At 35.4% G+C, this 487,587-nt stretch overlaps 1 protein-coding gene across 6 annotated transcripts; it reads right to left on the bottom strand.

Moving 5' to 3' along the window:
• Window positions 1–1,055: 1,055 nt before the first annotated feature.
• RIMS1 (regulating synaptic membrane exocytosis 1) lies at window positions 1,056–446,489 on the bottom strand. 6 transcript variants are annotated; one of them, XM_090282657.1, is made up of 32 exons: window positions 446,069–446,489; window positions 364,015–364,095; window positions 245,837–246,050; window positions 242,337–242,348; window positions 196,415–196,755; window positions 191,975–192,840; window positions 152,737–152,804; window positions 152,044–152,154; window positions 146,974–147,073; window positions 142,994–143,117; window positions 138,978–139,024; window positions 136,666–136,778; window positions 134,665–134,795; window positions 133,936–134,107; window positions 133,654–133,807; window positions 132,524–132,595; window positions 127,315–127,471; window positions 126,421–126,546; window positions 124,820–124,882; window positions 120,418–120,507; window positions 113,378–113,461; window positions 104,675–104,746; window positions 98,174–98,356; window positions 97,023–97,138; window positions 81,762–81,874; window positions 75,209–75,375; window positions 59,488–59,723; window positions 10,480–10,618; window positions 8,055–8,167; window positions 5,033–5,134; window positions 4,060–4,199; window positions 1,056–2,720 (listed from the first exon to the last, which is right to left on the bottom strand). In XM_090282657.1, exons 1-32 carry the CDS (start codon window positions 446,236–446,238, stop codon window positions 2,502–2,504), a joined length of 4,896 nt encoding a protein of 1,631 aa, XP_090138783.1. In that variant the 5' UTR covers window positions 446,239–446,489; the 3' UTR covers window positions 1,056–2,501. The 6 variants fall into 6 exon arrangements, with proteins under 6 accessions (XP_090138783.1, XP_090138782.1, XP_090138780.1 ...); XM_090282656.1 differs by lacking the exon at window positions 113,378–113,461; XM_090282654.1 differs by lacking the exons at window positions 98,174–98,356; window positions 113,378–113,461; window positions 242,337–242,348; ... (1 more) ...; window positions 364,015–364,095; window positions 446,069–446,489 and having other exon boundaries at window positions 127,315–127,468; window positions 196,415–196,588.
• Between the last annotated feature and the right edge of the window lie 41,098 nt (window positions 446,490–487,587).

The raw sequence follows: 487,587 nt of genomic DNA, 5'->3' as shown, positions 1-487,587 counted from the left end.
AAGAAAGATTGACAGAAGACCTAGATGCTTTGATGAGAGACGCAGCGATTAATATGTTGGTACATCACATAACTTGAAATGATTTGGCAACTGGACAACAGAGTTGCCTCTTTTATTAGCACACTCACACAGCAGCAGAAAAACAGCCTTTCATTTGATTCTTATTGAGATTTATTGTTTTTTAATAATGCCACTTTTCAGAAGTATAGTCATGTGCTCACTTAGACAGGCTGACAAAGTGAAAACTTGTACGTGATGCAAAGTACCCTTTGGACCATAGATTAAGACATAGTGCAGTGACAAGTCATCACATCCCCGCAGCAGACAGCAAATCCCAGCCTCCCCTTCCCACGATGTTGCACCATAGAACCCACAGTGGATATTTGGCCAAACATAGAACACAGATGGCTTCCGACTGACATGAAAAGTAAATTTTATTAAACATGTTTACATACATGAGTTGGAAATTCATTTAAAAGCACAGGGAAGTGTTAAGACAAGTGGTCAAAATAGAAAGATACTACCCAATTATAATTAGTTGGTTGTTGGCCACTAAGACAGAACGGAATCTAGTAGAAGTGCACCGATGCTTCAGTTCTTCCTGCTCAGCACGGTGAGTAGTGGTCAGTCTGTGCCCTGTGCAATGATGGGCAGGTAATTCTGGCATGTGTAAATAAGGATAAAGAATTCACTTGGTGCAGGCAGTATGTCTATGGATTAAAACCTAGTGTGTACACAGTGTCTACATGTGTTACAGCCCCACAGTAAGAATCTACACCAAAATATTTATTAGAAGGAATTTGGTCCATACTACATCACGTTTTCCAGAGGGTAAAAAATAAAGTCCATCTATAGACATTTCACCCCAGGCTCACAGATTGAGTCTGGTGAAAACCTGCAAAATGTCTATAACGAAAATGGATGGCTTAGATTTCTTGGTTATTTCACTATAGTAATTAACGAGCAAACTGTACAAGTACATGCAACATACAAGCGAGCCTATATGGAACTAACATACATTATTAAATAACCTCATTTTCTTTTTCTTTTTCTTTTTTTTTTTTTACAAAATGTGCATGCAGCTTTGAACAGTTCCAAGTCATGCTGCTCTATCTGTGCAATCACAAAAGTTGAGTGACTCATAAAAGGAGGGAGGACATAGCAATGCGCCTGCAGAGTCTGCAGGATGTAACACATATACAGGAGGTCACAAGGGAGATTCAAGGCCAAGAAAAACTCAGATGAAGAAAATGCAAATTGAAATTTGACTTTGTTTTATTCCCGCCCCCCAAAGAAGTAAGATACTGTGCATTAAAAAAATCAAGCTTTGTGCTTGCATCAGTCTCAAAGAAATGTAAACTAAAATTTGATAAAAACATTAGTTTAGTGCAGAATATTTCAACTGGAATTTCCAGTGGAGTATTGAACAGCTCATACCATGCTCTTTCCAGGGCAGGTAGGTGTGTCTACATGGAGACATGGCTGAGAAGCCTGGGCATAGCTGAAGGTGTCTTAGGCTCAAATCCATTTCTAGTCACCATTTTTGGAAGTCAACGGTGTGGTTCACACACATGAGCATATACTTTTTATTTTTGAGTATCAGGAAGAAAAAGGCATTACAAGGAGTGTTTCTGAAGTACGATTATGCAGTTAGTTTTAGATTCCAGCATGAGTTGCTGATTGACTTCCTTAAAAGTCTCCCATGCAAAACAATGGAAAACAAAAATAACTTTTTAGAATGCAAACAGATATGCTCTTCATTTAAAAAAGTGAGTCCATGATTATTTTTCTTGGAAGATAACTTTTTGTTTTCTGGGTTTCCAAACATAAGACTTTGAAGAATTATAAAATGAAAGCCCTTCATGGGCCTCATCTTGTCTAGTTGTTGAACACTTTGGGCAGATGCTACAGAGACTGTTTCAGCCCTTTTTTTTTTGGCGCTTTTGGAAAAGGAAAGGAAGGGTCTCCGTCAGCATCATGAGGCTGATCATGACACAGCCAAAAACTAGTGAGAATAACAAACAGCAAAAACAAAACAAAAGAAATCCAAAACCAACAAATAACACGCCAAGAAACAAACCACAAAATAACAAAACCTCTTAAACACCAGGGAAATAACACTGCTTGTGGCCTGTGTAGAAATGTGTAAAATACAACTTGTCACAAAGTGAGAGTTTCCAGTTTGTCCGATTAGGAGTGTGTGTGTGTGCATGTGTGCGTGCGTGTGTGTGTAAATTTGAAGTTTCCTCTTTTTCTATTTGTTAGAAGCATCAGTGACTCTCACTAGCTCATTGGCTCTTACTGTAATTTCATAGACTGCCTTGTTCTGTCATACAAAGCCGGGTTTGAGACAACAATTGGGACACGGTATTGAAAAACTACTACAGGCAAAACACAAGCTGATTGTCTGTCTCCAACAATGCTTTTGATCATGAAATATCTGGTTCAAATTATTATCTTGAAAGGTAGAGTTTTACTGAAATGACTCTGGTATGAGTTCACTATGATCGAATGCAGGGAGGCCCAGTTGAACTTTCCAGAGATGATTGGGAAGCCCGGCGGGTTAGAGGAGTGAGTGTGGGATCCACCAGGGATGACGGTGGGAACAATTTGTACCATCCGATTACCATACTGGACAGGTCAAGTTCTTCCAACAAGATTTGAGCCACACCCATAAAGCATTTATGGTCCATTCTGCCATAGTCTCCCCAGACAATCACCTGTAGAGACAGATAATGGTAATAAAACTTCAACTTCTCTCTCTTTTATATTACAAGAGTTGAAAGCAACCATTCTGTGGAAGTGGGCCAGTCAGTAAAGGAGAGGAAAGGAATATAACTAACACCATGGAGGAGGACTAGATAAGAAGATACTAACATTTAAGATGCTCAAAAAGACACTTTACATTGATTTTTAGATTTGATGGAATGAATGAAAGTAATGTTTCCCTAGCCAATGAGGGGTATTACATACATAAACCATGATTAAGAATTAACCTACAGGTTTATTTACCAATAAATTCAAAACCTTTTTCAGTAACCACTATCTAGTAAGCAATGTGCAGGGTGATAGATAAAAATTAAAATTTGTATAAACTAGGAAGGCAAAACAACCCAAATCAGCATACAATGCATGATGGAAAATGTATTAAGAATGAAAATATTCATTGCATTTCTTTTATATTATGGACTTGTTAGTGAAGGGGTAGGTTGAACATAATTGTAAGCTGACGTTTTTTGAGAACTTGCCTGACAATTTTGATTTGACCAGATGACTAATAAGTCAGTGAGCTCACTCACAATCTCGGTCAACAAATGTTGGTGTCAGATAAGCATTCCTTTACACTCTCTCCTAGCCTCTATTTTCTAGTCCTCTGGTTATCTATAAAGGTTCTCAACTGAAATCATTCACCTGCTTTATACAGGCAGGGGTGGTGAATCTTGCCTTTTTAATTTACTGAGTAACTTTGCCAAAGCATTTAATCGCTGTGATCCAGAGACATCATCTTTAAAATGGAGATAATGATATTTATTGCAGATGGTGGTTAAAATATTTAAAAGAGGTAACACATGCAAACATTTAACAATGCACCTAACATTCAACCAGTCCTGATTATTTGCTGGTCCCTGTAAACTTTTGTTTTCCTTTCCTTTCTTCCTTTTTTTGTATCCTATGTCTGGCACACAGTAATGTTCAATAAACTATCATAGCATCATTTACCTTGATATCTATCTATCACCTATCTATCTATCATCATCATCATTTAACAACAAGAGGCAAGGGATGGCAAATAGGGCAAAAGTAGAGGAGAGAATAGAGAAAAGGAAGAAAAGAAGGGAGAGAGAAATTTAAATTTTTGTTTTCCATTAAATCCCTGTATATTTTTAACACTATACATTATTTGTGTTGTAAATCAATGATTTGTTATTCTTTCTACTCAAGAATGCTATACCACATTTCTCCCTCCTAAACTTCATTCTCTTTGTTTGACCACCTCTTCAGTGTTTACATGGATAATGTGGGTTTCCAATGTAAAATGTTACACAAACTATTACTGACCTGAAGAACTTTACCCTGTGGACTTTCGTCAAAAACCAGGGACTGCTGATACAAAGGATCAAGGGTTTTTCGTGCAATTCTTGTCTTCTTCTTAGCTATACAGGCCCCATTTTCCAAAAGATACACTTTGACATATGGAGCTAAACAAAGGTAATATTGACATATAAAAAGTTAGTCCTTTAAGTAAAATTGATTTTATTAGAGATTGCCTTATTAGAGATTTAGAGATGCTTTTTGAAAGTTTTCCATTGACTATTTAAATCATTTAAAATTTCCAGTGCTTCATAGATTCTGTTCCTTAACTCCCATATGTTATCATTACTGCCATTTTCCTTATTTCAAATAAATGTAGGCAAAGTTATCTTTGACTTACTTGGAGTATAGCTGGAATTACAATTCAGGTTTATATCTATTTTTAAAAATATGTTAGTCCCTAAACCCCCCTTTTTTTATTTTCAGAGAGAGGAGAAGGGAGGGGAAGAGAGGGAGAGAAACATTGATGTGTGAGATAAACATCAGTTAATTGCCTATCACACTCCCCCAACCAGGGACTTGGCCCGAAGCCCAGGCATGTGCCCTGACTGGGAATCAAACCGGCGACCTTTCAGTTCACAGGCCGGCGCTTAGTCCACTGAGCCACGCCAGCCAGGGCTCAGGTTTATACCTTAAAGCTCGTTGTTTCCTTCTATTATTAGAACTAAACTTTTTTTTTTTTCACTTTTGCATTTGTAACTATAAAAATTGATATAAGCTAAGAAACAATCATAACATTTCTTAATATGACAATATTATTCCCAATACTTTCTGACAGAATAATTGTGCAAAGATTCATTTTTACAGACTCAAAGAACACAGAAAAGCTTCCTTATTAATCAGTCAGATGATAAATAACAGAGCATATAAAATCCCAATGCAGCAAATGTTTTGAGTTTTTCGCCTGTGTAGGATTTTCTTGTCCAAATAGCATCCTTACCAGGTGTAGATTTGGAACCAGGCTTTTGTGTGAGGCTTCGGGCTCTAATAATTTCAACTTCTAATTGGCCTTTTTTATCCTCCATCCCAATTTGTATATCACCTGCAAGTGGAGGGGTAGCAAAATGTTTCAGCTTCTTTTCAATTATGTGCAGTTAAAAATAGAGGTCCCTAACAGGCTCCAAATTATGATCTTTATGATCCTGACAACAACTAATATTTAGAACCCCTCAAGTCCCCTCTTTGCTCCCTGCCTTCGAATCAGGTTTTGAAATGCTTTTCTTTATTTTTCTGGTACTATGCCATTTTACGAGAGTTCCATATTCATTTATAAATTGCTTAAGGACAACAATACTGAAAATTTTAAGTGATCCTTGTATTCCAATATATAATACTTCCTGCACTCTAATACTTCTTATTAGTATAATACTTCTTATTAAAAACATAATTTATCTATATTTCTACTATCTAGAGAAACCACCATTAGTGTTTTGGTCAATATCTTAGTAATGTCATAAGTACTTTCCTCTCTCCCATCCTCCTTCCCTCCCTTATTATCTATCTATCTATCTATCTATCTGTTTATCTATCTATCTATCTATCTATCTATCTATCTACCTATCTATCTACCTATCTATGTAGCTAGCTATTATGACCACACATCCTCAATTTATTGATTGTATGGACCACTATATAGGCATGTCATTGCCTATTTAACCTCATCCCTGTTGATGGAAATATAGGTTATCTACATTGTTGTTATTATAAACAGCACTATCATGAATATCTTTATAGAGAATTTTTGCACACTTGGTCAATTATTTCTTGAGCATAAATTCCCATATTTTTAATTACTGGGTCTAATTGAATGGGCATGCAAAAATCCCATGCATATTGACAAATATCCTTCAGAAAGGCTGTGCGAGTTTGCACTACCACCAGAAGTATCATAACCCACTAATAGTGGCATTAGCAACATGTCTAATCTATGCCAACCTGAGAGTTAAAAAGTTGTAACTTGCATTTCCTTGATTATTAGGAAGGCTAAACATATTTCTAAGTATTTTCAATGTGTATTTCTTCTGTTATGTCTTGACTGTCATGTCCTCTACCCATATTTAATAAGATGTCCTTTTTCTGAAGGATGTGATACTTTGCCCCGGAACGTGTTAAATGTAATTATGCCTAAGTTATTTTTTGTTATGTCATCTCTAATTTTTGGTTGTGAATTCTCTTTATTTGTCAGGTCAATTGATCAACTTTGTGGTTCTGGATTGTTCATTAGTTTTATAATTCTGTTTCAGACCTCAGCTCTTGGAGGTCTCTTGGTCTTTTTTGTTTTTGACTTAATCACATACCCATGTAGTTGAATGAGTCAAACTTTTCTATAAGACTTCTTTACTGATATAAAAGATTCTTATTCTCTCTTCCAAATTCCTGCCTTCCAAGGGTCACTGCTTTCACAATTTTCAAAATTTTTACTTGATTTATTTTTTACTTTTTGGCATTTGCCCCTCTATCTCTAAATACTATCCTTACATTATCCCCCCCCCTTTTTTTTTAGATATTATTATTGACTTCCAATTTTGATCCGTCTCACCACATACTAGACACTTTCTATCACCCTTACCTACTAGTACTAATATTTCTATTATTATGATTATCTAACATTATTTATAGCTGAGTGAACTGGAACACTATGATTATTACTTCCAATTTCTTGGACAGTTCCTTCTTTTCCCTACACTTAATAAGGGTCTTTTAAGAAAGTATTTGCTTACATATTTATGTACATATCACTAATTCAACCCCTTATTGTGTCCTGGTTGCTTACTTCTTCCATAAAATCAACCATATTAGGTATTCTATAGATTTTAATCTTATGAAATCTGACATGATACAATTTGAACAAATTGCTTTGAAAGCTTGCTACAGCTGTTATCTTTAGGTTTTCCTTCACTACCAATCATTTCTTTATGTGTTGAAGCATTTATTTATTGGATCTCACCTTCTTCTAAGTTTGGTTCATAATTTTTAAAGTTCACTTCATTCATTCTGTGGAAGTATATCCTCCAGTAGCTTTCATGCTGGTTATGAGGGAAATGTTTTGAGACCTGCCCTGTCTGAGTTTTTATTTCTCCTAGCCTTAAACTTACTTGAAAATTTGGCTGGCTATCATACTCTATTCTGGAAATCAATTGTTATTCAGAAATTTGAAGGTAATACTCAGAAGCCTTGTAGCTCCCAGTGTTATTATTAAGGAGTCCAATGAATATCTGATTTTGATATTTTTGTGTAGAATTATCCTTTTAGGAAACCTGAAGAATTTTCTATTAATTTCTGGTCCTGTGAAATTCCATGACATGCCTCTGTATTGTAGTTCTTCTCCTGAGTACTACATGGGTCCTTTCAACTGGAATCTCATGTTCTTCATGAAATACCTAGTGCACATGCTACATCTCACTTTCTCCATTTGTTGCCGTTCCTTTTATTTCACTTAGGGTGTATTTTGCTAGCAGATATTTTCAGTTAATCTGGCTTTGGTTTGATCCGTTGGAAATTCTTCCTACACCAAGAGTATAGAAACATTACCTGAAGTGTTTATCAGTATTTTCCAATATCTTTCTCCACCATTATTTCTCTTTGCAATTTAGTCTAACATATTATTTTTTAAAAGTTTTTAAGTAGGAAGGCAATTTCATTATTTTACATAATTAAACATTTATACCAACCTTCTTTACCGAATAACCCATTCTTTTTTCCATGCTGTGAAATCCTACCTTTTATCCTACATTTGGATCCATTATAGACTATCTTGACAGGGCTTTTCTGATAATTTAAAGTTGTAGCACTAACTTTATTCATTTTACTTAATGTCTCAAGTTAGAAAAATACATTAGAAATTAGAATAACCATTTGAAACCAAGAACACACTAGCTGAAATGTTACTTTTCACTTGCATTACTATTATGACCTTGTCAACCAGGAGATGTCAATTTTCCTGTAGAAAATATGGTTCTTACCCATTGCAGGGGTGGCGAGGGTTTGGCGGCCAACAAGCTGGGCTGGTCCTAGTCCATCAAGAAAATCACTGAATTGACTATCTGCTCCTAGTCGCACTCCAGGAAATATTAAGCTATTAGGAAAAGGACAAAAAAAATCAAAGCATTAGATCTTCCAAAACTCTTTTCATTAGTTTCCATTTGAGTACTAATTCTGATCATGAATCATAAATACTGTTTATACAATCAGTTTATTTACTGCGTCGCCTCTGAAGTAAGCAAGCATATGAGTGAAGCTCAGCATTGATTGAAAAAAGATCTAAACTCTCAAATTAAAAGCTGATGGAACTAGAGAGAATTATGCTTAGCGAAATAAGCCAGGCAACGAAAGAAAAATACCATATGATATCACCTAATACAGGAGACTAAGGAACAACACAAACAAATGAACAAAATTGAACAAGGAACAGAGTAACAGTTATTGGGGGGGGGGGTAGAGAGAGAAGGAGGGTAAGTAGGGGAAGGGTTTAGTAAAGGAACTGGTATAAATGACCCATGGACATGGACAACAGGGTGGGGATTGACTATGGGAGAAGGGGTGGGCTGGGTGGGGGGGAGCAATGGGGGAAAAAGTGGGACAACTGTGATAGAAAAACAATAAAATAAATTAAAAAATAAAAATAAAATAAAAGCTGATGTTCTATTCAGGACAGCTCAGTTATAGCTTTTAATATATTACATTTTCTAGACACTTACAAATAAAAATCCCTACATAAATATATTATTGACATAACAAATAAGATGCAAAGTTCTATATCATGAAATTTACATAAATAATTGCTCATAAACATTGAGTAACATTAATGCTAAACTTAAAAAATGCCTAATACTTTCTTAAATATTATAGCATAGTATATATCTCATTTACTAATAAAGTTATTAATTTATTTATTTTTAAAAGAATTAATTTTTTTATTTCTGAGATTCTTATTTAGTTCAAATGGAAATAAACTGATTAAAATATGTCTATTTCTTACTACATCATGACTGCCTGAGTTTCCTGGGCTATGAGCTTCACCGGAGCAGTGAGTATGTGCTTCTTATTTATTGGTGTATCCTGGGTAACACGAACCAGGCTTGTAAGTTGGACTTCAATGAGTATTTTTTGAATAAGCAGATGTCCATAGGGATTTATTGTTTCCAACATGCCTCCACTCATATTATTTCCTCACAATCAAGGGAATTGGGGTATCTATTATTATCCCTTCCAGAAGCTATGAAAATAAATCCTTGAGAGGTCAAGGGGCTTATCCATGGTAGAAGTAAATATTATTTGACTTGTTAATTCTTATATAAAAAAATAGGTACATATTGTTTGACTTGTTAAATTTTATGTATAAAAATAATGTCTCCAGTCTTACATTTGCACATTGTTTTATAATACTTCATCAAATACTGGTATTTTTTCAGCAAGTTTATTTCTCTAACTTTCACTCCTATTGACTTTTGTTCTTAGCTGTATCTTGCTGGAAGCATGTATCCCAATCACTTGATCAAATAAATAAATTTACTAGTTTTAGAATGGGAAAGCATATTATAAATATTAACTTGGCATAATTTTATTTCATTTTCTGAACAAAACGGAAAATTTCCAGCAAAATAAAATAAAATATTAATATTAATTGGTAAATGAGATATATTAATGGTAATAAATGAAAAATTATAAAAAATTTGTACATGGTCAATCCCCAAGTAATCCACTGCAGGATAATAATTACTAATTTGTAAGATCTGTCACCTCAGTAAAAGTGAAGTTTTACCAGAAATATTCTCAAGCATAGGAAAATTCAGTTTTTGTGTAGAAATGTATATGAAATTGTAAAAAACAAACTATATAAGCAACACAAAAATCTAGTTATATTTAAAAAATTAATTAAGAATTAACTAAAACTCTTTAATAAAAAAAATTAACAAGATAGATTCTGATCTTTTATCCTAAGGTGAAAATGAGTTAGTGATGTTTTATAAACAAGGAAATGTAAGTTGCTATTATGAGAGTGTCAGACTTACAACTTAGACCCCCAAATAGTTTGGAGAAAAGTAGAAATAATGGGAAATTAGTTCCTCACTTCTAAATTTTAATTCAGATTTTGGTAACCGGGCCAGACAATGGGTCTCCCATAGGGAAGAACTCATTTAATGTGACATATCCACAATAAACATCCATTAATGGACTATTCTGAGCTTTTCTGGATGATAGAAATCAATTTATGTTAACCCAATGTTTTGTCATTCCTGTGAAAGTTCTGAGTGACCAGGTAGATGCAGAGGCATGCCTGCCACCTGCTAGGTGAATAAAGAAGCTCCACAATAACCGTGGTGGCTTTGTGATTTTACCTATAACGCTGTGGTTCTAAAGCCACTCAGCTGTGCCGACATCACTTACTTGCCCTCGGAGCTGTAACTGTTGATGCTGCCGTCAGTGGACTCCCGGCTTGGCTGCCTCACCATTTTCCTCATTTCGGCTGCCATTCCCGTTTCTGTGCTTCTCTGTATGGTGCTTTTTAACTTCTTGTGGCTGGACTCTGGCAGGGGAGAGGGAAGGAAACTCTAAGTTTTGTTGAGACAGTTTCCTAAATATTGACCCTGCAAACACAATAGTTAATTATTCACATAGTTAAGAGCTTACTCAGAAAAATAATGTCTAAGAGCATCATCTGATGAATAAATTCGTTTTGCCAAAGTGTGCCCTTGGCCAAGAGGTGGGGCAGCAACGGCAGAGCATGGCTCCTGTTCCAGAGGCTGCCCCAATCTCTGTGGGCCAAAAGGAACTCACTGCATTGCTGCTGATGAAGGTGTGAACTTCAGTGAAAAACTGGATCTGGCATTGAACTACTACATGGAAAGATAATGCTGAACAAGCTAGTCGGGAATGCTCCAAATGCGTGGGGACAGACCTCCATGTGTGCGCCATGTCCTTTAAAGGAGAAGAGGCACTTGGAACCAAGGACAAAAAAATACCATTTTTGGTACTGCCATGTATCAGCAATCCTCATAAAGAGAAACCTTAGTATTTTTTTAAAATGATTTTTGCAATACTTTAACATACATAATCTCATTTAAGATGGCATGTATATTATCCATGTAGGTAGAATAGCTGTTATCTTAAATCCAAGGCTTCAAAGTCATCGCATGGCCTTTTCACTCAGCTGACCACACTGATGGTTGGGCGCAAGTCTCTATATGTACTGTGAACTTTACTGGCTGATCATTTTCTTGATAAACTCTTTAAGTTCAGAGCAACTTCCCTGAGCCCCTTTGAAATGGGTTAACCAGCATTCTATTCATAGCATGGAACTGTAATTCTAAAACATTTATTTAACACGAGCAATGTCAAAAGCTTAGAAAAACTATTGAACTTTTAATATCTGCCATGCCTTTTTCATTTATACATTCTATAAGCATTTGTGGTTTTATTTCAATTTTTCATAAATTATTTAATATCCATTGATAATATATGAAAAATGCTCTATATACATAACTATATGAAGGGAGAACCCCTAAAAACTGGAATTATTTTCTGGAGGGTGGGTACCTTATAGTACAGGCTTCCCCTGCTAAGTGAGTGTTCTAGGAACCCATCTGTATCCAAGTACCATCTGGCATTGTTGTGAGAGGCTGTTCCACTTCAGTGAATTTAGTTTGAAGATTCTTTCAACACCTTTGCCTATTTCATGATGGGTGATTTGTGAGTGTATCTACCCACATCATGCTGAGTGATCAATGTTTTGATAAAAAACAGCATGACTCCAATCTCCCTATTCACCCTATCTCACCCTGAGCAACTATTTTTTTCTTGTTTCTCAAGATGAAAAAAGCCCTCGAAGGGAAACATTTTGCTGATGTGCAAGAGGTGAAACAAAAAATGGCAGAAGCACTTCAAAGGCATCAACATTGACTAGTCCAAAAAGTGTTTTGAGCAGTGCAAAAAGTCTTGATAGGTGTACTGCATCGAATGAAGAGTACTTTGAAGATGACTGGAGTTTAAACACATAAGAATACACACACAATTTTTAATAAATAAATTCTTTTTTTGGGTCCCCCCTCATATACATAAACTACATATACAGTATATGAATATACACAAACTTTTCAATCTCCATAAAAATCTCTGTGAAGCAGGTGCCTAAAACACCATTAAATAAACCATTTCAACCCTTTTGTAAATTGCCTTATAATAAAAGATAAATTGGTTATGCAATATGGACTCAACATTAATTGAATATTCTCTACAGAAGAACCACCGTGATTCTTTAAAAACACAAGTCTGAATATGATACTTCTTTGCTCAAAATCTTGTGATGGCTTCTCATCAGAGTTAAAAGAAAATCCAAAATTGTTATTATTGTCTGTAAAATGCCATATCAGACCCATGCTGCCTCTCAGACCTCGCCCTCTGCCCCTCATCCCATGTGACCATTGCTGTCCTGTCCAGTCACATCGTACCCCTTGAATTTTCTTGTACATTCCAAGCACGCACTTCAGGTACTGTGTCCTTACTAGCTGTCCTAATTTTCTTGCCTTGCTCCCTCATTTAATTCAGGTCTCCATTCTGATGCCACATCCTCAGAGAGGCTTCTTCCAATCCTTATCAATTTTTATCCCCTTGACATGCATTATATTTCTTCATAGTATTGCTCTATGTTTGTTTATTGTCTGTTTCCCCAAATAGAACTTATTTCTAGAAGGACAAGGACATGTGACTACAGTTACTGCTTACTGTTATCCCTAGTATATAGAACAGTGGTATAAACTCAGTTAACAGGTTCACAGCACAGATACTAAAATGCAGTTTTCTCCATTCCACTTAATATAATTATAATACAAACATGTCCATATTTATTCTTTTTAATGATTGCACTGTTCCATTGTAAGGTTATATGGTATCATAATTAAACCATCTCCTTACTGATGAGCATTTGGGATATTTTTAGTTGTCAATGGAGAGATTTTAGAGAATAAATTTCTAGAAGTTGAAATGCTAGTGAAAGGGTAGGGATCTGTTTTATCTTAATAGCTATTTCTAAGTTGTCCTTTAGAGATATTGTAGCAATTTGCCCTCCTACCAACATTTATACGGACGCACCCATTTACCCACAGAAAGAATAGGAATTTTCTACATTTTCCCTTTCTGGTCTTTGTCCTGTACATTTGACTTGTTGGCATAGAATGTGTACACTTACCAAAGGCAGGGACTTCATTTATGGCCATTCTAAATACTGTTAAGTTTTGGTACATAAGAGGTCTGTCCAGAAAAAGTCCAGCCATTGTTAATATGAGAATGGTTTGCGTGACATTGATGTAACCTGGCAGCCAAGGTGAGTGGACAGAAATGTGCACGCGTGAACAATGACACCTTCACTGTACTAGTCAGTGGGGGCAGTAGACACAATTGAGTGAGCATCTGTACTGTGCGGTCATTGCATTTAAAATGACTAAGCAAGTAGAGCAATGGATCTGCATCAAATTTTGCGTTAAGCTTGAACATTCCTCTGCAGAAACTATTTGGGTGATTCAGAAAGCTGCAGCTATGGGGAACTGATGATTGGCAGCTTCATCATGACAACACACCTGCTCATGCATCAAGTCTCATACAAAGCTTTTTTGGCAAAGTATCAAATCACCCACATGACTCAGCCTCCCTACAGCCCAGATTTGGTGCTCTGCATCTTCTGGCTTTTCCCAAAACTAAAATCACCTTTGAAAGGGAAGACATTTCAGACAATTGACAAGATTCAGTAAAATACAACGGGGCAGCTGATCGTGATTGGGAGAACTGTGTGAGGTCCCAAGGCGCCTACTTTGAAGGGGACTGAGGAGTCACTGTTCTGTGTACAATGTTTCTTGTATTTATTACCTTCTTCGTGTCTCTATTTTTTATATTACATGGCTGGATACCTTCTGGACAGATGTTGTATATATTTATTTATATACTGTGCCTCCTTCTTAGATGTGGGTATTTTATGAAGTCTTGTGGCAGAGCAACATGTCAGAGGTCCCACCTGGGTAGGGGCAAATCCCAAGGGTTTATTACTGATGTGAGCCAAGAAGAATTGTGACAAATATTTACCCAAGACAGGATAAGGCAATAAAACCAGGGTGGAACATCAAATTCTCAGAGGATCATGACTAGAAAAAATGTGGGCAAATTTTAAATCTAAATGATGAGGTGATGGTGGAAACTGGAGGAGAAACAGTTAAAAGGATGAACAGTAAGGAGATTCACGTTAGTGTTCATTCATTCAGTTTTTCATCCATCCACCCATCCACCCATCTATTTAGCCAACAAATATTCAGTAAAACCCTAATATGTGTCACACACTGTTCTAGGTGCCAGGGACATTCTGATAAATGACACATTTCTTGCTATCCTGGAGCTTACATCCTAGTGTGTGTGTACACAAGAAATACAATGAACAAATAAGATGACAGGTAGTAAGTGCTATGAAAAAATTAGGCAGGATAATGGGGAGAAGGGATAGATGGGGTAAGAGCAGCAATGTGTTTATTCAAAAGGAGTCAGGATCTCATTCAGCGCCGGTATGGAGGAAGTACAGAAGCCACAGGGAGCAGGGAAGTTACACTGCACTGAGGAATTTGTCCTGCTGAGTGGAGTGGGAAGGCTGCAGTGGTGGTCAAGACGGGGCTTTTGTTTTGTCAGTAGCACACAGTTCTCCAGCTTCTTCTGCAATCTTTTCAATGTCGATGTTGACTCTGGCCAAGAGGCTCTGTCACCAGAGACCTCAGGGCTCTGTGCACGCCTGGCAGTCCTGAGGTCAGTGGCAGTTGGTTGTCAAGACCTGATCTCTGTGCGTTTCCCCACACTGGTTTCACATGGTTGTAATTCATTACATATATGTTCAAATAATGAAAAGAAAAAAATTTAAAAGTGAAGAATCTATTAATTTGTCTTTTTTAACTGGAATATCAAGTTTTCTTAAAGAAGGGTATGTCCACAGGGTGTGCCAACATTTTAGAGTAATTTTAAACCTTAATAGCTCCTAAAATGTAAATGCTACATACTTAAAAAAAAAAAAAAAAAAAAAAACACATGATTTGAGAAGTTGGTTATTGACCTTCCTTTTATACTTATTTAATTTTGTGAATCTGAGTTATACATTTTTAATTTTAAAGTTTTTGTTTTAGTTCTCTGAAGATGGCAAACATGGACCAATTTACCTCTTGCCTTATTCATGTTAATATTCATGAAACGAGCTTTGATGGTCTAAAAAATTTTATGAAGGCCCAAGTTAAAGCTTAATAAATAGTTCCAGCTATGAATCTGTCTCATTTAGATACATAAGGGCTCTAATATTACTTAGAATGAAAGAGTTGGAAGGAGTACTGTTTTGTAGGTGTGGAAACTAAATTTAGCAAAGCATGATTCATGCAACAGATATTTGTTCAGCACTTACACTGGGACCAGCCTTTCCTAGATGCCGTTAACACAGCAATGAACACAACAGACAAAAATCCCTGCCCAGATGGAGCTTACATTCTGGTGACTATAATGACTTGCTCAACATCACTTTAGTTAGTAGCATAAGCTTCATTAGAAACCTGATTTTCTGAATCTTAGTCTTGTGATCATTCCATTATATTGATTTAGGAAAACATAAAATCTGATCTTATTTATTTTACAGATATAACAATGGTTTAGCTACACAGGTATTTTCATGTATATGTTCTCATGTGGGCTTATAAGTTCATTTGAAAACTTTGTTAAAAATCACATATATTCTATACAAGTACAAATGCATATAAACCTCTGTAACTATCTCTCTGCATACGCTGTAATATGTATAGCATAAGTGTTACATACATGTATTTTTAATATTATTACATTAAACCATTAACTATTAGAAAATACTATTATGGTTATTAACAGTATCACTATTATTTAATAATTTTTTATCCATTAAGGAATCATTAACTTGATAAAAACATGATCTCTACTATCAAATTATGACATGAAATCTTTGACTTAAAACGCTGTCCCAAGTATTATACAAATAACAAAATGATTAGAAAATTATGTATATTTTAATATTCTATGTTTACAAACACATAAAATTTAGTAAAACTCATAATACCTGGGGGAAAACCTTGTCTCATAGAATATTCCAAAGTGTCATATCTGCATAAGAACTTACACTCTCTTTTCATATTTAGAGATGTGTTATATTTAGGAACCCCGCTGACTTATTAATTCATTATATAAATAATCATTAAGCACCAAGTACCTATAATAGGCATCATTTTAGATGTTATAGCTCATATAATAAACTAAAGCAAATAAGTTAACATGATGATTTTAAATATTGGTAATCATCACAGAAAAGAAATAAAGCTGAAGAGACTGTCTCGGTAGTGAATTACTTTCGATCAGCTGGGCAAGGAAGGTCACTTCTGAGAATGTAAAGAAAGAGCCAGACATACAAAAATCTAAAAGGGAGGATGTTCCAGGCCGAGGAGTGGCTGTCCTTCCTCGGCCTTTTTGAGAAAGCTATGAAAGGGTGATGTAAGGCAGACAAGGAGAAGATGGAGTGGAAGACGTCGAAGGACCTGGTGGTACAGGACCCGCTGGAAAGTACCTGGATTTTGCATTGAGTGTGATGGGAAGTCACCGGGAAGGGTCATGATCTGATCACATTTTTGAAGGACTCCTCTAGCTATTGTGTGAAGAATGAATGATACAAACTAGAAGTGAAAGCAGGGGGAAGGTTTGGAAAGTTACTTTCCTACTTAAGAAGAGACAAATAGTGGCTTAGGTTAGGGAAGTAGCAGTGGAGATTAGGGAGGAGAAAGGGCATTGATTAAATTTTGAAGAGGAGCTTATAGGACTTGGTCTATTAGATGTAGAGGTGGTTTCAAAAAATAGAAGAAATCAGTAATTTTTAGGGTTTTAGTTAGGGTAACTAGTTGAGTGATAGTGTCAATTACTGAAAAGGGAGATCTTTGTTGGTGGTGGATACCATGAGTTCTCTTTTGGATGTTTGAGGTGCTTCCTAAATAGCCATGAAAGATTCAGAACCATGAGGGATGGGTCAGCACCAGAAACAGGTAGGTAGACAGACAGATGGACAGATATATTGGCATGAAGACTGAATTAAAATTTGTGGTACTAAATATAATAGGGAGGAAGTAGAGATATAAAAAGAGTAAGCAGAATGGAGCCTAAGGGAGTTCTATAATCAGAGGTCCAGAAGAAAGTCTAGATTGTTAAGTCTACAAAGACCTTTTAAGGTGTGGGGAGGGATAGGTGTTATGCTACAGAAATCAAAAGAATCAGGTGTTTCAAGAAGTAAAAAACTGATTACTAGTTAGGGTATTAGTAAGGAATAGACACAGAAGGGCTGACAGTGAAGTACGTAGTAGGAGTGGGAGCCTAGAAGGAATGGCCGCTCGGAAGAGAATGAGAGGTGAGTAAGGAGAAACAATCCCTATAACTATTTTGAAGAGGTTTGTTGTAATGAAGAGAGTATTTGGAAAGTCACGTAACATTAGAGGAGGCTGTATATTTTTAAAGATGTGTGATACGATATTAGAGTTTGGTTCCATGAAGACAGGAATTATTAAATGCACAGGGAATAACACTGCATTTTTAGATCTATTATTATTGGTTGGAGAGGTAATAATGTCCAATAAATCATGTTTCTTTTTTACCTATCTTTTTAAATAGTTGCTTATGCAATTACAATTGTTCCTGCTTTTTCTCCCCTTCCTCGCCTCCAACCAGCCCCAGTCTCTCCTTTCCCTGTTAATCCCCATATCGTTGTCCATAAACGTTCTCAATTAATCCCTTCACCATCTTTCATCCAGTCCCTCCCTTTTCATCGCTGTGCACTGTGCACTGTCAATCTGTTCTATATATTTATGCATCTGTTTCTATTCTGTGGTTAGTTTATTATGTTCATCAGATTCCACATGTAACTGAAATTATGTAGTATTTGTCTTTCACTGATTGGATTCTTTCACTTAGCATAATATTCTCCAGATCCATTCATGCTGTTGTAAAATGTAAGAGTGTCTTCTTTTCTTACTGTTGCATAGTATTCCATTGTGTAAATGTGCTACAGCTATTTTATCCACTCATCTTGGCTATTATAGTGCCGCTATGAACAGAGAGGTGTATATATATTTTTGCATTGGTGTTTCAGGATCCTTAGGATTTATTCTCAGAAGTGGAATTGCTGGATCAGAAAGGAGTTCCACTTTTAATTTTTTGAGGATACATCATGATGTTTTGCACAATAAATCATCTTTCGATCAAAGCAGTCTCTAATGCCAAATGAAACCAGTTCCATCAATTAATTGAAAAAAAATCAGTAAAAAAAAAAAATCACCTCATTGATTGATGATTTGGGTCCAAAAGAGAAATGCAATAATGATCTATTTCCTCACAAAGAAAAACTATAGAGGCAGTTCAACCTTTTGGTTACCATGAAGGTAACAACTAAGATCAAGGATACCATTTTTTTATATGTACAGTGACAAAACTCAGTAATTTTTACAAAGAAAAATGTCGTCAATATGATAGTTTTGTTCATTCATTCCTATACTTACCTATTCAAGGAACTATCTGGAGTGCTTTGGGCACTGTGCTGTGTATGGGGCCCTGAGCCAGCCATGTCATTGCCTAGTAGGAGAAACTAAGCACAAGTTCAGTTGTGATTCAGTGTAGCACAACAAAGAGGATTTATTTTATACGTATCTAGCTTTAGGCATTTATTGTACATAAATTCAGTAGAGGAAGAGAAGGGAAGAGAGAAGACGACTGAAACAGAGTGTGAGCCTGCTGCTTGGCCTGCCACTAAATGGGCATGAGCCTGGTGGCATCAGGAGGTGAGAAATGCCAGTCTTCTCTCCCTTTACTTTGTTTTCATTTCTAAAGATAAATCTGGTGTTTATGATGATCTCTAAAATAGGCTGCCTGCAAAACAAACCCACTATTTTATCTGGTGTTCAAACAAAGCATCAGCAATCAAGTCAAACTGAGTATTACATTTACTGAGAAACTATGGATTGGTATCCAAGGGATTTTCAAAGGGAATTTTAACTCCATGCAGATGGTGAAGGGGGGGATTTGTATTTAAGGCCAAGAGAGCAGTAGCTTAAAGGGCCTGAGATGATAAACAGCAAGGCCCCTTGAGATAATTACATTTCCAGAATGACCAGAGTTAAGTGAATGGTGAGTACGGAGAGTGAGACCTGGATGCTAGAGAAGCAAGGGGGTGGGGCATATAGGCGTTTTGCCCAATGCTCTCAAGGTGCACGGTTACATATCATTTGTGTGAATTTTGTATGGTTATTAATCTATTCTTAATAATCTCATGGTCTTGATCTGCCCAATACCAGTATTATCCAGATAAAATTTTGTGTAATTTGCAGTATATATAATATGATACAGTAATAGTGTTGTAAATCTCTAATAATCATTCTTTAAGAGAAAATATCCATCTGTTCTTTGTTGATGTCAGATGCTTCTAGTGTTGTAGTAACCACACAGTCAGAAATTTTTATTAGGTAGTCTGTTATTATAGTAAATAGACAAACAAAAACTGCTGCTTTTGCATTGTGCCAAGGTTTTTTGGCTTGGCATGAACAGGCCAAAAAAGTACAACTTGTAAAAATGTCACAGTTCTAAAGGTTATTTTTAGAAAAGTGCATGATGATTTTTTGACTTTTATGGTTTTCCCTCATTTATTCTCCAGGTTAATTCTACAAGTCATTAAGTCTACAATGGCCCTTTCCTCTTCCCATTTGCCAATGAGATTTATAATAAAAGAAATATAGTGGTCAAAAAGCTAAAAATAGTATCATTCAGAATACTTCTGAGAGCTGGATGGAATAAATTCCCTTGATGATATGTTCAGAATACTTCAAACCTTTTTCAGTGATGTAGTAATCTTCTCCCATAACCCAAAAGAGGTAAAGTGTTTTCTTTGGTTACCATGAACTTCAAGTTCTCTACAGATGCAGCTTTAGAAAAAAGATTAATCTGTGCTGAACAAATGACCTTTATTGTTTCAGTCCTTCTGTGGCTAATAGTTATTCTCTGGTGAGAAGCCTGGCATTGTTATAAGTGACTGTAATACCTGGTGTCATATCTGTTTAATTCACTCAGTCACAGTTGATCTTTTCAGCATACCATTTGCTAATGTGACATCAATTTTCCTCTTGCCCAGTTGGTATAAATGGAAGCAAGTTCAGGATAATCTTTTAAATAATTTGCATGTTAAACTTAACAAGGCTGCAAAAAAAAAAATTTAGGTAAAGAAGTTTATGGTCACTGAAACATACCACCTGTAATGCATCCTACTTTGGCCAAAGTAAAAGGAAGGGGGGAAATTCAAACGCTGAACTTCTCACTGTTGCAAATTGTTTGATGTAACGGCCTCAACATTTCCAAGTAGGTCCGTGTTATGGACTGAATTTTGCTCCTTAAAAGTCATAGGTTGAAGTTCTAACTGCCAGTACCTTAGAACACAAATATTTGGAGATAAGGCCTTTAAAGAGGTGAACAAGTTAAACTAAGGCTACTAGGGAGGTCCTAATCGTACCTAACTGGCGTCCTTGCAAGAAGGGGACATTAGGACATACAGAGAGGCCACCAGCTGAAGAGGCAGCAAGAAGGCAGCCATCTGCAAGCCTGGGACAGAGGCCTTTGAGGAAACCAAACTGGCCCATGTCCTGATCTTGGATGTCCAGCCTTCAAAACTGTGAGAATACAAGGATAAATTTCTGTTATCCAACCATCTAGTCTGTGGTTTTCTTTTTCTTTTTTTTTTTTTAATGCCAGCTCAAGCAAAATAATACATCTAGGGAGTGACATACTGTTATTTTAACACTTTAAAGTCATTTCATTTAATAAATGTGATTATTTAAATGTAATTTAAAGCACCTAAAGATAAATAATCACCAATGATATGGTCTGAGGATGAGATTAAGCCCCAAATAGTAGGATGGATTTGTTTCAGGTCGCCTTTATTAAAAAGTGGGCTAGGGATTTCTGGACCCAAGGGTAGGTAGGATGACGACCATGTCCAGCTTGAAGCAGCTAGAGGAGCTCGAGACCTTCGTCCATTGTCCTTTATAAGATTATAAAGGGTCTTAATATCTGAGAGGGAAGGATTGTTATTTTTTATTGTTAAATTAATTAATTAATTATTAAAAAAAAGAAGAAGAATATATGAAAGGGTAAAGCGGGAGAGCTTTTATGTACGACCCATGGGCATGGATTTGGGAGGGGATTGCTGGGGGAAGTGGGGTGCTGGGTGGAGGGGAGCAAAGGGGAAAAAATTGGAACTATTGTAACAATATAATCAATAAAATATACTTAAAAAATAAATAAATTACCGAATTAAAAAACAAAAACAAAACAAAACAAAAAAGTGGTCTGAAGTATTACATGAATATAGCCAAGTAATTTATTAACAACTTGATGTTCAGAAAATAAGGCCTCAGATTTATTTGCTAGGAATAATAAATATAACACATTTAGATCAACTCTGTTTTATTTACTCTTGTTTTTGGTTCAAATTAATATTTTAGATAAAGCTGGATTTCATTTATTAAGTATAAACCTTGAATATATTCTTATAATTTTCCATCCTAACTGTAAAAAAAAAAAAAAGCAGCTAGAAAGAAGCAACTGTTTTACATATGTTTCATGTTTTCTTTTTAAATTTTTTGTTTAAACTCAATATATTACTATTTAAGGAATCTTTCCTCCTACCCAACTTCAAAAGGCAGCATAATACCCCACGTGGTAGATGCACTGAAAGTGGTTTGAGGGCAGCTCTGGAATCAGGATGTCTAGATCCAAGGGCCAGCTGTAAGCTCTACCGCTTATTAGTTCTGTGTCCACAGGCAGTTTCCTTAGTTCCTCTAGGCCTCACTCCCTCCCCATCCAAGAAATGGAGGAGGGGATGATAACACCTTGTTTTCAGGATTATTCTGAATAGTAAATGAGACAATCCTTGTAAAGCACACAGCACAGTGTCTAGCACCTACTTAAGTCATCTATTGTTACAAAATAAGATCTCAAAGTATTTTGCAAAGGTTAGATCTCTAAGTTGAATGATGCTTATTCCCCTTCCTCTACTCAAAGCACATCTTCCTGTGCCTCATATTTAACTCAAAATGCCATTCAGAATGGACCCTAATTAAGTTGCAACCTGTCACAGAGACTACTCATGCTCCCAGTATCCATTCTTACCCTTCTCTCTTGGAGACAGAACTTCCATCATTCTTCCGGCAAAGGACTGACCACGCTTCCCTTTTCTTCTCCCCTCTCGATGGCTTGGGGTTATGATAGTGGGAGCTGCAACAGCTCCTTTGGGCCTCAGGATGGGAGTTCTTGATGTTGGCAGGGTCTGGGTCCCTCACGTGATAGAGCCACTACACCAGCCCCAAAATGGACTGCCCACCTGGACTATTATGTGACATTCTTGATTAAGCCACTACACCCAGAGGTAATTTGTTACAGCAGCCTATTCTATGTCACAGTACATAGTATCTAAATAAATCCCAGTGTGGATTTAAAAAATAAAATAGCAGTTTTGTGAAGAGTACTCTCTAATTTGTATCTTTAGATCAGAAACTTGAGTTATTACATTGGTTCTCTATAGTATTTTCATACTTAAAAGAAGAGGCTGCTCTTATAACAATAGAGTTAGTGGAAATTCTTCTTCCCTATGAAGTCTCAGAGAATGTAGGATTAGAGGGAGAGAATCCATAAATAAATAATGTTCATTAAATATCACCATCGTATAAGGTACCCTGCAGGGTACAATAAACAGAGGTATCCTTTCCTAGTAGTTTAATATTCTGAAACAAACCTGCATGCATGAAGTTCCCAGTTACGGAGTGGGGATGCTTACACTGCACTGGTCATTACAAGAGGGAATGAGAGTTTGTGATCACAAAGAAAATGAGTAAGATCGTTTTTCTATATTCTAGAAAAGAAAGTAGGCTCTCTGTGCTTCTTACCACATTCCTTGAAACAAATTAGATGAATTTTCAGCAAAACTAAAATGACCTGATCTGAAATATGAGCTATGTGGCAATAAGAAAATCGTTGAGGAGACTCAACAGGGCAACTTAAAGAGACAGGCAGGGATTCTTGAGAGGAACTGAAACAAAAGTACAGCAAATGTAGGAGAGACCTGTCGTGTGTAACTAGTCATCACTGACAGGCCCACACTGAAATTCAAAGGCACAACATCAGGCACGCTAAACAGTGGGTACTAAAGGGCAATAGGGTAGCTTCCGATTTGGGGAGCTCAGTATAACTTTAACCAGTAGCAAAGCAGGAATTTATTTATTGTATTCAGGCCTAGATTTTCCTAATCTACCATGGAGAGGCAGAGGGCGTGTGTGTATGTGTATGTCTGTTAGAAGGGAGGGAGGCATAAACTTAGAACGCCGTATGAGACAATAACTGAAAGACAGGAATAAATACAATCGATATAAATGCTACAGGGACAGAATACAATTGGTTTCACCAGCTCTTAAAGGCAGACTTCACATAACAAGGAATTTTTGTTTCCCTCCCAGCATTGGCCATGATTTCCTAACAAATCAGATGGGTATAAAGGGTCTGTATATAAAATAAAATTTGACAGATATCAAATTACAGAATGGGTTAATCAAAACAGACAGTTAATCAGGACATATTTTATATAAGGTGCTATGAAAAGACCATCTCCATATAGCCCGTAAACCCTCTTCTTATGGCTTACAGGGCCCTGCCCTGGCCCTCTCATGGCCTCACCCCTTCACAGAGCATGTACCTTCCCTTCCCCATGGATCAAAAGGGGATCAAGAAGGTGTACCTACCCAGATCTCATGCCGACCTGGAGCCCATGTCTGCCCTTACGAACTAAGCTCCAGATCCTAAAATTATCTGCTCAAAGGAAAGCAACCCCAATGTGCATACCCCGATGTCCAAGTGGATATGGGCATACTTAAACATGTGTGCAAGACCCCTCGGGATGTATGACAGACCCAATGGGTAGGAATAGGAGGAGATGAGAAGCACATCTCGGTGTGAGATGGGAGTAAGCCAAGTTCAAGTACAGAACTCTGAGTCAGAATTCTAAATTGCAACTTGAACACTTTAGTCACTACAAAGATTTTTCTGTCAAAGTAGAAAACCAAAAGCCAATTTAGCATTTTGTAAGCTGGTTTACAGCTTTTCAATGACAAAGAGTGTGCAGGCTTCCTTTTCTTGACCAGGGATTTGGGAAAGGCTAGAATCTCTCATTTATAAAACTGTCCCAGGCCTCATAATACAATGAATTGCTTACTTTGATCCATTTGAAGAATTACCACTAGGAGAAATCTGCTGGGTACTTTTATATGAAGTTTTAGTCAGGCTCTGAAAAACTTATGATAAATTTTGATCATTAAAAACCCAAGGAAGTCCTCTGTGAGTCACAAAACCCTATTGTCTGTCCTAGAGTCCACCACTCCCATCAGTTCGGGAAACTTGGGGGTCCAAGAAGAAGGAAGAGATGTGTAGAAGTACAGTTCTACTGGATGTGCGTATCTCTGAAGACTCAATCCTCACTCCTCTGTCCCTCAGGTTCACCATCTGTATGTTGGCACTATGGGGCCACAAAGTCTATGGACCCAGAAAGCATATTCCTCAAGAAAACCAGGGAGGGTAAGAGTGGGATGACAGAGAAAGAGGTTCAGTATAATAGACTTACACTTCACAGAATAAAACAGGATGTGCCAGCACAGATTGTACTGTCTGGATTATGATCATATAATTGAGTACTTGACTACAAATTTTTAATACAAAGTGAAAACTTTATTTACTAAGATTTACGCAAAGGCTCCGAAGAAAATGACAGCACCAAGATTAGCCTTTTTAAAACTATAAAATTGGAAGTCACATTATTTTTTTAACTCCAGAATTTTCAGAATGAGAAAGTAAATTCAGACCCTAGCAGTTCTCTCTTTTCTCTTGCATTTATTAAATTAAGAGGTAAGAAATATTAGCGGGCTGTCAGAGAGACAGCTTTACCATTGGTGGTAGTGAAATAAATAATCCAGTTTCCATTTTATCAATAAGGGCATTCAAAATTTCATTGGCAGATGAGACACTTTAATTCTGTTGGCAAAAATTAGAAACATGTGCACCAGTAAACTTTAGGGAGTCAGCAGCAAGAAAATACTACAGAGATCCCATACATGCAGTATCTCAGTTACAAAGCAATCCAGACTCATTGGCCCACCCTGCCCAACCTTGTCCCACTACCCCTAGAGACCTGTAGACAACATAGGAGATTCTATGTGTCACTGTAGAGGAAGCAGAATCAACTGTGAAAGTCAGAATTCAGAACTACTGTACTCTCCCAAAATATTACTATCTGGAAATGCTTCACCTCAGTCTGATATGTCCTAATGGGACGTTTATTTGGATTTCTGATTACTAACTACATCTAGCTGGTATATGTTAGGTCATCAGCTTGATTTCTTTCTAATACCCAGCTGACATACACAGGGTCAGAATTTAAAAAATGTTAAAATTCTACCTAATTACTGAGTGATCAGAAAGATAATTTATGATTTAAAGGAGGGAAAGGTATTGGGATTGGCTAGTAGCCACAGAAGGAGTTAAGTTAGTAAATTCAGGAGAAATTTGGCAGATTCTGAGAGGAGAGAGGAGAATGAATTAGTAAGTGGGGAGTGAGGAGAGGGGAGAGAAGAAGAGAAAGATAGATCACTTTTCTTGTGGCTAAAAGACCACAGGTGTGAGGGTGGCCATCAGCACAGTGTGATTCTGACCAGCGTGTCCTGCAAAGCAAAATGCTCTGACGATTTCACTTCAGTCTGACATGGAGATCAAAGCATGGCTTGCAGTATGAGCAGGACAGGCAGCAAAACGGGCAAGTGAAGTGAACAGTGGTTATTTGAGGTGTGGCCACACAGGTTTGGGGACTAACTTGGGAGCTGGTTGTGTGTGGCCCATAAAGAATGATTCCATGACTAGCAATAACATCATTTATATACAAAAGGGTTCATCTGATCAGGCTTGTGTGCTTGAGAGATTTGAGAAACTGCTGGTTGGCTGCTTCTCTACTGACTGTGGTTAGAGTAAGTGTTAAATAACAAAACATATACTTGCACATACAAAGAGCAAAAGAAAAAACTCCATAGGATATAAAGAAAGAATGTTTGGTGGTGAAAATTGGTAAAACAGAATATTAAAAATCGGGGGGTCTTTAATTTTTACTCCACTACCTTACACCTTTAAAAATGAGGCAAACAAGAACTTGAAAAATATAATACAATAAAAGCCTAAAATCTATGCTGGTGAAGGGAAAATCTGAGGGCCACGGTTTACCTAACTACAGAATTGCATTACCTAGACTTCAGGGACTTTAAGGAATTGACTAAACTATGTTAAGTACAGCATTTAAAGATTCTGTAGGAAAACGATGAATGTGCCCAAGCAGAGGGGCAAGCTTTAGTGAGGTGAATGTGGTAACAAAAGGGTAAATAGAAATGATGCACGTAATGTTGGTAATTTAACACTGCTAGCAAAGTCAATTACTATCTGCCTCTCATTTTTCAGATGCTGCTTATTACTCTCAAGGCCTTGTCCTGACTAAACTGATTGTAAAACAGTGACAGTCCTGAGAGTTTGAGGAGCTAAGAGCAGCATGCAGTGTTAACCACACAAAAAATGTTTGATCCTGATTGGTCTGCATGCTGTAGACTGAATTTTTGTGCCTCCCAGTCCCACATTCATATATTGAAACCTAATACTCAAAAGGATGGTATGTGGAAGTGGGGTTTGGGGAGGTGATTAAGTCATGAGGTTTGCAAAGCCTTCACGCGTGGGATCAGTGCCTTATAACAGAGATCCCAAGGAGCTTGCTCGCTCCTTCCACCATGTGAGGTTACAGCCAAAAGATGGCTATCTCTAAACCAGGAGGCGCGTCCTCCCCAAACCTGACCACGCTGGTCCTTGGTCTTGGACTTCCGGCCTCCCAAATGGTGAGAAATAAATTTATGTTGTTTGTAAACCAACTAGTCTATGGTGTTGCTGTGATAGTAGCCTGCAAAGATAAGATATTACACTCTGACAAGTGGTAGTGAGTGAACATGGCCAAGATTGGAAGGAAAACACTATGATAAAAGCTATGCAAACCTGAAATTTTTTCATTAGAACATAAGCAAATTTATAAGAATATTAAATGCTTAATATATTTGAGGTTTATGCAATATTAAAGCAGTAAACTAATCTTATATTGGCAATACATACTTATTTTCAATCCATATCAAATAAAGATTAAAAGAATACAAAAATAAACATTGGGCTGAAATCCTGAAATGCATATGAGATGTGGATTACACTGATTTATTTTAGAATAGACCATATCTGAAACTTGGCATCAGAACATTAAAAATAAAGTGGTGTCATCCTAACTCTTTGTTTAAAGAACCCAGGAAAGTGAGGTTGAAGACTTAGCTTGTGGTCACACAAGCTCCTTAATGCCACAGTGAAGATTAAAGCCTGAATCGTTTTGTTCCCAGTCTTGGTCTGCCCTTTATTGTAGATGAAAACGTCAATTCCATTTTGTAAAAAAAAAAAAAAAAGAAAAGAAAAAGTTTCATCATGAAAGCAGTGAAGCACAGAGTGGACTGTCCTTTATTCCTAAGACTGTTTTAAAAAGGACACACATCGTCACACTCCATTTGTTTACACTTTGACAGACCAAGTCCAGCCACCAGCGACTTGAACATCTCTGCTACAATAAAGCGTTATGTAATAAGTGGAGGACAATGGATGCAGCTATATATAGTATCCTCAAAATGAATGGGAACCCAATCACTGCAGGTTAGACATGGTTCTGAAAAATCACTCTTAGTTCTGGCATTCTCCTTAGAGACAAGAAGATTTTGTTTGCAAATCTAATTCTGAACTAGAATGAAAGGCTCTCATAATGCTTCTTGACATTTGCCCTAAAAGTGTACAATAGGAGAACAGTACTGAATGTCCCTGGTACCCTAAATTTTTGGTAAGTTCATTTCAGCTGTATGTCTCTACAAAATAAGTTTATGTTTTTAGAAAGGTAATAACCAGTCAAATCTAAATCAATGAGAAAGAAATCAATTTTTATGGATTTGAAGTCTTTACTATTTGCTAAGTTAAAGGCAAAAAAAAAATTAAAAATTAAGAACTATGGAAGGCATAGGTGAAAAGAATTATCTGAGGAATACATAAACAACTCTGATGAGAAATGTCTAATTTTGTAAAAGTTAAATACCATGGCAATCTATACGAGCAGTATCAATTGTGGAACAAGATGCCTCCTTTACCCTTTATATTTTCCTCTCAAGGACATTGCAGTATAATATTGACAATATTCTGGCTTTCTTGCAACCCAGAATATAATAATTATACTCATAAATTCCACTATTTGCAAATATTTTCAACTTCTTGATGAAGGAACCATGTTTTGACTTAACAGCTTTTGTAATCAACACTAGGCTAGCATATGGCTGGGGAAACACAGAAATAAAATGTCAATTAAACAAATTAGCATAAGAACTACCCACAGAAGACCCTCATTCTCTCTTTCTCTCTCTCTCTCTCTCTCTCTCTCTAACACACACACACACACACACACACACACAAAGACAAGAAAAAGGAAAGAAACAGCACTTTCATTGTTACGAACACTTTAAATGCTTTGGATTAAAGTTAAATTAACAAATATAGTTTAAAAATTTCAGGTTTTTCACATCAACAAAAATCACCTCTTCTTAGGAGAAGGCAGATTTTAATTGACCTCAAGTCAATCTGTCTTTTATTCTGGGAAGATAGATTTCTGCCCCCCTTCCTCCCCTTCTGACTTGAACACTTACACACACAAACCTCTCCTCTTCCATCCCTGTATTAGAACAATGGTCTCCCTCTTCTTCTGCAGCATTCCTACCATCAAATCCCCCCTTTTCTCCCCCTTATTCTCTTAAATTCTACTTTTAAAACTCCAGAAGTTAAAAAATTTCTCCTTACACAAACTGTTTATAAACATATATATTGGTCTGCCTTCTGTATGTTTTTTCTCACATACAGACATATATACCCACCCTTCATTTCCCAAATATAGATTAAGCATTTAAATAGTGTTGTTACAGGCATCAGTGAACTTAAAACTGAAAGGAGCTTATAGACTGGTGGGGAAGGAAAACATGTAAGCAATTCTATTTGAGCGTGGTAAGAAGTATAAATTATGCCTACGTGAGTGATGGGCGTGTGATGAACTTAACATCTCTGTTGGGTGAGTTAAGAAACTTCCTACAGCCAAGGAGATACTAGGGATGTACCTAGAAGGTTAAACAAAAAATTTACTAGACAGGTGAGGAAGGGAAAGAGCATTTGAGACTGTGGGGCAAAGGTCCTCAGAACGCCTCTCCATTCAGTAATCAAAAGAGTTGTGCCTCTAATTTCTTACTATCTGCAATATATACATCATTCTTTATATCTGAGATACTTGCAATCTTATTTAAATTGTACTTTCAAAGTTCACAATAAAAACCACTGGCTTTTTCACAGTGCAAATCCTGTTGGGACCTCTGGGTCTGGGAGGAAAGAGAGGAGCCACAGCAATGTTCTACTGCCTTGGAAATCTTGGGAAACGAGGAGAAAGTATGGAAAAGGGAGGGACAGCCAAGGGTTCTCATAACTATTTAATCTTTTTTATCTTTTAGTTAACTCTTCTTCTGCTTTTTAAAAATACATATTTATTGATTCCAGAGAGAGAGAAAGGAAAGGAGAGAGAGAGAAACATAAATTGGTGCTCTGACCGGGAATGAGACTAGCAACCTTTCTGTCTATGGGATGATGCTCCGACCAACCCACACCAGCCAGGCAGTTAACTCATCTAATCTGCCCTTTAAAAACAGTTTCTTCCCATAATTCACTTTTGACATAGAAGTTTACAGCCTTCTCTGACATCTCCCATAAATTCTCTCAACTGATATGGATGTTATCCTCACATGGATAACTCCCAACGTGGTTATCTTCCACACCGATAACTTGACTGAGCCTCAATTCTGAATTTCTAATAGACTTCTGGCCATTTTCATGTAAGAAATCCTACCAGCACCTTGGAGTTTATAGCACTTTGGAGGTTTCTGATGGTTACATGATATATTAACTTGATTAGGCTACAGTTTTCAACCACAAATCTAGGTGTTGCTATGAAGGTATTTTGTAGGTGTGATTAGAGTTCATAACCAGTTGACTTGAAATAAGAAAGTCTACTTCGGACAATGTGGATGGGCCTGGTTCAATGAGTTGAAAGGCTGTAAGAGCAGAAGGGAGGTTTCCCTGATGAAGAAATTCTAGCCATGGTCTGCAGCTTCAGCCAGGGTCTGAGGTCTGGCCAGCCCTTCCTCATGCCTGCCCTGCACACTTCAGATGTGCTGAGCCCACCCCTCACTTAAGCCAATTTCTTGTAATAAATCTCTTACAGATTCTGCTTTTCTAGTTGGACCCTGGCTGATACAGGTTTACAGATCTACTGGCCTTCTCTACTAATTTCCCATTCTGTTCAAGAAACTTCCATTTTTCCATGATCAAACATGGTCACCATTGTTACACTTACTGCCTTAACTCCTCTGCCTATTCCTTTCTTGTTTCAGTGGGTCTCCCCATGGTAAGATTCTTGTCATCCTAACTGGGTTTGTACAACCACAACAGATTCATTTTCACAAAGATGTTGGTCTCCTGTTCCCTTCTCACCGGCTCTCCCACAATCCAGCACATCACTTACAGGGCTCCCATATTTTATTCCCACCAACTCTGCCATATTTGCCTCTCTCTCTACTCCCTGTTTCAGCCAAGCTGGTAACATCCTGCTCCCTGTTCATGTGTTGACACTGTCTGCCTCCAGGCTTTGCCTTGTATCTCCCACCTACTTCAGATATGCTTCCTGTCTTTTCCCTACCAGTCCTGGAAGACCAGACTGGATAGTAAGTAGATGCTTTGAGGTGACCAGCCTAAGCTGCAGTCATTATGCTCTCTAAACTCCTACAGTGATTATTTCTCTATAAGCAAATTGGTAATTGACTATGAACTGCTCTATGAAAACACTTAGATTAATGTATGTAACTGACTTTCAATAAAATCTTTCAGTTATATGTTATTTTTCATCTGAATATGTTTTCATATCTCTTCCACTGAGTACTCTGTGAAAGAGTAGGGCTCAGCAAATGTTTATCGAGTGAGTTGCTGACTGACTCAGTAACTAAAGCTTAGAGCATTAATTACATATATCTTCATAGAAGCCCTGAGGTGTTTCTATTAATTGGTCAATCAGGTAAAAAAAAAAAAAAAATTCCTTACTATACTGATTCTGTATTGTTGGTCTTACACCAACTTTAAATTGGGAAGGAGAAAAAAATAAACTTTTTTTTACTTTAGTAAAAAAATAATTTCTTGCTGCCCCTTAATAATAAGCACAGATAAGAAACAAGAGGACATTTCACTCAGTTGGCTCACATGATGGCATAAAACCAAACAGATGTTAAGATTCCTTTTAAGACAAATAAACTAAGTTAGGAATTAGGGGAGGGAAAGATATAAATCACAAATGTGTTGCAGGCATTCTAAGTATATTTATACCTTCTTTCCATGGATAAACCCTACTTGTTAAGATAAATGTTAAGTGTTAATTGAAACTAAAATTAAGAATTAATTCCATGCAAGTATTACTCAGAATATAAACTTGAAAAAAAAAAAAAAGAAAGAAAAATACTTATAAGCAGTATGTGGAAGACCTTCTTTGGTAATGTATACAATGCTTTAAATGCCCTCCATCAGTTTTGATTCAGTTTTTGTTCTTTGTAAGAAGCAAGAAAGGAAGTTACTAATAAGTCTTGGTTTTATCTAAGCACGTAACTACATGCTTAGTCTTTGGAGAACAGCACTGTTTTTGAAAATATATAAGAATGTCCTTTTCCAAAGCATTCTCTGGCACAAACTTTAGTGATAACAAAACTTGCAATTTCAGCCAGACTATTTGTTGACATCAGCACGAGTGAATAAGAAAAATAATTAAGAAAAAAAAAATTACCCGATTATACTTCTCATAATTTATCTGAAAGAATAAGTCTATTTTTGAAATTTGTTTACATTCTTGACATGTATGTTTTTTTCTATCTAAGGATAATTAAAACTTGGTTCTTACTTGAGAATTTTAATTGTTGTCTCTGAAATACTGCTGGGAAACATCTTTATAAACAGGTAGTCTTAAGGAAAAAGTATAAGCTATCTTAAACAAAACAGTTGAGATGAGTCATTATAAGTTTTTCACACAAAATGTTACACTTTTATGGTCCATGACTGAACATAACAAAACAAAAGGAAAATATTTGAAGTCTAAATATAAAATATAATTTATAATTTCAAAATGCAGAGTAAATATACATCTAAATTTCCAAAATTAATGTTTATATAAAATATTTGCATTCAATTATGTGTCAAAGGACTATAGGTATGCAACACAGTTGACACAATGTTAAATATAAATGAAACTACTTTAAATAAAAATATAACTTTGTGATGTGTGTTTTAGTACTAGTAAATTTAAGCACTGTTCAATTTCAAATTCAGCATTTGAATCCTTTAAGTATAGGTATAAAGTTAACAATATTTAGACAATTTTATATACCATATATTTTACACAGTAGCAACATTCTTCTATTATATAAGATAAGAATTTTTAAATTTTCATTTTTCATGCAATATTAGTAATCTCAAGAATAACACTACCTTTGTTTGAAAACTGTGAAGACATCATTGAAAGCTTCAAACACAGAAATTTGGCTTTTGATTCCATTTTCGTGAAAAGTTTTAAATTAACAGACTCCTATTAGGACTTAGTAAATTCAGACACGTACCATAGACTTACCTTGTTTATCTTGAAAAAATTAAGAATCAGCATTAAGTTGGTCTCAGGAGAAGACTGAAAGCTGCAGAAGCTTTTCCCTGGTTTAAGTAACTTGTGTCTCTGGGTAGAATATCAGAGGGAGCTCTCTGCGAAGTCATCTCACTCCTCTCTCCTCTCTCTCTCCCCCCTTAATCTTTCTCCCTCCTCTCTCTTTCTTACACATACACACAGTATGATTAAATTGCTTCTGTCAAGAGTGTTTTTTTCTGTAGCTTACTATAAAATTATGAAGTGAAAAATCACTCAGTAATTTGCTATGTGTCATCTCATAAATTTGAAAACTGCTTAATAGCCACAATTTGAAAATTGCTACATGACACAGTTTTAAATAAACTACACAATGAAGCCATTTAATTGAAATGAAATAAAAATATCGTTTATTAAATTCTACATGGCTTCTCTAGTTATGTAAGAAATATCAGGGACGTAACGCTCAGGGCTAATAAACTATCTCCTATTAAAGGGCTTTCTCGTGAGCAAGAGTAAGGTCCCACAGTGATTTATTGCATCTCGCCCACTTGGCACTTGTAATACACGTGTGACACACATCAGCTGTCAGCACGATCACTTGCAGAGTGCACAGAGTCAGCATTTATGCGGTCGGCTGCTTCCCCAGCAGCCTCGCACACCCCGCCCTCCTGCCAGGGGACTAGCACTGGGATAAGAGAAATGGCAAAGCACAGGAAAGGAAGAGGGTTCGGCTTTTGTTGAGCACTTTTTCCTGCCAAGGCCTATGCTCAGTGCTTTACACACATTTCCCTGAACCCTGTTTTATGGGTATTGGCATTGCTATAGTTTACAAATATAAGAACTGGAGCTCAAGAGTTAAGTAGCAGCTAGTATGTGGTAACATTGTCACTGCCAGCAAAACAAACGCCCCCAGAGAAAAGCAAATTCCAGCTAAGACCTATGTCCTCTAAAACCTACGTCCTCTTTAAGCACACCACTTTGCGGAAGGGAAAATGGGAGCAACAGAACCATTTACCACGACTTTCTGTGGCTCCACCTTACTACCACAATGGTACCACGGGCTATGAGTCCAGTGTCCTGCTTTTCCCTCTTCTTCCCTACAGTGCTGTGCCAAGGGCACGAGGAGGTAGAAGGTAGCAGGGTAATCATACTTCTTAACTCAGGACAATCTTGGTTTATGCCTGTTATTTGAGCATATTATTAATAATGTCCTCCTTTTTACTCTCAAAGGATGATAGATTATATAGTCAGTATACACACAGACACACATACACACACATAGAGTGAGTGTGTAGGGCACATTAAATAAAGTTAAACTAAACTTGCCTTAGAAGGGTACAAGTGATATTGTGGCATTCCAATTAGACTGTTATTGAAAGTGAAATGGCAAGAAATGGAAGTCCATATAAGTCTAAAGTTTTGCCTAGTGGTTCCTTGGTAAATCATGTATCTGCCTCTGGAATGTGAGGGATTTATCTGGGTTTCTTATATCAGGAGACATTTGTGTATTATGGAGGCACCTTTGTTGACACAACTGAAGCAATTAATTTGGGGCCAGTGTAATGAAAAGGGACAAGACAATAAAACTTCCAAATATAAAATGGCATCTGGTCAGTCTTTCATTACCAGCATGCAGCCCCCTCAAGCTGCTGGTTTTATTCTTTTGGATGTCCTTAAGAGGTGTGTTGGGGTGATACCACACTTGTGACACCTGAAATCCCAGCCTGAGAACTCCATCACTTCAATAAAATTCAATTACCCTCAAAAAATAATGTGAAGTCATCTGAACTTTGTTAACAATTTTATGCATCAGATTAGAGAATCTCTTTAATAAGATGTGTTCTATGTGATAGATAAAAATAAAAAACAAAAACAAAGAAAACTAATTAATTAGGTTTGGAAACAGATGGGCCCTAAATTATTATGAGCTTTCTGTGCATCACAGAGTGTATGTGGGGGGCCCTGACAGAGGAGGGCAGCCATATCCATGTGGGATGCCCTGGACAAAGACGGAGGAGTATGGACCAGAGTGTAGTTCTGCCAGAGGGCCCCAAAGGGAAATAGAAGGCACAGAGAGGGGAGGCAGAAAAGTGTCTCTACAAGAAAATACTGTCCGTTTGGACAAGTGAGGAAAGTGGAAATGACCTCACGGCTGTCTCTCTTTACCTGTAGGGGTGCTGGAGAGACCCCCAGCAGCTGGGTGCCTTTGTGTAAAGCCCAGTGTGCACGGCCCTGGGCAGAAGGCTTCAGCGGCAGATGCTGCTGGTACCCTGCCCATACCTCCACGGACCTCACTGTTTCTGTTTGCAGGGATGGGGCCTCACTGTAGGCAGTTGCAACTCACTCTCCACTGTGGGCTCTTTCCAACTGCTGTCGTCAGCTGGGCCCACACGGATGAGAGGCATAAAGTGCCAGGAAAACTGAGGACCATGGAAGCAGTCCTCAGCCAGTGACAAATGGGAGCTGTCAGATAAATGCTCTAGTATCTTCACGTTCAGGGGAAACACTTCTATACTGTCTCCCATAGAGCCCCAAATGGAATCAAGTCTCAGCTGCCCAGAGTCGGCAGCAGCCGTCCGTCTCGAGAGACGATGGTGTAGCTTCTTAAGAGTCTATCTGCACCGCCGAGAATGGCTGTGCAGTCCGACTCGGGAGTGACACGGTATCTGTCTCCTCCCGTGTTGAATCGACATCTTGCAATGACGCTGGAGTGTCCTCTCCAGTGAAGCTGAAGCTACAGAGCCTGGGCAGAGTGATATGGAGGGTCTGCTGTTGCCCATGCAGCAGACCCCCCCTCTCTTCGCAGCTGAAGGGTCCAAGGGAAAGACGGAGTCAATACAGCTTGGGTTCAGGTGCGCCGCAGGAGTTGCCGGTGTTGACTACAACGTCGAACCGCCTTAGGGACTCCGGCTCCGGATTTTCTGTCGGGGTTTACTCCCTTAGCCTTTCCCCTGAAGAGGTATGCCGCAAGGCAGCGGAGGTTTTTTGGAGTCAGAGTTTTCCTTCTCTGAGCTGCCCAGAGTACTGAGCTATTAAATAACATACCGTGTATTGACTTCCTATCCCGGTCTCATTTCCCTACAATCCTACAATCCTGGTGCTTCCCTGGGATTACCTCTCAGTAAACCGCTGGTATGTTAATCTTTGTCTCGGAATCTGCTTTTAGGGAAGTCCAACCAACACAGTTGCCAAAGAGAAGCTTCCTCTATTTTAAAAGGATGGGGAACTATGTGGTTTAGCCAATATTTGAAGTGAAAACTTTTTTTAGTCATTCGATTAGTATTTTATAAAAATTAGAATGATGTAAGTTTTACTAACATAAACTATAAAAGACAAACATTCACAGACAGCACACAGGAGGCGCACACAGAGCAGAGCCTCCTTCAGATATGCGTCCTCTCCTGAGAGAAAATCCCTCCATGGCTATCCAGCTTTACTCTTTTCAAAGGTATATTATACCTCCGTCAACAGAGAAATGTATCCCAATGCCGTGTTTCCTGCCATAGTGTAGCAAACGGAGATAGAAACTATATCAGAAGGGGCACTAGACTGTGGCAAAGTTAAAGATGATGTGAAACTATACAGAAAACAGACAGGATGCCACTGTTGATTTTAAAGCAGAAAACTGGGGCATCCAAAACAGTTCCATCAACAGGAGCAGGTGAGGAGGCTGGCCTATGGCCAGGTCTGAACAGGCAGAGGGAAACACCTGGAATGCAGAAGGTTATGGCAGAAGACTGGACAAAAGACAAGGTATGTTCTTTGGAAGCCAGCGAGAAAGGCACTGACTGCTTCCATGATCAGAAAAAGTTGTAGAATGAGTTCAACCCACAAGAACGGGAGGATGGATGTGATGAGGCTGTCTCTCCTCCCCCATCTCACGTACTGAATCAGATAACCTTTAAATTCAGCTCAATAAGGCTTGGTATGATTTCAGAAGGAAATTTCTAACTCCCCTATTATCCCCTTACCCAGTCTGTTGGTGCCTGAAATGCCTGTATTTAGGGAAACTATGTTCACTATACAATTAGAAATAAAATGCAAGTACCTGGTCAAAGAAACTGACTATAAATGCATCTTTCGGCATAAAAGCAACCAATCAGGGATGCTTTATATTTCTTTGTATGTCTTAAATAGTGCTTCATGAATAGTGTACTTTTAAAAAGCGTCATTGTCAATGAAAAAGCATACATAACCAGAATCCTTCTGAAGAAGAAAAGGTACTTAATAACTCATGTCCTTATAATTCAACTACAAATAACCTCTTCATTCCAATTTCCTTGCACCTACTCTTGCCTCTCCCTCCTTCCCAGCCTGACATTCCAAAATAAATCCTGGCACATATTTGTTCAAAAACTCTTCAGTGGTATTCTACTGCAGTTAAGGTGAAACCAAAAATCTTAGGCATAGTCATAAGGCCCCCCTGAACTTGGTCCCAACTTACTCTAAAGAATGTCCTTACACTACTTTCTCCCTTTCTCCCTATATTATAGTATTCTTCTACCTCTCAAAACCAGTAGCAGCTTTCCTATTACAGGTCTTTGTCTATAATACTTCTTTTGCCTGAAATCTCCATTCCCCTGCACTGCTCCCCTCTGCCTAGACCATTGCTTCATTTCTCAGGTCCTGGAGAAAATCTCAGTACCACCGGTCCATGTAGGACACTCACAGGGCCCTCCACCTCTTCATAACATATAAAGTGCTTTAGACAGCTTTCCTAAGTCTGTCTTTCTTGCTATGTTGTAAGATCCATGAGGGCAAGGACCACCTCTACATTGCTTATTACTGTATCCTCTGAGACAGCACAGTACCTGGCACATACTAGATGCTTACTTAATAAGTAAGCGAGGACTTGATCACAGGTCTCTGGCCCTAGATTCCATTATTCTTTGTGTCACATCTCCCAAAACCCAAGGAATTGAACAACTGAACTAGTGGGAAAAAATGACATAAATAAAAATGAATAAAGAGTTGGTTAAAAACCAAACTTTGAAGACATAATTTTGGTAAGCATTCTATTTGTTTTTAATTTAGCCAAAACAAATGAAAGTTTTGAATAAGGCATTTTTATCATACAGCTATTTTGTCTGCTAGACAGGTATATTAGACAATTGAGGATAAAATTAGTTCAGGTTAAGTAGACTATATTTATGCAGTTTGCCTTTTTAAAAGTCTGTATTTTGTGTCACATTTTCCTCATTTTATACGTGTTTATTGTTTACTTTTATGTTTGTGATTTTGTTCATTCATATTCTTAAAGAGGCCTTTCCATAAACTCCAACCTTATATGACCTAAATCTGCCTGCGATAAGTAGAACTGCCCCCACAACGTTCACATCCTAATGTCTAGAACACATATGCCATGTTACATGGCCAGGGGGAGTTATGGTACAGATAGAACTAAGTTTGCTAATCAACAGATTTTAAAGTAAGAAGGCCATCCTAGATTGGGGGCTGGAGGTGGTGCACAATAAAATCTCAAGGCTCCTTATGAGAGAAAGAGAAACAGAAGCATCAGAGGAAGAGTGATATCACCTGAGAAAGCTCTTATTGGCTTTGAGGATTTAAGAGACCTGGGAGCCAAGGAAGGGGTACAGCTCCCAGACACTGGGAATGCAAGGGAACAGCTTCTCCCCTCGACTGGCCAGAAGGAACAGCCCTGCCAACACTTTGACCTGTTTTGAACTTCTGACCTTCAGAACTAAAAGATAAATTTTCTTTAGTGTCTTTTATTTATAAGATTCATGATTCAAACTCTGAGAATAATTATAGAAGATGTCCAAATAATTTTGAAAAAAATTACCATTTATAAACTAGGTTTCTAAGCCAGGACATATAATTTATTATTAATGGAAATAGAGTCATTTGTAATTAGAATCCATTTAGCCAAATATTTATTAATTAGCTAAAGGAACTATAGACAAAAGTAATACATTGTCTGTCCCCCAATTTTTAGATACTTTTCCATACACACAAACACATAGAGACATTTTCCCCTTATTAAGACTCTACACAAACCTACTTTTAAGTCTGGACACTACCACTGAATATAATTTTGGGTATGTTGCTTAAGTTTCCTTTTATGTAAAGTGGGCAGTGCTTAGTTTTCTGGTAGGAATAGAAATGATATATGTAAAGTACCCAGGGTAGGATCTGATGCCTAAAAGGGTAGTAGCTGTTACATTAGTATATAATAACTCGGTATTTATAGATTTATACATTGAATAACATTGTACTGCAGATCCCCTGTATCTTCTCAAAAATAGGAAATCTGACTAATGACGTTTCCATATATGTTTGAAAGCAGTTGCTAATAGCTTATAAGTAAGATTACTTTATAAGTAAAAGACTGTTTTATAAGTAACATATGTTTCATAAGGCTATTTTATAATTAGGATAAAGATTCAATGTTCTGGATAGAAGCTAGGTAATAAAACACAATATAAATTAAACTTACATAAATGGAAACTTCAAATTAGTATTAAAATGATTATTGAAAGGGTGTTTAATAACCCATTATTTGACAAAAATTAAAATGTTAGGAAAGCTAGATGCTACCTGTTGCTTTTTAATGGTGATGAGAGAGGTGAAATGCGGGAAAGCAGCTCATTGAATAAGCAAGAACCAAACCCTCTGCTGGGGAATTTGGGGTAGGTATAAAATTTGAATTAGGAGGCAAACAAAACTCTGACATGTAAATTGTTCTGCTTTAGCCCAGTCACTCCAGTTAAAGCAAACACACCTATGTGATAAATTTTATATAACTTGCGTTTAAAAATCTATAAAAACTTGAACATTAAAAAATCTTTTATATAAAGGTTGACATAGAAGGATATGGGATGCTTCTAGAAAGCTGAGTAAAACAAGTATTTCCTATGTTGGGTCATTTTCATGATTTTTAACAATAATTTTTCAGATACATGCTCATTGGGAAAAAGTTACTTTAACACACAATAAATTATATTTGAAACACAACTTTGAGAAGTACTTTGCCTTTGTGATTCATGTTTTATGAGCATTATTTATTTCACATGACCCTTGAAGAAAAGTTCTTGCCAACTGGACAGGACAACTTCGTTATTTTACCCATTAGTTAAAGAAATGCATGTGGAATATAATAAGCTTTGCTATTTATACTACTGCCTGAAATGCTCACTATTAAGCAGGGCCATTGAAAATGTGCCTAACAGCCTCTGTGCTACTTGGGAAAGAAGGTAAACTGCTTTCTAATATGTAACTTGAAGGGAGATTAAACTCAGAGAGCACAGATGAAGGACCCTTACGTGGATTATTAGATGGTTTAGCTGGTACATTAGGTTAAGATGTCTCATTTGATCTAACAGTAATGGCTGGGCTGCGTTCTGCACCCTGAGGGCAGTTAGCATGTTGTCTGAAATCCTATCCAAGTGTTTAGGTAGCAGGCAGGTACTTAGCCTGATATACCAGAAGATCCAGAGCCCCTAAACTTCCACAACTGTCCTTCCCCTGCATCTCTCCTGTCACATGCAATAGGTCTCTCTTATTCTCTGGCCTTCTCCCTCCTGCCTTCTCAACGATCAAGCTCTATTAATTACATTCTCTCCCAACCGTTTATTTTAGAATCTTGCTTTCATTAGACTGTATTTCAAAACCCATCTTCCTCCCTGACAAACTTAATGGGCTCCCTTCTGTGTTCATATCTCAGAGAACTATGCTTAAATTAATTTCTTCTTTATCTGTCTCTACATAATTTCCACTTATGTTTAATATTTTGCAAATGAGAATTTCCCTATAATTTATAAAAGCAGCCTTTGCTGATCAAAAATTCTGCATTCTCAGCTACCACTTCTAAATATTTCTTCCAGTTTCTCATACAAACTTACAGCTTTACTTTGCATTAGTAAAAGACTCACTGAAATGCTTTTGAGATCATGATCCTCACACCAGAATAGTAATGATCTCTTCATCACTTTCATCACTCCACTTGCCTATTAGACACAGCCTTTATTTATATTTTGTTTAATTATATTTTATGATGCTTATTTTTTAATGATAAGTATTATCACTATTTTTTTCCCTATTCTTCATGATGGGCAACAGAGAAGAACATATTCATATAATTGAATAAATACAATAATTTTTTTACTGTATGCTATTTTACTATGCTTTACAGTCAAGAGGCCACACTGCTGAAAATGAAATGTTTTTGATGGGCAGCAGCTATCGTTTTGGGAAATCATTGTATGATGAAAAGTGAAACAGATGAGCATAACTCGTCATTAAAAAGTATTTATCATAATGGTTTGTTTTCTTGATTTCTCAATTTCTATAAGTAATCAGACCCATTATGCCCATTATGTGCATATATATACATACATATAAACACATATTTGTTATATATATAAACACATATATAATTAGAAAGTTAAATGATTCCTTTACCATAATTGCTACTTAGCAATTTCAGAAAAGTGGGCTTATATCTGAGATAGGTTTATTAGGCAAAGTTAGTTCCAAGTTCATTGAAATGCTAAATATTGAATATACATGTGTGTGTGTGTGTGTGTGTGTGTGTGTGTGTGTGTGTAGAGTTTGGATTAAAATCATTGTTGTGCAAAATAATTTAACCATAGGTTGGAAGTATTAGAGGCACTGTTGAATACAATCCTATTATCCTGTTGCTGAGAAAACTGAGGCTGAAATGGTAAAATAAATTGCAGAAGGTCACACAGTCACCCTCTGGGAGGTAGGCCCTAAAATCCAGGCCTTTTGACCCTCAGTACAGTACATATTTTGATTCAAGTAAACATACATATTTACAGAATAATCCTATACACCTATTGTTCATACTTAAAAATATCCTACCCATGAAGTACTCCTACTCCGGGTAGGGGGCTGGTGTAGTTCTCTAGCATGTGCACCATTTGGCAGCAAACTGGCTCTTCACCTGATAGAGGGATGGCTGCTCCACAGGATGCCCTCAGGTTGCTCTGAAAACCTCTGCCAGTTAAACCTTGGGTATGGACATCTGGCCTTAAGATTTTGGCTTCTGTTTCCAGCAGGAGGTTGGGGAAATGGGGGAATGGGGGTAGGGGTGGGGATTAAGTGGTGTTTAAAAGGGCATTTGAAGATAAGGAATGAACATGGAATTTAGGAAAGAATGCTTTTCTACTTTACTGGGAGATTTGAAAATAATTTTATAGTAAAATAAAAGTGTATATAAGTGGCAGGCTAAAGTTTCATGCCTTTTAAAGATAAAACTCAAAATTTCAAAGAACCTCCTCCTGTGGCTGCTGTTTCAGGCTGTGCCCTTAGTCCGGGAGATGTGCACTACTTTCTTTTGCCATTAGAGGCATTTCAGTGGGAGAGTTTGAGAAACATGGATCATCTCATTATCTATCGCAGCAGCACATTTCCAAATTCCAGAAAGCAAATAATGGAATTTCAAATCTTGGAGCTTAATGATTTGGAGTTAACGTAGTTCTTAGTTCATTGATTCCCTAAATAGGCAATATTATATTCTGACTAAGATCTGGAGTCAGCATGAAATGGACATTTCTTAGAGTTCAATATGTCAAGTCATTGGATAGAGAATATCAACCTTAATACACTGGGCTGGGATCACCTTCCAGTTTATGTGGGAGACTATGTCAATGATAATATCCAATCTCCTTTATGTGTGCTGAGATTTGTCTATGCCAAAGAAGTATCTATCTAGTATATACCAGCCTAATTTTCTGAGACTCAATACAGGAATCATTATGCATATGACAAGAATGTCAAAAGTCTGTTTTATCAGCAAATTTGAGACTATGACTCATGTTTCAGTGGAAGGGAAAAATGGATATAATTAATGAATATAGAATTGGAGATATAAAAAGAAACTATAAACAGAGATCCCAAAGATTCATTTAACCATGGCAATCAACTGGCAAGCCATAGCTGGTAAACATATGTATTAATTAAAATGTCATGCATCTGGAGAGATGAGAATGTCCAGTGTCTGTTGATGTGGCAGTCACCAATCTGAGACCATAACTGCTGTACAATTTGTCACTGTAAAAAATTAATTGTTTATTATAATGCTGTTTTCAGTCATCTTCATGCACACAAAAAATAACAGAATCATGTTCTTGCATATAAAGGAAAAAGAAATGATCAGGGACAATAATTTTAAGAACTAAAACATATCTTTTCAAGACAAAAAGAATTATAACGCTACTGCTTTTTTTGGTTACTTTGGTTTAGTTACTCAGAGTATGAATACACATATTCTCTTGTTTTCAGAAGTCAAGATTTAATTATAATATCTATACAAAGTGAATCCTGTATAATAAACTTTAAAAAAAACACGTTAAACTGTAATACTTAAATAATTTGTATACAAGTACTAAACTATATAAACAGCATAAAATTGATCATAGATTTCATTTCCTCTCATATGTTTGTCCTGTCACAAATTATAAAGTGACACATACTATTGTTTAAACGATTAAAATAAAACTTAACTATGCATACAAAGTGAAAGTACTTATTCTTCTTTCCATATTGTATTGTTTATCTTAGGAATTAACTGATGGCAAATTGGGTGGACAATCACAACACTAAATTGTTGTTTCTTCTATTTGGCTATTTAGGTTTATGAACTTTCCTTTGATGTTTAATATTTGAACATACCACTAAGCACAAAAAGAAGAAATTAGAAAACAGAATGAAAGCCAATGCTGATAGCTGGGTTCTGTGTTCAAAGTAGCAGCAGTGAAGATTTCAGGCAGTCTGGACTTACTTCTGGGCACTAATTTGCATACAAGCCCTCTAAAACAGTGGTTCTCAACCTTCCTAATGCCACGACCCTTTAATAAGACAGGTCCTCATGTTGTGGTGACCCCAAACCATAACATTATTTTTGTTGCTACTTCATAACTGTAAATTTGCTACTGTTCTAAATCGTAATGTAAATATCTGATATGCAGGATGTATTTTCATTGTTACAAATTGAACATAATTAAAGCATAATGATTAATCACAAAAACAATATGTAATTATATATGTCTTTTCCGATGGTCTTAGGCGACCCTTGTGAAAGGGTCATTCGACCCCCAAAGGGGTTGCGACCCATAGGTTGAGAACTGCTGCTCTAAAAGGTTTAAAAAACTAAAGAGGTTGCCAGGTACACTGGGATGTGGTTACATGATTTACGGGTGTACTCTACAGGTGCACAAAACTAAATAGATCTAGCAAAATCTTTATTCTAATTAGAAAAACACTAGAAAAAGTTACAAACAATCCTCTGTAGTTAAGACAATCAAGAGCAATTCTCTTACTCTAATGAACTAAGCATAGTATATAGAAAATCTAAGAAACAAAGTTGGATTATATTACACATTTTACTTTTTTGTTAAAGGATAACAATGCTATGCAGTCATTAAAATTATTTTAACTACAAGAAAATACTTAAAAGTTTGATTAAAAATTATCTTAAAATCAGAAATAATTTCTACCTTAAGATTTTTCCTTAGTGAAAAACTTATCTCCACTGACAGGCAAAATAACTTAGTGGCTAAGAGAACAGACTGCAGCCGAACAGCCTGGGGTCAAATCTGAGCTATGCCAATCAGCACTTACTCTCTATTTGAGTTTTCTCACTGATAAACAGGAAATGTAAGAGAATCTACTACCTTGGAAGCCTGTTTTATAGATTAAATAAATTAATACTGCTAAAGCAACTTGGAAGAGTGATATATAAATGTACATGTTTGTTACTTATAGATATTGACAGAATCTAGAAGAAATAACTGAGGAGCAGAGGTGAGAGAGAAGAGAGATAAAAAGGCAAAATAGTGTGGCTAGTGATATGACCATTTCCAATTACCTCCCTTCCTCCATTGCCCTGCTCCCAATATGTTAACACACTGGCCTGTGTGGCATGGAACAGAGGAAGATGGACTCCAAGAGCCAAAAGAAGCCTGAAAAATGTAAAACTGAGCAATAAACAGACATCCTGGAGCCAGTTTTAGAATGTAACAGGCTTTGAAACTGGGAAAAAGAGGCTCCCAGATTACACTGGCAATGTATAAATCCTATAATAACTTAAGAAGGCACCAGTATTTTTACTTTATTAAAAGATATGCTCTCAAGTGATTTAATTAATTATAATGAAAGGCATTTTAAGTCATGTGTATGAGAGACAATTAGCTCCTCACCTCCTTCCATTGCATAAAATTGATACTAACTGGCTGTTAAGCCAGACTATTTCCCTGCCCCCGTGCCTGGCTTGTTGACTTGGTCATGTGATTTTTCTGTCACTGACAGAACAATAACAGAAATGATGTGTGGCACTGCCAGAGATAGGCTTTTAAGAAGCAGATGTACCTTTTTCTTTCTCCTTTCATCCTCCTGCCATGTGGACTCATATGACAAAATGGCATAAATGGTGAAGAGCCTGGATACCTGAACGACTGCATGGAGGAGAGTAGACTGTGAAGTATGAGCATCTGCTCAAACTGTTCAATGAACAATACAAAGAATTGTATTGGATTTGAGCTTTTACACATTTTAGGGTCAATTTTCATAACAGCTAGAATTATTTTAATAATATATCAAATTACTTGAGGATGACAGCACAGCCTGGTGGCTAATCATATGGATGTTAGCATACAAATACTGAATCTACTTGTTATTGGCTATGTGACCTGGGCAAATTATCTAGTGTTCCTGAACTTGAGTTTCCTTATCTAGAAAATGGTGATAATAACGGTACCTGTTTTATGATACTAGAATTATATCAGTCTGGCCCATAATAAGTACCTACTAAACTCTGCCTTTATTAATATCTATAATTAGGCTTATCCTTGTGAGAAATAAATCAGTTCAGTAAACAGAGCAAATGAATCCAGGTTTCTTATAAGCATGTAGAGGCATTTCTAGAGATACAAATGACTTCCTTATAGCATTTTCCTATTTTCTCCCCAACAACCTACTTGTAGATAGGTGACTTCTATAGATAATTGCCTGGTGTTTTCATTACATCCATGTTACATTCTCCCCTAGGACCCCAATAATCCTCCCCTGCTGCCTTAATACAGCCTGTCAGACAACATGGACCACAGAAAATCACTCACACTTTTGTACACAAGCATCTTTTAACTCTCTTCTTCCTTCACTTCTCTTTCTGTCTCCTTCCCAGCTATCCCAGGGAAATCTTTTCTTCTTTTGATAACCTCTTCCCTGCGTGCTCAGAGAGCAGTGACCTGGTGCAGAGAAAACCCAGTACCGTTCTGAATATGACTTACTACATTGAGAGAAGACAGAATAATTTGCTGATCCCATCTTCACATACTCCCTTCCCCACAGAAAAACCTAGTAGAATTTACTAAACTCACATATGCCCAACAAATTTATTTTTGTTAAAGGAACAAACAGCAAAGAGTTACTGTGTTTGAGCCTTAAGCACATTTTAAGATAGCATTAGCCCAAGCTATTTGTCAATTTGTGGGTGTCAGTACAATATCATGGCCCTGTAGTCAGACAGCTGGCTGAGTGTCACTTCACTGGCCCACTTCAACGACATGCTCCACTCAAGAGCACAGACAGTGTGCTGGATTCAAATTCCAGCTCTGCCCTCACTAGCATGAACTTGGGCAAGTTACTTAGGCTCTCTATGTTTCACTTCCCTGATGAGTAAAATAAGACTAACAATAGCATAAAGTATATCACTGAAGGAGAGAAGACAGTGATGTGCTTTCGCTTAGTCTTAGGGTATACAATTATACAGGTATACATTTTATAGTTTTCTCCCTATAAAGGGAAACAGAATCCAAAATTAAATATTTTTTCTAGTTATATAAAGGTCTATAAAAATGACAAAATGCTAACCATTGACACTGGGTATTCAGGATATTTATAGGTAACTACACAGTTTAACATGTTGTATATAGTAATTAATGGCTATCTTAGTTTTTTCAGGCTGCTATAACAAAAATACCTTAAACTAGGTGCTTTATAAACAACAAGCATTTATTTCTCACAGTTCTGGAGGCTGGGAAGTTCAAGATCACGATGCTAGAAGTTTTGGTGTCTGGGATGGCTCTTCCTCATAGGCAGCTGTCTTTTCACAGTAACCTCACATGAAGAAAGGGGCAGCGAGCTCTCTGGGGTCTGTTTTATAAGGACACTAATCTCATTCATGAGGGCTCTACCCTCATGACCTAATTACCTCCCAAAGGTTTCACTACCTAATATCATCATATGGGACATAAGGTTTCAACAAACAAATTTCAGGATGACACAAATGTTCAGTTTATAGCACAGACAAAGATTCAAAGATTCAAATCCTCTCTGCCAGTTAACTAGCTGTGTGACTTTGAGCAAGTGACTTAACTTCTCTCAGCCTTGTTTTTCCCTCGCACATACAGAGATGATCACCAGACTATGTAATACATAATCTCTCATAGCAATCTTATGGGATTATTGAGGGGATTAAATGTGACAACACACATAAGAGCTTTATACAGGACCAGTCACATAATACAGGCTGAACATGTATTAGCCATTCTTATTAGCTATTGATAGGCATTTGATAAATATCTGTGGGATGAATGAAATATTTGGCATCATATAAACATTACTGCCAGTGCTGAGTGGGAATGAAAACAGCAGCCACAGTTATTTAAGTTGGCAAACAATTTGATGCTTTCAGGAACTATGGACCTAAAGCTTTAAAGGCGGGGAAAAAAGGTAAAGCTTAAAACAAAAATAATGGCTTCTTTTTACCTTGGGGAAGTGAGCAGGACATAATTAAGAACGAACAAGATAAATGCTAGTATGATATGGTATAAAAAGCAAAATTTTTTTGAAAATTAATGTATATAAAATTCAAAATACTTATACTCCTTTCAACTATATATACTTCTCATAATTATTTTCCAGAAAAAAAAATTAATAAGAACATATTACATGTTATAGAAACTTTGAGGATAAAGAAAATATTTATATTATATTTAACTTTAAAACTCACTTTAGGAATCCTTCCTCAATTAACGCATTCCTAATCTTTTCAAATATAATTGGGCTCTTATTTTAAAAGCTTTCAATTGTTTTGCACTTCTGGGGTGGTGAGCACTGGAGGCTTTGTAAATGGTCAAGTTCTATAAAAGGAGGATGGCCCTTTGGCTGCAGATACACTGCTTAGTACATGAACTTTTAAACAACTGGAGGGCAAGGAAGATGCTTTCTATTTCCTGCCTCCCATGAAGAATACTCAGTGTAGAGGTCTAAAGGCACAGGCTTTTCTCAAATGCCTGAAGGGAGTGCCACAGTGAAAACTATACAAGCATAAAAACAGAACAAAAGAACAGACAACCGGCATTGAATAACGTCACTAAGCCCTTTACAGAGTAAAAAGATGTGCACCAAATTGTCAAACTGTGCTCTCTGGGCCAGAGAATCTAGGGCATGCTGACTATGAATTGAAAACACTGGCAGGAGTCTTGAGGAGACAGGCTTCTGCCTCCAGCACCATTGGCAGAACAGAGTCAACAGATTTCAGTTATTACAGTCACTATGATTCAGGCCTTCTCCCCATGGGACCAATAAGTCAGGCCTTATGCACCTTGGAAATTAAAATCAATAGTTGCAATTAAACTTTGACCAAATTCAAGCATTTCTGGGAAAAAATGTTTTATCTTCCTGGTCAATGCATTTAATAAAACATGAAAAATTTGAATTCAGCCTTTGTCCTTCCTGTTATGGTATACAAAGTACTGTATAAATAGATTGTCAAAATTAACTTTTTAACATGAATGGTATATCATTTATGAAGGTGAATGGCTTTTCTCCACTAAATATAATGCTTTTGAGACTTTACTTTAAAACAAACAATAAAGAATGGGCCATGAGAAGACGGAAATATTATTAAGCATTACAGAAAGCCAAAGACTAAACCGAAAGTAAATTCTCACTTTGATGGTAAATTTTTCCTATTCTCATCAGTCTTCTCAGTAAGTCTCTGACATATATGTCAATTGGTACTTTTTTAAACTAATTTCCTGAGGTAGAAGTTTTAAGTATTTAGAACTTGGCATTTTTAGCAGCAGGTTAAATCATCTACATTCAATTAACTACCTCTTGAATTTATTTTCCTGTGGATTTCTAATCAATAGACTTTCTCTCAAGACCCTCCCCCACTAGAAGATTTGCATCTATGTTCAGTTTCTACAATGCAGGTAAACAGATCAAAGATTCTTTCTTACACCTTCAAATTCGAAGTGATAAAAATACCAAATTCTAATGTTAATTGATTTGCTTATATTTCCCAATTAATATACTTTTACTTCATTAGATAACAGCAGTGTTTCAATGCAACTATATGCTTTTAAAAATATAAATTTATTTGGTTATTACCTGTAATTTATAATCCCTTTTAATTTGAAACTTCCCTAAGTATATGATTATTTGCTATTTGATGAATTCTCAGTTTTATAGTTTCAAATCAATAGCTAAAGGAATGTGATATTTCCATTTACAAAACATCCTAGAGTGCTGAGGTTGAATCTGAAATACTGATTGCTACTTTTCTCCTATAGTCCGAGAACATAAAATCTGTTAATGCCTCACTAGAACATGACTAGTCATTGTGTGCCACACTCTTCAGTTATAAGAAAAGAATCCTTACAATGTAAATAATTTTGTAATAAGTATCACAATGTCCTGGCCTGACATCAAAAGTTTTATTTTCAATGTAAGAATTCACTAGCTGACTTACAAAGTAGTTCTGTTAGATCCATTATGCACAGGGATCCTCTGTTTCTATCCCCAACAAACAGATTTCCAAAAGATCTGGGTATTTGAGTATTTCTCACCTAAGCATTTCTACAAGGTTTATAGGCAGACCTTTATTAAATGAAGTAATATATGGAAGAGGGTATTAGAAACTGTAGTATCTTAATCATTATCAAAACAAATTTTTATCTTTCAGTAATTATCTAATAAAATGTTACTTAATTTTTACTGTAATGGTAAAGAAGTTACACTAATTCATCTACTGTCTAAAAACTGTAAGATGATAATTATCTGGTGTCCATAGAAGGATTGAAACTTAAAAGCAAAAAGGTGGAATTATCCAGTAAAATATATCCAGATCAATGTTTAAGTGCTTTTGGAGGGATATATAAGCAAAGAGAGAGTGGGGGTTGGGGAGGGAAACAGAGGTAGCAATTAATAAAAATAACTTGTTACAAAATAAAAGTATACTGATTTCCTAAAAATAACACAACACAGAAGAAAAGTTGCCTTTATAATTTACCCAGCATGTCACAATGTTAAGTGAAATACCAAAGTATGATCAATTAATTAAAATCTGAGCCTGATATTCTCATTGAGCAAGCGTCATACTCACCCATCCAACAGACTTCTATTAAGGTTCTTCTTCATTAAAGGCACTATGTTGTATGAGACCCAAAATACCTGCTGTATGGTTATTTTTGAGTAACTTTAAACTTTTTATTGTAACAAGATATTTATGGGGCAGAGAAGTACTTAAACAGCATTGCATAAGAACCAAAAAAAAGCCTTAGAGGAGTTCAGAGAATCACTGTTAGTTAGCCCCGATAGAAAGTTGGAATTTGGACAGGGCTTAAACAAAGAGAAGGATTTTGACAAGCAAAATGACAGATTAAGAACTTTCCAGGTGGAGGGTTTAGGTCCAATACAAAAAAAAGGAAGCTTTAAGGTATGTTTTGTGATCTCAAGGAAAGGAAGTCCAGCTGGAGCATTGTCAGGAATGAAGTAACTCTTGGGAAAGATTGGAAATAAACAAGCATCATTTACTCATCTCGAATAAAAAATAGACATTTTTAATCAGTATTTTTCTATCGTACACATCTCATTGGTTTCACATCTGCACTATATATGTAACCTGAAGCATAAGTTAAAATTTATACAAATTAAATTAATGCCTATTGACTTTCTATGACCTCAGCAATAACAGTTTTGGGGAACTGGATGGGCGAAATTCAGACTGTAGTGTGAGGAGGAATGAGTGAGTAGCTTGTAAGGAAAGAGACGAAATACAGAAAACTCTTTCAAAAAGTTTCATCCAAGAAAATCTTTGCGTGCCTAGCACAGGAATTGTGCTAAGTAATTATTACTGAAATAACAGACATAGTCCCTGAGCTCCCAACTGGGAAACTTAGATTTAAGGGAAGTGCTTTTACTACTTTATGTAAGCAGCTAACTTTGGATGAACATACTTCAAAGAATCCATAAACATGCTTTCAGTATGTATTCAATGCAGTATGTGTCAGCAAATGCACTTTCCTGAGGCCAGGCCTGATGATTTCACCAAATTCTCAAAGGGGGACTTGACAAGAGGAACTATGAGAACTGTGGATTTAGAAGAACTTAAGAGTGAGATCTTAATTTGTATTCTATTAAGTACTTTACATCTTATGAGCATATAAAAATATTGGCTAAATTAACCCGCGCCTCACGGCCATTCATGATGTTAATAATATCTATTCTTTACCTACTACCCTTTTCCTGGTTCTTCAATGTTATTAAAATTGCTAATTCTTATCATTACCAAACTTTTTCTATATGCCAGTATATTACTAACATGTTAACATTAATTTTCATTTAATCCTTACAACAGTCTTCTGAGGTAGGTATCAATTTCTTTTTCCATTTTATTGTTGGGAAAACTGAGGATCAAAATAACCTTTAACTTTTTATTTTCTTTAGGAGTCTTCTAGATCTTCTTTCCTTATATTCTACACTTTCTTCCTAAGCCAATTCAATGATCCCAGTTGTCATTTATATGCTATTATTACTTATGGTTTTATCAATAGTAATAAAACAAATGCATAACAATATTAGCTAATTATACACTAATATTTTCACAGTGAATTTTCAATTAATGATGGTATTGTAGGAGTTTTACATATCTTGTTTTTGCCTTTCTGGGCTTGAAAAATCTGAAAAATATTAGTAAAAATAAATCAACTGGTGTGGCTCAAGAATTTTTCAACCATGAAATACTTGACTATTTAGTCAGGGGCACTGACCTCTTTTCCCCTTAGATTGTCAAATAAAAGAATGACAACAACCAACACAACAGTGGTTGTCCGGTGTGACTGTCCTGTCTTGAACCATAAACATACAGGTACCAGAAATTCTTATATATGAGTATAGGCACTTGATTTTTAAAAAAATCATCTTATAGCAAAATGGATAGGTAATTATTTTTTGTTTTGTAAATGAATTAAAATTATACACATTTTTTTGTCAAACAGGCAAAACATATATTTTTGGTGTGCTTCAGAATTTTAGTAATTAGTTTATGTGTGCCATGAGATGATAAAGGTTGAAAATTGCTGAAATAAATCAACAAAAATATCTTTATATAAAACCACTCACTCTGCATGAAATGAGGATGCATCAAAATTGTTTATCTGCTATAAAAATAATGAGAGAAGTTTCTTGTTACATGTGAGTGACCCAAATATTTTATATACCCATTCAGAAATTGATCTCATGTTTAAAAATTATCTTAGTACAGTTAACAATAATAATCACCACGTAAAATCATTTGAGTACTTATTGTGCTTTGAAGGCACAAAATAAATGTTAGTCTTCTTTCCTCTTCTAAATTATAAAATACAAATTATACAAATTAATTTCATCACATAAATATTTTTCCTGCCACAGCAACCTAAAATATATCTACATATTTGCCAAATTCAAAATTTTTAGTTCAGAGCTAGAAAAAGGACAAAAATAGAGCAGCTGGTGTGTTTGAAAATACAAATCCTTATTAGGGCATCTGTTCAGAAGATGAGTTACTATAGCTGAATTGAATCTCTATTAACAGTAGTGAATTCCTAAGCCAGACAAGCAACAGTAAATAAAGGAACCCAAGCTTACATTCATTTGATGGTTTTGCAGACTTGAGAATCATTTCTGGCACCATGATTTTGTGTTCAGGAAAACAAAGAACATGAAACATTACGTTCCTCAGAATGTTTTTTTTGTGTGTGTGCTGTGAAATTAATCAAATAAATGAGGCACAGACAAGGAATTTAGATTTCAGCAAGATTTTGACTCAGTAGCTTTCAGTTTCTGAATCTTCTGGGGCGGACTCATCTTTTGTAAGAATTTTTTGCTTCTGCTATATAATCAGCAGAGTCAAGAATACTTTTCCTAGAATGTTCAGAGACCCCCCTTAGCCTCCCTTCCCTGAGGCTATCAGTCACTTGAGTAAAGGAAAAGGCAGACTGAGTCTCTTCACAAAGCAGTACTAGACTTCAATGTAGAGAATATTTTGGTAAACTGAATTGCTTGTAAGGAGAAAAAAATAAGTCCAGAGCAAATATAAGACATTCATTTCCCAAGCTGGTACTCACTTGATCTATGACTTGCTTTATTTGTGTGGCTTTTGGGAAGAAAAATTTTTAAAAATTAGCAGAAATGGATTTAATATCTTGAAAATTTTCTTGGCATGATTATTGATTAAGGACAATGTGAGTTTTAAAACAATGCCTTGAAGTCATGGGGAAATTAGCTGACTCAGGCATTATCCTTTTAGCTATTTGTGGGGTAAAGCTACAGTTTTATCAGTGTATATTATTCTTTCTCTACGATTTCATCATGAGTAGTGATATGCTTTGGAAATTCATGAACCCTTAATAAGCAATTGTTAAGTCAAATATCCACATATCTCCTCAAAACTTCTTAGAATAGTTTTATCTTTGCCCATAGTATAATCTTGTAAGATAATGAACTCCATGTGGTTTTTAACTTTGTTCTGGACATTCTTCAATGTTTCATTCCTGTGATTATAATAAAAGAATTGTTTAATTTTATTGAGATAAATTGTCAAAACAAACAAAAAAAGGTTTTTAGGCCCATATTCTGACTAAGAATAAGAAAGCGATGTGGTCATTGTCATGGAAAGAGGTAATATCAACAGGCAAGAGAGAGTCCAGAACTTCAGTTTTCTCCAATGAGACTAATATTCACAGTGGAGAGTCACACTAAGTAGTAAATGGCAGCCCAAGACAGGTGAACTTCCAAACTGAGTACATGAATCTAGATCTAACCAAATTTTATATCAGAATCTTAAAGACTGGCAATATGATCTCAAAGAATCCTATGACAACCTCAGAAATCCTGGTGAGGTCACCAGAGATGCAAAAAGGCAGGCGACCACAGTCTTAAAAGTATAATAGCAACTATGAACTAGATACTTGCAAAGGTGACACTGAGTCCTGGTAAACGTTTGTTCAAGTCACTTTTCAGAGACTGTGCATTACCCAAACTCCGCTGGAACTCCACTGCTGCCCAGAAGTACTTTTAGTCACACCAGTTAATTTCTTACAACATTCCTCCCTTGTATCCACACATTCTCCATTTGCTTTTGCCTCTAAGAAGGTCAAAGTCCTTCAACTCAAGCTCCTTCAGCTTTCAATGTTCCCACTGCCATATTCCTCTGTATTTCAACCATTTCCTCTTTTCAAAAATCAAACTCAGGGAAAGAACCATCTTTCCCTCTCTCCAAGAATAATCTTGTGTCCTTGAATTTTCCCCTGTTCTCTGGGACTTTGCTCCATTAATTAAAATTCCTTGTGTTATATTTTTTCATCTTTTCTGCAAGAGGTGCTCTTCCCATATCTCATTCTGGGAAAATGCTTAGATGCCCTTTATTCACACACACACACACACACACACACACACACACACACACACACCTTTAAGTATCACACACACACACATACACACACACACACACACACACACACCTTTAAGTATCCTTCAATTATAACCTGGTACATGAAAGATTCTTAATAAGTGTTGGAAGAATGAATACTGTTCATACTTGTTCTTTTTCCTTTCTAATGCTTTCTAAAGAGATATTCATAACAACTGCCTCTATTTCCCCATTTCTCTAGCCCTAGCCTCATGCATCTGTAGGGTGGTGAGAGCAGCCTTATGCCCTCCCACTGTAGACCCCCCAGCCCCATCCTGTTGAGCTCCCACCCACTGCATCTTCTGTTCTCCTTCCTCCCACTCATGATAGGAGCCCCATCCAAATACGGGGTGGGGGGTGGTGATAACTACTGTGGGTAGATGAGATGGTGGTTAGAGGGAGGAAGCTGAAATAAATGACAAAACGGACAGTGCCATGGGCTCCAGCCCATGCTGAATCTTGTCCCCCTGAGGCACAGCCTAGCCTCACATTTCACACGACAGCCCTTTCGTATGCTTTTCCTCTATCAAACTGTGTTCATGAACTGAGGTAATTTATTAAAATATGTATCTGTGTTTTCCTTCCAATATCTTTCCTTCCCCATCCACAAAATTATTAGACTTCTATTATTATTATATTTATTTATTTTTAGAGAGAGGGGAAAGGAGGGAGAAATAGAGGGAGAAAAACAGCAATGTGTAAGAGAGATACATTAATTGGCTGCCTCTTGCACACCCCCAACTGGGAACCTCGCCTGCAACCCAGGCATGTGCCCTGACTGGGAATTGAACTGGTGACCTTTTGGTTCTTAGGCCATTGCTCAGTCCACTGAGGCATACCAGCCAGGGCAAATTATCAGACTTTTAATAATTTCTAGCAAGATTATTTTATGCTTCTTTGCTAAAAGGATTTTTGCAGGAAAAGAGAGGCAGCTGGAAAGTCATAGTAACTGTTTAGTCTTTTGTAAATGCCTGATCTCAAACACAGGGGATGTGAAATGTGCCAGAACAGGTGGAAAGAAGGCGTCTCTGCAGGGCCTCTAGACTGGGTGGAACATGTAGGGACCTACGCCCTGTTCTATGCACCCTGTAGTTACACATAAAGAGAGGAAGAATTCACCAGGAACTCTGAAAGGTATTTTTTATACAGGTTCAGATTCTTCTAATCAGATGCAGTGCACATCATTTTCAAGACACTAAAAATTTAAAATAGCTGTCCATGTGAGATACTTTTCCTTAACAAATAAATAACTATTACTCTGCTCATGACAGTAGGCCAAACTTTTTGTGCTTGCAGCAAGTTGACAGTGAAGTATAGGAATTCAGAGGAAAAAAAAGATAGCCATGAATATTGACATAATAGGGGACAACTTGCAGAGTTAAGAGGGTCTTAAACAGGGTCTTATAGGAAAGGATTTGGATAGGGGATAAGGAAATTTGGATGACAGGAAAACACAAACACTGGAAAGGTGCAGAATATCTATCATTGAAGAAACATAGAAGTGATTTCTTAGTATAATCTTAGTACATAATTGACTCATTGTTTAAAAATTATAAAGTAGTTCTGTAATAGTTCCCATAATTTAAAATAAGTGTTATAATCATTAAAATGATATTGATCTAACAAAGTATTTTCAGCTGTTAATGATACAATAAATAATACTTCTTTTAAATGGGTAGACCTCAATTATCTACCAGTCCTGCCTGTGCTCACATCCTGGGAGACTTAAGACTCTTGATCAATTTGTCTTCCCACTTCTTTTGGTAACACACTTAAATGGCACTGGGTTTTAGGTTAGGCCTTTTGCTTTATATTTTGTCGTTTAGTTCTTTGGTTTATTTCAAGTGTGAAGGATTTCCTTCCACCGGATATGGTACTATTAATTTCGAAATACCCACTCTTGTTGGTATAATACCAGAGATAGTTATTTAATAATACAAGATAAAGTAGAGAGAATCTGTTACCCAAAGAGGTGGATCCCAGAGAGGCTCACTATAAGAGAAGCCTTCAACTGAAGTCTTCTTTTCCTTAAACATTTAAATTAAACATTATATGTATATTCTATTTCATAGAATACAGAGCTTATATTAACATATAAATAATACTATTCTCTTTCTCTGAACCTTTGACCAGTTGACATTATTAGAAAATATGTATTAATTATCTATGCTCTTAGAGGGCCACCTGAAAAGCCTCATCAGTTTGGAAATATTAGTTTTACTTCATAATAAGGACATTGAAATCAACCATTCTAGTGTTTCTTACAACTGAATCAATACTAGATAGTTTGTTTTTCTGTCATGATTGTATTTGGGGATAAAAGGGTTTCGGAAAAAAATTTTTTTAATTATTATAAGAGTTTGCAATCATTAAAACTGTGGTGTTACTGAAAGGAAGGGCTGAAAATTCAGATATGTGAAACTACTGAGCTTGTTTAAAGTGGGACATCCAAGAGGAGCTTTTGCATGGAACATTTAAATTAGGGAATTTGGGGGGGGGTGAGGAGAAATTCAAAATACAGATTTGATGGTAATTTGCAGAGGCTGAAGCAATAAAAAGATTTCTTAGAATTAGAAATTCTCTATTCAGTGAATCTTCACAGGGCAGAGGAAATACAATCATTGATAGAGGGGGAAAAACTACTTGTAGAAGATAGAAGAGGGAGAAAAAACAGGTCACCATACTGAAACAAAGAACAATGATAATTGAGGTTCGACCCCACTTGTCAATTATTTTAGAAGGACCATGAAGAATGAGGAGGTTATCAAATAAAAGGTAAAATGATGATGTAGAAAGAAAAACAAAATTTTATGTGTGGAACATTCACTGGGGGACATCAATCCAACCCACCCATTACACGAGCGAACTTATATAATAATAAAAAGAGTTCTAGAAAAATAGAGTTAAAGTTCATTCACTTTGGAACAAAACTGCTCTGTTTTCTTAGCTTTGTAATCTAATATCCTTTTTGTTCTCATACACTGCAACCTAATCTCCTAAAGTAGGATATTCCATTCAAGTTACAACACAACTTTTTGGAAGCTAGGTATTTGAAATTCAACAACGACATTCCTGGAATAAAATTTAAATTAATAAAGCAATGGGGCTGTGTGTTTCAAAGACAATCCTTTAAACTTATTACTTACAAAGTTATGCCACAAGTATAGCTCCTATCTGAAATTATTGTTGTATTTTACTCTGAAAACATAATTCTATTCAATTAGTGACTGAGAGAGGGGGAACTAACTAGAAAACTTAAAAAAAAAAAGAGAGAGAGAGTGTAGGAAGTTGGAGGAAGAAAATTAGCCATCTGCTAAACCAGCAAGTTTGCACACAGGAATCACTGATTTCCTAAAACGACATCAAAGAATATTTCCATTTCACAAACATGACAAGGGATTTTGAAAACTGATGATATAAGGCTTGTCCACACCCTACACTATAAAGCATCATTACATCAACACCAAAAAACAAAAAGCACCACCATCAAAAATAAAGCAAAGCAAAAAAAAAAAAAAAAAAAAAAAAAGGAAAAATGCCTCCTGCTTCTAAGGAAGAAAACTGACCTTAAGGAAGACAAATGATTCTCTATCACAATGAACATCTCCTCCTGGTGGGATGGCATAGAGGCAGATCTGTCACAGAGATGTTGCTAATCTAGCTTTGTTCTAAACCTCAGATTTTCAAAAAGACAAATCTCTGTTTAGATAAATAGCTGCATGTACTAGTTCAGTTTTTGAATGGCTCAGAATTTCCGAATTCTAATTTATTTTTCAATTTGTCCAGTAGCATGCATAATTTTAAATAGGTACTTTACAGGATGCCAAAGTCAAATATAAAAAATACTTCATGAAAGTTTTGTGGTATAAGTAAATTTTGCGACAAGACTTTTGCTGTTAAGAAACAAAAACGGTACCAACGGTTATAACAGGAAAATAGGTGCTGACAACTGAAATCAGTTCAATATTTCTTACCTTTCATTTTCCATAGAATTGAGCATAGTAATGAATTGTTAATATGTCTGACCAAATGTTATGTAAGTTTAGGCATTTTTAAATATTTTTAATACAGAAATAACCCTCCTTTCTATTTGCTTTCTCTACCCCCAAATACCTTGAGGATATAGAGCTCTTAAGACTTATAAATACTAGAAATATATTTGAAACTCAAATTTGTATTAAAACATTATTCTTTGCAAAAATCTTCTGACCTATTTTTGTAAAGTAAAAACAACCACAGGGTTTTTACTTGCATTGAAAATTTAACAATTACAGTTCAATTTTTATATTCATACAATATCATAAAAACTGTATTTTAAGTTGCACAACTGACCTTCTTTTCTATAAAAGTATAGATAGAGCCTATATTATAAGTAATTGTATTGCGGAACATTTTGAAAAGAAGAATCCTGTTGCTTTTCTTGCACATAAATCAATTTGGATCTTTAATACTTCTTTGCATTTCCTTGCATATTTGTAAACATGACTAATGTTTTTAACTTAAAGGAAAATATCTGACCACATTAGTGATTGACAATGATATCTTCTCAGACCGCTGTATAGAAGAAATAATAAATTCATACATTTCCAGAGGCAAAAACATAAACTTCCTTTGCAAAGAAGAATGAATACACTCTACAATCACATCACATAGCCTGAAGGTCCACTTTTGTCTCTCTGGCAAGAACTTGAGATGTTTGAGTTGAATTCACTTCACTCACCTGTTTGGCTTAGCTGGGATGTGCTTCTACTCCTTCGAGACACTATGGCGACCACTTTGGCACTCAGGCTCGATCTCCGCTTCTTCCCACCTGCTCCCACTGTCCCCACGGCCGTGTCCGACTGACTGCCGTCATTATGCTCTAGTGTGTACATCTCTCCACTCACACTGGTGCTCTTCATGATGGCTCTTCCTGAAGTTCCCATCCGTCTGCCTTGCATTTTAGGGGTAAATGAACTATATTTACAAAGTAAAAACATATACGCATCCATAAATTACAGGTCAGCATAACTGAAATGTTAGATCTAATTTATTTTGAAATAATCCAGGCATATTTTTAGGGGGAAAATCCACTTGCGTAGTAGTCCTACAGCTATGCATATTTTAAGATTGCATCACCAGCCCCAAATATTTACTAGATGTAGTTTATAACGATATGACAGAGGAAGCTATAAACTTTTTCAAAGATATTACAGAGAAATGCAACCAATGCTGTCCATGGGAGGTAAATGTTACTGACCAACTTTGTAAATAGTTACTGTGCTACTTTCAGAAAAATTAAAATATTTAAATAAATGAAACATGTTTTTATACATTCCTGAGGAAAAATTTTATTAAAAATGGAGACTCAATTTGCCACATGACAAGTTTTAAAAAATGAAAACATTATCTGTTCTATTTTTCCGTTGGGATTTCCACAAATTGACATACCTTTGCTATGGCTTAATGAGCCTAGGAAAGGCTGCTAATGAGGCAAAAAAAAAGAAAGGTGAAACTGCATCTCCCTCCTCCTTCCTTGTCCCTGATGTTCCATCTCCACACAAACTTCATCTCATTTTCTGATTTCAGCCCTTCAAATTCACAGGCTCTAGGCTGAGACTTCTGGTTTTTTGTTGTTGTTTTCTATTAAAACTTTTTGTCTATGTTCCCAGATTGTTCTACTTTATCAGAATTATATTACTGCAGTTTTTGCTCAGATGAATAAATTATGCTTGACAATTTCAGAAACCATAGAAAATTAGTGGGAAAAACAAACAAACAAAAAAATCATCCCTACCTGCCACAGTAAATGTATGTCTGTGAGTTGGAGAGAGGTAGGGAGGAAAGTGGGGAGCCAAGATATTAGGATTCTTTGAATCTTTTAAATTAATATTGCATATGCAGCCATATTATGCATCTAGATGGGCCTTTGCACTCTTAATTTTGCTTCCTCAAAATATTAAAAAAATTGGCTTCCATGACCCTTGCCACCATATAAATTTTCTATTTCTTGAGCCAATCTACAAAATACATTATCTAATATATAGCATATTTTAAAAGTGATGCCATTTAATACACAAGTGAAAATAAATCCTGATATAATTAGAAATGATAAAATAAAAATTATCTTGGGGTCATGCAACATATTTGTGGTCATATATATATAAGGGGGGGACCCCCAAAGAACAGAATTATCTTCTGCAGGGCTGGCCCCTTTTAGAACAGGCTTCCCCCACTAGGTTAGTGTTCTAGAAACTCATCTGTATCAGTGCACCAGCTGGCATTGTTATGAGAGGTTGTGTTCAGCTTCAGTGAATTTTTTTAAAGACTCTTTCAATGCATTTGCCCATTTCATGGTGGGTTACTTACGAGCGCACCTGCCCACTCTGAGTTGAGTGTTCAACAGTTTTTGACCAAAAATGGCATGACCCTGTGCCCCACTCTCCCTATTCATCTGATCTCGTCCCGAGTGACACTTTCTTTGTTTCTCCAGATGAAAAAATCCCAGGGAAACAAAAAAATGTCCTCAGAGGGAAACGTTTGCCAATGTGGAAGAGGTAAAACAAAATCAACAGAAGCACTAAAAGGCATCAGAATTGATGAGTTCAAAAACTGTTTTGAGCAGTGGAAAAATGTCTCAATAGATGTGTTGCATCAAATGGAGAGTGCTTTGAAGGTGACTGAAGTTTAAAGATATAAGAATAAATACACAGTTTTTGATAAATAATTTCCATTTTGGGGGTTCCCCCCTCATATAATGACTGTTTAGGTAGGAAGGGGAATTGGTATGGAGTAAGTTGAGAAAGGTAGGAAGGCAATACAATTGAGAAATTTTGTACAGTGTTCTTTAGGTTATAGAGAAGTTAAAAGTATAGAAAAATGTCTCCTATAATATTTCTATGAGAACTTATTCAAGATGGCATAGGAAGACTCAACAATGTTTTATGGATATTTAATCACAGCAATGAAATATCTGCAATGTTGACAAGTAAAAATTCTGAAAAAAATAAGGGAAATCTGTACAATAAGTGATTACCATTGGAGGGGCGAATTAAGAATACGCTAAAATGATTTTGTGAATAAATATAATACAATTTTTCCTCAAAAAATAAAATATTTTGTTTAAAAGTATTCTTATATGAGCTGATGATGGTGCATAGTTTCCCAAATAACCTAGAATACCATATGTTCACTGATAACATGGTGAGTCATTTTTAATTCTTCTATGTAATTGAGAGGACAAATTTGGGGGGCCTAATTAGATTAATTTAATCAGTAGAAAGTCACTCTTTTAGCAGATGAGAAATTTAGAGCAGGCCCAATAAGGTGTTAGAATTGAAACCCCTGTATGAGCCAAGACCCTTAAGAACAAACAAAATGGGGTTCTCAGTCTAAGCCTTAATGGACCCTCACTAGAGGCATTTCTAATTTACATATTTTAGGTAGACAAAGAAGGTTGCCAAACTAAAGTTCTAAGACACACAAAGAAACTAGGACATATATAAGTCAATCTAAAGCATTAAAAGAATAACATCAAATAATGGGAGAAATAAAATAATACATAATTAAAACCCTATAAAAATAAAATATGGAGGGATGGTAACAGAGCTGAAGTGTACTACAGTAATTTTTTTTCCCTAGGGGAGAGTAGAGGTAATTATTAACTTTAACTTTATTATTTAAGTAAATATATTTGAAACACTAAATTAGGCACTAAAATCTTAGAAGTAGTATAAAATAGTATAATTCTCAGAATAATTGAGGGGAGAAATGAAATAAAAACAATTCAATTAAAAACCAATCAGAAAAAAGAAAAAAACAAAATAATAAAAATGAACAATATTTCAAGACACTAGAATTTCAAATATATAAGAAATTTAAAAATGCAAATTGATTAGATAGCCAATTAAATAATATAGATTGTCAGGCTAAAAGAAACGAACAAACAAAAAAACTAAATCCACCTACATGTTGTTTTTAAGAGACATAACTAACACATACAGCCACACAAAGGTTGAAAGTAAAAGGATGTGAATAGTTAGGATGAACATTAAAAAAAAGAAAAGAAACAAGTTCTCATATAAGACAAAGCAGACTTTAAAGCAAAATATACATATATAATTAGATGAAGAGATTCACAGCATAATGATAAAAGGGTTAAATTACCAGGCTCTCAATTCTGGCTCTACTGCTTGCTTATGGGCCAAGCGAATTCAATAGGTTACTTCAATTTTGTCTTGTTTACTTCAATTTTGTCTTGTTTTGTAAAATGAGATTAGTAACAGTTACACTACAGGGCAGATATTGTATGTAAACCATCTATAGAATAACTGGTACACAAAAAAAAGTACTTAAAAAATCAAAAATTTTTAATACATCACAAAATGTACATGTCACATCATTATGGCAAAATTATAAAAGTGACACATGCAATTGGTGAAGTTTGGGAAGCAATGGTTCAGAGTGAAAGGAAATTGCATTCATTCAAATAGAATAACTACTACAAAGAAAAGTTATGTAATGTTGATGACCAGAGTTCATCATACTGTTAAGTTTATAATATGTAGTCGGTTCTCCAACATAAAAATATAAACATAAACACAGTATCATAAATAGAACCTTAAGAATCTGTCAGAAATTTTCCATTACATATATTTTGGCATAAAAATCTAGTAACTATTTGAGGTCTCTCCAAACAGTCTCCTCCTATTTGATAGCTAGTACAGCATTGAGCAGCCTTAATATAGCTGGTCTCTCTAGTAATTACCACACTCTAAGACAATAGGGTCACATAAGTGGTCCTTGTGATGTCCTCATGTGCTGTAAAAATTATTTAGCATTGGGAGATTATTATGCTAAGTGAAATAAGCCAGTCAGTGAAAGGCAAATACCATATGATCTCATTCATATGCACAATCTAATGAACAAAATAAACTGATGAACGAAATAGAAACAGGCATGGACACATGGAACAGACTGACAGCTGTCAGAGGGGAAGGGGAACTGGAACTGGATGAAAGCAGGTGAAGGGAATAAGCATAAAAACATATATGTATGTATAAGACATAGACATACACTGCAGTGTGGTGATGATCTGAGGGCTAGGTGGAGGGAGGCAAAAGGGGAAAAATGGAGCATCTGTAATAGTGTAAGCAATAAGAATAAAGTTAAAAAGTTTTATAGCATTGAAGCAAAGTCAGTCAACACCTCAGCAATAGGAGAGTTTTCTTATCCCTGGGCCTGATTTCTTATGGAAGCAGCACACTTCCATGCCTGGCATAAATCCAAAAGGTGGTTGTTGGACACCAGTCATAATCCCAGGGTAAATACAGTGTTCCTCACCTCTGTGTCCAGTAAAGATGACAACTACCAACATATCCTGTACAGTGAAGAGAAATTTGGACTCCGAGGACAGACATTTTCTCTCTTCGAAAACAATTCCCATGGAATACATTGGTTGCATTTGAAAGTTGCTTTCACATTGCCAATTCCCCTTCAGTTTCATCACCTATGTTATTTTCTTCACACTTAAAAGATGTACATGCTTATACGTCTTTAATAATCTATAACACTGAAGATATTCCATTAGCAGTATATAACTTAATTTCTTGTATATTGTGGAGAAATAAATAATTAAGCAGGGCTAATTAAATTCTTACTTTATTTAACAACAGAATATTAAATGTGTAATTTCTTTTAGAATAATTAAATCAAATTGAAAAATTATAACCACTTACACATAATCAAAATGTAATTTCAATAATATAAATAGACTGTGTATTACAAGCAAAGTTATTAGAAGTTTGTTTTTGAACTGCTAAATTTTATTTCACTTGAATAAATTGTTCATATCTTCTTCCACAGGCACAAACAGTTATTTTTCTAATTAAGGAAAAATTTTTAATGATCACTATCAATGAATTCCATTCAAATGGTCTTTAAAATGTTTTGAATGTAAAACATAATTAAATTGCATTCTAACATAAGAAATAAAGGTACAGGAAACTAGATTTCTACAAATAATGAAATGTTAAAATGTACTTTAAAACTCTTATGAACAGTTTATATTTATTTTCTCCTCACAGGTAGAAGTTGTCTCTAAGATCTAATTATAAATGATCATTTACACAAATGACCCATGTCTATAAGATATTGAGGGTTTCAAGTAAATTTTGAACACTTTTATTTATTTTAACTGACCATTTTCATTGCCTCTTATATAGTAAGCATTTATCTAATATCCTATTGATCTTCCTGGAATATAACTAAACCTATTTTAGTAAAGCTGTTATGAATTGGCAAAATAGAAAGGTAGAAACAAAGCAGGTTGGAGCTTTTTCAAACAGAACTGGGGCTGCTTCAAACTGCATTTTAAATGAATTGCAAGGAAAAACCTCATCAGGAAAAGCATACTAACTTCTCCTAAGAGCCCTGTAACAGGTTATTATCAATACTGTTGTGTTACTTATATTCACTGTCAAGCACTATTTTGTGTATGTTATGACTATGGCATAGTATAAAAATTTAGATATATGGCACATTCAGTCATATAGTATATTAATAAATAAGGTATAGTAATTTCAACATAAAGAGAGTCTTTTTAAAGGGCACAAAGCACATTCTTTCCTTCTCTTTACAGCTTCAGTCTAGTCACAGGAAATAACAGCGGCAATGATCATTAATCTTGAACTACTAAAACTAATAAGATGCTAGGAACAAATGCAAATGAACACACAATGGGCCAAAACCTATGGGACAGAGTGAAGGCAGTCCTGAGAGGAAAGTTCATAGTAATACAGGCCTACCTAAAAAAGATAGAAAAATCTCAAATAAACAACCTAACCCTACATCTACAAGAACTAGAGGAACAACAACAAACAAACAAAGCCCAGAGTGAGTAGAAGGAAGGAAATAATCAAGACCAGGGTAGAATTAAATGACATAGAGACCAAAATAACAATTCAAAGGATCGATAAACCCAGGAGCTGGTTCATTGAGAAGATAAACAAAATTGACAAGCCTTTAACCAACCAGACTCATCAAGTAAATAAAATCAGAAATGAAAGATAAGAAATTACAACTGATACCACAGAAATACAAAGGATTATAAAAAGTTACTACGAATAACTATATGCCAAGAAATTGACAACCTGGGTGAAATGGACAAATTTCCAGAAACATATAATCTTCCAAAACTGAATCAAGAAGAAGGGGAACGCCTTTATAGTCCATGACCACTAGTGAAATTGAAGCAGTAATAAAAAAACTCCCAGCACACAAAAGCCCTGACCAGATGTCTCACAGGCGAATTTTACCAAACCTTTAGGGAAAAGCTAACTCCTATTCTTCTCAAACTATTCCAAAAAATTCAAGAAGCAGGAAGACCCCCAAAATCTTTTTATGAGGTCACTATTATCCTAATTCCAAAATCAGGTAATGACACAACAGTGAAAACTACAGACCAATATCCCTGATGAACATAGATGCTAACATCCTCAACAAAATATTGGCAAACCTGATGTAGCAATATATTAAAAAAGATCATACACCATGATCAAGTAGATTCATCCTAGGAATGCAAGGATGGTATAATATTTGCTAATAAATAAACATAATAAATAAAAATCACATGATCATATCAATAGATGCTGAAAAAGCATTTGATAAAGTACAGCACTCATTTATGATAAAAATGCTCAGCAAAGTGGAAACAGATGGAGCATACCTCAACATAATAAAGGTCATGTAAAGAAACCTACAGCCAATACCATACTCAATGGGCAAAAATTAAAAGCTTTCCCCCTAAGATCAGGAAGAAGACAAGGATGTCTGCTTTTACCACCTTTATTCTACATAATATTGGAGATTCTATCCACAGTAATCAGACATGAAAAGAAATAAAAGGCATCCAAATTTGAAAGGAGGAAGTAAAACTGTCATTAACTGCAGATGACATGATAGTGTACATAGAAAACCCTACAGGTTCCACCAAAAAAATTCCCAACTTAATAAGTAAATTTGGCAAAACATTGGGATACAAAGTCAATATTCAGAAATTGAAGGCATTTTTGTACACCAACAATGAAATATCAGAAACAGAAGGAAAAAAAGTCCTATTTACTATAGAAACAAGAAAAATAAAGTACCTAGGAATAAACTTAACCAAGGAGGTAAAAGACCTATAGTCAGAAAACTACAGAACATTGAAGAAAGAAATTAAGTAAGATACAAGTAAATGGAAGCATATATCGTGTTCATGGATTAGAAGAATTAACATCATTAAAATGTCTATAGTACCCAAAGCAATTTATAGATTCAACACAATCCCTATTAAAATACTAATGACATATTTTACAGATTTAGAAAAAATACTTCTAAAGTTTATATGGAACAAAAAAAATGACCCCAAATAGCCTCAGCAATCTTGAGAAAAAAGAATCAAGAAGAGGAATCACAATACCTAATATCAAACTACATAAAAGACCATTGTAATCAAGACAGTCTGGTACTGGCATAACAATAGACACATAGATCAATGGAACAGAATAGAGAACCCAGGAATAAACCCAGGTCTCTATGTTCAATTAATATTTGACAAAAGGGGAAGGAACATAAAATGGAGTGAAATAGACTCTTCAACAAATGGTGTTGGGAGAACTGGACAGGGACATGCACAAAAATGAAACTAGACCACCAACTTACACCACACACCAAAATAAACTCAAGATGGATAAAAGACTTAAACATAAGCTGTAACATCATAGAAGTCCTAGAGGAAAACAGAGGCAGTAAAATTTCAGCTATCCCACGCAGAAATATTTTCACCAATCTATCTCCCAGGGCAAGGGAAATAGAGGAAAGAATAAACCAATGGAACTACATCAAATTAAAAAGCTTCTGACAGCTAAAGAAACCATCAGCAAAATGAAAAGGAAATCAATCGTATGGGAAAACATATTTGCAATGATACCTCAGACAAGGGTTTGACCTCCAAAATATATAAAGAACTTATATGACTCAACACCAGGAAGACAGACAATCCAATTAAAAAATGGGCAAAGGACCTGAACAGACACTTCTCTAAGGAGGACATACACAGGGCCCATAGACATATGAAAGAATGTCCAACCTCACTAGCCATCAGAGAGATGCAAATTAAAACCACAATGAGATACCACCTCACACAGGTTAGAATGGCCATCATTAACAAACAAACAAGTGCTGGTGATGATGTGGATAAAAGGAAACCCTAGTGCACTGTTGGTGGGAGTTCAGACTAGTACAGACACTGTGGAAAACAGTATGGAGTTTCCTCAAAAGAACTAAAAGTGGAACTGTCTTTTGACTCAGTTATTCCAGTGTTAGGATTATACCCTAAGAATTCTGGAACACCAATTCAGAAGAACTTATGCATGCATATGTTCATAGCAGCGTTATTTATAATGGCCAAGTGCTGGAAGCAGCGTAAGTGCCCATCAGTAAATGAATGAATCAAAAAACTATGGTACATTACACAATGGAATACTATGCAGCAGAAAGAAAGAAGGAACTCCTACCTTTTGAGATGGAACTGGAGAGTTATGCTAAGTGAAATAAGCCAGGTGGAGAAAGACAAATACCATACGATCTCACCTATAACTGGAACTTAATGAACAAAACAAACAAATGATCAAAATAGAACCAGAGCCATGGAAACAAGTAACAGACTGACAGCAACCAGAGGGAAGTGGGGAAGGGAATATGGGGAGATAGAAGGGGAAGGTCTAGTCAAGGAACAGGTATAAATGACCCATGGGCATGGACAACAGGGTGGGGCTTGACTTTGGAAGCATGGGTGGATGAGGCAGGGGAGAGCAATGAGGGAAATTGGGACAACTGTAGTAGAACAACAATTAAAAAAAAAGATGCTATGAAAAAAGCTACTAGAAAAATCACTAAAATATATGTCCTTTCTCAGATACTCAATATTCAGTATCTTTCACAATGTTCTTGTTCATTCTCTCCCCATCATCAAAATTTCATGTTATTTTTCTTTCTTTTTAGTACTTTTGTAGGTCTTAATAGGTTGTTTTTCATAGTACAATAGGCAAGCATACAAAAAAATCCCCTCCTATCACTCAATCATATTAAATGTCAGCAAGCATAATTACTAATAAGTCTATGAAAGTTTCCTTCATTATTCTGAGCTATTAATATAGCAAATGATTTTTCGGTATGTATTTTCAAATGCCAAATCACAAAATATCCAAAGATTATTTTAAATGTCTTGCTGAGTAGTGTTTCCAGGCTGGTGAACTAGAGTGCTTCCATGTGCTGCCGAGCCAGGGCCCGAACTCCGTGAAGACAGATGCTCCTTTGTTCAGTATATTGTCCTATATCACTCATCTGACTGTTGAGGACTTCTGGCCAAGATGGCAGCAAAGGAAAATGTGGTCCTTGAATCATACCACAATCACATCAAAAATATAACTACAGGTGAACCATCATTCAGAACTGCCTGAAATTTGGCTGAATGGAAATCCTACAACTATACATTTAAGAGGAAGCCACATTCAGATTGGTAGGAGGGGCAGGGACACTGAATGGGCTGGTCCCACACCCTTGTGTGGTGGTCTATCTCAGCTGCACAGGTTTCCCTGGTAGAGTGAGGGGTGCCAGCCCCATACCAGGCCTCCCAGCCCAGAGTTCCAGGAAGATAAATCCCCATAACTTCTGGCTGTGAAGAGCAGTGGGGATTGAGACTGAGAGAGATGGAGGGCCTCTAGAATCCCAGGCAGTTCCTCCTAAAGGGCCTGTGCACAGACTTACTCAGATTCACTTGCCCTGAGCTCTAATGCTGGGGAAGCAGTTTGAAAGGAAACAGGGACACAGGAAGAGGAACTGAATTGTCAGGCATCAGGACAAGAGCTTCGGGATGGGCAAGGTGGGGTGCTTTCTGCCAGACAAGAGTGCTGGCAGAGACCATACCTGAGTCTCAATCAACCAAGCTCACATTGTTTGCCCCACCACGGTGATTCCCTCTGAGGCCCCATCCTACCCAATTTGCAGGCCCATCCAAGCCTTTTCCAGTGGCTTTTCCATGTGAATGGCCTGTCTTGCTTCATGCTTTGGAGTTTCCTAAAATATCTCAAACAAGCATTATCTGGCTTCTACATACTCTTACCCCATTGCTAAGTGGTACCAAGCACCACACTATCAGATGACTCACCTTGGGTCATTGCTTGGCCTCTCCTGGGCACCTGCAATCCCAACACAGGTAGCAGTTATCTGCAGATCGCTCTGGAGTTCATGCAGGGACACAGGTGGTGACTGCCTTTTATCCCCCAGGAGGCCACAGAGCACCCAGTGGAAGCTTTAGCCACACATGATGATAACCCTACCACCTTCACAGACAACACACTCAAGGGGCGGACTCAGTGAGCACCAAAGCCCCACTGAAGCAAGTCCTGCTCTGTAGAGTTGACTCTCTACAGCAGCTGCTCTGGTGTAGTCACGGCTGGTCTTCACAACCAATTGGCCTGGGGGGGGGGGGTCAATCTTTCCTAGTGGTGCCGGCAGCAATGAAGGCTCAACCATAACAGGGCAGTGAACACAGTTCACACAGGAGTGCACCTGAAGAACCTGGAGTGGCTGTGCCACTAGGTCCTACACAATAACTACTACACAAGTCCACTCTATCAAGTGCAGGAGAAGTAGCAGTTCTACTCAATACATAGAAACAAACATAGGGAAGCAGCTAAAGTATGGAGACAAATAAACAGGTCCCAAATGAGAGAACAGGGAAATTTCTAGAAAAAACTACTGTGAGATAAGTGGCATTTGAAATTTTCTATAACATTTTTCAAATATAATTGTCCTATCAAGATTAATTTTCCATATTAAGTATTTATTCTCTATAACAAGTTAAATTATTAAATAATTTTACTTACAATGTTTTTAAATCCCCAAGTAAATATAAACATATATCCTTCAGTATATGATTACTAATTATGCTTACTGACATCAAGTGCCAACTTTTAGTAAATTTATGACTACAAGATTACTAGTTGTTTATAAAAGATAACTTCTCTTAACAACATTTTCATATCTTTCAAACTAAGAATGTAGAAAACAAAGATAATTGCTTTTGAAAATATTTATCAAAGCAGAAAGACCAAAATCTATATGCATCAAATTTGCTCTTCATGTTTGTTTATTAAAATCCACCTAGCTACAGAAAGCCAACCTCACAGGTCCTGGAGAATATCTGTTACAAATATGAATGCTGTTGGAAAATGTTTGGTTTTGGTAAAGCTTCTAAATTGAATAACTTCTGAGAGAAATTAAAGAATTATGCTTGCAATTTGCTTTTAAAGTTTAATTTTGTATAAAACATCTGAAATGTGTATGCCTCAAAAGAAAATGATATATAATAAAGACAAAAAAAGTTTTCAGAGCTATACCATAACAATTCAGCTCCTTCTTGGATGAACATTCTCTTCTAGATGTTAAAATAAACATAGAGAATTCAGAAACTCAACATATTCTCTCTGAATTCTATTATACGTTTATTTTTTATTATAAATTATACCATGTCTCCTTATATATTGTGCAGATTTTGTCATTGGATAGGAAAACATTTTTTGAGGAATATTTAAACCAACACAATTAAAATTGTAAGGCACATTCAAGGACAAATCTGAAAAATGAAGAATCTCAACTCTGTATTGCTATTACTTTGAAATATTGTGTTGATTTTATATTGCAAGAATCATCCTAGTAATTACTAGTTTTATATAGCTTTTAGTCCATCGCTATTTTTTAGAATAACTTTAAATTCATTATATCTACAAAAGGTTATTTACCTTAATACAAACATTATGGTCTATTTTTTCTACTATCATTCCCCTGTATATGTTAACTTTGAAAACATAAAACATGTTTTGGACTATCCTGAATAAAGTATGCAATTCAAAATGCATCTGGAGGAAGGGATGTCCTTTTTAACTCACACAGAAATGTATGGTTTAGTTAGTGAAATCTCTAAATGGAAAAGTTATTTGTTGCATAATCATCTCAAACACAAATGATTTAGGATACGACCCAAGGATCCCTAATATTCTTTAAAAATGATCTTTTAGAGATTGACCATCCTAACATATTTATATTTTCCAGCCTATAAGCATCTTATAAAGTGCTTAATTTTATTTGTATGCAAATAGGCCTTTTGAAGAGAACTTTATAGTCTCTATCTTTTAGGAAGAAGGATGATGATTATCTAAAACAAATTTTCTGAAACTGCACTAAAAAATATTGTACACATGTCCCTAAGAAAAAAGCATCTCAGAATGAAATAACTTTGGTATATAATGCAATAAACAACTATAAACCTTAAAAACAATAATGTGTACTCTGAATCATTAATAAGAAATTGCACTAAGCAATGTTTGGAAAACATTATATATATTATACAGAAGGTTGTGTACTTCTCATTTCAGATGTGTTTATATCAGCACTTTCTTGGTTCATAATATGCTTGGGTAGAGGAAATAAAAACAACACATGGTCTTTTAAGCACCTACATATAATGGCTTTATGTATATAATCCAGATAAGATCATGTCATATAGCTTCTTTCTATAGTCCTTTATGAGAATACGGGATACACGGTTGACTTTTAGGGTTTGAACATTGTTTTGGTGAATTCTGTAATATCTTCTAAATCTCTTTCTTGATGTCCAGAGTAAAATTCACCCAAGGCAATGTAAAATATAAAACATTTCTCGTGACATAGAATGATTTGAGCAAAGATATACAGGGAACCAGAATATAAAAATATGTTTTAAATCCTTAAATAGATTATAATATCATTGGATATATGGCCTAGATATTATACTTTAATGGAGTCTTGGAAAATAATGAAGTTCTTATATATTACAGGAACTCAAGTTTCCTGCTACTTATTATGACATATAAATATATTCTATCATAATTGATCAGACTTGTTCATCTTTTAAACATGAACGTGAATAAACAGAATTTTAAAACCTGTGTAGATGTTAGCTACTGAAAAACAAAAAGAAAGTGTTGAGATGCAGTAATATTTGAGCAGCATTATCCCTCACAGGGTTAGCCATGAGAACAGAAATGCTGAAGGCTGAAGGGCCTGCAGCCCTCATCCCTCTTCAGTGAGTCACAGCATTTTTACAGTGATGTCACTTTGTTCTCTTTTTATTTTCATCCCAAACCCTCCTCTCAGGTTTTTACCTACAGGGTTGATGATGGATGCATAATTACTTTCTGTGTGTGTGTTTGTGTAGATGTGTATGCCGTGAGGCTCTTTAAGCTGAAGAGTGTATGCGAAAAGATAACTCAGTTCTGTATCATAAGAAAGACTATCTTCTTCCCATATCTCATTCCTTCCTCTCTATTCCTCCAAAGTATTCTAAGGAATGAAATATGTGCCAATTATGGAAAATCACTGACCTAAAATAACAAGCAAGTTACTAAAGTAACAAGAAAAATATCATCAGCCATTAGCTTTAGTGCTAACTTATAAAACCCACTTACATAAAAGTATGGTAATTCTGAGTTCATATATGTTTTAAACAGAGAAGAATAAGGGAAGCTGAAAACATTGGAATATCCTGAGAAAATGAATTTTTAATTAAGATACTTATTTATACCATTTTTAGGTCTACCTCTCACTCCACACCTTCACTAAATAAGAAAAGTCATATGAATCAAGGCGACAAAGGATCCTCTATCATTTGCTTCTTGTCATGGTTTACGTATAATTAGTGTTGATCTGTTAAATGGCATTTTCCCAAAAAGTAACACTGGATCCAATGCACTAACACTTTGTTTCTTCTGATAGCCTTCCTATAAAATCATAGTTAATAGTTGTTGAGCTGCTTAATGTTCTTCTCTGACTTTTTTCCTCAAAAAACACATACCCAATTTTTTCCCAAAGATGAAAATTTGAAGAGTCATCTCCTCTTTAATTTTCATGAGAAAGATAAATTATTGACCCACAAATTATTCTTGCAATTCATTAGTAATATGAATTCAATGTACTAGTAATACTTTATAGCATAGGAGTTAATTTAAGGTACTTGGCTCTACTGTGAACAAAAAGAAAATTACCTCAAGAAGTATTGTTTTATAATTACTTTAGTAAATTGTTTATAGCAATTAAAAGTGAAGAAGTCCTGTTTAAGCCCCATTTACTTATATTCTTGCTAAATTAAATAGATTTTGAAATATAACGACAGAAGTATTTCAATAAAAAGAATCCATTAGAAAAATTTTCACCCTTAACCCTAAGCAACTTAATAAGGCTACATTCTTTAGCTCTTCCAATTTTCTTAAATTTTAGAGAACTTAATATTCTGTTAGGACCAGATGCTTAGAACATTAAAGATAAAGATAAAACATATTCTCTTAATATTTTTTATCAGTTGAAATTGCTCATGTAGATTATCAGAGTATGACATCATTAATTAACAATAAGATAATTACTCTCAATTTTCTCCAACAGATGAGTTAGGTGCAGGGAAATCCATAAAGAAGGAATGTTGCAGGACACATTTTATTATACACCATGAAACTGTGTGATAACATTAGGTTCCAGAGCGTTAGGAATGCAACTGCTCCTCTTTCAAGCATTTGTATTTCTTGGACTTTTCATCAAACCCAATAATCTATCAATGAAACTTCTATTTCTATAAACTAGTTAAGAAGAAATATAAAATACGGGTTGTCCATACTGAGTCCACTTTATTGAATTAAGGTGGCTCTTGGATTCTTGTGGCCTTTTCCCTGTCAGCAGGGTACTTTGCCTTGTAGGAACACAAGAGAACTGCTGGTGATCCAAACAACGTGTACGTTTCCTAGAGTTCACATCATGTGAACTAGGGTGTGTGTTTTGTTATCATATCCACTCAATCCTACACTGAAAGCTGATCAAACACAAATTACAGCTCGAGGGGAAAATGCAGTGGGTTTCTTGTTTTATTTTGTAAATAAGATTTTAGTGGAACATAGCCATACTCATTTGTTTACATAGCGTTCACACTACAATGACATTACTGAATAGATGTGACAGTGTTTTGCATGGCCTGAAATATTTACTATCTATCTCTTTACAGACAAAGCTTTCTGACACTGGACTAAAGGATGCTCTGTGGATTTAGTCATATCAGAAGGAAATTCCTGCCAATTTGACTGAGCAATCTCTAAGATTATGACTACAGTTATCAGCTACGTTATAGCAGACAGTACCACACTGTCTATTGGAGATACTATGCAATAGTTAATAAATGTTCAGCTCACTCCAGTTCCAGTTATTTTAATTAAATGTTAGTGTTTCTGTTTTCTGTTACTTGACCTAGACGCTATTTTTGCAAGAATATTCGGCAAGGTGGCTGCATTTGTATATCGTGGACAAAGACCCAGTTTATAGGAACAGTATTGCCAACTCACCTGATTCTACCCCTGGGGCGCTCAGATTGCTCTGACATAAAGCTTGTGCTGCTGAGGCGTGAGGCACTGCTGGTTCTGGAAATGGCGGACACATCACTGACATCACTATCTGATGATTTGGCAGAGACGTTATCACAGCTTCTGTACTGATCTTTATGTATGTTATACTGAAGATTAAAAACAAGAAAGCATGAGCTCTGTCATCGGATCGTTGAAAAATAGAGACATACATGATGGGGATAACGACAACTTAGCCAACACCAAAAATACAAGCATACCTTCATAAAAGTAGGTGTGAAATCTAAAAACAATCCAAACACTAGCATAATATATAACTTCCAATGTAAAACTCCTACATCCTTTGAATGCTAAGGAATGGTTTTTGAAGACTGAATTATAAGTTAAACACAAAAATCAAGTGTCTGAGTGGAAAATTCATTGAATTATTTGCACATATTAAGACCTCAAAATTGTATTTTTTTCTAGTACATCAGTTTCTCTTTTCTTGCTTTTGTTTTCATTATTGCTTATTTTATGCACCTTCTACTCTATCCATAATACAAACCGTGTCCACCTGTCTGTGCTTCTTGATTCTTTCTAAAACTATTCAATTTACCTACACATCTCCCTATTCTATGACATTGCACTGTTTCAAATTTCTTCAAAAATATCTCTCTTTACAAAAATGTTTAATACTAAAATTGAGGTGCTGTGCCAAGAAAGAGTAAAGCAATGGCAGCAAAGAGTAGATTTTGGCTTGAAACTATTTATTATGGTTTAATTAGACATTTTCATATTTAAGCTACCAACTCAGTGTTAAAATAAAAAATGGGATTCTTATTAAAATTTCAATATACACTATAGCTTATATTTAAATGTTTAAATTTGTCTTTGATCTTCATTACCTAAGATTTTAGAACCATTAGGTAAAAGATTAAAGGAGTTCACTATCACCAAGCCCTTATTACATGAAATGCTAAAGGGATTTATTTAAGAAAAAGAAGATAAAAACTATGAACAGTAAAATGACAACAAGTTCACAACTGTCAACGACTGAATCTAAAAAACAAAAACAAACTAAGCAAACAACCAGAACAGGAACAGAATCATACATATGGAGATCACGTAGAGGGTTATCAGTGGGGAGGGGGAGGGGGAAGAATGGGGGAAAAGATAGAGGGATTAAGAAGCAAAATTGGTAGGGACAAAATAGACAGGGGGATGTTAAGAATAGTATAGGAAAGGGTGAAGCCAAAAAAACATATGCACAACCCATGGACATGAACTAAGAGGGGGGAGAGTGGGGCGGGGATTGCTGAATGGAAGGGGGTTGCTGGGCAGAGGCAAGCAAAAGGTAAAAAATAGGGACAGCTATAACAGCATAATCAATAAAATATACTTAAAAAAATTCAAAGCTGTCAAAGCAGTTATCTGCTCTCTTTCTAAGTCACTGTCTTATTGTAACTTATCACACAGTGAAAGCTTTATACATTAATGTTTTAGTTATAAAATAGTAAGTTTATATAATTATATATAATTCTATAATACCTAATATATGTCATTCTCTTATCTTAGATACTGGAAGGTAAGATAACTTCTTATATAAAATGAAGGAAGACATAGGTAAAATAAACATATGATTAAATATTGAGTTTTAAGTTTCTTATCAAGCTACTGAATTTTAGATTTATGTGTTAAGGTGTGAAAACAGGAAATGTTTGTTAAGCCTGTAAAAAAAAAATCACCCATCCTTTGATGATCCATATTAGATGAGTTTTAATGAATCTAATGTAATCCAAACACTCTACTTCCAAAAATTTGTATAAACAGTTCTAGAGAAGGATATTTATTTAATGCGGTTTAACATCAGATGAGGGTAGTTCAGGCCAAGATATTTAAATGTTAGTTTTAATCCATCCCTCATGTGTATGTAATGGGCTTGAAAACAATTCCAAATTTATATTTATCTGTAAAATTACCTTTTCAAAGATTTTTCATAACTGTGATTTTTTGATAGCCGTATGCATACTCCAAAAGGAAATTCATATGTTATGTCCAGAACTGAGCTATTTATACAACTTCATGCATGATATGAAAGTAATATGATTTAAGGTAATGTATTTGAAGTAATGTAATCTTGTTTATCACCAAATTCTGTCATATATGATTGCATAATCCTGACTGACATGACTCATCTCAGTCAGAACTGCTTTATTTGTAGAGAGGTGGTAAAGCCTTAATATGCTCACATAGGAGAATCTGAATTTAATACTGTTACTGGAGTACAAATATAATTCATATTATTTGTTTCTGAAACTATATTGCTAAGCAGATATATTATGTAATTGTTATAGTCTTTCCAATCATATTGAATAATAGTTTGTCCACATAAGAATACAAGAAGAACTGGGTTCTAATACCATAAAAATTTACCCCCTTACCTGATAAATGTCAATGTAAGTTGTAGAGACTATAGCATAGGATATATGAGTGTACATGGAACTATTTATCCAACTAAAGAACTTTTCTATAAGCCATCTCTTCCTTACATTTGTATATAACTTTTGATATTCCAGCAAAGAGATAAAACAAGAGATCATTAAAAGACTGTAGGTCATGTTAAATTTTTCTTTATTGGGGTAAAGAATGACCTATTATTCTGACATGACATCACAGTTTACACTGGTTATTTGAAGGAAATGATACACTTTTATATTCACTTTTTACTGCTATATTTATTTTCAAAGTCTATTAGAAGTTTAAATAATAACTTTGGCTTTCTATCAGGCATAATTTAATCTATTCCTATTTGAAATAAAACAATTTAATGGGAATAGATTAATTATATTTTGATAAACATACTATCCTTAGGAGGAACATATACTGATCATTTAGCAGGGAAATGAGTCCTTGGTGTAGGGGAGGTTCTAGTTATAGGGTTGCTAATTTTATAATAAATAATAAACATTAAGCAGCTACCTACAATACACATCACATCAATCTTGGTTGCTGTTCCTGGTTTACAGAAACATAAGCACTTTTAAAAATGTGGGTTCCTAAATGCAAATTCACCCTCCAATTATGAATTTAATGCCATCATTAAGGCATGCATCTCTGTATAACATCAAAGAAAAAAGAGCATGGTGTCACATTTCAGGGATACCAAAGTAGATTTGTGTTATTTTCAAAAGTAAATTAGTGCCAATTCCTTACTCAGGATGAATGTTAGGGTCAGTCAGTCTTTTAAAGGTGGTGTCAGGTTTGAAACATCTTAGGATTATTTGTCTGGTAATTCTTTGCCCTGAAGAAAATTTAGTTCTACTGGTGTTTAGTTATAAATATTTTGAAAATAATTTCTAATTTGGCAGAATTTCAACTAAGGTGTATTGCTTTATTCAAAATGTCAAATAATTTAAGATGCTAAAAAAGAATAAGATTGAAAATTAAAGTTTATTAAATTTATAACAATGCTAGTTCTTGTTTATATGAATAAACATTTTTATAGGTTAAATTATAGAAAGGCAGAGGTTGGGGATAAAAGTAAAAAATATAATTTCTCAAGTATATGAGAGAGATTTGAGGTAACTGGATGCTAAAAATTTTATTGTAAGCATTAGGTCATAATATATTAGAATTGTGAAGAGTATTTATCTTTTACTTGACGTATAAAATGAAAAGCTAATCATTTGTTATTTTATCTTACACATTTTTACTATCCTATATTCTTATAGGATATAAGATATATATTTGAAGATATATATTTGACCTAACATTTATTGATATAGTTTACTCATTTTATTTATGTAATAGTATCAATTTATGCAGTAAATAAGAATAGTAACATATTTAAAAGTAATGTTTTTAAAAATACTCAAGAGCAAAAGAAAAAGATGCCTATGTAAAAAAGGGAGAAAAATGAGAATGTAATCATTACATTGTATGCAAATTAAAAGCTGTAGAGAGCCTGTGAATCACACTGGAATACAGCATACATTTCAATGATGAAAAAGCAGAACAACTTGGCACTTAAAGGCTTTACTAATTTTGGTATTGACTACTTTCTTCTGATCCTCAGTTTTCATAAACTTGGGAAACAAAAGAGCTGGAATAGAAAATTATTCTGAACTAATTTTAAGTTCTAAATTTCTATGAGCCAAAGAACTTGGAATCTCTTGAGCAAGATAAAACTCCTTTTGATTTATTATGAATATAAGAATTAGTGATAATTTACACTTCTAGGGCACTTCATTTTGTATATTTTTTTGATCAACTGATTAATGATTAGAGTCCTAGTTCATAACATTTTTTGGTCAACTGATTAATGATTAGAGTGCTAGTTCATAACGATGCAGAGGGGTTTTTGATGTTTTACCCTGATTATTTATTTACCTATCTCTTGCTTCCTATAATGGGCCTATCCCCATGCCTCCCTGGCTGTTGTATTTGATCTCAACCTTTGACATAACTCTAAGAAGTCAATAAAGCGTTTCCAGGTTTAATGAAGCATTTCCAGTTTACAGAACATTTCCAAGTAACTGCATCTCGTTGTGAAGGAAGAAATCCTAAGTTACCCTGCCTTCTAATTCTTATTTCATTCGTAGTAAAAGAAAACAAAAATGGTAATGATATCCATAAAGCAGACAGACAAATAAGCTGATTAAGTGGAAATACCATACAGAATAAACCACAAAGGAGATATGCGGAGCTGCAATCAGCCACTCTATAAAACATCAAGATATTTTCTTTGCTTTTTTTTGCTTTACTGCTTTTACTTTGTAAAATATTGTTTCAGAGTCTTAGGGAATTGATTCAGGGGTCACAGTGACCATAAGCATCATCTAAACTGGAAATCCTTTTGCAGCTAACCTAAGATGTAACACAACAAACTGCACCTGATACACTTGACTCTATGGCAGTCCAGTGATAAATCATATTTAGTAACCACCTCTATTTTTGTATGTTTCTGAATATCTGACTATATAATGAAAAACCTCCATGATTTAGATAAAAGTAGGTTTTTTTGCCCTTCCACCCCCTTTCTCCCTGGCAACCATGGTTGATTCTCTATATCTATCAATCTGTTTCTGTTTTGTTTGATCATTTGTTTTGTTTCACGTATAAGTGAAATCATATTGTATTTGCCCTTCTAAGTTTGAGTTATTGCATTTAGCATAATATCCTCTAAGTCCATCCATATTATCACAAATGACAAGATTGCATTCTTTTATATGGTTGAGTAATAATCCATTATACATATGTACTACATTTTTTTATATTCATCTATCAATAGTCGCCTGAAGTGCTTCCATATATTGGCTATTGTAAATAATGCTGCAATAACAACATGGGTACATACATACTTTGGGGGAATGTAGTCAATAATATCCTAATAACTTTGTATGATGTCAGATGGTTACTAGACATTGTGGTGATCGCTTTGTGAGATATTTAAATGTTGAATAACTAGGTTGTACACCTGAAAGTAATATATTTTTGTACACTAACGATATCTTAATAAATATAAGTAGATTTTTCTAGGTCCATATTTCAAGCTAACAATACTGATTGAGTATAGTTTTATTTAATTTTGAGTTTCTAAAAGGTCATTACTTCCAAAAGGGCTTCTCGATATGAAATTATAACACAGTTTTTCCTGTAATGGCTGCTGCACTTTTGTAGTATTCTAAAAATATTTTTTTTAAATAAGCCAGATTACATATATATTTCATGAGGTATAAAATTCTATGAATATATTAATTAAAATTATTACATGGTGGTTAGCAGATTACAAACTCCTTAGGGCATTCTTATAAAATAATATTGAAGTGTAAGTTAAATGTTTATTGGCATGTGGAATTCCATGGATTTCAATTTCTAAGAGTTTGAAATCAGTATATCTTAATAAAGACAAAGCAATAAAATATCTCACATCACAATTTTAGTCATTCAATAACAAATCTCAATAATAAATATCAACAAAAAATGGCATTTAAGATGATAAATCTGTAACTTAATATTTAAAATGCAATACTAAATGTTATTCAAGCAATAAAAGTTTTATCTATCTTGCTTATTTATGTGAATTTAACTATGGATAATAGATTAAGTGACTTTGACTTTTTAACATTTTATTGAATTTATTGGGGTGACATTGGTTAATAAAATTATATAGGTTTCAACCATACAATTCTATAATACATCATCTGTATATTGTATTGTGTGTTCACTACCCCAAGTCAAGTGTCCTTCTGTCACAATTTATCCCCTCTTTACCCTCGACTATCTGCCTCCACCTCTTCTTTCCCTCTGGTAATCACCATACTGTTGTCTGTTACTTTAATATCAAATATTTACAATTTCTTTTTAGAAAATAACATTAAATCCAAGTTAATAAAGTTGTACCTTGTGAGAAAAGCAAGAGGAGAGAGGTTGTGATGTAAGACTTGCATTTGAATAACTTCTCTTGTGTATCTTGGTGCTTGCTAGTCCTACCTGGTAAACACACTGTACATTTATAAGAGAGAGACTATTCGTTGGGTATTGCTAGTTTTACCTTGGAGTATTGCTCGCGATCAAGTTCTTGACTAGAACCAGACCCTGTTGTCTGCTTAAATCGATGCACTTTCATTTTCATCTGTCTTGTTCGCTCCTCCACTACTAAGCTTGCTGCAAAAACACACAATGGAAGCCTATTAAAACATTCGAAGCATCTTTTAGAAACTGAATGGTTTAAGATTTTAATGCTTTGATATGACTTTAATAAAATGGAGTTTAGAAATAACACATGATTAGTAAATTACACAAAATGTAGCATGTGCAATGCTAGCAATGTTAATGTAAAATGAACATGACACAACACACAGCACGAGGAAAATACTAGCAACAAAATATCCTATTTCTTCTTCTGCTATGAAATATTTTCAATTCCATTCATAAATGAGTATGTGAAACCAAATCTAATTGTGAAAATGTTTTATATTTAATCAACTGATTGTTGCATGTACATATAGAGAGAAAACAAATATGCATACTGAACACATCACGAATATATGCACATGCTTATATTCATGCACACACCCACTTAATCACCTAAGAGTCACCTAAAAACTGTTTTAATTGAGAAGAATCTGCTTTTATAAGGCATTCTTATTAAATCATTTATTTCTATCAGTAGCTTTTCTTAAATATTTGCTAAAAGAAAATATTAATTTTCTATTTCTGATGGTTATGTCTGACCATATATATAAAATTAGTAAGTTTAAAAAATGTGATATAAAAATTTTGACTGTAATTTATAATATGAAAAGAAATATACTTAAGCCTTTGTTAATCTCTTAAGTAGCAGGTGTGACTAGTTAGATGGGAAAAATTATAGCCTTCAATAAAATGTTATTTTAAGTCAGTCAGAAGCCATAAAAAGTGGGTAAGTTTCAAGACCCTGCCTTTAATTTTTACCTTTTCACAAACAAAGGAGAAAAAAGAGCTAACGGTACAGCGTATGCAGAGTAAGCTCCTAAACACACACCTGTATTGTATGAGACTTATGATGACTTTTTTACAACTTCTCTTTTGCCAATATCCTAGACTACTCAATCTCAAGTGCTAAAATTTATTTCTAAATTGTGTATATACATATACACATGGAAAAATTCTTTTGTGATTAATGTACTTGGCCTTTTGCCAAAAGGCCCTAATGATTTACAGGATAATGGAAATTGGTATGTCTGATTGACTTGACTGTTGATTCCATCTCTTTCAGGAAGTTTATAGTTATACTGATGACAAAATTTTTTCATTACAATGATTGAACATGGCCTGTCATCCCTAATAAAGGACACTGACACCCATTTTAAGTATTAAGTAAATATGTAGCTTTTATTGTGTGGTTCAAGTACAGACTAATAGTCCAAAAGATAAATACACAATTTGAAATCTGTGGTTAAATGTTTAAATCGTACTTTTAGTACCAAATATTAGAAGTTTAGCTTTGTTTAAATTCAGTAAATTGAATAGATAAATATCAATCCCTAACATCAGTAATACGAATTAAGCAATGACACATGCTTGCTTTGAAAATGTTGATTTCAGAGACAGTAAATATTAACTATTAATGATTAAAGAATGATTTAATGAGATCTTGAGAAAAGCAGTTCAGAAATCTGTTAATTATAACATAAGGAGCCAGAATGAATATTATAAAGCAAAATATTAATTGAGAGTAATAAAGCACTGAGATAAAGTTACTAAAAATTGTGTTATATTTATAGAAAGCTATATGCAACATATGTTTTATGATATACACAAATATTTGTTCTCTGCCTTCTACTTATGGTGTGAGTACTTCTGGGTACTGGCTCAGTCTTTGAGCTTTGAAGAAGACAACTTAACTGTGATAATCAGTTGTAATTTATAATTAAAGCTTAAAGCAATTCAAAGCAATCTCTATTTGGTATAAAAACAGATTTAAATAATACTAGCTTAATTTTCTCATCAAATGATATTCATTTATTTGAAGCATTTTTTGACATTGATTAGCCTATGACTTTGTAACCTTCACTTCATATACCATGTAATTCTTAGAGAGGATGGTAACTTGACACTGAAAAGATTATTTCCCAAGAGCTTCTGACCTGACTCCACCTGAAACAGTTCTAGTGAGTTAACCTTGCTGGGGCAATACTCCATCTCTCTAAACAGGACTACTTAGCTTATGACATGGCTGTACTTAAAATTTTATTTTATAAAATACAGAACTAAATCATAGGAAGACAGTGGTAGCCTAAAATAAACCTTTAATGCTTTTAAATGACTCTATTTTTACTTTTCAACAATGATATAAACTGGCATGGGCAAAAGTAGGTTTACAATTGTAATACAGATAAATAATACAATGATTAATAAATAATAATATAAGAATAAACTCTGTGTTTCACATAGTCACAACTATAAACCTACTTTTGTCAAACCCTGTATACATAGTACCTTTATTCTTAAAGAAGTGAAAGTTGACATCATTTTATCAAAAAAAGAAAATCTCCAAATTAATACTGACACAAAATCATGAGTAGACTCCCTTTGATTTTCCAACAAAAATGTAGTTGCTATGCTATCCTCATTACTTATTTTGCATTTTATTTAAATTGGATATTGTGGAATAAAATGACATTTTTTTCTGGATCACTGGTGTGTCAATCTAAGTAATAAGACAAATTTATAAACAAAATATCACAAATTTGAATCTGAAGGCATAACTCCATGATTTATACAGAGAATAACACTTAGTGATGATTAAAAGTGAACTGAATTCTTACAATATGATTGATTACCTGTTAAGTATCTCACTATAAATAAAATTAACCACAGCCTGGAGAGCTCAAATATCTTACTGTAAAAAGAATGATTACTGATCACAATTAAAATTTTTTATAGTATTTTAACAATACCAATAGCAAAATTGAAATACCAAATAAAATATTTTCTAATTCTCCCACAAATCCTGTATTAAATTTACATTTTAGAAACATTCTGAATGTTGGCCACATTTTAAACTAACAAAAACACTAAAATACCAGTTCTTATTTCTTTACAAAATTTTTCTTTTAATTAAGAAACTTTTTTTTATTTCAAAATCCACGTACTAGAGAAGTTAAAAACCTTTCTTATTTTCTACAAATATAATTGTCATGAAATTTCATTTAACCTTTTAATGAAAAAAAGCTTACATACATAATACAGTCAAAAGATGCGTACTAAAGACTGTATTTCAGCTATAATTGCAAGTTGTGCAATAGTAACATATACAATTTATTCTCTAGCCCAAAAGTTGTAATTAACATGGCAATTTTATTTTTAAAAAGACTGCTTTGTAAGTTGGAATTTTTCAACAAAATTTTCATAAGCTGAAAGATGTGTTTGACATTGAATAAACTGTGCTTTTTAAAAGCAGATATTCTTGACTGATGTGGCTCAGTGGGTTGAGCATCATCCTACAAACCAAACTAAAAGGAGATATTTGTTTATCTAAAGAATATTTATTGAACAGAATTTATTTTATTTAGATTTATTTTACTCAGTATGCATTGTTATTTATAAACTCTGGCATTTATATCAGACGAATCTACATATGCCAAAAATCAACTCACCATTACAATTAAGAAAGTATAACACTGGAACTTATTTTTAGGGGTAAATTAAAGTCATACTTATGAAGTCGCTTTTTATCTTCAAATAGCAACAACAACAACAACAAAACTCAAACATGCAGGTGAGAAGAGTAAATACAATTTTAAAAGTCTGTAATTTATTACAATTGTCTAATGGAAAGTATTAGATAGCATTAGATATTATTAAAAATAAAGACAGATTAAAATAATTTTTTTATGTCACATGCTTTGCTATAAATTCCTAATCTATAGATATGGTTGAACTTTGATGAACCTACAAACAAGCAGAAATCATTTACAAATGTTGTTTGTGCCTATAAGGATTTTTCTTTTATCTGTTCCTTCATAAGATTATTAAATAATCCTGTGACTTAAAAAAAAAAAAGTTTAAAGATCTTTAATAAGTCTTCTCTAAACCATCACAGGAAACTTTCTATATAATCACCTCCTCCAAAGAGAATGTAATTTTCTGGGAAACTCTTGACTTGCTAGTAATCTGTAATTTGCTTTAAAATATTATCAGTATTATAGGTATGGATACTTTCCAAACATTAGAATTTAAAATTTAGAGTTTCATTGATATATTTAAAATACTATTCATGAATTTATAATTATGTAAAGATAAAGTTGGTTTGATCTTCAAATTTCTTAAATATTTCACAATTCTTCCTCTGCATCTGAATTAACATGAAATTAAAATTTCAAATGTTTGTGTTCATAGGCCAAAAATAGTCCATACATTATATTGTTAAACTTTCCAATACTTTCAAGTATTTTATGTGAAATATGATTGTAAAAGAAAACATTAAAAATTCTAACTATTAAATATATTAAGGTAAAAAAATTTAACAGTATTTTATAACAAGGTTAGTACAGGTGACAAAAGTAATACGTCATGATATCTGGACAGAATAATTAAGCTTGTCTGGTTAATGACAATATGCTGTCATACAGTATGAATAGAAGAATTGATGCCTCTGCTTCCTTGCTGCATAGCAATACAAGAGTTCAGAGATAGTGGAGCCCATCTTTGTTCAGTGAATGACTCAGAAAGAGCAATGATAAATAACCACTTATCTGGAAATTGTCAGGTAGAAGAATGAAATATATGAATGAAACACCTACAATATCTTAGTTATTGACAACATTGAAAAAATTCCCTCTGAAGGATTTCATTTAAAAAAATTACTTACAGGGAAACTCAAATATAAGAAACAGTATAATATGAAACACAGAGACTAAAGAGTAATAAAATATGAAAAAATTAGCTTATTGAGTCTTTAATCAGTATAAAAATTTCAAAGCATGGATAAAAAAATGAGGTGATACTTGAAAATTCAAAATGTAATACTAGTCTGTACTCAGTTTTTGGATTTTAAAGGAATATAAATTAAGTTAGACATTCTCCATACAAGGGAGGACACCCCCCAAAAACAGAATTTATTTGTAAAACATTGTGTATTTATTCTTACATGTTTAAACCTCAGTCACCTTCAAAGTACTCTCCATTTGATGCAATACACCTATCGAGATTTTTTCCACTGTTCAAAACAGTTTTGAACTCATCAATTTTGATGCCTTTTAGTATTTCTGCCATTTTTGGTTTCACCTCTTCCACACTGGCAAAATATTTCCCTTTGAGGACTTTTTTTTATCCAGGGAAACAAACAAACAAACAAACAAAAAACTCACTTAGGGTGAGATTAGGTGAATAAGGAGGGTGGGGCACAGGGATCAAGCTGTTATTGGTCAAAAACTGTTGAACACTCCGCTTGGTGTGGGCAGGTGCACTCATAAATCACCCATCATGACATGGGCAAATACACTGTCTTAAGAAAAAATTAACTGAAGCCGAATACAGCCTTTCACAACAACGCCAGCAGGTGCACTGATACAAATGGGTTCCTAGAACACTCCCCCAGCAGGGGAAGCCTGTACTACAAGGGGCCCACCCTCCAGAAGATAATTCTGGGACTTTTTTGGGGGGTGCTCCCCTCGTACACCTGGAAGGAGTGTGGCAAAATGGTAACAACCCAAGACTGGGAATAACTAAGCATAGATCCAGCACGAGGCCCATTCATTACTAGTCACCAATGCTGCCTTGATCAATTCTTGATGTGTCTCTCCACTGTGGAGTTTTTATTTGTAAAATGAAGAGATTGCTTAGAGTAAGTAGCCTCCTGCTGTTTTAGTCTATCATTCTAACATTAGTTTAGTAGGGTATTGGTATTGGTGAAGTAATTTCTTTTTCACATTTTCCAAACAATAAAAAAGACTTTCTCTTTGCTCTGTTACATAATTTCCAGCATTTTAAAATTTGCCAGTTTACCAAGACTATATATATTAAGAAGAAAATTGACCATTCCTATTTTACATTATTTTTTTTGTTTATTTTCCAATTAAAATATAATATAGTCCTTGCATGTTTAGCCTTATTTTTTGAGTCACAGAAGTATGGTAAGCAACTTGGATGTAATACCTATATACCTCTACCCCACCGACCACATATATAGTACTTGTACATAAAGATTAAATGTCTAAAATATTTTGACTATACAGAAATCCCCAAGTTCTGGGTCATTTTCCTAGAATAAAATGCATTTCAATTTGCAAGGGTAGAAATATGCCAAATTGTTTCTTTTGTGCTCTTGTATGATAATGATATTAACAATAAAATTAAGATAACATATATCCAGCTTGTGAAACATAAAACACAACAACATACATTAATTAAAAATATAACATGGTCTTTACAGGCTTTTCAAGAAAATAATTGGTGTTTTGGCAGATAATTGAAATGGAATGCTGGCATAGGTGAAGTAAGTAATTTGTATATAATTACTCAAATCTCACTGTAGCCAAAACCACAGGATTGTCTCTTGTCTGAGCATGCTGATAATCACCAAACAGTCTAAAACAAGTCAGGATTTTCAATCACAGACATCACTTTCAGTGCCAAAGTTGCCAAGCTCCAGAGTAACACTGAAAATACTAGTCAGACACCTGACAGATAAGAAAATCAGGCACCCGATGAAAGAATCTCTCATTGTACCTCTCCTTTTGTGTTCTCAGGGTTAAATCATGTTTTTTCAATGTATTTCTGTTTTTAGAGGGAACATTGTCTCCCTAAGCCACATACAATCTTTATTGAAGAGTAGCCCCTGCAATGAAGGCTTCTCTGGGGAAATAAACCACTTCCTGAGAGCTCATGTTGTTTACCTCATGTGATCTCTAACACATTTACCCATAATTTTTCATTATTCCAATTACACTGATAAAAAAATCTATGTTGAAAGGTTTGATGTAGCATAAATGCTAAATCCAAAATCAATTTTTTGACAGTCTCTTCCTTGTTTTTCTGTGAAAAGTGTTCACACATTTTAAAATTTGTAAAAGAAAATACAATATTTAGGGGATTTTTTTATCTATCAAGGAAAAAAAAATAAAAAAGCCTATCCATGGCTCGACATCTGTCTGCCTTGTATTTTCTTCAGAACTTCCCTCTACAAATCCCAGGAAGAAAGGAGTAACATGAACTAGCTCAACAGAGCATTTTTTGCAAGTTGAGGCTTGGTTGATATAAGTATTAAATGCCTTTAAGTCTTAAGAGCCTGTAATACTATTATAAGTAACCACATTTCAATCAGCAGGATGGGAAAACAGGGTGAAAACCAAGTTATGAATTGTTTTATATGGGCTGCTTCACCCTCTAAAGTTTAAAGAAAAGGCTAGAATGAAACTACATTTTTGGGTTTGTGGCCCCCCCTTTCAAAAAAGATAAGTTAGACACTTTCACATATGTATTCAAGAAAAGCATTTCCCTGGAAAATTAAGAAAATTGAACCTTCAAAATCTTCACATACAGTAACAGGAAATGAATAACCTGGCCTAATATCTACTAAATATGCATTCAATAAAGGTGTAAATAAAGTTGATATCCTTTTCTACTTAATGACAGTTAAAATAATGCTGACTGTCTTAAGAATACACAAATCATTTATTTTTAGCAAAAGTCAAGTACCATAGTTGTTCCTATAATGTGTTTCATAGCCATGGTTTACTATTAAGATAAGTATCAAATATGATCTATACAACAGATCCATATTTAATCCATATTAAAATAATTTTATATGGATTGTACCTAAATAAGGTTTCATGTTGATTATATATTGTAAGATTAGCATTCAAACTGTTCTTACCAAAATTTAAAGAAGGGAAGAACAGGTCATTTACTTGAGCATTTTTAATAAAAACCTGTACTTTAAAGTATACTTGACTGGAGACAATCCTTAAATCGCCTTATTATCTCATTACATTAATAATTATAACTTTTATTAGTGAAACAGGAAAACAAAAAGCAACAAATGCTATTAACTTTTTGTTCCTGTTCAAGTTATTTAATCACTAAAATTCTAATTACCTTTTATTCTGTGTGTAAATTACAATTTTTTTATGATAAAGAAAATTCATATTTGTAGAAGAGATATTATGTGTTTTGTTGGAATTCAAAACTGCTTCCAAAACCAAAAGTTAATGCACATAAGAAATACTATCCAAAGGCATATAAATTAGAAATTTATTATGATAATAACATTTTTTTCTCACCTTGAAGTCATTTAATTTCTGGTTCTGTTTGATCTTCTTATAGCATTATTTCGATGCCCCCAAACTACATTCATGGGCTCTTTAAAACTGTCCAAGAAATGTAGCAGAGAGGGAAAAATTGGCTTATTTTAACATGAATATTTTAAAATATGCCTACAAAGCAGTTCATGAAGCCTAAAATTATATGGTCTTTCAGCTTTTAACATAAAAGTGGGAGGTAAAATGTAAATAACATAGTATGAACATTTATAGTTCTTCAGTTAACTATTCAACCCCATGAATGTGTTATCTTTATTCCAATACCCTGGCTTTGTTTTCTCAAGTTGCATGGTAATTTGAGGGGTAAGCCAGGCATTTAAAAATTCAGCTGAGTGGTGAAAAATCAGGTCATCAGGGAAGGGAGGAATCCTAGTTGGGTCTTTCCAAGATCCTGGTGTAGGTGTCAGAGCAACAAAGGACAGTGGACAGAACCTGGGGTTTGGAGTCAAAATCTGGTTCTGCCTTACAACAGTTTTGTTACTTTAGGCATTCCACTTAACCCCTTTAATTTTCTAACAAAATAGGTAATAATACCTTCCTCACAGGTGTACACACATTGTTAGCATAATTATGTGGCACTGCAGGCACAGTAGATACTCAATAAATGTTGCTGGAATGTTGGAAAACCTGTTAGAGCAGTGTTTGAGAACAAGGTCTTGGGAGTGAGGCTGAAGGCTAGTTCCCTGTTCTATCACTTGCCAAATTTATGACTGATAAAGAGCCAAGTTTTTAATTTTTCTAAGCTTTAGCTTTCTCATTTAGAAAATGAGGACATTAATAGTTGTTTCTCAGGTTGTTGTAAAAATATTATGAGATAAATATATAACACCTTAATAGAGCAAATGTTCAATGAATTCTAGTTATCATTAAAAATGTTAAAACTACTTTACACCTCTCTTTCTGTGCTTTAAAGACATGCATGCTGGAAAATTATATCCTGGCCCCTTACAGTTAGGGTAACCAACTGTCCCAGTTTGACCAGAACTATCCTCATTTTAGCACTGAAAATCTTGCATCTTGGGAAACCTCTCTGTCCTCCACAAACTGGCATCATTCATTGGTTGTACTACAAGCTTATCCAGAAATCATAAAAAATAAACTCTCACTAGGAACTCTGCAGCCTGTACTGTCAGATAGTCATGGAATGTCCCTGTCCTCATTTATCCAGGAAGCATTCAAGGTAAGTTAATTTAATTCTCCACTATGATTGATCCTAGTAAAGATCAGCTCACAGTAGCAGGGTTTCTATGCAAAACAATTTTTTTCTTTCTTTCTTATGAGGCATGTGAGCCTAAAATTTGACTTAAAAAAATTTCTTGAACTTGCTTCTATCCTTTTGGAACTTTTCAAACTTTTCATGACTAAGCTGTGCTCCCTAAATCCTGGAGGGGAGGGCAGCAACCTCGGCCTGCCAGGATGCATTTTGGGACATGCCCCTTCGGTGGTTTTCAGCCATGTGGTCCATTCTCTGAGGCAGATCCACATCCTGTGTCTAAGGAAGACTTGTCAGAGTGACAACGCATCTCAGTCAGAACACAATGACTTTGTAAAAATGAACAATCTGATGTGCTCTGTATTGAGCCTCTAAATGTACACACTTCCTACAGACTTTAGATTGTATCACTTAGGGATTTTGTTTTGTTCTGATCAGCTAGTTATAGATTTTGGCTAGTAATAATATGTATGTTAGAGCTCTAATGAAGAATTATTATATTTTTCTTTCTTTTGTGTAAATGAATTAGGTCATGACTCATTTCCAATATAAAGATTTATTGCTTTTATTACACTAAAATTTATATTGCAAATACAAATAAATTCTTCTGAATGTAGGCATGAATGCAGTGGCCATTTCTGTACTACAGAACCTAAAATTACGTTTCTGGTATCTGAATTAAAAATGAATGATGGCCAGAAATCTATGTAAAATCTAGGGACCACAATACCTTAATCACACTGAATACTACTTTACTTTTTACTAATATATATTTATTGACTATGCCAGAATATGCATTATGTGCCAGAATATATATATATATATATATGTTTTTGTAAATTCAACTTAAAATAAGTAACTGAATGTTATCTTGCATCTTCACATTGTAACAGTGAAAAACACAATACATACCTCAATATACTAAGAGTTAGGGATAATATATTTGTGATTTGTGCCTTTTAAAGTAGAATCCACTAAAGTATAGAGGAAAGAGGTTAAAAATAACACACCTAGGCCTGTAGTCTACTACTTACTCATCAGCAGTATGAATGGGTAAATCTCTTAATCTCTCTGAACCTGAGTTTACCATTCATAATAGAGATGATGATGTTACTTTCAGGACTTTTAGGGTTACTATGGACAACACATTGATTCAATCATTGATCCACAAATATTGAGTGAATGTACTTTCATTAAGTTATAAAGCATTATATACTTTTTAAGTATTATTAAAATTATTTCGTTAAGCAAAAAGTCATGCTCAAATATTTGTCAGGACAAAAATAACACTGAATAGGAAATGGTGTGAGTGGTACATGAGAGTGGGATGAGGTGTGCATCTACTTGAAACTCAAGTCCAAAGACCAAAAACCAAATGTGACCCAAAAGATGGTAAGATAGGATGTCAGCAATGTGCCAACACAGTGGGCTGGATGGTTTTCCTCTTATGTTTCTTGGGAAGATAGAATTGATGGGCATGATGATAATATTGAGATCATTAAGAATAATATTTTGGCAGCTGCCTCCCAAATGCATGACTGCAGTGGGGGCCAAATATTCAATAAGGTTAATGTATCTGGAAGGGGAAATACAGGATTTTCTACTCCTTTGTACTGGATATTACCCCAAACAAAGGTAAGAATTAAATCCTTATTTACGAGAGCAGGGGAAAGCAAACAAACAAAAATATATAAAAATTTTCTAGTTGTCAGTGTGGATAAATAAATTTTGAAGCAAAAATATTCTCAATTTTAATAATTTCTTTTTTGATATGAACTACTCACAATATAAAATAATTAATACAAAATTCCCCACAAAATCACTGCAGGGAAAAAAACTAGTGTTAAATAATTTTGCTCATTATTTCAATAAAAACAGTTATATAACTCTCATACATTAAGAAAATAAACAATATTAAATGGTTTAAAAGTTACATTAATATTTACCTTTTGTAGAAGAGTTATATTTTTCTTGTTCTTCAATGAATAAATGCATATAATGATGGAAACAAAAGAAAGAAATCAGCAAATTTATAGTTAGACATGAAAATGTGAATCAAAACAATGGTATGAATAATAATGCATAACATATAATGTGACATGATAAATTACAATGACAAACAAGGAAGTTTCAAATATGGTACTAACATTAATCAAAGAAAGAATGAATACAACATTTTAGAGATATAAAATAAAATGGATAACATTAGGAAATTAATACATTTAGCATTTGAAAAGTATATTTTTGTGGTAGTTTTCTTGCTTTTTAAGAATTAAGAAATATTTCAGCACCAGTTGCACTAAAACATTTTAATTTCAATACATTGTGACTTTTTATTGTAAAACAATTTAAAAGCATATTTAATATTCATAACTAACATTTTTAATTCAAAAAAAGATAGCATTTCAGATTTGAAATTTAATCTATGAAAAATAAATTCCATTTTTTACCAAAAGTAGGCATTTTATTTTCATCATGAAAAATATTCTGTAACATTTTCCACATGGAAAAACTATAGTCTAATTTAAGGAACCCTTTCTCCTTAAATCAATGATATTAAAATAGGTCATGGTGAAATTGTTCTTTGGAGATTATATTTCTTAGCTATTTCATAAATTTTTTATCAACCTCCTTGCTGATATGCTATTTATTAAGAAATAATGTCCTATCTAGATATTTCTGAAGAGAAATATCATTAGAGTTATAGGTAGCAGATATAATAGAACACATAAAAAACAAATGGCACAGCATGTGTTAGTTTATGAATAATCTTTAAATACATCTTCTTTAAAAGACATCCAGTTGAGAATAAAAAAATATTTGATTTCAGAAAGACATACAACATTTTTATGCAACCAATACGTTACTTTCAAACTTCTCTCTACATAAGGGCTATATTGGAATACAACACTCAAATACCATCAGATAAATTTATTGTAAGTCTTTGTTCTCAATTATCACAATATTATTTGAGTTACCTAAATTTAAGACTATCTTTTTTTCAGCTACTGTATCTCAAAATATATATTGTAATCACCTATCTTCTTTCCCCCCAACAAGATGACAACATAACCAAATCCCATGTAACATGCCTAATTAAAAAACAACAACTGTGAGATACTCTTCAAAAATTAAGTAAACATGTTTTTTCAAATGATATGGTACCCTTTAAAATAATACACATTGTTTTGTAGTACAAAGAGAGAGCAGTAAAACTAAATTACAGATTAAAAAAATAGACAAAAAATCCAAACAATCTAATTATCTCAACATGCATCCTAAAAATAATAATGTGGGTAACTATATCTAGAAACTGTGTTTGAATAAAATTATTTTATAAGTTTAACAAAATATTGTATTACTCTCCAGGAATCTATACCATGTGAAATATTTGCTCTTACCAATCAACTGCTTATCAACTCAATTATTTTTTCAAAAGGAAAATTACCCTCTGTTAAAAATAAAACAAACAAAAACTGGAAGTCAATTGCAGTAGAACATTAATCTTCATAGAAGACAGAAATAAAGTTTAACAAATAATATCAAAAGAAAAAAAGGTAATTCCATAGCTTTAAGAACAAAAATGCAATCAATGTTAAATAGAGCATGCTAAATTCTGTTTAGCCCGTGTATCTGATTAGAAGTGTACTTTTCAAAACATTATTTTAGCATACACAAAGATGTCATGTGAACTGTTCAGTTTGAAATAAAATCCATAATCAGATGACTGGGGATAGTATCATTTACCAAAAGTTCCAAAACACATATTAACATCAGAAAATAAACCAGATCTATTTTAATTACAGAAGAATACTGAGATATAATAATATGTGTTGTCATACTCTTAAAAGGTTTTATCTATGTAACCATAAATTTCAGGAACCTCGAATAAGTGTTTATTAGTATATCTGTGATATTAATAGCAAAATAACTTCATCAATTTCATCCTCAGTCACTCCTTTCTTCCCACCTCAATTCAATCCTTACAAATTGATGATTTATCTGAAAGACAACTGTGAATATGAATATAATAAACAGTAATGTTCATATTAACAATAGAACACGAGCTTTTTAAAAAACCAAAATCCAGCACACAATTCAATTGATTTTGAAGATGCAATTCTTATGTCTACAGAAATAGTATAACTATAATCTCATTATATGAAAGTTAAATGCAGTAACCTTATATGATTTGAACCTGAAGAGTTTCAATAACTAAAGGAAATGCAAAGAATTTTAGGAGTACATGACTTTTTAGATTTCAATCCTTAGCAAAATATGGCCAGTAACACTGAATTTGTAGCTAAACACCAGAATTTATAGTTTATTTAGTTGTGCAACAGGAAGTCATGAATGAATAACTTAAATAAACACCAAATTTTATTTCTAAAAGTAAATTTTAAAACAATTTCATCTAGGTTTTTGCTAGTTTCAGTCTTAATAGTATCATTTACGAATTATCTTCTCAAAATGTTCCTTCCAAAATGAAAGTTTGTTAAACACATGAATTGAAGACTCCAATAAATTTGTTTCAGAAAAGAAAGTCAGAATTTCACATAGCCTCATATTTTCTTGATGAACTAAATTAATACCCTTATAAGAAGCCTGAATAGTAAAGCATAATATATCAAAGGCATGTATGATTTTCAAAAATAATACAAACCCAGAGTTTACTATAGCAGCATTCCTCTATCAATAAGCTGGTACTCCTTAAAATCTACACTAATTTTTCTATAACCAACTATCCTGCTTAAAAAGTCCGCCATATCAGTCTTTGAAACAATGTATTTATCTTCTCAAGTCCTTAGCATTTCTGTGATACATTCAGCAGAGCACTTGAATTGAGTAAAGTGTGTACCCAGCACCATCAATATAAAATGAATTACAAGTAAACATCCGTAACAACCAACGCTGTTAAAAAAATATTAAAAATGTTTACCTTTCAGTTGTTTCAAAAAATAAAGATTTTTTAATACACGTTTTAAGTGTAAGTTTACTGCATCTATATCACAACCCCAAATTTAAAATTATTTCAGTAAACTGCTTAACAAATTCCTGGTAAGATTAATGTAAAAACATATACTGATAACAAATCATTTCACCTATTGAAAAACTGAATAGCACCTTGGGTCATATGAAAAAAACAGTGACTATTCTAACCCAGTATTTAAGTCATCTAGCCCAGGTAGTTCAGAGAATTTAATTTCCATTATCAAAACACTCCACCCCACTAATTTCACCTCAGGAAAATAAAACAGTGTGTATATGCTTAAAATAAGGACATTTTAAGTAAAACGGACTGTTAAAAAACACCAAAATGTGTACTCTTAGTCAATTTTGTACCAAATTTATATAAAAACAAGACAGTGCAAATAATTTAAAATAAAATAAAAATAAACTAGTAAAGCCTTCTCTATGTGATCAAGTATTTAAGCAAGAAAATACTTGAAAAACAATATTAAATAAGTCTTGTTTTAACACGATATACCATACTGCACTGAGGTTTAAAAATTTTTATTTTCTTTCTTTGTCTTTTGATAAAAGGTACCTATAGGGCTCAATTTGTTCTTTCAATAGACGATCTAAAATTCACTAATTCACTCACTCAGCAAAACCACAGTATATGTCCTGAACCATTTATAACTCAGTGCTGGGAATAAAAATCTAAGAAATTTAAATTCTTAAGATTCAGCATATACTCAAAATACTAGTTGTCTATTAAATAAAAGAAGTATCAAAAGAGGTGGTTCCCAAATCCAAGATATTTGGACAATGATCTCTCTTTAGCGGATACCTTGTTCTACACTGCCGCTTCTCACTGGCACTTGTGGGAGCTGTCTTCCCCTTCGGCTGCTGAAGGGTGGGTCTGTGGGGGGAGGCGAGTGGGGGGGACTTCCTTGTCGGTGCGTTCTGCGGGCAAAAGACAAAACAGGGGGAGAATGAAACAATGAAATCCCAAGAGGGACTGACAAAAATATTTTCCTTCTTCCTGTTATTATTAATACAGATATAAGCCCCCTAACTAGGCCTTTGGAAGAAAACTCGAATACTTTTTACAATATGTGTAAACAAATTACAAAAACAAATAGGGCAGTTATGTATAATGAATTCCTGAACTGAGCAGAACTGGACTCACTTCTTTTCATGAACTTCCCAGGAAGTTGTGGCTTTCTGTTAGGTTATCAATTTTTGGTAGTGCTGAACTAAATATATCTAATTTCAGGCCCTGAATCTTCACATTATGGGTAAATTAGTTAAGAAAGGTTGTCACCTAAATTGCTATTATGAAATCCATATTTATATCTAGAATTATTTGTAAGTGATAAGAACAGTTATAGCTGCAGACTTTTATTACCATTTAACTGTACTTTATTTTTAAATAGAAAAAAATCTTGAAAGATATTTTAAAAATAATCTTGGGCACATGCTATGAAACATACTCGTGCAAGAGTCTAAAGTACAAATAGGAATTTGGATGGGTGCAGATACATGGCTGCTGCCCAGGAGTGAGCTGACCTCCATCTGCTGGCATTGAACATATTTTGTTAAACTAAAGAACTTTAAGATTTTAATGAACACATACCAAAGTTTCTTTTTTTAATTCCTTATACTTTTTAAAGCAAATATACATTGAATTCCACATAGTTTCCTATAAAGAATTTCATGTAATAGATATATATGAATATGCCACAGACAGATGGAAGGACATAACACAGCCGAATTTAATTTTCAACGATAGCTCATTGGCAGGAACTACAGAATATCACCAGCACAGTGGAGATAGATGCAAGTAATAGAGGATGTGAGAGAGGGTTGTGACACAAAGAAAGGATTAAAAATTATGGTGTCATAATGAGTGGAAGCATCAAGTGCTCAGGAAGGTACAACACCACACCAACACCCGGAAGCAGGACATGAAAGTTGGGCTGGACACTGAATAGCGACCTGGTCAGAAGCGGAGAAGGTGGCGCCGACCCTCCGGGGACAAGGTGGTGGGCAGAACACAGGGTTCTGACACTAGAGTGCTCACTCGACCTTGAGCGAGTGGGATGTTTTCCCCTAAGGGCTGGCTGATCAGTCGCTCTTGGGGCTGCGTATCCCCTTCTAGAAAGACATGGTGGGAGAACCCTAAAACGTTAGGGTCAAAAAAGATCTTCAGTCAGCAGCAGGTTCATATTACCTTTGATACCAACACATCTGCCCAAGGAAGGCCTGGTTAATCTTATAAGACAGTGATTTTAAAAACTAGAAGAAAACCCATCACATAGTTACTGAAATGCAATTCAATTCAAATTGACAATTTGTTGCAAATGTGCATGTCATGGAGTTTTTGAGGGCTAATCTAGATTCCTTCAATGTAATAAACTTCTTTTAAGTTCCATAAGGCCAGAGACTTATGTTTCTCTATTATTATTATTATTATTATTATTATTATTATTATTATTTTACTGAGCTGTATCTCTAGTGCCCACAACACAGCTGCACATAGATCAAGAGCTCATAAAGATACCCTAATAAATGAGTGACTATGATTAGAGTGATGAACTCAGGGATAGTTTAAGCACTTCCCTTCAAGAAGGAATAATGCACTGTAGAACTCTGAGTATATTTTTATGACATTCACACACAATTTTACTCTGCAATAAGAGGTCTACACCAAATAGACAGGAAAAGGAAGATCTCTTCTGAGCTTAATTTAAACAGATCGACAAACTAAAATGATACAATAAGATGGAGAATGCTTCATTATTAAACTGACTAAATGTAAAAGGCTGACGTAGGGATAAAAACAAGTTCTTTAATATATAAAAAAATAAAAAAGACATTTATCCATATACTGACAGTTATCTCAATATGTTATTCAAAATTATTATAAAGACAATTTATAAATTCAGGATTAAGAATTAAATACTGATGTCTATGTACACAGTAGCCCCCCCAGCCCTTATCCACAGTTTTGCTCTCCATGGTTTCAGTTATCCAGTCAACTGTGATGACAGAGAAAGAGACACCACATTCACATAATTTTTATTATGGTATATTCCTATTGCTGTGCCATTTTATTAGTTAATATTGTTAATTTCCTACTGTTCCTAATTTATAAATTAAACTTTATCATAGGTATGTATGGATAGGTAAAAACTGGTGGTCCTGGAAGGTATCCTCAGTGAATATTGGGAGGACTACTGTACAGGATGGGGCAAAAGGAGGTTTACAATTGTTTATATAGAAAACAATACCATAATCAATAAATAATACAAGAATAAACTCTTGTTTCTTATATGCACAACTGTAAACCTACTTTTGTTCCACCCTATATATATTTTCTTTAAAACAGATGTTTTTGTCTTTTTCATCATTTTTAGTATATATCATAAACAAAATGCACACTTAAGATATCTGATATGCATTATTTTTCACAGTGACAGAAGCAATGGAATAGCATCTCATCGACTTTAAAACAATGCTGTAAAATTCAATTAAGCAATTTAAAGTGTGTGAGGGAAAAGAATACATATTGATCACAGGAAGCATGTTAATTATTGAGTGCTTTACTGACCTTGTATTCAGATTGACAATTTTTCTTTTATGAAAAATGTTCTTCACAGCTATAATTATTTTGACTCAGAGTATCTTCTTTATTTCAGAATAAAATGGAAAAATGTCAAGTTTTAGAAAATAAAAAGATACAGCTTAGGTCTTTAATGTGAATCATATCTTCTTGAGATATGGATTGATGCTTTATCAGACCCTAATGCAGATCCCCAAACCTGGACTGCTACCTTGACTTCCAAATTAAAAGAAAAAGAATGGTTAATACTCTACATATTAAAACTTCATTCATTCTAAATTGACTTTTGAGTTAACTCTACAGAATTATATAATTTATATGGGAAAGATTACATGATCAAATCCTTTCCAATGATAAAGAATGAGTTTTTAGCTATTACTCTTTAAAAGCCATTATCATAAGAATAAATTTCAAGTACTCTTTGTTCGAAATACACTTTCTAAATGTAGTTTGAAAATTGAATACTAAAGTTCTCACCCTAGTACTGAGAAATTTCAAGGATCCTGCAATTTCCCTTAAAATCTTGCTTCATTTCTTAAGGCAAGTCACAAAGCACCGAAAGTACTTCTTAAATGTGATTTGAAGTGTGAATAATTTAGGCAGACTTGATGTGGCACCAAACTAAATGGCAAAATTATAAAGAGCAACCTTGGGGCAAATAAATGGCTTTCTAGGTGAGTTATACAGAACAAGGCTAGGTGACTTAATGTTCTTGTCTCTCAAGCCATGGGTCTGTGGTGTCTGAAATCACCTTGTGCTGTTTCAGGTTAATCATTCAACACCAGTTCTATTTTTTCTTGATTTGAACTACAAGTCCCTTAGTAATACAACAGTTCCTGCCACTAGCCAGACTGTAACACGTATGGAAGCACAGACCAAAGGGGAGGCACGGAACACCACTTTGCCTGAGGAAGAGAGAGGAGTGTGCCCAGAAGGCTGAGTCACAGGCAGAGAAACTGAGGGCAGTGAAGATGCAGAACTTGGAGAGAGAAGAGTGAGGCTTTAGAGATGAGAAATAATGGCTCCAAGAACAGTTTGTTTTAGACAAGGGGAGGGGAAAATTGATCAAGAAATTCTGAGGAATAGGAGCGAAATGCTAAGAGAATCCAGGCTATGGAGCCTTGATCTTTGCAATGAAATGGTATGTGCTAAGAATATAAGAATGAAGTAGATAAAGAACAACCATATTAGAGAATGGCACAGAAGTGAATGAGGATTAGTAGAATGATAGCGACAACTATTCTCTACTGAGCATCAAAAGGAAGCCATCTATACATGCCAGGCACTGAGGGTATGTGTGTATATATGCATGAATGTTTGTATGCAGGTACATTTTGTGTGTGTGTGTGTATATATGAACACAGACACCCATATGCATGTTCTTCGTATTCTCACAACAGTTCTAATAAGTGTTAGCACCCCCATTTTATAGATGGAAAAGCAGAGGATTATATAGTGACTTGTAAAAAGAAAAAAAGCCAATACGTGGTAAAGGCAAGATCCACACAGGTCTATGGGGCTTCAATATTTGCTCCCTTTTCTGTTTATTGAGGCAGAATATATTTCTATATCATTAAATGTAAAATGGTAGTTTCACACCCTTGGGTATACTGTTAATCTTGTAAGACAAAATATAAATATATGTCCAAGTTTCAAATTTTTTAGCAAGATTTCATAGTATTGTGTTCTGAGAGTTTGAAGGAACAAAACATGGGAAATGGCATTTCATGAATACTTAATCTGCTATATATGTCTACACATAACTCATATTTTAAAAACAAAAATTAGTCTTCTAGAGAAAAATTCCAATTAAATCTAAGTATGTCTGACTCTAGTCCACCATCTGCAAATCCATACCTAACCATTGAATTCAATCAATGCTTACTCTCCTCACCTAAGACTAGTATTTAGGAGTTGACCTTAAGTAAAACACATCACTGAAACCTTAGGTTATTAGTCAGACATGTCTGTGGCTGTAAATGGACTTGCAATAAATTGCTTCTATTGCAACTTAACAATACAGTTGTGTTTTTTTAAATGACTTTTTAAAGGATGAACATGTATGTGCTATTTAAGGTTAAGTCTTCAAAATGGTTCCTCCTGTAATGGTCGTTACAGGACTACATATGCTCTTTCCAATAGCATCAGAACAACATAAAATGCACACTTGAGCAATTCTAAATACCCATCCTGACAAAACATCCCCGAGTTAGGATAAAGAGCGCAGGTTTCACAAGAAGGACAGTCACTAGCATAGGATGCAGAAATGGTGCTAGTGGTTCACTGGGCAGAATTCACAGGAGGGTGAAAAGTCAGAAGTTTACTCAGAGTCTCCCCAAAGAATCTGAAGTACTGCTTCAATAGATAGGCACAAAAGTCAGAAGTCAGTTCTGCCTGTATTCTATCTACAGATGATCACCATATCTTTCAAGATATTTTCTTACCAGGCCGTTCCTCATAAGGCCAAATTTGCTTAGGCCAACAAAGGACCTTCAAAATTATAAACATTATACAGCAAATTTTGCCAGAAGCCAAGGTGTGACTGTGTGGTATGACTCCTTTAGGGACACTGTTAACACCAAAAAGCTAAAAACAGCATCCACAGCATTCATAGTGTGACCTCAATTCACCTGTAGTTAGATGTCAACTCAAGGTATCTTCTAATGAGATGAGAACTAACACAAACTTAGAAAATTCAGAACAATTCCTCTTTTGTAACTAGCTATTCAACAATTAACTTAGAAACTAGGTTTGCAATTTATACTGTAATCAAAATCAATAAAGCGCTCAAATTATAATAAAAAATATACACCCCTAAAAGGTTTGAGTTTTCTGTATTAAAACTTACAGGCAAAGTAAGTAAAGGCAAGAGTAATAGAAATATGGTCCTTAAGCAGCAAACATTTGAGATTGGGAGTCAATTAAGTCCTTGCTATTCTTACTGAAGGGAGAGTCTGTGTTTACAGAATTTCCAGTGTTGCAGAGAAAGATGTCCAAATATCACTCATCTGTAGCTAAGCACCTTCAGTTGATCTAGAATCATCTAGTATTTTGTAAAACAGTATTTTGTTGTCAAAAAGTTGTTCATTGACACATCATAAATGCAAAATTAAATAATCATGAATGAATAAAAAGAATACAACATTGTGGAAAAATTTCAGTCAGGTCAAAATAATTGAAATCGTGTGTGTGTATGAGTCAGCAAGGTTGTATGAAGGTTGAAGTTCAAAAACTTAAAAAAAAACTTCAGTTGTTTACAATTCTAGTAAAAAGATTACAGTTAGATGAGTTGACAATAAGAAAACATAAATAGAAATGTAATCAGTATTATTCTATCTATCCTATATAAAATGCTAGAATTCCGTGTATGCTTCACTTCCTTCCTCAAAGCTCTTCTGTAAAACTGAATTTCAATTCAACACTTGTGAGTTTCCCAGTTCCTTTTTCATTCTAAGTTGTTTCCTAAATAGTTAATACCCCAAAAGGCCATTAACCAGGAATAATTTCCATCTCCCCTTCCCACATACCTTTATGTGACTAATAATACCTACTCATTTTCAGACCCCAACTCAGAGGTAATATCCTCTGGGAAGCCTTCCTTTTTTGGTGCTCACTATTTTATTCCATGAACTTAGCACACAGTTTGGCACATGTTTGTTAACTGAATGAATCACTGCATTGTGCATATTCTATCTTAACCAAAACTCCAGTGGCAGTTTTACTGGTGTATTGCATCTACCCTTGGAACATTCAGACTGTCTTCCAAAATGCTGTCAAAGTAATCTATAATTTTGAAACTCAAAATCAATCATGTACCTCCATTATTAAAGCACATTCATTAATGTTTCATGGAATAAAGCAGAAAGTGAAAATCTGCAGCATGTCCACAAGGGCATTCATAACATAACCTCTGTGGATTGCTTCAGTTTTATTTTCAGCTCTCCCATCTCCTGTATCCTATTCTCCCTCCCCAAACAGATATGGTTTCCCCAAACTTAAGAAAATATTTCAAGCCTCAGTGTTTTCTCATATTGTTCCCTTCTCATGCAAATCTCTACTCTTCACATCTATTTTTATATACCTGGATCAAGTGAAACCTACTTATAAAATACCTCCTAACTCATAAGCACTCAACTCTTTTCCCTGTTCTCATTGTACCTTGTCCATATCTTTACAACTTCTATGACACTTGAATGTACTCATTCAGTTATATCCATGTCACCCTACATGCTTTCAATAATTGTTGGACTAATAAATATATGTTAATTGGATTTATGGTGTCTCTTACAACTATGCAAAAAAATGTTAAAAAATCCCTTGCACCTAAAATAATCAAAAAATGTATGGAATTAAATGAATTACTACAAATAAAAGATCACTAATTCTTTTAATTTCTATATTAACTCAGCAAATATCTTTGTAATATTCAAGTAGAATATCATATTATCTATTTGTAGAGAACAAATTTTTAAAAAGATGCATTACATAGATAAATAATAGACATTCGAATAAGAACTATTTGCATTTTTAGGTATTATACTCATTGTTAATAATGAAATAATCTCAGGAACAAAATGTGAATGTCCTAATATGTTTACATAAATAAATATGGTTTTAATTCTCTTTAATAATCAGAATAATCACTAAAACAAATACACAAGATTTTTCTTGAGCCCCAAGATTTAAGGGCTGTTTTCAAATCATTCTTTTCTTGTTTTTCAAATGACGCAATTCCCATCTAGGAGGTCTATTTACATGAATGTATTTCAACATCACAATCTGTATATAAGAACTGATTATATAAAATTGAAGTGAAGGTGCCCTGAATACATTAGCAAAACAGAAGATGGCCACACGCACGACACCAGGCCTACCTTTCTGCATCAGAGGCAATGCCTTTCCTAGTCTGTTTTTGGATGCTAGATCTTTCAGACTTTCTGGAGTGCCTGTGGAATGAAATGTTAAAGAAACACAAAATATATGATGAATAAAGCTACAGTAGTTACCATACAATGATAAAAGCAACAGACATGAAAATGACAACTATCTTACCTAAATGGTTTTGTCAGTCAGTAGGATTTAAAATAAAATAAAACAAATGAAAATCAGAACTGGTGCTGTGTGGGAGACACAAGTGACCAACAGGAGACAACCAGTGGGCATTGCATTAGTCTAGACAGGCAAGTCAACAGTAAAGCAGTCCCGACTCAATAGGGACCCCTGCTGAGCAACTGTGCCTCTCCCAGTGAGTAAACAAATTCAGTGGTGAAATGTGGTGATGACAAATCTGATGACAGAAATGGTTTAGGTGCTCAAAAACCACAAAGGGATGAAGTGACTTCACTTTTACAAGTTGAAAGTTGGTGTTATAAAGATTTTTCTTCTGTTATTTTTCTCCCACAAAATGATGAAGAGAAAAAAAAAACGCTATAGTGAAATGTTTGATATAAGAATACTTTAAATTAACTTTTTAGCAATTTAAAAAGCCAATCATGTCACAAATCCAAGAACTAATAATGTTCCCAATTTATTCTATGTCCCAAAAGTACATATGTATACTGAGCATTTGGGACTTGAAATGCATTTTTCCATAAAAACAATGTTCATATATAAAGCTTACCTCACTAAGGCAGCTTACATACACCTGTTTAACCTAAAATGTGTCTGGTCTATGATATATTTAAAATAAATATAAAATATTGTCAAGAAACTCACATATTTAAAAAAAAGAAACCATAAAACAAATGTATATTTTTATATCAATAATTGATTATCTGTAATTTATGCTTATTTTTCTTTCCCCGTTTCTCTTCCTTCCAACAATTTTAAGGAGGCAACTGTTTGTCTTTTTTAAAGTATAAGTGACATACAACCTTATATTAGATTAGGCATACAACATAACGATTTGATATTTGTATATATTGCAAAATGATCTCCACGATAAGTCTAAACTCAACATCCATCACCACACATAATTAATATTTTTTTCTGTGAAAAGAACTTTTAAGATCTACTCTCTTCTCTTTACTCTGTTTACTTATTAATGCCAGATATCCCAAGTGTCCAATATACCTCATGTCAAGCCCTGTCAGGTACTAGGGACATATACCAAGTACAAAGTCTGCCTTCAGAAGGTGTAGAGACTTCTGGGCCCACTCCTCTCTCTCCCTCTTTTGTTATTGCCCAAAACTAGGTTAACAGTGCTTTGCCTCTCAAATCTGGCATCTGGTTGAGAATCTGGGTTTTTCAGAGAGTGGAGAAAGACATCTCTCACTTAGCCACTTTCCTTTGCTAGCTGGAAAAGAGCATACACTGCAGAACAAGTGTATGCCAGGTGCTGAGAGTGGCACTCACTCATTTAACCCTCATGGCAATTCTTTAAGAAGGTGCCATCTTCATTTTATAGATGAGGAAACAGGCTTAGGGCAGTCAGTAACGAGCAGAGCTGGTATGAGAAGGGAGGCCTGTGTGACTCCTCAATTGTTTCTGTCTATACTGCCCAGCAAAGAGGGGGGAGGGGGGATTCTGATGCACACCCTGCGGTTCACCCTTATTCAGGAAAAGCAGCAGCCATGTAATCTGGTCGAGGTCTGGGAAAGCACTAAGAGAAGAACTCTCTCTGACATTAGGGATGGTTCTCACTCACTTTGTTGATCATATGGGTATGAGAAGGAATTATAGGGCATAGAAGAGTAGAGAAGTACATAGCACATGCCTGACATCAATGGGAGATGGTTGTTGGGAAGGAAGCTCATTCCTGAAGCAAAGGGAAGGGAGCATATACACAGTAGAAAGCGCTGAAGGAATGGAAGGAGAAAGTCAGAGTAAGCTCTGCAGGCCCAGTAGGTATCTCAGCTCAAAATAAAAAATGGTATCATTATTATGGGATATTTATGTTTGGTCTGAAGAGGACCCAGGCACTGGGAGGACAAATGTTCCTTTTCTCATCGTCCACACAGTGTGAGCCAGTGAGAGCACAACGTTTTAGCCCAATTCACAAAACTCACTGTCATGAAGGTTTTGCACTAATTCATTCACTCAACAGATTATTTGTTGAGCATGTATATATGCTGGGCACTGTTCTAGGTGCTTGGAATATATCTGTGAACAAAACAGACAAGATTTCTGCCTCCAAGCAACTGGCATTTTATTGGTAGTAGATAGGCAACAACAAACCCCCTCAAGTAAACTATATAGTATGTTCAAAGACGATAAAGCTAACGACAAAAACTAAACCAAGGCAAAAAGGACCAGAAATGTGCATGTGGGGAGTGGCTGGGGCAGCTGCAGATTACAATTTTAGGTGGGTGCTCAGGAAAGGACTCTGAGTTGGTGACATTTTAACGAAGATAAGGTGGAGGGCTTAGCCATGCATATATGTAGGTAAAACATGCCCCAGGCAAAGATACCAAGTGCAAAAGCCTGAATTCAAGTTGTGTGCCTGGTATGTTCAAGCAACAGTAAAGAGACCAGAAAGGAAAGTGTTAAAACAGGAGCATCAGATGACTGGAGTTTGGGGAAGGGGAGGGAGGAGCTAGGGATGTCTAGAATCTGGTAGGCCTTTGTACAAGCTTTCTACCTTTGAACAACAAAATGGTTATAGGCATCTTTTAGATCTTGTCTGTTTTCCCTCTTATCCCTAGTATTTTCTATCTTTCTAGATTCATGTGAGTTTCTGTAAAACTCTAATCTCTTTCTCTTCTCACTTCCTAAAGCTTAATTAATGATTCACATGTTAGATTGATAATCACAGTAACTGATGATGCTGGTGGCAACAATGATGATGATGATACTAGTAACATTTCACACTAAGAACTCGCTGGATGCTAGCATGGTCACTGTATCTGCATTATCTCATCTACTCTCACCAATCCAGCGAGACAGGAAAGTACCACTTGATCCTTTTTTAAAAATAGGAGATCAAGGCTGAGAAAGGTTAAATAATTTGCTCTAACTCACATAGTTATTACATGTCAAACCATGAAATGAATCGAGTCAACAACAACAATAATAATGATAATGGTATCAGTGAACACACTGCATCTGTGGCATGAATGACCCCAGAACAGAGCAGCTAAAAAACATGGATGCCGGAGTCAGACAAGCTGGGGTTAATCGCAGCTCTGCTTTTGTCTGGCTGGGTGATTTTAGTTAAGTTATTTAAACCTTTCTGTGCCTCAGTTTTTTCCTACCTTCAAAGTGGCCATAATAACACTACCACCTCACAGGTTTGCTAATTTTAAATATATCAATATTACTTAGTATTTGTATTGCAGTATTTGTAGTTTCTGTAGTACTACACAGAATTAGGATTTGTAGTAGTTTTAACATGCTTAGAACAGCAAGTGGTTAAGTGCTATAAAAGTATTGAGTCAGAGACAATGCTTCGTAACTAGGTGAAAAATATTTATTCGTGCAGAAATTTACACATCTAACTTTCTAATTCTTTTTGTTTTTACCCTTCTTGTTAAGGATGCCCTTTTTCTTTTCTTTTCAAAAGCCATAGAAAGTTATTTTATTGAAATTCTTCTAAAGACTCCTATAAAATAAATGTCTTCATAATTCTTCTAACCACCTGAAAGAATCCTTAAATTGAGTTAAGATGACATATACTTAATTGTAATCGTTCAGTATAAAGCAATAATAGTGAAGAAAATAAAAAATTCTAAGTCTTTTCTATCCTGGATCCTTAGTTATAGCTGTGAATATACTGTATGTTTTAAACACAGCTCTTTCATGGAATAAATATAAGTCTGCTATGTAAAATAGGAGAGGTCAGGTCAATCTATGTTATATACTATAGTACTGAAACTATTAATTGTGTAATCATAAAATATATCACAGTAAAATAAACTACCTGCTACCTTAAACTAGCCTTTCTAAGTTCCTTGTGGTCAGGAACTGTGTCTGTTTGGGTTTTACTGTAACATCAATACCCAGCACATAGTAGCTGTTCAACATCTATTTGTTGAGTGGATGGTTAAAAAAAGTAATATTCTTAGTATTATTGGAATTTGAGTCTAAAAAGTTAAATAAAAAACTAACTAGGGCTATAAACATCAGTTTACCTCAAATCAAATAAATTTAGAAATAAAATATTGTACTGTTAACTGAGCTTCAATATATTATAAAACATTATAAATATGAAACACTGTCTGGTTACTGCCTTATGTATAATGAAGTGAACAAAGTGTTAGTCATTGCGGACCAGTGTATGTTTATCATGATACAACAGGCAGCACGCATGAATTTTAGAGTCTACTTAGAGTCTCAATTAGACTTCAGCGAGTCCATCTACAAGTACCTAAGTTTAAAGATGAGAAAACTAAGTCCCAGAAAGCTTAAGTGACTTATCCAAGGCAATTCATTGTGGGGACACCACATTCATATCCCCATGTTCTTAGGTTCTCTGCCCACTCTGCCATCTTGTGATTATGAATTATTTGGTGCTTTTGAAGAAATCCCTGGATAATAGTGAACAAAACAGATTTATATTGTTTCTATGTCTTACTTATTTTGGGTATTAACATGCTTTTTGTCTATTAACATTCTTTTCATTTTATTATTCATAAGGTATGTTTCTTTGATTTAGTATTCAAGAATCAGAAATCTTGAGCTTTTTATTTAGCTTGCAGCTTAGTAGTCGTGTGATTTTGGCCTTATGCTTACTATTTCACAGGGCACAAATGAAATTCTTTAAGGGCTATGAAGGTACATTCATACATAAGATAAAATATTTTATCACTAAATCAAAGAAAGAGTAATAATCAGAAAAGTGAGGGCATTCCTAATTAAATCTAAACATTTTGAAGTTCAATCTTCAATTATTATTCTATCAATTGTAAAGATTAATAAAATATACAAATGAAAAAAGGTAAATGTGAACATCTGTTTCTGTGTTACTTTCCTGTTCAGTAAGTAAATTCAACTAGAGTAATTCCCTGAAGATATGATAAATACAGCTTTTCTGAAGATATTATAATTCTATTGAAGTATAAAAGCAATGTTAATAAAATAACAATGTTAGTTAAGACAATTTTATAATGAAATGAAAATATAGTATGTTCTGCTTTGGAAAAAAGTGGTAAAAATCTACCATATTATTTTTTATTTCAATTAAAATTAGTACTGATATTATAAAACTATATCAATATATATTCTGGCTGACTATTTAGATGGCTTAATATGGAATACAAATCTTTATCATCTTGTTTTACTTAAAAGTTTGGAAATAAAAAATAAATCTGAAAAGACTCTACCTAAATGAGAACTGTTCATATGTAAGGAAGATGGATGTATACAATTAAGATATATTAACTCTTTTGTATATTATTGATATTTATGTATATGACTACAAGCATTAAATAGACTCTCTAACTCAGTATTTATAATACACAGGTACAGTTCATTCACTCAAATACATTTTTGAAAGCAGGAATAATAAAGGATGCTATGATGCACACAAAAATAGTAATGCATGAATTTATAAGTGTTTCTATATTATCTCTTCATCTATGTGGCAACTGCTATGAATTTTGGAAGTGAAAAGTGGGTAATTTCTTTATTCCAGAAATATTTTGAATGGAGAGAGAAGATTCATTCACTTTGAATCAAAAGAAACCAATTCACACTCTTGGTCAATGACTCTTATAGGCAAGTGGCTACTACAAAGTGAAAACTGCCGGAAACTACAAATATGGGTATTTGAGAAAGAAATTAGAGATACTTTAGCAGAACAACACAGGAATTAATATTTAACACAATGGGTACTTTACTTGTTCCAATAATTTGAAGTCCTAAAGAGAGGGTTATTTTATCAAGTATTTTCAGTATTTTTTTTTAAGTCATAAGTAGATCTAAATTTTATTACAATTCACAAGGTTATATACACGTTAATATATTAAAAGTTACTTTTAAAATATTAAAATATTGTCATTTACAAAGAGGTACTTTGTTATTGGAATGACAATTGTTAAAAGTGTCAACATTTTTAATAAAGCTGTAAGAAAATTTTCACTACATTTTTAAAGTCAGAAACATTCCCTGGGGTTACAAATTTATGCAGTTTTCCTCATTTTATTTTAAATATCCTATAACTTAAAAAAAATGTTCCTATATGTTAATCCAAAATAAATCTATTGAACTAACAGATCACATCAATATTGGTTACTGTTGAAGTTAAATTATGAAGAAATGATACATTGAAAATTGTATGTGTGTTTGCACACTACAAAATAATGTCAACTAAATGTTTTCCAACTTATTAGAAACTTCTCTTAAGCAAAAGTTTACTTTTTTGTATTACTTGTTACTTTCAAAATTATCCATAATGGCCCTGATTCAGGACATCCAAAGGCCGATTATATAAATTGTAACTGATTTTAGAATATTTTTCTAGCTACCAGTACACAGGGCAAAAGTCACCTTCTCTATATTTACTACTCCCAAATGTAATGCCACGTCCACTTCATTTGCAAATTGGTAGAAACTTTTAAATGAGTAAATAAAAGTGATAAGAGGTGAAATGAAAGTGTTAAGTTTTGCCAAGCAGTTGACATAGTTATCTAAGAATTTAGCATCTGTTAATGTAAAATATCTCTTGTTTTTATGGCCATATGATTTCTATACTTCAATAAAAGTTTATTGCAAATAATTTTATGTTCCCTATGGTAATACATCATGGTATCAAGGAATTTAAAACTTTTTTTTTTTTTGGTTGACATAGACATATTTACAAAGAAGTCATAAAAAAAAGTAAAATATATATTCAGATCTAGGAATTAGTAAGAATTTCCTTTATACTCTTGTCTAAAAGAAATATTTCTGATCCTAAAATCTATCCTTGAGGTTATGTATGCAATCTATGAAATCAAAACCTTCGTATGTCTTTAAGTAACAACTGATTTTCAATTAATTTTCATCTTATGTATATAAGAACTAAAAACTATTATTTGAATTTCCATTTTGCTCAAATAATGCCCAGATAATTTTACATTTATGTTCATTACAAAAACCATCATATTTAATTGCCCTATACTCAAACAGTTTTTATATAAAATAAATTCCATTGACTCACTTGTTTTGGAATAAATTCAAAGGCTTTTCAGAATTGCCTTTTATAAAATGAAATTAAGTCCCCTGATGATTAGGACCTTGGCTTTTGTAAACATTGTTGTGACTTTAGCCATTAGAATAGTGCACACAGTAGGAGCACAATAAATGAGTAGCAATGTAGATTTAAACTTTTATTTGATTTATACAATTATTTTATATTCTTATTTGAAAAGATTTTAAATTTATAATATTTTTCCAAGAGACTTTACTAAGTTTTCTAGTCTCAGAAATTCTATCCTACAAATCAGATAGCAGAAGAAATTACTTTTAAACCCAAAATATATAAATATAAATTATATTAAGAAATAAATATCTTAAAGACTAAAACATGAAAAAATATCCCAAAGGCCATAATAAAATAGCAGTTTGTAATATTTTCTAACATTTGTAAAATGATGTATTAGTTTGTTCTGACAGTGTTTAGTGTTTTTTTTCAAATTGAAATCCTGAGAATATTTTGATTATGGATACAGAAAATAAATTGTATTACTCTTAACTAAGGTTACAACTACTCTGCTCCATACACATATACTTTTTTTTAAAAAGACTTGTATGTTGGCATGACTAGTTATTCTATTTCTGAGATACTACATATACTAATTACTAATAAGTATCTCCAATGTGTTGACTGAATTTCTGCTTAAAACAAAAGACAAGCATTGAAAACACCCAATAACCCTCGGTAACTAGTTGGGAAAAGATATTTAAAGATAAGGACTATACTAAAAGATAACAAGCACCATAAAACAGGAGAACTGAGTTAACTACAACAGAGAAGAAAAACAAAGCAATGAAAAAAATAAATATCGTGGAACTTCTGACACATCAGAATGAAGTGAATCCTGAACACAGATGCTATTTTTAAAAGCCTAATATATGGACTGACCCTCACATTTGACAGTATTTGGTTTAAAAACACAATATTCATAAAATATGTAAGAAACATGTATTCTACTCTAAATCATATATTGTTAAATACACCCCAAAACTTAAACTTCATTTACAACAAGCTTAAGTAGTAACAAAACAAGACAACTGAGATTAAACCATCAACCAATATGATAAAGAATAGACCAGGCTCTGGATAGATTTTTATATATTTTAAAGCACCTGAGAACTTTTATTTATTTACATGTGAAAAAAACAATAGTTAAATCTGTTTTTAGAAACAAACAAACAAACAAACAAAACTAAAATAAATGCTCATTCTTAAAACAGAACTCTTTCACTGGAATCGACTTTATTGTATTTAAACTCTGCCATTTGTTAAACTGCTAACCTTATTTCACCAATTCTGAGGTGCTTCATTAAAAGTGAATACACTTATCAATGGAATCACAACACATCTAGCTCTGGCTCCTTTAAGGAAGCATGTCATAACCAACTTTTCTCTTGGTCATCCTTCGTTTGGTGGCCACACGGCTTTGGAAGCCAATTGTCTGTGAGCAGGAGTTGACTAGTACCTGTCATTCTCCGGAGACGCATGCTGGATTTGAATCCTGGGGCTAGGAGGTCGTCTCCTATCTAGGGAGGGGGACCATCTACCCCTGTTTGCCCAACGAACAAGACAGGAAAAAACAGGACATTTAGTAACTTCTAAAATAAAAGAATAAATGGAACAACAGGACTGGAAAAGCACCCCAAAAAGGCAAAGTGTAGATTCTTCGCTCCATAATTTATTCTTCACTTTTACAAGCCTTGGAAAGATAAATTGTAATATAATATTGTAAGAATATAAGATCTAAATACTTTTAAGTGAATAAAAATTTTAGTTGGAAACATGTTTCAAATCTATTGAATGTGGTTTTGTTCTTTTAAAATGTACCTAGGTTTGTATACCTATCTAAACACACATAAATATGTATGAAACTTTAAGTTTAAAAAGATGTATTCGTAAGAATCTGCCTTATGTTTGAATAAAATAGGTTTAATAAGTCACCAGTGTTTACTTAATATTAGGTCTTGAAATTCCTGGATCAAGTGGTGAAGATGAGGTGTGTAAATTTAATACAAAGTAGAAATAGTTTAAGTGGAAGAAATCGAAATGCTCTTTAGTGTGTAAACAATGACATGAAAAATACTTCGTGAGAATGTTAGCAGTGAAGTCTTAAGAAGTTTTCTTGGGGAAAACTAAAGGACTTATTACTTAAATTTTAAAATTATGAGTAAAAGAACACTAGTAAATAAAAATAAGAAATATAGATAAGTGTCATGCTAAATCCTTTAAAAAAAGTGTACTAATTTTTACTTGCAAAAATAGTTCTCAATGGATTGAATAGCTGTTTTCTTATTTCAGTACTTATAATACTTTTTGTATGTGTGATTAACAGTTAATAAGTGTTCAAAACTACATTTATTCCTCTGTTAAACTATCTTGAGATTCTGTCTGTATATAATCAATAATTTAGAGCAACTGCTCAAAAACTTACAAGTGACAATAAGAGACTAAACAGGCCATATTTTGAAAATTTTATATATCAGATATGAGCATTCTGAACAGGAAAATTTCTCTGGATATTTTCTTCCTCATGAGCAACAAGGGCTAACTACTCATCCAGTTGTAAGATTTTATAATTATCATGAATAGACCAGTCCTAATGTTTCAAAAAAAAGAAAGTCACTATTTTTTTCTGCCATTATAACTTGGTTTATTGAATGTATCAGATAACTTAGACAAAAGGAGCAAAGGGCTTCTATCATGTGACCAGGATATCTGAGCTCGGCAGGTACTCAATTCTGACAGCCCCATTGGAAGCCTGAGCCTAATTGATCAGTGGTAGACAGACAATCTTCATGTGATTCAAGTAGGGCTTTAAGGAGCTATGAAGCAAATGAAGATACCCAGTAGCAGAATTTGGACAGAAGAGAAAATTATGTGGCATGTACTCTTAAATGTGTTACATGTTTATAAAATTAAAAACATTTTGCATTAATTTTAAATTATATAATTATTTTAAATTATTTATATAGTTGGTCAATTCAATATGAATGCTTTAAAATGTATATTTTTGCTTTAGTGTCTTGTGTTCTTCAAATATAATAAAGAAAAATATTTCTCAAATAAGTAAAAATAATGACAACTATAATGTTTTCTACATTGTTATATTCAGTTGTGCTGAAACTTATGATGTTATTTAAAAACACAAAAATAGAGTTATGTGTTTTGTAAAGTAATAGGTAATATTAACTCAACAGGATTATGAATAACTTTGCTTCCTGAGGCAAAATTCCAGTCCTTGTGTTTTTTAAACACAAAAGCAAAGAAAAAAAGCTGTAGTTATGAACCATGCAGTAAAAGCTGTGAAGGATAAAGGTGCACACTTAGAAACAAGCAATTGTGAATGCAAGTTATTAACAAGTAATTTTTGAAGAAATATTTAGCATAATACAGGTATTTCTGTACACTCAAAGTCCTTCCAAATATGCTGATAGGTAGTACCAATATAAAAAATCACTTTGCTTTTTCCTCCGATATTTGATATGATGGGAATTGGATCAATTTACACCCAATTTTTCCCAAAGAATAGATATTACATACATTTTAGTATCATATATTTGTAAGTGCAAATAAACTAAACTATTTTATATGCTTTTAAGATGTATGCAACTTCCTTATCCTTTCCTCCTATCAAACCAAAGGAAAGGACCAAAGTCAGCATCTTTGTCCCCTGTCATTGAGCCACACACACAGCTTCGACCACCACCTTCATCGTAGAAGCTGACAGGGCAGACTCCGTTGCAGTTATTAAGCATGAGGTTGAACTAAACCAGTTTGTTCTCTTCCCAAACCAGCTCATCTGTAAGTTACATTATTAGTACTTTAATATCAGGTATTCTAAATTTATTAATTCAGGAACATCTATTAGTTGGCAGGCCATCCTTTTCACTGGGCTCAGAATAGAAAAAGAGAGGTTACCTTGATGTCTATGAGACCAAATTAACAGGCTATGAGCTCCTTGCAAAAGGGAACTATAGTGTTCTGTTTTGTTTTGAAAGGTACATCAATTATGCACAGCACAGCATAAGTAAACAATAAACATTTGTAAATATTTAAGTAGGTAATAAGGAGATAAGACCTTAGGGTCTGTGATAATACAGGTAAGAAATAATGGAAACCTTAACTAAGAAACATATAGTAGTAAGGGGGCCCACTGATGAGCTATAAAGGAAGTGCCTTGATAAGCAATTAAATGGTTCTTATGTTGTGGCTTCCCCCCACCCCCAGGAATAATATATATTTTTAAATGTGTATGTGTTTAAGTGTGTAACGGATATACACACTCTCATATGTACACATCTTTCAAGAAGGCATATCTCTTGGCAGAACGTGACTAAGAAGCTTCATTATCTAATAGAGAAATTATATGGAAATATGAATCATTCATGCCATAAATAGCACAAAAAATATTTGTGAATTATGTACTATGATATCAGAAACCAAATCTGAACAAATGAGACAACTAATTATACAACATGTATTTTTATTGTCTATTCCCATTATTCAGTTTAGTCCAGAGGGACAGGTATGGCCTTAAGAAAGGTTTTTATAAAAGATATGGTTATTTGACTTGCATTTTTTGAAGAATGAGTGGACGTTTTAAATGTATAACAAAGGGAATGGGGTAATTTTATTTTAATGGAAGGAAAACTAGGGAGACAAAAAGTAATAAAAGTTATTAATAGAGCTTAGGAGAAAAAACGGGGGCAAGAGTGACACTAGAACTGGAGATGGACTGGATTATGATCAAAGTAAGGGTTCTGTTTCAGAGATTCTCGTGAGAACTGACAGGATTTAACGACCCACTGAATGTGAAGGAGGAGCAGGGGAATTATTTCCATATTCTGTGGCTGGTTACATGTCAAGACCACCAAATGTGAGAAAAACTTAGAAAGAGGAAATATTTTGCTATAAAGGGATCTTGGAGAGATAAAGAATTTGATTTAAACTCTGATGTACACAGGGTCATAGGGTCAGGCATCCATTTATAAATTTAGGCCTAATATTCAAGGGGAAGGGCTGGCCTGGCCAATTATAGTGGAGTGTTGTCTTTACATGTACTGGAGTGGAAACTTTTGATAGAAATAATAACTTTGGGGACAGAATGATTGAGAAGAACGAGAAAAACTGAGTGTGGAGCTAAGAGAATACCTAACTTTATGAGCGGAGAGGTAGAGGTGCTTGCAGAAGTAGAGTATGTTATATCCAGGCACCAAAAAATCTGTAGACGGTCCTAAGGAGAGGAGAGGTTCATTGAGAGGATGGTTAATGCAAAACGTTGTAAGATGTTGCTGGACAACTAAGGAGCCTATATAATATAGAGAGGAATTTCAGCCTAGCGGCAGAGTGGGAAGAAGTAGAAAACAGACTGCATGGCTACTGGGAGGTAAAAAATGGAGGGAGTAAGTACAGACTTCCCTCTGATGGGCCTTAAGTAAGGCTATGATTTTTATGACAAAGCAAGAAAGAAAACAAAAACTCTGAGAAAAGTAACTATTCTCCAGTGGCTCTAAAAATCTGTCTCTCTGAACATTTAAGCAATAATTTGTTTTAAAACCTAGAAAAGGAATGGTTAATAGCATACCTTCCCAATCAGGGAACAAGGAAGAATGAATGACTTTAGGCAGATCTTGATAAAGATAAAGGGAAAGAATAAAGACCAGACCTCCTTATAAACAGGATAATTGTTAGTGAAACGAAAAAGGAGTGTTATTTATTAAAAGTCTTTAGTAGCATAAAACTAGTCTTCCTAGATATTTTATTATAAATAAACTCAACATATCTAGATTGGGGAATGGAGTAACCCACAGTAATTTTGCTATTTGTGTAATCAACATAATATAAAATGGAGCTGCTCAAAAACTGAAATGGCTTCCTTTTCATACACTACACTTCTACCTGCACCCCTCAAAATTCATCTCCTAACCTGGGCCAAACCACCCAAATGAGGAAGAAAAGGTGGGTCTGATAGTTTAGACTTCTTCAGGAAAAGAATATGTCAACTGTGCCTGGTTCTCCTTTATTTTGAATCCTGAATTAAATCCTGAATCATTAGTGAAGTATGTATGATGTTGGGTATTAAGCCTGATTTGGCAATTTCATCCTTTAAATTTACATAAAACTTTGTTTTAAAAAAATTAGTGAGGGCACTTCATCAAGGGTATTAAGTTGGTATAACAATATATAAATATTCATCAAAATGACCTAAAAGTCAGCAAATTGTTTAAACTTAATACTTCACAAAGTTGTAGAAATATGTTATTATCTTAAGAATATAAAATTATGTTTTAAACATATTTTGCCTAGTATTTTATACATTATGTATATAAATTAGGCATTGACATAAGAAGCTCTCTGTTCAGTCAAAGAAATTAAGTAGTCTGGAAAACCCTCTAAGCCCCTCTCTTCCTACTACCTGCAACATCATGTCTGGGGACTTTATGTGCATTTTCCAGAGAGAAAAAAGTTACTACTATTGATATTGTTATGTTTTTCTTCAAAGCTGCTTATTGTGGGTGCACAAAAGGGCATTTGAGGTCCTTATCCTCTACCCAGTAAGCATCTACAGTTCATATACTTTTCTTGATGAAAACTTATCTCACTTTATTTTCTTCTTGGCAACAAAGTGACCCCAATAAATTTAAAATCATTGATAATACCAATTTCTACTCTCTTTCATTTTCAATGAAAATTTTCTTTTTATTCAACATATAGAATGAATACAGGATTACAACCACATTTTTCTTCTCCTATCAAAAGTAAGTACACTCACTTGGACTTCATGATGACCTGTCCTGTATGTGAACTGGGCAAGATTATTTTTCTACAGGCTGAGCTTTTTCAAAGGGATTATCTGAGACAGTAAACTCACCAACACATAGACTTTGAACCCTATGGCTTCAGTGTCACAAGGAAACACAGCTAGACAGCCCTCAGCATGCGAACAGACTAGTGTTATCCAATACAGCAGCCACAGTCACATGGAATGCAAAATATATCACTAGTAGTTTTTAATTGATTGCATGTTAAAATGATAATATTTCAGAAAAACTGGGTTAAAGAACATATTCAAGTTAATTTAATTTTAATTAATCTCCATATGGCAACTAGAAAACCTCAAATTACACATGTGGCTTACATTCTATTTCTATTAGATATCGTTGATATCGATGGTATTACAAATGTTAGAGTGGTGTTATAGTCAGAAGAGTTCACTGACTTGAACTATTGTACCCTTGTTTTAGTACTAACCAGTAACATATAAGGAAATAGTAATAACTAAAAAATCTTTTTCTTGCTACTCTTGTATTTCTTTGAGGGTGGGTAATCTATGACAAAAGAAAATAAAACCATTTCTATTGTGATTTTAGAGGAGTCTATAGTCATTACAATTAAAATCCTATTACAAATGTAAAGGAATAAAAAAAGTTATATTTCATTTTTTCTATTACAAATTTACAAATATAGAAGAATACTAAAAATGATTTTTAGTAGAATCTTACAAAGACTAAAAAATAGGTATGTATATTTGTACCTGTTATTCCATTGTATAAACAAACATCTCATAATAAATGAGTAGAATCAGACTAGAAATTTTGCTAAAGAAAAGCTTTAAGCAATCTCTGAAGAAGTAGATTACATTAGCATGACTACATATTTTTCTTCAGTTTGTAGAGTTAATATGCAAATTTCCACAGAATAACTTCTAATTGAAAAGAGGTAATAATTATAACCAAGATTAATTACAACCAAGTTTACTGGAATAGAAAGTTTCATGATAATGGAAAAATTAGCTGCTCACAATTAGGATACAGTGTTAAAAATCACTGAATACATTTACTTTAAAATTATAATTATTTACTAATCAATTTAAAAGTTTAAAGCAAAATTACATGTGTGTATATATTCATACATACATTATTAATTTATTTTTTGTGTTTTTTTTTAAGGAATGGCTTTTTTGTTATTGTCAAAATATAATCTAATACAAAACTTGCTCTATATCAAAAGAGTAGTTTGGCTAAAAAGTGAATACAGATGCACAGGGGAAGTATCCTATCTAAATAGAATTCCTAGTTTTATTTTATGGAACACTGTTGTTGAACCTATAAATATCATTTATCAGTGGGACTAATAGAAAAATGATCCTCCCCTTCAGATAACTCACTGGACCTTATAAGTTATCAGCATACTGAAGGCTCCCTGAGTAATATGTAAATAAAACATCTAAACAGCAACAGAAGGAGAAAAGCAGCAGCCAGAAGCAGCTACAAATTATATCACACCATTTGCAACAACATTCATGGAAATATGTGTATATGGACGCTTGGGTTTGTCCATATACATATATCTCTCTATAAACATGTATAAGGAAGGGAACATGTAGACAATTAGCAAAGTGAACATGAATGAATACACCTGTGCAACTCACATGAACCAAAACAAAGTGATTGGAAAAAAATCACTAGCACAAATGATAGGAAATTAAGAAAGTCTATTTTATACCTTTCTCGTTCTGGTGAATGCAAACTAGTGTCTGGTCTCAAGCAGTTGGTACTAGCACTCCTAGCCCTGTCAAGGGAGGGCTGCAGTTCACTAGTGCCAGTGCATTGCATCCAATGGTAGAAGAGAAAGACAAAGGAAACAAAGAAAGGAAGACCATGTTAGAGAGTAAAGCATAAAGTAATGTCCCCTTTACATAAAATGCAGAATCACTATGATTCAGGGCATAAGAGTATGAAAGAGCTGACAGGATGACAGTGCAAAATTTTGTTTAGAGAATGGAACTAAACAAAGATTATGCTTGAATTGCTTTGCATAATTTAAAAAAAAAAGGGTCTTGGACTGAAAAATGACACCAAATCACAACTGCTTATGAAAAAAACAAAACAAAAACTAAATACAGAAAGCACTAAAACAAAATGCCTAAAACTTCATTACTGAGAACAAATGCCACACCAAAACAAAATGAAGGACATCAGAGGAGAAAAATTTTACAGCTCAACTGTTCTGGTTCACAAAACTAGACAAGGGAAGTAGAAGGTAAGACTCCCACAGGTTCTTACCTAACCAGTATTTCACCAGTAAATCTCAATACTTTTGAGTTAAAGCATTCATTATGAAGAAGAAAATCCTGTCTAGTTACTGATTTGGTCTGAGTATGTGCAGGCGAAATTGAGCTTCACAAATTAAAATTATATAAAAATAAAATAATATGAAATTAATTATAATTAAAAGCAACAGGTAAAATAAGAGGGGGAAAAAAATTCAATGAACACAACCAGAATTCTGACTTTGAGTAAGATTTCATTTAGAGAAATCTTCTAAAATCATGTTTTATTATTCAACTATTTTTAGATACCGTTAATTTAATGTTTCTTTGTCTATGATTTAATTTCAGGGGCAATGCTAATGCTTTATTAGAATTTGAATTTGCTATTTTTAATAGGCAAAAGATTAGGGATTAGTTTGTAACTGGGACTCATAGTTATGACTCTTACCTGTAAATATCCCAGTTAGAACCATTCTCTAACAAAAGCATCTTGGGCGGTAACATTTTATAGTGCCTAACAAGATGTCTGGAAAATGGCCACACAAACACTCAGGAAACAGAAAAATATATATGAAGAACATTTTTAGTAGCATATGCAAAATTCACGGGGCATATAAAGCTAAAACATTGATAGATATTCTGCTTTTATCCTCAAAATAACCACAATAATTATTTTAAGGTAGGATTAGAATTATTAAAATGTGGAATCATAGACATCTATCTTCATAATAAAGATAATAACTCAAAATTACAATTTAATTGCCTTAATTTGAAAAATATCTTCTAACTACACTACATGAATTACCAATATTTAAATTTACTGTTTAATTCCTGATTTAATATTACACCTGCTTCCATGGAAGTAAACAACTCATAGCTTAAAGTACTAACCAAATAATTTATGTAATTTGAGAATTAAAATATGAGTAAGAGTTAATATTCTAATAAGTCAATAGCTGACCAGTATTACAGGAATGAGACTGATATTGTTACTTAATTAGGTAAAGAAAGGAAAGAGCAAAAAATCAAAAGTGACTCTATAGTAAAGCAAGTTTTTCATATATAAGCTTCTAGATCTAAATCCAACCATAGGTATAATCTGCCACTGGAAACTGGGTGAGGTGGGCATTATATACAAACAAGAATATGAATTCTTATGTGGCAGAAAATGGGAAAAAACTAGACCAAACTTTATCTAAATTTCTTCAAAATCAGTGAGGGCTTCTGTACTAGCTATACCACCCAAAACAAAGGACGTCCAGTTATTTAATTATTTTTGATAATTTAATAACGTTTCTATAAATTGCTTACTGTGGAAGTCCATTGTCCATTCTGCCTTACATTAAATTCTGATAAATAGAGAAGGAAGTAACCTTTGCTGAGGACATACTAAACATGAAATGCCCACTGGTTTATGCATGTTTATACTAATTATCAAATCCAAGGAAAAACTCTTAAAGCCTCAGTTTAAAAAATGTATTAGGGTAAAATATTCTATCACAAATTGGAGACAAATTTTACTGAAACTAAGGATCCTGTCAGCTTTATATACGATAGTCTTCAACTCCTAACCTTCCGCAGCTTTCCTCAGTAATAGGCTGCTATATAACTTTTCAAAGTGATCGATTCAAAGGTGATTTTTTTCAGCAACACTGTACAGGGATCAGCACAGAATGGGAAAATAAATGGAAAATAACATACAATTTACGTTATGAAGGTCTAAGTGCCTGCCATGGCTTTGCCACCCATTGACTGTTAATCTGGGTAATTCAGGCCAAGTGGCTGAGCCTTTTTGCATGGGATGCTGTGAGAATTAAATGAGATAACAGGCATAAAGTATACAGGACATAGTTGGGCAGCAACAATATTTTCAATATTCACTACTTTCTCAGGATGTATTTTATGGAAAAAAAGGTTCATGGTTAAATAATGTAAGGAAGAATGGATTAAACAACATGAGACATTTCTTTAACACATAATTTTAAAGTTCTGTGCATATTAAATCTCCAGGGAGGGACTGTAATTTGCCAAGTTCCCAAAATCTGAGTCACAAACTTTTACTGGTGGAACATCATACAGGACTGACTCCTCAGAACATATTATGGAAAAAACTAGTTTAGGGGAAAATGTCAAATAGACCTGATTTTGAATCCTTGCTCTGTCCCTTATCAAATTAAAATTTATTATCATCTTTCTTATCTATAAAATGAGAATAATAATTAATATCATATAATTATTGTCAGGAAATTGAGATTAAATACCTAACACTGTGCTGGGTACTCAGTGAAAGTTATTTTCCTTATTAACCGGCAAAGAGTAAATCCTCAAATTTTATTCTGAAAATTCCTAAGTGAATATGATATAATGTATTTTGAAGGTAAGTCCGTACAAAATGATTAAACTACTGGTTTGTCATATTGTGTAAATCCTGATAGTTCACCTTTAGAAGTAGAAAAAAAATAAACTAAAAAATTATATTTAGCTATTGTATTTAGATTATCTGGTGTAAGAATTTTGGAAATACCCACACATTGGGTGCCAGGTGCCTAATAAATGTAAAGTGTTTGTTTTGCTTTTTTTTTTTTAACAGATAACAGGAGTATGAGAAAACTTTCTGAATTTCTAAACAAATCGTTCCTATTAACAAACTATTTTTCAGGAAGAACAACTAATAGTAAGTCTGTACAGCTGAACATTATAAGGAATGAGATAATTTTCACAACATTTATAGTTTTATATTTTTCCTCATTCCACAAGCAGAACTAATATTTCCTCATTTTTTTCCTGTGGCATTATAAGCAAACATGGCCATAGTTATCAATAAGATTATTTTATAGATATAAAAAGTTAATTCTTATTAGCATGATAATGTTTGCATTATTAAACAGAGCCACATGTTCTATGTAGACACAATAAATTCCACATTTGCCCTTTCATTGCAACTATTTCAGTTATAGCTCTTTCCTTCTCTATTCTACTTAACTTTTCAATGGCCAAAACATTTAGAAGAGTTTGTTTGTCAGTTATTTCACTCTCTTATCTCCTGCTATTCAAATTGACAATATATATTTACAGACTGAATTCTATGAGTAATCTCTAAGAGGATTTATTCTGGATAGGAAATCCAAGATGTAATACAATTAAAATAAAGTATCAGGTTCTGAGCTCCAATTTAGTGGAGACTATTACAACTCTTTTCCTTCTCACTTTCAAAGAGGTATCAAATCATTCCATGCCTCTATAAAAAAGTATATACTGCAGCATTTCTGAACTGTTGTGTGGGTGAAGAAAGGGAAAGTTTAGAAGTTAGCAGGCCAGATATCCTCATTCTTTACCAAGAAGGAATTAGAAGCTCAGCAATTAAAAATGAACTGGTAATGATTTTATTAAAAGCAAACAGAATATAAACAACAGTAGAGTCCAAAAGGAAATTTAAAAAAGTATAAAACAAAGTAAACTTATATTCATGAAAACAATAATGTAGCCATGCACAGAAGATCAGACCTCTTGTGACTAGACATGTGTTCATGTTGGGGGTGGGGCTGCTCACAGTGAGCACTTAGAATTTTAATTGTGGAAATTGGTTCCTCAGTCTTAGGAATATAAAAACAGTTCCATAGAGACTCAATGGTCACTAGTTTTGAATATATAAATAAAAAAGTAGTCTGCCTGGATCAGAATTAAAATATATTTGGAACCTTTTCCACAACGTCCACATAAAACAAAACAAATTTTGAATACTTGGGAGATAATTTCACGTATTTGTGATTATGCCACTCAGGGAGAGAAGGAAGAGTAGGAGAATGGAAAGAGAGTCATCACACACAGTTACCATTACCAGATCCCTGTATTTACCTGGTTGTGTGTAGGCATTCTGCACTTCGTCCTCGTTTTGCTCTGGGCAGCATAAGAAGCTCACTGCACAGACAGGATGGATGGTGAGTGACACAGATAAGTTATGGGCATTAAATGACATGGGATATGCCAATGGTATGCCGATGAAAACATGAAAAGGGAAGAAACCAGATTGTCTGCACTAGCATTCTTGCTTGAGAGATTAAACAAAAACATGACAATATTTTTTAAAATTTAAACAATAAAGTACAAACATTGTGGTCAAAGTCCTAGCTGTTATTGACTTGCTATTGTATTTCAAGTGATTTTACAGAATATTGTAACAAAACTAAATCAAACCTTCCCCAAATAAGATGTAAACATCTATTTTCAATTCTAAACACTTGGGTTACTTTAATAACTTTTGAAAGGCCTATAAATCTGGCCTTTCTGATACTAATGGGAACCCTAAATTTTTTTATTTTTTCTAAGCAGCTTAAAGCATGGTAGTTTTCTTGGCTTTTATAGCCACTGAAAACACTTCATCACATATTATGTTTCTACTTAGCAAACCAAAAGTATACTTGATTAGAACTGTTTTATTTTAAAGTAGACACTTTTTGCACATTCAAATGTTCTGGTCAAGAAGTTCTTTTTCTCCCTCCTTCCCTAAATTCATGGTGGCCCCAGCGAATGTTGACAAAGTGGCCCTCATTCAATGCAACTCAAGCTGAGCAGTGTGGAATCCTATTCCAGAGAAGTTTCTGTCTCTGCATACCCAATATCAGTTCTCTCTCTGAAGGTCATGGAACCACTTTCTACAGTAGAATGACAGGGAGGTAAGAAGCTCTACTTGATTTCTATGTCCTTAACTACACACTGAAAACATCCATCATTTAGCACAGCTATCATTTCCTTCCTCCTCCCTGAAAGCTTCTCCACTTCAAAAAGCCAAAAGAGAATATTCATCAAGGTAGGTATTATATAACATTAAATCATATCCTGAGCTTAGGTCAGGCATATTATTGCAGGTATGTCTTTAGTCTGAAAAGAAAGTCTGTGAACATGCAGAACAACAGAATCACAATGTAGATTTTTAGTAGTTGTATCCAGAAAGTATTTTTTCATAAGAAAGAATCTATCTCAATATTTTCTACTTTACAGACATTTTATGAAAATATATTTTGTAAAAAGTGGGTATATAAAAATATTATTGATGTTCTCACAAAAACTCTGCAACACTGTCCACCTTTCAGATGACCTGTATCCAAAATTTTTAATAACAAAGTACATAATATTGTATTACATAAACAATAATCCAAAGACTGCTATCCACAAAATATAAAATATTTGAAAATTGCTTACATAGGCCCACTTCTATAATTAAGGATAGTATCTAAGTCAACAATAAACTTTATATTTGAAACTAGTTAAACATACATTTTGATTTTTTTAAAAATTGCCTTTATTATGATAATATAATATTAGCTAAGTTGTTCCTTGAGAGAAGTTAAGTTCTGAGTGATGAATCACTTTTACTCTCTAATGTGCTATGCCAAGATATTATGCATTCAAACAGAGCAAAAAATGTATAACATTGAGATCATAATTTAAACAAATACCTGTCTTGTTCAGATAAATACTGACTATCCACATCTCTGGATCTGTGATCAACTGGACTTCTAGAGGCATCATGGTGTCTGGTTGGAGAACGTGACCTTCTTGTTGGATGAATTTCATCTAAACTCCTAAAAAGATTACAAAAATTCATGTGCATCAAAGTGAATCAACTTCCCAAACCAACCAGGTAGACTAACAGGAAAGAACTGACAGTAACTGGCAAACAACAGACATAGCTAGAAAAGCATTGGCATCATAATCAAATAACCATTTCATAAATGACTTTTAAAGGCAATTTCTTCTTTATGAATGCTCTGCCTGTGCTGCATTTTTCCAACCTTCTTTAGCACTTCTATCAAAAAAGAACCACAATTGTTATCTGCTTATTTGATTAAAATTTCAGAAATGTTATTTCAGGGTAAGAGGAAATAGATCACTACATTACTTATATTTTAGACACTTTTCTAAGCATTTAAAGTGCTTCAAAGATACAATTCGAAAGTTCTTAAAGATATATTGTGCCATTTAGTCTCATTCTCTTGCCACTTCTCTCCACGAATCTGATTCATTACCATCCAATTTCTCATAACAGGAGAGAAAACTAGCAAACAGATACAAGGCAGTTATTCAAAATAGTGCTGGGGACATAAACTTCTTCCACTCCTTGAGAAATATCTTGAGATTAATGAACAGCATGTTGCATAGAACAGAATGTTGAGATTAAAGAACAGAATGTTGGGTAATGAAAAAAAAGGCATTTTGCTTAAGATGATTCTGAAAAAATAACTTGATTGCTCTAACCATGATTTCAGTTCAGTTATAAGCTTGTGGTAGTTTAGATTGTTACAATAAAAAAAAAGTACTGTCAGAAACACGAAGTCCATTTCCAAGCCTACCTCTGTAATGGCACATTTGGTAAACGTGAACGTGGCCTTCCCTGATCATCGCCGCGATGAGGAGATACCGAACGTGAGCGGTGATGAGTTGTTCTTTGCTGTTCTGGCACAGTTAATGTTGTAGATTTACTTTCTCTAGCACTAGACCTATAACCTACTGGCAAAAGTACACACAAAAAATTAGTCAGTATTCTATAATGTGAACATTAATGTGAGATACCAAATTATGTCTAAAGCAGCCACTGACCTATTAAGATAAATGACATGCAACCAGTATTATTAGCTTTATCTTTAAAACTATTAAGTATACGTACACAGAGTGTAACATATACATGCATAAGAACAGGTTACAGTTTGGCTCAAAAGTACCATGAAGATACTGAATATAAGTATGACAGCTGATGTCTTTGACATTATGATGTGTTAGGATACTATTTTAATTTAAAAATGAATGAATTAGTGATTTTACAGCAACACAAATCAAGCACTTGACAGTGGACTACAGTTAATATACAAGTCAATGCTTAGACATTTGGTGTCTCTTTAAATGTTATTTGATTTTTTCTTCCAAAGGACAAATTATTTTAGTTGAATTTCAGATGTTATAATTCCAATTTTAATTAATGAAGAATAGCAGATCCTCACTCTTACAAATACTGATTGTGAATTTTGCAAATCACAGATAAAACTGCAAATTTCAAATGAAAATAGTGTATTAGTAGAAATGGCTATAACAAAATGCAAACAGAATTAATTCTCCCAAAGAAACAATTGTCAAGTCTGAAACTATCCTACAAACGTGTTAGTATTAAAATAATTGTTAATAGTTAATACAATTTGAATTAAAAATAAATTCTAAAACTCATTCTGTTTATATTATTTGTGATTTTAAGATAAAACAGTAATCTCACATCCACAGTAACAGTTTAATTAAAAATTTTTAACAAGGTCATTGTATCCTATTATTAAAAGTAAAATGAAAAATTAGCTGGGCAAAAGAAAAAAATAATTATATTTACACTACATAAAATGTCTATGAACCATGAGAACACTAAATTTAATTGGGTGGCTTGAATTGTTCCTTTATTTATTGATAACGCCCACATTATTTCTAAAATATGCCATTATTTAAGGCAGGCTAAAATTCTTCATCAGTATATTTTTTGATGATTGTAAGATCTTTTGACTAAGCATTACTGAGAAGCAAGGTCTTTTAAACATTTCATAAAACACAATTTGACAGTATCAAGAGCAATGAAGTTCAACCATTTTGTCACTCTCTAAAAATATCCATATAATGACCAAATATAACCATAAATGTTATAATTTCATACACTTTAATATTAAAATGAAAATAACAGCAATTAATCGTTTTGAGTTTCATTTATAAAACTTTATTTGTTGTTGTTCAGATGTATAAATTGATATTAAATCTAGAAAAGAGAAATTAAATTGACAGCTAGTGAATTATAAAAAAATGATGGTTATTTTTAAAGATGTTTAATCTAAGGTCTAAATTACATAAACATTTTAAATTAACATTTGGTATCTTTTGATAACATAGGGTATCAATTATACAATAATTATGGAAGGTCAATATTGAATTGAAAGCACCATTTCAAAATTTCAATGACTATTCAAGGTATATAAATAGAACTTTCTAATTTGGTACAATTAATTATTATGCAATAACTTAGAGATTTTAGATATCTTGTTGTTAAAAGGGTATAATTAATTTTTGTCTTGGGTTCTTTGTATTTACATAGAAATTAATGTCTTTTTAAATCCTTCCCTAATGTGCATACATAGTTCTTTGTCTGCTTTTCTAAAATAATTCGGTTTTCTTCATATTATGTTTAATTTATTGATGACAACATGTACTCTACCTTCAGAAAAAAGTGGGTGAGAACTGCTGTTTTAGACATTTTTCAGTGTTTCAGTTGGCTCAAAGTTACAGGGTCGCCCCCCCACCCCCAATTTTCTGAATTTGCATAATGCTCTGAAAAGTTGAGGTTACCAGATATCTTGCCTCATATGAGGGTATATGCATATGGTTATTTTTACTCTTCTTAAGCAGCCAAAATTACTTACTTTAAATAACAATAAAACTCTGATAATTATAAAGTTAATAAAATGTAGTTCTGTAGGCTTCAACAGCTTTTAGAACCTGATTCACGCAGTGGAGAACGGTAGTCAATGCATCAAAGGAGAGCAGGGAATTCTGTGGCTCAAAGAAAAGCCAACATAACAGAAAGTTTAAGGGGCAGCTGTGATAGAACACTTAAATGAAACTTTGGTTCTTCTGCAGAACACATACCACAAGAAACTTGCCTGAGTACATTAAACATGTGTAGAATTGGCATCTACCCCTAAACAGATTTCTCTTCATACTGGATGCTAGGAAATATATTTTTAATTGACCTCTAAAAGTATATGAGAATGTGTCAAGCACTTGTTCATTAATGTATCCCCTCACTTTATTTTAGTTTCTTGCCCTTATTTTCCACTGCTCATCTTTCCTCTTTATTTAAAAAAAGTATGTATAACACTGAGTAGCTTGATATATTACATAAATATCTTCAGAACGTATCATACACTCATTTTGGGTCAATGAAGACTACAGCTGAAAATATAAATTGCATTATCTCCTTACCAATTTATAAAGAGACCTGTGGACCATAAAATATTAATTATTGTTTATGTTATTCATTAGTTATATTCTATTAAAAGTTTGCCTCACTATGTTTTAAATGCTAAATAAAAATAAGTATTTGAAATCATAATTTAGATATGGCTTCTATATGATAGAAGAAGTTAGGTAGTTTGCAAACACTATGATATGGTTGGTATATTTCAGTATGGGATGTAAATATATTTAGAATTTAGTATTCTTTGGTGGTATCCAAGCATTAATGCCATCTTTAGTGGGTCCCATAATTCCCATTTTGGCTGTTGTCCATGGAATCTTTCAGGAAAAGAAGTAAAGCACCACTTTAGTATTTATTGAGTTGGCCATTTAGTAATTCATTTATTCACTGTCTTGCCTCAGCATAAAATATATGAAATTTTAGATGAATAAATATAAGGACCACCCATAGAAGTAAATTCTATTTAGATGAGTTGGTAACAACATGAAAGCTGATTAACAGCCAAGATTCATGTTAAAAAGTTTCAATGATTTTCCTACCAGGAATCATCTGATTCTTACTTAGATGTACCAATGAATTTAACACACAATCACTTTTCTCCTTTCAATTTCAAAAAAAGAAAACAATATTGTGTTAAATTTTGTGTTAAAATTCTGCGGAGAATGTGCTTAATTATTATGATATTTTTGAAATAAACACAAAGAAAAAGAAAACAAAATATTAAATGTTATCCACTTATCCAAGATTATTTACAACTGTGACTGATGGTCTGATATTCAAGAGTAATATCTAAGTACACACACAGAGGTGCACACCACCAGGTGTATTGTTTTTAGAAATATTTTTTTTTATACAGTGATTATATATTCTCTGAATTATAGAAACAAGTAAGACCTAATTTTAGAGAACTCTATATAATTTTCTCCTAGTTTTAATGAAGTTGTACGTATCTCTCCAAATTGTGAATTTAGTTGCAAGTGTGAAATCTATTAACTGCCAAAACAATTGCCCTCAAGTGCATCCATATTTGAGAAATTACAATAAATTAAGGGGATGTATGTGAACATTGTCCTAAAAAAATGCCTTTAATAACTTTTATTTACATGTCCCAAGATTTTCTATTTAATTTCTTCTTATTTTGATTTTTTTTTAGTTTGTATTAGTAAATCAAGGAAATAGTACAAGAGTAGTGCCAAGAAAATAAGCCTGTACTACTTGGTTTTACTCATTTTCTGACAAAAAATGATGAAAAACATAGACTTGAACTCCACAATGTCACAAAAAATTTTACTAACGTATACGACAAAAAGATGTTGACAAAATAAATCTTGAATCTTTCTAAAACATTTTCTTATTTTAAAACATACGAGGTCTGTCAGGAAAAAGTCCAGCCATTGTTAATATAATGAGAACAGTTTGCATGACATCGATGTACCTGGCAGCCGAGGAGAGTGGACTGGAATGCACATGCGTGAACAATGACAACTTCACTGTACTAGTCAGCGGGGGTGGTAGACACCATAGAGTAAGCATCTGTACTATGTGCTTGCTGCATTCAAAATGACTGAACGAGTATAGCAACGGATCTGTATCAAATTTGCATTAAGCTTGGATATTCCTCCGCAGAAACTATTTGGATGATTCAGAAGGCTGCAGCTATGGGCAACTAGTGACTGGAAGGTTCATCACTACAATGTGCCCGCTCATACATCACATCTCATACAGAGTGTTATGGCAAAACATCAAATCACCCTTGGGACTCAGCTTCCCTACAGCCCAGATTTGGTTCTCTGCCACTTCTGGTTTTTCCCCAAACTAAAACCACATTTGAAGGGGAAGAAATTTCAGACCATGGATGAGATTCAGGAAAATACAATGGGGCCACTGTTGGTGATTGGGAGAACTGTGTGAGGTCCCAAGGTGCCTACTTTGAAGGGGACTGAGGCATCATTGTCCCATGTACAATGTTTCTTGTATCTTTTATCTTCTTCCGTAAGTCTCTCTATTTTTCATATCACATAGCTGGATACCTTCTGGACAGACCTCGTAAATACGCATTCTAATTTTAATCAGTGGTAAACACATCACAGAAGCATTAAAAGTTAAGCCATGCCACATGCAGTTTTAAACCCTGCCATGCACCTTTCTCAGTATATTCCATGGAAGGCTACATTATTTTCAGAAACTGAGGAAGGAAAGTCATAGATATACAATATAAAACATAAGAGAATAGAATTTTATTTAATAAAAGTAACCATATCTTTTCACAACCAAATTCACATTTTCACTTATGCTCATGGCATTGTGAAATAATAATTTTAACCTAGCTAGCCATGCTTCTAAGAAAGAACCTAATTTAAATAAGTGGGGATGCTAATGAATAGTTGCTAGTCAATTTTAAACTTCTGTAGTAATTTGGAACACAAGTCACCATGGAATAATATAATACTGATTTATCTGTGCTATATCTCCAGTTTAGTACCCAAAAGAAACCTGGAAATTGACAGTGAAAACAAGCATAGAAACACAGTGAAGCAGGGCCATGCTCTTCACCCACGCACCTGGAGGAACTACTCCAATACCATCATCAACCTCATAATCTGAGATGTCACTATCACTGATTCGCTGAGATCCTGCACAACAGTAAGGCAAACAGATACCTCTGTATCTTGTGGGTTATGAAATGTAAATGACATGGTCACAGTTCTTAAAAAGTCCAGCTAATACATTACTATTAAATACCTCTAAAGAAGAGTCATACAAGATAAACGATAAGCAGATTTTTAAAGTAATGTTTGTTCTCCAAGGATAACATTTTCTAGGCATTACCTCCATAAAATCCCTGAAGGTATATAGAAGGAAGGGGGCTTCATAACATAAGATTTTGACTTTTCAATTTATTTTTTAAATCAGGCATTATGCTAAAAGCCTATTGCAAAGTGTGCACACTGTTTTCTAGCCAGTTCAGTGTGCCCTCCTCTGCAGTTCAGGGAGGATGGGGCTCAGTGGAAAAGAAAGGTTCAAAGAAACCTTTTTTGGCCTAGTGCTCTATTGAGCTCATATTATTGAAAGGACATCAGGGCCCTTTATAAAATATGTATGTTTAGCCTTCAAAATTAGCCACTATATGCATTAAACATTAATATTGAGGAAATTCTTGATCATAGAAGCACTAACATGAAATATTTAATTATATGAGACAAACAATTTGGTTCCAGATTACCAAAGTGAAGCTTTTAAGTTTCACTTACTGAATTAGGATTTAGTCATAACTAAAAACTTAATAGATTTTGTACAGAAAAAAGTTTTTCCCAATCACTAGTTGAATAACAACAAACATAGCTTATATGTTTTATGAATAATAATATTAAAATACCCAGGAGCTATAAAGTTATTAAGAGCTTGCTACTTACATGTAGTAATCTATAGATAATGACAAAAATAACTCTATCAGTTAACCAATCAATAACTGAATCAATACTGGGCATATAATTATAATTCAGAGTTTTTCAACTTTCAGCTCTGGAATTACTATGTCATATATACTACTTTTATTTGGGAAAATGTAGAAAATAGTTTTCCAATATTCTGAGCTCTAACAAACAATTGAAAAAAATATCTTGAAAGTTAATCTCTAATTAGATCATTGCAAAATCATTAATTCTGTTAACTAAACAGACCTTTAACCTACTTTGTAGTTTTTTGCTGGAGCTTTCTCCATGTATGTGTCGCCTTGGCATGAAAGGTGATGGCTGAGGCAGAGGTAGTGAAGATTCATCATGTGTCTGAAGTTTATACCAATGAGGTTCATCATCTAAAAGTGCTGTCTCCAATTCTATGAGAATCTGAAAGGGCAGTTCTCAAATTAAATCAAGAACATTTACCAAAACATAATTTAAAATGCAATCATAATTGATGCATATCACAAATACGTCAATAATCATTTGATTTGAATCTTTACAATATACATCACCTCTCCAAGAAAGTCACTCTCTTCTTCTTGCACTCTTGGCTGATCCCACACAGTTATTTCTAACATTCGTTCTCTAAAATCTCTACGGTGTACATGTGAATAGACAAAGGTTTGATTCCATTTTGGTTCTAGTACTTTCTTTACTGTTTTGGTCCTCCTTTTACTTTTATCACTGAAAAATAATTATGTTGTGTAAATGAAAAAGCAAAAACAAGTATATACTGCCATCTACTGTACTTACATGTAATCTTGCTATTGGCATTTTTACTTTTTAATTCATATTTTTAAAAATAAAAGTCTAAAAGGACTGTTGAGTTTAATACTATTCTAGTTTTAACTACATGTAAACAGTAGTTATGATTAAGGTAAACATATGCAAGGTATATTCTAAATGATATGTAGCTATTAAAGACTAATAGGTATATAATTAAGGTAACCAAAAGTTTAAAACTTGGCAGATTATTTTAAAAATACAAGGCTTGAGAGATTTGTTTTTTAGGAATAATGTAGTTTGTTCTCTCTGAGAATTACCTATTAAATTTTAAAACTGTATCACAGGAGTATGCATATGTTCATACTCATCAAAATGTATATGTTAAATATGTGCAAATTTTGGCATAACAACTTTACCTCAATAAATCTATAAAATAAGTAAAAAACTATATCCCAGAAAGGAATATTAATAAGTACTTTCCTATTTTTCATAGTTTTTCTAAAATTATTCACTACCTTCTATCTGGAAGAAAATACATTTTTACATAGGGATTCCTGGGACGCCCATCTACTCTTGAAGGCAGATCTGTTGCTTGCAGAACATTTACAATCAACTGATGTCCCACTTTATCATACCACAGTTTCACCTAAGAGCAATGAAGAAAATAATTATTTATAAAAATCAAGAGGTAAAATTTTACAAGAATATTCTAAAAACATTTTAAAGAAATTTTAAATTGAAACACAGTTGAATTATTAATATTATTTCTGAGAAAGAATACCAATTTGAAAGTATAACCACTTAGAATTTGACATTTATCATTATGCATTTTATATATAAATGACAACTGACAATGTTATACTTTCTTATACCATTATCAGGCTATAAACATAAAACTAAAGATAAAAATTTTATGAAAAACTAAGGGAAGGAGGGAGTGTTGGAATTTATCTTTGTTTTTAAATGATAAATGCAAGTATTTGGTGATTATAGGTGCTTGGTGATTATAGTGTGGTTAACTGCATTTTGTAGTATCATATGTAGATGAAATAAAATGAAATTTGATGTTAGGAACAATACATACAAGTGGGTTGGAGATCAGGAAACTGTGGGCCTCTTTTACACCAGGTACTGCTGTTTTCTGTGTTTTCTTTTTTTTTTTTTTCTCATTTGATTTTTATAATTAACCTACTAAAGATTAATTTTCATGAGAGGAAGGGAGAAGAACAAAGGAAGATGCAATACAAAAATGATGCCTTCAAACCAAGTGAAGGCCAAATAAGGCTATTTTCTACTAAGATTCCATGAGTTTGAATAAGAAAAATGGGGAAATGGCACTGAGTCTATTGTTAGATTCCTAAGAACCAGAACTTCAGCAGTCAATACAGTATTTATATTGGTAGTGGACAATGTTAACTTTAATTTTGTTTTAAAAATTTAGAAGTTAGTTTTAGTTTTATGATTAAATAAGAATTATGAGCGTAAGTTTAATTGGTATACACTGGAACATATTTAAGAGTCATTATAAGGAGATAAGCTAATTTACCATGGGATTAGTTTTTCAGAGTAAAAGTAAGATTAATTATTCAAACCTAGATCTATATGAATCCATATCTCTGTTCCCAGTTAATATCAGAGATGTGTTTTTTATAAAACCAAAATGGATCTTTTCCCTCTTAATAGGTGGAATATATGAAAGACTGATACACACAACTAAAAGAAAAAGATGGCAGGGCCGCTAAAATAAACACAAAAGACTCTACAAAGGTATTCAATCTACTAAAAATAGAAGTTAAAACCAAGAAAGGCTTTAAAAATAATAGCAAACTTAGTTATCTTCTTTAATTAAAACCAAAAGAGCAGCAAAAACAAACTATAGAAATCCATATTTTAATAATGAAGCAAAAGATCAACTAGTATGTACAGAATAATTTAAAGCAAGATTTTCTTTTAGTTATTCATACGAATGTCGAGTATTCCACCATAATCTACAAAGATATGAGTTTTCATAATTTCTTTATTCCAGCCTTTCCCAGATCATGGATAAATCAGCAGTGAGTAAATTATAGCTTTTTCAGGGTGATATCAGCATGAAGAGTTTCACCAAATGTCTTAAAAAGTTAAAAAGAATATTTTAAATTTAAATGTTTCAGTCTCCAGGCTCATAAGGTTGTTAAGTAAATGGAACATGACTTGTTATTATGTCTAACCGAACACTTACCTCAGAAACTTTTGTATAGCAGACAAAATATAATGGATAATTTATTTACTTGTGTTATTTATCACTTAATGTTCAGAACATCTGGTACATTATAAGCACTCAATAAATATTTCCAAATAAATACGCAAACAAAGGAATAATCTAATAATGCATGAAATATTTTTATACTTGTAGATTATGGTGTTAAGTGACTATGAATATACCATAAACTTCAAAGAAAGCCATACACATTTTGCAGACAGACACAACAGAGAGCAAATACTAATGGTCTTCAACATGTACAAAAAATTCGTACAGAAAGTTGTCCTGGTAAGACTTGTGGGGCATCTTTTAGAGCTCCAGGACTTGTTGGAGAAATAACAGAAATGGAAGGCCTTTCCATCTTCTGAGATTCAAAAGAACTTGAACCTAAATTGAGAAAAAAATTTTTTTCAGTAACATATTTGTAATGTGTGGGGCATAAATATTTTTTATAAAATGTTAAACGCATGTCACTTATGTAAAACGATAATTAAAAATCAACACTAACAGCAGAGTCTACTTTCAATTGGATAGTTGTAAAATGTTATCATGTTGTGTTATTTGATTAATTGCTTATTTTAAAGGTAACTGAAATTATATAATCAAATACAGTATTCCCTCACTTATCATGGGTATTAAGTTCTAGACCCCCCCACGACGTAGGAACCTTAAACCTACATAACTTTAACAACAAACGTAAACAGTACCGTAAAATCCCGCGATATAGCGAAAAATCCGTGATAAATAATTAAATATAATATTTTTAAAAATCCCGTGATACAGTGAGGCTGCGATAAGTGAACCGCGATATAGAGAGGGACTGTTGTATTTTATTTATTTGCTTTAATTTATAAGTATTGATTTTCTGCATTTGTGGAGGCTATTGTTCAGTTTGGGCTCTTGCATAACCTCACATATAGATCAAAGGCTTTACATTTTTAAGGATAAGAAGATGGTACTGGTCATGTCAATTATCTTGGCTAAAGGATCATCTGTTATGAACTATCCTTAATCAAATTAAAATGAATGCATAAATAATAAACTTTATAAGTAAATCTAAGCCTGGAATTCACCACTGTTTTAAGCTAAGATTTACCATATATCTCAGTTCAGCTCTTATAAATGTATCTCTTGAAAGTCTCAGAATGCTGTCTTTAGTGATTCACCACAAGTGACTTGCTTCACCTTCATGTGAAGGAGGATGGCTCTCCTCTCAGCCACTTTAATCCCTTTTTCAAATGAAAACTCTCTCTCCCCAAACCACTGTTTAAGTATACCTTGACACAACCCGCAGTACAGTAGAACTGCTTAATGCTGTTAATCCAGAAGTATAACCTTGAAGCCACAGCCATTCAAAACTTAGTTTTATTGATAAAACACTATTTTTGGAGCATTGCCTGAGAATATGCTAGTCACACATTTTTTTTTCTCTAAGTGTAAATTAAGTCTAAATTAAGCCATAAAGCATCGTTCTGTGCTTTCCAAAGACTTTTAACTATAAGAAATAGTGCTATAAAATTCTTTGTTACTATGTCTCTTTTATCCAGAATCCATAAGATATTTTTCATTGGGTCTCAGTACAAGACCACTGTTGCTCCTAATAATCAGCTTGTTCTTTAATATGACAACAGTTAATTGTTAAATAGTATCAATACTATAAATTACACAGTTGGTTCCATTCCCATCTGTATACTGGTTATCAGAAAGCTCAAAACCAAACCAGGGTTCATCTCTAGCAGGCATGCATAACATGAGGGTATGCATTTGATATACTAACCTAACCTCTGGGTCCTTGTTTATCTCACCCATGTATTTTCTACCTCCTTTAACCACCACCAGTTGTTTTCCCCTTAGATGACTATATATTTTATATTTCTATAAGCTGGGTTACACAGTAACACTTGGTGATCAAACCTAAGTATTGTTAATTTAATACCAATCCATGGCACAGTAAATATTTGGGTCACTTGCACATGTGCATTGAAAACTTCATTACCTGTCTGTAATTTATTGCATACATTGTCATCTTCTCTCATCTGGAGTGTCCTTAATGCCCATGTTGATATTCCAGCTCTCTAGATTCCCTGTCCCTTGACCCACTCATATCCATTGAACTTGACCTCTACTCCACCCACTCTCTTCCATTATCATACCCAACATTGTTGTGGTGTACAAAAATTATTTGTTAATGTGCCTGTTTCCTTCATTAGACTGCTAATGAGACTGAGCTAATTAGCAATAAAAATTTATAATCCAGTATCACAATAAATTTTTTACAGCAAATATAACTATTATTGGTATAATTACTGAGCTCTGTGAGTGTCTTAATGTTTATGATTCAGAAGGTTATTGCCAGTAAAAATTTTTGTATAGCCACACACACACAGAGTAGGAAAAAAAATGTTAAAGTAGAATTTCTTTGGGTTTCCAATGATTGTGGTAGTTGCCAACTTCTGATATCATTGGAGATAACCTTAGTATAGTAAAACCAATTCATTTATATCAAATAACTAAAGAAAATAACAAATCTTTATTCTTCAATTTCATTCAATACATGTCATAATAACAAGGAAATCTTATACTCACTGGACTCCAGGGGAGGATGGGAGCTCTCAGGAATCCGTGGAATGTCACTGAAAGAAACAGTGTAGGGTGAAAATCCCATTAGCTAAACTACCCTACCTGAGGCAAACACTGCCACTCTTTACTTCAGTGGTGTGAAAAATCCTTTTGGGTCTTTATAGGTGTGGAAATGGACAGGTGTTACTATTAAGGTAATTACCAATGTGCATGAATGTCAAACACCACACAAAAATAAAAACTGCAGTAAAAATAAGTTTTTATATATTTAATAGCAAAACACTTTAACATGACGACAATCCGACTAATATTGTGGCTAAACTTACCACAATATTTTTACTACCAAAACAGCAAGTTTTGGAAATAAAAAATGTTAAAGGTAATATTCTACTTTAATTCTAGAAAATCAAAATGACATATTTTCAAATCAGTAATATGCTTTACAAACACATCTGAAAGAGTTTACTGAATGAAAGGGATGAAAACATCTCTTGTTAATAAAATAATATGGTGAATATCATGGGCAAAGTTAATAAAATGAAAAGGATGAATTGCTTTGAAAATTATAAATGATACAAGCTTGCAACAAAAAGCCAAAATACTTTATATATGTGAATATATAATTCATATACACATATATAACCCTATATAGAGATTCATATCTCTATACTGAGGTTAGCTAAATAGATGGTCATTTAGATATGATTAGAAAGTTACTTGTGAGAACACCCATTCCTGTCACACTCATAAATTACTCTGAATAAATATTTAATATAACCTCAGCCTTAGGAAACCTGTACCAGCTTGGTTTGGGAATTCTGCTACACAGAACTGCTTTACCTCTGGCATTCCAAAAATATTTTAGTATCAATGTAAGGATCTGATTAACAATATGCAGGTATTAACAGGACATATTAAAGCAGACTGGAGTAAGCTAGTACCAACAGAATTATTAGAATATTACTTAAGAATTTCTAACCACTTACCTTGTTATCTAACATCAGTTTGATTTTCTTTGCACTTTCGGAGGGGGGGTGGTGGAATAGAAACAAAAACAGTTTTCTCCATTTGATTATTTTCCTGTCTCTCATTTCACAATTTTTTTGTGTAAGCTAATTCTCATAACACCTACAATTTATATTTCTTACAACTGGCAATATGCCCTGCATTATTTATTTTATAAATGCGTGTTATTATATATTTTTGTATAACTAATGCTTTGTAAAAATAGTTTACATAATAATAAAAAACTAATTTGCAATATCTAAGAAGCAAAAAACCAACTATTTATCTTCTGCTATTTTCTTCTGAACTTAATTAGGTAAATTAAAATAAATGTTTAAAAATCCAGAAACATTTTTTTTTAAGTGTAACTTTTAAAAAAATCAGCCTGAAAGTAAGTTATGAAAGTTAGAATATAGAACTCTTAAGCCAGGTACAAGCATTGGATTTTATGTGTTTATTAAAAAAAGAACAGTGAAAAAGTTTTAAAATTTTTACATAATTTTGAATCAAAATTTATTTAATGTTAATTGCGTCAGTAATATTTTCAGGCATAAATTTCTACTTGTCATTTACACAATCCTTTTAAATTAGTTATACACACAAGTAAAGGAGCAAGATATTTCTAAGAACAATTATAAGCATAAAGGTTAAGAATATTGTTTTTGGTGGGTTGGCAAAAAATGGGCAATATCTCAAGATGACTGGTGTCTCTCAGACCATAGGTTTTTATTTTTTAATTATTTTGTATCTCTACTTTTTAAAACTTTATTTTCAATTACACTTGACATGCAATTTTATATTAGTTTTAGGTGTACAACATAGAGATTAGATATTTATATACCTTACGAAGTAATCACCCTGGTAGGTCTAGTACTCATCTGACACCAAACATAGTTATCAAATATTATTGACTGTATTCCCTACTTTACATTCCTGTGACTATTTTTATATCTGGCAATTTGTATTTCTTAATTCTTTTCACCTTTTTCACCCATCCTCCCAATCTCCCTCCCATCTAGCGACCATTACTTTGTTCTCTGTATCTTTGTTTGTTCATTAATTTTGTTCTTTAGATTCCACATATAAGTAAAATCATATGGTATTTGTCTTTCTCTGACTTATTTTACTTAGAAAAATATGCTCTGTGTCTACCCATGTTGTCACAAATGGTAAGTTTCATCCGTTTTCATGGCTGAGTAAAATTCCACTGTACATCTGTGCCACAGCCTCTATAACTATTTGTCTATAGAAGGACACCTGGATTGCTTCTGTATCTTCGCTAATGTAAATAATGCTGTAGTGAACACAAACGTGCATATATCTTTTCAAATTAGTGTTTTGATTACTTCAGTTAAATATTTAGAAGTGGAACTGCTGGGTTATATATATGGCAGTTTTATCTTAATTTTTTGAGGAAACTCCATACTGTTTTCCATAGTGGCCCTACCATGCTGATCAATGTGCATGTAAGTTATACTTGGAGTAATTCTTGGAATCACTATGCCACGAAACTGTGAATAAGTATTTGCTTTCTGCTTCAAATTCCTTATAGAACTACATTAAACATAGTTACTAAATATAGCTAGAATTATTCTTCCAGGATTCTAATAATTTCTCCATTAACAGGAAAATTGATAACAGACTTAATTTTCATTTAAATGTGATCTTTGTATTCCATATTCTTTTTAAGTTCCATGTTCCATGACACTTGAGGGTCTGGCTATGCAGATTATTACTTTTTAAATTATTTTCATACAAAAGTAAAAATAATAAAAATGTTATTCCAGTCCACTTTAATTGTCCATTAGTTTTTTAAAGTCTTAAAGAATCAATTATATTTTAGCTGATTACTCTGAAACCACTATATATCTGAAAGTATTTGGCAATGTGTACAATGCTTGATTTTAAATTTTATTTTTTGTACTTTTGATTCATTTTCCAATTACTTACCTCTTTTCCAGCCTTATATTTACCTCAGCACTAGAACACATGTTATGTAAAACTAGTGTAAATTATAGTGTTGATATTTTTTTTAATCTGCATGAAAATGTATAATACTTTTGCAAATGTTTATTCTTAATAATCACCACTTAAAATTAATTATAAGCTTGCCTTTATTTTAGAGCTTTATATATAAATACTATTTTTGAATATTTTCAGTCTTTTGAAAATTAGAATAATTATATTTCCTTGTGTGTTTTGCATTGCCATAATCATGAGGACAACAAGAATTTAAGGTTAGCAATTGCTCAACATAAAAATATCTTTAATTAATGGTTCTATAATAGTTTAAAGAATAGGAAAAAAAATTCCAAAAATATATTCAAACATTAAGCTAATTATAATGATAGAGTTAAATATGCCTTCCAAAAACTTAGACTGGCAAAATGAATATTCTGGACTTTGTAGATTTGTCAGGAAAAGCTAACAACAAGGGGAATTCTATACACAGATATAGAAAATAACCTATTGGTTGTAGGTAATTAAATCATGTAAAAAATGGAAATTTTAAAAATATTAATTGTTATAACCAATTAAAATGTTAAAAAATTCGCACTTGCTTGATTTTTAAATAAAAGTTGGAACTACCCATGGGTAAAAATATAGCAAAAATATTTTATTCTTATAATAAAAAGTTCATGTAGATATATCAAATCATTCCTATTTTAAATATCACAAGAAGATAAGTTTGTTAGGACTCCCTTTAAAGAACTATTACTCATTAAATGAGAATTACTAAAAATAAATAGTTCTACCATTAAAAATCCTTAGTTTATATTTCATTTCTAAAAATGCATATCAATACTTTTTGAAATTACAACTGTTAAATTGTAGAGTTTCTAAGATGTAGTGATAAAAATTCAGTATTCATGTTTTAAAAATTAAGAAATTTTAAAAATCTAAAATGTATGCCCATCTATGTTAAAATGTATTGTATAAATGTATAAAGTTCTTTTTTATATCCTGATAATACATGTAATTTACTAAACTTAAGAAGTAAGTTTTTTTAGCCTTACCCAATAGGCCTTGAAACAATAATTTCAACTTGAGGTTCTGATTTTGATTCTAAAATAATGTTGTAAACTTCTTCATTTGTAGCTCCCGGCAGGGGTTTACCATTCCATTCTAGAACTTCATCCCCTTGAATTTAAAAAAAAGGGTATTTTTTTACCTTATATATTCTATTTTCTTATCTTTTCTCTTTTTTACAAAGAAATGCAAAACATATACAAATAATTTAACTGTCTAGGTTCTTCTCTCAAAAGAATATTGAGTGCCATATCATGTCAGCTAAATGGTTCTTCTAAACACTTTTTTATTTTATTTCCTGTTTTCTTTTTCTTTCCCCCAATGAATCCTACTTGACAGTGGAAACAGTACAATACAAAACTACCTTTATCTTTTGAAATATACCAGAAATAACACAAAAATAATCTCATGCTATGGGATGGAATTAGCACAGCTTATTTGGAAACGTTAAAAAATAATAATTAGCAGCATGCCTTCCATATAATAAATGTAGGCGTCTCTAAATGTGAAAGATTCTTATTAAGCTCTGCATAAATCCTGCTTTATTTTTGGTATAAATTGCAATTAACATTTATTAGCATGAATTTTCCAATTATAAGTCATGCTTCATTGTCTTTACCAGATGCACAACAGAATAAAAATGCATGGAAGGACTTGAATTCATACCCACAGGGTAACGCAGGTAGCTATGGCAAAGTTACAAAGCAAGCAGATGCAAAACCGTTGCATGACAGTTAACCCACTTCCAGATGTTCATAACACACACATTCTAAACATAATGTATACTGTGAACATTAAAAAGTTAGAAAATATTTTTTAAATAATAAAATATAATACTCATTAGTTTGTTAAATATTTTAAGATTAATCAAGGAGAGTACATGATACCATTTTACAATACATGGGCTAACAACTTGCTATTTTTAACTAGAATTTTCACCATAGAACATTTGAGAAATACCATTTATTTTCACAAATATGTAGTGGAGTTTTAGTCCTCAGGGGTTCTCTGTCCAGTACCTTTCAATGGCAGGCTCAACTAAACTATCCCAGCCTCAATGAGACTTTGAGGCTACTTATTTCGTTCTCAGCGTCTATAACATTTTAGTAGCTAAGTAAATATTTTTTGAAGTAATGAGTCAATATCATTACAACCATAAACATGGAATTTTTTAAGTTTTTAGCTAGCTTTTTTAAAGTAGAAAATTTTATTTTGATAGGACTATTTTAAAGTAATTTTTTTTCACCCAAATGCTTGCTTACTCAAAATTAAAAGTGAATATTTGAAAAGCACACAATGCTGCTTTAGTTTGGCAAAAGAGCATGGTTATTACCAATAATTAAACAACTTCTAAAAGTTTGACTTAAGATGTTCCCTAACCAGTCTATCAAGTAGGTAATAAATATACTTCATTATAAAAAAAGAAATAAAATAATTACAAATTTAAAATAGGAGTCTTTAAAATTTTGGGGGGCCAAAAACAGAAATAAAGTTTACATCGTGTGAATGTATAGATGTATATGTTTGTATGTGTATGAAAAATATTTTCTGAAATAATACTTACCCTGATATTTCCTATGCTATTATGTTCTATTTCACTTTTTAAAAATGATGGATGCAAACCACTAAATCAATTTACCCAGTAATGTGCTGCAGTCAACATTCTGCAAAAGCACTGTATTATAAAGTTCTCCTCTTTATAGATAGTGACCTGAAAGCATAACTTTTAATATCAAATTAACTTAATACATGTATTTACGTATTTACAAATCAATACAACCTAAACCAGAAGGTGATCTCTTTAACAATATTTATTTATATGTGGATAATGTCTTCAGGCAGGGATGTGGAATATGATGATACAAAGATGAAAAAGAGACTTTATCTTTCCTTAAATTTGGTAGGGGACAAATATAGAAATCAATACTTCTAATTAAATGACAGGAATTCATCTGAGGGACAGAAATAGAACCAGGTAGTGCCAAGGAGGTAGTAATTAGTGCTCCAGGTGAGACATCGGAAAATACATTAGAAGTAAGGCAACGGTAGATACGTTTTGAATTAGAAGTAAGGCAACTGTAGATAAGTTTTGAAGGATGGAAAGGACGACAACATGCAGAGCACACAATTAGAAAAGAAACCAAGTAGAGTGGAGGCACTGACCAGGTCTTACAGGCAAAAACAGATTGCCAGGGACCTACAGGTAGACTGCCAGGGCTGGAGGGTCAAGTGAATGGTAATGAAGTGGCTGGAATTGTTAGTAGAGGACAAAGCTACAGAGCTTTGACTTGATCAGATCATGACTGGAAGACCCTGAAGAGTCTTAATAAGGAGAGTGTGTGTTCATTTTCAGTTTCTGATGATTCTGTCAAGTAGCAGTACAGTGCATGGACTTAAGAGGGGTATCTGCAGCAAAGAAAGCTATGACAAGATTAAAGCAAGACTGCAAATGTTGAACAAATGTCATGCTAATAAAAAATAACACTGTCATGTTATAGACAAATAATATTTATATACAAATAGAAGAAAAAGTTTTTAAATTATAACATAGGTTAAACAGGATATATTATCTAATTTATTAAAATACATCTTTCAAATACATCAATTTCTTAAAGCGAAAACTTTATAGTTACTAAACTTGAGCTTTTAACATTTTAGATTTAAGTTTCTCAGGCATTAGGCACATAAGAGTATTAAATAAAAGAAATTTAAAATTAAAACTGTCACTGACTTTCTTAAGTAATCTAATAAAACACAAAGACAAAATCAAAAGCCATTATGTTTATTACCTGATCTAAAAATTTGGGTTTGTGTAAAGTTATCTTACATTAGAGTAGTGAACCAGAGATTCTTATACATTTTAAGGCTTATTTTTGTGCCATCAAATAAGCAAAGACTCAGTTTACTGACATAGTCACTCCTGATTAAGTTATTGAATAATTAGTCCATGATAAGAAATAATAGTGTATTGTACCTCTTCAATGCTATATTATAGTAGATAAAATAACCCCAATTTGAATTTTTCTCTCTATACAACAACTTCATAGCACATTTCTATCAAGGAAAAACCTAAACGATGTTGAAATGATATCCTGGTAATCGATTACAACCGAAATGTCTTCAACAGTCATAGAATATTTTTCTAAAAGTCGCAACAATTACAGTCTTCAGGTATAAAAACTAAAAGCATAGCCTAGAAATGTTCTCTTCTTCTTTTGTAGCTCCCATCAGGGGTTTAGCATATCATTCTAGAATTCCATCCATCTCCTTCAATTTTAAAAAAGGTACTTTTTACCTTATATATTCTGTTTATTTTTCTTATCTTTTTTTATTTTTAAAAATAAATGCAAAACATATATGAATAGTTTGTCTAAGCTCTTCTCTCAAGAGAAATTTATTGCCATAATTAAAATGTTTTTCTATTGTGTCGTTATGATTACAGAGCAACATAAGTTTACAAATACCAAGAAGCAGCTCAAGAGTATATGTCACATTTAAATTGACAAGCATTTTCTTAATAATCTGTAAAAGAAATGTGATTAGGATTATATTTTATTAAAAACACTGGTACTGAATAAATGTTTTGGGACCACTATGAAAAACTGTAGTAATTTTTACTATAGCTTAAATAAACTAAAAAAATAAAGTGATTTTTTTTCACAAGACTAAATTGTTTATATTTTTCTATCAACATTATGAAGCCTTCAGTGAAAAGTAGTGATCATTCAGCATTTTGCCTCTATTTATTTTCACATGAATAAAAAGGATCTCTATACTTACTTTCTCCAAACTGCTAGTGATATATAGTTACGTATTATTGCAATAAGTATCAACATCAAGAAAAAAACGTTATTCATGCATTAAAATTAGCTATTTATTTAATTGACTTATATATGACTTACCCATAATTGAAAAACCAACTCATGCATAGAGCACACATTGTTCAAAGGTTAAAAGGAAATTTTACCTGCTCTTAAATGTCCAACTACATCTGCAAGGCTACCCTTCTTTACTTTGGTGATGAAGGCACCAAGGCGTCCTAAGTCAGTCATTTTTCCTCCAACAACCTGGATAATCATAAATTTATAAGTGCCCAAGACTGAAACATAAGTTTTTTTAGTTTGAGGAATTAGTCACAGTCTTTTAGATGCATTTAGAATTGAGTGTGGTGACATTAATGAAGTGAAAAACAGTTTTGATTAAAAGAGCTGGCAGCGCAGTCTTGAAAAGAAAACATCTCATATTTAAGATGACCATGCATCCTAAGGAAGCTTATATACTGATCACTTATATTGACCTAACAATACAAAGGTCCCATTAATACTGTATAACCTTAGAAGACAAATGCTGGATCTTCCTTACCTACCATCAAACAGGATGTGTTTGATACTGGGTACATTAGGGTTCATTTTTCTTTATCCTCTCAATTCATGCCCACCATTTGAACTGTATTTCTCAACACAAATAATGCCCCATCGTCACATCAGATCTTCACCTCTTTTCTATATATTTTTTGTTTGTTTGTTTATTTTCAGAGAGAGGGGAAAGGAGAAAGAGAGGGAGAGAAACATCACTGTGTGGTTCCCTCTCACTCACGCCCCCAATTGGGGACCTGACATGCAACTTAGTCATGTGCCCTGACTGGGAATCGAACCAGCGACACTTGGTTCGCAGGCCGATGTCTTTTCTATATTTTTAGTAGAATGGAGATCTAATACGTAAAGACTAGGAATTCAAAGTAGCTACAGACCACTTTTTGGAAGCAATTTACTGTGGTCAAAGGGTAACAGCCTAAGTTCATCTCTGCCACTGACCATCTGAATGAGCTCATCATCTGAAATATATATGTGTTTTAATCTAACTCACCAAGTCTGAGTTATATTACTGACTATTAAACACTCTTACCTGGCTTTTCCAAAGTAACTAAAATTAAAGACATCTGAAAGTTTCTAAGTTAAACTTTTTCCAAAACAGGGTCTACATACGTATAATCAGAAGTTGGAGGGATATGCTCAGAGGTTGAGACTGATCCACAATTCTTAGGGACATGCCCATGAGTGGAGGTGATCAGAATTATTTTATCGAAAGATAAATTAATGGTAATAAATATGGTCACTATTAATTATATTAACTTAAAAATTTAGTAGGATTAATAGTCAATGGTTTGGAAGGGGTCAAACTATCACAGAAATGTAATACAATTCCTCGGTAAATAATTTCAAAGCCTCTGAATGTTTCTCTAGGCTTTCAAAACCAAATAAAACTATGTGATTTAACACACATGCACACACATAATAAAACAAAATGTATATATTTTTCCTACAATAAAATATAATCTTTTGTAATTTATTAGTTTTTTAATATCTGTTAAAAGTCAAATAGTATTTTTAAGAGGTACATTTTACTCTGGGTATTACCACAAATTCTATTGCAAGTAAAAAACAATACCTTTAATGATGTTTTATGGTGTCTGTCAAGATATAATAAAATTATGTACAGCAGTCCCTCTTTATATCGCGGTTCACTTATCGCAGCCTCACTGTATTATGGGATTTTTTAAAATATTAAATTATTTATCACAGATTTTTTGCTATATTGTGGGATTTTGCAGTACTATATACATATTTATATGCATAGTATTTATAATTTTAATGATTTTTGCCTAAAAATCTTCAAAAATGTATTTAAAAATATAATAAAGTAGTCCCTCTCTATATCGCAGTTCACTTATCGCGGCCTCATTGTATCGCGGGATTTTTAAAAATATTATATTTAATTACTTATCGCGGATTTTCTGCAATATCGCGGGATTTTGTGGTACTGTTTGTGTATGTTGTTAAAGTTACGTAGGTTTAAGAGTGTAGAATATGTGTAAGAACATAAGTAGTGTTTATAAAAGTGTGGGAAAGGTTAATAAGGGAGTGGGGAAAGTTAATAAGGGACTGGGAATGGTTTATAAGTGTGTGGGAAGGGTTTATAAAGCCTTAAAATATATATAAATACTAAAATAAATGTAAGGTTCCTACTTCGCGGATCTTCACCTATGGGCGGGGGGTCTAGAATGTAATACCCACAATAAGTGAGGGAACACTGTAAATGATTGTAACATTAAAAGAATATTAAATCGAAATAAAATACTGCACACGGTTTACAGAATGTATTTTTTTGCAGACAAACACATACATTATGCTGAAAACGAGATGTACGCTTGAGCTTGTTTGCCTACGTGAGATTGTACATTGTACAAAATTGGCTGATGGATGGAAGGCGACCAACCAGATCATTGTCTTGTGTATCCTGGGCACTGATTGGCTCAGTAACCGTAGCGTCAGTCTGTCTGCTATCCTGCACTGTGCGTATACGTTCAGCATCTTGCCTTGTCCGCTTCACTCCTACCTCCAATCGCTGTGCATAGTTTTGCTCTGTGGTGTTGTGTTTTGTAAAATTTTCCTTAAAGAATGAATTTATTGAAAGCCCTAGGATGCCACCCAAACATTCTGCATCTTCTGAGGATTCTGGCAGTGAACCCAAGCGCCAGAGGAAGATGCTTACCAAAAAAGAGAAGGTGGAACTTCTTGACATGTTGAAGGAAGGGAGAAGCTATGCATCTGTTGGCCTCCATTACGGGATCAACGAATCTATGGTTCGCTATATAAAGAAGGACGAGAAGAATATCAGGTCTATGGCATCAGTGCTTTCAACAAAACAGCAAAGAGGGTGGTTACTTCCCACAATAAGATCATTGCGAAGATGGAGTCTGCATTAGCTGTGTGGATAAACGATTGCAGAAAAAAGAATATCTCGCTGGATACAAACACCATCCGGATGAAGGCCAAGCAATTGTATGATTGTTTAACAGCAAAAAGGGATGATCACAACAGTGATGAGAATGAAGAAGAGGATGATGACGATGATGCTGAAGCAGGACCTTCGAATGCTTCTCCAACCAGACCAACCCCATTCAGTGCCAGCAAGGGCTGGTTTGACAAATTTCAGAAACGCTTTGGACTCAAGAGTGTTTCTCTGCATGGAGAGGCTGCCTCTGAAGATAAAGCCAGAGCCGAGGAATATGTGAACAACACATTCAAAAACACCATCAAGGTACGAGGCTATAAGCCTGAACAAATTTTCAACATGGATGAAACGGGCTTATTCTGGAAATGGATGCCGTCTAGCACTTTCATTATGAAGGAAGAAGCAAAAGCCCCTGGTTTCAAGGCCTAAAAAGATAGGGTAACTAATCATGTGTGGAAATGCTGCAGGCTTTATGATAAAGCCAGGGCTTATTTCTAAGTCCAAGAACCCAAGAGCCCTAAAAAACAAAAATAAGAATGTGTTGCCTATGTACTGGATGCAGAACCCTAAGGCTTGGATCACAAAACTCCTCACAGCTGATTGGTTTCATCAATGTTTTATCCTGGAGGTTAAGGTTTATCTGGCAGAGAAAGGCCTTGATTTCAAAGTGCTTCTGATAATGGGCAATGCTGGAAGCCATGCTGTCGACCTGACGTATTATGGCGTCCAGATAGACTTCTCGCCGCTGAACACCACATTGCTCATTCAGCCAATGGATCACGGCGTTATTCATGCTTTTAGGGTGCTCTACACCCAAAATGCCCTGTAAAACCTCATTGAACCTATGGATTCAGATGAAGACTTCTTGCTAAAGGCATACTGGAGTGAGTACATAATTGCATTGTGTCTCCAAAATTTCAAAAGGCTATAAAGGAGATGAAGAGTGAGACTTTGAATGCCAGCTGGAAAAAATTGTGGCCAGAAGTGGTCCATGATTACAAGGGATTCTCTTCTGATGAAATCCATCACTCTGCAGTGAATAAGGTCGTGAAGCTGGCAAAAAATACTGGGAGGAGAGGGCTTCAGACATGACTACTGAAGAAGTAAATACCCCGATCGATGTGCACTCTCAACCATTGATGGACAAAGACCTGGAGGAGCTGACTAAGTCAGCAAGTAAAGAAGAGGATGAGGAACAAGACGAACAACGGGTTGAAGAAGAGGAGGAGGTTGGCCTAACACCTGATCGTCTTGCAACCATGGTCAGAATGGCCAAAGAACTTCAATGAGTGGCTGAAGAATGGGACCTCCATGTGGTTCGTTCATTGCAGTTTGCAAATTCAATCAACAGTGCCATGTCAGTTCACAAAAACATTCTCAATCAGAAGAAGCAGCAGCGCCAGCAACTCCCCATAACTATGTTCATCACTTGAATGAAGAGGTCGGTTATGCCTATGCCTTTAGCGGAAGTAGAAGTTACAGATGAGGCCGAAGATACTACTGCACCACCTGAAGAAGCACCTGATGAAGTGGTGCCTTTAGAAGAGCTGTAATGCTCTTCTTTGCTGTGCAGTACATTCATCTCATCTTCATCACCTTCATCGTCATCAGTGCTGCACAGATAATTCATCATCTTCATCATTCAAGTTGAAGTATACTTCACTGGTGAGTACCAATATAAAATTTTACAGTACTGTATATGTATCTTGTTAAAGTTATGTAGGTTTAGGAGTGTAGAATATGTTTAAGAACATAAGTAGTGTTTATAAAAGTGTGGGAAAGGTTAATAAGGGACTGGGAATGGTTTGTAAGTGTGGGGGAAGGGTTTATAAAGCCTTAAAATATATATAAATACCAAAATAAATGTAAGGTTCCTACTTCGCAGATTTTCACCTATGGGGGGGGGGGGTCTTGAACATAATACCCACGATAAGTGAGGGAATACTGTAGTCCACATTATCTATATTTACTACCACTCATTAAAACCTTTTTGATATAAAAATCATCCTTGAACTTAATATTCAGAGAAATATTCTTTAGTTTTCCTATATTTTACTGCAGTTTCCTAATGTATCATTATGTCATGTCATATGAATTAAGTATTTTTAAATTATTAACCTAGATAAAATACTAAATCTATCATAGGAGGAAAATATTTAAAAATCATTGTCAGAAACTCTGCTGAGTCCCGTCCGTACTGTAATTCAGTAGTTACGAAACAATTATAAAACAGCACACTTACTTTCAGACCCAGTAATGCACCAGATTCTTTGGGCATGGTTGTTCTCTTGTTAAGGATAACACGTCCAATTAATCTGTCCCCCTCTTTAGATGGTTGCCACGTTACAGGATGCTATTCAAACATGAATAAAGTTAAAGAAAAGTTGTTTCTTTCCTATAGATACATAATTATTGGTTGTCAGATGATGTAATTTTCTCAGTTAAAAGACATTGTAGAGGTAATTCTTGATTCTGGAGGGCTCTATCCTTAGATTATAACAATTTCCTATTGTTATTTACAGCTCTATTTTATTTGCAGCAGACATGTATGCTAACTAGTTCTAAAAGTAGTCAGCAACTAAGTACATCTCTAAAAATAGTTCTGAAATAAAATTGAAATTTAAAAATATATATGCTTATATAAGAAAACTGAGTCTATATTTTGAGTTGTTGTTAATGTTGATATAATTAACCAAATAATATCTAATTTCTGTTTAGCCATTATTTAATAATTGCTTTTTATTTAAAATCTTTATAAATATTCAGTGATACCTCTTTTATTCAAAACTGTCCTGTCTTAAATGAAATCAATATTTGCTCTCATAATATATATAATGGAGCAGAATATGATTATTACCTAACACATGTCAGAGAAATGACAGTAACAGCACACATTACCCCTAAATTCCAAGCTCTCACTTCCCAGAATGCTTACCGAACTAATTGGTGATGTTTCCCGGCTGTGCCACGTGGCAGGATCCAACCAGTAATAATCCAAGTCACCTGCACAATAGGGAAAAAAAGTGCAATTAATGTTTTAAAGTAGAGAATGGTTTAATCATTTTAGGTATGATTTCTTCAATCTATAAAAGATTATGAGTATCATAATCTTGAGTGTGCACATCCCAGAATGACACACACATGCATTGCAAAGGCTATGACTTCAATTCTTGGAATGAATGCATATTACAACTGTACTTCATACTATAGGAGAGCTTCCTTTTACTGCTGCCATCAGGCTACAAACACACATAAAAAGTATGACTATCCACACCAAGGCACAGTCTGCCATCTAGCGATGCTGGCTAAAACGTTATTCACTAAACTGAGATAAGTATTAAAACTTAATGCCTTTCCTTCTCCTCTTCTGAATGATCTCATATCTTTCAAAATTATTCCCTGGCCTTTATCCTCTTCCCTCATCACCTGAAAAATAGGGCAAATACTTTTAGGACATGGTATGAGTAATTAAATAACAAGAATAACTTTTAGCAAAAGAGTAGATACAAATGACATTACTAAAGCCATAAAAGAGACTTTTTACAGTTCTAACTTTGTAAACATGAACTTACAAACCTTTAATTTTTATTTTTTGGCTTAAAAACATAATGCTAAAGACAGCACCTGAGGAAAAAAAATAATAATGGAAAGCATCACCACTTTCAGTACTTGCACAGACAGAAAGGACAGAGTGAGCTACTCATATGAAAAAAGGGACCTTTTACATTTTAAATAGCAGACTAAGTCAATTAAACTTTTTCTCCCTGTGGATCTGGAAGAGAAAGCGTTTAAGGAAGTGAGTAAAGCATGCAGTAACAATGAGATGTCTAGCTGACTGCTGGGGAAATACGTTTGATCGGCATCTGTGATAGTTCTAAGTAGTAACTTTTTGTGTAGGCCACAGGTATGGCAGATATAGGTGCTATAAAGGACCTATAACAGAAAATAAATGTTTCAAATATGCAGGCATAAAAATTCATATACTTCACTTTCTTAGTGGCTGCTCCCCTTCCTTTTTATATAATATCTTTAAAAGATTGATGGACAATGTTATACATACCAAAATAAATACAAATATTTTCTTCAAATATGTCCTGTAGATAAAAGTAATCTATTCTCTAAAGGAGTAAATATTTAAAATGCACTAGCAGAAACTATATTGTTAAAATTTACACCACATGGAGTCTATATCCCTCTCAAAATCATGCAGTTTAAAGTGTGTACATGACTTTGTGTCAATAATTAAATTATAGATTTTTAATCTTCTACTGTACCACCTTGACTAATAAAATGTAAGAAAATTTGTAAAAGCTTCTCTCTCCTTTTTTACTGTTTTTAAAATTCATATGCTTATTTTTAAAGTTGCAGGATCTTTAGTATCATGATACTAAACTCTTTTCTTTTGAAAGAAAAAGTATTTATAATAGTAAAATTGACTACAAATATCATTCAAAAGATTATTTCATTTCACAAAGCTTTCTCCCTAAAATTTCATATACCCAGTAATAAGTTCTGATGACTTCAAAGGTGCTGCTTCACTTTGAAATATGGTGACAAAGATAGTTAAAATTAGTAATTAATTTGAAAGCTGCTCTGAGAAATCTCTGAGGTTTAAAAATATGAGATCCCATCCTATTTAAAAGACTTCAGGAAAACAAAGCTTGTTGTATGCTTCAATAACCTGACTTGGACCTTAAAACCTGTGCACTTTGGGATCCTTCTCTGGCCTGTGGCCCAATTTCTCATATAGTGGTTCAGCATTCTATTTCACTCAATTTGTCCAAAATAAATCTAGATAAACATAGCTCATGAATATTTGCTTATATGTAAAGAACCAAAAAAAAAAAAAAATGATGTTTCTGGTGAATTTTGATGATGATACTGAGCACGCTTTATGACGAAACACTGCTTTCAAGCAATGTTTTTCTATCATCTATAAGCTTTGTAAGATAATAATCTTAAAAGGAGAATTTAACTTAATTGGTGTGAGATGGGACAGATATAGTTTGCCAGGTGATTTCCATGTGCAGCCAGCAATAATTCTTACCTTATCCTGGCGGTGATAATATAGATGCTACAGATTTTGCAGCTTAAAAAAAGGTTGTTTCCCCAATTTTGGTCATACACATTATTGTAGGTATCTAATAAAGATTACTAATCAATATAAAAACACATTCGATATTTTAACATACAATAATATTTTATATACTTTATTATAAATTACACTTCCTTCACATTCTGAACAGAATCTCAATGCTTTCTTATCACTAAATTCCATTATCACCCATTAAAATATAAAATTTTTGTTTAAAGACAAAAAATAGCCCTGACTGGAGTGACTCAGTGAACTGGGCATTGTCCTGCAAACAGAAAGGTCACCAGTTTGATTTCCAGTCAGGGCTCCTGCCTGGGATGTGGGCCAGGTCCCCAGTTGGGGGTGTGTGAGTGGCAACCAGTTTATGTTTCTCTCCCTCTGTTTTTCCCTCCCTTCCCCTCTCTTTAAAAATAAATAAATAAAATATTTTATAAATAAATAAATAAGTAAGTTCTAAAATCCAAATTTGTAGTTTTAAACTATATTTCTTCCTTTTTTCCATGTAATTACTAAATTTTAAATATTATTTATTAAGTACTCTAATTTGTCTTAATAAGTCACATCTCTCTATTTAATGGAATAAGCAACACTCATGAAATGTCCTCCTAAAATATTCAGACTCTAGTATTTCATTAATATAAAATATTTTCTTTGATTATTTTTCTAATACTTGATTAAAGATATTGATTTAAAGTAACATGACTACAAAATGATAAATTCACAGTATTTGCTTATAGAATTAATACAAAAGCATTTTGGTTCTAATGTTCAATATAACTATAAAGGACTAAATTTACTAGTGTTATGAACTTAGCTCCAGGAAATATCTGAAATGGCTCAAGTTCATAAATAGCCAAATTCAATGAAGTATTATAAATTTAAGCATTATTTTTTTATGAAAACTTTAAAATTAGACTTTTATCAAATGCCTTGTGAAAAAATAGGTTAAACAATAGATAAGCACACAATTTTCATTTCACAAATAAAAGAAGGTTGAGTGACAGTTGAGCCTTATATAAGAAGAACTAGCTGTTCCAAAACTCAGGTCTCTATCATTAGAGTATGTGACAATACATAAACATTCATCTCTGTGATTTCAAATTCCATATCTTATCATGTCAAATGTCAAGGCACAATGCATTCCAGTAAGACCAAAGTCAACTGAACAAAATACATTCTAAATAACATAGGCATATAATAGCATGTATATGAGTACATGAAATCTGTAAGGAGAAAACCATAACTCTAATTTCATACATTACATACGCATTTAACAATTTTCATAACAGTTACTTTTAACCAAGTAGAATGTTCATCTAGTGTTCAGGCAGTAAAAATAAAAAGTCTATTTACACTAAAGCCTTGCAGTATTAGAAAATCTGGAATTCTTCTTTATCCCCAGTAGAAATACACAGCATATTTTTTAATATCATTATAATGAATGGTGATTAAAGATGGGACTCAAACTGATTACAAGAACAAGTCATAGCAACTCTCCACAATTCCAAATACATATTTGTGTTAGCAGATATCCCCCAAAATATATAAATTGTTCTTCCTATATAATAGATTACTATTCAAAAAATTTATAAAATTCATAGACAAAAAAATCAGAAGAATCATCCCTCCCAGATATTTCCTAAATCTTTTAAAATGTTTTCATCTTTCATTTTTGTTTATTCTCTACAGCAGAATGGGTGTTGATACTAAATAAAATTAAATAAATAGTAATCTATTTTATTATAGCACAGTGCATAGACAAATTGCAATACTGAGCAAAATACATTATTTATTAAATGTTTTATGCAGTGCATACACAAAAACCAACTCAATTCTCAGAATGGGTTTTTCAAAGTCGTAGAAGGCTTGATTTCCCCTAAATTAAATTAGAAGTCAGAGATAAGAAACAATATTATTTAATAAGACTCGCTTTCTAGGCAGTAAAATAAAATGAGAAGATATACTTGTTAAATTAAATCATTAGTCATATAATCAGTGAAATATTAAAATCTACAAATAAATATTACTATGTGTACTGACGCAAAGTTCCTAGTATAGTGAAAATATTGGTCCTCACATAATTTTTGGTGACTTCATTCAAAACCCACATCAATGTTAACTCCATAATTTGATGGTAAATGCTCCATAATTAACAGAGATTTATGTTCCCTGAGTGCAAGGAAGGCCTGGAGCAAGGCTAGCAGCATCGCCAAACCATTGGTCTTCAGCAAGAACCTTTTCAATAATTCTTTCTTTTTTTCAAAAAGTCAATTAGTATATGTACTATGGGCTAAGAACCAAAATGAAGAGTCCCCAAATTATCCCAGTCTCAGGCAGCCCCAATCCCAGTTTCACTTTCCGGTTTGGGCCCAGGACACACACACACATAGCATCACTCCTTGGAAGAATATTACATTATATCCAGCCTTTAGGGATTCATCAGAGTGGCAGTTCTCTAAATGCATGTTAGAAAGTTCACTTTCAAAATTCCCCTTTTTCACAATGTGCTCTCTTTCTCCCATAGAACCAACAATATTGCGCGCTCTCATGCTTGCTCTCTGGTGAATAAATTTGATGGTTGAAGTAAATGCAGCAACTATTAACTATTATTTATTGTTAATGAGGTGTAAAAGATGTTTATATTCAGAAAATATTTATGCTCAATAGAACGGCCAGAGCTGAACTACTTCTAGAGAGAGATTAAATATTTGCCAGAGGGCCTAGGATGGCTAAGTGACTTATCTACAAAAGAATTTCATTAACATATTTAGTAGAGGTGGTACTTTTATGGTTATATACATTGTTTGGTGAAGTTGAGAACTAGTTTTTGGAATGCCAACCCTACTACCACAGAATTCTACAAAGCAGTTACATGGAACTCAGAATTAACCTTTCTGGCTGAACTCTGACCTCAGCCATTAAGATAAGGCCTCAACTTCGGAGATCATAACTTCTATAGCATTCTATTGTGCTTTCAAGGGTAGAATGAGATAATATACGTAAAATTGCTTATTCAACTACATAAAGCACCACAGAAATGCAAGTTGTCATTAGAGTATAAAAATATATACTAAAATGTATTTCCAATAATAACACTGACAAGCATATCTGTCAATTGTAATGCCATGTAAAAATTAAGTAAAGATGCTTTTTGTCAGCTCCACAATTTATTTAAAACCTTGAAAAATCAGAGAACCATATTGTATTTTATTTGGCTATTAACATTATTATATCATTTCTGATATTTATAATTATGTTGTTTCTGTAAAACATAAAAACCAGCTATTGTGTAAAAAAGAGCATTGTGTTAGAAGTTGGATACTTGTGGCTATGATCCTAACTCTGTCATATTAGGTGCATTATCTTGATAACAGCCTTTCATTACTATAAACCGTATCCTCTGTAAATGGGGATAATGTCACTTGCTCGCAAAAGTTTTATGAGGATTAAATGAGATATGCCAGATTCGTAACTGTAAAAAATGTTAGAAGTAGATTTTCTGTATAATTACATAATTGAGATTACAAATATAAAATCATGGTCTTAGAGATCCTGTTTATAGTTGAATAGCTATCATAACTAGCATAGTTGAAATCAGTAATCTTTGCAAAATATGTATGCTTTGAAATGGGCTTAGAAAAGTCTTAAGGTCATTTTGTTTATAAAAATTATTAATCAGCTGGTATAAACCAGATGCTCAAGTGTTCAGAATAAGTAAATATTTTTAAACCCCAATTGTTAAATGATGATAAAAAGTAACATATATAAAACAGTAACATAAATCTTCCTGTTAATTTCCACTAAGCCAATAGAAGCCTAAGGGATTAAGAATACTATAGTTAAACAATCTATAGTAAAACAATCAATACATATATCTCGACTGGAAGTAATGAATTTGATCAGTTTACACAATGTATCCTAAATCTAAATATAAGCATTTTGTCATTTCTTCTTTATATAATATTTTTGTGGGAGAACAAAGTACATGGGGCATATAAACTAAATACTTAAGACTCAATTTCTCTAAATTATGAAACAAGTAGGCTATTTTATCCCTTTATATTTATTTTTTTCTGATGACTCAGGATACCCATGAAAATCTTTTATTAAACCAGCTTGTTTTATACCTTAAAAATTATTTGGTATAGACATTACTTATGAAATACATTTTAATATTGATATTCTAATGGGTTATAGGCATCCTAACTTCCTCAGATTTCCTTTTCTTAAGTTTATATTCCTAAAAAATTAATCTAAATAATAACAAGACTAATGGTCTTAAAAATAACAACTATAAATTTTAATATGTAATGGGGCTTTGGGAAAGCATAGAAAATTTTGTAACTTTAAATAGGTTAAACACATTGAAAAATAAAAAGCTATCTGAGACGGTAAACATTAGTTTAATTTTTCCTAGTTTTGAAAATTTCATAATTTATATTTTTGAGACTATCTGAAGCTTTAGGGTTCAAAAACACTCCCAAAACATCATGTTGCCCAATGCCCTTATTCTTTACCTCTGCACTGACTTGATGCTACAGGGCTCAGAAGAGGCTGATGAATGAAAATTCCTGAAAGTGTTAAACAACAAAAACCAAACCCACATACACACAGAACACACACACACACACACACACACACACACACACACACTTTTGTGCTTTAGAATAATAAAATATAGGTATTCAAGGTCTTTAGGAAATCTATATCAGACTATTTATCACCTGTATTAATTAAATGATAAAATGTATCTGAAAAAATGTCTAAGGTGATTGATAGGGCAAAAAGATTTTCACAAATAATAATTTAAAGAGGAATAAATTTCATGTATAAAAATGGTTTGAGGCCTAATGACTGAAAATTATTTTCCCTAGAATATAAATACATAATAAAGTACCCTGATTAGCAAAACAAAAATTAACAATCTTAGGGAAAATCCTTTCTTTCTTCTACACAACGACTCTTCATAAATAAAAATTTGGGACATGCTGCACACAAGAGGGAAAATTTTTACTGCATCTTTCCAACTGACCAGGCTTCCACATTGACACTGAGTATTCCATTCACGTGGGAGAACAGGTTGTCACGTGCAAAGCCTCGGAATAACCAGCCAGGAAACCCTGTGGAAAAAATTGGGGTTTATTTGTTTTCATTGTTTGGGGACTGGATGTTAACCACAGGTTTAAAAAATTGTAGTGCTGGGCAAGTTCATAGCACATACTGTAAGAAAGTCCTCTAGATGTAAATAGCTTTAATAAAGGAAAATGTTGGTTTTTATCCAGATCTCACACTCAGGCAACAATAGCAAAATAATATTAATTTGCAATAATAATTCTAAATGTCAACTCAATTCCTACCTGCCTCTACATCCTAAACCTTAAAAATGAAAACTATGGAGATCGATAATTATCATGGTTTTGGAGATATAGATAATAAGAATAATAGTCAAATGATGATAAAGATGAATTGAAGGGTATATAGTAAAAAATGGAAGTAATTATAAGGGGTACTGCTTATACTTCAAAAATACACAATTAAGCTATAAAATAGTAGAAAACAAATTAGTACACACTTTTGGTAATGCTTTAAAACCAGAGCTCCAACCATGCAAGTTACTGTAAATGTTATTTTTCTTTCCTTTTTATTTTCTTTCTTGGTTTCTGTTTGTATTTGTTTAAATTTTGGCTTTGCAAAAAAATAATGTATAGACATATTAAAGGACTTTTTAAGTTGGAAATTACTTGACTGGCAGTGGAGAAGCACTAGACATAGAAATTTGAAGATTTTATGACTCAACATTGTACTACAGAAAAATGCTAAGTATCAATGTTCGTAAATCTCAAAAATAGAACCATAGGAAACTAGGTTGCAAAACTGCAAGGTCACTGGTCAAACCTCTGCCGCAGTGCAAAAGAGATCAAGCTGTGTAGAAGCATGTCCGTTTAAATGTGCTCCATTCAGCTCCATAGAATGAAAGATAGTTTAAGGAAGAGAAAGCACAGAAGACAATAGGAAGAAAAAAGTAATATTCAAAATGCAAATAGACAGCATATAAACTTTTTATTATAAAACAAATGAAGTTAAGGTTGGGCAAAGATTAACCTACTGACTCAAGAAAAGATTTCTCTTCCAGAGCTTCTAAATATTTAAGATTTGGATTAATCACAGCTAAAATGATCTTCCCGTTATAATAATTTCAAGATATCATCATTAAAATTTTTATAACAAAACCAATTACTTTAAAAAAATCAGGAAGTCTCACTGGCCTAGACTTAAAATGCTCAACATGGTTTCTTGGCTTGGTCACGGGTGCTCTATTAAGAATGGGATGGCCTTCTACTCAGAAATGCAAGACAGACCTAATGGTCAGTGTGTCTGGCTGATTAAATCAATGACTCCACAATTGCCTAGCTGTACTGAACTACTCCCAAGTCACTTCAGAGAGTATATATTTTTTAAATACAATGTACTTCAACATTTTTGAAATATTTAACTTAAAGCAATCATGTCTACAGAGGTCTTTGTGAGGGACTGCAGTAATCAATTATGATATTATAAAATCTAAATCTCAATTAATCCAGGCCATCAGAAAACCATGCACCTGTACTTACACTGTATTTCCATACAGTCTCTTTCCTCACTGCTCCCACAATATCTTTTATGTACTGTCTTAACATATCACTATATGTATGTATCATGGTGCTGTTACTCATATTTGGATCATGCATCTAGTGCTGACTATCTTCTCTGTGAAAGTACACAGAAGACTTCTTTCTGGTGTCAATATCAGGAAAAATTCATGTGTATTTAACTGGTCTATTATTTTATTATAGAAGCTGTAAATTTTGTAACTAATGGAACTCTTCTCAGAGCTCAGGTGTTATGTTTTGGTTAAATCTGCAACCAAATTTTCCACCCTTATTTTTACTCATGAAACTTCTTAACCAATTTTAACTTACTTCAAATGGCTGTATTTTTATATTTGGTAATCTTAAGCCGCTTATGTAGATTTTCAAGTAGGAATTAAAATAAAATTAAATATTTATTCACAAAACATAATTAAATATACTTATTATAACTGTTTTCATTAAAATACAGATTTTTTTCCATTCATCAGTCTCAAAATATCTTTGATACAATGAGAAACAACTTAAAAGTGTAACTGATGTACAGTTGTTAGCTTATCCATAGCTTAAACAGTAGAATTCAATAAACAGCAAATTATCTTAGCCTATTTGTGAATCTTGCCAAAGAATGGAAAGCAAGTGAAAAAGGGTTCTTATCTAGCAAAAACCAGTATCACAAATCTGAGCTACTATACTTTATTCCTTCAAAAACCCAGTAGGCTTTCACTCATGATTTTACAGTTCCAAACCTAAGAGTTTGTCTGTTATTCAGCCCCACAGAACCAGTGAAGATGCACATCACTAAAAAGCAAAGAGGCTGCTATAGACAAGCACACTGACAGCAGTAAGAATCCCCAAGGAAGGGCATAGGAAAATTAAAAACAAAACAAACAAATCAAACAGGTTAGGGGTCTTAAAGCTGTGATACTGTGAGTAGCTTATAACTGTACTAATAGGTAACAAAATAACTGATGTTAAAACAACAGCCCTTTGGCAACATAAACCCTTATGAAAGTAGGATGAAACCCCTTTTACAGACTTCCTGGTTAAAAACAAACAAACGAAAAGAGTAATGTACAATTCTGATGAGAAAGATTTTAATTAAAATAATGTAATGAAATCAATAACACTAAGTGGTCTGGAAATTGTTTAGCATGTTGAAAAACTCAACTATCGAGAATAAGGAATTTGCAGCTAAATTTTTATAATTCAAAATAAAATCATTATTCATCAATGCCACAAAAAGTAGAAACATGTAGTAAACGTTTATCAAATACTGCTTTAGATTTATGGTGTATTAAAATTAGGGATTCAACAACCTATAAATATTAGTTCTTATTTTCTCCCTTTGAATATTTTATTTCTTGATAGTGAGTGTAGTACCAAAAATGGGAACTAGAGGGTTAATTGCTCTTTGCATACTGTCCTATACACAGAGTGGCTAAATTGTCTTCTAAAAATACTTAACCAAAATTAATGTTTCTTTTGTAAGAATAAATAAAGTGAACTATCATTTCTAGTTTAAGTATTAAATATATTTATATGTAATCATTTCTGATTATGTAAGTGAATTAAATTGTAAAGTTAACAGATATCTGGTGGAAAAATTGAAACAATATTGTTAGCATTGATATCTAAAATTTCCAGTAACATTAAAACTAAAATTTGAAATTATTCTTTGAACAACTTGTAAAAATATTAAATTGAATGTTATTTCAATGATGTTAAGTATAATAATTTTTCCTGTGTTCTCTAATGAAAATTTTATAAATATTTAACAAACCTATTTAAGATACAGAGTGATCTCTCTCACAAAGACAGTAAATATCATTAAGTAATTTCTCCCAATAAATATGAGCACATATTTAACATTGACAGAATAATTCCAAAGATCTTAACAATATAAGATCATATGCTATACATGATTTCCATATAAACCAACTCACATTTTAGCTAAAATGGCTTACTGATCAGAGCAAGAATGATTTGGAGAAACAGATGGACCCACAAGAAATGTCAAACTATAACAGTGATTATAATAGTTCCAACATTAAGAAAAAGCCATAGTTTAACTTTAACTTTCCCAAAACACAAAGACATTTATATGTTACTTGAAACAAAATTAAAGGCTTATCTCCATTTAAACATGAAAAAGTCAGTCAACAGCATATCCTACAGTCAATCTCATTTTCTTCCTATACAGCAAAACCAAAAGTATCATTTACTTTTAGGTATAAAATGCTTATTATTTATGCTTGAAATATATCTTTAAAGAATATGGATTAAAACAACTGTTGTAACTGTATTCTAATGGCTAAATACTAATTTTTCCAATGAGAAACTCTATATTACTATAGCCTGGCCAATTTTTTTTTTTAATGTTTGAAAGGGATAAAAACATCAAAAGGAGACATCTTGCTAGGCTTTATAATGCCACTTATCAAGAATTTTTATAATTTTATTTGTTTTTCAAAGTGATGCACTAATAATTCTGATGACACAAGTCACATAAACACCCCCCACACACACACACCAGGTCTTTAGGCCTACTACCATTTTTGTTCAATGCAATTATTATTGCATTAGACTTGAGATCAAACATCCAGGTGTGCAGTTAGTTCGTAGGAATAAGAACTATACCCACTGAAATTTACTTTGTAAAACTAGCCAGAGCAAACATGGAGACTAAAGATAGCATGTTCACAGATTCTGGAGAGCAAACTCAAAAAGAAGAACTTCAAGCAACAACTCCAAAAACAGATCCTTCTCTTCATTATAAACCATGGGTTTCTCACCGATACTCTAAAGGGTCTTTCAGATTAAGTAGATATTTTGATAGCTCTTATTTTGTGCTGAATTTGTCCATCACTTTTGTGTCTTCACTGAATAGTTCTGATGACAGTAAAGTCTCACAGACTAAAACAAACACTATATAAAGCCTTCCATAACTAAATGTCTGATCTAGAACAAGACTAGTATCTGAAGTCAGGGAATCATAGCACATTTGTCAAAAAAGGCTACTATCAGAGAAAAAAAGAAAAACTAGTCTGTCAAGGCCTTCTGAACAGAAAAAAGCCCTAGCTAGCCCTTGAGGTACAAGTAAAATAATGAGTCCCCTACTCATCCAAATGAATGTACTCTATGTTGTATGTGACTTTTCAGTCATCCCTAATTACCTTACCTCTATAGTTAATCATTTATTTATATTTTTGGAGAGTTAAGCTTGGGGTGGATATTTTCACTAAAATGTGGAAATATCAATGCTAATTAAGTTTTTTTAAAGCAAGAACATTTTGAAGTAGGTGTTGGGTTTATTCGGAGGAGAAAAACTTAACTTTTCCCACCACTGAATGTGAAGTTATTTGTTTTTGTAATCTTTAAGGCAAGGTTATAACCCGGGTTACATGACCCCTGTTATATGGTCCCTTGATTTGAGGGATCCATATACTCTTTAAAATTGTATATAATATTTTGTGTGCATGTTTTCCCATAGAGCCCATTGCTTCTTTTATTTCTCTGAGGGTCTCATGATCTCCGTCAAAATTAAGAACAAATAGTTAAAGAGTCTGGATGAAGGAGTGATTCAGACTGGGACCCGGCTATGCATATTGCCTTGGTGTTTTACCTCTAATTCCTAGAATTATCCTGTCTTGCAGATCCTCAGCCTCAGCAGTATACTTTCATTAAGACCATTATTTAAGCTGGACACTTAGGAAATCAAGAAACCATGCTTAGAGAAAGTGAGCTTAGTGATTACATACAAAGGGCAAAGGAATTCAACTCAGAAAGCATTTTTTGTGAACTATCAAGAGTCTAATTAATCATAGTTTTAAAAAGCCTTTAATATCAATAGGCAAGAGAATAGAACTTCCTACATACAGATGGGTTAATATTTATTCCCTAATGAGTGCCTAAAATAATTTTGAAGACATTTACTAGAAGAAAAATATAGAAAAATAATAATAAACTTCATATATTCTAAATAATTAGAAAATATAATCCTTTAAAGTGGATAAAAATATTGTTCCAACTTTGATCTGCCAAGATTCAAGGGCTACACATTCTTTAGAGGAAAACAAAAAGCATTGCAAGGCTACCAGCTTCTTGTCCCCCCCCGACAAAAAAAAAACCTTCAAAAGTTATGAATAAGTCTAAAATATCTGACTGACAGATGTTACACAATTAAAACTATGTTAGAACCTTTCTATTACAATCAGTATTGCCCCTTTTCTGAAGTCAGCTTTGAAATTTGTTCAATAGTTACTGTTCACCAAAATAAAAATTTATCTCCCAGGTTTTTAAAACTTATACAACTCATATAAAACCTTCTTTGAAACAATACATTTAAATTAAGTAAACATTCAAAATTTCTGACTGCATTTCTGCAAAGAATTGACTGACACATTACATGATTATGACAATTACCTTTTTAAAGAAAAAGCTGGCCTACTTGGAGCAGGCTACATAAAAATCTAAACCCATTTCATTAACCTACAATATACAGGCTTGAAAATAAGTATTATGAAAGTATTCTTGATTATTAATATTATAAGATAACTACTAATTCTTTCATTGACTTCTCTATAGTTTGACATACTTATTCCTAACCTCTCTGGCTTTAGAAAATCGAGAAAAACAGAAAGTATTTATTTCATTCATTAAAAGTGCCTCTGAATTACCTGGAGAAATATAGGGAAGCATGTGTACTTGCTGTTCAGTCAGATTAGTTTTGTCTTTGTTTTTCAAATGACTTCCATCATTTCTCTAACAGACCTCTTCTCAGGAACAGTCACAGGCAATGTTTCAAAAGGACAACAACTCCTTCTCCTGAAGATCTAACCATACTCTAATAACTGACAGCACCACATAAAATCAGAAAGTTGCAAGAGACTTGAGAAGACAAGATCTTTTATATGACAAAGAATCTGTTTACTGATAAAGTTATTGCCCTCACACCTACATGTGTCGAGACTACTAATCAAACAAACTGATTCCTTATAGCTAGACAGAGAAATTGATCAATGTTTTCTTTCATTTCTCATGCGCATTTGTGTGGAAGTATGAACCATCACTGCCTCAGCCTTTCTCTCATAATGATGAGTGTCCACCATTGAAAAGACCCAGTCAGTATGACCATGAACTCAAGATTCATAATCCTTATCAACTAGCAATGATTAGCTACTATGTAAGCACATAGGTTAATTCACAATAAAATACTTCTGTTCTCCCAAAGAACATATTTAATTAGTCTAGACTCATGAATGCTAACTAGCATTTGATAGGCAGCAAGCTGATCCAGACTTTTGCAAGTGGGAGGTTGCTGGCTGGTTCTTTTCTAGTTGGCTCTGATCTCTTGGATTTTAAGGTTGCCCTCACCAGAAACTGGACCTCTGGAAAGTCATTTGCTGAGAAGAGCAGGCAGGAGCTTTCCACAGTTGCCCTGGAGTGCGGGCTGCGCTGAGAGAGAGCAAGGGAGCAGTGAGGAGTGCTTGGGTCCCTGGCAGGCTTTCAGAGTCCCAGCAGCCCTGCGCCCAGCACCTTAGCTGGCTGCAGCATGACACAGGATGCCTTTGTCCCCTTCCAAGGAGCACAGCCCTGACAGCAAGTGCCCTCAAGACACCTCAAACTTGCTCCATGCCTATTTGGCAAAATAGTTACAACAGAGTCAAGAGATTTACTAGTTTTATTTAAAAGAGCCCTAATTGCCCTCCCAAAAAAAGGCCTGAGGTGCTAAACACTGCAAAGGAAAGGAAAAAAAAAAAGCCTAAAAGACTTCTTTTTCTCTCCTTTATTAAAAAAACTGCATACCTTCAAAAACTGAATAGTACCGCCTTTCCTACACAGAAATGATCATCAGGTGATCTTGAGCACCTGAAAAATGTAGTGCCATTGCCACAGAGAGTAAGTCTTTTTTCAAACTGGCAGAATGGAAACATGTGCCAGAAGGAGTTAGTTACTCTCTCACCCAAGGTCACATACCCAACTCTGACCCAAAAGTCTTCTTTTCCCTTTCCTTCTTTCTGTCTGGGCTCTGCCCTCCCCTTATCTGAAGTTTTCCCTTTAATCCAAAGCTTAGCATTTCACAAAAACACAGGCATTTCCACAATGTGCTCTAAAATAACTGTCAACCAGGAGAAACCAGGCCTTGGAAGCCTTTGTCTAAATACTTCAAAATAACAATCTATACATAAACTGATATCTTTATATTGTTGAGAAGTTAAACTCTTAAAGCTTTTAATTTTAGTAAACAGGGAAAACAACTTTCTTTGATTAACCACAGAAGAAAAATATATACTTCAGAATTAATTGTATAACATATATACATTTAGATAAGAGATAAATATAAAATTGTAGACAATTTAATGTATACTTCAAATAGTTATTTAAAACATAAAACATGAAAATAATTTCATATAATGCAACTAGATGATCATCACTGTATTCTAAAATGATAATATATATTTGCGTAATTTCCATGTTCAAAGTAAAATACTCGTCATTCTCTACTGATAGAATCACTGAAGCATTTTAATGTCTTACTCTTTGGATAATTAAACAATATATTAATTAATTTTACATTTATGCATAAGATTAATACTATGGCTTAGTTTACCTGTCCTTGAGAGCAATGTATGAAGTAGCAGTAACTGCAGAAACCTAGCAAACACAACAGCAGCATCGGAATGGTTAAATAAATGCCACTGGCAAGAAATCACTAATTTCCAGCTAGCAATGGCAGCAAATCCACAACACTATTACAAATCCACCAAAACGAAAAAGAACTTCTTTTAAAAATTCCCTTTGGTTTTTGCATTCTAAATCACCTCCCCCCCTTCCAAAAGAAAAATAAACCCTGCAGTGTCCAACATTATACAACGGATACACTAAACAAGGCCATAGTGCTGCTGTCATCAAAACAGATCCCTGCAGTGGACAGATTCTCATTGATTACCGCATTCATTTATAGTGCTCTGTGCTATACTAACGAGGTTCCCACTGCAAACACCAAAGCTCTGGTAGGTCCTTAATTAACCATTTCCTGAAACAAGGTACAGAAGAAGCTACCTTACTGTAGGCAGAGACACGAAACGCTGTGGTCCCTTAAAGCTAGTACAGGAGAAAGACTCAGGCAGATGCTTGAAGAGCTCCGCTTATTACCCTCCCAGCGACAATGCACTGAGGTATCCGTGGGCTAAGATGACAAAGTCAAGCAGACCCCAGCTGGCTTGTGGACCACAGAAAACTCACCTGAAATGATTTAGTTCCATTATCAATCACTGGCAATGATCCTGCCAAGCCCCATGTAAGGGATCATTTCCTCTGCAGTTTCCCTATCTGAGAGATCTGAGCCCAATGACAACTGGCACAAGGAAGCACAAACCAGGAGTACAGGAGTGTTGGGAACAAGGACAAAAGTGCTTTTTCAGGCTGTTCCGGTATGGCCAGCCTAGTGTTATTAGTAGCTCATCTCCAGGGGACAAAAGGACAACCCCAGATAGCTTTTGCCAGGGAGTTCAGGTTGGTTCATATTTGCAACATTTTAAAAGATGCAGGACTTTGATAACTGTAGTCACTAGTTATAGTCTAATAAGTTTTCACTGAGATATAGAATCATCAACCTCTCAAGTTACTGTATTTACTTTATTCACTTCATACCATGTATTATACAGAATAGCAACAATAACAACAAAATTAGTTGATTTTAAATTATGTCACTCCATTAATTTCATTTTTATCATGGTATATAATTCAGTTTCTGGAAACAACAGTGCATAACAATATACTTCTCTAATCCACTAGGGAGTATTATAGAAAAGTAGGGGCAAACTGCTTGTTTGCTTTAGAAAATGAAATGATCAAATGATAACAGAGGGAGAATAAAGAACCACCTTTTATTTATTTTAACTAAATGTACTGTGTTTGCTTAAATCATATATACTTGTAAAAAATAATTACCTGATAAGGTAGAAATTTTGAAATGTAGATCATTTCATCATCACCAAATCCACTGGAAAATATCAGCCTCAAACAAATTGAATAATTTCCCCCTCTTAAATTAACATGACTCTCTATTTAAAATCTTTATTTTTCTTTTCCCTAAACTTACAAGTATGCTTTAAACTGTCATGAGTCAAAATTGGCCAAATTTTTGCTGGGAAATAGAGAGGGCTATAATCATTAATCGAATCACTGTTATGCACCAAATATTGTACTAAGTGTGTTCATTTTATTTAATTCATTTATTTCTCACAAGCTTATGACAAAATCAGTATTACTTGTCTCATATTACAAATTCGATTCAGAAAAGCGAATTAACTTACTCAAGGTCACATGGTTTATAAGTAGTAGAGATGGGATTTGGACTTGACTTTTACTTGAAAGCCCATGTATAAGCTTTTCACTACATCATGGTAAGTAGCAGCTACTGTAATTATTTTCGTTGATCACCTCAAAGTTGTGCCAGTATTTTTTAAAAGTGCAAGTGACTTGGTATGAAAAACTAAATGATGCAGAAGGGCCTACAATCTTCAACATCAATTTTGAACACTTGGAGCCAGAGAAGATTTTCCAGGCTACTTTATGGGGCTGATGTCTTATGTCTGCTGAATTTAAGTTTCTTTTACTGGGCTCTGTCATGAGAAGACATACCAAATGTCATGGACTAGAGATAGAACTGCTGGCCCAGCAATTCTACTAAAGAGTAATGATGAAAGGAGAGTCAAAACTTTCAACAACCAGTTTCCCCATTTTCCCAAACTGGCACTGTGTAATTTTAATTGATTGAAATTTAAGAATCTATGGATCTTATAAGCCTATGTATGCTAAGACAACCAAATTAAACCATTTTAATATGCTCTATGTGGCTAACGTTATGCCTGTGTTTGGAGATATCCCTTTATCACCTGAAATGGCTTATTTCAAGCTATAAAATAATTTGGAATGCTATTAATCCAATATCTTATCCCTCATTTCATCTCATAAATTTTATTAATTTGGTATAATTATCTTGAGTTTCCTAAAATGCCTCCATATGAGAAAATTTGTCAAGTGGTAGCAAACTGTATTTCTAACAGAAGATAACTGATAAACGAAGTAAGGTCTCCAAAATGATATACACAGATTTCATAATTATGGAATCAAAATAGAGAGTCAATCTTAGAAAGGGCTAATGTTAAACTTATTTTAAAATACCCTATCATTCATTTCTGGGTACCACATACTCTGAGATCCCATGCATAAGTAATAAGTGCCATTCACTGTGGTCACTGTCCTCAGTGAATGGCATATAAGTAGAAAAAATCCTTCTTTTTCATCTATTAATTCATAAATTTATATTAACAATATTTACTTAATTAAAATATTCCTAGAACTCTGTTAATCTTGAGCCACTTTTATCCCTCCTTGAGGGTATACATTTCACAGCATCCCACTCAGCTATGATTTCACAGCCATTTCAAAGACCAGCGGATTGATTTCCCTTGGGAGAGAGGACATGTAAAACCTAACATCCACTGCAAATTGGAGCTTGCTTCACATATACCATTTGACCTTGAGACATTCTGGTCTAGCTCAAGGCCTGTTTGTGAAAATGCTTCAGCTCTTTCACAAGAACCCAGGATCCATTATTATTATCATCATCATTATTTTTAATCCTCACCCAAGGATATGTTTTATTAATCTTAGAGAGAGAGGAAGGGGGGGGTGAGAGAGAAAGAGAAAGAGAGAGAGAGAGAGAGAGAGAGACACAGAGAAACCTAGATCAGTTGCCTCTTGTACGCGCCTCAACCAGGGATCCAACCCGCAACCTAGGTATGTGCCCAGACTGGGAATCGAATCTGCAACCTTTGGCATACAAGATGATGCTCCAACCAACTTAACCATCAGGCCTGGGCAGTATCCATTATTTTGAAAAAGTGACACAAACTTCCTATTTGAGGACTGATTTTCCACTAATGATGATTTCAATTTGTCATTTATTTCTCATTCTTTTTATTAGCAATGAGAAATCAAAGCATGTAATACATTGGTTATAAACAAAAGTCATGCACAGTTTAGCAACTTACTATTGTTTTTCCTTATTTTCAGAGAACACAAACATTCTAATCTTTAAATCTTTTTTGACTTGGCTACTACACAGAAAATCATAAATATGATTAATCACTGTATAACCTTTAGGGCTATATGGTAAATCTAATAACATCTCTCAGAGAAAAAGAGTGCAGATAAAGTTGGTAGCTGGAAACTTTGCTCTGTTGAGAAAATGGGGCAAAATCACTCCACACCTGACACACACAGAATGGGAATATTTGCACTGGAAAAATAGATATAGAGGAAACACTAAGTATAGATTTGTGTTCAAATGGAAAAAAATAATGGAGTGGGATTCTCATGCCCCAACCTCATCGTCTATTGCTTACCAGCACCTGCTCGTCGGGCTTGGATTGCTTCCTCTTCGGAATCAATAGACCTCATTTCTTCCCACCCTCCTGAAGAGCCAGGTATCCCAGGTGCACACCTTGTAAATGAATCCAGCCTGGGGATTTCAGCCTAGCTTTCAAACAAATTCAAGATCTCAACTAAGAAGATTGCAAAGTGCTGCCTCCTCTACCACAACAGTCACAAACCGTGGATTAGGAGCAGCAGAAAATGAAAACTGAAAGAAAACATTGGTGTAAGCATAAGAAAGGCTCTTTGCATGACTGACTCAGGTCGTTGCAGGCACTGGGCAGCTATGCACAGGATTGCTTGGATAAAATAACTATAGAAGCCTCAGTGGGCTTGGTGGTGTGGAGACTGGTAGCATTTACTGAGGAGAAGCATATTGGCAGCTCTGCTGGGTTTTAACCAGATCCACAGGGTTCAGGAAATAAGCTCTCTGCCAGATGACACTATGCTCCTAGCCATTCCTTCTGTTTACATATCTCCCAAATTACTCTAACTAGTGTCCTTTCTCCTGCTGTGAGCTTATTTGTGGAGAGGGCTAAATAAAGAATTTTTATGACAACAGAATGGCCATTAGCCCAGAGGATGATTTCTTAAAACATAAGTCTTCTGCTTTTGTTCAGTACTATTAAAATCAATTAAATGAGAGTTCCTTATTATTATATCTTTGATTTGTGAAGAAAAAAATGTTTTGTTCCTTCCTGAAGAAATATTTGAAATTAGGCTATCTTTGTACATATTATATATTATTTATTAAATAAATATTTAAAAACACATTCCCTCTTCTCATTGCTGTATTTTCCTAGTAGAGACATATATATATTTGGCTCTGGGACTTTTTCCTACTATATGTGACATGGTACAACACTTCCAGACTATGAAGAACTATATCTTCGTTTTAGATGGGATTCATACCTCAATTTTATGAAAAATAAAAGGAGTTATATTTTTCTTCTACCATAGTTAGTCTTTTCATGACAACAAACAGGTACATGTAATTTTAGTATAAGCACATTATTCTGTAAGTAATTAACACTTTTTGGGATTTTAATACAGAGCATATTTTAAATAGTAAAATAAAAATGCATATGCATAGATTCCACACTCCTTAAAGCATATTCATATACTTCAAAAAAAATCTGAGAGGGGACCAGGATGGGTAACATTACAAGAGAGTCAACCATTTATAGAAATAGTCGTGGAGTATACAGTATACCAAGACTGACATGTCCTAGAAACTAAATTCCTAAGTTACCAAACTAAGGCTTCCACTTCATCAAACTATTATTTTCATATTAAACTTAAGTACTAATATGATAGCCAGAAAGTACAGATAAAACTAATATTATAATTAAATGTCAATACCATTAATGTTGGAATATTAATCAAATACAATACCCTGGAAATTAGTTTTATTTCTTCATAGTCCTAGTGATTGATGCAAAAGAACGTCTGATTGCAAATCACAAATCTTTTACAAGTGCGCTGTGAAGTAATAATCAATACTATATTGACTTTCTAAGTTCCATATAACATCAGCATATAAAGGAAAGAGAACCGAAATACTATACAGTAAATGTATATATTATCCCAACTCTCCCCAGGCACTTTCAAAAGTAGAAAAAATCTCTACTCATCTATAATTGACTCATCTATGTAATTTCCTCTGCTGCTCACTATCATATTATAGAAAAACAAGGTACACTTCCACATAGACAAATATTCTGAGTAATTTTCAGTAACAACAATATCTAAATTATAAACTCTTTATGAGATATAAATAAGGCATCTGATTCTCTATGGGGCTACAGACAGAAGACAGTCCAGGTGGGGATAACACACTGCTGCTGTACTGACTGGCTTTATCTGGTTTGTGAGCTATGCTCACATTGTATTAATGTATCAGCACTTAAAAAAAAAAATGGCAGAACTCTGGACAGAAGAGGATAAATATATTGCCTTACAGTCTATATGTGTGTAAATCTTATATCCTCTTAGTGAAATCAATATTCTTAATCTTTATAACCAGTAGTAGAATACAATATTTATGAAAAGTTATGACATAAACACAAGCTCAGGTTCAGTGTACCTCTTCTGAAACATTTTCACTGACTGAATCCAATCCTCGTGGATCTCTTCATTGTTTTTCATTTTCCTTTATGTCTTAAAAGGTGAGTTTTACATAGGACTTTCTTCTGTTATTTCTTGCAAGTTTTACTGGTATCTGCATACATGCATTTATAATTTTTTTCTTGTAGCAAAAATTCTAAACATTTAATATAGTAAGGACTAAAGGAAAAAGAAGAAAGAGCTTGATCAGGTCACTACCTTGAAAGTGTAATTGCTATTATCCCCATAGATGAGAAAACTGAGGCTCAAATATGATATGTGACATATCTAGTCATTGGCAGAATGAGAATTTGAATGAAAAATTAACAAAAAGTCAATGCTAATCTTGCTTTAGATCCCAACATCCTTAAGTTTGGGAACTAACTTTTACCTAGCATTAAGTACAATACAGCATTCTTAGTGGTTGGTGATTGTGGCAAATGAATATACACCCCGTAAAATGCACAGGATGCAACAGGTTGAGATCTCTCATGAGACTAGCCTAGCCCTGCAATGTCTTAACCTCAGAATACAAGTTTATGGAAATGTTAAAGCACTGTAAGATTCATGGCCTTATGCAGAGACATCAGTTCTAATTACCTGCCTCTTACAAGAGCAAACCTGACCCTCATGGACCTGTGTTGTTAACAACCCAAGCCCCCAGCCATTACAAGTCTTGATTTAACAAGAGGTGTCAATGAGATATCATTTCCCATACTTAGGGATCTGGTTTTCTAATTTAATTTCTGGCATTTGGAGACTTCTCTCAATCATCACAGCATTTTTATGCCATAAATATAACAGTACAGAATATAATTTTTATAGCTATGTGGTATTCCTTTAATGCCTTGTAATAAAAAATTGAACTGGCTTCTAATCTTTATATTATAAACACTATTATAATAAAAACACTTGCCTATATTTATCATAAAGTGTTTACTGTGCTAAGATACTATTTGAGATGCAATCATGTTTCATGAACTAAACCCAAATCACTAAGTTAGAGGTAAGGATTCTAGCTATTAATAAATCTGATAGTTCACTCATCACATGGTATCAATTCCAAACATGTGGACTGAGTTTGAGCAATTCTAATCACTATCCCAACTTCCCTACTCAATGAAGAATATCGATGATGATGCTTAATTTACCTCATAGTTGCCCAAAGGTTCTTAATCTCTAACCTAACCAAGATTTCCCACATAAACTGTTCTCCCTGAAGCCTCTGAAACCCAACTTAGAGTTTTGGGGATTTATACCAATTAAAATTTCAGCTCTTTCCTTTCTGATCTTTCATTTCTCAGTCATTTCTCCCAAAATTATTTTTGTTTTTCACTATTATTGTTGATGTTGGTTTATTTCTTTCTTAAATCTAATGGCAATTTTTATTGTAATTCACACTATAATTTCTTCTGTGGATAACTGAATTTTTCTTTCATTAAAATGCACACTAAATTATTATCTAGTGGTAGTATTCATAATACCGTGGTTTCCTTTTTATAGATCTAAGAATTAATTAATGTCAAATTACTAAAAATTATCTAAGAAACAGAATTCTGGAACAGAGAAGTAAACTGCAATCACACAAGAAACAAAATAAATAATTTCCTATCATCTAATGAAGAGAGAGTGACTACTGACTGATGTACCAAAAATTAGAAAACAGGAAAATTACCTGTTCTCAAACTCAATTATCCTCAACAGTAGTTCTGAATATATCTTTTCTCCCTTCTCAAATATATAATTTATTATTTCTTTTTTTGTAATTAGTTGCACAGATTTTTAAAAAATAAGAGAAATTTCCAACAGTGTACAACTCAATCCAAGTACTATATTTCTAGGTATGTAACCGTGAACTCTCACTTTATTAAGTATAAAATAGAATATAAATGCAGAAACATGTCTCCATTTAAACTCAGAATCAATTTCCTTCAGAAAAAGACATAAACATGCAAATATAGTTCAGGAGAAAAACAGGGGAAGAAGTAAAATTTGGTCTTAAGTTTTAAATCATGGCTGGAGAGAGAAGAGCACTTAAAGGGGTAGAACCACAAATGTGAAATAATTGAGATGGAAAGTATATGGTATGTAGGAAGGGCAGGGTATAAATACTAATCAGTTAAGAAGAACAAAGTGTTAGAGAAGATGAGTGTGAACATTATAAACTGGAGCTACACTGTGAAGACTGAAAAGCCTGGCTGAAGTTTCATATTTCATTTTCTATGAAATGACCCAATCTGTAAGAATTTTACCACTAACCCAGCTGGAATGACCAAGTGTTAGGGCAATAATTACTCACATTTGTATAATACTCTAGACTCTCAAAATTACTGTCCCATTGATTGCCTCAGTGTGGGCCTAATTTCCAGTTTCCATTGCAGGCATTTTCAAGGTCACTCTTCTGTCCCTCAATCCCTCCCTTATTTGCACCCCACCCCCCCAAAAAAAAGCACTAGTCATCTTAGGAAGAATTCACAGCTGCTAGTAAGTCAAAAAATTAATTTAAAACACCTGGGACAAAATTCTAAAATATACCTGTACATATATAACTCTTTATTCTGTCCCCAAAAGAAAACTGAGTCATTTTGGATCATAAATTGAATCATTTTGGATGATTTCTCCAATCAAATGTGCCTCCATATAAATAAGCAATATCTTTTTATGGGAATCTCAGATGATGATGCAAAGTAAAAATTCTCATGGAAGAACCAGCACTTCATAACTTATAAAGGATCCGGGATGGGATCTGGAAAAGTCACTGGAGACTATCCAGACCCGTAGTCCATACCTTGACTATACATTAGGATTACCAGAAGAGAGCCTAAAAAAAGGAGAGAGCCACACTAACTAAATCAGAATCCCTTTTGGTGCTACAAGTAATTTTTAAAAGCTCCCCAGCAAATTCTAAAGTACATCTAAGGATGAGGATCACTGATCTATTCCATCCCTGTCAGTCAGTTGCCAAGGTAACCCAGTTCTTAAAGAACTGGAATTAAACTGTTCCCTTGATCTGTAATTCCTGGGCTCTTTTTCTTCGACAGGTCCGTAAGCTTATGACCCCAGAACAGTGCCTGTCTCCAACATATCTTATTGTTCATGCCAGTCTCTCGGACTAGAATGCCACACTGATTCTTCCTGCCCAAATTCTGCTCCAGCTCCAAATGAAACCTTGACAATCCAGCTTTCCTCCTAGCTATCGTAACATGTATTACCTGTACATCATATTTGGTACCATAGAAATAAACATATATATTGAGCCCTTGCTATTATCAGGTACAAGGTTCACAGACCCGTAGCACATTATCTCATTTAGTTTTCATTGGCTATGTATAAAAATTATTCCACATTCCTAACACAATAGAACATGAAGCTCACAGAGATTAAGAAACATACCCAATGTGTTCATTCTCTGGCTGAGACTAAAACTATCTGTATCTTCATGATCTTGTATATTGATCCTAACTAACTCAATAATATTCTTATCTTATGTTTTTCATAGATGAAAACCATGGAGACAAATGCCAAACATTAGTATTTATCATGTACATACACACACATTTAGAGGCCTTGGTCTCTTTCCTCTTATGAATGTTACTGTTGTGAACTGGCTAGTGCCCCCCTCCCGAATTCATACATCGAAGTCCTCACTCCAAGGACCTCTGAATGTAAAAGTAGTTGGAGACAGGGTCTTTAAAGAAATAATTAAATCAAAATGAGGTAATTAGAATCGCCCCCATCCTATATGACTGGTATTCTTATCAGAGTAAAAATCTGAACACAAACAGAAGAAAGGCAATATAAAGACTCAGGGAGAAGACAGACATTTACAAGCCAAGGAGAAAGGCCTGGAACATATATTTTCTACTATGCTCAGAGAAAACCAACCCTGCCAACTTAGAGTTTTAGCCTCTAGAACTATGTGAACATACACTTCTGTTGTTTAGGCCACCCAGTCTGTGGTACCTTGTTATGGCAGACCCAGGAAACTGCTACAACTGTTATCCTGTACACAGCAGGCTGAGAAGAGTTTACTGGAATTAAAATTAGACCTATCCACTCTTTGTTATGGAACAGGTGCTTTTAAAAAGACCCAGCTGCAGAAGTTCAGCTCAGTAGGCAGAACAAGACACTCAAAGAAGATGGCTATAGGCAACAACTATTAAATTCAGAATATTAGTAAGTATCGAGATGCCCCACCACATATTAAGAAGAATGGTACAGAAAGTAATACCTGAATTTCCAATATGGCAACTGCCATCAGGGAAGTCACTATGTTGGAATCCAGCTTCTCATTCCTGGATGGGGATTAACGGGGGCAAGGCAAAGTATTACTCGCAGAGGGACTTGGGTGACAAAACTGGACTCAGACACAAGGATCCAAGGACACAGATCTAATAACCAAAATGAACCACAAATCTGGGCCCTGGTCTCAGGGATATATTAGAAGCCAGACTGCTAGGATTGGGCCTGGATTGCAGAGAGAACAAGTAGCAGAACTGACAAAATAATAGTCTTCTGAGGGTCTGGCTGCAGCAGGGGACAGGATGAATCCCAAGCTCTCCCAGCTGCAAAGAGAAAATGGCTTCAGGGACAGGAAATCAAGCAGAAATTAACACTCTTTTCTGTTCAATAGTGTGTAAAAGGAGATATTTTTGTTTGCTTCTGAAGTCTCTCCAAGTTCTAAGATTGTTATTCTGTTAAACTGAACCAAAAGTAAGAACCTTTTCATTCACAGGATAAAATGGGTCAAAAACACTGCAGCATGATTCTGCATTTTAAAAGGATACTGAAGAACAACTTACTGAGATAAAATAGGTGGCACTGAAATCTTCAATGATAAATATTTTTCTAAATGCACTTTGAAGCATAACTGTTTCCCCTTAAAATGACTTTTAGTTATACATCTTCTAAAACAGTCTATATTAAAATTATAAGCATATATTACATGTAAAATCACATGATATTTTTGAAAATGCAGCCCAGATTTTAATTTAGTTTCTCCAAATCCAAAATAGAAATGTCTTTCAGATATAACTAAATGACTAATATTTCTAGCTATGGATTAATTTGGGAGAAATATTATAGGGTATAATCATGTCTCGGATTTACAGACTCAATTTCTTTTCTTTTTATAGAACTTCTTTTTAGTTGTAACTCCTGTTTTAGAATTGAAGAGATTTTTCAGTCATTTATATATTAGGCAAAAATTGTAACTAAGAAAAAACCAGGTTCTCACCATGATGATGTCCAAAATTTTCTTAACGCATATTATTAGAAGTTAGGAGTTAGCCTGTTAGCTGAGACCACACAAACACAGAGTTATTTGTGTCTTCTCAGTCTCTTCCTAAGATTTAAATTGCGTAGATGACTGAAACAGCTAATGTCTGTTTCATATGTACTGTAAGAAGAAGTTAGTTCTCCAACTACCTCTAAGGCATTTAAACAGGAGCATCTAACACCCTAAATCATGCCCGTTTCAGTAGTTCGAAAGGGAGAATCAAATGTATCTTTCCCTCAGCAATACAAAACAGTCTCTCTTCTCTTTTATGCCTGTTCTTATGTATGTCTTGCATCACCCAAGAAAATCAGGCCAGGCAGAGCTGTTGGGCATGGGTGCTAAATGACAACCTATCCACTGCCGGTTCAGAAATCTCTTTCCTCTTCATAGATTAAGAGGCAAATTAAAGAATATACTAGAGAAATAATTTGGGTAAAGGTTAGAAACTGGAGATAGAGGTCTATAAAAGTTTGTTCATCAGGTTCTGCGTGAAATGAGCCAAGGCAGAAGTGAATAAAAAGAAAAAGGACAAAAGAAACTTATGGGCTCTTCTGAGACAGCTACAAAGGGCGGGGACTATGTTTACCTTTTTTTAAATTTTTTAAATTATTTTGAGAAAAATATTTTACTTTTTTCTCATTTATTTTATTTTATTTTATTTTATTGTTGTTCAATTACAGTCATCCCAATTTTGCTCCACTGCTCTCCTTTGCCTGCCCCTGCTCCCCTCACCCCTGCTCCCACAGTCAGTCCCTGCCTTGTGGTCCATGTCCATGGGACCTTTATACTTGTTCCTTGACTAGGTCCTTCCCCTTCTTTCCCCCATTACCCCCCTCTGGTCGCTGTCCATTTGTTCTTTATTTCCACGTCACTTGTTCTATTCATTAGGTTCCACTTATAGCTGAGATTATATGGTATTTGTCTTTCACTGCCTGGCTTACCAACTTATACCACACACCAGAATAAACTAAAGATGGATAAAAGACTTAAATATAAGTCACAACCCCAGACAACTCCTAGAAGAAAACATAGGCAGTAAAATTTCAGATATCCCATGCAGCAACATTTTCACCAAAACATCTCCTAGGGTAAGGGAAATAAAGGAAGGAATAAACAAACGAGACTATAACAAATTAAAGAGTTTCTGCACAGCTAAAAAAAAAAAAAAAATCAGCAAAATGAAAAGGGAACCAGCTATATGGGAAAACATATTTGCCAATGATAGCCTGGAAAAGGGTTTGATCTTCAAAATATATAAAGAACTCACACAATTCAACATCTGGAAGGTAAACAATTCAATTAAAAAATGGGCAAAGGATGTGAACAGATACTTCTCCAAGGAGGACATACAGAGGGTCCATAGGCATATGAGAGAATGCTCAACATCGCTAGCCATAAGAGAGATGCAAGTTAAAACCGCAATGAGATACCACCTCACACTGGTCAGAATGGTCATCATCAACAAATCAAGAAACAAGTGCTGGCGAGGACGCACACAAAAGGGAAACCTAGTGAACTGATGCTGAGAATAGACTGGTCCAGCCACTGTGGAAAACAGTACAAAATTTCCTCAAAAAACTAAAAATAGAACTAACTGCCTTTTGAACTGTTGATCCCTCTGCTGGGATCCTGAAATATAAATTCAAGAGAACCTATGCACCCCAATATTCATAGCAGCATTATTTACAATAGCCGAGTGCTGGAAACAGCCTAAGTGCCCATCTGTAGATGAGTGGATCAAAAAACTGTGGTACATTTACACAATGGAATACTATGCAGCAGAAAGAAAGAAGGAACTCCCACTCTTCACAACAACATGGATAGAACAAGAGAGTATTATGGTAAGGGACTATGTTTACATCAATATATTTCCAAGGCCTGGGTAAATGCCTGCCATACAGCAGGAACTCAATGAAACATAATGTATAAAAGGTAAAGAGAAGCCAATGCTGTTACAGTTCCATATAGAGCCATCACTGTTTTGAAGTTCTGCTGGCTAAAATGATAATTATGAAAGGCCATAGAATACATCAAAACTGATTACTTGCAATTTAATAAAGGGATTGTTATTGTTAAATACCATTTTTTGTGTTTTCCTATTTTAATAAACATCAAATTAATGCACGCACATGATAAAAACTAAAATAAATAAGGGCTTGATATGTAGCTCCAATAATTCATTTCCCTTCATGTCCCTTTCGCCCACCCTATCAATTCCACTTACCAAGCTTATTTGTAAACAGTTATTTTCTTAGTTATTCTAATGAAGATCACTCTAATTTTTAAGTAATTTATTTACCTTTATACTGGAATATTTGGGATGTTACCCATTGGTTTCTAATTTTAAGCTATTATCTATGTTTAAAACCAATTATATTAGAAGCTTAAGCTCACTTTACTTACATCCTTTGCTTTTGAAAGCTGTTTTACTTCTTTTTTTAAATTTTATTTATTTATTTATTTATTTAATTTATTCATGGCTTAAACAACATAAATTTATTTCTCACAGTTCTGGAAACTAGAAGTTTTAGATCAAGGTGTTGGCAGGTTTGGTTGCTTCTGTGGCCTCTTTCCTTGGATCACAGATGATTAAGTTCTAGCTGTGTCCTTACATGGCCTTTTCTCTGTGGACATGTACCACTGGTATTTACATTTCTACATTTAAATGCACTTCATCCTCTGTTTATTGTCTTAAAATTTGAACAAGACATTTAAACTCTTAAACCCTTTAAAAAATAATATTCATGTGCTTACCTCCACATCTCCTAATCCTTTCATCCCCCATATACGAGTCAGTATGCATTTATTTTGACATGGACAAAACATTTATATTCAATTGTGTAAACACATATGTGTGACTGATATTAAAGAGTGTTTTTCTTAAAACTGAAAACCAGTAAGTGTCATTTACAATATTATTACATGTTAATTCTCCAGAACCAAGGAAAAGCCAATAATGTGAAGAGGTTAAACTTCTTTCTGTAGAGATGACTGTCTGGGTTCCTGTTCATTCAGAAGAAAATGTACCTAAGTTAACAGCGCACTGGGCTGTATCAATTAATAAAATAAAATCACAATTTTCTTTGCCTCACATCTGAACCATGATTTTCCTTAACAGTTTTTTCTCCCCCTCAAAGTTTGGTTGTTCCTTTTTAGTGGTGAAAAAGAGACAGCTTTTCTTTACTAGGTTAATAATATCATATAACTTAGTCATTAGCTATTTCTTGGAATCCATGGCATTTTTCTTAATATAAAGATATTCTTTGGAGCCTTCTAGAAATGACCTTCAGTTTTAATTTGAACAGATTGCTGTCTGCACACAATGTCATTCAGGGAGTTCTTTGCATTGAATTCCCAGGTTAGCTCCACTATTTCTTGTTTCGCATTTGTTCCACTTTCATGATCATTATTCTCAGTGTTCTGAGTGCATACATCTTTAAATAATATTCTCAGAAGAAGATTGCAAAGTAGGTTTTCTGAGAACTTAGATTGATTTATGGATATGTGTGCACAGAATTATAGTTTTAAAATGGTTTTGCTCTGAACTTTGAAGGCATTGATCAGTAGTAGCATAGAATCCATTGTTATAAATGTAAAGGCAGTTTAACCCCCACTGTTTTGTATATGATCTGCTTTATTTTTAACTTCCCGAAGCTTATTTATCTTTCCCTTTTTTCTTGGCATATTTAAAGGTGTTGAAATCCCTCTGTTTCACAGTTTTGATCTCTGGACTCATTCTCTGGGCATCCCCAGTATTATATAGGTTTCCTTATAGATCAGTTTCATGGTGGCCTTCTGGACTCAAGGAGTTTACAGGATTAATGTTAGCTTTTACTTTGATGTCTCAGATTAGGTCATTTTACTTTCTGGTTAGGTGAGTTAACTTATACCTGCAGGCAAGTTTGTGATCTTAAGTCTAGTCATATGATCTTGCCTTTTGTCTAAGTATCTCTGTCCAAGTGATTCATTGCTATGAGTTTTGATACCCAAAGCTTTCTCTTTAAGCTTGGTTATTTACTTTAATAATTCAAAAATATTTTATACAGAATAGTTGTGTGTTTGGGTGGGGAAGGTGCCCTGGAAATGGGGATAGGCATTTCAGGATGTACGAAACTTGACCAAGAGTTAGCATTTTGTTCTGTTTGTTTTTAAAACACACTTTCTCTTCTTGAATTCTCTCACTTCTAGGGTCAATGTGTCTGCTTGTCTATCTTGATCGATCTTTTTTCATTCATTCTGCTGGTGTTGTGCACATTTGGTGGCCTTTGTTGTTCATTCAATTTAAGATAGAGTACTGGGTGGATTTGTGTATGTAGCTGTTGAGAGCTTCCATGCCAGTCCCTTTAGCTAGGCTACTCTAGAGGACATGAAAACTCCAACATCTGTGAATGAATGGAGCTTGTGACCTGGTAGCTTTCACTTAAGGATGAATAAATGTGGTGCTCAGGGTTAAGCAGGTAAGGTAAGGCTGGGGTCCCAGAATGGGAAGCACCTACACCAGTATCTCCGAGTTTTCTCAGGCAGTTCATTAGATTTCTTGTTGATTTTTACTAAGGAATTATGTTTGGCTGTTTTTTGTTTTTTGTTTTTTTTTTTTCTGTGTGTAAGGAGCTAAAGAGAAGGAGGTAACGGTAAAAGAATGATGAAGAGTGTGTTGCAGCTGTTACGTCAATAAACACTGAATGACCCTGCCAACTTGCAGCTCCCCTTCTCACTTCCAGCCACAGAATTTGATGGCTGAGCCTGAAGTTGCTGTGATTCATGACAGGTAAACTTCTCGTCCATCACCAGACCCCTTTGTTTACTTGGGAAGTTCATATGTCCAAAAGCAGTGTACTTTCCTTTTTCCATCTTCTAAAAACATCTTGTTCGCTCATAGTTCACTTCCTTTTTTCTTTATTTTTATGGAGTCTCATGGGGTAAGAAAATAAATGTTCAGGCAGCCATTTGAAGAGAGAACCATTTTAAGTTGTAATTGCTTTAAGATTACATATTTTTTAATGATTGTAGCCAAATTCTTACAGCAGAACATAATTTTATCTTGGGGTATATATTCTGTGTATAAAGTCCCTAATAAGAGTCCTCTGGATAGCCAATAAAAATGTCACAGTGCAGGAACCATGGCTACCTCTTTATCTATATCTATTTATCTATCTATGTATATGTGTGCATTTATTTATTTAATCACTGTACTTCTAGAATCTAGCACAGTGTGCCTGTAAGCTAGGAGATTTTTGTGAATATTTTGTTTAATATCATGTTTACTATGCAATATGTATGTAATATCATGTATAGATTAATACACAAATAAGTAAATGGTAGCCAAATGTTTATATGTCAAACCTACAGAAAATAGGTTACAGGAAATAGGACTATCAAAAGGATACAATATGCATTCTTTGCTCTCAAGAAACAGAAGCAAATCAACAACTTCTGGGCAGAATGAGAAGTTTTGTGTGAATAGTAAGAACTGTATTTATGGAGCTCCCCAAAGGATACTCCTAATACTTTTAATGGCTAAAAAATAATATAAAGCATTATATGAACAAGTTGCCCTTCCAACGTGATTATTGCAAGGGTCCCCAACCCTTGTTCCTGACTCCTTGATGTTTAAATTGTCAGGTAACCAAACTGAATAGTCAATAGTTTACTTTGCACACAACCTGCACCCTGGTCCCCTGAAATTGTCTGTCTTTATGGGGAGAATTCCCATCTGTTATTAAGGGTCCTCAGTCTCCCTTTCAACTACTCATTTTTTGATACTCTTGCAGGTATCATGTCTTACCAGTAATCCAGATCACACACTCCTAAAAGCAACAGTCACGAATAAACCAGTCAGCCCTTGTTATACAGGTTGACCTAAGAAGCCAGCAATAGAGTTCTTTCTAAGTTCAAAGGCATATACATAATTGGTATTGTATTTTCTCAGTTTACACAAAATCAGCAGAGAGAGGGTTGAAAATGAAGGCTACCCTCTTACACAATGCCAGGCTCTTCTTCCAACTTGTTTTGTCTGAGGGTTTATACTTTATAAGTTCCTTGTATTTTAAGTGGCTTAGTCCCTTGATCAAGCATCAATGCCTCCATGTTTCTTCTCAGTACTAGCAGAATTTCTTTCTCTCCTCCATTTGGCACCATCTTGTCTTTCAATATTCTTAGGCCTCATTACTCAATTCCTTAGGGCACAAATTGTCACTAGACTTTCTCCCAATGAGTTATATTACACATTTCACTTAAAATTCAACTACTATCTTATAAGCAAGAATAAGTAAGTTCACTGTTTTTCTTCTGTATGGAAAGATTCATATTAGTTAATATTTATAAGACAGATGTCCAATTTTTTTCAGTGGGTAAAAGCAGTATGAACAGCATTCCTATTGAAAACATATGGTAACTGACCTAAATTTTTAGATAAGCCCACTAGATAATGCTTACCCTTAATCTTTATGTAGGTGTTGTTTGTGTGTGAGTTGAATTACACTACACGTAAAAGATTATATACAATATACATAAATGTTGGTTTGTCATTCAAATGCCATTTATTTGATCAGCTTATCTTTTACTGAGTGGACACAAAGAAAAATTATATCAATGTATCTTGAAGATAAGACCCTTTGAGGCATATATTAAATTGTATTTCATTGTGTAATTATTATTTACTGCTTATTTCTGTCAATACAATGTCAGCTCCACGACAGCATAGAGCATATTCTTTTTATTAAGCCTCAGCTTATTTCCAAAATTGCTAAATACATATTTGCTAATAAATACACAAACCACTTCAGCATAATAATATGAGTTACAAAAACAGTACATATATATTAAGTAGTTATCTTATGACAGTGCTATAATCGGAATGTTTGTGCTTCCTACCCAAAAATTCACAGGATGAAATCCTAACCCCTAAAGATGATGGTATTAGAGGTGAGGCCTTTGGTAGGTGCTTGGATTTTGAGGGTAAAGCCTTCATAAATGCTCTTTAAAAAAAGACCCCACAGACTCCCTTACCCCTTCCATCATATGATGAAATCTCATGTCAGTGCCACCTATGAACCAAGAAGGGGGCCTTCAACAGAACTGGCCATCCTGGCACGCTGATCTTGGACTTCCCAGCCCACAGAATGGTGAAAAATAAATTTCGGTTGTTTATAAGCTACCTAGTCTGTGGCATTTGGTTAAAGCAGTGGTTCTCAACCTTCTTAATGCCGCGACCCTTTAATACAGTTCCTCATGTTGTGGTGACCCCCAACCATAAAATTATTTTCGTTGCTGCTTCATAACTGTAATGTTGCTACTGTTATGAATCGTAATGTAAATATCTGATATGCAGGATGTATTTTCATTGTTACAAATTGAACATAATTAAAGCATTGTGATTAATCACAAAAACAATATGTAATTATATATGTGTTTTCTGATGGTCTTAGGCGATCCCTGTGAAAGGGTCGTTCGATCCCCAAAGGGGTTGCGACCTACAGGTTGAGAACTGCTGGGTTAAAGCAACTTGAATGAACTAAGAGAGCCAAGCATTGTGTTAAATGTTTAATTTATACGAGTAACTGATAAACTGTACAAGAAAATGCATGGGATACAGTAAAAAATGTAACTTTAACTTCTGTCTTCCAATGCTCTTTAAATTTCATTCCATGGGAATACTTTTCCCGTGACCATGAAACTCAAAAAACACAGTATCTGCTCTCTCCTAAGAAATATCTTCCCAAATCATTCTTCCTCTTCTCACTCTACTGGAGTCTATATAAGATATGAAAAATGGTTTTTAATAATTTTTCTGTATATTATATGCATGAGTGACTGACTCATAGTGGTATTAGATATATGGTATAGGAGGCACAGACAAAAATCAAGAGAATAGCATCCTATTTTATATACATCATTTCATTCAAACTACTCACAATTTTACAAGATTTATGGAGGTTAAGTAACCTGGGAAGAATGTAGGGAGTTAGAGATATCATATTAGGCAATGGTGAGTATGGGAGACAGGCAGGCATGGTTTGAAAGACTTTGAAGACCCCTGTGTGGAGACCGGACCAAAAATGAGAAGTTAGGGCTTAACCAGCAGGTTTCTTATCTTTCATGTTTGCTCTAAATCCCACCCTCTGGGGGATTTTAAAGATAGAATAGAAATACAAAATGGCTTTTAAGGAAAAGGGAACCTGTTCTGTTTTTCCCTGTATAGCCTCAAATCCTTGTCAGCAGAATGTGAAAAACAAAACGATTAAGTAAGAGGAAATGTTTTTGATGTTGTGTAAAACACCTGGATGTTTCCACCTGTATTGATCTGCATTTCCTTTTCACTCCCTACCATTTGGGGAAGGGCTGCTTGTTTTTCCTTATGCATTTCCACATGTGGAAAGTAGATAAAAACCCTGGCTAATAAAGAAACGAGGGTGATTGTCCTCAGAGAAAACCCTCTCCCTTCCTTCCTCAGATGGAGTGTCTGAGTAGTTTCTTCATCCACTCTAAGTGACCCACAGTCTCTCTCAGGTGAGATTTGGTAATAAACTCATTAAAGATATTACAGATTATTTAAAAGTATGTTCTTTATAGCTTATGTCCCATTTTGTGAATTTTGAGTTGAAATTGGTTAAAATATTAGAACGGATACTTTGGAGTAAATTCAAGACATTTGTTAAGGAGATTAATTATAAGTTAAGAGAAATCAGGAATCTGTATCAGATAATGGTACATGTGATTGCCCTGTGTTCTCAAATGGAGAGATTTAACTCTAGCTTCAGAGGTATATATATGCCGAGTGGTCACCAAAGTTCCCAGAATGATAATTTTCAAGAAGGGGAGACAGTGAGCAAAAGCAGTAAAGTTTCTCACATTATGTCAGCTCCATCCCTCCAATTAATCACCCATGGTGTTACAGAAACAGGGGAGTCCAAAAATCCCCAGAGTTTGCTGCTGGGGGATGGGGAGAAGTAAGCAGCTTTTCAAATGCTTCCACATGCCTGAGGCTGGTGGCTACTGTCTTTCTTATGCAAAATGGCTTTAATGCATCCAAAGCCTCAGGCAGATGGGAGGAGTCTTGAACCAGGGGACAGTATGGAAAGCACACAGAGCCTACGTAAGGGTCTGTGAATGTTCAGAACTGTTTGCAACGCCCACTGCGTCAGATGACGCAGTCAGGGATATATAAGCAGCTGCAGACATTTTAGCTGAGACTCTCTCTGGCTTTCGCTCGTGCTCTCTCTCTGAGACTCTCTCTGGCTCTCGCTCGTGCTCTCTCTCTGAGACTCTCTCTGGCTCTCGCTCGTGCTCTCACTCTGAGACTCTCTCGCTCTCTGACTCGGGCTCTCACTCGCGCTCTGGCTCTGGCTCTGGTGCTCTGACTCTCTCGCTCTCACTTGCGCGCTCGCCCTCGGGCTCTAGTTCTCTCTCTCTCTCTCTCTCTGGCACGCTTGCTCTGGAGCTCTCGCTCTCTCGCTCTCTCATGTGCTCCCTCCACGGGGCTTGGTGAAGGGGCCTTCTCCATGTGGCTTGGAGAAGGGGTCTCCAGGCTGCTTTAAGAGGCTCTCGCCATACGGTTTTGAGAAGGAGAGAAGATCCACGTGGTTTGCAGGAAGAAGGCAGTTTGCAAGGAGGCTGAGAATCCAGGTGGTTCTGCATTGAGAGCTGGAGGGCACCACAGCACAGAAAGGACCTCCCCAATCAGATTGAATGATTGGCAGCTGCTGGTAAAGCTGAACTGTGTTGGGAAAGTAGGGAAACGGTTTCTCTGACTTCCCTAAAACTAGCCTGGCTTGGAAGGGGGGGAGGCAAGGATATGTGTTTGTGGGTATTTTAAAGAGCATAAGACTTAATAACAGAAATCCGCAAGTAACTAAATCTATATAACTGTTAAATAAACAATTCTTTTTCTTTTCGCTAAACTCTGGTATTGAGAGTTATAATTTTGGCGGCGGGCAATCAGGCCCCTAACTAAAGAGCCCGTGGGTTTGTTTTCAACTGGAGCAGCCCAGGGGTTCTGTAACAATGGCACTAATCATGTTTTCTTCCATAATATATTGTTATTGTAAATAATTTTGAGATTCAATTCTGTCTGATTCCATGTTCATTGGATTCATAACACATATTCAGTAAGAGCTGGTACAGTCCTTTTTTTAAGGAATGGGAATTATCTACATATATTAAGAGTTACCTGCACACCAATTGAGCACATCCATTATTTAACACTTCATTACTTCAGAGGGGTTTAATATGTGCTTACAGGGGTATTAAGGCAGCAAGAGTATACTCAGCATATGACTTTCAAAAAGCCAATAGATAATATGCATGAACATAGCTATAATGACTTAGCATTCAAACACAAGTCACCATAAAGATGACTTTGAAAAATAAATATAGCATAGATATTTCTTATTTCAAACTGAATTAGAAATTCCATCATATGTAAAATCTATTAATGATTTTAATACTAAACCCTTCTGTTGCCTACATCTTATGAACCAGCTATAATAATGTCCAGCCCTACACAAGTTACTTAATATATATATATATATATGAGGTCTCTCTGGAAAAAGTCTAGCCATTGTTAATATAAGGGTTTGTATGACATCAAAGTAACCTAGTAGCCAAGAAGAGTGGACTGGAATGTGCATGCTGAACAATGACGACTTCACTGTACTATTCAGTGGAGGTGGTAGACTCCATTGAGTGAGCATGTGTACTGTGAGGCCATCACATTCAAAATGACTGAGCAAGTAGAGCAACCAATTTGCATCATATTTTGCATTAAGCTTGAACATTCCTCCGTGGAAACTATTTGGATGTTTCAGAAGGCCACAGCTATGGGAAACTGGTGATTGGCAGCTTCATCATGACAATGTTTCCACTCACGCATCACCTCATGCAGAGTTTTTTTGTGAAACATCCAATCACCCAGGTGACTCAGTCTCCCTACAGCCCAGCATTGGCACCCTGCAACTTCTGGCTTTTCCCAAAACTAAAATCACCTTTGAAAGGGAAGAGATTTCTGACCATCAATGAGATTCAGGAAAATACAAACGGGGCAGCTGATGGCAACTGAGGTCCCAAGGTGCCTATTTTGAATGAGACTGAGGCATCATTGTCCTAAGTACAATGTTTCTTGTATCTTGTATCCTCTTCAATGAATGTCTCCCTTTTTCATATTACATGGCTGGATACATTCTGGACAGACTGTGTTTGTGTGTATGTATATAATTATAATTAATGTATGTGCTTATATATACAAACTCACACATATATATTTAATTTTATCTATGCATATGTTTTTACATACACACACACACAGAAGGAACACCTGGGTGTAGGTTAGAGCTAAAGAAGATGAGAAAGCAAAGTGATAGTTTTCTAAAACTTATAACATCTTGAAGCAAATCCAAGACTATGGGAATAGTCATCCCAAAATATAAATTAACTAAGGACCACACAAGGACCCCTACACTACAATGAGAATGATGACCCTCACCATCAAATTTAGGATTGAGGCCAATTTAAATATGAATGAGTATTTAAAACAATATTCATAATTTTAATAATGAATTGAAGTATTTTCTCTGATGATTCCTCTTGAGCACTTGCAATGAGGCTAGTGCAAGGTGGGAACTAAATTCTTTTTACATTTATTTAATTTTAAATAATTTAAATTTAAATAGCTACGGGGAGCTATGGTATTTTAGAGTGAAGATTTAGACAGAAAGAAAGGAAGCCTATCACGCAGTGTTCCAAAATCTTTTGTAATCTAATAGGTAACATCGTATTCCAAAGCTACTGTAAATCCGAAGCACAATATATAACATCTTCATGGTATAATCGTTGTAAAGAAATTTTTTTACAAACTGTGAGAAAGACATCTGAAACTTGAAAAATGCTACTTTTGTGACTGGAGTATCACACTACTGATGTTTTTAAAAATGATACACTTCCCTTTATCATTCATAGTTTTGGTTTTCTAGAAGAGAAGCTATTTTTTCCCCAAATAAATCCACTGCAAAATAACTGAAAAACATAAGACATAACTGAATTACCCAGAAAGACAGAAACAAAAATCACTAAAAATTCTTGTAACCCAGATTCAGAGCTTGTGGTTGTTTTTAAATCCCACCAAAAACAAAACAACAACAACTAAGAACTTCTATTCACTGGGACAGAATCTGTGAGCTTTCCAAGTCATACTCTTTCCCCTCCACTTTTATTGAGATATTTTTCTACTAATCATTGAGATATAATTGACATCCAGCTCTGTAAAAGTTTAAGGTTAGCGCATAATGAGTTGACATACCTATATTGAGAAATGATTATTACCATGAATTTAGTTTACATCCATCTCACCTAATTACAAAAAACTGTTTCCACTTTGTGATATCAACTTTGGCCAACTTTCTATTATACCACAGAGTGATGACTATAGCCATCTCATCATTGTACATTACAGATCACACTTCTAAACCTAGAATACACACAACCCCAGCTCAGCAGACAGACACACCTCCACAGTCCGCACTAACACGGACCTCCGATCCCTGCACACGCGCATTGCGGGCCTCGGTGCAGGTGCACCTCCGATTCCCGCACGCCCCCCAGCGGCCTGCGACCGAAATCGCCCCCTTACCTTTTTCGCTGACGCTCTCGCTCTCCAGCTCCACGTCCTCGCAGCTGGTGTACTCCGGTGTTGACACGCCCTCCTCCTCTGAGCTGCTCACGGACATCTGCCTCTTTTTGCCGCCCCTCTTGGACCGGTGGGGCTTGGGTGGAGACGGCCGCACCGACTCCGACTGATCCGAGCTCAGCGAGTCGTTCCGCAGCATGGTCTCCACCTTCTCACGCTTGGCCTTCCGGATGAGGACTGCCGAGCTGGGATCCAGGCGGCTCTGCTTCCTGAGGGGCTCCTGGGCTTTGGGCTCCAGGGCTTGTGCGGGAACCGGCCCATGCCTAGGTGCCGGCGGGCTGTGGTTCGTTAGCTGCTTGGCGCTTGGCGCCCTGGCTTCCGCAGTCCTCTCGGTGGAGTAGGGCCGCTGCGAATCCGGCGGCAAAGCCCTGGTGGCGGCCGGCGCACGCTTCCCGGACTTGCTCTCTGGCGGCGAGGTGCCCGCCTCGGTGCGTGGGAGCGCCACGTCGCTGTGGCGCCGCTCGTGCCTCGCGCGGGACACCCGGGCGTGCATGCGCATCTGCTGCTCCTCGGGCGGCGGTTTCACCGGGTACCGCGCCAGGTTCGGGTCGCTGCGATACCTGGTCTGGTACTCCTCCTCATTCCTTTGCTTCTCGTCATCCGCCCCTTTACCTTCGTCTCGTTTTTCCGGCAAGTCGGGGTAGTCCTGTGACCGCCCTTTCTCCAGTCTTCGGCTTTCCCGCCTTTCTTTCCGCTCGCGTTCTTCCACGCCGCCCTCCCCAGGTGGCACGGAGGCCTTTGGCCCCCGTTTCCGCTCGCTCTTCTGGGATCCTTTGCCATTCTGCTCAGACAGCCCTGGAGTCTTCTTCCTGTGGTATACAAAGGAACGTCAAGAAGACCAGTGCCGAAAGCCTGAAGTGAAAACCAGGCCTCCGTGGTCCAGATTGAAATCAATTCGAATAATTACTTAAAATTTGGCGTCTAATTAAGAAGCAACATAAGGAAACATCTTAAACCTATATATCTGATTAGCTTTCTAAATTAGGCTCCTTCACATTACAATATGTTCAGGGACTTTAAGAAACTGCACATTTAAAATTCTTTATAAATTAACTAGATTAATAAAAAACATCACTAAATTGAATGTTTTATGCTAACCATTGCTTGTGAATCACAGACTAAAATGTTTTAGATGAAACTAATGTAGGTAATAATATAGGAGCAGAAGATAATATACACATAAATTCAAAACTATATACTTGATGTATATTTGGACAGTAGATATTGACAATCTTTTATTATAACAAACTTTTAAAGAAATATAAATATAAGTGTATTTCAGAAGTCAAATCTAATAGCACTTCTTCAGTGGTAGAACAGAAGTAACTTTAATGAGATCATGTGCACCCAAACACCTTTTTAGAAAGTTAGGGGGGGAAATGGCTGAACCTTAACCTTTATTTTACCTTCCATGGACAAAAAAAGGTAGAAATATTGAAATTTTTAAAATTAATATTCATTAATCCTTCCCTTTCCCTCTCCCTCATTTCAGACCACAGTGCAAAAGAAGAAAACAGTTTTGTTTACTACTTTTCGTTCTTGCTGAAGGCACTGGCAAGATAAAAATAAAGGAAAGGGATTTCATAATCTGAATCATGTAGATACATCATTCAATTGCTCCTTTCAGCCCTTTTCTGTACATAGGTGTGAACCTGACTTTGTAACTATTTGAGAAGTTACACAGAGGAGGTGCCTTGGCTAAGCATTCTGACATTATGTTCTACTATGCAATTAAAACGGAGACGTCCTAAGGCTCTGTTTTGGAATCTCAAGGTCCATACAAAGGACTTTCGGAAAAAATAGAGTGCTTTCTATTGTGGGTTATCAAAGTAGTGATTGCTAAGATATGGTTCAGTTTGAGGAGGGCCTGGTGATGGTGAAAAGAAAGGGTAAAGGGTTTCAGATGGCACAGGAAAGCAAAATGGAAGCATGGCAAATTCTGCTTGAGATTACATTGGTCCCTTGAAGTGAAAGGGATTTTCATCAGAAAATTGAATTGCAAGGGTGACATTGTAAGGGGTGTTATCAAATACATATTAATCATTATCAAATACATTTTAATAACATGATGACTGTACTGCAAACATTTAGTAGCTCATTAAGGCATCGTTGATATGGTTAGAAGTTTATATTGAGTTAACTTTTCCTTAAATGCTGATAAATAATGCTTACCTTGCAGAGTTCATGGGAAGATTAAAGGAGATCCCCTCTGTGAAAATGCTTTATGAAAGGATAGAGTATTATGCAAATTGAAGGAGTTTTCCAGTCTCTCCAATTCTTTGCTTTACTGATTGTTTTTCTCACCTCTACTTTTAATTGTACAATATTAAAATAAGATCAAGAATGTTTCAGTAGCCCTGACTAGTGTGGTCCAGTGGATTGAGTGCCGGCCTGCGAACCCAAAGGTTGCCAGTTCAATTTCCAGTCAGTGCACATGCCTGGATTGTGGGCCAGGTCCCCAGTTGGGGATGTGCAGGATTGATGTATCTCTTCCATGCTGCTCCTTCTCTCCCTCTCTTTCTCCCTCCCTTCCCTTCTCTCTAAAAGTAAATAAATAAAATTTTTTTAAAAAAATGCTTCAGTAATTTAAAACAGACTGCCATTCTTTCAGTCTTGCTTCTCTCCCTGAAATTGTCACTTTCCTTTTTCTCCTCCCACACTCTTACTCAATGTCCTTGCTGTTTTCTTAAGTATTTATATAATCAGCAAGAGATTTGTATTATCAAAAGGGCATTTGCCCCTATCGATTGTCTTCAAATTTCAGCAAAATAAAAAATCTCTTCTCAGTCCTCATTTTTTATTGTTTGTTGTTTTAGTTTTTCACCATATGTCATAAACAGAATTCATATTTTCTCTTTAGAAAATTACCTTAAAGATATCATTTTCTGATCCAATCCCAAACTGCACCTTCAATATATTTTTCTTAACATGCATCAGTTTGTTAACAAAAGCTATAACTCTGAGTTATCTCTGGTGTCCTTTCTGTCTTTTCTCCACATAGTTTGTGTACACTCATTTTTATTTCCTGTATGTCTTCTCCTACTCTGTCTACTTACCTTCCACAAAGCTTAATTCAGAATGCACTTCCTCTTTCCTGCAGCTTCCAAAGTACTATATGTATTTTCTAGCTTTGATTAGATCAGCCTTCTGGTACAGTTAATTGCCTGGGAATCTGTCTTCTTTAGTATACTGTGTTGTATCTTCCCTACGATCTGTAAGAAAAGGGATCATGTCCTATTGATCTTTATACCCTCCAGTTCCTGGTCCAGTGCTTGCTTATAGTAAATACAGAATGGCTATTGGTTGAAATAATAGCTACATTAATTGAATGCTTCCCATGTGCCGGCTTCTAAACACAGGTTCTCATTTAATCCCTGCTGCGACCCTGTAAGGTGGGTTGTTACTAGTGTGACAGAGCCAGGACTGGAATCCAGACCTGTTTAACTTTGAAGTTTTTTATTTTATTTATGGGCTTTGTTTGAAAGGGGGAGCAAAAGTCTTCTTTCCAGCCAAAAGCAGCCAAGCCCACTCTTAACAATGGTCAAGTCCTCAAACACGTGAAGAAAAGCACATGAAGAAAAAGCCTCGGCATCCCCTGTAAACATTGTCTCCCAGTGCAACAGTGCAAAGCATCCTGTCTGGTCATAAATACATTGTTTCAATGAATGAATGAATGAATCAATTGATGTAAATTATCTGATTATGTTAACTTATGCTTAAAATTCTCAGTGGCCTTCCTTTATTCCTAGGATAAAAGCTATTAAATTTAACCTGGCTGAGAGGCCCGGAGTGACCTGGGGACTGATACCCTCACCACCACCTCTCCCCCAACCCTCACTGTGCTACTCCTGCTCTAGCCAGTGGGTATACTTTAGGTTTTCCCACCAGCCTTGTCCCTTTAGGCCACATGTCCCTGCATATACCTGGACCACCCATCCCACTCTTGACCTGGTTAACTCATAATCACTTTTAAGAGCTCAGCACAAAATAAATGTTCTCGAAGAAGGCTTTGTTGATACACCTTCCACTGGATCTGGTGCCCACATCATATTCTCTCAAAGCACAATTTCAATTAAAGGACTAATTCTACAAGTGCCTAAATGATCTAAAGGCTTTGCTGAATTCAAGGTTGGAAGTTAGTAGCCCAACTGGGTGACACTGACTGGTACATAACATGACAGAAAAGTTTTTCAATAAAGGTCTCCAAAAGCACCATACATTCTGCAGATAAACAAAGCACCTCACGCCTGCTGTCACCTTCCATGTGGAGCCAGAGAAGTACCACTTCCACATGTTTTTCTTAATAACTGTTAAATTCTTGACAGTGGGTTTGCTGTCAGTACAACACCTTGCCTTTTGCTCACGTGGTTAATGAACTATTACCTGTCTCTTGGAGGTTCACTTCTAGACCTGGATGCAGCCTGCTTCTGCTCTGGCCCCAGGGCTTGCTGGGAAGGCTTAGCCCCTTTGCTCCTGTCTGGTTGTGCAGCGGGGGGAGCCATGTCCTGGGAGGAGGCAGCTGCTGTGCTCAGGGGAGTCTGTGACCGTGATCGCTCTTGAAGCCGTGCTTTCTTTTCTCTAGGTACCTCAGAACCAGCACCTGTAGCTGTATCACTTAGGGTTCCATCCTGACTGGGCTGCTGAGGGCCACTTCCAAAGAACCAGGCCCCAGATTTGGTTAAGATTTCTTGCTGCTTTCGACATAAATTGCATACCCACATAACCTATTTGAAGAAGAGAAAACAATATAAATTTTCTATGCCATTTGGAAATAAACTATTCTCATCAAACTGAAATATCTTTTAAGGAAAAATGGTTGTCTTCTTCATATTTATCTTTGTAAATTTGTTATGAAAAAAAATCCTTGCACAAGTCACAGTTGAGTATATGAAATCACAGTGCTTCTGGATAACCAGAATAGAGTTTTCTCTTCCCATTCTAATCCTATAATTCCAAGTTTTCTTTTACCATATATCACATTTTGCATGACTTACCCTGAAGTTTCATTTAAGATATCTGTTACTAAAGTGTTCTAAGAGGGGTAGTTGATTGATTAAAAAAATATTGTAAGCAGCTATAGAATTAATATTTATGTACATAAACTTCAGTGTCTCAAAAGAATTTAGAAGATACCCATTTTTTTCCAAAAATCCATTATTAAAGCCAATATTAAAATATGTTATTTTAGAACAAACAAACAATAAAAGGTAGGCACACAAAAATGTCAGATTGCATATTTTCTCTAGTCTATTAGTAATAAACTAACCTCAAGTGTGTTTTATGCTATTTTCCATGTTCATATTTACCAAATCCATAAATCTGAGTCTGTACTTATTCATATGTGACAATTCTGATATTGTTTCCACTAGGAGAGCTATTTTGGAACAGTAATTTAGAAACATATTCATTGATAAGTAATAAGATGTATGACCACTTAAAAAAAATCTATATATCTGCTCTCCTCTTGGTGACATTTAAAATGAATGTAATCTGAGGACAATGATCATACTAGAAATAATAATAATAATAATAGTGACACCTAGCAGACACGAAACTAAGATAGGTACTTGCAGCCCTATGAGTTTCACTTCAAGTAACACTAGTACCTCTGCATCTTTGTGGTGAGTTCATCATGATACCTCAGCTGATTTCCTCTGAATGCACTTGCATTTTCCTTTGTACTTCAGAAATCAACACACCCCAGGAAAAAACTGATAACCAAACTTTTGGCCCTCATTTTCACAAATACGAATTTAGTCAACAATTCCTCAAAAATATCACATAAGGGTGAATAAATCCTATATACATTATGTGAGAAACAATGAGAAAAAAGAGAAGCTTTGTTTATTTGGCAAACAGAAGAAAATGCACAACTGAGACATTCAGATGGATAGGAGGAATATAACTGTAACTATAAAGTTTGATAGAAATAAAAGCTAAAGAAAGAATAAGAAAAATAAAAAAAGTAATATATTTTTAATGTAAAAAATATTGCAGATATTAACTATTAAGAACTGCTGCTTTCTAAGCAAGGAAACTCAAATGAATTCATAAGACAGGATGAGGGGAAAGAAGGGGAAAAGATGGCGGAAGAGTAAGTGGAAGCTACACTAACCTCCTGCCAGGACCAGTCTGGACTTACAACTTAATTGTGGAGAAATCATCTGGAATAACCAACTGAACACTAGCTGGAGAGAAGTCTTATAACCACAGAGAGACAGAAAAGGCCACTTCATCACAACGTGATCAGTAGGAAGTGCGGAGACGCAGAAGGGCTTGCTGGGCTCCCATGGGTGGCACCTGAAGGGACTGAGAAACAGCTCAGCAGCCGAGAGATCCCCCTGAGAAGGGCAAGGTCTAAACCTCCAGACTACAGCAACAGAGCGGAAAGTAAAATAGTATCCAGCTGTGAAAAGTGAAAAGCCACAGGGTTTCTTGCTGGCCTGAAACAGCTGGAGAAAAAGAGCTCTTAAGCGGATCACATACAAAAATATTTTGGCATTCACTTACCCAAGGCTCGAGCAGAGGGAGGGGAAAGAGGACTGGAGATGCTTGGAGAGACTTTGGGATGGTGGCTTTGAGGGGAGAAGTCAGGGAACAGCTGAACGGGTCCCAGTGCTGACTCATTCCCCATACTGCAGGCAGACCATTCCCCTCCAAGTGGTGTCAGCTGGAGGGGAAGCAAAAGCCCCACTTACAGGAATTAAGCTGCCACACCCACGGTCCTTAAGCCTGATGGCTAATCACAGATTGAATAGATTAACAACTAAAGGAGACAGACAAAGGCAGTAGATCCCTGGTAGTCTCCAACAGGCTGCCTAGGCCCAGAGTGGTATACTATCTGACACCACCAGGGGAAGATCCAGGAAGTGAAGATCAATCTCAGAAGCAGCAACAAACAAGAAGAGTCACAAAAATGGGGAGAGATAAAAACAACCCCCACATCGAAAGGAAAGGAAGAATCCCCAGAAAGAGTTCTGAATGAAATAGAGGGAAGTAAACTATCAGACATGGAATTCAAAAGATGGATTATAGGGAAGCTCAATGAGATCAGCAAACTCAAAGAAAACTACAAAGAACTCCAGGGAAACTACAAGGAACTCCAGAAAAACTACAAGGAACTTACTGAACATTATACCAGCATGAAAAAGGACATAGGAGCTATCAATAAGAGCCAGGAGGAAATGAAGAATACAATTTCTGAATTGAAGAACACAGTAGAAGGAGTTAAAAGCAGACTACAGGAAGTGGAAGATTGGATCAGTGAGCTGGAGGACAATGTAGAAAAAGAATTCCCAGACAGTGCAACAAAATGAAAAAAAAGACTAAAAAAGAATGAAGAGGTTTTAAGAGAGCTGCAGGACAACATGAAATGTAATAATATCCATATCATAGGAATTCTAGAAGGAGATGTAGAGGATCAAGGGATAGAAAACCTCTTTGAAAAACTAATGACAGAAAACTTCCCTAACTTGATGAGACAAAGAGTCACACAAGTCCAGGAAGCACAGAGGGTCCCGATGAAGATGATCCCGAACAGGCCCACTTCAAGACACATCATAATTAAAATGGCAACATTCAAAGACAAAGATAGAATCCTAAAAGCAGCAAGAGAGAAACAGCTAATAACATACAAGAAAGCTCCAATAAGGCTACCATCAGATTTCTCAACAGAAATACTAGAAGCCAGATGGGAATGGCAAAAAATATTCCAAGCAATGAAAAACAAAGGCCTACAACCAAGAATACTCTACCCAGCAAGGCTCTCCTTCAAAATGGAAGGTGAAATAAGGAGTTTCCAAGACAAAAGAAGGCTAAAAGAATACATCTCCCCCAAACCAGCATTGCAAGAGATGCTAAAGGAGATGAAGAAACAGAGAGAAAGAGAGGAACACAAGTACAAAGGGAGAAAATGAAAATTAATAAGTACCTATTGATAAGAACCTTAAATGTAAATGGATTAAATGCTCCAATCAAAAGACATGGGGTAGCTGAATGGATTAGAAAGCATGAGCCACATATATGTTGTCTACAAGAAACCCACCTTAGAACAAATGATCTACACAGACTGAAAGTGAAGGGATGGAAAAAAATATTTCAAGCAAATGGACATGAAAAATAAAGCTAGGGTATCAATACTTATAACAGACAAAACAGATTTCACAACAAAGGTCATACAAAGAGACAAAGAAGGACAATTCAAAATACTTAAGGGACAAATCCATCAAGAAGATATAACCCTTGTAAACATATATGTACCCAACATAGGAGCACCAAAATATGTAAGGAAAAATTTTGAAAGACTTCAGGAAGGATATAGACAGCAACATACTCATAGTAGGGGACTTTAACACCCCATTATCAACAATGGACAGATATTCAAAGTAAAGAAACACCAAGTATATTGAGGCATTGCACAACATTCTAGATTAAATGAACTTAGTTGATATATATATATATATATATATATATATATATATATATATATAACTTTTCACCCCAAAGAAGTAAAATATATATTATTTTCAAGTGCACATGAACATTTTCAAAGAGAGACCACATGGTAGGACACAAAACAAGCCTCAATAAATTCAAGAAAATTGAAATTATATTAAGCATCTTCTCAGATCACAATGGCTTAAAACTGGAAATCAACCTCAAGGAAAATAACAATAACATTCAAACTCATGGAGAATGAATAACATGCTATTAAATAATGAATGGGTTAACACTAACATCAAGAAGAAATAAAAATGTTTCTGGAAACAAGTGATAATGAACACACAACAACCCAATACCTATGGGATACAGTGAAAGCAGTCCTGAGAGGAAAGTTCATAGCAATACATGCCTACCTAAAAAGGATAGAAGAATCTCTAATAAAAAAATCTAACACTACAGCTACAAGAACTAGAGGAACAACAACAAACAAAACTCAGAGCTAATAGAAGGAAAGAAATAATCAAGATCAGAGCAGAATTAAATGATATAGAGACTAAACAAACAATTCAAAAGCTCAAAAAAAAGTAGGAGATGATTCTTTGAAAAGATAAACAAAATTGACAAGTCTTTAACCAGGTTCATCAAGAAAAAAAGAGAGAGGACCCAAATAAATAAAATCAGAAGTGAAGGAGGAGAAATCACAACCGATGCCACAGAAATACAAAGGATTGTAAGAAATTATTATGAACAACTGTATCATAAGAAATTTGACAACCTAGATGAAATGGACAAATTTCTGGAAACATATAATCTTCCAGAACTGAATCAAGAAGAAGCAGAAAGCCTGAACAGACGAATAACAACTAGTGAAATTGAAGCACTAATCAAAAAACTCCCGGCACACAAAAGCCTACGACTGGATGGCTTCACAGGTGAATTTTACAAAACATTTAGGAAAGAACTAACTCCTATCCTTCTCAGACTATTCTAAAAAATCCAAGAAGAGGAAAGACTCCCAAACTCGTTCTATGAAGCCAGTATTACCATAATTCCAAAACGAAATCAAGACACAAGAAAGAAAGAAAATTACAGGCCAATATCGCTGATGAACATAGATGCTAAAATCCTCAACAAAATATTGGCAAACCACATCCAGCAACACATTAGAAAGATCATACACCATGATCAAGTGGGATTCATCCCAGGGATGCAAGGATGGTTTAATATTTGCAAATCAATAAACATAATACACCACATAAACAAAATGAAAGACAAAAACCACATGATCATAACAATAGATGCAGAAAAAGCATTTGATAAAGTACAACACCCATTTATGGTGAAAACACTCAGCAAAATGGGAACAGAGGGAGCATACCTCAACATGATAAAGGCCATATATGAGAAACCTGAAGCCAACATCATACTCAATGGGCAAAAACTGAGAGCATTCCCCCTGAGGTCAGGAACAAGACAAGGATGTCCACTTTCTCCACTCCTATTTAACATAATCTTGGAAGTTCTAGCCACAGCAATCAGACAAGAAAGAGAAATAAAAGGCATCCAAATTGGAAAAGAGGAAGTAAAACTGTCATTATTTGCAGATGACATCATAGTGTACATAGAACACCCTATAGACTCCACGAAAAAACTACTTAACCTAATAAGTGAATCTGGAAAAATAGCAGGGTACAAAGTCATTATTCAGAAATCAAAAGCATTTCTGTACACCAGCAATAAAATATCAGAGATAGAACTAGGAAAAAATTCCCATATACTACAGCAACAAGAAAAATAAGTTACCTAGGAATAAAACTTAAACAAGGAGGTAAAATACCTATACTCAGAAAACTACAAAATGCTGAAGAAAGAAATTAAGGAAGATACAAGTCAATGGAAGTATATACCATGTTCATGGATGGGAAGAATCAACATCATTAACATGTCCATACTACCCAAAGCAATTTATAGATTCAACACAATCCCTATTAAAATACCAATGATATATCTCACAGACCTAGAACAAATACTTCAAAAATGTATATGGAACCAAAAAAGACCCCAAATAGCCACAGCAATCTTGAGGAAGAAGAACACAGTGGGAGGAATCACAACACCTGATACCAAACTATAATACAAGGCCACGGTAATCAAAACAGTCTGGTACTGGCATAAGAACAGATATATAGATCAATGGAACAGAACAGAGAGCCTAGAAATAAACTCAGGTCTATATGGCCAACTAATATTTGGCAAAGTGGGAAGGAACATAAAATGGAGTGAAAAGAGCCTCTTCAACAAATGGTGTTGGGAGAACTGAACAGGGACGTACAAAAAAATGAAACTAGACCACCAACTTACACCATACACCAAAATAAACTCAAGTTGGATCAAAGACTTAAATGTAAGCCATGGCACCATAAGAGTCCTAGAGGAAAACATAGGCAGGAAAATTTCAGATATCCCGCGTAGCAATATTTTCACTGATATATCTCCTCAGGAAAAGGAAATAAAGGAAAGAATAAACACATAGGACTTCATCAAACTAAAGAGTTTCTGCTCAGCAAAAGGAAACATCAGCAAGATGAAAAGGGAACCAACCATATGGGAAAACATATTTGCCAATGTTACCTCAGACACGGGATTGATCTCCAAAATATATAAAGAAGTTTTATGACTCAACACCAAGAAGACAGACAACCCAATTAAAAAACGGGCAAAGGACCTGAACAAACATTTCTCCAAAGAGGAGATACAAAGGGTCCACGATGCTCAACATCATGAGCTATCAGAGAGATGCAAATAAAACCAAAATTAGATATCACCTCACACCAGTCAGAATGGCCATCATCAACAAATCAACAAACAACTTGTGCTCGCGAGGATGTGGAGAAATGGGAACCCTACTGCACTGTTGGCGGGAATGTAGACTGGTGCAGCCACTATGGAAAACAGTATGGAATTTCCTCAAAAAACTAAAAATGGAACTGCCTTTTGAACCAGCAATTCCATTGCTATGATTACATCTGAAGAATCCTGAAACACTAATTCAAAAGAACCTATGCACCCCTATGTTCATAGCAGCACTATTTACAATAGCCAAGTGCTGGAAACAGCCTAAGTGCCCATCTGTAGATGAGTGGATCAAAAAACCGTGGTACATTTACACAATGGAGTCCTGTGTAGCAGAAGGAAAGAAGGAACTCCTGCCATTTGCGACAACATGGATGAAACTAGAGAGCATTATGCTCAGTGAAATAAGCCAGGCAATGAAAAAAAAATACCTTATGCTATCTCCTATTACAGGAGACTAATGAACAACACAAACAGATGAGCAAAATTTAACCAGAGGTATGTAAACAAGGAGTAGACTAACAGTGACAAGGGGGAATGGGGGAGGGAGAGAAGGGAGTAAGAAGGGGAAGGGTGTAGTCAAAGAACATGTATAAATGTCCCATGGACATGTACAACTGTATGGGGCCTGACTGTGGGAGATGGGGTGGGCAGGGTGCAGGGAAGCAATAGGGAAAAAAGTAGGACAACTGTAATAGAAAATCAAACAAACAAAAAATTTTAGTTGTATGTGGGGGGAATGAAAGCAAAATAAATTAATAAATGAGCCAGCAAACCCCCCCCCAAAAAAAAACCTCACATGTAGGACAGTGAACTAAAGAACATGTAAGGTATGGAAATGCAATTTTAATGAATGTTAGAAGGACAAGGATTTTCCTTCACATTGTATATTTTTCTCCTTACCTGATCCCTCCGGAATTTGGCATTCTGAATAAGTAAGCAATGATATAAGGTTCTTTGCATGAAACTAATAAGACCACTTGTAATAGTGGTTTTGTTGACCATGACTTTGACTGGAATGTCATGCCTAAAGGAGACATGCTTGGGCTCTGGTTTTTACCAAAAACCCTGAGGAACTGGGATTGACTTTCAAAGGTAATAAAAGCCCATAAGAAAAAAGGCCTGATACCATGTTTGGTTGTGTGGTCCATGGCAATCTTTCCAGGGAAGGAAAAATGGTAGCTTTCATCAAAGATAGCTAGAAGGGACCTTAAAGCACAGTTGAAAACATGAAGGACGTGGAAAAGACAGGTGTGTACAGGCAAGGCTGAATGGCAGGTATGTGGCTCAGCTCCTGAGCCCTGAAGGGCAGACTGTAAGTCACCCTAAAGGTTCCTTGTGTAAGTTCCAGCAAAGCAGATGTGAAGATCATATGTGATCATTTGCTGCTCTTGTTGTGTTCATGCAAACAAACAGGATAAATTAAGACTGGACTTAATGTGGTCACTTTAATGACAAGGGGGGTAATCTTAAGGAGAAAAATTGTGATTCAAGGAAAACCTCAATGCTCAGTGGTAGACTATAAAGTAGTGCTGCTAACTGTCTTTAGAGTTTTCATTTGAAGTTTTTTTTTTTATTTGAAAGTTAAAGTAGGTCTGTGACATCATCAATGATCAGTGGCAGACTATAAAGTAGTGCAACTAACCATCTTTAAAGTTTCTTTTCATTTAAAATATGTTTTCATTTGAAAGTTAAACTATGTCTGTGGTATCATCAAAGATGTTCAATTTTCAGGCAAGAAAAATATCAAATGCCTTGCAACTGGATGTCTTTCCAATAAGAGTCTTACAGATATAGAGACTGGTTTGTGAATTATGTTGCATAAATTAGCATGTGCATTCTGTTTTCATAGGGCATAAGCCTATGATCTCATTACCTAAGTGACTGTCCATATGTATAGGCCTCACTTAATCCTGTCTGCAGCGCTGCCTCCTGAGACTCAACAGTTTGCCTGAACTAAGTGGCTGGGTTAGTGAAGCATGGAGTGGTTTGTGGGCTTCACTTTAAAACTGGTTTCTCTTTTTTATCCTAAGGGCTTGGACAGAAAGGGCCCAGAGGTCTGAGAGGGGGAAACCTAAAATATTCCCCTCAGACAAAACTAAGTATAGTGGGCAAAAGAGTTTTGAACAGGTGTGGCGTGCCTTCCACACCTTCCCCCAAGGAACCTTTTTTTTCCCTTTATATGGGACATTGAAAAATTCATCCCTGCCTTTTGTGATCTAGTGGTTATGGATTGAATGATGCCTTTTAACCCTGTTGCCCCCAGAATACAACAAAGAAGCCAGCCTGTTAAACCAAGCATGCCATGGTCCGGGGACAGGCAACTGACCTGGAGCCTGCAAGATCCTTTTCCATGTGGAAAGACCACCCTCCCCTCCACAACCCCACTCTTATTAGGGATTTCTGGACCTAAGGGAAGGTAGGACGACGACCATGTCCAGCTTGAAGCAGCTAGAGGAGCACGAGACCTTTGACCATTGTCCTTTATAAGATTATAAGGGGTTTTAAGTCTGAGAGGGGGTAATTATTATTTTTTATTGTTATAAGATATTGTTTTTTTAAAAAGAAGAATTTAGGAAAGAGTGAAGCCAAAGAACTTGTATTCACGACCCATGGACATGAACTAAGGGGGTGTGATTGCTGGGGGAAGGGGAGTACTGGGCGGAGGAGAGCAAAGGGGGAAAAAATGGAACTATTGTAACAACATAATCAATAAAAAATACAAAAAGAAAAAGAAAAACAAGAAAAAAATAATATATTTTTAATGTAGAAAATATAAACTATTAAGAACTGCTGCTTTCTCAGCAAGGAAACTCAAATGAATTCATAATACAGGGTGGGGGGTTAAGTAGGTTTAGTTGTTTGTACGATAATTAATAAACAATAATACAAAAGTAAATTGTGTTTCATGTACTCACAATTGTAAACCTACTTTTGCCCCACCCTGTATGGGGAAAACTCAGATTTAGAGATATTTTCAAAAAATGTGTAATATTGTTAAAAATCAATTCATTCCTCTACAATTTCCTCAGGTCATAAAATGAACTTGGTTCACAGAAGTAGTTAGGCATATCATCTATATATTGTCTTACAACTGATATCACAGAATTCTCATTTACTAAAATGTGAAACAAGATGAACAAAATGAATGATTTGTGAAATGTATCTTCAATTTCCAAATAAGGCCATATTGTACTTAATGTTTCACTCTATCTTTATATCATAAATAAGGTCCTTCAGGAGCCCTGATGGGTTTGCACATGGACATATCAAAGATTACATCATAGGGAGCAATGTTCCAGCACCATGACTTCCATGCACAGTGACACTGATTCTCCTCTATCTAGATTCTGGACATCGATTCTCTTCTGTCTAGACATGTGATGTGCTTCCTCATTAGTTGCCTCCTTAGCTGACATGATAGTGATGAGCAGGTCTGAAACCATACCATGTGTAGTAAGTCCTCATTTAACATCATTGATAGTCTCTGCAACTTTAAGTGAAACAATATGTAAAAATCAAATTTACCATAGGCTAATTGATATAAACAAGAGTTAAGTTTCTATGGCATCTCATCAATGTTATAAAGAAATGACACTGAATAAATAACATTCGAGGACCTGCAGTATTTAAGGAAATTGATATGAAACATTGACTATTTCACATCGATTAGCGAGACATTAAATTTGTATTTCTTATACTAATTATTAGGAAAATATTATTTGTGACCTAAATTAAGTCTTTTTCTATAAAAAATATTAAGGCATCTTTAGTAGGAATTTATAAATTTCCTTTAAAACTTACAGGAGAAATTAATAAAATTTACAATAAATATAAAAATTAAAAAACGGAGTTAGAAGGAGGCAGAAAGAAGCATAATAATACTGATTAAAAGAAGAGACTGTTCACTTCATTTTACATCTTTATATTTTCTAGACAATTCTTATATTGATTGCTTCTTGTTTTTGTGTTATAAAAATGGGTCAGTGAGAAGTAATTGGCAGATGTGGGCAAGTTCCAAATTTTGAATATGTGCAGTATTGCCACAGGGTGGTAAAAGTAAACAAAATATAGTTATTATTAATTACATCTAACTTTAACAATTTATTTGATATTATTTAAATTTATTTAAAAGGTTTATGCTAGTGGATAAGTAGAAACAGCTACTTTAATATTTTCAAACTATTATTTATTCATTTATGTCTGTGATGTTTACTTAATTTGTATATCTTTAACACTTAGGAATATGTTGTTTAATTTCAAATATTTTCCTATATCTCATTTTCTGGTGCACCACACATTTTTAGATTTATATTGCAAAATTAATTATAAGTGTGGTCTATCTATCCTCCAATTTGAAAGCAAAATTAACTCTAAAAAGTCGAAATATTTTTATTAAAATATTACCTCCCAATCTCAATTACTCATTATAATGAAATACTCTTGCCACAAAGTTTGCAAATAGAAGATAAAATACTTATATGAGTTGTAAAAAAATATAACAGTATGTTTTGTCATACCTTTCAACATAGTTAATATCAAATATCATAGACATGTATAAGAATGAGCCAAGTATTTACTAAGAAGCAATACAGTTATGTATGTTTAAAGATTCTCTTTTTGAATCTAGTATTAAGAATTATTATGCTTGCCTGGACCTATATAGATAATCTTTTTTAAATTAATATTTTAAAAAGAGCATAAGAATTATTTCTGCCCCCCCGCCCAAAAAAAAACTACACACACACTCACCTACATTTTAGAGATTGCACTATGCAGGATTATACTCTGATTAAGTACCCCAGGATGTGTTCCATACAACCAAAACTAAAGCAGGTCTGTGTAATAACTTAGCTTAATAATTTCCAGATGTTAAACAGCCAAAAACTACAAGCCCAAATGAAGTATTATTGTGATGCAACATGGCTTTTGAAAGTCCATGCCATAGATCAGAAATATGAAGAATACTTGAAAATCTTATTTTGACCTTTTGATCTAAAGGCATTTAAATTCCATCTCACCACTTAATGAATACTTAAGAAATATAGTTAATTGTTTTATAAATCCCCAGAAATAGTTTAGCCAGAGAAGTAAAAATTACAACAGTCCATATATATATATAAGCAATGGGACTAGACAGGAGGCTATGGAGGTTAAATTCACAAGTGTTGGTGACTTCATTCTGAGACTGTGTTCCTGTTTTGTTTTGTTTTTTAGTATATTTTATTGATTTTATTGTTACATTAGCCCCAATTTTTTTCCGTTTGTTCCCCTCTGCCCAGTATCCTCCTTCCATCCAGCAATCTCACCCCCCTTAGTTCATGTCCATGGGTCATGCATACAAGTTCTTTGTCTTCACCCTTTCTTATATTGTTCTTAACGTCCCCCTGTCTATATTGTATCAACCAATTTTGCTTCTTATCCCTGCACCATTTCCCCATTCCTCCCTTTTCCCCTTCCAGCTGATAACCCTCCAAATGGTCCCCAAAATTATGATGTTGTTCCTATTCTGCTATCTATCTATCTATCTATCTATCTATCTATCTATCTATCTATCTATCTATCTATAGATAGATATGGAGAGAGAGAGAGAGAGAATAAATGTAATAAATATGAATTCTGTGGATAAAATCATGAGGTTGGAAGAAAAAAAAGTGACATAATATGCAGAAATGTGCAGAAAAACAGGTGACAAAATTCAACATCCATTTATGACAAAAACTATCAACAAAAATGGTTACAGAGGGAACTTACCTCAATATAATAAAGACAGTATATGACAAGCCCATAGCTAACATCACACTTAATGATGAAAAGGATGCCCACTCTTGCCACTTTTACTCAACATGGTATTGGAAGTTCTAGCCAGAGCAATTAGGGAAGAAAAATAAATGAAAAAGCATCCAATTGGAAAGAAAAAAGTAAAAGTGTTACTATTTGCAACTGATACATTATATATAGAAATCCCTAAAGATTCCACGAAAAATTGTTAGAGTAAACAAATTCAATAAAGTTGCAGAATACAAAATCAATATACAAAAATCTGTTGCATGAACTAATAACAAACTAATAAACAAATTAAAAAACAATTCCATTTACAATCACATAAAGAAAAAATACTTAGGTATAAATTTAACTAAAGAGTTGAAGGACCTGTACAATGAAAATTATAAGACATTAATGAAAGAAACTGAAAAAGATACAAATAGGTATTTTGTGCTCATGGATTGGAAAAAACTAATATTGGTAAAATGTCCATACTACTCAAAGCAATCTCAGATGCAATCTCTATCACAATTCTAATAACATTTTCAAAGAAATAGAACAAACAAGTCTAAAATTTGTATTAAACCACAAAATACTGCAAATAGCTTAAGTGATCTTGAGGAAAAAAAGAAGATTGGAGGTATCACACTCCCAGATTTCAAACTATATTTCAAAGCTATATAATCAAAATAGTATGGTACCGGCATAAAAACAGACATGTAGATCAACTGAACAGCATAGAGAACCCAGAAATAACCAAATACATAGAGCTCATTAATACACAACAAAGAAGCCATGAATATGCAATGGAGAAAGGGCAGCCTCTTCAATAAATGTGTATAAAGAAAACTGGACAGCCACATGCAAAAGAATAAAACTGGATCACTATCTTAAACCAAATACAAAAAATTAACTCAACATGAATTAATTACTTGAATGTAAGACCTGAAACCATAAAAGTCCTAAAAGAAAACGAAAGCAGTTAGTTCCTTGCCATCGGTGATGATTTCTTGATCTGACATGAAAGGTAAAGGCAGCCTACTGAATGGGAGATAATATTTGTAAGTTACATAACTGATAAGGGGTTAATATCTGAAGTATATTAAGAACTCATAAAACTCAAATCAAAATAAACAATCTGGTTAAATATGGGAAAAGATCTCAATAGACATTTTTCCAAGGAAGACATATAAATGGCCAACAGGTACATGAAAAGATGCTCAACATCACTAATCATCAGGGAAATACCAATCAAAACTACAATGAGTTGTCACCTCACACCTGTTAGAAAAGCTGTTGTCCGAAAGAAGAAATAAATATTGGCAAAGATGTGGAAAAAAGGGAAACATTGTTCATTTTTGGTGGGAATGCAAATTGTTGTAGTGACTCTGGAAAATGATATGGAAGTTCCTCAAAAAATTAAAAATTAAATTACCATAAAATCGAGAAATTTTATTTCTGGATATTTATTTGAAGAAAAAAAAACAATAACTAAAAATGATGTATGCACCCACCCCCTTGTTCACAGGCACCATTATTTACAATAGGTAAGATACAGAAACAATCTAACTGTCCATTGATGGATGAATGAATTAAAAAATGTGGCACATATGTATATCACTTTCATATTATATATATATGACATATATCACATTTATATTGTGTGTGTGTGTGTGTGTGTGTGTGTCAGCTGAACATCTATATGGTATAATGGGAAGTAGGCAAATGTGTTCATTAGTAAGGTTTCAACTCAATTCCTTTCTCTCCCTGCACTCAGAATCATAATGTAAGACCACAGAAGCTGTGAAATTCTGTATGCATTTCTACATTCCATTGTTGGCAGCCCCTTGACTCCATCTCTCCATCTAGTTTCCCCCTTCTCCAAAAATGGCCAGTCTTCTCAAACAGCAGAGTCATGTGGTTGAGATATTATCAACACCAGAGCCATGTGTTTGAGATATTTTGATATTTTGAAACAGAAATAGAAAAAACTCCACCTCCCAGCTTTCTAAAATGTCTTTCTTCTTCCAAGAAACCATTGCCAACCAGATACCTAAAAATAAATTATATATCTTTCTCTCCTAGTTTTTAGATAAACATTATATTCAAGAGCATTTTATGACTGTACATGCTAGAAAGAAATTGGAACAGCTTTTATTAAAAAATAAAAAAGAAAAAGAAAACATAGAAATACCAATTACCCTTAACACTGTATTGTGGACATAAGTTTATCCTCTACAAACCAACATAACACAACTAACATAATCATAGTCATCAAAGGACTTGAAAAAATAGTTTGCTTAATAAAACTATACCATGCAGAAAGCTTTTAGCATAAATTATCCTATTTCTAATAAATTAACATTGGCCTAGTTTTCATCATGTACTTCATTTTTGATCCTAACTTTGTATGTATTATAGCTGGTGGCAATCTTAACCAAAAATGTCATCTATTTTCAAGGTTTTATAAAGTTTTTGTAAAGTGTTTGCCTGCTGTTTATTTCACACCTACTAACATAATCCTTCCTTTCTGGTGCTCTGTTTAGTTACCTTGGAAATGAAATCATAACATAGCAGAAACACCTGTCATTGTAAGATGACTCCGCTTACTTGTAAACTGGAGTTAACCTCATTTCTGTATACAGAATAGAAAAATGTTATTTGACACAGGTTTCACTGAGAAAAGTCTGTAATCCCTCATAAAAAACAATCTTTCCCTTATTATTGTATATTATTTGGTGATAAGTTCTGATGGATTTTTGAAATAAATATGAATGGTAAGCTACTTTTGTCAGGAAATGGAAGGATATCATATTAGGGATGAGAAATTTACCATCTAACCTGGTTAAAAACACACTGGTTATTTTTTTTGTTCTACTACTTTCTGTCAGAATATCACTTTAAAATAACAAACTATCTCAGATTTCGTTTCAAGGAGTGACAAACGTGTTTCATTTAATGTGGTACAGTGAGAAAAAAAAGCAGTCTTTAGAGTTAGGCATACCTGATTTACTGTTTTTTGTAATACAGTAATACAGCCAATTTCCCTTTCTAGGCTTAAGTTTTCTCCTACATAAATTAAGGACCATAATACTAACTTGCTACTTTTTCTTTGACTGAAAGAGATAATCCTTGTAAAGAATATGATTGACATTTAGAGGGAGGATGAATTAATGTCCCCTCACACACTCAGTTTACAAATTTTAAAATCGTGATTCTTCTAAGATAAAAATTTTTTTAAAAAATTAAGATTCACTAAATAAGGCAAATGTAGAATTTCATAATTGGTCTGAAAGCATCATGTAAATTATTTTATCAAAAGGATGCAAATAATAAATATTTTCATTACCAAAATGTTAGAACTTGAAAGAAATTTAAGGGTCACCTAATTCAATACGCATCGCCTCCCAGGAAAGAAAACTGCATTTAATCAGCACCCAGTGACACATTTGATTAACGACTCAACTGAGGTTAGAGTAGACCACCTTAAACAAATTTACCGACTTATCCTTTCCTTAAATTTTTTTTTATTTATTGATTTGAGAGAGAGAAGAAGAAGGGAGGGAGGGAGGGTGCCAGGGAGGGAGGGAGGAAGAGAGGAAAAGGGATTGGGAGGGGGAGAGAGAGAGAGACAGAGACAGAGACAGACAGAGAATTTGTTGTTCCACTTCTTTATGCATTCATTGGTTGATTCTTATATGTGCCTTGACTGGGATTGAACTCACAACCTTACCCTTTTCCACCAGCCTCCTTTATGCCAACACTACTCTACTAAATATATTAAATTCTGAAAAACATATATTTAGAATATAACACCAAGGAACTTTTTTAGTATCCTTAAATGCCTAGTTAAAATTTTAGAATGTCAGCATTTACTCTTCCATGGGATTTTCAAATTGTGTGGTAAAGTTATAAAATGTCAATATGTGATAACAACAACAAAAAATAACTAGGATCCTTTTCATTCCCCTTCGTTTGAATTAAATTTTTACTCTTTCAAATAATAAGCATACTTGCCACCATTCAATGCTATCATTCTTTGGGAAAATAAAACTTTTAAATTATATTTTTGTCTCAAAATACGTAATAGCCTCTAATTTATTAAGTGTAACAATAATCATTTCTAAGGCCTATTAGTCAATGTCTTAACTTATAGCTTGGCAGTATATTTAAACCTTTTTTTAATAGTTTATTTTTATTGTTTTTTCCCATTACCATTTATCCTCCTTATATCCTCTCCACCTCCACCCATTTACCTCCCCTCACCCCTCAATCACCACACTGTTGTCCGTGTCCATGAGTTCTTTTACTTTTTAGCTCAATGCCTCTACCTCCCAACTCCCCTCCCAGAGCTGTTAGCCTGCTCTCTATCTATGAGTCTGTCTCTATTTTTGCTTAATTCAGTGTATTCATTAGATTCCACATATGAGTGAGATCATATGGTATTTGTCTTTCTCTGACTGGCTTATTTCACTTAGCCTAATGTTCTCCGGGTCCATCCATGCTGCTGCAAATGGTAAAATTTATTCTTTTTTATAGCTGAGTAGTATTCCATTGTGTAAATATACCAACAGATTACAACTAGTGAAATTGAAGCAGTAATCCAAAAATTCCTAACAAACAAAAGCCCTGGACCAGATGGCTTCAAAGGTGAATTTTACCAAACATTCTGAGAACTAACACCTCTACTTCTCAAACCATTCCAAAAAATTCAAGAGGAAGGATGATCCCAAGCTCATTTTACAAGTCTAGCATTATCCTAATTCCAAAACCAGATAAAGGCCCTACAAAGAAATAAAATTATACGCCAATATCCCTGATAAACACAGATACTAAAGTCCTCAACAAATTATTAGCAAACCGAATACAGCAATACATTAAAAAGACCATACACCGTGATTAAGTGGGGATTTATTCTGGGGATGCAAGGTTGGTACAATATCTGCAAATCAATAAATGTGATTCACCACATAAACAAAATGAAGGATAAAAACCACATGATCATATCAATAGATGCAGAAAACACATTTGATAAAATCCAGCACCCATTTATGATAAAAACTCTCAGCAAAAGGGAATAGAGGGAATATACCTAAACATAATAAAGGCCAGATATGGCAAAGCCACTGCTGGCATCATACTCAATGGGCAAAAACTACAAGCGTTCCCCTTAAGATTGGGAACAAGACAGGAATGTCCACTTTCACCTCTTATTCAAGATAGTACCAGAAGTCCTAGCCACAGCAATCAGATAAGAAGTAATAAAAAGCACCCAAATTGAAAAGGAAGAGTAAAACTTTCATTATCTGAAGATGATATGATATTGTACATAGAGAACTAAAGATTCTGCCAAGAAACTATTAGAACTAAAAAATGAATTCTGTAAAGTAGTAGGATACAAAATTAATATTGAGAAATCACTTGCATTTTTGTATGTCAATAATGAACTATCAGAAAGGGAAATTAAGAAAACAACCTCACTCACAACTGTTTCAAAAGGAATAAACCTTTTCTGGGCAGAAGGAATTAGGTAAATTAATAGCATAGACAGGTCCTTTGAAGCTATTCTCTGACTAACAGCATGTTGATGGCTGCCAAGCACAGTTCACCTGCACTGTATCATTAGTGCTGGGGATGTGTTAGAATTTTATTTATATCATTCCTGGCAGAGATTTTTTAGGCCACATCACCTCTCAGTGAATCTCTACCCAAACTCCATAGCTGTGCTGTTCAGCAGTTAACTTTACAACTGTTTGAAACAGTTTGTTAAACTAGCAGTGAAAACACTAGTGAGAAATGACCTATTCAAGGAGAATGTAAGAATGGTCTAACAAAATATTGTTGGCAATACTGGAATTCACATCCATCCCTGAATACAAGATATGTAAACCTTCTGTGCATCAGTTGAGTAACATGTAAATTATCAAGCTTTTTCTGCAACTCGGAGGAAGAACAGGGAACATCACCACCCTAAGGAATGATTCCTCCCCTCTTATTTCCAAGCCCTTGGGAGGACTATTCATTTTAACTGAAAAGTAGATATATTCATATACATTACAATAGGAAAACAGTTATACTTTATATTTTACATAGCTATTGATGTCTCTTAAAGGCAGAAATACAAATATGAACTAAGATGGTCACTTAATCTTTGATAACCTGGAGACAGGAAATGCAACTCTAGATGCCTTAACTGCTGATCTGAACATCTCTGGGCTGTGAGAGGTCCAATAGCACTGATACAAATAGCTGGGGTCTGCTTTCCTGTGAGAGAAATGAAGGAGCCTTTATTACATTTTTTAATTGTTTATTCTATTACAGTTGTTTCAATTTTTTCCCTTTTGACCCCCTCCACCTAGCCCACCCCTCGCTTCCAGTCAATCCCCACTCCTTTGTCCATGAGTCATTCACACATGTTCTTTGACTAGTCCCTTCTCCTTCTTTCCACCACTCCCCCTTCCCCCCTCCCCTCCTACAGCTATCAGTCTGTTCCATGGTTCCATATCTCTGGTTCTATTTTTAGGGGCCCTTTTCATAAACTCAAAAAAGAAAAAATACCTATTGTAAGAAGCTTAAAATATTAAACCATAATATATCACATATGTAATAGGGATATTTCCTCTCTCTAATGCTAACTTCTTCCAGGCATATCATAAAAAATTCTAAATGTGCCAAAATACCTTAAACTTATGACATATCTAGATATTTTCACTCTGTCTCTGTTCTGTTCATGTGTGTTATCCACATTATTTCTGATTTTATTCTGTTACTAATAGACAGGATTAAATATAAACTAGAACAGTAGTGGTTTTTGTTGGGAATTATAAATATTTATGTAAAGTGAAGAAAAATTTTAAGAATAAAATGTGAGTTAAAGTGACATTTTAATCAAAAGAAAGGTCACAGTAAAAGAAGTCATTATTATTTATTGTATATCAATGATTAGAACCATTTACTAAACCAGTATAGCTCCATTTGGTCTCAAATCAGATGTCCATAAGAATGAGTATAGTATAAAGAAGTTATCCCTAGATTGTTTGGATCAAAGCCATAGTTATGCCACAAAGTAAAACACAAAATAATGAACTTGTTTCCTTCATCACTAGTCATGGCACACTTTGAATCACTCTTCAAAATTCTCATCTTATCTAAAATAAAGGCATTCAATTTAGTTTACATCTGTTTTAGGTAATTTGAAGAATGTAACTAAAAACATGCACTTGGATTAATGTGGAAAGATGAGAGATTGATTTGTATTGATTTGTGATTTTTTAAAATAACTAAATGAAACAACAATACACATTAGGGATATACATACTTCTGGAGAAAAATACAGTAAAAATGAATAATTAAAAGTAAAGATAAAGATAAATATTACAATCTGAAATATTCCTTTCAGATAATATCAGATAACTGTTAAAATACAGTTCATTCATTTAACATTCAACAAATAATATTCAGTGTCTATTTTTCCAGGTATTAATCAGGAAACAAATCCCCATAATGAATAAGCTTATATTCCATTGGGAAGAAGCAAAGATACACTAAGAAAATATACCATGTTAGGCAGTGCCATAGGAAAATAACTTGGGACAAAGGGTCAGGGAGGCACCAAGATGGTGTGTTCTTTTAGAAGGAATTTCCAGGGAAGGCACCTCTAATGAGGTGTCAATTGCCAATTGAACAGAGGCACAAGCTGTGGGCCAGACTGATATGTGAAGGAAGAGCATTCTAGGAATAGGAAACTGAAGTGCCAAGGCCTTGCTTGGTGTGTTTGTGAACAGCAAAGGGGCCAGCATGCCAGTCTCTCCTCACATGTATCCTTCCAACACTAGATAGACAGATAGATAGATAGATAATGTACATGAGATCTGTCCAGAAGGTATCTAGCCATGTAATAGGAAAAAGAGACATTTATTGAAAAAGATATAATACAAGAAACATTGTACACATGCAATGATGCCTCAGTACCCTTCAAAGTAGGCATCTTGAGACCTCACAGTCCTTCACACCACCATCAGCTGCCCTGTCATATTTTTTCTGAATTTCATCGATGGTCTGAAATCTCTTCCCTTTCAAAGGTGATTTGTTTTGGGAAAAAGGCAGAAGTTACAGGGCACAAAATCTAGGCCGTAGGGGGGCTGAGTCACCTGGATGATTGGATGTTTCATCAAAAACTGCACAAGATGTGAGACGTGATGCATCAGTGGGTGTATTGTCATGATGAAGCTGCTGATCACCAGTTGCCCACAGCTGCAGCCTTTGGAATCACCCAGATAGTTTCCTTGGAGGAATGTTGAAGCTTAACACAAAATTTGATGCAGATCGGTTGCTGTACTCACTTAGTCATTCTGAATGCAATGGCCACACAGTCACATGCTCACTCAGTGGAGTCTACTGCTCCCACTGACTAGTACAGTGAAGTCATCATTATTCTCACATGTGAATTCCTTGGTTGCAGGTTACATCAATGTCACGCAAACCATTCTCATTATATTAACCATGGCTGGACTTTTTCTGGACAGACCTTGTATATACATGTATAAAGAATGTGTCTTTACATATATACATACTTGTATATGTATATGTATGCATGTATAAAAGTTTTTGTTTAGTTACAAAATGCAACATTGCAATGTCCTTAGGATTAAAAAATATGGAAGTAGGATTGCTTATGGTAAAATCATTTTAATTACTGATAGAGGCTAACGAATTGCCCTCCAAAACAGGCTGTACACATCTCCCACCAGCAAAGTATGACAATGGCCATTTCTCAAAATTCCCAACAACACTGGGTGTCATTTGTTTTAAATTTTTGTCAATCTGATAGTGAAAATGCTATTTCATTCATATTATAGTTTGTTTTCCTCAATGTACTTTATACTATTTGTAATATGCCTTATGTGAATTTTATGTTTATTTATAATTTTTGTTGGGCTATACTTCTTTTGTTTTAAAGAGTGATTATTTGGTTGTTTTTATTTTGAATCTCACCATCTCATCTCAATCTTCTGATTTTAATCAATGTCAACAGCCAAATGTGTATCTTTTCTCAGCTTTGTCCTTCTTCATACAAATATATGCAAGCTTATTTTCAAATATATATAATTGTCTGATTTTTATTTATTTGAAAAGTCCAGAAAAGACAACTTATAGACACAAAAAGTAGATTAATGGTTGCTTGGAGTTGGGGTCAGGAATGGGGATTAATTGAAATAAACATGAGGGATCTTATCAAGGGAGTGAAATGTTCGAAAACTGACTTATGGTGGTGGTTGTACCACTCTGTAAAGTTAGAAGAAAAAAAAAAACTGTATACTTAAAAGAGATGGGTTTTATATGTATATTTTATGTCAAATTATTTTCTAAGAAGAAACATCAATATTACTCAGAAACCTATTTTTTAAGATAATAATATATCATGGATAGCCCTGTAAGTTAGCAGGTATAGTCTCACGGTACCTTTTTTGTACTTTTATAGACACATACATATATACACACAGACTCACATTTTGCATTACTTAGATCACATACACTTTAATTTTTGTATACATCTTTGCATCTTAATTTTAGCATGGAAGAGCAAAACAACAAAATTTTGAAAGCAAAATATAATCAGTAAAAAACATACATAAAGAAGAAACAATTATAATGCATTTAACAGATAAAATGTGACTAATACAAGAAAAAGACAAACCAATAGAAAAATGAGCAAAGGTTATTAATAAAAAAGTCTCAGAGAAGTGAATCCAGATGACCCAAAATATATAAAATAATGAGTGCATAACCATAACAACAGTCAAGTAGAAATAATTAAATTAATAATAAAACATTAATTACATGGACTATGTTGAGAGGAATAAAAAATAGCATTAACATTTATCACTGGTGAGTATATGGGGAAATGTACTATTAAACATTTTTGAATTATTAAGATGAGTTTGGAAAGCAGTTTGTAAAAATATTTGTTTGAATTTGTTTCTAAGACATAAGTCACTAGAAAGTAAGAATACATGCACATGAATATTCACCGTAGTGTTGTTCTTAATGTGAAAAAAACCTTGAAACATTAAGAACATTGAATAAATTATGGCACATATATTGAGTTCCACATGTGTATTTTATGTTTTACCACATAACTAAATTTCTCATTTTAATTTTGGTATATCATCTTAGTTAGCAAAAGGAAACCTCTTTACTTTTACCCCATTTTTATATGTTATTTTATCTTCTTGTCTTATTCACCAAAATATCTCAGTAAATTAAATAATAATAGTAATTATTCTAAGTTCTGATATTTACTGAAATGGTATTAATGTTTCATGTGTAAGAATAACAATTACTGTTAGTTTTTGGTAACTACGTCTATTCATATTTAGGCTTTATTATATGCCTAGCTCTCTTAGGGTTTCATTAGAAATGGCTGTCAAATTTAGCAAATGCTGTAATATGATTATATCATTTTTCCCTTCAACATTCCTATAATAAATGTTACCTGATCATTTGGTTTCACTACATATTTGAGTGATTATTTCAGAATGGGTATGAAGAAGTCTTAGGTAGGATAGGTAGTAAACTAAGGAAGGGAGTAGGAGGGAGACATGGCTTGCCCATTGACTCAGCAGTCCTGAGCCCATTCCAATAGTATTGCTGGGTGTTCCAAACATCACAAGCAGGGATAGTGCAGGAGGAGGGGAGCCCTTGGGGTGCTGTGCTGGGAAAGGGAGCTTCTGTAGTAATCTACTAAGACTAAGAGCCTTTAGCTGAAAAAGAAGGCCTTTGTAGCTGTACATTATTCCCAAGGTTTGGAAGGGGGGAAAAGCTGGAAACCTAGGAGCTGACTAAGGTATATAACCCCTGAACGCCAATAGTGCACTCAGGTTTGCTGAGTGCCCACTTATAGCCTTGACTCAACTGTATGGAAAAGCCAATTAACAAACTTACTAATAACTTTATTTCTTCTATACATAGGGCATTAAGACTAGTTACATAGGGCATTCTGACTATCTAGGTGACTGCTTATAATTTCATAAATAAACTTGCTCTCTCATTTCCACTAAATGCGTTTGTCTCTCTATTGAATTATCTCTTGTGAGCAAGGCAAGAACTGAGGAGCAAGCAGGGGGTGGGGGCCCTGACTTGGGTCTTTCCCCAGTAACAGAAGGTAAACTATCTGAATATTTTTGTGTGTAAATATATGTTAATTTTGTATTCATAATTATTTATACAAATTTCCATATTCAAAAATTTTTTTTGTTTCAGAACATTGTAGATACTTCTCAATTAATTAGCACTGTGTCAATGATAAGTCAGATGACAATCTGACTTTGATTCCATTGTATGTAAACTTTTTCATTTTTTCTGAATCCTTTTATAATTTTTATATTTAGAGTAATAAAATTTCACCAAGGGGTGTCTTTGTGTAAGTCTTTTTCAATAATTTAGCTTACTACCTGCTATATATCCTTTCAATGTCAAGATCCAAATCTTCCAAAAATTTATCATATTTTTCTATTTATGCCCTCTAGTTTCTTTCCTCTCATCTTCTAGAGGTACCGATTAATTGTAATTAATTTTCTTAATTAATTATCTATGACTAACTATTCTACCTTCCTTTCTATTTATCTTCTGTTCATTCAGTGAGATATTGTCTCACAGATCCCTGATTTGGTCCTCAACTCTGTCTGCTCTATTTATCAATTATATTAACTTTTAAAAACAATTTTTGAAAATATGTTTTATTTCCTAATTCATTCTTATACATTCATAGCCCTTTTCCATAGCAAAGTGTTTTTATTTAGTGTTTTCAAATCTCTCTTTTGAGTTTTATCAAAGCTCATTTAATCATCTTTGTTCATCCTGCAATAAATTTATTCTGCCACTCTGCAGGTCAAAGGGCTATTTCCTAAGGTTCTCATCTTCTAAAGGGGACATTTTACTATGGGTTCAGTATAAGTGGGTGAGTGCAGGGATTAACTGACTTTGTTTGCACTGCTTGAGTATATAACAGATGTGGAGAGTGACAATGACCACCCATCCCTACCAAACACACACACACACAAACACTTTTCAATTTTTACTCTCAAAACAAAGTTGACTGGCCTGGGATGGTAAAAAACTCCTGTGAATTTTTCTCAGATGTAGGTATGTACTTTACTTCTTCTCTTTTATCCATGTCAAGGTTCTATACCAAGTTGCTTCAGGTTCTGATTGTTTCTTAGGCCCTGACACCTATACTAACGACCTTTCTCTGGTAAGTAAATTTTCTTAAAGTACAGTCTTCAAGTCCTCAATTATTAGAATATTAGCTTGAGACTTAGTCACCTATGCTGCTGCCTCGGTTTTGTAAGTGTACCCATGTAGGAGTAGAGCTGAGAGGTGAGGTGAACTCAGATGTCCTTGACACTATGAATTTCTTGACTAATTGCATTGGCAGTTTCACCAAGTTTATAGTAATACTTCCTTCTATCAATATGCATAATTTACTCTCTAGTTTTTATTTTGGTATTAATTTTCTGTTGCTTGTGTTTTGGGCTGGCATATTGTTTGTTTTTGGTAATTCAACCTTTTGGGCTATCTTTGAAAAGTATCTAAAAAGTTATGGTCTGCTAATCACACCTCTCCTTACATCTAGCTCTGTTCTCAATTTGTTTGTATTTTATTTTTTCTCTTAAAGAAAATTTGGGTAGCTAGGAAGGTGTTTGTGTGTTCTTTTCAGTATTTTGTTCTAGTCTTCTGCATTATATATTTATTATTATAATTTTAAAACTTTACTTCAGATAAATAAACTGACTCCAAATGTCACGTTCTTGAAAGCCTTTGTGATTTCCCCAAGTTGAGTTAATCACTCCCTTTCTTTTTCCGCTTTTAAATTACTCAAAACATCTATAGCATTTATGTCCCTTACTGGTATTCAGTTATCTACCTGTTAATTGTGTTGTCTTTGAGATTAGGACAATGTTAGTATTTTTTTTCTTTTTAGAACCAAATTATTGAAGTATAAGTGATCCAGTTTTATTTTATCACTACCAAATGTGACAATGAATGCAAAATAACTAGATAAGACTATTATTTATGGTGAATTTGTAATGTACATCATGTTAAGCATGATGTTATTCCCCAAACACCAATAGTAGAAAATATTATGCCACTTGATGAATGAGGAATTGAGTATCAATCTAGTTAAGTAAATTATCCTAAGTCACAAAACTCATGAGTAGAGAAGCCAGGTTTTAATTCTGTTACACTTCTAAGCTCAGGCTCTTAACTATATTTTTATGGATAATAATATCAACATTAAATTTAAAGATCTCAAATTCCAAACCCAAAACTAATCTATATAAGCTAATGTTCCAAGTTATGACAGAGAGCTATGTGCAATGCTAATAATGCAGAACAAATTTAAATATATATATATATATATATACACACACACACACATACATATATGGATATATTCGTGTATATACATGTATACATATATATTGCAAGAAAAACTCAAAATATTATATATTTCTTTTTGTGTGTAAAGGTGAGGCTTAAGCATTAACCTATGAAGTGCAACTATAAACAACCAGACCCATAATGAATAAACTATTAATACATTGAACTACTGAATTTGTTTTGCTTTTGTAGGCTTCATTTTAAGTTTTTGCTGTGTAGGATACCAATCTTTCCAAAATATTGAACACACTATATTGGCAGATTGACAAATATAATCACTACAATTACCATTTATAGAGGCCTGATACAATCCAAAAACTTTATGCATATTATTTATAATTGTTATACTAACCCTGAAAAAAAGATAGTAGTAACTCCACTTTGCAAATGGGAAAACTGAGGCACTGAGTTCAAAGAGCCTACCTGAAGCTATCCAGATAATGAGTATGCAACCAGCATGAGAGCCCAGGTCTGGCTGACTCCATATCCTGACCCCTCTCACTATCTCCCACACCCTTGGAGGATAGCAGAGGAGAGACTTGGGTCCTATTACACCAGGTAGCCTGCTGGGGAACTTGCCCACCTGGTTTATTTACTCCATTTAGATATGAGGTTGTTATGACTGATTCACAGATGACAAAACTTCGTTGCAGAAGCTGAATGTCATCCAAAGCCAGTAAGTAGAGGAGCTTGGATTTGAAATTATTCTGTTTGACTTCAGATTCCATGTTTGTTCCCCTCTAGAGCTGCCACTGTAAGCAGCAGATATATTTGCTTATGCTGCAACCAATGAGAATTGTAAATACTGAAGTCCAGCTGAGACTCAGCCAAACTGGACTTCGCACACTTTGCATATCATAGATCCAGGTTGCTATATCTTTCAATTCTTTTGTCTGTTTGCTAATTTTGATTGTCTACTGAAGATGCCAGACAATCACTAGGGAAGCTGCTAACCTGGAGTAGGGTCTTTTTTTATTCAAATTCAATTTTACACACTTGAAGACTAATAATAAAATCTAGTGATGAGCTATGAATAAATTAAGAGCACACTAGGTTCTCCTACGAATTAATAGTATGGGTTTAATTGTTTGAATATGGTTGAATTATTTATGAAATTCTATGCTATCTTTTTGCCTACTTTCTTGTTCCTGCCCATTTTTCAGAAAGATGAAATTGACAGATTGAATTTTGGATGAATAGGATGTTACTATGTTACTAAACCACACTTGGTGTTTAGGGTATAATATGATAGCACGCAACAAGGATCAGTGCCACTCAAAGTGTGGTCTGCCTGAAATATTATTAGAAATGCAGATTTCTAGGCTACACCCCAAATCTACTATATTAAAATTTCTGGGGATAGGGCCTAGAAATCAGCATTTACCTCAGTCCCTCAAGTGATTTGTTTGCATTGGCTTAGATTTTGAAGTGGCCAGATTTTTCATAAAAGCCTTCTCCAAGTGAAGTTTGGATTAAGCAAAGCATGACTATGAGTAATTGTACTGTGACTTAGTTTCTTCTTCTGTCACATGGAGATAATAATAAAGTGGTCTAAAGATTAAATAAAATATCCAAATGTATGATACACACACACAAACACACAGGCACATTAAGAATGCTGACTGCAACAATATTATGTGCTCAATAAACATTAGCTTCAAAAATGACTGCCTCTACAACTGGTGATATTTTTAAATGATATGTTTTGCATATTAACTCTTATTATGATATTACTGCTATCACTAATGCTAATTTGGTTACATTTAGGCCATCATCTTTGTATTTTATTTTCATAGAGAAGCTGGGCCACTGTCCACTCTGCTCAGCATAGGATTCTAACTGCCTTGATTTTTTAAGAACATAAAGACTGATGAAGTTCTTGCTAATCACAATATATATTATCAACAAATGTTGGAGATAGGACTTTCTCCACTAAAAGAAAGCAACAGAGTAAAAAAGATATATTAAGAACACCATAGGTAATTAATTAATGCCTGAGAAACCAGATTTATCAATCCTTATTTCATTCTTAGAACATCCTCTCCTTTATAAATTTGTGCCTTCTAAACCAAAAATAACAATTTGGAAATTTTCACATTGGGGGAGTTCCTCAAAGTTATTTCTTAACATTTTTTCAATTTTCTTGTTTGGAAAAGAAATGTCTGGTATTCTTTTTATCTATTAATATGGGCTTGTAAATTATCTTTTCCAGTATTTTAGTGTATTTCTCTCAAGAAATACGAAAATTTCTATCTTTTGTCCTTTTATACAACTTCCTAAATAGTCTACGGGACAGAATTTTGTCATCAGAAGATAAATGGTATAAGATATGTGTTCCAAAATTTGTTTGAAACAATGTGTTATTTGTGAAAGAATAAATAATGAACAAAATAATAAAAACACTAAGATAAAAATGTACAGTAACAGAATCATGTTGATGCTGCTGTAAGAGAATATAGTAGATAAAACTGCATACAATCCCCAAAACACATGTCTCTAAGAAGATTATCCTTCATCACAACCTACATCTATAATCAGGCTCTACCTTGCGACTTTCCTTAAAAAATGGATGTGGATGGAATATATAGAATTTATGTTTAACTCTTGCAGTAGCATTGATAAAATATTGTCTTAAAACTAATCAAACCTAACAGCTAAGGAATGAGTATAAATAAAATATGATTTTCCCTGGAAAATAAAACTGGTGTACCAAATAAGAATATTAGAAAAAAAGTAACTGGGAATGGCATCGTCGTCGGCAGCCGTCCGTCTCGAGAGACGATGGAGTAGCTTCTTAAGAGTCTATCTGCACCGCCGAGAATGGCTGTGCAGTCCGACTTGGGAGTGACACGGTATCTGTCTCCTCCCGTGTTAAATCGACATCTTGTGATGATGCTGGAGTGTCCTCTCCAGTGAAGCTGAAGCTACAGAGCCTGGGCAGGGTGATATGGAGGGTCTGCTGCCCATGCCCGTCCGTCTCAAGAGACGATGGTGTAGCTTCTTAAGAGTCTATCTGCACCGCCGAGAATGGCTGTGCAGTCCGACTTGGGAGTGACACGGTATCTGTCTCCTCCCGTGTTGAATCGACATCTTGTGATGACGCTGGAGTGTCCTCTCCAGTGAAGCTGAAGCTACAGAGCCTGGGCAGGGTGATATGGAGGGTCTGCTGTTGCCCATGCAGCAGACCCCCCCTCTCTTTGCAGCTGAAGGATCCAAGGGAAAGACGGAGTCAATACAGCTTGGCTTCAGGTGCGCCGCAGGAGTTGCCGGTGTTGACTACAACGTCAAACCGCCTTAGGGACTCCGGCTCCGGATTTTCTGTCGGGGTTTACTCCCTTAGCCTTTCCCCTGAAGAGGTATGCCGCAAGGCAGCGGAGGTTTTTTGGGAATGGCATACACCACATAAAAGTAAATGTAATTCAAGCATATTGAATAATAAAGTTTCTGAACTAATAACGTAGCCAGAGTTTGGGCTACACAAATACTCACCACGTGCAGAGAAAAGAAATTAAATCAAAAACACCCAGCAAGATGAAAGAAAAAAATAAAATTATTTTCTAGAGTAACTGAAAAAGATCTGAGGAATTCCTCACAATTATAATCAACTGGTTGAAATAGCTTTTAATTCTAATTATTTTGCAAGACTCAAAATGATCTTCTCCTGAAATAACATGGGTAGAAGAGAATATGTGTAAAGGAGAAATCACATAAGAGTCATTTATTATAATATCTGAACACGGATCACAAATAATAATCTAGTTTGGTAGCGTGAATGTCCAGGCCACATTTTGCTTATTACAATTCATGGATGCTTCTTTATGGGAGTGAACCATAAAGTAGTAATTGGATACAGGTACCATTTTACTACAGTTATTAGAAGATAACAGATATGAACTATCCATTGTTTATCAGTTTGCAAGGAGTAAAAATATATATAGTTTCATTAACTTTAAGAGAACAACAGTCAAATTACTGTCCAAATGCATTAATGTTCGAATGCTCACCTAGCTCTTTCTATTCTACTAAAACCCAAGTCTTAGCAAAACATTTTTAAAAGCATGAATAAAAGACTTATGGCCTTGGCTGGGCAGCTCAGTTGGTTAGAGCATCGTCCCGATACACCAAGGCTGTGGGTTCGATCCAAGGTCAGGACACATATGAGAATCAACCAGTGAATGCATAAATAAGTGGAACAACAACTCAATCTTTGCCTCTCTCTCTCTCTCCCCTTTCCCCTTTCTCTCTCTAAAAATAACAAATAAAAATAAAAATAAAAAAGGACTTACACTTGTATAGTTTTCCAATACCAAAAGTTTCTGGCTATTTTTATTTATTCAGTATCTCTGAGCAGCTGGCAATGTGTAATAATATTATTTCCATTTCTCAATTAGAAAATTAAGTCCAGAGAAGCTGTGACTTTTTTCTAAGACATAGAGCTGCAACTCAAAACCAAGATGACCTGACTCCCAGTGTGTCATTGTTATCATCACCCCAAACATGGTCATTTCTTACACCTAGTGAAAGTTATCTGCTCCATTACATATGGAATTCGTTGGACATTTTGAACACAGATTCACATGCTACTGAGGTAGTTATGGAATACTGTAATACTTCACAGATAATACCTTATAAGGACAGATCAACATAAATGGTTCTTTAACCACATATGGGCTTGCCACAGGTAAGTTTAACTTAAAGATCACTTTAGAGCAAGAAGGGTAAATATCCAGAAGCTTCCTGGAGCTTAGAGAGGTGAACAGAGAATAATAAAAGAAATTCTAGAGAAACTTTAGACATGGAGGAAACATCTGTAAAATTTTCAATGGGAGCAAAAATTATGCTATGCTATATACTCTAATGAGTTAATGTCCTGAAATGATCAGGAATTATCACATGCAATATGTGAATATCAAAGAGAGAACATTATACTCAAAAAGGAAGTAAGACTTCAATAACATAGAGTACTAAAACTATAGAAGAAAGGAATATATTTACACACAAATAAATCTGGTAATTAATATAACCTGATCAGTCAGTTCACTTCAAAAATATTTAAGAAGTAAGAATAATGACAGTGGTATGGTGGAAATAATTTATTAAAATATTAATCTGTGATTTTTGTCCTCACATTCTATAGCCATATTCAAATAAGACTATTTTCTATTTCCTTCTCTCAAGATTTTTTTTTTTTTTTGAAGTTAAAAACACTGTAGATTGTTTGAGAGGAATCCTAAAAGATTCTCCTGTCTTGAAGAGGCTGGAGGCTGGCAGTCCTGGGTATAGCCAAGGCCCATGCAAGGCTACCTGAGAATGCCCTGGGCATGTGGCAAAACTTTTAAGGGGGTGGCTGCGTACAGGTGCAGGAAGGCTGTTACGAGCAAATATAAATTCTTAAAAATAAATAAAAAGAGGCTTAATTGTCCCTGTTGAGAGTAAGGGAAGAGATTCCTCTATTTTATTTTCTTAGAGCATTTACTTTGGAAAATTTGTAAGTTCTTTCTCTGTTTGAAATGTTATGTAAATATTTTAAAGCTTAGTAAGTCTCTTGCAGCTTTAAGACCCAGAGATGTCTTTCCCAAGGACATGCAGCCATCAGTCTGAAAAGCAGTCCTCAAGGAAAACAGCACCCCACTCTCAGTTTCTGCAGGAAGGTGGGAGGCTAACCTCTTCAGGTACCTCTCTCCAAGTTACAAAACTTCCGCCTGTCATAAGGTATGAGAAGTTCATTTTGCCTTGGGATAAAGCCATTTAGCCAACACTGATGGTCACTCCATTTATCATATGAATTGAGGGTAAACTGTGTGTGACAAGTGGTGCCATCAAATCCTCCTACATGAGGACTAGTTACTATTTATCTTGAGGACACAGGTTATATCTTGACACAGGTTGTAAAGGATGAGATTTCTTTCTGTCTTGATGATCTCTTAGTGAATTGCCTGTAATGCGCATAACATTCTGGTTTAATGTTTTCTCAAAAGTAAAATTGTTTTCTTTCTCATCTACCTTTCTGGAGAGGTTTTCTGCATTGAGAGGAGACTTTATTTTATTTTCCTACAAGCTGGACAGAGGCACAGAATGTCTGCTCCATCAAAGACCGCCATGCTCCAAATATGGGACAGAACCTACCAATAGCCTCTGTGGTTGCTGATGTGGACTTGAAAACTGGAGAAATCTTGACAATACTTTGGTAGTGTGTATGTAGGAACACCTCTGGGAATGAGGGAGGTATAGTGTTAGGAGGATTAAACCTCACTGATTCCTCAGCCTAAATTTCCTGCTGACCTCATAAGATGAAATATCACAGGCTGAGTTAATGAAAATAAATTAAGATAATTCAAGTGATTTTATGTACTCACCAGACAGTTAACACTGCTAAATGTGAAAAACAGAACACAGTTCAGCCAGAGGCAGATTTAATGGCAGGCACACTGGGTGCGTGCCCTGGGCTCCAACTTCTGAAGGGCCTCTCAAAACCCCAACTTTACACTTTTTTCTAATGACACTAAGTTTGGTTAATATGTATTTTTATTTTCCCCATCTCTCTCTTTTTTTTAAGGGGCCCAATATTTTCTTCTGCACCAGGGGCCTCAACCGACCTTAATCCGCCTCTGAGTTCAGCAGAATATTTGAATGTGACACATATTTAGGGGAAAGAACATCTTCACAGTGTGTATTGGTATCAGCCTACAGCACGAAAGAATGCAGATCATAGTTGGGGAAGTGATATTAAGTTCATAAATTAAAAGTGGCTTGATTTTTTAAAATCCTTTTTGTTAACAAGAGGCAAATGTAAAGAATTAACATCAATAATGCTCTTAATGAGCACCAAAACATGGGAAAAGTATTTCTGGTGATGAGGTGTTAATGCATCAGGATGGGTGCTTCCTCCCTGATAGAAGGCAAGTTGGAAGAGATAAATACAAAAAAGCTTTGAAAAGGAAATTTGGATAATCTGTCTCAACATTATGCAAGTTGGAAAAGCAATTAGAATCATGTTTTTAATAAATGGCAGAGTGCTGACTTTAGCAAGGTGCTATAAATATGAATGAAACTTTGTACTCAAAGAAAATAAGGGAATGTAACTAATTATATGTACTTGTAATATTTTCAACTATTGAAAAGCAACTCACCCAACCTTAAAAGAGAAAAAGAAGTGAATTTATCATTTATAGTTTTATAATACTCTGTAACTGTAAGAAGTTCATTCTAAATGCACTGAGAACTCTTTTTTCATCCTTTCATAACTCTTTTTTCATCCTTTTTAACTTGTGATGCCATAATTTATCAATAATTTAAGAGTTAAAATCAGAGATATGCATTATAATGAGTATATTATCAAAAATAGGTTTCTTTTTTGTTTGGTTTTAAAATATAGATATCTTCCTATAAAAAAGTTTATACATTTTGATGATTAAATATCTAAAATTTTCATTTATTAAATGATAATCATACAGCTAGTTTTACAATTTATGCACCAAGATACTTAGGATAATTCATATTAATAAAAAGGAATTTCAATTGGACTATATACTCAAGAATCCATGATTTAGTAAAAATATAGACACTTATATGTGCACATATATACATACATATAAGTTCTTTCAGTAGTTTGTATAATGTATTATATATTAGAATATTACTCACATATTAATGTTATATATTGTTATATATGCATTGTATAATATGTAGTTTAATAATGATTATTATGTCAGATACCCTGGCTGGTTTGGCTCAGTGGATTGAGCGTCGGCCTGAGAGCTAAGTGTTGCTGGTTCGATCTTCCAGTCAGGGCACATCAGAGAAGGAAAACTCTGTCTCCAAAAAACCTCCGCTGCCTTGCGGCATACCTCTTCAGGGGAAAGGCTAAGGGAGTAAACCCCGACAGAAAATCCGGAGCCGGAGTCCCTAAGGCGGTTTGACGTTGTAGTCAACACCGGCAACTCCTGCGGCGCACCTGAAGCCAAGCTGTATTGACTCCGTCTTTCCCTTGGATCCTTCAGCTGCAAAGAGAGGGGGGGTCTGCTGCATGGGCAACAGCAGACCCTCCATATCACCCTGCCCAGGCTCTGTAGCTTCAGCTCCACTAGAGAGGACACTCCAGCGTCATCGCAAGATGTCGATTCAACACGGGAGGAGACAGATACCGTGTCACTCCCGAGTCGGACTGCACAGCCATTCTCGGCGGTGCAGATAGACTCTTAAGAAGCTACACCATCGTCTCTCGAGACGGACGGCTGCCGCCGCCGACGATTATGTCAGATATTTCTAAATCACTGACATGTAATCATCTTATTTAAAGTTCATAAGCCAATGAAAAAATATATTATCTCCCACACACATTCACATTTGGAGATATAGTGGATAACATTTAAGATGTGATGAAACTAATACCTTTTGTTTTACTTAACAAAATTAGTAGTATTGATCAAAAGATTGTACTAAAGCATGGGTTAACAACCTACAGCCTGTGGACCTAATCCTGCTTGCAACCTGTCCTTGAATGGCGCAAGACCTAAGAATATCAATGTTTAAAAAGCTTTTATTTATTTACTTTTAGAGAGAGGTGAAGGGAGGGAGAAAGAGAGGGAGAGAAACATCAATGTGTGGTTGCCTTTCATGCACCTCCAACTGGGCCTGCAACCCAGGCATGTGCCCTGACTGGAAATCAAACTGTCGACCCTTTGGCTCTCAGGCTGGCATTCAATCCACTGAACCACACCAGCAAGGGCAAGAATAACAATTTTTAACAGTAAGGGAAAAATCAACAGAACAAATATTTTGTTGTATATTATGTAAAGCTTCAGTAACCATAAATAAAGTTATATTGCTCCATAGCCATAGCTATACATTTACATAGATTTGTATAGTTGTGACAGAAACCCTAAGGCCTACAAAGCCTAAAAGATTTATTATCTGGGCCTTTACAGAAGAAGTTGCTGACCCTTATAGAGTAGAAAAATTATGAAAATTAAATAGTTATCTAAAATGTAATTATATGGAGGTTTTGAAACAGTAAATAGTCTAGTTTTGAATTCTTGGAAAAGCATTCTGTTTACTTCAATATGAATAGAACATAGTAAAGCTGTCTTCAGTCTACTTCCACTTATCTTAGGTTGATCAAATTCTCATCCATCTGACTTTTCTGAAATCTCAGCCTACACTCAGAATTACAGATACTGATGTGACAACTCCTCTTCCAACATCTGCAGTGACACATCTTAATGACTACTATTAGTAACCTAACAAGGATCCTTGCAGTCTTAGCTAAGCAGTAAGGAGATTGGTCTTGAGTACTGCCTTTTCTGTGAGCAGGATTTGAAGCAGGGATAGTTTAAGTAAGTTGCCAATCTTCAGAAGATGGGTTGGATTTGTGACTAAACCCATAGTCTCTAGTGTTCCCTCTAGTGCTCATCACTTTAGTCCAGCTTGCCTCAATGGTATTCTCAGTAATGTCGCAGCGAATTACATTAAGTAGAAATAGAAAAAGACTTGTACAATTCCTAAGCAAAAATATACATCAATTATGGTATATATTTACATTCTGTCATTAGAATTACTTCTGTTAGCCATATTCTCTAGTTTTGACATATGTTTAACCACGACATTTATATTTGTATCACACGTGGAAATTAAATATTTGTTAAATAATATAATTTTTAAGGCATTCTGTAAATGCAAACAAAAAAATCAGGTTCAAAAGAAAGCATCTTAATACAAGCAATTAAAGATATGAATAACTTCCAGCCAAGATGGAGGCGTAGACCGACATGCCGCGTCTCCATCCACAACTAAGAAGGAATATAACTACCTCAGAACTAAAGACAATCAGGAGTTCCAGAAAATCAAGCTGCATGGAAGTCCAACAAACAAAGGTATAAATAAGAAATACTCATCCAGACAGGTAGTAGGGGTGGAGCCGGAGTGGAGAGGCTGCAGTGTGGTGATGGCAGCAGCAGCAGTGGCAAGCTGGCAGAAAGTACAGTTACACATTTTTAAAAGTCAGGAGGGACACCTGGGTAGCATTCCCAGCTCCTCACCAGACCATGCAGCTCGCAGTCCCAGCACCAGGGAAAATCAAGCCTCATTGCTTCTGACAGTACAAACCAGTGGGGGTTAGGGTGGAGCCAGAAACTGCTGGTCTCTCAGCAAAATCTGCTTATTTAAAGGGCCCCCATGGTCCTAGAACATCCACAGACCCACCCACTCTGGGAACGATGGCCAGACAGCAGCTAGAGGAGCACCAGTACTATATGGAAGTGGAAAAAGTGCCTGGAAAAGGGGCGAGTGCTGGGCAAGCGGCATTGTTCCCTCTCAGACCCCTCCACCACATACAGTGCCACAACGTGGTGAAACGAGTCACCCTCTACTGACTATACCTAAGGCTCTGCCCCTTACAATGTAACAAGAGTGACAGCTCTACCTAAGACACAGAGGCAAACAAACACAGGAGCCTGTCAAGATGAGGAGACAGAAAAGTATGGCCCAAAAGGGAAAACAGATCAAGGTTCCAGTGGGAGAACTAAGTGACGAGGAGGCAGCCAACGTAACAGATGAGGAGATAGCCAACCTAACAGATTCAGAATTCCAAACACTGGTGATAAAGATCTCACAGGCTTGACAGATATGCTTGAGTACAGCAAATGCATAAGAGAAGAAGTGAAGGCTATCCTAAGTGAAACAAAGGAAAATCCACACGAAATCAATGGTGAAGGGAAGAAAACTGGGGTTCAAATCAATGATCTGGAACATCAGGAAGAAAAAAACAGTCAATCAGTACAGAATGAGGAAACAAGAAATGAAAAAAAATGAGGAGAGGCTTGGGTACCTCTGGGACAACTTTAAACATGCCAAGATCTGAATCATGGGGGTGGCCAGAAGGAGGTGAGGAAGAGCCAGAAATTGAAAACTAATGTGAAAAAATAATGGAAGAAAACTCCTCAAATTTTGTGAAGAAAATAGACATACAAGTCCAGGAAGCACAGAAAGTCCTGGGTGAGCTGGACCCAGAGGGACCACACCAAGTCACATCGTGATTAAAATGCAAAAGGTGAAAGATAAAGAGGAAATCCTAAAAGCAGCAAGAGAGAAGTGGAGAGTTGCCTACAAAGGGGTGCCTGTAAGACTATCAGCTGATTTCTCAAAAGACACTTTGCAGGCAAGAAGGGACTGGCAAGCAGTATTCAATGGGATGAAAACCAAGGACCTACAACCAAGATTACTCTATCCAGCAAAGCTATCATTTAGAATGGAAGGGCAGATGACGGGCTTCCCAGACAAGGTAAAGCTAAGGAGTTCATCATCACCAAGCTATTATTATATGAAATGTCAAAGGGACTTACTTAAGAAAAAGATCAAAACTATGAACACTAAAATGACAAGAACCTTACAACTATCAACAACTGAATCTAAAAAATAAAAACAAAATTCAACTAAGCAAACTAGAATAGGTACAGAATCATAGATATGGGGATCATTTGGAGGGTTATCAGCTGGGAGGGGGAAGGTGGAGAAATGGGGAAATGGTACAGGGACTAAGAAGCATAATTGGTTGGTACAAAATAGACAGGAGGAAGTTAAGAATAATATAGGAAATGGTGAATCCAAAGAACTTATATGCATGACCCATGAACATGAACTAAGGGGGGTAGAATTGCTGGAGAGAAGGGGGTTACTGGGTAGAGGGGAGCAAAGGAGAAAAAATCAGGACTACTGTAACAACATAATCAATAAAATATACATTAAAAAAGGATATGAATGATCTTCTAACTGCCGTGATAGAAAGTTATTTGCATTTTTACACTACAAGTTAAATGACTATAACCACACAGTTGAATAAGGAATATAAGATGATATATTTGCTATTCAACTACTTACGTAGAAGAATTTACTACACAGTTTTAACTTTCTGAAATAAAATTAAAAAGAAATAACACTTGTGAAAAGCACATAAAAAATCACAAGAACATACAGTAACTTTTACAGAATACTACATTAGACTATAATAATTTTTACTCAAATATTTTCTAATGCATTAAACAAAAATCTAAGTAGGGAAAGATAGTCTTACAAAGTACTGAAAAGTCTGTATAAAGACAATCTCAAATGTTTGTAACAAATATAATCACTTTGTAAATCCATCTTGTTGTTTTCTATTTTAATTGGCTTATAAATGATGGCAAAAATACAAAGTATTTTGTATTTGGGTCATATATTTCTAAAATAAGCTCCTTTTTATAAAAGAGTGAATTGAAAGAACAAATGAAATCACTCTCTAATAATACCATACTTTGTGAATAACATGTTATCTACTTTAAGTATGACTAAAACAACTCAGTGCCTGCAAGTATCAACCAAATTTGCGTGGCTATAAGATATACAAATTGAAATAATTAATTCCAATAAATAATAAAGAACTAACCAAGAAGTGTATTAATATTATATTAAGCATTTACAAAATGTAAACTAGATTGCTTACAAATCCTAAATCAACTCACCAAAACATTAAAATTGATCTGCTCCCATCCTTCATGAATGCACCACCCCATTCACTACTGAGGTGGTTCATATCTGGACTTGGTTAAGCAGAATAGCTTTGGGGAGAGCCTTCTTTGATTCTTCTCAAGTATATTCCAGAGTTTTGTGTGAGAAAGAAGGGAACCAAATCTCTCTCTCATACTATGTAATCTGAACTGAGTGGAAAAGACAAAACTGGAGGTCACTGGTTCCAAGAGAAAAGGAATATGCTAAAATGCAAAATTGCATTTTTAGAGTTTCAAACATGGGAATTTTAATCCAGGAATAAAAAGTACAGAGTCATGTCATTCATTTATTCATTCAAAGTTTACAGAGTGCTGACTTTATTTGCAACATTCTTATTAATGCTGAGCAAAGCAGCAAGAGAAATGAAATACAGTCCATGTAATCCAAGTAATTAGAGCAAAGCAAAGGAATTAAAGCATGTCTACAAATAAAATATGAGATTTAATATTTCTTTAAAGTTATTATATAGGGCAGAGACTGTTTATAATCTGAGCATTTATCTTGGAAATAATTACTTGATCTTATTTTAAATGTAACAAACTCTGAGGTAGGTACTCTGGAGTTTCAATTACATTCTGTCAACATTTTAATGTATAGAAAATCTCTAAAATTCTCTGGCCATATTTTAATCTCTACCAATAAAGAATTTTGCCCATAATACATATAATAATTTCCAGTACGGATGCCATTCCATGAGATAATGCAACTGGAAATTACTTTGCAAAACATTTAAAAAGTGCTAAACTAATTAAAAGTAAATTATAAGGTTCTTTTTGGATTCATCGATACTTATTAAATTATGCCAAATCAAATTCTAATGCCCCCATTTTCTCTGTCATAATACCTTACCTCACCAATGAGAAAGTTGCAGTTCTGTAATGAGTTTACATAATCTAAACACTTTTCTTTTCAAAATGGTTTTCAGATGCATTATATAGCAATTACTTAAAATGTTCATTTCATGTTTGATATAGTAATATTTCATTAAATATTCCCATTATTAAAAAACACACATATTACATTATTTTGTGTCTGTTTAGATGCCTTAGGACAAAGAGTAAAATGATCAAAAAGTGCCATGAATAAAGTATTTATTTATATGGCACTAACTACTAATCTGAAATTACCATGCTCAAAGAATAAAGTTATGACAACAATGTCTCATCAAATAAAAAAGATAAAGAGAAATAAACTATTTTAAATAAAATGATCCTGGAGTTAAAATATACAAAAACAAAAATGAAAAATTCCCTAGAGTGGTTCAATACATTTGACCTGGCAGAATAATAATAATAAATAAAAAATCAGTGAACATGAAGATAAATAATGACTATGTAATCCTATGAAAAGAGAATAAATGATGAAGAAAATAAATAGAGCCTAAGAGAAATGTAGGGCACTAAAATATGTGTAATAGGTTGCATAATGGAGAGAAAAAAAAAGATGAAAAAATATTCTAAGCAATAAGTGCCTAAAACTTCCCAAGTTTGATGCCAAACATTACATATCCAAGAAATTCAATGAACATAACAGGAACACATTGAGATCCATATCCAGACACATATACGTCATAGTAAATGTTGAAAGCCACAGGCAGAGAAACTCTTAAAAGCAGCAAGAGAAAATAAACTTATCATATCCAAGAGAATCTTAATAAGATTAATAGCTGAGTTATACACAAAAAGGGATGTCAGAGATTCTGGGATAATATATTCCAAATTCTAAAAGAAGAGGAAAAATCTTATAGAATAAAAATCGTATATGCAGCAAAACTATCTTCCAAAAATAAGGGTGAAATAATGATGTTTCAGAATAAACAAAGGCTGATAGAATTCATTGCTAGAAGACTCATCTTAAAGAAATTCCAAAAGAAGTCCTTAAGATTGAAAGTGACACTAGAGTGTAGTGTTAATTCAGATGAAAAAGACAACAAACTTTGGTAAAGATAATTATATACATAACTATAAAAGTATAATTTCATATTTCTTCTCCTTTATTATCTTAATGATTTAAAAATTGTATAAAATAATATTAATAGTATTTTGAAGCCTCTAAAACATAGAAATCAAATATATTTGACAAAATAACAGAATAAAGGAGGTGGGTGTAAGCAATTTGTATTGGTGTAAGGAAATGACACCAGATGGTAAATGAATCTACAGGTAGATGTGAGGAAAACCAGAAATAGTAAATAAAAACATTAATATAACAGCCCTTATAAATATATACATGTTCTTATTTCTTTTCTTTAAAAAACGTAAAATCATACAGTAATAATCATAACAATGCATTGCTGGATTTGTAGCATATATAGACATAAAACATATAACAATAATAGCACAAAAAGGGGAAAAGGTGAATAAAGCTCTATAGAGTTGTCATTTATATGTCTCACTGGAATTAAGGTAGTATAAATGTAAGGTAGATTCTTATAATTTAAGATATGTACTGGAAACCCTAGAGCCACTAAGAAAAAGCACTGAAAAGTACAGTAAAAAAAACAAAAAACCTGAAATAATTAAAATATGACTAAAAAAATACTTGTTTAATGTAAAAGAAAGCAATAGGAGAGGAACAAAGGAACAAAAATGAGATATAAAAAATATAAAATGGGAGACACAAATACAATCATGTCAAAAATAACAATAAATATAAATGGATTAAAGATCCAATCAACAGGCAAAGATTGTCAGGCTGAATTTTTAAAAAAAGATTTAAGTATGTACTGTCTAGACGAGATGTATTTTAGATTCAAGATAAAAATAGGATGAAATTAAAAGAATGAAAAAGGATATACCATGTAAATACAACTATAAGAGAACTGGAGTAGCTATACTAGTATCAGACAAAATAGGTTTTGCTCATGACTAATAATATACTTCCCACTTGTGGCAGCAATAATAAGGGGTCTATCTATTAATAAAATCTGTTGGATGGCAGACTTCAGGGATATATTGAAAGTTGGGTAGCAGAAGACAGAAAATCTGGTTGTTAGTCTTTATGTGTGTCTATTTGCATGCTACTAATAGCTCACATAACTCAAGAAAATGTCCCATGAATACTGAAAAAACATCCCTTTAAAGTCTGGGCTAGAGTTTCTGTGTTCATTTTGGACTTATGGCTGAATGACAAACTGAAGCTGCAAGTTCTCTTTACATGTATAAAAAATACTCTTTTCAATTAGCAATAAAAAAAAATCCCTTATTTTGTGTGCACCGTAGGGATAGCTAGTCTAGACAGACAGATATTAGATTCCAAGTTCACCTAAATTTAACAGAGCTCCTGTTCTGACTGATTTAAATAGATTAATAAGAACTTATGTAATTCTAACATAAGGAAAATAAAGAATCCACAGAGAAAAAAGAAGCTGAACTTCTAATACTTTGAATATGCTTGTCTTTTAAGAAAAAGGTATTCTCAAGACATTGCTGACTTAGAAGCATTTTTATGAAAGAACTTAAATCCACACAATCACAGGGAATCCTTGGAAATATCAAACTTTTGCTTAAAATCAGCTCCATGAAAAAAGCACAGTGAAATTTCATTTTATATCACATGAAACTTGATGGCTATGAAAAAAGAAAAAAAGCCAGACACTTATTGACAAGAATGTGGATAAATCAGAACCTTCAAACACTGCTGTGCAGCTGCTTGGGAAAACACTTTGTCAGTTCATCAAAACATTAAGCATGGAGTTATTATATGATCCTTCAAACCCACTCCTTTGTATATAGAGAAGAGATGCTCACAGAAAAACAAGGAGTTTGACCATGGTTCATCTTTTGCATTGTGAAAGCTTCCTTATACTAGAAGAGGCTACTTTTCTACACCCTGCCCCAATGCTCATAGTGCTACTATGCATCCATACTTAATATTGGTTTGTGAAATTGTAATTTCCAGAAACAGATCTTTCAAGTGTATAAACAATGATTTGGGGATAGAGGCAAAACCAGGATGATAATAAACTTCCTAATAATTATTGAATATTAGTAAACATTTCCAGAATGGTAATATTAAATATAAGATATTAAAATTTTATGTTCTTGTAAAATAGCACAGCAAATTCCTGAAACAGATTTGGAATGAAAATATAAAACTTTCTGAATTACCTAATATGAAAGTTTTTACAACTTGATGTTTTAGTCCCCTCTACGATAAGCACAACAAAATGAGAAGAGACACCTTGAGAAAGCTAAACTATTAAACTGCTTAGAGAAAGTTCTCCCCTTAACCCATCCTAAACATTTCTTTTTTGATATTTTTATCTCTCTTTATAAACTATCCTACTTAGGTCTGTGTTATTTTCTTGGGAAGACTTTCAACAGAACATTTTTGTGGAGAAATCCATTGTCAAAGCATCTGGAAAAATTAAAAGAGAACATGAAAGTGGGTCGAGGCAAACATTTATAGTTGCTTTTTTCAAAAGAACAAAGGTTGAAAATTATGATTGCATGGTTCACCATGCCATGGAATAAATATGGGTAACTATGAGAAGACATTTCATAATACAAATAAATATTTAATGCAATCATGCAAATCATTTAAAAAATTGGTTGGGAGTCTACTGAGTTGCTTGTCTTTATCTAACCCTAGCAAGAAATTTTTAAAAAATTATAATTTTGGTATTTAAGAGCAAAGTCTGTAATGGGGAAATTCTTTATGCTGTTAAGAATCAATCCTACTATGTATTACAGCTTATGATAAGGCCAGTTACAAACCCAGCACTGTACCATCTCACCCAGTCCTTATCTTTTATGAGCTTTTTATATGAAAACATAGTTGCTTCATCAACAAGTCAGTAAGCATAATTTCTAAAAAGAATACCAATTAAACTCCATGAGGAACCAGTTAGAAAAAAATAATGAGTCACCGGTTATTATCTTGATACAATGTTTTTTACATATGTTTAAAAGGTAGGTATGTGTAGCTTTCACATTCTTGAAAGAATAAAAAATTAGGTAGGGTTCTATTTTTCAGAGTATCATTGAGATTTATTACAAAATACTCATAACTTAAAACCCTGACACGTTTTTTGTGTGAAAATAAAGATTAACTTAAAATGTAGCAAGTTCATTTTTAGTTGCTGTATTCACAAATCAATCACCCCCCCACAAAAGAGTACTGATGATAATCAGAAAAGATTGAATTTGGAGGATTCCATTCAGCTGGTTTACAAACAGCAGTGTTAATGTTATCAGAGGAGTTATCTAAATTCAATACTCTGCCATCAAATAGAGAGTAAAACGACGACAAAAGCAATTTAAACCAGCTGTGGAAAATTTTGCAGTATCCCTATATATTTAGGCATAGGAGAGGACTTTAAATGAAGTGAATAATCATAAATTTACCTGTGAGAGTATGTATTTGTACAAAATAAACTTTTATTTTAAGCTATTACATATGTCAAATGCAAAGTGATTCTTTATGACAGACATTTTCTATATAAGCAAGTATACAATCTTCCAAGATATTATAAGATTTGATTTAAGGAAAGGCTTGTTTTAAAATAAAATACTGCCAGGATGCAAAATATGTGATCAATAATACTTTTTTGGACTTAATAAAAGGAATATTTATATATTAGTCATGCTGAGATCTTCATATCATATACATGAGTATTTTAGTCACATTTATTCACCAAATTAAGACTAAGAATTCATTAGTAGTATGTTGATTAAAAAGGGATTGCTTTTAGAAAAATTTCATTCGCCCTCATTCTCTTCCCCTTCCACTCATGCCAACACACACACAGACACACACACACACACACACACCTGTAAATTATAATTTCTTTTACAAGAACTGGATTCAGTTTCCTTGGATGAGAAAGGCAATTCATTGAACAACCTCAACAGGCTAAAATGCTTTTAATGAAATTATGACATATGACAAAGTACTTAAAAATAAATTGCTGATATATGCATTCTAATCAGAGAAGAAAATAATTGAAAGTGATTATATTTTAGAGGTCTTTCTACCCTATTCATAGCCTGAGAACCACAATGTTCACCTGAATTCTCACTGCACTGCCAGTAATCATAGTAAGCACAAATAACCTACCATTATGGGAAGTGCTGTTGAAGGGACAATGAGTCTGGTCAGCCCTACAGAAGTAGCTGAAGTCTTAACACCAGCATTATTATTTACCTAAACTTTTACTCTTTAAAAGAACTGAAAATGATCTACCTTCAAAGTAGACTCATCCAAAGTAATAACATTCATCAAATCAGAGGTGTGACATTCTAGTTACATTTTTCTAATACAGTATATTTTACATTAAAATAATAGCCCCCAGAATGACCTCATATACCACTAATGGTAACAGTAAACACATTCAGTGAAAACAAACTACCCTATGTATTTTTCAACCTGACTTATTTTTCATAGAAAAAAAATTGAACATATACTAGCATCAAGCTTAAAAATACACTTAATGTTTAATTTAGTGTCATGCTTGCTACTTATGCACTGCAGTACATCATTTAAACTTTAAAACACTTCAACAAAGGCAGCTAAGTTGATATACTGAACCCAAAATACTCACTAACTCAGTGCCATAGTGGGAAATCAATGAGCTATAGAGAAATTGTAATTGACACCAAATGTAAGTGCAGCATATGCACACAAAGGGCAAGCTGACTGAAAGTTCCACTTGGATCCTATCTTCCTGAGTGCAGCCTCTGTGGTTTCTACAGCTGATAAGCGTTAGAAGTTACCTTTCACTCCCCAATCCTGTAATTTCTATGCGTGAGGGAGAAATGTATAATATGGTTTAACATGACAACTCTGCTACTTGTGTTCTATAGAAAAATCACATTAGAGTTCTTGATTTTAATTATTTCTATTCTTCACTAAATCAGTGCATTCCATTCCTTCTGTAGTAAAGTTTTAAATTACCTGCCTATGCATCTGCTGTGTGCTGAGAAAGGGAGAGTCCCTTAGACTTTACTGTTCCCAACAGCAGATGGACTCATCAAAATTCAGAAAGTTAAGAGGACACATAAGTTCATAATGATTTAATTGTATTACAATATCACCATTCCCATGAGTTGAAACTACCTAGACTTCACCTACTAATAAAAAACTGTTATGTTTCTAGATATTCATTTCATTATTTTTTTCCCAGAGGAACTGGGAACAAGCTCATCTTAGCATATAGTTTCTTTGTGAAATATAGTGATTAACAATACTTGGTGTAACATTCACTTAATAAAATTCACATTATATAACAAATGATAGAAAAGAAATCATGGATTCTAACCACTTTGTCCTCCTTTGGGAAAGCATCCAAGGAAGCAGAGTAAAGAGAGGAAAAAGAGGAAGAGAAAAAACAAAAATAAGGCATATATTAATAAATAGATTTTTAAGAAAAACAATTATATGTCACTCTAATGTGTTAAAACACAGGTACATTGAAGAGTAAATTTTTAATCTCCCCCCAAATAATCAGTGTTCAATTTTTTATTATAAATGCACATGTATGAAACCTGCCATATGTTAGATACAAAAGGTGGGTGCTATAATTTTTTAGGATTTGTAGAATTTGGATTATTAAATGTACATTTAAATCATTCTTCATTTAGAAAACTTAATTCACTACCATATTTAATCTTCATATTAGTAAATGATATATTAAAATGCCTACATCTTGTATGAATAATTTTATCAAGTTACTGTTAAAATATTTATAGTTAGCAACTGAAATAAAATCTAAAAATGGAAAATGTAATAAGTAAAAGTGAAAACATACTTTAACTTTTTAATCATAAATTATTTCACAAGCAATATTTATTGGTAATATACATTTCAACATTTAACTGTCATACAAAAATAACTTTTTACATTGTTTCATTGTATCTTTAAGACTAAATATTTCAAAGTGTGTTTTATTTAACTTTTTTTGAATATTGTTTTCCAAAATTGATTGGGTTTAGTTTAATGAATGAACTACAGTAGGACAGGGTGTCTGCTCCCTAGCAGACCTCCTAGCTCAATTTCCTTTAAACACCTCTCCTTTGCAAAACCTGAGTTTCAGCCTAATAATTTTATTATATCAATGATTAACTATATTTCTACTAGTTTGCCTCAAACTTATAATGAAAAGTTAAACACATTCAACTACTATGGGCACTTGGCCAGCATTAACATTCAGCTGATTTGCACTCTAGAATATCATTCCCAGGTCTCATTTGTGAGAATTCATTCCAAACAGTATGTTTAAAAATATTAAACAAGGGAAAATTATCAAATAGGTCTTGAGCACTTTTTATGTGCCAGACAATATCTTAATCCGAGGTTATTCTAGAATGGTTTTAAGGGGGCATACAAGGATTAATTAAAACTAATAACTGTTAGAAGGAAAACAGAAAACTTATGTGGTCATGAGAATAAAACCTAAAAAAATGCATTTCGGAAATAACTAATTGTAATTATTTTGATTGAATTCTTATAACAACACATAGAGTAATTATCACTACCCAGTGCCATAAGAAAAAAAGCTGTTGTTTAGAGAATATAATTATCTTTCCAAGGCCAAAAAGATAATAGTAAGCTCACCTTAAAGTATAATAATATATCTATTTTACTGAATGTTTTAATTCCACTGGAAAAGATTATAGAATAACCCACTTACAACTCAGATACACTACCAAAGAATACAATGTTGATCGGGATGTTCATTTTAATTTCAACTGTGATTTTCCAAGTTAAGATGATGTTAAGAGTGCTTAAAGCACTCTTGTTATTTTTAAATAACTTTGAATTAAGTTAATGTCTATACATAATTAGATAATGTGTGAAATTCTTTAAACAAACAATAGGAATTATTTAAGTATATGATAATCTTAACTTCCACGTTACATTGCAGACCTATATCAAAGAAAACTCCCACAGACATCCCTATATATAATCCCACTGTACTAACATTAGGAATATAATACAGTACAATATTAAAATGTGTTCTAAACTAAGCATTTATTCAAATTAATTTAGTATTTCACAAATTATAATATTAAATCCTTGATATTAGCATCCTAGTGCCTCACAAACTTGAATATATTTACAGCACTGGCATTATGGAAGAGTAGCTATTATTTAAGTTGACTAAGGAAACTACATCAAGTGAGACTACACCTCATAGAAAAAAAAAAGTCAAAATAACCCAATTTAAAAAATGTATTTGCACATACTCTTTAAAAACCTGAATAAGTTCGATGAGTTAAACTTGGCACTATATTTCTTTAATATGACATGAAATTATTCTCACGGAGGCTAATCATAGTTTAGGTACTGAACAGGGACCGGCCTGGTATGGGTCTGCCTCAGGGTGGCCTGTGGTGTGTGGGTTCTTGACCTCATGTAGGAAAGATTTCACAACGTGAGCCAGGTGATTTTGAAAGTATGCTTACTAAGGCTGGGGATAGTGAAACAAAGGAAGGCCTTTGGGTAGAAGAAGTAACAGGTGAGAGCAGGCAATGCTCTGCTTTGGCTCCTTAGAAAAGTTACAGGAAAGGAGTGAGACAAGGCAGGGCTGCTGTTACTCACGGGGAAGTGAAGGTCACAGAGACAGAAGTGAGCCAAGGAGGAGCTGGTGTTAGCTCATTGGGAAGTGGGAGAAAAGGGGGCCTTGGGGACGGGTTTAGGGGGTAAGCCCTGGTCAAGCTGCCACTGCCCACTGTCTGCTGGCTGCAAGTTTCCTGGGGACCCTTAGAGTTTAGGAGGAAGTAAAAAATGTTCATGCCCTGGAAGGGGCATGGGAGTGCTCTAGAGTGAGCCAGCCCTGAGTCTTTATCTGGAGGGCTTTTTACCTTTTTTCTGTGGGTGAGAATCTTAGGAGAGGCTTTTAGCCAAATATTCATAATTTTTCCAGGTACATTTTTAATATGCTAATATGCCAAAATGAGCACATAGGGAGGTTTAAGAACATTTTTTTGTCCATTATACTGTTTTACTTTTATCTTGGGTCTTTTTGGCTTTAATGGGGTTTTCTGTTGTTTCCCTGACTTACTCTGTCCTTGGGTTTAGCTGGCACAAATGGCATTAATTCTGTCTCTGATCTCTATTTTCCCAGACCAGGGAGATTTAAACTATGTATCCTTTGGTTAAGGAAGAGAGGTATAAACCATTTGCTCTGGAGTGTCCTTGGTTAGGGGAGAAAAGTTCTTGCGATTCACCAGCCAGCTGGCTGTAAGTTACTCAAACTGTTTAGCCTTGTTTAATTTTTTTGTCTCAAGTTTCCCCATTCCACTTACCCAAGAAATTCCCTAGCTTCTTACTATCCTGTCACAGTTTTATATATATTATTATCTTTAGTTAAATTTAATGCAACACAGTTCACTTTGAATTTTACCTTCATTCAGTCTGAAACCAAAGTTGCAGAAGCTAAAGTAGGAGTTTGTTCTATTTTGTTTTTCACAAGAACTGCCATAATAACTTTCAAGAAATTTACAATTCATGTTACTACATCTACATTTACTACATTCTTCAGAAAATATTTACTCCTATGGATAAATCAGTTGGTTTTGAATGGGAATCATTTATTAAGATAGACACATACAGAAGCTATCTTTTTATGAATTATTTTCATAACTACTCCACTACTATAAACCTTATGAAAAGCAAAAGAACCAAAGGGGAGGGGCATATTCATGTGTACATTTATGCATGCATCTGCTCTCTAACACGCAAGGGCTGTTTCTGCTTAGGAGGTGTACGAATTGATATCTGCATTCAGAATTTCCCTCACACCCCCAGAATACTCACGTTGTTCGATCGTAGAGACACACGGCCTCCGCAGCGGGCGCAGAATTTGGTGCGGCAGTAGGAGCAGAGATGGCCGCACCCATCAGCAAACTTTGTTTTATGACAGATTCCACAAGTCGGAGCATCATCTTTGTGCTCGCCTTGGTAACGCCGTGCTTCTTCCCCTATTTTTCTTACTTGCTCCTTATAGCTTTCAAATTGTTGATGCAGTCTCCTGGCAAAAGAGGGAATGGTCACAAACTAAAATAAAAGAAAACTAAGTAAAATGGCAGACAAGAAACATGTTTTTTTTTCCTAACAGAAGCATAGCTATTTGAACTAAATCAAAACGTACAAAGCAACTTCCCCTACTAATCTTACATATAAAGGTAAGGAATATATTAGCGTGTATACTATTAGTTGTAGTTTTGCTTACCAGAACTGAACCAGACAGATGTAAGTAGACTCTATATAACCAGTGTTTGTTCCCAAAAGTGGAATTCATGTACCCACTCTGAGCCTCTGCTTCTTTCAGACGGTATTTCAACTGGGTCTCAACACTTTCCACTCATGTGTGTTTATAACTGAAGCAAAAGTTACACAAAATTCTTAGCCTATCTATAGATGTTGTACTCTAATATTTTCTATCTTACACTAAGTTTAATACTGATAACTATTTTTAAAAAGTCTGTCATAGTAAATTGATTCCATGACCTACTATTTATGCATGATCCATACTTAGAAAAAGACTGTTTTAAACTATATTGTTAGGCAACCTGTCTTCCACAAAATCCTTCACCCCATTCCTGCAGACCATTTATTTTGTATCAAGTATTTCATACAATATACAGAATGATAGCTTATACGTTATATTTGGGCTTGCTAGTTCTTCCAAGTCACATTAAAAGCTCTAAACCACACCCTTTAAATATTCAGATTTTTACATACCACACTTTTGCTTGGATCTCTCTGAGGTTATACGGATGAGAGTTGCTACTACCCTTTATTGATAACTCCTGGTGGTGGGACAACCAAAATCATTGAGGCAAATGATCTCCCATAAGAATATTCACATTTATATGATTCAAGTCTCCTCCTCTCCCATTAGTACGAATCCCTCAATCTTAAATACTACAAGTAGACACTGTTAGCTGTTCTGTATAGAACATCAGAATATCCAGTGACTCCCCAGTAAAAGGATGCTTAGTTTTATAAATGAGAACTGAGAGTCTTCCTAGACCTAGCCAACACTCATTGGCTATTAAATCAACAGAAAAGCTCCTGGGAAGTGACTCATCAAATATATCTGTGTATCTGAGCTGGTTTGCTCAACGTGAGTATTCCCTAGGACACAGAGTATACACATGCTATTGTTAATTCAGGCAGCTAGCTTGATGCACCGCATCTAATGCAACTGTGGGGAACTGGCTCCCTGGAAACAGAACCAAGTGAGGTAAGTCTGCCATCGAGGTGCTGGGATTTCATTATGTTTTCCTTTTAACATCAAGGGCTTTTGAGCTGAAATTTACTGATTACTTTTAAAATTCTGAAATCCCTTTCCTGCTTTGCCCGTTGACACTTTTTTTCCTATTTAATACCCTTATTTAAAGCAAATATACTTGCGCTAGCACATAAAATAGTTTAGAATCTGAAACCTTTCCAATGGAGACTAGTTAAGTCAGAAGGATATAGTGATATGTTACTTAATAAATGCAAGAATATTTGATCAATTTATTAAAATTATTTGATATGTTACTTTTTTTATAGTTTAAACACTGTTAATTTAGGATCAAGTTGGTAAAAGAAAACCATGATTATCTATTTCAAAAATAATCATACAAAATAGCACTGACAATCCTAAAGCTTCTATTAAAGAAAATAATTGTGAAGAAATGGGAGTAAGACAAAATCTTGGATCCAAGAAACTGAAATAAACTCTAAGTATAGAGGGAGTCCATGTATAAATATTTATTGTTAGAACCACCAAATCAAATCTACTTACGTATAAGTGAGAAGGAAAAAGCTAGGCTAAGGAAAAAGTTTTCCTATAAACTTATTTTGTAATGCATAACATGATTTAATACGGGTGTTGACAAACTTTATGGTAAGAGGCCAGATTGTAAATATTTTAGCACTTGAAGGCCACATAATCTCTGTTGCCACTCTACTGCTATAAAAAGATAATATACATAATAATAAATGTGACAATGTTCCAATAAAACTTTATTACCAAAACAGATGGTAGGCCAGTGAAGGGGTTTGACAATTCCTGATAGTATATGCTTTAGGTTGTACTAAGATATAGTAGTTTGAAATTCAAAGTCTCTTTGATTTGTTAAATTTAAATATAAGACTTTTATCCATCCTCTAGGGCCCATTCAAAAGGCCTTCTATTTCAGGAACCCTTTTATGCAATATATGTTTGCAAAGCACTGACCACTGAGATGAAACCTAACTTTACTGCCATCTAGTTGCATTTCATTTGGTTTATCATTGGCAACTTTGTTTTTATTTACCGTATTTTATTACTATTTCTGAAAATGACACCCGTCTTCTACCAAACAGTAAATTGACATGTACTGAGGCTCTATGACCAAGAATCTGTTTGAACTTTTGTACAGGTGACTGAAAATAAAATTTTAGTTAGATAGCCACCAAGAATAACTGAAATAGAGCACATAATATCCAACCTAGTAGAGGGAAAAACATGCATAAGAAGAAAATCAATCCACAGTAGACAAAATGGTATACAAAGCAGGACAATTAGAAATTATGGTATGTGATGGTAGTCCAACCCAAGTTCTTGTCAACCTGTCCAACACATTTCCTTGTGACATTATAAAAGCAGCAGATAGTATAAAAGAAAGAAGAAAGAAAGAGAAGTAGGGTAGGGGGTGGGGAAGGAGATAGGAGCCATACTCATTACTCCCACTTTCTGAAAATCTACCTGCTCTATAACTTCTGCAATGTTCTACTGAACTGTCACTTAAAATCCAACCTTAATGCACTTTTTTTTCAATTTGTATTCCCCTTACAGTACTCTGATATCTCACACTGTTAAGATGTTGTCCTCACAATAAATATGCCTTTGGAATCAGGGTACTGGGAGTGAAACCATAAACAGCATATTTATTTTTTATCTGATGTTTTAATGCTCTAATCCATATCAAATATGTGATAGGTTTGATTATAAATAATAAATGGAAATACATATTTTATTATATGGTATTACAGTAAATGCAGGACTGCAAATGTAAAATCTTTTTGTAAAATTTATTTGTACATTTCAATTTTAGAATTAACGATATATTATTATTGATTGGCTAGGTTGATAAAATACATGATCACAAATCTTACATTTAAATTATCTAAATAGAAAATGGATAATGTTATAAAATATGCAAGGCTTTCAAAAGAAAATTGTTGATGTAGAAACCTTGGTTTTCTCCCTGGATGTTTTTCATTGTTTCACTATGTAAAATCATCACATTACTATCTGTACACTCCATTCCAGAAGCTCCACGATTCCAGATGTAAATAAATTGGGTAATTAATGGCATATATTTGAAAAAAAATAAAGATGAATGCCTAATAAGGTATATATTATTCTTTAAATGTCTAAAACTGAAAATCATCCTAAAATGCAAAATAAGTAATTTAAACAGGAAATTATTAATGACATTCTTACCAGCTAAGTAGTTGTTGATCACTTACTGTAAATAAGGCACACAGAATGATGCTAAGTGACTGGTAATAGTAAAATGCAGAGAAGTCTTTGTAACTGTCACGGCATCTCGCTTATTTCTATTTTGTGTTTTTCCTTCTTCCATTCCTGAAATGGTCACAAGCCAGAAGAAAACAATTCCACCTTTCTTCCTGGCTTTCCTTTGTGAAGCCTAGGCTAGATTTTCTGGGAGGAGGAGGGGATGGGATGCAGTGCTTCCAAATTTCAAAAGCTTAAGTGGCAGGTTCCGAGGGAGCGCTTTCCGAAAAATGAAGAGAGGAGCAGAGATCAGAGTAGTTTCCACATGACACCCTAAACTAGAGAATTACTTCAGGATTTGAATACAACGGCAGAAAGGCACAGGTGCTGAAAACAACGTGCATGGCCTATGTTTCCCTTCCCAATCCTGGCACAGAACACACAGACTAGGGTTCCGGCAAAGGCCCGTGAAGTTAGTGACATGGAGATTAAAGCCAGGAGGGTTCTTCAGAGACCTAGAGGATGTCCAGGAGAGAGCCCTGATGATAACTGAAATTAAACATCTTGCTAGCCTGATACAGGATTGGAAGATTACTTTATTTTTTACTTCATGTTCTATTATCAAAAAAATTCACAATACCCTCAACTCTAAAGCACTGTTCTTGACTCCAAGGCATGTACAGACTAGTTAGGGAGTAAGTGATATGTAAACATAAGTTAGTACTTTGTAGCAATGCATACCAAGTGACAAAGAATGGAAGTAATCCCTGGCTGGTGTGGCTCAGTGGATTGAGTGCTTGCCTGCGAACCAAAGGGTCACTAGTTCAATTCCCAGTCAGGGCACATGCCTGGGTTGTGGGCCAGGTCCCCAGTTGGGGGTGCGCAAGAGGGAAATACACATTGATGCTTCTTTCCTTCTCTTTCTCCCTCCTTTCCCCTCTTTCTAAAAATAAAATAAATAAAATATATTTTAAAAAAGAGTGGAAGTAAGTCAGTCAGAAGAGAGTAATAATTTTATGTTAAATGATCAGGCAGATTTCTTTCACTTAGTTGGTCAAAAACATGTTCCTAGATAATTTGGAACTTGGACTATTCTCTAAAATAATAAAAATATGGCACATGTTAGTGTTAATAGAATAACTAAAGCAAACAAATAAGGAAGTATGCCAAGATAACAGTAATTGTGAATGCTCTCAGACTTCTCAGAAATATAGGTGAAATCAATTTACCCCTTAAAATCTGTGAATATCGACAAATAAGCATCAGTTTATTTGTTTTACTGCATGACAGCTCAATAATCATACATAAATGACTGTGAAATGAAAACATGTATGCACTTAAAAAATGGTTTCTTAGGCCCAAAACACATTTGTCTCTTTTTTTAGTGACACTTTCTCTTCACTTGTACTCTGTTACAGAGAGGAGCAGTAAAATTCCACTACATTTCAATAATGACTAACTTTTTCAATGATAATTAGAAATAATGACTCCTTATATCAGAACTGAGTTGAAAATAATTAACATCACAACCTTTTAAGCAAAAAGATTAAGTAATAGAATTTGGTGCTACAAAATTGTTGGATGGAAGACAGGAGCAGAGTCTTGGCTAGATCTCGAGGAATGACATCCAAACGAAAGCACAAGACCAGCTACTAAAGCTCCTCAATAAAAAAGCTGCAGAGCAGAAAGCCATTCTCCAAACAGCTGGTGCTAGAATCCCACCAGCACACTGAGGTGCTCTGATCTGGATGCCCAACCACAGCACATTGAACCTGCCAGGGAGACCCACAAAACAAATGCTCAGTGTGCTGCTGTGGCCCTCCACGCAGCTCAGTTTCAAGTCAGGTTTCATGGAAGCACACTTGAATGTTGGACCCTAAATTACATCGGGGATCCTAGCTGTAAAAGAGTCTATAAAGATGTTGTGAGACCCAGTTTTCCACTTTAGCTACAGTCGTCTGATTTATGTCAAATTTCTTAACTTCTTAATGTTTAAAATTCCACTGCACCCAAGGTGAGCAACATCTAAATCTAGGATTTCCCTTGATAAAAATAATCTTCATCACATAACTGAATTTTAATCATAAATGAAAAAGGTTGGCATTACCTGTATGAAAATATGCTGAAAAAGTTTCTAATATTATATATTTTAATCTGATATCTATCAATGTTTAAAACTTAAAATTTTAAGAATCACAGATATAGGTACATATTAGTATTTTTATCTTCTGAAAATAACCATAGTAAGGGTTAGAAGGGCAGGATGAATAGGTGGAACACAGGAGTTTTAGGAAAATCAAACTATTCTGCACAATACTATAGTGGCGGATACATGTCATTATACTTTTGTCCAAATCCATAGATTAGGATTAGGGTTCACAGCACCAAGAGTGAACTCTAAAATAGACTATGGACTTTGGGTGACAATGATGTATCCATGTAGGTTAATCAATCGTAACAAATGTACCACTCTTGGGGGATGCTGATAATGGAAAAGTTAATGGATGTGTAGGGGCAGGGGATATATGGAAAATTGCTGTACCTCCCTCACAATTTTGCTGTGAATCTAAAACTGCTCTAAAAAATAAAGTCTGTGGGAAGTTCAACCTCAAGAGAAGGTTGTAATGTATATTATATACAGAATATGTACATACTATAAACATTTCAGTAATATAGGCATTTACCACAGATATTATTGGGTAATTTCTAAAAATCACTACAGTTAAGAAAATATTTGTCAGCTTGCATCTAACCCATACTTAGACTTTAGTTTAAAAGTATACCTTTTACTTACTGCAAATGTCCAGCAGATGGCAGTAAAGACTTTTATTTTTACATTTAATTCCTTTATAGTTATTTAAAATATTTTTTTTCAATGTGTTAAAGAAAATTAGTACAATCAGCAGGAGGTGTAATTTATTAGGAAAAAAATGTGTTTTCAGAGGTGGCTGGAAAAGAACAAAAGAGAAAATTTTCAAGTGCAGAAATTTCTGCTCTTTTGTGGAGGGCCCTCATTCTAAATGCCCTTTAAAAAATTGTATGTTAGGGATTTTGTTTTATATTTTTCTTTCCTTTTTTTTGTCCCCCATTTAGCATTGTTAAAAATATAGTTCATCCAATCAGTATCCTACAGTGTTCCAAAAGCCCTGAGAGATGACACTTAGGGAAAATAAGAGCATAACTGATGATTAGCTATTAGTGTTTTATAGCCCGTTACTTCAGTCAAGCATTTATTTTTAATTCCACTTTCAATTTACCATAGGAGGCTACTCCTGAGTAAGCAAGCACTGAGTGAAGACATCTCAGGACACGGAGCCCACTGGCATACATTTAAATTTTTGTTTCCCTTCATCTCCCAGGAAAACACCTTCACTGTGTTCCTGAACGTGGGAGTGAGGAGGCACTGCATGTACAGAAGCTGTGTGTCTTAGGGCCTAGAAATATTGTTTCTAGATTATAAAACAGTATCAATGCTTTCTAATATTTGAGACAGACTAGAGGTTTAAAACTGAAAATCTGGCACGAGAAGGAACATTTTAATACTTTGACGAACAGGTTATCTCATTCACAGCACAGTTTAATAGAAGAAAAGCAAGTGAAAGGAAGAGAAACCGAAAGTAGTATACTAAGTAGGAATACAATTTTAGAAAGGCTTGTGAAGTCAATGTTTAAGAAAATAATCTAACAAGTAATGTGGATGCCTGCCATTCCTATGATAAATAATGAAATTCACTCATATTAAATACCATAGATTTAATTAGATTCCATGTGAACTTTTCCAAAATGTGTCATTTGATCATGCTAATCTACTTCATACATAAAAGGCAAACTCCATGTGTTGCCAATTTGGAAGAAGGTGGTGTCTACAAATATGATCAAGCCAGTGTTCAGAAATCAGTTCATGTCTGCATCTTCTGGAATGCCCAACACACTCTAAATCTTGTTTTTGCTGTATTCTTGACTATTTTCACCAGACTTGCTATGTTTTAGTACTATAGGGAGAGAAAAAAGAAAAACCAAGCTCACTCTAAAACTGGGCGCTTTTTGGAAGGGATTAAATATAATAGTTTAAGCACAAGTCTTAGGTTGGCCTGCTCAGAATCAAATCTGGCTGAAGTTTTAGCTTCATGACCATAAAAAAAAAATTATTTAAACTCTATTCCTCAATTTCCTCAATTTTGAACTGGTGATAATGGCAGCTGCCTAGGATTATTGGGAGGGTTATTGAGATAATCAATGTTAAGTGCTTAGCACAGTGCTTAGCACATGGTAAGAGCTCAATAAATGTGAGCTATTATTATTAACCATAGACATAGATAATACATGAGGTAAGAAAGTACTTTGCTTTTAAGTTTCTGAGTACATTTAGCTGATAACTTCAGTATGGAGCTATGACTGGCAAGATTTCCTGGCATATAGGTACCAATATGACTGACTTGGATCACCTATCAGTATACTGCTGATCAGGGGCATAAAGGTCACCTTCTAAGATGAAATTCAGAGAGAAAGGTGAGCCCAGAAGTATACTTTGGTTTGTGGAAAGTCCAGGATACAAACACTGGAAGGGGACGCACACATCTGAAAATTTTCTCAGCATTTTTATGGTCATTGCCAATTCATATAAACAGAAAAAAAAAAAAAAGAAATGAGATTCTGAAATCTGAATTTTCAAAAGAAATACCATCCTTAAGTTATTTTAAACTGAGAAATAAAATTGCCCAAATCACAATTAATCCCAATGCTCTAAAACAGTCTATAAATAGTCTATATAGAAGACTTTTGACCTGTCAAAAAGTTTTCCCTTTCACTTTTAATGTCTGATAAATTTGTGCACATTGAGTGTATCCTTATTAGTGAGTTAACCACATTTTACTGCTTGTTCTTTTGAATGTTAAAATATTATCTGGGATGTGCTGGCTAAGGTGGCTTTCAATATAAGTTGGACAAAGGATCATTACCTTACACTTGTAATATTTGATCAGAACAATTCGTTTAGAATGTCAATAGCCCCATAAAGCCCAGTGAACTGCTTTGTTTCCCAGAAATCACAAAATCATGGGGAGTAAATGACAAGTACAATGTCCCTTAACTTCAGGACATGTAATCACTCTGTCTTGGTGGACAAATTCTACATTGGTCAAGCTTAGTGCTTACCCATTCCAGTTCCCAGGTTCTCAACTATTCCTCCTGCAACATCTCTGTCTTACCTGGTCAGAGGTTCTGTACCACCTACTTATCTCTAGAGAGGGGGTAGTGAAGACATGTTAACCCTCCTTTGGGTACAGAAGTCATGTCCCCAGGAAGTCAGTGCACCATGTCTCTTTGGTTTTGGATTCAGTCTACATATTCACCAATACTTGACATGACAGCAGAGCTCAGGGGCTCTAAGGCTAAATTTGCTGGGTTCAAATTTATTCTAGGCTCTTCCTCTTACTAACTTTGTGTCTGGGCAAGTTATTTAACCGTCTAAGACCCCAATACTTCATCTGTAAAATGCAGATGATAATGCCTACCTACTGCAGGGTTGTTTTGAGGATTAAAATAGCTAAAATATATAAAGCGCACAGGAAGGGGTTGCACAATTAGTAAGTGCTCTGTAAAATATTAGCTATTTTTATGATGTACCGAGAAAACACTGAACAAAGTGAGATAAAGTATCTGCTTTTTTTTCTGTTACATCTAACATTATATAATAGATTACAATATGTAAGTATTGTAATCTATGAAATAAAATGTCTAGGTTGAATTCAGACTTTTCAAAGCAGCACCAGCAAGTACACTACTTTTAAAGCCTAAATTAAAGATCTGAGAAATAGAAATTTATTCCATAAAAGCTTCCTCTTTTTCATTTTTAAAAAGCAGAGAAATACAAGCTTCCTGGATTTTATTCGCATGGTACACTGAATTAGTCAGCCGTCATTAGGTACAGAATTTTCTAAGCCTTTCCGGAGTGTATTTCAAGACAAGTGACAAGATATAATTTCCTTCCCATTATATTTTCTAATGGTGGCATCTGTTTTCATCCTTTAATTAAAATACATTGCTAATATGCATTTAAGACCTCACTATCACTAAATAATATAACAGGTGTAATAAATAACTTAAGTTTTTTTTTTTATACCCATGAAAGGGAGATCATAAAGAAGATAATTCAAGTAGTTTTGCAAATGCAGAAGCTAAAATTTCAGAGGATATCAGGAGAAATTTTAATTTGCACAAATGTATATGTACTCTGTATATCTCCCATGTGACCCAGAATCTCTACCACTGCTTAATCAGCTCCAGACAACCTCTTTTACAGCCACCAGGCACTGAGTAGAAATAATCAAGTCTATTTTTAAACTTAACATCTTATGTTATATTCAGGTACTAAAAATGTGTCATAATCAACTTTCATTAATCACAGTGCACACAAAGCTGGAAATAGTCCATTTTACACTTTATCATCGTCATCGGCAGCTGTCCGTCTCGAGAGACGATGGTGTAGCTTCTTAAGAGTCTATCTGCACCGCCGAGAATGGCTGTGCAGTCCGACTCGGGAGTGACATGGTATCTGTCTCCTCCCGTGTTGAATCGACATCTTGCGATGACGCTGAAGCTACAGAGCCTGGGCAGGGTAATAAGGAGGGTCTGCTGTTGCCCATGCAGCAGACCCCCCCTCTCTTCGCAGCTGAAGGGTCCAAGGGAAAGACGGAGTCAATACAGCTTGGGTTCAGGTGCGCCGCAGGAGTTGCCGGTGTTGACTACAACATCAAACCGCCTTAGGGACTCCGGCTCCGGATTTTCTGTCGGGGTTTACTCCCTTAGCCTTTCCCCTGAAGAGGTATGCCGCAAGGCAGCGGAGGTTTTTTGGAATCAGAGTTTCCCTTCTCTGATGTGCCCTGACTGGAAGATCGTACCAGCGACACTTAGCTCGCAGGCCGACGCTCAATCCACTGAGCTAAACCAGCCAGGGCATATTTTACACTTTATAATATTGTATTATCTATGAAGAAGTTTGAACAATATCAACACACTCAATATTTTAACTGCATTTAATTCAGCAGAATATTACAGAATCCTGGATAGAAAATTTAACAGTTTTTGTCACTGTAATGACACCATCATTAAGAATAACTTAATTGGGACTTACAGCCAAGATGGAGGCATAGACAGAAACGCTGCATCTCCCTCCACAACTAAGAAGGAATACAACTACCTCAAAACTAGAAACAACTAGAAGTTCCAGAAAATCAAACTGCATGAAGTCCAGCAAACAAAGATATAAAGAAGAAATACTCATCCAGACAGGGAGGAGGGGCGGAGAGGACGTGGTGTGGTGGCAGTAGCAGCAGTGGCGGCAGTGGCAGGCAGGCAGGCAGAAAGTGCAGTCACATGTTTTAAAAAGTCAGGAGAGACACCTAGGGAGCATTCCCAGCTCCTCATTGGACCTCGCAGCTCATGGTACCAGCACCAGGGAAAATCAAGCCTCATTGCTTTTGACTGTGCAGACCAGAGAGGTTTGGGGTAAAGGAAAACACTGCCGATCTCAGCAAAGTCCATTTGTTTAAAGGGTCCCCACAGTCCTAGAAGGTCCGCAGACCCACCCACTCTGGGAACAATGGCCAGGGCAGCAGCCAGAGGGGCTTCAGTCTGGTGCAGAAGTGAGAGGTGCCTGGAAAAGGGGCGAGTGCTAGGCAGGCAGCATTGTTCCCTCTCGAACCCTTCCCCCACATACAGTGCCACAACGTGGTGAAACAGGTCGCCATGCACTGATGAATCCCTAAGGCTCCGCCCCTTATAACATAACAGGAATGACAGCTCTACCTGGGATGCAGAGGCAAACAAACACAGCAGCCTGTCGGAATGGGGAGACAGAGAGGTATGGTCCAAAAGGGGAAACGGATCAAGATTCCAGTGGGAGAACTAAGCAACAAGGAGATAGTCAACCTCACAGATGAGGAGACAGACAACCTAACAGATGAAGAATTCAAAACACTGGTGATAAAGATGCTCACAGGCTTCACAGATATGCTTGAGTATGGCAAACACACAAGAGAAGAAGTGAAGACTATGCTAAATGAAACAAAGGAAAATCCACACAAAACCAATGGTGAAGGGAAGGAAACCGGGGTTCAGATCAATGATTTGGAACATAAGGAAGAAAAAAAGTGAACCAGTGCAGAATGAGGAAGAAAGAATTGAAAAAAATGAAGAAAACTTCCCAAATTTTGCGAAGGAGATGAACATACAGGTCTGGGAAGCACAGAGGGTCCTAGGCAAGCTGGACCCAGAGGGGACCACACCAGGACGCATCATGATTGAGATGCCAAAGGTGAAAGATAAAGACAGAGTCCTGGGGGCAGCAAGAGAGAGGCGGAGAGTTGCCTACAGGGGGGTGCCTATAGGACTATCAGTTGATTTCTCAGAGGACACTTTGCAGGCAGGAAGGGACTGGCAAGCAGTATTCAATGTGATGAAAGGCAACCTGCAACCAGAATTATTCTATCCAGCAAAGCTATCATTTGGAATGGGAGGGCAGATGAAGTGCTTCCCAGACAAGGTAAAGCTAAAGGAGTTCACTATCACCAAGCCATTATTGTATGAAATGTCAAAGGGACTTACTTAAGAAAAAGAAGATCAAAACTATGAACACTAAAATGACAAGAACCTCACAACTATCAACAACTGAATCTAAAAAATAAAACAAAATTCAACTAAGCAAACCAGAACAGGAACAGAATCATAGATATGGGGATCATTTGGAGGGTTATCAGCTGGGAGGAGGAAGGGGGAGAAATGGAGAAATGGTGCAGGGACTAAGAAGCATAATCGGTTGGTACAAAACAGACAGGGGGATATTAAGAATAATATAGGAAAGGGTGAAGCCAAAGAACTTATATGCACGACCCATGAACATGAACTAAGGAGGCTGGGATTGCTGGAGGGAAGGGGGGTACTGGGAAGAGGAAAGCAAAGGGGAAAAAACTGGGACTACTGTAACATCATAATCAATAAAATATATTTAAAAAAGAATAACTTAATTGTAGCTCAACAATCTGATCAATTTTGTATCAATCAGTAAAAAAGAAAATACTTTGGTATACTTCTCTTATGAGTAACACACTATTTTATACTCTTTGAGGGGGTTCTCTTCAGTATCTGATTAATTTCCTCTTATAGATTATTATATAAATCTTAAAATTTGAATCCCTACCTCTCTTATTCAAATCAATAACCTTTGCATTAAGACCCATAGAACAGGCAATCAGTAAATATTTAGAGTTCAATTAAACTGGCAGCTGTTCAGTGGAGTGGCCCAGGAAGAACAGTCAGTCCTAAAGAAGAATCTACTCCCCCCTTTCTCTTTAAGTTTTATTATGTTTTTTTTTTTTTTTCCTTTTAGGGTTAAACCTAGTAGCATAATTGGAAAAATTATAGCTATGCAGAGTGATGTTCATATTTACCATCATCTGAGGATTCTGAATGCTAAGTAGTGTTGTTGTTACTACTGATGTCCCTGATTTTTAAAGTAGAAGTGGGGAAGTCAGGAAAGCCTTGACTGAAATGATGAAATCTGAGGAAAGACCTGAAGAAGATGAGCATGTCATGCAAAGCAGACTTGAAAAAGGGAACAGCAAGGGAAAAGGTCTAAGCTTGGAGCCAGTCTAGTGAGTCTAAGGAAGAGCCAGGCAGCTGTGTGGCTGGAGGGGACTGAACAAGGGTAGAGGAGGGATGGGGTCAGGTTATGTATGTCTCATAGGCTATGGTAAGTACGTATCTGGCTTTTACTTTGGGTGAATGGGCATCCACTGCAAAAGTTTGAATGGGGGGATCCGATGACTAGACTTGAATCTGCACAGGCTCCCTGTGGTTCTCATGTGTGTAACAGGGGATGGCAGGGATGGAAACAGACACACCAGTCAAAAGGCCTCGCAGAAATCCAGGTCAGAGATGATGGACCAGAGCACAGATGGCAGAGGTGGTGAGAAGTACTCAGATGCCTCTTCCTTTTGGCTTGCTTTAAACCCTCCCAGAGCATGTGCAGGTAGGCATATTTTTATTTTCATGATCATAGCATAGTTTTTATTTTTTTAAATTGATTTTCAGGTTATATTTTCTGTTTCATGTTGTATATCTTTTCTCACCATCAAAGACAATTATCACCAAAAAACACCAGATGAGTGTTCTGCTTTCTCAGTCTGAGTGACAGCAAAGAAAATAGTCTCTGAAGGAATTATCACATAACCAGGAGATGCAGAAGTACAATGAAACTTTATCTCATAGTTAAAATACTCAAAATCATCTCATAGCTTCATGAATTAAGTACCCACCTTGCACCTACCAAACTTCAGAAACCTGGCAATTACTGAAGCATCAAGGCAAACCTGAATCAATGCATTAAATCACTTTAAAATTATCAGAAATTTCATTGATTTTATGTTCTATTAATAATGTACAGGAAATATAAATACACAGAGAGCTCACATAAGGGAATTGTATGTTAATAGTGTTTCCTCAGCCATTTTTCATTTCGTCTTGCTCCAGTGCCAAGGTGTAGTGGTCACAGCTCTTGTGCCCAACGCAAAAATGAAAGTACAGATTATATTAAATAGTTATTAGAATGCAGGCTCTGTAAAGGAACAAAATAGCTTTAATTTTTGACACTTTTTCAAATAAATTTTTCCTGTTTACTTTTGTAATAGATTTCATCTTCCTTTAGGTATTTATAGAAATCTAAACTATGGTGTTTAATGTTAATTTCCTCACACACATGAAATGCTTTAGGATGTAATGTGTGTGTGTCTGTGTGTGTGTGTTGCATATTGAACTTCGTTATATAATACAGGATATTGAAGAGCCTCGAGGTCTTTATTTTAATACTAGTTCTCATTGTGCAATGCTATAAATATAGATATAGAAGGAAGGAAAGGAACATTGGTTCAGCTGCAAAGGAAATGCTTCTTTGAATAATGCTATAACAACTTGGTTTTGTTTATTTGTTTTGTATAATTTTTGGTTTGGTTTTGCTTCTCCATAATCTAGGGAAAAGCTTCTAATTAATGGAAGTTCTCAGTAAATAGTGAGGCCCCTTTATAGCAGCCTAGCTCCACTCCCGACACAGGCGCTAGTGAATCTACAGATATTAGGGAATGGGACTAGGAAGAAAGAGAGAAAAATAAGGAATTCTCTGTGTGATGACAGGCAAAGAGAGAGGTAACATTTCATATTAATTACTCACATCTAAGACCTGGTGTGTACAGTATGTCTCCTGCCTAAAAATATTTTAAACAGTCTGGCTAGGAGCACCACTAATTTGTCTCTGTGTGCATCCTGCTGCTCACCTTTCTATAGAATCTATGTAAAAAAAATCCATTTTAAGGGCTACTTTAAACACTTCATTCCCACTTCACAAAGTGATCAGATTGCAAGCTCCATGTATAAATATTCTTGGCTTTAAGGATACATGAGTTCTAGTTTTTAAAAGATTCCTTTTGTGCTTTGTTTTAGCTTGAAATACTTTCACAGTAAACAGATGTGCAGGGCATGAGACAAGGTGTTTTATAAATTCTCGACAACTTTGCTATTACCTAAAGTGAAGCTACCCTCTTCTTTTCACCCCAGAGTTAAGAAAGAGCCAGAGAAGGGTTCATCCAAGGTCCTACATCAGCATCTCCTGGGTAAAGGCATTACTACCCAATAAAAACTAGGGTTTGAACAAAGACTCTGCCAGCAACATGCTGAGTGATCTTGTGCAAGACATTTAGTTTGAGTTTTATTCTCCTCGTCTGTAAACTGAAGATCATGATCATTGCCTTTTAAGATTGTAGGGAAGATTACTGACTGCAACATCTGACACAGATTTGACTCAGTTCTCTTTCACCACCGCTGCCTTTCACAGCAGTGTGGTTTGCTGCTTATTCTTTGCCCCCACAGGAAAGGGTAGGAGGTGTAATGGAAAGACCACTAAATCGAGACCTAGGGTTCAGTGCTCACATATTCACACATACCACTCACGTAAGGCGGGACTTCCAATATAACCCTTAGCCCCTCTGAGGGCCAGGATTCTTTATAGAAGTCACAAACTTTGACCATCTGGATCCTCATTCATTAATTCATAAGTTCAATATATAAGGACTGAACATCTACTACATGCTGGGCGCTCTTTACATCTAGTGACGCAAAAATGAACATAGCTAAATCTGCACTGAGTTAAAAGAGGCAGGTGTTAAATCACATTAAAAACTTATAGCCCTGGCTGCTGTGGCTCAGTGGACTGAGCATCAGCCTGCGAGCCATGTGTCGCTGGTTCGATTCCCAGTCAGGGCACATGACTAGGTTGCATGTCAGGTCCCCAGTTGTGGGCGCAAGTAAGAGGCAACCACACAGTGATGTTTCTCTCTCTCTCTTTCTCCTTTCCCCTCTCTTAAAAAACAAACAAAGAAACAAACAAATTATTTTAAAAAAACTTATAACAGAGTAATATCAGGTAGCACTAGGGGCTATGATAACTAATGAAAGAGGCTAAAGAGTAGAGAGAGTCACTGCAGAGGTGGAGCATGGTTACACAGATAGGATAGTCACGTAGAATGATGGGGAGCAGAGTCCTGAAGGATGTGGAGAGATTCCAGGCCCACTGAGGTGGTGGGGTGCAAAGGTCTGGCAGGAGAGAGCTTGGGGTTGGGCAGTCAAAGCAGAGTAGGCGAGGGATTGAAGATAAGGCCCCAGTCAAATGATGTCACAAGGCCTTCAGAACCAGAGAGGGGACATTCAGTTTTCTTCTAAATTGGATGGGAGGTCACTGCAGGGCTCTGAGAGACAAGCTGATAGGATGAGGCTGAGAAATGAAAGGACCCCTCTGTTCATTGTGCAGAGAACAGGCAGTGTGGGAGAGGGGCTAACGACACGGTTCTTTGACAGGGTGCCCGTGGTGAGGGTGGTAAGGAAAAGTCAAACTGAGGGTTTTGGAAAAGTCAAATTGAGGATTTTTTAAGACCATCACACCAATGTAAACTATCATTTTAGCAAGTCTCTGGGGCTTACTCCATGTTTAACAGCTTACTAGCTCTGTGATATTAAGCAAATTACTTAACCATTTTTGTATTGAGGACTAAATGCTTGTGTCTTCCCCAAATTCATATATTGAGGCCCTACCCAGAATGTGATGATATTTGGAGGTGGGGCCTTGGGGAGGTAATGAGGTTTAGATGAGGTCATGAGTGTGGGGCTCTCATGGTGTGATTAGTGCTCTCACAAGAAGACGAAGAGGGGACAGAGGTTGAGATCTCTGCCATGTGAAGACACGGTGAGCAGCTGCCATCTATGAGCCAGGAAGAAGCGTTTACAGAGGAATGAATCAGCCAGCATCTTGACCTTGGATGTCGGGGTTCCAGCACTGTGAGAGATCAGCCACCCAGGCTATGGTGTTTTGTTCTAGAAGCTTGGTCTGAATAATACACTAAGTTTCCTCAACTGTAAAATTTGAGCAATAATATTGTATACTCCAGTGTTGTTGTGAGTTGACAAGATAAACTAAGTAAAGCTTAGTGCAGGGTCTGGCACATATTAAAGTACCTAATAAATATCAGCAATGGTGAACAAAATTTAAATTTTTGCAAGTAATTAATAATGATTAATATAAGGGTAAATACTTAGAAATAATAATTTTTAAAAATTTTAAAGAGTGCCTGTGAATGTTTAATATTACCAAAAAATGGTCCCATAAAATTACACATGAGCAGACAGGTCATACATTCACAAGGAACTTAGATGAGTGACTGTAAAAATCCATCTGTCATCTTCTCACAACATTTGAGCCTATGCAAAATTAATTCTAGTTTCTCAAGTCATTGTTTATTTTTCATAAAGGATAGTTCTTTTAAAAAGTAATCTGAAAAAATTAGATTTCATTGTAGCATTCTGTAAAAACAATCCTTACAAATTAAAAAAAAAACTAATTCAGAGTTTTTAGACAGATAAAGACATTTAATTTCTTTGGGCTTTTGTGCTAGTTAGACATGTGCAGTAAAGAAAACTTATAGAGAACTGATGAGAACTATATATCTGGGTTTCAGGAACATCCTGCTTTTACTCTTCTATTGTTAGTTAAGCAAAATAATGCTTCTTAATCTCACTAAGCATGAGATGCCAGGATGAAATTCCTTCACGCCAGAGTCTATAGAAGTAAAAATGAAATTCACCATCATGAGAACATGACATAAAGTAGCATCTCGCGTTCCAAGGGACAGTGTGAGCTTCCTCTCAAGATTATTTCTGAATGACTTGACTTCACCCTTTGGAAGGTTGTCCCCCTCAGTACTTTTCCTTTTTGATAATACTAAAAGGGGTAACTACAACTCTACAATTGCACAGCTCCCATTATACGTCAGACCTCATGTCTAAGATTTCAGTAACGAATAACTGCTTATGTTATTTACATACAGAACTCAGTTTATACATTTGGAAACTGTTCATTGTTTACAGCCAGTCACTACTGAAACTGCAGAAACAGTATTCATTCTTTCACTACCCTACCTACATCTTCAACATGTGGGCCTGCCAATAGCAAAATGATTTCACTCTAATGATAATTTTAACATGTCACTTATTTTGTGTTTGCCTAGGTTTAAAATAAAAGATACAACAACAAAATGAAAGTAAGTACAAATACCAGCTATGTAGTACAATCCATTACGTGAATGAGTATTGCTTTGTAAGAAACATTTTTCCATGAATCTTTTCGTATGTCTGACTAGGGACCTGCCTCTCTCTTAAGGGGACAACAGAAGTAACCAAGCGAGAGTGGGTCAGAGGAATGCTACTCCTTCATCACTCAAGTAGAGGACTTGGGGGTTATGGACCACTTTTGTGCTGTGTACCCCTTTGGCAGTCTGTGGATCCTTTATCAGATGAATGCTTTTAAGCACATTTCATAAAATATGTGGAATTATGAGAGAAACCAATTATGTTGAAAAAGTTATCAGAGCGCTGAAAAACAACTTTATAATGTAGTAATATGTATGATCACTTTAAATTCTTAGACACATAAAGGATAATACTGTTTACAATATAATACACTCATGATTATTTTACAGGTCAAAGCAACTGAGCTAACACAGTAGGAAACTGTGGGCCAAGAAAATCAATTATTACCCAGGGAAAGGCAGAACTGAATAAAACCCAGGCCATTTTGCGCTCACCCTGGGAAGAATACTGGGTTCTCTTTTGTGACCAGGGAAGCTATTCCTTTTGAACAGCCATTTGACCTGGACGTCAGAGTTAACTTGCTCTCCTTTGTGAAATTTAAGATGGCATTTTTCAAAAGTGAGAAGCAATCAGATGCTCAATATTAAATTTCATGTGAAAAAAAAAAAAAGAGCTGAGAAATAAGTCTGATATCTGGCTCTGGATATCAAAATGCATCGTTTGGCATGAGAACTATTTTTATCTCTACTGAATTTCTGCTTTTATTTTGAATTCATCTCAGTGGAAAATCCATGTTACATTCAGTGTTTGTCTCTTTATTCTGCTAAGCAATGAATCTCAGCTTTAACCTTCAAGTATTTGTTCTGATTTCATTGAGATAAGTATTTAGCTCTGGCAAGAATATGATTTGCATTTATTTGTATGAAGAGCCAATACTGCTTCGCACAACAAGATATGTTTAGAGTGACAAGAACTGAAACACAAAGGATGAAATTTCCAGTTTAAATTTCACAGGTGCTAAAAAACAAAAACAAAAGCAAAATGGAATGAATGATAAAAATACAAATACTGCCCAAGAAAAGAAATACAGGTTTGAAGAAACACTGTTGAGTATTTCACAGTCCAAAAAGATATTTCAGTAGTAACTTTGCCCTCTCAAAGTTTTTCAAACAATCAATAATGTTTTACACTGCTTGAAGGACCAGGGAATAACAAAAAGTGTGCTTAAGATTACATCCTGATCAGCATGAGGTCTCTGTGTTGTTCACTGATATACCCTAAATAGCTAGAAAAATGCTGAAGTTCAATAAATATTTGGTGAATGAGTGTTGGTGACATTTTTAAGCTGACACAAGAAACTTCCAGTAAGTCATCATCTGGTTGGATCACCCAGGAATTAAGCTGGTGTACAGAGGTGTTGACATTATTTTTTCTTTTATGGGGACAAAATTGAGGGCAGGAACCTTTATTTATTTATTTTTGTCACCCCTTTCATGGCATCGTTGTTTTCCCATAGCAGGTGCTCCTTAAGTGTTGGATGAACAATGGATGGCTGGTGTTCCAGCAAACTTGTTTTTCTCCCTGCTGTACATATCTCCTACCTTACCTTCCTTCACTGATATTTATTTGCTCATGTGTGTCTCATCACCTAGAGCCTCTGTGTTTTTACCACCGCCTATGCAAATTATCATAAAAACGATCTTCAGGCTCTGTTCAGTCTTCCACTTTCCTGAAGTCTTCACAGATTCCACCCTCTTTGAAAGACTATAGAATATCAGTCTATATATCACTTATCCTGATGTTTTATGTGTTTTTGTCTTGTTTGCGATTTTCCTTTGTTTCCCCCAAGCCACATCATGGATTTCCTTTGTATCCTTCACAATGAACAGACTGCTCTGTAAGTAGTCAATGCTCAATGAATGCTCAAGAAATATCAAAACGTATGCATAACATACCAGAAATATTCTCTGTGATGATGTTGACAAAGATCTCACATGTAATTTAATCTACATTCAATTATGATCCTTGACTTCATCAACAATATCCAGACTCAGGGTTTTTCCAGGGGGATAAAGGAATCACCTTCAGAGGCATAAAATATTTCATATTTGAACAGTAATTAGTGTATTTATTTATATTGCGCCTAACAGGCCTGCAGGCTCCATCTCCATAACTTGCTTTACCCTTTTAATTCAAACATAAATCTAATCCTTTTCCACATGACATTCATCTAAATATTTGAACACTTTGATCTGCTATGTCCCCTCAGATTTTTATTTCCTCAGACTAAATCATTTATCATTTGGCATGATTTTGTAACCCTTCACCACCTTAATAGCACCTTCTAAAAGTACTTCAGATATCTGTTCCATTCTGAAAGGAGGACACTCCAAACAGGAATCAGTCATTTGGTTGCAATCTTACCATTCCTTATTTCATAGACCATGCTTTTATTTATAGTTCCAGATCACATTAGATATTTAGAGGTCATAATCCCACAATCGACATCTATTTGAACTTACTGTCAACTAATACCCTTATGTCATTTTTATATGTTCAAAAGATAAACTGCTCATAATTGTGTTGTTACATTCAGGGAAACTTGTGGGACCTTACTATCCTACCTCCTGCATTTTATCTTGCTTGATTTGTCCCAACTCTCCACAGTAACAAGAACCTTTTGGGTGGCAAGTATCACATCTAACTTTCTATTTATCCCACATTCATATCTTGTAAAATGTGTAAGAATATCCTCTTCCCATCACAGAGGTAGGCAAATTTTCTGTAAAGGACATGCAGTAAATGTTTCAGCTTTGCAGGCCATGGTCTTGGTCTTGACTATTCATCTTGCTTGTATGGTAAGAAACCAGCTACAGACAATACAAAACAAATTAGGACAACTGTAATCTAATAATAATTGATTTATATACACTAAAATCTAAATTTCATGTGTTACAAAGTATTCTTCTTCTTTGGATTTTTTCCAATTATTTAAAAATATTAAAAGACATTCTTGCCTCACAAGCAACAGGTAGTGGGCGGGGCTTGGCCCAGGGACCTTAGTCTGTTGACTCCCGATCTAAGTCATTACTAAAAGTGATGTGAATGAAAGCCCCTTGACATGCAGTGAGAAACCTCCCTCCTTCATAACTAGGGTTTGGTAACAAACCCAACTAAAGATCGTTTAGAAATACAAAAGTGGAGGGTGTATTCTTCACTCAAATCTGGTTCAGTGTTTCAGGAAAAGAGGCTTATAAATGTGCCCCTTAAAACTGCTCCCTGAATATTTCTGTATAGCACAGTTCCTTAAATTGAAATTTGTTGTGGTTAACAACAGTTTTTTAAAATATTCTTTTAAAAAATACTTTGTTTTTAGTCTGAAATACTGAGACTATAATGGTAAGCATGACAGATACGGTTACTGCCCTTCCAGACTTCACTGTAGAGTTATATTTTGTTAAAACCATTTATTACAATGACTTTCCACCAATCAACTAAAAGCTCCTTAGGGCTGACAGTATTGTATCATTCATAATCAGAAATCAATTGTGTTAATTAATGAAATGGTATTAAAAATAATACATATGCCTCTTCATATTATCTATGTTATAATGAGCAATTATAACCTACTTTAGAAAATCATCCATGAATGTTTTGTGTATATGAATTTTTACATGCTGTCTTGCTATTTTACTCACTATTATATTATCAGTACCAAGAACTTTGCCTAACACATAAGGGCTATTCACGTTGTTAACTGAATAATTAAATTAATATAAGAGCATTATATGCAAGGTGCTAAAGGAGAAAATGGGAAAGTATGATAAACGAATATGTCAAATTAAAACTTATACTGAAATTTTTGAAGACATATTAAAGTACAATGCATATTTCCCAGGGAGTAGTAATTCATATAGTTATTCTGAACACCACATCTGTGCCCCACCACCACTACGCCCCGACACACACAAATAAAGTCAAATAGAAGCAACCAACAAAAACCAACAACAACAAAAAAGAAGCAAGAAAGCTTGGAGGAAGAAGACAAGTCCTTATTGCTTTACTGGTCTCACATAGACTTTTTAAGTTCACGTTTCAGTTTACTAGTGAAAAATAGAAATCATGTTCACGGAACTGCTCCATGCTTAAAATACTGTGAAAATAAAAGAGATAGTTTCTTCTCTCAGGAGCATCACAAAGAATAAAGGTTTCAAGAAGCAATTAGAGGGTGAATAACACAGAGTGGGCATGCACTGAGCAAATACTGCATTAGTTTACATCTTCAAAAGAAACAGAAATAACTGCATCCTTTTGAGAAATCCTGAAACATCTGTCATTTTACCTTTGCTGCAGGAGTAACCTGCAGAGTTATATAGCTCCTTTACAATTTCATGTTGTTGTTGTTTTTTCCCCACAAGCACTTTTAGTTTGTCCTCGCAGGTTCAATAAACCATCAGAGGACTCAATTAGAGAACTCAGGGCCAGCGTGCTTTGGTTTGTGAGCCGCTTTCCCCCTGGCATTGCCACAGCAGAAACTGCCACCAGTCCCAAAACCTCCACCACAGCAGCATTAAGAGCAGCACCTAGATGCCACTAGCATCTCTTAGGACAGTAAAATCAGCAGCCAGGAAAATCAGATGGAGCTTCCCATTTCTTCCCCAACTCAGTACAGTATTAAATTCCTGCTTCCATAGCATGACAATATCACATTCACTTTCTTAGCTGTTACAACCATTGTTAACCTCAACTGGACTTAATTAATTGCATTATTCCCAAACAACCCACCATCTAGCTGTCATTATTTCTGGAGCTTCCTTCTTCCTCTGCCTGCTTCAGTTTCATTCCTTCCAGCACTCTCATCAGGACATGGAACCTCATAAATCTGTTGCAGCCACTGACTCTTCTTGTTCATCACTGATGACACTGTTGAAGATCTGGCCACCTTCTTTCAATGTTTTCATTCCTCCCAACTGTTTTCTTCTCATTTACTGCCCCCAGGTTTCATTTCTGCTAGCTATCTTCTTTCTCTCCCTTATCTGTCTTCTGCTTTTGAGGACAACCCCAGCAGAGCCACCATTAAGAACAAAGAAAAGATTTTATCTACTAGTGCTTAAGTCTAGTGAACTTTTGTGAGCAAAAGTGTATTGAATCAGCTTTTATAATAACTACCCATACTGTATAGACTGCAAATTCATATAAAATTAATTGATTAATTAAAAGCCAATAAAAGATAAAATAAAAATAGAAGTTGAAGTCGCTAGTGATTTGGAAGGCAGATGAAGCACAGGAGGATAATGCTGATGTTAGAACATGTCTGGTTCTAGAATGTTAGATACAATACCATGGGTCAAAAAATGATCCTCTGCCTTCTGGGCTGTTTTATCTTCCTTCAGGCATGACTACACGCAGTAAAAGAAGAAGCACGGGACCACCACTGATATTATCCGGATCAAATCCTGCTATCAAGAGTGGTGACATTTCATTTAAATCATCTCCTACTGCATGATCAGTAGACATAGAAACAAGAATTTGGGCCAACTCTAAACTTCAAAGAATTTTGTCATCCTGGGCATGTTATCCAAATTTTCAACCCTCAGTTACCTCATTTGTGAAGTGGAAAAATTGACCTAACAGATTTTATGAAAAATATATAAGTAAATGTAATTGAAAAATGCATGACATTAATAAAGAATGTAACAAGTGTAACATTTTTCTAATGTGTATCATTTGAAAAGAGGGATAAGAGCTAACATTTATGAGGACTTATTACGCTTGCGGCTATGTGTGCTTTCTATTCATTAATTGAATTGTTTTGACAAATCTATATTGAAAATCTACCATGTCTCTTGTGAGCACTGGAGACATAGTGTTGAATAAAACATGTTCTTAAATTCAAGAAGTATACATTCTAGATGGGGAACAACGCATAAACAAACACATCACAGAATAAATAATAGGTGCCGTGGTCCCAGAGTAAGAGGTCAGGGAGGGATTAGAAAGGTGGGAGGGATATTTTAGATAAATCACCCTAAAAACGTTAGCCCTGGTCCTTCCAAGAGGAAATGAATTTGAACAAAGATGTAAATAAGAAAAGCAAGTCATGCAAATATCTAAGGGAGGACATTCAAGTGAAGGAAGTAGCAAGCACAAAGGCATGGGAGCAAATAGAAAGAGCTTGATGTAACGGAGTCACAGCAAGGAGGCCAGGGCAGCAGAGGCAGCATGAGCAAGGCAGATGAAGGTGAATATATGGCCAGGACCAGATGTTGGAAGGTCATGTCACTGATGGTAAGTTGCATGAATTTTATTTTTAGTAGGAGTAAAGTATTTTGAGCAGAGGAGAGACATAAGTAATTTAAAGATTTATAAAATCACTCTGGCTGCTGTTGGGAGGGAATAAGAAATCTGTACAGGGTCAAAAATGGGGGTACGCAGACCAGTTAAGAAGTTATTACAACTGCTCTCATAAGAAGAATGGTGGTTTGAACTAGGATGATAGCAAGGAAAGTATTGAACTGGTCAGATTCAGGACTTATTTTTAAGGTACAGCTCACAGAACTTGCTAATGGATTGGCTGCCAGGTATAAAAGAATGAGAAGATTCATGGGTAAGTCCTAAGTGAAGACCTGTGGAACTAGAAAAATTACAGAAATTAGAAAGCCAGGGAAGGAGCTTATTTGAGGAAAAACCTTCAAGAGGAGTGTCTAGATCATATTAAGTTTGAGAAGCCTACTAGATAGCCGAGTGAAGATATTGATAAGCAATTATTTATGAGTTTCTAGACCTCAGAAAAGTGGTTTAGGCTACAGATACTAATATACAATCTTATTTAATGTTCACATAGTTCTAAGATATAGGAACTATTATTTCCACTTTATAGAAACAGGCTTAGAGAAACTACATAATTTGTTTCTGATCATAGAGCAAGATTAAGATGCAAACAGAAGAGAAAAAGGATCTATATAGTTTATAAATAGCTGAACTCATATCTGGGTTAGCTGAGGGAATAAATCCAAGTACAATTAATGGGGAAAAAAATCTGAAAAGTCATGATCAAATAAATTTGGTTACTGACTGAGGTTTAAGTATAGCATTAATTATGATACAGGATGACCCCTCCCCCCAAATAAAAGAGTCCAGGTTTACAATCAGTGAAATGTAAGGAGATAATTTCATTAAGTCATAGATAAATAATAGCCTTAATCTGTCAAGAATATACATGGAAAGCATGAATAAAATTTAAAACGCCAAATATTTTTATTTTAGCTAACTACAGATTTAAAGGGAACATTAAAATCTATAAATATGTAAGAAGATAATGATGAATCATTTATCACACTTGTGTGTCTCTAAACTGTACCTAAATAGCTCAAGAAAGGAGGCTGTTTAAACCCGTACTGTAATCTGAGTTTCCATATGGCATTTATACAATCACTCTTGAGAATGAGTTGAATGGAACAGAAAATTTGCTTCTTCCTGTACATAATCTTATAGTGTTCCCAAATCAATATAAGTTCTGTTGTATTATCAGTATCCAATATTCACTTTCCTCAGCTTCTAATTTTATTGTTTCTCTTGCAACATCATTTCTGATTCCTTTTCAGTAAGTGCTTATTTAGCAACTATTATACTATAGCATGTTTGGTTTAAAGTATAGTTTCCAGAAAGCTTGGATTAGAACTTCAGGTCCACTACTTACCAGGTATGTGTCCGTATAACCTCTCTGTGCCTATGAAACTCTCACCTATAAAATGAAGATAATAATTGAATCTTCCTCATAGGGTCATTTTTAGAATTAAAGGAGATGATATTGGTAAAACCATTGATAAAGTACCTGGATAGGTGAAGGAATCAATAAAATGTGTGCCATTTGTTATGATCATTACTACTATTTTTACATGTACCTAGAATTCCATATGTCCCTTGTCTCCTTTTCTCCCGGAGAAGCAGAAAGAGTTAAACAAAAGATAAACATTTCTAAAAATTAAGATTACCAACAATAGTCATTTTCTAAATTTTAACATTGAGAAGGATTTATTTTTGGACTCTGGCAATTTCTATTGGTAATACAAGGTACAGTTGCTCCTTTATATATGTCTTCAGGAGAACTCAATGGGATATTATGATTCAACATTACATAAGATAATTTCTTCAGCCAATTTACTGGTAATTCCAGGTTCAGGCAAGAGATGTTAGCTTCAGTAAGAGGGTGGTACCCATTAGACCCCACAGAACAACTATCAGGCTTGGGTTTGAAGTAAGACATGTTCACACACAGAAGAATTCCCTGGATATTTTCACCAGAGGGTGTTCTCTAATCACAGATGATTAAAACTGATCATATCAGCATAATTCAGATTAACAATATGAACAGATATTTTAAACAGACTTCAAATAAATAGCTTCATACCATTTCTCTCCCCTATATACAGAACATGAACAACAATGTTTATGTTTTTAAAGAGGTGACTGTGGTATAAGATGACATACACCATGCCTATGTTACAGCAAACACGTCTCTGAAAGGCACATACTGGTACAAACAGGAATGTAATTCAGGCATTGAATTTCCAAACCATAACCCCAAACCAAATTAATCATTTTAGCTTTCTTTCAAATAGAACCTCCACCTGTGTTTACACAAGAGGCTTCTGGGTGGTCCTTCATAGCCCAGCCCACACAAGTCATATATGAAATCCACTCTCAGCAGCTGAAAAAAAATTTTTAATTCATCATCATAGAGATAAAGAATATCAAACTCTAACTCTTTTATTTGGCAGATGAAACCCAGTGAGGTTAAAATGCTGGAACCTAGCTGAGATGGTAACCACAGCATCAGTCTGCATTCGAAGCTTTCTATCAAGCAGGCTTGTGTCCTTCCCATTATATAAACATTCTTTCTTTTTTCTCTCCTCTTTCACTATTTTTTCTCTTTCCCTTCATTACTTGCCACCCTCCCTCCCTATTTCTCAGTTTCTCTCTCCCCCTCCTTTTTTTCCTAGATAATTTCCCAACCTCTTCCTATCTTAGCACCATTCCAAGGCTATAGAGGTGGCAAGTCAAATGTCTTGGGAGCTCTTGCTCTCTTAGATTTTCCCGTCCAGAGACTGGTAAAAACATTTAAGCAGGCTACTTGAAATAGTGTGGTACATGTGTCATCACTGGAAAATACAGGAATCCCGAAGAAGCAAGCAAGCAAGAGAGACCCTGAAAGAAATGTAGGGGAGTGACAGAGAAGAAACATGACCAAGGCAGCTGCTTGATGGATGCATAGGAAAAATCTAAGAGAATGAGGAAGAGTATTCTGGAAAGAGGGAATAGCCTGTCCAAGGGCCGAGATGTGAGAAAATTCAGGAAACAAAGAAATTCAGGATATCTAACTGGAGTTGAAGGGAGCAGACAAATAGTTAGGAATTTTGCCTCAGGATGAATCATACTTTTGGTCTTCATATCTGATTTAGATGAACTTTAGGTGAGATTTTGGACTTAGAAAGGACACCGGAATCACTTTGCGGGCTTTTGGGAAGAGGTGAATATATTTTGCACATGTTAAGAACATGAATTTGGGGACAGAGGGTAGAGTGCTATTATGGGTTCAATTATGTGCCCCCTCATATTCATATGTTGATATCCTAACCCCAAGTACCTCTGGATGTAACCATATGTAGAGACAGGGTCTTTAGAGGGTAATCAAGTTAAAATGCAGTTATTAGATTGAGTTCTAATTGAGTGTGACTGGTGTCCTTATAAAAAGAAAAAAGTTGGATATAGACATGTTCAGAGGGAAGACCATGTAAACAGCAAGGAGAAGACAGCCATCTACAAACCAAGGAAGGGGCCTGCAACAGATTCTTCCCTCTTGGTCCTCAGAAGGAAGCAACCCTGTCAACACCTTGACTTCTAGTCTCCAGAATTGTGAGAAAATAAAAGTCTATTGTTTAAGCCACTCAGCCTATAGTACTTTGTTATGGCAGTCCTAGGAAACTGAAAACAGATTTTAGTTTATGTAGATAAAACTAATACAAACTAACACGTACATGAGATTTGAGAAGTGGGCAGTGCCTCAATTATTAAAAACCACATTATGCAACGTGGACTTTCACCTGAAGGGAAAGCGGGTCACCTGCCGACATGAGACACCATGGTACATGAAGGTCCCTCCTCTGATCTATCACATACAGACCACTTCCTAATTTATTGACTCTTTGGACCTCGTAGCTTCCTTGGTCAACTTCTCACTAGCTGACAACATTCATCATTTCCTTCACAGACTGAAGATGTGCCCTAAATCCTGCTTTGGTTATGATTTGTTACTCCAGTCTGTAACTTGTTTTCTATTTCCTTAGTACAGTTTGGGTCACACGATTTTCCACTTGTTTCAGCTGTTGCCCCAGACACTGTTGGAATCACTCCCATACGTCCTCCTTTTTACTACATGGGCATGGGTCACACTCTACAGCTCCCAGAACTTGCATTCCCTTTCCCGAGGCTCGGCTTTCTCTGACCACTGAAGCCAGCTTCCCAGAAGTGCAGTGCAATTCTGAAGCTAGGAGAAACTACTTATTGCTGTGTCGTGTATACATACTCCTGCTCCCTTGTCTCAGGCTTGTGCTTTCACATTTGATGCCAGTGTTTGTTTACTGGAATTAAGTTCACCCTTTGTCTTCCTTCTCTTACTTGTTATGGATTGAATTGTGTCCCCCCAAAAGATGTGTTGGAATCTTAACCCCCAGTATGTCAGGATGTGGTCTTATTTGGAAATAGGGTCTTTACAGAGTAATCAAGTTAAAATGAGTTCACTACAGTGGGCCCTGATCACAATATGACTTATAAAAAAGGTGAAATTTGGCCATAGAGACAGACATGTATGGTGGGAAGATAATGTGACAACACACTGGGAAAATGCCACATGAAGACAGATGATTTTGGAGTGATGCACCTACAAGCCAAGGAACACCTGAGGTTACCAGCAGTTAAGAGAAAGGCATGGGGCAGTTCTTCCCTTAGCAACTTCAAGGAGAATGTATCCCTACCAACACCTCAATTTCTAACTTCTGGCCTCCAGAACTATAAGACCATAAGTTTCTGTTGCTTTAAGCCACCTGGTCTTTGGTACTTTGTTATGGCAACCCTGAAGAATGAATAAACTTCTTTTCCCATTTTAACATTCCTCATTCTTTTATACCCCAAATTAACTACTTGTACTAGAATTTTAATCTCAGGATCTCCTTAACTAAGATGTATTTCCCCAATTAGATTCGGAGATCCTTTAGAAAAAATGTTATAAATTCTTTTGTTTCTAATCTTCCTGATAACTAGCAAAATATTCTCCATATAGTTAGTGCTTAATAGAAGTTTAAAAAGGAAGAAACAACCTAAGTGTCCATTAACAGAAGAAAGGACAATAAAAATATCTCTCATACACACACACACACATACACACACAGAGGAATATTCAGCCACAGGAAAGAAGGAAATCCTGACATTTGAGACAGGATAGATAGACTTCAAGGGCATTATGCTAAGTGTCATCAGTCAGACAAAGACAAATGCTGTATGTATGATCTCATTTATATGTGGAATCTAAAAAACCAAACTCATAAATATAGAGAAAAGACTGGTGGTTGCCAAAACAAAAGGAGGAGAGGTGGGTTAAATGGATAAAAGGAGGAGAGGTGGGTTAAATGGATAAAAGGAGGAGGGGTGGGTGAAAAGGATAAAGGTGGAAATAAAGAACAAAAAGAAGAAGAACTGGAAGAGAAGAAGAAGGGAATGGAGAAAGAGGGGAAGGGGTGGGGAAGCAATGATAGGCTATTAGAATGCAAGAGGTTACAGTTTTGTATTTAGACAGTGATAAATAAAAAAAACAAAGAAGTGGGACTAATATTTGGAAAATGCTCATGCATGGTCATATCACATGACAGTATTGTCATATTCAATCACATCATTACTCCTTATTTCCTTGCCGTCGTCGTCGGCAGCCGTCCGTCTCGAGAGACGATGGTGTAGCTTCTTAAGAGTCTATCTGCACCGCCGAGAATGGCTGTGCAGTCCGACTCGGGAGTGACACGGTATCTGTCTCCTCCCGTGTTGAATCGACATCTTGCGATGACGCTGGAGTGTCCTCTCCAGTGAAGCTGAAGCTACAGAGCCTGGGCAGGGTGATATGGAGGGTCTGCTGTTGCCCATGCACTAAACTAAGAAATATTAAGAAATAAACAAAAATAAGTCATTAATAAAGAGTTTCTGGACATTTTCAAAGTATCTTATTAGATATTGCATATGTTCAAAGCCACCCATTTGTGGCTACTCTCCACTGCGCTAGTCCACTGAGAGATTTAAAGTGCCAACATAAAATGTTTACTTTTCTACTTTGAATAAAGGTCAAGTATGAGTTATCCTTATAGCTCTTGCTTGACATAGCTGTGCTGAATAATCATATTTGTGCACATTGTAATAAATATATTTATAATAATGCAATTATTTCTATCTTTAAAAACAATTAAAGATTCCCTCTAGGGGAAACAATACATATCTTTTTAAGTTGTGCTGTAATTCTTTTCTAGAATCACTAGTAACAGATTTAAAATGTTAAAAGAACAATCCTTTCAGTTGAACTTTATGAAAGTATATATTGGCTGCCGTTGGCAGCTCTTTTCATCTGGCAGTAAACTGCTCTCCCAGGGAAGCGGGGTCAGGCTTACCGGAAACCTAGAGGAAGGTGGGAGAACAAGAGGCAGTCTCCACACTCTCCCTCTGCCACCTGATCTGTGGTTGCGCTCTCCTAAAGCAACCGTGGAAGAACGGAGAGGTGCCCAGGACAAAGGCTTTCGGAAGAAAAGACAAACAAAGGGAGAAGAGGATCAGATGTCTGAAAGCTGGGAATTGTGTGAATGCTAAGTGAGTACTCACCATGTGAGACAAAACAGAGGAATCTATCAATGAGATTGTCAACCTATGCTTTATATGCAGCACATTCTAAGTGTGAGAACACACTCTTGAGTTAGTAAAGATGAGCAATGAGTAGTCTAATAAACTGTGTAACCTAAAAATACTTAAAAAAATTTATTATATTTTAAAAGACTTCTGTGAACCACAAATTCCCAATTAAGCTTAATACTTAATCCTGCTAACCTAAAATTTAACACTACATTATAGTTTACCAGTACCAGTTTTTCATATGGCTTTGACACACTATTACAATGCCAAGGAAGATATATGATTGGTATTCCATGATTCTTTCTGAGTTATTTTAGGAGATAAGAACTATAGAGAACCAAGCTACAGCATGGTGATTGCTTTAAAAAAAAAGATTAAACAGGAATGTCAAATATTTTATTATACAACAGGCACTAAAGCTCTAAATAATCACATGCTTCATGAAAATCAATACTTTATAAACACATATCTAGCATCTACTTAATGAAAATGCAAATATAAATACCAATATCTGTTTCTCAGAGGATGTTAGTTACATAAAGAATATTGAAACAAAGAGGAACATTTTCTCATTCAACAAATAGTTATTGAGTGTCAAGTAGGTGTAAGAAATTGTGCCAAGCATATGTAGGATTAAAACTGAACAAGATTTAAATTCTACCTAATAGTTGAGATAAGTCTTGATCACACACAATTTCAACATGAAGTTGAATATATTTCCAGAATTTGGAAGTCATACGAATCAGTGTTATGAGTGAAAAGGAAGGAAGAATCACTACCCATCTTGGCTGTTCAAGGAAGATATCAAGATACAAGCTTTCAACTGGTTCTAAAAACAATGGACTTGGTATTTCTACATGAATATGGAGGAAAAGGAATTGAGGGAGAAGAAACATCATAAAAGTGAAAGAGTGTAAAAGCAGAAACTGGTCTGGTAACAAGTGGCCCTGCTTGACCAGAATGGTCGTCGTCGTCGGCAGCCGTCCGTCTCGAGAGACGATGGTGTAGCTTCTTAAGAGTCTATCTGCACCGCCGAGAATGGCTGTGCAGTCCGACTCGGGAGTGACACGGTATCTGTCCCCTCCCATGTTGAATCGACATCTTGCGATGACGCTGGAGTGTCCTCTCCAGTGGAGCTGAAGCTACAGAGCCTGGGCAGGGTGATATGGAGGGTCTGCTGTTGCCCATGCAGCAGACCCCCCCCTCTCTTCGCAGCTGAAGGGTCCAAGGGAAAGACGGAGTCAATACAGCTTGGCTTCAGGTGCGCCGCAGGAGTTGCCGGTGTTGACTACAATGTCAAACCGCCTTAGGGACTCCGGCTCCGGATTTTCTGTCGGGGTTTACTCCCCTAGCCTTTCCCCTGAAGAGGTATGCCGCAAGGCAGCGGAGGTTTTTTGGAATCAGAGTTTTCCTTCTCTGATGAGCCCTGACTGGAAGATTGAACCAGCGACACTTAGCTCGCAGGCCGACGCTCAATCCACTGAGCCAAACCAGCCAGGGAAAGACCAGAATGGTACCTTGTGGTAAATATAAGAATATAAAGTCAAAACGGGAAGGCTTTGAAGTCCATGCAACAGAGTCAATGGAAGAAGCCCTGGAGGATCTGTAATGGGGGTTGCCACATTGACTGTGATGCACTTAGAAATTTAATCTGGAGGCAGAGTGTAGGCTGCACTGGAATGGTAAGTGTCTAGGTCAGGGGTTATAGATTCAAATGCACATCAAGGCCAGGAAGAAATGGTAAAAAGTGGCCTAAGATGGAGTTAATAAATTCTAGCCCATAAGAAATTTGACAGGTCCAATTTTGCGAAATATTCTAGATCTTCCAGAAAATCTGGAAATACAGATTTTAATGTGGACTTTTCTAATTTATAGATGTCAAATAATGTTAGGATCTTTTTAATTGAATGACTGAATGATGATTGAACGAGAACTCAGTCCATGTGCTGACAGCTTTCAACAGGACCACTAGTAACAAGGATGTGAGAATGACCTTGGCATGGATTAATAAGGCCTCAAAGTGGAAAATGGCAGGAATTATTACATATTTGACTTTTTTCTTGCAGTTTTATCAACTAGCAAATAGTTAACAAATTTAAGGCAATATAATTTAGAAAGAACTTAAAAGTTCCTGGTGGAAATATCACAAATAAGATTATGACATTTAAAGTTTCCCAGAAAAAAACTAATGAAACCATTCCAATAGTTACATAAAATCACTGAATATACCATAAATTTGTCCCAAATAATAACTGTGAAGTAAAAATTCGGAACAATATGTTGAGAAATCAATATTAGCAGGTATACAATCCCTAATGAAGATTCCATTTACTATTACTATTAATATGTTAAAATGGCTGATAAAATCAATAGCTCCATTTTAATCCTTTAACATCCAGTCAGGAGACTGTTTTCCTCCCTCAGATAATTTTAATAATGCAAATATTTTTCAATACTTATTATAAAGGAAAAGAGGACAGCTGATACTATTTTAATGATGTTTTTAGAGCAAGGGGGCTACTCCCATGTGTTATATGAAGCAAAGGGATCTTCCTGAAACCCCCTCTGTGTCACTTATATTTATGTTAAGTTTTTAATAAGGTATGCTCATAAAATTAGGGATGCCTTTGGTAAGAAAGTAAAGGAACCTCTGAATAGATCCACCATCCTGCTGTCAATGATCCAGGGAAGAAGTTTTTAAGGAGAAACCAGAACCTAGAGCAGAAGACTGAAGCAGGAAAAAGAAGGGACACATTCCTCTCTGAGCCTCCTCTTCTCTGCCTCAGTTTCTAGTAGGGTAAGCACATCAAAGAAAACTTCAAAGCACGGATGGAGCAAGATGGGCTCAGTCAGGTGGAGCTGCGTAAGGAACCTGGCAGGCAGCCCAACCCCAGAAGGGCTTCCAAATGAAGGTGAGCAACTTCTGTTCTGTAAACCAGGTTATCAAAACACTTGTCACTTTGCATGTATTGTTCATCTGTAATCTCTGAGCCTTCTGTAAATTTTGGTTTAAATGATAAAGATGGGGGTCAACTCTGAAGAGAACTCATGTGGAAAGTCTGCCTTTACAAAGCCTCTCTGGGGTAAGGCTTAGTGCTTCAGCAGTGGTGAAGGAGAAATCCCCCCAGGGAAGGTGACTCAGGAGTAAGGGTCAAAGTCAGAAAGTCTGTGCTGTGAAAATTCTTTTCTCTTTATAAATCTTACAAGTTCAGGGTTTTATTTATTTATTTATTTGTTTATTTATTTATTTGTTTGTTTGTTTGTTTGTTTATTTATTTATTTATTTATTGTAAAGAGAACCAGTGGCTTTCTCTAACAACTTGATATCCAACTTCATGGGAATGAAGGAAGTACTTTAAATGTCCATGAGATTATTGAAAATACTTTATAAAATAAATCATTTATGTTATATGCATCTATGCAACTGTGTAAGCCTCTGCATGGGTAAGAATTAAAGCATGGTCTTCAATAGTCACAATAACCACACTGGAGCCTGATATCTACCTTTACCTAGGGTTACCAAATTCCCAGTGTGCTGGGAGAGTTTGCTGGCATTTCTTGTTTTGGTATAATTATTACTGGTTCTCCTTTTTCTCTCAAAACTGTCCTAATTTAGGATAGTAAGTTGCATAAACACAGAAATGTTACCTGATAGCTGAAGTTATCTGCTATTAGTAACAGCCATGCCACAGAATCAGAAACGGAATTTACTGTATCCAAGCACTGCTAAAGACGTCTCTACCTAAATGATATTTTTTAAAAAGGCATAGTAAAAGCAGGAGGCAATTCCTACAGGCCCTTCTGGGCGATAGGGAGTCTCTTCTCCCCCTCCCTTCCTCCCCCCCCCCCCACAAAAAGTCATTGTAGTTTCCCTTCTCCTACATACAGCTTGTTTATTTGCTGTATGACTCAAGGTACAAAAAGCAGTGAATTCAAACCATGTTACCTCAGGACCAAGTGAAATCTACCAGTTCAGGAGGCCATATCTGAATTTGTGTATTTGAAAATTCTTATGTATAGCTTTAGAAAAATATCTACAGATTACTTTGAATGTTTTTGTTATTAGGAAAAGTAATGTAGATTACAAACTGTATTTTCCTTATTTTACTGCCATAAAACTGAGAATAATTTTAGTAACCAGGTGTATAAATCAGCTTTTCTTATGTACTCTTTACTACCTACTCTACATGTTTTTAGTAATCTATTTAGTTATTTATTTTTTATATATTTTCTTATTTTCTATTATGTTTAACTTACAAGCCACTTGAAAACCTTTGTAAATTTTTAAATGGTAAATATTACAATTAAAACTTAAATAAATATTCTAAGTCCTTTCATTCTATAAATAATTATCATCTTGTGGTTAGAGGACAAATGTTAGAACACAAGTGGGCGGCCTGGTGGAATTAAAAACTTACAGGCCCAAGATTCACTCGTTTACTAAAGTCAAAACATGAAAAGAGAAAAGTTACTTGTCTTACAGGTTTGGAGGAGAAAAATCACAGCAACGGTTTTAATTTTTTACAATAATGCATAAAGCAACCCTTTACAGTGCTTTTGAAAATTACTGGGCGAGTCATGGAAATGCAAACTATGTGACTTCGGAGAAGATAATTTACTTCCATGACTCTCAGTCCTTCGTCTTTAAAATAGGGTTAACATTTCCTTCATATTCTTGTGATAACTAAATATAATAATATATAAGGAGCACCCAGAAGTGCCTCTGTGTAGCAGATGATAACTAAATGGCAACCATTACTCTTATTAAAAAAAAAAATAGCTCCTTAACAATCACAAAAAATACATCCCAAGTCCTCTGTGAACTCTCCAGCTCTCAAATATCCCTCTATTACATCATTCAGAAAATAAAACTTGGGGACTAGTTATAAAATTTGATAAAATACGTTCACAAGTCACAATTGCTTCATTATATTTAGAGGATATAGTAAACTTATTCATGTCACATACTAACCACTGCGAGATCTGATGTTCTACCCAAAGCTTTTGCAAACCTCCATTTATTTCTTGGTTCAGAAGCATTATTTTCTTATACATTTTCATGTCATTTTCTCTTTCAACGCCAAACATTAGGATTTGCTTGATTTCCAGGATTATTCTTCACAAAGGAATAAAATATACCTAACTTTAGGAAACTAATCACATATGCCTCATGAGCAAAATTTGTGAATTTTTAGTGAGATGCTAGGAAGGCTCTCTGAGGAAGGCTCCCTCAGTTTAATCTTTACTCCACTCATGTCATTGTGCAAAGGATCCAATTCTGTGCCTACAAGGTGATAAATTACTACAGGAACTGGGCTAGCTGGGGGACTCATAAAGAGTGAAACTAATATTTAACCATAAAAACCAAGGGTCTACAGATCCTCCTTTTTCCTTAGAAGTTTCATAAACACAGAAAGAGAGGAAACATATATGATATCCAGCATATCAGATCAAAGGAGACTACAGTGTAAAGATTTCTATGTGAACCAGAGATACAAATATCTACGTGTGACCCTGGGTGGAGGGAAGAGGTTTAGAGCTTAAAGAGTCTCTGCTCATGCTGAGGAACAAAGAGGTTGGGCAATTTAGAGAGAGGAGCCAGACCTATGCTAAGGCTGGTTAGGCTTCAGGCAAGATCCTACAAGAAACTTTTGTAGAAAGAGCTCCTAAGCCTAATTACACTCCTTCAGGAAGTAGAAGGCTACCCCTGAGGAAAAGCATGGGTCAGCTTTTCTTGTCTCTCCAGCCAGAGGACCATCAAACACGGATCAAATCAGATTCATCCTCTGGTCTAACACATCGACCTAGTATGAAAGCAGTGGCATTCACAGAGCAGCAAATCCTGTGGTTTCCCTTTCACAGTAGGAGAGCACAGTTATAAGCACCTGAGTGAATAAAATTTCACGCACAAATATGTTTGTGTTACATTATTAGTCAAGTGACCATTTAATCAACAATGAAGATAATAACACAGGTTCAAAAAATACAGATGCTTTATATATAGAATCTTATTCAGTTCTCCCTGAAACCCAATAAATTGCTTCTTACATAAGGAAACTGAGGTTAAATGATTCATGCGAAGTGGTAACTGGCAAGTGGCAAGGCTGAATTATAAAATCTAGGTCAGTCAGATTTCAAAGTCTACCAGCTTTATAGTTCACCAGGCTAACCCTCCAGGGAATCTAAATGATAAATATTTTCTAATTTTAACAAATGAAAAGGAAGTGAAAGCAAGAGATCCATAACTGGCCAGCAAAGTATGTAGTCTGTAGCGACAAAAGGTTAGAAGTGAACATTTCCAGCATTCCCTTGGGGACCAGTCACTTCCTCACTGTTATTCTGGTCCTTCCGCATCTTTTTCTCTGGAATTCTGCCAGAAACTCCAGTATCTCTTAAGCAACCCAGATTGGGTTCTCTGACTTAACAGCAGAGAACATACTACTACACATATGTACTCCTGAGGCAGCGGGCTCATAACTGGCAGCCCGGCCAGATGGAAGAGCTCCAGAAGGCTGTGACATTTTCAGAACCACACTCATCTCAGCGAGACAGACCAACATTTCATTTGAGACAATGTAGCTGAGTTGGAGAGCAATTCAACACAGTTTTAACCCTCCAAAACTTAACTATGCACACCACTGTCTTGCCAAGAAATGGTATAGAATTCTAGGGAATTTGCTATAGATTGTGAAATTTTAGCAATGCATAATATATCATAAAGAGTGCATAAAATTATTCATCTGTTTTCCTCTTGCTTGCATCAACCACTAATCTCTGAGCATCATTTTTTACAACTTCTTTGGTCATCTAATAAATCTTCTTTTGATCACCTTGGCGCACATTAGATGAAAAAACACTTAAATGGCCACTGAATTATACAATACTTGCAAAATAAAATGGATATTAGACTATAAAAATAGTGTGCACTAAAATAATTATCATTTGTTTGGTAAGCTTTTTATTTGGACAAAAAGAAAATTTAAGTGTACTAGGTCTTATCATCCCTGGGTTCAGTGAGCGCTGCTTTTCTGCAGGTAACACTAAGATTTAGAGCGAGGCTGCACATTGTCATGACTTGATATCCTCATGGTAAGAAGAGGGTTCCCAGGCTTGTCCTCTAAGGTCCATGATCAATCATCATCTCAAGATCCTGCCTCCACAAACCCTAAAACCATGATATCACATCTTACAAGCCTCAAGAGGCAGTGGCTGGAACACAGCCTCTGTCATCAGACAGCTCAAGTGTAAATTCTGCTCTGCCACTTACTAGCTGTGTGATCCCTGACAAGATACTTAACTTTTTGGGCCTCCATTTCAAGTGAATTAGTATAGTACCCCCAAACACACAGTAAACTTTCAATATTAATATAAGGATGGTGTTAAGTCCTTTTTTCTCTCACTACCCCTTAACAAAATGGAACAACTTTATTGAAAATATACTGTCTTGTTGAGAAAAGAAACTAAAATCTCTAGAGTCAAATTTAAAGCAAGTCCTATTCTTCATACTCTCAAAGATAAAAGAAATTAAACCAGTTTCTGGCCTTTGTCAGAGTGAATAGTGAAGAGGCCTGGGAGCAAGAAAAGAGGCAACTTGGGGAGGAGTTATTGAACTGACAAGGTGGTGGCTTTCTTTTTACCCTCCCTTCCTCTTCACATTCTCTTTCTTTAAGATCAGGGAACCAGATACTTCCATTTACGAAGCTGGGACTAGTAATGGCCTCTTGTTTCAAGAGAGGATCTGATGTCATTGGTGCTGGAATAAGAGGCAGTAGAAAGTGTTGACAGACTGTATGCCCGTTGTCCGGCAAGGAAAGGTAGCTAGAAGTAGGATAAGTAGGACCTTCCTAGGGATCCCACACTAGACCACTGGACCTATGCAGGTTCCCTTAGAATCTCCTAAAAGCCCACCACAAAAGCCCGTGAGAAGCCCAGTATTTGGACACCTACCCTTGAGAGGAAAACCAAGGCTAGTCAGAGAAACAGTGAGAATGCACTGAGCAAGGTCAGACAAATCATAAATGCCATTTGAGGATTGTCTTTTCCCTTTCTCAACTCCAAACCCCAGCCCCAAAAGGCAAGAGCAGAAAAGAAAGAGGCAAGTGTGTCTGTGTCAGAAAAGACCATGTTTTATGCCCTATAATTCACGCTTTTCATCACAGGTTTGGAGCACATGTGTCCTTTACACAGGAGAGAGGTAAGAGCAGGGTGTGTAAGGAAGAAACTTTGAGTTCAGTGTGAGATTGAAATATTACAGAGGGTGGATAATCTCACTCCTAACACCAGTTTATTCTTATTAAGGAAAAAGTCACTGAAAAGTGACAGAATTGGACCAAGATGGCTTTCAGAGATGGACTCACAGCAGGAAAGAGAGAACCTTGCTGAGCCTAAAGGAGGCAGTTTTTACTGAAAAAAGAAAAATAATTTGATGCCTGCTCCTCATGAGCTGAGTCTTCTCAGTCAAAAGTTTTTTGTTTTTGTTTTTTTTAAACTGATACTACAATCTGTGACATAGTTGCATCACACTGCACAAAACTGTGCTCAGGATCTGTCCCTCAGCAGAGCCATGGGGATTTTATAAACTCTTTATCACTATTTAGCCTTTGAGCCTCTTAAAAAATTTTTTCTCACCTTTAGTGATTCTCCGAGTTTTGAGAACTGTAGTCATTGGATGCTCTTTAATTTCTCTGACCATGCTCTCAGCATAGAATTTTCAATTTTACACTGAAAAAAATGTACCTTGGTTCAAATAAGCAAAGTAATTGTCACATAGTAATAATTATTTATGTATGATTTAAGTTTATATTTATAACATTAAATAAGTGCTGTCTCTAGAAAAATGTTGATATATTAGCAAACTGCTAATATAGATAGCAAGGCTCAATAATGAAAGCACTGACATGTTAATGCACTTATGCTTTTCCCTGCATTAGCATTACTATTTCTCTCCAAACAAAGGCCACGTGTCTACAGAGCAAAAATTATATCCAAGATCTTCTGCAGTTTTCCAGCCTTAACTTGTACCTCAGTACTATACAGATCTAAGCAATTTGGAGGAGTGTATTTTTTTTTTTTTTTTGCCTAAGTTGTACAGTGACACTTAACCCTTCACTTTCTGACTTCTTGATTCTACATTAAACATTATTAGAATGTCCACGGTCTTACTGCTATCGAATTTGGCTTTATAACTACAATTAGATTAACTGGACTGTATACAGTACAAGAGATGAACTAGACTGTATACACTAGAATTAGATATTGCAATCTGTGGATTGTTCTATAATAAAAAGTTTTCATTCTTTGCCTTTATTGCCGGAAGTGGTGATTGAGGCTGACCCTTTGCTTCCTCAATGGTTTATCTTGCCTCTAGATCTCCTGCACTTGCCATTGACACCCACCACTATCTTGTTCACTGGCACTATTTCCTCTTTAATCTTTAGTGTATGACTGGTCTACTCTGACCTCAACCCCAAGGTAGCTCCGCTTTCAGCCACACCCTCAATTTTCTATAGTGGCTGAGCTCCACCTGCTCCCCTAGGTCCTGTGCCCCTTCTTTGACCAATATTAGTCTGTAGCCCTGCCTTCCTTCCCTGAAGTATGCCTACTACTAGGGCAGGATAGTGACACTGGGTCACAGGCTAAAAGCCAACACATGGAAGGGTTTCTACAGACTGCTGTCAGCTACTCCCTCAAATATTTTAACTCCACTAAGAATTCTGGTAGCTTAATCTAAGGCATGAGTAATGAATTTACTCTATTCGCAATCTATTTCTCATGATTAAAGTTTAAAGGTAAGAAAATAACTTGATGTGATAAAGGCCTCTTTCATTAACATTTTAAAAGTTAATACCATTTCCCAGCAGGCTGTTGATGAAATATTTCATTGTGGGCATCAAAGGACAATATGCTATCAAGCTCAGGGCTCAGGAGAACGCCATGACCTCAGGCAGAAACAAACAGAGGCTGTACTGGCTAAGCCCCGGCAGAGGCAGCACCCTGAGAGGACAGAAAGCTCTCAGACTCCAACAGAGCTGGTTATTTTTGAATGTTTTGTTGCAAGAGCCTCTGAACCATTAGTGCAAGGTTAGACTCTTAGACCATGAGCCAAAATAGGTCTTGCTGTAATATGGTAGATAAGGGTATTTTTAGGACTTATTGTGTGCCCATTGTCTACCATTTCTACTTAAAAACACTACCTTACCTAAGAACGTGCATATACATATATTTAACCATTGTGGATGGATCTTCACAGATTTTAGGTGTCTTGCCAAATATGCTATTTTTAACCAAAAGGTGATAGACAAAAGCTTACTGACCAATCTTCTTAAACAACAGGATAATCGTAAGACAAATCCTGAGGGAATTCTGGTTACATTAAAGGCCAACAGAGATAATTTCTTTTGTTCTTGGGAAATTCTTTGATCCAAACACTATCCTCCCAAAAAGGGACCATAATTTCACTTGAGTAACATAGTAGTGATATTTTAGATATAGAGAATTTATATAACTTTCCCCTTGAAGCTCACTATTTCTTATATAACTAACTCTGAAAATTAACTTATTGTAAAAGAATATTAAAAGGTTTCAGAATGCAGTCTTAATTTTAAAAAATGTTTTAAATAAGAGGACTATAACCCATACTTGAAAATTTAATTTCTCCTCCCTATCTTCCTGGATCCTGAAACTGAATTTGTAGCACTGGTACCATAATACAAATCCATTTTTTTCTCAGCATTTCTTTTTGCATTTTACTCCTGATTTCCCAGAGCCTCAAGACTGACTCTTAAAAACAGTATTAGAAAATAAAATATTCTAAAACAAAAAACTCAAGTTTCTATTTTTTAAAATATTTTATGTATTTATTTTTAGAGAGAGGGAAAAGGAGGGAGAAAGAGGGAGAGAAACACCAATGCGTGGTTGCCTCTTGCATGCTCCCAGCCTGCAACCCAGGCATGTGCCTTGACTGGGAATCGAACCAGTGGCCTTTCTGTTCCCAAGCTGGTGCTCAGTCCACTGAACCACACCCGTCAGCGCTAAATTTCTATTTTTGAGATTTGAGGTGGTTCATCATGATCTCTCAAGGCACTTTAAGCAAAGTAGAAGTCTTAGATAATTAACAGCTCAGAAGGTAGAAAAGAGAATTGACCCAAAGTGCTCTGAATAATATCTTTGAGGCCCTCCTAGTTACTGGTAGCCATGGCTGTCATAGGAGACCTGCTGTGATTTGATACAGGATAACTAACTAACAATCAAGAATATCATTCTTTTGTAAAAGGAGGAAGAACTGAGGTAGTTCTGGTAGTTCTCTTTCAGGTAACTGTACTGAATAACACTCTCTCTCTCTCTCTCTCTCTCTCTCTCTCTCTCTCTCTCTCTCTCTCTCTCTCTCTCCCTTCCTCTCTCTCTCTCTCTCTCTCTCTCCCTTCCTCTCTCTCTCTCTCTCTCTCTCTCTCTCTCTCTCTATATATATATATATATATATATATATATATATCCCTGGATGCTGTTTGGAGCTCATAACCAAGAATCAAAGTGTATCTTTCAGAACTGCACTTCCTTTAAAGACAACTGCTCCTCTAGGATCTTCACATTACACTTTGTGGTTCACTTTCACTAAAACATATAGGTCAGTTCTGCTTTAAAGAACTAATTTGACTTGAAGTACAGGGCAAGGGATTAAAAGAACTCAAGCTGACCTGGATGAATATAAGACTATACAGTAAGTTAAAGCCACAATATTAAATATAAATGGTAAAAATAAAGATTGAGACACATTGAATTTTCCAAGTAATTTCACATTTTTATAGTGTAACTTCTCTCTTCTTATTTCTTAAAACATATGCTTATACTGTCAACATTCTAATTTTACTGCTGAAAAACAGGTCATCCTTTTCATGAAGGAAAGCAAAACTCTAATTTTACAAATAAATTTCAACATGTTAATGCATAATTCAGTTACTACTTATAAAGTTAGCATTATATTCTTTCACATCAATGGTTTAGAAGTATAGCTACAAAGTCCATTTCCATTCTAGCCTCATTTTCACTCTCCTCACTTCCTCCTCTCCAGCCATGTTGGCCCCTGCCTTTCTTAGAACTCACTGGGGATATTCTGGCCTGCTGTTCTACCTGCATCGAACCTCTTGCATTTAGATACACATATGTTTGGCTCAGTCTCCCATCCCTTTTAAGCACTTTACTCAAATATCAGTTCCTCATTAAGGCTTACCCTCACCTTCCTCTTTGAATATACAGATACATCTTCCCCTGTGAAACTTTTGATTCCTTTTGTTTTTCCTTGCCTTGCCATTTATCATCTTCTAATATAATATATGATTTGCTTATTTATTTTCTGTCTCCACAATACAATGTAAGCTCTATGCAGGAGGAACTTTTGTTTTATTCAGTCTGTACCCCAAACACCAAGAATAATTTTTTAAATTAATTAATTAATTTATTTTATTTTTAGAGAGAGGGGGAAAGGAGAAAGAGAGGAAGAAAAACATCACTGTGTGGTTGCCTCTCACTCACACCCCCAGCTGGGGTTCCTGACATGCCACCTAGTCATGTGCCCTGACTGGGAATCAAACCAGCGACACTTGGCTCGCAGGCCAACGTTCAACCCACTGAGCCACAGCGCCAAGAGAAGGAAGAATTTTTGAAGAATAAGTTGTGCTAGTCATAGTAATGGGTTTGGATGCTCTATTACTTGCTTGTATCTGGGATAATGGAAATGAGAAGCAACTCAAAATTAAATGCATGAAAAACACAAAGAATTTGACTCATAGTTCCAAAGAGTACCCAAGTGGATTTTTTTTGTTCATAGACCACATAAAGAACACAGAATTAAGAAACACTTTTATATTAGAAAGATGATATTAAAAGTCATCTAATGCAACAATATAATTAACACTAACATTTCTTTCAGAGGTCTAGTGTAAATTTTCTGGAAAGAGAATTTGGATTAAGTTTGTATGTCCTCTAATTTACTCCCTGCCACACTGTCAGCTCGGTTAGAACAGCTGTAACAAGCCTGCAAAGCTTACAGAGCAGACAGGTAAACTTTCTGAAAAATTTTGTTGTTTCATTACCTTCCTGTCTTTTATACATTATATTCACCTGTTTAAATCTGGGATCACAAGGTATTTAATTCAGGCAGGTTAACAAAATATTTAAGCCTGGTTGACAGAAATTAACATAAGGTATAGGTATCCCAGAATGTCTCCTTTGACCATCATTTCTAGAATTATTCTATCAGAGAATCCCTCCTCTGTAGTATTTACCAGGCATTCAAAGAAACTGTAAAACTAAAAATTCCATTTAGATTTAATTTGGAATTGTTATGTCACGATGCTGCATCTTGGAAATAAAGCTCTAGTAAGTAGTTATGTTTGATGAGCTTATTCAAAGAAGCTCAAAACTGTAATGGGGAGCACAAATAGAAAATCAATCTCTGCAGTGTGCCAAGTTGCACAAAAAAGCAATAAGCACCTAAAACTAGAAACCTGGAATTGCTTTAAAAAATATCTATTGCTTCTTTACACAGGTCATTTCATGTTACAAAGCATACCATTCCAGGCTATGTCAAAAAAATATTTTTTTTGGTAACTGCATATCACAATCATTCTATAATAAACAGAGGTATTTGAATGATTCATAAAATAAACAGTATTTATTTTCCCGAGTCATATGACTTTAAAATTTATTTCCTATAGCTAAACTAGTTTTTAAAAAATGTCCATTCTATGCAAAGACTCAAGGAGGATAGCAGAAAAGTAGAGCTTAGATTAAAAATCAAGGAAGTACATATGTCAGAGCAGAAATTGTTAAAGTGATCCAAAATGTCTATTTTATATGGTCTATTGACCAGAAACAAATATTCAAGGTAAATAGTGTATGAAAATAAAATATGTTCCCCTGGAATTCCATGTTTGCAAAAATAAAATGTAAAATGTCAGTTCTTGGTATGAATTTTCAAAAGCATCCATTTGCCACCTGTTTCCAGAAACCAATTTATACCATGTTGATAAAAATAATAAATAAAAATAATAAAGCAAAATAATAGTGCCCATTGGGGTAGAATTCACCTCCAACTATTTCATCTTGTTTGTAAACATTCTATCTCTGTTTCCATCTTTTCTTTTAGTTTCAACAGTTAATTATTTCCTTCTAATCAAGACAAATCTCTCAATACATGTGAATGTGGGCTCCTACATTATTCTCAGGAATTCCACTTCATCAGCCATCCTCCTCTTTAACTTTAAACTGTTCCAGAACTCTAGACTATAGTGTCTAAACATGGTCAAGTTTCTTTGAAGTCAACACCCTCCTCCAACAATAAAACCACCACCTATCCCATTTTCAACCCACTCCCTGTTTCACACACTCACAAAGATGATGAGAACAGCATCTGACAGAACTTCTAAACACTCCTGATAGTTATGTAAATACAGAACCTGAAATTCAGGCTGATAACCTTCCCAGACTGGCCTCTGGCATTCAACAGCTTCTTGAGGATTCCTAAGAGTCTTATGATCACTGATCAGTCACTACTGGTGCAATTATAAACCAAAATATTTTATTTTGCTTCCACGTTAGCAGAATATATTGTTTTTGCAAAGAAAATAATGTCTTTAAAATGATTCCAAGGGCACACACAATAAAGGAAAAATTCTATTATCCAAACGTGAAAAATAAATGTATTTTAAAAATATCAAAATTGAAATTGAAAAATATATTGAATAATAGAATTTTTATTTTTAAAACTTCTTAACCTCAATAAATAATACAAAGACCTAAGTGTGGAGGGGGAGGGGAGAAGAATATATATGAAAAATTAAAAATAGAAACGTTGTAAATAACCAATTAACCTCTGGAAAATATACATATTCATTAGTAGTGAAATAAATGCAAATCAAAACATAACACTCTTACCTATAAAGCTGAAAAATATTTAAACAACATAAAACAGACATCCTGTGAGGCCATCAAAATAGTCATTCTCATAAACATGAAATTGTCACAGCCTTTCTGGAAACATATGTTAATATATACCAAAAGGTTTAAACTTTTACACATTTATTTGAATTTGTTTTAATAAAATAATATTCAGTTGTTTTATAATTGCAAAATACCGAAAGTATTTTAAATAAGGTATAACATATTTTATCCATGAGATAAAATATTTTAATTTGCCAGGCTATTAAAGTTAAGTAAAAATTATTTCTCTCATCTTAGAGCTTTTCAGATATGAATACACTTTGTAAGTCTCTAAGAGGGAGCTAAAGTTCTGCAGTCTTTTTTTTCTTCTATAAGTCAACTTGATTGAAATACAACTTAATACAATATAATTAATAATTTTTTAGTATACTGCTTGAGGCATTTAACAATCAAGACATAGAACATTATCATAACCTCTACAAATACCCTCAGTTCCCTTTGCAGTTAATCAACCTCCTCCCTATCTCCTAGTGTGTCAACCATTACTCTTTCTGATCTTAGTATTTTTGCCTTTTTTCTAGAATTTCATGTAAATGGAAATCTGTAGAATGTAGACTTTTGAGTCTAGCTTTTTTTACTTAGCGTGATGTTTGAAAGATCCATCCATATTTTGTCTGTATTGCTAGGTTTGTTTGTTTTTGTTTTTTGTTTTTTAATACTGAGTAGTAGTCCCTTGTATCCCCTGGCTGGTTTGGCTCAGTGGATTGAGCGTTGGCCTGCGAGCTAAGTGTCGCTGGTTCGATCTTCCAGTCAGGGCACATCAGAGAAGGAAAACTCTGACTCCAAAAAACCTCCGCTGCCTTGCGGCATACCTCTTCAGGGGAAAGGCTAAGGGAGTAAACCCCGACAGAAAATCCGGAGCCGGAGTCCCTAAGGCGGTTTGACGTTGTAGTCAACACCGGCAACTCCTGCGGCGCACCTGAAGCCAAGCTGTATTGACTCCGTCTTTCCCTTGGACCCTTCAGCTGCGAAGAGAGGGGGGGTCTGCTGCATGGGCAACAGCAGACCCTCCATATCACCCTGCCCAGGCTCTGTAGCTTCAGCTTCACTGGAGAGGACACTCCAGCGTCATCGCAAGATGTCGATTCAACACGGGAGGAGACAGATACCCTGTCACTCCCGAGTCGGACTGCACAGCCATTCTCGGCAGTGCAGATAGACTCTTAAGAAGCTACACCATCGTCTCTCGAGACGGACGGCTGCCGACGACGACGAGTCCCTTGTAGAGATATATATGCACCAGGTTTCACTTACTCCTGCATTTGAACATTTGAGTTGTTTCCAAATCTGGACTGTTGTGAATAAAACTGCTATGAACATAAGCACATAGGTCTTTGGGAAGACACGAGTTTTTATTTCTCTTGGTTAAATAGCTAGGAATTTGACTTCTAGGTAATATGTTAAATATGTATTTCATATGGTAAGAAGTTGCTGAACAGTTCTCCAAAGTGGCTTATCATTTTAAATTCCCAGCATCAATGCAGGAGAGTTTCAGTTGCACCAAGTCTCGGTCCATACTTGTTATTTTCTGTCTTTTTAATTTTAGCCATTCTAGTGGGTGTGAAAAGTACATCATTTCGGTTTTGATCTGCATTTCCCTGATAACTAAAATGTTGCACACCTTTTCATGTGCTTACTTTACTTTTATTTCTCTTCTTTGGTTAAGTGTCTGTTCAACTATTTTGTACATTATGAGGAGTTTGTCATTATTCTTAATTTAATTATTCTTGGTACACATCTTTTATTAGAAATGTGTTTTACCATTTTTTCCCTCCAACTCTACGGTTTGGAGTCATTTTCTTAACAGTGTCTTTCAAAGAACAGAGTTAATTTTGATAAAATTCCACGTATCAATGTTTCTTGTTATGTTTTATGCTTTTGTGTCCATTCAAAGCATTCTTTACCTAATAAAAAATATAAATATTTTATCTTATATTTTCTTCTATATTTGCCTAGTGGTAGCTCTTACTCTTAGGTATATGACCAATTTTAAGCTAATTTTTGTATATGGTGTGAGGTAAAGATCTAAATTATTTTTTGTTTGCAGATGAATACCCAAATGTCTCAGAACCATTTGTTGTTTACTACTGAATTACTCTGGTACCTTTGAAAAGTTTTCCAGACTTATTTAATGGAAAACCTATTTATTTGGGGGCATTAATTATTATGTTGTAGAAATAGAGACTATGCTTTGTGGTAAATGCTATAAAAGATTATTTACTAATACATTTACATGTTAATTACATGTTATCTGAAAAAAAAACTGGTAAAGCAGAAGTCGTCGGCGTCGTCGGCAGCCGTCCATCTCGAGAGACGATGGTGTAGCTTCTTAAGAGTCTATCTGCATCGCCGAGAATGGCTGTGCAGTCCGACTCGGGAGTGACACGGTATCCGTCTCCTCCCGTGTTGAATCGACATCTTGCGATGACGCTGGAGTGTCCTCTCCAGTGAAGCTGAAGCTACAGAGCCTGGGCAGGGTGATATGGAGGGTCTGCTGTTGCCCATGCAGCAGACCCCCCCTCGCAGCTGAAGGGTCCAAGGGAAAGACGGAGTCAATACAGCTTGGCTTCAGGTGCGCCGCAGGAGTTGCCGGTGTTGACTACAACGTCAAACCGCCTTAGGGACTCCGGCTCCGGATTTTCTGTCGGGGTTTACTCCCTTAGCCTTTCCCCTGAAGAGGTATGCCGCAAGGCAGCGGAGGTTTTTTGGAGTCAGAGTTTTCCTTCTCTGATGTGCCCTGACTGGAAGATCGAACCAGCGACACTTAGCTCGCAGGCCGACGCTCAATCCACTGAGCCAAACCAGCCAGGGGGATAAAGCAGAAGTATATGTACATATATGGAGTGTAACGTACCAAAATATACAAAGGTTATTGGGTTTTGATTATATTATGGAATATTTGATATGTTTGACTGATATTGCCTTTTTAAACATACATATAAATTATAATATAAATTTTTCCATTACAATTTTTGATACATGGTTTCTCAAATTTACATCTTTATTTAAGCTTAATTAGCAGAAATTGTCACATAAATAAATAATATTAAGGTGTAGTAAATCAGATAGAAAGGGGACATTCTAGTTAATATCTTATCATTTTCTAAAAGCAATATCAGATTATATTTGACAATTTCCTTATTAAACTGAAAGGAACAGACAGAATTTCAGAGTTAAGCCAAATGTTTTCAACAGAACACATCCTTAAAGAAAAAAAAATCAATGAATGACTTAGATATAAAATTTCATTGTGCGACCACACCCAAATTTAACGTTGATCAATTTTTATGTGGACATTTCATTTATACTCACAGGTCATCAGGAACTTTTTGCAAGTGTCTTATAGAGCATGCAAAACGTCAAGGCATAACAGTTTAATTTTTTAATGATTATTTCTAGATTTTAAGATAGAAAGACAAAAATGACAACTATTCACACTTCTGTTTTTTATTATTCCCTTTTCTCTCTCTTCTTTTATGAGGGGATTGTTTTGGCAGAGCGGAACTTGCCTTTTCAGGAATTTCTTATTTGCATTCACAGTGTCAGTGATGCAAAATGATCCTGCGTGTGCGTGTGTTCTCTGACTGTGGCATTACACGCCACAGATTCTAAGATAAATTGAAACATGGCAAAAATTATAATTAGTACCAAGTGGGTGTAGTGTAAAAGCTAAAGAAGCAAAGTAGAAAACTTGAAATTCATTTTCATATTTAATTCAGGTTTTGTCTGAATTTTACTTGGGTGATTTCTGATCATTAGAATAATTAGTTATCGTTGAATTTTCCAAATGATTAACAATGCTATATAAAACACTCTTGTGCTTCCTTTGTACGTTGCTTTTTTGTTTTTCTTTTTCCTCAATTGAGATTAACATGCTGTGCTTAGTGTTGGCAAATAAGTAAAAGTCTAATATAACCTATCTCAAAGATTATTTCTAATGGAATTGTCTTTCCTTTTCACATTATGAAGATCCTTAACACACAGAACAGAGGAAACACAAAAGTATTTCATATAGCATTGTTGATCATATGGGAAAATTGGAGACAACTTAAGTGTCTATTAATAGGAAATTACTGAAAAAAATTATAACAGACTTATATAGTGACATATTCTCCAAGTGTTAAATATAATGTGGTAGGAGAATATTTATTGACAGAAAATATATTGTATATATATTGTAGAACTTAACTATATCTGGGTGGTGAGTTTAGGAGTGATTTAAATGTTTTTTCTCTTATTTATCTAGAGTTTAAAAAATTATTTGTATATAATATTAGCAGGAACTCATAAGAATATTAAGGCACAACTACTAAATGAAATTTCTATAAAAATATATTCACATAGTCTTTCTCCATAAGAGGGCAGCTTCTGACTAGCAGGATTTCTCATCTAAGCCATTGGGAATGTGTAGAGGAGACTAACCAAAATTACCCTCTTTCTACTAGGTTAAGACTATTTAGCTTTATGTAGTATCTGATCTGGACTGATAGAGTGAGGGTTTAGTTCATTTTTGATGAAACTAATGACAATATTGTATATGTTATTGTCTTAGCATATGCTCATTTAGAAAGGATTTTTTAAAACATATTTTTATTTATTTATTTTTAGAGAGAGGGGAAGGGAGGGAGAAATGGGTAGAGGAACATTAATGTGTGTTTGCCTCTCATGCACCCCCAACTGGGTTTCTGACCTGCAATGCAGGCATGTGCCCTCACTGGGAATTGAACCAGTGACTCTTAGGTTCCCAGGCTGATACTCAGTCCATTGAGCCACACCAGCCAGGGCAGAAAGAATGTTTTTATAATACCCAGAAACATTGTAACTACAGGAAGACAAAATATAACGTAGAGAAACACCTGGAAATCTGAGCTACAAGGGCTATAAAAGACTCTTTCTTATCATGGGGCAAGTAGAATAACAGAGTAGTTTAGAGTTGGACTTTGACGTAAGGTAAGGCTTGGTGTGGAGCCTTGCTCTGCCATTTACAAGTTTTGTTTACGTGGGCTCAGTTTCTTCACCTGTTAAATTAAAATGATAAAGGAGCTTCCATACAGAATTGTTTTTAAGATTAAATGTTGAAAAACAAGGAAGATATGTATTTGGTACTTGCATAGCACTCAGTACATCTACTCAGCAAGTAATAAAAATACCTAAATTCTAGGTACCTGCAGTCCTTGATAATTTATGCATAGGCTCTAGTAAATTTTGGCCAGTGTATGCTTGGGTGTGTAGAAGGAACAAGCTTGCAGTGGGTGGAGCCGTGTCATATAAGACAAGAAAAACTAACAGTAACAGTATAATTTAAAATATATTGGTAAAATGGTCACCACACACATATCAGTAAAGATTGAAGTCATAAAGTTGAGATATCATCTCAAAAAAGAAGAGCTGGATCTTACTCCTCTGATTTTAAATAAATAAGCATTCCTCCTTCATTTTAAGTCATTAAGAAAAAAAAAAAAAGACATTACTTTTGACATTATTTGGAATATATATCCAAACAGCTTTATAGGATTTCACATTATACTACTCTCTTATTAAGTCAGATATTTTCAAAATCTCTCTGAATTACCCAAAAATGAGTAAAAATCCAGGAAGACTGGTTGGCATCGGTACTTAAAAATGAAATTAATATATGCATAAAGTGTGTGTCTGAATGGTTGCATACACATGGCTACAGTCTGCTTTCGTAAAGTATTGAGGCAGGTTGGTAAGAAGCTAGGAAAATTCATTGGCAACTAAAATGGGGAAACTGAGAGAGCTGAACAAACTGGCCAAGCAATTTACAGCCAGATACAGAAGGTCACCAGGTTGGAAAACCACAAGTGCCTAGCAACAGGCAAAAGTGGTGCTGGAGTCACCCCCAGGGTGGCCTTTCTTTTCCTGGCATATCACTGGTCATGCAGTTTAGATCCCCTGACCTTTCATATTGCTGGTCATGAAGTTTAGACCTTCACCCTGAAGCTGATGGATCAGTGGAGACCATGACCTTGACAGGACACACCTGGAAAAGCTGATGAATATTCTACGGAGGTCTTCCTTGAGACTTCTCCTAAAATCTCTACCTTTGGAAAACAGATAAAACCCCTCAAGACAAAGAAGTCAGTGTATATCCTCCTTGGGGAACGACCATTTGAATCTCCTATTAGAGTGAATATTCTTTCTCCTAAACTCTAAGGGACCCCACAAGACTAGCAACCAGGGGGAACAGGCACTGGCAGCTCAGCCAAGGCTAACCTCCTGAACTTGTCCGCAAGGCCCCTTCCTTTGACTCTCCAGTGAGGTAACAGCAGCCTTGCTGTGGCTTACTTCTTTCCCATAACGATTCTAGAGAGCCAAAGCAGCCCTGCTTATGCTCTCTCTTTTTGCTTCTTCTATCCCAGGCCCTTCCTTGTTTCACCGTCCCTTAAAATCACCTGGACTCGTGTTGTGAAACCTTTCCTGCCAAGGCAGACTCCTCAGGGCCCAGTCCCCGTTCCCGTAACAGTATATTAGAGCTCAATTTGTACTGTCTATAAGGTAAGCAGGACAATGAAAAAATGCCTAAAATGATCATCAGATATAAATAGGTTTTCAAGAGGAGGGGATATTAAGAGTTTAAAAAAATTATTATTAATAAAATTAATTATGTCTTCTCAAGATCTGAAAGGAACTTCTCAAGTTAAAGGTAATGCTTAAATTAATACTTTTGCTGGCAAAATTGTGAGTATTCAAAGTAAAATTAGATATTAAAATGTTCTTTTACCTAACAATTCACCCAGCCAGAGTTGCAAAAAGGCCAAAAATTTTAGGTCCCAAAGCTGCATCTATTTTTGGATATATGATGAACTGCATTGTTAATAGGCTATAAATAGGAACCATGAAGAACGAGTCAAATTACCTGACTTTAAAAATATATAATTGAACCAAAATTATTTAATGGGATAAATGGGATAAAGCAATAACAAACATAAAATGGGTCAGTGGAAAGAGAAGGTATATATGTATTAAATTAATTTTAGTTCCCTAGGATTTGTTTAATGATTAGCCACCATGTATGGCACTGATATTCTTTAGATAGTAGATTCTGCATTTTGCTGAAACATTCCATCTCAAAAGTACCCATATACTTTGTATAATATAATAATCATAATACATGAAAGGGTGCAAATTGCATTTTTTAAATGTTACCCGTTTCCCCCAAATGCATATAATAGCCAAGGACTCTAAACTGTAGTTCAAGAAATTCTCTAACTTGACTCCAGGTGTCACTCTCAGCGCTCAGTATTTCTAATCTGCAAAATATGAGAACTGGCCTTGATGCCAGGGATCAAAATCTAAACAAGCATTTCTAAACATTCCGTTATTGTCCTGTTGCCCAGAAAAGTCTGTGACTATTATTCATTAAGTCTTGTTATTGCTTTCATTTAGCTCCAAATAACAGATGGTTTGAAACAGTAAATGGACACCAGGGTCTGTCTTCACTAGTCTTACAATGAAATAACCATGTGAAAGAAGAAATGAGGCACACACACACACAAAAAAAGCAATTTATAAAACTGTAGAGACAACCTAGTTCTACTTTTCATTTTGAAGATGAAAAAAACTAAAATTTACAGATATTAAGCACCTTTTATTCCATATCATAGAGCCTGTCAGTAGAAAATCCAAAATACTATTTTGAAATATTCCTTGTGTTAACATTAAAAGCTATGTGTTGTGGGCAATGCTAATTTGCAGTCTCAGTAAGTATACAATTAACAATTCTGGTTTATGTTATTTGGTTATGCAAAAAGAGTTAAGACGATTTTCGGAGAAGTATGGTGGTAATTTTATGATACAGTGTTTCTTTCCCTTTATTAGTGGATTTATTAGGCTTGCTAACCAAAAAATGCCTTATTAGTTATATCAGTGTTTTAAAGAATTGTAAATGCTTTGAATCATTGTACTAATATTAAACAAATCTATCTGACACAATATACTTGCATATTGGGCTAAAACTTTATTTGGCTAATTAAACTTAATCAGGATCCACTAGTAAAATGCAAACTAATTAATGTTCCAATCACACAACTAGACAGAGCATCTAATATATAATTATACTGCCCTAAACTCCTTTACATGCTAGATCACAGAGAGTCTTTGCGTCTGGGAGGCAGGGGCACTTGGGTGTGCTTAGTGAAAGGATCTTTTTCCTAGAGGTCGGGAAGTGTTATAAGATTACAACAATATGACTCACTTGCAAATGAAGCCATCAACTCTGCCTGAATACCAAGATTATTTGAATCCCACTAAAATGTCAATATTCTTGACAATATACATGATCAACCCATTTGCAGTTTCTTCATACTGTCAAAATGAATGTCAGGTAGAAAGGAAGATACACTTTAGAAGAAAAAATGATGACATTTTTCTTTCTGAATTTGAAAAAGTAAGAGAAATGTGCCTCATATTTTTTATTTTGCTTTTCATGCTGAGAAATATATGAGAATCATTAAATTAATTTCTTTATGACTTATACTGCTAACAGTACAATGTTTAGCAATAGACAATCAAAATAGGTATGTTGCTAACACATTGATACTTCTTAAAAATATTGGTACTTCTTTCTATTGGAAAGTATTTCATGAATGGTGATTTCTGGGGAGTAAATAATTTTTTTAAAGCTTTCCTAAACCACATTGGAACTGTTAAGAAGAGTCAAACCAAGGTTATTTGCATGTTGAATTCTTAGTGAAATGCTATTCCAAATTCTTTTCGAATATCACGGCTAATTGAAGGAAACCATTATTTCAAGTTATAAAAAATAAATATCCTAGGAAACACCTATGAAACAGACACTCTTAAACAATCACCGCATAGCAAATCTCTTAGAACCCATCCAGCTCCAGGCAATAGAATAAAACCTTATTGTGGTAACTGAAGAAATCCCAACACAAGTTATGTCAGAGCTCTCTACACCCCTTCACAAAAGATTCCTGCAAAACCCAGAGCAGCAAGAGAGACCCTCATTATGTACAGTGTATGTGCCTTGGGAAAGCTGTTCCCTTGAGGACAAATATGCAGGCAGGGCTCCCTCTTAGCTTCACTGCTTCTCCACACAACTGTTGATTTACCACATACTTGACCTTGATTCTTTCCCTCTTTATAGCCCTTATTAATAAATGTCTAAATAAATACTTATTTTAAATCCCCATTTTTCCTGCTTGAGCATGAGCTTGTAAATGTTTCAACTTATAGTGTTTAAGCTTTATTACATCCTTAAAGTGACTTGGGCATTTGGAGGATATTCTTCCTTGTCTTTAAACACTACATTGAATTCTGAAAAAGTGTGCTTGCAAAGGTTTTGAATACTGTCATTTTTATGGTTGTGAGATGACAATGTTTACAAATGACCACAGCTTATCAAAAACCTATTTGAAAAAGAGACTATTTATTTTTAGAAATATCTTTGTAATGCCATTGTGGTTAGCATATTGAGGTTTTTCATATCTCTGTTGTTTAACCTTCCTCACTGAAGAATTCCAGTCTTTTAGGAAACTGGGAGAAGGGAGATCAATATTTATTTGTTTCTTTGTTTGTTCAACAGAGAACTGAGTCAAAACTTTTATCCTCTCCATGTCCCAGTAGAGGCTGGTATCATGTTGGTCACATCAATAACAGAAGAAGTTTTTCTATTATGTGAGTTAGAGTGCCCAGATTTCTTGAAATGAGCAATTCTAGGTGCAGTTCAGCACTTGTATGCCACATGATGCCACATGCTAAAGGTAACTAGCTAGTGATATGGCTCCAATCAAATACTGAAACAACTTCACTTCATTTGAGGTAATGGAGGTCTCTCAAATCGACCAACAACATAAATGCCAAGGTTGAAATAGATTCCTTTCTAAGAAAACAAGAACATAAAAAGGCCTACTATTGTACTGCCGAAGCATTGCCTCAAAAGTCAAATGATCACACAGGTTTTGTGGATACCCTATACAAAACCAATTTCTGCTCTAATTTATCTTTAACTCCTTGGGTTCATTTCCTGAAACTCTGCACAGAATGACAAACTGAAATGATGTGCCTTAGAACACGAAATGCCCTGGATTACGTTTCTCTTTATGAGAATACCAAAGTGTTTTTAGCATACCCAACTCTTTTTTTATGCCTGCCTATACACACCCCCAAATGCCACCAAATCCTGACAGTCACTTCCTTCTCCCATTGCCACCTGCTCCCTGAACACCCACCCACGAACTGCTAAAATCCTCCTGTCACTTCAACCACATGCCAAAGTAGAATGCTGCCTGCCACCCCCACCCTCTAACCCCCAAACTGCCATTGGAATAAGGAAACAAATATATATAACTCAGATCACAGAGGGGCTTATGATGGCAAAGAGTGATGGGCCAGATATTTGCAAAGTACTTCATCATCTTAATACACCAATTTATATGAATCACAGCTGTTGTTTCTGGTCTGTATGTGATACTTATTCCAAGACAATGATTGCTAGGAGCAAGTTCAGGCTGAGATGTATTTATTGATCTAAAGGCAGACACAGAGGTTTTACCAGTCCCCAACCCAATTAGAAATTCCCATGTTGGACATTTCAATTTCTAGCTCGAGAAAAGCTTTTTATACGAGTGACAACTTTAGATGGTTTCAGCCTGTTTGAACCTAAATGACACAATCCTTTTTGAAGACTATATCTAGGTATTAGTGCACTCATTAAACAACTATTGACCTACTCTATATCTTGCACTGTGCCAGGCAGAGTGTTGGGTATAGTGTTAAAGATGTGGTCACTGCTAATATGGAAATTATAATTTGCTCTGATGCCTACTTACCAGGTGATAACATTTTGCAACAATTTTATTGGATTTCTTTCAGTGCCAGACCTACAGAACTGAGACTAAACTAGACCTGAATATTTTGTAGGCTATACTACAAGTAGCAAAAAGAGGACAGCAATTCAAGAACTATATGTACTAGTCTTTGTATTTCTTATATCTAGTATAGGCTGTAGTCCTCAAGTCATGCTTGACCAATGAATGGATGCAGGGATACATTCAGGAATGCATAAATGAACATAGAAACAGATCCTTGAAAAAATGAATGGGTAAAATTTTCCACAGAAGACATGCTTGACATCACTGCACACCAAGAAAGGCAGCAGCCTTCCTCTACTGTTCCATGTGACTCTTCTTTATGAACAACCTTTGAGAAAGTAAGAAAATTCTGAACTTCTGGTCAAGATGGAGTTGTAGGTAAATGTGGCTCTCCTCTTCACACAACCACAGCAAAAATCACAACTAAATTACAAAACAACTATCATCCAGAATCAACAGAATGTCAAGTCATGAGGAAGTCCAACAACCAAGGAATTAAAGAAGTCACATTCATTCAGATGAGTAGGAGGGGCAGAGATGTGGAGATGCAGACACGTGGAGACATGGAATGGGCTGATCCCACACCTAATTGTGGTGGATAAAAGTTGGAGAAATATCTTGGGAATGAGGAATCCCAGTCCCACACCAGACCACCCACCTGAGGGTGCCAGTGCCAAGAAGATAAGTTTCCATAACTTCTAGCTGTAAAAACCAGTATTGTATGTGGCAGTGAAAGAAAATGCAGAATTTTCAGGCATCAAACTTTCTCCATATGGGTTCCAGCACTAGGGAAACAGCTGGAAGGGTACCAGTGACATATAGGTAGAAACTGAGGTGTCGTGCATCAGGGTAAGTGCCAGGGGACAGCTTCCTCTTGGACAAAACTCCAGAGGCAAGGCAGTGGCCTTGTCCCTTTACTGAGGCTTCCCCAACACAGAGCCACAGAGTGGCAACACCATATTTTCGACTCCATCAACCTGGTTCACACAGTTTGGCCTGCCCTGGCAATTACCTAAGGCTCTGCCCCATCCAACTTTGGGCATGCTTTTCTGCAATAGACCACACCACACTACTGAGACAAGGAATCAAAGCAGCTCTACCTAATACATAGAAACAAACACAGAGAGGGTGCCAAAATGAGGAGATAGTGAAATAAGTCTCAAATGAAAGAACAAAACAAAACTCCAGAAAAATACTAAACAAAATGGGGATAAGCAACCTATCAGATGCAAAGTTCAAAACACTGGTTATAAGGATACTCAAGGAATTCACTGGGTACAGTATAAATAAAAACCCAGGCAGAAATGAAGGTTGCACTATGTGAAATAAAGAAAAATTTACAGGGAATCAACAGTGGAGCAGATGAAGCTGAGAATCAAATCAATGATTTGGGACACAAGGAAGAAAAAACATTAAATCAGAACAAGAAAAAAATAATCCAAAAATAAAAAATGAGGATAGGATAAGGAGCCTCTGGGACAATGTCAAATATAACAACATTTACATCATAGGCATGCCAGATGAAGGAGAGACAGAGCAAGAAATCAAGAACTTATTTGAAAAAATAATGAAAGAAAACTTCCCTAATTTGCTGAAGGAAATAGACATACAAGTCCAAGAAATACAGCGAGTCCCAAACAAGTTGAACACAAAGAGGACCACACCAAGTCACATCATGATTTAAATGTCAAATGTTATAGATAAAGAGAGAATCTTAAAAATGGCAAGAGACAAGCAGATAGTTACTTACAAAGGAGGTCCCATAAGCCTGTCAGCTGATTTCTCAAAAGACACTTTCCAGGCTAGAAGGGACTGGCAAGAAGTATTCAAAGTGATGAAATGCAAGGACCTACATAAACCTGGATTACTCTATCCAGCAAAGGTATCACTTAGAATCAAAGGGCACAAAAATGCTAAAGGAGTTCATCATCACCAAGCCATTATTATATGAAATGTTAAAGGGACTCATTTAAGAAAAAGAAGATCAAAGCTATGAACATTAAAATGGTAATAAAGTCACAGCTATCAACAATTGAATCTAAAAATAAAAACTAAGCAAACAACCAGAACAGAAACAGAAAGATAAATATGGAGATCATTTGGAGGGTTATCAATTGGTGGGGGGCAAATGGCAGAATAGATGCAGGGATTAAGAGGTAGAAATTGGTAGGTATAGAATAAGCAGGGGAATGTTAAGAACAGTATAGGAAATGGAGTAGTCAAAGAACTTATATGCATTACCCATGAACATGAACTAAAGGGGCAATTGCCAGAGGAAGTGGGGTATACTGGGCGGGGGAGATGAAGGGGAAAAATTGGGACAACTGTAATAGCATAATCAATAAAATGTATTTTTATAAAAAATAAATTCTTACTTAAATTCAAGCTCTTAAGTTGATGAAAGTAACAGGCCTTCCTTAACATGAACTTGGGTCTTCACAGCCTGAAACTCCTTCTGAAGCTCTGGAATGGTCTATGGGTCTCATATAGGGCCAGGAACACATAGCCCTTCAGTCTTTTTTTGCTTCAGTTGTGCTTAGACACCAACATGAAGGAAATTCATCTGGAACTTGTTGCCATAAACTCTTGGCAGAATTGTGTGATATGGAGTAATCCTGGAATACAAATGAAAGCTCTCTGTGTCTAACAGGGTATTATATTGGGTTTGAATCTACAGAATAACAGCTGCGTACTCATTCAGCTAAATAGCTAAATTTAGAGGAGGTGAGGTCTTGCTTTATTTTAAAAAAGGACTTTTCTACCCAAAAGTATTACTTAGTGTCTTCTACCCAAAAGTGTTACTGAGCTAAGTATAGGCAGTTTCCCCTGTGGCTCTTCTGGAATTTAACACATCATAGCCATTAAATTTGGAAACTTATCCCAAACTTTTCTGGTTATAAACCTCTAATTGGAATTATCAGAACTATAGTGGGAAATTACTCTTTCTCTTTTTCCCATAAGTGAATAATTAAGTCTCTTGGGAAGTCACTGAAGGAGCTTCAATGTTTAAAATATAAACATAAATAAATAGTCTGTCTGGAAAATGTCCAACCATTGTTAATATAACAAGAATAGTTTACACAACATCGATGTAACCTGGCAGCCAAGGACAGTGGACTGGAATGTGCACGTGTGAACAGTGATGACTTCATTGTACTAGTCAGTGAGGGCGGTAGATGCCATTGAGTGAGCATGTGCACTGTGTGACCACCACATTCAAAATGACTGAGTGAAGAGAGCAACAAATCTGCCTCAAATTTTGCATTAAGCTTGAACATTCCTCCAAGGAAACTATTTAGATGATTCAGTAACTATGGGCAACTGGTGACTGGCAGCTTCATCAAGACAATGCACCTGATCATGCATCATGTTTTGTGTAGAGTTCTTTTGCAAAACATCAAATCATCCAGGTGACTCTGACTCCCTACAGCCCAGGTTTGGTGCCCTGTGACTTCTGGCTTTCCCAAAACTAAAATCATCTTTGAAAAGGAAGAGATTTCAGACCATTAATGAGATTCAGGAAAACATGATGGGGCAGCTGATGGTGATAGGGAGAAGTGTGTGAGGTCCCAAGGTGCCTACTTTGAAGGGGACTGAGGCATCATTGTCCTATGTACAATGTTTCTTGTATCTTCTTCAATAAATGTCTCTAGTTTTCATATTACATGGCTGGTTACTTTCTGGATAGAATATATATTATATGTATTATATATATGTGGAATCTCTAAAAGGATTGAATAATATCACAAATTCAAATACTAATTTCCTATTGTGGGCACATTTTTCTAATTAATATTGAAAAGAAAATTTGGACTGAGTCGCAGATATATCTCTGAAGGCAATGGGAAAGGAACTTGGAAATTCACCTTTAGTTAGTAAAATTGGAGGAGGGGGTCCATTTATTGCCTTTTATAGATTATTATAGCAATAACTTAGAAAATTGTAAATGTTATAACCTTAAACTTGCCATAAAATAACTATAAATATATATCTAACTTAAAGCTTTTTATTGCATTCTTAATCATATTTACTCCGACAGAGCTTAGGAAATTAACCTCATCATTTGTAGGCTATTCGATGTACTAACAATACCACAAATGATAATAACACAATAATAGGTAATGCCTAGCAGTGTCAGATATTATTAGAAATTCTTTACAGTTATTCTCATGTATTTCTTACCATTATCATTATTATTATTTTTATTTTAGGGACAGGTGTATGGAGGGAAAAAGAGAAGGAGAGAAACATCAATGTGTGGTTGCCTCCCAACTGGGGACCTGGCCCACAATGCAGGCATGTGCCCTGACTGGGAATTGAACCAGCGACCCTTTGGTTTGCAGGCTGACCCTCAATCCACTCAGCCACACAAACCAGGGCTCTTAGCATTATTTTTGATGTACTATCACTACCATAATTCCCTTTAGCAGATAAGAACATTGAGGAACAGAGAGGTTACTTGATTAAAATAACAGCTAATTAGTGATGAGTCAAGGATTTAAACTAAGTAGTATGGCTCTTGGCTCTTAAACATTGGCAATGGAACACTGGGGGAGTATAGTAACCAATTAGTGCTATTGTAAGTTGTTAGTTATGGTTGATGACGCCCAAACCAATGCAGTTTAAAAAGATATTGCATTCAATTAATTTCCTCCTTTTAATTACTTAACATTATTCATCTTAATTGCCTTGTGGAAAAATAAGCACACACCCTCATATTTACATATCTCATAGCATAGGACCAAGAGCTGGAAGACTGGAAATTATTCTCAGCTTATTAAGTTGTTAACATATCAATAAGTCAATTAACATTAAAAGTTGTGGCTCTATTCATTGACTATAGTAAAATTATTTGAACTAATGGATCTTTACTATTCCTTGAGCTCCAAATTGCTAAAATTCTTTAGTCTCTTGGTATTTGTTCTGTCTGTTTAATAATGACTCAGATGATACAGAGTTTAAAAGAAGTATTTTAAAATCTTGAATAAGGAGCAAACACTTAGAAACTGATTCAATGAAAAAGTCATCTCTGAGAACCAACAAAGTTATTTCCACATTCATCCAGTCTGAGAAACACTGATTCAAAAAACCCACGTATGTACAATGAAAATGTCCTTTAATTATGAATAATCTTTGAAAAAGAGAAATTTAATCTTTATTTCTAAAAATAGGATTGATGGATGTAACAAATCGTAATCTTTATTACTAATAAATAGGGTTGTCAGATTTAACCCAGTTAAGTTGTAATTTCAGATAGACAATGAATAACTTTTTAGTATGTCCAATTGAAGAACATGAGTTTCAATATAAGTATGTACTTACTAAAATTTTTAGGCATGTAATAAAACCTAGGGACATACTAACAAATTTCTTATTATTTATCTGAAATTTAAATTAAACCGGGCACCTTTACTTTACCTGGCAACTCTACTGGTAAATGAATCATTCAGTTGAGGTAAAAACACAAAACCAAAAGAAAATAATTAGAACTCATGAACCACTGAGTGTGCATGAGAAATGCTAGCCTAAGGTATTGTTTTATTTTTCTTGTTCCTTGGTCACCTGTGCTTGCCCAATACCAAATTACCATTTATACAGAGCATGACTAAATTGCATTTCTGGCTGCTACACAACATGCTACAGGCAGTAAAATCTTTTTCTATAAATCAGACCTCACAGAGTTGCTGTTTTTTAATCCCTGAAGGGTTTTCTTTAATGATTAGAATACTAGTAAAAAGGAAGAATACATGAAAAACAAAGCAAGAGCATGTGGCCATTTTGGAGGAAAGAGACAATTCATGAATTTCTAATTGAAAAGACACATTGGTACGAGGTCCAAAACACCTAAGTATAGGCTTGGATGATCGTTAGGAATACAGATCATATAGTTAGGAAATTTACATAAAACACTATCTGCCCAGGGTAAGGTAAGCAATGGGCAGGAGCTCATGGTAAAATAAGAGCCCATACCGCCCACTGAAGTAAGCATTAAACACACAACTCACCAAAACTTTAATCTGGATGGTTAGTGAATGGAAAGAAACTAGGCACCACAGACAAAAAAAAAAAAAAAAAAAAAATGTGGATCTAAGATGGATGAGAAGAAAGCAACAGAATAGAAAACACAGCCTGGAAAAAAGCAAGAGCCAATTACAAGCAAACAAACAAAAAAACGGGAGAATCAGGCAAGCCTGGAACATTCTCTTTCCTTCTTCACTTCCTGGAAAATGTCTACTTATCTTTTAGAACCCAAATCCTATGTCTCTCCTCTGGAAATCTTTCTTAGCTTTTTGTCACCCCATTTGTACAGATCCCCATAGGCCAGTCAGTTGTTTCTTCTTCAGCAACTCCATAGTGCTTTTTACTTACCCTATAATGCTCCCAAAGCTACAAAAAGGATATGACACAATGCTCCATCAATCTCAACACATGGGAAGTTCAAGCAGACGACCGCCTAGCCTGGAGGCTCGCGGTCAGGCAAGGTACGTCACGCGCGGAGGCTGCGCGCAACGAGGAGGCGGTCCAGAAAAGATCGAGGCGGAAGCAGCGTCAGCAGCAGCAACAACAGCCATCTGCCTTCACCTGTACCAAGTGCGGCAGGGATTGTCACTCCCGAGTCGGACTGCACAGCCATTCTCGGCGGTGCAGATAGACTCTCAAGAAGCTACGCCATCGTCTCTCGAGACGGACGGCTGCCGATGATAATGCTCCCACATAGCTAATGTCTTATTAGTTTCAGCTGTGTCTATTTTCCCCTAAAAAGCAAAGACAGTTTGTGAATAAGACCCCTATGAGTGAATGCATGAGAATGTAAGTGGTCATGTGAGACAGAGTAGAGAAATGAGACACAGACCATAGATACATAAGGTGTTTCATTCAGAGTCTACTCTTCTCTGTTGCTTCATACTATAAATTCACATTACACATTTTATTTTTAAAAATTTTAAGTTTCTTCTTAAAAATGTGGGGAGAAATCTGACAAAAAATTCAATTAAGTATTTCTATTTAAAGAGAATTTATATAAATAAAACTTCTTTTAAACAAACCCTCATGAATAAATATAAAGCCATGATGTTCCAGGGGTAGCTTGTCTTCTCTTCTAAAATGAAAGAGTCCAATGCTCTAGGAAAGCCAGACTCAAAACCCGAGACTCCAGTACTCTATAGAGAGCTCTCAGAAGCCGTAGTTTATCAGAGGAGTCTGGATATTCAACATAATGAAACTGAGGAAGACCATGAATAAGTCATAAAGTGCTCTGACTGATGAAGAGTAAGTTCCATGCTTTATTTTTAGTCCTCCCATACAGTCCATTCTTTCTGTTTAATTCAGAATTATCTGTTGCTTTTAAGACCAGAAATATCCTAACACGTATTTCCATGCACACGTATCTCCACCCAAGCACACGCCCTGCACCAGGCATCTCCCTCTCCTTTCCTCCTTCTCTCTCTTAACTGTGCACCTTTGTTTGTTCTCCATGTTGTTCTCTACACTTAGATTTTTTTCCCAATTCCTCTCCTCCAATACAAATGCATTATTGGTCCAATAGGACCCTTTACAAGACTTCCTTGAGTAGATTCCTCAGTTTTCTCTTAAAGCCATTATTTGAGACTGTATTATCAAACATTTGCTTATGCATTTTGATTATCGTACATACACTAACTTCTTTCTGTCAGAACATGGTGGCAGCTGGACTGCCCACCCCAACTTTTGATGTATGCAAATTAATTGTATGTAAATTAACCTGGACGTGCCCCCTCCCATAGGAAATAGAAATGGACTTCACTCGCTTCCAGAAGAAATGTTGATGGACCTAGCATGATATATTGACTGGCTTGCTGGGGGAAAAGCAGGGAGATGTAAATAACCTGCTGAATGTGTTAATGGGTAAACACACCCTAACAGAAATGTGTTTTTGGCCAAGTGTTGGGGCGGCGCTTGTAGCGGTTCAGGCAGGCGATTTCTACCGGCCAGTGTGGGTGACCAGGAGTCTCCACTCTCTCTTCTTTCCCTTTTTTCTCTTTCCCCCTTGCTGCTACCGGCCACGCGAGGTAGACCTGGAGTCAATCTTCCCCCACTTCTTGCCCCTAAGGGCTCTCGAGTTGGTCTGGGAGTTTCCTCTTCCTTCCAACCCCTTTTCCTCTCTTCCTTCAATAAACCTGTTTAATCCTAGAATGATCTCTGCGTGATTTCTCAGAGCAAAGCTACCTGACATTTCCCATTGCTATTGTCATGACTTCAAAGGCAAATGATTTCATTTCCGATCTGCTTGTTCCTTCCCTTAATAACCAACTACATTGCTGTATATCTAATAAATAATCAAGTCATAAGCATTTGAATAATAAATTATTGAATTGAAATGGATAGATGTTAAAGTTTAAGGATTTCACCACAAATGCATTGTGTTGACATTCAAAGCAGGTTTCTTGTCTAGCAGTAACCACTACATACCTAGGAAGCAGAAACCAGACCATGCTGTAGATTTATTTTTATTGCTCTCTGAATATTTACCCAAATGAAGCTTTTGCCTTTCTAATTATTTCCCCCAGATTTTAGTTTACGTCAATTTAAAAGAGTCAGAATTTTGTAATTACTCTTCCATATTGAGGAGCGTCTTCTATATTTTTAATCCTAGTTACAAGAATAACACTTGCTTATTTAGACTCACTGGCAAATTATACTTTTGCATATATATATATGTAATATATATATATATCCGTCGTCGTCGGCAGCCGTCCGTCTCGAGAGACGATGGTGTAGCTTCTTAAGAGTCTATCTGCACTACACACACACACACACTGCTATTCTAAGTCAATAATGAAAATAATTTGTTGAATGGATACGTTGGGGAATAAAGAATGGGAAATGGGCTCTGACAGAGTATCATTTAATCATTTAAATACTGCTAAAGATATAGAGGAAGTGGTAGAACTAAAATTCCCTCACTTCTACCAGACAGAAAATTAGAGGTGGTATCTCTCCTTTTAGCACTTCTTTTAATGCAACCTCAAGCTGTCTTCTTCTAGTCTGTCCTTATTTCTTTTTATGGTCATCTGTGTAATCTCTGCTCACATGGGAGTGATCACATGATTGCAAGGGAAAGTTCTATGATCACAATATATAAAGTTCCTAAAATTATCATGCCATGCACTGTCATTATTTTACTTATTTATTTTTTATTCCAACAAGATCTCAAAGCTTTTGTATAAGATTAGTTAAAATGTACAGTAGATAAATAACAGAAAATCAACAGAAAATATATTTAAATTGTTTCTGTGCTTTTTACTTTGTAAGCCCTCTTTCTCGGCAATAGAACAGCTGCAGAAGGAGAGTTTGAACTAAATCTCCTTTCTTTGATCTGTGATCTCCTTAATAAAATAAGAATGGAAACAGGTGAGCAACTGAATGTAAGACCTCTTTAATTTTGCTTTTCTAGTTATATGGTATAATCATGTTTAAACAGATCATATGTATTTTGGACTCAAAGGCTTCTTTATATCATTTAAGATGTTAAGAAAAATGAATATATCAGATTATAGGAAGGATGGCAAAATATCTAAAAGTCATAACAAAAAAACATATGGAAAATACCAATGCAATTGAAAATATTTATATAACATGTATAATTTACACTTCTTCCATTACTTTTTGATTCATTAGTTTTAAATCTATTATGCTAATACTAACACCATAACAGGTTAAGTAAAATTTTAAATTTACAAGTGTGTTCTGCTGAAACTATAATCAAAGTTTCTATAGAAACTAATAGAGGGAAAATACTTTCAGGGTCAGGTAAAATCATTTTAATGATCTAACAACTCCATTGTCAATTTTCTTCAATACCTCCATGGTGTGATTCTGAACATAAGTAAGCTGGTCTAGATTTGGTTCTGTGGGTTCTAACAGAGGAATGGGCACACAGATGTGAATAATACATGGATGTTTATTGAATCTCCACTGTTACACAGACTCATCTTTCAGAATCCAGATGTCTGTCTCTATGTTTGGTGAAAAAATATGAATTCTGAGTACTTTTAATCTCTAATATATTTTAAGGAATATCCTATTTTAATATATGCAGATTCAACTAACATTACTGAAAAGATATTCATGCTTTCATCTGTCTTGTTAGGAGGGGACTTGGCAGAAAGTTGTGTTGACTCATCACAATGTGATAATGCAAAAGCTGAGAAAGGAAGCATTTCATTTACCATCATGTTGAAAATGATACTGATTTTGGACAAGGCTTCCAAACATTACTCAGCTTCCAGTGTTGGCCTATTAGAAGACTGTACAGATCCCCAAATTATCTATGAAATTCCAAATCACAAATTATATTTTCATCATTCTATGTAGGTACAACATTAAAAATAAGATATTTCAAGGAAATCTGTGTATAAGGATAGTAATTGAATAATATATAGACTTTTTAGGTCACTAAACTTAACAGCTTGACAAACATCTGAATATCTGCTTCTTATTAAATGTCTTTTTAGAAACATTACAGGAGAAATGTTATGGTCTAGAAATTAAGAATTGCACTGGGCTTCAAGCTGCTGTTTACTAAATTGATATTGCATGACAAGATAAGAACAACTATTGGTGACTACTTAGCTATATTAAATAATCACTGTACTTAACACATCCAGTAATCCAATAAGAATCCAGAATATGTTTTCCTATGTTTTATAATAATTTGATAGCCTATACAACCTGGTGTGCATCTGTTTGATTATTTCACCTTTTAAAAATCTGAATTCTAAAGAGAAGTAATTTTGCATATTGTTCTTACTGAGCAAAGGCAAATACATACGGAAATGGAAATGGCTGTCTGGCACACTTACTTTCTTAACAGCATAGCTAAAGATAAAAATCAAAACCACTCTTATTAATACCACCTTAAGCATCTGTGAAATAAGTATATTATAATATAAACTGTACAAAGTATATCTGATAACCGTTGAGTTTCTAATATCTTCTCTACTTCCATAAAAAAATTAAAATAGTTGTTATTGGATTAATTAGGTCACAGGATTTAGTCTCATGTGATGATGTAATGATTATGGTAATAGTTTATCAACAAAAGAGGTGGAGGCCACAGAAATTTCTTATCAATGAAGAGATTAGCAAGTGGAAATTCCTAAGTACAGATGATATTTTTAGTTCATTTCTAAAAATTTGATAGGAAGATAGGACTATATCCATGAAAACAAAAGGATATTTAATTAGCTTATTACGGGAAATAATAAAACTGTTTGAATTGTATTATTTACATTATCTGAGGACATTCCCAAGTGCTTCCTGTTATATGTGTTACACTAGTCTTTAAAAGTTTTGGTGGTAGAGATGTGGTCAAATTGATCATTTTATGTAGCTTACCCATGTGGTCGCCTCTTCAGTGAGGAAGAGGTCGTTTGCTTCAGTCACAGGACCACATGATCTATTTGGCAATTTAAGTCTTCAGTGCTAATGAACCACAATGTCTCCTGGGCCCAGACTCTGGGTTCATCCATTTCTGATGTAAAGCAGATTTTGTATGGTAGCCAATAAACTAGAAGAATGCCAATTTGGTCTTAGAATGTTTATAAAATAAGAGGTTATTTTTCCCAATTAAAAAATATGCCTGTCCAAATAGATTGGCCAAAATCAATACATGAACACATTTACAATAATTCATGCTTGCATGTATAAATGATTAAAATGCATTAATGTATTTTTTCCATTTTTCTCACCAAACTTAGAGCTTAAACTGCAGAAGGTGTGTGAGGATTACTTTATCTCATCTCACATATTACAAATTTTATAAATAAACATATTTTACTGGAATTGGAAAAATAAAAGTTTTGGGGGAATCAAAATAATTTAGAAATAACTACTACCCTCGAAAGCCTTAGAGATTTCTGGGGGGAGATGAGACATGAACTCATAAAATGGTGACACAAGTTAGTATGCAAAACATAGCATTGCATATAAAAACAAAACACTATATAGTTTTGGTTGCCCTGGCTGGTTTAGCTCAGTGGATTGAGCGTCGGCCTGCGAGCTAAGTGTCGCTGGTTCGATCTTCCAGTCAGGGTACATCAGAGAAGGAAAACTCTGACTCCAAAAAACCTCCGCTGCCTTGCGGCATACCTCTTCAGGGGAAAGGCTAAGGGAGTAAACCCCGACAGAAAATCCGGAGCCGGAGTCCCTAAGGCGGTTTGACGTTGTAGTCAACACCGGCAACTCCTGCGGCGCACCTGAAGCCAAGCTGTATTGACTCCGTCTTTCCCTTGGATCCTTCAGCTGCGAAGAGAGGGGGGGTCTGCTGCATGGGCAACAGCAGACCCTCCATATTACCCTGCCCAGGCTCTGTAGCTTCAGCGTCATCGCAAGATGTCGATTCAACACGGGAGGAGACAGATACTACCATGTCACTCCCGAGTCGGACTGCACAGCCATTCTCGGCGGTGCAGATAGACTCTTAAGAAGCTACTCCATCGTCTCTCGAGACGGACGGCTGCCGACGATATAGTTTTGGAGGTTGTAGTGAGGGAGGGAATGGTCTTTCTGTTGATTAGATGAAATTTCATGTGGCAGTTGTCATTTAAACTATTCAAGGAAGGAACAATAGAAAATTTGGTAAATTTCTCAGAAAAAAAAGCATATATATATATATATATATATTTCTATATACACTATTTACATAATTCCTGAGGTTTGAGGACCTCCTGAAACCTATATTGGGTCCCAAATAGGTAGACTATTCCTGTTTTTTAAAAAAGTGGAAAAGTATGTTAGAGACAGAATTTTGGAGGCCTTGCAATGCCAAGCTAAGGTGTTTATACTTTGTTCAATTTACAATGAAGAACCATAAAAATGTTGTAAAACGGGTCCTATCTGAGCATATCTGTGCTTTCAGACATAATACACTGCCTCTCTGTTCTGAAAAATACTGCTGTTTCTTTTGAAATATGTGGTACAGACCCCAAGGTGATCACCAATATGTACATCTCTAATATTCAGGCCCTATATAGTCCCTTTCCACACTGAATCAGAGCTGGCCTGTACAACTAATAGAACACAAAGGACGTGATGGTATATGATTTCCAAGTCTAGGTCATAAAAGTATTGTAGCTTCTATCCTGATTTCTCAGATTGCTTGCTCTGGTGGATTGCTTGCTCTGGTGGAGACACTCAAGCAGTCCCATGGACAGATCCATCTGTAGAGGAACTAACTTTTTAACAAGAAATGGCCAGCTATGTAAGTTAGTCATGTTGGAGGTGGATCTTAAGGCCCTTGAGAAGCTTTAGTTGAACATAGCACCAGCTAACATCTAACTTCAACCTCAGGAGAGAATCCATGCCTGGATCTACTCCCACACTTCTGCTTCTCTATTACACACATGACCTACTCACACAGTGTCCTCAAATTCCTGACTTACAGAAGTCATAAAGAATAATAAATGATTGTAGTTGTTCCAAGTCCTTACATTTTGGGTACTTTATGTGAGTGAAGGAACAGTTAACTAATACAAAAGGGTATAGCCAGCAACTAAACTTGGAGTTCTACTAGATAGAAAGTTATTTTAGGAAATGAAAGCAGTTATGTTTCTATGTACAATATTGATAATAATATATGACAGATTACTTAAATCACATTTTAGTTAAACAATAATCTAAAGACATAAAAAATTAGTCAGAAATTATTAGCCCTATTTTAGAGAAGCAGGAGAGATAGGGCATAGTAGTTAAGTTGTTTTTGAATTTCAACTCTGCCACCTTTTTGGGTAAGTAACTTCACTTCTTTACACTGGGAGTGAATGATACAGCTGCCCTACTTACCATCATTCTGTATCTTTGAGTGTAACCAAATTGAAAGGAGTAAATGTACATAAAAGCCTAAGATAAATGTCAAGAGCACACAGTAAAAATGACACAAAATTTAAGAAACCTGGATTCAAATCTCAGTTCCACCACTTACTGTTTAGGTGACACTGAACAATTCAGTCTTTCAGAATTATTATGAGACTTAAGATAGTCTAAGAAACATTGCCCAACACACTGCTTGGCATAAAGCAGCCTTTGGAAGAATGTTATTTGACTTAAGTTACTTTAGTTCTATTAAGTGGGAAGATGATGGATGTACTCCACCATCATGTGAAGATCATCTGCAGGCTACTGAAAAGTGAGTAGACTTAAGAAACCTATTTCTTTTTTAAAGTAGTTTATTTTTATTGTATGTTTTCCATTACCATTTATCACCCTTATACCCTCTTCCACCCCCTCCTTCCAGCAATCACCACACTGCTGTTCACATCCCCGAGATCTTTTCCTTTGTGCTCCATCCCTCCACCCTCCACCTCCATCCCCACCCCCACCCCACTGCTGTCAGCCTGCTCTCTATCAAAGAGTCTGTCGCCATTTTGCTTGTTAGTTCAGTTAATGAACAAACTGAAACTGAAGAAACCTGTTTCTGACTGGAGATATTGACAAAGTTGAAGTCATGAAATTAAAATGCTGATAAAATAACAAATACCACTTGAGTATCTTCAATATGTCAGGCATCTTACATTCAACATTTCATTTAATCATGACAATTACCTGTGTGGTGAAGAATAGCATCTCTGCTTCACAAATGAGGAAATAAAGACTGAAAATCATGTGCAAACTGGAATAGCGCCCAAGTCTATTTATTGGATTCAGAATTAAGAACACATCTTACTAGTGAAAACATCTTTAAAAAGGCAAAAAGAGAATTTTTAAAGAAATAGAAAACACAAGAAGATGGAAATCATTACAATAAAGAAAAAGAAGTCAAGAATAAAGAAAGCTAAAAATAAAATTTGTAGGCTGAAAGAGAGATGTACCAAAGGAAATAATTCAGAGGCAAGTTTGGAAACTCCCTTCATAAACTTACTGATACATTTCCTTTAAAGCTGATTAATACATCAGAATCCTGTTTTATGTCATAATTTTTTTGATAAGTAACTAACTGAAACCCTAATGATGTGTTATTGGAAAATTAGCTTAGCCTCTCTAAAACACGTGCTTCTCATGTGTAAAATAAAGATGATATTTAAAGGGCTCAACATTTAACGAGTTAGCTTACATAAAATTCTCAATACAGTACCTGAAATAATATGCACTGAAAAATTGATTCTTATTAAATACTACTTAAGGTATATTTATTTAAACATATCTATTAAAACATGTGTGTGTATATATACATATATGTGCTTTATATATTTGTGTGTGTAACAATTTAACATGAAATAATTTTGGTTTCAGTATTTTACACGAAGTAAATACCTGAATAGTATACTACATAACAATTTTATCTTATTCAATCAATGAAATTCTTCACTCATTAAGATACAAATAGCCTGGAAATGCAAAAGCCTTATAAACTAATAAAGATTCCAAAGCTTTATCTGTGTCTACATAGTCCAACTAACATAATAACATATTTCAAATAACATAATAATCACTGAAGTGTCTCTCTTTTTCTTCTTTTTCTAAACAGTGACTAAAAAGATATTGCACCAAATCATGTCATATTTTCCTAGCCTAAACATATTTTAAGTCTAGATTTTTTGAGAGCTAATTCTAGCCATATTAAAATAACCAAGCCCCACAACTACAGAACACTGTGATAAAAGTTACTGAAAGTATATATAAATTATATAAAACTTTAAAATGTTTGAAAAAGTTTAACTGCATTAGAAACATACTGTGTTATTTATATACAACATATAAGTATGACATTGTCCTATATTATAAATTAAACTTAAAATTTATGTTAACTATCAACATCAAACATGTAATAATATTTTCTTGTTCTTTTAGGGTGTAAAATAGTTTTTAAGATAATTAAATAACTTTAACACTGAAAATCTCCCTAGATAAGATTGAACTTTTTTTTTGTTTGTTTTCTTTGTCAAATTTCTCTGTAGTAAGGAAAATAATTCAAAATCATTCCAAACTAGATTATAATCAATCTTTCTAGTCAGTCTCCTATCTACTCTGTTTTCCAGTTTTAGGTATTACTCTTTGTCTGCACCTAATATATTCCTGAAAATGTGTTAGACCATGAATTTTCAGATGCTGCGAGCTTATCTTCCAATAATTTAAATGGGAAAAAATTAATAAAGCATTCCGATCTCTCCAAAATCTCCAATATCACCAAATATGATTAAAACCTCTAAAACACACAAAACAACACACCAAGGATTCCTGTGTAATAAAAAGCATTTAGAACACTAATTAGTTAATTACTTAATGCTTACTGAACTCATTAGTAACTATGTTGCCTAAAATTAGCAACAATATACTAAAGCATCAAATAGTTTTTCTTCTACACTGCAACAAATATGTGCTATAATATATACATATATAATATAGTGGACTGTTAGAAAGACAGATCACCTACTCTCTTCCCAAGCTTTTCCACTTTCATATAAGCATTTCCATGTAACATTTTGGGGAAATAAGAAGTATAATGCCCAACAAGTTTGAACAAGTAAACACAGAACTCCATTTTATTGGGAGAACAGCTAAGATACACCTGTAGCAGGCACCAAACCCTTTTGTCTTTACTAGCAAGCAAGTTAAATGTTTGGCTGCAAATTTGTTACATGAGTTTTAAAGAGACTGAATTTTCTGTAAATAGTTTTGAATGCTAATATAACAAGTTAAAATGTCATACACTAATAATATTATTATTTTTTTAATAACACTTGACAGTTCCCTCTTCTCCCACTCCTGGATGGGCTGTATTTTCTCGCAGAATTGCTAGTTGTCTCCTGATGTCCATATTTTCTGCCCTGTCATTGTAAGATTCCTATCATTTTACCTGGGCACATAAAGGCTTGGAGTAAAAATATTTCCAAATTTCTTTTGCTTATAGGTCATGTAGCCACTTTCTGGTTAAGGGATACAAACACACCACTTCTGGGAATTACTCTTCAAAGGTGCGGTTAAGTCCTACATTCTCTTCTTCCTTCCTGCTGTCTCAAAGCAGACATAATAGCTGTACATCAGCATCTAACTTGGACCATAAATGACCCTGGGGAAAAAAGCTATACGCAGAGGAGTAACAGGGTAGAGAAGTCTGAGCTGACATAGTGAAGGACCATGCACCTCCTAGATTGATTTCTGCACCATTTTTGGACTTGAAAGAGAAATTATTTGGGGTATTTTGTTTTTGTTACCGAGGAAATTCTAATCCCAAATGACACTGTGTCCTTTCTTTGCTCACCAGACATTCTGGGCTTAAGCATGATACAGAGTTTACTGCATGCTATTGTGATTATCTATTTGTCCATATAAGTAGCTTAAGGGCAGGTTCTATGTCACCTTTGTATCCCCCAAGTACTGGAAAAATAGTATAGACTTAGTGTTTTAAAAGCCTTGTTATCGTATTGAGTATTTCACTGGCAAGTTCTGATCCTCCAAACCTGTCAGTGTCAACACTAAAAGGCCCTACAACAGCATTCTGAGAGACTGACAGTGATCACAGGGGAGGGGGAGAAGGGGGGAAAGAAGGGGAAGGGTCTAGTCAAGGAACTACTACATGTGACCCATGGACATGGACAACAGGGCGGGGATTGACTGTAGGATCAGAGGTTGGGGGTGGGCGAGGCAGTGGAGAGCAAGAGGAGAAAAACTGGCACAATTGTAATAGAACAATAAAAAATATTTTAAAGAAAAATAGAATTTCTTTAGATATACATAGTTGTGTGCTTTAATTTCAACAGAAGAAAGCAAATTTAATATTTTTTTTTTATTTTTTAAAAGATGGTCTCTTTTAAAGCCTTCTTGGGTGAAGAATAAAGAGATATTTTCAATCCAAATTGAGTCAGCACTTTGCAACGTAAGATGGGGCAAGATCATTAACCTTTATGTATATATGGACATGTTTTTACAAGTGTAGCCAAATTAGAGGGAATTAAATCATCTACTCTATCACAGTCATTACAACTTTAATTTGGAAATTGATCTAGAATAGCTTGAAATGAAGAAAAAACAGCTTCAATACTTACAACAGTATCACACAATTTATTCAATGCTTGTCCCATATCAGTCACCATTCTAGAAGCTCTCCATAAAACAATCTCATTTAATTTCAACAAGAGCCACATGGCATATGCCTTGTCATCACGAGATGAGGAAAATGAAAATGTGAGGTTAAGCACCTTTTCACATGGTCATTCTGTTAGTAGTGTGTTTCTGAGCATTTACCATGTTCTGGGCACTCTTCTAAAGGTTTACATGTATTAGCTTGCTGAAACATCACAGCAGCACTACTAGAAAGTGTTACTGCCCTCACTTTACAGATGAGAACATGAAGGCATGGGGAAGGTAAATAACGTGCCCAACATCACACAGTTCATAAGTGACAGAGCTCGGGTTAAAACTAGCACAACAATAGAGATCTGCAGCGTCTCTCTTTACTATTGTGTTTTGTTGCCTTTCAATGGTAATTGCTGGAGTAGGAAGTGTAACTGACAAAGGACCCATCTTCAGTGCTCTGGAAATCTGTCATTGCTAATATGGAGGCTACACCTCCTACGGCTGCTCCCAGCCAATCACTGAGCAAAGCAGGGTAACAAGGGCCAACTTCTTTCTAGGAGGAAAGGTTCTCACTCACTTCACCACTGATATTGTCTTTAAAGCTCTCTTGAGTGCCTCATCAAACCTTCCTTTGACTACAACAGCAATTTAGGACATTTTCACGCAAACTTCCCCATCTCCTTCCATCCTTCACTAGGGATTGGATTTGAATCAAATGACTCCCCTAGCGTTTTCTGACCTTCCATTTTCTCTCACATTGGGAATTTTATTTAATAAAACTTTTTTATCCCATCTTGGCATCTGCTTCTGAAGGAACTGAACTGCCACATTTTTGGTAAGCCAGGTCTTCTGGGAGTTCTCATGGAGAGAAATCAGACTAGGTTCCCTGGTGAGAAAGGAGAGAGAGTACTCTTGTCACTCCCAGTCCCCACTGAGGAAAAGGGAAGCCTGAAAAATATCAGAACCCTTTATCCTGTGGTTGGCAGAATGCACTCAGAACTTGGGGTTTGGTTCACTACCTCTAATGGACAAGAAGAATAGGAACCTTCAAGGAGACAGCAGCAGTAGGACCCATCAGGAAGACCTCGGGAATAAGCAGACAGATTCCACTGTTTGGGAAAACAAGGAAGCAGGGGAATCTTTCTATTCAGACAATGGAAAGAAAAGAAAAATTCTACCTTTTTATCACTAGATTATGTAAGAAAGAAAATTTGAAACCAATGGTCTTATTGCAGCACTTACTGGGTTCAATTCACAGAGAATATTTCCTGCCTCATTGATTCTAGAATTTTTAAATTTGATCCTCTCCTCAGTCCACTTGTGAAGGATTTTTATTTTTACGTGATGATGATGCTAAGAGGTCAAGTATCCCTGAGACTCTGTATGGAGGGATAGAAAAACTGACTCAGAATCCCTTTTGAACAATGGGGAACATCAAATCATAATCAAGGCTCTGGACAATATATGCAAGTTCAGTCTGTGGGAAAAAAGCTATTATACAACTACAAATTTCAGAAACTGAATGGATAAAATCCCTCCGCTCCCATGCCTCTGCAAAGACTATCAGTTACACTTTATCCCAGAGAGCTAAGAACACAGAAATCAATGAGAACAAGAAAGGAAAGATATTCAAACATTTAAATAACTTTCTAGCTTCTTTTGTCATATAATCAAGGTAAAATAATTTTCCAGAATTTTAGATCTATAGCCATTCAAATTACCCCACAAAATCCAAAGTTAATGCTTTGATTATTCCTTGTTTTGCAATGCCTATACCACAGTCTCCCTCAAAAAAGTAAAAGGGCTTTCTGTAGTAATTAACCTAACATATGCACAGGTCTTTATATATAACAAAATAATTTCATACATTTTCCTCTTTTAATTTTCTTACCTGATCCACAATTTTTTTTAAAAAAGTCAAGTAAACATAACAAATATTAGTGACTTCATTTGCTGACCGTGGTTTGTGTTGACTATGATCAATAAAGGAAATCTCAGATATATGATAGTTCTTGTTTAATGTGTAAATCAAATTCTAAATTGAGGGTTAGGAATAATTTTTTTAGAGGACACATGTACTGCACAAAAACTCATAAATATGATTCTTCTCCAAATTTATGTAAGTATTTTCTTCCTATGAGTTCAAATTTTTCTCATGAATTTTTGCAAAAAATAGATTTTTCAGCATGAAATTATAATAAGAGCCATGGAATTTGTATTTCTCACAACAGAACTCTATGGTGTATCCACTCAGGGCATGAATCACACTGTCCCCTTCAGTTACTATTGTCTCATCTAATGAGCCAGCAAAGGACTTCTTGTTAATTGCATTTCAGTATCCTTTCCACCAGCATTCTGAAATACAGAGCAAAATTCCTGTTGAAATAATAAATTCTCCATTTGGGGGGAGATTATCTACCCGATTGAACAATGACCTCTATGTTGATAACTGAAATTATCTATTTTCAGTCCTTCCCTATTCACTCTGTTCCTTGAGATACTCTTCACTTGACTTCCAGGATATCACATTCTTGGGGTTTCCTTCTCTTACTTCCTGCCTCTAAATAGTGGACTGACCAAAGGCTCATATCGGGGATCACTACTCTCTTCTACCAGTGCTCTCTCTTTCAAATGCTACTGTATACTGATAACTCTTAAATATAACCCCAGCTCAGATGTTTCCTTAAACTCTAGATCTGTGTATGTAAGTGCCCACAGAACATCTACATCTATGATGTTTAGCAGGCATCTCAAATTTAATATGTCTAATACTGAGCTCCTGGTATTCCAACCTCCCCATTCATTTCCCCTGCCCCATCAGTTACACAAAATCTGTCCCTCTAAAAGTCTTTCTTAGCTCAGTAAATTAGTAAATGGACATTCCATTTTTACATTTGTTTAGTACACTGACTCCCCCTAAAAAAAATCCTTAATGATCTTGACTCTTTTTCTCACATTCTATATTTTATCTGCAAGGACATCCTTTGAGCTTCACGTGTAAAATATATCTAGACTCCAACAACTTTTTAAAACCTAGATGGCTAACTACCCTTATCAAAGTCGTTGCCTATCACCAACATTACTGCAATGGCCCCCAAGTGATGCCCTTGCTTCCTCTCTTGCATACCTATGGCTATGCTCAGTACAGGAGCCAGAGTGACCAAACTAAAATGTTCCTCAAGTCACATTACTTCTCTGGCCAAACTCTGCAATATCTCCCCACTTCACACGAGGCAAAATCTAACATCCTCCAGTGGATGACAAAGATCTGCATTTGTAGAACTCTTTTGGCCTGATCTTCTGCAGCCTTTGCTCCCTGATTCTGCTGCAGACACACAGGTTTCCCCAGTGTTCCTGGATTAGTGTAATGCACTGTGAACATCCACTATACTGAGTTTTTTTTAAATCTCACTCAATGTCAGTTTTCCACTTTGAGTAATATTTTTGTTTAAATATAATAACAGAATTTGGCTTTTTTTATATGTAATTCTAAATATGGGAAAAATAACATCTAGAGAGGCACTTTATATACCATCTCAAGAAGCAAAGTATAGGTTTAACAGCCAACCATAATGGCGACTGTGCCTCACAAAGTCACAAAAATACAAATTATTACAACCACTACAGCTCTGATTGGAAATATATCTCAGCCTTAATGTGCTTCCATTTGAATGAAGTTGTGTCAATAATTAAATAAAAATATTTTAATATTAACATGAAGCAGGGCTAAAAATGGGCGATGGACACTCACAAAGGTGGATGGCAGTTTGCTCTCCTATAGCAGTTATGGTCATGCATTTGCCTCTGCCCATGTCTATCATACAGGCCACCATGATGACTATACCCTAAAGGGTGTACTGGCATATGAACTTTTCTCCAAAGGCATTCTTTTAAAGATTTAATGGACTCAACTCATTTAATAAAATAAAATATTTTAGTAAAGTCCATGAAAATATTAGCATTTCCTCATTAGAGCAAGAATAATCAGGTAGACTGTCAAGGTCTCATGTCATTGGTCACATATTCTGTGACTGCCAAGCATGTTTTATTTTCCCCATTAACAGTTATTTTAAAAATATTGTAATTACCATCTATATCATATAATGATTTACTGTTGTTCACATAAATATACAATCAATGCCACTCCAAAATTTTGTGGATCATGATCCTTCTTTTTAATTTAGTTAAAGTAACACCACAGAATGAAGCAGTTCTAGAATGGGAGAGGTAGACTTCCAAAAATTCTATCTCCCATTCAAGTAATGAGAACACTGACAAAATTGTCAAAAATTATTTTTTTCAGAACTCTGAAAATTAACACAACTTACAACAATCCAAGAAGCAATTACTCAAGAAAAAAATGTCTTGGTAAGACTGTATTCTTTATGGTATTTTCACTTGTCCTATTCCCATTCCTCTTTTCAGCTTCACAGTAACCTTCAAAACCAGCTGCCTCAGAATCAAAGTATCTGTGAAAACGAGGAGCCTGGGAGGTTACTTTCTTAATTATAAGAAGAAGAGTAAACTAAACTAGACACCAAGTAGAAGAGAAGAAATAATAAAAAACAAGAGCAGAAGTAGAGAGTATTAAAACAATATTTTCCTGGCAGCAAACACAAGAAAAGACATGATTTACATAAAGGAAACTTCAGACCAATATCCTTTATGAATATATATTCAAAATTCATAAACAAATCACTAACAAATTGAATTCAGCAACATACACAAAGGATTATACACCACAGCCAAGTATAATATTACAGGAATGCAAGGTTGGTTTAGCACCTGAAAGTCAATTAATGTAATATACTAAATTAATAGAATAAAGGACAAAACCCACATGATCATCCAAAAATAGTGTAGATAAGGCAACTGACAAAATCCAGAAACTTCATGATGAAAAAATAAAAGACACTCAGTAAGTTAGAAATAAAAGAGAACTTTCTCAATCTGATGAATGTCATCCATGAAAAATCCACAGCTAATGCCATACAATAGAGAAAGACAGTCCTTCCCCCAAGCTGTAAATAAGACGAGGATGTCTGCTTTTATCACATCTGTTCCAAATTGTTCTGGAGGATCTATTCCAGAGAATTAGGCAAGAAAAAAAATTAAAAAGGCACCTGGAAACAATAAAAAGAAATATGCAAAAGTATTCTTATTTATAGATGATATGATATTCTATACAAAAAAATTATAAGTAAGTCATACAATTTTTTTTAGAACAAACAAGCTCAGCAAGGGTGCATGATACAAAATTCCATTGATTTCTATACTTGAGTAATTAAAAAAAAATGATTAAACCTGCAGAGGTCATGCCTGATCTAAGAGATACAAACCCTTTTCTTAAATATTGTTATGTATATCAGGTGCATAAGTCAAGGTCTTGATTAGCTGTGCATTTTTAAGTGACTAATATTAAACCATAACATTTAAGCCATTAGTTTGATTTTAACACATGTTTCATAAGGCTGTGCGATATATAATAATTACTTGTATCTGAGAGATAACACAAACTCTGAAGTCAATGTTGGTGTTTGTTTTTTTGCAAACTTCACAGTCAGTTTCACGGAGTATTTTTATTTACCATTGAAAATGGCTGGAAAGATATATTGATTCAATAATCCAAGAGATATTGAAGAACTTCAGCAAATGCTACTTGAATCTGATTATGAAAATGATAGAGTCAAATGTGAAAATGAAAGTGACTTAGAAGTTGAAGATTATGTGGAAGTTCATTCAGAAGATTCGAATCCTGAGCAAGATATTTCTAGTGAAAAAAGTGAAGATGAACTAGACATGAATGAAGAGTATTTTTTTTTTGAAAGAATAAAGAATCAAAATGGAGGAAAAATCCAATAAGAAGACAAATTAGAAAACAGCTGCAGAATATTTTGTGTCAACTTCTGTTAGTTCAGTAAAATTCAAAAAAACATCCCAAGACAGAACTTGAAACTTGTAGCTGCTTTATCACAAATGATATTTTAGATATAATGTTATTATATACAAATAAATACATTGATTCTATCTAGAGCCTGTTTTCACAAGAAAGAGATGCTAAATAAATATACAAAACCCAAATTAAAGCATTTTTTGGCCTCTTATATCTAGCTGGCTCACATCCCAGCAATTGGCTAAATTTGCAGGATTTATGAGCTACAGATGATAGTGGGATTGAACTTTCTAGACTTAAGATATCTTTATGGAGATTTAGATTTATTCATAATTGTATCAAACTTACCCACTTAGAACACCTGAAAGTGGAAAAATTAGCGGCTGTGAGAGACATTTTCTCAGCATTTGTAGAAAATTGTAAATTATGTTACTGTATGGAAAAAATGTAACAACAGACAACATTTTACCTGGATTTAGAGGCAAATGTGGGTTTAGACACTATATTTCACCCAAGCCCAGAAAATACGGTATAAAAAATTTTGCTATAGTCAATTCAAAAGCATTTTACACAGGAAATCTTGGAATATATGCTGGTAAGCATCCCAAAGGTCCTTACTTGATTAGTAATACACCAGCAGACATAATCTAGAGACTTGCAGAATGCATTTACTCATCAGGAGGTAATATTACAGCAGCTAACTGGTTCACTGATATAAATCTTATCTCCAACTTGGAAAAGAAATAACTTTCACATGTAGGTACTGTTCATAAGAATAAAGCCCAACTACCCCCTGAATTTGTATCTTCTAAAACAGGCCCCCCAAATTAAACTTACTTGCTTTTGGTGCAGATTGCACACTTGTATCTCATATACCCAAAAAGGAAAAAAGGATAATTTTAGTTTCAAGTATGCATTTTGATGATGCCGTAAACTTAGATTCGCAAAAGCCTGGCATAACAGAATATTACAACCAAATGAAGTCAAGAGTTGAAACTGTGGACCAAATAGTAGGTACATATAATGTGGCCAGGAACACCAGAAGATTGTCTATGGTTATATTCTACACAATTTTGAATATTGCAAAAATAAATGCTCAGACTATTCATATGCTGAACATCAATGTGAAATAAGGCACAGAATATTTATTAGAAACCTCATAATGCAGTTAGTGTCAGAACAGATAAAAAGGTGTCCAGAAATATCTACAAGTGTGCATAAGCCTTTACACCTGAAACTTCATCATTTTCAAACACAAGGTGAAGGAAATTCTACCAACAACATAGGTACAGCTCCCTTGACAAGCAGAAAAAGAAAAAAATGTGTTTGGTGTTATGTATGCAAAATGAGTCACTTATCAAAATATTTTTGCAGGTGTTGTGGAAGTATTTATCCCTTGAGTATAGCAATATTGTTTGTGATGACTGTTACAAAAGTCTTGCAAAGTTAACTACTGAAGATTCTGATTAATTAATGTTAAAGACATTTTTTGGTTGTATTTTTTAGCAATGCCCATGTTTCTGTTATTTAAAAAGGAAAATTTTTATTCTTTATTTTTTATATTTCTTTAATAATTTCTAGATTGTAACTAAAATAAATTATTTAAATCATATATTTTATTATATAAAATAATATGCAAATTTGTGGTTTTTTAAATTTCTTTTTCACATTTCAGTAGATACTAGTAATGAATGTATCTCACGGATACATGTGACCTATAATTTTTTTGACCACGATCTCCACAGGGTTCAACAATAAAAAGAGAAATAACCCAATTAAAAACAAAAAAGGAATTTGATTAGACATTTTTCCAAAGAAGATACATAATAATCCATAAGTACATGAAAATATGCTCAATTTAATTATTCATATGACTCGCCCATCAACACCGCAGTGATACAATACTTCATACCCACTGTGATAGCTGATATAAAAGAGATCAACAATAATAAGGCAAAGATAGCAAAGATGTGGAGAAATCGGAAACCTCAGTCATGGATTGTGGGATTACAAAAGTAGGTTCACATGCTTTGGATAACGGTTTCCCAGTATGCAAAATGTTAAACATAGTTATCACATGAACCAGCTATTATGCTACTATTTATATAGCCATGAGAATTGAAAATATGTGTTTGTACAAATGTTTGTATGTGAATGTTCATAGTAAAATTAATCATAATAGTGAAAAAAGTGGAAATAGTCAAATTTCCCTCAACTGATGAATGACTAAACAAAAATGGCACATCTATACAATTAAATATTATCCAACACTGAAAAGGAATAAAGTATTGGTATACATTACATGTTTCAACATTGGATAGAACTTTGAAAAATTATGCTAAATTAAAGAAGCTAGTCACTAAAGACCACATATTTTATAATTTTTATAATTCCATTTACATTAAATGCTCAAATTCAACAAACCTTCAGAAACAGAAAGTAAATTGGTCATTTCCAGGGGTTGGAAGTAGAGGAATACAAGGAAGTGACTGCTAATAGGTATGGATTTGTTTTTAGGGCGGGGTAATGACAATAGTCTGCAGTTACATAGTGGTGACAGATGCACAAGTCTGTGAATATAGTAAAAAGCACTAAAATTTACACCTTAACTTTATAAATTTATACTATGTAAATTACATCTCAATAATGCTATTTTTTGCGTCTAATATCTGAAATTGAGAAATTGAGGCAAAAAGAAAAACACTGAACATAGGTTTATAAATGTCATTGCTCTCTCCTTACACAAACTGCTTCCTTCTCTTCTGGACTCTTAGGGTACTCAGTTCATACTTTTATATAACAATGATATATTGTCATCACATATTCCCATGTCTGTCTTCCCCATTACTCTAGGTACTTGTGAGGGTCACATACTCTGCCTTATTCTACCTACATAGCCATTACAGATCACATACCCATTGGACACTAGACAGATAGTTGATGAATAAAAAGAATTAAGTTAGAATAATCAGAATTAAAAGTATTCTAAATACTGTATGTATAAATACTGGCTTAGTATGACATAATATTTATAAATTACTTTGCTGCTTTTCTCAGGCAATGGCCAATGTTCAAAGATTTATTAGCTGTCTCCATCTAAGAATCAGTAACACCAGGATTATTTTCTAGACATTCTCTAAACAGATCTTCATACTTAGCCCAATATATATGCTATTGCTACATCCATAGGGGAGCATATTTATATAGCTATAGTGCTTGAAGACACTTTAAGAGCCATTGGAATAAAATCAACCTTAGTAATGTTTAAGAAACTAAGAACCAAAGTAGTGGTTTGTATAACATCACCTACGCAGGCATAGAGAGAGGTATAATTGATACACAGGTATCCTGATTTCCAATCCAGGGCTACCATTGCAAAACATAACCCTGGTATGTGTGCTTTCATAAAATATATGCTTACAACATACAATTTCACCTAAACACTTTCAATAATTTATTGCCTTAGCCCATAATGCCAAAAGTTAACACAGCATTCTTTTCTTAGATAATTTGGATCATGTGACTCCCTAGCTTAAAAGGTCTCAAGGGACTTTATATCACATTCCAGACAGAATCCATATTCTTTACCAACACCAAGGAGCTTCATTTAAATCTTGCTGCGCATCTCTCTCCAACCTGAACTGGCAGCTCTAGTCCTCTTGACCAATGTATGTTAAATAGATAAGCTCCCTCCTAGGTCTGACTCTACTCAGAGTTCTCCTACATGCCTCGGAATGGACACCCAGATTGCATCTTTTTCCACAAGACTTCACTTCTGGTTTTTGTTTGTGTGTTTTGGCTTTTTTAATCACTAGTTATTCATCCTTCAAGACCCAACATAAATGTTATCCTCAAATAGGTACTAGTTGACAACTCTACCTCAGTCTTCCCATTTGTGTCCTGTATTCTTTACTTTCATAGAACTGACCTTTTAAAACTTTCTCATTGACTTATTTTCTTAATTTTTTTGCCCCCCCTCCACTAATCTACATGTACTATGTTAGCAGAGACCAAATCTATTTGACTAGTTCACTAGTTCACTATTTCATCGCCAGTATCATGCTCAGAGTAGACATTCAATAAATGTTTTCAGATGAATAAGTGAGTAAATCTTGATTAAAGGGGCCTTGCTCACCAGCACAACAGGCCCTGAATTCCAGAGAAACTGGTAACAGAGGCAACTAATCCAAGGGTCTTATTACCCCTCTGTCTTCTCTGCACCCAATGTTTGTTGTATCTACTTACCTGCCTGAATTTAAAGGAAAAAATGTAAAGTTTTCTTGAATAATAAATAATTTGTTTAAAAGCTAGAAGCAATAAACTGTCTCCTAGCAACTGATAAATCAGCAAAAACTCACTAATCAGCTCAGTATTTGTTCCTAAAGGGCAGAGAAAAGAAGGATGAGCTGTGGCCCTATTCTTCAAATTGCTTAAAATTTAATTGAAAATAAGAGAACAAACATTGTGGACAGTTAATTAAAATTATAAGGTTGTACAGAGTAAGTGGAAATAGCTTATTAATATTTGACCACTTTTGTTAGAGATATGCATTTGGGATATAGTATAGCAGTGATTATTTAGGTAGAGAGCCCAGATGAATTCTTATGATGCATACACATACATTTATACCTACAAGCAAAGTGGGGTATCACAATTTTAGCAAGCTCAAAATTAGGAGTCAGTGGGAACGAAAATAGGAAGATGGCTGCACTGTTTCACTCATTCTTTCATTTATCCACTCAGGCAAGCAGGCAGGCATTCTTTGAAATGCTATGGAGAATAAAACAGCTATGACCACTGACCTTAAGGAACTTATAATCTGATGCCACAGAAGATAAGAAGGGAGATATTTTCAAGAAGGAAAATTTTAGATAAGCGGGTTGAATGTTTCAGATATACTAAAGAGAACTAAGACAAAGGGCTGTAAGACCTGACAATGAGATCACTGAACGCATGGGGATATTGATAGATCATTCTCTCCACATCCAACCCACAATACAGTCACCCCCATAATCACCTTCGGAGCTATTTTTGAGCCCTCCCTCGTTTCTGCCCCTACTTTAGTCGCTGAGTCGTGCTAATTCTCTTATGATCGGCCCACCTCGTAGGCCGACTGCTGTGGAGAAAGCTTAAAAGCAGATGTCTCATTAGGAGCTAAAAATCGTACCTGTGACCGTGGTTGTGCAGGAGATAAAGACACAGAGAGGAGGAGGCTAGGAGTTTCAAGTACACAGGTTCGGCTATGACCAGGGACAATTAACCATTGAGTCCTTACTCCTTCATGGGATTTCTGATATGGATTTAGCTCTTTTCTTTCTTTGGATGAAAGGTAAACAGCAGTCCAGGTGAGTTCTATTTTTTCCTGTACACTTGACTTTCAACTTCTTCATCTGCTAACCACTGTTATCCTGCCCAATCCTATTTTTGTTGCTCCCTGCCTGATTCTGTCCCAGTTACCTGTTCACACAGCTCTGCAGGGTCCAGAGGCATTATTAGCGACCTTGTTTCTGAACGCACAAGCTTTTTGCCTTTGCCCAGTGAAGTCCAACTCTGTCACTGCCACCTCCTCGGGCTGCCACGTGGGTTTCCCCGCCTGAGATGATGTGGTTCTGTGAGTGTGGCGGGAGCTTCACTCCTTCCCTGTGCAGCTTTGGTCTTTTGTTCTCACCAGTGCCCACTGAGGTATTTTTAAACATTTTATCTTTAGGATGCGATTTTCAACCTACTTTTTAAAAATTTTCCTTCCCAGATTTGAGGGTCCTGTTGCTAAGTCTGACTGTAATGCTGCCAGGGGTGCTGTATCGCCTTTCACATTCTATACATTTTAAAACATTTTTTGGCTAATAACATTATTTCTTTCTCTCGCTGGAGACTCAGTGACAGCTGCTTTTAACAGGTCAAAGAACTTTTTAAGATGTAAAATCCTGGTAACTAGACTGATGGTGTTGATCACTGCATAGTGTAAACAAAAAGTGGATTAGAATGCTGTACCCCTAAAACTTATAAAATGGTATATACGCATTTTACTTCAATTTTTAAAAAATGTCCTGATAATCCAAATTTCTTGAGTTTTTTTCCTTCTGTGTTTTTAACCTACTAAGATTTGTGGGAAAGCTTACAAGTTATAACTGAGACTGCATGTAGTAGAAAAATGGATCAGGAAGGGTTGGAAAATGAAGTATTAGATCTAGTCCTGGGTCTCTTGCTAACACAATGGGGAACATTTTTTAAAAGATCTTATTTATTTACTTTTAGAGAGAGAGGAAGAGAAGGAGAAAGAGATAGAGAGAGAAACATCGATACATGAGAGGCACATCTATTGGTTGCCTCTCACAAGTCCTCAACTGGGGACCTGGCCCACAACCCAGGCATGTGCCCTGACTGGGAACCAAACTGGTGAGCTTTTCGTTCACAGGCCAGTTCTCAATCCACTGAACCACACCAGCCAGGGCACAATGGGGAACTATAACAAATTTTTCCCCTATTGTGTCTTTAGTTTTAACCTTAAATGATTTTTAAATGATTTGACTAGCATACATGATAGGAATATGAAGATAATAAAATGAGTGTCTTAACCTCTTTTGAGGACTTTCATTTCTCCTTTCCATTTATTTAAAGAAAACATTTCCTACACAACACTTTGAGCAGAATAAGATCCTTCTACTAAGAATACCAGAGGGATGATCCTGGTTACTGACTGTCTTAAAACCTCAAAGACTACAGATTCATTATAATAGCCCTCGAAAACTATTTATACTAGAGTTTGTATCTAAATAAATGACAAAACTGAGCACTAGATTAATCAAAGTATAGGGCTGTATTCATCCATGGAAATAAAATGAAATGCTTCACAGTTTTTTTTTTTGTTTGTTTTTTGTCTTTCTTTGTTAACTCTTATTTATTTAGCAAAATATCTTCTCTTATGTTGTACAATAAGAGAAGATATTTTAGAACAGGAGAAGAGCAAAGTAAAATATGAGGGAGGGCCCCACAAAACCCTGGAGTTATCTTATGGAGGGCAGGACCCCTGTGTTACAGGCTTCCATGGCTAGGTGAGTGTTCTAGGAACTCACCTGTATCAGTGTACTAGCTGGCATTGCTGTGAGAGGCTATGTTCAGCTTCAGTGAAAAATTTTTAAAGACTCTTTCAATGCCTTTGTCCATTTCATAATGGGTGATTTACGAGCACACCTGCCCATGCTGCACTGAGTTTTCAGCAGTTTCTGACCAAAAAATGTCATGACCCCCAGTGCCCCACCCTCCCTATTCACCCATTCTCTCAGTGACTCCCCTCCCCTTCCCCGATGAAAAAAGTCCTTAAAGAAAAACATTTTGCTGACATGGAAGAGGTGAAACAAAAAATGACAGAAGCACTAAAAGGCATCAAAATCGAGGAGTTCAAGAACTGTTGTGAGCAGTGGGAAAAACATCTTGATAGGTGTATTGCATCAAATGGAGAGCACTTTGGAGGTGAATGAAGTTTTAAAATGTAAGAAAAAATACGCAATTTTTTATAAATAAATTCCATGTTTTGGGGGGATCCCCCCTTATATATAAACATGCAAAAAGCATGATTTTAAGACTGAACAGCACAATAAGGATGAGGAGTAAGACTGGGTTGATGTAGAGTCTGGGAATGTAGCACGTGGTCAGACCGTCAAGGGACCGGTATGGTAATCTAAGGAGATCAAGTTTCCTGCTTATTCTGACTCTGAGATTTCTGGCTTCAGAGAAAGAGTGAAATTGATGACGTTAATTATCATTGGGAAATAAATTGACTAAAAGCAGAGTATTTTTGTTTTGCTTGAGTGTTGAAAATATAAAATAACAGAAATATACAGACAGAAACATTCAGTAGATAGAATGCACAATATAATTTGTCTCTCTGTGAATATGTGTGTGTCTATGTGTGCATATCATAGAGAGAGCTGAAAAACATTTAAGAAATGGGTAGAAGAGGGTTAATGGAAGGAAATCTTAATAAAAGGATTATTCAAATGACCTCAGTAGATTAGTATCTGCAAAAGTAATGAAAAGAGAGAACGTTATAAGGAGAGAATTATCGACAGTGTCAAATACCGAAAACTGAGTAAACAATATGACAATGAAAAAAAAAAAATTGAATTAGTTGATTAGAAATTTACCTGTGGTCTAGGGGCAGGTTTCGATGCAGTGGTAAGTGCAATAGTCAAACCAAGGTAGATAAAGTAGTCCCTTCCATTGATGAGGTTTATTAGTAAACAGGAAGGAGAAGGGAGAGCAGCAGTATAAATGGAATGAATGCATTAGGGTAAAGTTTGTTTGCTTGCTTTCAGATGGGAGTATTTGGGATGGGTAAACTTTAAGTGTGACCACAGGCTAATGAATAGACAACTGTAATAATGAGAAACTGAGAAGAAAAAAATTGTAGAAGGAACCATTATAGCAAGTCTTAGAAGCAATGAATTTTTTAGCCATTAGTTTTTCAAATGATATTTACATAGTGCTATATGTAAATACATTCCAGATATACTTGATGAATACATTTTTATAACTTGAAAATTTTCTATATCTTGAACTTAAACAATAAAAAATAAATTATTTATAGCAGTAAGTTTAAATTATTATTTCAAATACATTCCAAGTATATATTTTTTTGCTTTGGTTATGAACCAGGACATTTTTGCCACTTGACTTATAAGAAGCCATATCATGTATTGATATCAAAGAAAAATAGGACAAAAGTGCCAGCTTCCTTCCCATTACATGTCCCAATTCTTGGAAACTGATTGAAATAAATGAAAAACAACAAATTATAAAAGTTTTTCTTTGTGCTAAAAATAGGGAACATCAAGTTAATATCTCAAATTTCGAGAAATGCCTTTCAGATAAAGAGTATTTCAATCCAGACTATAATACAACACAAAGCTGACATTCAACTATCCTTCTTAAGAGCAGTAAAATGAGGCAAAAGTGGGAGAATTTATGAGAAAATGTTACAATACCAATTATGAGAGAGGAAGGTCAGAGCGTGGGCTAACTATGAAAGATGGGCAATGCGTGCCCTGAACACATCTTATCCCACCACTGATAAGCAATAGTGGTATAAGGCTGGCAGAAAATTCAGGTATCCTGCCCACTTGATGCCACACTGGAAAACAATAATGTGTTACTAACATTAATTGCATGATGTATAATACTTAAATATTAATAACATTGGAGAAATTTTAAAATTTATCAAAGAACTATATTTCCTATCTCAAAATGCCAGACTCCAATTGTTTCAAGCTGTCAAAATGTTTCTACACTAATGAAACCGTGCAAAGGAATTGGGATTCTTGCCAATTTACAGAACCAACAGAATATTAATAGCAAAACTTAACAAATGTAGCCCAGAACACATAATTTAAAGAACAAAAGATACACATATTATAACCATTTTTTTCTGTCTGAATCTCTGTATATCTATTTGTCCATCTCATCAACTAATAGCCAGCACCATACATATGGTAACACTCATAGCATTTCTATTCAAGTCAGAAGCAAAACAAGGATAAATCATCACCATTGCTTAGTATTGTTCTAAGAGTCATTTCCAATGTATTTCAATAAGAAAGTAAGACATCTAAAAATTAGAAACAAGGCAGTCAAGTTACTGACATTTGGGACGATTGCTGTCTTGAAAGCATAACAAATTAAAATGAAATTATAATATTGAAACTAGATTTTGATTAGGTGATCTGTTATAATAAGTTAAAAAAAATAGAAGCATTCCTACACTATAGTAAGGGGAAAATAGCATAAATGGATCCTATTAAAAATGGGAAAAAATACCTTACCTTGAATTATGAAGGATGTATATAAAAAACTACAGAACTAACACAATTTGTACAAGTGAGATTTAAGTAGAATGCTATCCTTAATCTGGAATTAGAAGACTCAATATTTAAACAGGAAAATTCATTTACAAACTTAGCATTAATATAATGGGAGGTCCTTTGGAATTATACAGAATTATTCTAAATCTCATCCTGATAAAATATAGAATAGTTATAATATATTTGACACAGTAAAGAAATGAGGGGCCATTTGTTTACATTCTTTTTTTTAGGTGCTATTTTTTAATTTAATCTTTATTGTAGTTTTTCCATTACCATTTAATCTCCTTACACCCCTGCAATCACCACACTATAGTTGTCCATGTCCATGAGTCCTTTTTCGTTTTTGCTCCATCCCTCCCCCCCTTAACCACCACCCCCACTAGCTGTCATCTGCTCTCCATGAGCCTGTCTCTGTTTTGCTTGTTAGCTCAGTTTGTTCATTAGATTCCACATAGGAGTGAAATCATATGGTATTTGTGTTTCTTTCACTGGCTTATTTCACTTAGCATCATGTTCTCTAGGTCCATCTGTACTGTTGCAAAGGGTAAAATTTTCTTTTTTATGGCTAAGTAGAATTCCATTGTGCAAATGCCCAGAGCTGTTTGCTTTATCCACTCATCTGTTGATGCACTTAGGTTGCTTCCATATCTGGCTTTCTTAAGTATGAAAGTATATTTTAAAATTATATTAATTAAAACAATATGGTACAAGTAGTAAAACAACCTGAAATTAAAAGACACCCTAAAAAACAATCAATAGCCCTGACCTGTGTGACTCAGATGGTTGAGTGTCATTTTGCAAAGCACCAGGTCTCCAGTTAGATTTGGTTAGATTCTAGGTCAGGGCACATACCTAGGTTGAAGATTTGCCCCTTGGTCTGGGTGCATATGAGAGGCAACCGATCGATGTTTCTCTTTCATGTCGATGTTTTTCCATCTTTCTCCCTCCCTTTCTCTAAAAATAAATAAATAAAATCTGTAGAAAATAAATAAATAAAATAAAAAGCAATCAACATAGAGAGAAATATGTGATAAATGTGGGACTACATACCAATGAGAAAATACAGGTTTATTTATTTAGCCAAAGGTTTATTTAGCCTCTTTTTCAGCAAAAGATGTATTAAGCAGTGACCATTTATCAGGCATCAGAGTAAGTAGTTAAGAGATTCATGTTCCCTGCTTTCTTGTAGTTTACATTCTAATGAGGAGACAGGCTCTAAATCAATCACAAACAGATACACAATCGACTGAAAGCAGTGATGCGAGCCATAAAGAATAATTACAGCACAGACAGGAAAAGTAAGGAAGACTGCTCTTCTAGATGGAGGTACCAGGAAAAGGCCTGCTGATAAAGTGACCAGAACACAAAACTAAACAGGAAAGGGACAGCCTGCACCAGGGAAATGGTAAATAAATAGCTGGACCACTAACTTCTGGACTACAATAAATATTCTAAATTTAAGAAATGGAAGTATTAAAACTTCAAACCATCTAGGTGAATGTCTTTAAATAATAGAGAACATTCAAAGCATTAACACAAAGTTGAAGGGGGGCCTGAGAACAGCCTCTCTAACTTTTCTCAGCAACCATTGCACACTGTAGATGTCAGGTTTTCCACCCACAATTCTGAAGATGAACAAGTGGTATCTTCTTTTGATTCCTATATATTTTTAAATTATTCCACCATTAGAAGTTTACAGGAAGAGTAATTATTTTACTTGTTTTCTGGAGAAGTTTGGTACAGTGCTAACTACAAAAGATAGGTTTAAAAAAAAAAGAAACTCAGATATGCTTTACACATTTCGAATTCCTATTAACTTTCAGTTAGCACTTTAAAAAATGAGTTTCTAAAATAGTAGCCTCATTAGCTAGTTTCTCTTCTGGAATTGCAAGCATTCTGTTGCCTATAATTTTAAATTTTCCCTCTTCTCTTTTCACCCATCTCACATAGAAAGCACACCCTGATTTCTGTGATGAGATAAAATTATTTTTTATGTTTGCAGTTCTTATGCAATAACACCTTCTTCAAAACACCTCATTCCCCAGTGTGCTATTTAAGTTCTGCAATGATTTTTAACATTCCAGTCTAATTGTTCAGGCTTTAGAGAAGCAATTAATGAAAGGGACTACCTTTTAACGCACAAGACCTTAGTCCACACTTCATTAAACATTTTAAATGGCTATTTTATTTTATGGCTTTTGCATTCCTTCTGAATTTTAGTTGGCTGGCTTTTTATAAGCAGAAATTTTGAATATCTCTGCAAAGATAGCTTGCTGCACATAAGTATCTCCTGGTTTATAATATACTATTCTTATCTCTACTCTCTATTATTCTAAACTGAAGTTAAAATTGAAAATGTATGTCAAGGTTTAATCATTTTTGTGGCAGGTAATGGAACTCTTCATTAATATGAAAAAGTTTATTTTATCGCTTTTCTAAAATTCAATGTAAGTGAGCTATGCCCCCTTCTAAAAGTAATTAATTTCCTTCAGTATTATACTTTCTGTGCAGACAGTCATTGAGAAGTGTCTCACAAAATTATGATATTGCTCTAAGGACAATGTGATTTAGCAAAATAAATCTAAAATTACAATAAAACTACAGAGATGTAAATCGGTCTGTCATTCCATATGCAAACTTTAACTTTATTAATGATGATAGACTGGTTACTACCTCTGATTAGTTACTATCAATTGTTAGATCTATAAATTAATTTTATTATTAATTTGAACTTTGTATAATTAATTAATTTTATTAGGCAGATTAGAAGTAGCTTTGCAGCAACAGTCCTTCTGTATAAAGATGTTAGACACCAGTCAGCTAATCACTAGCACTATGACTAGGAGGTAATGCAAGTTTATGGATGAGTTTGTCATTTTCTGTCATCTTTATACACAGTGGTAGAGAAAACACACCATTGAAAGAGATGAAAATAAAGCACAGATTATGAAGGAGAGCCTTGGGTCCTGATTGTATGTCTTGAGCTATCCCTGAACCCCCTTGCTATGTTGTTTTCTTACTACAGTCTAAGTTTGATTCTACTAGTTGTAAATTTTAAAAACATAATACTGAAAGTATAGAACCTAATGTTATAAAACATAAGCATTTAGCATTAGTTGGGAGGCAAGGTTTTAATATTTTTAATATGGTTTTGGACTTAGACTTGAATGCATTTATAGCCAACCTCATTAAATTAAAATGAGATTGACTTAACATCATAGTATATGAAAACAAAATTTTAGGTTTCAAGGTGTTATGGAATGAATGTTTGAGTCCCCTCCAGATTCATATCTTGAAGCCCTTCCTTATCCCCAAATACAGTGTGGCTGTATAGGGACATTAGGCCTCTAAGAAAGTATATATACTTAAATGAGGTCATAAGCTTGGAGGCCTGATCCAATAGGATTGGTGCCCTTACTAGAAGAGACCCAGAGAGCTAGTTCTCTCTCTCTCAGCACATGCACCAAGGCAAGGCCCATGTGAGGACATAGCGAGACAGTGGCTACTTATAAGCCAGAAAAAGGGCCTTTACAAGAAACTGATCATGCTAGAAACCCTAATCTAGAATTTCTAGCCTCCAGAAGTGTAAGAAAATAAATTGCTGTTACTTCCAGTTGTGAGACAAACCGGTCAGAAGGATGTGGTGTGCCACATGGTAACTACAGTCAATAGTATTGCAGTGTATATTTGAAGGTTGCTGGGAGAGAAGATTTTAAAAGTTCTTATCACAGGAAAAACTTTTTTGTAATTTTTTATGGTGATGCTGACTGGTCATACTATGGTGATCATTTCATAGTGTACACAAATGTCAAATCATTAGTGAAACTTACATAATGTTGTATGTAACTCAAATGAATTAATTAATTAATTTCTGTTTTAACCACCCAGACAATGTTATTTTATTATGGCAGTGCAAGCTAATTAATACAGAAGGGATCCTCTGGTGTACACACACACACACACACATACACACACACACACACACACACACACACCCCCCCCAAATTATATAACACAAAACTGAAGACCAAAGATACAGCAGTTAGCCTAAGTTCATACAGCACAACCATATGAGGAGTTAGTTTATAAATTAACACTTTAATCCTTACAAGTACAGAGAAAATGTAGTCTGAGGTGAAAATGGTTAAGGAACTAACTTTAAATATGGAAATTCAATTTAGGAATGGTCATTTCTAAGTTAAACCATTTTCTCTTAATTTTTAACAGTGCCTTTTAGGTTTAAGCTCAGTCTTTCAGAGTTCTGCCTCATCTTTTTCTCTCTACAAAAAATGATACCTGGGGAAGAGCTCAGTGGGCTTCCTCTAGATCACATGTCCTTTCTTCCCAGAGGAGCAGGGAACCATGGCTTCACCTTCATGACAGAAAGAGTATTCATTCTATTCAATGAAGAAAATTCTATGATCTTATCCTAGTTCTTGATATATTAATGAATCTGACATAATTCAGAAAACCTATTTCTTTCCCACAAAGTCAATATTTCAAAAACATTTCTTTGTTGAAGACAATAATAAAAGAGTCAGCTTTGAAATACAAAGCAGAACAATGAAATTTCTGTAGCAGCAGTATGCCATCTTCTCCTTCTTTGGGCACTAAGAATCATGGTTAAATTTGGAGATGGAGGTATGCATGGCAACATAATTTCAGGAAGAAATTATAATAAATCATTTAAATATGCTTGAAATATAATCTCCTTTCATTCCACTGGCAAAACTTGGATGACCTTTTCCGAGTCATTTTACTTTCCATTGTTCAAAGAATAGTTGGTGACATTGGCAAGGTCTATCATGGCACAGGAGAACATTATAAAGCAGCTAAGTCCAAAAAATACATCTGGATAAAGCTTAGCAATGGAGAGAGAATCGGTGAGTGAGTGAGCATATCTGTTAAGACCAACCGTGATAAGATCTGTATTTAGACCATAGACAAATATCCCCATGATTTTATCAAATGACCTGTCTAAAGTCCATTAGAATGTTTTATATCAATACCATGCTGCATCTTACACTGTATGCTTCTTGAGGGCAGGTACTTACTATCAACACATTTATCATCCAGTTATATTAACCATTAGTTGAACTGTTGATTTACTTGGCATGTCAACAAATAGCAGAGTAAAGAAGCGAAGATAGTTTCCTAGATGTATTCCTGAAAACATTTTCCTCTAATAAAATGTTTTCCCAAACCCCAAATGATTTGGATTTCTTTTTGAAGATGAAATTTAAAGTAATAACACTGAACACCTCACATAAATCCTCTATATTAGAAATGACAAGGGAGATAAAAATAAACAAAAGTAGTTGGGAGAATTGCAGTTGCAATCTTCCAGAAGCTGTATTGATCAAACAAACTGTAACCATCACTAATCATTCTCCAGCTGACTTAGGGTTTAATGCCCTTGATCTACAGTCACTTGGAGGACCATTTTTAGAAAATAAAATATCTCCTAAAATCATAATGGAAATGTTGACTATCAAAATTTCTTGAACAGTGTTCATCTGATCAATGACAATGTAAAAAAGGCAATTTGTAACCATTTAACTTAAACAATATATAATGTGCATATCTATGTAATAAATTTCATAAGAAATACAATTTTTAAAATTGTAAGGAAACATCCTCCACCCCACCATTATATGAAAATGTAGACAGAATGCCCTATGTACCAAACTATAAACTTTAAAATTTGAAAATAGTTATAAACCTGGAAAAGAATAACTATATAGTTTCAATCTACAACTTATTCAAAGTTTTCACTCTTTAGAAGCTCCAAGTGGACATGGCCAGCTGGACTAATTTGTGGCTGTTTTGTCCTTTTTTATCAAAGATGGGAAGAAAAAACAGACACTTTTTCCATGGTGATTGATTTCTACCCATGAAGTCTTCCCATTTGAAAAATATTCAACCAGAAGTCAAGATGCCAATCATATCAAAATAGCAACGCTCCTGTCCATGTTTCTATTCTGCATGTCATGAACTTTGGACTTGACAACAAACAGATGTCGGTACAGATCCCAGCCAGAGCTTTTCCTCTCCTCGCAGCGTTGAAAACAAGGGCAACAAAAATGTAAATAAAGTGACAGAACAAAGAGGCCTTGAGAAACCTAGTGGCAAGTTAATATCTGAGACCTGCAGGTAAAATAGTCTTCTTTTCTCTTCTTTAAAATGTTGGGGACTAAGAAACAAAAACTTCTCTTTACAGAGCATTCTGGTGCTGTAACCACCTGAACATAAAGAAGCAGCTTTACATATGACTGATCAACATCTCAACTGATGTTATTAAATACAATTTCTCTTTAAATATCTCATGTGTATTTAGATAAGAAGAATCCAATTAAAGTGTACTTGCTCATTCCATTAGCAGTCCACTGAAAATGAAATATAATTATTTAAAAATAAAAAAGTACTAAAGCACATTCTCTGTATAAGCCTTGGTCCTTACACAAAACATTCTCATTGCAAACTGGCGCTGTGGCCCCTCAAGGGTGAAAAGCATGCAGTCTTGCCAGTCAGGGAAACCACCAGATTCCAGCACAATCTCCCTGGGTATAAGGGGCAGGTATTCTAATTTGACCTCTCTGAACCGCCATGTCATGTCTTAAGCAAGAAAGCTGAACTGAATAATTCTTAAACCTCTTCATTTAATATCGCTTTAGGAGTAAAGGGTAACGAACAGGTTATCATGGCTTTGTATGTGTCTTGGTGACTAGAAATAATTTCTTCATTCTGTAAATTCCCACTACAATGTATTCCACCTGATCTATGACTTCCCTAAACTCCTACAGTTGGGTTGGTTAAAAGTTTGTTTGTTTGTTTGTAAGATGGCTCTAGTAGCACTTACTTGTTTTTAACTTCAAATGATTTTGTTACATTGTATTGTGACAGCTGTTACATCAGCATGCATTTTTTAAAAGCATCAAAATAGGTAAATTTTTGTGTAGTCATTTTAATATTAAAGATGAAGAAAATAAATATTTTTGGCATACTATGCTTTATTATTTTAAGAAAAGTAAAAATGCAGCTGAAACAAAAGATTTGTGCAGTATATGAGAGGTGCTGTGACTGATCGAACATGTCAAAAGTGATTTGTGAAGTTTCATGCTGGAGATTTCTTGCTGTATGATGCTCCAGAGCTGGGTAGACCAGTTGAAGTTGACTGTGATCAATTTGAGACATTAACCGAGGACAATCAATGTTCTATCACATGGGAGATAGCAGACATATTCAAAATATCCAAATCAATAAAGTTATTGGTGAAAATGAAAAATGTGTCCTTTATTTTATGGAAAAAACTAACGGAGCTTTTGGACCAACCCTTTATTTGTCCCTTTTTTCATATATAAACATTAAAGGATCTACTTTTCACTTGAGTACAAGACTGAAACTCTGCTACTAAACTGAACATCCTTGAAGTTAGGGATCAGGTCTAATATCATCTCTGATTCCTTTACAGTATTTAGCCTAGTTCTTGGTACACAGCATGGACTTATCTTTGATGAGTAAATAAATGCTGAATACACTACACTCAATTTTTGGGGTATTCATTATAGATGCAGTCATTTGTATGACCTAAAAAAAGAACAAAGGATATGGGTTTTAGGATGTACTACTAAAAAAAAAAAAAGACATGGCCAAATAAATGGGAAAGTAAATGGAACAACATTAGACATTTTTAAAACACATTAAGATGTTCTGGGTAAATTGACATAAAATTCTGTTATAAATTTAAATTTTTTTAATGTAAGAAGACAAGTGTCTCACATAGTCTTGAAGCAATCCTAAAAATCAAGCCTGCAATTTAAAAAAAGTAATTTATAAAAATAAAGCAGTTATTATATTTCTTTCAGTATGGCTTTAAAAAGGAGCCCTAGATAAAAGAAACCAAATTTAGTTGAGGCTGGTAATTTTGACCCTGGAAGAGACCATTGTTTTTTGTTTTTTTTTCTGTATTGATTTCTGTTTAAATATTATTTGTGATCAACATGTAATATTTTATACAGAAATACATTTTAAAGTATTCTTAGATATGACAACATTTTGTATTATCTCAATTGCTTTAAAGTATGTTTCATGAAGTCTTATAAGAGTATGGCCTAATACTAATACATGCTATTATCTTAGAATATGACCTTGAAATAAGCCCAGTCCTCATTGTTCCCTGCAACACCTGGCCTAGGTCTGCTTTCCCAACCTCACCTTGGGCCTCTCTAACTCTACTTTGAATGCTCTGGTCACCCTGGACCACAGAACATACTCCTTTCCACTTGGGAGGTTGCTGCCCCTCCTACTGAGCATGTTCCAGCTTTTCACAGACTGCTTCTTTCCATTCATCAGCTTCTAGGTCTCTCCTAGTGGGCCTCTCTGATCTCTTTATTTAAAGTAGGCCCCTCTGTTAATTTCTATTACAGCACACTATTCATTAAATTCCTAGCTCTTATCATATTCCCTAATGATTTTATCAGTTTCAAATATATATGAAGATAGGTTTATTTGAGTGTCACCCTTTCTAGAAACAGAATCATCTGTTGGTTCATTGTTGCATTCCTGGCCCCTCGCAGAGGTGACTGGTAGTCAGCAGATGCTCAACATGTATCTGTTGAATAAATCAATCAAACAATGATCACCATCAAATGTAATTAAGAATCTGCGGCTCATATTATTATTCATTTAGAATAAACTGATTGCAATTACTCTATTTGTTTTGTTATAATAAATTTCAGCTACTGTGTGATTAAGTAAGTTAAGCATAAAATGTGACTCTATCTTTAAAAATACGATACTTTTGGAACAAAACAAAGCCTGTAATGAATGAAGCCTCTTATATATATTTAAATGTATTGTAAATAAGCTATACATATCAGTGTTTCAGTGGTCCCAAGTAAACGGTAGAGGTTATCAGGGAAGATTTATAGAATTTATTGAACTTGAAACAATTATAATGATGGCAATAACAGCTACCAAATAGAGAGCACCTGTTATGTGCTAGTCAGTGTTCTAGAGAAGCATTATTTTTTAATTTCAGTCATTTTAATTATAAAAGTAATACATGCTTATTTTGACAATTCAAACAAGGGCAGTGTTTAAATAGAATAGTCTTCTCCTCCTCCACTCCAGTCCCACTTATATTATGAACCACTATTGATGATTATGAGTGCATTCTTCAATATTTCTTCCATAATTATACACACCCTTAAGTACAGGGCTCATATTAAGCTATTGGCAAATCAGCGGCTCAGAGCCAGAATTCCTTTCACTAGACTTGCACCTGCGCTTTACAAGTTATTTAATAATTGTAATAATTTGAATCAGTTCTGTTTAGGCACATATATATGATATGTATTAACAACTGGATCTTACATATAGATGATAACACAGAAAATACTTTATTTATTCAAAATGTATTTTGATATGTTTTCTAATAATAAATATAATAATATAATAATAGTAGTAATGGCTAATGTTTATTATAAGTTTGTTGGGGACCAATCACTGTGTTAGGTTTATCAAGTTTCACTCATTGCACAAGTGAAGACATTTGATTATTTTTAATAGCTTCAAATGGTTAAAAGGATTCCACAGCAGGGCAATACCATAATTTATTTAGTCATTTTCTTATTGCTGAATGTTCCAATTTGTTGCAGTAAATATCCTTGTACACATATTGCTACTTATTGCTGCCATATTTCTGTCAGAAATATTCCCATAAATGGGATAACTAGGCTAATGGGTAATACACAGATTTTTAAAGCTTTCTAAGAAATTAGATGAAAATTTGAGGATAGGAGTAAGATAAAGGAATAAAAGCAGGAAACAACATGATGCGCCCATATTACAATCTGGGACTCAGACCCAGCAAAGCTGGTAGAATAACTTGGGGAGTTACCAAGGGCAAGCTAGTGTGGATCTTGATGTGAAGTGGAAGAATTTAGATTTGCTGCTCTAGGAAGCAAAGAACCATTTATAATTATTATTGTAACACTTGTAATAATAAGACAAGTGATTAAGCAACCTTTCAGAATCGGAAGAAAAAAATCCCAGTGGTCTTCAGACCCACACATATTTGAGCTGGAGCAGGGTGTTCTTTTCCAGAGCATATGGACTCTGGCAGTCTTAGTTTCCTCAGGAACTCCTTGAGTAACAGAAGTAGAGCAACCCACTGTTCAAATGCAAATGCTTCCTCATCAACTCGAAATTGCTCCTTTCATCAAGTTTGAGAAATATAACAACAGCAAAAGCCTTCTAAGGACACAATCAATGACACACCACAGGCAACTTCCTATTCCCAGCCCTTTCTTCTCTGTCACAGACTGAAGCCAGAGAGGCTGCTGGGGCAATCAACTTTGAGCCCCTGACTAATAAACACACACACACATACATCCTCCCTGTCTGAATAACTTTGTTTTCAGTTCTAGCAGATCCTCCAAGAGGAATAATGACATTCTGTTCCTTGTCAATCAATAGGTCCAACCAAGGGCAGACTTAGCTTAGCACAAAAGATAAAGCCTTCAAATCTCTGTGGTGCTTGGTATTGCATATAGGCCCCTTGATTTATATAATTTCAGTTGTAACATAAAAATTAGCCCATCAGAAAAAAAGGGGAGTGTGAAGTGGAAGCAAGATAATCCATCATCTCAACCATACACGAAATCTACCACTCCATCTTTTTCTTTCTTACTATTTTAAATTCTTCTGCCCACCCTATAAGCATTAATATAGTCTAAAGATCCATCATCTGCCTTCTTCTTCAAATACTTTATAGGTGATCTCATCTCCCCTGAGAGCATCAGTATCACTTGACAAGAACTCTAAAATCTCCAGACACAAATTCCCTTCTGAGTTCCACACCCATAATTATGATCCCTATTGGACACATTTTTTTTGTAAGTTAAATTTTAATTTGTAATGTTGCTAATGTTTTATTTTTTAAAGAATTTATTTACTTATATTTAGAGAGTGGGGAAGGGAGGGAGGAAGACAGGGGGAGAAATATCAATGTGCGATTGCCTCTCTTGTGCCCCTAACTGGGGACCTGGCCCACAACCCAACCATGTGCCCTGACTGGGAATTGAACCAATGACCCTTTGGTCTGCAGGCCAGTGCTCGATCCACTGAGCCACACCAGCCAGGGCCCTATTGGACACATTTACTGAGTTGAAAACAGTCTCACCCATCCGGAATACTGTATAATGGTTCATTGCCTTTGTCTATTCCAATTGGTTGGTACCCCATTTTAACTGTCAGTGCCCATTCTGTACTGGTAGCTAAATTATTTTCATATCATGCCTGGTCATAACAATGCAAACGTAGCATGTCACAAACTGAACTTCTCAATGTACTCCCAATCCGCTATCTACCTTACATTTCTCTCAGTTAAAGCACCATCATCAACTCCACTACTTAAGCAAAAACTTCAGAGTCATTTCTATTTTCTCCTCATTTAACATCTATATTCAGTGATCATGTCTAGTTGTTCTCTCTCGATATTTTTGTTTATATCCATGCTCTCCTCCCTATTCCAAGGCACTGTCAGTTCATTGGTTCGCATACTGTCATCATTTATCTGGCCTAGTACTTTAGCTTCCTATCTGGTTTCCTTAATTCCAAAACCTTCACTTTCTAAACCATTTCTCACCTAACATCTAAGTTATTGTTATGAAACACAAATATTATCATGTCATTTCAAATTCCACAAAAATGTTTCCTGATTTCATCCAACAGAACCATGTAGGAATACACGTTACTTAAGGAAAAAAATAGGATAGCAGTTCAGATATTATTTGATTAAAAGAAAGGTCTGATTATGATCCAATCTCTGTATTAGACACCACAGACACACCATTGAATAAAAATCTGGTACCTCTCTAGATGAAATACTGAACATTCAGTAAAACCTGTAGTAGTTGGGGTTAACCAATATAGGACATCTAGTTAAATCTGAATGGATGAATAACAAGAACCTTTGTAGTAACTGTACGCCCCAAGTATTATTGCATGGAACACACTTAAAAATATTATTTACCTGAAATTCAAATTTTTATTTGCTAAATCTAGCATTACTAAATTTAACAAATGATAACATATGCTAAAATAAAGGCATTCACACTACTAAACTACTAAAAAGGAGAAAGAGTAACTCTGTCTGGGAGGCCTAGAAGTCTTTGGGAAGGGGTGACACCAGTTAAAGTGATTAAAGAGTTTATTGAGGGCATAAAATGTGTGTGTGTGTGTGTGTGTGTGTGTGCACGCATGTGTGTCATAAAACATAAGGCACATTTCAGGCAGAGAAAAGAGCATTTACCAAGGCAGGAATGAGAGAAGCAATAAAATGTGTTTGCAGCACTGCATTGATAAATGCACTATAGTTTTTACAAAGCAAATAAAAACATCAATTTATACAGTCTGCCAGTTTCCATGGTGTAAATACTTTCACTAGGGGAAATTTCAAATAACAAATATGATGTCATTTTAATGTAGAAGTGGTAAAATATTTCCATCATATAGTATTTCTATTATGTATTCACTGATTGTGAATAACTCAAGAGAATAAATAGGACTTCTGACCAAGATGGAGTCCTAGACAGACATGCTGTGTCTCCCTCCACAACTAGGAAAGAATACAACAACCTTAGAACTAGAGACAACCAAAAGTTCCAGAAAATCGAGCTGCATGGAAGTCCAACAAACAAAAATATAAAGAAGGAACACTCGACCGGAAAAATAGGAGGGGGTAGAGCCAGGGTGGAGAGGATGTGGTGTGGTGGTGGCAGCAGCAGCAGGCCAGCAGAAAGTGCAGTCACATGTTTTAAAAAGTTGGGAGGGACACCTGGGGAGCACTCCCAGCACCAGACCAGACCGCAGAGCTCATGGTTCCAGAGCCAGGGAAAATAAAGCCTAACTGCTTCTGATTGTACAAACCAGTGGGGGTAGGGGTAGAGGGAGATATTGCTGGTCTTTCAGTAGAGTCTGCTTGTTTAAAGGGCCCCCATGGTGCTAGAACATCTGCAGACCCACCCGCTCTGGGAAAAATGGCCAGGGTAACAGCTAGAGAGGCAACAGTCCCATATGGAAGTGGGAGAAGTGCTTAGAAAAGGGGCAAGTGCTGAGTAAGTGGCATTGTTCCCTCTCAGACTCCTCCCCACATACAGCACCACAATGTGGTGAAACAGGTTGCCTATACTGATGAATACCTAAGGCTCTATCCCTGACAACATAACAGGTATGACAGCTCTACTTAAGACACAGAGGCAAACAAATACAAGAATCCATCAAGTGAGGAGACAGAAAGTTATGGCTCAAAAGAGGGAATGGATCAAGGTTCCAGTGGGAGAAATAAGTGACGAGGAGATAGCCAACCTATCAGATATAGAGTTCAAAACATTGGTGATAAAGATGCTCACAGGCTTGACTGACATGCTTAAGTATGGGAAACACATAAGGGAAGAAGTGAAGGCTATGCTAAATGAAATGAAGGAAAATTCACACAAAACCAATGGTGAAGGGAAGGAAACCGGAGTTCAAATCAATGATTTGGAACATAAGGAAGAAAAAAACAGTCAACCAGTGCAGAATGAGGAAGCAAGAATTGAAAAGAATGAGGAGAGGCTTAGGAACCTCTGGGACAACTTTAAAGGTGCCAACATCCAAACCATAGGGGTTCCAGAAGGAGAAGAGGAAGAACAAGAAATTGAGTACTTATGTGAGAAAATAATGAAGAAAAACTCACCAAACTTGGCTAAAGGAAATAGACATACAAGTCCAGGAAACGCAGAGAGTCCCAAACAAGCTAGACCCAAAGAAGACCACACCAAGAGATATCATAATTAAAGTGGCAAAGTTTAAAGATAAGGAGATAATCTTAAAAACAGCAAAAGAAAAGCAGAGAGTTACCTACCAAAAAGTTCTCATATGACTATCAGCTGATTTATCAAAAGACACTTTGCAGGCAAGAAAGGAGTGGCTAGAAGTATTCAAAGTGATGAAAAGCAAGGACTTACAACCAAAATAACCTTATCCAGCAAAGCTATCATTTAGAATGGAAGGGCTGATGAAGTGCTTCCCAGACAAGGTAAAGCTAAAACAGTTCATCATCACAAGCCATTATTATATGAAATGTTAAAGGGACTTACTTAAGAAAAAAAAGATCACAATTTATGAACATTAAAATGACAAAAAACTCACAACTATCAACAACTGAATCTAAAATATAAAAACAGAAACAAACTAAGCAAACAACCAAACAGGAACAGAATCATAAGAGTGTGGATCATTTGCAGGATTATCAGCTGGGAGGGGGAAGGGGGAGAAATGGGGAAATGGTACAGGGACTAAGAAGCATAATTGGTTGTTACAAAATAGATGGGAAAGTTAAGAATAATATAGGAAAGGGTGATGCCAAAGAACTTATATGCATGACCCATGGACATGAACCAAGGGTGCTGGGATTGCTGGAGGGAAGCGGGTTACTGGGTGGAAGGGAACAAAGGGAAAAAAATTGGGACTACTGTAACAACATTATCAATAAAATATACTTTAAAAAAAGAAGAGCATAAATAGTCACACATAACAAAATAATTAGGAAATGATGAGTTTTGAATACTTACTATGTTTGTTTTAATAAAATGCACCTAAAGTAAGCTTATATAATTTAATTTTAAATAGCTTGTAAAGTTTTTGAAAATGTGACAGGCAGCCTTCAGGAGCTGGTATGCACCATCTCTAAGCACCTGCTGTGTGTCGGTAAAATTTAAGTCTGCATTGGTGGAGTACAAGCATTCGCGTAAAGGAGGGTAAGGGTTAGGAATGTGGATGAATAGAGAGGCTCCAGATGGAAAAAGGGGTGGAGAGCATCTTCAAAGAGTAAGGAATGATGCAATTTTGTAAAACATATGACCGGGATAAGGCATTGTGGGAGATAAGACAGCCAGGCCCTGCACAGTAATTAATTCAGGGGCTTTTGAGCCTGAAGGCCTCTGAGAAGGCAGCTGCTCCAACCAAACTGAGTGGGATGGTTTAGACTGGTGAATGGATAGGAGACAAAAAGGTCAATCAGGTTTCCAACTCCAAAGAAAAGCGAAAGAGTCTGACATAAGAGCACGGCAATAATGAAAGAAGGAACAGATGTGAGAGAGTGTTCAGAATTAAGCTGACAGGATGCAATGACATTACATGTAGGGAGCACAAGGGAGGCTGGAGTCTGAAAATGACCCAGAGGGGGTCCCATATGGATAACCGGGAGAACAGAAGCAGCACAAATAGCAAAGAGAAGGTGTATGACAGGTGTGTGTTTGGTGGGGTGTGAAGTGGAGGAAGACATGGAGTTCACTTCTGTCCTTTTGGGACCAAATAACATACTAATTGAGTGTCCTCATGTATATCAAAGATACTGTGTTGACTGCTGTGGACAGTACAGTGGTAATGAGGTTCTCCCTTTGTTGAAAGAGAAAAACTAAATGCCCACTAATCTTCAGTGCAAAACACCTAAATTTTATTTTCATTCATACACACACACAAAAAACATATCTATATTTATATTTATCTACTTACATACATGTATATATCTCAAAGTCACATTTTTTCCAAGCCTGAACTTTTTTCATACATGTAGCCCAGAACTAACCCCTGAGCTCGCAGTAGATGACACAGAAAAGAACCAGCCCAACTATTTTAACACTTTTAAAGCTTCAAAGGTATAACAGGTGGTGGAAGTGGCTCTCTGGCATTGTAAGAAAAGGCAGAGTTAGAAAAATCAAAGAGACAAATGAAGGAGGCTTTCATTCTCCTCCCTGATTCTCCATATTCTCCACTTCTTAATGTTTATCAGTTCAGTTTAGCCATCACAATAAAGGGAATAACAGAATCCATCTTGGAATCATTTGTCAGTTGGTACTCATTATCAAATCAAATAAAAATATAATTTAAACCAAAAGAAAGCAATTTATATCAAGTTCCAGTGATATAACATAGTATTACTTATAATAGTAGACTAATGAGTTTCATAAAATACAGTCTCTACCTATAAGAAGTGAACACTGCAGGTGGGGCAACAAGATATAAAAAATTTAAAGTTAATAAGTTTTTTTGTTTTTTTTCTTTAGAAAATAAACTAAAGCAACCAAAGAAAACACGTCCCAAGGGCAACATACAATTTATTGACAAATGACTCTTATTCTTTTAAAGTGTTGCAGAGGTTCACCTTTAAATTAAATATCAACCCCCTTTCTGCAAACCAAAAAACATAAGAGTCTGCTTATTTCATATATAAAGAAATTAGATGCAAGAAATCACTGACAGTAATTTTGTTTATTCTTCTAGGTCTATACAAGTTTATATCCACCATGAATACCACGAAGAACATGACTTAGTCACTGATGACATATTTTGCCACCATACTCACTAGGAGAGTGAATTTTTTGACTCAAGAACCCTGTGGCATTCTTGTCTTTTAACCCTTCTAGAGCATAGCCCAGGATTGAGCAAGAAGCTAAATGTCAATGGATCCTCACTTGGGTCACTGAGGTGAATTACTAGGAGTTACTGTCTCTAAGTAAATCTGGCATATAGGCTCATGGGTCCCGCTGATTGGGTTCAAGTCCTGGCTTCACTGTTAGTGGGCATATATGCATAAGCAAGTAATTTACATCTCTGTGCCTCAGTTCCTTATCTACAAAATGAAGATAATAGTAGTATTTTTTAAAGTTTTGTGAGGGTTAAATGCACGTGAAGTGCCTAAAACAAAATAGGATATAATTACAATTATATAGTCGCCACAGTTGACAGAGAACCGCAAACAGCTAAAATTACACACTCTTCTGCCCCAACTTCATGCAGAATGAAAGTTGGTGAGAGGGCAGAAAATTTAAATGTGTTCTTTTTCTTTTTGATGCTCCAACATGAAACAGTTCTCTACCTTGTGCCAGAGTCTTCTTTCCTATGGATCTCCCTAAGGCATCAGAAAAGAAGTGCATACTTCAGGGAATATAATTCCCTAGAGCTACATGCCTTTTCCACTGCCTTATTTTTTTTTATTAACTTGCTTAAGGCACTCCCAGGCTCAAAGTCTTGGACATTTTTATTTGAGTCTTTCCCCTTCCTTGTTCTTTTCTTTGCTACATTCACTTTGCTACAGTCACAAAAGCCTGCTGCTTTCTACTTCCAAATGCCTCTCTCAACTGTTTCTTCTATGGCTAAAATCATTCTTCTTACTATTATTAACTATGTCTGGTCTATTTTAGTCACCTAATAATTGGTCTCTTTCTCTTCAGGAAGACCCTATTCTCATCCATCATGAAAAGTTCTGAAAAATTTATCATTCTAAAATATTCCTTTAAGCTGGGTAACTTTAAGTTCAGATACTTTCATCTCTTTCTTCAGAGTAAAACCAGTTTCCAGAGACTGGATTTCAAGAATATCTATATAAACTGGCCCTAACCTTTCTTTAGAGGCTTATATTCCTCAACTCTTTTGCCAAATATGTTTCTCAAACTAGATTATATATTCAATGCCCCCTTTGCCTGATTGCTTCATTCTCACACTGAACATTTTCACCCAAGTCATTTTCTTAGTCAGAAATGCCCAGATCTGTCCTTTCTAATTACAACTCATTCTTGAAGGAAAGTTACAGTTCTGCTTTTTCCTCTGTAACTTTTCCTGACTCTAGATTACCTCAGAAACAAATACTTATATATCTATCATCCACCTTTGAGGAATTCACATATACATTTTTAAGTAATTCACTTTAGTTTTGTCATTTATTTGTATTGCAAGTATCTTTTATACTTATATCCAATCTACTCACCTATCCACTCATCTATTCATCCATCCATCCATCCACCCACCTTTCATCTTTCAAAATTATATTATAAACTACTTGCAGGCAAAAACCTATACCTAATATTATAGGGGATGGGGGGAGAAGTCTTCCTTCTCTTATTATCCAATTTAGTACAGTATTTGGAACATAGTTTATGCTCAGTAAATATTTTTTGAACAATTACAGAAAAATATCTGGTAGCATATAATTATTAGCATAAATATGATAAAATTCCAAGTATTACTGGCTCTAGCCAGTTTTACCAATCTGCAGTTCTGAGTTAGGTCTCTCCTGCTTTCATGGCAATCCTTAAGTTCTTGCACAGCCTTAGTGTCGTGACTGTTGTACATATCGGTTACCCTATCTGTCAGCTTAACTAAGTTAAATCCTCTTCAATGTTTTCCAAGTCTCTAATATTTGTTGAATAAATAAGTAAAAATGAATGAATGAATGAATTTCAAAATATATGCTGTATATATGGGTCATTTGAAAATAATGGAAATCTTATTTGAAATTGCCCAGAGTTAAGTAAGACTTAAAAGGACTGTTTTAGTATGCCATGCTCTGAAATTATCTAACCAATGGCCTCAATTATATATTACTAGTGATGCTATCTAAAATCACTAAAGATAGCCTAGACACATTTTCAATGTTTAATATTTGTGACATGCATTATAGATGAGTGCACTCACTTATCTACCAAAATCATTTTTTACTGAATAAACATTAATTCGTTGCATAGTTTGCCCAAGGTCCTGCACATGATCTTTTCTTTTAATTTAATATCTTCCTTCTAATACCAGTGCAGAAGTAGCCAGTGGGTACAGATGCGCCTTTGGCTATGAGCTTCCTGTTTTTGCACAACAACCATCTATTTTCCTGGCACAGGCAGACTGTGCTCATCCTGGACAAAAGACTGTAAAGGAACAGAAGAAACAGCAGTGATTCACAGAGTAGCCAGGCTGGGCCCCAAGGCACAGCAACTTTCTAATAATAATATTGCCAGTATTTATTTCCCTTTGTATCCAGGCTACATGAGCTTTGGAAGAGATTTCCATTTCAGTGATACTGATAATAATTTTGATTTATGAAATTATCACTCACCCCAGCTAATCTTCAGTTTTGCCAAGCATCTCAGTGGTACATACCAGTGGTTCTAAATTAGGAGAGAATATCAGGATAACTTGGGGAAATGTTCCAAATATACATTTCTTGGCTTCCCTACTCAAGCACAGTATGGAGCATTTGATACAGGGTGGGGTAGCATGAGGTAGCATGTATCATTTTAAAAAGTGCCCCAGTGCTTTTTTATGCCACTTATTTCAATGAGAAACAGTAACAGATAATAAAAGATGCAGCTATATGTTTTGACTGAACTGGCCAAAAAATATGTTTTTTAAATTGTGCGAATATGAGCACACTGTAAGTGCTTGGTAAATATTTGATAAATGAGTGAAATGATGAGTAATATAGAGGTTATTCATTGTACTTTAGTAGCATTTGTGAATATTTTATAGTACCTATATACAACTCTCTTATGTACTCTCTCCCTTTACCCTTGAAAATTCCCAATGAGATGACTAGAAGTAATATTGTTTATATTTTCCAGATGAGAAAATTAAGATTTAAAACTAAGAAAGTAAAACATCTAGGTTAATGTCACCCACCAAGTGAGTACCAGAGCAAGGATTAAAAACACATGGTTTAACCCTCAAAGTTAGAGTTTATTCATTACTCCCTGAGGATTTACAAAATTCTTCTTGGTAACAGCATAGATTTTCTGCATATTTTGAATCCATCCTGTGCCATGAATCCAGACCTACACGTGCCCATTTCCCACTGAGTGACTATGGAGCGAGTCACTACCAAGGTTCACTTGTTTCTCGTCTGCCATATGCAGGCCAAGTGCAACCATCATCAAAGCTCAGTTTTTGCCTTTATCATGTGGCTTGATGTAAAACTACCATTAAATGTCAATCAAAAGTCTCTGGGCTTGTAAAACCTTAGTGTTTTCATGATATATTTTTTAAAATTAATATTTTGTTCCTGTGGATAAATATTATTTGTCTTAAGATTGGCCCAGGGAGGCTCAAAGAATAGAAATCCACTAAGCTGGCTGCTTGGGGCTGGTCCCTGGCTTGAGATAAAAGTGACCTTTAGGCTTCCTAGTAGAATCAACAAGATAGTAAAGAATAGAATTCAAGTCAGATGCTCTGCACAGCAGGAGAAAAAACTGCATCTGGCTAACACATCTTCTATTTACAAGAACAAAAGACATAGACAGTATACAAGGGACAAGGTTCTCCAATGTCAGAGTTACTAACATAGGAACTGCTCAGAGTATCATTAACAGAGGGCCTATGTTGGCCAACAAGGGATACTTGGCGAAAGTAATCAACAATAGTCAAGATCCACAAGATACGTTATCTATAAAACTACTATAGCACTACCTTTCAGAAGGAATCACACCCAGAAGTTAAAGAAGGTACCTTCTCTTCTGAGCAGTCAAGCAGAGAAAAACACAATATTATCTTAAAATAGTTATAGCAGAAATAGGGGCTTTGTAAGATTTGTGGACTGGTATAGAATGATTTGCATAAAACAGCAAATCACATAAAGAAAATGAAGACTTGTAAAAGTCACATATTTTTTAAAATTCTGTCACTTCCTAATTATAACCATAAATTGAAAATGTCAGCATTCCTAGTGTTACTTATTTTTAAGTTACTGGCTGCACTTACTTAATTTTAAAAGACAAAAACATATATTTTTTACTTGGAATTTTATTTTTCTAATATATCTGCTCAACACGATCCCTACCACAGGTGGTAAAAAAAACTACAGGCTATGTCATTGAACAAAGCCATTTACTGTTGGATAAAAACAATTTTCAACTTAACCAAAAAATAAAACTCATTACAATTTTGAAATAAAAATGTGCCTAAAAGTAGTAAAGAAAAGGCTGCATGTCTCTGAACAATATCTTCATTAATAATAAAATATATAGCTAAAGAGACTTTGCATATGAAAACACATTCGCTTTCTTCTTAGCTGAATTTTACTTAGTAAATGAGGTATCTTTCAAAAAGGAGCAATATTTTTGTCTAGTATAGATTTTTAAATATTTAATTCCTCTAGTGTATACAAATACCTACAAAATTATTAAATCTCCTATCTCAACAGAATATCAGAGTGAAAAATCACAAAAATTACTTAAAATGGCAAAATCTACATTTCAGTTTTTACTTAATTTTACTTTTCACAATTTTTTCTTCAATATTTAAAGTTCTATACAAAGTCACCTAAAGTAATACAATTGAGATTTCTAAAATTTTCATTTACACATGCTACAGAAGATACATCTGTATACATAAGTTGCTTAAGTCGTTATGAGAAAATATGTACCTACACATTATATACTCAATGAACAGAAGACATATTAAGCATATTAGATAGGTAAACACATGACTTGGAGTCTCCTCCCTTCATTACGCAATACAAATAGCCAATGAGCACATGAAGACGTTCAACATCACTATTCATTAGGGAAATACAAATCAAACCACAGTAAGATAACTGTTCATACACTTCATACCCACAATGGTGGCTACAACAAAGACCAAGAGTAACAAGTGTCAAGGATGCAGAGAAACTGGAATCCTCTTACATTGTTGGTAGAAGTGTAAAATGGAGCAGCTGCTTTGAAACAAGCTTGACAGTTCCTAAACAATGCAAATAAACATTTACCATATGATGCAGCATTTCCAGTCCTAGGTTTATACTCGAGAACTGAGAACGTACATCCACTCAAACACTTGTACATAAATGTTAAAAGCAGCTTTATATATAATAGCATAAAAACTGAAAATAAACCAAAAGTTCATTAATTGATGCATGGATAAACAAAAACTGGTATATACATACAATGGAATATTATTCAGCAATTACAGGAATGAGATATTGATATATGCTATAACATGAATGAATTTTGAAAATATTCTAGATAATAAAAACCAGACATCAACAGTCATATTGTATGATTCCATTTATATTAAATGTTCAGAACAGGCAAATTCATAGAGACAGAAAGTAGATCAGTAGTTGCTAAGAGTTAGGTTTTGAGGGAAAACAGGGGATGACTGCAAATGGATATTAGGTTTCTTTCTGATGGTCAAAGTGTTCTGAAGTTACATAGTGGTGACAATTTTGTGAAAACCACTAAATTGTTTCCTTTAAAAAGGGGAGCTGTATGTCTGATATGTGAATTACATCTTAATTTTTAAAAGCAGGTAATCACCAACAAAAACAAAGCAAAATATGAAAGATTGAACTGAACTATGACCTACATACCTCTCTGGATTCAATTTATTTCTAATAATGCCACCTTCCACAGTAATACAAACATTATTTGTCTAAGCATAGTTTTTGCTTGGCTATATATTCTTTTTCTAAATTTTTATTTTCAAATGCCAGCTTTGCCAGCTCTGGTGTGATCAACATTCCAGTTTTGCCAGGACTAAGGGGGGTTCACAGGACATGGAACTTTCAGTATTAAAGCATAGAGTTCCAGGGAAACAGGGACCAGTTTGTTCTTGCATGATCTTGCATCATTTACTTAATTCTTCTGCTCTTTAAGCACTGGTTAGACCTCTATATTGCCTTTTACATTCTTTCCTTTTAACTCCACACCTTCCTATGCTATTTCATTTATCTTTATGGCTTTACCTATAAAGTAATGGCTCACAAATTAGTATATCTCATCCAACTCTCTCCTGAATTTGGGATTTGAATTGTCAACTGTCTTCTGGATATTTTAATTGGCCACCAAGTCTAATGTGAAATCTAAACTTGTTTTAGTACCTAAATTAATTCTCTTTTAATTTTATCACATCCACTTAATCTCTTGAGCTAAAGTGAGTTATTTCTTTTCTTTTTTGCTTTCTTATCACATCTAATGAATCACTATACTCTAATAATACTACTTGCGAAACATTCTCAAATCTGCCCTAGCTCCTACCTCTCCTACTTATTCCCACTAACATCCATGATTGAGATTGATGAATACATAGTGTTTTTCATACTTTTAAAATCCATGGGCACTTTGAAAAACATAAAACCATAATGTTATATCAAAGTTTAAAGTGCGGTATTAAAAGTAAAACTAAACGAGGATGCTTAAAGTCTATGGTCACTTAAAAAAACACAAAAAACCCATAATGTTATGTCAAATTTCAAAATACAGTATTAAAGGTAAAGTCATATATTACTAATTTCCTCAAAATTCCACAAGTGTCATATTCTTCAGAGATTCTGATGCAGTACTTCCATTTCCTGTCTCTTTTCTTCCTCTCTCTCTTTCACTTGATACCCACACTTGCTCCCCACCAAACACACATGAAATCCCACCCCTACACATAACTACATACACACAAACAAACTCATAGGCCCCAGCCTTGAGTTCAAGCTTTAAATTACACCAGCACAAGCTGATATGCTGGGCCTCTGGGCAACTGTTCTCTCCTTCTGAAACTCTGTACCCCAAACCTGCCTACCTCCTGAACTATTCATCCTTCAAATTTCATATTAATTATTGAAGGATCTGTAAATACTTCCCTGACCACACCAACCCCAAACAGAATAAATCATTTTCTCTTTTTTTTAACATACTTCTAGTGTTGGACTTATCATGTAGTATTATAATTTATTTGATTATACAATTGCTCCCCCCAACTTGAGAGGGAGCTCTTAAGACTGGAATTCTATCTTGCTTATCTAATGTACCATATACCCAAGGAATAGTAGGCCTAAGACTCAATTTGTTGAACTCCACTAATATTTTTATATATTTATTACTTTAAGTGATGACAACATACACAGCATGCTTAAAATATGACAGTGACATTTTAACAACTAAAAAAATTAATCTTTGGATGTTTTATGTACAGTTATCAAAATATAAATTATATTGACATTTGTATCCATCAATTTAGACTTACATGTGTGACCAAGTAACACAAGTACAGTTACCCTACTTCCTAGTTCTCTACATACCGCTCTGTCTCCCTTCCCCTACTCAGTCAGTTGTTTTGAAACAGGCATGTGCAATCAGTCTCGTTTTCCTGACTTCTCATTTCCTCCTCACACCCATAGAAATACAGTATTCTCTCACTTATGGGTATTACATTCTAGACCCACCCGCAATAGGTGAAAATCTGTGAAGTAGGAGCCTCACATTTATTTTAGTATTTCTATATATTTTAAGGCTTTATAAACCCTTCCCACACACTTATAAACATTCCCAGTCCCTTATTAACCTTTCCCACTCCCTTATTAACCTTTTCTACACTTTTATAAACACTACTTATGTTCTTAAACATATTCTACACTCTTAAACCTACGTAACTTTAACAACATATGTATACAGTACCGCAAAATCCCGTGATATAGCAAAAAATCCACAATAAATAATTAAATATAATATTTGTAAAAATCCTGCAATACAGTGAGGCCACAATAAGTGAACCATGATATAGAGAGGGAGTACTATAGAGTATTTCCCCCCAATTTTACATAAAACTGCTCTGACAAATGTCTCCCTTGACCTCTATATGGCCAAATCCATAGGACACTTTTAATTTCTGAAGTTATTCACTGGTGACGTCATCTACTTTACCAGTTAACTGAAAGCTTCAGATTCATATACCCAACTACTTCTTGGACTTAACACCCTTTGATAAAGCACAGCTACCACAAAGTCATCATATCAAAACCTGAACTACTCATTGCCCACCTACTGGGCCTGGTTTGATTCTTTAATTCTATCTTTCAGGCAATGGTTCTTAAACACCCAAATCAATAACATGATAGTCCCCAAAACAATTCCTTACAAACCTTATTAACCCTTGAGTGCCATGCAAAATTCAAAATTTAGATCAATATATAACCTGAGGTACAAAAAAAAAGAGAACAAAACATAAAATACATATTATCCTGTTGTTATTTACATTTCTAGCCATCGAAAAAAGAGTCACTTTTGGGAAAATTTGTCAGCGTCGCTCCCAGCAACGCTGGCACTCAATAGGTAAAAATGACAATCAAGCACTTCCCATCTGACTTCTTATTCAACTCTTAAAATGTTTCCTTCTCACAACCTCTGCTTCTCCTATAGGTCAGGACCTTATCATATTTCTCTGGACTATTACAATAGTCTATTAACTGATTTGCTTGCTTCTAGTTTTTGCTACATCACATTCCTACTCCATTTTCCCCATCTCTGTCAAACAAAGTAATACATATTTTATATATACACACATACACATGGAAAAAAATATGACTAGGCCACTCTCCCAACTAAAACCTATTCCTACAACCTTATAATTAAATGTAGAGTTTATTTATAATTTTACCCAGTTACCATATACACAAACCTAAGTTTATTCTACCAATACTAGTCTGAATTGCATTCTTATTATTTTCTAACCTATTTCATTCAAAAGTTAAAACAAACAAAAAAAGTTATTGATTTTCAGACCCACTAAAAGGCTAGAAGCGACAAATTGAAAAACACTAACCTACAAGCTAGAGCCCAAGCTTAATCACCTCCTACGTCCAGTTTACTGTTGCCATGTCATATCAACCTAGAAAGGCACATATATACATGGCACACACCACTATCTAAAGAGAACTAGTAGAAATAAGGATATGAGTCACAAATTTTAAATATTTCAAGTCACCCACAGAGAGGTTTATTATTTAGAGAAGTATAGAATAAATAAAGGGATTGTCAAAATGGAGAATCCAAAAAGAGCATTTACTCTCAACCACTATACTCAGAGGAGCCACCAGAAAGTTCCAGTAAGTACAAGGTAAGTTACAACAGATTTCCACAACTATAAGTATATGGAAAGTAAAAACAAAATAATAGAAAAATACCTAAAATCTTGTTGGGAGAGATGACAATTTAAATGGTTTTTAGAAGGAGTGAGACCAACTTAAATGGAACCTCAATATGTGGAACATAATTTAAAATAAATGTAAATTTTTCAAAAACTTTCCAAGAAATTGCTTGAATCCTAATATAGGTAACATATTTTTAATGACCTAGAACACAAGATTGAAAATGAGAATAAGTTTTTCCATCATCACTTACAGTATTAAATATAAGGCAACCTCATTAACAGTACTTCAAGCTTTGTATTTACTTTCAATGTACTTTTAAATCATCTTTACTATGGTTAAATCAAAATTATTTTTATTCCTTAAAAATTATTCAAGTATATTTATTGAGATAAAATCTATAACCATCTGTGGAGCATCCTGAAATTTATTTTACTAAATGTTGTATCCAAAAGCATAAATAATTTCAAATTACTTATACCTGTATGTAATATACAAAATATAAGCATTTAAATACACCATTTAATTTTGGTCTTTGCCAATACTAATAAAAGTTACTTGTCATAGCAAAAGTATTAAAAAATTTACTTTTCTTCTTGGAGACTTTTTACAATTTTATTGCTTTATTTTGGTTGTGCTTCAAAGAATTTTCAGATAGCCAAAGAAAACTATTTAAAAATCACTCTTAGGACACATTTCTGCAAAGGTTTTTGCTAAAATGTTGGAAGGAGGTATTTCCCCAGTAACTCCTTGACTATAATGACTACGCTAAGAGTATTGCCACTGCTGAGACATTTTAAGGGACTGTTTAATTTTTCTTACCAGAAGCATAATTCTTCTCAGAAGATTGAATATATCTTGCTACTCTGCAGAATTGCAAAGCTCTTTATGTTTGACCTAATCAAAGTCCACATTCACAACCCAGAGTTTACTTATTTGGTTTCTTCTCTACTTCCTGCTTTGCCCTTCAGTTGGCCATTTAACTCTTCACTAGTATCTACATCTAAGGTTACAATAACAAAAATTAAAGCAGATGGACAATTCAGTCTTTCAGACTCTCCACTACCTTTAAATAACTAGTGTGCAAATGGGTAATGGACTGCCTGTGCATTTCCTTTATTTACAAGGTATACCCCTCTACATATATATTGCACCCCCACTTTCCTGGAGTCTTAGTGTCCAGCCCTCATACATTCCAAATCCAAAACATATAGAATTTGTCACTCTACAGCCCCCCCCCAAATGTGTCCCTTTCCTCTAATTAGCTTTATGTTTCTAATACAGCATTCAAAACATCACTTAACAAGGATACTTAATACAGAACTCATGTTTACAGATTATTTTATCTAATTCAATAGTAGCCTTTTTATTATGCATACACCAGAGTAGCCAGAGTATATGTGCCCACATGCAGTGTGAATTAACAAATTCTGTAACCAGTGATTTGTGTAAGAGATGACATTTCAGTCAATAAAACCAATGCCATACTCACGGTGAAGGTTGGTGGGGCAGGGTTTCAGCATTTCTTGGTGTTTTGCAGGCAGCAGGCTTCGCCATGTCCCTGACAACACACCTGCGGCGCATGATAGACAGCACAACGCACTATTAATTATAAAAAGGGTAGAACAAACCTGGAAATTAAACACGGTACTAAAAACACAGTCTGGGGGGGGAATCTTTGCAAGCCCCTTAGATATTAACCTGGAAGCCCTGGAAAAGCTCTTAGCACTAGAAATCGTTGACTCAGGCTTCCAAGAGCTCAGATATACCCAAATAAAATCTGTGCTAGCCTCTGTATTTGACTTTCTGTTTAGCACCAATAAATGATGGTCAGCAGTTCTCCCCATAGAAGAAATGCTACTGAAAGCTTTGGCCTCACCATATGAAGGCATTTGAAAGCTTTAATAGGAACAGCTGTTGTGCTGATATGTTAAAAGATGAGCAGGATTTTCTGTAGTTTTGGCTATTTTACTAAAAGATATGGACTCCTGTTTCATGCTATCACCACAACACAGGTCTTTCTCTTAATGCAAAAAGAGATCTGAGAGGTCTCCAGATGGCCTCATGTTCAAAATTCCCTTCAAGCTAAGAAAAGAATAGTTAGAAGAAAATATTCATATAAGAAGTATGTGTGTGCACATGTGTGTAAAACAAATAGAGAAGACACATCCACTATGTGAGAAAGCAGTAAAAGGTCTTTGTGTCTTACATTGTCCATTACGGGATAAATAGAGAGGGTGGATGACACAACAGAGCTCCAAAGGGCAGCAGGTGGACACACACTGACCCTCATGTCAACAGGGCTTACAGAACATTGGAGAGATTCATTGGCAGAAATCAAAAAACATCCCCATAGCTCAGATATCCCTTCACTTCAAAAGCTTTAAAACAATCATTGCTTTAAATAGGGATGCCTTGGTTATAAAGCTGAGACCCCCACGTGTTAGATTTTTCTAAATAGAAACACCCCCTCGAAACCCAGAATTCTCAAACATAAATCAGGTTCCTAACTTTCACAGAGCTTTCTTAGAGGTTTGACTACACTACTTATATTTAGGGCCAGTGATGCTTTTCCAGAAGTGGATTAGTGGTGAGGCAGTGACGGATGAACTTTTCCCAGAGCTAAAAGCTTCAGTGGCTAAATTCTCCACTTCTGAAAGAAATGGTGCAGGGAAACACAGACACAACGCACAGAAACGTGTACACACACGCGCTGCTCAACCAAACAAGGTCAAGTAAGACCTTAAATTAGTATGTAACATGACGAGCCTCAACACACGTCCCCCACCTGGGGTAAAGAAAAAAAAGTGACTTGTCAAGAGATAATGCTAAACTCTTAATGGAATAGTTAAGAGACACGAGTCAAGAATATTTGCAGGAACCACAAGGCCTCTGCATTGTTGCAGTTTTATGGGAGGATATGGACACTCAGACTGCAGAGTTATGAGAACATTCAATAAGGCAGTTGTTAGGGAGAAGTAACATCCTAGGATTTCTGAACTCCAAAATTTTATTCTAATTTACAAGAAATACAATGTCCAGGAAGTTAAATTTCATAGCACTGGAAAGTCTTTAGCAATTCTCACCCAACTTAAAATAGCACATACAGCACATTTAATTGCATATACTGGTTTGTGAAAATACTGGAAATATCACCAACTTTCAAAAATTTTTTAAAGAATTGTATCTGTAAGAAACTATATGCAACCTTCTATGTTAGTTCATTTCTTTTTTTCTTAAGGTTTCAGATATTTAATAACAAATCTTTGAAATAAATCTGCTACTTAATTAGTTTTTCTTAAATATGCTTTTAAGTTATTCTTTCCTAATAAATGTGGAATATCAGCCAGCATTAGGGTAGTTTTCTAAGCCAGCTGTTTTTTTTTTTGTTTTTTTTTGAGGAAGAGACAACATCTGTGTAAGAAAATTCTCATCTAGTTCAAGTACCCAGTAATTCTTGTTTAAAATTACAATAGCTGGATCCAAGTTGGCTGCAGATTAAGTAGCTCCACTTACTTGTTCCCAGACCCAGACCAGTCTTTCAGCTAAACCACAGAGCAATCAACTAAAAATCTAGCTGAGAGTGAGAGTATGTGTGAGTGAGTGTGTACATGGACTAGTGTGTGTGGCATGTGTGTGGGTGAGCAAGAGCCTGCCTGCCTGCAGGGGACTGAGGAGCAAGTGGCCTGTTGGAGGGAACAGCACCATGTCACCACACCCACGTTACATTATCACTGCAGGACTCTTCCCAGCATCATCCAGGAGAGATCCAGAGAGAAAGTTTATCTAAGACTGTTGGAGGCTGTGGCAGTATGTGGCCAGCCCTGAACAAGAGAGACTTTGTGCTTTGGGGGGAGGAGGAGCATGGATAACAGGCTCCTCAGGACTCAGTGCTACAGTGAGGGGGCCACAGAGAAACTCTTTTAAAGGGGACTTGAAGGGAGACTTGAGACACAGCAAGGACCTTGAGCTCATGTGTGCTTGTGCACACATGTGGCAGCTCTGCCAACAAAGACTCAGAGGGATAGAGTCATGCTGAAGGGAGTTTGGGACCTGATCCAGCATGGTTGGCAAGCAGGGAACTGTGCAGAGTGAAGAGTTTGGGCCCGACTCCGATGAGAGCAGCATGCTGGGGACTGGATGGCCACGAACTGAACATCTGAGGCTTGCTGCAGCCAGGCAAGTCCCCTCACAGGCAGGCAAGCCTGTGGGATTATAGGCTGTGGAGATCATTGAGACCAGGCTCAGGAGCTCCTTTCTGGGCACATACCTTCAGGCGAAAGCTAAAAGCTCTGAAAGGGCCCTTTCTATCAGACACTAGGAGCTACACTGTACCTCGGGCACTGATTCACTGAAACTAGCAGAGCAGAGAGATTAGACATGGGCACAACAAGGGGTGATCAGGGTTCCACCCAGCCTCAGCTCTCACACAGAGCTGCTGCCTGCATCAAGTAGGAAGCAGCTTTTGCCCCCTTTACATGGGTTGGCCCCTCACAGAAAACAGAAAGCTAATTCACCAGAAAACATACATTACTGGAAAGAATCTGGGACACACCAAGTTGTGTAGTGAGGGGGTAGGGAAACACTCCCACCTTCTTCACAGAAAACTAAACATTGAGTCTCAGGGGTCACCCAGGGTTCCCACCCTCCCAATTGCACCAGAGGTCCCCTCTGGAGACAGGTGGGGAGGGTACTGGAAATCCTCTCAGATAATTAATTGAACCACTCCAGGGCCTTGAGCAGATGGAAAGCTGGTGGGGCATAATAGTGGGGACCAACCAAATCTGAAGATGGCCACAAACTGTGGATCACTTGTAGTCTCGAACAGGCTAGGACACCATCTGACATTAATAGGGGTAGATCCAGAAAGAGAAAACAGTGGTAAACACTGGGTTCTATTAAGACAAATTCCGCCTGGGTCTTTTTCATGATTTGCATTATTTTATCTCTGCAATGTTTAACATTCATTTCTTTTCCTTCAAGTTTGTCCCTATTATTTCATTAGCATTTTTTTATTTTTGTTTATTTCAAATCTCATGTTTGCATGTCCCTTCTCTTACTCTGTTTTACCTTCTTCCTTTCACTTATTTTTGTTTTAAATTTTATTTTTCTCTGGTGACTTCTACTCTGCACTCTTACTATTTCTCCCCTCTCCAGCCTCTCAAACCCATTTTTCTTCAATTTTATCACTAGATCTCCATTATTTTTGTATTTCAAATCTCAAATTTTATCATTTCCCTCTCTTACTCTGTTCTGTCTTCCACTTGCCCTTTTTGTTTTGTTTTGTTTTAAATGTTACTTTTTCCCTCTCTTAGTCTGGTTTTCATTCCTTACTCTTAGCATTTCTTCTTCCTCTGTCTCCTAAAACCGCTTTTATTTTCATTAGACTTGAAGCAAACTTTTTTCTTTCTTTTTTCCTTCTTATTCCCATTCTACTGGTATTAATACTTGCTCACTTGTTGTTGATATTGCTGTGGTTGATATTCTTCTCCAATTGTTCCTAATGTTTCAACTATGGTTAAAAATGTTTAAACATCTTACTATATCTTCCTTTTCTTACTCCATTTTTCCTTCTTCCCTTGCTCCTGCTTTTTAAATTATAATGTAAATTGTATTTTTTTCTTTCTTCCTCTTGTTTCTATTCCCTGCTTTTATTAGTCTCTTCCTTCTCCTCCTTCTAAAATCACTTTTCCTTCTGTTAGTCATCTCATATAAGCTTTTCCTTTCTTAAAATAGTCTTACTCTGTTTACATATTTATTAGTATTTGCTCATTTGCTGTTGCTAGTGTGGTTGTGAGTGGGGGTTACTACGGTGAGTATGGGTTTTGTTTCCTGGGTTGTTTTGTTCTGACAGCACCTGTACAACAGCATACTAAAAGTGTTGGGCAGTGTGACTCTCATAGAGTCAGCTGAAGGGAAGAACCCACAAAAGAAAAACCCAATAACAACCAAACACAATTACATCAAGAGAGCCCACATAAATGGCATGAAGGACATCTCACTAGCACACAGCTCTAGAGATCAAGGAGACTACCCACTGAGTCCCAGAGGTCTCCTATCACATAAGGTCACACCACAAAGACAGGGGGTCAAAAAAGATCAATCTCATATACAGAAACAAACAAGAATGGTCACCTAAAATGGGGAGACAAAGGGACAACCCCCAATCAAAAGGAAAGGAGGAATCCCCAGAAAAAGTGTTAATGAAACTGAGGCAAGCAATCTAGCAGACATTGAGTTCAAAATAATGGTTATAAGGATGCTCAAGGACCTCAGTGAGAACTACAAGGAACTCTGTGGAAGTTATAAGGAACTTGCTGGTAATTACATCAGCATGAAAAAAGACATAGAAACTATCAATAAGAGCCAGGAGGAAATGAAGACTACAATAGAATGAATTAAAAGCAGGCTAGATGAACAAGGATTGCATCATGAGCTGGAGGACAAGGTAGGAACAAAATGAAAAACAACACAAAAAGAATGAAGAGGGTTTAAGGGAGCTGAAGGACAACATGAAATATAACAATGTTCATATCATAGGGATACCAGAAGGAGAAGAAAAGGAGCAAGGGATAGAAAACCTGTTTGATAAAGTAATAACAGAAAAGTTCCTTAACTTGATGAGGAAAAAAGTCATGGAAGTCCAGGAAGCACAGAGGGTCCCAATAAAGATGAACCCAAAAAGGTCCATTCCAAGACACATCATAATTAAAACAGCAAAATTTAAAGATGAAGAATCTTAAAGGTAGCAATGGAGAAACAGCTAGTAACATAAAATGAAGTTCTGATAAAGCTATCAGTTGATTTCTCAAAGAAACACTATAAGCCATAAAAGAATGGCAACAAGTATTCCAAGGAATGAAAAGCACAGGTCTGCAACCAAGATTACTCTACACAGGTCTCATTTAAAGTGGAAGGCAAAATAAGGAGTTCCCCAAACAAAAACAACAACAACAACAAAAAAAAAAGGCAAAAAGAAAACATCTTCACCAAACCATCATTGCAAGAGATGCTAAACGGACTGCTTTAAGAAGGTAAAGAAGGGGCGGGGGGGCAGAGGTACAAAGGAGAAAAATGACAATGAATTAGTACCTAGCAATAATAACCTTAAATGGAAATGGATTAAATGCTCTAATCAAAAGGCAGGGTAGCTGAATGGAAAGGAAAATATGACCTGAGTATATACTGTCTACAAAATACCTGCCTCAGAATAAAACATCTACAGGCTGAAAGTAAAGGAATGAAAAAATATTCCAAGCAAACAGACATGAAAAAAAGCTGGGGTAACAATACTTATATTGAACAAAATAGACTTCAAAACAAAACCCATAAAAAGAGACAAGGGAGGTCTCTATGTAATACTTAAGGGAGGTATCCAACAAGAAGATATAACCCTGTAAACATAAATGCACCCAACACAGGCGCACCTAAATATATAAGAAAAATTTGGAGAACTTCAAGAAAGATATTCAAAGCAACACACTCATTGTAGGGAATTTTAGCACCTTATTGTTAATAATGGATAGATCCTCTAAGCAAAGAATCAACAAGGATATTGTGGCATTGAACAACACCCTAGATCAAATAGACTTAATTGACATATAAAGAACCTCCCACTCAAGAAGCAAAGTATACATTCTTTTCAAATATACATGGAACATTTTCAAAGATAGACCACATGGTAGGACACAAAACAAGTCTCAAAAATTTTCAAGAAAACTGAAAAATATCAAGCATCTTCTCAGATCACAGTGGCTTGAAACCAGAAGTCAACCTCAAGAAAAAAACTCAAAACATTCAAATTCATGGATAATGAATAACATGATATTACTATTAAATAACAGATGGGTTAACAATGATATCAAGGAAGAAAATTTAAAAAAAATTTTCTGTAAACAAATGAAAATGAACAAATAACAGCCCAAAATCTATGAGACACAGCAAAAGCAGTCCTCAGAGGAAAGTTCATAGCAATACAGGCCTACCTAAAAAAGATAGAAAATTTTCAAATAAACAACCTGACCTTACATCTACAAGAACTAGAGGAACAACTACAAACAAAGCCCAGAGCAACTAGAAGGAAGGAAAAAATAAAGATCACACCAGAATTAAATCACAGAGACTAAAAGAACAATTCAAGATATCAATAAATCCAGGAGATAGTTCTTTGGAAAGATAAGCAAAACTGACAAGCCTTTAACCAGATTCATCAAGAAAAAAAGAGGGAGGATTCAAATAAATAAATTCAGAAATGAAATAGGAGAAATTACAACCAATAAAACAGAAATACAAAGAATTGTAAGAAATCACTATGGACAAACTATATGCCAAGAAATTTGACAACCAGGACGAGCAAATTTCTATGAACATAACCTCCAAAAACTGAAACAAGAAGAAACAGAAAGCCTCAGTAGACCAATAACAACAAGTGAAATTGAAGCAATAATCAACAACTCCTGGCACACAAGAGCCCTGGACCGGATGGCTTCATAGATGAATTTTACCAAATATTTGGGAAGAGCTAACTCCTATCCATCTCAAACTATTCCAAACAATTCAAAAGAGGGAAGACTATCAAACTCTTTATACAAGGCATTATCCTAATTCCAAAACAATGCAAAGACACAACAAAAAAATAAAATTACAGGGCAATATCTCTGACGAACATAGATACCAAAATCCTCAACAAAATATTAGCAATAGAGCAAAAAATCATACACCATGATCAAGTGGGATTCATTCTAGAGATGCAAGTATGGTACAATATTTGCAAATTAATAAGTGTAATACATGATATAAAAACTAAAAGACAAAAATCACATGATCATCTCAATAGATGTTGAAAAAACATTTGATAAAACCCAGCACCCATTTATGATAAAAACACTCAGCAAAGTGGGAATAGAGGGAACATACCTCAACATAGTAAAGGCTGTATATGAGAAACCTACAGTCAACATCATACTCAATGGGCAAAACTCAAAGCTTTCACACTAAAAACAGGAATGAGACAAGGGTATCTGCTTTCACCACTTTTATTCAACATACTATTGGAAATTCTAGTCACAGCAATCAGACAGGAAAGAGAAATAAGAGGCATCTAAATTGGAAACGAGGAACTATAACTGTCATTATTTTCAGATGATATGATAGTGTACTAACAAAACCTGACAGTCTCCAACAAAAAACTATCCAACCTCATAAGTGAACCTAGCAAAATAGCTGGATACAAAGTCTATACTCTGAAATCTAAGGCATTTTTGTATACCAACAATGAAATATCAGAAACAGTATCTAAAAAAAAAATTCTCATTTACTATAACAACAAGAAAATAAAGTACCTAGGAATAAACTTAACCAAGGAAGTAAAAGACCTATACTTAGAAAACTGCAGAACACTGAAGAAAGAAATTAAGGAAGATACAAATAAATGGAAGTATATATCACATTCATAGATTGGAAGAATTAACATCATTAAAAACTTCATACTACCCAAAGCAATTTATATATTCAACACAAACTCTATTAAAATACCAATGGCATATTCCACAGATCTAAAACAAATATTTCAAAAATTTATATGGAACCAAAAATGATCCCAAATAACCTCATCAATCTTGAGAAAGAAGAACAAAGTAGGAGGAATCACAGTATCATAGTAGCTGATATAAAACTATACTAGAAGGCCACTGTAATCAAAACAGTCTGGCACTGGCATAAGAACAGACACATAGATCCATGCAATGGAAGAGAGGGCCCAGAAATAAACCCATGTCTCTGTGGTCAATTAATATTTGACAGAGATGGGAGCATAGACTGGTGTAGAAATATCCTCTTTAATAAATGGTGTTGGGAGATCTGGACTGGTACGTGTAAAAAAATAAATCTAAACCATCAACTTACACCATACCCCAAAATAAACTCAAGATGGATAAATACTTAAATGTAAGCCATGACACCATTAAAGTCCTAGAAGAAAACATAGGTAGTAAAATTTCAGATACCCCACACCACAATATTTTCACTGATATATCCCCTAGGGCAAGGGAAATGAAGGAAAAAATAAACACATGGGACTACAACAAATTAAAAAGCTACTGCACAGCTAAAGAAACCATCATCAAAATGAAAAGGGACTGACCATATGGGAAAACATATTTCCAAATTACAACTCAGACAAGGGTTTGATTTCCAAAATACATACAGGACTCATAGGACTCAACAGCAGGAAGACAAACAACCCAATTAAAAAATGGGTAAAAGACCTGAATAGACACTTCTCCAAGGAGAACATAGAGATGGCCCATAGACATATGAAAGGATGCTGAACATCAGTAGCCATCAGAGAGATGCAAACTAAAACCACAGTGAGATACCACCTCACAACAGTCAGAATGGCCATCATTAATAAATTAACAAACAACAAGTGCTGGTGAGGATGTGGAGAAACGGGAACCTAGTGCACTGTTGGTGGGAATTCAGACTGGTGCAACCACTGTGGAAATTAGTATGAAATTTCCTCAGAAGAACTAAAATGGAACTGCCTTTTGACTCAGTGATTTCACCATTGGGGTTATACCTGAAGAATCCTGAAACCTCGTTTCAAAAGAATCTATGCACCCCAATATTCATAGCAGTATCATTTACAATAGCCAAGTGCTGGAAATAGCCTAAGTGCTCATCAGTGAGTGGATCAAAGAACTGTGGTACATTTACACAATGGAAAAAAAAGAAACTCCTACTCTCTGAGACATCATGGGTGGAACTGGAGAATATGATGCTAAGTGAAATAAGCCAGGTGGTAAAAGACAAATACCATATGATCTCACCTTTAAGAGGAACCTAATGATTAAAACAAATGACCAAAATAGAACAAGAGGCATAGAAAAAAGGAACAAACTGACAATGACCAGAGGGGATGGGGAAGGGAGATGAGGATGGAAAGACTGGGTAGGGACTAGTCAAGGAACATGTATGAATGACCCATGGACATGGACAACAGGGTGGGGACTGACTGTGTGAGTGAGGGGGTAGGGGCAGTGAAGAGCAATGGGGGAAGAATTGAAACAGCTAATAGAACAACAATAAAATATTTAATTAAAAAATAAAATTACAATAGCTGACATAGTGCTTTTGTGTGCTCATACTATAGAATCATTCAGACTAAAACTTTATTTAAATTTCTGAACTTTTAAGTTCTATTAGATAATGAAAATAAATACATGAATACTCAAAAGCAATATATTTAGAATTATCTGCTATATAATTTAAAATATATTTACTTGAATCAAGTGATATGCTTTAATTTTTAAAAAGTAGGAAAACAATATATTTTTTATGTTAACATATATCCTGACCACAGGACTAAAATGGTACAGTTAGCTACTGAATCTGAATTTTTAGTGGGGGAAACTATTTATTCCAGATTGCTAATTGTTCAACTAATTTAGGGATGCTCTAAACTATAGTAATATATAGTCCCAAATTTTCTAATCTGACTTATTTTTAGATGAATTTTTTTTTAGATGTAAGAAAACTCTATGCTCAAATACGTAGATACATGAAGAAACATAATATAGTCATAAGACTTTTGTTAGGCTTCTTGGATTAACAGATTGCTAAAGTTATAATTGATTTTTGTGTCTGGCATAGCACAGTTTGGAGAGATAAAATGTAAGAGTTTTGACAGTACTAATGTATAGAAAATGTTTAGCTCCAGCACATTCCATTATCTCCCATGCATTAAAGTTATTATAATAAGATAGACTCCTCATACTCTAAGAAACTATTATATTTCAGGATGTTGCAGCTGTTTCTCTATGTATGACTTATTCCTTCAGCCAGACAGAAAGGGGCCACAAATGGTGCCACAATACTGACTTCTCAGACTTACTACCGGGTGGGAGACTAGGAGTTCAAAGGTTTTAACCTCTTATTCTTTGCAAAGTATTTAATTACGCGGGGACTTATCAGACATGGACTCTTATCAGTCTTCAAACTGCATGGGAGAATTGCCTCACTACTCAGGCATCACTGAAGATTTATGCAAATGAGACATTCTGCAACCACCTCAAGGGAATGCTCCAGTCTCCACCCCCAGCGCTGCTGGGTTTTATGAATGACTGCAATCAATGCAATGAATGGCTGCCAACTGCCCACTCAGCCACTTCTTCTCATCCATGCACTACACACAGGAGAAATTAGCATTGCCATAAGCCTGCCGATGAGGCTACGCAGGCTTTCATTGCTCCAAACAAGAACTAAGTATGCTTCCAAATACAGTATGTAAATTAAAAATCCCCAAAGCCTCCCCCAAATTACAATTTGCATAATTACTTTCTCTTTTTTCAGTTTCCATTTTGGTGCCTGCAATCACTAGTGCCCCTGCCCCTTTCTGCTGGCTTCCCCACCTGCAAAAAAACAAACAAACACTATTTTGTGAAACCTTATCTCATTTTGAGCTTTATCAAAATCATTTTATTTTTCATGACTAATGCCTGGAAACTAGTTATTGTGCTCTGCCAAATAGATTGTGACATGTTTATACTTTGTTCTCAATCTTTTGGTTTTAGAATTTTACTAGGTTTCTTCTATCATCAATGCAGACAACAATTACACCCAAACAGGGGAGTGTATTTGTGCTTACTCACCAACTGTTATTATACTAGTCTGTGTTTGTCAGAAGAGACCTTAGGAGCAGTTAAAATAACATAACTTTAAGAGAATGAAACATTTTTCAAATATACAATCTTCTGATTTGCTGATCACTGATTAAAAATACATAAACCAGAAAAAAACAGACAAGAAGAAACCTTACAGGCTTTGTAGCGGCCATTTTCCTCTAAAACTCAGATTCAGGGTTCAAATCCCTCTTCCACATGTCATTAGCTAAAAGTACCTAAAATACATGCAAATTCCTATCTCCAGATCAATCGTCTATTAGTCCCAGACATCCAACTGCCCCCTTAATATCTTCCTTTGTATTTCTAATGGCCTTCTCATGACCAACATTTCCAAAATGGAATTTTTCATCCCCTGCCCCCCATCCCAATCTTCCAGCAGCCATCTCCATTTTGGCTGAATTTCAAATACATTTCTCTAGCTGTTCAGGCTAAAAACTTTAGACTTGACTCCTCTTTTCTTTTACAACTTGTGTCCGGATTGGTTCTACTTTCAAACTATGTACCAAACCTGACCATTTCTTACCCTCTCCATGACTGCCATGCTGTCCTGAGCCAATATCACCTTCTACTTGGAGGCCCACTGCAGACTTTTAACTGGCTGCCAGTCATTTACATTTGTCCTTCACCAAGAGTTTATTCTCAACACAATAGCCAGACTGACTCTTTTGAAAGAAAAATCAAACCATGACTGTTTTGCTCAAAATCTTGTGACGGCTTCCCAGTTTACTCACCTAAAATGCCAGTCTTTAGAATATAATATGGCTTCCCATAACTCTCAGAGTTCATCTCCTATGGCCCCTCCTGGACCCCCATTATCTCACCCTGCTCCAGACACACTAGCCTCCATGCTGGTCTTTCTCAGACATGCAAAGCATGATCTTGCCTTGAGATATTTGCACCAACCCTTCCTTCTGCCTGGAATGCCCTTCTGATATTGGTATAACAAACTCTGTTATCTCCTTCAAGTCTTCATTCAGGTCAGTTTTTGATTGTTTCTACTCTGATTATCCTACTTACTACTGTACCCAGCTTCCCCCTCACCACCACAGCCACATATTTCCAATACCCTTGACCTTGCTCTGCTACTAAAATGTACTCCTCCCGCTCATGAAAAATGAATCGTTCAAGAGTAAGGATCTCTGGTTCACTGACATACTGCAAGAGCCTAAAATAGTCCTGACATAAAAGTCACTAAATCTTTGTTAAATAAATTAATAAGATAAAAAAAGGCAATCAAGCTTGAATAACTAATTTTGCATGCTAAAACAGTGATTTGGAACAGATATTAGGTAATATCATTTGTGCAAAATTATAGGATATTTCTATAGAATATTTACAAACTATAAATTAATTTATGGTTAATAAGCTTTATGACTTGAATAACTCACCTAATTTGTTTTATCTGATTTAACTAAGGTTCTGAGCAAGAAAAAATTTATTTGTCAGCATATGACTAACTTAGTAGAAAGCACTTTTTAATACCAAGGACATAATTGCTTTAAACCAGTGAGATATTATTTTAACATCAACTGTACTAATATTTTACCAAATAAAACTTTAAAATAATTTTACATAAAGCAATTTCTTAATAGTTAGAACTGAAAATCAATCCCCTTTTCTTTGGATTTTTCTAAATAGGGTAGGAAAATAAGAACTTCTGTTTATTTATAAACACTTATTACATACCAAAATGTATACAGTCTATCTCAGTATTCACAATATACTGAAAGAAGATATGAATGACCCTCTTGAGAGATGAAGAAATTACAGCTCTAAGAGATTATACTATTTTCCCAATAATAAAAGACAAATGTTGATATTTCAAGAAGCCAAGATTTGTACCAAGGGTCTATTTGGCATCAAAGTAATGTCTTTTCCATTATTACAGAAAACCTCCTGCCATTAATACTTGAAAGATGAATGGAAACTAATGAAAATTAATCATAAAGTTACAAAGTCCAGTATCTCAAATATGTTTCAATTCCATTTATTTCACAATATAGGTACATTTTTGAAACTATTCAAATAACTCAAATATTTAAATATTTGATACTAGAATAATATTTTAAAGTTATTCTAGTATCAAAAGTCAATATTCTGCAAATGTAACAGAACAACAGCAATATGAGGGTGTCAAGGTGGATTAAATTAGAAATGCAGAGTAACCGTAAGACCAATGGGAATACTCCAAAATGTGAAATGCAAGACAGGTCATCTGGTATAGAAAAAGTTTATTTAAGAAAGAAAACCAAGAAAGCTAAAAGGATTTTTAACATTCATTTGCATGATAAATATAATGTAATTGACAAAAGTCTACTCAAATATATTTTCAAAGGATGTCTTCAGAAGTTATCTCATTTCCATTTACAAATGCTAAAACAAAAAAGCTGAAAATATTAATTTAAAAATACTTTTTAAAATTGCATATTTATGTCACTTAGCAGTGAACAAATCAGTATGATGACTATTACCTATACGATGCAGATAAAACAGCAAAAATTCTACACCAGAAGGAGAAAGTAGACATTCAAGAGGGCCTGCCATACCTCTGATGTGCATTTGGGAACCCACAGAGGCTATATAAGACTAATTATTATTTTAAAAATACATTGAAAACAGGAGAAGTTAGTTTCTAACTATAAGAATAGGGAAACCAGGTGGCCATTCTTCACAGTGAATGCTAAGACCTGCTGAAACTCCCCTAAAGAAGCCACAAAACCAGACAAATTAAAGCTGATAACAAGATAAAGAATCACTACAGAGATTAATGGGTGGTTTTAAATTGTAGAAAAACAAATTTTTCAGACTGATAGGAAAGAAAATAATAGGTGAGAAGTCAAGTCCCTGGTCTCTGGATTATTTAAACCTGCCTTGTTTATCATCCTTTATGCCTCCAGAATGCTAAAAGGCTTGGTTCTACAAGGTCCTAATATTGATTTCAATAGTTCAGTAATATGACCAATTAACTTCTTTTTATCTAAGTTATTATTTTCTATTAAACAATTAGTTTCTCCATTCACCAATTCTTTAAATATTTTACATACCTATGGATTAATATCTGCTACCATCCCCCACAAACTGTCCATTTTACATTTTGCTACTTACTAACCTGTACACATTCTCCAAAAGCCACCTGCCACCTGCAAAAAACAACAGCTTCAGCAAAACCAAGAAGACCAGAAATTTCCTGCCACTAAACCTGCAAGAAAGAACTTCTGTTCATTCCACAGAGGAAGAAATAGCTATGTAGTAAAAAGTAAGGAATTTCCAGAGAGAGAAGCAATCAATACATAGTCAATGCAGCAAAAGCATCAAATAAGATGAGGCCTGAAATCAGTCTGAACTCTCCAAGAGTAAAAAGAGATGGGGCTCAGGTGGAACTGCAGTGAGTTGATAGGAAAAGGGGTGAGGTGAAAAGAGGGATAGAAAATGCAGACAATTGCTGCAAATGTAGACAAAAGTTGACCGAGAAAAGAGGAGTGGTGAACAGAAGATGGTCTTTTTAATACTTGCAAGCACAATTCTAGAGGAAATTAGCCCTGGGAAAAAGAGAAGTTGTACAAGGTGGGGGGGGGGGGACCCAAAATATGGAATTTATTTATAAAAAATTGTGCACTTATTCTTACATGTTTAAACCAATCATCTTCAAAGTACTATCCATTTGATGCAATACACCTTTTGAGATTTTTTTCCTCTGCGCAAAAACAGTTTTTGAACTCATTGATTTTGATGCCTTTTAGTGTTTCTACAATTTTTTGTTTCACCTCTTTCATATGGGCAAAACATTTCCCTTTAAGGGCTTTTTTTTTTCATCTGGGAAAACAAGAAAAAGTAACTTGGGGTGAGATCAGTGAGATCAGGTGAATAGGAAGGATGGAGCATGGCAGTCACCCTGTCTTTGGTCAAAAACTGCTGAACATTCAGTGAGATTGTGGCAGGTGTGCTTGTAAATTGCCCATCATGAAATGGGCAAATGCATTGAAAGCGTCTTCAAAAAAATTTCACAGAAGCTGAAAGCAGCCTCTCACAACAATGCCAGCTGGTACACTGATACAGATGGGTTCCTAGAACACTTATCTAGCAGGCAAAGCCTATACTACAAGGGGCTCACCCTCCAGAAGATAATTCCATTTTTAGGGGGTCCCCCCTCATAGGTAAAGGGGAGGAGAAGCAAAAGAGAAGGGAGGGGAGGAGGAAAAAGGTGAAAAGATTAAGCAAAAAAAAAAAAATCATAGACACATAGATACAGACAACAGAGGGAAAGGAGAGTGGAGAAGGTACAAGATAGAGGTGGGTAAATGATGATGGGAGAAGAAAACTTAACTTGGGTTGGTGAACACACAATACAACATGCAAATAATGAACTGAAGAATTGTAAACCTAAAATCTATCAATTTTATTAACAATGTCACCCCAATAAATTCAATAGAAAGGAAAAAAGCAATTCAGCAAAACAAGAATTTCAAGAAATGTAAACATATTTATACATGAAAATGATATAATAACAAAACAGAAAAATAACAATGTATAGTATCAGCTAAAATTTCTGGTGTCCACAGTGAGCCAGGAGCTATACTAAGGATCCCACATGCCTTCTGTCATTCGGTCATGTGCCATATATTGCACTTGGTGCTACCTAAATCACAATTTTATTTGTGAAACACTGCAGTATCTTAGAAGCACAATTCATCACTTCAAAAATCAGATGATATCTGTAAACACTGTCTTTAGCAATTAAATTATTTCATTTTTATTCAAAATTTAGGAAGATCACAATTATAATTAAATATTTCAAGTTTTAAACACCTCGCATCTCCTTGCCAAATTTCAAAGTTATAGAAGAGTAATGGATAGTTGTTAGATGATGGTTATCTATCTTCAAATATCCAAGGTAAAGAATACAATTTGGTAGTAGATGAGAGTGAATGGTATCTGTAAAGATATTGGCAGAGCTTTTTGCCAACTAACAAATTTTCTGTTCTTTATTTGTAACACAAAACCACATCTCTTTGAATAATGATTTTAGGGTAGTTTTATGTATCTAAATATGCCTTTTTCCACCAGCATTCTTTCTTCTCCCTCATTGGGGAGCCAGAGAGCTAAATAAATATCTACTAGAGATCCATAATAGTTCTTTGGTGGGATTTAAGTAGATTTTAAATAGATAAAATGGGAAAATGGAACATGAAAAAGCATTAATGAAATTTCAGGCATTGCTTTCAATTAATTATTGTAACTAGTTTCTCAATTGATTTCCCTGCCTAGAAAGTTTGAGAAAAATTGCAGCCAATCAGATATGAAAATATATCATATGTGGGCTATTACTTGTGCATAGATATTAAAGTGGCATACAAGAAATGTACACCATTCATTTTTATTATAAATTAAATATTTATTAAGAGGCCATGATGTTTCTTTTACCTAAAATATTAAAATACAATGCAACCAAATCATTTTTGACACTTCAACTGAAACTTCAGTACCTGAATATTATTACTTTTTTTGTATTAATTTTTGTGTGTTCAGAGAAAATAATCTTGTAAATAATTTTTTCATTCCCTTCATTCAAACAGATCATTAGAAATAAGCTGATGAAGGTGTGATGTTTGGAACAGAACTTTATTCTCCTCACTGATAAAGGTTAACATAATGCAAGCCCTCTGCTCTACTTCTTGACTTGATAAAACTGTCCTTCTTGTGGCTTCAAATGGGCTAGTGGTTCCTGAGCTGTCATTTCAAGACTTCACCTCCCATTATCGATCAGGTCTTAAAAATCTAACTAACTTAGAACCCTTTAACAATTGAGCTTGAACAGACTAAAATACTGACCCAATATTCCTCACCCTCTCAAACCTGAACTCCTCCCAAATTCTACATAGTAGTCAATTAAATCTTCCCATTACTGATATTCACAATCTTGATGCCACCATGACTACTCACTCTCCTTAGTGATCAGTACGTCATAGAGTCCTTTGACTGGTCCTTAGAAGGATCTTGAAATTGCTCTTCCATATTTATGTCTACTAATTCCAAATTAATCTTCTTTCTTGAATAAACTATTCAAATATTCTTCCTCAATCACTAAGTTCTCTGATTTCATAGTTTCTACAAAAGGGCTTCACATTCTCCACCATACCAAATACAAACACTAGTTCTAGGATAGTTCATCTACAAATTCCTTTGTTTACTTATCTCTCCCTTAATTCCTAACATAGTCCATTTTCCAAGTCAGGCAAATATCTCTCAAATTTTTACAACATCATTTTTATTTCTGTTCCATATACCATTTTTCTTATTTAAAATTATCTGCCTCTTTTTCTTTCTCCATTAAGTTTTACTCTTTTCAAAATTCAACTCAAATGTACTAAACTCCAGGAAGCTTTCACAAGTATCTTCTAAAAAATCAGTCCTTATATAGACATGAGAGACTTTGTTTAATAGCTGCAGCTCAAGTACTGGGAAGAAGTTCAAGAAATTTCTGCTTTGGAAATAGGACATGAAATAGAAGCATGTTCCAAAGCCCTGACTGGGAAGCCCTGATGATTAGAATGTCTTTGTGATCAATGAACAAATATTTACAGGACACTTGCTCCGTGCCATGCACCATGCCAAGTGGTATGATCACAACCTAAAAATCAGTCAGTTCATCAATACTAGTAGTAATGATAACTTACATTTATCAAGCATTTATTACACATGAACTTTTTAAAGCCCTTTTCGTGAATTAACTCATTTGATCCTCACAATAGCACCATATGGTAGGCAGGTTAGATAACCATAGGATGTAGCATTTACAAAGCCCTGTTGTATGTAAATTTGTTTCCTTGAAATTGCTTAAATTATTTCTTGTTTAATATAAAAAATGATTAACTTCAAACACAGATAAAAACAATAAGATTAAGGGAAGGAATCTAGATGAAATAATACAACAACAGTTGCCTTTTTTCCCTCTCAAAGTGTTAAGTATTAAGTACATTTATTGTAAAGAGTAAAACTCTAATCTATTATACTTTTAATGTATATGTATACTGCCATATCACTTAGTGTTCTCAAAGGTAATAATTTAACTTACAATATCATATACAACTAATGTTCACCTTGCTCTTCAGCGTCACTTCTAGACTTCCAGTTTGTCAGTCACTCCTGGGATTTACTTGGTATATACCTCTTATTTACAAATCCATGGATGTAGAGAAACTTTAGGGATTTCCAACCTTGAGGACAGAAATTTGTTTCATGTTCTATCCATGTCACTGTCTCTCTCTAGAGCATGCATGCTTCTGCTGTAGTTGACCCTAAAGCCACAATGGATTCACTAGCCTTGACATAGTTAATTCTATTGTCAAAGATTTCTGACTACTGGAATATTTTTAAAAAGTGTTTACTGTAATTTGTTTCTATGTAACTTCCACACATAGGTCCTATATCCTTGAAAAGCTGTAGGGAACAAGTTTGCTTCGTTTTAAATAGACCATCTCTTCATATATCCATATTCAGTGGTCCTATGCTCCCTTCATTCTCTCTTCACTTCTCTTACTCCTCAGTCCCTCAATTATCTCTCATTAGGCATGTGTTCCAGAGACCTGCCCACTCTAACTGTGCTCCTTTGGATTAATAACTCTTAAAAGTTGACTCCCTTTATTGTACAATATTTTTGCTCTAGTTCCACACAACTCAAATTGTATAACCCTCTCTAATAGCCACGTCATATAAAAGGCAAATTGACAGAAGTGATATTCAGGGAAAATTATCTATGAGCAGCTTCCAAACTTGGTCATATATCAGAATCATCCTAAGAGGTTTATAAAGGGACACATTTCTTGGGTCCCAGCCCAGAACTACAAAGCTGGAGTTTGGACCCAGGGATTTTCATATGAGCGGCTTCCTTGGGTGATTTGAATATGTCCAGGCAGGTGTTTGGGAACTGCTAATGAAGAATGAGGCATTCATTCACTTCACTGGACAGTCTGAGTCCTTTCCTCAGAGGAAGCTCAACCACAAGAAATTCCCATAACTTTGACCACATTATCATAGTCTTTCATGAAATAGCTTTCCCTGCACTCATTTTAATGCTTAACTGCCCTCAGCTTTTATGACAGGTGGATACAAGAAATAGCTATAGGAAGTTGGTATCTTCCTTTACCATAAAATACTATGAGGTCACTCTCTACTACATCATTTTGAGTCATTTTTATAAAACTCCACTTCATTTCATAGTTTTAAAAAATACAGCACTAAGAAAAATGTCATTCCTTCTTTATTACAAATACCCATCCTGATTTCTTTGGGTCTGGGTTCCAGGGAAGTTCAGATAAAACCTAAAGCTTATCATAACAACTCTTTTGACAATGGTATATATGTTTGTAATCTCATTTTCCCCTTGGCTGTAAGTTTAAATTTCTATTTTACCAATATTTTATGTCAAAATCATTTTAAGAAAAGCACAACAAAATCATATAAAGAAAAAGTTAAAATATTATCTTACAGAAAATAAAAATAAGCAATTTTTATTAAGTTTAAAAAATTTAATATGTCTTCCAGAGCATACTCTGGTATATAGTATAAACATAGTAAATAATAAATATTATGCTGATGACATCTCACTAAATTTGAAATGTTAAATGAAATTAGTATTTCGGAAAGTCCGTTTCATGAAAATATTCTATAGGAACTAAGTAAGTGTTAAAACTCAGAATGAAAATGATTTCATGGTCAAACAAATTAAGGAAATATTAAGTTAAACAGGTTAAGTAGGGTTTTTACCACATAAATGTTTAGAATCTTCAAAATGCTAGTGTTTATTGTTTACCTCTAAAACAGAAGCATAATATATAGCATTTTTCAAGGAATAGCATTTAGCTTGGGAAATAATAAAGTAACACAGTAATTGCAACATAAGAAATATGAATTCTCTTAAGGATAGAAGTAATGCTTGGTATATCATAGAATAGCAAATATGGCACTTAATTTTTGTAGGGAAAATTTTCAATTTTGACCATCTCTGTTTAAAAGCATTATTATGTTTACTTAAACATGGGCAACTACCTCAAATTTTGGTCCACTGAAAAAATATACCACCAAACTCTTAGAAAGTTTATCTTCCAATTAAGACAATATAGTTTTAGATTCATTTTTTCTCTATTCTTATACATTAATTTCACAGAGAGATGACACACAGGACTTACTTAATACTTTCATGATTAAGCACTAACTTAAACTTACCAAACTGGACAGATTATGACCAAAACTAACATTTTTTTTGTGCAAAGTCTATAATTTTTGTTTGCTGGGTCATTGGATTTTACACAGGAAGCAATCAATATACTTATGTAAACTTTAAGAGAAATAACTAAAAAGGCATAGAAATTTTTGTAATTTCTAAGTTAGACATACGGGGAATAAAAATATAATCATTATAATAGGTGATAATATCTGTCACCCTAATATTAGAGAGGAAATATTGTAGTCTTAACATTGCTGTTGTTCATAAATGCATGTTATATATTTATTTTTTAGGCAAACATTGTATATCTGATTTTCCCTATAGAAAATCCAAGAAAAAATAAAATATTTTCTCTAAAACCACATAAGTACCTTACTGAAATATTTTCTATTTTTTTCTCTTATGTATAAAATTAACTACTGTATCAATCAAAAAGATTTGGTATTGACAAGATTGTCTTCATTTATTAAAAGCACCCATAATTTCATTGCAATATAACTCAAAATGACACCATATTTTGGAAATATAATTTTGGGTTTTGGCACTAAGTAATTAAAAATTACTGATTTTTCACCAATGATAAAAATTTAAATATTTGACTTATAAAAATTAAAATTTTTGCCTCCAAAAGACAGTATTAAAATCATAGACAACTCATAGACTAACAAAATATTTAACTATATATTTTACATATACATTATATATATATATGTGTGTGTATATATATGTATGTACGTGTCCTGGCTGGTTTGGCTCAGTGGATTGAGCGTCGGCCTGCGAGCTAAGTGTCGCTGGTTCGATCTTCCAGTCAGGGCACATCAGAGAAGGAAAACTCTGACTCCAAAAAACCTCCGCTGCCTTGCAGCATACCTCTTCAGGGGAAAGGCTAAGGGAGTAAACCCCGACAGAAAATCCGGAGCCGGAGTCCCTAAGGCGGTTTGACGTTGTAGTCAACACCGGCAACTCCTGCGGCGCACCTGAACCCAAGCTGTATTGACTCCGTCTTTCCCTTGGACCCTTCAGCTGCGAAGAGAGGGGGGGTCTGCTGCATGGGCAACAGCAGACCCTCCATATCACCCTGCCCAGGCTCTGTAGCTTCAGCTTCACTAGAGAGGACACTCCAGCATCATCACAAGATGTCGATTCAACACGGGAGGAGACAGATACCGTGTCACTCCCGAGTCGGACTGCACAACCATTCTCGGCGGTGCAGATAGACTCTTAAGAAGCTACACCATCGTCTCTCGAGACGGACGGCTGCCGACGATATGTATGTACATATATATACAGGGCTTATTCCAGAATATATATAGAATTCTTATAAATCAATAAAAAAGCAGTATATTCTCTGACCCAGAAATGAAAATGTATGTCTACAAAATGAAAATATATGTCTACAAAATGACTGGTATAAAAATATTTACAGTAGCCTTATTTATAATAGTATAAAATGGAAACAACCCAAGTCTTCATCAATAGAAAAATTGGTTAAAAGAATTATAGTTTATATATGATGGAATATATCTCTGTTATGTGCAGCAGTGTGAGTACAACACAAAAAAAGTTTTGTTGAGCAAAGAAGCCAGACAAAAGAGTTCTTACTGTGTAATTCAATTTTTATAAGGTTCAAGAAAAGGTAAAAAGTAATCAATGGTGAAAAGAATCAGAATGCAGTTGCCTCTGATTGTATGTGGGCGAAGGTGGGTAATGGGAATGTTTTGTATATTGTTTTGAGATGTAATGAAAGAATTATATACAATTGTTGACATTTATCAAACTAAACTCTTCCAATCAGTAAATTTTATTGTATGTACCAGGTCTGTCCAGAAGGTGTTCAGCTATGTAATAGGAAAAATATAGACACTTACTGAAGAAGATACAAGATACAAGAAACATTGTCCATAGGACAATGATGCCTCAGTCCCCTTCAAAGTAGGCACCTTGGGACCTCACACAGTTCAATTGTCATCAGCCACCCTGTCTTATTTTCATGAATCTCATCAATGGTCTTACCCTGGCTGGTTTGGCTCAGTGGATTGAGCGTCGGCCTGCGAGCTAAGTGTCGCTGGTTCGATCTTCCAGTCAGGGCACATCAGAGAAGGAAAACTCTGACTCCAAAAATCCTCCGCTGCCTTGCGGCATACCTCTTCAGGGGAAAGGCTAAGGGAGTAAACCCCGACAGAAAATCCGGAGCCAGAGTCCCTAAGGCGGTTTGACGTTGTAGTCAACACCGGCAACTCCTGCGGCGCACCTGAAGCCAAGCTGTATTGACTCCGTCTTTCCCTTGGACCCTTCAGCTGTGAAGAGAGGGGGGGTCTGCTGCATGGGCAACAGCAGACCCTCCATATCACCCTGCCCAGGCTCTGTAGCTTCAGCTTCACTAGAGAGGACACTCCAGCGTCATCACAAGATGTCGATTCAACACGGGAGGAGACAGATACTGTGTCACTCCCGAGTTGGACTGCACAGCCATTCTCGGCGGTGCAGATAGACTCTTAAGAAGCTACACCATCGTCTCTCGAGACGGACGGCTGCCGCCGCCGCCGACAACATCAATGGTCTGAAATCTCTTTCCTTTCAAAGGTGGTTTTAGTTTTGGGAAAAGCCAGAAGTCGCAGGGCACCAAATTTGGGCTGTAGAGGAGCTGTGTCACCTGGGTGATTTGATGTTTCACCAAAAAACTGCATGAGACATAACGCATGAGTGGGCATATTGTCATGATGAAGCTGCCAATCACCAGTTGTCCATAGCTGTGGCCTTCTGAATCATCTAAATAGTTTCCTCAGAGGAATGGTCAAGCTTAATGCAAATTTTTTGTAGATTCATCACTCTCCTCACTCAGTCATTTTGAATGCAGTTGCCACACAGTCACATGCTCACTCAACAGTACCTACCAGCCCCACAGAGTAGTAAAGTTGTATTGTTCATGCATGCACTTTCCAGTCTACTCTCCTTGGCTGCCAGGTCACACTGGTGTCACAAAAATTGTTCTCTTTAATATTAACAATGGCTGGACTTTTTCCAGACAGACCTCATAAATTATAATCAATAAAAAAGTTAAAAATAAATAAGAAAAAAATAACTGCTAGCTCAAAGAAAGAAGGCGAAATTCATATAATTTCAGGGTATGTCTTCTTTCATGAAAGTAGAATATGATTTAATATGCTTTAGAAAAGAATAATTCCAATAAATTACTATGGAAGTCAAACAGTTAGTACACTTTTTCAAAATGAAAAATGTATTATTTTAGACCTCATAAGAATCAGAAGGATATATATAAATATTGTTCAAGCTAAGAAATTTTTTGTAGGAATATTTTTCATCAAGTTAAAATATTACATCTACATAAAGAACTTAAAGTAGTGTTTAAAATAGAGTTCAGGAAAAGGACAAACCATGGTACTATATGTTTAAACATCCGTCGGCAGCCGTCCGTCTCGAGAGACGATGGTGTAGCTTCTTAAGAGTCTATCTGCACCGCCGAGAATGGTTGTGCAGTCCGACTCGGGAGTGACACGGTATCTGTCTCCTCCCGTGTTGAATCGACATCTTGTGATGACGCTGGAGTGTCCTCTCCAGTGAAGCTGAAGCTACAGAGCCTGGGCAGGGTGATATGGAGGGTCTGCTGTTGCCCATGCAGCAGACCCCCCCTCTCTTCGCAGCTGAAGGATCCAAGGGAAAGACGGAGTCAATACAGCTTGGCTTCAGGTGCGCCGCAGGAGTTGCCGGTGTTGACTACAACGTCAAACCGCCTTAGGGACTCCGGCTCCGGATTTTCTGTCGGGGTTTACTCCCTTAGCCTTTCCCCTGAAGAGGTATGCCGCAAGGCAGCGGAGGATTTTTGGAGTCAGAGTTTTCCTTCTCTGATGTGCCCTGACTGGAAGATCGAACCAGCGACACTTAGCTCGCAGGCCGACGCTCAATCCACTGAGCCAAACCAGCCAGGGACAGTTTAAACATACTACATGCCATAAATTATATGTAGATTATTTAAAAGGTAAATTTGCCTCCAGTATTTCTCATAAAATATTAAGAAATGTACTTGTATTTTTGTCTGAAAAAATCCTAAACTTGGTATTCTGAAATAGTCAGTCTACATTTTATGTAGAACTGAAAAGTCTTATGCCATATGCCTTATGATACATCAAATTACATTTATTTTCCAAGAAGTTTTGAGTATTATTTGCAATTTCTGAGAGCAAGATCTTATTTTTTAAAGTTTAAAATTATTTCTATTTTTAAAATACTGAAAAATCCAAAAAGTGACAAAAGCACACTCCTGTAACTTCAGTCTATTTGGTTGAGAAGCTTGAAAATAATCTCAGAGCTGTAATTCTTATGTTTTTATTATAGCTGCTGTAACTCAACGGTTTCAACAAAAGAGCAGGCGCATTTACTTTGGTTTTCTTACTCATATACTGTAAACTCCGCCTAAGTGGTTCAAGAATCCTGGAGAGTCGGCAGGAAGTCACTAAATTAAGCTATTGCAATGTACCTTTATTATAAGAGGTAAGTTTGTTTTTATATTAAAGAAAGAAACTAATTTTGAAAGGGGAAGGAACAGCTGTAATGGGAGGATATGAAATTTAAAAAAGTAATGAGAATTAAGTCAAAATATTGGCATACGTTCATAGACAATTTTCTAACAGTAGATCCACTTCTCTGCACCTAAAGTTCTTTTCTCCTCTTCTTGGTTAAATTATTGTTCAAAAATACTCACTCTCTCACTCCCCCAGAATTTCTTCACTTCTTTTTATTGGGTTTATCTATGTCACTTGCTTTAGCATCATGGTAACAAAAGTATACTTTCTACTCCTCAGTTTTGGGCTTGGTCATGTGAGTTGCTTTGGTCAACAGCATTTTAGCCGATTGACAAGATGTGATGAGGGGGTTTTAAATGTGTGTGCAATCGTACATTAAGGCTTGCCCTTTTAAATTGCCATTACCGTGAGACAAACCCAAGACATGTGGAGCAAATCTGGCCCAACCTATAGCTGGAAGCCAACCCCTTTTGAAACTCAATTTTCATCACTTCCACTCTGCCAACCTTAAGAAGAATCAGTAAACCCAGCTAACACTGACTGGGACATTCCAGTCATCCCACAGACATTTGAGAGGTAAATGCTTCTTCACTAAGAGATTTACAGCTAATTTCTTTCCTCTAGAAAGACTGTTAGGTGCCAAGGGAGATATCTTTGTATACAGTTTCAGAATAGACCTTTCTTCATACTATAGCAGGTGCAACTTCTGCCTAGCATGTTCTCATGATACCCTTGTTCCACATGTCTAGGTATTTTCTAGTGGGTACCTTACCTGAGGCCTAATGTCTGAGAATGGGACCCCACCTTCCCTCATCAGCTCTTTATACTCATTCAGTATGATGTTCCAAAGTCCTCAAAATTTTTCCTGATTTTAGCTGAAGTTAATTTATAATATCAATGAAAATTATCAAAATCTTCATGAAACAGGACATTGTTCATTTTATTCATTTCTGTATTTCCAAGAAAATTGTCAGGTACATGATAGGTGGTCAATATATATTTGTTGAATAAAGGAATAAATGTGTTAGAAAAAATGTTCAATATAGATAATGGCTTTATATTAGTAACTTCATTCAAAGAAGAGAATTTTGGGAGACAATGGGGGTAAAACCAGTAGGGTTACAAGGCTTTGCCTGGAATTTCATAAGTCATCCCATGTAGGTCTGCCACCAAGTCCACAAAACGCTATACATTGTTATTATTGTGTACATCACAGTCAGGCCTGGACATGATGGAACTGCCATGAGGCCGTCAATTTGGACTTGTCTTTAACACTCTATCTGATTTCACCCCACAAGACCTGGATGGAAAACATAACAACTACACACCCAAATACAACTGTCCAATTTTCATATTACAAGGGAGCAAGGATATTATCTTATGAAAACAGTATGGTAGAGCACCAGGGCAAGGAGTTAGAAGAACTCAGTTCTGGTGTGGCTTGCCACTTACTGCTAGGAAACGTTAGGTAAACAACTTTTTTGTCTATTATTGAACATAGTGAGAATAACATATTTCTGGACCCCATAAGAGAGAGTTCTTGGTAGTAGCAAATGAAGTGCTGTGTATAAAATTCATTGAAGACACTCAATCATTATCAAATTGTACAATATTGTTTTTTAAAGTATTCTTTTAGCCCATTTGAAATACTACATTTGAAATAAAGGCACTCCAAAATAGTTTGTTCTGTTAAAAATGTAATTGTATAAATATCATCATAGCTACTCATAAGATTGTGTGGTCAGTGCCATATTCTGAGAGCAAGGTAAACAAAAAACAAAAAAAACTCCTGCAATAATTAGTTAATCAAGCTAAAGCTGGAATAGAACTTAGGTTAAAAAATAATAATAAGGAAAATTGTTTTCATTTACCATATTTTTGATCTGTTAAAGGAAACATTATCTAAACAATCCATCACAGATCAAGATACTGAACAAGTACAAACACAGTGTCCAATCTTACCACAGTCAATGAATCAATACTATATTTGATTTTTCATGCTGATTTTAAGAATGTATTTTTTATTATTGTTATTCTAGTACAGTTGTCCCAATTTTTGCCCTTTGCCCTCATCCACCCAGCCCAGCTACTGCGCCCACAGTCAATCCCACAATTCCACAGTCAGTCCTCTCTGTTGTCCATGTCTATGGGTCATTCATATATGTGCTTTGACTAATCTCTTCCCCTTCTTTCCTCCACTCTCCACTCCACCCTCCCCTCTGGCAGCTGTCAGTCTGTTCCATGTTTCCATGTCTCTGGTTCTATTTTGCTCATTAGTTTATTTTGTTCATTAGATTCCTCTTATAAGTGAGACCATATGGTGTTCGTCTTTCACTGTCTGGCTTATTCCACTTAGCATTAATAGTCTCCAGTTCAATCCATGCTGTTTAAAAGGTAGAAATTCCTTCTTTCTTTCTGCTGCATATTATTCCATTGTGTAAATGTACCACAGTTTTTTAATTCACTCATCTACTGATGGGCACTTAGACTATTTCCAGCCCTTGGATATTGTAAATAGCGCTGCTATGAATATAGGGGTGCATAGGTTCTTCTGAATTGCTGATTCGGGATTCTTAGGTTATATTCCCAGCAGTAGAATGTCTGGGTCAAAAGGCAGTTCCAGTATGGATCTCCTCAAAAATTTTAAGAAGAATTTAAATGCCAAATTTTACAGCTATGCACAGCATTTTAAATGTTATCTTATCTTTAACTTCTGACTTTCTTTGAAAAGACAGTCTAATAAAATATGTAAACACACACAAAAAACAAGCATTTACAAGAGCCATGCTTCAAGGATCCTTCCTTTTACATTTTCTTCCTTTTTAAAAGGAAGTTTGTGTTATTCCATCATTTGGGATAAAAAATTTATCAGACTATAGCACCTAAAAACTGGCTTTGAAGGTAGACGCTGTCTTAGAAGGAAAAAATATGTTTGGAGGAAAGCTTAAGCAAGGTATTTTTTTTAAATGTCTTGAAACTTGAACAAACCAAAGCTTTCAAACACTCATACACAAATTATAAAAGACTTCTAAAATTATTCTAATAAATTTGGGACTTCACATTTTCTAAGAGGATTTATTTTTTCATTCACATTTGACTTAATTCACTATCGCCAAATTCTAATGATAAGCTCAAATGAACAAGACTCCAGTGTTGGGGAGGCTAAATATTCAATATCCAAGTTCCTGATTTCTCCTTTCTATAATGATTTTCTGGGTCACAAATTCTTGACTAGTATGTGATGTCTTCCTTACCTAGAGGTTTCCATTGTAACTACTTCCTTAAGCTTTTTTAAAATTGAGATATAATCTACAGACAATAAAATTCACTCATTTATAAGGGTACAGTTTATATGTGCTTTGATGAATGTATACATTTTTGTAACCACCACCCTAGTCAAACCATAGAACATTTCTATCAACCAAAAAAGCCCTTTCTCTGTAGTCAATATCCTCCCCTCTCCCCCTATCCTATGCATGACAACTACCAACGTCTTTTATAGCTCTATAACTTTGTCCTTTCTAGAATGTTAAATAAATAGAATCATCTAATATGCAGTCTTTTTTTTTGCCTGACTTTTTCACTTAACATATTTTTAAGATTCATTGGTGTCGTTGGATGTATAAGCCATTGGGTCCTTTTTATAGCTGAGTGGTAGTCCCATCTGTGGATGCATCACAGCTTGTTCATTCATCCACTGGTTGATAGTCATTTTATTGTGTCCAGTTTTTGCCAATTATAAATAAAACTGTCATGAATATGGAGGATATGTCTCTGTGAAGTAATGTCTTCATTTCTCCTGAGTAAATAACTAGAAGTGGAACTGCTGAGCTATATAGCAAGTATATGTGAATTTTATAAGAAACTGCCAAACTGTTCTCCAAAGTGATTACACCATTTTACATTCCTTTCCTGCCAGCAGAATAGGAGAGTTCCACTTACTCCTTAATTCTTCAGTGGGAAATTATCATTAAAATTTTATGTTCTACCACATGAATATCTGATGATTCATAGCCATTTGAGTTAAATTAGTTTAACATCTATAGAGATCATGAGTTTGTCTATTTCATTTTATTCCTCCTTTGAGAGTTAACAGTCTCATTTTTTAGATAAAAACATTGAAGCTTAGAGTGGCTAATTTGCCCACAAAACAAGTGACAAATTTGGAATGTGATCTGAGGCAGTCTGATTCTAAAGCCCACTACAGTGTGTAGGAAGCAACTGGCAGTTGCTTACAAAAATACATTTAATGATACTTGGAAAGCAGAGTGGCTCTCTCTCACTTTTTTCTTTTCTCCCGATCTTTGGAGAAAGAAGAAAGCATACTATGTGACTTACAAGGCCTTTCTTGTCACCCTTCTATGCACAAACCCAGGAATCTGGGAGGTGGCATTCCCAAGGAAGCTTACATTCCAATATAGGATACTAAGATCAAAGTTTCAAGTCATACCCACTCTTCCATTCCCATTCCTTATACATCCTGATTCTACATTAAGATATTGCTTTGAAAGGCATAAAAATACAGCCAAAAGCACTTAGGTGGACAAATTCTCATACTACAGAAATGTCTTCAGCATAATTTGAAATGCACTTGTCTAATCACCAGGGACAAGACAAGTCACCAAGTACCCTATGATAGGTGTACCTGGGTCCCTGCTAATTGTGCCTTGCTTCTGCTTTGCAAGCCTGATTTAGCTTATGCCTTCACTCTATTTATAGGTTTGATGAGTAAACTTAGGGTTTTCTAATGTATAAAGGCTTAAAATAAAAGGGTGTATGATTTGATAAGGTCGGAGGTCTAGAATCTTTACACGTCCCCAAGGCAGCCATGCTCTGAAAGCCCAGAGGAGTTCCAGGTCACTTCGTCCTGCAGAATTCTTTTATATCTTCACCTTTAGATCAGCTTTGCCTGTCCCTACTGCCCAAACTTCTCTCACCTCCATCCATGACATTATTATGGCTCATAGAATTCTCCTAGTAATAACTATGAAACTCACATTGTGCATACTTGTTATGTGTCAAGCACTTTGTTAACTGAATAAAAAAATATCACTTCACTTAATCTTCACAGCATCCTTGTCTCTAACTTAATAGGGAGCAATTGAATCTTAGAAAGCTATACAGCATGCCTAAATGGCACATACCAAACTAGGTTTCGAATCCAAGTAATCTTAGTCTAGAGGCTGCGTTCTCCACCACTTCACAATACTGTGCTGAAGAGCTCCAAATCTGATCCAAGTGTCTCTTGTGGGTATAAATGAGGAAAAGTCAGAGCTTTTCGTCATTCTGAAAATTTGCCATGCCTCACGCTGCTCCTCATCTTGAAATACTTCTCTCTTTTTTGCCTTATTCTACTTTAAAGTTTTCCTCTAGGTCACATTTTAGTATATCACCTCTTCTTTTTTATTTTAATTGATCTCAGGGAGACAGGAAAGGAGAAGGAGAAACATTGATGTAAGAGAGAAACATCAGTTGGTTGTCTCCTGTATGCACCATGACCAGGGAATTGAACCCACAACCCAGGTATGTGCCCTGACCGAGCATCGAACCCACAACCTTTGGTGTACAACCAACTAAGCCACCTGGCCAGGGTAGTATCACCTTTTCTTGAATCCTTCCCTAACTCATCCAGAAGTTTCCTCTTTTTATGTTCTTGTGGTCTCTAATACCTATACTTAGCATTTCCTAAGTTGCTTTATAAAATAATTTACTTTTCAGACTCTCCTTTAGTAAATTATGAGATGCCTTAGAGCCAAAACTTAATCTCATTTACCTTGCTGTATCATTCCAAATCAACTAACATATGCTGCAAGACAAACAGCTTCTAAATCATAGTGGTTTAAAATAACAAAGGTTTATTTTTCCCATTGATTTGGCAAGTTCATCTCAGGTAGGTGAGGGCTCGGCTCCACAGTGTGGTCATTCATTAGTATCATCATGAACTTCTAGGGCAGAGGGAGGAAAAGCTGGAAAACTGAACACTGGCCCTTAGGTGCTTGTACTCAGACATATTTAAGGTCATTTATCTTCATATTTCATTGATCAAAACAAGTTACATGACCATGTCTAAACTAAGAGCATGGGAAGTATAATCCTAGCAAGTGCCTAGAAGGAAAACCAGAAATATGTGATGGACACTGATGATTACTTCATTCTCCAGGCTTAGCAATACATTTGTAGCATATTTGATGAATGCTGAATAAGTGAACTAAATGGATATTTATAACCTATGATGTATAAAAAAACACAAGTTGTGACCATATGCTGATTTCAACTGATGTCTTATGAGAGTAACCCCATCATTTACTATGATATCATGACTATATTTATTTATCCATTTGAATATATTCACTTATAATCCTTTAACAAGTTTTTAATGAGATGCTGCTTTATTGAGATTAGTATGTTATGTGCTACTTAGGCTAAACTATTTTAAAACATAATGCCTGGCAGCTAAAAAATTTGGAGTATTTATACAGATATTATACTATGCATATAATTAACAAATTTTTATAATATGTATAACATAGGTGTGTATATATGTGAGTGTACTGTTTAATACATGATTATTCTTGTATTCAGTCAACAAATAACAGCTTCTACCAGATCCAATGCACTACACTGAGGACTAGAGGTAGGAGGGACAATAAGACTAATGAGATCCTTTCTCTCATGGAGCAAGAGAGGACAGAAAATAAGCATGGTCTCCATTTACGAGTCTGAGATGACAGCTAGTGTAGGAGGTTGCGGGGGGAGGTTCAGGCGTGGAGGGATGGAGCAAAAAGGAAAAAGGACTCGTGAACATGGGCAACAGTGTGGTGACTGCTGGGGGAGAGAGGGATATAAGGGGTCTAAATGGTAATAGAAAAGAAATACAATAAAGATTTTTTTTAAGTTGTTCCAGAAAAAAAGAAAAGAAGCATGGAATAGACAAATGAGTAAGGAAATTCTAGGTAACTTGTATCAAGAAAAAAAAAAAAAAACTATTGTTTTGTAAATGAGTAACTGGTGGGTGTGGCTGTGTGCTGGACATCTCTCGTTTGTCTCTTGAGATCCAGTGTTTAGTCCCCTGTCCACCCTGCTCTTATGACCTGAGAGGCTCAGCCGTTCCAACTGCATCGATGGGATTCAATCCCCACTGTGTCTGGACTGGCTTTGCTACTGGAAGACACCTGCAGGAGATCAGGAAGGTGGACAGGGAACCTGGATGAGGCATTTATCTCCCCAGCATTCTCTGTGTTAGATAGCACGCCTGGGTCCCTACAGTACATCTGTCCATGTCCACGCAGCTCCCTCTGCCTGGCTTCCTCCTTATTCCTTCAGGCTGAGGGAGGCACAGCCCCTGCTGTTAGTGGCTCAGACTTACTTCACCATCCCTTGTTGCCTCTCCTAAGCACCCTGCCTCTTTGTAGTGAGTCCCTTTATTGATTTTTTCCAAATTACCCATTTTATCATAACAACTGTTATAGAAGAGGTCTTGACATATACATAGGTATTAGCTTTTTCCATAAGTGATCAAATCTTCTGCAGCACCCTTCCCCTATAGGTGGTAATAAGTCATCTAGAAGTCAGTGGAAACAAACTTTATAGTCTCAGGACCTGAATTTTAGTTCAGACTTGATAATATTTTATATGAGTGTCTCTAGGCCAGACATCTCACATGATGTCTATGTAGAACAAATAGATAAAGTCCATGTACAATTTTAGGTATGATTTTGATTGCTATTATAACCAAAACTTCAGCCTGTTTTTCAGAGAAACTTTCCAGCCTTATTTCATATTATTCTCTCCACACCCACACTGTACAACCAGGAGAGAGCTGAGCCCATGGGAGGAGGGTGTACCTCTTCTTATCTGCTCAGTTCTATCCTTATACACCTATTTTCTAGCAGCCTTTTCTCTTTAAAAAATATGTACACAATATTCACTTAAACGACAAACAACACAGAAACACACACATCCTATTTTAAATATTAAATGTCTTATTATATACAATTTTATAATAAGACACATTGTAAGTATGAAAATAAAGCCTAATGCCTGTCCAAATTTATATCCATTGTAAGACTTTACCAAGTAACATAAGTAATGCTTAAGGATTGACAGGCATCATTTATTATATTCACTGAATTTTATGTAGGCATGTGTTCCAAGAAAATGAAGGGAAAATGGTTAATCAAGATTATTTTAAAGGAATTTGCTTTCCTACACTGTAAATTAAAACTAGTAACACAATAATCTATTTGCATTGTTGGGTAATATAAAATATCTTAAGTCTATCAATTTGCAATTTCCTATCACTTAATTGGGATTAACCATTTAAGAATTTGGATTGGCAATTATACATTTGAAGATTGCAACTCCGAATGGATCACCACTTTGGTGTTCAAATACTCCATCAGAAAGTTGATATCCCCAAACAATTTGGAAGCAGGAAAACCATGACAGCTGCAATCTTGAAATTTATGATAATTAACTGTTGCTTTTGAAAAGAAAAAGTTGCTTATTGCCTGTATTATATGGTACAGGATGAACAAAGATGAACTGCATTAAATAACCAGCTTGCATTATGCTGCTCCACATTAACCGGCAGCTTTTTGATGTGTATAGAATCAGTGGATGGTTAAAACTACTGATTAATAGTGTGGTGCTAGCTTTGAGCAAAGGTAAAACTCAACAAATTAAAGAGAAAGATTTGTCTTTTTCAAATAGTGACCGGTTCCAAATCCTTGTGAAACACTTTTTCACAGAAATTATAAACTCTAACTCTTCAAAGAGCACCAAGACTGTGCACAAATATATATATATATTTATATCCCAACAGGAAATGTATAGTTTTCCCTGATACATAACCTTAAAATGAACACAGATCAACAATAATGTTCTTAAAGGACTCTCGTTCTGCTTGGTCACAAATATCACAGGTTTCAAATAACTAAGCAGAGCCAAAAAATACAGCCAAATTCAAAATTTAAAGTTAAAATTTTGGGGTGATATTTCACCTCTAAATCACTCAAGCTATAAATGAAAATTAGTTATTTATGATAGTGGTAGGTAAAGGTTTTTATGTGTGTGTGTTTTGTTTTGTTTTAATAGAGACATGTCACCTCGACTTTAGGTATAATTGCTGTATGTGAGAATAAGTAACCTAGACTTTATCTTGACTCTTTGAAATACTATATTTGTTTTTTGAATCAAGATTTGAATCTAATTTTAATATACATGTATTTTCCTTTTAGTTCATATTTTCCTTTTTCAATGAATGTCTTTAAATACCTATGGTTACTTATATTATTTACATAGATTTACATTTAATATTTGCAAACATTTGTTATTTGAAAGTAGTGTTCTAAATTAGTGCAGTACATTTAGATAAATAATCCATGGATAATTATTAGTATTCAGACAGACATTCTGAAAATTATAATTTATAAGCATCTAATTTTTATATTTAGTATTCTATTTCTATCTTTGATTCTAAACTATATATTTTTGTCACTTTTGGTCTCTCCTTACAACATGTCAGGTAATTTCTGATAATATAGCAAAAGATAATACATTTAAAAAAACCCTCTGTGATTCTAAAAAAGCTATCCATATATATCTGTTGTTTGATAAATATTACAATTAAATATAGCATAAAACTATAAAATAGGTCATACATACATAAATATGTTGTAAAAACTAACAAAGTATTTCACTACACAAGTTTAAAAACTTTGACATTCAAATAAAAAAATTCCAATTGCCAGAATACATGTACAATATATATAAACTAAGGACAGTGACATCTATTAACAATGATATATCATCAAATATAGAGTAATCAATTTGAGGCATCATTTACAACCTGCTTGTGGAGTCTAGTCAAGGAAATATTTAGAAGTTTACTTTTAAACCTCCTATTAATGAAAGAGCAATAAACACAGACTCAGTTGCCTCTGTGACTCAGTGTTGAACAAATGTAGAGTTTCCTGTGCTCACCTCACCCACAAAGTAGAACAGACTGTCATGTGCTGTGATTACAGCTATAACAAGGAACACCACAAAGACCTGCATTATAAAATAAACTCATCCTCCCTGGCACCATAGCGGTACATATTCTTACCTCTCAACATCGTAAAGCATTGTCCCAGAAACCATCGAAGGAAAAGAATAAAAAAAGAACTTGACAAACCATTGTCCACACATAAATCTACCAAGGATCCATTTTTGAAAGGCAAAGTGTCAACTGGCAGAAAGAACGGTCTTATAGAACTTGAATCACATTTAGGAAAGTAATGATGCGAAGTTAGTGTGAATTTCCTCCTGGACATGGGGCCCTCCTTCCAGATTTAGAAGTTTCGCCTTGCTTGCAATTGGGGTAGGAGATACTGTGGAGCCAAGAAATCAAAGGGCTGACTTCTGTGCACAGAGCTCCTAAACTCTTGGAATTGCCTACATTGAGAGCAATAAAGGTATCTTTTGTTATGTTAGCAGATGACTTTGGAATAGGATAGGAGCTATTGCCAGGAGACTGAAACTTGTCATTATTTATTGCTATAGCAATCCTTTCTGACTGAGACCCAGCCAGCTGAGAGTTAAGGCAACTGGAAGAGGGGTTAGGGAGTAAATTCCAATTCTGCTGTGCACATCACAGTTCTTCTTTAGCAGAGATGGGCTCTGGAGAGAGCTTCCTACTCATTGTCAGTCTTGAGAAACAGACATAGCACTGGATAAAAGAGCAGCCGCTGGAGGCATTTTATTCCCCAATGTCAAGGACCCCATTCTAGAACTTCTCTAATCTACCAGAAATTTCTCTAAATTCAGCTGTTTATTATTTTAATTCCAACTATAAAATCTAGGGCAAGTTCCATAGAGGAAGATCTACTTTTTTCTCAAGATAATTCTGCTTATTGTTCAGTTTACTGTTTCCAAAGTGAAAAACTGCACTGAATATCCTTCTTTGTGTGGGCATTTAATTATCTTCCCTGTTGATTACTTCTGTTTTAGGTGGCTTATGTAGGCAGCTGGTTAATTCATACATGCAGAACTCCTCCACACATACTTAGCCCCTTATAACCATCCCTCACAATTTCCTTTCCTTCAAATTTGGGATTGTGTTGCCTTGGCGCCTAGAGAATACTGGGATTTCTCAGTCTTTTCTTTCTGGGATGTGAACTGAAGGTATTACCCAGTAGGCCTCCAGCATAAACAACTCTAATTAATTTTTCTATATTTCACACTCTACATTGTGATTCCTTGATGTTCACAATGAAGCATTACTTCAAGGAAAGATCCTGTCTGTAATATTTAATAGAGAAGGGCAGAAATCATGAGAAGGAAACTTCAACATTGTGTTCACAGAATCTACTACTTTAAACTTTGAGAATAATGGCTTTGACAGGAGAAAGTCCAGCCAGTTCCTGCAGCTGTGGGTCACAACTTGTACTTGTTCACATTTTTACGGGCATATCAGCTGGGTCTCAGAGAGAAAGAACGGCTGTAGCAACAAACTGGGAGATAGGCAAAAACAAATGGGCCAGAATGGCAACCTGCAGGCTGCCCACTGGCTCCAGTCTCTTCCCAGCAAGAGCAAGCATTTTTTTTTCTCTTATAGTTCACTCACCTACCACGTATTGTCTAGACCAAAGTGTATTTCAGTGAGATAACCCTATGCTGTATAAACCAAATTTTTTCCAAAGGTGTGATTATACCTTTTTCTTGATTTTTTTCTTATCAAACAATGTCAGCATATGTGTAAAAATATATGGTATTAGGAAAACAATCTACAGCATTTAAATCAGGTATGATTGTGTTCTAACCCATTTTTAATTGGTACATAAATTATTTTTTCTGGTTTACAGGATAAGATGTGGAGTAAATAAGATGAAAAGGAAATCCATCTTGACTTGATAAAATATTCATCCCTCACCTCTGTTTGAATTGAAGAGTTTTCATCATAATATCAAATAAGTATTTACCTTAAAATTGAAGAGAAAAGGTTAATTCTCTAGCTTATTCCCTCATCTCACCCAAAAGAGCAAGAAAACCTCCCAGGAAACCAACCCACCTAGCTATCTTCTCTTCTTTTTTCTGCATGTTCTTTTCTCTCTTCTTGTCCTCAGCCCCACTGTTACTAGCTTTGACTTTACTATGACTTTTTATTCAATATGCTTACTTTATCATTGGTCTCAATGGTAACAATATTTTAATTTCACAGAGGTCTACCTCACCCCTTTTATTAGGGGCAAACAAATGCATGCACACACACATTAATTCTGGAGGGAAAGGTGGTCTTACTAAAATACAATTCAGGGCCATTTTGGATAAGCATAATATTGGCAGAGGTTTTCTGAGTTTCAACAATCTGGCAGGTGTGCTGGTAAAACATCACCATGTTTGGGATGTTTAATATTAAACAGCAGGAATCTGGTGCCATTTGACAGCTATCCCTCAGACTCAGAGTACAGGACCAAATTCGGTATTAATTTTTTTCTCTCATCAATTAGTAGCACTAATATAATCCAACTAACCTTGACATCACCTCCTCCCTACAATTACCAGGATCTATAAATCCCAGTAATGCTACCAATGCCCTCCCATAATTAGTGTGATTAGTGATGTACTATATTTATCTCAAAAGACAAAGACATGGCAATTAAAAGATAAGTGGTAAGTAAAAACTATTGAAGAATTCTAACATTACAACCTAAAATCAAACATGTAGCAGTACTAGAAGTTTTTTATCTAAGTGGCAAACAGGGTAAACAGCTAGGGACAGTGACTGAGTACAGTAGTGTATTTTTAGATAGATAATTGTAATACTTGAAAGCTGACAAACTGTGATTCATCACAACCTATATTCAGTGTTAATAGGTTCCATTTTCATCTCTGGCTCTTATGTTCTGTGCCAATAGTTTTCAAACCACTCTGACTATAAACTTGAAACCAAGGACAACAGTTACATGTTTTAAAGGATTTGCCAAAGCAAACACCACAGATAATGCTTGGTCAGGTGAATAGAAAGTTCTTCATAGGGAGTTCTTGGAATTTAATTTTGACTGTCTGAACTAAGCACACACTGATGCTTCCCCTTTACTCCCACATCCCAGATTTTTTTAACGGAGTTGAGAGAGAACTTAAAACAGTACTTGTCATGGAAACTTGAAGAGATAGGAGAACTCTCCAGGCACTAATTCAAGTACATGTTCATTTTCTATACCCTCAAAGAGATGGATTTTCACAATGTGAAAGGTTTGCATTGTTTTTTTTTTTTTGTTTGTTTGTTTGTTTTGCAGATTGTGTTTTTATAAAATTATTAAATAGTTAAAAGATATATTAAATTGTTCCTAAGATCTGAAATTGTTTTTAATAGCTAGCAAATTGATGGTAGCACTTCTAGAATGACTATTAAAATGGATTAAGGGGGAAAAATAACTCATAGAGACAGACAACAGCATGGTGATTACCAGATGGAAAAGGGGGGCGGAATAGGAGAGGGTATAGGAGTGTAAATGGTGATGATAGGAGATGCGACTTGGGGTGGTAAACACACACTACAATATACAGTTGATGCATTATAGCATTGTACATCTGAAACCTATATAGTTTCATTCACCAATGTCACCCCAATAAATTCAATGAAAAACAAAATTAAAAATGGAAATCTGATTGGAAGATATGCCTTTGGAACTGTTTTGAAGCTAAATTCACATTGCTTTTTTAAATCCAATTGTGCTTATCTGTAATTGAGGAAGAGCTGAGAGACATTATTTGGAGGAAGTGGGGCAGCTAAATTTCCTTTACAGTAACTCTTCTTCCTGACACTGGTATTTGGCCTTAGAACGTTCAAACAGAAAGATATTTTCAATCATCATTTTTCAGTCAAAAATGTCCAGGTCTCCACAACAACTAAATACTTTGTCAGATAACTGCTATACTATTCACTGAACAAATATTATAGAGCACCCACTGTGTGCCAGGCTCTACGGTTGGCTCTTGGATACAAAGATTAATGGCTTAGAGCAGCTCAGAGTCAAGAGGAAAGAAAAGACAAGAAACCATATGGGGAACTGTAGAAGTGGAAATAGACAGACCTACTAGTGCACATTAGAGGACACTTCAGGTAGAGGCAGAGGTGGAAAAGCTACACAGTAGAGAAAGCTCCAGAACTTAGTCTATCCTCTTCACAAGTTTTTGCCCTTCACTACTCCCTGTTCTAGTCTCTGTCTCTCCATCCTCCACCTTACTCCCTATTATCACATTCTTTGTATGTATTCAAAGCACTGATACGCCTTTGACAGTAAGAAGTACACATCACTAGAATGTAAGTTACTTGAGTATAGGGATTGCTGTCCATCTGGGTCATTATTATACCCTCTGATGAACAGAACAGTATCTGCCACATAAGTATATGCTTGATAAATATTTGTAAAATAAAAAAGTGAATATTAGGAACCCAATAAACAGTCTTTATTTTCCTTCTACCTTTTTCATCATTTTACTCAGATATGTAATTCCCCCAAATTAAGTTTATTCCCTCAAATTAACATACTTGTCAATCACACTCTGTAACATTTCATTCTAGGGATATTTCTAATTATCAATGATTTTTAAAAATCCAAGGCACGTTGTAGAACATTTATATGTCAAGATATGCATCTAAAATGACATCTACTAATCATCATTAATGATAAATTCATCATCATTACTGAAAGATGACAGATTATCCAATTTGCCTGTGAATGGCCATCCTTAAATTCCTTTATACATGGTAGAGTCTACTCATTGCAAAATAAGGTTATATTTCTTTGAGTCCATTCTTAAGATACTTCTGCCAGGCTTTCTTTCTGCTCTTTTTAAAAACATTCCATAAACATATGTAAATTAGAGTTTTCATATAAATATCCTGTATTTAAATATACAACATCAAGTATTTTTCCTGAGGTCTTACATGACCCTTTTAAATGCAGGCATAGTAACCTTTTTTTTTTTTTTTTTTCATAGTAACCTTTTGATGAAATTATTTAGAGATTCCTATTTTTGAACTGGAGAAAATTAAGTTCCTTAGGATCAATGTATTTGAGCTTGGTATTTTGAATAGCACTTACACATGAATACATTAAATTATATTTACAAAAATATGTTCCAAAAGTAAAAAATATTAGTGTCAACAATGAGTAATTTAATTATACAGAGATTTATTTCTATTGTTCGTGACTTCATAATAAAAAATGGATCAATATGTGGCCAATCTTTGCTATACATTTTTAGTGGATGGCTGGTCTTAGTACTTACACTGATTTTTCTTTTAATCCATCCTGACTTTCCCAATCCTGACCTTTACTTTTATATAATCTAAATACACCAGACATCTTCTGTTTTGGGCTGTGCTAACATCATTTCCATTTGTACATCTTAAGGCAAGCTTTAAGGTGGAGAAAGAGGATAATTTTTATTTTCATAGTGAAAAGAAAAGAATTCCGAGTTTGCTAACAAACAGGTGGCATGTAGAGGACAAATATTTGGGCCTTATTCACTTGAAAATCAGTAAAAACATAACACAAAAGAGCAGCAGACCAGGAATCCAGGGAGCATGGATACTACTCATGCCTTAGAGTTAACTAAGTAACTACCTGTTGGACCCTGGTTTTTCATCTGTAAAACAGGGTAACAGACTGACATATCCCTAGGGTTTTTCCACCAGCAATATAATTCAAATACTATGAAATGCTCACACCTCCTAAAATCTGGGAGAATATTATATCAAATATGATATAAATTTAATTGGGTTTTAGATTTTATTATTATAATCTTCAGTTTGTTATCTTAATTTGCAAAATACTCTAAAATAAACTAAGAAGAAAAATATCATATTTAAGTAGTCTTGGAATATATCTCTAAATAGTAATTAGAACTTTTCTTGATGCCTTAACATTATTAAAATACTACTTCTCTGTCCTTTTCTCAGAAGGCACAGAATAAGCAATAGTATTATTAGAAATGAAAGTACTAGAAACTAATGAACTACATACATTTCAATAGGCCATCTAGTTTATTTTCTTTAATTAAAACAATTACTTCTAACTAACCAGTATTGCCCTTAAATTCTATTTTAAAGTGGCCACTTGAAACCAAAACTGCTGGATCCCTTTGTCTTAAGAAAAGACATTCATAATGAGGCCTATATAGGTTAATAATGATTAAAAAATGAAACACATGACAACTGAAGATGTTCATAATAAACTACAGAATAAAACTACTGCATAACAGTGGCCTGGTGTTTGTGGGGGGAAAGGGTCATGATAACATCATAAAAATAAGCTCATTTCACAATTACATTCATTTTGATACAAAACTTGAAGATGAAATTATGGATATTAAAGTATAAAATTACAGGGAATAAATGATTTATTGAAGATAATTACAATTTTAAACATGACAAAAATACTGTTCATTTTTACACATCCATATCTTTATGTACTCACACCTTTATTCCCATATATCTGGAACTTTTCTATTTCTGAATTTACACAGCAGTGAAATCAAGTCTATCTAAATTTGACAATATTTACCATCATCTATATAATGTCTTTGACCATGAAAATATTATTCACAAGATCCTCAAATATACAAATAAATTTTTGCAAAAGTAGGCTGAAATAGTCTGTTTTTCCTCCAATGACTGAATTAGGTATTTCATAGCAAGGTTTTACAGAATCCTGGAGCAAATTAGAATTATTCCTCTACTTTTCAGTGCCATGCCCGACCCATTAATTTTAGGGTTAGTCATGAACATGGTAAATTTCATATTTTTTTAGTTTCTCAAATAAACTTTTAGAATATTTTCTTATAACAATTTCAAAATCTGTTGAACTGGCCCCTCCAGCTTCCTTTAGATGCCATCTTAGTTCCATGCCAAATCTTCTTTCTCTCCTCTGATGAAAATGGACCTTCATGAAAACCAAGTTTCCTTCAAATTACTTATTGCTTAAATACAAGATAAGCTTTTTGCAAAAGTACATTAAGAGTTGTTCTGTCTTCTTGAAGAATGTACTCACTACCATGTTAAATAAAATGTTTTTCTCTTCCTAATAATCTTCACTATCATTTTCTCAGACTTTCCCCCATTTATATATGACACAAAATCACCTTTCTGCAAAAACATTTTTCCTATAGAAAACTCATTTGTAAGTTAAATGCATTCTGATATCCCCAAATAAAATTCACTTTGTTCTCAATCTGACATACAAGAGTATTAAAAGAGTGAAAACAAAAGCAATCTGCTCTTACGGCAGCTGCTTCTATTCCCTGACTACCTTTTAGCCCCGTTTGATGAACCAAAGTGCTCATCATTAATTCATGGATCCACTATTGATCAAATGCCAACTGTGTCAGCACTACACCAGCACCTAGGGATGTAGCCCTGAAATGAAACAGCCAGAAGCCCTACTCTCAAGAAGAGTACCCATTACCAGGGGAGGGAAAGGAATTAAAGAGTTAGGGGAAAAGTAGAAGATATAAAACACCCCAGACAAGTGAGTTGGAGGAGAAATGCCATGAGCAATTATAACTGGTAATAGGACCAGTCCAGTGCATAGCAAGGTGTTGAAATTTCTCTCCTTACGTCGACTGACCAAATTAAGCCAGAAAATGGAGGCTTTCAGTCTCATGCAAAAAGAAAAAGAAAAAAAAAAAGCATTATATGGACAACTTTTCCACATGTATTAAATTCTTGATGACAGACTAATTTATTGGAAAGTTGTCTTGTGTCCTCTCTGTTTCTCTCCTTTAAAACAAGCTGCTCTTTCTGAGTCAGTGGTTTTTACCATTGGCTGCATTGGAATCATATGGTGGGGTTTGCAAAGCCCAGGTCTCACCCAAGAGATTCTAATTGGTGCTTCCTAGAAAAGATTTTTAAAATCTAATGTACAGCCAAGATTAACAAACACTGTTCTATGCAGTGCATTCTAGAAACTCAAGGACTTGCTGAAGGAAAAAAGTATATTAGTTGGTTTATTGTAAGTATGATTGGTTAATAAACAATAAATAGATAGGTTATTCATGGGTAAATTTTTAGTTTAGGCATGTCCTTTCTCCTAATTTTCCACAATTCAGTGATTCATAAAGATTTTAATGAGATAAAATTTGGATTAAATAAATTGTTTAAATAAACACTGCAACATACTTGCAGGGGTATAATATTAAAAATAAGGTCAATCTATACATTCTAAATGAAAGAAAAATGGCCTTGACTGGTGTGGGTCAGTTGGTTGGGCATCATTTCACAAAACGAAAGGTCACCAGTTGAATTTCCAGTCAGGGCACACGCCTGGGTTGCAGGTTAGTCCCCCTTCACAGTGTGTTCAAGGGGCAACTGATGTTTCTTTCTCACACTGATGTTTCTTTCTCTTTCCCTCTCCCTTCCCCTCTTTCTAAAAATAATTATTTTTAAATAAAATTTTTAAATGAAAAATTTTCAGGATATACTCTTAAATAAAAAAGATTGCAGGACAATTCAAATAAAATGAGTTCTCTGTTAAAATTAGTTGTATATGTAAGGATGTATATATACACACCTACAAATTGTTTATATATATACACAAAAAAATGATTCCTGTATCATCACACTCAGCAGAATGCGGTTAGGGCTGAGAGAAGAGTTTCTCTTTTCATTCACCCACACATATTTGCTCACATTTTGAAAAAAGAATAATCATGCATTTGTTTACTTGAAAATGTTAGGATTCTGATTTTCACTATTTCTATAGAGCACACTAAATTGTCAACTTATGAGGAATATAAAGATTCTTCCTGGACTCCAATCATAATCCAACTGTAGAATTTTATTTAAGATTGTGCAGTGTCAGAAAAAATTAGCCAGGCAGCAATCTATTTACCTGATTTCTCTAGCTATTAAACAATAACCTTCAATACCATTCAATAATATATTTTCCTACCATGTAATCAAAGAAACCTACCAGATATTTAAACACCTAATTTCACAGTCATATACTTCATATTTCAGGTCCTTAAGAATTTCACTGAATTTTGTCTAATCAGTAAATAACATCTGCCTTTATTCATCCAAAACTAGCCTTTCAATTCTAATTCACTGTGACTCTTTATTCATCACAGGAAACACTAATGCATATTCAACATTGTTTGAGTTTATTATGTTATGCAGTTAGCTGTAATAATTTTACAAACCATTGCACAGAATTGCACAATAACAAGTACGAAAATTGTGAGTCAATCAGGTCTAAATACTTCAAATGTCTATATTGACAGGGTAACTCTTGTAGTTTTATATATAAGTAGTCAAGCTCTGTCAGTTTCAAAGGTAAGGGTAGAGCAGTCCATAGGTGACTGAATGATATTTCTATCTTCTCCCCATAGGCCATGTTAGAGTAAAAATAAATGAAGAATACAAATTATTAATTGCCATTCATTTATTTTCAAGTTTCTTGTGCCTTCATTCTCTACTTCTAATCAGTTCAGATAAAATTCACCATGGAATGGGAGCATCCTGGAGTGAGAATATGCCAATAAAAGCAGAAACCTGGCTTCAAATTTAAACAGACTTAGAATATGTCTTGATTTGCCACTTATGGGTATATGACTCTCATTCAGTTTTCTAATGGGTGAAATGAATTCAATAATATCTTACTCATCATATCATTGTATCATACAGCCATCTATGATATCACAATGTCTATGACTTGTGGTGATTGAGTTGGTAATTAATAAATATTAATACAGTAAACTTTTTATAAACTGAAACCATGAAGTGTATCTGTGCAGTTAAAGTTCACACCCCCATTAATATAAAAGTCACCAGGCTGCTGTTAATAAGTACAAGTGTTTGGGCTACTGTTATATCTTGACTTCTATAAAAGTTTATTCATTAACTTAGTTGAGGGATATCAACTATCTCCTCAAAATGCTAGCAATACTTGGTTTGATTCTGCTAATGATGTGAGAAAATGTTTCTGATTTGTTTGTTCAATGCTGAATAGAGATTGATGTTGACATCAAAAGACTACATTAGCATTATATACGTGACTTAATGGTTGTGTTTTTAATGTGTGTTATTTATGTTCTTAATATTTGATAATATTGAATTTTTTAATTTGGATCTACATTACTAATGTGAAAATGAGGTAAAATATTTGTGTCAATATATATAGAAAAGTTTCTTAGAAGAGAAATATATTTTGATCTGAACAATCCAAAGTTCATATCTAAACTGGCTGAATTAATTAAATACCTTACCAATCCTCCACCTAACTGATTAAACATATAACAGAGTCTATGATTTCTATAAGGAAGCCCAGAAACATTAGCTTTAAAACCAAAGAAACAAAATCTGTAAAATAATATACTAGGTAAGAACACAGCTGATCAAAGTCATAACCATTCAATATAATGCTAATTCTTAGTTTTGACTGCTTTTACAAAGTCCTAACTTTATTTTGATATCAAAATTTTCTTCAGTTTCTTCAGATTAGAATGTATAGAAATGTAGTTATTATCTTTAAAAGATAGATTGGTTTGTACCATTAATCAACTCACAGATTTTGTTGTAGGATGTTGTAATTTATAACATCAATGAACAATTGTTAAATATTTTATTTAAGTAATCATCTTTTTCACAAATCATGTCAAATAAATATTCCAACTTAACAGAACACTTGGTGTCTATTAAATCATTTTTCTCAATAGTATTTTACTTAACTTCCTCCTTTGTAGCCTTTTGACAAATATCCCATCGCCTTCTCCCCACAACTCCCAATTCAAACAAGAGAGAAAATAATAATTAATTTATGAGGTTCTTGACCCTCTCCTGATTTCTTTTCTCATAAAAACTCTATATATCATACAAATATCAAATTGAGCTATGACTGGGACGTCTTCATATGGATTTCGCTATATTGCAGCAAGAAGTCCAGGAGAGGTGTGGAGAAACTCAAGCAGAGGAACATTTAGTTGTTCAACTTGACAAATCCAGTGATTGAAAGGTGTCATAATCCCAAATTGAAAGATGACAGAAAAACCTCAGAAATGGAATTAGTAATCTTCCCAAATTATTCAAAAATAACCCATTTGCCATGTAAAAAACACTGTACATTACAATTTTCTACAGGTAGTTATGCATGCTTTTCCTGGCTGGTTTGGCTCAGTGGATTGAGCATCGGCCTGAGAGCTAAGTGTCGCTGGTTCGATCTTCCAGTCAGGGCACATCAGAGAAGGAAAACTCTGACTCCAAAAAACCTCTGCTGCCTTGCGGCATACCTCTTCAGGGGAAAGGCTAAGGGAGTAAACCCCGACAGAAAATCCGGAGCCGGAGTCCCTAAGGCGGTTTGACGTTGTAGTCAACACCGGCAACTCCTGCGGCGCACCTGAACCCAAGCTGTATTGACTCCGTCTTTCCCTTGGGCCCTTCAGCTGCGAAGAGAGGGGGGGTCTGCTGCATGGGCAACAGCAGACCCTCCATATCACCCTGCCCAGGCTCTGTAGCTTCAGCTTCACTGGAGAGGACACCCCAGCGTCATCGCAAGATGTCGATTCAACAGGGAGGAGACAGATACCGTGTCACTCCCGAGTCGGACTGCACAGCCATTCTCGGCGGTGCAGATAGACTCTTAAGAAGCTACACCATCGTCTCTCGAGACGGACGGCTGCCGACGACGACGAGTTATGCATGCACTCCAGTGTTCCTTAAGCACATTCTAGGTTCCAGGCAGTCCACATGTCAAGTCGGTAACGCACAGTCCTTGCAACTGAGGAACTCAAACTCTGGTATAGGACAGTCTTCAAAAAGGGGAAATTTAACATCTAAAAATAAGAGGTAGTGTGACATTGGCAAAGGCAACAAGCATCCTTGACAAGATTTCTAACAATATTTTCTTGTGTATAAAGAAAGGGGGAAATGCAGACACAAGAACAAACCTTTGTATTTTATTGACTTGTAATAAATGATCAGCTCACAAGTTTTATGTCCCTAGACTTCTTCATCAGAACTAACCTGAGAATAAATCCCAAATGAATACCAAATTGGTTACTGGGTCAGCAAGGCCTGCCTTCCCTAGAGGCAAAGATAGAAACTTGGCTTTCTTTATGATGAGTGTACTTTGAGCTGTCCACCAAATGTTTTGTATTGAACTCAGGGCATTAAGTGTTCTGTGCTTCTCATCAAATTGCAAGCTCTAACCTGGTTCTCAATTACTAACTATTAGATGATAGAATTTATCCAATAGTAAAACAAAACTACTTCAGGTATGAAACATATAAGTGCTAACAGGACAAACCTATAACCCAACAAACAACTTTCCAGAAAGTAAGGGAAAAAAGAATGCAATGGCAAGGAAAGGCAGCTTGGGAAAATATATACATATGATTAGCTGAATAATTACCCAGACCAAACAGAAGTTACAATCAGTCCTCCTTTCCTATGCAGAAAAAGCATCAAAATATTTCTAGGCAGTGTGATTTCCCAGCCCGCATTTTAAGCAGTCACAGAAAGAGGCACAGCACCCAGCCTCATGCTGCTAGTGTCCTATTCTGGGACTTGCCCTGTGACGGTTACTGACAGGGCTGTCCTTACCCTGGGATGGTAACGTGGCTTGAGGAGATTGAAAAAACTGTGTCCCTATCTTACCTACCACCTTGTACCCTGAGGGAAATCATCCCCACATTGGACAGTTGTGGAATCAGAAACTTCAACATTAGAATTCTAATTCCTTTGAATTGAACAAAAATAAGAGTATTACTGTATATTCATTTTTATTAATTGTGTATTCAGTAGTAGTAGCAGTAATGCCATTGCATAAGTATATCACCTGGTAGCCTGTTCAGGATGGGTCAGAATTGAATCCTAAAAACTGAGAGTGGAAGGAGAAAAGCCTTCAACACTAATTTTATTTAACTCACAATTTATTCCAGGGGCAGCTCTTGGTTGCCAATGAAGTAACATCAATATTTTCTCAAGCTATTATTTTTGTGGGGCACTTACTATAGCTTAGGCATATTCCCATATTTTATTTCATTTAATTCTCCATCTTCCTCCTCCTCTTTCTTCTTTAAATCCTGCCTTCTTTCAAAAAAGGTTTGAGAAAGTATTTTTCTGCTATAGAAAGAAATGAAATTTTGATACATGCTGCAACATGGATAGATATTGAAAGCATTATGCTTGGTGAAATAAGCCAGACGCAGAAGGACCAATACTGTATGATTCTATTTATACAAAGTCCCTAAGATAGGCAACTTCATAAAGATCAAAAGTAGAATTAAGGTTACCAGGAAATGGGAGGAAAGGAGAAGCAGAAGTTGCTTAAGGGATGATACAGGTTTGGATCTAGATAGTGGAGATGATTACACAGCATGGTGAACATATTTAATGCCACTGAGTTGTACACTTACAAATGGTTAGAACAATGAATTTTAAGTTATGCATATTTTACCACAATCCAAAAATTTGAGAAAGGACACAGAAATGTGTACAATTGTGTGTGTATGTGTGTGAAAACTGGAATTAAGTAAAAATAAGAATGGGGAAATAAGTTGAAACTGGGTAAGTAAACATAATGTGTGCCATTAGATCCAGCATAGTGGTTAAAAGCAAGATGCAAATTTTGTTCTGATTTCCAAAGCAGCCAAAACAAAACTTTACAATAGCTGCAAAATAACAAACCAAACAACTTCTTGGGATAAGGACTGATTTAAAAAAACAAAACAAAAAAACAGAAAAGCATCACTAGGGATTCTCATAAAGGAAATAAGTACTACTATGTGATGTGGTGGTCAGCTTCCTCAACTGCTTTTGCATAATAAAAACAGGTTCTTTTTTTTTTTTTTTTGGTTGCTATTTGTGTAAAATGACTGCATTTTATATTTGTGGTCTCAACTAGAGAAAGTGTAATATGCAAGCAAATTTCAGATTTCGAATGATTTAATACCTGCATGGAGAAACAGCATTTAATAAGTTGCCATCTCCTTTTCATACGCAATTTTGGCCTCTATGCTTGGAAATGTAGTAGGCAAACTCCTTATATGGCCAAAATACAAGTCAATAAGTATGATTCCATAAGAGCCCCAAATAGCTGTCCATATTTGTGAATCACTATGCTCAGCAGAATTCATATCACAGTAAGGGCTGTAAAGGTGGTTGAAATTACCTGGAAATTTTAACACACTGTATTGGAAAAATGGGAGTTTAGAACTTGAACTTCCTTTAGACTGGAAAGTGGCTTAAGAAAGGAATGTATTCCAGACCAGAGTTCGGTTAACAATCTCACTGGCTTCAATGAGACCAGAGAGAGGCACTCCTGCCTCAGTTGCACAAATGCCTTTTTATCCAGGACTTCCAGGGGGAAGGCTTTGTTTTCAGTTAATGCAAATAATACATGCAAACCATCACCCACTAAGGTGAAACAAGTAAGTACTTTTTTTAGTTAGAGCACTTTGTTAGTTTGTGAACAATGGGCACATGCATCTTTCTGATCTTAAATTCTTAGCAAGAAAAAAAATAAATATAAATTATTATTTTATGGAGAAAGACCAAATACAAATACAGAAATGCAGTCCATTTCATCATGCAAGTAGGCTCACTTGGTGCTGGCTATTTAGGCTATAGATCTAAAAGTCAACTATAAAAAGTACTGACTTGAAAGATATTTTATGCTGTATTATTATTTAGTCTCAGAACGATAACTTAAAAACACCTGTGGAATTAGTTAGTTCTTATAAATAAACTTCATTAACTAAAATTTACCTGTGTAAGTACCGAGAGATTATTCATTTAACTAACTGGGCTGAAAATATTTTTATATTACATGTACCACTGGTGTTATGGGTCAATTTTTTAAAATACACTTTTAAATTTGGAACAGTTATAGATTTACAAAAAGCTACAAATATAGTGGAAAGTTTTCATTACCATTCACCCTGTCTCCCATAATATCCCATCATGCATGAATTATTATACTAAGAGATTAACATTGGTGCATGACTATAAAGTACAGACTTTATTTGCATTTCACCAATTTTTCCACTAATATTCTCTTACTGTTCCAAGATCCAATTCAGTATACCACATTGAATTTAGCATCACTGATTTTAAAACCAAGTATTTTTAAGTGAGTGGATCTTTTCTTAAAGACTCATGTTTCAATATTATAAACATCAACTCCATTATACCACAATTTACTATTCCTTCAGGGTTGGCAGAAATGAGTTGTACTCTTTGAATCTTATATTAACTGGCTCCATCAGCTATAAATTTGAATATATTCTTATGTTTACAGTGCTTTTTTTCATATCTGTATTTCCCCCAGTCGTAAAATATTGCCACTCTATTAGTCAGAGTCAAAGTTGAAGCTGCTGTGGTGGTTGTTATTGTCACTGATGTTTTGCTACATCAATCAATTGTGATTTCATAGTTACAGAATCTGACAGCATATTTTCAGTTCTTGTTCTTAGCCTCTTTCAATTCTTTGATAAAAAATAATTCTTTTATTCTTAAAATTTTTTTTCATGGATTCAGCGACATTAGTGTCCTAGGCTTGCTCTGTGGCTAACCTCACTAACTCTTACCTGTCTGAATCGCTGGCTATTTCCCTTTATTCTTCCTCATAATAAAAATATGCCACAAGGACCTATCAGTGATAGCATTTGCTTCTCTTTTACACCTACCTTTTCCTTGGCATTTTTACCTGATATCATGACTTCCACTATCAACAGTACACCACTGACTCCTAAGTGCCAGTCCTAACATTAAAGTGCCTGTTGGATAACTCTATCTGGAGGGTAGCTTGCACCTCAAACTCACTATCCCAAAAGTGAACTGGTAATTTTTCCATCCATTCTTGGTCCTTTTTTTCCTTTGTCCTCTAATTATGACATAATGTTTCTTCATATCGGCCAAAGTGAAAACCTTGTTATTTTCTTCCCTCTCCTCTTTTTTCAATACTACATTCAATCAGTTGTCAACATTTATTGACTGAATTTCTATTAGACTTCATTAATTTGTTCCCATCAGTCCTTTTCCAATGCACCCAGCACTACTATTAGCACCAACCACAGTAGGTGTTTATAAATTGTTAAACAAATATAAATTACTCCCTGACTGTGCTATTAACTTGTCTTTTTCCTAGACACTTCCTCTTTTATTCACTGGGCATTGAGATGTATAATTTCTCTTCCTGAAGTCCACATCTGACCATATCATTCTTTTGCTTAAAAAATGTTAGGTGTGTCTTTATGTCCTGCTTCACTCCTTCCTCCAGTGGAATGAAAGGCCTTTGTTTGACATTAGATTCCTTTTATGTGGCCCCCATCAGACTCTCCAGCTGTTTCTTTTCATCCTCTTAATGCATCCTGAAATCCAACAAGGAACTCTTTGCTGCTTCCCTGGAATTCCTTATTTCCACAACTTTGCTTACATTCTTCTCTGTGGATGAAGCTCCCTATTTCCTTTCTCTGTGCCCAAATCTTTCCCAGCCTTCAATGTTCACTAGAAAGACCCTTCTTACAGACAGCTTCCCCTTGATCCCATATCTGGAAGTAGATTCTTCTGCTATACTCCTCTTTGTGTTTTAGCTATATCGCTATTGCTTCTTGTATCACATTTTATCCTGCTTTTAAATTATCCATGCAGGTTTCTCATCTCCCCTACAAAATGACTTCAAACTCCTGAAGATGACTGTTTGATGCACCTTTTGATCTTCCTAGGCGTCTGAATATCACAGGTGCTTAATTTTCTCCTCCTGGAACAGTTCCTAAAGAAGTCAAAGCACAGGCCATGAATCCACATAACCACCAATCGCCTTTGTTGCTCACCGGAAACAAATCCCCAGTCACTGGAGAGTTTTGCAGAGACTCACTATTTTTCTCTTAACCATGACTCCCACACCAGCTGCAATGGACTGAATGTTTGTGTCCTCCTCCCTCCCCAAATTCATATGTTGAAATCCTAACCCACAGTGTATTGGGATTAGGAGGTGGCACCTTGGGAGGTAATCAGTGCCCTTATAAAATGGACTCCACGTGAGGACACAATGAAAACATGACAGTTTGCATTCTGAAAACGGGCTCTCACAAGGGATCTCAGGCCTTCAGCCTTTAGAATTGTGAGAAATAAATTTCTTTTGTTTATCAGCCATCCAGGTTATGGTATTTTGTTATAGCAGCCCAAACCGACTACAACACCAGTTTTAATCATTTCAGTGCTCATGTAGATGATTCATCCAACAACTGGACTCTCTTCCCAGTGATCTAGTTCACTGCCATGGCTACCCCATTGCCACAATCACAGGCTGTTACTTGCTACTACGCAATATCAGCTTTAAATATTCTACTCCTTTAACACCACTTTCTCTCCTGCTGCTTACTCACTCTAGAACTCCTCTCACAATTCTTTACCCCAGAAGTACCTACAATTCATTGACTCTATCCCCATATTTTGTTAAATTTCATGGACCATGACTCACTCTAATTACAGTGTGGCGTACAGTCTCAGTGAGTATGCACTTTATTGAGTGTTCATACTCATTTGGCAAAACTCTAACCCTGGAAATCCAACTCTCCACTTACCTCCTGCTTATAACCAAACAGCTGAACACGGCTGAAGGAAAAATCACACAGCCATGCTAACCAAATTCAAATTAAATTTATGATCCTAAACCTCAAAATTCTTCAGTATTGCTGGCAACTCTATATTTTTTCTGGAGCTACCATTTTGCATTTCCTCCTTTCTCCCTGAACACCCCATACTTTCTCATTGTTCTCAGTGATCACAGTTTTTCTTTGAAGAGAAATAATCAAGTGAGAATTTCTACATTTTCCAATAATAACTTTCCCATCTTCCACCTTCTGGGTTTGTGCCTTTTTAATATACCTCTTCTCAGTCACAATGGATGAACTGACCTTGCTCACATCTACAGCCTACTCCTTTACTCTTTTCTATTCACATTCATCCTCTTGCCTATTCAAGGTCTCTGACACTGTAATTGTCCCCTCTCTCCTCTATACCATGAAGATTTTTCTTTTAAACTCTTTGTTGATCCTTCCTCAGTAGCACATAAGACTTTTGATATATCTCTCCTTAGAAACAAAAAGGTTAATCCTACACCCTCTCCAAATGATACCTCATGTCTCTGTCTCTTTTATGTCAAAATTCTTCAAGGAAGTTATCATTGTAGTTTCCCATTCTCTCATGAATCCACTCAAATTATTTTTGGGTCTTAACTATTCTAAAGTGCCTGCTCTTGACAAGGATACTGGTGACCTCCATGTTGTTTCATCCAATGGGCAGCTCTCAGCCTTCTTTGTTATTCTGTTCCTTACAAGCATTCAGCAGAATTTTTTCACTCCCACTTCTTAAAATCATTTTTTCACATCGTTTCCAGGATTTCACACTTTTCTAGTCTTTTGATCTTACTGGTCACTTCTTTTCTGTCTCCTTTCCAGGCTCCAATTCCTCTTCTCCAATTACTCATCTAAAAATTAGCAATTCCACAGCTCAATCTTCGCCCTCCTCTCTTCACTGTCTACTCATGGTCTTGGTGATCAAGTACAAGTTCTATGGCTTTCTAAAATATCTATGATTTAACCATTTCAAATTTATATCCATGGCCCCAGCATTCCTGTACTCCAAATGTGAACATTCAACTACTTACTCGGTATCTCCCAACTGTATATCTAATCAGCATCTCAAAGTTATGTCCATGCTTCCTCTTGGTCCAATTAGACCTCTTCTCCAATTATTTTCACCATCTTAGTAAATGGAACCTCAGTCGTCTGGGTACTCAGGCACAAAATTGGAATCATTCTTGCCTCTTCACACCCAATCAAATCTATAATAAACTCTTGTCAACTCCACATTTGGTATATATCATGCACTCAATCTCTACCCAACCCCTCCTTACTACTGTTGTGTTCAAGCTATAATAATCTCTTACCTGAATTTCTGCAGTAGACTGCTGGTCTCCTTTATCCTGCTTCTGCCCCATTCTATTAATATTCTTACTTGATGCAATGTTATAGAACTACTTAATAATAACAAATATTTACATAGGACTTATGTTCCAGGCATTGTTTTAAGCATGTTATACATAATAACTCACTTAATCTTTAAACAACCCTAGGAAGTAATTTTATTATTCTCACTTCACATATATAGAAGGTGAAGTATAAAGAGGCTACACATTAAGTAGCAGAATGACAATGTAACTCTTTACTCATCCACTAGAATACAAATGTCTCAAGGTCCACCATACTATGTATTTGCTCCACTAAAATGTAAGCTCTATAAAGGTAGGAACTTTGTTTGCCTACCACTGTATTGTAACATTTCCTAACAGTAGAAAGTATTGATGAATAAATGAATGTGTCTACTTCTGATTATCCCCTTCCTCTCCTAATTAGCAACAAGTAATTATCTAAATGAATTAATTAAATCACAACCTAAACAAGTTAGAATAAACAGGTTCATTGTGAAACTACAAAGGGTTCACCTATGAATATAGTCCTTGAGATTCAACTTGCTGAGTGGTATCCCTTTTGGATTCTTAAGATTTTTTTTGAAAATGTATTCCTGGTTCCTCATTCAGCTAGAAATGAATGACTTCCATATTAGCAAATCAATAATATAATCAGAAATCTAAAACAATAATAATTTTATAAGGTTAATTTAAAAATCATTTAGAATTACTCAAAAATAGAATGAATCTTTAGAAATACAAATAACAACCAGTTCAGGTGACTCATCAACCACTGGAAGAAGAGCAGATAGTGAATTTTTAAAAGGAATATGAAAAAATAAAATTTCATTCTTGTTCAGTGGGACAATGAGTTCAACTAAGGAGTCTGTTAAAAAATGTTCTGTATCTTTGAAAACAGTTTGTAAACTCTCCCTCATATATGCTAACCCATGAAACAACCTTTCTGCATGCTAGTTACTCTAGCTGGCTTTTACTGGAAATGGCTTGACCTATCAGGTGAAATAGCTCTCCCTGGTGCTCATTCTAGCTCTTCAATCACTAACCTACAGTACTTCAAAACCCTTTGCATTAGAAGTGAGAAATCCCTACTCTGCTTCTCAAACATCACAGTTTTAGTCGCCACTAATTATCTTCCACAGTCATTTTCATTTATTTTACTTATCAAATAATCTGATAGTGCATACTATATGCTTGGCCCTGTTTTAAGCGCTTTATAAATATTAACTCATCTAATATTCCAAACAATCTTGGGAGAAGAGGAAACTGAGGCACAGAGAGGTTAAGTGACTTGCCCAAGCTCTGACATTCTCAGTCACTACCCCTTGTTCTAACATGTGATGGAGAAGAAACATCTGAGGAGCAAAAGATAGTGTGTATTCTTGAGCAAGAAAGACATACAAGTGTGTGAAAAGAAGGAATGTGAATGACTAGAAAGTAGCTAGGACCACCTACACAGAGCACACTTACTCCATGATGCTGGCCTTTTACATTCAGAATTATTTGTTTGTTTCTTAAAGGAAGGCAGATCATCTCATTGTGTCCCAAGACTGGTTTGTTCTGGAGCAACCTGACCAGAGTTTGAGAGAAAGTGGAGGCAAAGATGAAAAAGTATATGTGACAAGCTTGGGGAAAGATACAGAATAAGAGCTGGGAAGGAAAAAAATATGTGTACATATATAACATTAGTCAAAATACTTTGTAAACAGAAAAGTTGTCAATATATAGGTGAACAAGGGTTCAGAGTGATAGAAAAACACCAAATAACCCTCACATCTAAGAATAGGAAGTCTTGGGTTTATACGTATAATTTAGCAATACTTCTGCCTGGTGGCAATTGGTGCTATCATTACAAAAATCTAACTTCTCAAACAGGATTAAATCAAAGTAGTACAAGTGGTCATACACTCAATTGACTTAGACAGCAATTGTTTGCTGAGGAGCCACTATATTTAAGGTACTCAGAGTGCTGCAAGAAGCACAAAGGATATCAATTTAGGATGGCCCTGGTCCTCACAGAACCTAAATCCAGCAAAATGGGCCTTAAATTTGTAGCATATTCTGTTTTCTAATATTTTATTTGTTTGGATTTGAGAGGCTAGTATTCTGAAGCCATTTTTCCCTAAAGGGTTAGGTTTTCTCCCTAAAGAGCAAATAATGGATTATGGTGCCTTGGATAGACCTTAAAGCTTTTTGCTAAAATGATACGGAGACAATAACAATTTCCCACTTGATTTTGGTGGTTTTATAGGGCGAGAAGTCTGTATTTAATAGTCAATAAACATTAGCTAGCATTGATATACAAATGTATCTATTTAGCTCTTACTTTAAATTTAAGAAATCTAAGAATAAATTGATATATTTATTATTAAAGTTTTATATTGAACTTTACCTTAGTTTCACTATTAGTTTCTCAATAAACTTGCATTGAGAATAAATATTGATATTATTCTTTTTATTAAAGTAGAGTTGATATATAATATTATATTGATTCAGGTATACAGAATAGTAATTCATTATTTATACACTTTACAAAATAATCAACATAAGCCTAGTAGCCATCTGTCACTGAACAAAGTTATTATCACATCACTGACTATATTCCCTATGCTGCACATTACCTCTCATGACTGACTTATAACTGGAAGTTTGTACTTCTTAATCTCTTTCACCTTTTTTCACCCATCACTCTGCTCCCCTCCCCTCTGGCAGCCATCAGTTTGCTCTCTGGGTCTTTGAGCACCTTTAGTTTTGAGAACTAATTCACTCTAACTTTTTTACTTAAGATTTAAAATGTTTCACTACATTCTTTGCTCTAAAATCTCTAGCCAGGTTTTAAATTTAAAAAGTCCTTGTACCCACTCTAAAATATTTTATGGGCAAAAAGACTGCTAACTTTTCTGTTTGTCAGAAGACATGTCTGGTTGGGCATTCAAAGTTCCCTCATATAAACCCGTGAATAATTGCAACTGGAAAAGAAATTAATGACAATGTTTATAGCAGGAGCACACTCCAACTGTTCTATGGCAATCCCTGCAGTTCGTATTTTCCTAGTCATGAAGTAATATAAAAATCATTCTTACAAATGAAGGGGAAATATATATATATATACATATTGCACATTCATCCTGAAACAACAAAAACAGAGCACAACGAAATAGTTCTCCACATTGCCTAAAATGGGCATTCAAGAACTGAGCACACTGGATCAACTAGCTTTATTCCCTATCCTACTCCCAGTAATTACTCTTAGTTCCTATTTTGAAGGAGTTGGTTATTAGAGATACAGATCAAAAGCCTAGTTATCATTTTTCTACCACACTTTGGTTGTAAAGAGAGGAAGTATCCATCTTACCCCAAACTAAACTGTGTAAACCTGCCTTCTCCATGAGGACCCTCAGAAGCCCAGGACACCAGCATGGGAGGAGAGAGTTCAGGGCTCAGTGGAAGGCCCAGAACTTCACAGATTTGGAAATGATTCCTACACTCTAAACACCAAAAACTACACGACAAAACCCATGTGTCAAAATTCTGTCTATAAATTTTCTTTACGTTTTTCCTCCTTTACTCCTTAAAGAGAGATCTTGAGTCATTTCTAAGTTCCTATGAATAGCCTCTTAGCAACCATTTTAAATAGGATTAGATGCAACTTCTCTATTTAAGAGGGTTACATATGAAAATCCTGGTATATATAGAAACAGACGTGGGGGAGGGGTGGTTATGTGTGGAATAGATCCTTCAAGCACATTTAAGAAGATTATAAAATTTATTTATTTTATTTTTAATAAACTGATTTCCCCAAAATAAAATTATAGTATAACAAAATAAGTGATGGGTGGGGCAAAAGTAGGTTTACAGTTGTTCATATGAAAAATAATACAATACTTAATAAATAATAATACAAGAATAAGTTCTGAGTTTAGCAAACTCAAAACTGTAAACCTACTTGCCTGCCCTATATAACTGATTGTCTAGCAACTAGCCTCTTCTTCCAGCCTTCCAGCCTCTCCCTGGAGCATACAATGGTCCATTTGTCCTATTAATTGAAAAGGCAAGACTAACTATCTCCTGGGAATATTTTATCATAAGGCTCTTGCTTACAAATATTTGCATTATCAAATTGTATCACTAATCTATTAAATGACAAACTATTTCACATATTTAAAAGTAATGCAAAAAGGATAATACAGAGTTCAGAAAGTATGATTATATTAAGGCCTTAGCACATACATTTAAAACTCAGATCAAAATACTATTTGATTAAATAAAGAAAAAGTGAGTCTGAGTTTGTTTGCTTTAAAAAGTTCAAACCATATCTGATTGCAATCAATTGCTTTCAGAACAAAGGAGAGTGTGAAATTCCAGAAGCTTGCATGAAGTCCACTTTTCCCATATGTTTTTACCTAGGATTTTGTAATAAAGATATTTGTCTTTTGTTTGCAAAATAATACTGAAACATCCTTCTTTCCCATGCCACTGGGTTCACAAAAAATAGCAAATACTTTTCTCCTTTAAAATTCTATTTATTTTACTAATAGATTTTTCTTTTGGGCAATATGATTCAGCACCTGACACATAATACGTACTCAATAAATATTTGTTCAATTAAATTGAATGTTTAAGCTTGTGTTCATTTCTAAGGGCTAATATTTGCCAAATGTTTTATCCAGACCTCCTGAGCACCTTCTTTACCATTAGAGATTTCCTGTCATTGCAACAAGTTACTGTTTGGAGAAGATTATGGGACCATCCTTGGGAATAATGTTATGACATTTTAAATAAATATATTAGCATATGACAGTGGAGCCATTAAAGGTAAGAGTCACTACAAATAAATATATTTATAATGTAATATAAATTATTATTAACAGCAATAAAATGGTAGCACAAATTCTATTTCAATATTTTACACAGCAGTGTTTATGTTTGCTTTATTAGGGGGACAATGGTGTAAGAAATAAAGAACCTGGGGAGGAAGGAAGGGTGGTAAAAACGTAATTAATTTGAGTATCAGAGATTTTATTTCCAAATGTGTCAATAATAAAACATACTTAGATTAAGTGAAAAATGTACCACCTAAAACAACAGAAAAACTGTCTCTGCCTCTTTGAAACACATTCTTATATTCCCTTCTGATATAACTTGATTGACTATAGAAAAGGCAAGGCTGAGTGCCAGTTTCTAAGCCTACTTCTTCATCTTCAGATTTTTTATACCTTATTCGAAATTCTCCTCTGGATTTGAATGACTCGTTTCAGGATATGAGCTTAAGGATTTAATAAAAATATTTTATCTAAAGGAAAGCAGCAAAAGTTTGAGAATGTAAGGCCACGTTTTTTGAAACTACATGCTAGAGTTGCAGCACTGGTGAGAAGAGATTTCCTCCATACAGCAGAAGCACCACTGGCAGGAGTCTGCTCCCAATGGTCTTCAATGGAGACGTAATAAGGTCAAATTTAATAGATATTAAATGTGAGAGAAACAGTAAGGCCAAACCCAAATGGAAGTTCTATAAAGGCCTGCGGCATGTGTTCCTCCCTACATACTGACGCACCAGGGCCAGATGGTGTCTCCCATTTTGTAAGCACCACCAGATTTTTAGCAAATAAGTGCCCTTCAATCCTCTACCTTTAGACTGACATGTGGTAAGGAAGCAACGGTTTCACAAGTTTTGCAGGTTTCAAAGCTATGGTGAATGCGATTTTGTCAGAATAAGTTTATCCTATTTCTGTAGAAGTAATATATTGAGAAGAGAGAAATCTAACAGTGGATATTTTTATTTCCAGTGCTAAATCACCCAAGAAACAGAATATGAGAATCCAGGGAAGCTTCTTTCCTATGCTATTGCCAGTTGACCACAAAAATAGTGCATTTGCATCATAGAGATTTTAACTTATAAGGATTTAACCATATGCATATGACAGAGATAAATAAGAAAACTGTTTAAACAGTAGGCAGAAATCCATTCACCATTCTAAGTCTCTCTATAAGCATTTACCCTGAGTGAGCATGAGACTCTTCTGCCCGATGGCAGTCTCAGTTTCTGTATGGCTCTCACCCACAGAAAACCTCTCCATTAGTGAGACCATGGTACCCAATGAATTCAATGACACACAGACAACATGGACCTTAAAATGCAAGCCAACTAATCTGGTGCTCAATGGAGCTGCCTCATCCAAAAGGTACATTGCCTGTGTGGGATATAACAAGAGATGATTTATTTGCCTTCAGTGTGGCTCCTTCCAAAGAGTTTCCAAAAGAAATTTCAACAATACTCTAATTTCACCTTACCTCCTGCACTGCCTTTAGAGCCTATGGCCAAATTATATTAGATTCCACCATTATCTTCAGCCTTGAAAAAAAAAATAGTGAAAAATTCTCACCCTGGTCTCCTTGTATTCTCTTCCAATCTAACCATCCTCCTGGAGCCAGACAGATAGGCTTAGCTCATCCTTTGGGGTTGCTAGCTCTCCCCAAGTTCTTTGCTGTTTACTAGACCAAAAGATAGTAAAAAATTATTTAACCTCAGGCATGGGGCAAACTTTCAAGCTATATGAAGACACCTTTTACACACCTTCCCTGCAATATCCAAATTCACTTAAAAATAATCCCAACTAACTTCCTTTGCTTCCTGTGTCTGCAGTCTACTTAAGGCATAGAGTATGTATGCAACAGGACTCCAAAAATAACACTGTGTGTTCCACATGCCACACTAAAAGATACATGAAATATCTCTAAAAGCAAACCTGGAGCACAGAGAATACAGAACAGAGCGGAGGGGTAAGAACCTTGAAAAGATCAAGAAAGTGAGCAAGGAAGAATGAGTTCAAGTCATAAAATTTGGGTGATAATTCAGAGTGGCAGAAGCAGGCATTTAGCTGAATTTAGCCAACCTGGCCCTAATAAATATAAATCCTTCACTCCACAGTCTTAAAAATGTTTTTAAAAACTCCAAATACATGGGACAATTTACATAACATTGATAATTGCATATTACCAATATAAAATATGAGACTTCATGCTCAGTTGTTGTTGTTGTTGTTTTTAATCATAAGTATTCTAAGAGTTTAGCAAGCATAATGTGGCCCAGTGTGTATTCGTGGACTGGACCTTGTGCACCAACTGGCCACCAGTGACGGTGCCAGACCCTGTTGTCAGCCCAGGGATCTCACAGCCAGCATATTGACTAAAATATGTCCAGTCCAAAAATGCACACTATTTCACTGTATTCCGAAGATTCCACAGTCAAATACACTGAAACCTTCATTTTACTTTTTTCTCAATCCCTCTAAAATTATAGATTAAAAATATATGGGATATTTCTATTTCCCCATAAGCTCTGGACTGTCAGTTTATGTGATAGTCTAACAAATGGGCAGTTACTTTTAATTTTCTCCTGATCAAGGAAACAAATATGTGCAGAGAAATGTCTTTTTCTGCCTGATTTTCACAGCCTTCCTACTAAAAAGTTTTTTCCTGGGTGTAAATTAACTTTCCTCTGCTGCAGTTTAGATTTCTAAACAGAGACCTGGACTGTCAGGCTGAAATCCCTCAATCGTGCAGTTAGAGCAAAGTATCAGTGTTAGAGAGAGGTGGGTTGACTCCTTCCTCTCTGGGCTGCTTTTGTGTTCTATGAGAGAAGGGAAGAAAATATAACATCTACCATGAGGAGTGCCAGGAAGGAGATTTTAGCATCCAAATTGCATTTAATCACAGGCTGAGTCTACATTATTTTTTTCAGATCCAAACAGTATAAATTTTATTGTCGGCACTACCAATAATTATAAACCACTTCAGATAAATTAAAAACTAGCTCTGACATGTACATAAAAAAGAGCTTCCTGAAAGTTTAATAAACTCAGCAGTAACTTAGAGAATCACATAATTGTTGTTAATTTTAGTGCACCTCTGTATTTCCTGATCCAAGCCAGAGCCAAAACACTATTTTAATTAAGCAATTAATTAATTAAAATAAATGCAACATTCTTGGAAACTCAGAAATCCTAGAGGGTTAGATTAGAGAAAGTAGAATCAAGACTAGAATTTAGGAATCCCTAAGCTAATTTTGAATGGGATGTCAACTTACCTTACAGATTTCACGAACTCTTCATGTGTGTCAAAATGCATGACATAAAAGGTATGAAGGTATGTCACTAAACTCACTCAGTGACTGTATCTATCACTTAATGTATGTAAAAAACAATTCCAGAAACATTTTCAAAAAATATAAGTATAAAATAAACCCTAAAGACAGCAGAATCAAGATGTTAATATATGGGGAAATCAAGGACATACAGATTAAATGATGCTTTATATTTTGTATTGAATTTATTAATGGGATGACACTGGTTAACAAAATTATACAGGTTTCAGGTGCACAATTCCACAACACATCATCTGTACACTGTATTGTGTGTACACCACCCCAAGTTAAGTCTCCTTCCATCACCATTTATCCCTCCTTTACTTTCCTCTACCCCCATCCCTTTGATTAAATGATTTTTAACTTTCTCATTTTACCCTCTAATCACCTCAGTGGGTTTAAACATATACTCCTTGAAATACAAACATTTTACTCATTGCCTTTGGCTCTGGGTCTTAATTTTCTAAACAAAAATATATGGTGGTAGTAAAAACACTGTAAAATGTTAATTACCAGATGAAAAGGTTCATTTAGGCTTGAACAAAACATATTGTAACATCACGCTGAAGGGAAAATAATAGGGGGTGCTCAAACTTTACCAGTGACTGTGCAGCCTACACAGCATCCTCTTCCTTTCTAAATGCACTGTGCTGCCTCTGCTCTACAGTTTCTGTTTTGTCTGTATCCCTTCTGAGCCTACAAGTAAATTGAATACCCTCGGCAGCCACCCGTGTATTTAGAGATGCTCACTTCACTCAGAGAGGCTGTCTCTGTTAGGGGAGGTGAAACAGAGGAAGCTCCTAAGAACAGTGGCTCCCTCCTATCTGCCCAGGGCCTCTCCTCTGGAAGGTCTTCCATTCAGCAGCTCTGAGGGAATGGCTCAAAGAGGCAGATTTACCCAGCAGGGGAGAGCCCACAGGTCAAACAAGAAAAATTACTCCTCCCCGGAAATGACTGGCATTATAGAGGAATGCATGCTGCATCTCTTGCTTCTGGGAAAATTCCCCACTGAGGCTCTCATATTTCTGCCTGCTGTAATGAGGAGGAGTAAGAGCAAAGAAGGGAATAAAAGAAGATATGGTGCCTAAAGTTCCGCCCAAGTTATCATTATTTTATCCCTAAAGAAATAAAAACAGAAACTAAAAGTCAAAAAGTGACCTCCTTGGGTGTGGGGGGAAAGAGCACCAGTCCCACTTGGACCAAGAGTCCAGAAGGGTAAAAGGAAAGATAACTGTTCCCCTTTCATATTTCCAAACCCTCTTACCAACCACACGGTGTGGAAGGTTTAGCAATGTCTGCTATAATATAGGCAAATACATCAGCCTCTTAATTTCACATCTGAAGGAAACAATTAAGGACTAATTCTCAGTTACACTGATTTCTGTAAATCACTTCCCAGATTAAGTATAGAGACAAATCTAGGAGAAATTTTATCTTTTAGAAAATTTGCATTAAATACCATGGACTATATATCCAAATTACCACAGTTTCACCTATAAAACATAGGCCTTTCTTATATACACTTGATACTCTCATGATTTGAAAGCAGGCATTTTGCTATATATGGTATTATGGAGCCATACTTGCTATGAGCTAGAACTTGGTAGCGATGGTTAGATGTTTTATTATGCTTTTATTTTCTGATATTTTCATTACATCTCAATCTCAGCAAAGGTGTCAGCTATAATGTATACATCTTTTCAAAATATTGGAAAATTATCATCACCCTTAATTTTGTATTAAAATACCAGCATTCTCTCAACTGTTCACCAGTACCAGTCTATAGTAGCCTTATATTTAAACAATATTTTTGAAGATTATTTTTTAGATTTATCCAGCATTTATTATGAGTATTTACTCAGGAATATCATTGAGTCAATGCATAAATCTGTTCATTTTTTAAATAAGACATTCTATACAAAGAGAGTAATTCCAGTTAGAAATATTCCTCCATGCTAAAACTCTAGATAGAGCATTCTTTCCCATTGACTACAGACCACATGAATTATGCATGTAAATCCCTATTCATTCATCTGATATTATAAATTAAATAGGTTAGTCACAATGTTTCCTTAGTAAAACAACAAATGTGAAGAATTAAACCTGTAAGCTTAATTCCAGGTAAATCTATTCCAAAGCACTGCTATAATAAGGGATATTACCCGAGTTTGACACACACAAAAATCAGCCAACTTCTGTGTGTTCCTAAAGCTCAGGTAACTGCATTGTGCTAAAATCACTACAATGAATAGGAGTTTTCTAGCTCAGCACAATGTCAGGACTAAAGCTCCAATTGAGATTCAAAATTCCTTTATATAGTATCAACACAGCAAGTACTGTACTTTCAAGCTGGAACAGTGCTCACACAGTATAGTTGTACCTGTCTCTATACTCAAATAAATGTGAATAATGGATGCACAGTACTGCTTAAATTTATACTATTATCAAATAACAATTATTACAGCCAAGTTGTTAACGCTGCCCATGTATGAAGAGCTGTGCCAAATGCATTACATGACCACTGTTATTTTGCCTATTCCTCCCTCCCACTCCTGTCACACAGATGAGACAACTGGGGGGATGAAGTACTTCATCAAGGTCACAAAGTAAGCAATAAGTCCCAGATTCAAACCCAGGCTCCTTTGATTCTGAAATCCACACACTTGGGCATTTCCTTCCCAATATCCCATAATAATTATCACTACTACTAATGGCAAGAGTGTACATTGGAGAAAGACTTGTTTATTACTTGCATTTTAGTATTTGGTTATAATAATAGCTACTTTACTTAACAGTTCCATTAGAATATTTAATATTTGTGCTATCTAACTTGACCTAAGTAATTTTTTGTCTATTTTCTGTTATGTAGAGTGGATAGTAGTAATAATTGCTTTACTGACTTCATAGTCATAGTAGGAATAAAAAAGGAGTGTGCATAAGAGCACTTTTGCTATAGGTACAAATGTTAGTTGTTGATAATAATACTTTGTCATAAAGGAAACATACTGAGGGCAGAAACATACTCTGAGAGAAGAATTTGTGGAGCAATTAAATCTTAGAAGTGAGAAAGAAAGGCAATCCCAGCAATGCCCATATTTTGGACTTAAAATAACTATAAAGGAGATTTGTGTCCTTTCTCCAAGATAGAAGCCATTCTCCTTCATGGGAAGTGCAGGTTCTCCCTAGATAGCAATTTCCTCCCCAGGATTTTCTAGAGGTCTTCACAATATTATCAGTGAACAATCTTATTGTCATTATAAGCAGAACTACGAGTTAGGGAAAGGGGTTCTAGATCTTATTCTGATGCTGGGAAGTCACTGGAGCTCTCTGGGATACACCAGAATGAGGGCTTTAGGGGGGCCTGTTACATAACAGGTGTTCAAAAATATTGGTTAAATGGATGAATAGATGTCTATAGCTATAAAAGGAAGGTATTGGAGCAGATGGGTAATTTTCAGATATTCACTTTTACTGCAGAACTCTTTTTTTCCCAGTAAGACTCACAAATCACAAAATATATGATACAACAGATGAAGGCAGTGAGCTGGGAATGAAGCAGCGTTTAGCACTTGGATGCCAAGATCTGCACTCCATGCCTTCTCCTTGCCCACTTAACATTACTCTCCACCCCTCTGGGAAAACTACACCAGGCACAGTGTGGAAACCACTGATCTGGATGCTAAAGCCCCTTTGACTCAAATTCCATGAGTCTAAATACTGATTTTTGTCATCAACCAGTTAATTATTTCTATATCAAGAAGAGTAAACTAGCTCCTTTTTGGAAACATGTAGCTTAATTAATAAATACTTTTAAATTATTTCAAATAGTTCACAAAATATTCTGTGTGTTCTCTTACATTTCCCATTCTCTCCTGCAGGTGCCTGGAACTGTCCAATGGTCTATGAGCAGTAGTGATGTATGTTGATTCTACATCCTCCATCTCTCTACTGCCTGTGGCCACATGTTCCAAAGATCACTACTTCTAGATGGAAGAGGGCCACCCAACCCACATGAAACTGTTCAAGCAGGAAATAAAATTTTATTATGATAAGCCACAAAGATCTAAAAGTTGATTACGTTAATTTTTCTGACAAAAAAAAAAAATACTTTCAATGTAACAGGAATATTTAGACTCAACATTGAATAGGTCTTTTATAATTTAGGGCTCTATTTTCCTACCCAACAAGGAGTCCTCAGAGTTTAGTGCTTACTTAAGGCACACCCTCCAAGAGAGGAGATAGAGAGGCCTAAATGGGAGGAAGGGATTTTCTAAAGATATGTCATTGAATTAAAATCCCATTATTGCATATCTTTAATCCTGTTTGAAGTTCCCAGTAGATTGTCTTATTTACAAAAAAAAATAGTGGGAAGATATCTTAAAAAGCTAAAGGTTTCATGAAAGAATACGTTTTCAATTGCATGTAAAAAAAAGACAAATCAGTTCCCAAGCTAAGTCACTACCCTCCATAAATCTTATTCATTGCCTAACAGGCATTTGCAAGTGTTCTATAGAATGATTTATAATTTAAGATTTGGGTGATATTGTCAATCCCTAAAAGAGGCCTACAATCTGGACCCTCATAACAACTGATTTGAAGGTCCAAATTTGCTCATAAATCTTAAGCTTATCTTCACCCTATTGGCTTCATATTTAACCTGTGCCTTCCTTTAATTTTTTGTCAGTTAAGAAATATTTAACTTTTCTAAGTTTCTTATTTTGATTTTCAGCTAAAATTATTAAGTGGGTACTGTGCTAAGCTGCTCAGATGTCCTTTTCAAGACTGGGGGACATCCTTCTCCACATATTGGGGTTGCACTTAGCAGTTAACCCTCCCCCCTTTGACATTGCCCTCTTCTGAAGAGAGCCACCTCTCCCATTCCCCAGGCAACATGAATCAATGACTGTTCAATGCAAGACCATTATAACTACTTTCATAGCTCCCAAGGGGCTGACTCAGGCCTTATTGTACCCACGCTGCAGCCCAACTTCTCCCACTTTCCAACCCCTCTGCTTCCTGTCCCGCTCAGCTATTAATCCTGAAAACACTCTCTGAAACCTTCTTGTACAATCATCTCCACCTCGGAGTCTGCTTCTGGGGAACCTGGCCTACAACAAATCTAAATTGCTGAACAGCCATGAGGATGGGAAACCAGTCAATCTAGAATGGGCAGAGTTTTTCCTATCACATTGTTTGTCCCAAGCTGTCCCTCATGGTAAAGGATCTGAAGCAAATCACGTCACTCCTTATTCTGTATCCCCAAACGCTTTCAAGTTAAAATAAAAGGGGGCATCCTGGGACAGAGGACAAAAACATGAACTGAAAAAATGTGTGTAGGAAAAGAGAAGGGCAATTTACCTTGATACCAGAATGCTCATTTATGGAGATCTCATTTGTGTGTGTGTGTGTACACATAAACACATATATGCATGCATATGCACCCATAATATAAGCATGTATGTACTCATTATCAATTAAAATATTAACTCTTTTTGAACATGAAAACTCAAGATGTAACGTGTGGAAAAAGAACAACTGCAAAGGCCCAACCAGGCTCTCTTTTGGTAGAAAAAAATGACAGAAACCTATTCAGACTAGTTCAGATCAAAGTTACAGAGCAAAGTGTTCAGCCGGCCCTCACAGTGACTCAGCCTGGGAGGTCAAGAGCGAAGACTCTTCTCTTGATGTCTCAGGGGCCAAATGGCCTCTCTTTGTCTGCCTCTCCCTCTCTGTTGACTCATTGTACACATGGCCCAACATGCCTTCCTCTGCAGGTCAATGATTATCTCTTTCTCTGTAAAATCCACACTCCTGCTTCCTCAACAATCTCAAACTTTCTTCTGCATCCTCACGTCTCTAACTCCTATCACTATCAGAACTCAATTCCTACTTCACAGAAAAAAAATAAAAACCATCAAATAGTTGGTCCCTCATCTTTCCAACCACAAACCTATACCATTTCTCTTTTATTTACCTCATTTTTTTCACTGTATTATTTCCATCAACTTTTAAACATCTTATATTTATTTTATTTAAATTTAACTTAAAAGAGGGCCACATTGGACCCACATTTGAACTCTACTTGAGTCTCCTTAACTGCTTCCAGCTATCCCCTCATATCTCTCTTCCCAAAGTTCTTGACAGATTTTCCCATATTACCTATATATATTTATTCATCTTCTTCTCAACTCTACCATTTCATTCTAGTTCCAGCCCCATCACTTCATAGAAAAAGCTTTGTCTGAAGTCACCAATGATCCCCTTGTCACTGACTCCAATAACTATTTATCAGTTCTCATTCTATTTGATGTCTTAGCAGAATACCTTTCTTATTAATTCAGATATAATTTAAACACAATGAAATGCAAAGACCTTAAGTATACAATTTGATCAATTTAACAAATGTATGACATATATAATACACATCCCTATCAACATATAAACCACTTCTATCACTCTAGAAAATTGCCTCCGATCCTTTTTCTGTCAACCCCTCACCCCTGCTATCAATCTTATTTATAACACCATGGATGAGCTATGCCAAGAGCTTTATGTAAATAAAATCATAAGATCTGCACTATTTGTGTCTGACATTTTTATTCAGCTTTATGATATTGAGATTCATCTACATTGTTCATGTATCAGAAGTTTATCCTTCTTTATTGCTGGATAGATTTTCATGGAATGAATACCACATAGTCATTTCCAGTTTAGGGCTATGACAAAGAAGACTGTTATGAATATTCTCATATAAGAGTTTTTATAAATATATTTTTTCACTTTTCTTCTATAAATATCTATATACAGAGTTCCTGGGTCATAATATAGGTGCATGTTTAACTTTTTAAGGAAGTACTAAACAGTTTTCTAAAATAGTTGTACCATATTATGATCTCACAAACAATGTATAAGAATTTTAGTTGCTCATTATCTTTACCAACATATGATATCGCCAGTCTTTTATTTTTTAATCATCCTAGTGAGATAAAATACTTTCTTTTCTTTCATTTGGCCTAACAAAGGTTTCTTGGTTTTATCTTACCCTTCTTCTTTAATGTCTTGCAAGGTCATGGTCCTCTTTCAACCTTTAAAAGTGAGATTCTTAAGATTCATTTCTCAGCTTTCTCCCTCTCTGAATCTAGTCATTCATCCTAACCTGCAACTTCAATGCCACCTGTATATAGATGACCCATAAATTTACATTTCAAACCCATCCTGTCCTCTTCCTAGAAAGCCAAAGAGCCAAAATTAAATTTAGGTCTCCCTTCCATTCCTTCAGATACTCCCAAAACCTGGAGGCACAAGTCAGAGGCCAGCTCATATTTAATCCATTGTTTAAAAGGTGGCTTTTGCTTCCCAAATCTGTCTGAAATCTTAACATTTTGTCATCCCCACCAACACCCTTCTAAGACCTTTCACCTGGACCTCTGCAATAGCCTCCCAGCCCAGCTGTTTTATACACGTATGTGCCCTGGGCCTTCATCAATTGGTTCTTGATACTGCAGCCAGAACAGCCTTTTTAAAATACCAGTAGGATTCCACCATATCTTTTCTCAAAAACGTTTGATTCTTCAGATAAAGATAAAACTTCATACCATGACTTGGAAGATCCCCACATAGTCAGGCATATCGCTACCTCACCAAAATCCTCACCACATCCCCCCGGGGCCTTTTCTGCAACTTCTCCTCTTCCACAATGGGGGCTTCTCTCCACTTCTTCAGAACCACCATCCTCCCTCCCACGAATAAGCTCTATTCTTTCTGCCTACAAGGTCCTTTATGCCCCATTTGCCTAACTAACTCCTACTCGTCCTCAGACCTTAGTTTTTAATCTCACTCTCATCTCTGGAGAGCCATCCCTGACCAGCCTCAGCTCAGTCAGAATTCCTAGTTTAATTATCTGATCAAAATACTATCTATTGGCCTATGCTGCATTTATCATGGATTTTAATTTTACATTTAATTTTAATTTTACTTTAAATAAAATGTATTTCCTCCTACAAAAGGCAAATTCTGTAAATGAAATAAAAATTAACTTTCTTAAAATATACTTTATAGAAAGAATGTTTTAAGTTTTCAGGTATGCAGGTGTGAAAATTTATACATGTAGATAGATGCATGGGTAAGATGTGTGTTCATGGCTGTGCACGTGAGCTTGCGTTCCCGTCCCACCCCACTGACTCTTTCTTTGGGTCATTGATCAAGTCTAGCTGCAGCCAAAGCTCCAAATGAGGAAGGGACCAAAGAAAGCTCTTCTCACAGTAAACAAACACCAACTGACTTTTCTAAGTGAAAAACAAAATGTGATTTTAATATCACATCATTCAAAAACATAGTAATAAAAGCTATTTGAAACAATAAATCACTACATATTGAAAATACTCCTAGAGAAGTATTAAAAAGTAAAAATAAAATGATCACAAGAAGTATTGATACAGCATAAAAATAATTGCAACAAATATCATCACAAAGGCAATCTTTAAATAAAATATTTCTTAGTTTCTGGCAATAATCCATCTTTTTGGAAAAATACTCATGATAAGCAAATTCAAAACCAACTAAGTAATTAGAGGTATTCCTTTGAAGTTTTTTATAACAGGATATATATAATCTTAGAGAGCAGGTAAATCAAACCAAATTTGGAAAATAAACTAAAATTGTTTAAACGTGATTGTAAATGGAAACCATGTGGAGAGAGTGTGACAGTGGAAAAAAAAAAACAATGGACCAGGAGAAAAAGACCCAAAGTCTTAGACCTAGCCAGCTGTCTCACTAATCAATAATGAGAGCCTGAAAGAGTCTCTGGGCCTCAGTTTTCTCTTCTTAAAAGTAAAGTTGGAATAAATCTTCAGGGATTAAAATGTTTCTGTCTGATTGCCAAGTACCGTCAGTTGATAGCGTGGACATTCAGAAACCTTCCGAGGTCTCCCACATTTATCAGCAATGCTGCTGGGGTGCAGGAAGTCGCCTGTGCACTATTTGCCAGTACATGATGTGGCGGTCTCTCCGCTCCCATCTACGCCTCCGGTCTGTCTGGCTGTGTTATATCAAAGGCCAGTGTTCTGTGTCCTGTCCTACAGCACATGTGATTTCAGTTCAATAACTACTTATTGAGGCCCTACTATGCATCAACCCCAGGGGCTGCAACAAAAATACAAAGATGACTAAGAGAAAACATCTGCTTTCAAGGAGTTTAAGTCTAGAGGATGCTTTAACTGAGGGGTGTTTTTTCAATTAAAATTATAATCAGGACAACACTTTATGGTCATGTGCATCTGATCTAGTTCTAAATATGAAATTAGAGAACATAATATTATACTTTAAACTATTACTGAAGTTAGTCATGTTTTAATTCAAAGGAAATGTTTCCATCAAGCATGTCTATGTAGAAGATTACTTTTTTTGATTTGTCTGTTTTTTTTAAGTATATTTTATTGATTATATTGTTACGATAGTTCCAATTTTTTCCCCTTTACTCCCCTCCACCCAGCACCCTCTGCCCCCTAGAAGATTACTTTTTAAAATGTATTATTTACCTCTTCCCACAATGATATTCAAATACTATAAGAACACTATCCTTCAAAAAGACATAATAATAAATTAAGAGTAAACAGGGCACCTGAAAATTATATTTCAATTTAACCTTGGAATACCAATATCTAGTAGATTCTCCTCATAAGTTCAGCCAATCTGGTTCTCTCAATAGCCAAAAACACTCAGCTCATTCTCTGCTTTCAGAATTTGCTGTTAGAATTTCCATGGTTAGAAAAACCTTCCCACTCCAACCACCTACTCACAGTTTACTAATCCATCCTTCAGCCTCAGGTGACTTCTCCACTCCACATCCTCTAAATCCATTCATTCACACAGAGTTTTAAAAATTCAGGCAACTATTACATGCCAGGCTTGTGCTTACATGAGGTATACAAATAAGAATGCTCCTGCTTATGCTGTACTGAGGTGAGACTGTCATGTGAAAAAGGTTATGACAACTATTTGCACAGAGGACAAATATTAAAATTTATCTGGGAAGTCTGAGATGAGGTGTCCCGGGCTAATTTGAAATATTACATAAAGATTAGGTAGATTAAGAAGGAAAGTCCTAACAGAGAGTAAAGCGCAGTGGAGTCACCAAGGTGTGAAGCAAGGATGATACTTTGAGAATCAGTTCAGGAGAGCTGTGGCAGGAAGGTGTGTGTGGACAGTGAAAGGAGGTAGTAGGCAGGGTACAGGTTATGGTTTACACTTTACTCTGAAAGCAAAGGGGTCTTACTGAAGGGGCATTATCAGAAGAATTTTAGAGAGATTCCTCTTGAACATCAGATGGGAGGAGATCTGACTGGTGGCAGGGAAATGAATTAGAGGTTATTGCAGGCATCCAGATGAGTAACAATGAGAATCTACATTAAGGTAAATCTGTATGATTTGACAATGGGTTGAATAAGGAGTTGCAATGGTGATGCTACCCATAATGACAGGGATTACAGAAAAACACCATGTTTAGGCAGAAAAACCAAGAAATTTATGATGGGTCGCAATCTGTTTGCAGTACTTATGAGACATCCATGTGGAGGCATTTTGCAAGTGGTTAGATACATTGATCCAGAATTTGGAAGAAAATTCTAATGTAATAATATAGAGTTGGGAATCATTAACATATAAGTATAACTAAAACCAGAAGTGTGCTTAACATTGACCAGCTACTGCATATAAAATAGAAGACGTAGAAGGTCAACAGTAGACCAAAGGGAAGGTCAACATTTGAGAATCAAGAGAGGACTGAATAGAGACATAGGAAATTAGAAGGCAAATAAGAAGAAAATGGAATTATAGAAGGAAGGGCAAGAGAGAGCTCTATGAAGTCCTCCAGCTTGTATTATAACTACAACTTTACCATATTTCAGTCTTTTGAATTATTAAATATTTAGATTTTTTACAGAATACATAGCTCTTGCTTTTTAAAATTTGCACTACCTTGTGTCTGTTCCTTGTGGCCTTGGACTGTGTTTTTGCTTTGCTTTGTTTTGTTTTTTTATTTGTTTTTTATTGCATGTGGCCCTCCAACAATCACAAACTATGCTGCTTTATAGAAGGCAGGGACTAGATCACCACCTGACTAATTAGAAATCATAATTCCACTCAATAGTGACCATTACAGTAAGACCTTTGGAACTCCAAATACCATGCCACCCCTTTCTAATAAATGTGCCTGGCACAATACTCAAATGATAGTATACTTTTCAGACTAGTATCAAGTTTTTACTTCAGGTTACTATATATTAGGTGGCTAGATTTGGCCTAGGGTACATAGACTGCTGTATATTGAACTATATAGCTTAATTATAAGAATACTGTATTTTTTCAAATTATGTTTTTATGACAATTTTCATGATGGTCATAAAGAATACCAAAGTAGAATCTCTATACTATTTTTACTCTTATCGAAAATTTAATAACCAAAAAACAATGAACCAGCCTCTTTCAATATCCCTTTATTTCAGATACAAGGATATAAAGTATAGCCATTTTTTCCCAGAAAAGAAGGGTTAGGTAAGAAGACTTAAGCTGCAATATATTACAAGACAGAGATAGCAAAGGAAGATAAAATCACTAAGCTGTATGAAATATAAAAGAAAACCCATTCGATTACTTTACCTTTGTTTTCATCTCTTTCTACTAATATACTAAGTAATCTTTCTGACCTGGATAGAATGCCTCTATGTGGATATGTATACTACCTTATATTTGAAGAAACCTGATATATTGATTTATACATTCCTTAGATATTTCAGATACCATCTGCCTAGTTTTCTAAAATGTAAACCCCATAGATTGAAGACAAAACAGGTAGGCCACTTGAATAAAGGCCTTCTCATTCCACTTGTTAAGAGCTATGTTTAAATGGTCAAAACAATAACAGAGCACATGATGCTTATGCACTGATCACTTACAACTTTAAAATAAGTTGATATTCTTGAGAATAATAACACTTTGCAAATATTGATCAAGAATGCTTTGAGCACAGAAAGTTGGGAGCTAATTGAATAGACTACATAAATTCTAGCAAATATAGCCAGAAAACTTCATCAATAACTATTGCTATACTAGCTCCCTTTAGCAAATATACATATCATGCATGAGAGCCCATTAAAAAAATAAAAAGCCAAACTGTGTGAGATATTTATATGACAGTACAGACACCTTAATTGGTTTTTAATTCTCATACCTTCTCTATGTAAATATAATTGCATCTTACAGAGAATAATTACCTGATACAACAGTGGGGAATTAAAAATATATATATGCTGAATAATATATAAATCATTAGCAAGGTATTATCATTTACATCATATAAAGATATCCATTTGGTTCATTACGGTTCTTTAAAGGAGCTAATATCTAATTAAGCACATTAATTACTTTCAAGTTCCACAAAATTACTTTCTACAACATTACTTTATTTTACTATCTAAACTTCAGAAGAGTTATCAAAATACTGTATTCTAAAATCTACTTAAATGTCTTCTCCAAAATGCAGGGCTTTTTGCAAGCCCAAAGGAGAATTTTCATATAGAGAGTCCTGTATGCAGTTGTAATCCATACCTATTGTTATTTGAAAATGTTTTGAAATTTTCTTTGCACTAAAAGGTAGCATTCCACTGAGGCTCCATCAATGATAACACTTCTTTCTCAGAAAAAGCCATTCCATTTACCAAAAAATAAGTTTCAAAATTCTATGTGTACAACTTGCTGGCATTACTTATTGATTAGATGTATTTTATCACTGTTAATTGCCTTTCTGAAGTTTTAAATGAATAATTTGGGTTAGGGAAAGCAAAATTTATAAAGAGGAAAACAATATAATTTACCATACAGATTGAAACTCAAAGTTGAGAAAAATGGATACCAGCCATAATTATAGCACCAAATAGACATAAACAGATACTGTCTGGGGAAAACTAACTTCCTTTTAAACAATTTTATTTTATATTTAAGTAAAGGTTAATGTGAACAGAAAATTTTCACAAGATAACAAGAGAAGGAGGAATATCTAAAGTCAATTCTGCAGTATATTCCCCTCTTACCATCCACAGAAAACTAACCTAGTTCTAAGCGTATATCAACTTGATGTAGGAGTGTGAGAATATACACACAGAAAACCTAAAATACTCAGAACAAAATCTTTAAAAAACCTTAAACACATACAACCCATTACAGTACCCAATAGTAGACTGACATAAAGAGAAACTACTACCTCACAAATATATAGCCCTTCATTCATCTAATTCTAAAAAAAAAAAATAATTTATTAACTTCAGTGACACTAAAATCATCAGTCTGTTTCTCTAAATCTTTTTCTACTAAAAGATGAGGAAATTACGCAAAGCTAATTTCTCATTTTTGAATTAGGATTGTTGCTTTTTAGGTATTTCAAAATTTATCATTTTGCCCACATTGATTTTTATGCTAAAGACATTTATGAGCTATTTAATGAGAAAGAAAGAAGAATGTAAAGAAGGTAAATATAGCCTCAGATCAAACCCTGGACTCATTTTACCTCTTGTCTCCTTGCCAGATTCTCACAATGTTCGCTGCAGTGCTGACCACACTGCACTGTTGGCGTGACCTGGCGGATGGGTTACTCTACAAGAACTCACGGCCACAGGACCCCTAGTGGCTGCGACAATCACAGGAAAAGATGGTCTTGGGATTCTTCTACAGTTTTACAGTAAAGATAATAATGGCACCTTTCTTTGGTACAGCAATTTGAAGTTTAAAAGTGCCTCCACTATCATGTTAAAATCTCATAAAGTAAGAAGGTCAGGCATTATCAATCCACTTTACACTCAAAGAAACTGAGGCCAGAATCTAATCCATTGCTCTATCCAGCTGTCTGATGCTCACCTCCCTTTCTGGCCATGACAGTTTTAAAACCTACCAGTTAAAACATGGCGGGAATTGAGCCAACATCAGGTTGTCTGCAGAGGATTCTCTATTCTACCCAAACAACACCAACACCTGACCCAATTCTAATACCTGAGAGCATGTCGTACTCTTGAAATGAATATGATATGATATTTTGTTAGAAATAGCCTACCTCATAAATAAAATTCAGAACAACAGTAGGGAGGAGAGATGGCTTCCTGGTGGAGGAGGATGGTGGAAAGTTGCTAAGGTATTAGAGAATCTGTGAGCAAACAAATGAGCAAAGAGACCAGAAAAACCCTGGGTGCATATGCAGTTAGTGAGTCACCTGTGACCAGATCTAGAGCAGAGGCAGGAGGACTTGGAAAAGGGTAGAAAATGCCACTTAGCCATGTAAAATTCTTCTCTGGCTTCTTTTAAGTTTTATTCTCTGGAACTCAGGATCAAATGTCATTAGCAAAGGGTCAGGAAGGTACCTAGAATTTCACGAACATTAGAAAACTAATAGAATACCGATGAAGTGGGCTCCTCATAAGGAGGTGAGCACGAGGCCGAGTAAAATATGTAAAGTACCAAGCCAACTGCCAGATACACAGAGGCACTAAGATATAGTAGTCTCCTCCCCCAACAGAAGAGGGAAACCAACCATAATGCCCACTTTTAAAAAGCCTTACAAGAACACTAAAGCCTTAGAGTCTATGTACATGGATTCTGGGTTCTATTACTCTAGGTGCCACATTCCTTGGGCAAATGTACTTCAACTCACGAGGGCAGCTCTAAATTATCCAACTCAGCTCCTAGAACAAAATGTAAAAAGTTGCTTAAAAATATAAAATAGCCCATAAAGATAAAATGGAATGCGACACAATGGACTTTATAATCCATGGCACAGAAAAAAACCTGTCCATCTGCATATTACAGATATGGGAGAAGAACAACATTATTTCAGGAATTCCCAACTTGATATCTTTCCAAGAAGCTTCTTATACATGTTAACACAAATTGTTCTCCTCATTTAAAAAGTTGAGCAAATAACACTCCCAAGATGCAGTGTTTCTATTCAAGTGAGCAGCAGCACATATAGCCCACACAGGTTTCCATAGTCTACTCCAATCTAGTAATCTATTTTCTAAAACACCGGTGTCCCCACTGATCTGGTTAAGAAGGGACACATACAAGTAGAAAGAAAGTCAAGACAGGTTGGCAAAAATGTGAACTAATGGTTATGTCTCTTAGCCCCCACTCCCTTTAACATCTCACTTCTTTCATTTTTAAGGCTGCCATTTCCTGTGTTTTCTCCATGAGTATTTGAGAACCTAGGACTGAGTGTGAACGTTTACTAAGACAGGTTTTTGTTGAAAGTGGAAAACTCCAATAGACTTCAGAGTTGACCTTCCCTAAATTTAACCCTATCCATTAATGATGTGAAGGAGCCTAGACTCTGAGCAAAAAGTTGTAAGCCCCCCAACACACACCGAGTTTTTCTACTTAACACAACATCTCCTCGGAACAAGTAGACCCCTGCTCATGGTTTAGTCACTTTCTCTCATTACTGTTGCCTTTATCCTTTCCTTTTCACCCACCCTGCCTTAGCAATGACAGAATATTTGGGGGTGTACAATATGAAAGTCTCTGCAAGCCCAAATGAAAACATGATGCCTGCATACATGGGAACTCTATCTTTGCCCCTCCCCAGCTGCCCCAGTCTCTGTTTCCTTGTCTTCCCAGTTGCTAATCGGGGTCTCTCATATTGAGCCTTATGTATACATTTCAGACCACAATATTATAATTGTTTGGAGGGAGAAAACGGAGAAAGAAAAGCTGAATTACAAGAGTTTTACTCCTTCTATTTTCTTTCTCCTCTCATGAAGGAAGTGGATATTATGGATGTTTGAAAAGTTAGCATTTGGTTCCCTGTTAAGAAGAGAAGTCCAAAGTTAGTATTGTTTGTAAATCAATTGACACCATGATTTGCAGGATTCATAAGGAAAAATGGAACCTCATGGAATCCCAGTTTAATTTTCTTGCCCACATTTACAGAGTAAGTGGCAGAACTAAATTCAGAAGCCTAAAATGCTTGGATCCAAGGTTAATGGCCTTTCCACCATAACATGATGCTTTTTATTGTCTTTGAACTGGAGACAATTCCCCTGCCCTCAACCCACAGGAAAACTCTATTAAATAGAGTGTTGTGAAGCTGCAGGTTCTCCTAGAATCAGCCTAACCTTTTGCCAAACCACTCTCTGAACCTAAGGAAAGAGAAGAAATTATTTTAAGGAAAAGGTAAATGAACTGCAAGCTTCTTCCTGGTAAGATGGTGCAGTGTGGGGGCAAATATTTGGATTTGGAATAAAAGGTCTGCATTTCACATCAACTATAATTGAAACATTTTTTAAAAGTTATTTTTTCAAAAATGAAGAAAAGGTCTGGGTTTGAATGTTGATTGGGCCATGTAATGTGAGTCAGCTGAGGGTATTACTGGAACTATCTGAGTATAAGATAAGCATTTGAGGATCATATGACTTAACTTACCTTCTGCACAGGCTGTTGTGAGAATTCAAATATATATATATATATATATATATATATATATATATATATATATACATAACTTGAACATAATTCAGCTATTTGGCAGGTGAGTCAATAACCACTTAGAATAATGGCCAGCATGAGGTAAATGCTCAGTAAATGTTAGTAGTTTTGTTAAATATTCCAATGTGGTTCTCGATCTCCATTCTCAAACCATCCCTTTAACTCTATTTTTATTTTTTCTCTTCTCTACTATTCTATAGCTCCTTTTTCTATGAAGCATTTATAAAAAAGGAATAATATTTTAGATATAATGAGATCTTCTCTGATTTAGGTCCCAGATAATGCAGTTTTCAACCCATGTAATATATTGGCTCATAGTGTCTGGTGACAGTTACTTAAAGGAGTATTTATTGAGGAAGTTAGGTTTCAAAAAGTCTCCAGAACACACACACACACACACACACACACACACACACCCAAAACTCTACTAAGGTTAAGAAAATACCTATTATTTTCAAATAATTAAATCAACCATTAAAAATTATTTGTAAGAGTCAACTATTTCTTGTAATACAAATGGTATTTGGAACCAGTGTACTTTGCCAACAAAGTACTTCAATTTTCAAATAAAATTTTTCTGAAAATTAAGGTGAAAGTAGCTTAATTATTCTCTTCCATTTATACATAAAGACATTATCAAGACCAAATTCAAGTAGTAATTTATAATCAAGACTGATGAAACTATATGACTATACTTTAATTAATATTTTGTAATGTTTCTTTGGCATATTTACGCATCACTTTTCTGTCTTCTCTGTATTGATGCCTATTTTCATGCATTGTGAAGAAAAAGAGCATGCACAGTAGGTAGCGCAAGGTAATGGTTCTGCAGTGATGACAAGAGTGAATCTTAAGTCTAATTCCTCTGTGACCAGAACTTTAGCTTTGTATGAGGTGCTGTGAATGTCTCAGATACGTGATATAAGAGACTATTTCCACAAAAACTTATTTCTGATTTAACAAATATTTCAAGACCCCATGGAAAGCATCCTGTTTTCCAATCTATTTTTATGCAAAGTTTATAAAAGATCAACACATTTGACCATGTGTCATTAAGTTTCTATATTTAAGTATGTGTCATCTGAATAGCCCCTATGATCCCCAGTTTTTAAGACATAAAGTGCACTTTAGAAAAATCACGGCGCTGTTCCACTAATTGCAGTCAATTTGATATGCTTATATGGCAGCAAACTGGTATTGCAAAACATTTACCAGCATGCCACTGCACAAAAGGCCAAGGCATTAGCAGTGGAGGCTGATTGATAAAGTTATTGTAGAGGTCCGGGCTTATAGAGGGCTGTTGTATAACAGCATCACATACTGCAATGTTTTGTGAATCCTTGCTATAATGGAACAATATTTGCAAGTCAGTGGACAGCAGTCACAGGAACAGCAGTGGGAAAGATGAGAGCAGTCGGACGGTGCTCCTCATTTTTATTTGTCTATAAAAATCTTATCATTGCTGTCCTTAGGCAGTTAGCAGGTTTGAGATTCCGCCCTAAAACTCACCCTCTCTCACTTAAAATCCCTCACTCTCCGCCATCCTTGAAACAGCCAATGATGGAGCGTGATGGCCACTACTTGCACTGCGCCTTCCCTTCCTATTCGGACCCTATCAAGCAGCAGCCTGTGGTTTCCACTGGCTGCTGGAGGCCTCCATCCACCTGCTGTGTGCAGCAAACACCGAAAGGACCAGTAGCAAACCTGTAAAGCCTGACCAGCAGAAAAGGTGCCCAGGTCAGAGGGCCAGGGCTGCAACCCCTGAGGACAGATAGACTGACAGCCAGACAGACAGACAGCAGCACCACCAGACACCATCCATTACTTCCAGTCTCAGAAGCGGGGAAGCCTGCAGCATCAGGGACAGCATTGTTCCACTAGGGACAGGCAGGAGATTAACAAGGGATCTGCCTCCCTCAAGCCGGCAGGCTTAAAGTATTTGCTTTTTGGATGAGAAGGAGCAGGGAATTCAGAAACCTGCTGCTCTTTATAGAACGAAGCCAGCTCTGGCCTTTCAAGTTAATGGCCCTTTTCTGAGTCTACAATGAAAGGGCAGGAGTGACTGGATTTTCTACTCTTTCACTGTGACCCAGCACCCACAGCTCTTCCCCTCTCCCATCTGGGTAGCAGTTACACTGGTGGGGACACCTCAGTCTATGAATACAGCCTCCCTCCATTCTGTCCTGGGAGGCACTGCTGCACTGAGGGAAGTGGAAGAAACCTTTGGTGGCAGCATCTGCTCTTCAGGAGGCAATCCTAGCCTAGGGGGTAAGGGAGAGGCCATGCTGGGTGTGCTCTGTGCCTGGCTGTCACCCCTGTTCCCTCCCTACCCCTTCCTTGCTATCGGCTAACTCAAGATGCAACAGGTTCCCTTTGGTTGCTCAGGGTCTCTAAATTCCCTCTCCCCTAAGTTGAAAACTTTCCTGAATGTATGAAGACCTTCCAAGCGAAGGCAGGGTTGAAGTCCCCTTCAGTTTCACTGTAGATGTGATGCTAAGGAGTAAGGAAAACCAACTCTGGATGCCAGTACTGTGCAGCAGCACAGTGTCACACACTCCTGCACCACCATCCCCTCCCCAGACCCAGGAAAATGAGGCACTGGACAGGAATCCCTTAAAGGGTTGATGGGCTTCTGAAAACGAGAGAAGTGTGCAAATGTCCAGTCCTATATTGTACTGCTTGCACCAGGAACTGAGCAGGCCCCAAAAGTCTCTTGGAAACCAGTAAAGAAGAACCTCTATTTTACTCCAACCAGAGTTCCCATCAGCTTCTCCCATTATTAAAAACTTTGCATTGCCAATGGCATTACATATGGGCAAGGAAATGTGTCTTCGCCTAGGTATTTTGTACAAAAGACTATGAATAAAAGGCTAAAGAGAAGCTGGGAGGCCGGTTACCCAAGATGGCAACTACCCCCCAATCTTGATTGTGAGATGAATGAGTACCAAAATGAACACTAAAAATAAGCATTTTTCTAGTGAAAATACTGACATCCTTCAATGGAGTAATCTCAACCTGCCAAACAACTCCGAGAAGAGAAGAGGAGCTATTCTCAGCACCTCTTCTTTCCACCTCTCCTTCCTTCCACTGGTCCCTGCCGCCTAACCTGCTCCCAGTCCAGGACCCTTCCACATGGGTGGGATCAGCTCTTCTGAGCCTCTGCATATCCCAGACCCAGGGTGGTCTCTGTCCACCCAACCCTTCTCTGCACCCTAATCTCAAGCCAACATTTCCTGGCTCCTGGACTCGGCTTGGTGGCATCCTCTCCTTCCTCATGGCCCCTAAACCTCTTCCCTGCTCAAGCCCAGCGCCCCTGGCCCCAAGGCGGGCACCTCCACCCGCACCCAGCACCCTCGCCCGCCCCTCCCCCACACAGCCGAGTAGGTTGGGTGAGTGAGTGGTGAATGGACCGAGGGAGGCACGGAGGCTCGGATGGCGAGGCGGGGGGTGACTTACTTGAGCATGGCTTCTTCTTTTTCCTCCTCTTCCTTCTGCCGGTCCATCACTGCCATGATAATGTTCCTCTCCTCCTCGGTCAGGTGGCTCAGGTCGGGCAGCTCTTGCATGGGGGGAGGCACCGTGGGTGGGCGAGGACCCCGGGGCCCCACGGCCGAGGACATTTTCATGGCCTGCCAGCCCCCTCCTCTGGCTCTGGGGCTCTCACCTTTCGGATTCACGCCCAGCAGCAGCTGCGCCCCTGCTTCCCTTCACAGCGGAGCCTTCCCGGCCGCGGCACCAGCAGCAGAGCCGGGGAAACGGCGAACCCAGTCTTTCATGGTTGTTTGCCTCCACCCAGCCCCGGATGCTGCCTTTGTTTTGGTCGCCCTACGAGGCTCGGGGCAGCCCGGCCGCCTCCCGCAGCCCAGCCTCGGCCGGCGGGGGCGGACGGGCAGCAGAGGCTCCGCGGGCGCGGCGAGGGGGCGAGGGCTCGCGCCAGTCTCTGCCGATCTGGGCGACGCGGGCTGGGCGCGCGGGGCGGGGCCGGGGCCGGGGCCGGGGGCTGGGGCCGCGGCAGCCGCTGAGGCTGCTCCCAGGCAGGGCTGCCTCCAGTTTGGGGCTGCGGGAGGGAGAGGGAGAGTTTGGGTGTCAGTTAGGCGGAGTCTCAGAGGCTTCGCTCCAGGGTGATGCTGCTGCTCTCGCAGACACAGCTGCCAGCCGCTCAGTCCCGGAGCCGCTCCGCCCACGGGCACTCACCCGCCCACTCCCCTGGCCCGAGCCACGCGTGCCCCAGCCGCTTCCCCCACGCTCGCCGACGTGCACCCCACATCGCTCTATCCCCAGGTACCCCTCATCCGTGAGTCATCCTCCTTTTCCAGTCCCTGGTCTGTACCATGCTCCCCATCCCTATTTTTCCATGGGTTGTATTTATCATCATCATCATCATCATCATCATCATCCTCGATACCATCTTCATCGTGGAGCATTCATATTAGTTGAGTACCCATAGTGTTCTAAAACAGCAGATTGAACACCTTTGGATGCATTTTTTTTTTTCCGCTGAAACCGTATCTTTCTCATTACTAGTCAAACATCTATAGCTGCAACAATGTAATTTTTAAAAATAATTTTGATACAGACACACATCTCCAACAGCTTGGGTTTTCTGGGTGCATTGTATGCAGTATATTTCTTGACCCATTCTCAGTAGGACTGTTCTGCAATTTATCCTAATTTCTCCCCAAGATGCCCACGACATGGCAACACTTTAATTTGTCGTTTTGGGCTGTGGGTAGACCTATCACATCACGTAACCACATTTCCCCAGAACTTGCAAATGAATTATCTACTCTAGTTTTTCTAATGATGCTCACTATTATCATGTGCTCACTTTTTAGCCTCAATGGGTAACTCTCAGGAAATACTGATCCCAGATAAGAAAAAACACCCAATGCATCATATTGTAAGAAGCTTCTGCTCAATGCCTGGCCCAATGATAGGCTTTAAAGATGAGCTTCTCTTGATGATAAAGGCAAAAACAGACATACAATCCTTTCAAAACAGGTAATGTTATCAGCTTTGATACCTGGAGACTGAATTTTGTTATCATAATTATGAAAGAAACAGTATAGATAAGGGTTCAAATTGAACGACAGTTTTGTTTTATCAATGGTGATAAGAGAATTGATATGCTTCCCTCCTAGGGAATTCTTTTTGTAGTTACAGGAGGAATCCAGTACTAATATTTTTTCCTTCCAATCCTAATTTTGTTGAAGATGATATTTATGAATCCTAAAAAATCCAAAAATCTTCAAGTTTAGATAATTAAAAATTGTAAGCACTTGGTCTTCTATTGATACAGGTGTTGCTTCTACATGGTGTCCATCTGTTTAAACACTTTCAATAATGGAAGGATTATAACCTCTTAAATCTATTCCTATGTCTAAATCCACCTTCTACCTGAAAATCTTTCAACTATTTGAGATGTCTATCATGTCATCTTTAATCTTCTCCAGAGTAAGCCTTCCAAATTTATCCAACCGGTAACTGTGTAACATGATTTTAAAACTGGTAGGTTTTTTACTAGCTTTCCAGAGAGGTTATATCAAGAATACATGGACCCTGGTTGGTGTGGCTCCATGGATTGTGTGCCAGCCTGTGAACCAAAGGTTGCCAGTTCAATTCCAAGGCAGGGTATATGCCTGGGTTGCAGGCCAGGTAGGTCCCCAGTTGGGGGCGTGCAAGAGACACTCACACACGATGTTTCTCTCCCTTTCTTTCTCTTTCCCTTCCACTCTCTCTAAAAATAAATTTTAAAAATATTTTTTAAAAAGAGAATATCTTTGTATAATATTTTTAAAAAAACAATACATGGAAAAAACCAAAAACAGTGTCTAGCACTTACTAATGCTTTGGAATAATTATTTTCATTTGCATAACTTAACGTTGGCCTAACTTTTTGGTAGCCATGTCAGTTATGAGGATATCTCTTAAGTAAGCACATAGGCCACTAAAATATCTAGTTCTTTTTCATAAGTACTGCTGTCTGATAGATATTTCTATCTCCTAATTAAGCAATTGATAAAATTACTTTAATCAGCATCTTTTCTTCATTTTTTTTAAAAATTGTACTTGTTTCCCTCAGACCAGCATATATTCAGGGGGGTAGGGGAAATAGTTTGAATTTGGGCCCTACTACTGATTTTATGATCTTAATGAAATCATTAGTCCTTTCTGAATGTTTTCTCATCTGAAAAAAAATGGGGTAAAGATATTGACCTCAGAATAGAACAGAAATATTAATGTGGAGACCTATTTGAAGCATCTAGCTATGTGTGTAACATTTTGTAATTCTCTTTTTATTTTTTACTTTTTACAAAAAATATATTATTAATTATTAATGTACAGAGAGGAATAGGAATGTAGATGATACATTGATTTTATCAGATGCCTGTCTCTGCTAGTCAATGTGGAGATGCAACAGACAAAGCCCTTGTCTTCAAGAGGTTTACAATCAGGTTGGTCCTCCTGAAATCTCTCTAAATACAAATAAAGGAATAAATCCTCAACGAACATTAGAATTAGCTGAATAAAGCTCTTAAAGGCAGGGGCCTAATGAGCAATTAATGGATGCTTTTATTTGCTCAGGCTGCTGTAACAAAATTCCACAGACTGGGCCACTTAAACAAAAGAAATTTACCTTCTCATAGTTCTGGGGACTAGAAAACCAAGATCAAGATGCTAGCAGGATTGACTTTCCCTGCAGCCTCTCTCCTTCGCTTGTATATGGCCACCTTTTTTCTGTGTTATCACATGGCCTTTTCTCTGTTGCATGCCTCCCCCAGTATCTCTGCTTCTACTTACATGGACATTATTCCTATTGGACTAGGGCCCCACATTTATCACTTCATTTAACTTTAATTACCTCCTTAAAGGTCTTATCTCAAATACAGTCACATTCTAAGGTACTAGGGACTGGGTGGGGAGCACAATTCAAGCCAGTGGTTTCCGTTTATTAAAATTACTTTGGAAAATGGTGATTCATGTGTATTATCTGGATGACTTAATAAAAAGAAGTCTGATGTTAATCAGTTTTATGTACATAGCTCCTTCTTTGGACACTGCAAGTGTTTATGAAATGTGTGTGAAGAAATAAAAACAAATGAGTGAATGAATTGACCAATAAATTAGTAGTTGCTATGGTGTAACCCATCAGGGTCTCCCCTTTGATTGGAAAATTCATTCATTATGGAGGTGTTCCAAACCAATTTGTAAAATCCAAGAGACATATAAACTTTATACAAATTGACCTCCAGAAAAGCAGAATTTATTTAAACTTAAATAAGCAAGCAAACACCCAAAGTTGGTGTACCAAAGTGTGCAGCATACATGATTAGTTCCTAAATAGACTCTGCAGAAAAAGTTTGATAAACCTAGAAAAATATGTACAATACCTCCCCTCTAGAAATTCACAAGGCACCTTAACAAATAAAAAGTGTTAAGAAGCAATTATTTACTTCAGTAAAGAAATCTGTTTTACCTGGCTTGGCCTGGTATTTCCCAAATGTGTTCGGGCTATAATAGAACTTGGTTCTCCCCTTAAGGGGAAACATTCTTTAGACAAGCTTTGGAAAAAAAGTTTTGGCTTAAAAGACTGGTATTCAGCGATGTTAATAGAGAGAACATGAAACTTCTAATGTGATGCTCTTTGTTCCACCAATGATATCTGTAGAAAATCATCTTAAATCTCTATTTGTAAGATATGTATCAGATGCCTTTTCAGTCAACACTAACGTTATGTTCAGGGTGCTAGTCAGAAACAGTGGTTTAGACAAACCCCTTTAAGGTAGGTTTCTTAGCTCACTTTTCCATGAATACTATCAAATCATCATTTCTCAAAATAACTCTAAAATTGGAACCATTGTTAACTGTTAATAGCGGAGATTATAACTTCAGAGTGGAAAATCATCTAAGTGGAGTCAAGTTCATACTCTACCATTTGAGTGCTGTTGTTGGCTTAATCCTGTCTCCCCCAAAATTCATGTCCACTCAGAACCTCAGAATGTGCCTGTATTTAGAAATGGGCCTTTACAGATTAACTTAGTTAAAATGAGATTATATTGTAAGAGGAAAGAATACACATATATGTGGGGAAGTATGTCAGATGAAGATAGAGAGAGACACGTAAAGAAGAAGGCCATGTGAAAGTAGAGGCAGACAATGGAGCTGTGCTGCTCTGAACCCGGGAAACCCATGAGCCACCAGAAGCTGAAGAGGGAAGGAAGGTTTCCTCTCTAGAGACTTCAGAAGAAGCATGGCCCTGCTAATACCTTGACTTTGAATTCTAGCTTCCACACTTTGAGAAAATAAATTTTTATTGATTTGAGTAGTTGGTGCAGTTTGTGGTACTTCATCACAGCAGCCAGGGAAACAAATGGGTTTGAGTAGTTTATTAAACTTCACTGAGCCTTATATTGCTCATCTATAAATGAAAAGAACAATGGTTTGGTAAGGATAAAAGCTTGTGAATATGCGCAGCACCTGCTTTGTGCTAAGCACTGAGAATATGGAGGGAAACAATGCATATAGAGTAATGGTCCTAGAGGGAATTGGCAATCTATGGACTGTAAACCAAATGTGGCCAAAATCCTGTATTTATTAATAAGTTTTATTGAAATACAACCACACCCATTGATTTATGTATTATCTATCTACAGTCACTTTCATGTTACAATCATAGAGTACATGCAAAAGAGACCATATGTCCTACAAAGTCTAAAACATTTACTATCTGCCATTTTACAGAAAAAACATTTGTTCACCTCTGCTCTAGATACTTGCAATGCAGCTGGAAGAGAGAGACATAAATAAATGAGCACATAGAACAGTTGGATCATGATAATTGCTCTAGAAAATAACTTGCCAAATATCATAGAGAGTAAACTGTGGGAAGGTAGGTAGTCATGAAAGTCCTAAGAAGGGATCTCATGAGCAGAGATTTGAAGGACAAAAAGGAACTGGCCCAGGAAGAGCTGGGCACAGAGTGTTATAAGCTGAGTGAAGTGCTAGAGACAAGCCTCTGAGTCAGGAAAGGGCAGAGATCTGGAGGAACAGAAAGTTGGCCCAGTGGGGCAGGATCATTGTGAGGAGAGGAAAAAATGATGACAGATGAGCTGATACAGGCCTAGTTGGCCATGACAAGAAATGCTGTTTAAGTCTTGTGCAATGGGAAGCCACTGAACAGCTTAAGCAGGGAGTTAGCTGATATGCTTTATATTTTTGAAAAGATCACTCTGCCTGTGGTAGCAGGAAAATGGGGGGCAACAAAGAGAAGTAGGAGCCGCACATCCAGTTAAGGGAGATTAACAGGGCTTGGACTGTGTGGTGCCATATGAATGGAGTAAAGTGAACACATTCAAGATGTGCTTTGCAAGTAAAACCTAGAAATCTGCTGACAGATGAGAGGTGATGGATTTTCTAAGAAAAGATATCAATTATGATTCCTTTTGGGGGTTAAGCAGTAAGTGGGTGAATAGTGGTGTCATATACTGAGATGGGGATGTGAGTGTGCGTGTGTTTGTGTGTGTGTGTGTGTGTGTTTTGTGGGAGAAGGATAAATGGTATGGGAGGAATGGCAAGAACCTTTCATTATTGTTGCCATCATCATCATCATCATCATCATTTAAACTCTCAAAAAACAATATATGTGTTCTTTTTATTGTTGTCCTATTACAGTTGTCAGAATATTTCCTCCTTGCTCTCTGCTGCCCCACCAATACTCCTCTCCTATAGTCAATCCCCATCCTGTTGTCCATGTCCATGTCCATGGGTCATTTATACATGTTTCTTAACTAGACCATTCCCCTTCTTTCCCCTCTTATCTCCCTCAATTCTCCTCCTCTGATCACTGTCAGTCTGTACCTTGTTTCTGTGTCCCTGGTTCTATTTTGCTTGTTTGTTTGTTTGTTTGTTTCATTAGGTTCCTCTTATAGGTGAGCTCATACGGTATTTCTCTTTCTCAGCCTGACTTATTTCACTTAGCATAATACTTTCCAATTCTATCCATGCTGTAATGAAAGATAGGAGTTTCTTCTTTCTCTCTGCTGCATAGCATTCCATTGTGTAAATGTACCACAGTTTTTTGATCCACTCATTTACTGATGGGCACTTAGGTTATTTCCAGCACTTGGATATTGTGAATAATGCTGCTATGGATAAAGTGGTGCATAGGTTCTTCTGAATTGGTGTTTCAGAATTTTTAGGGTATAATCCCAGCAGTGGAATCACTGGGGAAAAAAAGCAGTTCCACATTTTGTTTTTGAGAGAATTCCATACTTTTTACCACAGTGTCTGCACCAGTCTATATTCCCACCAACAGTGCACTAGGGTTCCTTTTTCTCTACATCCTTGCCAGCACTTGTTGTTTGTTGATTTGTTAATGATGGCCATTCTGACAGGTGTGAGGTGGTATCTCATTGTGGTTTTAATTTGCATCTCTTGATAGCTAGTGATGTGGAGCATCCTTTCATATGCCTATGGGCTCTCTGTATGTCCTTCTTGAAAAAGTGTCTGTTCAGGTCTTTCACACATTTTTTAATTGGATTGTTCATCTTCCTGCTGTTCAGTCATATGAGTTCTTTATATATTTAGGTGATGAAACCTTCATCCAAGGTATCATTGGCAAATATGTTTCCCATACAATCTATTTCTTTTTCATTTTGCTGATGTTTTCTTTAATTGAGCAAAGGCTTTTTAATTTGATGTAGTCCCATTTGATTATTCTTTCCTTTATTTCCCTTGCCCAAGGAGATATATTGGCAAAAATATTGCTGTGTGGGATATCTGATATTTTTCTGCCTATGTTTCCTCTAGGACTTTTATGGTGTCACGACTTAATGTTTAAGTCTTTTATCCATTTTGAGCTTATTCCAGTGTGTGGTTTAAGTTGGTGGTCTAGTTTCATTTTTCTTGCATGTACCAGTCCAGTTCTCCCAGCACCATTTGTTGAAGAGGCTATTTTCACTCTATTTTATGCTCCTTCTTCCTTTGTCAAATATCAATTGACCATAGAGACATGGGTTATTTCTGGGCTCTCTCTTCTGTTCCATTGATCTATGTATCTGTTCTTAAGCTACTACCAGACTGTTTTAATTACAGTAGTCTTGTAACATAGTTTTATATCAGGTATTGTGATCCCTCCTATTTTGTTCTTCTTTTTCAAGACTGATGAGGATATTCAGGGTCTTTTTGTGTTCCATATAATTTTTTGAAATATTTGTTCTAAATATGTGAAATATGTCATTTGTATTTTAATAAGGATTGCATTGATTTTATAGATTGCTTTGGGTAGTTATGGACATTTTAATAATGTTAATTCTTCCAGGAATTGAACACAGCATATGCTTCCATATAATTGTATCTTCCTTAATTTCTTTCTTCAGTGTTCTGTAGTTTTCCGAGTACAGATAACATAGATTTCAAAACAAATGCTATAAAAAGAGACAAAGAAGGACTCTACATAGTATTCAAGGGAATAACCCATCAAGAAGATTAATCCTTGTAAACATATATACACCCAACATAGGAGCACCTAAATACATAAGGAAATTTTGGAGGACCTCAAGAAAGATATCAACAGCAACACACTCATCATAGTTTAACACCTCATTGTCAATAATGGATAGATCCTCCAAGCAAAGAATCAACAAGGATATTGTGCTTTGAACAACACCCTAGATCAAATGGACTTAATCAACATATACAGAACCTTTCACCCCAAAGAAGCAAAATATACATTCTTTTCAAATGCCCATGGTCTCAGAAATAGACATGTTAGGACACAAAACAAGCCTCAACAAATTAAAGCAAATTGGAACCATATCAAGCATTCTCTTGAAAGATAATGGCTTGAAACTAAAAACCAACCTCAAGGAAAAAACTCAAAAACATTAAAATTCATGGAGATTGAATAACATGATTTTAAACAATGAATGGATTAACAATGAGATCAAAGAAGAAACTTAAAAAACAATTTCTGGAAACAAATGAAAATGAACACACAACAGTCCAATACCTATGGGACACAGCGAAGGCAGTCCTCAGAGGGAAGTTCATAGCAATACAAGCCTACCTAAAAAATATTTTAAAAAATCAAATAAACAACCTAATACTATACATACAAGAACTAGAAGAACAACAAAAATCAAAGCCCAGAGCAAACATAAGGAAGGAAATAATCAAGATCAGGGCAGAATTAAATGACATAGAGACTATAAACAATTCAAAGGATCAATGAATGCAGGAGCTGGTTCTTTGAAAAGATAAACAAAACTGACAACCTCTTAATCAAACTCATCAAGAAAAGAAAAAGAGGACCCAAATAAATAAAATCAGAAATGAAAGAAAAAACATTACAGCTGATACCACAGAAATACAAAGGATTATAAGAAATTACTATGAACAACTATATGCCAATAAATTTGACAACCTGGGTGAAATAAAAAAATTTCTGGAAATATATAATCTTCCAAAACTGAACCAAGAATTAGTAGAAAGCCTGACTAAACCAATAACAACTAATGGAGTTGAAGCAGTAGTCTAAAAACCCCCAGCACACAAAAGCCCTGTACTGGATGGCTTCACAGGCAAATTTTACAAAACATTTAGGGAAGAACTAACTCCTACCCTTCTCAAACTATTCCAAAACATCCAAGAAGAGGGAAGACTCCAAAACTCTATCTATGAGGCCAGTATTATCCTGATTCCAAAACCAGGTCAAGACACAACAAAGAAAGGGACCTACAGGCTAATGTTGCTGATGAACACAAAGGCTAAAATCCTCAACAATATATTGGAAATCAAATCCAGCAATATATTAAAAAGATCATACACCATGATCAAGTGGGATTCAACCCAGGGATGCAAGGATAATATAGTATTTACAACTCAATGATTGAGCGTCGGCCTGCGAGCTAAGTGTCGCTGGTTCGATCTTCCAGTCAGGGTACATCAGAGAAGGAAAACTCTGACTCCAAAAAACCTCCACTGCCTTGCGGCATACCTCTTTAGGGGAAAGGCTAAGGGAGTAAACCCCGACAGAAAATCCGGAGCCGGAGTCCCTAAGGCAGTTTGATGTTGTGGTCAACACTGGCAACTCCTGCGGCGCACCTGAACCCAAGCTGTATCGACTCCGTCTTTCCCTTGGACCCTTCAGCTGCGAAGAGAGGGGGGGTCTGCTGCATGGGCAACAGCAGACCCTCCATATTACCCTGCCCAGGCTCTGTAGCTTCAGCGTCATCGCACGGGAGGAGACAGATACCATGTCACTCCCGAGTCGGACTGCACAGCCATTCTCGGCGGTGCAGATGGACTCTTAAGAAGCTACACCATCGTCTCTCGAGACGGACGGCTGCCGACGAAACATAATACACCACATAAACAAAATGCAGGACAAAAATCACATGATCATATCAATAGATGGTGAAAAATCATTTGACAGTGTACATAACCCATTTATGATAAAAATGCTCAGCAAAGTGGGGATAGAGGGAGCATACTTCAACATGATAAAGGCCATATAGAGAAACATACAGCCAACATCATACTCAATGGGCAGAAACTAAAAGTGTTCCCCCTAAGGTCAGGAACAAGACAAGGGTGCCTGCTTTCACCACTTTTATTCAAAATAGTATTGGAAGTTCTAGCCACAGAGATCAAACAAGAAAAAAAAAAAAAAAAATAAAGGCATCCAGATTGGAAAGAAGGAAGTACAACTGTCATTATTTTCAGATGACATGATAGTGTACATAGAAAACCCTGTAGGCTCCACCAAAAAACGACTCAAATTAATAAGTGAATTTGACAAAATAGCAAGATACAAAGCCAAAATTCAGAAATTGGAGGCATTTTTGTACACCAACAATGAAATATCAGAAACAAAAACTAGGGGGAAAATCCCATTTAGTATAGCAACAGGAAAAATAAAGTACCTAGGAATAAACTAAACCAAGGAGGTAAAAGAGAAATATATTTGAATGAACTTGCTAATCGATCCCTCTGACCAAAATGTTTTTTTTTTCTTTCTAACTAAAGTTTGTATTTTAAGATGACTTTTTAAAGGATTGCATCTATCAAAGATTGGCCGGAAGGCTGAAGGGGACTTTGTTACTCTTTTCACAATGAGAAAATTAAAGAACCCACTAGTGCATAATCAACACAAGTTTACATACACATGCACATTTAGGTAAGAAATAAGGACAAAGTACTAGTTAATTTCTACACCAAGGAGTAAGCAAGTAGTATTTGTGGTTTCAGAATTAAAGTTATAGTTATTTAAGGATTTTTAATTTCTAGAAAATTTTGAAATAAATCAGGAATATCTTCAACACCTATTGAGATGCAATGCTGACTAATCAGTGAACTACAATTCTAGAGTTTTGACTTGTTATCACCACATCCACTTGTATATTTTTTCACCACCATTGTCATAAGCACTGCCATAACCTATTATACAAGAATGGTTTATATATGGTGATTATATATCAGGTTTGTCCAGGACCATCTGAGTTTGTATCTATTGTACTGGCATTATTATCAACAGCAACTCCTTTCATTTAAAAGTATTCTAATTTGGGTCATAAATTATATGGACATCCTATTTAAACATAGTTACAGTAATTTTCAAAAATATAGTCTTTCTGGCTTTATGGAATATTTGGCTCTCAAGAGATTTCAGTGAAAGTATTTGGCTGACACTGGATATCAGATTTTGGCTCAAATTCAGTGAAATACCTATTTTAATCTTTTTTTTTTAAGTTTCCACAATTATGATTTATTTCATGAGGAATTCAATGTGTGGAAATGTATTTGTCCTTGGACCTAAAAAAGGGGCCATCATTCTATGTTCTTCTGGTGGGGCAAAACAGCCTTGAACATACTTCTTCCAAGTAAGTAATAATTTTAGCTATTCTTTCTTTGAGTTATTTCCTTTCAATGCTTATCTCCTGATTCAAAAGTAGAGTTCATGACCTCTTTCTTTTTGCATTCTTCTGAGACTCCTTGTCTTCCATATTAGTCAAACTTATAATGCATAATTGGCAATGTTTGCAAATAATTTCTCCACTTCTATTTTTTTCCAATTTTCTTCTCTACAGGGAGTAATTTCTTGAGAATTCTTTATTTTTGATTTTAGGCAATATAAAAAGTTTCTATCTTAGATGCCCTATTTATTAGCTTTACTTCTGAGAGTGCCTTCTGAGCATTTACACTGGTTAGATTGAAGTGCTGAAGTCTTAATGTTGTCTTCCCAGCTATGTGAATGATCAGTCTTTTTTTCTTAGTGAGTATGACAAATTGAATTGATTTAGACAGAAATGTTAACTTTTAACTACCTACAAAACTAGAAAATATCCTAAGTGGAAAATGACTTGGACAATAATTTATAAGACTAGATTCTTTTATAAGCATTAAATTTTTTAATAAGCTGAGAAACACCTTACCTAAATTTAGCATGTATTAATTATGTTTTGTTCAAAATGATATTTTAAACAAATAGAGAGGGACCTCAACTATCATATCTAAAAAGCACTGTTTCCTAATATAATACTCTGAGTGAACACAACCCCCAATACTGTTTTCTGGCAAGTTCTTGCTTAGTTTTCTATTTTCCACTTCCAAGTTTGAGATGAGCAATTCAACCCTACACAGGCCAACCCTGGATAAGACACTTGCTTCTATTCATAGTGCCACAACACCTACAGGTGAGTGGAAACACTGATAGAAGAATATAAGGACATGACTGCTTATTCTGGCAGTAATTAGCTCTACAGAATCGAGGGGGTTACTTAACCTTCCTGAGCTTGAATTTCCTTATCTTTAAAATGGAAATAATTATATCTGCTTTAAATATTCTCAGAATTTTTATAATAGCAACAATACTTACTGAGCATATTATGTGTGCCTGGCCTGTACTGGATGTCTACAAGTGTTAGCATATTTACTTCTTTCAACAGTGACTAGGTACTATTAATAGCCTTTGATATTATTTAGAATGACCAATGTAGATCATGGATTGCCTTTCTTATTTTCTATGTTCTACAAGACCAGAGGTAAATTCAGTTAATTTCCTTGATCCTTCAGTGCAGATACCAGATTAATATTCTCCCTCTAATTTGTAAAATTTCTTCTACTTTTTGACTTACACTACTTTCTGTTTTCCTTAGAATTATTCTACCAACTTCTTGATCATTCCCTCTTATTTACCTAAGACTATAGCCCACATTCTTCCTCTCTACCCTAAGATCCACTCTCATGAAAAGTATCTTCAGCATTTCTGTGGAAGATCCACTCAACACCTTGATCTTTCCATATTTCAATCTCAAACCCACTCCATTCAGCATCCATTTTCATGAATATGAATATCCACAAACTGTGTCATTGCCAGAAATCACAAATTCAAACTTCTCCTCCTTGATCACAATGACTACAAGTTTTACAATTCTTTGACAATTTGGAAACCTGTAATGCTGACAACTTATTTTTCTCCATTTTCAGCTTAATTTTAGTTTTATTTACTTTCATATTTAGCTAATATTCCATAATTTTTTCCTAAGTTATGTGAGTCCATTTTCTCCCCATCCACATGATTCTCTCCCTCTACTATGTTTGGAAAGAAAAGCAGGTAGAGCATCTCAATTTAACTGCTTGCTTCCTGCTCCTCTGAGTATCTATCTTATGCCATGGCCAGCTTCACACTTCCCTCAAAACCAATGGAACTCAGATATTACAGACCCTCATTAACATGGTTTACAATGTTTAGGAAGCATCACAGTGAATAGGGCAGCACAGACAGGACAGTTTTTACCTATCCAGCTAGATTGACCTTGAAATTGTTCCTAAAATTAAAGCATAATACATAATGTTTTATTGTCCTCTGGTTAAGAGTACAGCAAGGCTATGGTACTAGAGAAAGTGATAAACCTAAAAGCATTCATCAACCACACACACACACACACACACACACATATCCTTGGGGTGCAGAATTTAACTGGAGTGAAAATCAAGCAAAGATGGGTATTTAAAAGAAAGGCAGATGGCAACAAGCAGATTTGAAAAACGAAATTGGAGGAAAGATATTTGTATCTCTCATTCTTTTAATAAACAAATAACAAATAGGGATATTTTGAACACTTGTTATATTCAGAGGAATATTCTTGATGTAGATATAGGTAAAAAATACACACAGACAGAGATGTTCAGTTTATTTGGGGAGACCAAATATCAACATATAATTGTGTCCAAAAAAGGGTGCTGAACCAAGACATTGGTCACCTGGAGTCTCGTTCCTACTCTATGAAGCAGTTGGTCTTGAACAATTTACTTAATATTTCTATAGGTCACTTTTCTTCTATGTAAAATTAAAGATTCCACCAGCATTTTCAGGCTAACTATCTCTGACATTATAAAGTAGGAAAAGGCAGTAAATAATAATAGCAGGCAGTATTTAATGAATAGTTGAAGAAGTTTTTTGTGTATGTGAAATAAGAGTATCATTCTAATAAAATGATGTATGTGATAAAACCAGAAGTATTAATGTAACCAATTTACTTGAGTCATACCTGCCGATTTATCAACATGATTAGAGAAGTGCAAATTAAAAGCACAATGAGATATATCTATACACTTACTAGTAGTGCTAAAATAAAAATAGTGATAATATGGTAGCCAAGACATGGGAACAACCAAGTGTCCTTAAACGGATGATTGGATTAAAAACTTCGGTACATATATACAATTAAATACTATTCAGCCATAAAAATGGAAAAATTACTGCCATTTGTGACAACATGGATGGATCATGCTAAGCAAAATAACTCAGACAAAAAAGAACAAGAACCATATGATTTCACTCATATGTGGGATATAAAATAGAAAGCAACAAACAAAACAAACTCATAGACACAGATAATGACATGGTGGTTACCAGAAGGGGATGGAGGATGATGAAGGAAGTAAAAGGGCTCAAATACATGGTGACAGAAGAAGACTAGACTGGGTATTGAGCACACAATGCAATATACAGATGATGTATTGTAGGATTGTACACTTGAAACTTATATAATGTTATCAACCAATGTCACCCCAATAACTTTAATTTAAAAATCAGCGATAATGCTAAATGTTAGCAAGGATGCAGAAAAAGTGGATCTCTCACATATGTCTGGTGATAATGTAAAATTTTATTGCCACTTTGGAAAATGGTTTAGCAGTTTCTTTTGAAACTACACATTCACTCACCCAATAATCCGGCAATCACAATCTTAAACATTATTCCAAGACCCATAAAAACATATGTTCATATAAAAACCTATATACAAATGTTTACGGAAGCTTTATTAATACTAGTAAAAAATCTAAAACTACCTGAAGTCCTCTTGTGGGTGTATGTTAAAGAAATCTGGTTCATGCCTATGGAGTTCTACTAAGCAATAGTTAAGTTAACTATTGATACACACAACAACTTGGGTAGGTTCTGAGTGAATTATGTTGAGTAAAAGGAGATCAGGCATACCTTGGAAATATTGTGGGCTTGCTTCCAGACCACCACAATAAAGTGAAGAACACAATGGTGAGTTACACAAATTTTTTGGTTTCCCAGTGCATATAAAAATTATGCTTACACTATAACTGTAGTCTATTAAATGTGGAATAGCATTATGTCTATAAAAATAATGTACATACCTTAATTTAAAATATTTTATTGCAAAAATCATAACTATCATCTGAGCCTTTTGGAAAAATAGTCTCAATAAACTTGCTCTACACAGGGTTGCCACAAACCTTCAATTTTTAAAAACAAACAAAAAAACCAAACAAACAAAAAACCAACCTCAATTTCTAAGAATGTAATAAAGGGAAATGCAATAAAATGAAGTATGCCTGTAATTCCAAAAGGTCACATGAGATAGTTTCATTTATGTAATATTCTGGGAATTATAAAATTGTAGAGATAGTGAATAGATTAGAGAAGAGGGATAAGAGGGTAGAATGAGTGTGAGTGTGCACAAAAACACATCCATGAATGCATGTTTAAAAAATGGATGAAAATGGAATAATATCTAGTTAACAATATTGAACCAACATCAGTATCTTGTTCTGATATTTTCTTAAAGTTATATAAGATGTCACCATTGAGGGAAGTTGGGTGATGGTACATGGGACTGTACCTATTATTTTTGTACTCTTCTGTGACTATAAATATTACAAAATAAGAGCTAAGAAAGCTGGTGACAACATTTATCTTATTTCTTATTTACCTCAAATAGTGCTCTTATCTACATCTGTTTTACATTTATAGACTTGTGGCTAAGGGGATTGATTCCAGCTTTAAGGTTGGGGCTTGGTTGCCTAAGCCAACAGGTAAACAACCTTTCTCCTTACCACAGTGCATATCATTACCTTGGCATATTGTCTGATGTAGGAGTTGTCATGTGGTTCTTAAGAGGTAGAAAAAATTTATGGAGTTAGTGTTGAAAATAGTACAACATTTTATTCTACATTGAAGCACACTTTATCCAAACAATGTTTAAGCTATGTATTTTATCCTTTCTCTGGTATAGTACTATACCATATGCATTGAGTATAGTCTAAGAGAATGATCCTACTTCAAAATTAAATGAGCATAATAAAATTATGGAATCACTGAGGCATGGAATCACTGGTCTCATTAAGTCCTGAGAAATTCTACCATCCATCACAACAACATCATCCCCATTTCCTTTGTCTTAAATTCCTACAGATTTTCTTCAATTTACCAACTTAATCTTATATTTTTAAACTGACTCTGTTTCCAAGATCTTGAATGCATTATTCTGTTATTGAAAAATAAAATCTAAATGTTGTCAAGTTTCACTGAGATCCCCCTTCAGAACTGAGGCACTTACGCCAGGAGTTTGGCTGCTCACAGATTACAGCTGTGTCTTTAGACTAAGAAAGCTGCATCACCTTACACATTCCCATCCTAGAGGAAGTCTGCATGCAGTGACTGGCCAGTGATGGAAGAGTACAAAATCTAACCACTAATCTGGCATTAAAAGTGTGTGTGTGGGGGGGGGGGTAACTTTAGTGGTCCCTGTGCAATTGGTGGCATTCACTGTTGCATCTGTGTGGCAGTTTATATTTTCTCCTTTCCTTGCTCCCTCACAGGTGTTCTAAAAAGTACACCACAGTAAATCTCTTGTATGTTAATCATAAAGTTTTAGAATCTGTTTCCCTGGGAACATGAACTGCAACATTTGCTGTCAGAAGTAGTCCAAATAAGCAGATTCAAAAATGGGATTTTGAAGCAGAATCACCTGCTGGCCAGCTGGCAATAAAGAGCCCATCAATGGCAGGAAGAATATGTATAGACTTTATTACTCAGAAACAATACAACTGTTAAAACTTTTACTGGTAATGAACTGGGATAGGACACCAATAGACAGGAGTACTCTAATGAGAGCAATATCCCAGGCATTTGAGAGATATGACAGAAATATAATTATAAAGACTATGGAATTAGATGGCTGCTACTGGGTGTGACTGATGCATTGAATAAAGACATTAAAAGACTGAGGGTGAGGAGACTTCTGGCCAAGTTGGAGGCCTACACTGACATGCTTCATCTCCTTCCACAACTAAGAAGGAATACAACTACTGCAAAACCAGAAATAACCAGAAGTTCCAGAAAATAAATGAAAGTCCAACGTATGAAGTTATAAAGAAGTGGCGCTCATCTGGATGGGTAGGAGGGTCGATGCCAGGGCAGACAGGTAAAGCTATGCTGGTGGCAGCAGCAGCGGCAATGGCAGCAGGACGGCAGTAAGCACAGATGCCCGTATTTAAGGAGAGGCATGAAGCACCAGGGGAGCACCCCTGGCTGCAGACCAGATCCATCAGCTTGTGATTCCAATGCGGGGGAAGGTAGACCCCTATTGCCTTGAAGTGTGAGGGCTGGAGGAGGTAGGGGTGGAGGAGGAGGCTCCCAGTCTCTCAGCATAGAGTAAATGGCAGGAATCCATCTTGGACTCCCACTCACACACAAAATGCCACAGAGTGGTGAGAAGGGTCGCCCGGTAGTGATAAGTGCACGGGGCTCTGTCCTCTATAGTGTAGGAAGTGTGACAGCCCCTCCCAGGAAGCAAAGCTAAACACAAAACTGTCAGGATGGCACAGATCATGATAGAGATCCCAGTGATGCAGCTGACCAGACAGCAAATATCTAATCTAACAAAGCAGCAAATAGAAAATCTTTCTGAGGCACAGTTCAGAGTTTAGGTTATAAAAATGCGTACAGACCTAATACAGATCTTAAGCAAGACAGGGAAGGAATGAAGGCTAGTGCTGCTGAAATTAATGAAAACACATACAGAACTAGTGGTGAGGGAAAGAAAACCAGGGATCAAATCAACAAATTGGAATATAGGGAAGGAACAAACAGTCAACCAGTGCAGAAAGAGGAAACGAAAAGTGAGGAAAATGAGGAGAGTCTCAGAAACCTATGAGACAGCTATAAGTGGGCCAACATCTGAATCATAGGGTTGCCAGAGGTGAAGAAGAAGAACTAGAAATTGAAAAATTCTGTGAAAAAATAATAAAGCAGAACTTCCCTAACTTGGGGAAAGAAATAGACTTACAGGTCCAGGAAGCACAGAGAGTTCCAAAAAAGTTGGACCCAGGGAGAACCATACCAAGACATATTATAATCGAAATGTCAAAATTTAAGGACAAAAAGAAAATCTTAAAAGCAGCAAGAGAGAAGAAGAGAATTATGTACAAAGGGGTCCCAATAAGACTATCAGCTGATTTCTCAGAAGAAACTCTACAGGCAAGAAGGGACTGGCAAGAAATATTCAAAGTAATGAAAGGCAAAAAATTATAGCCACGAATACTCTATCCAGTGAAACTGTCATTCAGAATGGAAGGGCAGAGAACGTGCTTCAGGACAAAGTAAAACTGAAGAAGTTCATCAGATCCAAACCACTGTTATATGAAATGTTAAAGGGACTTGTTTCAGAGAAAGATGATCAAAACTATGAACACTAATGAAAACTGTATCACAACAACCAATAACAGAAGCTAGCGAACTGAAACAAAGGCAAACTAAGTAGGCAATGAGAGTGAGAGTGGGAAAAGAATTATAGTCTGGGGAACATTTTGGAGGGAGCTCAGCAGGGAGGGGATGAGGGAAATGTAGGGAGATGGTATAGGAATTAAGAAGCATAGTAGGAGGAAGTGGAGTAGACAGGAAGATGTTGAGAAGAACTATATGCACAACCAATGGGCATGGACTAAGGGGGGGGGACAACTGGAGGGAGGAGGTTCACTGGGTGGAGAGGAACAAAGGAAAAAGAAATTGGGACAACTGTAAGAGCATAATCGAGAAAGCATATTAAAATATATATATTATTTTTGAAACTTTATAGGTTCAAATAATATAAAACAAAAAAATATGAAAAATAAAAGAAATTTATAATTCTAAAAAAATAGATAAGAGAGCTTAATACATTCTCTTGGAATTTAATATAACAAATATATATAAATAATAAAGAAGATTTGAAAAATAAAGTTAATATAATTGATCTCAAAAAAATTAAAAAAGATTGAGATTGATTAATGATCAATTAAAATCTAGGTATAAAAGTCAAAGGTCCTTCTTAGGAACATATATAAAGAGTCTCATCTCCTGCAGCTGGAGGATAGAAAAAAAAAAGATATCCAGAATCAGAGCTTAATTATAAAAGTAGTAGAATTTCATAGATGGTAGAATTCTCAACTTCTGCAAGTCTGCTCCACCAAGATCAGAGCCTGAACCCAGAAGGTCTGAAGCCCCAAGTTATGAGATGAGAATATCTGGGTCTATGCACTCAAAAAAGACTGAATCCACAGAGGAGTTTGAACTCTCTGAGCCAGACAGAATAGTCCATTCCTTTGTGTTAAATGCTGAGGCTTCCCCTCACTTGAAGACAGATGCAGGGTCTCCCATTAGATGTTACTTTGCTTCCCTTATTGGCCACCAGATAAAAGTAAGTAGGGTCTCAATATAGCCCGGCCGAGGTCATGCTGGGCCTGCTAAGACAGAACAATGTTTATACCCTGAAAGATCTGTAGGACCTAGCCAATATGCACCAGTAGGAGCTAAGGAAGTATAATATATATGGACTGGCTCCTGAGTGTGCTGGATCAAACAGGGCTGGAAATAAAGTTAGATTACAGAGACTTTACTGACACAAATATAGGATTTGGGGAGACAGTTCTGACATATTTCTGGGATGGCTCTTGGAAACATGGAGAAAGTGAAAGACCACAATAAATGAATTAGAAAGACCAGAACCGCTCGAGTACAGTAGAAGAAAGGAGCAAAATACTAAGAAAAGGGAGCATGCTAGCGTGGGTATACTATGTAAAGTCATAAAAATCAATAGCCAGATAGCTTTTAAACAAAAGCCTATAGGACACTTCATTTATCAAAGATATAACTGACAAGTTGGTGAAAAGGGCACCAGCATCTTTTAAAAGTTCAATGGTGGTTGTCCTCTCTAAGTCAGAGCTGACAGTAGGAGATGCTATTATAGGACTGGGCTTCTTGAAATAAGGTAGATACAGATATAGTCGCAGATTTTGTCTTCAGATTTACCTATTTCCATGTCCTACATGATTTCTCATTTGTTTTTATTTACATAAAAAACACTTCATACCATATACTGAGATCCAGGCACTAAGCAATTTTCAGTGATGATGATGGTGGTGGTAGTGATGGTGATGATAACAATAATGGCTACTATTTTAGATGGCTGGCTAAGAACCAGATATATGCTTCATTGATCTGCTTAGCAACTCCATGAGGTAGGTAGTAACATTTCCTTATTTTTCAGATGAAGACACTAAAATTTAAATATGTTATGTCACATGCCTACAGTTAGAAAGAAAAGCAATATGTAAACCTAGTTTTGTCTGACAATACCAATTTAAATCACATAATAAAAGGCAAAGTAAAAACATACTTAGAAGATCCAAGGGATACTTAGTTTATTTTAGGTATGCTCTGTCTTGAAGGTAAAGAGGAATTAGCCACTTTAGGAATGGGGAAAAGGAGAGCAGAGAGATGTGTAATGTTCAAGATTCAGAGCTTTGCTGGGACAAGTCGGACCCTGACTCAGGTTCATCTGCAGGGGCTTTTCCTTAGATCTTTTGAGAAGCTGCTTAACTCAAGGTCGCCCTTTTCTCACATTTCCCTATTTGACAGTAAGCCAAACTCCTTTCCCTTTCCCATTATGGTAAACCTCTATGTATTGGTTTCCTATTGCTGTTGTAATAAATTACCAAAATCTTAGTAGCTTATAGTGCTGGAGGTCAGAAATCCAAGGAGGTTGCACTTGGCTAAAATCATTGTCAGCAGTACGTGTTCTTAGTGGAGGCTCTAGGGGAGAATCCGTGTTCTTGCTTCTTCCAGCTTCTGGAGGTGTCCTGCATTCCTTGTTCCATGGTTCTCCATGACTCTGACATTTGCTTTTATTGTCACATCTTCTCTCATTCCCCCCTTCCCTCTTTCCCTTATATGGACTCTTATGATTGCTTCAGGTTTACCCAGGTAATTCAGAATAATCTCCTTATCTCCAGAGTCTTCATTGAATCACATCTGCCAAATCCTTTCTGCCATAAATTAACATATTCACAGATTCTAGGTATCAGGAGGTGTACATCTTAGGGGGTCATTATTGTTTTAGGAAACATTTATCATTTTATTTGACATTTACTAATATTTCCAAAACCAATTCCTTCTCCTCACATGTCTTAGAATGCACCCTACTGTTTGGTTATAAGATTTTAATCAACAGAACTCCAATAAGTTTGTTTTCAAGTGCTCTTTACTGATGGCTTCTTTTTGAAAAAATATGTGTGTCCTTTAATGTATCACCTTGGAAAATTAAACTGATGGCTAATTACTGGCAAAGTGACTATAGTTAGGTTAAAGTTGCAAGTCAAATACATTTTGTTCTTTGATCAATCACTTTCAGTCTAGCACAGCCATATTATTATTGAAAGGCCCATCTAGAAAAAATAAATGCAGGAGAAAATTGTGTGCATTCTAACTGGGAAGAACAGATAAATTTTTAGGCACTAAACTGAATCTATGTATTAAAATAAAGATCACTAACCACACATTCTAGAATATAAGAGGCATGTGAACACTCAGCCAAAACCCAATGTCAACCTTGCACACTGGATAATGAGACACATTAGAAGCTTCTTAGTAAAATTATCTGAAGACATGTGCATATTCTTGGTAGATAAATGTCCAGTTGTGGAATTTGAAAACTTTAAAAGACCAATGTGGAAGGAAGTACTGATGCCATGTAACAACATGGATGAAACTTATGCTTAGTAAAAGAAGCCAGACACACAAGAACACATACTATATGATTCTATTTATGAGATGTCCAAAAAGGCAAATCTATAGAGATAGAAAATAGATTAGTGTTTGCTTAAGGCTAGGGGTAGGAATGGGGGAATGACTGTAAATGGGCACAAGAATTTTTTTTGGAGCGATGGAAATATTCTAAAATTAGATTGTGGTGTCCTGGCTGGTGTTGTTCAGTGGATTGAATACTGGCCTGTGAACCAAAGGGTCACTGGTTTGATTTCCAGTCAGGGCATATGCCTGGGTTGTAGGCCAGGTCCCCAGTTGGAGATGTGTGAGAGGCTATCACGCAATGATAGTTCTCTCCCTGTCTTTCTTCCTTTCTTCTCCTCTCTCTAAAATTAAATAAATAAAATATTTTAAAAAATAAAATAAAATTAGATTGTGGTGATGGCTGCGCAGATCTGTAAATATATTAAAATTCATTGAATTCTATATTTACATTGGGTGAATTGTATAATATATAAATTCGTCGGCAGCCATCCGTCTCGAGAGACGATGGTGTAGCTTCTTAAGAGTCTATCTGCACCGCCGAGAATGGTTGTGCAGTCTGACTCGGGAGTGACACGGTATCTGTCTCCTCCCGTGTTGAATCGACATCTTGCGATGACGCTGGAGTGTCCTCTCCAGTGAAGCTGAAGCTACAGAGCCTGGGCAGGGTGATATGGAGGGTCTGCTGTTGCCCATGCAGCAGACCCCCCCCTCTCTTCGCAGCTGAAGGATCCAAGGGAAAGACGGAGTCAATACAGCTTGGCTTCAGGTGCGCTGCAGGAGTTGCCGGTGTTGACTACAACGTCAAACCGCCTTAGGGACTCCGGCTCCGGATTTTCTGTCAGGGTTTACTCCCTTAGCCTTTTCCCTGAAGAGGTATGCCACAAGGCAGCGGAGGTTTTTTGGAATCAGAGTTTTCCTTCTCTGATGTGCCCTGACTGGAAGATCGAACCAGCGACACTTAGCTCGCAGGCCGACGCTCAATACATTTTATCAAATAAAAACCCTACTGTATAATGATGCTTGGTGTGATGTATTTTATGATAAAGAAGAGTAATAAGCCACTTACATGTTCAACAATAAGGATTAGTTAAATTATGGTAGAGCTATGTGATGAATTCTGTGGGTTGAAGATGATAAAATCATGTTTAGAAAACTAATAAAATGAGAAAAAGCTCATGACATTTTCAAATTAGGAAAAAAAAAAAAAAAGCCCTATGCTTTATGATCCCTTGACTAAATGACACAATTACAACACAGGGATCTACTCACATTGTGTGTGTTATTAACTCCTTGGATTATTGCCATTATGCCTCTGATCTGGACAACAGAAACAGTCTATTGTAGAAACTGTTAAAGTTATTCTAATTCTCCATAAATTGACACAGGCCACAAAGCAAAAACATCCTGCCATTTTCTAGTAAAACGTCTTCTATGTAGCAATGGCAGTAACTAGAACAGATGAAAATATTTGAATTTTTAATTGCTAGGATTATTGGTACTGGTTGAGGCAAACCACTGGGAGTCTCTGGTATTAATTGTGGAGCCCATGCTATGTTCCTCCAGAAGCCTAAAAAACTGCAAACACTATGGGTAAATGCTGAAAGCATAGGAAACATTCATAATCTCTAAATGTCTTCTGTGCCTTCTCCCAGTCCATTTATTTGCCACACTTGGCCAGTGATGAGTATTAAATCATATTGATAATGTCAACACTCAGTAAGTAATGTGATTCTTGTTGCAAATTATAATTCACTATGTATAACTGTGAAATTTATATTTAATATATATATGTATCAGCTGCTGTGTATAGTAATTTGATTAATAACAAGTACTATATAGTAACTTGGTTTAGGATGCTATAAAAATATACCATAAACTGGATAGCTTATAAACAACAGAAATTTGTTTCTCATGGTTCTGGAGGCAGAAAAATTCAAGGTAAAGGCGCAGGGAGACCGACAGCACCTTCTTGCTGCCTCTTTACATGGTGGACTGGGCAAGGAAGCCCTCTCAGGCCCTTTTTATAAAAAGAGTTCTATTCTCATTTCTAATGGCAAAACCCTTATGACATAATCACCTCCCAAAGACCTCATGTTTTAATAACATCATCAACTTGTATTTAGGACTTCAACATGTGAATATTGAGGGGACACACACATTCAGACCATAACAGTACTACACTTAAAACTAGTTTATATGTCATTGGCTTCTTTTACATTAACTGTCTTTCCAAGCTTTTTTCATAGTAAAAATTTTACTGTATGCTTTGAAGGCATCAAGAATTTTTGGGCAATTGATAGAGAACTTTCTTTTGTTAATGGAACATTTGATAATAAAAATATTTGGTTTTCTTTCAAATATAAATGGTTTGTATACTTACATTCATGAATCATAAAAAAAGTTTATAAAATTAGTGTTAGCAGTTTTAAAACTCAATTGCTTGCTAAATCAATAATTCATAGTACATCTGTATTAATCATTGCATAATGATCCACAAAAATAATCTGTCTTTGAGTTATGCACTAATTTTAAATATACTTTCATCATCCAATAATACAAATGTTAGGCTAAATTCATTTCCTTTGTAAATTCTGAAATACCAGATGCTTTCTATAACTAAACAAAAGCATAAAACTTGAATAATTTATCACATGAGCTACCTAATTTTCTTCGTTATTTTTGAGGATTGCAGAATGATAATGATGACTTCAGATCTACTATTTTCTCTAACCAACACATCTCTCCCCCTCATCTCTGCCTGGCAAAAATCTATGCTATCTTCAAAATGCAGCTTTATTCCTCCTCTGCCTTTATGAAATTCTCTATGACTCCCTGGAATAGAGTTAGTAATTCCCTCTGATGTTCCTACAACTTTTTTGCATCTATAATAACTCTTATTACATTATATTTTTATCACTTCTTCCTATGGTGATTTCTTCCCTTCTAACCTATAGTGTATCAGAGGGCAGATATCCTTAATATTTTTATCCTTTAATAAATATTTATTAAACAACATTTTGTTGCACGCACCATGCAGTGGTTAGAGATACAGAAAAAGAAAAAGCCTTCACTTATAAGATGTTCACCATCCAGAAAACAGACAGGAAAACAGTTATAATACAACCAGAAGGGGACATGATACAACGGAGCACAGGGTGTACAGGAACATATAGTTGAGCATCTCTTTCCAGATAAGGATTCAGGGAAGGGAAAGTTTAATGAAAGAAGCGGCATTTGAATTGAGTTTCGACAAATGAGGAAGCATCACCTGAACTGAGGGGAAGTAGCTGTTAAGAAAGATTGGGGTGAAATCAAGGACAAGGCCTTGGGGCAGATGTTTTAGGCATAAAGTGCTGACTATGAGGAGCTATGCTAGTGGTCTTGGAGCTCTCTCTACTTCATCTGTGCCTCCTGAGTACTTGTATGCTTAACATTAACAGTGAGTTTCATAAGGGATAGGAGCTCTGATATATGTGAGTCTGATTTGACAATGTAATCTTTTCATCTAAAATTGAAGAAAAGCAGGTACTAATTAGTTTTAGAGATTTAGTGTATGTTGGCGGTGAACACTGAGGAAGTTCCTGTTTGATAATAGAGGAGGTGAGGATCATCCCTTAAAAGTGATTCATGAGAGGAGAAAAGTTGTGAAGTTGTACAATAACTCTTACGGAAATGAGAAATGAATGACTGTAGATTTATATGGACAAAGGTTCTAGGAAAATCTGGCCAAAGTTACAGAAAAGTCACATGTCTGGTGCTCCAACACTACAGAACAGCCTGGGTACAGGAGCACAAATGATAGTGGATGGCTGGCCCAAGGCCAAGGTGCTCTGTGTCAGGGTAGTGTAGCTGAACCCTAAAAGTGAGGGACAAGAGAGCAGTGACTATTGATGAGAGAGCAGAGACTATTGACAAGCATTAAAAAATCAAAGGCCGATTTATTCTTTGCACTCTATTCACCCCTGCCAATCCATTGGCATGAAACATCAACACAGATTTTCTGGTTATGGATAAGCAATGATACCTTTAATGTACAGGGGAGAGAATACAAGGATGGGAACAAGAATGATCCATCTTCTCTCGTCATTAATAGAACATTAACCAATGACCTTCTGCACTAAAAGGAAATGACAGAGCCTTCTAAAATTATTGCAAGCATGTGTAGGTGTTCTCATAAATAATACATGCAGTCTCAAATCATGAGCAAGCTTAAGTTTTATAAAAAAAACCTGTTAATTTATCAGAAATGACAACTGTTGAAAACATTCTTATTTGAACAACAAAGCCAGAGGTCAGCAACTGTTTTCTGTAAAGACCCAGATAGTAAAAACTTTAGGCTTTACTGGCCATATGGTCTCTGTTACAACTACTTAACTCTACCCTTGTATCAGGAAAGAAACCTTAGACAAAATATAAATGAGTGGACATGGCTGTTCCAACAGAACTTGATTTATGAAAACAGGTGTTGGGCTGGATTTAGTCTGCAGGTGATCGTCTTTCAACGCTTGATCTAAGCTAAGGTTTTGTTTATTTTTTTCCTGTTAAATAAGTAGTCACATTCTTATTTATCCTTATCTAAATCTTTGTTTTTATGTTTGCTTAAATTAAGATCTACCTGCACTTTTAAGTTATGTATTTCTCCAAGTAATGATAAAATTAAAAGACATAAATGGCATGATTCAGTAACACGTAATGAAGAGAAATGTTCATAGTTAATCATTAGCAAATGCTTTTGGAATCCCTAAAATTATATCTGGAAGGCCTATACCATAATAATTAGCAGATATATTGAATTTTAAATGACTAGGTTTCCAGATGGTGTACTACTTCTTGGATCTATGGAGAAATGTTTTGTGGAAGCAGCATAATTACAGATAGATAGCACAACATTCCCTCTATTTTTAGGGAAATGGTCCTTAGCATATAATGACAGCTTGAATATGCTCCTTTTTCAGAAAAAAGTGGAAATTATTATGCCTTAGAGTTAAATGCCATTGTTTTTGTATTTAATGTGGGAACAATTTAAACAACAGTTTAGTAAGGATTATATTATTACAGTTTTTTTAAAAGTTCATGTTTATTAGCATGCTTTACCTTGATTTATTCACTATATCTTATAGTCACAGCAAGAGTAACCAAATGCCAAGGCAAGAGAGAAGCCCATTTCTTAAAGAAATGGCACAGCTCCAGTTCTGGGGAGCCTGCTGCTGAAGGTAGATGTGAGCTCCTTAGGGAGACTCTTCATAGAGGTAGTGAGAGTCACACAGTGCTGGAAGCAAAACAGAAGCCCTCTGGGACTCCAGCCATCACCAGCTTAGGAGAAGGTGGAAGTTGGAGAGGGGACTCCTTAGGGAAGGCTTTAAGAGGCAATATTCTCAGGAGAACCAGTACCAAGAGTCAAATGTCTAAACATATGCCCTGCAGCGTTAGTTGAGAAGTTAGTTGTTCTAAGATACCAACTCAGAATTTCTCTGATGACAAACTATTTACCATGAATCATATCATCATGAAATTTAATGTATTAAAATAATCTTCATGCCCTGGCTGGTGTGGCTCAGTGTACTGAGTGCCAGGCTGTGATTTGAAAGGTCACTGGTTCAATTCCCAGTCAGGGCATATGCCTAGGTTTCAGGTCAGGTTCCCTATTGGGGCTGTTGTGAGAGGCAATGGATCAATGTTTTTCTTCCACATAGTTTCTTTCACACATCAATGTTTCTCTCCCTCTCTTTCTCCCCCCTTTCCCTTCCCTCTAAAATAAATAAATAAATAAATAAAAATAAACTGCTCCTGCCTTTCAACAAAAAGCATTAAAATAAAATAAAATAATTCTCACATTGCATTCATACACTGAATTCTTAATCTCAATTATGATCTCTTCTTTTTTCTTACAAACTATACCTACAAAATGAGCAGATATGTCATACTTTTAAAAGAGATAAGAAATGGAAACACACCATCTCTTACATTACAGCTATGTTTCCTCTTTTGCATCTTAGCTATTTATTTGTTGTTACAGTGATATATGCAATACAGTCATGCTGTTTAAAAAAATACCTACTATCATAAAATTGTCATGCAGGAACATGAGCAAATATTGTGCAGCACTGCTTAAAATTCTGAACTGGGCCAATAAATCTGACATCTATACTCAGCTTCTTTTCCAATCATTTCCCCACTGCTAATAGAGTCTAAGTGTTGCTGTTTACATGGATAATGGAATTTATGAGGAATCACTGTTTTAACACGATGCAAGCTTATAAGATTTAAGAAGTGGGATACTCTAATGAAGCACTAGTGTGACAATTCATTCTTAGGAAGATGGGGGGTGAGTCAATTATAAGAACTGGAAGATTAGGAGAGGAAGATGGGGGTAGGGGTGGGATGAATCTAGTTCTTTCACAGTAAACCGCACTTCAAAGTCCTTTGAAATGCTACTGATTAGGAAAAATAGTGATAGGATAAAGATGAATGTGTAAGAAACAAATTAGATTTATTTTTAAAGATTTAGATAAATAATTTCAGATATTTAATTTAAAAAATCTACAAAAATACCTACAGCTTGCACCATACTTAATCTTGAGAAACTAAGAGTTTTCCCACTAGAATCAGGAACATAGCAAGAATATCCTATCTCATCATTCCCTTTCAACATCACATTGTTACTCCTAGTTGATGTAATAAGAAGAGAAAAGGAAAGTTATATAGATAATGAAGAAAGATATAAAACTAAAAAAAAAAAAAAAAAAAAAAACCAATCATAGCAAAACCTGAAACTAAAAGCTAGAACTGATAAGCAATTGTAGCATGGGTACAGGATACAGAGTTAATACACAAAAGTCAATCACTTTCTAATATACTATTAATGAACACATGAAATTTGAAATTAAAAACACAATACCATTTACATTAGTACCCCTCCAAAATGAAACACATGTACAAACCTAACAAAATATGATAAGATCTGTATGGGGAAAATTCATTCCCTACTTTTGGGAATGCAAAATGGTACAGCCACTTTGGAACACTAAATATACTCATCATATGATCCAGTAATTGAGCTTCTTGGTATTTACCCAAAAGGAATTAAAATTTTATGTCCTTACAAAACAATTACACTAATTTTATGGGTATCCTCTCCCCCATGGTTTCTGAAAGTTCTCATTTCACCACTTGGCTTTTACCAAATACCTACTTCAGTACCTGTTTTCACTAACCAAAAGAAATCTGAAATAGCTTTTCACTTTTATGAAAAAAGCCATTACTGTACTAATGTAGGTCTTTGGCAAACTTTTTGAAAACAGAAGATACTCTCTGTTTTTGACTTATAAAAAGTTTCATAGGAACTCTCTGTTTTCAGAGAGTGGGAGAAATATGTATAGCTATTGTATTCATAATTGCCAATGCTTGGTAGAAACCAAGATGTCCTTCTGTAGGCAAATGAATAACTAAATTACATATATTCAGACAATCAAATATTCAGCACTAAAACAAAATGAGCCATCAACACACCAAAAGACATGGAGGAATCTCACATACATATTACTCAGTGAAAGCAGCCCATCTGAGAAGGCTACATACTATATGATTCTAACTATATAACATTATGAAAAAAGGCAAAGCTATGGAGACAGTAAAAATATCTGGTTGTTAGGGAGAAGGGAGACATGAATAGGCAGAGCACAGAGGACTTTTAAGGTAGTGAAACTGTTGTGTATGATATTATAATGGTGGATAAATGTCATTATATATTTATCAAAACCCATAGAATGTACAACACCAACTGTGAACCCTAATGTAAACTATTAACCTTGGGTGAGAATTATGTGTTAATATAGGATCATTGATGTAACAAATTACCACTCTGGTGTGAAATTTTGATAGTGGGGAGGCTGTGTGTATGTGGGAGTAAGGGGTATATGAAAAATTTTTGTACCTTCTCCTCCATTTTTCAATGAAACCAAAATTGTTCTAAATAATAAAGTATATTCTTTTTAAATGGGCAAAGGACCTGAATAGACATTTGCCCAAAGAAGATATACAATTAGATAACAGGCACATGAAAACATGTTCAATATTATTAGTCACTAGAGAAATGCAAATAAAAATATGAGATACTACTTTACACTCACTAGAATGGCCTTAATAAAAACAAAGCTAAATCAAAAAAAGAAAAATAAGTGTTGGTGAGGATGTGAAGAAATTAGAATGCTTATGCACTACTGGTGGAAATGTAAAGTGGTGCAGATACTATAGAAAATAGTTTGACTGTTCCTCAAAAAGTTTAACATAGAATCAGCTTATGATCAAGCTTTTCATTTTCTGGGTGTATATCTCAATGAAGAACAGGGACTCAAGCAAATACTTTTACACCAATATTCATTGTAGTATTATCCACGATAGTCAAAAGATAGAAATAGCCCAAGTGTCCATCAATGGACAAATAAACAATATTTAGTGTGTATAAGCAATGGAATATTATTCAGCTATAAAAAGGAATGAAGTTAAGATACATGCTACAACATGGATAAATCTTGAAATATTATTGCTAAGTGAAATAAGCCAGTAACAACAGGGCATATATTATTTGATTACTCTTATATGAAACATTTAAAATAGGCAAATTCATAAAAATGGAAAGTAGATCAGAGGTTACCAGGGGCTGGGAGCAGAGGAAGTCTTTGCTTAATGGTTACAGAGTTCCACTCACAGTGATAAAATTGTTTTGAGATACATAATAGTAATGATTTTTACAATATTGTGAATATGCTAAAAACCACTGAACTGTACATTTAAAATGGTTAAATTTACCAAGTTTTGTATCTTTACTTTACAAAATAAAAATTTAAATAAAAAAGGAATTATTAGTTATGGCCATTAGAAAAGGGAGGGGGGGGCTACTTTTCTCCCTTCCTAAAAAGGTTATGCATGTATTATTTGAAGAAAAGTAGGTGCTCAGAAAGAAATGACTCAACAGAAAGTTTTCTGAGAACTACAGAAAAAGACCTGAAAGATATTCCCCACAAATTAGCCACAGGGAGAAATTAATGTTACGAAAAAAATCTTCTAAATATTTAAGTATAGTCTTTTAAAAATATATATGCTTTATTGATTATGCTGTTACAGTTGTCACAATTTTTTTGCCTTTGTTCCCCTTCACCCAGTGAACCCCTTCCCTCCAGTTGTCCCCCCTTCCCCTTAGTCCATGCCCATTGGTTGTGCATATAGTTCTTCTCAACACCTTCCTATCTACTCTACTTCCTCCTACTATGCTTCTTAATTCCTGTACCATCTCCCTACATTTCCCCCCTTCCCTCTCCCCATTGACCTCTCCACAAAATGTTTTCCATATCTGTAATTATTTTCCCTCTCTCGTTGCCTACTTAGTTTGCCTTTGTTTCAGTTCCCTGGCTTCTGTTGTTGGTTGTTGTGATACAGTTTTCATTAGTGTTCATAGTTTTGGTCTTCTTCCTCCTAAACCAGTCCCTAACATTTCATATAACAGTGGTTTGGATCTGATGAACTTCTTCAGTTTTACCTTGTCCTGGAAACACTTTCTCTGCCCTTCTATTCTGAATGACAGCTTCACTGGATAGAGTAATGGTGGTTGTAGGTTTTTGCTTTTCATTACTTTGAATATTTCTTGCCAGTTTCCTCTTGCCTGCTGAGTTTATTTTGAGAAATCAGCTGATAGTCTTATTGGGACCTCTTTGTATGTAATTCTTTTCTTCTCTCTTGCTGCTTTTAAGATTCTCTATTTATCCTTAATTTTTGACATTTTGATTATAATATGTCTTGGTATGGTTCTCCCTGGGTTCAGTTTTTTTGGAACTCTCTGTGCTTCCTGGACCTGTAAGTCTATTTCCTTCCCCAAGTTAGGGAAGTTCTGCTTCATTATTTTTTCACAGAATTTTTCAATTTTTAGTTCTTCTTCTTCACCTCTGGCAACCCTATGATTCAGATGTTGGCCCACTTATAGCTGTCCCATAGGTTTCTGAGACTCTCCTCATTTTCCTCACTTTCTGTTTCCTCTTTCTGCACTGGTTGACTGTTTGTTCCTTCCCTATGTTCTGATTTATTGATTTGATCCCTGGTTTTCTTTCCCTCACCACTAGTTCTGTATGTGTTTTCATTCATTTTAGCAGCACTAGCCTTCATTCTTTCCTTGTCTTGTTTAAGATCTGCTGTTAGGTCTGTAAGCATTTTTATAACCAAAGCTCTGAACTGTGCCTCAGAAAATTTTTCTATCTGCTGAGCCGTTAGATCAGATATTTGCTGTCTGGTCAGCTGCGTGACTGGGATCTCTATCATAATCTGTGCCATCCTGACAGTTTTGTATTTACCTTTGCTTCCTGGGAGGGGCTGTCATGCCTCCTACATATAAGGGGTGGAGCCCCATGCACTCATCACTACTGGGTGACCCTTCTCACCACTCTGTAGCTCTTTGTGTGGGGGGTGCGGTCCAAAGTGGATTCCTGCTGTTTATTCTCTGCTGAGAAACCAGGAGCTTCTTCCTCTACCCCCACGCCCTCTGGCCCTCACAGTCCGAGGCAATGGGGGCCTGCCTTCCCTGGCATTAAAATCGTGAGCTAACAGGTTTGGTCTGCAGCTGGGGGTGCTCCCCAGGTACTTCTTGCCTCCCCTTAAATACAGGAGGCCGTGCTTATCACTGTCCCACCGCCATCCTACCACTGTTGCCACAGCTGCTGTTGCCAGCACAGCTTAACCTCTCCATCCAAGCTTCACCCCTCCTACCAGTCTGAATGAGCACCACTTCTTTATAACTTCATATGTTGGACTTCTATGTAGCTTTATTTTCTGGAACTTATGGTTATCTCTGGTTTTGCAGTAATTGTATTCCTTCTTAGTTGTGGAAGGTGATGGAGCATGTCAGTCTGGGCCTCCATCTTTACCGGAAGTCCTTTAAGTATAGTCTTGATGCTAAATTGCCTTCCCTTATTTGTAGAAGACTTCAGAGTAGAGCTAATCTTTAGTTATGTTTATTTTTTATTTTGGCTCTGATTGTGTATATTGGTTAGACATTATAATCAGTACCATTCAAGATGATATTTTTTAAAAGATCTCCAGATGAAAAAATATTTGTGAAACTTCAAAAATTATTTTTAAAATTAAAATTAAAAATTCCTGCTCAATTTATCTGAAAGGAAACATGTTTGCTACAAAATCACTTAGCAAAGCAAGTAGTAAGTAAACTTAACCACCCTGAGGCAATGCTTTTCACCTGAGAAAAGATAGTTTTAAAACTAAGTTTTTGTATTATTTGATATATTGTTTATGTCATTTTTCTCCTCTGTTTTTTCTCCCAGAAAAAAGGAGGATTAAAAAGGGAGAAAGGAACTTGCAGACATGGACAACAGGGTGGGGACTGACTATGGGAGCAAGGGTGGGAGGGTGGGGCACGGGAGAGCAATGGTGGAAAAACTGGAACAAATGTAATTAAAAAAAGAGTAACATTAAAAATAAACAGAAAAACAAACAAAAACAAAACAGAACAAGAGCAAAAATACAAAAAAAGAATGTCTAAGAGATATGAAGAGAAAAGTTTTTTAAAAGATTTCTCCAGTTTGATAGAAGCAAGAGAGAAGATAGGCGAGAGCCCCTATCCTGCTTTCAGAGTAGCACTTTTGGTCACCGATATTCTTGCAGGAAATTCTTGGGTCCCAGTAGACAACCACTGGAACTTAAGAAGATAAGTAGATATGGAAAATGAGGTCTCTATGGATATGTGCTGGATGACTAGATTCTGCCCTTCAGCCCACTCCCCGTCAATGTCTTGGCTTGGCTGGGCTCAATATGAGACCCCAGAACTGTCCCTAGAAGGATAGGTATTCAGTTTTCTACTAGTTCATTAAGATGGTAACTTCAGTTCAGATATTAATATGAGTTATGAAAAATAAAAATGACTTGCACAGTTAAGTTGGCAAATAGTGATTTATGTCCACTACAAAAGCAAACCCATACATGCCCTACTTAATTACAAAGCTGAGTAATTGCTTTGGTGGCAAATCCAGTATATTAAATGCCTGCAACGTGCACAGCAATCTTTTCCATAGAAATATGCCATGTATGGAAGGAATAATTAGATATTTCTTACCTATTTTCAGGGTTGGCATGGACTTTATAATCATGTCACAATTACAACTTATTTCAAAGTGACTTAGGGTTTCTAACAATAAAACATTTTGTTCTCTTTATTCACTTAACAGATATTTATTGAGTACTACCATGTAACAAGTATTGTTCCATGTTCAAGATGTCTAGTAAATAAAGCAGACAAATATCTCACCGAAGAAGAAGGCGAGACAAATAAAAACTAAGTTTAATAAATAACAAGAAACATGTAGTACCTTAGAAAGTGAGGAGCACTCTGGAATTCAGGGGTGAGTAGTTGGGTTGGTTGTAATGTTAAACAGGATGCCAATGGAGGACCTACTGAGAAGGACACAACGGAGCTAGTAAAGCATGAGTGTAGGGTAGAACATCCCTGGTTGGAAGAGGGAATAGCTGGAACATCAGCCCTTACTTCTTGAGTCTAGAATATTCATGGAGCAGTGTGTGTCCAGAGTAGAATGAGGGTCAGAATAACATGGTAATCAGAATAATGCACCCCACCCCCCACCCAAGATGTCTGTGTCCTAATCCCCAGGACTTTTGAATACGTTGGAACATGGCAAAGAGGAATTAAGGTTGCAGATAGAATTAAGTTTGCTACTCAGATGACCTTGAGATTGGGAGAGTACACAGGATTATCCAGTGGGCCCAAAGTAATCACAAGAGTTCTTTAAAATGGAGGAAGGATACAGAATATGAAATGAAAGTTTAGAGATGTGAGAAGGATTCAAGATAGACTTGCCTGATTTAAAAATTGAGGAAGGGGCCCCAAGAGGGGCTGGAAAGAGTAAGAAAATGGATTCTCTTCTTGAGTCTCCAGAAGGAAAACAGCCCTGCCAATACTTTGACTTCAGTTCAGTGAGACCTGCATCAAATGTTTGACCCAGAGAACTCTTAGAGTTCTTATAACATCTTACATAATAAATTTTTAAGCTACTAAGTTTGTGATAGTTCCAGAAGCAAATTCATAATCAATACAGATAATGAAAATTAATGTGAGGGTAAAAAAATGAGAGCACTGGATCTTGAAGGTTTACCCCACCCTTTTTCTTTTTCCATCCCTATCTAGGAACATTTTTTAAATTGCTTTTAGAGAGAGGGAAGAGATAGTGATAGAGAGAGGGGGAAGGAGAGAGAGGGGGAAGGAGAGAGAGAGAGAGAGAGAGAGAGATCAATGCAAGAGAGAAATACCAATCAGTTCCCTCCTTCCAGACTGGGAATCAAACCCTCAACTTTTCAGCTACAGAATGACACTCCAACCAACTAAGCCGCACCTACCAGGCCTAGATCCTGAAGAACTTTGATTGTCATTGTAAGGACTGGTATACTACACCAAGTGAAGAAAAAGGGGAGTCCTTGCAGTTTTTGAGCAAATAAATGATGTGATTTGGCAGGTATTAAAAGGATTCTTGCAGCTGCTGTGCTGAGCCTAGATGCAGGAAAGCAAGGGTAGAAGCAGGCAGACCTCTGAGGGTTACTACAAGAAAGATACAAAGGTTGATCATACCAGGAGGATAATTTTGAAGATAGTTGGAAGCACTTTGTTTCTGAGTCTATTTAGGAGGTGGAGTCAATGGGTTTCCTGACAAATTGGATGTGGGATGAGGGAGAAAGGGAAAAATCAAAGATGACTTCCCGGTGTTTGCTTTGAGCAATTACAAGGAAAGAGATAACATTCACTGAGATGCAAAAAGCTTCAAGTGGAGAAGTTCTAGGAGAATGATTGGGATTTCAACTTAGGACATACTGATTTTGCTATCCTTATTAGGTGCTCAAATGGCAATGGCAAACATGCAGTAGTATACATGTGTATTTAGAGTTCAAGAGAAGGTTTATGCTGGATATATAAATATGGAAGTTCAAGCCTTGGAAATGTATAGATGGTCTCTGACTTACGATTTTTCAACTCTATGATGGTGTGAAAGCAATGCTTATTCAATAGAAATTATGCTTATAATTTTGAATTTTGATCTTTTTCCATACAGGATATATTCAGTATAATTTTCTCTCAAAATGCTGGGTAGTTGCAGTGAGATTATTTTGTTCAACTGTAGGATAACATATAAGTGTTCTGAGCACTTTTAAGATAGCCAAGGCTAAGAAACTATGATGTTTGACAGGTTAGCTGTACTAAATGCACCTCAATTTATAATATACTAAATTTTCTATGGGTTTATCAAAACATAACCACATCATAAATTAAGAAATATCTGTATTTAAATTTAAGAGACCAGGTGATATCACCAAGGTACTGGTGTAGATAGAAAAGAGGACCAGCTCTTCTGGCCAAGATGTAGGCATAGACAGACACATTGCATCTCCCTCCACAACTAAGAAGGAATACAACTACCTCAAAACTAGAAACAACGAGAAGTTCCAGAAAATCAAACTGCATGGAAGTTCAGCAAACAAGGATATAAAGAAGAAACACTCATCCAGACAGGTAGGAGGGGTGGAGCCAGGGCAGAGAGGACATGGTGTGGTAGCGGCAGCAGCGGAGGCGACTGCAGTGGCAGGCCAGCAGAAAGCACAATCACACATTTTAAAAAGTCAGGAGATACACCTGGAGATGTTCCCAGCTCCTCACCGGACCTTGCAGCCCACGGTCCCAGAACCGGGGAAAATCAAGCCTCAAGCTTCTGACTGTGCAGACCAGTGGGGGTTGGGGTGGAGGCAGAAACTGCCGGTCTCAGCAGAGTCCCCTTGTTTAAAGGGCCCCCACAGTCCTAGAACATATGCAGACCCACCCACTCTGGGAACAATGACCAGGGCAGCAGCTAGAGGGGCGCCACTCCGATGTAGAAACAGGTCACCTTCTACTGATGAGAAACTTAAGGCTCAGCCTCTTACAATGTAGCAGGAGTGACATCTCTACCTGGGGTGCTGAGGCAAACAAACACAGAAGCCTGTCAAAATGAGGAGACAGAGAAGTATGGCCCAAAAGGGGAAATGGATCAAGGTTCCAGTGGGAGAACTGGGCAACGAGGAGATAGACAACCTAACAGATGAGGACATAGACAACCTAACAGATGCAGAATTCAAAACACTGGTGATAAAGACACTCACAGGCTTGACAGATATGCTTGAGTATGGCAAACGCATAAAAGAAGTGAAGGCTATGCTAAGTAAAATGAAGAAAAATCCACACAAAACCAATGGTGAAGGGAAAGAAACTGGGGTTCAAATCAATGATTTGGAACATAAGGAAGAAAAAAACAGTCAACCAGTGCAGAATGAGGAAGCAATAATTGAGAAAAATGAGGAAAACTTTCCAAATTTTGTGAAGGAGATGGACATACAGGTCTGGGAAGCACAGAGGGTCCTGGGCGAGCTGGACCCAGAGGGGACCACACTAGGATGTGAAAGATAAAGACAGAGTTCTGGGGGCAGCAAGAGAGAAACAGAAAGTTGCCTACAGGGGTGTGCCTATAGGACTATCAGCTGATTTCTCAGAGGACACTTTGCAGGCAGGAAGGGACTGGCAAGCAGTATTCAATGGGATGAAAAGCAACTAACAACCAAGATTACTCTATCCAGCAAAGCTATTATTTGGAATGGAGGGGCAGATGAAGTGCTTCCCAGACAAGGTAAAGCTAAAGGAATTCATTATCACCAAGCCATTATTATATGAAATGTCAAAGGGACTTACTTAAGAAAAAGAAGATCAAAACTATGAACACTAAAATGACAACAAACAACTATCAACAGCTGAATCTAAAAAGTAAAAACAAAATCCAACTAAGCAAACTGGAATAGGAGCAGAATCATAGGTATGGGGATCATTTGGAGGGTTATCAGCTGGGAGGGGGGAGGGGAAGAAATGGGGAAATGGTGCAGGGAATAGGAAGCATAATCAGTTGGTACAAAATAGACAGGGGGATGTTAAGAATAATATAGGAAAGGGTGAAGCCAAAGAACTTATATGCACTACCCACGGACATGAACTAAGAGGAGTGGGATTGCTGGAGGGGAGCAAAGGGGGAAAAATTGGAACTACTGTATCAACATAATCAATAAAATATACTTAAAAAAAAGAAAAGAAAAGAGGACCAAAGTTTGAACCTTATAATGTTGTATCTTTTCTTGGGTTTATGAATTCCCAGTATTCTACATGGGAAATTATCATGATAAATATAACTTAATTTATCCACTCTGCACTGTAGTCTGGTCAGTCAAATATATGTCAGTTAATCAGCTTTTTATCAGACGTAAAATGACAAGAAGAAACTCATATACACTATGTCAACAAATACTCATTTTTCAGACAGAAAGTTAATAAAAAACTCACCTTTAAAACTGATTAAGAAATGGAGGCTGAGCTTTAGGCCTCTGAAAGAAGCACTGGCAAAACAACTAGTCTCAAAACAATTATTGCAGATTTGTGTCCCTTTCCTTTCTTCTCTGACTTTTCCAGAACACCCCAGGTGGTTCTTCATCTTACAGTGATCTGTACATAGCTTTCATCTGATGCTGAAAACTGACATCAGTTTATTTTACTAATGCTCATGTATGAAAAAGTTGCCTGAAGAAAAATTGCCAGGGATAAACAAATTTCAAGTTTTTAGCAAATAATTTCATAATCTTACTTTAATCATAAAATTTTAGTGTTTGATGGGGAATTAAAATTAAGTCCAACCTTCTTTTTAACCCCTGACAAAGAGAGTAAAGTTTTCTGGTTAAGAATTTGGTTATTATTAGAAAAAATACTTTCTATCTATCTTTGACATTTCAGCAACTAAAATATGTTCCTATTAAATTCTTTATACAGTTTAATGAGTTACAAGTTGATTAAATTCTTAAAAACATAATTTGAGTTCTCCTTTTTCTCTTTAGTAGTTACATTTGTAGTTATCATGTGGACAAAACTCTTAATTTATAAGACAAAATTTTAAATTACATATGTAAAGAACTGAGAATTTCCACTTAAAATAGCCACCAAAATAAATCAATAGCTTATGATTAAAACATAAATTCTGGAATTACAAATTATAAATCAAAGCTTTAATGTTTTTAAGAAGCAGGACTTAAGGAAAATATCTGTGTACCCAAATACTTTAATAGATGTGTAAAGTTTATTGTGGTAAAATATGATGGTAGTTCTGGTTTTAATAGCATTTCCAAAAACATTTTCTTAAAACACAAGTGTACCTTATGAGGGATTCATCAAATATGTTGTACAAAAAAAAAAAAAAGAAAGAAAATGCTCTAGGGTTATTAATATAAAGTAGAAGAATGTTTAATGACAAAATGTGGAATTGTATTCCAATATAACTTTATTTATGGATACTTTAATTTGAATTTCATGTAGTTTTCAAGTGTCGTGAACTACTATTCTTCTTTTGATTATTTTTCAACTATTCAAACATGTAAAAACCATTCTTAGCCCACTAGCCCTATGAAAACAGGTGGTGGGCTGGATTTCAGCTGCTAGCCTGATTTTGCGGCCCTTTGTTCCAAAAATTAAAACTCATGACTAGACAAATGTCTTATTTTATTTTATTTTTTTATCTTTATTGAATTTATTGGGATGACATTGGTTAATAAAATTATATAAGTTCCAAGTATACAATTCTATAATACATCATCTGTATATTATATTGTGTGTTCACCACCCAAAGTCAAGTGTTCTATTTTGTAAATCCTTTACCAATCTCTTTTCCAACCACAGTCTGGGACTCAGAATTAAGCATAAACCAGACTGGCTGATTCCAGCCAAGCCAGCACCAGTATGTATTGTCACAAGTATCATTCCCCTTTAAAGAGCAATCTCTTAACATGGGCAAGCGAATTAGAAGAATAAGCAAAATAAAAAGAAAGAAAGCAGTGTTCTCAGCCTGCCTGTCAGTGACTAGATAGTTTTTGAGCCCCAGATTCATTTAGGTGTATGCTATATGGTTGATTTTTAAAAATTAGTTCAATGTTGATTTTTTTTTTTTTGTTATTTTGGTTAGATATAATTTTTAACTCATTATTTCTATCTACTGTGTTCCTCTAAATTTCTGATTTTGCTATTTATCATGTTAATCATCCTCCTAATTCTTCTGTGTCCAGGTATGTTATGCAAGTATGTTTATCTTCAATTAAGTTGTTGATGAAATAGGAAATATGCAGAGCCAAAGAAAGGTACTTAAACCCTCTAATCAATTTAACAACTTATTTCCATGTGTCAAAAGTGTATTGATGAGTGAATATGCCACATGCCTCAAAATACACTATATTTTTAGTTTATTTAAAAGGAAATAAAGTTAATTTGGTTAATAAGACTTTCTCTTAGAAAATTCACATTTTTAGTGAACTTCTTTTATTAGTATTCACAAACCACCTGCCTAAAGAGTTGTAGAATTTTACTGAGAATTTATGTGAAACTCGCATTATTTCCAACCAAAATCCACTGTCTTCCAAATTTTGAAAATTGAAAGTTTGTTCATATTCTATATTCTGCCACTTCTTCCTTGATCTACAACTCCATATAATTAACTAGCATTGATTTTATAATCACCTCTGAAAGTATTTTCAGTACCTTGGAAACTGGAACTCATTTAAGGTATCTAGGTATGTTTTAGATTTTAATAAAATCAACTGATATGATTCAAATTTATTCCCAATCAGCTTATAATTTTCAATGTTTCTTCTTCATTTCTAGTCAGACTGCCTCTTCCCTTTCCAATCTCTTGAAAACAGACTCCTCCATTTCCCTGAGTGATCTCAAAATTTAAAAAGTCAGAACCTTTAAAGTTTTTCAAGAAGTCATAAATGTTGGTGAGAGTGTGGAGAAAAGGAAACCCCTGTGTATTTTTTGTGGGAATATAAATCGGTGCAGCCATTATAAACAGTATGGAAGATTCTCAAAAACTTTAAAATAGAGCTATCACATGATACAGCAATTCTACTTCAAATCCAAAGTAAATAAAATCAATATCTCAAAGAGATTTGTGCTCCCCATCCCCATGTTTATTGCAGAATCATTCACAGTAGCCAAGATACAGAAACAACCAAAGTGTACATTAACAGATGAATGGATAAATAAAATTTGAGATACACATGCATGCATGCAAACCCACACAATGGAATATTACTCAGTCACAAAGAAGGAAATCCTGCCATTTGTGACAACATCGATAAACCTCAATGACATTATGCTAAGTAAAATAAGCCAGACAGAGAAAGACAAATACTGTGTGATCTCACTTACACTTGGAATTTGAAAAAGTTGAATTCATAGATTTCCAGGGCCTGGGAGGTAGGGAAAAGGGGGAGATGCTGGTCAAACAATGGCTGCAAAGTTTTAGTTATGCAGCATAAATAAATTTTGGAAACCTGTTATACAGTATGGTGACTATAATTAATAATACTGTAATGTATGTAGTTAACCTTTGAACAACACAGGTTTGAACTGTGTGAGTCTATTTATATGTGGATTTTTTCCAGTAAACACAGTCACCCCCTGCATCTGCAGTTA

Source organism: Furipterus horrens, unplaced genomic scaffold, assembly GCF_987537825.1.
Source record: "Furipterus horrens unplaced genomic scaffold, mFurHor1.1.pri manual_scaffold_6, whole genome shotgun sequence".
NCBI lineage: Eukaryota > Metazoa > Chordata > Mammalia > Chiroptera > Furipteridae > Furipterus > Furipterus horrens.
The sequence above is the reverse complement of the archived record's forward strand: the minus strand, read 5'-3'. Positions and strand labels throughout refer to the sequence as shown.

Bases quoted from the DNA above. Each gene is read 5' to 3' on its own strand.
- RIMS1 (XM_090282657.1), bottom strand. From the start codon at position 446,238: ATGAAAATGTCCTCGGCCGTGGGGCCCCGGGGTCCTCGCCCACCCACG. The intron at 136,779-138,977 runs GTGAGTATAAGA...TTCTCAATTTAG, and splicing joins CCATCCTCCCCTGGAGTCCA to GTTCAAGTTCTTTTGAATCT. The intron at 113,462-120,417 runs GTATAAAATAGA...TTGGGCAAACAG, and splicing joins CATTCACCAGAACGAGAAAG to GGGTAGATGGTCCCCCTCCC.